Here is a 514,552-nt window from a genome sequence, read left to right as displayed (position 1 = left end):
CGACCGTTAATACTAAATTCACAATTCGGTTAATAGTGATTAAAAATTATCTCAAAGCGACCCCAAAAACACCTGAATAACGAGTTTGGACCGATTTTAAAACAAATTTCTTGAAAACTCCAGGAGAATACCGCTTAGCTTACACATTCAAATCCGTCTTAATGTTTAAATTTTTCGAACTTTGACTGTTTTTAGTGTTTCGTTTCCGCACTAGTATTAATTTAACTAGAATTAATAAAACTGAAAAATATTATCGATACCTTTATGATCTTCAAGTATTTAGGTTGAATATCATTTATTCACGGTAATAAAATACAACATATTACCTACCTATATTTACGACTGTATAGGTCATACTCGTAAGAGATAAAACATATGAATTAAGATTTCTAGACGAAATATTTTTCATAATATTAAACTAGGACAACACAGTTATGTCCAATAATATTTTCTAGCATTTATTATCCTTTCATAACATTCATATCTTATGAGATACATTCAAGAGATATTTTATAACGTGGAGTATGTATGTAGTCAGTATACAGAATGTTCGATTTATATCTAGGCATATTAATATCACTAGTATGACAGAATACATGCGTTAAACAATGCATATAAGTGAGAGGTATTATATACATGCGTTGAAGCATCGACATGCGTTGAGATAGTTGTAAGACGCTTGGAGAGTGCGAGTTTCTTAGTTGAATAGATGAACTACAACAGATAAGCCACGATACAAGTCACTTTTGCAATTTCATATAACATCTATAATACCTCTTACTTAGATGCATTGCTTAACGTATGTACTCTGTCATACTCTTGATATTTATATGCCTAGATGTAAATCGAACATTCTGTATATGTACAATGTACATGGGAAAAAAACATTATCACATAATACCTCTTTACTCTTTGCACCCGTTACTGCTCCTTTCACTACTATCACCATACTTTACTTGTTCTTTATATATCTCTAGTTAACTTTCATGATGAATTTCAGTTGAAAAACTTACCAACTGTAAAAAAATTTATTTTATAAAATACTCCAAGTACTTTCATCTAAAGCTTTTTCAACTTAGCCAATCTAAAAGTGGCATTGAACTTTTTTATACCATCTTCAATATGCAAAACTATTTTACAATCTGTCAAATGTATTTTTTGTCCAAAATTTATGTTTTTATACCATGTATACCAAGGTATACTAAGTTTAGTCCCAAGTTTGTAACGCCTAAAAATATTCATAATAGTATCAATATTTTTAGGCGTTACAAACTTGGGACTAAACTTAGTATACCTGGGTATACATGGTATAAAAACATAAATTTTGGACAAAAAATACATTTGACAGATTGTAAAATAGTTTTGCATGTTCTCAAAATTAATGGCAACAAAATTTTTGTACAGGTGTTCATAAAATCACCTAATTAGTCCATGTCCGGTTGTCTGTTTGTCTGTCTGTCGTCTGTCCGTCTGTATCACGATTACTCAAAAACGAAAAGAGATATCAAGCTAAAGTTTTTATAGGGTGCTTAGGACGTAAAAAGTGAGGTCAAGTTCGTAAATGAGCAACATAGGTCAATTGGGTCTTGGGTCCGTAGGACCCATCTTGTAAACAATTAGAGATAGAACAAAAGTTTAAATATAAAAAATGTTCCTTGTAAAAAAATAAACAACTTTTGTTTGAAATATTTTTTCGTAAACATCCCTGTTTACCCGTGAGAGCGCAAATTATGCGCAAATTGTATTATATGTATTATATGGGATTATCAGTTATATATGTGTGAACAGGTATGTATGTGTAATGTGATAGAGTAATCAACACTGTCTATACATGGTATTTCAACAATTTACTCAGTCAATTGTATGTTTTCACTTGTTTCATTCAAAAAACTGAGTTGTGAGTTATCAGAAGTTAAACATAATAGAGATAATTTAAAGTACAAGAAAATTTTTTGCCATATTAAATATCCTGATCAAACAAATTGTGGGTAATATACGCACATACAAGCGCTATATTTATAATGTACGAAGTCCCGATAGGAACAAAGTTTCTACCGAGTGCCCATGACACCTCTCGTTCTTTTTTTATTCCCATTTTTGTTTGTATTAGGACCTTATTTAAACATTCAAATATTTTAAAAGTTTCAACTATTGTAGCCTATTATTTTCTTTGCACTGCAACAAAATATACAAATTATTCCAGGAAAGTATATATCGTCTCCTTTAAGTGTCGAGCTTTAAATGTCACAGATACCTTACTTCTCCGGCTGAAAGCAGTCACGTAGACGAAAGTAAAACAGTAATGTAATACCTACATATTCTTTTTTATTATGAAAGTCGATAATAAATATTTGTAGGTCAGGTATATATATAGAATGGAGTCAGAGGTAGAGATAAGTTGTTGTCGGCAAGGTCTATAAAATATCACAATTTTTATGAAAGTTTAAGTTTTCTACAAACTTCCGTATGGACTTAGAAGTTATTCTACATTAAATCAACATTAATTATAATAAATTTGACATATTACTAGAAAATAGCAACTGTAATAGAAAGAAAATTTGTTCGAATTTTTATTCAATTATTATCTTATCGCAATTTATTATATCGTTTATTTTGTGTTCGATATTGGCACAGTGACGGATTTACGTATTTACGTCCAGAAAGCGTGATATCTATTCGTCAAATGAACACGATATTTTAAATTTTTTTGGGTTAAACTTACTGTATGTACTTAGTTTTATCGATATTGAAACCAAAAAAATTTTTCTTGATTTTTCGATTTTTTTCTAAGGGGTACCCCTTGAAAAAATTGCAAAAAATCGAAAAATTTTTATTGGCTCCAATTTCGATAAAACTCAGTATAAAAGGTAATTTTGACCCAGGAAATTCAAAAATCTGGTTTATTTATCGATTGGATGCATATTTTTGGAAATATCGTCCAAAATTCCATATGAAATTCGATTTTCTCCGAAACTGGGCTTCCAATCGTCAAATGAACACGATTTTTGAATTTTCTGGGTCAAAATTACCTTATATACTGAGTTTTATCGATATTGGAACCAACAAATTTTTTCTCGATTTTTCGATTTTTTTCTAAGGGGTACCCCTTGAAAAAATTGCAAAAAATCGAAAAAAATTTATGGTCTCCAATTTCGATAAAACTCAGTATATAAGGTAATTTTGACCCAAAAAATTCAAAAATCTGGTTTATTAATCGATTGGATGCATATTTTCTGAGATATCACCCAAAATTCCATATGAAGTTCGATTTTCTCCGAAACTGGGCTTCCAATCGTCAAATGAACACGATTTTTGAATTTTCTGGGTCAAAATTACCTTATATACTGAGTTTTATCGATATTGGAACCAACAAAATTATCTCGATTTTTCGATTTTTTTCTAAGGGGTACCCCTTGAAAAAATTGCAAAAAATCGAAAAATTTTTATTGGCTCCAATTTCGATAAAACTCAGTATATAAGGTAATTTTGACCCAAAAAATTCAAAAATCTGGTTAATTAATCGATTGGATGCATATTTTCTGAAATATCACCCAAAATGTTATACGAACAACGATTTCTCGGATCGATTTCAGAAAATTATCTAGAAAATATTTATTACTAGTCAAATGAATTAGATTTTCGTGATTTTTAGATTCTTGCTACTCTATATAAAATCTAAAAACTGATTGCTATTTATTGATTAAGTTTACCCGATTAATTCACAAAATCCCTTTCAATTTTCCAGTGTTTTCGAAATTAAATACGGATGTATATAGAATTAAAATAGTGATAGTATTATAAATTTATAACATACAATAACTGAAGAACCGAAGTATAAATTTTATCGATAATATTCATATGTATCGGATACATTTATTTTATACTCTAAATTGGTATAATTAGGGCTTGTTTGGTTGGATGTAGATAACACATCATTATATTTTAAATATCCCATTTTGAAAATGATTTCATTTGTAAATAGGTATCTACGATATTTAGTTCACTTTCAAATTGATCAATATTTTGAGTAGACTAGCAGCTAAAGCGGAAACTGTCGATAATAATCAACTGATAATGTGCCGTTAACTGACTTAACCGCCGTCTTAATCTAAGGATTTCAGGAACATTTTCAGGGTGTCTAAAATTGCTTAGAAACAGTGGCGTACTGAACTTGCACAATACCTTTTTAGCCCACCCCCACAAATATAAATAAAGTAAAATAAATAAAGTCATAGGCTCCAGTTAGGCTTTAAATTTGTGACAAAAAATGTAGTTGAGAAAACTAGATTTTGAAATGTATATGATCATCTAGAATTAGTTCAAAATATACCTATTATTTATCTCTAGCCAATTCTTCGGGCTTTTGCGGTATCTTCTTACACATATTGTATCAATATCCCGTTTTTCACAAAGAGTCTTTGCTATTTCTATACAACCTCTTCACGGAGCTTGTCTCCAATTTCGGCTAGTTCATTCGCTAATGATTCAATATCATATCTAACATATTATTTTATCGGACAAATCAAGAAAGAAGATAATTTATGTAACCACACAGCATAGATGCCTTAAGGAAGTACCGACAGACACAGGTCACTTCAACCGTGCCAGTAGAAAAGATGTGTCATGTAGCGCCCAGGGAATGACTCACCCCCTTTCCTACCCTTCGCTAAACCACTGACCGTCTCCGATCAGCCTTAACACTCTATAATTTTCATGAAGTTGGCGTTTTATCCGAAACTCACAAGACCACTACACAGTAGTTTCTACCTCCTAGCGTATGTTATTAGTATTTATTGAGGTGTTTCGAGCTGGTTCATTATTATTTCGAAGCTTTCAATATTATTATTATAGCTTGAAACATTTGGTTGGAATTGGTATTACTTTCTCCCTACGTTCACCATTTCCCTGGTTTGTAGGTGGTTGTACAATATCTTCGGTGTTCGCCAATACACATATGGTAGGTAACATGTCCTCCGTCACATATTATTTTTGAACGATAAGTATAATATTTTGTTCCTTGTCGTACTGTGTGATGATCCCATTTTATTTCAGGTTAATCTGTTTTTGATGTTTTTACTGCCACTTGTTAATGGAATAACATATAACTTTTTAACACTGCATTAAACTTATTAAATGATACAAAATATATTTCCTGGAAAATTTTTATGGACACCTTGTCGTTTAAGGATGTACGGGCGCTTGGGCAATTTTGAATAAATGACTTGATTTTTTTCATATGAAGTTGGACTAAGTCTAAATCAATTCTGAAGGCATATTCAACATTGATCTTATGGGAAAATGGTAGATGGATGATATGTTTTCATAAATTTCTCCAAAATTAGTCGGTGGAAATAAAAAAAAAAAAACTATTTAAATAAATTATTGAAAACCAAAAAACCGTTGTGCCCGATTAATTAAGGATGTATGAGCACGGTAGTGGGGACACAAATAAAAAAAATAAATTTTTTCAATTTTGAAGTAACAACTTGACAATATAAGACGAAAAGTAAGAATACAATTTTTCGATACCTGGAGTAACTTCCAAAATATCGAAAATTGAAAATTTTGTTTAATTATTTAGCCTTCGATATTTCGAAAACCAAGCTATAGATATCGAGAAATTTTATTCTTATTTTTCGTCTACATTCCTGAAGTTATACCAAACTTCATCGTCAAAGTTGAAAATAGAGTAGAAATAATTTCAACCACAAGTCTGAACTTGCCTCGTCACTTGTACTGCCTTAATTTAGCGAAAATATTAGAAAATGTAGTGATAGCGAAAAGCACTCTTTACGGTTTTTGCTAGTTATCAATAACATTGTGCAAAAGTTGAAGAAACCCTTGCTTTTAGAATGTGACACCGAGTAAAGCGTTGATATGTTACATGTAGTATAACAGCTATGACATATTTACTTTATGATATGATGGTGTTAAATGTTTATAAGAAATAGTGGTAAATATGGTTCGTTTACCTACCTCCGCTCCCGTAACCAGTCCATTTCCATCCATTCATCAGAGTACTCTGGTACTCCGAAGCATATACAGGACTAAAAGTTCATCCAGCTATGATCGTAGTAGTGTGTTCTACTCTAACATCATTTAAAATGAAAAAGCACACCAAAGTTACAACATGACAGCTATTACTTGATAAATTGTTTAACCAATGTGAAAAATATGGAAAATATATAGTATGAGATAGTAGAGAGAAAAGTGTTGTACCTTGATACGATAATGTATCTTACAGAATTATCCTACGACATCTTGATAGATATTGCTGCCCATGAGATATCAAATTGTAGATTACGTTAAAATAATGACACTTCCAGGCGGAAAAGTGTCCTTTTCTAGAAACAGACTGTTGAAATATTATAAAAACAATTCACTAATAAGAATATCTTTCTACTCAGGTCCTTAGTAGATATAGTGTAAGCTAACTTCACCCTCATGGGTAAGCGTCGATGTTCATGAAAAAATGTTTCAAACAAAAATTGTTTATTTTTTTATAAGGAAAATTTTTTACATTTAAACTTTAATTTTTCTAATCTCTAATGGCTTACAAGAGGCTAATCACACTATAAAAGTTTCATCTTGATATGTCTTTTCGTTTTTGAGTTATCGTGTTGACAGACAGACGGACAAACGAAAATGGACTAATTAGGTGATTTTATGAAAACTTATACCAAAATTTTGTTCGTAGCATCAATAATTTTAAGCGTTACAAACTTGGGACTAAACTTAGTATATCTTGATATATTTCATAAATATATGTACTCGTATAATAAAGACTTTGCAATCAGGAAAGACTTTTTCCATGGTTATTTTTGTGTTTAAAAAGATCTTATTGTGATTCAAGGTACAACAGTTTCTCTTACACACCTATTAGATGTTGGTACTCTGGAAGGTAGACTTAGTTATACTAATAATCTTCTATTAAATTAAAGTTTATTGAGGTATGTGTTTTTATTGGCAATATCAAAACATTTTTTTATGAAGAGAATATGAATCGAGAAAATTTTACACTGTTTTAAGTTAATTTCGAAACAAACCATGTATATCTAATTCAACTAAATATGGGGGTATCGATTTAAAATTAAAAAAAAAAATAAAACTTTCGATGTTATCATAATGAAGTCATAATGAAAATCACAAAAAATTCCTAGGTCATCGGGCTTTTTGTTATTATTTTATCGTTCAAAGTTGGCTGAAAAAAATAAATAAATCATATAGGTTATTCTTTTCAATTGGATATTTCTATATCAAAAAATCTAGAGAGTATGATAAAAAACTATCTAAAATATTTAAGACAATCTTGTAGTTTATAATAAATACCATAAAAATATAAGATTGTCAATATTATAAAAACAAAATTTTAATTTAATTATGAGTTCATCGAAGATCCATCATTTGATGAACAGAAACGACTATAGTTAGAGTATTGATGATTGAAGAGCGATATCTATATTATCAAATTTATAAGCATCACTTGCACACAATATATTATATAGTTTTGTAGTTGGGTGGTATTGTAAAGCTTAAAAATAGGTCATTACTTGACTACAAAGCATGTAATTGGTTTTTATTTATAATACTGTGTATGTTTACAATCACCTTAAATAGGTGCTCAAAATTATATTCGAATTTAGGGTCGAATTAAAGCTATAAATAAAGTAATAATGTATAAAATTATTTCGAAAGCTTACGTTTTTATAAAGTTCATTGTCCAACCATTTATTAAATCGTTAAAAAAGTTACATAAAACATTTATACTTTTCGACTTACAAATGAAAATAAGTGATATAAAACAAATGAATTACTTATAAAGTGATATTCATTGAATCCAGTCGTAGTGAGATCAAATAAAGTATAGGGATAAGGAGTTATAAGGACTATAAATGAATTTACTATTCATATATGAGTAATGAGTGATTTGAAATGAATAAGGTAGCCTTTCACAAAATTTCTAGCTGTGATATCTGACGTTCTACTATTCAAATAATACACGGTTTCACCAAAAAGTGCTTACAACACATATAGTTTAGCTCAAAATAAGTCGATTTACCTCATACATGCCGTAGTAAAAGTTACTCCGTTTGGGCTCTTGAAGATACGCTCTTGAAGATACAATTTTGAAATAGTTTTTCTTGCATAACGTTAGAATGGATAGCGTGATTTTGATAAAAATAGTACTCTTCATAAACATCGATTATTCTAATGGTTTAATCAAAATTTGCTATTTGAATCTTTGGTAGGAGCAAGATTGTGGTAAAAATTAAGTTTCGAAAAATCATCACAAAAATCATAAAGAAAGCATCGATATGAATAATTACTGTTGTTTAAGTCTTATTTTTATCTAAAAAATATCTGAGAAAGTACCCTCTTAAGAAAATTGCAAAAAATGGATAAGATATCGACTAAAAACGTATGCGAAGGGTGATATACCACTTTCAATCGCAAAAATGTACACTGTAAAAAAAGTACTTGTCGAAAGAAAATATGTTTTAAATAAGGTAGAAAGTAAATTATGTAGTCCAATAATATCTATACGTATTTTTTTTGAATTAGGTATCAACATCCAAATAAGCGCGTTTACGTCAATCCAGTAAATTTTTTTTACAGTGTACTACTCCGTTGCATTCAAATTGATTGAATTATCCTGTAATAAAATACAATAAATGTGAATTTGATATAATTAAATGTCATCTAATATTTATTTAATTAATTAAAATCAAAAGATCATAAAAACTTGAATCGTCTAGACACAGTTTTTAGACAACATTCAAACAACAAAATAATACTAAAAATATTATATATAAAATATGAAAACAAAATGATATTATTACCTATTTAAATGGATGAATGAATGGAAAAACTTATTTATTTGTTTATTTGATAACTTATTATATCGGTCTAGAATAAGGTGTAGTATTTGGTAGATCAATCATATCAGAACGGTTTCAAACTTGAGTGGTAAAAGTTTTTAAAATAAGCAAATGTTGGCTAGAAAATTTTCATGAATATTAAAAAAAAAAAGATATGGAATGGTAGCCATAATCGTACCCCTTAGCTTGATAAAAAAGATGTACGAGCGCCAATATTTTTGGATAAAAGATTGATTTTTTGATCAAGGTATCGTCGGGTTTTGTCGTTGTCAACGAATATAAGTTTGACCGCTATTGTGTGTCTGTCCGTGGCATCGTAGCGTCTAAACGATTGAATCGATTTGTATTTTTTGGGTTTCGTTTGAGAGATAATTAAATGGAGAATGTTTTTAGCTATGTTTCAAGTGCTGGAATTAAGGGTTCCATATCTGAAAAACTTTTCCAGGCTTTTTAAAATTTTATAATTTTAACTTGTTATTCTTCTTGATAATAGTCACTAAAGTTGACCGTTTTGAAATGTCTGTCAATTATGCCACTTTGCTCTAGACTTATTTGCTTATTTATTTGTATTAGTACTTTATTTAATAGAAAACAAGACAAAAAAAAAAACACTTATTATATGAAAATTCAACATGAAGGGTTATACCTAATCTTGAAAATATAATCTTGTATTTTAATTAAAATATTCAATGGACTTACTTTTCATACAAATTAATTTTGCATAAAATTTTGTTAAAAGTATATAAAATTGAATTTTTTAACTTGATGACGTCAACATATTCTTTTAGTGTATTAATTAAATGAAAAGAAATTTGAGTTTGAGGCGCAAATTTGATATCAAGGTCGTTGCCAAAAGTTGGGAGGATGCCAGATGAGGCAGTAGCCTCTCACTAATAACTCGAAAACAATTTAAGCAAATGTCACTAATTTATAGTACTATTTATTATTCTCGATAGAAAAATCGAAAATAGTAAAGTCTGCGATATTTCGTATCATTTAACGTCTTTGCAAATTTATCAGTTTTAGTAGATTTTTGCACTCAATTTCTGCTGAATCTACCTGATTCTGGTTTTACTAGGTCAAGGTCAAAGTCCCGCCCAAGATCATTTTTGCTTGAAACATTTGTCAGTATTTGTCTTACCTTAAAAACAATATTTCATTCAATTGGAGTAAAGGACTTATGGATCATACTGTATAATTACTAATAGTAACATCATCAAAATGGGTCAACTAAACGATAACCTGTAGTAAAATAAAATTTAACTATTTAAGTGTTTCCAATCAAACCAAAGCTCTTTAACCCACCAGTGAAATTCTTTTCGTTTTATACAAAAACAGGTGTCTGATAGTGCCATAAAGTGAAAATTGGTGTACGCTTTAGGCTACACTCTAAATGTGTATGTTACACCCGACAATATACAATAAATCCTTAATTTTACAAAATATTCGAACAAATTCGATGACACAGAAAATCTCAAAATTATTGAAGGTGGTTTACGAAAGGATATTCGTTTGCATCCTATTCAAGTACTAAATACAATTTCATCATTTTACAACTTTGTAACTGGTGAAAAATCATTTGTTTAATTATTTAGCTATCGATATTTCGAAAACCAAGACAGATATCGAAAAATTGTATTCATATTTTTCGTCTACATTCATGAAGTTATAACAAAATTTCAACCACAAGTCTAAACTGGCCTCGACGCTCGATTGCTACCTTAATGGATATTATTTTAGAGAACTTAATTCCGATCGAAATAATTCCTTTGTTGAAGAACGTAAAAGAAACATAAAAGTACATCCCGCCTTCGATATTTTCGAAACCTCTATTGTAATTACATTTCATGTATACCAACTATAGAAAATAAAATAGAATTAATTTCCTAGAACACATTTCGATTATTCGATATTGATATTTTATTAAGGGGGTTCGAGTTTACGACCACTTTTAAACGGGTAGATTTCGAGCTACGGGCTTTCAAAGCTAAACATACAGTATAGTTATATAGGTCGTAGCACGAAAACTACACGTGAAAAAGTTTTGTGGCCGTGAGAGTTGATCAGAATGATCTGAAGAACATTTTGGACGTAGTTTGAAAAAGTTTCTCAGAACACCATTTTCCTAGAACTATAATATATTCTTAGCTTTAATCACCCGTAGCTCGAAAACTACGGTTTAAAAATTTTTGTGGTCGTGAGAGCTTTTGATCAGAGTGATCCAAATAACATTTAAGGGGGGTTAGAAAAAGTTTCACAGAAAGCCATTTTCCCATCTAATATTACGTGGTCCAAAAGAAAAATTTGATTGGTATAATGAAATCGTCATGGTAAGTATTGTGAATCTATAATGAGGATATGTTTATTTCTGTGATGTGAGACTTTGGATATCATGGTCGGATTACTTGTTACAGAACAAAAAGTGTTTGTACGTACGAACTACCTTAAAAAGGAGGTGAACCAATGAAGTATAACATTGTATCTAGATACAATATTATATAATCTAGATACAATCATCATTACAATATCTATATATATGTAATAACATTTGCCTAACTATATCAGCATATCATATAATGAAGTAGATGCATGTAGTACTTTATTATTGTAGAGTTGGTATTACGTTGCAGTGATGCCAAATGATGATACCTAGTTTTATTATAGAAAATACATGGTCATATCTATAGTTAGGGCTGATGGTAAGGAAAGTAGGTTTATATTTTGTAGGTACTAGCCATTATTCATCAGTTTTGTTAGTAAATTCTCCTAGAGAAATCTACAGGCAGGTCCCTTGGTCCTGAGATTGACGATGGTCTCCAAATGGTTAAATGCGACCTAGGGTAACTGGAAAGGGAGAAGATAGCCTTCGGTATCACAGCTTACTTTGCTTGCAACATTGCAACATACTATTTACCTCACAACACTAAGGTAACCCTCTTCATCTTTGCCTTGTCCAAATATTCAGTTTGAGAGGTCGCTTATCTCGCAATTTTACGACACTGTTGGGTGGTAAATGAAGAAAAGGAGTCAAAGAGGTCCTTATATAAGAAAGAATCGTATAGACAAATAATTATATAGTATGAATTTATTAATCGTTTTTTATTCATTCAAGTGGTTCAAGAGTTACACGATTACAAACAGACGCACCGATTTTATAATATAAAAAGATTATAATAATCCTCTTTAGTATTTGAATATAAATTTTATAATAATAATAAAAAAATTGTATTTCAATTTGATATTTGATAAAATATTTTTAATAAAATTGACACTAATCCATTGAGGTTTACACAATTGGGTTGATTTTTTTTTTTTTTACTTTTGCATCAATTTATTTATTTTCCAAATTATTGTATTCACTTGAAATCGAAATCTAAAATATCGAGTATTTCTGAAGTCATTATGCATCGAATGAGACTCCGTAGCCTTTCGTGCAGATTAACTGAGTTTCAAGTTTTGCTTCCAAGCAGCTTTTAAAGCATCAGGAGCACTCTCAAATAGAATGCAAATACGATGATCTTTACTGTTTTGCTAGATTAAAAACACCAGGTTAGGAAGAAAAGTACTCCATATGTCGTAAAAAACCATTTGCCTATCCATGTTCAAGGCAGTACCCGGTGGTAGACGGAATTCGTGAGTGAGACGGTCTAGAACAGCGCTCAGCACGTGTGGTAATGTCCTAGTGGTATAATCACAACGTCGACACTGATTGTCCTCGTTTCTTCTGAATCGCCGTGTTCTATTTAGTGCAACAATTTCGATCGAGAAATTAAAAAACTGGCAAGCCTGTATTAAAATAATTGCAAAACACAACAAGAAATCCCTATGTATATTCCAAAGACTTACTATAAACACTGATGTTGCACAAACAATTAACCTTAGCTTTTTAAGGAATATTACACTTTATATCATGGATGTAGACAATAATAATATGGAAAAGAAGAATACAAAACTAGGTCATTTTATTGTAAAGATCTGGGATTGAATAAATGAACGAAGAAAAGATATATTATCAAGTAGGTAATTTCATTTTTTGTTGAAAGGGGGTAAAAACGTGTAATTTATTTTAGAAGTTAGTTTGCCAAAAATTTTTTCCCTCAATAAAGGGTGTTATATACTCTCAGAAAGTTTATCCATCTTAGAGCAGGATGAAAAATTAGCGTTGGTAGATCCGATATCCCTGTAAATTAGGATTTCCAGGTAGACTATCTTTTTAGATCAATTCTTATGTCGAAGTACTGTATCCCCAGGATATTTTATCGCCTGTTTTCCCTTTTTTTACTTTCACGGTATTCACTTTCACGCATGCCAGAACCAGAAAGTTTGACTTCTCATTTCTTTTCCATTTCAAAACTTTAAGCCCATTGTTTTCTAGGGAATCGAACTAAATTATTTTTATCACTTCAGATGTAGAATTCTCATTTCACGAATAGAAAAGTGAAGTTGGTTTTTAAAAATCTTTACTAGTATGCAAGATATGAACGTTTAAAATTCCCTATTAAACAAAGAGGAAGATACCTACTAGTGACGTCATACGTGGGTTTTCTAAAACTAAACTTTGTTTTCCTAAATGGAGATGGACAACCTTTGAATGCAATCTTTGATTGCTTATAACTTCTTCGGTTTTTAATCAATTTAATGTCATGGTATCAAGTCTAGTTTTACATTTTTATGGGCAATATGGCCAATTCGACAGCAGGATTATCCTCCTATTAACTGTCACGGAATATGAAGAACGATTATTTCTGATACCACGTGATAACTTCATATACATTTCCCCTTTTAGAATCGAAACTGATATAATATCCATGGCAACCTAATTTGTCTGCATATTGCAGCCCCCATGTTGGATACGCTCCTGTATCCAAATGAGTAAAATAATAATAGTAATATTTATCTTTAGAATTATAAGTTAAATGTTGTGTTTTTAATGATGGGTGAGTCGATGGGTGGTGGATGGATATGTTTGCACCATAGCTCGCTAGCTAAAGCTATCTATTTGTTTTGTGTAATAATTTACAATACATTTAATTTGTTTTAAAATAACAATTAAAATGTGATTTTTGTTTTATTTGTTTATTTACCTACTGTGCTTGTTGTTGCAACAATTAAGGTTATACGATCACTGGCCCAGTATGTAGTGTCGACCATTTTAATCTATTATGGCTAATAGGTCGTTTTGTAGTTAATCAATCAAAAAATAACTTAAATAAAAAAGGCAGAATTTGACAGGGGGCATCATGTTCTGACATCAGATAAGATCTAGTTCTCTGGGATTTAAATTAACGTTAAAACACGGTAGTGGGGCCCCAAATTTTAAAAAATATATATATTTTCAATATTGATGATGAATTATGATATAATTTGACAATATCAGACCGAAAAGTAAGAATAACATTTTCCGATATTTGGAGTAATTTTCAAAATATCGAAAATTGAAAATTTTGTTTAATTATTTAGCTTTCGATATTTCGAAAACCAAGGTAAATAGCGAAAATTTTATTGTTATTTTTCGTCTACATTCATGAAGTTTAATTTCAACCACAAGTTTGCACTTTCCTTGGCGGTCATACTACCTTAAAACCTCAAAAATATATTTTTTTTACAGTGTATTATTAAACTTAGATTTCTTCTTATCTATATAATATGATTGTTTAATTATATTATTCATTACATTAAAAAATAATATCTATTCCCATGTAAAATTACTCCTTGATGTTTCTTAAAATTAAATTTTTGCGACGTCTCAGCATTTTGTTTGAATATAATAATTATTTAATGAATAAACATTTTTATTTAAAAAAATGTAATATAAATGTTAATATTCTTAAACATATAAAATATATTTAAATTAAGTGAGAATTAAAAAAAAAAAGAATAAATAGTATACGCTAATAGTACCTACTTTTAACTACAATTATCTACGTCACATATACAGGGTGTCCCAGGACTCGATGGACACACATAAAGAGAGTATTCTTTAGACAATTTCAAGTCGAAAGTGCCTTTTATACTTTTGTCCAAAACCCAATAGTTAGGGAGTTATGGGCATTATTGAATTTTACCAATTAAGAAAGACGATGTGATGATGTCATAGCGGTATGAGTTATAAAGCACCATTTAGTTCAGTGTAATATATATATAAGTATTTATATTTCTTATAATCAGATGTCTATGAATATATCTGTCACAATTATTTGTGTAATTTCGTATAGTCATACCCATATTACGTCATCAAATTGGATGCCCGCGTTTTTGACAGTTTAAAAAAGGTTTAAATTTAATTTAAGTTTTTGGCAAGAAAGCGTGTGTATTTTTCCGAAATTAATTTTTGGTGGCTTTTTTTTAGCAAAATCAACATTTTGAAGTACTTTTTCAAAAATAGTGAATACCCTTTTGATTAAGACGTTCATCCATTAGGTTTTGGACAAAAGTATATTTTAAATTTCGACTTAAAATTGTCTAAAGAATATACGCTCTTAAACTATGTCGATCGAGCCATCCCGAGACACTCTGTAAATGGGTGATACACTATAATGCTTGTGAAATTGAAAATATCCTATTTGAAATATGTCTGTGTAGTCTCGCGTAGCGCTACGATCATGTTGAATACAAAATAATAAAATGTAATTGAAAGAAATTAAATTGAAAGAAAATTGAAATAAAATAAAATAAGAAATAAAAGAAATTAAATTACATTTTTTTTTAATACAAATCCAATTTTCTATCCATATATGCAAATGTAACAACGAAGCATGCGTTTGATTTAAAAATATATACACTTCCAAAGTGTAATTAAGCACGGTAGTGGGGACACAAATTTAAAAAAATATACTTTTTCAATTTTGATGGTGGATTATATTATAACATGACAATATAGGTCGAAAAATAAGAATAAAATTATTCGATATTTAGAGAAATTTTAAATATCGAAAATTGAAAATTTTGTTTAATTATTTAGCTTTCAATATTTCGAAAACCAAAGCAGATATCGAAACATTTTATTCTTTTTTTTCGTCTACATTCATGAAGTTATAAAAAAATTGTAAAGGTACAAATAATTTCCTTAAAGACCTAATGAGCCTTAAAGACTCATTGACACACAAAATTTTAGATTTTTGGTAACATTATCGTATTAGTATCGAAACGCTTTACGAAAAGAAGTATTGTTTAAAATTGTGTTGTGATTTTTCCTTGTAAAAAAAATATTTTATTTTCTGAATAAAAATACAGCCCTTGGGTAAATTTTATGTGGAAAGCATTTCGTTGGTCATGCATTAATGGAAAGTACTAATGCATACATATATGTATCTATCTATATACGAAGCACAATGTATTTAAAATATTCTAAATCACGAGCAAGTATTTCGAGGAAAATCTAATGAACGTTTAAAAATGCGAACGTGGTTACAGTAAAAGTTGTAGGGCTGAAGTGACCAGCCTACTTAACAGACGATAGAAAACTATGTAAAAAACCACTAGACAGCAGTGTTACCTCGAAAATTATAAAATCTTGCAAATGAAAAAAGTTTCAAGTTCGAAAATTAACTATAATGAAAAGAAAATTGCTTGTGCTTTCTTTTATGTTTTATTCAGTACAAGAACTTGACAAATTTACCACGGTAACTAAAATTTTTGCTTATCGCTTTCCAAAGAGCTAAATTTTTGTCCTATAAACTTTTTTTGTAAATTGATTAATTTTTGAGTTATTTAACGATACTAAAATTTTTTTTTATATTTTGTTATTTACTAGCAGTCCAATTAAAGAAGTTTAACTGTATTAAACTTCTATATGTTTGTATTTTAAGATAGTCCGATATGAACATTGACTTTTTGATCATTATTTTCAAGAATTTATAAGACATTTTATAGAATATTGTGGAGTCTTACATATTATCTCAATTGTCTAGAATAATTCTAAGAAGAAAAGAACGCTATCGTTTTATCATTTCGTTACTTTAAGCTACGATTGTCTGAATTGTCATTGGTGCTTATGTGAAATGTACCTTGTAAAATAGAGCTATACATTTTTTTTGAGATTAAATAGGTTAAATATTTGGTCGAATTTTTCAATTTTGGATTTTAGCTGTCGGGTTCAGGATTCCATATTCTTGGAACATATTAAAGAAGTAAAATTTTAACACAAATTTGGTAAATTTGACTCAAATTTAGTAGGATTACAAATTCGGCTTATCAAAATTGATGTGATAGAGTAAAATTATATTTTTTTGATTTTGATGAGGTCATTAAGTTCAAAAAAATCGATATTTTTGATAACACAGCCAAATTTCATTTGATCTGTATGGAATTTTTTTTGAAACCCACTAATTTTGTTTCCAAATTTTCATCTTTGATGTTAGTTTTTCGCTTACATTCACCTTTCTGCTAAATTTAGAACCCAGGGCCCAGTTTCTTGTAACCTACGAAAGATAGGTTTAATTTGATCACAAATTTTAAAATTATGACCCAAATTAAGTGCGATTCCATACTAGGTTTATCAAAATTGGATAAAATTTAGATGTTATAGAGCAAAATTAATTTTTTTGGAATTTGATGACGTCATTGAGGTAAAAAAATCGATATTTTGATAACACAGCCAAATTTCATCTGATCTGAATTGTTTTTTTTTGAAACCCACTAATTTTGATTCAAACTTTTCATTTTTGATGTTAGTTTTTCGCTACCGTTCACTTTCCTGCTAAATTGTAGACCCATAATCCCAATTTTCTGTAACTTATTAAAGATAGGTTTAATTTGACCCAAATTTAGTAGGATTCCATACTGGGTTTATCTAAATTGGATATAATAATATAATTCCATGCAGATCAGATCTGCATGGAATTTTTTTTTTGAAACTATTTTTTTTAAATATTAAAATGTGTGCCTAAACACCCAAAATTTTTCGCTTGAATCATTATTACCACTAAAAGTTATGTTTCGAAATTCAAGCATATATCAACATAAAAAAGACACCCTGTCATGATCATCGAAAACTTTTACCATTTTTATATTATTATGATTCTTAAACTTATGAAAGTTGAATTGTAACTCATATGAAGATATCAGCTGTATAATGTTTTATATATTTAAAGTTTATTACATTAACTTTAAAAACAGAGTTTAAAAAAACAACAACAAAGATTGAATGGTGCTTGATATCGTAACCATATACATATATTGTAGCATATCCGTTTCATGTTATTATTATCCACACACAAACCATTTTCCTATTTCCTGTTTAAATAAATGGGTGGTAATATGAATATAACGATATAAGTATATATGGAGTATGGATAAATAGAATGATATAACTATAATAGTGGAGATATTGTATAATACACACTGTACTGGAGTAGCAATTACAGAGAGTTGACAAAATCTTGATGGTGTAGTGATGGTGAGTTTTAGATCTTTGAGTTGGCAACACTCTTTTGTTTGATAATATATTTGAAAGCCCAAAATTGCTTGATGTTTGACCAGGAACATGTATAATAAGGACATAAAAGCTCTTATGCCGAGCTATAAGCACCCGTGGCTGAATTTAATGTGCCTATCTGGATGGGGTATAGTCATCGGTCATTGCATACTTTGTACTGCGCATCAGGTTGTCTAACTAATTGAAAACATGTTTTCAATCACTTTCAATTGATTGAAAAAGACAAAAAATTGAAAACAAAAGACAGCCTGATACGCAGTACAAAGTACACAATGATTGAGAGGACTAGATCTATCCCAGATTGGTGTCTTTTTCCCTGCTACCCTCACCACTCAAGTTTAACGTCCTAAATACAAATGGTGTTGGGTTTTAAATTTCATAATGAATAGACTCATACCAGAGTAACGCTAACAAATTGTTGAAATTTGTAATTTTTATGAAATTTTCATGTATGGACCTGCCAATTGGTCTTCAAGATTGTGTGATCTTGGCCTAATAGATTATTTTCTTTAGGGGAAATGTAAAGTGACATGTCTGCGCCAGTAAATTAGAGACAGTTCAATATTTAGAATAGAACTTTCAAGTGGCGTAAAAAGTGTGTGAAAATTGCATACGACAAGATTGCTCAATCTACGCGCCAGATGATCCATTTTAATCTATTATGACTGAGAACTCGTTGGATTGAGACTGAGGACTGAGAACTTCGCCATAGAGATTACATATAAAACTTTGTTTTGCTAAAAGTAGATGAGAAATCTTTGATTGATGCCTATAACTTCTTCGGTTTTTAAATCAATTTTAATTTTTTAAACAAATTTTGTCATGGTTTCAAGTTTAGTTTTACGTTTTTATTGGGTAATCTAGCCAATTCGATATCAGGATTATCTGCTATTGGATGCGTTCTCTACTAAATTTTTTGTATCCCTTCAATATTTTATGAATTCAATGTATTATATATCTCTATTGTCAATGTAATACAACAAACATATTATTATATATTGTATATGGTCGGAAAATAAGATGATTTGAATGTTACCTAAGGGATTCTTATTGTCGCCGTCATGTCGAACCTTACTCAATGTACAAACTATACACATATCATGTATATTGTCTGTGTGGTACGTATGTATACTTATGTATGTATGTATATGTATGCTTACAATCATCTCGTGCCAAGTTAAAACCACAACTTTAAACGAAAACTTATATCCAAGCGATTTACTATATAAATTTACGAAACAATAGAGTTACAAGTTATAATAGCAGATATTATCAAGAATATTACTTTATATGAAAGCTTGAAAGCTCGCAGTATGTTTATTTTGTTTTAATTATTGTAAACTTTTTACACAATTGAGGCCAAATAATATACAAAGTGTTACTAAAAGGTGTTTACAGCGCTTCCACATAAAATAAGTCGATTTAGCTTAACATGGTCGACATATCTGGTCGGACAAACAGCCAGGGCAATTTTAAATAACCCAATCTGGGCTCGTGGACATTTCCTGATCCTGCAGCTGAACAACCACCAGTTCGGGTCTTCGAATTTTTCCCTGAAGATTGTCCCGATCAGGCATTTAAGCTAAGACCCTCTCAAAACACATTACATTCTGTTCGGGTAAACAGCCGAGGTAATTATTTAAATACCCGGTCGGATTTTTTGGTACTTTCCCGGTGGTTTCCCGGGTCGGTCATTTAAGCTAACACCCACCCAAAACGCATTACATGCTGGTCAGGGAAATAGCCGGGTTGGTTAGTCAGTCCCTAATATCAAACCGGGCAAATTCAACGAAACCTTATCAGGTGCCTAAAATTATTTCTACCAGGGCCAGCCCTCTTACAATACTTGCCCAGAATCATGAATGGAAAAGAGAGGCCTGTCATGGACACCTTTCCCTGTAGAAAAACACTGTTTAGAAATCTATCTATTAAATATCAGCAGTCTATGATACATCATACACATACATAACATAATCCCCTACCAATAAATGTAGTACTCTAGTTGAATTCCCCTACGGAAATCTCGTTCCAATTGTCAATAGAATTTATACAATATGAATACATAAAACGTTTAAGATTTATTTCACATATACACCACACATTACTATAGTTATACCACCACCAGATCAGAGTCAGTTGGTGAGAAGATAACAATTTTAACCATATAACCGAATAGTAGTACGACCATAATACACCATCAAATCGAAAACAGACGAAATTTTACTTTTTTTTCCCTCCATGTACAAGCTTCAATGATAGAAAAAGACCGACAGATAGCTCAGAACTCTAATATGGACACCACTCAGTGTGTTGCATTTAAAATGAAGACATTATCATATTTTCGTTATTTATATGAATCGATTTGAAATTTTGCATAGTCATACAAGATGATGGATCACTTTTTATAAGATACTTAACCGAAAGCTGATCTTTGAACTCAGCTTTAACAATTCACTCAGTCAATTGTTTGTTTTCACTTGTTCATACTATTAATTTAAAATTAAAAAAAAAAAAACACAGTTTTTCCAAAGTTTTAAGTTTTCACTTCTGTTGGCAGTCCCGATCAAAGCCTTTTTTCTGTATGGAGGTTGTACGGTATCTCACCGCAAGGATGCCCTTCGCATACTCAAAAACAGAAACACAAATTTTATAAATTTTTTTTATACGAGTGCGTAGTCATCGTTGTCGCTGTGATGGATGGATGAATTTACCAATGTTCTGTGTGTGTGGAGATTTCTAGGAGGCAAACACCAAAGGGGAAAGAGATGGGAAAAGTTCGTAGAGATAAGTGGGTTATGTTGTGAATGATAGAACAATATAACCTATATATATAGAATTGAATCATTTGAGAGTTTCTTTTTTCGAGAAGAATGATTGACTTACTTTGGGAAAATATAAATGTGTGCAAGAGAGAGTGTGTTTTGTGAATTACAATTGTCAAACAAAACGATAGATGTCATGAAAATATCATTTTCGTTTTTAGAGAATATAAAGTTCAGTTTTCATTAACTACTTTTAAATGGCAAAATAATAGGACGTAAGGTGATGAAAGGCTACGGTGCTTTGTTTTTCCTCTTTTTCACCTAGGAGACGAGTAAACAGTATATCAGCTCTAACTAAAACTGGAAAACTATAATATTAATTAGTTAGAAGCATGACAAATATTTTCCTGTAAAGAAACTTATAACAAGTTGCACCCATTTTTCCATAATATAATAAATAAAAATTTCAAATATTTTCATAAAATTTTGTCCACACAATTCGCCAAAATTTCCTATCATTTTTGTCAGCATTCAAACACTTATTTTGCCCATTCTGACGCATAAACGAGATACTAAGGTATACAAATTTTTCACTTCTATACAGAGTCTAAGAGACATAGTTCTAATTATGAGGTAGCATTATTGCGAAAAATTGGATATGAAATCATAAATCCAGACAAAACGAATTTAAAAAATAGTTTTAAATTCAGAGACGAAGAATTCTATGAAAAACGAGGGTAAAATGAGGAAATAAAATTCGTCAATTTAGTGAAATTCTCGCCAATTTAGTGTCTAGTGAGATATCTCTTAGAGACCAAAACCAAAGAGGAAAATATTTGATCTACGCATTGAAGACCATTAAGTTTACTTTTATTAAACAAGTAATGGACATTTCTGATCGTGTAAACTGACATTATTTTTTAAAACATACCTAGAAACTCAATACACAAAATTCTCAAATGGATTGATGTGTTTCTCAACATGAGAAAATGTCATAGTAATGACATTATAGAAGACAAATAAATGAAGTTCTAAATTTATACACAATTTTATCTTATTTTATTATAAACGTTTTATACAAAATGGCTACAAAAAAATGATATTAAACTCTTTATAAACTTTTCCTCTACTTTGAATAAATTGGATAAATTAATTATGAACTCGCTGAACGATATTTTCTCAAAAGTAACTTTCATCGTTGAATTTTTTAATTGGAAGGGTAAATTGTTTCCTAAACTAGCGACCCGCTCCCGCTTCGCACGGGTGCAATGCTGATACTAAATACGCTACAGAAAAACTGTGAACGTTGTATATAAAAACATAGCGGCCCGCTCTGGCTTCGCACGGGTATAAAATATATAGCCTATGTGATTAAAATCGATCCAGTAGTTTTGATTTATTCATTACTGCCCGTAGCCCGCACGCGTTAAATTTGTAGTAAAACAATCCCCCTTTCCCTACCATGAAGATTTCCTGCTCCTTGGAATATCGAAATTCATACACTACATTTTTACTTATTTACTTTTTACATTTTTAACTATTAACCTCAAAAATAGCAGTACTTCTCCACTATTTAATGGATGTTATTATACATATAAACCTTCCTCTTGAAGCACTCTATCTATTAAAAAAAACCGCATCAAAATCCGTTACGTAGTTTCAAAGATTTAAGCATACAAAGGGACATAGGGACATAGGGACAGAGAAAGCGACTTTGTTTTATACTATGTAGTGATGATGGTACCAATACAATTGCTGTTGCTGAAAATGTACATTTAAGTTTCTATTCTGATCTTATAAATTACATTTATTTAGACTTTTTATTCATTTTTTTGAGCAATTAATATCAAATAGGTGATTCCATAATCCAAATGTGAATGACACTACATTTGACCCAAAATACGTTTTATTTTGAGTCATATTATGAATACTATTATGTATTTCCCGTTTGAAATTGGTCTACGAAAATTGGGACCACTCAGTTTTTTCTGTATTACGTTTTATTATATAGAAACTCACAATTATATACATATAATAACTTTAGTGGAAAATTATATTTCAAATTTTAATTTAAACAGGAAATGTGTTATTTCCTCGTCTAGGGATTTTCAATATTTGATATCACGATGTTGAATAATTTTTTATTTTTATAGATGAACTTAGATTAAGGCTATTAACTTTTTCCCTATTTTGATATACCTACAGCTTTTAAATTCTATGGAAGATTCTTTTCTCATGGATTGTAGAGTTTCTTTCAAGCCATTTGAGGCATCGAATCTCCGAAAATTGAAAATTATTCACCCACAAAGTGTTAATGAAATGTTTTCGACAATAATTTTTATTAGAAGGGAAACGTAAAGAATTGTGTGGGCAGAGTATTGTAGTTGTAGTAGAAACAACTATAGTAGAAGTACTGTAAAGAAATTTTTCTAAAATGATACCTCATTTCACAAGTTCATATACTTACAATGTATATAATTCAAAACTTTTTGGCAATTTTTAGCGGAGCAATGGAAGGTCGATGTTCAAATTAGACAGCTTGAAGTAAGTTAAAGAACCTGCACTATCATCGTCGCTGTAATTTTGGGTAATATGACGTTTTGATCAAATATAAAAATGGTTTTATTGGTCATTTTATAAAGAGATTTTATGCCGTTTACACCAGATTACTTTTTTTCTTTATTAAAAAAATAATAACAATAATTTACAAAGACATAAACAAACTCCTAAAACAGTCTGCGAACAGATAGAATTGTGAAAACTTTTATATTATTAATAAAATTGTTTATAAAAAAAACCACTACCACCAAAAAAGAAAAACTTAACAAGAAAATTATATGAAAGAAAAAAAGTATAAAAGTTAGCTACTCATTATTTGTACCAGAACAGACTAACACAACGGTTTGTGAAAAAATGTGCCAGGAATAACTAGGTGTCGTTTGAAGTTGTCAAGTTTCATTTATAATATCTACATGAAAAACATCTGCAAATTTTTTTCTGCATTTCAAAAAGCAGAGAAATTGTTTAAGCTGTATTCTCATGAACTTTGATAAAAAAAAGAACCGATGTTTTCCGGATTTTCTGAATAAAAAACATGGTATTGGCCGACCATGTGCGGAAAATATCTAAACGGAATTTTTTTGAATTCATTGCCTTAACTGGGATCGTAAACAAACTTCGATTTCTGTTTTCACACTCTAAAAATATATATGCCTACATATAAAACTTAGAAAGAAGCTTTTTTCCTAGAATCGCATAAAGATAGCCAAATATCGCTTAAAAGTTAAGAAGTTTTTTTTAAAAGATTTTATCGGATTTCGAAAATTTGACAATTCCAAAATTTTGTTCCCCCAGCTTTGAGGTAAACCTTCGTTAAAAGGAATCATTTGGAAATATAAGAAAAATCCCCTCCCCTCTTTGCAAACTGTCAGCTCAGATAGTATGACGATAAAAGACTCGAAACATAATTTACTCCAAAATAAAAAAAATTTTCTAAAAATTTGTTCTAGTAAATAAATTATTTACGATGTCGACAAATACAAAGTGAACATTTTTATCATATAACGTAGCTATAAAAGGAGTTTGGAATTATTGAAGGTGGAATTATTAATATCCGGAAAGCTATAAAAATTTAGAAGGTTTCCATACATGGTTTTATGGCCATCGTTGAAAGAGTTTGATTTTGATATATTTTGGGTTAAAATAATCTCTTTGACGATCAGGCAAGTAATTTCTGATCAGTATCTTTCGGAACTAATCTTCAGTATGTCGTCGATTCATTACGCCATTACCCTTGGAAAGTATACTGAAATTTATTTCGGAAAACAACCTATGTAAGTTACCATTGACGCCTATCTGAGGCCTAGTTAAGCCTTTCTTAGACTTTGTCACACTATGGAACTAGTAATATGGAAAAATTATGCAAATTCTATCTTCAGTATATTAAAAACTCGTCATACTTTTTGCTAGTCAGTTAATACTCGTACCTATACGTATATAGTTTCATGTTTAAAAAATAATATACATAGAAATATTCTCAACGGACCAGTCAGTACTGTTTAGTTTATATTCTTTATAGTTTTTTAGTATTTGTGTAGCTCGCTCTTGTGCTCCTCTGGTGACTGGAGACATAACTAAATAAGCTCTGGTGAGTATGACATTTAGGAGGCCATACCAATTACTTTAAATTGGCTGTAAATTGTAAAATTAGCTGTATTCATTAATAAAAAGAATGGACCTATTTCAATTTTTTTTTTGTTTCGTTTGAAAGGAAATTTAAAAGAGAGTTCTTAGCTATATTTCTTGTGCGAGCTTAGGGTTCCGTTCTTGGAACAATTAAATAAAAAGCGATGATCCTCAAAATCGGATCAGTTTGAAGAAGTTTCTAAGTAAAAAGGTGATTTATTGTAGAGTGTTCTTTGAAATGTTTCGTAGATTTCACTTGTTTTGAAATGCCATTTGACATTTCAAAGTTCGATTGGCTAGAGGCGAAGAGATGCAACCTACGATCCTCTAGGTGCCATTGTAAAACTTCTCCCCTCGATATCTAAATCGACGTGTACTTGTACACTCGAATAATCACATCAGGCCAAGAGTTAGTGTGGATGGTATGGTATGGTATGGAGGTTAGCGGGCCATGCTCGAGTATCGCGCCTCGAAGCAATGGTTCAGAGCACCTAGCCAAATAGACCCTTGTACTCTATCCCTGCTACACTTTTCAGTGGCTCTTATAACCAACTGATGTACTGAAACCCAGAATTTGCCTAGCGCAGAGTTTTCTAATTTCTTCTGGTTCGACTATGGCCGGACCAAACCATTTCCAGTTAGATTAACAGTTGAGTTAGTGTGGATACTCGACATCTAAATCGACGTGATTGGATTTCAAAATTGAGCCTTGTGAATCGAATCACAAAACTCCAAAAGAGATTTTCCTTAAAATATTCAAAGACCTTCGAGAAAATTCGTAAAATTCTATAATAATCTACTTTGCAGTAAGTTTGACGACACGTAGGTTAATCTGCTTCTGATTGTAAACGTTAAGTTAGCATACAGTTGCTGAATTTCGCGGTAAAAAGGGCAACTTTCGATCCGAAAATTAATATATAAGATCAACAACAACAGGGACGATATTATGAAGATAAAAAGAAGAATACATTCACCTTTTCTATTCGCTAATAAGAACAACTTGGTGAATGCAACCTTTGGGTAACATTTAAGAAAAAGAATAGATACAAGAGAAAAGATACATACTCAAGTATGTTTGCATGCACGTTTAAACCTTTCATTAGTACCCTAAAGGTTCTTTTTGTTACATGTAAATAATTATTGCTAGGACTTCTTCTGAGTCCTATATGTTTTCTTTTTACATGCTTCTATTTCAATTGCAATACTCGTTTTTGTGAATGTAATTGATTCTTTGACCACTTCCAAGTTTTTGATCTACTTAATGGTCTACCTACAGTATTCGAAAGTATGAAGTAATGAAATAGAAACAGCAAGCTTTAACCTTGCCAAGTTTTGCATCGCGGCTTAAAATAATGACAAATATCAACAGTAATCTACTTTATTTTTATTTATAGGCAATTTTATTACAAGTATGATATATAAGTTACATATTGAACAAAATTAAATGTGGGTCTATTTAAAACCATTAAAAGAATGGGTTACTTTTAATTACACAGTTCATGTATACATTTGAACAGTATTGTTCTATATTGCTATAGTTTGTAAATATCCATCTATTTATGAAACATCTGGTGAAACGCGATTTAAACCTTTTATCGTGGTTCTTCATAGAGGTGTCTTTGCTATTTATTTTTTAGTTAACCATTCACTTCGCAGCACCAAAGTAGCTTCATTTTCTTGATTGATTCCCAAATTTACAATCGCTCCAATACTTTCACCATCTCTTCTTTTTCTTTACGAAACTATGTCAAACTTTTCATTCATCATTTATCATTTACAAAAAATAAAATCTTGTGTGAACTTTCCACTACCTCCATACAGAGAGGGGATACGAAAATTTTTCGCCCCTATGATGTCAAAAATTTTCTAAATAACAAATTAATATTTCCTATGGAGTTTTTACGAAATAAGACGCATAGTTTGGGCACTATTTAAAGTTTTACGAGTTCTGTGTAATTTTTTTAGCAAATTCGTAAACCCCCTCGAAATACTGATGTGGGGAGGGGGGATCACTTTCCATATTAAAAAATTAGAGTGAAAGTTTCTATTTATTTCATTGATCCCATAAAAATAATTTAAATCATCTATACGAGTGAGTTGTACCAATTCGCGATGTCAATTAAGTTTGTATATGGAGGTTCTGTATAGAGAAGAGTTGTTTAAACCATATTTTTTTTCCGTGAAATATTATAACATATATAAAATGTTTATATCATTAGTTTATATACTCACGTTTCAAATTTTCGATATTTTTCGTTCTTTTTACTTGCAGCACCATCAATATATGTAAACTATCAATGTTGTTCAACTATTTCGAAACTTTTTCGATAGATGATTTGAATGAATAATGATCTCTCACTCTAAAATGCACAACATTGCTTAGTTTACATGAAAGAATTTTTCGTTGTGTCGATTTTGACAACCAAAAAAATTGTTGTAATTTTTTTTTTTTTACATTCTGTTTACAAAAAATTAGTAGCATGTACGGAGTTTTATGTATCAACGGTACATTTTGCTGTTAGATTAAAGATTTATTATTTTGTGTATTGGAAACCTATCCTCCTCAAAATTTAACCGTTGAAATCGGAAATCAGATATAGAAACTTATTCATATGAATTAAAGAATCCAGATTTTTACCTTTTTTCTCAAAGAAAACCATATTGACAATCAGTCTTCAGCCTAGCTGCATTCCTAAAAAATTATCTCATGTACCGTTCAGGTAATATCTGCATAGAAATTGTAGAATGATTCAAGGTACATTGTCCCCTATGGATAGAAAATGAGACTGGTATGTATTTCGAAGTACGTACCTTTAAATATATCCTATTTCTTCCTTATACCTCATAGACCGTGAGCCTATAATGAAATGAAAAATTATATTAATAGTTTTATCTGTCTTGACTCCTATAGCTCGTTGATTTAAAATAGGAAAAATTTTGAAACCATGGAAAAAAGAGTAACAGTGATAAAAAAAACTATCTACTACTTTCTTTACCATTCAATAGTCAACGACTTTCTTGGAACATTTCGATGGGAAATACGACTTTCTTGGAACAACAAACAATTCGATTTCATCATTTCGACCAAAAACGTATAAAATAAGCGGTTTTTCTTTATTATCATACTTCTCTTGGAAGCAAAAACGAATGATCGATTTAACTCACGGTCCCATAATGTTAATACTGCACTCGAACGTATATAGGAAGGATACCATGTAGTACGTTCATTTATTCCGTGTTTACTCCACAAGTGTCCTTAAGTGTTTGTACTATCAAGAGAGTATGTACATTAAATTGTATACTGTAGATGTATTGAAACATGTACACCAGACTAAATAAGGCTATACAGCCTGTTCTGGAAATTCTTAAGGATGTATGTGTATGACGATAATACTGTATTCCAGGCAGAGCTGGTAGCCATCATGAGATGTGCTGACCACCTCCAATTGGCCAATTTGAAGGATGATGTGATTAGTATCTACACAGACAGTCAACCAGCACACAAAGCGCTATCAGACTGTACAGTGTCATCGCTACTCGTCAAGGAGACTAGAAACAGTCTAAACAACCTGGCGAGGCACAATAAAGTCAATATTACCTGGATCCCCGAACACTCTGGTTGGAACGGTAATGGGAGAGCAGACATGCTGGCCAAACTGCGAACCACCATGGCTCCCACTCAAGAAAAGCTTGCGAGGATGCCATACCAAGAAGGTATTAACAGATTAAGAGATAATCTGAAAAACCAATAATTAAAGACATGGACCAGCTACGAGGGAGGGTGAATCGCCATAAGCCTGTTGGGTGAAGGAAACTCGCTCGGTAACAAAGCCGAGGAGATCTTGAAACTAAACAGAGCTAATATTAGAGTCGTCGTAGAGTTAGTCGCAGGGCATGATAACCTGAACAAGTTCCAACATCAGATTGGAAAAAGACAATCTCCCGCGTGTGACAGATATACGATAAATTTTAGTGTAGGCTGTAGGGGATACGGAAATAATTATGTGCCAAGATAACTTATAGAACAGTATTGTGATTGTAACAGAAACAACTATAGTAGATGTATTGTAAACAACTGACCACTCACTGAAAATACGGTAGTTGCTTGGGCTCGAATTCGCGGCATTACGCATAAAAATTTAAAACAAGACTTGAAAGACAAGAAAAAATTTGAAAATGGAATTAAAATTGATTAAAAAACGAAGAAGATATAAGCATTCAAAGATTGTTGCCCACCTCTTTTTTTAGGAAAACAAAGGTTTTTATGTATTTTATAGGTATTTCTATGGTGATATCGAAAAATGACGTCACTAACCTATATCTTCCTCTTTGTTTAATTAGGAATTTCAAACGTAGGTACATACTTTACGTACTTCTAAGGATTTTCAAAAACCGACTTCACTTTTCTGCCCACTGTTGTGTATTAGACAAAAATTACATCTCATTTCATTAAAAGCTTATGTACTCGCATTTTGACAATGTTGTTTAACTATTTTATGAGCGCAGAAACTCCTGCATTTTTATGCAAACACTCTGTATCAAACTATCAACATATCTCTAGCATGGTATTGATGTCACAAAATAAAATTTTCACAACAATATTTAAGTTTGTATTTATATATAATATGTATTTGCAAGTGTATACAAGACCACTTTGGTCGTAAATTTCGAAAGAAAATTTTCTTCCAAACAAAAATTTTGAAAAGAAAAACAAAATAACATGAAGAAGTAAGAAAGAACATGGTAACAAGAAGTTACAAGTTACATTACTTTGTATACTTTATGAGCTCTTAAAAATTTTTCCTATTTGTATTATATTGACACAAATAACAATAATAATAATCATTTGAAAATAATTGTTTTTTAACCGACTTCAAACAAAAAAGGAGGAGGTTATCAATTCGACTGTATTTTTTTTTATGTTTGTTACCTCAGAACTTTCGATTGGGTAAACCGATTTTGATGATTATTTATCTATTTGAAAGCTGGTGCTTCCCGTGTGGTTCCATTTCATTTTGATCCAGTTCTGACAACGGCATCTATGAGAAAATCATAAAAGTCTTAAATTTGCATTAAGCATGCACGACAAGAGGACGAATAACTCTATATCACGCCAACCGATTTCGATGATTCTTTTTTTAGTGATAAATTAGTTAGTGTACTTCAGGTTTACTAAAAATCACAAAATAAAAAAAAACTTTTAACAAAAAGAAAACCGACTTCAAAAGAAAAACTGTTTTCCAAAACAAATTAAAATGCACTAAAAAGTAAAAAAATAACGATAATATAATGTAGTTAAAATTATTGTTATTTTTGGAGTCGGTGTCAGCCAAGGAAACAACTCCGACAGAACAGTTTGCTACATTAGCTTGCCTGACACCGACTCCAAAAATAATAATAATTTTAACTACATTATATTATCGTAATTTTTTTACTTTTTTGTGCATTTTAATTTGTTTTGGAAAAGTTTTTCTTTTGAAGTCGGTTTTCTTTTTGTTAAAAGTTTTTTTTACACACGCGATACAAACTTTACTTTTTATCTGTTGCAATAAAATGTAAATTGTAATGTTGCTATTACAATCATGGAATGAATATTGGAAAATTATTATTTTTAAACATTTAAAAAAAAAGTCTTTATACAGCTTTTAGTCCGTAGCCCAAAAACTACGGGTCGGTCACTGATCTGGAAATCATTCTGGAAATCAAATTTATAATTCGTAGTCACCATCGTCACCTCGAATGCAACATGCTTTCCACGCGATGTACATTTCAAGTTGAAAACACTGATTTATGACTGATTACTGAAGATAAGCAACATGGGGCACAGTCTGTGTTTGAATGGGAAACCGCTTGAGATCTTTGTGTGCTGTTGTTTTGTTTTTTTTGGAGGGTCTCGATCCATTTTCCGAAAATGGTACTATTCTTTTTGTAGACTTTTCTTACTTAGAAAAAAAAAATTATATCAATTTATCAAGAAATTGAGTAAACAAGTATAATCTAAAAACAGAAGTGTACCTTTTCTGTAAACGTGTTCTATTAGCATGTAAAAAGGTGTTGAATTGTGATTTCAATACTTCATTTTATTATATTCTACTACTTCCATTATCTTCTGTCAAAAGCATTCTGTTTTTTAACGGAGAGCATGGGAATAGGATTAGCAATAAAACTGGGTACACTGGAATGAACTACTTAGACAAGTCTCTAGCGCGAAAAATGAGTTGAGTCTCTGATTTGAGCTCGCTTCAATAATAAGAATCACTTTCAAAAACATTTATAAACTTCTTCAAGAAAATTTTTATTCTTGAGTACCTACAACGAAATATATCGGTAAAACATTTTTTTTCCCTTAAACCGGGAGATATGGAAGTGGTTGTAAACCTAATAAGGGCTAGATTTCGAGAGAAAATCGTTAAATTGTTATTAGGGAGCGTCCATACAATACAAGAGAAGAAATTTTTAAGATGGCATAGTAACATTAGCAATAGTTATGACGGACGCGTCAATGCAGTATTGGCTTCAGGGCCATACTAATTGGCGATATCCACAATACTTCTGGTGGATAGCCCTATTCAATACTGTAATATTACTTTTATGCTAACTTAAATAGTATAGTATCTGTCTCAATACCATACCAGAACTATAGTACACACCTTACCCTGTACTTGGCTCAATTCCAGCCTCTTTGGAAAAACCTTCCCTCATCCAATTTTAGGAGACATTTTGTATTTTCTGAAATACTGGTATTAGGATGATTTCCCCGTCTTGACCGGGCCATGTGGTTTATGGATGCTCCCTCGTCGATTTTGTTTTCCGTTCTTCGAAAAAAGCTTCGTTTCAGAGTAATTTGAAATTTGCGAAAACAATACTTTTACTACAAGATAAAGATCTCATATTTTCTATTCTTTCTAGAAAATTATCCTTTTTCAAATGTAACTAGAAGAATCTATTCCAAAATGGAAGTATTTGACTTGAGATTTTATCTCAAAAGAAAAATATTACTAAATTATTTATGAATATTGAAATGCTCCTTGTATTTTTTCTTTTTATGTAAGCATATAGCTCTTTCGTCATATTATGTTCCATATATCCAACAAACCCGTTGTTGTTCCCAAATAAATAACAAACAATACTAAGAATAAATTGCTGTAAGTAAAGCGACTCTGTTCCATTCTTCGCTAGGTACATACTTTATTGTTTGTTGTATTATAATATTTTAATACATTGGTGTCATAAATATCTTTACAGAATTTTTATCATAAATAATATATTTTATCATTACATAGTATAAAACAAAGTCGCTTTCTCTGTCCCTATGTCCCTATGTCCCTTTGTATGCTTAAATCTTTGAAACTACGCAACGGATTTTGATGCGGTTTTTTTTAATAGATAGAGTGATTCAAGAGGAAGGTTTATATGTATAATACATCCATTAAATAGTGGAGAAGTACTGCTATTTTTGAGTTAAATAGTTAAAAATGTAAAAAGTAAATAAGTAAAAATGTAGTGTATGAATTTAGATATTCCAAAGATAGCAGGAAATCTTCATGGTATAGGGAAAGGGGAATTGTTTTACTCCAAGTTTAACGCGTGCGGGCCACAGGCAGTAATGAATAAATCAAAACTACTGGATCGATTTTAATCACATAGGCTATATATTTTATACCCGTGCGAAGCCAGAGCGGGCCGCTATGTTTTTATATACAACGTTCACAGTTTTTCTGTAGTGTATTTAGTATCAGCATTGCACCCGTGCAAAGCCGGGGCGGGTCGCTAGTATATATATATTTTTTTTTGTGTGCTTTACGCCATTATTGTGTCGTGTACCAGATATAGTCCGAAGATTAGCACAAAAATATTCGCGAGAATCATGATATTGAATCTTATGATGCATAGAACATCTATTGATTTCTTGTAACCTATTGCAGATAGGTTAAATTTGACCACAAATATGAAAAGTATGACCCAAATTTAGTAGAATTCCATACTTTGTTAATCAAAATTGGATATAATTTGGATATGATAAAGCAAAATCAAATTTTTTGGATTTTGATGACGTCATTAAGTTTAAAAAATCGATTTTTTTGATTATACAGCCAAATTTTATCCGATTTGAATGGAATTTTTTTTGAAACCCACTAATTTTGGGTCAAACTTTTTATTTATGTTGTTAATTTTTCGCTACCGTTCATCTTTCTGCTCAATTTTGAAACCAAGACCCCACTTTCTTGTAACCTACTAACGATAGGTTTAATTTGACCACAAATATGAAAAGTATGCCCCAAATTTAGTAGAATTCCATACTTTGTTCATCAAAATTGGATATAATTTGGATGTGATAGAGCAAAATCAAATTTTTTGGATTTTGATGACGTCAGGAAGTTCAAAAAAATTGATTTTTTTGATAATACAGGCAAATTTAATCCGATCTGAATGGAATTTTTTTTGAAACCCACTAATTTTGGTTCAAACTTTTTATTTGTGTTGTTAATTTTTCGCTACCGTTCACCTTTCTGCTAAATTTCTGAACCAGGACCCCATTTTCTTGTTACCAATTAAAGATAGGTTTAATTTGACCACAAATATGAAAAGTACAACCCAAATTTAGTAGAATTCCGTACTTGGTTAATCAAAATTGGATATAATTAGGATGTGATAGAGCAAAATCAAATTTTTTGGATTTTGATGACGTCAGGAAGTTCAAGTTTTTTTGAAGTTTTTTTTGAAACCCACTAATTTTGTAACCTATTAAAGATAGGTTTAATTTGACGACAAGTTTGAAAAGTATGACCCAAATATAGTATTATTCGATACATGGTTTATCAAAATTGCATATCATTTGCAATTTGTATTTCATCCTGTGTCTAGTTTAGTCTCTTAGTTTTTGGTGATTCCTGATGGCAGTCTTTAAAGTGAAATGAACTAACGTATCACCTCTCAATACAGTATACTATTCAGTACTAAAATTTACCTACATAAGCCACTGGACTAACTTGTTACGTGAGAGACTAAAAATCATTTTCACATGAATAAATATCAGAACTATATAGAATGCACATACGATAAATAACATCGTGATATGGAAATTTTCCATAAAATTCATAAGTAAAATATGGACTAATTGGGAAATTAAAAAAATGCATAAATATTTTACAACCGAGGGTGATCTGATGGTGTCATTACTCATACCGGGCGTCACAACCCACTCGTAAATATCACTACAGATATGAAGAATTCTCATTTAACAAATAGAAAAGTGAAGTTTTTGAAAAATCTTTACTGGTATGCAAGATATGAACGTTTAAAATTCCTAATTAAACAAAAAGGAAGATACCCACTAGTGGCGTCATACGTGGGTATCACCATAGAGATTACATATTATACTTTGTTTTGCTAAAAGGAGATGGACAACTTTTGAATGCAATCTTTGATTGCTTATAACTTCTTCGTTTTTTTAATCAATTTTAATTTGATTTTCAAATTTTCTCATGGTATCAAGTCTAGTTTTATATTTTTATGGGTAATATGGCCAATCCGACATCACGATTATCCCCTACATCTCTTCCAAAATCCATAATATTTCTACATTTATAGAATTTGTTGTTATCTATTGTAAATAAATCATGTATCCAGGATTTTGGAAAACACAATTCTTCATTGATCCACTGCTTTAAAAGTTAAAGTTACCTGACGACGAACTGACTTGGAAAATGGTAAATTCATTTTGCATCTTCACCTTTTTATGAAGACTGGTAAGTAAAATGATTTGTTTTCACATCACTTAAATTAAAATTTGTTGCGAATTTGTCCAGTCCAACACACATTTAATGTGTTCATGGGTAAACAAACACTTAAATGTTGGGTATAGTGTCGTGTTGTCGTGTCGTGTGTCAAGCGCATCTGGTTATTTTGTACAACTATAAACATATTGAAAACTATTTTATTTCAAAGAGAGATTCATATATTTTATAAATGTGTGTTTTTTTTTTTATTATTGTATATATTATTTTATATTTTCCATATATACAGAATGAGGCATAAATAGAAATACAGTTATAAAAAACTAGGAGGAGAATGGTATATCTGTTTTTTTAGCCTTTAAGTTGCTCTACTGTAGATAAAAAACCTAATAAGTATACACAAATTCAGAATTTTCTGTCGATATGCCCATAGCAAGACAACAGCCTTAATTATCTGCAAAAGCCATAAAAAATGATGAAGGCCACATTAAGATAAACAGCAAATTGTGTATCTCCTTACTCCCTACTCTGTACAAACATACAGAGATACTATTTTTCATCAGCAAAACATTTTCACCACTAGTGTGTTGTATAGTTTAGTTCAGTTTCTGTTCTATAAACAAATATTTTTGTGAAAATTTTTTATTACTATATTTTTCTCTTATATTTTTCTCACTTGTAAAAATAATGTGATTATGATTATGATTATTACTACTATGTATGCAATTCTCTAAAACATTTCATAAAAGTTGATTCATAAATGATTTTTAATTTTTTTCCAGGAAATTTCATTGAAGCTTTCAATTTTACCAGCTTTTATTCACAATTACTGCATTAATTCGATTAAGAGATGTACGAATTTTTACATTTATCACAGATATTTAGATATCGCATTGGGTTAGATAAAGCTTTCTCTTATAAAATGATTAAAAATGGAATTCTATGAAACCTCTCTCTTGATTTAGAATTCAATTGGGCAAAAGAAAAGACTCATATCGGCTACAACGATATATCGAATATAGCGACCAATATTCATTGAAATTATAAGCCAAAATATCGACTATAATAACCAATCCGTACAAACACACTGTTAGTAATGTGTGTGTATACTTTTGAGTCCTCGGCAAAGCATCTATTGTTTGAAACTGACAACAACCTGACGGAAACAGTACAATTTACCTGCTCTAAGTAAATGTATACTTGCGGACAAAAAAATTGTGACACTTCTTTATACAGATATATTTGATGGTTGAAAAATGCACATTTTTTGTTATGCTTAGTGCCACAAATATATAAAAAATACATTGAAATTGACATCAGGATAAAAGCATATTGGTGAAAGGTCGATTCTTAAATAATTTGATGTCTTTATCTTTTTTTAACTAGAACCACGCAGTTAATGCGTGGTTTTAATATAAATTTGTTATCATTAGAAAGACAATCTATTTTCGTTCGGGAGCAAACTTCCATCGTTTACGATGTATAAAGATAACGTTCTTTAAGATCACGCAATATTCGAAAATCGTTATCACATATAAATCATATATAAATATAATGTTTTTGAAAACTTAATACTATATCTTTTCACCTTACATGTTTATTTTATACATTTTTTGTTTTGTTTTTGTTATGTTGGTACTACTTACAGTCTTACACTACAATAACACAACTACTTACTAGTTTAGTTGTTGTTATGTCTAGTAAAAATAGTGGTGCAACCAACAGTGTTGTTGTAATTCTACTGAGAAATGAACAACTAACTTCATTTTTATTTTTTTTTTTTTATTAAAAAAAGAATCGTTTTTGTTGTGTTGAAATGTCATACTTTCACGGTTCTGTAGCCATTCAGAAAATCACTAATCTAGTCCAAATTTCAGCCTTTCTGCTAAATTTCGGATATAGGGCCCCACTTTTTTGAAATCTATTAAAGATAGGTTTAATTTGAACCCAAATTTGAAAAGTATGACCCAAATTTAGTAGAATTCCATACTTGGTTTATCGAAATTGGATATAGTTTGGAAGTGATAGAGCAAAATTAAACTTTTTGGATTTTGATGACGTCATTAAGTTCAAAAAATCGATTTTTTTGATTGCACAGGCAAATTTTATCCGATCTGAATGGAATTTTTTTTAGAACCCACTAATTTTGGGTCGTACTTTTCATCTGTGTTGTTAGTTTTTCGCTATCGTTTTCTTTTCTTCTAAATATCGGATCTAGGGTCCCACTTTTTTGAAACCTATTAAAGATAGGTTCAATTTGACCACAAATTTGGAAAGTATGACCCAAATTTAGTAGGATTCCATACTGGGTTTATCAAAATTGGTTATAATTTGGATGTGATAGAGCAAAATTAAAATTTTTTAATTTTGATGACGTCATTAAGTTCAAAAAATCGATTTTTTTGATTGTACAGGCAAATTGTATCCCATCTGAATGGAATTTTTATTGACACCCACTAATTTTGGGTCGTACTTTTCATATGTGATGTTGGTTTTTCGCCATCGTTTGTTTTTCTGCTAAATATCGGAACTAGGGTCCCGCTTTTTTGAAACCTATTAAACATAGGTTCAATTTGAGCACAAGTTTGGAAAGTATGACCCAAATTTAGTAGGATTTCATACTTGGTTCATCAAAATTGGATATAACTTGGGTGTGTTTAAGTGTGGAATATTAACGATGTCTAACATGACATCGTTTGGTTCAGCATTATAATTCAACAACGGTTCAAGACTTCCTTACTCCGGACCAATATAGGAAAATATGATTGTTTTTATTGGATTACACAAACACAATGAACGAAGCAAACAACACCATCATCATTGCCACAAAATAACTAGTACCATAATAATAATATATAAGATCATCTTCTCTCATTGTTACCAACATAAAACAGACGAACAAGCACAAACAAACAAACAAAAAAGAAACAAAAAAAACAAAACAAAATATATATAACATAAACATAACAAAATAACAACAAACTGTGTGAGTGTTGTTTGTTATATGTTTGCAGAAAATATAAAAATGAAACAACAAAAAAATACAAAATATGGGAAAATAAAAAAGAATTTTTTTATAATCGAAACAATTTTTTTTTTTAACTTTTCAATCATAACTTTATTATTTATTCAAGTTGCTTTTTTTACGTCTATATACATAGATTAGTTGTTAATTTAGGGCAGCGGTGGCGAACCTTTATGTATCATCGTTCCATGTTTTTTTAAAGAAATGCTTAACGAGAACATAGACGTACCATCAAATAATTTTAACTTCGTTATTATTGAGATTCGTAATTAATTCTTCCTTAATGACGTTTTCTACGTGATATCGATCAAAAACAGCTAAACTTGCAGATTAGTGTAGTCAGCAAGTTCAAATTAGTGAAATATAGAAAGACTGATAGTTTCAAAGGCACTCTTCTTATGCCGGCATCGAATTCGATCTTAGTTTTCAGGTTTAACTAAAGCCTCACTCTGATTCATAACTAACAAACATTAGATGAAGGCTTTAAAGTAGAAAGCTGTTCTTTATAAATACGTTAACATTTTTTGTTTAAAATAATTTTTTGTAAACCGAATAGTTTAAACAGTAATTGTAAGCAAAAATCTAGCTTTATGTGCGTTTGTTAATTCAACTTGAACTAAAGTGGTCTTTATAGAACAACAAATTACTCTTATTGGATTTATTGAAAAGAATATTTTCGAAGAATGTCTAGATTTCGAAGAAACAACTACACGAAATAACAATTTTTGCCTAAATTGTACGGTTTGCGGAAAAAAGTTTCGAACAAAAAATGTTACTTTTTTAATCAATTACAACTTTCTAAGATTAAATGTTCGTCTATCGATTACCAATTATTGAATAGAGTGAGCTTTTCATTTCAGCTTTAAAACCTAGGTCAAGTTTAATGTCTGCGTAAGATGTGGACCTACACATCCAACATTTCTTGCTTGAAGCATTCTTATTCGTTAAAACTTATTTTTCGAGTTTCAAGCACATATCAGCTTAACAAGAAGGGCTCCCCGAAGTCACAAAATATTACGCCAAATATTTCTTGGTCGGGAATGTATAGACAATCAATACTCATCAATAAAAAAAATTAACAAACCAGATGAATGCAGGAACTTCTAAAGTTTAGGAGTCCATATATAGAAGTTATTATGGCGTTCATATCAGCTTTTGTTTTATTGCATTTCTTTTTTTTTTTTTTTAACGAATGTCATTCAATTTTCAGAGCTGCCAATCAACTTTTTATTTTATTTTTTTAAAACTTGTTAGCTCTGTGTTTTAGGGATAATAAAAGCATTTTTTCATTCGTAATTTTTTTTAATCCTTGTTGTCATTTTATGTTTAATAAAATTTATTTTAACAATTTATTTATATGTGAGATACAGATATAATAGATGCGATACGAACTCTGATGAGATATGTTGGAAAATTGTGGAAAATTGATATTGAGATTATATATATATTGTGATTGTTATAATCCGTTGCTGATTGTTTAAGTGTCCGAATATATCACTATAGCTTTAGTGATTTTTCTCATAAAGTGTAAATTAGTTTTACAAGAGAATAATGAAACTTAAAGTCCCAAAAAAAAACCTTTTAACTTCATATATTAAGTTTTTTTATATTATCAGTGTCTAATTTGTGTAATTTCGACATTCTTAGCTCTAAACAATTCTTGTGGAAGTTATTTGCTAGCATTTTACTGTAGGGCGAGAAAATAACAATTTTCTCTACCAACAAGAAAAAAAATTATAATACCTCAAACTTTTTATGTTTTTTTTTTCTTAAACACAGTTTCAGTCAAGTCAGTCACTTTTTATTATTTTTCTTAAAGTTGGCAATAACAATAATAATAATAATAATAATAATAATAATGTTTTAAAAGCATAAATGTGTTGTTTTTACTTGTCGCTCCCTAGTAAATTGTTGTCCTTCTATACAAAGATTTCATATAGAAAGGCAACATAGAAAGGAAACGTTTGTTTTGTTTCAGAAGAAGAACAGTGGAAGTCACGAAAAAGATGATTTTAAGACGACTGGAGTTTCAATTCTTCTTAAATTACTTAGAGATGAAGTATGCCTATAACATTTGCATTTACTAGTGTACATTCCCTTCCTAGGACCTCCTAATGCCTTCCATTTGGCGAGTCTTTCTGCCTACGACTTATTTTGAAAGTGCTGGTATTAATTTGTCGGACAGTACCTACTTATGACCACTCGATAACATTTTAGAATAGGGGATCAGACTAAATTTTGTTATCACTTCAGAGGAAGACTTTACGAATAGAATAGTGAAGTTCCTAATAAAACAAAGAGGAAGATACTCACTAGTGACGCCATACGTGTGATCGCCATAGAGATTACATATATAACTTTGTTTTGCTAAAGGAGATGGGCAACCTTTGAATGCAATCTTTGATTGCTTATAACTTTTTCGCTTTTTAATCAATTTTAATTTCGTTTTCAAATTTTGCATTGGAATCAAGTCTAGTTTTAATTTTTTATGGGTATTATGGGAAATTCGACGTCAAGGTTATCCTCTATTATTATATTTCTAGGTATCTACCCAAAATTTCCATATCTATATGAATACTTATTATATTCTCTCACAAACAAAAAAATTAACATCAACTTTACAATAGATTGTAAAAGCTCTCTGTAACTAAATAGCTTAGCGTAGCATACAGTTTTTTTTTTCTTCATACTTTTCGTACTTTTTCGAAAATGAAACTTTTGATTACATTAGTAGAATTATGAATGTTAGGTATTGAATTAAATTATTTTTGTATTATTTTCAGAGTAATGCCAACTGAATTATTAAGGTTGAATATCAGTCAAAATAGATTTTCATGTAATGGGAAAGCAATTTTTAATTTATTTTACTTTTATTTAATTTTTATCCACAAGTTATTCAAGCACAGATCCAAGGAGAGGTCTGTCAATATTTTTGAGGTCATTTAATAGTTAGATGAGTTGTATATCTCCAAAATTACCCAACAATCATTAAATAAACTCGATTTCTGTTTTATTGGCTCAAAATTACCCTTTTTTCTGATTTTTTCTCGAAGGATTCAAGAAAATTGCAAAATCTTTGGGAAAAATAAAATTATCGTAAACGAAGGATGATATGTTGGAGCAATTTTCTCGGAAACTTGTTGTTCAATCGAAAAACCACGATTTTTTATGTGCATTGATTATTTAGGGTACTTAAGGACTTAACAAACAAGTAAATTTAACTGATTTGAACATTATGTGATGTTTATAGATATCTTCAGAATCGTTTTCAAATTAAACTTTTCATCCGAAATTTTTCGCGATATTTCAAAAAATACTCACCCAATTTCGATTTTTGTATTTGTTGGGTCAAAATTATTCTATAAACCAGATTTGTTAAAATTCCGAAACTTTGACTTAAAAATCACCTAGAATATTTGGGTTCTTTAAGCGACTGGACGAGTAGCTTTTTGATGCACTAAAATTCGTATGAGAAGGGCGATTTTCGAACCAAATTCCTGAGTTTTTGCTTTATAGAAGATAATTAGAATAAAAAAAAACATATCATTCTAAGTTCATGTGTCGAGATATCTCCTGGACGCCTAGCTCCCAAATTAAATTTCTTTTCGTACAGTATTGTAGGCTGGGTTTCGGTAAGAATAAAATAACAAAACTCGTTTATAAATGATAAAACCACCTTAATTTCACTAACGATATAGAAAACATATATAAGAACTTTACAAAAACAAAATGGAAAACTAGAATAGAACAGTCATTTAGTTTAGATGTCAAAGTTAATGTTGACATGATAATTGTGTTAAATTGTTAAGTTTTCACTATTGCTTTGGCATGGCTTCTCTTCTAACACAAACTATTTGAACATTCAAAGTAAATTACTGTACCTATTCAGAATAAATCATTAAGGTAGTTGGTGTAATACAAAAAAAGTGTGTGTTTTAAAGTGGAACAAGAACTCTCGATTCCAGGAAAAAATACAATAAATGCGCCACAAGTCACGCAATGCAATCGACCACTTCGGACTGAGAACAACTTGCTTTTGTTCAGTAAATATTACCTCCCGCCCAAGGTATCTGCAGGATAATATTGATAAACGTTCTCTTTTTTTTTCTCGGAATTAAGGCTGTGATTTCACTGGCTGGTAGTGAATTGTGCATTTTTTATAATTAATTTAAAAAATTAAGTATTTGAATCCCTGATCTTTGTGGAAAAATTCGTTTTGCAGAAATACAATGGATCTTATATGGAGGGGGGTATGGAGGTTAGCGGGCCATGCTCGAGCATCGGGCCCCGAAGCAATGGTTCAAAGCACCTAGCCAAATAGACCCTTGTAATCTATCCCCGCTACGCTTTTCAATGGCTATTATAACCAACTGATGTACTGAAACCCAGGATCTGCCTAGCGCTGAGTTTCCTAATTTCTTCTGGTTCGACTATGGCTGGACCAAACCATTTCCTTCGCTGCTGTATGAGCGCCGGGCAGTAACAGAGAAAGTGGATCGATGTTTCTTCTGAATTTTCTCCGCATCTGTCACACGCAGGAGATTGTCTTTTTCCAATCTGATGTTGGAACTTGTTCAGGTTATCATGCCCTGTGAGTAACTCTACGATGACTCTAATATCAGCTCTGTTTAGTTTCAAGATCTCCTCGGCTCTGTTACCGAGCGAGTTTCCTTCACCCAACAGGCTTTTGGCGATTCGCCCTCCCTCGTAGCTGGAGGTCCATGCCTTTAATTGTTGGTTTTTCAGATTATCTCCTAATCTGTTAAGACCTTCTTGGTATGGCATCCTCGCAAGCTTTTCTTGAGTGGGAGCCATATTATTTAGATACTTCTGGAACTTTTTCACCAACTTCCTTAATTTTCCCAAACAGTATATATAAACTTTTAAAATGTTACATTAATTATTATATTATCTTATTTCTGTTTATTTATTATGTATATTAATTCTCTAATGATTAATAATCAATCGATCATAAATAATTCATATAAGAAAATAAAACAATAATAAAGAATTTTCGGAGGGGAATAATGGAAGAATTTTGATTATAATGAAAAAGTTTTTTGTTATCATTAATATTAATAGATGTTTTTTTTTTGTTTTTGTTTTTATAATTAAAAATTACTTAAGATAACATAAAAATAATGAAGAATTTACGGAAAATGGAAAGTAAATTGATTAGAGAATGAAAACATTTTTCTAAGAAATGAATATCTGTATTATTATTCGATGTTTGAACGAATATTTAATTAAAAATTACAGTAAAAAATACTAGTTTGCAAGAAAACGTTTTCTTGAATTAAGACAAATTTGTCAAGTATTGAGATCGTTAACTTAAGAAATATATTTACTTGTTATAAAAACATCAATAGCCAATTAAACGCGTTTATTTCAATCCTGTGAATTTTTTTTTCTTTCGTGACTAAGGCAATATTTTACTGTATCAGTTTGTGTAACCTGGACGGATCTGGATCGGACCTGGACCTAGCAAAAGATTCACATAAGTATTTGTGCATTTGTTGTTTATGTTTTATTACAGACCCTTGTACAAAAGAAAGGAGGAATTGTAATTGCGAAAAACATTCTGTACTTATTGTCATCGTCTATAGGTATTACTTCCTTGTGCAAAGTTATACGGAAAATTTTCATTTTTTCTCAGCCGAAAAATGTAGCAATTTTCAATTTAAGTCCGTTAAGTCTTTTCCTTGGATCCATTTTGACTATTTTGTTTTGTATCAAGAGTACAAGGAAGTCATGTGGTGTTGATAACATAAAAAAACAAAAAACAAAAATATTTTTGCAATTCAAATTTTCTAGAAAACCAGATAAAGGTTGGTTTCATAAAGTTTCATTTGAATTCATTCAAAACAAAAACGGTACCCATAGCAATCACAAGTTGTTAAGCAAATTAAGTGAAATTTTAATACCAACCAAAAAAAAAATATATTGAAGATGGGTATACAATAAGATAACTGTATAAATATTGTGCTCCAAGACCGAAATCGCTCATTGAAAGTTCTAAAACGATCATTGTTTCTTAATAAGCCGCAATGCATTATGTTCTCTCTAAAACATGCCCAAGTTTTCCATTTCTCTGGGAGTTTTCTTAAAGAAATTATTATTTAGGTACAGATTCTTGATGCTTATTATGCATGCTAAACGTGTGACATGTTTTAAAGATTATTTTATTCGAAACCTGAGTGATTTCGGTTTGAAAGCCTAATGTATACAATAGCACAGGAATTTACTAATAGTTTATGTATAGAAAGAGTCACAAAAAGAGTTTCAATCGAATATTATAATTTGTAAGTTTTAACTACCTTATTGTAAGATAGTTTAGCCCTAAACCTACTTTAATTAAAGAAGACGGAAAGATAAACACGCAAAAAAACTTATAAAAATGAAATTATGCGTGGGGATTGAGTGTATGTATACACAATATGTCTAAGTATTATGTACAGTAACATGATTAAAAGTATATTCGATTTTTTTGCAAAACCTGTATTTGAAAATTAAGGCTGTAAACTGTATTTTACACTCATACTTTGTTCCAAAAAGAAACTCACCGAGGTTTTATCAAAAATGGAAGTGGGACACCCGATAGGAACTATGTTCCACCTAGTAAACAAATCAGAACGATGACGTGCAATAATTCATTACATAATTCTCTAGAGTTTCGAAAGATAATTCGAGTTTATAAAAAGATCATGCAGCAACATATAATTCTGTATTCTACATAAAAGCATCGTTATTATAATGAAAAAAGGTTGTGGGGATATTTTCCTGTCTTTCTACATTTTCGAATTACCATTTCTATGTGATATTCTAATGTACGAAAATAAAAGTCAGTTCTAGAGCGGTATCGTGTATGCTATGAGCTTTCTAATGAAAGTATGGGTGGACACCGTGAATAAAATGAATACATGTATATATTTATTATTCGTTTTTTATCCATTTCAGTGTGTATTTACTATTTTCTGGTTTTTCGAAAATGGAAAATTTATATACAAAATATATCCGGAAAATTTGAATTACAATTTGTAAATTTAATATTCAAATTTTTTTTTTTAATGGGGCCAAAAAAGATATGGTAGTTGTTTCTTTTTGATTTAATTTGTCTTTTTGTGTGTTTAACGTAAATAAATCTCATTTTTCGGGGTGTATACAAATTGTTAAGACAACCATGAAAATTTATTTTCGTTAATAATTTTTATTCTATTTGACTAATTTTTTTCGGGTTTCCGAATTTTAAAAAAAATATCGAAATCCTTTAATTTTCATTTCGATCAATTATTGTGACCCTTAGAAAATTCAATTTCTTTCGCTTAAAAAACTCTTTACCCGACTGATAAGGAGAGGTAATGTTTTCCGTGGGTATATCTTATATGTATATATATTTTTTGCAAGTTTCGGATGAACAAAGTTTCTTGAACCAAGAAAATAATTACTTGCTATTACTCGCCGAGTATACTTGCCTAAAATAACCGAAATATAGCACTCAATACCACATTCTTGACTTACATGGCAAGTATTTCATTGGCTTGGCTCAAGTCAATATGGCAACAGCTTGCTGCGGTAGCAATTAATTTATATCATTTTCTTAATTAATTAATAATTTTAATCAACGGAAATTGGTTGGGAAAACTAACCGAACAGGTAGCAATACGAATAATTTCTAAATTTATTATGACAAGCATGTAATTGTCGTCACATAAGGTGTTAGATAGAAGATTCTAGAAATAGAACGTCATACCTATATATGTATTTATTGAGAATACATCCTTTCAGTGAAATACTATGATTTACAACATAGAATTACTTAGAATATTAGAAATTTCCTTTCTACACTATACCAACGATATTATGGGAGTTACCTATGTTAATGGAAGGATGCAACCAGAAAAGGTGATGGTATTATTACGTTTCTATGTCAAATATATTTTAAAGCTGAGCATTGTTTCGAGTTTGAAAAATTTCACTACATTGTGCTACTTACCATAATCAAATTTTCCAAAATTTTGATAAACGATGTGTATATCTTATTAAACGAGGTGAAATTTTCGAACAAATTGAAAATATCCTTAGTAAATTTCAAAAAAAAAGTATCAAAGTATTAGCGAATAAGAGTAACTCAAACTAAATTAGCTCAAAGGTGAACGATAGAGAAAAACTGGCGTTAAAAATGAAAAGATTGATCTAAATTAAGACGATTTCATAAAAAATTTCATTAAGAATGGATAAAATTTCGTTTTTTAATCAAAAAAAATATTTTTTTACCTTAGTGACGTCATTAAATCCATAAAAAAATTAATTTTTCTCTATCACATCGAAATTTCATCCAATTTTGATACCGAATATGAAATTACTCAATTCGAATCATATATTTCAAATATGTAGTCTTTACCAACCTTTAATACGTTTCTAGAATGTGGAGTCCTGGTCGCAAAATATAACACGAAAGGTGAACGGTAGCGAAAAATTCACATCGTGGATGCATATTTTGACCCATATTAATGAATTTCAATAAAAAATTGACTCTGGTCAGCTAAAATTCGACCACCAAGATACCAAAATAATTTTTTTAGGAAAATTGAGAATTTGACGTAATATCAGTGGATCTAAAAAATTAATTAATTCCAATCGTATAAAGTTTGGCCGAGATATCCGAAAACCTGATTTTTTGAAAATTAATTGAATTCATCATATCAAACTTTTATTCAATTTTGATCAACCAAGAATGTAGTGGGGATAGATTTAGGACATATTTTCAAATTTTTGATCAAACAATACCTGTACTAGTTTTCAAAAGTTGTTTTTTGGCTTCCACATTTAGAACAAGGAGTAGAAATTCATTAAAATCAATGAAAAATTCGTTTTGCCTATAAAATAAATTCAAAATTTGTTTATAATTAATTTCTATTTTTCGGCTCAGCTCTGAAAAATATACCCATACGGGAAATACAGCCTTTATATACCGATAATTCGGAATGTTTCTTTCATAACCATACACAGACACTTCACTAAATGAGGCGCGGAACGGAAGACTCAAAGGGGGTTGAGAAATAGTGGAGTCTTATCTATTTTATAATATTTAGTTCATTGAGTTTACATTCATATAGCGAGCGTATAACACAGTTAGGGGTAGAAAAGCAAAACCATAAACGGTCTGTTTCATCCAACATCCGAAATCCAGAAAGAGACGTTCCCAATCGAGTGTGCATGTTGAAAGTTGATCTTCATAAGTTATAACTTCATAAATGTAGACAAAAAACAAGTGAAAACAAACAATTGACTGAATTAATTGTTGAAATACCAAGCATAGTCAGTGTTGATTTCCTTATCACATAACACATACAAACATATGTGACACATACATAACTGATATTCAAGTATGGTACATATTATAAAATTTCCGCCTAATTAGCGCCCTCACGGGTAAACAGTGATGTTTACGAAAAAATTTCAAGCAAAAGTTGTTTATTTTTTGATAAGGAACATTTTTTACATTTAAACTTTTGTTCTATCTCTAACGGTTTACAAGATGGATCCTACGGACCCAAGACCCAATTGACCTATGATACTCATTTACCTCAATTTTTACGTCCTGAGTACGCTGTAAAAATTTCAGCTCGATATCTTTTTTTCCTTTTTGAGTTATCGTGTCCACAGACGGACGGGCAACCGGAAATGGACTAATTAGGTGATTCTATGAACACCTATAGCAAAATTTTGTTCGTAGCATCAATATTTTCAAGCGTTACAAACTTGGGACTAAACTTAGTATACCTTGCATATTACATATATGCATGGTATAATAAGAATACACTTCTTCGTTATCTGCCTTGGCTTTCGAAATATCGAAAGCTAAATCGTAAGTTAAGCATACGGGTTTCATTTGATTTACTATACAAGTCGCATTTATCTAGTTTTATTCGGGTTAGGAACTGGTTTACATAAATTCACATTAAAATCGGTCTATGGCCTATGATTTAAAGTATAGTTATCCATGCATATCTTGTATGAGATCACGATGGTTTTTGGTTGCAGACTGCATTGATGTTTCTAAGATTTATAACTACCGGATTCGGTTCTATTTATAATATGAGCAAGCAACTATAAGCAGCGAACGTAAACATTAATATATTTCGTATTATATTTTTCATATACAAAGTGTTCCAGTGTGGCATATGTGATTGGCCTAAAAGGATAATTTGATTCATGCTCAGTGGACAAACACTAATCACCCGATCGGAGCTGATTGCCTGACATCGCAATTTGTTTAATTACCTCTGAATAAATATATACATGGACTAAAATTTTAAACTGAATATTGTCACTTCTAAAAAATACGGAATATTTATTCTGGACCATTTTGTAAACATTTTCTATCGTACTTATGATGCACTTGAATTTCTATTTTCTAAACACTTTTCTATATTTTTCTATATTACTATGATGACTATGCGAGACACCATTCGGAAGGTAGATTATTGAGAAGGCTTTTATTATGTGGAGATTTATGTTTGAAATTGCATTTTGCTCTAAGAATAAATAAAGAATTTTAGATTAATATGCATTTCTGCCATTTTACCAACCTTTATGAATCAGGTCATTAATTTTCTAATTCAGTTAATTATTGTGGATATTCATGGGTCAATTTATTTTCTACAAATTTGCGCATTATATTCTGCATTAGCAGATTTACTTCATATATTAATTTCGCAGGATAAAAAATTGGTTACTCCCTTTCCAAATATATGATACAAAAAGGGGATAGTCTAAATTGTTTAAGATTCGTTTATCCCAGATTTATTTTTTTGGCACCTGGGAAAGCTGTTGGCTCATACATTAATTCATAAATTTTGATTTGATTTTTAGGATTAAGATTATTACTCTATAAGCCAAATAAAAAGTAAATAGCCCATCAAAAATTTACATAATTGAATAACAAAGATCTTTCTAGAACACAATTTTGATGGACTTCATCGAAAATTGATATAGAATGGAAATTTTTTTTATCGATAAATATACCAGTCCGCATCATGTGGGAGTTATATTAAGGGGATATAAGTTATGGTTATATCTAATGTAGGCAATACAATGGAAGGTATAGAACGCTACAGTGATTTAAAGTGTTCCATATAAAATTCCAGCCCTCAGGTTGAAATGGTTTCAGGGTACAATATATAGGAAGTGAGAAAAAACCGGTACGAGAAAAAGGTTAGTGAGAGACGAAATGATAACTTTAACCATCGTTAATAGACACTCTTTTTCTATATCTTAATTTCTCTAGTTCGAAAGGTCTTATGGCTCACCTATCTTATTTTAAATTGGGAACATATCAATATCGGATCAAATTTTGCTTTATCCTAAAATGAAGCTCAAAATTTAAATATTGTTGGAGTCTTTTATATAGATTATCTAAAGTCATTGAGTACCAGATCAATCAAAAAATTCAAAAATCCACTTTCTTGGACAATTAAATGAATAGTTTCCGCAATATTGCTTAAAATATTGTGCGAAGAACGATTCTCAGACTGTTTTTAGGCGATATTTCAAAAACGATTTACCCTAATCGTGAAACGATATGATTTGTTGTGTATTTGGTTATTAATTACCCTAGAGAATCTAAAAAGGGATCAAATACCCACTTCATTCAACAAGTGGATGTATTGATTCCATCGGTATGCCTTAAAATCCTGTACAAATTTTATCGTCAAATAAATTAAATATTTGTGTTTTTTTTTCGGTTTTCATGCCGGATCAGCTAGTTAGTTATAAAAATAAAATTATTTGGTACTCTTTATAAATAATATACACACATAACATATACCTTTTTTTCTATTCGAATTTCGAACAAATCGAATGTAATAAATCACATATTTTGAGATCAAAATAGTCAAATATAATATATGTTTGAAGTAAATCACACGTATCACTTATATGTTCTTTTGAACACTGTGTACTACAGTAATTGTAGATAGAACAAGATAGTATTATCGAAAAGTAATAAAACTATCCTTTATTATCAATACTTAGTGTATTACACTGCGCCAGAAAGGACAAATTTGGAAATTGATATTGTTATGGACATATTCTAGCCACACGAATATTTTTGATAGGTATACATTTCATATAGATATGTGTATGGTATGCCCCAAAACATTCGCTTTGGAAAATCAAAGAATAAATAATTGTAAAAAGTAAGTTTTTTGTGCAGCTTATATTTATTTTCGATCCGTTGTACTATTAACGAGATATCTTCAAGCCATTTAAAATTATTTCTAACGGCGTGAGGCTAAAAGTAGTTTTACATGAAATTGTGCAAGGAGGTAATTTTCACCAACATAAAGTTGTAGAAAAAAAAATTGTAGAAACATTAACTCAGTCAATTGTTTGTTTTCACTTTTTTAATCAATATCAATATATATAGTATCAAACAAAGTCGTTTTAGCGCCTGCCTGTCGCTAATCTTTGTGTATGCTTAGATCTTTAAAACTACGCAACGGATTTTGATTATGTTGAATTTTTCTAATAGATAGAGTGTTTGAAGAGGATGGTTTTTACTTAACATTTTGGTGACACCCAATAGGGTACATAACATGTGAAAGATATTAATATCAATAATATTGAATATTGATGGACGAATAAATGGTGTATTATGGTCTTCTGGTTATGTAATATAATTTTGATATCCCTATTAGTCCAGGCAAATTAGCAATTATTTATTAGAGTATTTTCTTGAAAATTCAAAAAAAAAAATTATGATATTTTTTGTTCAAATTGTTTGTCTAGCATGATTTTTCCTAAGCGGTACATTTTTAAACCATGAGTATATTTTTCGTCAAAGCTAGACATAATAAGATTGAAAATGTAGGGTGAATCATAAAATTTGATAAAGGTATAGTAAGGAAGATAAGGATGGACAGAAAAAAACTTGCTAGAGTAGTAAATATATAAGATAAGATAACAATTTATTTATCAATTACATTTATTTTTAATAGCGTATTGTTGAAGTGCTATTTATAAGTGATCATTTTAAAATTGATTACTTTTTTTTCTTCATTAGAGCATGGATTGTTCTGAGCGACTGGACTTAGGTACTCATTAAAGAAATCCAATTTATTTGATTTCAGTACATTTTCAATTTTCTTTCGTTGTTCATCATCAAATTCTTCTGGGTCTTTGCGGAACACCAATACTTTTCCTGAAATAATTAAATTTAATAATTATAATCGGAACAAATGTGTTACTAAACTGTGCCCGAAAAATAAATTACGACTTTGAACCATTTGTCATTCACATCTATTGTTGAAATCCCTTAAAACAAAAACAGGCAGAATCATTTTCCTTTCTTTACTTCGTTCTATTTGAGGTTCTATTTAATATTTTTGAATAATTCGTTTTAGGAGAAACAAAATTATATCTCACCATAAAATACACCATCTTCTTCTTGTGAATTGTAGCACAAAAATATTATAGACTGTGTTAAATCGTTTATTCGAGTACCTACTGGACCCAAAGATCCTGTTTCATCATCTGGAAATAATGTACAATATATCAATTACCCAAAAAAACACAATAAAAAAAGAATTAATTGCAAAAAAATATGTTCCTAACATGGTACCAAATAAATATTTCCTTGATTCAAGAAAATATTTATATTTTTAAGCAGAATTAAGTATTTAGATCGTTGACGCAAGTAATATTTGTTTGTTATAAGAATATCGATTTACATGGTTATTATCAGCCAATGCAGAATGTGAATTATAAGAATTTGATCAACAATACCTTCTGTTTCAAAAACAATGTAAAGTTTTCCTTTGCCTTTTTTCGCTGTACGAAGCAATCCTTTTATATGCACACAATCCTCATCAGAATTGTCAGAAATTCTAAATTCATCGACAACATCATATTCATTGGAATCTGCTCCTCTTCGTTGAAGTTTCAGATGCATGTCACTTCTAGTGGTTTCATTTTTAGTTTCAGCAATCGCATAATAATTTCCACTTGACTTGAAACAATTTTTTTACTGTTTAGTTAAAGTAATAGCGGCAAAAACTGGTTTAGTAGAAAACAAGAAAACAATTCTTTACGCTAAGTGAAAACTTCTCTAGCCGAGTTGAGCGATTTTATTAGAATAGATAATATCCGTTTTGTGTCTGATATTTTTACGAATATCAAACAAAAGAGGAAGATGATAAAATAGCCCCTGGCCAAATAGCCAAATCCTGGATCTGCCACTGCCATCACGTATAATTTTACACCAACCCCATCCGATAATATTAGCATGATGAAAACTAGACCCAAAGTCTTGAACAGTTCTTTCTGGCATAGAAAAGCATAAAAATTACTCACAATCGTTGATTCCTTAGTTGGTTTAAGCTTGGGACATTGTCCCTCAAATCTAAGAAATTCTCCATTTACAATTGTAAATATTACGCCTAACAGAAACCATAATATTGTTAATAACGCCATTACTCAATTATTTATCCACCAAAATCTCCCTTTTTATACTTTTTAGAATGTTTTTATACTTTTTAGAATAATTATTTATAATTTATGGTTTGCAAAAATATTTCAAATATTTTATTAATTTAATAGTACAAGAAATTTCAGATTTTGGGCTCAAAAATTTTAGTTGCTCAATGAAAATAGGTATTTGAAAGGATGTTAAATAACCTGTCGAAGTTACAAAACGAAAAAATGGAAAAAGAAATTTTAAAAAAGTGTTTTCTTTCAATAATTTCAAAGCTGAACATTTACAGAAAAAAAAGTTAAATATAAAAGTTGTATTTGACAAAATTCTGCACATTCTCATTTCTTATTGGATTTATAAAAAAAGTACCTAATTTGAGCTTCGTAAAAAAATTGATTGAACAACAGTAGAATGAAAATTCATGGAGTGTTGATGCAAATAAAATCACTTACTAGATTTTTAAAAGACAAAATGCTACATTTAATGAGCCATAACTCAGAAACGATTGTTTTTACAGAAACGAAAATGGGTTGTGCGAAAATCAATTGAATGAATCTTTTTGTGATTTTTTTGTAAAACTGTAAAAATTTGAAGTTTGTTAAATTTGTGTGCCCAAAATTTATACATTTATTGTACTATAACCCAATGTAACGGAAAAATCGCTAAAAAAAGTTTCGAGGTCAAAAATAAAAAACATGCATTCCTCAATCATGGCGACCAAAACAATTTTTTATTAAATAATTACTAACAATTTATACAAATAATTTAAAAAAAGTGATTATATGAATTAGGAAATTTTTTTAATTACTAAAGAATTTTTTGTACATATACTTGGAAAATGCTTTGGAAGGTACATATAATTAATAATTAATTGTAGTGGGGGTAACAGCACATGGGAACAGTATTCCCCTTCATTTTCCCATATCCTTTTCCACATTTTCAACAGATACAGTTTATCAAACACCGCGTATAATGATGAATTGAATAACCTGAAAATGTTAATTTCATATAATTTATAGGCAATTTACATCACATATGTGTTACACGTATTGCGTGTATGTGATATATGATCATAATTTAGTTTCAAGTTTAAAATAAGTGATCGAATAGAGACACACTTGAATTGTGTTGTCAAGGGCTGTTTTTTTTTTTTGGAATGAATTTGACGTTTGAATAAATCAAATTTGATTAATTTTCTTTCTCATTACATATATTCTACAATTTTTCACTTACATTTGATATGATTGATGTCTTTACTACTTTGGTAGTCACTTTAAACAATGAATTGGCAATCATTGTTGCCAATTTTTTTTTTAAAATTGTAGATTGGTTGAAAAAAATCATAGTGTGAAAACGGATAAAATTAAAAAAAGTTTCAACCAAATGTTTTAAATTGAACGGGAGCAAAATAGGTTAGGTTAGGTTAGAGTGGCTGTCCTGGGGTGGGACACACTTAAACCATAGGGTCCGTTTTGATACCGTAAAAGAGTTGGCCCATCCCCGGCCACTACTCCATGAACCATTTGGAGCTGTTTAAGAACAGCAGGAGGGCTTTGACGTCGACTGACTTTAGGTCGAAGAGGTCGTCAAAGAGAGGCTGGTTCAAGTAAGTCCATCTCCACATGACAAGAGCTTGACAGTGACAGAGAAGATGAGACATTGTCTCCTCCTCGTGATCACTGTGACAGCTCCTGCAGTAGTCGTGATACACTGCCATTGTCCTGTGATAGCCGCAACAACTTTGCGAACAGAGGCCCTTGGAAGTGATATAAGAACTTCGAACCGCCTGCGATTGTACTCAGACCATATCTGTCTTGTAATACCACAAGTGCGTTCTTCCCCCCATCTAAGATTGGTCTTGTTCAGGATATCCTCTTTCAGCAGCAACTTGCAGTTCGCAAATGGAACTCCCGGGTATTGATTGATGCTTGTGTCCAGCAGCATTGTGCCATTTCTGGCAAGTTCGTCTGCTTCACAATTTCCTGGAATGTCCCTGTGTTCCGGTACCCATACCAGGTTTACATTCATTTGTTCCGCCAGCTCATTTAAGGACGTACGGCAGTCTTGTGCAACCTTTGACACGGTTTAAACTATATTGTACTTAAAAAGAAAAAAGAAAAATATCGATATTTCTTTTGCCACAAAAAGCTCTGTCAATTAAAAATGGCCTTCTAGATGTAAAAGTTAAATTCGAATTTCAAATAAATAATTATATTATTTTAAAAATTTATTAAACTATTTGAAATAAAACTTTAAAAATGTGAAAATTTTCACTTGTTAAAACAAAAACAATTTTTTTTTTCAAAAAACTTTTTAAATACAAAAAAAAAAAAAGTTTTAAATAGTTTAACAGACTTTCTCGACTGTATAATATATATCCTATACGTTTATCAGGTTAATACTGTTCCCATATAAAGATACGTACTGTTCCTGGTGTATTATGGTTGTATAAACAAGTGAAAACAAAATTAAATGACTGATTTGACATTTTGGAATGTTTTCCTATTGTTACTTCGTAAGTATAAATATGCCAGGATAAATATACCAGGATAGTTATTTAGGAATATAACACTGTAGTTTGTTTCAAATATTTTCTTCCTTTTCCATCATAATGCCTTGCCCACACTTATTGTACTAAGTTGAACAGCATTCAAGGCACAAGTAAAGCTGCTTTTTGAGTTACAGGTGCAAAACTTCACAAATCCTTATGAATTTTTTATCGAATCCATTGGATTTCAGAACGTGACGAATAATTTTTCAAATTTTTGGTTTTAGACTAATTTTGACCCTAGGAAAACGATGCCGCTGGTTAAAACACAATAAGATTTATGATTTTCGATACTGAGTTTTATAAAAATCGAATCCGATATCTAGAAAATTTCCAGGGTCATATCTTGAAAGCTATAAATTGTACGTCACTATAAACGGGTTTTTTGTTATTTTTGGGCTAAAATTAGTTTAGAAAATGATTTTCATTCAAATTGAAGGGAGAAATTATTTTATGATTTCTTCGAATTTTTTCTAAGGGGTACCCCTTAAGAAAATTGTAAAAATTCGAAGAAATTATTTTGAATCCAATGTTAACAAAAACTTGGTGTAAGACTAATTCGAACCCATCGAAAACGATGCCGTTGGTTAAAATACAACTCGATTTATGGTTTTCGAGATATGAGCTTCATAGACTTCGAATCCGAAATCTAGAAAATTATGGGGGGCATATTTTAAAAGCCATAAAATTTACGTCACTATAAACCTGTTTTTTGTTATTTTTGGGTTAAAATTAGCTTAGAAAATGATTTTCATTCAAATTGACGGGAGAAATTATTTTTCGATTTTTTCGAATTTTTCTAAGGGGTACCCCTTAAGAAAATCGTAAAAATTCGAAGAAATTATTTTGAATCCAATATTAACAAAAACTTGGTTTAATTTAATTTGGACCCAGCGAAAACGATGCCATTGATTAAAATACGATTCGACTTCTGGTTTTCGAGATTTGAGCTTAGAAAATAATTTTAATTCAGATTGGAGGAAGGGCAGCCCTACATATATAGCAGACTTTACTTGTATTTCTAAAATATAAAGTTTGAGTTACTACTCAAAATAACTTTATACTCTATCCGTCAGTTCAAATTCTTTTCCATCGTATGAGTATATGTTATCAATATAATAAATGTATACAATATTGTTTCCACTTCTCACGGTAGCCTCCCACACCATTCAATATTATTAGTATATAGTATATACATTGTGTCCTATTCACTTCATAATATATCGTTTATATCAGATACAAAAACAAGAAAAAAATAGCTTCAAATTTGAATCCCTTATCTTGTTTTGCTTTATTCTTAAAAATTCGAACTTATTTTAACGCTAAGAACGGTAATGCGTTTACTACAATGCTGGTATGGTACAGAGACAGATATATATATATAGGATCTATGAGTAATGTAACAGTATTGAAAAGGGGGTATCCACCAGAAGTATTGTGGGTATCACCAACCAGTATGAGCCTGATGCCCATACTGCATTAACTCGTCCGCCATAACTATTTGTTATTGCTGAATATTTGTTATGATAGTTGACTGATATCGAATTTGCCAAAATTTATCAGCATTCAAAGATTGTTGCCCATCTCTTTCTCGCAAAACAGCGATTTATATGTATAATGTACTTCAATTAAACTTTGTTTAATTAGAAGTTTTAAACGTTCATATTTTGCATACTTCTAAAGATTTCCGAAAACCAACTTCACTTTTCTGTCCGTGCCAATTTAGCCATCATTCCCATTAGGAAATTAAGGAACTTCAAGAATCTTAAAATAAATTTTTAAATGATCATATATAGTGATTTAACGGCACAAAAATGTTCTCGTAAGAAATTTCTATTCAAAAGGAGCTACGGTATGCTAAAAATAATAGAAAATATCGCATAAATAAACAGAAAAAAAAGCCAAGTACAATATTTACATAAATATGATAAATAAATCACGTGACATGTACGAAATAGCAATCTATCTTTTGTTTTTAGCACGTATTCAATTGTTTTAAAGAAAACCATTTTTTATTGTGAAATATAGTAAAATTTAGGATACTGTTTCAAATCATATTCCTCTTTTTGGAGGCTATACCATAAATTTGATCGATTTTTGGGTGAATCAATTTTATTTCTCGGAAATTTGAAATCATATTCAAGCAGAAGTAGATTATCCGTAAGGCACAATTGCGTGGAAGTTTCTAGTCCATTGTAATTGGCATTTGCACAGTTATTCAAATGTATGACTAATTCATATTACTTCTGTCGAAATTGAAAATTGTAATAAAAATGAACTGCAGCAAGCCTTAGAACTCTAAATAGCCAAAGAATATGAAAGTGGATACGGGGAAGCTGAAAGCTCACAGCGAATGAATCTGCTGAAGATATTACTTCTTCATTATCTGGTCGGGAAATATTCAAAGTGACAGTATATCTAGTAATTATAGACAAACTTGTTTCCAAGCAATTTGATCAATTTGAACACTGAAGAAGTACAAAAGAGAGCAAGAAGGTATTCTGGAGGATTTAGAAAAGTGCTTTTTTTTATGAATGTATCCATCTACGTTCTTACTTAATTACGATAGCTTGAGCCGGAGAATAACCCCAGGTTCTAAAAAATAAGAGCTTGAAACTAAAGAACTTAAAAAAAGGTATTTATTGATAGCTTTTTATAACGGAGGGCGCTAACTTTTGATACTGCCTACGAACCCAAAATGCTCCTCTGTAATCCATATGATGCGGACTAGTGAAAAGCAATGTAAACAATGATATTTTGAGCAAAACAAGAATTTTTGAAACAATCAAGTTCTCTGTATTGCAACATAACAAAATACAAAAAATAGAAAGAAAGAATTAATAATTGAAAACATTATATGTACTTATGAATTAGAATTGTTATATTGAAAACATTTTTTTGACTTTTTCTATACATTTTTTTAAAAAAAGTACCTGTGATAATTATTTAAATGACAAAATAATCTAACTAAATTTAATGCTTTTTAAAAAATATTAAATAAATAAATTATTAGTCATAATAACTGTTTCAACAACTCCTCAAAAAACATCTGGAATTTTTAGCTTATGTTCTAAATAAAAAAACGAACATGATTGTTATGACTACTTCCTGGAATATGTTTTTTATTATTCGACAGACTTATAGAACACACATTTCAAGAAGATGTATTCGAGACAAAAAAAAAATCTGGAAGAATTTTAATATGTTTACTTGGTATAACTAACATTAAATGCTATTTTTTGTCATGCTTCATGGCTAAAAGAGTTGTTTAAACACCGTTGAAATATTTATTGCGATTATAGGCCCCCCCAAATGAAAATGATTCAGACATTGAAGGCTTGTAGGTATTTATAGCACCAGTGGCGGAGCTAACTTTGAGGGGGCTTTATATCAGGAATGAAAATGAAATATTTCCTTTGTGTATAGATTACAAAATGAGATCCACAAAAGAAAATAAATTTTTACCTCAAAAATGTGATATTTCTAGGGAAGATTTTCGATGATATCATAGAAAACACTAATCTAGTCGATAAATGAATGTGATTTTTATATTTTTGTGGTAAAAATTACTTAATTATACTGAGTATTATCAAATTTAGAAACAATAATTTGTGATTTTTCAACCCTTTCCTTTTTTTCAATCCCAAAAAATCGATTATTATTGTTGATTGAATACATATTTTCTGAAACCACTCAAAAATCCCATTCGAAGAGCGATTTCTTGGATCAATGGCAAGTTATTTCTTAGGAAATACCAAAAATTAAAACCCGTGGAATTTTGGGATAAAAGACGAGATTAATGAGGGCCATGGAAGTGAAGGCTATAACGCGGTAATCTTTGTTTTTAAAGGTGAAATTGCACAGCGATGCGGGCGGATAACTGCTAGTACAATATAAATAGCATACTTGCAAAGTTGCAAAAACAATCTACATATACAATATTCAATCCGAAAGTCCGATATCTACTTTTGTTTTTTATCTTACGAAGGTCGAATAAACAATAATAAATAGAATAAAATCTTGAACCCAATTACCCATATATGGTTAAATAAGATACTGGAATATAAGTAAAAAGGTTTGCCCCATATAAAGGTACATTGAATACAGTAGTTGCCTACAACACATTAGTCTAGGATCATTCGTCGTAATCGACTATCATTTCAGATCGTCTGGATATTTAAGAGACGATGCCAAGATTGTGTCCATCATTTTGTCTGATATTTTAACGTTGATCGGGCACTAAACTATAAGATATCGAAAAATGTTATTCTTATTTTTCGTCTACATTCATGAAGTTATAACAAAATTCTTCATCAAAATTGAAAATAAGGTAGGATTCTAAAATTTCCTTGGAATATTTCGAAATAAAAGTACCCTGTTATGCAAATTTTCATAGCGGAAAACTCGGTTTCGTTTTGTAATGACTGTCAAATACTATGTTTGGTTCTAGACCTAATAATATCTGGACAGTGTTTTTAAAAAGAGTGAAATAATCTTCTTATTTTTTTCTTGATCGTCATCAGTTTGTGTTTCTGTCATTTTTTTAAAATCCATAATAGGCCTTTGTCCAAAGCCAAAAGCCTAAACAACTATTTATGTATTCTTGTTTAGTTTACAAATAAACACACTACAGAGAAAAGTAAAACAAAAGATAAAAATTAAGGAATTTATTTTTAGGTGCGAAAGAATATGAACCATACAAGGAGATACACTTATATTCATTAAAATTAAACCGCCATGTGTTTAAAAAACGAAGGCAGGAAGTTTGAACAAGTCAAAAGGGATGAAAAATGGAATGAGATCATTCAAACAATAATAAGCATCTGGAAAAAGTTAATTTCAATTATGCTGAATATTTGATGTTTCATTTCTTATTGTAAATTAGGTGGATGATTCCATATGTGACTACATTTGTGCCACTACATTTGATCCAAAATGCGTCTTATTTTGCGTCATATTAGGAATACTGTTATGTCAACGGTTTGGTTTTAGTATGGTTATATGATTGATTCTACATTTATCCCTCTGTATTAAAAAATGTACTCATAAAACTTTACAAAATGTAAATGTGATTGACACTACATGCTAAAGGAAGTTGCGTTCGAGCGCTACGTTAGTGAGCAACCATTCTCAGGTGCGAATAATGAAATAACCTAAATTTAGCCGTGCGTTCGAGCGCTACTTTAGTGAGCAACCATTCTCAGGTACGAGACGTATTTCGTCACTATTTAAGTTCAATAAATAATGAAATAACCGAAATTTAGCCGTCTTAAAATAAACTTTCGAGTAAACGATGCAAACTTCAATCATTTTTATGTAACTTTACAGATATGATCATTTTTTTCTAATTTATGTGTACTTTCATATAAAAATTATTTTGTGTAAGGGATCATTTCTTCTACATCTATTCCTTACTTTTTTTGTGTGTTTAACTAACGCCCATTTCCTGTTTCATTCATGAATATTATTAGTCTCATGAGTGTGAGTCGTTTACTTACTTAGCTAAGCTAAGGTACTTGCTTCATTCACAAAATATTGTGTTTATACATAATATTAAACTGACGATCATTGTGCGTATATTATTATATTTCTAAGTGTGTTCCTTTCAAAATTTGGACGAATATATCAAGTCCCTAACTTGAAAAATGAGTCAGAAGTCAGATCTGGAAACCATTCGAGTCAATTGTTAGAATACTGCCGAAAAACATTAATATCTAACTTCGATAATATTCATTATTGTTATTCGAAATAAAACGTATAAAAATTTTTCTGCCAGACCCAGGAATCGACTTCGTCAGTAGATTTTTATGGAAGACAGCGAAAAATGTTTATCTAAGTTTATTCAACAAAAGCATAATCATGAGAACTTGCGGTTTTTCGATTTACGGCCATAAAGTTGGGCAGAAGTACCCTACCTCCGGACATCAAATTCTCTTTTCTTAATATTTTAAAAAATATCGGATTTTATATTTTGGACGATTCTAAGCATTTTTTAAGCCTTGAAATTGTTAATAACTATAATATATGCGTAGCTTTAATCAACCATAGCTCAAAAACTACTCGTTAAAAAATTGACCGTGGAAGCTTTTAATTAGAACGATCTGAAGAACAATTTGGGGACAATTTGAAAAAGTTTCACAGAAAGCGATTTTCCTATTTAATCGTGCGTGGTCCTTTAATTTAAAAGCCATTAGACATTGTATTTTGGGCGATTCTCAGCATTTTTTGACACGTGACAATTTCCTTCACTAAATCTCACCGTTTTCGAAAGATAATCGCTTGAAGAAAAAGCAAGGTTTTTTTTCTCGAAAATTAGTTGACGAGAATAAAGATTATTTCGTGGTTCTAGTCCAAAATTAGATTTGATAACGATATGATAGTATATTTTGAACCATTCTAAACACTTCTTGATTCTTGACATTTTTACTTGACCTCATCGTTTTCGATATATAAGCGTTTTAAAAAAAGCGCAAATTTTTTAATTTTTTGGCATCAATTTCATAACTAATGCCAAAAAAAATATTATCAGATCAACTATTGATTATTTGAAACGAAATTGTCTTCTAATAAATAAATTTTTCTCGATTCAATTTTTGTTTACAGTTCAAGGTCGTTCATGGAAACATAAGCTTAAAGAGAACATACTTAAATTTTTCTAATAATAAACAATTTGAATTCTGTGAAACAACTGTTTATGTGTTTCTACGGTTATACCTCTTAGTTAGTTGGTGGTAAATTCTCAACATCCTTTGTAATGGTTCTACCGTGCCTACCATAGTCTCTACTGAACATTTATACTATTTATAATGCCTAAAAGGGCCTATTTTTTTTCTTCATAAGAGTATTTTATTTCATTGTACACATGAGTCTCATATTGTACGATTATAAGAAGGTGGGGTTGTACTTGAATGAAGCTAAAATTTATTATTTTTTCTTAAAATTATTTTTTATGATGAAAATTTTGATAAATTTGTTATATTTAGAGCACACGCTAGGGAAAGGAGCTCAGTTTTTCTTCGCTTGCAAAATTTTATACGTTCACCAAATTTATGTCGATATATCATAATAACAGTAAAAATTTGAAATTTTTAAATATAAAAAATGATGAATACTTAATAAAAATGTATTAATTAGTAGGTAATTTATTTAAAAAAAAATATTGTCAGGTGTGGGGTTCGAACCCACGCTCCCGTTTGGGAACCAGAGCTTAAATCTGGCGCCTTAGACCGCTCGGCCAACCTGACTATGTACTTATCATCAGATAACATTGTGTATAGTTGTGATCACTGTACACAGAAATGATGCAATATTATCTATTTGATTTGAAATGCAGAGGTACTATTAATAAATTATGTTTGTATATATTGAATTTTTATTATTGAATAATTCCAAAATATATTTCTTCTTTCCAAATTTGATCATAAGATTCCAAAACTTGTGTAGTTTTCCCAATCAATATATCATCATAAAATCCCCGAAAGCTTGCGCTCGGTAAATAAAGAAATTTTTTGATTATTTGTTTCATATCCAGGTAAAATTCAGGACAGTTCTGAGTAACTTTTACTATATTTGCAGAAAATTAACTTAGATTTTGATCGTAAATCTATTGGATATATATTTTTTTTATATATATATTTATGTCCTATGATCCCGAGGGGGACGTAGGGCCTCAACAAATGCTCGCCAACGAACTCGATTCTGTGCCATGGACTTGACTTCTCCCCAGGATTTGCCTTCTTCAGTAATTTCTTGCTCCAGGGTTCTTCGCCAGGTATGACGAGGTCGGCCCACCCTTCTTTTTCCTTGGGGGTTCCACTCAAGTGCTTCTTTGGCAATGCTATTGTTTCGCCTGAGTGTGTGACCAATCCAACCATATTTGCGTTGCTTGATGGTGTGTGCGACTGGAGTTTGGTGATAGTTGTCCAGCAGGTTTTCATTGGAAATCGTGTTGGGTCAATAAATGTTGAGGATGTGTCTGAGACAACTGTTGATAAAGACTTGCAGTTGTCTGGTGATGCTTTGCGAGACTTTCCAGGTTTGACATCCATACAGAAGAACACTTTTGACATTAGTCTCGAATATTTTCAATTTAGTGTGTTTTCTGAGTTGGTGTGATCTCCAGATGGGTCGAAGCTGCGCAAACGCTGCCTTGGCTTTTGGATATACAAAAAATCAAAAAAATCGAACATAATTTTGATTTGGTGATATAATTAGATTAATTTCACCGACTTTCTGACTTTTTTCTTCCGGCCAGGGTTGCCGCCTCAAAGTTCCGGAGAGTCGAAAAATCAATCAAAAAGTCGGGAAATTGTGAAATATTTATCAAAATATATCTTTATTTACTGAATTCTGCAGAATATATGTTGATATCAGGAGTCGGGAGAGACTATACGATTAGGGAGCTTCCCGATCAAATCTGGAGAGGTGGTAACCCTACTTCCGACCTTCCGGAACTTTAAAGACCCGTTTGATTAAATTTTTATAAAAGATCCGCCAATGTATTTTTAGTGAATTTCGTATCTGCTCAAATAATGATTTTATTACAACAAAATCCGCGATGACGTTGAACCGGACCCAATCTAGAAAGTCCAGAAACATAATAGATTGTTCTGGAAAGTTATTCTAAGAAAATCCTTCGTGTATTATATATTTTTTATCTTTTGCCTTAATGTCTCATCAACCTACTTAATTTATTTATATTAATTCTAGCAAATTTTTGTATCAATAATAAAAATATGTCCTCTTATCTCTTATCAGATAAAAATTCCAAGTATTTCTATATTAATTTTTTTTTTGTTTTTATACACACACTTACACAAGATTGTGAAATGAAATCTATTTTTGGAATTTAATCATTTTATAACTAAAAAATTAATTAATTCAATTGCAATACATGCATAGAGTAAAAAGTAAGTAATAGTAAAATGAATGAATCATCATCATCAAACATTTTATACACCATTTCTTGTTTGTTTTTTAAAAGTAAACAGACGTAGAGAACAGAAGAACAAGTCTCCTCGGTACATTTGGTAGACAACGGTAAATAGTCTGGTTTTAAAAACATTATATGTGTACAATAAATAAATAAATAAAGTAAACCTGAATATACCGCCATAATGTCATGTCGTACGTACCATCAATCTAGTAGTCATTAAACCATCAAATGTATTTCATGGTTTAAAAAATCTTACACTAACACCACATATAACTACCTTGTACGGTGGTTATAAACTCTGGTCCAAAATGAATTAAGAAAAAGGCAGATGCCAATTCAAATTTTGAAAAATGATTATATTTTATATCGCTCCTTACAAGGAAGTACGAAAGAAGAGATATATTGTACTCCTAAATCCAAAATTTTAATACATATCGATAATTTGATACTCGTTAATATGAACCTCTCGATAAATCTACTCATTTAAAAATACTCGATAATTAGATAAGATCAATACTTATTGGTCCCCATCGGTAAATTGAAAGTTGAAAGAATAGTATCTTGCCGCCAACATGCAGCAATTTCAAGTCCAGGGCTTCCCTTCTCTCGATAATTTGAACTTTTGGTAATTTGAAACTTTTGTCTGATCCCTTGTGAGTGGCAAATTATCGAGATTCGATTGTATAACTATAGCAAGTGTACGTATATACGAATACACAGACGAAACTGGGTCAAAATGGATAAATTACAGTTGATGCTTGATGTCGAATTTGCCATATTACGCATAAAAATGTAAAACTAGACTTGGATATGGGGGTATGGGGGTATGGGTATGGAGGTTAGCGGGCCATGCTCGAGCATCGGGCTTCGAAGCAATGGTTCAGAGCACCTAGCCAAATAGACCCTTGTACTCTATTCCCGCTACGCTTTTCAGTGGCTATTATAACCAACTGATGTACTGAAACCCAGGATTTGCCTAGCGCTGAGTTTCCTAATTTCTTCTGGTTCGACTATGGCCGGACCAAACCATTTCCTTCGCTGCTGTATGAGCGCCGGGCAGTAACAGAGAAAGTGGATCGATGTTTCTTCTGAATTTTCTCCGCATCTGTAACACGCGAGAGATTGTCTTTTTCCAATCTGATGTTGGAACTTGTTCAGGTTATCATGCCCTGTGAGTAACTCTGCGATGGCTCTAATATCAGCTCTGTTTAGTTTCAAGATCTCCTCGGCTAAAACTAGACTTGATACCACGACAAAATTTAAACCTATATCTTCTTCTTTGTTTAATTAGAAATTAACCGTATTTCTGGGCCAAAACACTGAATATTTCATCATTGAATTTTTTTAATTACACAATACTTCACCTACGTTGTGCAAGGAAGTAAAAACATTAAGTAAGGTAGGGTTTAGCTATACGATAAGATTACTTACTGTTTTCATAAGATTGAATAATAATTATTATGCTTTGACTTTGAATCCGGGTGGTATTAATTAGTTACATACTTACCAACCAGTAACTACTTATCATATTACTGTAGTTTTAAGACGATAAGCCACACCTCATCTGCTGGTGTATGAAATGATTTTTATTGTTTATACTAGGCCCGACAATGCTTGAATAGATTTAAAAACAGATTCTGTTAGGTGCGGAACATTAAGTTGTCACGAAATTACCTCATTCGTCTCTGCCCTCTTCTAAAATTCTTAAATTCTCGGCCAAGTTTGTCTTACACTCCATCTTTCTTTTTCCAGGATCCGTCCCAAGTTTCTTTCTACCGTACTCTGGGTTTCTGTGTTTGGCGATCCTATGGATAATAAACAGATCAATTCTTTAAATCTCTTATATGGAACATTGGGCCGTCACAAAATTCTACTATTCGTCTATATCCTCTTCTAAAATCTTTAATTCTAGACCAAGTTTTTCCAACATTCCACATTTCTTTTTCCAGGATCCGTTTCCAAGTTTTGTCTGCGTCTCTGTCCTTGGTGGTCCTATTCCAAATCTGTCGGGTTATATCAATGTGACTTTTGGGGAGGTTGTTTCCTATTCCTTTCCCTTGGTGGTCCTATTCCAAATCTTATGCGTTTCTGTGTTTGGCGGTCCCATTCTAAGTTCTGTCGAATAATAAACAGATCAATTCTTTGAATCTCTTACATGGAACATCGTCTATATCCTCTTCTAAAATTCTTTAATTCTAGACCAAGTTTCTCGAACACTCCACATTTCTTTTTCCAGGATCCGTTCCAAGTTTTGTCTGCGTCTCTGTCCTTGGTGGTCCTATTCCAAATCTGTCGGGTTATATCAATGTGCCCTATTCCTTTTTTCAAATAAAAGTTGCTCAGAATTCTCGCATTTACATGAATATGAAACAAAATAATGAAACAAATTTCTTTATTTACTCAACTCTGAAGGATTTAATTTAATATCGGGAGTCTACCGATCAAATCTGGAGAAATGACAACTCTAACCACATCCTTAATCAACCAAGCGTTTTCGAAGGATAATTAGCTACTAACTATTATTAGTAAATTAACGAGAATCATCATGCCCATATACAAAGAAACCGTCATAAAAGTCATTTTCCGACTCCTGTAGAATCCTTTGTCTATTGTAATTCTCGATTTGTGTGCGGTAATTTCATAGAACCAATATTTCTATTGCATATAAAACCAATTAATCAACAGAACTAATAACCAAAGTACACACTATATTATAGATAGAATATGATAGGAACTTGTTTTTGATGACATCCTTTCGAGTATCAAAGCTTTATTATATAGCTTTATAGCTGCTTTACCTAAGTTTTCACTATTATATGTATATAAAGCTTAGGTATATAAAATAAATTAAATCACCTACTGTGCACAGTAATTATTTATATCATGTAACGTAGACTTTACAAATTAATGTCCTTTATTTTACTACAAAACCAAACACACATGATACCAAAATAAAAAGAAATAAATATAATACTCTCGAAATGAAGCCACAAAGACTTTTCACTCTCATTCTGAATGTTTAGAAACAAATTTTAACTTTCTAATCAGAATTTTAAACCATTTTTAATTTATTTTTGGTATGACGTTCGTTTATTTATGTTCGATTTTATTTTCAGGAAGAAATTTTCTTTGATTACACCGTTATTGCGGTGATTGGGTATGGGTATGGGTATGGAGGTTAGCGGGCCATGCTCGAGCATCGGGACTCGAAGCAATGGTTCAGAGCACCAAGCCAAATAGACCCTTGTACTCTACGCTTCCCCGCTACGCTTTTCAGTGGCTATTATTACCAACTGATGTACTGAAACCCAGGATCTGGCAAGCGCTGAGTTTCCTAATTTCATCTGGTTCGACTATGGCCGGACCAAACCATTTCCTTCGCTGCTGTATGAGCGCCAGGCAGTAACAGAGAAAGTTATTGCGGTGATTACAAAAGGATGTTATTTAAAAAAAAGATCGAGAGATGTCGTGGGCCCCCGGTAAGAACTAAATTCCTTTCGTACCTTGGTACATTATAAATGTAGCGCTTACTTTTTTATTTATTTACAAGATATTTTTTTGGAAAATTTAAGGAATTATAATTTAAGAGATCAAATACTTGTTTGATTCTTTAAAGAATTTATATTTATAGCTCTACTTTTAGTTTTCACTGTATGAAATAATTGTAGTAAACTAGTTTAAAAAAGACATACTTCTGATTTAGTAGTCTACCCATTATATGTGAGTACATTACTTTAAATTATCTCAGTTTCTTTAACTTCCCTGGGGTTCATTACAATAGTATTAAAATACGCGAGTTTTTACAAGAAATGAGAATGTCAAGTTAAAAAACTCATGTGGGATTTTTTTTTTTTTTAAATTACTGATACCTTCCATTTGTTTCCATGTATGGAATTGTTATACACACATAGCGATTCAAGTCACAGTAATATATATATATATCCTATATATATTCACTCATACATGTTATAACTTGTTCGCTCTGAATTCTTTTTCACTCTTTGGAAATGGATAATATATTTTTACACACACTAAAAAAAAAAAAAATAAAAATTTACAATACAATAAATACACCGGCGATGTGAACAAAAATGTATTTTTTGAAAAAAAACTGGTGTATCTAGATAGATTTGGGCACTATTTAACATGAGAAGGAATGTCAGCCTCCATAAATTTTATTTTCGCATGGGTTAAAGTAGTGCGGTAGTCAACTAGTCAACTAGGCAATTTGTATGACGTAAATGTAATAACATTCTCTAAAAATACGTTTTCTTTTCGGAAAGCGCCGTTAGGAAAAGTTTTGTTTTGCATTAACAGAGTCTGGGATCAATTTTCTTCATGATGAAAAGATTTTGATCCAAAAATAGTGTCCCAAAAATTGGTTCCTTTTTAACGATTTGGGGCTACGACTTAAATCTTTCACGATTACACCCCATATTCCGGGAAAATTTCTTCGGTGGCGAAAATCACTTAAAATAATAATAAATGCGTTGAAATATCGCATCTTGAAGATCGAATAACTCAAAAACGTAGCTATATTTGTGGAATCCTTTGATGTTCAGGTACCTTAGTGCTCAGTCAAATGTATGTCTTTATCTTAATGCAATAAATACATGTGAACAAAAATATTTTTCAAAAAACATTCCTGGCATTCTTTTCAACATTTATTTCCTTTACAAAAAATAAATACTTTTTGAACAAAAAAAAAATTACAAGCCTCTAATTATTACCTACTTACTTTTTCAAAAAGGGTACAGCAATTATATCATAGAAAGATCCTAGAGTTTATTCTACGGACGAATACAAAAAGAAATCTATAAATAAAAATATTGTTTTATAATGACTATGTATATACACTTTGCGGTTCAAAATATTTTTCGCCTGGCAATGGCCTTTTAATAATAGTGAAAGTTATAAATATAAAAAGTTTTTTTTTTGAAGAAGAATTTATAATTTATTTATGTATTATTGAATGAAATTAAACATTCTCGAATTTAAAAAAATCTAATGTCTGATCCACATTCAACCACTTAATAGGGAGCATCCATAAACCATGTGGCCCGGTCAAGAGGTGGAAGTGATTACTGCAAAAGTTACCCTAAGCTACAATTACGTTCCATTCGGTGTTAAAGACTTCAAAAGAGCTTCGTAGTTTACGGGCACTCCCTTATTGTAGCCGAGAAAAATTTTATTATGTCAAAATACATAAGATTTGCCGGTATTAACTTTGTTACCTTTGGCCCTTTCGGGCTTAACCAAGGCTCGCATTAAGGGTCAAAAGTAAAACGTTGAAGATGCTAAACGTCCAATTTACTCTGATACTTGAAGTATTATCATGAGAATCGGAAATTTTTGACTATTTGCAGAAGGAAAAAAAGTCCAAGTTTGCCCTGACTAACCTCATTCGAAACTTTATCAAAAGCCACTTTATCAAAAGTGTCACATTCTTTAGAAAGCCCTTTTTTCCTCTCCAATTTTATGTGAATGTTATGATCGCATGATTTTCTGTTATTGGGTATCAAATTGGGGACAAATCAAATTGGTGAGAAATAAATAATAGCTTAAAAAAACCAAAAAAAACACGCTTTTGTACGATTAAAGGAATTTTTTGAATTTAAAGAAATTATTTTTTACATTTTAGTCCAGCTTATTACAAGAGCGTGTTTTTTAGTTTTTTTAAACTGTTATTTATTTTGTGTTTTTTAGTTTTCTAGACTATTATTTATTTATCAATAATTCAGTAAAAATATGGTGGGAGCGCAAATAAATGTATATATTTTTAGATATGAAAATCGTTATTCCTGAAAATCCTGGTCATAATAATCAACTATACTTATTGAATTATTGTATTGTCATCGGTCCTTGATAATTATGAGATATTTCGAGTTAATCCGACGTTTTAAAGGGTTCAAAATCATGTTCAAATTTTCCGTTACATACTAACATACTTATGAAGCTTTCAAGATCGTGATATTTTTCATAAAAGGGGAGGGACATGTTGGCACGATTTTCCGATTTCCATTACTATACTTCGAGGGAAAGCCGAAAGCAGTATAACAATATTATATTCTTGAAAATATTGTGTATTTTTAAGAAAACAAAAATATGTGGATCAGCCAACATTTAAATGTAAATATGATGTGATAATAAATTGCTATTAGAGTGAAATGTGAACATGGACAGGCAGACAGACAGACAGACATATTAATATATTTTCATATCTTGTTTGAAGTTTGAATAGAATTGAATGAACTGAACACAACACATATTTTTAATAGTAACATAAAACAGACATTAAATAATATATTATTATTAATAAAAAATAAATGTTTGAATGGCTTTTGATATTAATAATAGTATCATATTATTATTATTTTATTATTATATTTAAATGTTATAAAGGTCATTTTATGTTGCTATAGTAGCAATAAGATGATAGTAGAACTGATTCATTATAGACCGAGTATTTAGCATTAAAAATTGTTTGAGATTCTGATCAATTGGTAGATTCAATTCGAAATTAAAGTAAAGTTTCATATTTTTTTTTGCGCAAATTTAGATTTTGACGTCGTTTAAATTACACTAAACACGTTAAAAGATGTGAAACTAAAACGTGTGATAAATTGCGTTAAAATTGTAGATATTTTAGAGCAAGGCGAATAAATAGTATATAAAATTCAACTTGAGGATCCGTTCCAAATTTATGTTCCAAATTTTGAGGGTAAATTCTGTTAGAACTTTAAGGAAAATTAGACGAAAAAAGATTGTAAAATTTTTCGATATATACCTTAGTTTTTGAAATATAGATGCCGAAAGATGTAAAGAAAATCACTGATAGAAGAAATAACACACAAATGTCATTTATTTCATCGCTTTAAATATATTTTATGGAAAAACGAGTACCGCTTATTATAATTTTCTTTATAGGAAAATATTTGTGAAGCTTTTACCTAATGAATATTAGTTTTTCAAATAAATTTTAGGGAAATTAGCCTTATTACATAATAAAGCATACCTTTAAAAACACTTCATTATAGGACATGTTAAAAACGTAAACTTTAACAGCTCAAATCTACAAATTTAACACATTAATGAAAATGCATATACACGATTAAAACATGATTCAAAGAAAACGTTATTTAATTGGGAACGTCCTTAAGTTAAATAGCAAAGCCCTTTCAGCTCTGTATTGAAATGTACCAAAATAGGGCTCAGTTCAGAAACCCGAATCATTTTTTAGTCTAAATACCGGCCTATTATACTTATATGTAGTCAGAAAACGCACGTAATATTTTAATAATATCATAAATTATTAAACGATATACTTAATGAACTTATAAAATATTCAATTAGTTCATGAACTTAAGGATTCGATTGATACATTATATTATAGTATTGATCTCGATACAATATTAACACGTTTTTATTATTCAAATTAAGATGAGCATTTCTGTGGGCTGTATTATGCATTTTGTTAAAATATATCCCCTTAAGGACCCACAATAAAAATATTTAGCTAGATTATAAAATTATTAATTAGCTAGACCGGTTTCGATTGCTTTGGCAATCCTCTTCAGTAGCATTAAACCTCTTAAAATTAAAAAGTCTTAAAATTAAAAAATATTTACAAATCCGAAAAAAGAACCGCATCAACCTGAAACAAATAATAATAAAATATTACCCTTAAAATTAAAATAAAATTATTTACCCGATTATAATAATAATAAATCTTTATGTTACACCCTCTAAAATAATGTAACTGCCTGCTTTCACCTAAAACACAATAAAATATTAAGTTTTAATCCTAAGATAGGATTATCGTTATGAAAATATCAAAAAACCAAGGGATTAAGCCTCAAAATAAAATATAAGATAAGAAAAGTTGTAAATATAAAATAAAAAACACAGAAATAAAAATAAAAATAAAGAGCAAATTAGATTACCAACAAATTAAAAATTTTATCCTCGGTATACCTAAAACAGAATAAATAATTAGAATTTAGAAAAACCTGTAACAAACCAAAATAAAATTAAATGAAAATAAGCAAATTAAAAAACAAAAATTAAAAAAATTAAAAAATTAAAATAGAATTAATTAAAGAACAATAGAATAAGTATTACCAAATGAAGTAAAATGGTGTACCTAAAACAGAAGAAATTATTAATTAGCGTACCTAAAACAGAAGAAATTATTAATTAGTGTACCTAAAACAGAAGAAATTATTAGTTAGTGTACCTAAAACAGAAGAAGTTATTAGTTAGTGTACCTAAAACAGAATAAAATATAAAATAAATAAAAAATGAAAGTGAGCAAAATTATAAAAATACAAGAAAATAAGTTGAAAAAAAAAAAATTTTTTACCAAATGACAAACTGAAACAAACAAAAAAATTAAGTAAAATTGATAAGCAAAAATAAAAAATAAAAATTAAATCAAAAAATAATAATCGGACAGATAAATAAAAAAGATGAAAAATAGCATAAAATATCGATTCTCGAGACAACACAAATGAAACAGGTAACTAAAAGAAACCCTGCCCAAATTGTGTTGTTTTTCGATCACCATTCAAATAAAACAGGTAAAAAGTGTACACCACAAGTATAATTAAGCAATAAACTTAATCGTCACATGTACTCTAGTTAACTGTTAAAAATTTGGTGATTTTCGCTTGTCTTATATGCTTCGTTCGTTGAGGTACCGGCCCTTGATTGGTTCTTTTATTTGAATCCAATGGCTGGCCGACCTTTGTTGATTGGCTGGCATCTACACATAGGCTGTACAGGTCAGAGAATGGTACTGGACCTTTGTCGCTATTCAAAGCGTTCTTTCCCATTCTGTTGATGTACAAACTTTCGTAGGCATCAAGTTTCGATGGAATGTTGACTAATTTTAACAACTTTATCTCACCGATCTGATGTCCCGTTTCCATGGCGTGTGATGCCACCGATGACTTTTCCTTCCTTTTATTGTTGAAATGCGCTATATGCTCTTTGTAGCGTACGCTAAGGGAACGGGCTGTTTGGCCAATATAACCTTTCGAGCAATCTGCGCAATCAACTTTATATATACCTGACTTTTTGTTGTTTGGAATACGATCCTTCGTATTACATAACATTGACCTCAATTTCCCTTTCGATGTATATGCCACTTGTAGGTTTGTGTTATATTTTTGCATGGCCTCCGATACTTGGCTGGTTTTTTTGCCATAAAAGGTCAATGATGTTCTTAGGACTGGTTCTTCCGTTGACAATGTTGTTGTTTCTTTAAGGGACTTCCGCCATTTCGCCTTTTTCAATAATTGGTCAATTACGTTCGTTGAATATCCGTTGAGTACCGCCACATTTTTTTCATGATCATCGGTGGCATCACACGCCATGGAAACGGGACATCAGATCGGTGAGATAAAGTTGTTAAAATTAGTCAACATTCCATCGAAACTTGATGCCTACGAAAGTTTGTACATCAACAGAATGGGAAAGAACGCTTTGAATAGCGACAAAGGTCCAGTACCATTCTCTGACCTGTACAGCCTATGTGTAGATGCCAGCCAATCAACAAAGGTCGGCCAGCCATTGGATTCAAATAAAAGAACCAATCAAGGGCCGGTACCTCAACGAACGAAGCATATAAGACAAGCGAAAATCACCAAATTTTTAACAGTTAACTAGAGTACATGTGACGATTAAGTTTATTGCTTAATTATACTTGTGGTGTACACTTTTTACCTGTTTTATTTGAATGGTGATCGAAAAACAACACAATTTGGGCAGGGTTTCTTTTAGTTACCTGTTTCATTTGTGTTGTCTCGAGAATCGATATTTTATGCTATTTTTCATCTTTTTTATTTATCTGTCCGATTATTATTTTTTGATTTAATTTTTATTTTTTATTTTTGCTTATCAATTTTACTTAATTTTTTTGTTTGTTTCAGTTTGTCATTTGGTAAAAAATTTTTTTTTTTCAACTTATTTTCTTGTATTTTTATAATTTTGCTCACTTTCATTTTTTATTTATTTTATATTTTATTCTGTTTTAGGTACACTAACTAATAACTTCTTCTGTTTTAGGTACACTAACTAATAATTTCTTCTGTTTTAGGTACACTAATTAATAATTTCTTCTGTTTTAGGTACGCTAATTAATAATTTCTTCTGTTTTAGGTACACCATTTTACTTCATTTGGTAATACTTATTCTATTGTTCTTTAATTAATTCTATTTTAATTTTTTAATTTTTTTAATTTTTGTTTTTTAATTTGCTTATTTTCATTTAATTTTATTTTGGTTTGTTACAGGTTTTTCTAAATTCTAATTATTTATTCTGTTTTAGGTATACCGAGGATAAAATTTTTAATTTGTTGGTAATCTAATTTGCTCTTTATTTTTATTTTTATTTCTGTGTTTTTTATTTTATATTTACAACTTTTCTTATCTTATATTTTATTTTGAGGCTTAATCCCTTGGTTTTTTGATATTTTCATAACGATAATCCTATCTTAGGATTAAAACTTAATATTTTATTGTGTTTTAGGTGAAAGCAGGCAGTTACATTATTTTAGAGGGTGTAACATAAAGATTTATTATTATTATAATCGGGTAAATAATTTTATTTTAATTTTAAGGGTAATATTTTATTATTATTTGTTTCAGGTTGATGCGGTTCTTTTTTCGGATTTGTAAATATTTTTTAATTTTAAGACTTTTTAATTTTAAGAGGTTTAATGCTACTGAAGAGGATTGCCAAAGCAATCGAAACCGGTCTAGCTAATTAATAATTTTATAATCTAGCTAAATATTTTTATTGTGGGTCCTTAAGGGGATATATTTTAACAAAATGCATAATACAGCCCACAGAAATGCTCATCTTAATTTGAATAATAATTTGGTGCCCAGACCAAAGGAGCAGTTATGTAAGTTTTTTAAATTATCATTAAAATTTCGTTCTCTTTCAGCGGATATATCGTTTTTAAACAATTGTTTAAAAGCAAACGTATTTCCAAAATTTTTATGTATTAATTCTAGCTCCAACAGTCCGAATGCTCGAAAAGCAGTTGAGTTCGCGAAATATAAATGGTTAGTCTTGGAAAAAAGTCAACTTTACTGTTCACGCAGCAATATTGAAACGGAAAAATACAAACTACACTTAATGCTGACCAAAGATCTTAACGAAAAGGATTTCCAGAATTGGCTATTATGGTACCGGAAAATCAACGAAATCATTGACCACAAAATGGAGCAGACATATGATCGACACAACAAGAAATTGTTATCGCTCATTTCAATTCAACAACCCAGGGCAAAACAAATGACCAGCAATGACAGGAGGAATGATAATAAACCAAGACAAACAGCCATTCATAATCAACTGAATATAGTTAAAAACATATCAACAAAGGAACTTTCAACGGAGGAACTGCAATTATTAAATAAAGGTCTCAATTTTTCTTTGAAACCCCTAAAAACACCGATCATTGACATTATCGCCGACGTAGAAACAACCATCAAAAGAGCTCCAGAAAGTGTAAAGCACCAGATCAGGAGAAACGTTTTACCCATCCTGCGACCAGAGGAAAAAGAAATCAACCATCATATAACTCATCATAAAGCTGTAAAATCGCTTACGGAAAAAGGAGTGACGATCACCAAGGCAGATAAAGGTAATGCTGTTGTTGTTTTAGATAAAGAAGATTACATTCGACGGATGGAAAAACTATTACGGGAAGGACCATATGAACGTGTCGAGAAGGATCCACTCCAAAAGAACATCAAAGAGGTAAAAGAGGTGATCAAACAATGTCAGGCGCTGATTGGAAGCAGAGATCGTTTGAAGTTACAATCATCAAACCCACTAACTTCTAGATTGTACGGATTGCCGAAAATTCACAAGGAAGGAGATGGTATGCGGCCCATTGTATCCGGGATCAACTCACCAACATACAAGATCGCGAAATGGCTTGTGTCAGAATTTAATAAATTCAACAAGCCGACAGGTGATAGTGTCTTGAATTCTATGGAACTCATAGAAAAACTTAAGGGTGTAAATTTAGTAGATGGGGATAAGTTTGTATCTTTCGACGTAACGGCCCTTTTTCCTAGTGTGCCAATTAATAAAGCGTTGGACCACCTGGAGGAATGGTTGACGGAGAACAATGTGCCTGAACTGGAAAGAGGAGAATATCTCCAATTAACCAGATTATGCATGGAACAAACTTATTTCCAATTTAATGAAAAATTTTATAAGCAGGTACATGGAACCAGTATGGGCAACCCATTGAGCCCTTTTCTAGCAAACATATTCATGTCAAGATTGGAAAGGAATTTAAAACAAGCAGCGGAGTATTTCCCACAACATTGGTATCGTTATGTAGATGACATATTTACAATTATAGATACTAAGAAAACGAGCGTACACGATTTTTTGGAATTTTTGAATAAAGCGGAACCCAGCATCAAATTCACCGTTGAAGAGGAGCAGGATGAAAAATTACCATTTTTGGATCTCGAAATATCCAGAGATAGCGATAAGTTGGCGTTCAACATTTACAGGAAACCGACAAATGTAGATAGGTTTATTCCAAAGGACTCCTTTTCTCATTGGAGCCACAAAATGGCCGCTTTTAATTTTCTTGTTCACAGGTTAACAACATACCCATTATCAACAACAAACTATAAGAAGGAATTGGATTACATAAAAAATGTGGCGGTACTCAACGGATATTCAACGAACGTAATTGACCAATTATTGAAAAAGGCGAAATGGCGGAAGTCCCTTAAAGAAACAACAACATTGTCAACGGAAGAACCAGTCCTAAGAACATCATTGACCTTTTATGGCAAAAAAACCAGCCAAGTATCGGAGGCCATGCAAAAATATAACACAAACCTACAAGTGGCATATACATCGAAAGGGAAATTGAGGTCAATGTTATGTAATACGAAGGATCGTATTCCAAACAACAAAAAGTCAGGTATATATAAAGTTGATTGCGCAGATTGCTCGAAAGGTTATATTGGCCAAACAGCCCGTTCCCTTAGCGTACGCTACAAAGAGCATATAGCGCATTTCAACAATAAAAGGAAGGAAAAGTCATCGGTGGCATCACACGCCATGGAAACGGGACATCAGATCGGTGAGATAAAGTTGTTAAAATTAGTCAACATTCCATCGAAACTTGATGCCTACGAAAGTTTGTACATCAACAGAATGGGAAAGAACGCTTTGAATAGCGACAAAGGTCCAGTACCATTCTCTGACCTGTACAGCCTATGTGTAGATGCCAGCCAATCAACAAAGGTCGGCCAGCCATTGGATTCAAATAAAAGAACCAATCAAGGGCCGGTACCTCAACGAACGAAGCATATAAGACAAGCGAAAATCACCAAATTTTTAACAGTTAACTAGAGTACATGTGACGATTAAGTTTATTGCTTAATTATACTTGTGGTGTACACTTTTTACCTGTTTTATTTGAATGGTGATCGAAAAACAACACAATTTGGGCAGGGTTTCTTTTAGTTACCTGTTTCATTTGTGTTGTCTCGAGAATCGATATTTTATGCTATTTTTCATCTTTTTTATTTATCTGTCCGATTATTATTTTTTGATTTAATTTTTATTTTTTATTTTTGCTTATCAATTTTACTTAATTTTTTTGTTTGTTTCAGTTTGTCATTTGGTAAAAAATTTTTTTTTTTTCAACTTATTTTCTTGTATTTTTATAATTTTGCTCACTTTCATTTTTTATTTATTTTATATTTTATTCTGTTTTAGGTACACTAACTAATAACTTCTTCTGTTTTAGGTACACTAACTAATAATTTCTTCTGTTTTAGGTACACTAATTAATAATTTCTTCTGTTTTAGGTACGCTAATTAATAATTTCTTCTGTTTTAGGTACACCATTTTACTTCATTTGGTAATACTTATTCTATTGTTCTTTAATTAATTCTATTTTAATTTTTTAATTTTTTTAATTTTTGTTTTTTAATTTGCTTATTTTCATTTAATTTTATTTTGGTTTGTTACAGGTTTTTCTAAATTCTAATTATTTATTCTGTTTTAGGTATACCGAGGATAAAATTTTTAATTTGTTGGTAATCTAATTTGCTCTTTATTTTTATTTTTATTTCTGTGTTTTTTATTTTATATTTACAACTTTTCTTATCTTATATTTTATTTTGAGGCTTAATCCCTTGGTTTTTTGATATTTTCATAACGATAATCCTATCTTAGGATTAAAACTTAATATTTTATTGTGTTTTAGGTGAAAGCAGGCAGTTACATTATTTTAGAGGGTGTAACATAAAGATTTATTATTATTATAATCGGGTAAATAATTTTATTTTAATTTTAAGGGTAATATTTTATTATTATTTGTTTCAGGTTGATGCGGTTCTTTTTTCGGATTTGTAAATATTTTTTAATTTTAAGACTTTTTAATTTTAAGAGGTTTAATGCTACTGAAGAGGATTGCCAAAGCAATCGAAACCGGTCTAGCTAATTAATAATTTTATAATCTAGCTAAATATTTTTATTGTGGGTCCTTAAGGGGATATATTTTAACAAAATGCACGTTTTTATTGACTTGACCTGTGACTTTAAATCAAATGACCTGAAATTCGAATATGAAAGGTTTTATATGATGTTATAAAAGCGAAGTTTAATAATTAATGAGGGCCTTACTTTCTCGTAAAACTGTCTACAAATGTTGACATTTTTGAAAAATTTGCTCATCAAAATTTACACGGTCAATTATGATCGAAACTTTACTATACGATAGATAAAGACTTTCGAGGAGATAGTCTAATATTTTTTTAATTAACATTGTGAGGAATACTTTTATTAATATTATATTTCAAAAGCTATTTCACGAGTAAACTACCTTACATAGTATCAGTTTTATCAGAGCTCGGAGTAAATTGAAAATCAAAAGATGAGCTGTTTGTACACATAGGCTTTATAGTAGAAATAATGTATCTCATACAAAAAAAGTAACAAGAATTGACACCAGTTACGTTACTTTTAATATAAACTGGTGTTGTATCACGTATTTATGTACCTTCGAATTCGAAACAGTTACATCAACTAGAAATCATTTTAAACTATAAAACTATGAAATTTTAGTTTAGGTTTTCTATCTGAAAGCTCCGGGAAATCGGTGTCACTTATTTTAGTAACGAAGCTTTTTAGCTGGGTATACCATATGAAAGTTTCGGGAAAACGAGGGATAAACCAGAAAAGATAAGATATTATTGAAGAAAAGCTGCTCAGAACTGTCCAACTTGAATCTGCAAAAAATAATCACCAAAATTACTGATCTCTGAAAGACTCATTATTACTCCGAGAATCGCGTTTCGCACAGAATTCTAGGGCAAAATTTTGTTACCAATTTCTATAAAACACAATGTAGAATGGTCTTTTTAATCCAAAAAAATGAAAAATTTCCTTGCTGTTAGGCGATGACTGCCAGACAAAGGCTTATTCTGCTTATCGGTCGGGACATAGAAATAACGTAATTTTTATTATCAACTTCTTTGATCAACTAGATTCAAATTTTTTCACCTGGTGTCAACTAACGTTAGTTAATCGGACCTGGAGCAATATTGCTTGTATTATATTTATTATCTTATAACAGCAGGTTGGGTAGTTAGTTGAATCTTGGTATTTGACTTTAGTTGACTACTACTGTTGGCTGGTGCTATTAGAGCATGGAGTTTGTTTTGTGCTGATGATGTTGGATATTTAATCCTATTCACTGTATATTTATTATTATTACGGTACCAGAACTGGCAACGTTTACGGAAGTTTATTTTAAGACGACTGAATTCCGGATATTTCTTTCAATATTAAACTTAAGGACGTTCTTCGGAAAAGGCCCAATAAATCTGACTATCCCTACGGTGTTAAATTTACAGATTTGGGCTGTTAAAGTTTGTGTTGAGTTGTTAAAAGTTTGTTTGTTTTTACTCTTAATTTTCGTCTAATTTTCCCTAGGTCTAACAGAATCTATGAATAAAAGTCGAAACACAAAGTCTCAAGTATTATCATACATTCACTTTTTAGGGATAAAGTACATCTCATGAGACCGAAATTCAATATAATGTCGGCAAAACTGCCTGGCAATTATAATTTATATTATTTTGAGAAAATCTACAATTTTTCGGGAATGCTCACAGATCTAAGTTGCCTAGATCAATAAAAAATCTTGAAATCAACTTTTTCGTAATGTTGCTAGCACTTATACCATTATTATTACTATATCTATGGATTCGATATAGAATTCTATATTCATATAATAACTAGAATAGCCATCTATACTCACAGTTATACTTCTTCTAACTAAATGCTACTGAAAATTCTGTTGAATAAACATAACTAATAAATATTTGTATTTATGATTACATTATGGTTCGAAAAAATGAAGCCATCATAAATTTTCTGATAGCTTCACATCCGTTAATTTTGATCCGGCGAGCGGAGGATGTGTGACTGGCGGATATGTGATTTTAACCCGTCACTAATCGCGTTATGAACATTTTGCTCACATTCTACCGATTTTCATGAAAATTCGAATGTAAGAGATTTTTGGGACGAAAAATCGATGTAGCTAGCTTTCATTCGTTTAGTTTTATCCGTGTTTTCAGAAAAAAAGGAAACATTGACTGCAATTATAACTCTTCCTGGCATCTATAGGTGAATAAATAAAATACATTACCGGGATATTCAAATTGGTATATGTGTGGAGACATTTTAAATGGTTCTTATATTAGTGATAAAATTTACGGCTGTTTAATTCAAAATACCGAGTAAAGCTCGGTCATTCAGGTTCTTTTCTTTAAGTCCTTCGGAAATATTGAGAATTTTTTCACCACGAGACTGAAGATGTAAGCAAAAAAATACTTTCTTCGGAAATTTTCGGCACTGTTCGTGTACTTTCGTTAGTTTAATATAAGTCGTACTCAGTAAATTAAATAAACTTGTGATAGAAATAATGTGAAATTAAGATTACCGAATGGTTGACGTGAGTGCTGACGAGTTAAAGCAGCTAAAATTGCGGAAGCGATGAAAAAGAAATCAATTGATAAATTGAGTAAAATTTTATGAGCCATCTAGTACACAGTATATTACTACTACACACATTTCAGAGTGTATGTACACCTTTTTTGAGGTGTAGAATACAGGCCAGACCATGTGATATTATAAACTATACCTATCTCTTACCTAAACACTACATTCGAGTACATTATCTATCTCTCTCTCAAATTGCTTGTATATACTTATTACTCTTTTGCTCAGCATCACATACAGGAGCAGCTAAATATTTTAATTCACCACACTTTCAGTGTATAACATGATAAAGTAAAACAGCGACAAGTATATACAAACACACATATATTTGAGAGAGACAAATTGTAAGTTGGAATATGGTTGTTCATTGATTTGTAGGATATACCTATTACTACACTGTAGTCGCGGAAACGAAGCACTAAAAACAGTCAAAGTACAAAAAATTTGAACAGTACGACGGATTTGAATGCGGTTTTCGGCATTCGACTCGTAAGAGAATCAGGAAAATAAAATAAATATACTAGATTCACAATTCGGTGATGAAAATGATTCCAAGCTCTGTTACACGGGGGTTTTTGGGGTTACTGAACACGAATATTGAGACAGAATTGGTCTCCGAGATATCCGGTGACCAGGGTAAAAGATATCGCAACGTCTCCTGAAGTTTTTGGGAAATTCGTTTTATAATCAGTCCAAACTCGTTATTTGGGGATTTTTGGAGTCGCTGAACATGAATATCACAGAATTGATCTCCATGGTATCTGGTGCCCATAGTGAATGGTGTTCCCTTTTCTCAATTAGCACCAGGTACTTCAGGGACCAATTGGCCCAAATCCCCCGTGTTATAAGTTTGGAATCATTCTTTAACGAATCGAATGCCGAAATTCGCATTCAAATCCAATTTTCTGCTAAAATTTGTCGAACTTCAGTGCTTTGTTTCTGCGATTACTCGTCTACTCACTAATAAAACTCATATCTTCTGCTCGGTGTGTATGTGTGACTCAACTACTCAATTCATAAACGCAGTTGTAAAATATTATTCTCATTGCGTTCAACGCTGTTGTGTCGAGTGCACGTTATCACTCGTATCGTGTAACTTCGAATACTCGAATGCGCTAACTGTCTCGCAACATTGTGTGTTTTTTTTTTATTGTATTCGATTTGTTATATATTTTATTGTGTGTATTGTTGTCAAAGGTTGAGAAAATTTTACTCGTAGAAAGTGTTGATTGTTGATGTAAATCGCTGGTCGATTTGTTTACCCACGAAAATCGGTGTTGATAAAAAATTAACTTGATAGTTTATAAAAATTAATTGATATTGTTGTGATTTTTAAAATAAATTTTAGTGTTTGTTGGTGAAATTAAAAATAATTTTCTGTGAATTCTTAACTTGATTCGTTCTTGTGAATTTGATAATATTCGACGGTTCATTCGAGTTTTATTAGCAGTTTTCGAAGTAAGTTTCTATTTGTGAATTTTAAATAATAATTTTTTTTTTTTTTGAACATGATATTCAATTTAATAATTATAATAAAAGTTTTGTCGAGAAATTGAATTAAAACTTCAGTCGTTTCGTCTATTTTATGAGCCTTTTTCGAGGTTGATATATTCACTATTCAGTTGCCTAGCAAACAAACAAATACATTAAAACTATGGTGAAAATCTTGTTAGAATAATTTGTTTTTTCTACCAACTGCGTCCACCAAATTTTAATATACATAGTTTTTTTCAAGAGCGTTTTCTAAAGGTTTTTAAGGTAAAAACCTCATAAAGTTAATTTTTTAAATCGCTTTTTTTTTTCTACCTGATAAATTTTTGGGAAAATAAGGTATTTCTCGATGATATAGGGTACTGAAAACCGCAACACATGAGTTAATCGTATGAAAATACAATATAACGATTAACGGCATAAAAATTTTATAAATATGGTGGAAGCGCAGTGAAATTAAATCGTTCTTTTTTTGTTCTTCTAATCGCGTCAAATTTTTAGAATTGAGATTTAAATTACAATTAAAATTATTTAATTATTTTGTACTTTTTAGTACGTTTTAAAAATATGTGATATGAAAAGTTTATTTTATAAAATTTTTTTCCAAGTTTATTGTGGTCTGAATCCACATCATACACTGCAACATTTAATGAACCAGAACAAATTTTTTTAATCATCTCAAGGCTAAATTATTGTTAATGTGATTAAAAAAAAAGTTAATCATGGAAAATTATAATTATTATTTAATTTTCATTGAAATCTTTTTAATTTTTCTTCATTGAATTGATTATTGCTTAATAAAAAATGTATTAAGCTCTATCATTTTACTAATTGGATCCTCAATATTTTGCTTATTTTTAAGCTCCGAAAAATAGAGAATCAAGAAGTCTTTCTCGATCCGTGAACCTGCCACCTCTCGTTTTAAGGATGTACGAGCGCCGAAGCAATTTTGGATAAAAGACTTGATTTTTTTAATTAAAAGACTTGATTGTAATTCTAATTCATATTAAAAATAAAAATACATTAAAAATTGATAAAAATAAATTCTATAGATTTTTTTTTTTCAATGTCACACAGATTCATTACTTACATACAAGAAAACAAGAGAATTATAACAAGCAATTTCCCTCTGACTGTTGAAATTAATTAATTTCAGCTTCTTTATAAATTAAAACATTATACCTACTATAATATGTACAATATACAAAAAAAATTCATGAGCCAACCTCTGTCACTAAAGTCATATTTCTCCCTCATTAGTTATTTCTTCTTAAAACATTATTTTTTGAGAAAGGCCGCATTTATGTCTTTTTTTACTTTGGAAAACATGCAATATGTATTACTCTGCGTCACAAAATGTGCACGTATTTTACCATTTTAAGTGATATAGCTATAGCTATATCACTTAGAATGGTAAAACACGAGCACGTTTTGAGAGAGTGGTAAGAATAGTAAAGGTAAGCTGGAAATTTGGCAGTACAACATCTAAAAGGATATAAATTTGACACTAACATACCGAATTTCATCTATATTTAGAACCTCAATTTGTCGAGGCTAAATTGAAGTTTAAAGCCATATAAAAATGTCGAAATAATCGAAAGAACTGCTTAAATCATTCCTTCCTCCTTTTCATAAGCGAATGATCCACTGTGGATGTGTTAAGAAATTATTTCGTTCCGAAATCACATGGATTGTGTTCAAAGGGTCATCATGAAACGTTAGATTTGAAACACTGCTGTTGATTTTCAATGAAGTGCATAAGTCTATATTTTTGGAGGAAATATATCTAAAAAAATATACAAAAATACAACAAAACGTAAGATTCTATTTAAACTAATGACACACGGATGTAATTACTAATAAATTATTATATTACATTACATTTTATAAAAAAAAAATAAATTTATATGTAGGAATTATTATTTAAATCCTACACTCTTAAATCATATTTAAAGGAGCCCGTACCAATAAATTGAGAGTAATGTTCACAACCAATAACTTATTGTCCATGAAGAAGGAATTCACTGATAGTTTATCAGAAATATAAAATTATGTTTTTTTGTTAGCAAATATTTAAAAACAAACATTGATAAAAATGTATAATTGTTATTATTTTTGCAAAAATAGTGATAAAAATTTTCTAAATGAAATAAATTCTTGCGTGATATTTAAAAGAAAATAAAATGGTATAGATTGCGATCAAACTTACAAACATTATAGAGCTTTTTAGATGCGAAAACGTTTTTTTTTTTTTTGGTCAGATTTCCTGGTCTCAAGGATGCAAAGAAAGTTGGGCACTTATTAAAAAAGGTCTATTAATCAATTTTTAATTTAGAACAAAGTTTCATATTTTGTAACAAAAGTAATCTTATCAATGAGGTTAACCAACTTTTTATTTGATTATAATAGTAACAGAAGTTATCAAAATTTATCGAGTTTTATAAATCATATAAAAGTAAGCATTCGACAAATAAACGGAATGTCAATCTTGGCAAAAATACCAAGACTTAACATTTTGAATTATTAGAAAATTGTTTTCGAAGAGTGCATAGATTTTGTAAAACCAATTGTCCTTCGAACAAAAAATTATTTCTAATTTAAAGCGTTCATCTGTCGATTACAAGTTATGGAGTAGATTGAGCTTTTAATTGAGCTTGAAAACCCACGGCAACTTACATACCATAATTATAAAGATAATTTTCTCAACGATAATAAATTATACTATAATAATCCGGAAAATCGTTTACATTTTATATATCATTAAAAGAAATAAGTTTTTGAAAGAAAATTGGATGTCAAAAGGAAAAATTTAACATTTTGTCTGTATATAAAAAAAAATAATGTTTATAATCTTAAAATATAAATTATAAAAAAAATAAAAATAAAATGACAACACATTTCCACCCGCTGTTTGCTTTGCTATCTATCCAAAAACATCTCAACAATATAAATAAAATTTTCACATTTTCACAATGAAAATATTACAATTTTCTGTTTTTTTATTTTTTTATATTCTTTTCTTTGGTTTATTGTTGTTAGTATTTTCTTAATAACTCTAAAATTGTTCTCATCTTTTTCTTTTCACAAAACTAAGAATTCATCTTTTTCTAAAATACGAATGAATGTAAATTTTCACTCTAAAACGTGAAGGCCAAAGTAGGTAGAAAAAGAGAAAAATTTTTTTTTTATTACATGAAGAATAGTTAAGAAAAAAGTTTTCGTATAATCATTAATTTTAATATTTAATAACATTCACAAAAAAAATGAATTAATGTGTATTTTACTTAAATGTCCATTTTTCTTATTATACAAAAAAAATTAAGAAAAGTTTTTTCACAAATTTGTATAAAATATATTAATTTTTTGTTTAGGTAAAGAATGATTTAGTGAGCCTAATAATATTTTTAGTTAGCACAAGGAGACTTGACTAAAATAATAAAAAATAGGGTAATTAAGAAATTTGTGGTCTAAAATTTGCTGCTCCAAAAATATTAAGAGGTACGAAGTTTTTCTGACATGCAAATTAGATTCTAAAGAAATTTTTAAATATTATCTTGGAATCCCTTTAGGATTGATTCAATCTTGTCCCAAAAAATACGAAAAACGGATTCTTTTGATCAAGCATTGCCATTCAATTCGCTACTTTTTAAATTTTGAGTCCTGTGAGGTAAGCATCTCTTTACATTCTACTAAACGAGGTGAAAAAAAAAGACGAAATCTTTAAATCACCGATTTCGAAGAAAATTGGAGATAAAGCTTCATTTACTCTCTAGATAGTTATAGGAGTGCCGAGGGCTATAGGGTGGAAAATACATCTAGAAATTGACAACGGGAATCGATAGAGTGACGAAATCTAAGCAAAAAGTGTCATTTATTCAGTATATTTTGAAAAGTCATTACTTTCAGAGTTATTAGCGAATAAAATTCGGAGTATTTAACGTCAAATAACTTAAAAAATTTGACTTTTTTTTGAAATAAGTGTATCGTACACTTATTTTTCCCTCTAAACTTTTTGTACAACTTTTGGAGTTATTTAACGAACGATAAAGACAATTTTGTTTGTTTTTTTCACTTAAAGACAATAACTTTCGTAACAGAAAATTAAAAATTCTTACATAACACAAATTATATTGAATACACTGAGTACATAAAAAAACCTAACATAATTATTATCTCTCGTGTGGTACATATTTTTTCACAGGCTTACAATTGGAATGTTGGAGGGTTGAAATTCTTTAGAAAAACACAAAAATTACGAGGGTATATTTGTTAAAAAAAAAGACCCTTCTCTTTCAGTTTTTTCTCTTTTATTTAAATGTTTTTTTGTTTTTATTTATAAAAATACTGTACCTACCTTTTTTTCTTTAAAATCTTTTACAATATTAGGGAAAAAATTGTATATTATGTGACTTATTTTACGGAGACAAAAAAAATGATTTTAATAATCCCTCATTAAACACGCATACAGGTAGTCACCACAATCAAAATTACGCAAAATACTTTTGAAAAATAAATTTGAATCTGGAAATTGTGCGAAAAACTGTTTTTAGCCAAGAGGATCCTTAAAATCGATAGGTATTCTAAATGAACAAGGTCAAAAATTTTTCAATTTTCCTATTTATTCATTCAAATTGTTTTTGGTATTCTTGGCGATTTCGGTGTTAAAAAATACTTCTCCTTTTCTCGCTGAAAATCCTTCGTCTGATTGTTTTTCAAAAAATTATTTTCGACGTATGCGAGAGAGCAATTAATAACATATCAAAAATTCTGAAGTTTATTTAATTGTACACTGCCTTAATGTCCTATCAACCTTAAATACTCTATATAACAAAAAACCTTACAATAATAGAAAAGTTAGAATTGTGTTTTCTTGTATTCTTGATCCAGAATCATTGGAGCTCGAATTCATAATATAAATTAAATGTAATTTATATATGGTTTTTTTGGACATTGTGTAATGTCATTTATGTGGTTAAACGAACCATATTTATTCAAAAAAAGGACACATTCAAGAATTTCATAAACCCTCATTAAACTAAATTACAATATTTTCTACTAATATGATTTATTTTTTTTAACTTTGTCTTTCTTTCTCATGCATTCTTTCTTCCACATACAAGATGGAACGATGAAATTTAGAGAAGAAATGAATATCAGAATGAATATCGTCTTTAGAACTCATCTTCGGTGTGGAACTCTCTAAAAAATTTTTTTAATTAATTTTTTTTTTTTAAATTTCTTAATAATTAAACTCATTTTTAACTAAACGCGAGTGCTGATGGGTTTAAATGACATGTAAAAAGATGTTAAAATTGAAAATTTTCACAGCTTTATGCATAAATAAGCACCAGTTAACGCAGCTAATACAACTGTTCTGAGTTTCCAGAATTCCAGACGGCACAAAGTTTCAAATGCGAAATATTTAATATCCAACCGTCTTGTAATCTACTTTTTCGTTGCGCTAATTTTCATACCATTATAGTTTTAATCCCGGACAACATCAGGCCTTAATAACTATATAAAATTACAAAAATTATTTTAAAACATGAAAATATAAAACACACATAACAACAAAATAATTAATAAAATTATATATTTTATATTATGTTATTATTTTATTATTTTGGTTGTGATTGAAAAACACAAAAATATTTTTTTTAATTAGTTTAATTAGTTTGGTTTATATATTGGTTTTTATTTGAAACAAAAATAAATTAATGAAATAATGTTATTTTATTATTTTATTAATTTTAAATTCAATTTTATCATATGGAATTAATCAGTAACTTCAAATGCGGAAATTAATTCGATTGATTGAGTTTATTCTCCCCACACTGGACCATTTTTTATCAATTATTAGGTTCCATTCTTCTGATAGAAAAAAGACATACTTCTGATATAGTAATCAACCCAATATGTGCTGCGTACATTACATTTGGTTTTATCAGGATATTTACTATTTTTATTTTCCTTGTACTTACTTTACATTATCTTTATTATCTTCTGATAACTCACTTTCGCAACTCATTTTTTTAAATGAAAAAAACCTAAAATTTTGAAAAGAACTATAAATTGACAAATTATAAAAATATTTTTGCATATTCTCAAAATTCATGACAAGCTGAATCGATTGAACAAGTTGATCTAAGTGAAAATGGTCGGTTTTTGATGTCGTTTTTTTTTTGCTACACTTTTCTTGATTTTCTCTTGCCGACCCGCAAACAAATCCGAACGACAACTTTCGATAGGGAACATAGTTTTAAAATGATTTTATGTTTAATTCGAAATTATCGATAATTATCGAAAGCTTCAAAAGTTGAATTCTAGACTTATTTTAAACTAGGCACATCAAATAGAAGATAGAACGAATAGATATTAGACTCCCACTCATGTATAAGAGCCATGTAGAGCGATAATTAGAAGGCACGTTCGATTTCGATATTCATGAATGAATTTCAAATGTATCTACTTTACGCTCGATATAATATTTGATTTGAATATATTTTGGATGAACTTTAAATTTGAATGAAATTTAATTTTGAATATTTTGATGGATATATATTTAGCAAATATGTGTTCTATATTATGACATTAATAAATCATAATTTCAAATCATTAGAGATTCATTTTGGAGCCGCTGTTGTAATAATAATAACTATCTATGTTGATAATAATTATATCTAACTTTGATTTTATCCTAAAATATAACATACCAAATTGATTATGAATTCATATTCCAACTAATATTTATTATTAATAATCAATAGGCATCATAATTACTTATAAGTGACAGGTGTAAATCATGATATTAGCAAGTCTTATGGTGGATATGACTTTTAGTAGAATTTATTTACCAAAACTTTGCTTACGATAAATATTTGCATTAGTATCTATTTTTAATGGCATAATTTTGGGTAAAACTTTTTAGGTCGTTTTTGCCTAAACTGTACGGTTTGCGGAAAAATGTTTCGGACAAAAAATGTTACTTTTTTATTCAATAAGAATTTTCTAATGTTAAAAGTGTTTATCTATCGATTACCAGTTATGGAGTAAAGTGAGCTTTTCATTGAGCTTGAAAACCTAGGTAAAGTTTTATGTTGGCGTAAGATGTGCTTCTATAGACACTCGACATTTTTCGCTTGAAACATTTTTATCGATAAAAGTTATTTTTCGAGTTTGAAGGATATGTTCACTTAAAAAAGTCACTCTGGATGTGTAAATTAACAAATTAGAAATATTTGAGCATACTTCGAAGGTAATTGACTGTTTAGTTTACGAAAAAACAATTAACAAGGACGAAAACGAAAACCAGTGGTAGAGATATCGATATGTCATTATACAAAATCCCATATTTAAGGCATTTTGTAGCAAATTTTCAATTTTTTAAGCATTCGTTTTGGCAACCACATCTCGAACCCTTAAAAAATCATAAAATTTTTGGTTTCTAGAATGAAAACAATAAGTTTCTATCAGGAAGTCAATAATTAATACATTGATCTATCTATATTTAGAGAGATATCGAATATAGATATATATTCCATTTATTAATATATAATTAATTTTGGCTGATATTGTACATACATAAAATAATCCCTTGGATTAGAATCTGTATTCAAGTGTTTACAGTCTAAGTTATGAGATAATTATATGTTAATTTGTAATCAGTTAAATAAGATGTATTTAGCGGAATGAGATTAATGCAAATAATTTAATTAAATATCCTCAAATCAAATACAGTAAAAAACGCTTAATGAGTGTTCATACCCCCCATTGCAATGCAAATGCTGCCCAGTAAATATCAAACGAACGAATTATTTAAGGTACATTTTACTCAAGGTACCACATGTTACCCTATTTATTAAAAGCTTCATAAAACCATAAAAAAATATTTTAAATTAATCATAAAAATGAATAAGGGAGCTTTTTTATTTAAGCCTAAATTAACCCGTACTGCAAATACTTTTCAAATTTGACAGTAATGATTTAAATTAATCAAAATTCATATAAAAATAAAATAGGGCATCCATTATTGTATTAAATTATTAAATTTAAAAAAAAAGAAGAAGTGTGATTACAATAATTATTGATATTAATAATAATAAATGATTCTATTCGTTATTAACCAACATTCATTAATATTTCAATTAGTCATATCGTTTTATTTGACATATACAACATATAATTAGTATTATTAGTGATTATATAGGTTATTATCATAGAAAGAAAATACTCATTTATTGGGAAAAATGACCACTATATATTATATATTTTAAGACATAGCCGAGCTTGTTAAGGAATTATTATACCACGTTTATATGAAATATACATAGTATATTAAGTTTAGTACCAAGTTTGTAAAGCTTAAAAATATCGATGCTACCAAAAAAATTTTGGTATAGGCGTTCATAGAATCATCTAATTAGTCCATTTTCGGTTGATCGTCCGTCCGTCAGTCTGTGAAGACGATAACTCAAAAACGAAAAAAGATATCAAATTTTTACAGCGCACTCATAACGTATATAAGCAACATAGGTCAACTGGGCATGGATCCGTAGGACTCATCTTGTAAACCGTTAGAGATAGAACAAAAATTTTCGTTATCAAAAAATAAACAACTTTTGTTTGAAACATTTTTTTTGTAAACATCACTGTTTACTCACGAGGGCACACATTAGATGGAAAAATTTTATAGTATGTATTTATATGGGATTATCAGTTATGTATGTGTGACATGTATAATGTGATAGAGTAATCAACAGTGTCTATACATGGTATTTCAAAAATTAACTCAGTCAATTGTTTGTTTTCACTTGCTTCATTTTAAAAGTGTGATTTTTAACACAATAACTTATGTAAGAACTCACAATAATGGTAATTGTACAAAAATTAATCGATAATTGAGCTTCATAAAAGTTTTCATCATAAAGAAAATTTATCACAGATTCTGTTTATGCAAAAAACCTAACCTTACGGCTCTTTCCAAAAACAAAACATAAAAAAACTGATTTTTGACGCTTTTACGATATTTTTAGAGTATTTTATTACATTTACGTCACACAAATTGCCTAGTTGACCTAATTGAATACTTTAAAGAAGAAATTACTTCTTGGGTATGTTTTTCATTGAATGATCATTTTCGTTGTATAAGGTTTAACAAATTATTATTAATATTATTTATGAATGTAAATTACAGTAGGTACAGTATTTTTTTTTTATTGGCATTGATAATTTAAATGGATTTTGATGTGGGTGGGCGTTTTTACAAATTAAATGGAGGTGTTTTTAATAAGAATGATAATAATGTGAAATATATATTACAATTTTTCTTTTGAAATATCCAAAAGAAATATTTTAATAATGTATATTTTTATTATTTTTAAATGTTAAACTTGTTTATGTTACTTAAAATGGATAATTTTTGCGTGTTTTTAATTAAAAAAATAATAATAATTAGTTTAATTAATTCCAATTTTTTTTTGAAAATATGTTTAATATTAATAATACATGATAGATTAATAATTGGTTTTTATGTTTTAAATTACTGAATGATTCAGTGTAGGCGAATCAGCTGAATTTATCTCATTTATTTATTTTAACTTGTTTTTCTTTTAGCTTTCAAGGTGAAAAATTTCTTATCTTTACGTTTTCTTATAGAATTATTTTCTTTTCAATAAATCTTTAAAATTCCTTCAAACTTTAATTCGAAAAAACGAAACTAATAAATGGATTTTTATTTAATTTAGGGTGAAACTAATTTTGGATTCAAATTTGTGTAATTCTAGAATCTAAAAGACCTAAAATCATGATTTATTAAAATAAATATATCAAATTTGTTTTCGATTTCGTAATTTTTGTTTGTTTGTTCAAGGTATCTTCGATAGTTTTCTATAAATTCTAAGTAAATTGTCTGCGTTTGAGTGTTCTTCAAAACAAAAACAAAATATCTATTAATAATGTGTAAACTTTATAGTAATTCAGTACAAAGGCCTGTGTTTGTCGTATACAATTTATTATCCCGTAAGATGATGACAAATTTTTGAATACGGTAAGAAATGCATGGCGTTTACTACAATCCTGGTGTGGTATAGAGACAGATACAAGACTACTTAAGTTAGCATAAGTATTGAATAGGGCCATCCACCAGAAGTATTGTGGGTATCGCCAACCAATATCATATTGGTCTTCAAGCCCAATTTATTCATTTTCTTCTGCAAATTTTTCTTTATCTTATCTATGCTTGCTTCTGTTTCCACGTAACGTGATTATGTAATTATTTCAAAGTTTTGCAGGGAAACGGCTTGCTTTTTTTTTTACTTTTGCCTTAAGCAATCTGAATTTTTTCTGATTTTTGATCTGAAATTTGATATAAATACTCCACTGTACGACATTCGGATCAGACTGAATTTTTCAAGCTAGAAATCCATCTAATAATATGATCTCTAAATGTGTCGTAATCTTACGATCTACACTTTGTTGTAAATGATGTTGTTTAATAATATTTATTATATTTTAGTTTGTCATACAAAAAACCACAACGTAATAATAATCATAATAATCATAATGATGGTGGTAAATGCGTAATATTTATAAATAAAATAATTTATAATTAATGTGCGGTTAATAATTTAATAATAATTTGTACAACAACCAAACAAAACCGCTGCGGCGCGTGTTTATACGCATCACAACAAAATAAATAAAATAGATTTTCTTGAAATTATTGTTAAAAAAGAACAATAATTTTAATATTTTTTAATTGGTTCATTTAAAAATGTGTTTAAATTTGTCTCAGCAGTTCAAAAATCGAAGATTAAAAACCAAATAATTATTACAATTAAAAAAATAACTTCTCTTTGACGAGATGAATGTAGAGATGAATGTCTGCCTTGGTTTTTGAAATATCGAAAGCTAAATAATTAAACAAAATTTTCAATTTTCAATATTTTGAAAATTACTCCAGACATCGAAAAATTTTATTCGTACTTTTCTGATATTCGTCAAGCTATGTCCCCACTACCGTGCCCATACATCCTTTAATAGTCGGGCACATTTCCATCGACTAGTTTTGGAGAAATCTATGAAAACTTATCGTCCATTTACCTTTTTTCCATAAGACCAATGTTAAATGTGACTGCTTTTGAAGTCGTTTATTGATTTAAATAATCGGGCAACCCCCTCTAAAATTTTCAAAATTAATTTAGACTTAGTTCAATTTCATATAAAAATAATCAAATGTTTTATCCACAATTGCCTTGGCGCACGTATATTCTTAATTAAAATGATTGTATGAAATTGATTTTATCAAATATGATGTTGGGCCTGGTGACAGAAATAATGAGGCCCGTTTAAAATATGCTAACTAACTGTGTACATTATAGAAATTATAACAAAAGGTCGTTAAAATTATGACAAAACGAAGAATCATTGCAGGGGACGATGTAATAAAAATAAATTTTATTTTTAACAATCTGTAAAATATGGATGTGTAAAATTACACACTTTGCATTCTTTGCTACTAATAAACAACTTTTGTAAACATATGTGATTCATGGTTGCATACTCATCAAAATAATTGATGCATATGGTTTTTCTTTGTATGGGACTTGTTGAAATCATTAAAAATCATCTCTTACAGTTCTCGAGTTCATACAAAGATCATTTTTGGCCATATCTTTGTATGGTAGTTCACTCGTTATAGTCATTCCATAAAAACATGCTCTTATTATATTCTTGTATTATTTGTGAAAATAGTGTATAATACTAAGACATTGTATCTGTATATACATATATTAAAAACACCTATACAACTTGAAATTTATAGGTTGTTTCTTATTTTTGCAAAGAAATGAGTAAGGTCGTTTTCTTGGGTACCAAAAATTCGTCAGAAATGGTAAGAAAAATGTTAAGAACCGTTTTCGAGATATATAGAAAAGTATATATTTTCTTTATACTCGGTATACCTTCTTTATATTGGGTATATCTCATTCCACAAACGGCGAACAAATTAATTTATCCTGTATAAATGAAATATATATCAAGGTATACTAATTTTAGTCCCAAGTTTGTAAAGCGTAAAAATATCGATGATATGATTCAACTAGTGGTGTTGTTAAAGACTCAAAAATTTTGGAATTTTAGTAAACCAAAACAAATCGGGCCCACACTTTTCTAATTTATTAAAAACAACACTGACATTTAACTAGAAAACTACCTTAACTGTGTTTTTAAAATGTAGAAATTAATTATACATATTTTTCTTAATTATAGTATTTTTGTAAATGCATTCAAACGATGACACACTTTGTAAATTATTAAAAAAAGGTTAAAAAAATTGGTACAAATTACATAGCATTTGTATTTTTAATTAAAGACAAAATGCTAGACGGCATTAACTAACCATTTAAGCCGCATAAAGGCAATGCTCTTGTAAAGTTTAATTACTCAGATATAAAAATTTACTCTACTCTTCAAAAAATTTACTCTACTCTTCGAAATTCATTCGAATATATAGGGCAAAAGTTCTAAATTAATGACAGAAAAGTAGGTAGTGTATAAAAAAAATGGGATTGATAAGAATTTGATTAGGGTTTTTCAAACTGACGCATCTCTCGATAGGTCTTCGTTTGTAATTATTTTGGATTAGTTGAAATTGAAAACTTTATCATCTAATACTGGTTTCTGGATATTATTCAGAAATTAATTTTTCTAGAACAATGACATCGAAAAATTTAATTATCTTTCTACATTGAAACTATTTTTTTTTTTCGTAAATATAAAACTTTCAAGCTTTCCAACAAACAAAACTTTATATTATCAGATATTTAATTAAAAAAGTCATAAAAAAAATTATGTTATACAAAAATACATTTTCGTTGGCTATAGTAAGTATATATTATCATACAGTTAAACCTCAATAAACGTCCAATATGATAAGACATCTTAGATCTCATAATGTCGTATGGCATTGTGTGATGAAGAATCGCCATTTTTGATAACATAAGGTGCCAATCTGAAACCTCGGTTTAGAGCACAAAGAAAGCCAAGCTTTAGTGATAAAGAATTTTTGTATATTCTCAATTTCATTTCAAAGTTGGTACTGGTTACAATGATAGTTTTAACTTTGCAATAACTTGAAAACTGCTTAGTTTTCACTTGAATCCTTCTAGAAACTTTGGGCTTAAGTAATAAAGATAACGGTAAAAAATTTCTCGCCAATAACTCGCTGAATGTTGTATTCCATATTCAATCATCTCTGGTATATCGGCGTAGATAAGTGGCTTTTCATATCCCCAAAGAAAATTATCTATCGGAGTTAGATCGGACGGCCTAAGAGGCCAATTAATTAGTGAACTTTTATAAATATTTGTTGAAAAAGAAATTTTCAAATCGATTTACAAATAAAAAATGGTTGCCAACACAAAGTTAACACTCTAAAGAACCACTCTTTAGAAACCATTGAATATCCAGTAGGCCAGGTTTCACTCCATACTCAGTATGCCAGGTCCAAGTTGGACCGTCCAACTTTTTATAATAAATATAGGTATACTGTATATAATAAATAATACATTTTTAATTCATATAATTTGACTTTTTTTTTGTGTTGTTCATAAATAATTTCTTCAATTTATGGTGCTGATTTTAATTAACCTACAAAATGATTTAAAAATGAATTCAGAAATTGAAACAAATTAAAAAACATTAAAAAAAATATATACCCAAACAAAAAATTATTATAACTAAAACTTTTATACAATTTTAATAATAAAAAAAACTTTGCTGTATACAAAAAATATCAAGTTCGTCAGGCAGAAACTGCATAGACTAAAAGAATTTGCCTATAATAAAAATCAAAAGTTGAAAAACACGAAATTTAAAAAAAAGCTCCACAAAATAGAAAATCACGTTGAAAAATGCGGTTTGTTTCTCTGGGAATTTTTAAATAAACAATATCAGTTCATCCACTTGGGAGCTACTTTGCCACAGACAGACAATCACTGTACGCAATGACATTGATTATTTTCAATTACATCAAAATATGGTGGAAGCGATGGGAATAAAAAGAACAATATCCATACTTTGATATTTCCGAAAATCCTGTACAAATAAATTTTAATGAAGGCCAATTAGCATTGAAGAAAACGCAAAATTCATTGTCATTGAAACAATACAAATAGCTCTGTTGTCTCGAATAAGAAAATCGCTTGTGCAAAAAAACAAAATAAGTTTATAAATCTATTGAAATTAAATATGTTGGCCGCCAAATCGGAACACAAGATGCTGTTTTTTGTGTTGTTAAAATACAAACAATAAAACATTGAATTATAAAAACATTATTGGAGCGAGGAATAAACCAAGCATACTGTAATTAATTTGTAAGCTATTATATAAAATAATTTCAATTTTTTATACGGACCTCCAGCTAACAACATTTTAAATATTGTCTTATAATCTAATTCTTGTCATAGATACAAGCATCTAAGTGATAATTATCAACAATAATTTACTTTCTTTTTATTTATAGGCAATTTTATTACAGATATGATATACAAATTACATACTGAACAAAATGAAATATCAATATTATTTCTTTAGCGTGTTTTTTCCCAAACAGTATATTTGTAGATCGTGAGTCTATCTTTTGTCAATAGTCAGTAACTTGCTTCGATTAAACTTATCTAAAGTTTCGTCTTTTTCTTACTAATTATTAACTTAGGAGGCATCAGGTACCTCGGGGGCCGTTTTCATATTGATAATGGTGTTCAGCGGCCTCGAATAACGAGTTTCGGCGAAATATATTACACATTCTCGTAAAACTTCAAGAGGCGAGAGGTATACAGCCCACCCTAGGTACCAAGTACTCCGGCGACAATTTTCCTTGTGATATTCGAGTTTAGTGGCTCCAGAAACCCCCGAGTAACAAAATTAAACTCATTTCCATCGATATTTAATTTCCAGCTTTTCCAGCTTATCCAGATTTTCATTTAAGACTCATCAGTTTTGTTCACAAAATTTGTAGACGTCCGGACGAATCGAATACACAAAACCGCATTCCGATCCATTTTACTGCTCACAAAATAGTCAGTTGACCCGTTTAAGTGCTGTATTTCTACGTCTATTATGACTTTTATATTGACTGCTTGACATTATTAGTCATTTTCTTTGCAAAACAGTTTTGCAAGTTTTGTTAGCTATCGGTCCAAACCTAATTTAGAATCAATATCGGTGTATTTATTGTATTTTTTTTATGGTTTATACAGTGTGGTAATTAAATACCATACCGACATATGCATATATTATTATACCTGAATTACCTACTTCAGATTTAATCAAATATAGGTATTAGATTATTAGATTTTAATTAATTTAATTACGTTTATAATTAATTAATATTATGTAATTAATTATCAAATAAAATACAGTCCAATATGGCGTTAAAATGATATAGTTTAATTAAAACACAAAGATAGTTTTTTATTGATAAATAAAGATTAAATAGAAATTTATTTGTATGTTGCGATAGCGATTGCTTTTTTCTGATGAATGAGAAAGAGAAATTGTTGCAAGACAGTAAATATGCATTTGACTAGGATTGTCACTTCAAAAGTTCCGGGAAGTCGGGAGCTATCTAAACCAAAAAAGTGGGGAGGAATACAGTGACATTTTGCACTTCAAATAAGGAATTTAAAATAAAAGCTACTCAAAACAGTCTTAAGGTAGTACTATCGGTAATACACTTTGCATTCAGAATATAATGAAATTTGGCATAGTTTTTCATTATTATATCATAATTAACCAGTTATATTTTTAGGGGTCTTCAGAGAACTGAAAATCTGAACGTCCAGTTTTGTGAAATAAAATAAAATCTGTGATTTCCCATAAGGATCAATGTTAAAATATCTTTTTTTCAGTTCTCTGAAGGCTCATAAAAATTTACCTGGTTAATTTTAATATAATAATGGACAACTATACCAAGTTTCATTAAATTCTGAATGCAAAATCTATTACCGATTGTGCTACTACCTTAAATAAATAATCAAAAAAATTTTTTATTAACTAAACCGTGGAATCTCCCGATCAAATCAGGAGAGGCAGCAATCCTACCTTAACTTTTTTCGCTGGTAAATCTGCATCTTGATATCTCTCATAAATTCAAAATCATTTTAAATGAAATGAATTATCATTTCCATTGCATGTTTAATTAAAAATGCAAAATAAAAGAACTAAGTTTGTGAATGTCACAAATGTGGAAATAATTAAAATCCCATACAATATTTCTAATCTACTAGGAAATTATGAAATTAATTTGAAAATAATGTAAGTAATTAAGTTAAATTTTATAGAAAAACGAAATGTTTTATTAATATGTATATGAGTCATGTTACATGAAAGATACGTATTATGGTCATCAGTCATTTTCTGTTTTTCCAAACTGACGTCTTTACTGTGGAAAAATTTCAAGAAATTTAAAAGTTTTCATAAAAAAAAAACAGCTTTTTATTAAACAATAGTGTTTTGTCAGTGAACTTTGTAAGTTCAAGACAGAAGAATATCGGTAAATGAATTATTAAAATATGACTCCATTGACAGAATATGCGAATTCACCGACAACCAAAGAAATATCCGGCGGCGATCGGGAGGTTGCCCAGGGTACCTCAGACATTCTGGGCACTTGATACCTCGAAAATCAATTTTGACGGGGAAAACGTTCACCTTGAGCATCAGATACGTCAGAGAACAATTCTGTCCCGATATACGTCTTCAGCGACCCCTAAAACCCCCGAGTAACGAGTTTGGTCTGTTTATGCGACGAATTTCCCGAAAGCTCCAAGATACAACGGGGATACCGTTCACCCTGAGCATCAGGTACGCCAGAGACCAATTCTGTCCCAATATTTGTGTTCAGAGACCCCAAAAAACCCTCAAGTAGCAAGTCATTTGGAATCATTTTCATCACCAGTAATCGAATTTAATTACTTATGCAAATTTCATTTTTTTAATTTCTTTTAAATCAATTTAGGTTAAAAATTTTCCTGACGATCTATTGAAAGCTGAAAGCCGCATTTAAATCCGTCTTACGGTTTAAATTTTCAAACTTCAGTGCTTCGTTTCTGCGACTATTTACCAAATTAGATCAGTCATTATATCAAAGAACACGTTTTCTCACAAATCTTTAAGCACATAATCTCGCATGCATGTTTTTTGTTCTTGTAAAATAGATTTCAAAATATTTAAATTAAAATTCTATTTTAAAAATCATGTTTTTTCATATATTTTTATTATTTTTTGACATAAACAAAAAAAAAGGTTTTTTATTAATTTCATCATCTTGATGAGATGGATGCTCTTTTCATGCTGATGATGACACCATGAAATTTCCTCACTTTGTATATAAATAAATAAAATAAAATAAAAATAAAAATACCAAGCAGAAAAACATTTTTTATTACAAACTCAGGAAGAAGAATGAAAATGAAATGAAATGAACCTAACTATAAAGTTTATTAATATATTTGTTATGTTTAATCAAACGCTAGCGCTAAGAAATCTGTCGAATATAGTCTAGCGATCTGCCGTATATAGATGTATTTCAACTATTTTATTTCTTAATCTTGAAGCTGCTTTTTAGTCGGTGGAAGAAATTTTCCATCAAAATTCAAGGTTCTTTATTTAAAGGCTGTTGTTTAAAATGACGTATTTTTTTAACTATGTTCCTTATCGAACGTTCTAATTTGTGTGTGGGCTCGAAGGTAAAACGAAAAAATTAGCAACAAAAAAGGACACCAAAAACCAACCTAGGTCATTTAGGAAACTAAAACTTTTTAGTATAGAAAATAGATTCATTTTTGAAAGAGTTTTGAAAGTGAGTTATCAGAAGTTAAAGATAATATAGATAATTTAAAGTACAAGGAAATTTTATATTTTGTCATACGAAATATTCTGAGTTGACTACTAAATCAGAAGTATGTCTTTTTTAAACTCATATTATAATTAATTCATACAGTAAAGGGTAAAAGTAGCTATAAAATTATATTCTTTCAAGAATAAAACAAGTACCAACAAGTACAAACAACTTCTAAAACTAATACCTTAAATTTTCAGAAGAATATCTTGTAAATAAAGAAGTAAGCTCTACATTTATAATATACGATGATATGAAATGAACATAGTTCCTATCGGGTGCCCCGCAACACCTCTAATTCTCGTTGATTAGAAACTGATAATTTTATTTTCAATTTGGAACTTTCATGACTAATTCCCAATGAAATAAAGAAATAAAAATCGTACAAAAATGTGTAAAACAGATTATTAATCATATTTCTAGAACAATTTTAAAACGTAGAACGAAATTGTTTGTCCTTTTTTTGAATAAGAATCTATTTCTAGAGCAAATTTTTCTTCCAAAAGATACAAAAATTGGTCGTTTTAACGATTTAATAAGTAGTAGTTTTAAATATCGATTAAAATCGCCTACTATTGGTAATATCTCGGGTGCAAGTTGATATCTCAGTAACTTCCTAAGAAAATTCATTTTCTCACATTCGTGCAATATAAATTGAAAACTATCGTGTGAATATACATGCCTTTCTTTTATTAATATCATCAGTCAGTCTCAGTTCAGTAGTGAATATATACAAAAATAATTCTATTATATTCGTAATATATATATTTTTTTTTATTATTTTTATATATTTCATTATATTATATTATTTATTTCAATGATTCTTGCTTGTTCTTCCTACTTCATTGAGTTTTGGTTGAAAATTTGTTTGTATCTAGTTTACGTTTTAGTGATCCGTATCAAAATCTATTTATGTACAATTTTCATATAAAGATTCATTAAAAATAAATTTGGATATTTGGCTATAATAATGATATTTCTTTTATTGGTGAACAAATTGATATAAAGTTTTAAATTTAATTATTCTAACATCTTGATTAAATTTATTTCTGCAGCAATATTTGCTAATTCTGTTTTACCGTTCTGAAATTTTTTGTTAAACAAAATCGTAGAATGTTAATCTTTCATGATCCTCATAGATACCGTGAAATTGGTCTAGAAAAAGAGACCAAGAAACTAGATCGAGAATTACAAAAGTTTAACGAACTGCAAAAGTAATATTTTCCCGAAAAAATGGTTGAGTGTTAATGGAATGATAAGTATTGTACATTATCTCTAGAATTGCTACGGTTAAGTGTAGGTAAGGCGAGTCATTGTGAAATTGATCTAATCGAGATGCTAAAAATGGTCGAGTTTATTTAAATATGGAACAAATAATCAAAAAAATAATTATTACTAAACTCTGGAGGATTTATGTTGATATCGGGAGTTGGAAGAAATTATACGATTTCTGGAGTCTCCTGATCAAATCTGAAAAAGTTTCAAACCTAATAATCTTTTTTGTAGACCGTATAAGATCCATCTGTTCTGGAAAAGACCTTTTTCTGTTACAGTAGACATTTTCAATCAATTTATTCTAGTGAGATTCCTTCTGGATCACATCGCAGCTGTTCTCTCCATACACTTAATCGTTTTTATTTATTTCTGTTTTGTTTTATTTATTTGTTTACTATTTCTGGTTTGCTTTTTAATTAAAAATATTTGTACATTTAAAAAGAATTGTAATTATTTTTTTTTTTGGTTTATTTTTGGTGTCTATGTTACATATTGTATACACAAAAAATAAAAATGTATTCCATATTTATTAAACACGTACTTTTTTGTTTACATTTTTAATTTAATATGGATTTAGTTTTTTTGAAATTTTGTTTTTACGATATATTTTAATAATTTTTTATCTCTATACAATAAAAAAAAAAGACTTATACACGGGAAAAATAGTGGCGAATAAAGCTGGTGATACTGACCTGATAATGGCCAAATTGTTCCGATAATCTCTCTGCCCACAGAATTTTCAGTTATATCGTGGAAACAATATATCCTATCATCCATTGGAGCATATATTTAAATTTTTTGGGTTAAAATACCTCTATAAACTGAGTTTTATTCGAATCAGAAACAAAAAAATTTTCCGGAAATTTTCGGTTTTTTCTTAAGGGGTACCCCTTAGAAAAAATTGGAAAAAATTTCCATTAAATTTTGTTTATGGTAGTAGTTTTACCCAAAAAATTCAAAAATTTGCTCCATTGAACGATAAAATAAATTTTTTTCGCCATAAAACTAAAAATTCTGTGAGAAAAAAGCTTTCTCGGAGCAAATTTGATGAAAATTCTGCAAATGGTCTAATGATCCTACCGAGTGAATTTTTGAATACTCCTATAAACTGAATTTATGCGAATCAGAAATATATTCCCGAAATTTTCGATTTTTCGAAGAAATTTGAACAATAAAACTTCTTCTTTTCCGGAGTGATTTTAGGTTACATGTTAAGGAAAATAATTGACTAATTATGAATTGATTTCGATTTTTTCGATCTAAAGACAAACTCAAAATTAATACAATAGAAAAGACTCCCAATCTATCCAAAGAGCTAGCTGTTTTGAAGTAGTAAATTTTTATTTCGTCCCTTGACTCGTTTCGCCTAGTTTCTCTCTTCCGGATCCACTAGCACACAATGTACATCGATGATAAAGTAACTTAATTATTAGCGTACGTTTTTACAAAAAGTAAACATAGAAACAAATTATTAAACAATATTTTGTAAACATTTTTCAATCAAATTCAGATTACAATATTTTCTACATACATACAATATAGGCAATATTATTTATAACATACCTAAATGTAATAAATATTGCCTATCGTCACACATACAAGTATAAAAATTTATTGGCATATATTTCAACGTTAAAAATAATAAATATATATACAGTCAAACCTGGATAAGCGAGAGTTCAAGGGAGCACAATCTCATTCTCGCTTATAGAGGTTTCTCACGAACCCGAGTTTCTCGCTAATGCAGGTACATGAGTAGCGTTTCTCTCTTATAGAGGTACACAGCAATAACAAATACCAGCAAGTACGAATGTAGTAAATTGTAGCTACAGTTCATCCTTAATAATATAAATAAATAAAGCTCGACTGTCGCTTAAAGAGGTTTAGATAAGTAGCAGTCTCACTTACGGAGGTCCATAAGAGAAAAACGACTCTCTCTCTTACAGAGGTTTCTGTTTCTCGCTAATAGAGATTTTGGGAGCTTAAAATAAACGGGTCCTGGCTATTACTCTCACTTATAGAGTTTTCTCACTTATCCAGTTCTCACTTACTCAGGTTTGACTGTATATAGATATATAGAAGCTTAGAAAATGATATTTTAAATCCTAGAACGAACGACTGAGATTATTTCATTGGTTTGATTATTGTTTATATCCGGCTCCGGCATATATATTTATGTTATATAGTGTGATAATATTCCGTTTATTATTCTAGGCGTAACACTATTGTAGCGGACGGACGTTCATGGAGACGACAGCTTGTCAATATATGTATATATGTTTAGAATAAAAATTTATTAGATCAATTTCTTGAGAAATGATCGTGTTCGAATTGATCGTATCTCTTTGATTAAATTAGTTTTTACGGAATATAATGTGAAAAAATGTTCATTGATTACCGACATGCGCCACACGTATTTGTGACTCTTATCAAATGTATAAAAATTAAAACTGTGGGTAAAATTTGATAAAACAAGTGGTCGATTTTGTTTGACCTCGAATAGTTTTTTTTGTGATATTGGTAATCTAGAAAACCATGCATTTTAGTATGGCGCTGAAAAATAATCTATCGCATTCACGTTTTCACAACGCAAATTTTATCTAATTTTCGGTAATCGAAGTATCCAGGAAATACCATGAACTTTGGAATATGGAAATACTACCATTACACACACAAACTTAAAATATGTTTAATTTAGAAAATAACAGAAGTTTTCATATTAATAAGGAATAATTTTAGAAAATTTGATTCAAATTTATGAGATTTCATGAACAAAAGTTGGAAAATTACCTAAAAATCGATTTGATCCAAAAAAAATTCATCGTTAGTGTTAAAAACGAAGTTTTCCATGAAATATTTTGGTATGAATAATATTGAATTAACCAATTTCTTTTTGAATTTCAGATTTCAACCAACATTGTGGCATCCAGTAAGTAATTTTCTAGAATTTTTGTCTAAATAGTCGTAATGAAAAAATTTAAGAAGAGTGGGTAACAGCTTCTTTTTCGAGTTGAGTAATAATAATGTTACTTCCCTAAGCCAAAACGTAAAATTTCTCTTATAACGCCAGGACATCCAAAATTTTGGCCGTGGTCTATATACTATTTTCCTTGATTCTTTATTCCTAAGTACGGTCTTCCTGGCCACATTTAATTCCGAGAAAGGCAACTTATGTATTTGGATTCAACCCAAAAATTTGGATTTCCTGGCGTCCGTGATATTGAAGGACTAATTGAAAGCAACCAATTCTGACCTAGCGTTTAAGTCACTAGCTCGAGCACATCCAGATAAATGTTGCCGGGAAAATAGTACTTTCGCCGAGGGTATCAAAAAAAAGTATTTGACACATACACGCAATTTGTTCACAATTTCAAGGTTTTTAATGTTTTGGTGCAGAACCTAATTTTTGGGAAATAAAATACAGCTCGTGGTACTGGCTAATTTGAAATGATGATAAAAATTTTCGAATCCGAGTGGTAGTTTCCAGATATATTAGCGTGCTTATACAAACACAAACTCTTTAGTTTTATTATAGTGAATAGATCAAAGACAAAATGTGATACAATTTATTAAAATGATGTTACAACTAGTGTGGTCCTGGCATTAATTATTTAATTATGTGTGTGTGTCTTATATGTTATTTTGTATAAAAACAAATAATTCTTTAATTAATCTCATTTCAACTCTCTGCTGTTATATTCATTGAAGCATGTGAGTGAACTTCAAAAATATATCAAAAAATAAAAACAAACAAATCTTTGTGATATAAAGAAGAAAAAAAAAAGCTATGAAAGAAAGATTCAGAGAGAGAAAAATGAATGACTGTGATGGACAGACGGATAGAGAGAGTGACTACCGTATACTCGAACAACTTAGTGCCCTTTTCTTTCACAAATGTTTGTTTTGATTGATAGATTACTGTACAGCGAAGTTCACAAAAAATTGTTTCAATTAGAAGTTTGAATGTATTATTATTTATAGTCATTCAGAATGAAAAGTGTGGTATTGGCTGACAAAATTGCTCCGAGATTTTCAGAAAGTGTATGTGATTTTTATGGATATTTCAGAAACTAGTAGAATAATCGTCCAAATTACCCGATTTTTGTATCTTTCGAGTCCAACTTTGCTCTAGAACTATTATTTACCCAAGTTGTTTTAGAATTTTCTACATTTTTCGCAATTTCTATAGGGAGTAGTACCTTTGAAAAAGTCGAGAAAGTTACAATTTATTTATTTCGGTATTTAATGAAACTTAGTGGATAAGGTAATTTTGACCTAAAAAATACAAAAAACGTGTCTATTTAACGTTTGGTTGAATAATTTTTGAAACATCGCCTAGAATCCAGTATGAAAAGCTGTTATTTCGAAGCGATTCTGAAGCTACCTCAAAAACCACTGATCGAATCTTCAAATGAGCTATATGTTTATGTTTTTGGGGTTCTAATTTCATTGTATAATCCAATGATAAGAAAATTTGATTAATTTTGCGATTGAACGACAATTTTTCGAGGTACATAGTAAACAAATTCCTTCGGGATATTACCCCTTGGATGTGATTTTAGTCAATATCTCAGAAACTTCTATCCCAATCGTAAAAAGAACCATTTTTTTTAAACTTTTGGGTCAAAATTACTCTAGAAAACGATTTTTTTCCAAATGGAAAACAAAATTATTTTTCCGATGATTTGAAAAAATCGAGAAATATACATATAAAATTTAGTTTCGAAATTTGATAAAACTCTGAATATAACAAAGTAATTTTGACTCATTTAATACAAAAATTGGGTTTATTTAACGATTGAGTAAATATTTTGTTGAATTTTCGCCTTAAATCAAGTACGAATACCTTTAATTTTGGAGATATCTGAAAAATTACTCATCTTATCGTCAAATAAAGTGGACGTTTATATTTTTTGGGGTTGCACTTTAAACCATTTTAAACCATTTTCCTTCGGTATAATGATATTCTTTAGGATATTAAATTCCAAATTAGTTCATTTTTTTCGAGCCTGTGTTGACCAATAATAAGTTAAAAAAAAGTTAATAACAAATACACAGATCTATGTAAACATTATTGTAATCACCGGATATTAGTTTGACCTTTCTCATTTCAAGTGTAGCTGTTTTTTTTTTAATAATAAAAAAAAAATTTGTGTATATATAAAACATATCCATCCGGTCTTTATGTCCATATAATAAGGGCCGTTTGTCTGTCATGTCAGTCAATGTGTGTCTATCTATCGGTTGATTTATCTTAGTACAATTAGAATTAAATTATGTGAATACATTTTTGTTTCTAGCCACGGTGCCCGTCGGCATATAGGGGAGAATAGCCATCGAATCGTTCCCTTTTTAACAGAACAAGTACACCAATCTTATTCTAGGATATGGCGCGTCAAAATATCCATTCCGCGTAGTAAATAAAAACTCCTGAGTCATTGTGACATGTTTATCCTAACTGTCTGGAAGTAACGGTAAGTTAAAGACTCCATTTTTTATAAACCGAAAAAAATTGTGGCAGACAAAAATTTATGGCATTTCGGTTAGGGGGTGGTGGATACAATTTTTTTTTATGAAAAACCACATAAAAATTCCACGATTACAAATTTAAGCAAATAATTACATAAAACACAATAATTAGGTAATAATCCAGTTTATGTTGGGTCTTTTAAAACATCCGGTACCTACGCATTAAAATAAAATATTTTTATACAGAAAAAAATTTACAAAATTATAGTTTAATTTGATTTTAATTGCATTTTTAGTCAATTTTTTTTTGTTCCTTTGTGCTCTGTTAAAATAAAATTATAGTAGCCCAGAATTAAATAATTTGTTAGTAAACCGTAAAAAACAATTTATAATTTTATTTGAAATGTCCACACAAAAAAATAAAAAATTATTATCAAGGAATGAACGCAATGGATGGCACTGCTTTTATTTCAAAAATATAGTGAGATATTTGAATTTATTGCGAAATATGAGTTTGTGTATGTAGTGTACAAAATAAGGTTTTTATGATGAGTTATAAAAATACGAAAACTTTTTTATTATAAGGTTTACGAAAAAAAGTTATTCTTTATAAAAAGCTCTGCTTTCGAAAATATTATCATTCAATTATTCACTTTTGACAACTTATGTAAAGAGTGTCCACAAATTGAGAAATTTCGATAGGAATGTTAAGAAATGTAGGCCATTTTAAACAGAAAATAAAGGAAACGGTTCAAGAAATCACTCTCGAGATATGTATCAGTGTATTTTGGAGGACTGTACGAAGGTGGGAACGTTGAGGCAAAAACTAACTGAAGATATTATTTCTTTAGTGTGAGAAAGTACTTTCTTTCTCGCACTAGTATGGGAAAAATTTCAATATACTATTCTCGAATAACTATTTTTTTTTTAAATTTTGTTTTATGTTAGAGTTACAAATCTAGGAAGCCTCCCTGTAACTGGGAATCAAAACATATAATTTCATTAAGGAATTTTTGTTTGAAATAGTTTTGTAAATATATTATTGACTTAAATGTTAGCAGCTGTTTCAAAAACATATTTTTCGTTTTCACATACATATCTCGGTGACATGAAAAATTTTGTGAATGATTATTGTATAAAAATAAATCAAAAAATTTAATGTTTATTTGTTTTTAGAACTGATTTCAGTTTTCAAGATTAAATATTTAAATTAGAAATATTTTTGTCGTAACAACTGTACCAATACACAATCATGTTTTACAGAAAAGAAAATATAATAAAATAAATTTCTCTTGAAATGATTATTACATTAATGTTACATTCCAGAATCTTATTTCATTCTATAAATTATCAAAATAAATAAATGTAAAATAAAATGAATAAAGAAGATAACTCGTTAGACGTAAATTCAAGTCAAGTTTTCGAAGATTCGGTAAAATTGGTATCATTTATCCTCTCCAAAAGTAAAGATATCAATTAATCATCTAATTATACGTTTTTTGTGAAGAATTCATATTTATTCTCTGTACGGTTTAGGAGAAATTAACTATCAAAGTCAATGTTATTACCAACAAAAGTTTTTCATTTTTATGCACAGTTCTTAATTTTGATATAATTTTAAGGCAAAAAAACTTGAGGAACATTAATTAAAGTTTTTTATGTAAATGGTAAAACATTTTTAAAAGCACTGATTGATTAAAAAACCAACATTTAGTACGATTTCTTCACATACCACCAAAAAATCGGGAAAATTAAATATCTCCGACTGAGATTTCACAATCAACGATTGGGAACTCGTTATCCCAGAGAAATTTCTGCCGATATCTCTTAAATATTTTCACGGGTAACAATAAGTGTTTCTTTATAGACTGCTTAGTTAAAAAAGTTCAAGGGCTTTGAATGTGCGGTTCAAATTTTTCTACGGATCCCAAAGATAAAAATATATTTAGAAAAACTTGAACAACAAAAAAAGTAATAATAAAACTAAATATTATGTAACTCTCTTACTTAGAAACACTAGAAACACAGTGTGGCAAATCCAGTTAAAATAAAAAACATTGGACTAAACTAAACACAAAAACTAAAATAGTTAAAGTACAAAAAAAAGAAAGAAAACACGATATATGAAACAGTTTTCTGTATAAACGAAACTAAAGCTAAATATACGAAATCGAATGGATTAAAGAAGATACACATATATGCTCGAAACGAAAAACCTGTTAAAAAAAGTGGCAGAAATCATTTTGGATCTAAGTTATTTGGCTTTTTTGTTTTCGAAAAACGGGTAAGTCTCCGATCTGGACATCAATTGTTCGAATAACTTCACAAAACATTTATAGCCTAATTCCGAAAATTCTCATTCATGTTTACTTCCACAAATTTTTTCTGTTTTGTAAAGTGAAGCGTCACGATTTTCATATATTTTAAGACACGACAGGCTAGTCAGCAAAAGCCTGTGTGAAACTAACAGTGATAAATATCAACAATAATTTACTAAATTTTTATTTATAGGCAATTTTATTACAGAAATGATATACAAATAACATAATGAACAAAATTAATGTTAATATTATTTCTCTGTTTTTTCCTTAGCGTATATTTTTAGACTGGGAGTCTATTTTTCGTTAGGAGCCAGCACGATTAGCTTGAAACTCATGGAATTTGATACAGGATTAAGGAAGATATCGCGTGGACAGGAAAAACCGGATTGAGAAATAAAAACCAATAGACGGTATATCAAGACACTTTCGGTTCTGTATTGACGATACAAATGCTATGTTTAGCATTAAGAAAACAAATTTAAATCGTTATATTTCGAAGTTAACTTGAATGAAAATTATTGAGTAAACTTTGAAATGTTTTTTTGTAGAAATTTCCAACACATTTCTCGAGATGGGGATTGGTCTATTAGAATAGTTTTTGAATTATACTGAGCCTACATCGTACATCGGATAAATCACTTTTTGGATTACAATTTCGAAGACCAGATGAACATACGTTGAACAGACAAACAGACAGACAAAAGAGAGTTAACAGTAGTTGTACCTAGTGAATACAGTGCGATGATGATGATTATGATATAATGTACCATATTTCATAACGACCTTTTTACATGAAAAACGTATTTTGACGTGAAAATGTATAAAAATGTATGTGTATATGTGTTGTATATGTGATGATATATGAGTATTTTTCAGTTATAGTTCTGTACAAAACGTGTTCTATACATTCGTATAATATGTTCTTCTTTCGATGTATTTCTATGTATGTTCACCAACCAACGAATATATTTCATATGCTTAATTTTCAAAATGAACCATTTTTTTTAGGAGACCGTATCTTTATAGTTTCTAAAGGCAGCATTCTGGTCTAGAAATTTGAAGAAATTGATTTTTTGTGTGAAAATTTTTAAAGGTTAGACCCTTAAGAATATGTCTTTAAACGGATTTTTCAAAACTCGAATTATTTTCGGACAAACAGTGGACTTCAAAAGAAGGCAAAACAGCTCGGTTAGCAGAAATAACTTTGTAAGACATTGCATTTGAAGTAGAGAAAGGCCCAATGTATGAGGATCTGGGATCGCTGATTAATCCAAAGTGAGTTATATTATTATCCGAGTTACTCTGCCGAAATCTGCCTCTCAAATTTAAAGTTTTTCTTGAAATTGCATTTTTAGAGGTGGTTGATATGATATCTCAAGTTCTACTCAACCGATTTTTTTGAATTTTGATGGGAAACGTCTGAATTTTGGATTTCAAAAAAATTAAATTTTTTCATAGCATCAAACTCAAGCGTTTTTCGAGAAACTAACAAGAAAAATAGTATTTTAGCCTTTTGAATCGTAAAAATCGACCTTGTGTGTGAATCCACTGTACAATATTACATTCCATACACAGAAATTACATGTATGAATCATTTCACTAATTTTATTTGTAAATTAATTCTAGAATTAGAAGTGATCTACTTTTTACAGGTGATATGCCTATAATTGATTTTTTATTATTTTATAATAATTACAAATGTTAATTCATACAAACAGAATTTACGACATAGAATCTGCGTAAACTTAGCGAATAATATTAGTTTTCTATAGCCAAATATTTGATTAAAACTACCTGATAATCGTCAACAGCTTAAAACGTCGACAGCTAAAAAAATTCATATAACAAAAATTATTTAGAAATATTTAAAATATAAGATCCAATTGATTTTAAATCAAATATTTTATCAAAACCATACAATAATCGTTAATTTTGTCAGTGTCCGATTTTCGTCAAAATTACGAATTTCTTAGAAACGATGAGATCCAATAGTTTTTCTCTATTTTCATGAGTTTTCAGCACATTACGAATTTGTAAGGGCGTTGACGCGTCAGAAGAGTAATGAGAGGTTTTAATGCCTCGATTATACTGTTTAACTAAATAAACATACAAATTTTGTACATAAAATTACTTGACCGGTTTTAATTTTCTCACAAAAAAAAAAAAAAAAAAAATCATATAATAATCTTTTCACACAATGGGTGTATATATGTTTGAATTGGAATCCATACACATGTGTTGATTTTATTTTTATAAACATTTTTACACTTTATACTCGTTCCTATCCATTTTTGTATGTTTTTGTTTTATTTACCCTAGATCCTAATCCCATTACACCTCTAAAAAAATAAAAACGAAAATACAAAACTGTGTGTTGGTTATTAATTGAGCAAAAAATTAAAAATATTACCTTTTTTTATTTTTTGTATACATGTTTCTAGTTTTTGTTGAATTCGAATCATAAATTGTATAGAAAAATATTTCATTTTCTGTTATCATATAATCCAGTCTGTGAAGTGAAGGACCTTAAGAAGTACCAGGCTTCTCATTTTAAAAATCCCAAAAACAAATTCAAATATACACAATCTTCACGACTTTTCTTCAATTTAGCATTTAGCAGACTAGTTTTGACAAGAAAATTGATTCAATTTGCTCTTCAATTTGAGTCAGGAATCGTCTCTGTGGTCAAAAATATACTTAAGATTACTTTAAAAGATTTTCTTTGCAATTGTAGGAATGTTAAAGCTCTTTGTAAATTTATGAAACGCTTGTTCTGAAACCGTAGTAGATATTAATACAGTGAAACCTGGATAAATTATGGAAAATGCAAAAAATTTATAAAAATAACATTTTGTTCGAGTTACATAGTCTGAATATTTCGAGATATTACGTATTGAGGGATTCTACGGAAGGGAATGGCATTTTTATCTCACTTACTTAGAATTACGACTTAGCGAGGGTCGAATTATCGAGATTCTACTGTAATTTACAACTGCCTAGGGGGTCCGCAATCTCAAGGGAAAAGTAAAAGTCATAAAAGAAAAGGACAAACTAGAAGAAGGGCGCCTATATTAAAATATGGGACCCGTCATGGATTGATCCAGCTCTGCTTATGATAATAAACATTAAACATAAAGATAATTGTTAATATTTTTAATTATTAAAATAATAAAATTCAATTTTTTGGTTCATTTAAAAATGAAATTACCTACAAAATAATACATAGAGAGGATAACTATTCAAAATAATTTTATTTAATACGCACATTAAAATTATTATTATCATTATGATTGTTTTACGTTATACGTTATATAAAGCGTAATAAAACGTACAACGTATGTAAATTATGTGTTACATGTAGGTTAATATATTTTACACCAAAAGCCGCAAGCCAAAATTTTATCGTAATAGTAGTAAACCATAGGTCACTGGTTCACGCCTGACTCAAAGAAATCTAATTTTTTTTTTAACCTAATTTCTATTCCAAGAATAGAAACATAACCTAAGCTACCCCGGTCTGTTAATGTGGTTGTGTCAATCACATAACTATTTTGTTGTAATATTTATAACTGGTACCAATTTAAACAAAAAATATTGTTTAAAATTATGTTGCATTTCAAAACAACAATATTTGAAATTTGTTAGACAGTATATTACTTTCTTACAACTCATGTAGTTGTGACAACTTCACCACTCAACACCGTACGGTAGTTTTATCACATTGAGACAACCTCATATCGATTGATATTAAGATTTTGTTTAAAAAGTTGGCAAGTTTGGCTCTTGGTGTAGTAAAATATAGTAAAACATTCATTTATTATGTTTGTGTACCCTCTTTACCCATACCTACCCGACTCAATGTGTAATAATTTTCCTCATTTTCCTCATATCGTATTCAGTGATATTGCTCATAATAATTAATAATATACACCTGGTATCATTCATTTTATTCATTTTATAAAACAAAAACCTCATTTTACCATATCATTTACCATATTATAGAATATCATTGTAAATATTAACACACACCTGTTCACAATAAATAGAATCAACTTAAAGTTCCTTTTTAATCAATATTCTTGTGCCTTTTCTATATATATCATCGGTCCACTAACCGGGACGTTGTTGTTACGAAGTTGTTTGATCCATGCTAGCAAAAACTGTTCAAGTTCAGGATATTCTGATAAACGTACATGTTTAAGTTTTGGTTGTCCTTCAGAACATTGTGATTGAATTTTATCTTTATTCTGAATTATTCTACAAAGAGTAGATTTTGGTACATTAAATTCGACATAGACTTCATCCCACTTTCATAAACGGTTTTAACTTCAGTTTTTCACGTACTGATAACGATTTGAGCCTTCGTTTGGGTATTTTTCAAGAAACATCCGCATGATAGTAAAGCAAAACAAAAATCATTGAGGCTCAAAATTAGTTAAGTGCGAAATTTGCGGGTAGAATAAGAATAAGTAAGTAAATAAACCAAACGATGTTATCTCAGTTCTTAGTTATAGAGGTTAATGCATATAAAATTCACCCGCTGTCTCAGTTATAGAGGTAACTATGACAATAAAATCGAAAGAACGAATCCCAGATATAAAGGTTTGCTTCATCCCACAAACGGAGGTAATTCAGTGTAAAAGTGTTGTGACTTTAGCATGTATTTCAGTCAAGGAGGTTTCTCTCTTATCCAGGCCCCATAAGTTCCACTGTATTTAACAATAATACAACTGTACTTTTGTATGAACCATCCGCATTTACTGTCCGTAGAGAACTCTCCATATCGACTAACTTATTGTACAATACTCATAGCTAGAATTTTACATGAAAAAACTATTTTCATACCCGAAAATGTATACATTCAGATTTCTATAAAAGGATGTATAATAGCTCTTTCATTTTATAGATTATTCAATTTCTATTGAATATAATAGTACATTATTGTTTTCATTATATTCTAGTTGGTTCGAGTACGTTCGTTATATAGTTATATAGTTTATTTAATAATAATAATAATGATAATCATATTCATAATTATATTATAGACTATATTATATATTGTATATATATATGTATATATAATGTGTTGTAAGAATCATTTTTCATTATATTTACAAAGTGGTTTTCATTTAATATTAATTTAATTATAATTATAAAATGTGTATCATATCATATCATCTTTATTTGTATAAATAATTTTTTGTTTTAGTTTCTATTATTAATAAATATGTATCTCATTAAAAAAAAATAAATAAATAATGATGAATAAAATATATAGATTCTTATTTTATATTATTTTACCATGGGAAATTATAATTTATATCGATATTAAATTCTTATCTATGTATATTCTGTGTTTTCTTCATTAGAAAACTTTTTTTTTTATACAGCGTGACAACAAAACAAACATACTAAAGTCTAATCATCATTTTTATCCATATTTGTCCGAACTAATGAGCCAAATCATAGTGGCCACGAAACTAGAATTTCAAATCCTACTAAAATGCATCTAAAGAAGCTTTTCATATCAAAAACAGTAATAGTCAATGATTAGACCATTAAAATAGTGAACTCTGTTTTTATTAGACAATTCGTTCATTCATTTCACAATATTTTTGTAAATTACTATGGTTTTGTAATAATCATCCATTTATTCAACGCCTGTTGAAAGTCAGTTTAAACTTGATACCGTAGTTTTATTTAAAGACGCCGACTGTCATAGGATATAACGCTTTTCTCAAAATTAATGTGAATATTTTCCACGGAAAATTTAACGAAATTTTTGACTGGTATTTCATCAACGGTCCACTGAAAGCTTGTTATTTACACCATTAAACTTTTTCATGTTATCAATATTTGGTCGTGTCATTGTACATCGAAATTCTCGAATACCCGATAAAATCACAATAACATTATTCCTGACAAGCTATTTATTTGTAATTGTATTTAACTACTAACCCACCCGCTTCGATGGATAATTCTAACTTCACAAAACAATATCAACCACGATTCAATATTCTGTATCACCAAACACAAGCAATATTGTACTATTTTGCCAGAAGGAGTTTCCAACAACTATTTCATTATCTGATGTATGGTTTTAGAATAAAATTGATTCTATTTCCAATAAAAATTTTTGATTTCCGTCCGTTGGAATTTAATATCGGTCCACACTGTTTTTTTCTATAAATATTATTATTTGGTATATGTTTATTGTATATGAATATTGTTGAATTATTATTATTATTTCAATATAGAGTAGGTTGTGTATTATATAAAGCATATTTTATATAATTGTAAAATTATGTATACTGCAATGTTAGTTTTATCCCGACAACGGAGGAGGGCTATGTGCGCTCTCGGTATGTATGTATGTATGTTTATCTGTTCCCTCATAACTTTTTATCATGACACATGAGATCGTCCGCTGGTTATAAATTATGAGACGTCATATTGAATTTAGTATGGCATCCTTTAGTGGATATAAAGTCATGAACTAAATTTTTTTAATTTAATAAAACCGTATTTAGTATCAAATCAAAGAAGTTAATTAGCACATTTCAAAAATATATTTATAAACTCGAAGTAAACTCTCTAGCGATCGCAATTTAAGTCCGAATTAAATAAAATTTGGTATCAAGAAGGGTTTTTGTATTTGAAAGGTCAAGTTTCTTAGTGAGGAAAATCGATAGATAAACAAGAGGTTCGGGGGGGGGGGGGGACACAAAGTTTTATTTTTGTATTTTCTGATGAGTTTTAAGTAAAGAAGTACTCATGTGATTTTTTCACTAGACGCTTAGTTTTCGAAATAAAAATTCTTGGAAAAATTAAAATTCAATATTAAATTTTAAGAAAAATGTATTATTTATTTGCAATCTCTAAGCGAATTCACTTAACTAACACAGTTATTGCGCTACGAATTTTTTATGATATAATTTTTTGTTATAAATAATCAAATTTCTCTAAAAAAAACGTGGGTTTTAATTCGCTTAGCTAACGCAGCTCCTACGCTACGCACTTTTTATGTTATGTTTTTTAATCATAAATAATAAAATTTCTCCAAAAAAACATGGATTTAAAAAAAAAAAAGCAAGATTCCTTAAATTGACAGGGTATTAAATAAATGGTGGAAACGCAGATAAATGATATAACATATCCTCACTTACTACATATAACGCATTTATTTGCACTTCCACCATATTTATTATAACTAACTTACTGAAAGTATGTTCTACACAATTTTCGGCAAGATTATTTTTCTTTAATTCGAATACATTTTTTTCTGTGGCATTTATGCGATCTAAGTGTAACTGTGTTCGAATTTTCTTCTAAGATATATTATCGAAAAAATGAATATCACACAAAAAAGAATTATATATGAGTACCAAAATTGAATAGTGGAAGAAAATCTTTATATATTATAAATGCGAAAGTAAGCATGTTTGTTTGCTTGTTTGTTTGTTAAGCTTTCACGGTAAAACTAGCGAATGGTTTTAATGAAACTGTACAGAAATATAGCTGATATATCAGAATAACACATGAGATATAATTTATAAAAATATATTAATAAAAAAAATTTTAATTTAAAATTAATTTAATTTGACATTACCATAAATTACAGATTTCTGTAAAAATAGTTAATATAAAATATTTCACGGCCATCTTTTCTGATATACTCAATGAATAATAACGACTATTATACATTTAAAAAAAAAATAGAAAACCATACATATATTTTATCTGTGTAAAACAATTGTTACCAATTTTTTCGAGTGTTATAGAAAGAGGATAAACGAGAGCAATCTTTATCAATCTTTACTTTTGAACCCGGCGAAGCGGGTGGGTATCACTCTAGTAAAATATATGAGAGTAGACACAGCATAGGCTTGTTCAATGCTCTCAATGGCCAATGTTCAGGAGCTCCATGCGTTCAATGTTCATCTACATTGTAGGTATGTAAATTTTGTAACATAAATCACAGTTTATGTTTTTAATAAAACCTACCTAGTTGGATATATAGTTGGTAGGTAGGTAATGTATATGAATAAATGTTTAAATCAAATATACATTCTACGGTACGACCGTATGTAAATGTTTTGGAACAAATGTTACATAAGTATAAAGAAATGAGAGACTAACAAAACCTAACAAACCCTTTTACTAAATAATACTTGAATCATAGAACCAATGAAAAATAGAAAACAATTAACTCAACTATCGTTGTTGGAACTAAGTTGCTTATCGCACGTTATCGTTCTGATTTATTTGCTGGTCGGGACGCCAAAAACAGAGATACAGGTTACCTTGGAAAGTAAAACTTTTTCAATCGATTCAGAATTCCAATCGATTCAAATTTTATCATTTTTTATGGAAAGGAAGTATAAGTGGGGGAAAAGAAAGTTCTTTTATGCACTTGGGTGATGTCTTCATGCTTGAATTAAGTCTAAATTGGTAATTTCCATAAAGAAACTAGAAACAAGAGAAATTTTCTCATCTTTCTCAATCTCGAAAAAGTCTCGATATTATTATTAAACTTTCTTGACTGTTGGAATTGGTTGCTGTTTTTCCTTATTAGATTTCAAGAATTTGGAGGTCTGATTCCGGAATTAAGCACATAAGTGATAACTAGCGAAAAACTGACATCACAGCTGAAAAAAACGACCCAAAATTAGTGGGTTTCAAAAAAAATTCCAATAAGATCGGATCAAAATTGCCTGTGTTATTAAAAAAAATCGAATTTTTGAACTTGATGACGTCATAAAAATTCAAAATATTTAATTTTGATCTATTAGATCGAAATTTTATCCAATTTTTATAAACAAAGTATGTAATCCTACTAAATTTGGGCCATATTTTTGAAATTTATGATCAAAATTAACCTAGCTCTATCAGATTTCAAGAATGTGAAGGTCTGGTCCCGGAATTAAGCACATAAGGGATAACTAGCGTAAAACTAACATAACAGCTGAAAAGAATGACCCAAAATTAGTGGGTTTCAAAAAAAATTCCAATAAGATCGGATCAAAATTGCCTGTGTTATTTAAAAAAATCGAATTTTTGAACTTGATGACGTCATCAAAATTCAAAATATTTAATTTTGCTCTATTACATCGAAATTTTATCCAATTTTGATAAACAAAGTATGTAATCCTACTAAATTTGGGCCATATTTTTCAAATTTATGATCAAAATTAACCTAGCTCTATTAGATTTCAAGAAAGTGGAGGTCTGGTCCCGGAATTAAGCGCATAAGTGATAACTAGCGAAAAACTGACATCACAGCTGAAAAGAATGACCCAAAATTCGTGGGTTTCAAAAAAAATTCCAATAATATCGGATCAAAATTGCCTGTGCTATTTAAAAAAATCGAATTTTTGAACTTGATGACGTCATCAAAGTTCAAAATATTTAATTTTGCTCTATTACATCGAAATTTTATCCAATTTTGATAAACAAAGTATGTAATCCTACTAAATTTGGGCCATATTTTTCAAATTTATGATCAAAATTAACCTAGCTCTATTAGATTTCAATTTTCGTTAAAATCATTAATTTAAAATTTAAATTAATGATTTTAACGAAGGTAGTAATACTCTCTGTTTAATATTGAAATTTAAAATTATATTATTGAAATATATTATAATAAATTATGAATTTATATAACTAATGTAATATATAATAATAATAAATACCTATGGATATCTAATAATAAATAGGTAAAATAGCCTCTCTTTTGTACATATTTAATTATATGCTTTACAATCATCATCGTTGTATCTCTATAGGTATTTAAATATAATTTTAATAATACTGAATAGAAATTATTTTTTAAAATATGATTAAGGTAGTCACAATTATTAATGAATTTATTAAATTAAATATTTTGTGTTTAAACCTTTGAATATCAGATCATATAACAAAATGGGTTTAATTAAATCCCATATTTCATATTTTATTTAATTAAAATATGAAATATGAAAAACCAATTAGAAAAAACATCAGCAAATAAAAACTTTTTTAAAATAGTTTACTCGTTATAGTGAAGTGTATAAAGACATGCTCTTATATTCGAGCAGTATTCGTAGCAACAGTGAACAATACTAAGACACTGAATGTATACATATGCTCAATACACACACACACACAACTGCAAATTTAAGTTTGCAAGTTTATATGTTTATCTTTTTGATAAATAGAGCAAGAATCGTCTTCTTAGTACCAAAGAATTCGTCAGAAGTAGGTAAGAAGTAAGAACCGTTTTCAATTCAAAGCCGTTCAATTTCACGAATGAACTACCTTAAGTACAAGCTTAAGTATTTATTTGGCTTGCTTTATATAGTTTGAGTAGTTATTCGATATTTTGTGGTTCCTTCTTTTCTACGACCAAATTTGAGAAAATAATTCACTAACGTTACTATTTCACTCCGATCATATCATTCGCTTGAAAATATCGAGCGATGTAGAGAACCCTACCAAAAAAAAAAAACCGAAAAACTGTTTTCCCTTTTTCTAGAAAGCTTTTGTATGCAAATTTAGCTAGAATAGCATAATGAATATTCATAAAAACATTTATAATAATTTTGGTTTGTAATTATTTATTATGTTTCAAACAGAGTAAAAACAAAAAATAAAAATAAAATGGTAATAAAAAAACTTTGGACAAAAAAAAAACACATAATGTTAAAATTTAGAATGAAAAGAAAAAAAATAACCGTTCGAATTATATTATTAAATGTTTTTATTTACAATGTATTTTGTACAGTGAAACTTGTTTGATGAAAAGTCTTGCATATTATAGCTAGTAAAACGATATAGTGAAAATGAGACATGAAGTTTAGTCCCAAGTTTGTAACGCTTAAAAAAATTGAAGCTACCAACAAAATTTTGGTATAGGTGTTCATAAAATCACCTAATTAGTCTATTTCAAAAACGAAAAGAGATATCAAGCAGAAATTTTTATAGCGCGCTCAGGAGCGAAAAAAAGGAAAGAAATTCGTATCACTCATCTTTCGGTGATGATTGAGTAAATTGAGAATCATAAACATATTGACAAAACGGGCAAAAAAACTTCTTTTAACACTCGACACTAACAAAAACTCATTATAAATAGTTTTCACTGTATTTTTTGATTCATTATGAAAAACCATATTTACCAAAAGAGTATACAGTGGAAAAAATTAGTTAGAGTTTTGTAACACATAATCATAAACATACGAATAAAAAAAAATTATTACATTTTCCATACAAAAAAAATAAAATTATTAATAACTTTTGATCATAAAATAAATGTTTTTTTGTGTTTGCAGTAGAAGTTTTTATTTTTTATTATTGAATTTCATTGAATTTGTGTACATGAAAATGATGGTTAGTGAAAATTTAAATATGAAAAACAACAAAAAAATTTATATATCACTGTTTTTTTATATATCATTGCTTTTCAGTTATATAGTCACAGTTAATTACACTTATAAGCTGAAATTAAATTGGAAATATTGATGTTTAAATGAAAAAATTTAATATCGATTTTTATTAAAACTGTCTGGCGAGAAAATTATTGTTTTTACCTTGAAAATAGAAAAAGTTTTTATGATATCTTCTATATTTTTGACCCCCGATTATCAGAGAGGGATGTATTTATCTGCATGCCTGTCTTTGTCCCTCCAATTTTTTTTTAAACGAATCGAAACATTTAAAATTGAATGAATGTAATCGATTGAGAAAGCTAAGAAATCTATTTTCTGGAAAGCCTCGACAGAGAATTCAGAACTGTTCTTCATTCTTCAAATCTCTCTCTAATACAAAAAATTGTAACTCGTGTCGATACATCTAGTTAAAAATTTATCAATGTATACATTTTTCTTGCACGTTCTGTATACGCAGCAAAAAGTATTGCATATCGTTTTACCTTTCTATATGTAAGGGAAACTGTAGTACTTAGAATCAAAATTATCTCTGTTTATAGTATATTACTCAAAATTATGTACCTTTTTTGAGAATCTAAATTTGAAACAACTATCGGTAAAAACGAGTGAACCATGATACGGGCTACGTGAATTTTAATGATTCGAGGTGAATGAGACTTCCTTTTTCCACTAATATTTTGATTTCCTATTGTTAAAAATATAATTAAAATAAAAGTTAAATTGATGCATACATTATGTTGTTTGATTCAAGGTACAATGGTATGATAACCAACTCATTGATAACCAATGATTTTGATTGAATCTGGTATTGAAAACAATATGAAATGGGCAACTTTGAAAAAAGACAGTCAGAAGAATCCAAATTTTTTTACTATTTTCCCAGACAACATTTGTTTTAATTTTATTCGAAAAAGAAACAACATTGGCAATCAGTCTTCAGTCTCTCTGCATTCTGATAAAATTCCTGTACAGTAAATAGTATTGGATACTACATCTTACCCTACTGTATTTAAGTTAATAAGTTACCTAATTTTTGGCACACAAATATCCCGAATATATTCTCTGAATCTTTAGATAAATTGCAGAATGGGATGAATGTGAATGATTCCTGCTACTTCAAGTTGCACGTGACATATCACAAATTACACTTATCTTTCAGTTACCATACATACGATACATGTGAAATGTTTGTTACATCACAGCTACAGTGTACAATGTAATACCATAAATCCATCTTCATTCGATCTGTAACTAAACGAACATCATTGAAGGAGCAAATGTGAGCCTATCATTTTAAACATACAACAATTGTGGTAGGCATAAATGAAATTCAGGCAGACAAAAGTCAATTTATGTGGATTTGTAAATTCTGTGGAATGGATTTGCTTAAAATCTATGTAGAATTTTTAATCAATTTTAATTTCACTTTCAAATTTTGTCATGGTATCAAGTTTAGTTTTATATTTTTATGGGTAATATGGCCAATTCGAGATCAAGATTATCCCCTATTCAATTGCCATAAAACAAATTCTCGAAAAATTTGCTAGCTATCTTATTATGACTAGTCAAAACTTTTCGAATTCGAATGTATGTTTTTGTTATAAAGTACAGACATACCACCATACACATACCTTCGTAGCATACAATTTCGTAGTCTCCTATTTAGTGTCTTCCTAGAATATCTTTTACACTACAAAGTATATATGTATTTCCGTAGAAAAGCATAAGCTTATTGTAGATCAATTTATATCTTTACCGACGTAACAGAGGAGATACCTACATATTATATCATCTGCTATTTATAGACTAGCAAAAAAGACGAACGGTAAATCTTTGATATGTTCGAAGTGCAATCACTCTTCAAAAGACTTAAAATAAGTAACAATTTAAATTCTTTGTTCGTATTCAACGGCTGTGAATTTTTAAGGAAGAAAAGTATATACTTTCTAATAATAATTCAAGAACGAAATCAGTTCCTAAAATTCTTTCTTTTCTACTAAGGTTTCTTTTTGAAGTTAAAACTTCTTCTTTAACTACCTTGAGCGATTTCATAATAATAGGGGATTTTGGCTTCCGGAGAAGAATTTTCACTGGAGATACATTTCTTACCGTGCTACGTAACCACGTATCATACATACCACGTTGAAAAGACCTATTCATGACTGATCACTGAAGTTAAGCAACATTGGGCACAGTCAGTACCTTGATAGGAGACCACTTAAGAACATTGTGTGCTGTTGTCTTTTTATTATTTATAATAGTTTTTTATACCCACTATATATCTTACATAAAACAATTTTTTATGCATTTTTCGACAATTCTATTTTTATTTTTTGTGTATATTAACATTGTTCAGACAAATTATGATACATGATAAAAGTATGTTTTTGTTAAAAATTATATTCGCATATTATACCGTAGGATGATTATATGGATGTTTTCTTTTTTTTACGACTCAAAGACTGTGTTTGGTCGTTAATAAATTACGTTTAATTGTCGTAACATTTTTATGTACATGAGTTTCAGTTGAGAGAGTTATATTTATTATAACTAAGATATATTGTTGTTATAAAAAAACTTATTAAACTAAAATATACACATAAAACATGATCATGGGCCTTTGTTTGTTACAATATGTTTCAATTTCTTGGCGAAATTAGATGAGAACTCCATCTTTAATATAGTCAAAATGGGCTATAACGACATTGAAAGGACCAACAATTTTTGTTATTATGGGCCATTTGAATCTATACACCTAAATATCTTGGTATGTAGCTAACCAATCAAAAAATTTCTTAAACAATATTTGCAAAGAAAACACGCTACAGAAAAATGCATTAGTCGAAAGTTATAAAGAACAAGAGAAGACATTCACCTGTGTCCATGACTTTGATCTGAAATTCTAATTTCAGGTTCATTTGGCCTTGATTTTCAATATTTTCTTTGGCCTGTCGATTAATTTTTTTAACCTGGTTTTTAACACTAAAAATCAGGTACAAATTCCCGAGTAATAGCTAGTTTTTATATAAACTAAAAATTACCCATTAGCATTTATTAAAGCTCTTATTTTTTAACATAATATTATCATAAAACATAAGGTATTATGTATATTTAACACAACATAAGATTAAACAAAAAAAACACATAAAAACTCATTAAAAAATAATACAACTAATTCACCTGTACTGTGCTTTTTTTATTACCAAAGCTCTTTTAAAGCTCTTAACATTTAAATCTTCATCATTGTGTCTCTATCTGTTACGTAAATGCCATATGGATGAACAAAAAAAGATTTGTTTTTATGATGTTACATAAACATGTTAGTATTTGCTTATAAAAATATTCTTAGAGATAAAAATCAACCCGAAAAATGTGTGTCAGGGTTCTGATTTGGACGCTACTACCCATGTTCCCAAAAAAAATGAGTGTATGCAAATATTTGAGGGTGGATTCTGCTAGAGCTTGGGAACTTTACGATATATACCAAAGTTTCTGAAATATTAATGTCTAAAGATTTAGAGAAAATCACTTTTAGAAGAAATTACACACAAATGTCATTGATTTCATCATTTTAAATGTATTTTAGGGAAAAACGAGTGTCGCTTGTTATAATTTTCGTTATAGGAAAATATTTATCATGCTTTTAACTAATCAATATTAGTTTTTCAAAATTTATCTTAAGAAAATTAGCCTTGTTACATAATAAAGCATACCTTTAAAAACGATATCACGATTTAAAGATGATTCTAAGAAAACGTGATTTTTTGTAACGTCCTCAAAAAAAATCCCGTACTATTGTCTCTATAATTAATTTGATTTTTCATTATTTTCACCAAGAATTTCATTTCATTTTTCTATTAAAGTGTAGACAGAAACTTATTCAAAAATATTAATAATAAATGTCTTGTATTGTCAAACACGTTTTAACTTTTTTTTCGCGTGAAATATTATATTTATTCTGTCTCAAATAATAAATAATAAATCAGTATTTTTTTTTGTCGTCGTTCAAGTGATGTCGTTTTCTTCTTCGTTTTCTTCGAAAATTTTACACATAATAATTCATGTGGAAAAATATATGTACAATTTCATATTATTAATTTTTTTTTTTTCACTCCCATATACAAACAATAATTTACATATTTTATGAATTTTTATACCATGCATATATGTAATATGCAAGGTATACTAAGTTTAGTCCCAAGTTTGTAACGCTTAAAAATATTAATGCTAGCAACAAAATTTTGGTATAGGTGTTCATAAAATCGCCTAATTAGTCCATTTCCGGTTATCCGTCCCTCCGTCCGTCTGTGGACACGATAACTCAAAAACGAAAAAAGATATAAAGCTGAAACAGCGTACTCAGGACGTAAAAGTGAGGTCGAGTTCGTAAATGAGCAACATACGTCAATTGGGTCTTGACCATCTTGTAAACCGTTAGAGATAGAACAAAAGTTTAAATGTAAAAAATGTTGCTTATCAAAAAATAAACAACTTTTGTTTGAAACATTTTTTCATAAACATCACTGTTTACCCGTGAGGGCGCAAATCAGGCGTAAATTGTATAGTATGTATTACATAAGACTGTCAACAAATGATAACATTTTTGAATATGTTAAAGTATGATCGAAACTTCACTATACGATAGACAAAAACTCAAAGATTTTTTTAATTTGCATGGGCGGCGAAAGAACATTTCCGTAATTTTAAGATTATTTTAATGACTTTAAGAGAATATTAGCGACGGTTTCCTGATCGAAGAATTTCTAATAAACAAGAGTTCTTGAATAGGCATCATCATCTTTCCGACAAAGAAACTATTTTTAACAGGGTCGAAAATAGTCCCTTTAATAGTGTACAAAAGTGTTAGGGTAGCGGGTTCGATTCCCGTGTAGCGTGTAGTGCATGGTATATGCATGAAGGAGGTGCACTCAGCCTCTGAAATTGAGGAGCTGATAAATGAAATTATCAGCGGAAAGGTGATAAAACACATATATGGTATCACAATGGGCTCTATAGCCTAAGTGTGTCCTTCGTGGGCAGCCAATATAATTTCACCTACCCTAACCTAACCTAAAACATTAAACTACTTTACTTGTGTAAACTTAATTGGTTAATTTATTCAATAGTGCCCATAGCTTCTTAATTATTGGGTTTTGGACAAGAGTATGTAAGCACTTTCGACTTAAAATTGTCCACGTCCTTCTTCCACTTTGTCCATCGAGTTACAGGACACCCTATATATATAGCTATTGTATGAGTGTTTTTTAAATTAGATTTTTTTTTAAATTGTTTAAATTGACAAATCGTATATATATAAATAAATAAAACATTTTCCATTTCACAATCGTGGGTGAATGGGTGTTTGGGTGGAGACTGTTGTGACGTTACATGTAAGGTAAATGGGTGTTGGGTGGTATGGACCAGAAAATAATAATGTTTATATACATACTATACACACGACTGTCTAGCCATATAAAAAAAGCTTTTATATAATTCGTGTTTAATGTTTAAAAATTTCAAATAATAAGTTCGTTGACTTTGAATAAACATATTGTTGAGTGTAATACCGCATGTGTTATGTGAAATGTTTGGGAAATATTACTAGTAAAGCTTTAAGGACTTTCCCGAACAAGAGAAATTTACAAAATTAAAAAAAAAAAAAAACCGACAAATGCGACTTATTCCTTGTAAACCGATTTTTGGAAACTTTGGAAAGTTTCGAGTTTCGAGATCGAGTCGGTTCGAGAAACACACAGACTCCTTCTTAAATCGTTATCAAAATGATGGTCAAGGACATCAACTGAGATGAAAAGGATACTTAGAGAGCTTTCATTTTTTGGGACAAATTTTTTGAAATATTTTAATTGAAATTGAAATATTTGAGTTGATTTTGTTCTTTTGTATTATTGTTTTAAATTATCTAATTATTTTACCATTTCACTTTTCGAAATGAATTAAACCAGGTTTATTTGACCATTAATTTCCATAGTAATTATTTATATGTCATGCCTTTTCCAAACTGAATCGATTTTGAAGATCATCGCCAATTTTTAGTTTGTTTGGGTACGAAAACCTAAACTTGCACTTGAAACACTCTCCATTAAATTACCTTTCAAATGAAATCATAAAAATTTAAATCAGTTCTTCCGTTCAGGCGCTACGATACCACAAGCAGACAAACACACATAGCGATCAAACTTTAGACACCCGGAACGGAAAAGCATGTTTATTTTCATAGACAACATATTTTCGAATTGGATTCCTAGTTAAACATCTAGGAAATGTAAAAATTGTAACATGTTCATGTATATACGTGTTTTAAAATAGTCTCTTGTGTACGTACTTACTTGTGGCCATTAGTTAAAAGGTACTAACATACGTATCTAGAAACTTCTAGAACAAATGAAAAATAATTACTGTATTGTTGTTGGGATATAGAAAACATAACACAACCAGGAGTTTAACAAGCTAAACGATCATCATCACCTTTGGAAGTAAAGTCAATAGGTTTCTGATCGCACGGCAATGAAACGCACATTGGAATTGGTAGGAAAAAGTTTTTGAACTATTTTTGATTTTACAATTGATCTGAAATTTATGATTTCCATGATAATAATTCGACTCTCTAGGATTATATTAGAGTATGTCATTTTCAAGCTCATTTCTGTATCATGTTTTGAATTTTACTTTAAAATATTTTCCACTTTTGAATGCAATAAAGTGTGATTTTTTAGTCTTATTACACGGTACATACATATAAACCAAATACATGCTTTGTAGTCAGAAGTAATGAGTTATTTTTGGCTTTTACAATACCACTCAACAACAAAAATATATAATATATTGTGTTTAAATGCTGCATATAAATTTGATAATATAGATATCGCTCTTCAATTATCAATACTCTAACTATAGTCGTCTCTGTTCATCAAATGATGGATCTTCGATGAACTCATAATTAAATTAAAATTTTATTTTTATATCATTGATAATCTTATATTTTTATGGTATTATTATAAACTACAAGATTGTCTAAATATTTTAGATTGTTTTTTATCACATTCTCTAGATTTTTTGATATAGAAATATCCAATTGAAAAGGATAACGTATATGATTCATCATTTTTTCAGCCAACTTTGAACGATAAAATAATAATAAAAAGCCCGATGACGTAGGAATTTTTGTGATTTTTGGAAACTTTGTTAATCAAAAAATGTATATTTATAAAGTTTTATTGAAATCCCTAGTATTATTCAATCTCCTTAAGATATATCATAAAATTTTCATTTTTAGGATGAAAAAAATTTTCTTTGTATGAGAATGGTTTAACTAGACTAATAATTTTAACATGTTAGTACCTCTACTAACATGGCTAGATGTTAGTAGTAGGTACAGTTAGTCTAGTAAATACTTATAGTGTTCGTTTTGCTAGAAAATACATTAATTACAACATGTTTTGTTTTTATGTAATTACAATCATTATTACCTTTTACTTTAAATAAAATAAATGAATTTTATATAAATTAAATAGTTGTTAGTTTTTAGTGAACATTTTAATGTTATCAATTAGGGATAATCATGTTTTGAAATGTTCATCAAAATGATGATCAAATGGGTATAGTACAAGTGGCTTCAAAAACTCTTCAAACTCTTATAAGTGGTATATTTTCTTTCATGCGGCTCAGAAACTTTTTAAAACCGTACCCACAAGCTTGACTTTGTACCGGATATCCTAAAAATCTCTATAAACAAAAATGCAGGAATGGTCTATGAAATGACTAGAGTTATAAAAGTAAGCTACTTGTTATTAGTTCATTAATTTATTTGAGCAGTGCGCTTAGTATTTCTTTTGACACTATTATTGCTCAAAAAGGGTATATGAACTTGGACTGAGTCTAAATCAATTCTGAAAATGTTAAAACTGTTTGTCCGCCGACTATTTAAACAAATAAATGACTTCAAATCCATATTCTTTACATTGATCTTTTGGTTAAAAAAGGAGATGTGGATGATAACCACCTTTTGTTTTTAATTTTTACAACAATTTAGATGAAAACCATTTCCCAGAATAATTCTGCTGAATCCAATTATTGCAGTTACATTCAAATGCAGTTAATACCAAAATTGAGATCCGTGTATCGAATAATTAACAATTTTAATTAATTTTATTACAAATTATCCCCAGCTACAATTATAATTAGTATCAAATTTGAGATCTGTACTCATATATACAGTCAAACCTGGTTAAGAGAGAGTTTAAGAGATCGTGAATTTTATTTCGCTTATAGAGATTTCTCATTAATTCGAGTTTCTAGCTTATAGAGGAGAGAGAAAATAACACAGAATAAGAAAAATAAAAACACCCGCAGTTCCAGTAAAATATAGAATGAGTCATACATAGTAACTGTTGAATTGCCGCTTAGAGATATAGGCAAGAGAGACTCTCAGTTATAGAGGTCAGGGTAGGAAAAACGATAGTCCCTTATACAGGTTTTTGTTTCTCATTTATAGAGGTTTTTGAGGGGTCAAAGTCCGGGGCCTGAAAATATTCGAGAATAAGCGACAATGCTTATATAGTTTCCTAGCTTACCTAGTTCTCTCTTACTCAGGTTTCACTGTATATATATCGAATAATATAGAATTCAATTATATTATATTATACTATATAGATACAATTCGTATAAACTAATTTAATATTTTAAAAACAACATCACAATAATTTATTTTAAAATTTGATACAAAATTTTATATTTAATTAATATATACAAGTATTGTTTTTTTTTTATTTATATTTTTGTTATAACATTATTATAAAATTTAAACTTTATTATTTATAAAATGATATAATAAATAAAATTGTTATATATATATATATATATATATATATATATATATATATATATATATACATATATATATATATATATATATATATATATATATATATATATATATATTTACAGAATGTACTAAAATGAACGGTAATTAGATCCCATGCTCGAAAAATAAATAAGAACTTTCCAGAAGAAACACCTAAAGATAATTCTAGCCTATTTCGATAATTTTCATCCACGTTTACTTCGAAATTTAAGTTTAATTCGAAGAAGGTCAAGAATTTGATATACTTGGACTCTTGATTGAATTGATATTCTACCTTGCTCTAAAATAAACGGTACTCCGGGTATTATATACAACGAAAGTCATTGATTTCCAAAATTTTTTAATTAATTTTAAATATTAGATATGATTGATCTTTCACGGTTAAATTTCGAGTCTTCAAATTATTATATCTTATATACACAACTTTTATGCATGTGTTAATATATCCTGACCGTTTGTTTATCGGTATCTCTACTTTTGAAACATTCTGTATATTGGAAAATACATAAAATGTATTATTCTATATATATTATTTAGAGGAAATAAATTAAATATAACAATGATACGATATACAATGTTCAACAATATATTATTAGTTAAAATAAATGATAAATAAATAATAAAATTTTATAATTTATGATAAAGCTAATATTATTAATAGCTATTAGCTGTATATTGTGTTCTGTGTTGCTATTGCTATGCTATATCAATACATAGTATAAAACAAAGTCGCTGTCTCTGTCCCTATGTCCCTATGTCCCTTTGTTTGCTTAAATCTTTGAAACCATTCAACGGATTTTGATGCGGTTTTTTTAATAGATAGAGTGATTCAAGAGGAAGGTTTCTATGTATAACACATCCATATTATAATAGAGTAAAGAGTTGAAATAGGGGTTGAAAGGGATATGCTTCAAAAAATAAAAAAGTTGTGCATCGATTAAGCTCAAATATTGAAACGATATACAACCAGCTTCAAAGATCTATTGTTTTTATCTACTTTTAACCTTCGGAGGGTAGAAAGGTGTAGCGAGAAAGTGGGAAGGAATTATCGAATATTTACAAATATACCTAAGTGGGGTATCAAATAAAAGAGCATGGCGTGTACATTACAAAACTGTTATCCAACGCAAGGAAATGTGGAGGGAGGGGTGCAAGTGGGGATGTTGCATTTTTTTTGGTAGGCAAGTACCAAGTTAGTACATGGCAGGAAAGTATTGTTTTCTTGGTACCAAAACCTTGATTAAAGAAGATTCTGATTTAGTCAACATGTTTCACTGTATTTTGTTAAATACATTTCTCAAATTTTATATAATATGAATGACGACTTCTGTGTGATAATAAATTCAACATCACTATTATATATTTGGTAACAACGTTTGGGGTAGAAACTCCCATGCCCTTGCTAGGGGTTATATATATACAGATGAAAATTTATAGGAATAAATGTTATTAGTTAGGCTTTTCATTACTATGATGCTATGCCTGTTAACTAATCATTAATATTTATATTAAGTTAACAAGATTATAACCAATTAAGTTTCAAGTTAAGCCTTGTACAATTTATTATTATTATCAAAAAATTTGTGAAATTATTATTATAAATAATGTAATTTTTTTTTGAAATAAAATGTTTTTTTATTTAAATTTATAAATGAACAATTTTTTTAATGGAAAATTTAAAAAGCTTTATGCAATTTTTAAAATATGTTAAAATTATACAAAAAAAAAAAAAACTGATTATTTATGAAAATATTACAAAAAAAATATTGAAAATTTTTTAGCTCTACTGTTTGGTAAAAATACAAATTAAGGTTTTTTTAATTACAGTATCGTATTTAGTTAAAATTAACTGAAGCTAAAGCTTCAAATTTTGAAGGTGGACTCTGTTAGAACTTGGAAATTGTTCGATATATACCATAGTTTTTTAAATATTGATGCCTAAAGATTTCGAGAAAATTACAAGAAAATTATTTTACATTTAAACTTTTGTTCTATCTCTAACGGTTTACAAGATGGGTCCTACGGACCCAAGACCCAATTGACCTATGATGCTCATTTACGAACTTGACCTCACTTTTTACGTCCTGAGTACGCTGTAAAAATTTCAGCTCGATATCTTTTTTCGTTTTTGAGTTATCGTTTCCACAGACGGACGGACGGACGGACAACCGGAAATGGACGAATTAGGTGATTTTATGAACACCTATGACAAAATTTTTTTCCTAGCATCATTATTTTTAAGCGTTACAAACTTTGGACTAAACTTAATACACTATGTATATTTCATATATACATGGTATAATTAGGTATCTGTAAAAGTAGTTCGAATATCTATCGGTCTGTTTCAAAACATTTTTACCAGAATTATTATATTACTATCGTTTGATATTTCTATTTCTTTAGAGAGATCTCGAAAACAATTTCTACAAAACATTATAATAAAGTTATATATATACAAATGTAACAAATCGTTAAAGGGTTTTGTGAAAGTAATAAAATATCTTTCTCGCCTTCAAGTTAAATAGTTTTAAAGTTTATTACAGTTCTAGAAACGTTATTTATTAACATATGTAATGTATTTAACCCATGACTTTCGACTAGAAATTCTACAATAGTATATGTATATCATTCGTAAAAATTAATAAATCATTTTATGTCTTATCAACTGACAGAAATGTTTTTATACTAAAAGATAGAAATGTTATGTTGATTTTCAAAGTTAGAAAGTTAGAAAAAATTTTAAAATTGAATGAAGTTTAATAAAGATATTTCTAATTTTAAAATAGTTGAAATTGTAAATTGGTTTTTAATTTAAGAGTGGAACATTCCCCAATTGATATGGTACCGATTTCGAAGTTTATCCTATCCTATATCCGAACTATCGAAATCTGTAAAATGTTATTCATGATCATACATTTTTTTAAAAATCTGGGAATTTGTTTTCAAGATACCGCCGAAAATCTCTCTAAAATAAATTCTCCAGATAAAATTTCTCGAAAATACTTGACCAATGGTAAGATGAAATCATATTTTGAGGTAAAAATTACTATTTAAACAAAACAAAAAGTTGTTTCTTAAACCATAAAGCTTACGGTATCCTAGAATCAAAAATTTTACATAACCATTGATTACATCATTTTCCATCGTTCTCATCATTTTCCAGAATATTTTTCTTTTATTTTTTCTTGTCTCCCATACTTGTCTGGTTCACTAAAAGCAACATAGTTATATATCCTACAAGTAAAAGCACATGATGCATTCATGTATGTCGATTCTTCTAGTCTAAGTCTAAGTATATAGTATAGTATAAGGTTGGTACTTTATAAGATGAATGAAGCATATTGCATTCTTTTTACCGTCTTTTACTTATTTTTACTTATTTTATATTGAAAAGTAAGTATTGTATATATCTATTTATCTCGTTCATGTGAAAAATTGATTGTACATTTTTATACTCATATGTTTCACTTCTTTATAAGCAAGTGAACAAACTATCAAACTATGCAATACGTTGTACGTAAAGAATTCTAAAACCTAGTTCATATGATCTGATTTTTTATACTAAATGATGATAAGATCACTGCATGTTTCAGCCCTTCGCAATAAACTTGTTGGCTTCATTTTTTGTAATCACTAAAGGTGAAGAATTCTCACTGTATGGGCAGAAAAGTGAAGTTGGTTTTTGAAAATCTTTGGTAGTACGACATCGGTTAGTGACGTCTTTGTTTTGATATCACTATAGAGATACATATAAAACTTTGTTTTGCTAAAAAGAGATGGGTAACAATCTTTAAATGCTTATAACTTCTTCGTTTTTTAATCAGATTTAATTTCACTTTCAAATTTTGTCATGGTATCAAGCCTAGGTTCACATTTGTATGTGAAAAATGGCAAATTCGACCCAACTACCGGAAGCAAGGAATTGTTTTCTAAAAGAATTTTTCTACAAGTCCTTTTTTAGTTGAACAAGTAGTTTTTGAGATATCGACTAATATTGTATACGTTATTTTCTCAACTTATTTTTAGTGACTTTTCTTCTCTAACGAAACTTGTCATGTAATCAAAAAACCAAGAGCACACTTTCTTATCTTTGATTATTGAGGGTATATAGAAACCAAAACACCTAAAAACTAGATTCATTTTATAATTAGTTTTGAAATTTTCGAAATATTTTCAGAATTGTTCCGAAATAATTTCATTTTGTACAGGATTTTTGGGCGATATGCCCAAAACTACTCAACCAATGGATAAATGAAGTCCTTTTTTTGTATTTTTTTTGGGTCAAATTTACCCTATTATACAAGTCTTCAAATCAAATTCTTAAACAAAAACTTTTTTGTGATTTGTGAACTTTCTCGATTTTTTCAAAGGGGTACCCCTGGAGAAAATTCCAGAAAAATTTTTGTCTCCGATTTGAATAAAATATTCATTTTCTTAATTAATTTTAACAAAAAATTATAAAAATTCATTCCCTTAGATGATTTCATGAGTATTTTCAGAAATACAGACTAAAATCGTATACTATATGAGAAGTGATATCTCGTAAGGAATTTATTCAACAGAAGTTTGAAACATCTTTCGTGTTGATCTTATAAAACAAGCTTTAAAAGCTTTAGAAATAGAACTAACATAAAGGTAACCTTCACTATATAATACAAAATATTATATACAAACACGTATTACGAAAAATATGTGATCCAAGAATGGAATTGTTTCTAATAATGTATGTAGAACTAGAAGGATTCCGTGTACGATTTCGTGCTATCTGCTTTTCATATAAATTTAAAGATGAGTATATAATGCTACACATTACATGTGTATGTAATGATATAGAAAGGTTTTCCACTAAGAAGATCCGAATTTAAATGGTCATATCTACAATATTGCATGCAATGTTGAACCCAACATGTTGCGCCTCCGATTTGCAATGTGATTTTCGAAATTTCTATACAATATTACTGATGATATTTTGATTGGTCTATGTATTCGAATCACCGAAGAATTATATTATTGGTTTAAACTGACTGATCTCAGTGTAATGGCACACTCAAATAAATGCATTTTAAAGATATCTCATTTACATTATAGTTCTATTACTCTTAATGGAAAACCTTTTATGTATGTATGTTTACAAGGTGTACTTTTGAAAAAACGTGACTATTTATACTCACAACTTCAAATAAAATTAATAAATTAAATGGCATTCCTTAAGGCTATTCAAGTAATATAGTAAATCGTGACTTTTATCGAGGTTCTCATCTTTGAGGTATTTCCAGCATGAACGGACTTGTCGACAGATTTGGTCTATTTTTTACAGACTCAGAATAATATTAGCTGTGATATCCCCAAGTTGCAGAATTTTTGATCGTTTAGATCGTGAGATAATCAGATGTAAAGTTAGCAATTTCCCCCATTCAATCTTTCGATAGAATTGTAAGAAAAGTTTTAGAGTTAAAAGGAATTTTTTTTTAGAATAGAAAAAAATAGGACCACGTCAAAACTGGGAACTTTGGCAATAATTATCTCGTGTTTTAAACGGTCAAAATTGATTGCCCATAAAATATAAATATAATAGTCACAGCTACCAAAAATGTTGGGAGCGCAATTAACTTATGCAATATATCAGTTTTAACTGAGAATATCAAATTTATTTGCGCTCCCACCATATTTATTAAAGTGAAACATAATCCAGTAGGCTCAAAACGGCGCTGGACGAAAACCAAAAACCAATTTCAATTTAATTTTTTTTAAGGAAATATTGTAGAAAATAAGCTAGATTGATAATAGTTTGTATCAGCAATCGAATATCCTTAAAGATGAACCTAACTAACTATTTTCAATTTGATGGTTGGTTAAAATAATCTTCTTTAAATATTTATCTCTCTCTTTGTTTCTCCGTCATCTATTTCTCTCATTTCCTTCCTTTTCATATACTTATACTTCGTCTGTCGATGATGAAAAACAAAAGACAATTTAATTATAAGAAGTAGAATTTTCTAATTTTGAATAATGCACAACGAACGAACATAGAACGCTAAAGAGTATTTGAGTTCGTTGTGTATTCTTTTTTTTTTCGCTATTTTCTGAGAGCACAACATCAAAGTAAAATATTATTAGAATCTTTATTAATATTATATAGAGTCTACTTATGGTTGTACTTTATATTGAAAAGCTTTATCATATACACGGCACGGCAGAGCAATATAAGGTTTATATTTATACCATGTATATATGAAATATACATAGTATATTAAGTTTAGTCCCAAGTTTGTAACGCTTAAAAATAATGATGCTAGGAAAAAAATTTTTTCATAGGTGTTCATAAAATCATCTAATTAGTCCATTTCCGGTTGTCCGTCCGTCCGTCCGTCACGATAACTCAAAAACGAAAAAAGATATCGAGCTGAAGAATTTTTACAGCGTACTCAGGACGTAAAAAGTGAGGTCAAGTTCGTAAATGAGCATCATAGGTCAATTGGGTCTTGGGTTCGTAGGATCCATCTTGTAAACCGTTAGAGATAGAACAAAAGTTTAAATATAAAAAATGTTCTTTATCAAAAATTAAACAACTTTTGTTTGAAACATTTTTTCGTAAACATCACTGTTTACCCGTGAGGGCGCCAGTTAGGCGGAAATTTTATAATATGTACTATACTTGATTATCAGTTATGTATGTGTCACATGTTTGTATGTGTTATGTGATAAAGAAATCAACACTGACTATGCATGGTATTTCAACAATTAATTCAGTCAATTGTTTGTTTTCACTTGTTCTATTATAAAATATGCTTAAATAATAATATTATTAACTTAACTTTTATACTTATTATTATAATAATGTCTAGAACACACAGTCGTCAAATTTATGAGGTTAAGAGAAAAGTTTAGCCTGAACACGAAATCTTAATTAAATTATGCCTTCATGGATAGAAAACAGCGTAAGTTTGCGCAAATTGTATTTTGAGGAAAAGCCTATTAAAAATATAAAAGTAGGTTAGTATATTATGCTAAAAATATTCTTTTAATCTAATTTCGGCTTCGAAATAATTCTTTTTAAATTTCCATTTTCTCTAAAACAATAAAAGATGGACAGTTGAAGATTTGCAGATAGCTTCAATTAGTAATCTTGTGAAAGATTCTGAAAAACGAAAAAACATTCTAGAAAATACTTTATCGAAAACCAAAACAAATGGACGCAAAAAAAAACTCGTCATAATTGTATTGGTTTTTTATACTTTTCTAATTTATTAAAAAATAATGCAAGCATCTGACATTCAATACTTTTTATACAGAATATTTAAACAATTAACTCATTTGATTTTTAATAACAAGAATCCATTGCTATCGGTTGACTGTCGAAATTTTGTATCATTTAAGTCAACATTGAAATACTTTTTAACCTTCTCGTGAGAAAGAAATGAGAAAATGTGATCAATATCTTCGTGGTGAACCATAAATTGGGTCATTTTCGGTTGTAGATTGTAAAAATAATATTTCATATTATTTAACAAGCGTTCTTCATTAGTTATAGTACAAACTAAGTTTTCATAAAGACGTAATGAATAAAGTATATATATCGTTTCATATTTATATAATAATAATAATTATTAATATTATTAATTTAATAAATACATAAATTTTCTTTTATAAAGTATCTTATATTCTCATATTTTAAGTATATATATATATATTTCAAAAGAAAATTATGATATTAAAATATTCTATTTATACAAAAATTATTAATTAATATTTATAAAATTTATTTAATGTTAGTATCAATTGACTTTTTATAATTACCGACACAAATTCAATTAATTTAATTTAAAAAAAAAAATGCATAAAATGGCTTTCTCATATACTTCTTATAAACTAGTTTAAATGAATTCGTGGAACACGAAAATGAATTGAGACGAGTTTTCTAATGCCTATTTATTAAGGTCATCTTTAAATCGTGTATTAGCACCGTGCGTGAGTTTTTTTGGAGGCGTTTCCATGGTAACGATACACTACTAATTATAGAATTGTATGGATGCATATATAATTGTATGGATTGCATTTATGACTTACATTGAAAATTTAATATTATTATCTCACAAATTAAAATAAATAATTATGATAATTTACATTTGAAAAATAATATTTGATGCAATTTGATTTCTTATTTTCACAATTTTTAATGCATTAAGTTTAATTAATTAGTGTTTTTCAATTATTTTAATTTGACATTTTCTATAACATTAACATGTAAAGAATTGCAAATTAGTTATAAGAGTGTCCTTTATCGCGAAAATTTTTCACTGGAAACGCTGGCATCGATTTTATTGTCCCTACCATGACTACGCACACAACGATGTGCGATATTTACAGAACTATTCATATGTAAAAAAAGTAAACTATAACAGCTCTAAACCAAAAATTTACCTGCTCATAAAGGGACATAAATGATAATGCATATACACGAATTAAAGATTTTCTAAGAAAACATAGTTTTTTCTCCTTCCAGAGGAACGTCTGTTAAGTTAAGGATTTTGATTAGGACAATTCTTCCCTACTATTAGTAGGATACGATTATAGTCTACCATACAAGTTTTAAGAGAGTTTTAAGTATTTTATATTATCATTTATTCCATACTTTAATCACTACATATTATAAAACAAAGTCGCTTTTTCTGTCCCTATGTCCCTATGTACGCTTAAATCTTTGAAAATACGCAACGGATTTTGATGCGGTTTTTTTTAATAGATAGAGTGATTCAAGAGGAATGTTTTTATGTATAATACATCCATATTATAGTAGAGTAAGGGGTTGAAATAGGGGTTAAAAGGGATATGCTTCAAAAACTAAAAAAGTTGTGCATCGATTAAGCTCAAATATTGAAACGATATACAACCAGCTTCAAAGATCTATTGTTTTTATCTACTTTTAACCTTCGGAGGGTAGAAAGGTGTAGCGAGAAAGTAGGAAGGAATTATCGAATATTTACAAATATACCTAAGTGGGGTATCAAATAAAAGAGCATGACGTGTACATTACAAAACTGTTATCCAACGCAAGGAAATGTGGAGGGAGGGGTGCAAGTGGGGATGTTGCCCAGCAAAGCGGGTAGTTCACAGCTAGTATCTACTAAAACTTATAAATAACTCACTCAGTCTACATTATTATTATAATAATATAACTTATTAACTAAACTAATATTAAAGTATACTTACTTATTCTATGCTAGAAAGATACCTCTAACCCTCTGATAGTTAATATACATATTTAAAGTGGTATTAAATCAACTTTAAGATAGTAATTAAAATCATATGATATATATAACTTATAACTATTATAGTAGCCAAGAAGACTAAAGTATATTGTACCTTACCATCTTTTAACAGTTCAAGTCGTCTATCCTCAATTTAACCAACAACCCCATCCACACCCCATTTATAGCCATCGTAATTTCTTATATACGTACACTATTTCTTAGTCTTATATCGCACACCAAAACATTATATATTATTACTACAAAACCTAATATTATTCATTATCTTCGGGTGGATAGTTTGTGTGCATGATGAGTTTCTTTGTCTCGTTAAAATACCTTCACTGTACTTCGTCTTTGGGTTGGATTATTGTTATATAATGTATAATGTACACTTCATATTATCAAAAACTGAAAAAAGATAGAAAAAAATTAGTTTCTAGTCCGAAAAATGAATAAGAACTTTGATCACAACGCCCTTAGCAATCGTTTAAAAAGTATTTACAGCATGCTTCGCTAATTCTCGATTTCTTCTTTATTTTTGTTACGTAAATTGTATCTTGAATTGATTTTGAGATTTACAAACAATTTTGAGTATATAATGCGCCTTCTGTATTAATTTCAAGCCAATTCTGTACGTACAGTTTACGATAAATTAATTAATAAAAACAACCCTTTTTACACGGTGGCATATGAAGAAGTCGTAATAAATGTTGGTTTTTTAGTCAATCAGTGCTTTTAAAAATGTTTTACCATTTGTATAAACAATTTTTATCATTATTCTACAAGTTTTAAGCTTAAAAATCATACCAAAATTAAGAACTGTGCATAAAAATCAGGGTTCGAAAATATCCGATATTTATTATAAATATCAAAATATCGGATATTTTTGATATATATCCGATATATATCAAAATTTTGATATTTAAAAAAAACTAAAATGTTTTAAAGGTTTTATTTACTTAGGCACTTCAAAGCAGACAAATGAAACCAACGATTTTTTACAATTTTTTTACCCTTTGAAAAAAATCGAAAAAATCGAGAAAAAAATTTTTTCCCCTATTTCGATAAAACTCAGTATATAAGGTAATTTTGACCCAAAAAGTTCAAAAATCGGGTTTATTTAACTGTTGGAAGCATTATTTCTGAGATATCCTCCAAAATCGTCCATGCTGAGCAATTTTCTCCGAAAATACGAATCCAACCGTCATATAAACCCGATTTTTGAATTTTTTGGGTCAAAATTACCTTATGTACTGATTTTTATCAAAATCGGTGACAACAAAATTTTTTCGATTTTTTACAATTTTTTTAAGGGGTACCCCTTTGAAAAAAATCGAAAAAATCGAGAAAAAAAATTTTTTCCCTATTTCGATAAAACTCAGTATATAAGGTAATTTTAACCCAAAAAGTTCAAAAATCGGGTTTATTTAACTGTTGGAAGCATAATTTCTGAGATATCCTCCAAAATCGTCCATGAAGAGCAATTTTCTCCGAAAATACGAATCCAACCGTCATATAAACCCGATTTTTGAATTTTTTGGGTCAAAATTACCTTATGTACTGATTTTTATCAAAATCGGTGACAACAAAATTTTTTCGATTTTTTACAATTTTTTTAAGGGGTACCCCTTTGAAAAAAATCGAAAAAATCGAGAAAAAATTTTTTTCCCCTATTTCGATAAAACTCAGTATATAAGGTAATTTTGACCCAAAAAGTTCAAAAATCGGGTATATTTAATTATTGGAAGCATAATTTCTGAGATATCCTCCAAAATCGTCCATGAAGAGCAATTTTCTCCGAAAATACGAATCCTATCGTCATATAAAGTAAAAAAACTTTATTTGGTAAAAGCACTGACTATGATAGTTAATTTCTCCTAAACCGTTCAGATAATCGATATGAATTTTTCACAAAAGACGTATAAAAGGATGATTAATTGATAAATAAAATTTCAAATGTTTTTGGATCATTTTTTTGGCATCAAAATACCTTAATTGCAATGTACCAACATAATGCTAGTTATATATAATAACATTGTTTAGTTAGCAGCGCGCAGCGCACACCAGACAGAATATGTTGCACATATCTTCTTGCTTACACTACTTATACAAGTACCTCAATATATGTGATTCATATATGTTTACATATGCTATTTAGTACAGTGTAGTTATATAAATGTAATTTTAGTTTTGAAAACCGCTACTAATTAGATGTTGTTACTTTTTGTTTTGTATCTTATTTTAATACATAATAATATATTATGCAACAAGTGCGGCTTACTCAAAGAATATGTGGTTAAAATTTCAGCTTAGGTATCCGTGCAAATTTTTAAGAAAAAAGTCATTAAAAATCGAAATAAAATACATTGGCTCTTATGGAATCTCAAAAAACGACATATTTTGGAAGTTTTTGATAATTTTCATTTGGAATGAATGAAAACAAATTAAAAAAAAACTTTTTAATAGAAAGTAAAAATATTAGCAATGAATTAGAAAAGAAAAAAACTAAGTGTCACCGTCCATATAAGGGATGTAAGAGCAGGGTAGATTAAGGGTTGAAATTATTTTTATCTTATTTTCAACTTTGATGATGAATTTTGTTATAACTTCATGAATGTAGACGAAAAATAAGAATAAAATTTTTCGATATGTGTCTTGGTTTTCGAAATATCGAAAGCTAAATAATTAAACAAAATTTTCAATTTTCGATATTTCGAAAATAACGCCAGATATTGAAAAATGTTTATTCTTATTTTTCGTCTTATATTGTCAAGTTATAATATAATTTATCATCAAAATTGAAAATATATATTTTTTAAATTTGTGCTCCCACTACCGTGCTCATACATCCTTAAGTGTTCTATATTATCGCTCGAGCGTATCGAAGACAATCCGTAGAATCACTACAGTCTGTTTTTTTAAGACTAAGTTCTCTCTTTCTTCACGATTTCCCATGTAATAATAGCTCCATTTCCATTCGCTAAAAACAGAACGAAAAGTAGAGAACGTATCCACCATGATTAAAGAAAACACGTTATTACACTCTCATTGCCAGTACACTGTACATACAAATTTTAAATTAATCTAATTATTAAATGTCGTATGTTTTGAAGAAAATCTTATTTATTTTTGTACCAAACATGTGGATTAAATAATTAAAACCACATTCATTTGTATTATTATATTATGGTTTTATGGGTGAGAATAATTTCATCCGTTGAAAATTAAAAGATACTCAAACTAATAAAATTGTAACAAAAGACCCTCCATTTCCCAAAACTTTTCACTTGATGGTTTAAGTCATTCTGAATAAAAGTTTTCATGATCACAAGCCATAAAAATGACAGGATTTCAAGTTATCGCTAAATTAAAGTTGGAAAATGTACTCATTTGTAAAAATTATTGTAATTTAAGTGTCAAAAATCATATACGTATATATGTAGCTGAAACATTGATCTTAACACTTCATTTTATTTATCCACTGAACGTTTAACACTGATTCTTCTTTGAATTTCGTAACATTTTCTTCAAAAAAACAAGAATTAAAAAACAACACCCTTTCATTAAAAAACATACGTATGCAGGTACTTATACATATCTGTATATGTATTTGCCTATACACACATAGGCATATATTTTACAAATGAGTACATTTTCCAACTTTAATTTAGCTATAACATGAAATCCTGTCATTTTCATGACTTGTGATTATGGGAACTTTTCTTTAGAATAATTTAAACTATCAACAAAGATTCTTCTTTTTTTATTAAAGTGTTTTTTGTACAAAATAAGTAAAATTGAACGAAAATTGAAAATTCACTATATCTCGAGAATGACCGATTTTAGAGTAAAAGGTATATGTATTACATTTTTAATAAGAATAATGTGTCAAAGGTGAAGTGGTGGCTAGCTCAGTCGCCTCCGGCTACAAAGTTCCTTGGTTCGTATCTAGCATTATTGCGACTATTTTTTTTTATTAGATACTTAAATTTCCACCCCCTGACAGAAGAGTGATTTATGACATAAAGTAGGACGAGGTATATTTTATGTTATTTTTTAATTCCCACCCCCTGACAAAAGAGTGATTTATGACATAAGTAGGAAGTGGGACATAATTAATTTTTTTTGTGTAATAATATGTTTCCCTATTACAAAATCTTATAAAATTTCATTTAACAAGAATAAATTTTAACATGTACACCTAAAAAGCAAGCAAAATAAGTATTTATTTTATATTTTGTAATAGGAGAATATGAGTGAGATGAACTATATGACATGTTCTCCTATTATAAAGTTTTAAATTTTAGTCTTAACGAGCGATTTTTTTATTTTTAGAGCTACAATTTTGATATTTTGTAATAGGAGAATATGAGTGAGATAAACTATATGACATGTTCTCCTATTAAAACAATTCAAATTTTAGCGCAACTAAGCCATTTTTGTACAATTATTTAATATTTTGTAACAGAAGAACATGATTTTAAAGAGAGATGATATTCCCACCTCCTGACAGAATAATGATTTATGACATCTGACTTTATTAAAAACAAAAGGGCGGGTTATATATATATAATTTAAACTATAAAAAGAGTGGAAAATTTTTAACATTAGAAAAAATTCAATTAATCTAAAAGTAAAAATGTTAATACCTACCAGGATTCGAACTAGTATACTTAGGATTCAGAGGAAATTGCCATATCCACACACCTACCTCGCTTGTTCATAAAGTCATAATTAACTTAATACTTACCTTTACTGAATAATTAATTAGTTAAGAATTTTGTTCTGAAAGAAAAATGGGATAGAAAAAATAAAACAAAATTTAAAATATATAAAGTTTTTTATTTATAACAATAAAAAAAGAATTCAATAGCATTTGTCAATTAATTTATTTGTAGGTTCTGTTTTATATTCCTGAAATTGAGGTTTAAAAATGGATAATGGTAAGAGGGCAAGTAATAATACTGAATAGGTTCAAACAGAAAAATTAATATAAACCATTTTTTATTTATTATAAATACTTGTACAAATTACACCTGAAACAAATATGAAAATGATTAATTTTATTAATACAAAAGGAAAATCGAAATTATTTTTCATTTAAATGTAATGATCAATAAAATCGGAATAACATTTTTCCCAAATTTTCAACAATTTCTATCTAATGTAACTATAAAGCAGTTGATTTTGGATACCCCAGTTCATATCTAATTGTCTGTACCACCCCCTGCAAATGTCATAAATCATTTTTAAGCCAGGAGGTAGGAATTATTAAATATACCAACCTCTTTAAATTATATACTTGCCTTTTTTAATTCAAAACAATTATCTAAAAATGTAAAATAATAATTATGTCGATACCACGGCAGGATACGAACCAGAGTATCCTGATCCGTAGTCCAGTGCGCTAGCCACTACTCTATCTCAGTCATGTAAACTCTAGCATAAATTTTAATTAAAAATGTATGTACATACCTGAAATAAATGTCGTCTAGCTTCCCTTGGATTCATAAGCAAGTGCTATACCCACACAGCTACCCGGCTTATTGATAAAAATATAATTAACTTAATACTTACCTTTACTAAGTAATTAATTAATTGATAATTTTGTTCTGAAAGAAAAAATAGGATAGAAAATTTAAAAAATAAAACAAAATTTAAAATATATAACAATTTTTATTTATTTATAACAAAAAAAATGTTTTTTTCATGCGGATGCTCCCTTAAAAATGTAATCCCCTCTTCCTTAATGCACTCTATGAAAAAGTATTTGTATTGCTTAATAAAGGGAATTTTATAAGAATGGAGTTTTCGAATAAACTCTCGAATTTTGTTGAGAAAACAGTAAAAATTTTTATTTTTTCTAACTGTATGTATTTATTTTTTATTTATTTATTTATATCTATGGTTATTGTGTAATTCCATGAAAAATTACCATAAAAAAATAGAGATATTTAGGTATAAAGATTAAAATGACTCACCCTGTATATGAAATTTAGATTCTAGCTACTATATACACCTTTCTTTATAATAGAAATTTCTTTATAAAAGAAATATTTGTCAAAAACAAAACTTTTGAATAAATGGCGTAGACAAAATAAATTATCCAATAGCTATTAATTAATAAATAATTTTGTTTTTGTTTACATATCGATAACAAACAATTTTATTTACACAAAACGATAACAATATTTTAATAAAAAGAAATTTTCTAACAATATACCTATATCTATAAAAATATACATGCTTTTAGCAAAGTAACAAAAACTTATATATTACACAAAATATCTCTATATTATCAACATTATCAATATACTTCGATTAAAAAAACAAAAAAAAAAAACCACCTCTTTTTTTCTCTATCAAACTTCATCCTACCCTAGTTGTAGATATATAATCCTAACAATAAATATTCTACTCTTTTTTTTTATCATACGAACAAAAAAAAAATAAATTTTCAGCTTAATAATATGTAGGAAAAAAGTTCATAATTTTCCGATGTTAATTTTCATTTAGGTAAAAAAAAAAATTGTATATAAGAATAAAGTATCTATTACCCTTCTTCACTGTGTGCACACATATAGTTCATTCAGAAATATCAACATTTTCTTTTCAAGTAGGTATACAGTAAAAATATATGGGGTTTACTACAATGCTGGGTATGATATAGAGACAGGGCGTCAGGCCCATACTGGTTGGCGATACCCACTATAATTCTGTTGGATATCCTTATCTGTAGAAAAGTTTAAAAGATATGATAATGTGTCAGTTTAGGTCCATATACAAAAAGTTTCAACATTGATATCAAATATCCTGTGGTTAATTAACGGGAAAAAATTTTCCAATTCTTAAGAGGGCATTCTGTGAGACCATGGCTCCCACTCAAGAAAAGCTTGCGAGGATGCCATACCAAGAAGGTCTTAACAGATTAGGAGATAATCTGAAAAACCAACAATTAAAGGCATGGACCAGCTACGAGGGAGGGCGAATCGCCAAAAGCCTGTTGGCTGAAGGAAACTCGCTCGGTAACAGAGCCGAGGAGATCTTGAAACTAAACAGAGCTGATATTAGAGTCATCGTAGAGTTACTCACAGGAAATGATAACCTGAACAAGTTCCAACATCAGATTGGAAAAAAACAATCACCCGCGTGTGACAGATGCGGAGAAAATTCAGAAGAAACATCGATTCACTTTCTCTGTTACTGCCCGGCGCTCATACAGCAGCGAAGGAAATGGTTTGGTCCGGCCATAGTCGAATCAGAAGAAATTAGGAAACTCAGCGCTAGGCAAATCCTGGATTTCAGTACATCAGTTGGTTATAATAGCCACTGAAAAGCGTAGCGGGGATAGAGTACAAGGGTCTATTTGGCTAGGTGCTCTGAACCATTGCTTCGAGGCCCGATGCTCGAGCATGGCCCGCTAACTTCCATACCCATACCCCTTCTGTGAGAAAAGTAGATTAACGGACATTCTATTTTAAATAGTTAGAGATCATTCTGAAAATCTTCTGATATTTTTAAATAAACTATAGAAGCTAATATTGTTCTACCTGTGTGTCTGTATGCTCAAATTATATGCACGTGTGTATGTATGTATGTATGTACGATTCTATGTAAAGCTTTTTTGTATATTTATGCATTGCAGTATTATTAAAGCTTAAACTTTTTTTTCCATACTGTATTCTCCAACATGCTGTATACAGAGTGGTTTTTTTTAAGTTGGCATATGCTTGAAAAACAACTTTTATCGATATAAATACTACAAACGAAAAAACTGATAATCGATAGATAAAAACTTTAAATTAACAAGTTGTTATTAACTAACGGGGTAAGCTTTTTTCACCAAACCGTACAGTTTAGGCTGAAAATAGACTGAAAAGTTTTACTCAAAGTTGTTTTTTCGTATGAAAATTTTTATTTCGTATAATTTTTTCTGTGAAATCCAACAGAAGTGGATTAGTTTTCTATAAAGACCATTTTTTGTTCAAATGGAATGAAGAAACGTACTAAAAGCTAGATTCATTTAATGTTTGTTAGTTAGATGAATTAGAGGGACGTTTTATAATTGAACCGAAAAACTTAGATCGAATTCAATGCCGGTATAAGATGTGTGTCTTTGAACCATTGACACACGGTATATATTTTGTATATAGATATTTTAAGTATAGTTTTTTCTCTATGATTCCAAACCAAACCAAGTTCTACCAAAGCTCTACCATAGTGTGTAGTTACAGTGTATCAGTTCTCTCTCCACATTTCTTCTCTCTCATTACATTTTGTGTCTCTCGGTTTACTGATTTTCCATGTATTACAACAAAAACATTACACAACAACTTTAGCTTGCTTACATTGCTTCATGCTATACATACTTGTTTAGCTAAAATATTTTCACTTATTTCTCATTATAATTCAATTTTAAATTATATGCTTATAAATGGTAAAATAGTAGCGTACATAGTGATTCTTATCTAATTGGTATTACGTAAGAATTTAAAATAAATAGCTTATCAATGTCAATTAAATATTAAAGAATGCAGAACTAGGATTGAGTATGATACTGAAGTTTGACTATAATTTCCTTTTCAGGATGTACGAACACTAAGGCAATTTTAATAAAATAAGCTTGTTTTTTTTACAGTCTTGATACCATTCAGCTTCACCTGATAGTGACCAAAAAAAAATGTAATCAACATGCCTATTGATATAACTTATTTTTTTTAAACTCTCAAAAAACTTTAAGCTTGTGGTGCATTTCACTTTTGTCCGAAACCTATATAAAAAGACCCTCTACTAAGAAGATTTTTCTGGAAGGAAAAATTTGTTAGGCTAGGCTAACTTATTAATTTTTGTAATACTCAAAATATTCAAACCACTGTGTATTGTTTGAATATATATAAATTAATTACAATTTACTAGATATAAATATTATACATAAAACAACCCGAAATATATAAAATTTTCTCCAAAAACATCCAAAAGAGAACGGAGGAGAAAATGAAGGAAAGCAAAACATAAAACAAAGACAAAAAACATTGTTTTTTGTGTGAGAGATGTGTTTGCGTTGTTAAATGTATTTTATTTATGGTTTTTAATTTTAAATCTTTTTATCTTTAACTGTATAGTGTAAAATATATACAGAATGTTTGAGGATTCGAAACGCTAGGGATACCCTACTTCATTTCCCGTTTCTACCTTGGAGAAGACTGTAAATTAATTTCAGAATTATCTAAATTGAAAAGTTTGGTAGACCTTGTGGAAATATTTGTGATAAACTTTGCTGTATGAATATTCTTTCGTCATAAGTTTCTAAAACGTAGAAAATTGAAAACAAAAACAAGTGAAAACAGACAATTGAAAGGATGGGTAAACGGACCCAAGATCCAATTGACCTATGTTGCTCATTTACGAACTTGAACTCACTTTTTACGTCCTCAGCACGATATAAAAATTTCAGCTTGATATCTCTTTTCGTTTTTGAGTTACCGTGATGACAGACGGATAGACGGCAGACAGACGACAGACAGACAACCGGAAATGGCCTGATTAAATGATTTCATGAACACCTATACAAAAATTTTGTTCATAGCATCAATATTTTTAAGCGTTACAAACTTGGGACTAAACTTAGTATACCTTCGTATATTTCATATACATGGCATAAAAAAACCACTTGTGCCAAACTAATTAAAGATGTATGAGCACGGCAATTTGATGGTAAATTATGTTATAACTTGACAATATAAGATGAAGAGTAAGAATAACATTTTTCGATATTTGGAGTAATTTTTAAAATATACGAAAATTGAAAATTTATTATAAATTATTTAGCTTTCGATAATTCGACAACCAAAGCAGATATCGAAAAATTTCATTCTTATTTTTCGTCTTCATTCGTGAAGTTTTACAAATAATTTCAAACACAAGTTTTAACCTGCCTTAAAAAGTGTGTGTTTTTTCGCAAGTTCCGTTAAAAGCTCTTATAACTGTGTACATTTATTTCCTAGGCCATCCAATACATTTCGTTACAAGGAATATAAAGCTTTAACTAATATAACAACAGAACATATAAACTGACTGTTAAACAAAAATAAATGTTTATTTTTCTAAATAACATCACAGAATTACAGTTACAGAGTATACTGGTATGGCATCTCATACAAGATATATTATTTTATGGATTTATTTATGAGAATAAGTTGAATTTTAAACGGTGCACGGTGTACGATGGAACTCTATGTTCAGTTACATGCTGGATCCTTGGGATCATTTTGTATGGATAACACACGGAAAAATATCTAAAGCTTGATTAGATATCCAAACTTCTTAACTTCAAACAAATATAAGTGTAATCCGTGTAATCCGACATCGGCAAGTACAGTTTGGACGATATATATTTTAATTTGCCGTTTTTGTGCTAAAAAGTGTAATTTCCAGTTAAAAAAAACACGATTTTCGGAATATGTGATGGAATTCATGTAATCTGACATCGAAATTATATTTAGCGACCAAAATACCTACTAGATGACAATTTAAGGCCGAAATTAGCATTTCCAAAAATGTTGGCTCTACAGTCAGATTCATAAAATATCTCGAAAATTACTCATTTAATGGTCAAATAAACACGATTTTTGTAATTTTCGGGTCAATTACCTTATAAACTTAGTTTTATCGAAATCGGAAACAAAAACTTTTTTTACACTTTTTGCAATTTGTAAAAATCGAAAAAATCATAAAAAATTCAAAAAAACACAATTTTTACAATTTTTGTAATTTTTGGTTGGGTTGGATTGGGTTGGGTTGGGTTGGGTTGGGTTGGGTTGGGTTGGGTTAGGTTGGGTTAGGCTGGGTTAGGCTGGGTTAGGCTGGGTTAGGCTGGGTTAGGTTGGGTTAGGTTGGGTTGGGTTGGGTTGGGTTGGGTTGGGTTTGGGTTGAGTGTAGGTGTGGGTGTGGGTGTGGGTGTGGTGTGGTGTGGTGTGGGTGTGGGTGTGGGAGTGGGAGTGGGAGTGGGAGTGGGAGTGGGTTTTTTTTTCAATTTTATTTTAATACTTGATCCTACGTACTTTTCTTACATTTGTTTTCAATTTTTTTTTAAACATAGTATTAATTGGTTTGTAAACTAACGTTTACCAACTTGGTACGATATCGTGTGAATAAACGCATCGAAATTTTAAAATGAACAACAAAAGAGGTGTCGAGAGTGGTGAGTGGTGCATGGTATACTACTATTTTAATTAAAATTTTATATATTGTTATACAGCAAGATATAATTTTTATGGTTTTATTTAGATATACAACTCCAGCAACAACAATCTACACAATCCTTTTTATTTACGTTTATTTTACGTTAAGTTACGTTACGTTTTCATTACTTCTTGTTTTTTGCTAATTCCTGATTTATGCTCTATGAGAGTTTAATGAATTTTTATTATAAATAGAAATATATATCTAGTTAATTTTATCAAAATTTATATTTATTTAATATAGGTCAAAGATATATTCATCAAAACTAGTCGATTTAAGGCTGTCTACTTTTGTAAACCCTACTTATCAAAATCACCTCAAAATTTAAATAATTCATCTTTTAATTTGTGTTTTTCCCATTCCCCTTTTAATTTAAGTAAGACCACAGATAAAGGAGTCAGTTTTATTGCTTTAATTTATTTGAGACAATCCCGAAATCATACCCTATTCAATAACACACAAAAACACATGAATTAATTATCTCTTTTTTTGTCGTTTATACTAAAAAAAAAGGATAATCAGTCGAGGGTACTGTCGACAGAAATGAAAGCTTAAAACTTTGAAATAACTTTTTATTAATATTTAAATTAATTATTATCATCTATCCCAACCCGTATGGAATTCCGCAGTGCGATATCCGTAGCTAAAAAATAGATTAGAGAAATAATATAATACAAAATATCAATAATATAATTTACTTTCTTTTTATTTATAGGCAATTTTATTACAAATATGTTATACAAATTACATAACAAAATTAATTCTCAATATGATTTCTTTAGCTTGTTTTTTCCTAAGTGGTACATTTTTAGACCGTGTTAGTCTATTTTTTCGTCAGTAGTCAGCACGATAAGCTTTAAAATAAATATTAAAAATTATTAAATTAATTGAAATTATTAAAAAACTATTATAAATAATAAAAAAACATATTTTGACTAGGTTGAGTTTCAAACGCAGGTTTTTTGAATGACAGTCCAGCAGTGATACCACTGATCCACCAGACAGTTTGAATTTTTAGTGTTTAGTTCACGTGTCACCCCATCAAAATTATACAAAACGCGTAAGAAGTTGTCACTTCAAAATAACTACAAATATTTATGGTGGAAGAGCAATTAAATTGGGTAATATATCCTTTAGTACTGTATACTATACACTTATATGCACCTCCACCATATCTTTTATTTCTGATATATCATTTTCACAAATACATTTTTGACAAAATTCTGCATTCATAATCAATATTGTTTTATCCAAACTACTTCATTATGTTCTCTTTAATTGCATGAGTATCGATAGTCTTCTGAGTAAAGGCATTTCGAAAATAATTCTAAGTAAAGTTAAAACCACATTTTAAAGTAAAGACTATATAATGAAAGATTGAAAAATGATTCTATATAAGTGATTTAATAATATATCTACAAAAAAAAGAACTATTATACGTTGGTAAATAATTTCTTATCACTGTTTTCAGTTCACTTGTTACACAATAATCTTGTCAATACGTAATTTACAGATAAACTATAAATATTTGCATTAGAAAAAAATATGTATTTAATATAATAATAGGCTTTACAAATCTGGAAACATTAAATTTAGATTAAAATACTGTTAACTCACTAAAAATTGAAAGAAAATATTTTAGAATTTCTATTAAAAAAGTTAAGAAAATATATTTTTCCGGCACATCGTAAACGCAATGCCGTTGAGTGTTTGGTGTACGATAAGGGAAAGTTATGAATGATTTACTGTGAACTGTTTTTGATTTTTATGTTGATTCTTTTTGATTCGACAAAATTCGTGTTTGGCGGTGAACACCATATCTCTGGTTTGGATTATCCAAAATGAAAGAAACCAGAAAATTTCTTTAGTCGATAGATAAATACAGGTACTAGTCGAAATAATAGCCAATATTATGATTTTTAACTAAATGAATACTTCTTAAAAAAAAATCGTAATTTTTCAAAAGAATTCCTTCAAAGTATTCTAAAATATTGAAATAATTTTCAGAAATATTATTCCTTCGATTAATACCTGAAGGAAATATGTACGAATATTGTGGAAAAAGTCGAAACCAATCGGTCGAGTCATTTTGGAGAAATCTTTCATTTGGAGAAAAAGTTTCAAAAAACGTTTACACTCAGTTTATAAAATTTTTGTTGATGCGTTTATCTTCGTGAATATTTATGGATCAAAACCCCTTAATATCTCACTTTTTTTCCGCTTAGAATTTTTTATTCTACATCAATGTTTTACCAACTGTTTTTTATAAGACTGCTGTGTTACTTTTTATACTAAAGTTTTGTTCTTTTTTTGTTTCAGAAATTCGTTTTCTGATAAGAAATCAATAAAATTATCATTATGGTAGACCCAGCGAATATTGACGATGTTGGTGGAGGCGGTGGTATAGATATAACACAAAGTGTGGCACAAGATTGTAAGGTGGTCGTATGTGGTGATGCAAGATGTGGCAAGACATCTTTAATCCAACGTTTTATTACCGATGAATTTAATGAAGTAAGCTTAGACCTTTCTTGTTTAATAATTACATGGTTTTTGAAGAATGTCTAGGGCAAAAATTGGCAATTAAATATTGTCAAAAATTTATTAACCTCTACCAAAGCTTCTAAAAAAAGTCTGGCAAACCAAGCTTTTAAACTAATTATTCCCTATCTTCTCCCACTCTTTCCTGGAATTGTCGTGTTTTATATAGTTGCTCCCTAATCTCGATTCTATCGTCAACTTTTGAATTTTGAAATACTCTGTCATATTATGTAAAAGTCCAGTGGTTAGAATATCGATAAGAATAACAAGACGAACGTATAAATAGCAAAATTATTCTTCCGGCTGATTATTCAAACCCAATAAAATCGAATAAGAATGAATATCGTTACATAACCCAAAGTAATTTAACCGTGTAAAAATAAACTGGATTATCAATGATTTTAAGAGGTTTTTTTTTTTATATAAATTCCAATACACCACATAAATTTATGCGTTTATATATATATACATTTTTATATTTTTTATTTGGACAAGACTTGAATGAATATCCGGTGTATGTTCCTGTGGGAAACACAATGAACACGTAACATAACCTATTTTAGAAGGTACAAAAAAAACTCAAGGCAAATAACTATTGTAAAATATATATATAAGACCGTGAGCCTATAATAAAACTTTTTTTTTTGTTATAGAGAAAAATGAGGTTTTAGAACGTGGGACAGAAACGGTGTTTTGTTAAAGGTTGAATACATACTTGAAATTTCGTGAGTGGCTTTCTTTTGTGCGAATCTACCAAACTTAATATGCCCACGGTCTATTTTATTCGTGGTTCGAATATCGAATTTTTGAAAATCGAGCCTTTGACTTGACTAGTTTTACCACGAAATCTTTTCTGCTTTCTATGTTAAAATAAATATATTGATTAGAGATCATACGTGAAAAAAGAAGTTTTGCAACTGTGGAAAGGGTTGAAAAAGGAAGTGAATTATAAAAAAGCTAAACCATTTTTTTAAACCATGACCAAAAACAATCATGGACGGAACTTCAAACACACTCTTCCTTCAAACATCAAACTTCCTTCAAATTAGACAAAAAGGCTCATAGAAATTTCACTTTATTATTGGCACACGGTCTAATACGCACACCACACACTTAATAAAAGAAAAAGTTAACTTTTTTCATATTGGTCTTTTTTACGGTTGGCTTTCTTGTTTTGATTCTATGCTTGAAAAATCTTATTAAAAATTAAGGATACCGTTTCAATTAAAACGTTCTTTTCTTAAACCTGCTTCAAAAAAAACTTTCACTTTTAGGTCAGACCAAAAGCTTCCTTATTCGTAATCATTGATAAGAGTTTATTTAATAGGGAGTTTTTCGCTACTAACTCGATGGGTTCTGAAAAACATATTATTGTTCGATTAGAATAAGGTTTTATTACTTTTCCATTTTTCGAAATAGCTACTATTTTGTGAGCTCAATCATGAAAATCATCGGCATAAGAGTGGCAAAAGCCAGATTTTGTAAGGAAACGTTCGTGTTTTTTGCGTTTTACATTTAGAAGGATTTTATCAACTAACGACATGAAAATAAATACCACGAGACCCAAAAAAAGACTGACATGAGATCTACAAATTGTCGAGAAAGGTTTAAGTCCTAAGATTTAGAAGTTATCAGTGCAATTCACATTTTAGTCAACATTGAAATAAACTATTTTCTGCTTTTTCCAAGGTAGAAACTAGGAACACTAAAATTACTCACCTCATCGAAACTTTTACTTCGATTTGTTTCTTACGATCTACTTCGGCCAATTACTGTCATCGTTTCATCATTTACATAACCATATATTACGAAACCCTTGATTGTACAATCAAATATTTGATGTAAGTTTCACTTAATCGATTTCATATTATTATGAAATTCTCAAAAAAAAAAAAAACATAAGAAACACAACCAGCAGTCTTGAGTCTCTAGCTCTTTAGCTGTCGCCTGTTCTCCCGTTCGGAATATAATAATATAATAGAAGACATTAACTATGAAGTGTATATATATATATATATATATATATATATATATATATATATATATATATATATATATATATGGTTGAGTATAAATTGGTTTTTCTTCTTTCTTTCATATTACTCTATTATTATATTTATGCGTATACGATTGTATTTTTTTATAGTGAATTGTATTTTGAAATGAGACCATCCGAGAGAGAAAGTAGATATATCATGTATGCTTTTTGTATGTACAATTATCTACTCTCTTTGTTAGGTGATCTCATTTCAAAATAAATTCACTCTAAGTGTGGTGTACATTATATGGTGCCTATACAACCATTTAATAATAAGTATATTGCTATTACTTTACCTACTAACTTACTGCAATCTAGAATAAGGCTGAGAATACACATGCTTTTACTATTGAGGCAGTCAATACTGCTATCTAGCAGTTAATATAAAAACAGTAATGGTCCTATTGAATAACTAAACCATAAACAGAGTAGGCTATTTGATTTATTAGACAGTTCATTCACATATTTGAACAGTATTGCTGTGATGTTACTATGGTTTCTTAATATCCTTCGTTTTATTCAACTCCTGCTGAAAACTCAGTTTGAGCTGGTTATTGTACGAGCAGCTATTACAAACTAATTTCGACAAACTATGTGGTGAGCTTAATTTGCCTTTTAAGGATTTTCTCTATTTGTAATCCTCAGAAATTAAGTACAAAAACCTACTTTAACATTTTTTTTGCACTTAAGGTAGTAATAGACTTCAGAATTTAATGAAACTTGGCATAGTTGTCCATTATTATGTCATAATTAACCAGTTAAATTTTTAGGGGCCTTCAGAAAACTGAAAATCTGAACGTCCAGTTTTGTGAAATAAAATAAAATATGTGATTTCCCATAAGGATCAATGTTAAAATATCTTTAAAATATCTTTTTTTCAGTTTTCTGAAGGCCCCTAAAAATTTAACTGGTTAATAATGATATAATAATGGACAACTATGTCAAGTTTCATTAAATTCTGAATGCAAAGTCTATTACCGATAGTACTACCTTAATTTCTGAAGTTTACAAATAGATTCAAATGTTTTCAAATTATTAAGTAGCATGTATATTCTCGTCTTCACAAAATAACTGCTTATTGTACATAAAATACAAAGAAAAAAGACTTCGAAATTTTTCTTCAAACAACAATAATATAATAATTGATGTTATTTTATTGCTTGTTTTGTTTGTCAATAGGAACAAATATACAACCAATTTTTACACCAGATAATTTGTGACCATTGTTATTCGAAAAGCATCATCATACCATAAGTTATCTAGTGTAATAAAGCCTTTAAATTGAATTTCAATTGCATATGTATGTCTTTCTATATTATCGACATCTGTGTTCGAATGTTTTACCTCGATATGGTGAGGTAATAAATTTTTCATCATTCACATCGATAAAAACAACATATTTAAGTAGCTTTGTTGTAAGCTTCCTGCTATTATAGTAGAAAAATTTGATTTGCTCCTCAATCAAAAATTTATCTTTATTATCGATGAGTTGATGGCCTACAATGGTTAATATCACTTTAATTGTGACTGTAGAAATTTGTACAATGTTTACCATTGGAGTTTAAAGATTAAAAAATGATTGAATTCAAGTCAATTTCGGTTTTATATTTTTTAATATCGAAAATTTTCTTACTCAATTTTTATAATAGTTAATTTTACTTTACATTTGATTTCAATTTGTTCGTATGTATATTCGATGTTTTCGATAGACGAAAACGTCCATTGTTCGAATTTTTTACCCATGATGAAAAGTATTTTTCTGAGCAATTTCGAGTAAACATACATATAAACAAAGTTGACTCGAGTAAACATTTTGTGAAACTATTTTTGTAAGTATTACTTGCCAGTGCAATTAAGTTTTACTTGCCAGTGCAACTGTAACATTTTTGCGCAAAAAATTCTTGAAACCAACGGAAAAACTTATATGTAAATCTCAGCTTTCAAAGAAAAATGTTCTTATTATGTTTTGCAGGTCCTAAAATTTGTTTAACAGGTCATACAAAAAGTCATGGTACATTATACATTCAAAGGATTCAGTTAGATTAGAAATATGCTATGAGTCAAACATTTGCCTAATGATAAATTTCGTTAATTTCGACTAAAATTTACACAAAATATTATAGATATGTTATATATTCATTTCGAAAAGATTTCCAGTTATCTTTTAATAATAATAACTTGGAAAATATATTAAGCATAAAATTGTATTCGTTCTTCTTCAAGAGTATAGGTAATCATTTTATTTAATGTTTAAATTAAACTGAGAAAATGGAAAATTTTTACTATATGTAATCACTTTTTTTTCCTATTTTTATTGAAATTACATTACTGATATTAGAAACTTATTTTTCTTACAATCCATAAAAATAACGCAAACAAATTAGACGAAATAGTTTGATTAAAAATATTTCATACAAAACTCGACTTAAAAACATTATTAATTAAAAGTATGAACGGAATGTTATTCAATATCGAAAAATATATGGAAATATTTGTTTTAAAGTGAAAAACATTACGCAAGAGCTGCGTAAAGTAAGCGAATTTTTTTGGTGAAGAAAAATTAAAAAATAAAACTTTCCTACTTCAAAAATCAACGAAGAATTATTATAATTAACGAAGGATTTTGTCGTTAAGAGTACAATCCGTTTAAATAAAATGATATTGAGAAAGCCAAATCATTCATTTTTCTTGTACTTTTCTGTACAAAAAGGAGTTGAAATAAAAATATAATATAGTAATGAAAAGAAATCAATTTTAAAATGTCAAAAAAGAGAGTAAATAATAAACGGTTATTCATCAAAAGTTTTTCGATTTTCTGTAAATTGTTATAACTATACAAACCATTGCATGGATCAATTATTATATTTATAAATAGACGACTATTTTCCTTTTTTCCTTTGTACCAATCGATTTTCAGGGAGATGCATATATACAGGATGTTTTCTAAAAGATTTTCACATGAATACCACAAATATGAGAAAGAAACGCTAGTAAAGATATACAAAATATTTTGAGCCAATTTATCTTTTTCAAGGATATCTTATGCTGAAAATTTCTTATAATTTAAGACTTTGGCTATCTATTTGTAACCTCAAAATAATTCTATTCAAATTTCCATACTTGAAATTTTCAACTTTCCCAATACTGATCTTGAAAAGAATATAGAGAAGACTTTAGGCAAAATTTTGTCAATATATTTAACAACGCTCTGTCCTGTTGTGTTAACCATCCACAATGACTGTCCGTAGAGAGCTGAACTGTTATTTCCATGGAAACTAGGATTCATTTTTGTTACAGCCATGTTGGATGTCAGTATTAATTGTATTCTTCTAGAAACGACCTTCACAGCCGCCAACGATGTCAGGCTTAATAAAATATCATGAAAAACGTTATTTTTCACCCAGAATTTAAATGGGAGTATTTCACTCTGAATTTACTAGAATTTCAGCAGAATTTCATGTGTCAATACTTTCGTCGACATAATTTTCGGGTACTTAATAATCAAAAAAAAAGGGAACACAGCTACGAAGTCCCGTAGAAAATGATAAAATAATCTAAAAATGAAACACGCTGTATATAATAATAATAATACTGTATTTCTGTTATGTTATTATATGAAAATTTCATTTCAATGTTTCGCGTTTTGTTATCAACTTTTAAAGAAACACGAAATACGAAGTTTAAATATTATTTTGTACAATTGTGTTTCTTCGTACAGACTCTTCAACAATTTCTAAAACTTCTATATATATAAATGTAATTCTATTCTCAGCTTCGTATGTGATACGTTCTTCGAAGTACGATATCAAGTAGTTTAAATACATATATTTATATATATAAACGTTATATAATAATCATAATAGAGAATGGGAAACTTGTTGAAAAATGGAGTGTACTCTTTTATTTATATCCTGTTTATATATTTTTGCCTCTGATTATTAGGATCTCTTCAACCAACAACGAGTAATTTCTGAAGTACAAAAATTATGGTATACATCAGCAATTTTTTTGGTCGGTAACTTATATAAACTTGTTGTTCCATCAAAAAATAAACCAAATTTCGATTATTTGGGAACATAGCGATTATTTGGGAACATAAAAATCCAGCTAATTTAAGAATTTCATCATTTATTGAAATATTGCCAAATTCGCTCCGAAAAACACGCTTTTTGTACGGAATTTTAGGTGATAGCTCAAAAAATATTCTCTTAATCGAAAAATTAACCCAATTTTTGATTTTAATAGGTCAAAATTACCTTATATTCCAAGTTTCATCACATTCGTAAACACAAAATTTTTTTCGATTTTCTCGATTTTTTCAAAGGGGTACCCCTTAAGAAAATTACAAAAATTCGAGAAAATGTTTTTGTCTCCGAATTGAGTAAAAATCATTTTTTTTGAGTAATTTTAACCCAAAAATTACGAAAATTGCGTTCTTTTAATGATTAGACTTGTAGTTTCGATGATAACGGCCAAAATCATAAACAAGGGGTGAAATCCGGAAACCGTTACCAAAACCAAACCATTACCATGTCCATGAACCAAATTACCATGTCTATAGATTATTTAGGACAATTAGGACCCAAAAAACATAAAAATAAACCTTTTTTGACGGTTTAATCTGTGTGACATATCTCTAGTTTCGCTCCGAGATACAAGCTTCTTATAGAGCTTTTTGCTTTAAAAATCGCTCGCGAACCTTTACAGCTTTAATAAACTTCAAAATATTCCTGGGTCAAACCTCTCAAATCCCAAATATGAGATGAAATCAGACAGAGTATATTCCAGACAAGAACAAAAGTTGATTATATACAATTTATAAATACACAAAAGTTCTCGAGCTGGTATTTCACACGTTACTGTAAAATGAACATCATTTTTGTATATAAGATGAAGGAGTTCGTCGTTTTAGTAGCTCATTCTAGAGCAAGAGCAGCTTTAGCCAGTCTTCGTAAATGTAGCAGCCATTCGAATGTTTTGCTATACTTTAAGTATTGGCCATTTATTTTAAATGATATTGCATTATTTATATAAATATAAATTTCTATTTACGAATTTTTGAAAAATACATTTACAGTAAAATATATTTAAAAATGATATTGAAATAGTCGACAATCAATCTTATTCGAAATGTCGAGTAAGCAATCAGTAGAGAATTGGAAAAATACGCACAATCGAAGAATCGTTTACATTTGCGACATGTTCCTTAGGACGGGCGTTCCACGGGATGGACTAAAAAATCATGCTTAAGGATGTATGAGCATGGTAGTGGGGGCACAAATTTAAAAATAGATATTTTCAATTTTGATGATAAATTTTTATGATTACTTGACGATATAAGACGAAAAGTAAGAATAAAATTTTTCGATATCTAGCTTAATTTTCAAAATATCGTAAATTGAAAATTTTGTTTAATTATTTAGCTTTCGATATTTCGAAAACCAAGACACATATCGAAAAATTTTATTCTTAGTTTTCGTCTACATTCATGAAGTTATAACAAAATTCATCATCAAAGTGGAAAATAAGATAAAATTAATTTCAACCCTTAATCTACCCTGCTCTTACATCCCTTATATGGACGGTGACACTTAGTTTTTTTCTTTTCTAATTCATTGCTAATATGTTTACTTTCTATTAAAAAGTTTTTTTTTTATTTGTTTTCATTCATTCCAAATGAAAATTATCAAAAACTTCCAAAATATGTCGTTTTTTGAGATTCCTCCATAAGAGCCAATGTATTTTATATCGATTTTTAATGACTTTTTTCTTAAAAATTTGCACGGTTACCTAAGCTGAAATTTTAACCACACATTCTTTGAGTAAAAGACTACCTACAAACAAATTTTGAGCCTTTAAATCAAACATTGTTGTCATGCTCATACATCCTTAAATCGTGTATATTCATTCCTTTATAAACATGTAAATTTTTTAATAATCTTTACGTTGCATTTTTAACATACAAATCCTATTATGGAGTATTTTTAAAGGGATGTTTAGTTACAAGGATAATTTTCTTAGGATTAATTTGAAAAACTAATATTCTATTAGTTAAAACATGACAAATATTTTCCTATAAAGAAAATTATAGCAAACAGCACACATTTTTCCATAAAATACATTTAAAGTGATGGAATGAATGGCATTTCTGTATTCTTTCTTCTAAAAATGATTTCCTATAAATATTTAGGCATCGATATTTGGAAAACTATGGCATATATCGAAAAATTCTACTCTTAATTTTCGTCTAGTTATTCTAACAGAATCCACCACGAAAATTAGAAACGGAATGCTCAAATAAAATCATGCTTAATAATTTCATCACATCGAGGAACAGCCTTAAAGTAGTTCAAATGAATATGCAGAAGGTATAAGGACATAATTATCTTATAAACAGGTTTAACTGTATTTTTAACGGTGTAAAATTTTTTACAAATATATAGTTTTTCTCTTCGAACATTATTTAAAATAGGGTATTTTGAATTGTTATTACATTCAAATAAATTTATTTTATAGCAAAACCTATTTACTTACTGAATAAATATTTTTCTATTCAAATATTTTTCGAAATACATTTCTGGGCAAAATATAAAATGGTTGGATATTTATGCAAATGGCGCCTGATATTCTATATGGAAGTATCTATATAATTTAAACTTTGGAGAAATGGAGACCCACAGTATCAAAATATTTACACAAATTAATTCAATGATGCGGTTGCTGAATGATATGATCATATGTCAAGTAATAGATTAACAAATCGGTGGTGGATATAATCATTAGAAGGTTTGACCTATAACTTTCTGATAAGTCTAATCATTCTGTTTAGAAAATATTTGTCAACAATTATGATACGAGCCATTGCAAGTTGCAATGATTTACAAAAAGTAAAAAAAATTACGCAAAGAAGTGTGTGGTGTTGAAAACGATTTAAAACAAAACAACCTTAAATTTTCCTAATTACAATAGGTGTCAATAGGTGGTTTAAATTCTGCTGAATGAGATGAATTATTATTTTATCGTCTGGAAGAATGTGAAATACACCTGAATGGACAACATCATCTTATTGCAGTTGTTTTTTTAACTCTGTTACATTTAGTTAATTGTTTTCTTAAAAATACAATTTATACTTCACTTGAAAATACAATTGAACATTTAAAACTGCTTCTTCTTTGAATTTCGTAACATATTCTTCAAAAAAACAAGAATTAAAAAATAACACCCTTTCATTAAAAAACATACGTATGCAGGTACTTATACATATGTATTTGCCTATACACACATAGGCATATATTTTACAAATAAGTACATTTTCCAACTTTAATTTAGGTATAACATGAAATCCTGTCATTTTCATGACTTGTGACTATTTTTATGGGAACTTTTCTTTAGAATGACTTGATGAACTATCATTTGCCAAAATTTGACCGAAATGCAAATTACATAAAAAATCTACCTACTTATAAAAGGCACTAATGAGAATGGCATTTACACGATTATCCTAAGAAATTTCCTTATGTTGTGATTATTTCACAGCATAAGGAAACACTTTTCAGGATGATCATAATAACTTCGTTCTCAAGAAATTAATAATCATATAATTTACATGAACTAAATTAACTAATATGTCTGTAAGATATATTATGTCATAAACAAATATACATCATACTCAAAATATGTGTACAGATATATAATATAATATGTCATCCATCTTATTTTGAATATTATATACCAATAATATCACCATCATACAAGCGAAGAGTATTCATCATATGCATAAATTAATTAACATATTAAATTACATATAATTAAGAATTCAAATCAATAATTATTATAATTGATAATATTAGATACGATACATATACAAATAATTCTATAATATTCTGGAATTGGGAATGAATATTGAATATGTTAGAAAATTAACAAATTTGGGACTTGATATATAAAATATAGAATCGATATTTCGTGTATATAATTAAATTTAATTAGTTTTGTAAAGTCAAATTTTGTCAAAGTGTAATTATAGATTTGTGTCTGGGGTTTTAGATATTTAAATTGTACGTGGAATTAACTTCAAATAAAATAGGAGTTTTGAAAATATTGTGTATTAGAACATGTTCGAACGATTTCATAAGACATTCTATGAAACTAGGTCTAAATGGAATATCCATTCCGGAAAAGTTTTCAAACTTTTGGAAAAGATAGTTCTTATTAAGTAAAGAAAACAAGTGAAAACAAACCATTAACTGAGTTCATTGTTGAAATACCATGTTGATTACACTGTCGAATTACACATACATACATGTCACACGTACATAACTGATATTTCCATATAATAGATACTATACAATTTGCGCCCTCACTGGTAAACATTGGTGTTAGTGAAAAAATGTTTCAAACAAAAGTTGTTTATCTTTTTATAATCAACATTTTTTACGTTTAAACTTTTGTTCTATCTCTAACGGTTTACAAGATGGATCCTACGGACCCAAGACCCAGTCGCAAGTCCTGAGTACGCTGTAAAAATTTTAGCTTGATAACTTTTTTCGTTTTTGATCGTGTACACAAACGGACAGATGGGCTCTTTAGGTGATTTTACGAACACCTATATCAAAATTTTGTTCTTTGCATTAATATTTTTAAGCGTTACAAACTTGGTACTAAACTTAGTATACCTTGATATATATTACATACATACATGGTATAAAAGGCTTAAAAATGGATCAATTTTAAGCTAGATCAAAGTTCGATGGTCGTCAGAACTAATTATTTTCTAAGTAAAAAACCTGACGGAACTTTCGGAAATTTCGATCAAATTTCAAACAGAATCTCAATAAGTTACACCTTATTCAAAAACATGTGCTTTCTGGTTTTTTGAATTTCGAAAATTCTTGCCATTGTGCAATAAATTTAGCAAAATAACTCTCATAATTATCATTTTCATTTTTACGTTTTTACGTTGTTTAAACTTTATATATAAAAACGATGGGTTTATTTAAACCATAAGCCACAAAAATGTATATATTATTGTGCATAGAAATTTTCTACTGAAAACAATTTTTTTTTACTGAATGATTTATTTAATGTTTTCCCATATTATCCCTCTAATAATAGTCGAGTCACTAACACACTGTAAATTAGAGTAATTTTAACCATTAGAAACACTGTTTGGCCATAAATAAAGTTCCATGATAAAGTTTTTAATTAGAGTAAAACTTATTAAAATTAACACAAGTATTCAAATCAGTTTTTATTCTTTTTTTTTCTGTATTCGACGTAAATTTCGGCTTTTTTCGTACTCTTCATATTCTTCACAGTACTTGTTAGTACGAGTCGTACAGTATTCTGTTATTTCCACTATCGATTCAGTAGTTTTGTTATTTTCCTACTAATAATCTCCTACCACAAGTTTCGAACTAAAACACAATCCTCTTATTATTGCTATATCTTTCTCCTTACAATTCCATTGATCATGTTCTTAAGCGAATGAGCGAATGAGTGAAGTGCCTTACCCTGCCAAGTTTCACCCTCGCTCTCTGAAAAATTTGACATTCCTGAAAGATCTGACACTAAACATGGCCTATCGCCAATAGTATATTGCAACTACTCTCCGAATATTCAAATTGAATTAACCTCCGAGTATGTAGATATCTTCTATGCTATCTCCCTTGAGGCTTTACAGACTTCAAATTTAGATCACTTGTTCATTTTCAATAGGCATGTTGACTAAATTTTTTTAATCACTTCATATGGCCAATTACTGTATTACTTATAATCCAATCATCTTAGGGTTTCATCTAGCGGAATCTAACGGAATATGGTGAATATTTGTACAGACTTTTATCTTGATAGTAAAAATGTTGTCTCAAACAGTCACATAAGATCACGTGTCAGCATCCTTAGATATTCAAGGTATAAATGTTGCCAAAATCTATTTTTTTGAGAATATTTCATTTCCTTTGCCTTCAATCGAATTCACTTTATCATCAAAGTTGTATAGGATACAGAAAACCTTATTTTATATACGTGGAACCGTCATTCCACGTTAGATTCCGAGATTGACCTCGGAGTGGATTATAATTGATTATTTTTTCGGACTATTTTAAGAAGTATGTACATTGACGCTTTCCCCAAGAATATCTTAACCACTATATAGTCCGTCGATGTCTCAGTAGATGTGAATCTTAACAGTCTTCCAAAGATTCGTGTCCCAGATTTCTACAGCATTTTATATTCACTCTTTTACATACTTTAAGTTTTTTCTGGTTAATAATTTTTATCAGAGCAACTTTATTATGGACCACTCAGTCTTTATATACTCAGTATAATACAAAGTTTATACTAGAATTTATATATATTTAGAATTTATAACTCTGTTAGTCCATTCTCGTCCGTTGTACATATACAGAGAGCAGAGTCTGGTACACTATGTTGAATAGTTATCCCCCAAATTATTGAAATTCATTGAATATTTTAGTATTATAATGTTGTTTGGTGGGAGTCTGCCTGCATTCACTCAAGCTCCATCCTGGTCTGGTCTGGTCTTGGCTACATGAATGGATAGACTCTCCCTCTATAGAGTTGAATAGAACATGATATTGTTTAATATAATTACCAATATACATATTATACATATATAATATGTTCAAAAAACTTTGCATATTAATTTTATGAAAATATATATAAATATGCAATTTCTTTATACTTATTCAGGGGATAAGTATTCTCTTATCGTTCCGGTTTTCGTGCGGGTAATGGCTAATTATCCATTTCGAGTAGTTAATTGTCTGAATTTTTGATAGGTTGTTGCTCTATTACAGTACATTGAAAGATATTACAAAAATAGGCTATTTAAGGAAAAGTACCAGGATGACCGAACATTACTCGGTATTTTTTGAGTTAAAAAAGCACAAATTTTATGACTCATATAAGAAACATTTAAAACGTCTCTATCAATTTGTCCCCAAATGTCCCGGTAATGTTCTTATTTCAACGCCAATAGATGTCAGAAAGAGTCATATTATGCAGTCAATGATTCAGTTTTCCGTTAAAAAAACGAATAAAACGACATTTTCAAAAAATTAAACCTAGCTAGAACGATTTTTCGCCCCAAAACCCCCTGCATACTAATTTTCATGAAAATTCTTGAAGCCGTTTCCGAGATTGCTGATATCAAAGGCCTAGATATCAAATATCATTTGTAAATCATGACTTAAATGACTTAAAACTAATAGATAGGCAACATGTATTACGTATAAGTTATACATATATTTTTTTTTTTTTTTTTTTTTTTTTTTTTTTTTTTTAAAATTGGCTTCAGCTAATTTGCTATACAGCCATTATCCAAATAAAGTATACAATTATATTACAATAAATAATTAAATAATAAATAGATCAGAAAAACAAAAATTTAACATTCAGGAGAAAAAAAAGTGTAATTTAGAAATTAAAAAATAAAAGTAAATTGTTTTCTAGTATCCAAAAATAAAAAGATGAATCTCAAACAAACAAAAAATCATATAAATACAATATGTGAATTGCAAATAAAGAAAAAATAAATAAATTCAGTTAAAAAAAAAGAGTAGGAGAAGACAGAGAAAAAAAAATAAATAAATAAATAACTAAATAAAAATATAAATATATGAAACGTTCTTTCTATTTTACGAACACAAGGACACATGGAATTAGACAGGAAGTTCGTCGTCGGGACCCGTCGAGACTGTATACAAAGGAAATATCACGAAAAAACACATAGGTTGGGGGTCGCGGAAGGGTTGACAGTAGAGGGGGCTACACACAAATTTTTTTTTTTTTTTTTTTTTTTTTTTTTTATTATAAAACAAAAAATAGATAAGAAGGGGGGGGGTTATATTTATATTTGAAATTTGGATTTGTTGAGGAAATTGCAAATTGCAGAGAGGATTTCAAGCTTATTTAGAGATAGGAGATGGGGAATATAATACGGACCAAAAACGCCCATACGGGCTAGGGAACTTAGAAGAATATTTCTATGCTGATTAAGGAGTGGGCAGGCGAACGTTATGTGATTTATGTCACAATAATAATATCCACATCTACATCTGGTGTCTGGAACAATATGTATTCGATGTAGATGGGCAGGTAACGAATTGTGGCCTGTTCTCAAGCGACCAATCATTGTTATGTTTTTCCTGCCCACTTCCCATTTGTGGAACCATGTTTTAAGTGATGGAGTTGGTTGTATGTCATGTAGCTTACGCCCTTTAGGCGATGTATTCCACATTTGAGTCCAATCACTCAGCATAGAACTTTTGCAGATAGCCCACAGATCTTGTGCGGGTGGAGGTGAATTATCTTCTGGTCCAATATGAACTGCGTCCCTAGCCAACATATCAACAAATTCGTTCCCACGTATACCAATGTGTGATGGACACCACACAAAAGCAACGCAGAAACGTTTTTGAATTAGTTTCAGTACGGTGTTTTTGATTAGTACTATGAGGGAGGGAGTTTTAGAGGTGATGCAATTTTGTTTTATAAGCGACAGAGAACTCAGCGAGTCGGATATTATAGCTGTTTTTCTAATACTGTTTGAGTCCACGTATGCTAGTGCCTCCAAAATGGCAACGCATTCCGCAGAGAAAATTGAAAAATGTTCTGATATACTAAGTGTGGCAGAATGCGCACCACAATGAAAAGCAACGCCCACTCGTGAATCTACACTCAACTTAGAAGCATCTGTATAGATGTGGGTATAGTTGGGGAGAATTGAGGAAAGGTAATCATTGAAAGTGGAATTGACGAAGGGCGAGCCATAGTTTGCATGTCCGCTGTCAAGTCCACAATCAATAAATACCGGGATTTCCGTATATCGGGATGGAAAGTCAAAGGTGAAGAAGGGAGATAAAAGAGATTGATAAATGGGGATTACTGCAAATACACGATAAGCCACCAAGAGAAGAGGGAGATTTTTATTTCTCCAGTAGGCCGAATTTGTACAAAGCTGGTTGAGTTGGGCAAGTTTTGGAATTAACGGGTGGGATAAAGAGGAATATTGGTTGAGGAAAAATTTTTTTGCCAAATACAGACGACGGACTATCAATGGAGGATCCGCTGCTTCAATCAATAGGGCGTTAGTAGGACAGGAGCGCATTTGTCCTAGGGCAATACGCAAGGATTGAAACTGGATTTTATCTAACTTTGAGGATCGTTGGTTTGATATTGGGCATAGGAGAAATGAGCCATAATCGATGAAACTTCGAATGATTTGTCTGTATATCATAAGTAAAGTACTTTGATCAGCTCCCCACCAAACTTTGGTGAGGCCACGGAGGATGTTAATTCGAGGAGTACACCTACTTACGATATATTCGACATGGGAGTTCCATTGCAACTTTCCATCAAAAAGGACTCCTAAGAATTTTGCGGATGGGTGGCAAGGGATGGATGTGTTGAGAAACGGAATTGATTCGATATTGTATCTGTGCCTAGTGAAAACAAGAGCTGAGCTTTTTGTAGCAGAAATTTCCAGATTGATAGATCTTAAATGGTTATGTAGTAAAACTAGAGCGTTTGAAACATTATCTATAGCCGTTTGTAAGGATTTGGACGACGAGTATAGGACAAGATCATCTGCGTATTGCAGGAGTTGAGAGGGAGGCTGAATTACATTCTGTAAGCCAGAGGTATAGATATTGAAGAGAAGGGGACTCAAGACTGCACCTTGGGGTAAGCCCATTGATGCAGTTCTAGGACCGGATAAATGATTTTGGTAGTTGACGGTGAGATGACGAATTTTTAAAAATTCGTAGATGAAAGAAGTTAGTCCAGGGGGAGCCGACAGAGACGTGAGAATGTTAATGAGAATATTAATGTCAACATTATCGAAGGCTCCTTTCACGTCAATCAAGCAGCAAACCAGGTATCCATTCTCGGAGAGAGAAATCTGGATATCAGTCAAGAGTACAGAAAGGTTATCTAGGGTAGAGGCATTTTTACGGAAGCCTCGTGAGTATGGTGGAACGATGTTATTGTATTCACACCACCATTCCAACCTGTTTTTTACTAGATGTTCCATAACCTTTGATACGCACGAGGCTAGCGCAATGGGACGGTAAGATTGGTGTATATTAGGGTCTTTATTGGGTTTAAGGATTGGAATGATCATCGTATGTCTCCATTCGTCGGGGATAGATGAGCTACTAAGTAGTTGATTTAATATTGACAGAAAAGATGATATTGTACTGTCCGACAAGTTTTTCAACATACTATAGGATATGTTATCCGGGCCAGGAGACGAATCCACTAGACCGGACAACACACCCCTTAGCTCACATAATCCGAACGGACGATCCATAGGATGATCATTTTGGGCGGGCAGGGTTTGAATAGGTATAAGGGCAAAGTCTGGAGTCAGATTTTGTAAGAAATCTAAGATCCAACCCTGGTTTGATGGAAAAGGAGGATATGGGTTGATAGCCCCCCTATACATCTTAACCTTATTCCAGATCTCTTTAATAGGCGTACTCCTGGAAAGACCTTCGCAAAAAATCTTCCAGGAATTCCGCTTTTTTTCCTTAAATAGACGCCTGGTTTGTGCCTGGGTTCTTCTAAAATTACAAAAATTATCCTGTGTAAAATTGGCCTTGAGAGACCTCAAGGCCTCCTTCCTGGTTTGAATTTGCAATTTACATTCGTCATCCCACCAAGGTGTTGGGGAAAACGGTTTTTTAGGACATTTGGAATTTGGAATGGCTATATCCCCAGCAGAGACCAAACTTTGATGAAAACTGGAATACCATTCCAAGGGATTATTATCGGATGTGGGGGGTGGAAGAAAGTCGTCTACAGTACGAGAAAACAGAGGCCAATCTGCTCTCTCGAACTGTCTACGGGGGGTATGTCTGGGGAGGAATAAATTATGACGATGATTTAAGGTTATTAAAATGGGAAAATGATCGCTACCATAGCTATCATTTAATGTATGCCAGAACGAAATTAAGCTTAGGTGAGGAGAACAAAAAGAGATATCGATAGCAGATGATCTTTGTTGAGGTGAAGGAATAGTTGTCGGTGATCCGTCATTCATGCAAACCAAGTTATTGGAATCCATGAATTCCATTAGAATATCACCTCCTCTATCGGACGCAGTGCAACCCCATAGAGGATGATGATAATTTAAGTCACCGGCAATTATTACAGGTTCGGGAACATTCTGAAACATTAGGTTAAGTTCTTCGGAAGATAAAATATTTTGAGAAGAATTGTTGTAGATGGAAACTATAGATATGCCAGCAACTCTCACCGCGATTACCTGGAAAAAAGGGTTATTCGACTCAATCGGAATAAGTTGAGCCGAAACACCCCTCCTTACAAGAATCGCAGTGCCACCATAGCCATCATATCTATCATTCCGGAAAATTTGATATCCGCGAATTTTTGATGTTGAGGTTGGTTTTAGCCAAGTTTCACTAAGCAATACAACATCAATGGGATAGGTAAATAAAATGAGAGCCAGGTTGGATTTATTTTGATTGATGCTTCGGATGTTCCATTGAAGCAGTTTGAGTTCTTGGGACACCTGATCCATTAGTGATTTTATTTATAATAGTTTGTACAATGTTTGTTTTAATAGTCGGGTCTAATTCAAAAGAGTTCAAAACTGAGATTAGTGTAGAAAAAAATGGGTCGTTGGGGGAGGGTAAGGTAGTAGAAGTAGATGGAAAACTATAAAATATGGGAGAATTCGACCTACCGTTGGGGTTAATCAACAAATTATCAATTTGGGCCGCAATAGGGTTTGTAAGGGGAGTGGAGTCTTTTCGTTTCTTAGGAACAGGGGCGGTAGTTGGTGAAGTAGTAGCCTTAGAGTACGTCCGTCGAATTGTTTGTCTAGTCGTTGTGGCGATTGGAGAAGAATTATACGACAGCAAAGGAAATTGTTGCGGGGTAGACGGCACATTAATAGGATTAGGAAGGGTTACATTGCTTAAGATTTTAGGTACTTTACCACTGGCTTCAAAATATGTTAAGCCGTCTGAGGCCATAATTTTTTTGATGGCAACTTGCCTTTTATACTCTGGGCAGTTCTTATAGGTAGCAGAGTGGTCACCATTGCAACTAATGCATATTTTAGGTAAGCTGTCATCTTTAGTGCAATTCAATGATTGGTGGTCTTCGGAACATTTGGCACATCGTGGAGAGCTTTTACAATTTTTGGTAATGTGCCCAAATCTACAGCAATTGTAACATTGGGTCACGGGAAATGTGTACATTTCTACGGGACGGGAACAATAAAATAGGGTAATATAATCGGGAAGATTTCTTCCTTCAAAGGTTACTTGTATGGTAGAGGAAGGTTTATAGGATGGTGTGCCATCGGGGGATGTTGTTCTTCTTGACATTCGATGAACTTTTAGGATGTTTATGTTTTTGTTGTTTTTCATATTATCAAGAATAATTTGTTCATCAATATTTTCATCGATGTCTTTAACAACACCCACTCGAGTGACACAGTGGGTAGGAACATAGGCGCGAAGGTTTTCAGTTTTTAGTACGGGATTGTCCAAGAAAGAGTTAGCTGCAGTACGGGAGTTAAATTGGATACAAATCCTATTGCGTCCCAAGTTTTCTATTTTCACAATGTTGGGTACATTATTATTAAACAATATGCGCCCAATTGCCAACGGATGCAATCTTCCTATATTTTTTTCGTTTGACTCTACAAATACTTTGAAAGGTCCAAGTGAGTTTATCGAATATTTGTAGACAGGTTTTTCTTTTGTAGAGATATTGGGTAGATCGGGTTTATTATTAACATTTACTGGAGTATCAGGATTGGGAGGAGGGTCATCCAGACCCCTCCGAGAAGGGTCTGGCGGAGGATCATCCTCAGCCACCTCTAAGAAGTTGGTTTTATTTTTAAATATACGCAATAAAAATTTTAATTTAATTTAAATGTACTAAAAGACACGAGTTTTTAGAAAAAATATAGTAAAAACAAATTTAGTATTACAAAAACAGATATATTATGTATATAAAGTATCCGACTCACCTCAGTTAGTTGTAAACAAAATGGTATATCACAAACAAACAAACAAAAAATTTTAACTATTATGCAATAATATTAATATTGGATTAATCAATTTATTTTATTTTTAATAAAAATATTAATTCTTGTTATTGTTGGCGACAATTAAATATTTATGTCTTCTCTCTATAAGAGTTGTAACAAGAATCTTATACATATATATTAGTTTTTCGATTATTTGACAAACACTCACACATATGTAATAGAAGTTGCCTATTTATCAATTTTAAAGTCAGCAGTACTATACAGTACTTTATCTTTAACTAATCTTTTACTGTTTTACTTTTACAGTAATCTTTCTAAATTAATTTCTTAATAGACACACAGGAAAATAATGAAAAGTTTTGAAATTATTACACATTTTATCCACTGATAAAGCAATGTTTCATTATCATTTCAATATGGGTAGTTAAAGATATTTTCTTTTTGTAATTTAGTTACAGAATGTCATAATTTTCTAATAGAGACACTTATTCCATTGTACGGAAAATCATTCAAAAAAATCGAGGAATCAACCTTGCATTCGTTACAAAAATAGAGTGTGTGTAAAATTCGTGCGGATTGCTTTTCACACACTCGAATAATAAAACGAAATTCGATGTACTTGTTACATAATATACTATTATACAACTTACTTATTTCTATGCTATCTATGCTCCTCTATCTATTATGACTGTGGGTGAATAAAATTTTATTGTCCGATTTCATAAATATGCTGCTATTATCTTTCAACGAACTGTACTACCATTTTATAATACGTTATTTTTAAACGATTTCAAAGAGGATCTAATTTTTCAAGTCTATAACTCGTGAAAAAATTTATGATTCGGTTTGTTAATTATCTGTCTACTTAGTTAGATAATTTTCTTTTATTCCACCCGTGGATCAATACCCACCTCCCCTGACTCCTCCCATCTAACTCTCACTGGCTCTCTTAAGCTTTCCTTGATACCAATGAAGTCACTAACTTAAACTTGATTTATTAGACCTTGTAAGGAGACAGACATGTCAAACTTCTTAATGGAAAATTTCAGTTTCTAAGTATTGTGGCATTCTCGCCTATTTTCTCATTTCCAAATTTTACGTCAATATTTTTTGCGGATCTCACAGAATGGACTTTCTTACTTTCGACTCATTGAACACTTCTAAACCCCCCGAAAATTTGCATTTTTCCTTAGAAATTCAAATCTGCATTTCAAACACACCCAAACCTTGAACTTTTCGTAAAAATCGATATAATTTGTTACCCTTCTAAGGCACCCATTTACGGTATCACAACGAACCCTATGATCTAAGTGTGTCCCACCCCAGGACAGCCACTCTAACCTAACCTAAGGCAAAACTGAAATTCCTACATCTAACATCATCTTACGGTAAAACTATACTTTTGATATATCATTTATTGTATTATTTTAAAGTCAGTTTTAGTTTTTTTCTAAAAAGTATTCGTATACAATATTTGTATATAAATATTTTCGTATTAAAACAAATCTTTATTTATTTATTTAAAATTGTATTATTTTGTGCTCTTTTTTTCTGTAAAATAAGCAAAATTTTTATTTTAAATATTATTAAAATCTGTAAATGTAAACGATGTAAATACCTTTTATAATTATTATTTTTAAAACTCAATTGGCTGTGCTTATTTCTGTTGTTATATCTGTATAAAAGTGATTGGATTTTATCGTAATTATATTTGTTTAAGTAATTGTTTATAATAAAAAATTAGCTCAGTTTTTATTTAATTGGCCTGATTTTAAATACTGATGCTACAAAGTTCAATTTTTAAATATGGTAAACTTAAAGTTTTATCTGGTATAATTCGTCATATATTGGTTTTTTAAAATGAAACGGTAATGCAAAAGTTGATTTAAAACTAATAAATAGGCAACATGTATTACGTATAAGTTATACATATATTAGTTTTTCGATTATTTGACAAACACTCACATATATGTAATAGAAGTTGCCTATTTATCAATTTTAAAGTCAGCAGTACTATACAGTACTTTATCTTTAACTAATCTTTTACTGTTTTACTTTTACAGTAATCTTTCTAAATTAATTTCTTAATAGACACACAGGAAAATAATGAAAAATTTTGAAATTATTACATATTTTATCCACTGATAAAGCAAAGTTTCATTCTCATTTCAATATGGGTAGTTAAAGATATTTTCTTTTTGTAATTCAGTTACAAAATGTCATAATTTTCTAACTGAAATAAGACAAAATTATGACATTATGACAAAATCATAACTGATTTACAAAAAAAAAAACTTGAATATAAATAAACACAATGCAAAATATCCTGTTTTTTGCATTCGATGTATTGGATCTAAACTTCATATCTAGTGCAAAAAACACGTCCATTTTTCAACTAGTTATATAAATATCTAATTTTTTAATTCAACTTTCTAGTATTAATAATTAACTGAAATAACTATATTAATTTTTACGAAAAGTATTTCTTCATGTTATTAAGCTGATATACGAAAACCTCCAATGAACAAACAATCTTTACACATGCAGTAAATAAATGGTGGGAACGCAGATAATTTATGTAGTATATCCTCACTTGCTATGTATTATACATTTAATTGCACCTCCACCAAAATTATTAAACTAATACTTCATTGAATTTTCTTCGTAACGATTTTACACGAAAGCCTAATGGAAAAAGAACCTTAAATCACCGCTAGGCAAACGAACAGACGCATAGATAAACAGACAGACGTAGATGATATTCGAATAATTAATTAAAACAAGTATTTTTGTGTTAAACAGAATGTAAAAATAAATCACTGTTAAATCATGTTTAAAATCTGATTTTAAAATTATGAATAAACCAGAAAATTATAAAACATAAACATATTATTAGTCTGGAAGCTATTTATGAGTGGGAAAACTTTACAAATTTTAAAAAAACCCCCAACAAATGCGATTTATTCCTTGTAAACTGATTTTTGGAAACTTATGCTATAAAATGTTCTCAGTCAAGGCGGTTCGACCGTTTAGGGGTTACGATGCCACTGAGAAACACACAGACGCACAGATAAACACTTTAAACTTATAATATTCCTTCTTTAATCAATATCAAATTGATAGTCAAGGACATCAAATGAGATGAAAAGGATACTTAAAGAGCTATCATTTTTTTGGGACAAATTTTTGGAAATATTTTAATTGAAATTGAAATATTTGAGTTGAGTTTGTTCTTTTGAATTATTGTTTTGAATTACCTAATTATTTTACACATTTCACTTTTTCAAAATAAATTGAGCCAGGTTCATTTGACCATTCATTTCCATAGTAATTATTTATATGTTTAAAATTATATATCATGCCTTTTCGAAATTGAATCGATTTTGAAGATCATCGCCAATTCTTAGTTTTTTCGAGAACGGAACTATAAGCTCGCATTTGAAAGCTCTCCCGTTAAATTACCTTTCAAATGAAATCAAATTAAAATCGGTTCGATGCCACAGACAAACAAACACACAGGCACACACACACATAGCGGTCAAACTTATAACATCCCTTTTTTTTTTTAATGCGGGGGTTAAAAATGAGATTCGGATAATTTTCCGAACAAAGTTGAATACGCTTGGCTATCAAGTCCTGATTTGAGCTTGAATTATGGTGGGTTGTTATCCTGAACATTTAAAAATTATAATTCCATGAACCATATAAATAAATATCGCATGGATAATTTGTTCTAGGATTAATTAGGACAGATCAGTTGATGTTTGAACATATCCGAGTACATCCATAAATCAAGTTAATAAGCTCCTAGACTATAATATATCTATATATAATGATTAAATTAAACTGATTCGTTTGATTGTAGATAAATGAGGTTGATATGAATGATTAAATATTGATGATGGTTGAATAAATAAATTTGGTTTCAAATCATATCAGTTTCAATATATCTGTGTGGTTGGTTCTCTTTTATCGTATATTTAATAGATACATAATAATATCGCATATAAAATACTTTGTATAGATATTTCTAGTGAATTTACCTAATTTTAGAAAGCTATTTGATGAAAGAGCTTTATATTAACGTCACTATAAGTATACATATGTTTATTTTAATTTTAGAATTTAAATTTTGTTCTCTAATCTCGTCGAGGTAAAATTTGACGGGGCCAACTCAAAATAAAACATTTATTCGTGAGAAAAGAAAACGTAAGTTTTTTATACCATGCATATATGTAATATGGAAGGTATACTAAGTTTAGTCGTAAGTTTGTAACGCTTAAAAATATTGATACTATGAAAAAAATTTTGGTATAGGTGTTCATAAAATTGTCTGTCCGTCTGTCATCACGATTACTCAAAAACGAAAAGAGATATCAAGCTGAAATTTTTATAGCGTGTTGAGGACGTTAAAAAGTGAGATCGAGTTTGTAAATGAGCAATGTAAGTCAATTGGGTCTTGGGTTCGTAGGACCCATCTTGTAAACCGTTGGAGATAGAACAAAAGTTCAAATATCAGAACTGTTTCTTATAAAAAAATAAACAACTTTTGTTTGAAATATTTTTTCGTAAACATCACTGTTTACCCGTGAGAGCGCAAATTATATAGGGATGTATATATTATATGGGTTTATCAGTTATATATGTGTGACATGTATGTATGTGTAATGTGACGGAGTAATCAACACTGTCTATACATGGTATTTCAACAATTAACTCTATAATTGAATATTATTTGAATATATATACAACTAATATTGGTTTTGTTCATTCAATTAAACAGTGAATAAAATTTATTATATATGTATTTATATGCAAATATAACAAATATTGAAGATATTTAATTAAAAACACAAGACGAGAATCTATCTTTATTTATGATTGCAGTAAATTGATTGCATTCATTTTAATTAAATTGTTTGGTTAACCGAACAATACCGAAAAAATACTAATTTTTCTAAGAACTAGAAATTATGAAGAGAAAGTCAATATAGATGCCATTATAGTTCTAAATTATATGGCTCCTAAAATATACATAGAATGGGCCATTTTAATCTATTATGGCTAATAGCTCGCTTTACATTTTTATAATAAGCAAAGTTGTAGAAAATAAAGATATTATTGTTATTTTAACAATGAAATAAAAAGCTTGAGAATGCCTTATTTCAAAAATAAATAAAAAAAAAAGAAAAATTTTTCTTTTTATAGTTCTATTAAATATGTAGTTTTAATACGTTTTATATAGAAATGGTAAATATAATAAATATAACGACCTTCGAACAAGACTATGTAAGCAAACAACCAAGAAACTTCTATTCTCGACTTGTTTATTCATCGACTTGAGAACGAAGCAATGAAAATAATAATAATAATAATAAATATAAATAAAATAAAAGTAGAAAATATTAGAGTCATAAAAAAATAATTCCTGATTCATTTTTATACTATATATGTTAGGAAATATATCAAGATATACTAAGTTTAGTCGTAGATTTGTAACGCTTAAAAATATTGATCAAACGAACAAAATTTTGATATAGGTGTTCATAAAATCATCTAATTAGTCCATTTCCGGTTGTCCGTCTGTCTATCTGTAAACACGATAACTAAAAAACGAAAAGAAAAATCTAGCTGAAATTTTTATAGCGTTTTCAGTACGTCAAAACTTTGACCGGGTCTGGGGTCCCAAGGATAAGTTTCTTATAAAAAAATAAACAACTCTTGTTTGAAACATTTTTTTATAAACACCACTGTATACCCGTGAGTCGACGCAAATTAGGGTCTCAAACGGAGGAAGTGAGAAGAAACATAGTCTTATTACTTTGTGTATAAGATTGGATATCTTTCTATACTTACTTGACGATTATTAATTTCCTATACTTTAGGAAGTTGTATTAATGGATTCGATTTTCGAAATCGAAATTTTCAACATATTGCATGTAGGCATCAACAACAATTTGCAGAAAAAGTATGTGTGTGTGGTATTAAAAACAATTTGGAAAAGAAGTATTCAATCGAGTCAGCCAAATTTTTATAATGCTAGGACTCAAGGGTCGCACCAGACTCTATCCACGGCTTGTTATTTGTGTATTTTTAACTTCGTGATAGAAGTCCCATCTGTCTCGCCTTTGGTCAGTGTTTTCCGTTATTTGTTTTGTTCATAATCGAAGCCGCAAGTAAAATCTATCTAATAAATATATCAATTTTGTTCATGTAAAATAAGCTTCGCATACGTTTATTCTTGAATTTAGAGTTACACAATGCCCGAACAACACAAGAGGAAATACTTGTGGTATAGTTAGTTAGTATATGGAAGGATAAGTTCTGCAATATAATGTAAATATATTGTAGAAATATTAACTTTCAGAGGAGAAACTTATTATTGTTATATTGATAACGCCAGATGTGTGACATTATTTGTGAAAATTTATATATATTTTGTATATTATAATACATATATGTTAGGTATGTGGCAGAAAAGTGTGCGATTTTGAAAACGATATAAAAAGAAATTCCATCAATTTTTATACCGTGCATATATGTAATATGCAAGGTATACTAAGTTTAGTCCCAAGTTTGTAACGCTTTAAAATATTGATGCTACGAACAAAATTTTCTGTTGTCCGCCTGTCTATCGACACGATAACTCAAAACGAAAAGAGATATCAAGCAGAATTTTTATAGCGTGCTTAGGACGTAAAAAAGTGAGGTCAAGTTCGTAAATGAGCAACATAGGTCAATTGGGTCTTGGGTAAGATCCATCTTATAAACCGTTAGAGATAGAATAAACAAAATTTGAAGTTTGAAACATTAAAAAAAACTTTATTTGAAACATTTTTACGTGAACATTACTGTTTGATGGAAGGGCGCAAATTTGGTGCAAATTTTGTAATATGTGTTATATGTGAATATCATTTATGTTTGTGGCTATCTTAGAGTGGGCACCAAAACTGCCTATACATGGTATTTCAACAATTAACTCAATCAATTGTTTGTTTTCACTTGTTACAATTGGTTATGAACGTATTTCCGTGTTTTTATGTCAAATAATGCAAATTCTCAATAAAAATCATAAAAATTGACAAATAAACAAACAAAATATTGATAAAGGTGTTCATAAAATCACCTAATTAGTCCATTTTCGGTTGTCCGACGGTCTGTCGGTCTGTCCGATTATTTAAATAAGTAAATGACTTCAAAAGTAGGCATAGTTAACATTGGTCTTATGGGGAAAAGGGTAATGCTTTTTTATGTAATTTAAAAATTGAGATAATTTGAGATTTTTTTACAGCATGTTCCAAAATCGCACACTTCCTTACTCCCCCTGTATATGTATATGTAATATGATGGTTTTGTTTGCCGTATAATGTTCGTCTTTGTTTTCATCTTAATATATTTTGATAACAAATTAAAATTTTAAACATAAATATTCATAATATTTTCATATCATATGTTTGTAAATTGTAATTAGCGTTTTAATTCTTGAATTTTATAAGCCAATCAGTATTAATAGCATAAAGAAATGAATTAGAAAAAAACAATAAAATGATATTAAAACCAATTTGCATAATTCTTTGGTCAAAATTATCTTAATAAATGATTTTTCCTTCAAAATTGAAAATAAAAAATATCATTTTTTAAAAGGGCTACAATAATTTTACCATTTCTTCGATATACCATTGCATTACAGGTAAAACTTGGTGCACAATTGTCAAAAATCATGTCATACATATGTAGCTGAAAATATTGATCTTAACAGTTCATATTATTAATCCATGGAACATTTAACACTGCCTTGTCTTTGAATTTCGTAATATATTCTTCAAAAAAACAAGAATTAAAAAACAAAACCCTTACATTAAAAAACACACGTATGCATGTAGTTATACATATCTGTATATATATTTGCCTATACACACAATAGGCATATATTATACAAATAAGTACATTTTCCAACTTTAATTTTGCTATAACATGAAATCCTGTCATTTTCATGACTTGTGACCAAAGGTACTTTTCTTTTGAATGACTTAAACTATTATTTTCCAAAAGAAAAAGTTTCAACGAAATACAGATTACATCTAATTTGTGCGAGGTCCTTTGCAAACAAATATACTAACATAGGTACATATAAGATACTCCTTCCCCCAAATAAACCAATTCTTGATAGTTGAGTGAAAAAAAGGAGCTCCGTGATCCTTATTACTTACAAAAGGTTAAAGACTTCCCTGATTCTGCTGTGGAATATTTTTACCAATAAAATGTAAATTTTTGACGACTTTTAATATGAAAATTTTCCTATAATAAATATGTTGTTTTTTTTTTGTTTGTTACAGGTTTACACGCCAACTAGTTTTGATAAATATGCAACAACATATAATGTTGGTGATCATAGAATACGTTATTCAATATGGGATACATCCGGTGCACAAGCCTATGATACCGTTAGGCCATTAGCATATCAAGATACAAGTGTTTTCTTATTATGTTTTCATGTTGGTGAACCACAAACTTTGGATAATGTTGTACAAAAGGTAAATATATTATATATATATTCAATATTTGATAGCAAAAAAGCAAGAAAAAAAGGAAATGTTGCAACTCTATGTTGCGGAGTTGATGTTTATTTAATTATATTGGCAATTTACATAACAAAATATTTATATTATTGAGAAAATCATTTTTCCATGCAACAACCGATATCTTATAATCTAGAATACTATACTGTTTGTAATTTATATCGTGTTCCATTTATATTATATGAAGTAAAAAGAGTTCTTACGGACGTTCTTATGTATAAAACAAAGAGGGATTTTATATGCGTGTACATGAACACAATCGGTCGGACTCGTCACTTGAATTTGTACACATACAATACCAATCATACACAGTAAAACATAACCATGACACACCATAACACACAGTACACATTCCCTCTTTGTTTTATACATAAGAACGTCGAAAAAAACTCTTCATACTTCGTATATTTTATATGGGTAACGAAATAGATTGCAATCGATATAGCCCCATTTAAAGTTGACTGGCTCATCTATAACAATTCTAAATGACTTCTAGGCATGCTGGAAAGTTGCAGTTTTCAGCATTCGACACGAAATTGCTTGAAATCTAAGGAAAAAATCGCAAAATTGCAAATTTTTCATTGGAAACTTCCCGGATAATCGAAAAAATACCCCCAAAATTACGTTTTTCTTTTCAATACATGATAGAAAGATGGGATTTTCACCAAAGGACCCGAAATAAAGTTAAATTAACAGAAAACTTCATAAAATTTCTCTCCCTACATCAAAACCTATCGAAAATGAGACAAACACGCCTAACACTACCCATTTTCTTCATTACCGAATTGGCTTCTGTGATATTCCGCAGGTTTCTGATCGTTTTTATTAGATACCTGCTATCCTGATTTTCACTTGTTTTAATTTAAGGAATTTTTCAAATTAAATTTTTATTATTTATATTTATAATAAAAATTGAAATTATAGGAAAATGAAATTGGATCACTCTTTAATAACAAAATATAAATATATATTTCGTTTGAAGTTAAAATAGTGACAATTGTAAAAAATAAAATAACTTTAACTGAAATGAATGTACAAATGCAATAAAAAATCGTTTCGAAGTCGAATAAAAACCATACATACATACCTATCTCAAACAAAAAATCATAAAGGTAGATAATTAAACTTTTTCCCAGTTAAAACTACAATTTTAAAAAAAAATAAATAAAAATAAATGTTTTCGGGGTCTAGAACCAATCGTAATATTTGACAGTCATTTGAGAATAACTGGAAGTTTGAAAAGCTGTTGCCAAAGACACCGAAGTTGCGTTCTTCAATTCTATGCATGGTAGAAAAATGGTATTTTCAACAATCGACTTGAAATAAAGTAAAATATACAGAATAGTTAGAAAAATTTCATTACCCCGATCGCAACCCTCCAGAAAATCTGAAAACTCCCTAAAATTCATGCTAGAAAGATGAGATTTTCAATAGAAACTCGAAATAAAGACAAATTAACAGAACGAATGCAAAAAAAATTGCACCTTTCTAGCATGTGTAGAACTAAAAATCGTTATTTCGGGAAATTTCTCCGATTTTTGGATGGTTTCGAATGGTTTAAGTTGCGTCGATTTTGTAGGAAAGTGTCTTACAACAAATATTATCAATTGGAGTTGATTTTGTACGGTTGCAAATATTTCGAAGGATCAGGGGTGAAATTGGAGGTGCGCCTATAAGACACGACCTTAAAAAGAGTTTCTCAAGCCGTTCTTAAATGTCCTTCCAAGACTACGTTTGTCCCTAAACACATATTTTTTCGTAGTTAGATGAGATTAACTTTGATCCATATATAAGGTTGATTTTTTCTCGTACTTTATTTTAACATTTTGTCACGTACAAATATTTTTTAACACAGAGTTTGCACACAACAAGCATATTATTATTAATAATCTCAACTCATATTCTACGGACTACGTACGGACTATACGGACGAATATCCGTAATCATAAAAAATAATTGTCTTTTTGTGCACAAAAGGAGGTCGACAATATCATATTATCGTCGTTTCTAACTCTTTAAAACGTTTGTATATGCTATATACGTCCATGGGTGGCTTCATGCAAAATATTTTTTTCTTTTATTAAATACTCACAGTGGAATTCGTTTATTATGACCAAACTTTTTTAGTGTGGTAAAATAAACCGATCATCTTAGTCAAAAAAAAGTGGTGAACGTCGGAATCTAACGAAATAAGCTGAATTTTTGTACAAATGTTGTCTCAAAAGTCACATTAAATTAAATATTTTTCCAGAGTTTCAACTCAATTACTTCATTTTTCGAAAAGTTATCAGAGAAAATTGAAAATTTGAGATTACAACGTTTTTTTTTTGTTGAGATTTTGAGGTTTTTTTATAATGTTCAGGCAAGGTCGAGGCAGAAGTTCTTAATAAACGATTCTTTTTTTTATTCGTCTCAATCCGATCAATAGAGATATTCAAGTAAAACGTCACCAAAGAAAACAATGTTTAGCTAAAACCGTGTGCAGAAGTCCGTGCGGATCGTTCCGGAAGCGAAAAACTCCTATTCTCTGTATTTTTTACAAAAACCTATTAGTCATTTGAAAAAATTTATCGAATTCTTTATCAAAATCCGGTAGTTTATTCAACTATAAACAAATTTTACTGTATACAATTATTTTTCATTACTGCCTTTTTGAATAAAGTTCATAATTTTTGTAAAAGCTGGTTTATTTTTCGTAACATAAAAACTTTGTATACAAAAACTTTATTTGCCTTTAATTTTGTAAATAATATTAAGAAAAGGGTATATTTTATAAACTGTAATTTGGAAATTTGTATTAAAGTTATGTAAATTTGAACATTTTGTAGAAAAACTACGATGAAAATTCATTGTCTCTTTAAAAATTTATTCAATTATCCTACAAAGATATTTCGCATTATTCATTATAAACTCACAGTTTAATTAGTAGGTCAAAATTTAATTGTTCTAAAAAAAACCGCTACTGATATCAAATAAATATAATAATAATACTGAATGAACTACACTAATGTAATATAAGTTGCCTATATTATATAAAACACATATTCAACATTTTATAATTCAGGTTAAATTTAGAAAAAAAAAAGATACATTAAAAAAGGAAATTAAAACGACCGGTTTCACATTTCATTTCCACTTTTCCACATCCTACTCTAAAGTAAAATAAATTTTTAAAAAACGTATTTTCTATATGGTTTTTTAATCGTATAATTTCTTCGAATATATAGACTTGTGTATTGTATCAAAGGCCAACGGAACGGGTGGGGATAAGTTATAAATTTGTTTTATAACCCCTAGAACATGATTTACAGGCTTTAGGTACTTCGATATCAAAAAAATGAAAATGACCACAACCCAAAAAGACAAAAATTCCATTTTAATAAGTAAATGGATAACAGAAAGAAGCATTTAACGAGGGGTAATATGACCTTAGTGATAGGGCTTTGTAACCCACGAGATTTTTTCTGTTTTTTATTATAAAATATATATGAACTGTATGATATTAATTAAGATAATATTGTATGAAAAAAACTGTATATAATGTGTTTTATTCGTTCTATTTTTCAGTGGTATCCAGAAATTCGTGCTCATAGTGATACAGCTCCAATAATACTATGCGGATGTCAGGTTGATTTACGACACGATATCGAAACAATATCATCGTTGGCATGTAATCGTTTAATACCTGTAACATCTGAACAAGCTATAGCGGTATCAAGACAAATTGGTGCCGCCACCTATGTAGAAACATCAGCGAAAACATCGAATCGTGGTGTACGCGATGGCTTAGAGGTAGCAGCACTTGCTGCACTTGGTAAATTAAATAAGCATGCATTACGGCATCGTGCTTTAACAACGAAAGCAAATAAAACAAATAATAAACATGATTTTAAAGCTGAGCTTAAAGGGCGCGCAAAAAGTTGTTGCATTATGTGACGATTACGACATTAAATTATTATTTTTTGTACTTTTTAAGAGATGAAAAAAAAATATGGAAAATTTTTTTGTATAAAATTGACCACCCCAAAAAACTCTTGTGCAGGTCATTTTAGAAAATGTGGAAAAATAAAAAATTGGGTGGAAGAAGCTATTGTAAATGTTGAGAAAACAGTCACATTTATTGTCACAATTTTGTGCCCCTTGTGTCAAATTTGTAATTTGTACCAATAATTTTAGAAAACTAAAATAGAGATATTTAAAAGCTAACTAGATTTTTAATAATAAAATTTATATTTTATGGCACTATTTAGAATTTTTAAAAACAAATTAATTTAGTAAATTTTACTTTAGTTCATTCTCTGCGTCCATTTTTTTACCATGTTATAAATCGCTTTCGGTATAAATTTTAAAAATACTATATCTGGCTATAGACAAGAACTTTACGTGTATGTTATACCTATTGCCTATATTGTTTAAGAAAGGGTACCATTCTATTGTTGATAAAATGGGAAATCGGGCACAGCGAATGGGTTAAAATAAAAAGCTTTATAATATATTTTTTTGAAAAAGAATACAATTACTTTAGAACTGATTTGTTATGTAAGAATTTTGTCTAAACTTCGTAACTCCAGTATTTTTTTTAACTTTTATTAAGGCTCAAAAAAAAAACGTACCAAAACATTTTTGTTGAATTTTTATCGGAGTTATGAATGAATATTGAAAACAAAAAATATATTTAAATTAAAATAATGTTATTTGTAAATAAAAAAAAAGCACGTCTGCGCATGCGTATGCGTGTATACACATTTGTTGTTGAAATAATTTAAATGTTGTTATTATAGATATCTGTTTGTTAGATTTTAACGGTTTTTAGCTATTTATGAATTTTAATTAACGACAAAATAAAAGATGGTAAACGAACCAGTGACAGAAAATAATAATATTGAGCTGACTAACATTATTTATCATTTTTTGAGTCATTGAATCTGTTGTTGCAAAAGTGTAAATTAAAAAGGAAAGTAATAAGATAAAGTAATGAGAAAGAGCAAGATAAAGATCTAAACAAGCTGTTATAGAAGGATAGAGAAGATCACATCAAACAGAAGGTAATAAGAGTAAGATAAAGAACTAAACAAGTTGTTTAAGAAGGATACCGTTCACATCAAATACCTTTTGCTACACAAGCGCCATTCTGGTCAATTTTGGAACTGTTTTTGCTTTAACTCCTATGATAGAAGATGGTACTCCTTATCTCTACCCTCCATATGCGTCCTAAAACGAGAAATGAATTACAAAAATACAATTTCCGTCACTGGCTCCTGTTTCAAAAAAAAAAACATCGTAGCATGTAAATATACACAACAACAAAAAATTTTATATTGTACAAGCGATTGCATAGAACTTAGGAGACAAACAAATAAAAAGTTTTAGGAAAAAAAAGGACGAGATTTAATAAAACAAAACAAAAAAGAATTTTCAGCCATTATTTTTATTTTTATAAAAATGAAATAAAATATATTTAAAAACCTAGTCAAATAAATGTTAAGAATCTGTGATTTGTAAATAGATATGAGATTTGGTCACCAAAAAACTTTACATAAATGAAAATATGTGAAGGCCTTAAGGCTTTTTAAAAGTAATAAAAAAAAACAAATACAATATAAAAAAAGTAAATTATAAAAACCCGGCCCTGTAGAGAGCGGTGGTGTTTAAGAAAAAAAAAGAATCTTTTTATTTATTTTTAAATCTTAGTTGTTAATTAATTAATCATATCATTATTAAAAAAATGTTTGAAAAGTTTTTCAATAAAAACGAAAAAGTATATTTAGAAAAAAAATTGTTTTATCATTTATTTTGACACCCCACTCCCGTAGATAAGTCGTAGTTAACAACCTTGCGGGACTCATTGTTTTCGGGACTCATCTCGAAAAAGAAAACGATAATAAAAAATGGATGAACGTGTCATTTGAAATGATGCAGTAAGCAAAGTTTTCAACGGAATTTTTTTTGTCTTATAATGAACCTTATAGCAATTTTTTTTATATCAACTGATTTTGATTGAGACTTGACCCCTTTTTATTTAAGTCTTATTTTCAAGGCTTTATAAAATGAGCAGTAAGGAAGTATATTAGTAATGTAAAGCAATTTTGGAAAAATACGAAAGATAACAACGTTATTTTTAGCTTCGCTTGACACGAACATTTCGCATTTACACTGATCGACAAAAAAATGCGATAACATTAATAAATTTAGTGTTTTTGTAGAATTAATTCCCCTTCCATAACCCTAGAAACACTTTTTATTCTGAATCCAAACTATTTATTTTAAATCTTTGATTTTAAAATAGAAAATTTCCTTCGAAGCTGTCAAATAACTGCCTGTTTTATTCAAATCCATTCATTAGCTTTTGCGTGAAAGAGTAACAAACCAAAGTCACTTACGCATTTATAATATACTACCTCGGCCCGTGAGAAATTCCGAAGCGCGGTTTCCGTGGTTAAAAACAGGCTATAGAAACAATATATAAGTGATTCACTTTTTTTTATAGGCAATTGTTGTTACAGATATGATATACAAATTGCATAGTAAACAAAATTACCGTGAGTCTACTTTTCGTCATAAGCTTGAAAATAAGGAATAAATCCTGGAATTTGATAAAGAAATAAGGAAAATCTCGAATGGGCAGGAAAAAATAAGCTAGAGAAATAATAAATAATATATTGAAGAGCTAGGGATGAAAAATTCAAACCTTATTAAGGCTTATTTAAACTGCACGAACAAAATATGAAGTCATGCGCGTATCCAGTTTTTAGCCCAAGGAAGAGTGTGGCAAAACAAGAATTTATGGACTAGAAGAGCCTAGAATGCCTACTGCCGTCGGTATGCGTTTGCAAAAAGTGTTATAACAAGATAACAATCTCTTAATTGTGTTCCATTTTCATTGGCAAACAGTATACAAAAATAACAATAAAAATATTCTAAAATTATCCAAACGAGAAAAGAGAACAATACACAAACACATACGAACAGACATCCGCAAACCTATTTGTGCAATAATTTTTAAACAGACATACGACATGCGCGACATCTTTTTCATTCGTATGGAAAATAGTTGTGTGAAAAACATTGATGAAAAATCATCAATTCTGGCATCCCACACTTATTGGCGCAATTGAATAATAAATTGTTTTTACATCATACTATAAATCGTATCACGAATCAAAGGTAAACACTTTCAATCATAATGCAATCATTTTTCAAACAAAAAAATTTATATATTACAGAGCATGCAATTTTATTAAAAATTTGATGAAGTTTTTCTGATAGCATGATCTATTGTTGAGTTTTTTTTTTGTAACTATATATTTTTAGGTTATTTCTGGGCTAACTCTGCTAAATGTTGAACTTCTCCAGCCTGTTTATTTTTAACTCAACTCCTGGATATACACATCAGTATGTGATCTATTTGTGGCCACTAAAAATGTCCACCTGACTCACGTGTTTACTATGATTCTTATGACATCATAAAATTTGCTATTTTTATTGTGTTTTAATTTAATTTGAGTTTTTTTGGAACAAATAATTCTTTTTTTTAATTGCATTTTTTTTTTGTGAACATTGTAATAAAAATTTAATAAAAACAATACATTTTTTGAAAAAATATAAAATTTAACTTTTGTTTATCATTTATTCATATTTCCTAAATATTATTTTTTTAAGACATTTGACTAAATAAACACATTTTCAATTTTTAACTTTTAAAGTCAAAATTTTCTTAGAAAATGATTTTCATTCAGTTTCAAAATTTACCACTTTTTCCGCACTTATTCAAAAGGGTACGCACCCCTTAAACAATTCATAATAATTTGCGCTACAACGGAACGAAAATGAACGCTACAACGAACATAATATTCGAAGCTTTTGGGATCAAAATAAAATTTCAAAAATTTTGCACACTAAAATTTCCTAGACACACCTCTGATCGTACGTTAAAATGGACCAAAAATTTTTGTATTTTTAGATCAAAATTCTTATAGTAAACGATTTTTTTCCAAATTAATTTCGCATTGGTTCCAATTCTGGAATTTTCTTTTTTTTAAATTACTTTAAAAAAGGCGTTGGCATTTTTTCTCATTTTTTCAAAGAAATTTAATTGCTCTGTCCAATGACGGATATAAGGTGTGGCAAAGGAGGAGTTACCCACTAGGATCTAGAAATAGGTCACCACAAGTTGGCCCGAAATGTATTTACGAAGACTAAAAAACAAAAAAGACCCTATTTACAGATTTTGCCCAATTATCTGTATCCGTAATCAACTGTAATTATTTTGAATGACACGAGTTGTACTATTGAGAAAAGGAAAGACCCGTACCCTCAAGGTAAAATGCACAACGGGACTGTAAAACACTTTATTTCATGATTTTCCTTGAAATTTCATGGCAATCGGTTTCGTCCGAAAGAATTCAGAGCGAAAACATACATACATACATAAACTGATAACACATTACCACTCTTTTGCTTCACGCAGTCGGGTAAAAAGTATGTGAACTAATCCAAAATGTTCCTATTTAGATGGGAGACGATCAACAATACATTTTGCGTTGGCATCACCACGAATCAACAATTTTATCTGGATTACCTGAATTATTAGATGCCGATATATTAACGGATATTACGTTATCGACTGGATGTAGCCATATCAAAGCACATCGACTTGTATTAGCCACATGTAGCACATACTTCCTTGAACTCTTCCAAGATATGCCATCACTCCAGCATCCAGTGGTTGTACTCAAAGATATCGATTACGATGACTTATACTCGCTGATATCATTCATGTATCGTGGCCATTGTCGAGTCTCAGCAAACAAATTACAAAATTTGCTAACAACAGCGAAAATGTTACGAATACGTGGATTATGTGACATGCAAGTACCTTCTTTAAACAACTCACAACAGTATAATTTCCCACTAGGTACCACAATTCTACCAAAATTGGAATACGATCTACAGAAAGAGAGTTGTGATCTAAATGGAAATATTTTCAACGAACCGAAATTATTACAACAAGGTCAAATTATCTCCGCAAATAAATCGAATAACTATCATCTTCATCCGCCACAACGGAATTCAACAGCAAATCAAACATCCTCACCCACAGAATGTCAAGTATGTGGGAAACAATTAAGTAACCAGTATAATTTGCGGGTACATTTGGAAACGCACGAAAATGGTCAACATGCTTGTACGGTATGTCCACATATATCACGAAGTCGAGATGCATTACGAAAACATGTTTCGTACAGACATCCAGATACAAATGATGCAAATTGTCCACCAAGAAAACGATGCAAGGCCACTGCAAATAATAATCATAATACGACAACAACCCAACATCAAAATGGCGGCGGTGGTACTAATAATATATGATTGGGAATTTTTCATTGGAAATTAGTTTAGACAAAAATCGAACTCATATAGCAGCACTCTCAGTGACGAAAAACTACAAATGAAATTTTAAATAAAAAGCTTGATTTTCTTAAATATGAAGTTGTACTAAGTCTAAATCAATTCTGAAAATTTTAGAGGGGCGGGGATCGTACTCCCTTAAGTATTTGAAAAAATCAAATCCACAAGGGCAAATGATAATCTATGCAATTTTTGGGCTCTAACATATAAAATGATTCCTTACCTTGAAAATTCGCCATGGAGCTTGGTTTTAGGCCAGGATCTTAATATGCGTAAAGCTTTTTCCACCTTTATGATCCAGGGCACTGTATATTATAAATGCTTCCCAGCAATTGCTAATAAATATTAGAATGTCACTTTTAAATTGGTTATTGATGGATTTCCATATTGACAGCGAAAGCTTCCTTTACTTTGATAATTCGGCACCTAAAATATTCCTTCGGTCTTGGGTAATGATACTTCCCGGATTTGAGTTCTAGCATGGTGAAAATTTTGTATCGTAAACTTAGCGTACATCTTATCAAGTCATCGCAGATAATTTATTTTCTCCCCGTGTAGCATGTTATCATGTTGACAGAAATTAGATCTTTCGATTTTCGTCATCAGGAGTGCTGCTATTAAATAAAAAAGACATTTTACTTGTAAATTCGAATAATTATTATTTAGATTGGTTTTTTTTTCGATCTGAGTGTTGTTACCTGATTTTAATTTATTATTTTTGTTATTTTGTTTTTAAAACATAGTTTATTTTTAACGGAATGATTTATTGTATCTCTATACATTTGTTAATTGTTTTTGTTTCTTGTTCCCCTTCAAACATTAACAACTACTCTGTACAAAAACAAAGTTCGTTTAGAAAAATTTTATTTTGTTGGTGTTTGTGGTAAAAGGGGGGTTTCTAAATTTATGTATGCCTGTGATAAAATAAAGAAATTTACAAATTATCGTTACAAAAGTTTGTTGTTTGTTCCTCTGTTCCTCACAAAATATGATCAACATGATCCGAGAAATCGTTTTTTATATGGAATTTTGGATTTATTCCACCAGCCACGGGTTCAATCATCAAATAAACCCGATTTTTGAATTTTTTGGGTCATAATTACCGTATATACTGAGTTTTATCGAATTTGGAGACGAAAACTAATTTTTCGATTTCTTGCAATTTTCTTAAGGGGTACCCCTTAGAAAAAATCGAGAAAATCGTATGAAAATTATTGTTTCGGAATTTGATGAAACTTGATATATAGGGTAATTTTGACCCAGAAAATACAAAAATGTTGTTCATTTAACGATTAGGGTAATAGTTTTTGAGATATCGCCAAAAATCCGATACGAACAGTTTTCATTTCGGAGCGGTTCTGGGCTTATTTCGAAAAATACTCATCTGATCGTCAAATAAACCCTATTTTGGAAATTTTTGGGTCAAAATTACCTTATATACTAAGTTTTATCGAATTTGGAGACGAAAACTAATTTTCGATTTCTTACAATTTTCTTAAGGGGTACCCCTTAGAAAAAATCGAGAAAATCGTATGAAAATTATTGTTTCGGAATTTGATGAAACTTGATATATAGGGTAATTTTGACCCAGAAAATACAAAAATGTTGTTCATTTAACGATTAGGGTAATAGTTTTTGAGATATCGCCAAAAATCCGATACGAACAGTTTTCATTTCGGAGCGGTTCTGGGCTTATTTCGAAAAATACTCATCTGATCGTCAAATAAACCCTATTTTGGAAATTTTTGGGTCAAAATTACCTTATATACTAAGTTTTATCGAATTTGGAGACGAAAACTAATTTTCGATTTCTTACAATTTTCTTAAGGGGTACCCCTTGGAAAAAATCGAAAAAATCGTACAAAAATTTTTGTTTCGGAATTTGATGAAACTTGATATATAGAGTAATTTTGACCCAGAAAATAAAAAAATGGGGTTCATTTAACGATTAGGGTAATAGTTTTTGAGATGTGAGACATGAAGCACGACCTGTTCCTAATCTGGAATCCGTATCTTACTCTTTCAACGTTTACCCAATATTTCTTAGATGACGTTTCACCTCTTATGTTGTTTGGTGGCCCGCGTCTCCAACTCTGCGAGTTCCTTCCCAACCAGTATCTACCGATGTTGTTTATGTTGTGACTAAAGATATTTCCAAACCCTCCATTTTCGACGTATGGCAACTTAGCAGGAAATTACTACTGAGAAAAAACAAAAATTTTTGTAAAGAATATGTCTTTATTAATTTTTTTTCAAGTTCACACTATATATAATATATAAATGAGCATTTTTTTTTTTCATATAAAAAATTTCAACCGATTATTTATTTACTAATAAAAAGGTAAATAGCTATTAATATATAATTAATTTTTGGAAAAATAGCGCAATCAGACAAAAAATCAATTTATCTTGTTTATTTTCTTTTCAAATGCACACAATATTTAAAGCATTCTTCTTTTTATTTAATTGTGAAGAAACAAAACGGAAACTAAAATGAAAATCGTCATAGAAAAACTAATTATTGTTTTCTTTACAATTATTATTTGGCATTTTTTATTATTTTTTAAATATTATTAGTTGCTAGAAAAATATGTTTTTTCTTTGTTTTTTTTTGTTCTAAAATACACACAAATATAAATTTCAGCTCATTATTCGCATATTATTATTATTATTATTATTCCGAAATGCACACATGATTTTTTTTAAATAACGATTAGTAGTGTCGATGATTATGAAGGTAATATTATATGTGCATAAAATAACGGAGAATTAACAACGTAACGGATCACATTAATACTATTATTTTATTTGTACAGTTTTATTCTTTAAAGCTTGATTCAAACCATAGTGTTGTAAATGATTTCTCGCTTCAAAACGTACGTGGACACTGACGTAAACAAAAGAGTCCTAACTCAGACGCAACCTGGTCGTAATGTTACTTCGATTGAAAGAGCAGTTTCCTACGATATTTAATTAAGGATAGACTCCTACATTATTCCAGCTTCTTTCATCGTTAACGTTTTTAATTTGATGTTCTTGTTCCAATTACCTCAGCAGCTTTTTAGACATAAAACTATTTGAAATCTATACAATTAAAATGTGAATCAAGCCTTAAAAAGAAAAAAAATCAACAATAATCTAGAACAATCTGACTAAGAATTTATAAAAATGTGTAATTACTTTTCATATTTGTTTTTTTAACCATGATGCGGTTTTCGCTTCATACCTTTAAGTCTCGAAACGTTTTAAAATTAATTACAATTAATAAAAACTATTACATAGTTGAAAAAATAATTACATATTTTTAGAACTTGGGATAAAAATAATTTGATGATTAATTTTCAAAAATAGTCAAAAATCAAATGCATGATGTGTGTCTAGTACAACCTAAAAGCTATGGAAGTGTCTAGAACATTATACTGATTATTTTTAGTCAATAATCAAATTTTGAATAGCACCGTTAATCAAAACATTTGCAAAAGGCAAAATTTATCTATAATTGATGAGTCTTGTTTTATTTATAGAATAAGTCAAGAACAGGCCTCTCTTTAGCACTGAGCAAGTGTCCAGGACACCGCAATCGACAGGGGATTCGGCCTGTCTACAAAAAAGTTATTGTTTTCAGCCGTCGTTCTATTCTATGAACAAAATGCACGATTCATTGGAAAGATAATTGATTTGTAAATCAATTTTTGGTTACCTAATTTGAAGCTCAAACTCAGCGTTAAAATACACCTCAATTTTGACTGACTATTGACATAAAATATTTGACGTTAACCCAAAATATTCGGTTTTTTTAAATGCAAATAAAAAAATGTCTAATTAAATGCTGCCAACTATTATTTAAAGCACTAAAACCGCTGCATTGTCCAAAAAAACGCCCACAAAAACCTCACTTCAAATACCAATATTTGACTAAAATTGAAAATTATTGATCTTAGTACCCTATTTTTTTAATACTGTACAATTATTAATTAATAACATTTTATCCAATAATTTGAGGTCATTCAAACATTTTGAAAGGTCTCTTCTTCATCTAATTCGTAAAAACAATCAAACGAATCATTTATATAAATATGAATTCCTTTCAGACATACTTTTTTATATTTGATATCAAAATAAAAAATGCACCATTTCGAATTGGCTCTCGAATGAGGAAAGTAAGCAAAAAAAAATGAGAGTAATAAATTGAATCACACATAAATCAATTTCATATCAAAAATTTTATGGATACCATTTTTTTTCGGTGAATAAGGCATTGGTTAGTTTAAAATTTAATAAAAAAATTGTATAAATTCGAAAAACACGGTTGAAAATTATTTAAAAAATGAAAATTTAAGTTTAGTGTCAGGCGTAGGACTTGACAGACATACCTAGAAATTTGAGTTCGTTCTGTAATGAATGACAATTACTACGTCTGATAGATTAAATTAAAAACATTTTTTTTTTAGTTAAGGAACTGTTTCTTTTTTTTTTTTTTTTTTTTTTTTTTTTCGAATTAAATTATAGATTATTTGAAATAAATAAATAATAATATAAATTTTAAAATAATTAAAAAAATTCAGGTAATAATTTCATTAAATTTAAATGCCATTAACGCTCCATAATTTAGTATTGCAATCTTGACCCACAGACACCAGTGTTTCATTATCCAACCAAGCTAAACGTGTTATTTGACTTTGGGGGTGAGCATCTGAAAAATTAATTTTTAATTTTATTAAATTTTATTTCGAAATGGTAAGAAAAACAATACGGATATAGAGGGTTGTTCATTCAACGATTAATCGAGTTTTTTCTACGCTATCGCCCAAAATCCTTTATGAAGAATTAGGTAGCCGTAGGCTGGAGGCTAGAGAACGGTTGATTGCAGTAGAGAGAGACAGATAAGGACAGATACAGTAGGCGCGTATAGCTGTCTTCGTCTCTGTTATACGTTGATTATATACGCCTACAATTTCTGTCACTTTCTACCTCTCTTAATATGGTCAAAAATTTCTGTTTCCTACGTCAATACAGCTCTATGGTATTTTCTCTATCGATCAAATTGATCTTGTATAAGATCAATAAGAAATGAGAATCACCAGGTTGCTAAAAAAGCCATTAAATTCCTATAATAGTTGTCGGTCAATCGTGATTATTCCCGATTTATGAAAACTCAAAATACGAATATGCACTCGGGGCCGGATTTAGAACAGAGCCAGTGTTGCCGGGATCCCAGAGCCTCCAAGATCTTTTAAGACAAATTGGATTGAAGATCTTTAAAAATAGATTGTAAACATCAATGATTCAAGGACGCTTGTCGAATCTGACACTTCTTAGTTAGAAAAGCGACATACTTCGTGGTATGAATCAACTTTTGAAATGTATCATCCAAGTTGTCCAGGTAAGGGGCCTCCACCAAAAGTTAGCCCTAGGGACTCCGAATTCTAAATCCAACCCTGTATATACTTAAAAAATTAACTTACTTTTAATAATTAAATGTTTATTTGGTACTGAAACGGACCAAATAATAATATTCGTATCCAAAGCACCACTAGCCACTTTCAGTGAATCCGGTGAGAATGCCACCGAATTAACACGTGCATTATGAAAGCCCCATTCTTGATCATGCGCTGGTTTATAATCATCTTCAGCATTATACAGAATAACTTTACGATTTGCATCACATGCAACTAATAATTTTCCATTTGTTGAATACACACAATCGGTAACCGGTCCTAAATGTTCCAATTCTTTTTTTAAATTTAATTGGCTACCCGCTAGCGTGTAAATATGTACTTTATTATCACCAGCTCCAGTGATTGCTACATCACCGTTAGTACTAATTGAGACCGAACTAGGTTCATAATTGCATGGTATTGAACTAATTTTACGACCATTTTCAGCGACAATGATTTCTTTAACGGTGGCAGTGACAACTTTATTATCTTCAACGAATACATCCATTCCACGTGGTTGAGCACCAAGTGCTAATACATCTCCGGTGTATGATTTACTTTCGATGTTTACTTGCCGTAATGAATCGTCAATACCGCAAGTAAAGAGGGTGGTGTCTGTTGCTCGCATAGCGTTAATTTGATTTCCATGTCCAGTTCCGGTTATACGTTTACTTGTTCCATCGGTGACTGTCCAGGCAGTAACATTTCCATCATGTGATCCTGTGTAGATCTCTGAACGATCTTTGCTTAATTCTAATACTGTAATTGGTTTATTGTGGCCTTGAACGATTCTTAACGGTTTTGTTGGATCGTTTACATCCAAATAATTGATAAAACCACTAAGTGATACGGAAAGTAAGTGTGGACCTTGCCACAAACAAGCAACTTGTTGATCATCCACTGTTGAACCCATAACAAACTCGCTAACCATTTGTCGAGTTTCTACATCCCATAATCGACATGTTTTATCTCCTGATGCGGTTAATAATTGTTTACCATCTGGAGACCATGCAACGCCATATACACCACCTAATCAAAATTTATTCGAAAAAATTAGGTTGGTTTTGAAAATAAACATGTTTCTTTTCCGAAAAACCGAAAAAATTTCGCTGTCTCTTTGTCAAAATAAATCTATACTAACCCTTATGTGCTGGAGCACCAACTTCTCCAACTAAATCAGCGTTAGCACCATCATATAAAAATACTTTGCCATCAAAACCAGCTGACGCAAAATGACTACCACTTGGCGAATATCGTACCGCTTGTACGAATCGTGAATGTTCTTGTTTGGTCATTTTAAATTTGAATGGTGGTCCTTCAAAGACACCGATTGTATTGTCTTCAGATCCAGTCACGATACGGAATGGTCGAGCAGGCCGAAAATCACATGAGTTAATTGGTTTTGATTGACCGGATATTTCTCCAACAGATGTACCAGTTTCTGACATGAAAACATGTCCAAATCGTTCACGACCCTCACCAACGACAACCATTCGTTGATTATCTGGTGACCATGATATGTCTTTAATTGGACCACCAATTGGATGGAATTCATTTTTTAATAAATGTTCCTTGTTTACCGTGTCCCAAATACGAACTTTACCGGATTGATCTGCGAAATAAATAATCATTTTTTTAATCGATTTATCCATACAGGTACTGATGAGATATACAGAGTGTACCATTTATTATGTCGGAAAGAAAGCGTTACGTGGGTATTGGGGAACAATTTTTATGATATCAACTTACCTCCAGAAGCAATATAAAATCCACTTGGTGAATATTTTGCTACATTAACAGCGCATGAGTGTTCTGTGTAAACCTCTGATATTGCTGGATTCTGTAAAAACAAAAAACATAAAATAGACGTGTTAGAAATAATGCTTCAATCTCAATTTCATACAAAATTTGAGGATTTAGAAGATAGGGGATTTAATTTAGTCGTTCCTAATTTTATAACGACCTAAACAAAATTATTGAGGAAGGGATACAAAAAAGGATACTGAAAATCTAAAGTGGCCTTATATCAAATCTCACGAGAGCTCCCGCATACAAATTTTGACCACAGGCAACCAAGTATACACACGTATTATTTTTAATTTTTTTGAACGCCAAGTGTCGATTTATTGGCACCGATGTGGATACGAATAAGGTCAAGAACCTCTATCGATCATGTGATTATGAAAATAATAGTACCAAATGAAAGCTATTCATCTTTTCTTTTAAATTTACAAAATACATACAAATTCGAACAGATTAATGTTTGCTAAAGTTTGCTAAGATTATAAACAATAACCCACAATAATAATTTATCCTCTTCTCATATTTTGAAAGTTGTTATACAATTGACAAAATTAAAACTTCTACAAGAAAAAAACTACCCACAAAATTTAAAGACACTGTACCCAAACAAAATTCATGTAACACAAAATATTTACAACATTTTTTAGCAAAAAAATGAAATGAAAATACCCACAATAATAATTTATCGCCTTCCCACATTTTGAAAGTTGTTATAAAATTGACAAAATTAAAACTTCTGATTTTTCTACAAGGAAAAAAATACCCACAAAATTTGAAGACACTGTACCCATACAAAATTCATGCAACACAAAATATTTACAATTTTTTTTTGGCAAAAAACCGAAGTGAAAATATTGGAAATATCACAGAAATAGTTTTTTTTAAATAGTAAAATAAAAATAATCAAAACCTACCCCAATAAAAAGTAAAATAGGGTAAGAAACCTTATAAATAAATAATCGATTTCAAATATAAATAATATACACACCTCAATATTTCTTATAATCACTGAATTACCATTTGTATAAAGAAAATTTTTCCCTTTTGGATCGCCACCCAAAACTAATGGTTGTCCCCGTTGAGTACGTGGTAAAGTAGCGAAAATATATTCTACAAAAAAAATTTCCACAATTAAAAATTGTATAAAATAGTTTATTAATAAATAAACGGAAGTGCCGGCTTTGAAATTTATCATATGAACAAAATGATGAATCAAAAAAAAAACAACTTACTATTTGAATACGACATTATATATGTGAAATAAACTGAAAAATTAAAGAGCCCCAACACTATTATACACCCTTAATAAGAAAAATTATATGACAGAAAATTAATAATAAGAAAAAAAAACGTCAACTGTATGATTTTGACCAACGGGACAGAAATTTACACCCGTTTGCCTTATTTGGCATAACAAATTGTCATTGAACATGCGCATCCATCTTTCAATATATTGTACTCACTTTAACATATACAAAACTACCTTTAAATAGAAAAAGATACATAGATGTTAGTCCAAATATTAAGTGTCTTTTAAAAAATGATATTCTAATATGACTCAAATTTTTCAAAAAAAATAAAATAAAATAAAAACTCTTCATTATCATCTCAAATTATTTTATCAATTTTAATATACATATCTTTGCAATACTTCCAATATAATATATTCATCAAATATCAAATTATTCTTTTTTTGTTTTTGTAATCCTGATGACCTGAATTAATCAATATAGATTTATTAAATCTTTGATTAAGAAAATATTATTTTTTTAAAGCAAATGATCTTGAAATATATAACCATATTCGGTTTCCTTAACAAACTTAGGTCATAAACTTCTAAATAAATAATTTTAAAATTTAATTTTGTTCGTTATGTAATTTGTATGTCATATCTGTAATAAAATTGCCTATAAATTAAAAGAAAGTAAATTATCACTTAAATATTATTTCTCTAGCCTGTTTTAATCACAGGTGAAAGTCTTCAAGGGTCGAACTAGTTTTGTTTTATAAAGTTTGAACTGTCCAGTTTCCATGTAATAGAGTTTTTCTCTCAAGGTGGGGGATTGACAGGTTACTTTAAAGGAGAGAGCAGAAGAAATATAGGTTTAAGTGTTAGGGGCCAGGAAAATATATATTGAGGACATAAAACTCGAGTGGACAGGGTAGCAGGAAAAAAGGCACTTTTCTGGGCCAGGTCTAGTCCTCGGTCGTTGCGTACTTTGTACTGCGCATCAGGCTGTCTTTTGTTTTCAATCAATTAAAAGTGATTGAAAACAAATCACTTAGAAAGACTAGAGGAATCTACGGTTGTGGCATTCCTCTTAAATAATCGAGTAAATCGAAAAAATTCTATTTGTTCCTTTATTGTACATACATTACAACTTCTCTTCTGAAAGCATTTCTACCAAGTTATAAATTTAACACCAACATTCATTAGAAGAATGCAAGAATATCTTTTAGTATTCGAGTCAACAAACAGTATCAACATGAACATCCAATCATTTCGTCTAATAAAGCCTATAATATAAAAGTCTACAACACTCGTCTAGTAGTATGTAGTTTTTTTCAGAATAAAACAAAAATAATTTTATGCTTAGATAAGTTTTTTTTCTTAAATAAAGTTATATAAAAATCATTTATATATATATGAACAGATCTTATATAAGTTTGATAACTTTATTTAAATATTAAATATTCAGAATAATTTTAAATATATTTTGTATATAAAATAAAAAGCCTGTTTACGAGAAAACTATTTTTATTTATTTATTTATTATTTTAAAAACATGGAAGTTAGAACAGTTAAAAGTGTTGTACTTCAATCATTTGGTAATCATAGTAATATTAAGGTAATTATTTAGAAGTATATTTATTTTAGATAAAAAATTATTATCGGGTAATAACTGATTTAAGCACTTGTTACTAAGTATACTATCATAACTTATCCATATTCGATTATTATTTGATAAAGCTATTAATAACAAGTTTCCTAAAACAATACGGTTTATGTACATAATGTTTTTTATATTGAAAGTTTTTTATATATTATTTTATCTACCAAATCTCTAGGTAGTTATAAAATGCTATTTATTTTGAATTTTATTTCAAACATGTCTCTAAAAATATATATGTTTAAAATTAGTCCCTTGTTGCTATTTTATTGTAAAACATGCAGACATTCATTGCAATAAAAGAAAAAAACGATTAAGTGTGAGTTGGACTTACGTTTACGTAGAGAGGATTCCGCTATGAACCCTCGAGCCATCTATATTCTTGGATCAATCAAATTTAACGTTACTGCAATGTTTTTCAAAATTTAACTATCATGGTTTCCACATTTGGCCCAAGGAGTAGTATAAGCGACTTACTAACACGAAAAATGGAAAATACGACCCAAAATTAGTATGTTTCAAAAAAAATTTCATTCAAATCGAACAAAATTTGGCCAAGATATCCAAAAATTTGATTTTTTATACTCTATGACGTCATTAAAATCCAAAAAATTTAATTTTGCTCTATCACAGCCAAATTTTATCCTATTTGAATAATCAAAGTATGTAATCCGACTAATTTTGGGTCGTATTTTTCAAATTTTTGGTCAAATTTAACGTAACTGGATTATTTTTCAAAATTTAACTATCATGTTTTCCACAATTGGCCCAAGGAGTAGTATAAACGACTTACTAACACAAAAAATGGAAAATACGACCCAAAATTAGTATGTTTCAAAAAAAATTTCATTCAAATCGAATAAAATTTGGCCAAGATATCCAAAAATTTGATTTTGTATACTCTATGACGTCATTAAAATCCAAAAAATTTAATTTTGCTCTATCACAGCCAAATTTTACCCTATTTGAATAATCAAAGTACGTAATCCGACTAATTTTAGGTCTTATTTTTCAAATTTTTGGTCAAATTTAACGTAACTGCATTATTTTTCAAAATTTAGCTATCATGGTTTCCACATTTGGCCCAAAGAGTGGTATAAGCGACTTACTAACACAAAAAATGGAAAATATGACCCAAAATTAGTATGTTTCAAAAAAAATTTCATTCAAATCGAACAAAATTTGCCCAAGATATCCAAAAAATTGATTTTTTATACTCTATGACGTCATTGAAATCCAAAAAATTTGATTTTGCTCTATCACACCCAAATTTTATCCTATTTTAATAAACCAAGTATGTAATTCCACTAATTTTGGGTCATACTTTTCAAATTTCCGGCCATTTTTAACGTTTCTGCATTATTTTTCAAAGAAATTTCGAAAATTGTTAAATTTATTACAGATTGAAAATTTGCCAATAAACGAGCCAGAAAATTTAGACGAAGTTAAAGTTGATGTCTTCTATTGTGGATTAAATTTCTGTGATATAATTACACGTATTGGCCTCTTAGGTGGTGAGAAAAAGCCACCATTCATTTTAGGCATTGAATGTGCTGGCGTTGTGTCAGCATTAGGACCACAAAGTACGGATAATCCAAATCTACCAGAATTAAAAATTGGCGATCGTGTTGTTTGCTATAATTATTTGGGTGGATTGTTTCGTGAACAGATAATTTGTTCCAGAAATCAATGTTATCCCTTACCAGAAGCGATTAGTTTAAAACATGGTGTCGCATTATTTGTAAATTACGTAACAGCTTATATATGTTTATATGATTTAGGAAATTTAAAAAAATCGGAAAAAGTACTTATCAAAGCCAGCGCTGGTAAGTTGAAATGTGGCTTAAACCTATCTAATAATTTAATACTCTAGGCGCCAAGCCACAAATTCATAGTTGGAGAAACAATATTTTTATTGAAGCTGTTCGCACATTTTCGAAATGATTCTAAATCCGACAAGGAGATTATCTTGATGTTTGACCACTAAATTTTGACAAAAAGTGAGCTTTTTTCTTAATTAATCGATTTTTGTAACATTTTTCACTGTATTATATGTATAAGTCCTTGGACCTCGATAGGCTTCCAAATTCGGCATGGCGTCTAAAGTAACAAAGCGACAATTTGAACCGTAATTTGAACTGAAAAGTGTTTTTTTGTTAAATAACAGGTGGTGTAGGTTGGGCAGCTACACAATTAGCTAAAAATATTCCAAATACAATAATCTTCGGTACAGCATCTGATTCGAAACACCATGAAATAATAGCAAATGGAGTAACTGCCGCCTTATCAAATTCTAAATATATTGAACAAATCCAAAAACTTGCACCAGATGGCATTGATTTAATTTTAGAAAATGAAGCAATCGGAGAGGAATTTGTTAAAATTCGTTCCATACTAAAACCTCTAGGGCGTACAGTCGCTATTGGTAAAATGCATAAAATCCGAAATATTTTCCCAATAAGATTTAAAAAATAAAATATTTTTAGGTGCAAATAACATCGTCCGAAGTGAAAATAAACTTTCACTATTTGGTTTACTAAAACTTCGTTGGAATCAACGGGATATTTCAATCCAAGAATTAATGATCCACAATCGTTCAATATCTGGATTTCATTTAGGAACCTTGGCTAATACAAGTCCAGAGAAAATTCGCGAAGTATACGCGGTAATTTGTGAGTTATTCATAAATAAACAATTAAAACCACGTATTGATTCAGAATGGGAAATAGATGATTTCATTGAAGCAACCAAACGTATGGAAAGTCGTAAAAATATTGGAAAAATAATCCTTAAAATAAAGTAGGCTTAGAAAAACAAAATAATGTATTTTATAATAAATAAATTATAATAAATTCAATTCACTTGTTATGACTTATTGATATTATAAAAATCTTAAAAAAGAAAATATCAAAAAAAAATAATGCTGCGTCGTTGCGATTTAATTTTTGATATTTTCTTAATTTATTTGCCATAAAAAAGTATATTTATATGTAATTGTAATTTGTTATTAATTAATTTTTGTTCAATTAATTTTGTCAATATCATTAATAGTTATTTAATTTGTTGATCGTTTAAAAAAACGTTAAAAGTAGATATATTGCAATAAAATTTGAAATAAGCGCGCAATGTTGATTTAGCGAAAAGTTGACGGAACAAGAATAAACTAAACTTCCTGGAAGGGTATTAACGCACGCGCTGTTCGATCTTCTGAACAAGGTTCCCATCTTGGACACATGTGAGTATTAATTTTATTTAACGTCTTTTAAATAGTTTGTAAGTATATTAGTGGTTGTTTATTACAAAAATTTGTGAAGAGTTTATTTATATAAATATTTTTTTAATATTTGTGTTAAAATTTGTGTATTATTTATAAATTATTTCAAGTAATTAAAAAAAAAATTTTTTTTCTAATCCCCGGTATGTTGTTTGACAATGTACCCCATTTATTTCTAACCAGACCACGTTCGCGCCATATTGCCATAAATTTTCATAAAATTTCCAATTGTATTTTGTAAAATTGAATAAAATTATATTTTTTTATGGATATTTTTGTTCAAATATTTATTTGAGCTGTCCTTGACCCCCACATGCTTTGTGTGGTAATTGACCGCAATGCGATTCAATTTTTGTGTGTCCACATGTATTAAAATGCCGCGTGTACGCGTTTTTTTCATGTAATTTTTCGTTGAAATTCATTAAATATCGAGCTTAGAGTCACTTAGTACAATTTTTTTAGTTTGTATCTAAAGTGCTAAAAGAAAACTCGAAGAGTAAATTTCCAAGATTATGCATCGAAAATGGTTTAATTTATTATACCTATTTCGGTTACCTCACTGTGGAAACAAGAAAATTATTGAACTTCCAACGTAATAAAAAAGTATTGATTTTGATTTGTAAACTTTTCACAAATTTTAATTAGGCTTAGTTTATTTTCCAAGTGTTTTCTTGAATCCTAAATAAATTAATTTGGTTATTTTTATTAATTAGATTACGCCGGCCAAATCTACTCCAAATAAAAATAAATAAAAATGGCAGATATCGAAGACACACATTTTGAAACCGGAGATTCTGGTGCATCAGCCACTTATCCTATGCAATGTTCTGCTTTACGTAAAAATGGTTTTGTTATGCTCAAATCACGACCATGCAAAATTGTTGAAATGTCTACCTCAAAAACTGGAAAGCATGGTCACGCTAAGGTAAAAAAATTGTTCTTTTTTAATAAAATAATCGATAATTTTAATTAATTTACGGGGAAAAAATGTATGTCACGTGATTGAATCATGCAATTTTTTTTTTTCAACCTGAGAAGGTTCAAATATAAAAGGTCAATATTTTCGTGTGACCTAGTTGTATGTTGCAATCACACCATATTGACTCTTTTTATTAAATTTTATAATTACCCGACTCATGTAGGAGGAGGTTCTATTGTTTACCAAAAAAGTAATAAAAACTTTTATTTAATTTATTTTCAAAAACATTCAATTTGTCCACAAATAATCTATAATCCGACAAATTCGATGGTTCGGCAATGACCTGCAAAACGTTTGTCGGATAATCGGGTTTTTACTAATGGGATTCGGGAATTTTATGTAAACATTTATCACTATGTTTATATTTAATATTATTCCAAATTGGTTGACAGTAAAAGGGACATTTAAGTATTGGTAAACCTACAAATCCATGTTAACTCCGAGCTAGCACGGAACTTTAAAGCATGATCAACCTGTAGATCAGTGAATCAATCTCTGATGAATGATTTCCCGAGCGCAATCGCAAGGGAAAACCATTAATTATTCAAGTTTTGACAACGGATTCGTAATTTACGTTAAAAATGTTTCGTTTTCTTTACCTAACGTTCTAAGTTTTTATAAACGTTCTATTTATTAAAAGCTACTATTATTTACTTCAGATTCCACAGGTTTGCAAAAAAAAATTTGTTGTCAGCTGCATGAGATATTTTTACTAAATTATATGTTTTAGAATGCGCTGATTTCAGAAATGATAGCCATTTTTTTCTATCGTAAAGTTTTTTTGCAAATTCAAAAACAAAAAATTGGTTAAAGCACTCGTTTATTAAAAATTATACAGTAGCCTGAAAGCATAATGACATCCCATCTTCCTTGGTACCGTCTCTCGATATCGCGGATATCCTGGTGAAACCACTCCCCTTGTTTTTCAATGTAATCTCCCAGGTTTTCAGAAAATGTACCTTCAGGCTTATCTTGCATCCTTGAACTTCGTACGCTGCTAGTTGAACAATGGTTTTGTTGTCAGGATCCTTAGTATTTCCCAAAAACTTTCACACTACATCTTTGAACGATACACAAGCTTATTTTTCCTTCTCATTGATACTTTCTACAAAGAGGGTGCCGGTTAAAAGCCTTCTGATGTCAGGTGAGGCTCATGATAGTATCCGAATAACCTTTTCGATAAATTTAAGATGGCTATGTGAAGAATAAAGATAGCTTTAGCGTTAGATACACGATAGTATCCGAATTGTCTTGCCGGTAAATTTTTGACAAAAATTGAAATATCTAATTGATTTTAGTTAAAGCTATTCGATCGATAACGATAAGTTATTCGATCATTTACACGGTGTTTACAGAAACCACTTTGCGTTATTGAACAAACCCAAAGTTTATCAATAAATTGAGTACGAATGCCAACACGATTTTTAATAAATCTAGTGCTAAATTTCGTTACTCATTAGTGGGGGGATCCATTTTGTATGCAAATTATCGCTTGAATTACTAATCAATTCGAAAATTTCGATAGGAAGAGGCTTCATTCTTATGTTTATCGTTCTTAGTTTTGTAGAAATTAATCTCTTTCAATTTCGCTAAGATTAAAAATTAAAATCGAGCCTAGAGTCACTAATTAATAATTTCAATTATTTTTTAGTGCTACAGGTAACTCGAAGAGTAAAGAATCATTTTATGCCCTAATTTAACTAATTTTTAGTGTAAATTAGGTACCAAAATGATAACATTTTCACCTGTACTAAATCACTTCGAAAAAAATAATGAATCGTTTTCGAAAAATCTAATAATATTTGTTGTTGTTGTTTCAAGGTTCATATGATTGGTATCGATATATTTACTGGTAAAAAATATGAAGATATTTGTCCATCTACTCACAATATGGATGTACCACATGTTAAACGTGAAGATTACCAATTAACAGATATCTCTGATGATGGTTACTTATCTTTAATGTCTGACAATGGTGAATTACGTGAAGATCTTAAAATTCCAGATGGTGAACTTGGTACACAACTTCGTAGTGACTTTGATGCTGGTAAAGAACTCTTGGTAAGTTTCATATCACAATCATTGAATTTAGATAATAAGTTCAATCGAGCCTAGAGTCACTAGTAAATATTATTTTCAATGATTTATTAGTGCTACAGGTAACTCGAAGATTAAACGAGGTCCTTTTTATGCCCTGCTTTAGTTTTATTTAAATAACTTTAATAGGCACCAAAATTGGACACAATTTATTTAGATTTAGGATCAAGCTTTAACTGGAAATTTGGATAGATGACTGATATCGACTGAAGTTGACTTGGATACCATAACAAAAATTGAAAGTTAAATTAAAGAAGTTAAACGAAGAAGTTATAAGCCATGGAAACTACACAAAATGAGAGAAATCAACTCAGGGGAGAGATTTAACAAAAAATTTCAAAAAAATGGCAGAAATTATAGCGTTGCTATTGTTCGTTTTGCACCGAAGTCCATTGCACGAACAAAATACTAAAAAAATGCGTCATACTTTTAATATCAAAGATCAAATACGCTCTTTGCTCTCGCTCCAATATCCGGTGCAAAAGAAACACTACGGACATCTTATTTTTGGCAGATATTTGGTTTGGAATCTCTTTGTGTTTTGTTGCCGTCTCTTTCTTACGAAAAAGAGTTATCTCTATGGAGCATTAAACGTTAATGTTTGCCGAACTTAATAATCTAAAAAATGGCTGTTTAATAATCTAAACTTAGACTTCCACCCACACATCACTTCCAAAATTTTTGCTAACAATTTTGTTTTTTTTGTTTTAATTTCAGTGCACTGTATTAAAATCCTGTGGTGAAGAGGTCGTAATTGCTATTAAAAACAACACCGCTTTGGAGAAATAATCAACGATTGTACTGTTGGGGGGCAACGATGTTGAGGAGGAGGAGTAGGGGAGAGTGTGGAGAGTGGTGTGGCGTGTGGAAATTGGAGACGTCTATGTTGGGGTTAATTTTTTTCACTGGGAACCTGGGGGGGTGGGAGGGGTTTATTAATTAATAATTATATATATATGGGGGGATGAATATTATATAATTAATAAGAATTGTGAAAAATAACCTACTCTATTATTTTTTAAAGTAGAGGAAAATACGGAAAAAACATAATTTAATAACTGCTGTTGAAGTGAATTATTTAAAAATAATAATTATTAATAAAAAAACAAGTTTCCATTGACTGATCACAAAAAAAAAACATCTCTTATATATATTTAATAATGCCTGTTTATGAATTATAATAATATTTAAATAAAAAAAATAATTTGGGAATGCTGCTGCGCACCACAAAATTTAAAAAATCGAAAAAAAAAAAGCATTTCAAAAAAAAAAACCTTTGTACTAATCTTTTTTCCTTTTTGTTAAAAACAAACTTTTTATATTTTTTGGGCGCCAGTCTTGACCTAAAGTATTTTAATTTTTTATTTTCTTTTCATTTATCAATTTTTGCTACAATATTTTGTAAGACGAAAGTTGAATACATGTACGCCAAGCGCAAATGTTAATGCGCATTTAAAGTATTTGTAAACATCTTTCCGATTTAAAAATAATAATAAAAAAACTGGCACACAGTGGAAGAAGTAAAATTAAAATGGTGTGGCGAGCGATGATGGACGTTTAAGCTTTGTTCTTCAATGTGTAAACCCCTTGTAGATTTATTGAGTTTCCCCAATTGCTGAATGAATGTTTTTACATGTTGAAAATAAAAAATATATTACAATTTTATATTGACTGCGTTCCAAACGTGATTTTTCATTTTTTTTTTCTATTTTGCCTTATTTTTTTTTCCTATTTTTTCACTAATGGTGGTCCGGCAGACGTACGTCATAAATCTGTACGAGATGAATTCGTTGAGGTTTTAAATATCAGTCAAGAATAGCCTATCTTCCGTTTTTCGATAAGATTTAAGATGAGGGAGATAGAATTTCGGAGAGGCTTTTTGACATGACTGAATCGTGAAGCAAGGAGGTTTATGTAGCGATGGACGATATATATTTTAATAAAAATGCACCTGATTCATCTATGTTAAAAAGTTTCCCCAAAATTAATTCAAATTTAAGTGTTTCTATCAAGAACATATAAAATTAAGATGAAACCTATGCCGAGCTATAAGCGCCCGTAGATGAATTTAAGGTGCCTATCTAGGGGAGTCTAGTTTCCTCGGCCGTTGCGTAATTTGTACTGTTCATCATGCTGTCCAAGTGACGTGAAAACAAAAGACAGTCTGGTTCGCAGTGCAAAGTGCGCCACGACCAAGGGGACTAGACGAGATATTCCTCTTTTTTTCCTGCTACCCTCTCCACTCTAGTTTTACGTTCATATGTTCTTGGTTTCTATCTTCACTCGGAATGGAAGTTACGAGATAGAATTTTGGTAAAAAACGTTAGAAAGGACGATCTCTAACTGGTATTAAATTCTTGACGCAACCGCTTTGTACGATTTTTTTCTGTACACCTGTCGGGCCAACTAGGCTTGGTCCAAAATATATTATTTTTTGGAGAAATTCATGGTTTTTTATATTAATAAAACTTGCATTAAACTGTGAGTAGAGTAAATTTTCCACACAAATAAGTTATAAAAATTGCGTGACCTTGAAAGAAAAATGAGTTTTATTGTACCTAAAAATCATTGATTTGTTCCAAATCTGAGTGTGGACCGCATCTAAATAAAGTTAACTTCTCAAATATTGACGTAAAATTTGAATGTTTTTAAAATAAATAGGGTCTATACTAACAAAAAAACAAATTGTTTAACTCGATTTCTTAATTTTCTCAATAGTTATTTTGGGCGAAATATTTTTGTTTTTTTTTAATTGAAATTCGCTCGAAATAAGTAAAGTACATTTTTTAATATTTTTTTAATTATTATAATTAAAAAATAAAAATGAATAAAAGGAAGCTACGATAAAAATAAATAATCTTAAGTTTTCTATTTTAATTTTTTGTTTCATTTTCTAATTAAAAAAAAAAATCTTTATTGTATAATTGTAACTTTTTTTTATTTGAAATGATTTTTTGAAATAAATAAAAATACTCTGTGAATATTTTTAGATTTTTCATTTATTTATAAAAAAAAAAGAATATAATCTCAAATTTGGATTAGAGTTAAAAACAGGGTTCCTAAGATTAGAAAGCTGTCAAAATTTTGACCATATATGGATTTGACCAAAAACATTTTATTTTGCAAATTGTAAAAATTTTGTATTCTTTAAAAATAAAGATATGAAATTTTACATGGATTTTTAAAACTTCAAGCCTATGAAAAGTTTTTGCAAAACAAGAGCGAAAACAGAAAATTTTCCTGATTTATATCTAACCTAACATTTTAATAGTTTTTATAATAATTATTGAAAAATAATGTATATTTCAGAAATGGAAGTTGGATATTTAATTTTTCTAAATGAAGCTTTTTATAATAAATTTTAGAAAGCTTTTATATTTATGACCTGTATGACGTATCAAATGAAACCGGTTTTCATGAATGGAGAATATAGTATAGGCGCTGTAGATTATGTTTTAGAAACTTTACTAAAGCTAATGAATAAACAGAAAAACTTCATCACTAGGCTAAGCAAACAGTTAAACGTTATCGATCCAAGTCATTTTCCCAGCTGCCTGATTGAATGGTCGATTAAAGTTCAGGCCGCTAGTTGAACGGCGCCCCGTTTAATAAAAAGTCTACCCTGATAATTAACCGAGTTGGTTGTGACTTAAAGATTAAATAGCTGAATGTTTGTCACTTTATAAACGAAATGATGATTCGATCACGGTTTCTTTTCCGATAGATTTTAAAGACGAAGCAAGTGTTTCCAAGGCCAAAAGATCAATAACACAACATTAACTAAAACCGAACGATTACTTAAAATACTATTCTTATTTTGTTCGTCTTATCTTGTAGAATTCTATAACAATCTATTGTCACTCTTTTTTTTCGCCCTAAAACTATTGGGATCTGACAAAAGGAGGCATGACACCTGGTTGCCAAAGTAGAAACTAATTTTAAGTTACAGCTGTTAGTGTTGAGCATTGAAAAGTTTGGAGTTGATTACTTTTTGCAAGTTATAATTACAACAATAATAAAAAATTGCAACTCTTCTTGAAAAATTGCACAAAGGGTATGTATTGCTATGTTATTTTTAAAATTTGTCACTTTATATCAGCCATGTTTTTTTAGCCCCGCCCATATGTCAGATCTCAATAGTCGATTCAAATATTGGCCTTTAGCGGTGGCTTTAATCAAGACAATTTACTGGGAAAAATATCCGAACCTAATATCCCACTCTTCGCTTGAGATGTTGGTATATTAGTAACGTGTCTTTGTTTTCCGATACATATCAACTTCTGCCCACAAATTATGAGTAATAATTTTTAAAATATGAGATCATTGGTCTTAATCTGTGCTTGTGTTAGGGACTTTTAATATTCCCCATGTAACGCGAAACTGTGAAAACTAAATTAGATGTGTTGTATATTTTTTATTTACTTAATTCTGTGATACCGTACAAAAATAATAAAACACAAAATTTAAATTAAAAATGGTGTGTATTATTTAAAATTTTTTTGATTTTTATTTAAAATTTCTTAATAAAAATATCGATTTAAAATTTTATCAATTATTATTTTTTGACTCTATGGCTATTTGACATGTGTCAAAAATAATCCACGCCCTCAAAAGTGAATACATTCGCTAATAAAAGTTTTTAATTTAAAATTGTTCGAATCCATAAATGAAAGGAAGCATTTGCATGAGTCATATCTAAAATATTCGTTAAATTTTTTGTAAAAGAACTATGAATTATGTAAATATAGAGCTATTTTATGTCGAAATAAGTTTTTTGGAAGTAATCGTTTTTTTTTTGGACTTTTTTTTTCTCTATAGACGGAGCAACAGATGGATTGTGCATTAGATTTAATGCGACGACTTCCACCTCAACAAATTGAGAAAAATTTAAGTGACCTCATTGATTTAGTTCCAAGTTTATGTGAAGATTTGTTATCGTCTGTTGATCAACCACTCAAAATTGCTAAAGATAAAGAGAGTGGTAAAGATTATTTATTGTGTGATTATAACAGAGATGGAGATTCTTACAGGTAAGCTTAAGAGCCTCCCGGCTAAATTACAATTTTCAAAACTACAAAAAAGAATTTTTTTATTCAAATAAAATAAGAGATAAGATAAAACTTTGTTATTCAAACCTCTGTTTGATATTTTTTCTCTGAATTCAAATATTCATATTTTTTGTTGACTTGGAAATCGAAATTTTCATGAATATCGTAGTTAACAAGCTTTATTATCGAGAAAGTAAAACCGAAAAGACAGTCTGGCCCTGGCCTCGCCGCTAGATGTTTATAAGAGCCGATAGAAAGTGTATTCAACAAAATTATCCTCATGTGAATTTGAGTTTTTTCGATTTACACCCATAAAGTAGCACAGAAGTACCCTACTTCCGGACACCACTTTCTCTTGATTTAACATTTATTGAGACGTAAGACAGACTGGGAAATGTACGTCGATACTTTTCAAAATTTATTGCCAGTAAAGGTTCCGGTCCCTCCCACCTCAAAGGAAGAGCTAGACCAATTAGTGGGAACCCGCACTACGGCATGCAATGAAGCTACTAAAGCATCATGTCCAACAAGGATAACCAAGGGGAAATCGAAACCTCCATGGTGGTCTCCCGAAATTGGTATCCTTTGGAAAAATTGCCGATGCTTATTCAATCTCGCCAAAAGAACCAATCTGTGGAACGCCTACAAGGCCAGCTTGAACACCTTCAAAAAAGCATTAAGGCTTGCAAAAAGGACCTCTTGGGCAGACTTCTGCGAAAAAATAGAGGCAACCTCGGAGGCGAGCCGACTAAGAAAAATTCTATCCTCAAGTCCAATGGCACCAGGACATCTGAAAGACCCTATGACTGGCCAATGGACGGAATCAAGCTTGGGCACTCTGGAGCTTCTGGTCATTTAATCATGATCTTTCTTAGCATTTTTACCTAATCTCACCTTTTTTGAGATATAATCATTTGAAAAAAGCGGATTTTCGCTGAAAATTCGTTATTAAAGAAAATAAAGATTATTTTGTGGTTCCGATCAAAAATTTAAATTGAAAGCTATTACTTATTATATTTTGGGTCATTCTTAACACTTTTTAACTCTTGACAATTTTTGCCAAACCTCGCTGTTTCCGATGTGTTTTTTCCGAAAATAAAGTTTATTTTGTGGTTTTGGTCAATAATTTTATTTTAAAACTATGATACTATATTTTGGATCATTCTTTTCACTTTTTACGTCGCCGTTTTCGATATAAAAGTATATTCCTCGACCATTATTGAAAATTATTTTTTTTAATTGAAACTAAATTGAATATGCAGATCGCCATGGTCAAACACATATTATCCACCATTAGAGGATGGTTCAATGCCATCAGAACGTTTACGACGATTAGAAGTTGATGCAAATTATGCATTTGATCAATATCGTGAAATGTACTTCGAAGGTGGTGTATCATCCGTATACCTATGGGATTTAGATCATGGATTTGCTGGTGTGATACTTATTAAAAAGGCTGGTGATGGCTCAAAAAAGATTAAAGGCTGTTGGGATTCAATTCATGTGGTTGAAGTACAGGAGAAAAGTTCTGGCCGTAATGCACATTATAAATTAACATCAACGGCTATGTTATGGCTACAAACTAATAAACAAGGTTCCGGTACTATGAATTTAGGTAAATTTTAATTATATTCAAATTTTATCTTATTAAAATTATCTTATTTAAAAATTTTTCTTAGGGGGTAGTTTAACACGACAAATTGAACAAGACTTCCCAGTAAGTGAATCAAGCCCACATATTGCAAATATTGGAAAGATGGTAGAAGATATGGAGAATAAAATACGAAATACATTAAATGAAATATATTTTGGTAAAACAAAAGATATTGTAAACGGTTTACGTAGCGTACAACCACTTGCCGATCAACGGAAACAAGCAGCATTACGTCAAGATTTAGCTGCCGCATTACAACGTCGTCAAGCAAAAGGTGATAACTGACATGATCATATACAACAGCAAACTACAAATGATAATAATAGCGGATTTGATAATGATAGCGGATTTGATTTATCATCGTGTCACGAATACTATTATTATGGTGATAATCATTCTAACGGCGTTTAAAAAAAACAGTTATTTATTAAATCAAAGCAAGACAATTATTAATTATTATTGTTGAGATTTTTCTTTTGCAGTAAATAATAGGGAAAATGTGTAAACTGTTAAGTAAAACGGCCACAAATCGTACGACCTCAAAACGGAAAAGTCCATAAATCCATAAATGGTCAATTGCTTACGACTTTGACTTGAGATTTAAATCACTTTATACCTTGATAATCGAATTTCGATTAGCGAAATGCGATAACTTCAGAGAACTTCATCTCTAAGATCATATTTCGTCCTGTTTTATGAAATGGGATCCAATAATAATAATAAAACATAAAATGGGTACCACAAGCCATGCAGCAAGCCCACAGCTTCTCTGCTGGGATTTCTCCCATAATTGTTGAAACCAAGGTTTCAAACCCAAACATTCTGTACCCGACGCCCTTCAGATTAGATGAGATCTCTATTTTAAATATCTTTATAAAAGAGGGGTAAGGGAGTTGGTAAGTTAACCCGCTTATTAAATCTTGGCTTGCAGAAGAAAGGGTTGTAGAATTGATACTCGTAAAAGGTACTTCTTTACACTAATTTAATTTTCGCCTTGAGTTCAATTTAGAAAATTTTTGTACGTTACGTGGCAATAAAGTTTGTACATAATACGTTTTCCCTATTCTGAAATTTGGTAACCAACCCCCCACTCAAATTAGAATCAAAATATGTATTTTAGGTCGTCTTTTATAGAAAAATTTATTTTACTGCGAGAATTAAAGCTCAATCGAAAACCGAATTTGTTATCAAATACAAATCCCATTTAATTTTTAAATTGATTATTGACGATTTATTAATTTAAAAATTAAATTGAGTTTACGACTTCGTATTAAAAAATAGTCTCTCTTATTAATTTTCATTTTTTTTTATGTGAAGATAATCTTTATTTCTTACAGCACAATAAAACCAATAGGACCAGGGCCAGACATTGTATTTGACAGTCATTTCAGAACGAAAATAGAAATTTGAGTGACTGTTATTAAGATGATTTTCATAGCTGGGGATTTTGCCTTCTTCTTATTTGATTTTTGTCCTCAATGAGAATAGTTGCTCCCGAATATTAAAATTTCATAGAGAAAAATATCTGTTAGGCACAACCTTGACAACATTCTTTCATATTTTCAACCGTTCTGACATGATTGCGAATTAATACGCCTGGTCATAGACCTAGTAAAACCATGATTTTCATTTCAAAAAAAAGCATTCCTTGAATATGTGCTTTTGAAATGAAATAAAAATTTAATAAAAAATGTTATTACCTACTCTAGACTAACAATTAATAGCTTTAAAAAGATAACTTTTAAAAACTATTGCAATCGTTATTGAATTTTTATCTATATTTCATTAAAAAAAAACCGTCAATATATTTATTTTTATTTCGAAAATATATAATATTATTAAAAATCAAATTAATTCATTATTTTTAGTTATTGTGTTCATTGTAGAGAGCCTTAATTTGTGGTATTCCATTGTAAGCTGGGCTGAAATAAAATTTCAAACTTTTTTTGCTTGAGTGCATTACGTTTCAAATTTTGAGGGTGGGTTCAGTTAAAACTTTCGGAATTTAGACAAAAATTAAGATAGAACATAGATTTTAATACCAGTCAAAGATTAAAATCTCGATTGGTATTAAAATTGTGGTAGAACATAGATTTTAATACCAGTCAAAGTTTAAAATCTCGACGCACCAATCTCGTACAGATTTTTTCCCTGTAACTATCAGAATAACTGTCAGAAAAAAATTTTGAAATTTTATTTCATTCCAACTTATTTGAATTTTATTTTTCCAGATTGAAACACATCTTTCGATTTATTTATTTATTTCTACTTGTCCTGAGTGTCGTCCTATAAAACAAAAAAAAAATCATCTATCAACTGTTAATTAATGAAATAAAAGTATTTTTTTTCTTTAGTCCTTTTTTTTTTAATTCCTAAATATGAAATCCAACCTATATTCCCTTTTTTTACATTTTTATATGTTTTTTAAGTAGTCAATTTTTAACGTTAAAAATATAATTTTTATTCCTTTTAAGGAAATTTTGAATCAAACAGGTAAGTTTCGCTTACAAAATTGGATTTTCAAGCCAAAATTGTGTCGGTATATCCACGATATTAGAAACCACAAATTTTAGGTCGATATCTCGTTCATTTGTTTAGAAAAGAAAGATCTACCATAAACCATTGGAAGGGAAATTCATACTTATTTTGGCTAATTTCTAACTTTCCTGTAGTACCCGGTAAATTACGGAGATATTTACTATGGGAATGACAGGCTCAGGTGAAAGGAGAGATTGCGACGAGTCCTCTCATGGTAATAAACCCGCTGCTTTAACGACAAAGTGGCGCGATACCCAGATCAGTCTGATCGTGTTATTTTTTATCACCCAAATAACGTATTTATTTGTTGAAGCAATGATAAGTTTTCATTATCAATACTATCAGTAAATTGAAATTGGATGACGTGGTGCGAAATGTTAACAAATTTCATATTAATCATATAAGGGGGTGTAGCTCAGATGGTAGAGCGCTCGCTTAGCATGCGAGAGGTACCGGGATCGATACCCGGCACCTCCAACGTAACCTTTTATTATTTTTTCATTATTGAGTTTACAAATATTTACTTGTAAATTGTATTTATTATTTTTATTGTGTAAATTTCCAATTATTTCGAGTAGGTATTATTTAATAGATAACATGTTTATTAGTTTTGTATTACTTTCAAAGTAATTGTTTATTATGTAACCGTGATCAGTCACAACAATATACTCTACTTAAGTCAGATATGGTAAAACAGAATAGAAATCTACTTAAAACAACTTAAACAAAATGAATGAAATTAAGGAAACGACATCGACATCATCTGAACCATTAACAAAGGTATGCTTTTATTAATTAATTTATAGAATTATTACTAAATCTTGTTTTATCTTAATTTTAAAAGAATGAAAAAAAGAAACGACCTCGACCATATAATTCATTTTACAGAAGTAAACGAATTCGATGTGAGATATGTTGTTTTAATACTTATAATTATGAAAAACATGTTACAAGTAAGTTATTTTTCTGTTCATTTCATATTAGAGTAGTCGAAACGTACATATCTATTTCTATTGGATTTGTTTAAAAGGTTTGCGGCATCGAGAAAGAGTGTTAAAGTTTTTTGGCGAGAAGAAAATTGATCGTAAAATTATTTGTGAAGATTCATTGGCGAATTTAAGTAATATTCAAATTTCTATGATTATTCTAATATTGTATTTATGTATATGTTATATGTTGTATGTATTTTTTTCAAAATTTATTATATAAACTTATTTTTTCATCAAATAAATTTCGATTTTTGCCCCAAATTTCTTAGATCAGTTTTTTGTATTTTATAAATACGTATTTCGACTATCAAGTAGTCATCATCAGTATGAATTAGCTAATCGTAATAGACCTAGTTTTTCACATTTTGTTTTTCTTCTTTTTTTTTTTTAATTTTTGAGTTACAGGCTCTAATCGACCTATATTTTCATAAAAAAATTATCAAAAAGCATTTCTGTTTTTCATGAAAAAGGTATATTACTCTTATGTTACTCGTTGCTAATTTGGTGGCGCACTGTCCGCCGTCACGAAATCACCTGTGATGAATAAAAACCAAGATATAAAAATTCGTGAAATTTTCTATAACATACAAAATGTGCTATTTTTTAAATATCGAAATAAACTAGACAAAAATAATTTTTTGTTTATACATAGTCTAATTTCGTTCAGTTGGTGGCATTGGTCAAGTTTAGAGGAGGGAGTTTTTGCCGTTTGATTCATTCTATGGAGCAAAGACTCTATCAGTAAACTTTACCGATATATTCTCTGCTATGGAGTTATCTGTGAAAAATATAAAACAAAAGTTATTGATTTGCAATCGCATTTCTTTGTAATTTTATATTTGATAAACATCGTAGGCATTAGTAAATTAAATAATCCAAAGAAAATTATTTATAAAAATGAATTATAACAAGGTAAAAATTTATTTGATTAATTTAAATTTTGAATTATATGTGTTTTTTAGAACATTAATTATTTTTGTTCGGTTGGTAACAATGATCTTGTCCAAGAAATAAATAAAACTTAAATTTCGGCTCGTTTGTAATCTTATTAAATCCGTTTTAGAATTTTCTTGAAATTGGTGGTACTTTATTTCATTTCAAAATAATTTTGAAAGAAATGGAATAAAGCAACCGTATTTTCTTATACACAGTAACTAATAACCGTGCGTACATTTACTGTCAAACAGTTATTATCGAAATATCCCATTTTTAATAGTCAGAACTAATATAAATAAAAGTTTTAATTTTACTTAAACAAAATGGAGGTTTGTTTAAACAGAAAATACACTTTAGCTAATACAAATGAATAATTTTATGTGTTTGGTAATTACATTTACTTATTATTTTTCCTATAGGAGAAAGAATGGTTTTTAGAACGTATCGACCATAGCTGTTTTAGCAGACCAACACTGCCACAATTACGACACATTATCTCGGATGATCCTCGGATCAAAAAGTATTACCCATGTATCGAGAGTTCCAGTATCGAGGAAGCACGGTAAACACTAATTTTTAACGGTAATTATATTTTTATTGGAAACATTTGTCTGAGCATTTCAGATAAATTTTTACAATAAATAATAATTTCGTTAGTAACAAAATTTGATTGGGTAAGCAAATTTTTGTTCCTAACATTCTATCCCTGTATCCAGTTCTGTAATGAATGGTGAACTCATACGACCGTCACTGAGGCATTTCACCTCGCAATTTTATGGAGTAATGGAGCCAATTGACGTAAAATTTAGTCAAAACATCCAAATGGTCTCTTGCTATTTTTTTGTTAACACATAATATTAAGTTTTCCTTTCCCCGAAAGACGTTGAGTAACCTTTTTGGGAAATTTTTCTAGATTGAACTCTCGAAATTTAGGACTTCTGGTTTAGGACTTACTTTATTTGCTGATTTGTAATCAGCAATACGAAATTAGTTATGATGTCAAACTGAATATCCGTTCGCACTTAGCTGTTGATCAAAGCAAAGATGCTATTGCTAAAATAGGTTTTAATTTCTCTACTATAGAGGTTACATTTTTTTGTCAAGTCTTAAAATCTCTTTAGTTCAAATTGGAAGCTATAGTAGCCCTTGTATTTAAGGGAACTATTGGAGCTGGAAAACAGAACAACAATAAAGCTATGGTATAAATGGTTGAATTTTCTGTTTCTACGTTATTTGCTATAACAGTAGTATCTCCCCTTTTTAGTGTATTGTTCTCAAAGTTTTAGTTGGAGATTTCGTTCATAAATATAAAATGAAATTTCGATGGACACATTTAAAATGAAACGAAATTACGATGTTCTTTTTAAATGTTAAAAATTTAAGTTTCATAAAAAGCAGAAATAAAATCTTGAGTGTACTGGTTACGTGAAACTTAAATTTCATTTAAATTAATTAAATGAATGTATTTAAATTAAATAATCAAAAGGTATAGTTATTTTTTTGTGTTTGATTTTGATTTAGGACAGATATCGGTTTTTCCACTGGCAATTCTGGAGCAGAAAATAAATGGAATCATTTAAGACAAGAAGAATCGTTATTTTACAAACAAATAAATAATTCTACTGATAAACCTCAAGGCGATGACACTAACAAAATCAAGATTCTCGGGATGGAAAGCTCAGGAATTGAAAGTCCTGAAATCGATGGATTATTTGACGAAATAATGAATTGCTTAGACGAAGATGAAACAATAGATTTCACTAGTAACGAACCGAAGAGTGCGTTAGAAAGCTCCCGGCAAAAGTTAAAAAATTTATTAAATAAATCTCCAGTGAAAAATGTTATAGAAAATCCATTTCTTGCAAATACTGGGCCATCAAATTTATTAAATAAAGCTCCAGGGAAAAATGTTATAGAAAATCCATTTCTTGCAAATACTGAGCCATCATCAACTGTTGCTGAAAATGCGTTTCTTCCAAGGACTATGCCATCAGAAGCTGTTATAGAAAATCCATTCCTATCAACTACTGGGCCAACAGAAACTCATGTGAAAAACTCGTTTATTTCAAACGCTACATCAACAGGAACTATAGAAAATTCGTATTCTTCAAACACTGGGTCATCACAAGTCCTTGTAGAAAATCCATTTCTGTCAAGCCATGCAGTCGTCGAAAATCCATTTCTATCTGTTGAAGATAGTAAAAAATTATTTGATAAAAATAACCATGAAAAATTGGATAAATTTCGGAGCAGTCATGATCGAGTGAAGTCTTTATTAGCGAATGTTAATTTACCACCCGAATTGAAAAATTTTCGTGATCCAAGTAGTTTTGAAGAAAGTTTGCGCGGAAAGAAAAATACTGAACAATCGTTAAGAAAACAAGGTACCTATAATGTTTATTTATGTAGTTTTAAAAGTCATTTTACCGTTTTTAGAAAAATAAAATATATTTCTAAAATATCATTATTACAGATATATCCTACCTTGGAGCAACTTTACCACTAGGAGAAGCAGGTTCATTTCCTCGAGAAACTTCATTCGAACGGGAACTGCGTGGATTAAAAGCTATTTTAAGAGAATCAAAAAGTTCCACAACATTGGCTCGAAGTCGATCAAGATCAAAATCACCAAGAAAACGACGTAAAAGGTCTCATTCTAGAAGCACCTCTAGTGGGGATACCTCTAGGGATAGATTATCAGGCTCTCGAATATATCGAAAACAGAAAGCATCAAGATCTCGTAGTCGATCTCGTTCTACAGAACGTAAAAAACTTCGTAAAAGAAGTCGATCTAAAACTCCGTATTCAGAATTGAAAACACGATTTAAAAATTTCCAGCAAAAGCCAACAAATAAAGACAGTACTAAAATACTAAAATCCCGATGTAATTCACCAGTAACACATCGCTCTACTTCAAGAGACAGATTAGCGCGCCCTCGAGTATATCGAAAACGGAAAACAAGCTCATCGAGATCCCGAAGTAGATCTCGATCTTCAGAACGTAAAACTCTTCCTGAGAAGAAGTATTCAGAATTACAAAATCGATGGAGGAGTACCCAACCCGGTATAACAAAATCAATTTTGAAACCGCGAAGTAGATCACGTTCGTTAGAACGTCAGAAACTTCGTAAAAGAAGTCGATCGAAAACTCCATATTCGGAATCGAAAAATCGATGCAAAAGTTTCCAAGAAAAACAATCAGATATAGATAGTAAAACAAAATTAACTAGTCGATCTCACCTTCGTCCTCGTCGATCTAGAAGTAGATCTAGAGAAAAATTTCGTGATAAAAGTAAATCACGACGATATAGAAGCAAATCACCTAGTGGGGCAGATAATAAACGAAGGCTGTCTAAAAGTAAATCTTTATCACCTCCTCGTGAATCTACTGATAATAAACTTAAACAATTAAATGAAGAAAGTTCTAATTCTAATAAATTACAAATACCTTCGTTTTCAATAAATTATCAGCCACCAACGTCAGTAGAGTTACCACCTATGACACCAGTACTTCCACCGATGCCACCAATACCACCTATGTTAATTCAAACACCAATGGGACCAATTGTGCCAATGCAACAACAACAACCAATGGCGTCCTTTGATATTCCATCGACGAGCTGCAGTCAAGAAACAGAATTACCATCGTTCAACTCAGATGGAAATTATTTAAGGAATAATTCTTGGAAATCTACCAAGAAAAAGAAAAAAATACCTCATGAAGATATATATTGCGATGTGTGTAATGTATTTGTGAATACAGAAACACAATACAACTTACATGTAAGGAGCAAAAAGCATAAGAAAAAAGAAGAATTAATAAAATCGGTTCGAAGGAATGGAGGGATACTACCTACTCCAGCACCTGTCCCTCAAGTCAAATTAAGCTGTGAAGTTTGTCAAAAATATAATTTCCAAACTGTTGACTCATATAACAATGTAAGTATCAAAATTTCATTGCAACCATTTTAAATTATACTGCTCCGAAAAAAAATGGCGAACTTAAATTCAAACCTGTGTTGAAAATAACTTTGTTAACGCGATTTTAATAACTTCGCGATCTAAACTTTGAAATCATTCATTTTATTTTAATTAGTTTAATAAAATGTTTCGTTAATAGAATAAAATTTCTTTTTTCTAGCATATGATGTCAATCAAACATTTGAAAAATTTCACTGCAACTTTAAACGAAGTTTCTGAAATCAAATTATTTAATCCCGAACAACAATCCAAAACCACAGCTGTCGAAAGTAAGTTTAAAATAATATCTTATACAGATTTCTACAGGCGGAAAAACGACTGTAGAAAACGTCATTAACGCCTCAGATTCGAACATTCAAGTATCAGCATACAATCCGTCACACCGTAAATGTGACGTATTTCATATTTGAGCTATTTTTTTAAATCGTTAAATGTTAGGGAAAACACTTGTTATTAGGCTTTTTTAATTTTCAGGTTTCCAGAAATATTCAGAAAACGTATTTGCCAATGAAGCGATAGCTGTGCAAGTAAAAAAGAAAAATCAGATTATAGAAAATCATTGTCAACTGTGCGATGTTACAGTTAATTCCGAGGAGCAATTTGAAATGGTAGGTACCTTTTTTTTATATTTAAAATACATTCATGATACAATTATTTAATTTATCCAAAACTTTCTTATTTTGTAGCACCTAATTTCAAAGGGACACAGGAAAAAGTTATCAAAAGTAAATAAGTCAAAGGCAAAATAAACTTCAGTCTTTTTTCTTCGATTTAAAGGATCAAAGCAGTGAATAAGTGAGTATTAGTATTACCTTGTACAAAATATATTTAAAAAATATGATGTTTTGTATGCAAAAAAGTGGAGGTGCACTAGATGGCAACTAGATGGCAGCACTAATTATAAAATTTCATCATTTTTCGATTAACAAACTTTTTAACCACCGATTCAAAAAGAGGGGTGTTATTAATTTGATTACTATGTTTGCGTATGTCTGCCTGTCTGTCTTTTTGTGTGTCTATGACATCGTAGTTCCTAAACGAATGAACCGATTTTGATTTTTTTTTTAGTTAATTTGAAGTTAATTTAATTGAGAGTGTTCTTAGCTATATTTCAAGAAAATCCGTTCAGTTTGGACAACAAAACAGTATTTGTCAATTATTTGTTTAAAATAGTTTAAATGATTTTCATACAATCTTTCATACCCTTTTCAACACCAGCAAAATAAATTAGTTCAGTAAAATGAAGATTTAAACTACCATCAAAACGGAAAGCTACATGCTAAAAGAAAATTTTTATATTTACGTTTTCTAAATATTAAAAAAAAAAAAAATGATTTTGGGGGAAGTTTTTAATGTTTTTCTACCCCCTAAATAGAATTCAATATATTTTAACTATGTATACTTCAAAGTTATGTCAAAACGATCTTATATCGTAGGCTCCCTTTTTATGGTAGTTTAAATCTTCATTTTATTGGACTTAATCGAGTGTGTAGTTTTTTTGTCTGGTGATAAGTCAGTCAGTGAGTGATGATTTTATGGTAAATACAATTTTTTTTCAAGTAAAAGAATAGTTTTAATTTTAATAAACCTAAAGTTCCTTCAAGTTCAAAATTATTACGTATTGCCGGTTTTCCACTACGGTAGGTGAATGTATTAGACAAGGACACAGGGGAACATACTGGCAGTCTTCTCTCTCATTCACCATATCGCATCCACTTACAGGATAACAGATCCCTCGAGTTTTCTATGTATAATATTCTATGAATTAAATAGGTGCGTAAGTATGGTAGGCAAATCGGTATGACTGTTTCGATACAGTTTAAATTTTGTATCACGAATTTTGATGAAAACTGTGTTCCAAGCTGATTTTGATTCAGCGAAAATTCTGCCGATTTTGGTTATATTTAATATTACTGACGATGACGTCACTTTACTGGTATGATTTTTGAAACTTAATTCATATTTGTATAACATTCAGTATACACACGGTATAAAAATAAATGTATCTATCGTTATAAATATAATTCGATAAAATTCTACGATCTGTCATAACTGGCGCAGTATTATGAACGTGGTGTATGCGCATATTATAAATATAACACTACAGCCATTTTATATATGTCTAGACAAGATTTGAGAATATATATTTTTGTTGTAAAATATATATGTTATATTTTAATTGTTGTTTTGTAGTGACATAGTGTGTGATTTGAGAGAGTTTACGCGCGCCGGGATTACAGATCCGGCATGTGAGTTATTAATTAAATGTTGTTTGATCAAATAATTCAATTTTATTGAAAAATGTAAAAGACCTAAACGATTTTATATTTAGGGGGGTTCATATATAATATAGTGTCATTTTCAACAGAACCGTATCATATAAATTTTTATTTATATATTATATATATATTTAGTGGAGTGGGAAATATAATACCGGGCCAAACAAACTTTGCTCCGCCCTCCTCAATTTAAATTTCTTTTCCTATATATAATTTTTGTTTATAAAATAAAAATTTTCTTTTAAAATTTTTAAAAATGAAAGTTTTATTAATTTATAAATTGAACTGATATTTTTTAAGATGTTCAAATAAGAGTGTGATGAATAATGATCGGCCAATCTTGTAAATATAATTTTTTATTTTTGTTAATTTAAACAAGTTTTTATATTGTGATTATATATTATATTTTACTTAAATAATATAGAATGAATAATATGTTCATCCAAATTTTTGTTAGGTATTTGTTGCAAATTTTTATAATTTATTTTAATATAAAATTTCTATTAGCTTAAACTGTGATTGTGTGTTTTTTTATTTTAAATATATTTTTTGAAATTATAAAATATTTTATTTTAAAAATTTGCCTTTTTTATGTTATAATTTCTAAATTAAGTTTTGATTTTTTTTGTAATTGAAACTCTCAAAGTTGGTTTTTATTGTTACTATATTTAGAATAATATCAAAACTATATACAGAGTGGTTCACATAAACTGCTGCAAGTTTTATTCTATGTGAAGTATTGCTCTTTCCACGAGCCTGTGATAAATTAAATATCTTTCTTGTCATTCATATAGATTGGCAAAAAACCGTATATTCTCACCCATCGTTTAATTAAATCATAGCTTTGCTCTATGTCGAATGGCCTAAACATTATTTCAATTGGGGCTAGCAGCCTACATAAATCTATAACAATACGTGTTGGGTTGGACCAAGAAATTGATTGATTGAATTTAGAACAAAAAAATTCCAATAGATGCTGAAAAGCAGCACATTATTAAATTCTGATTCCGACATTTGTCGCTTCCATTTAGAAAACCTAAAATCTCATCTTACATGGTGTAAATCATTATTATTAAAGTGTTACTTTCCATCATGTTTTTATTTAAGATTCTTACGTAATAAAATGGAAATTAGTTATGTCCTATTATATATGGCATAATCATTACCAGTGTTGCCAGAAAAATTTCTACAAAAATCGCCGCTGAATGGGGTTCAAGTAGCCCAAAAACCAATTCTAGAGGGAACATTTAGCGGATTTAAAAATTCTGAAGTGATGAAAGTATCAATTTCAATTGTTTTCAATCACTTAGACAGCCTGATGCGCAGTACAGAGTACGCAACGACCGATGACTAGACTCCGTACAGATAGGCGCCGTAAATTCAACCACGGCCCTAATATCTCGGCATATGTGGTTCTTAGCGTCTAGTCTGTCACTATACCAAAACAATTTTCTTCCCACCCGTTAAAAATTCGCAACGCTTTATGTGGACCATCTTGTATGTACTCAAGGTTGCATTCAAGTATTTAATTTAAATGTATTCGAAATATATCCCAACGAATTTATAAACTAGCGAAAAAATATCTTTCGCTTTGAATTTCTGAGTATGATTATTTCACTCATTCCTGTAGTCGAATTTTAAAAAATATTTCTTAAACTTTTGGTGCTGAAAAGTCTCTAGTTACAGTAATTTTCGATAAGAGTAATCTGATTACACTTTAGTATGTTTTACTTATTTATTTTGATGCCTACAAGGTTACTTATGCAACTTTAAATTAAAAAAATTCGTAGGATTTGATTATACTCCGAGAAGAGAAATTAAAATTGAGATGTAATCTAACAATTACCAGACGTAGGATTATGTAAGTAGAATTAAAAAAGAATCATCAAATCATTCAGAAGATAATCCGGATATTTATCTGAGTTTGATGTGTTTTGAAGTTGGGTTCGAATCCCGATTGATTTATTTAATGTATGGCTGAGTCGTATTATGATTGTTGCTTTGATGCCCTCTCTGTTTTGGGAACATGGATGTTCCTATCTGAAATTTTCATAAATAGAACTTTAACATATCTAAATGTATGATATGAGGGAGGAAACTGGTCCCCTTTGCCGTTTCCCTCTTGATACGCCTGTGGAAGGTAACATCGCCATAGATAGAACTAACGAAATATTATTAAAATAGGAAATTGAAATAATTCTGGCTAGTAGGGAATCCATAATAGCAACAATTGTATTACGATGCAGCCATTTAAAAAAAATTTGGGTAATTTGTAATAAAATTAATGTGTAAATTAAATTTCAGTGCGTTACATGTACGTCTCAGGACGTGGCGGCACTTTACCTGGTGGTGGGCCATCATTAGGGTTACCAACAGGATGGGGTGGTGTTGTACGTCCACCCCCAACGGGTGTGGGGGTTGGAGCTGTTACAGCAACAGTGACCGCACCCGCCGATTTGTTGGCAACAATCAGTATGTTCGAACAACATGTTAAAGCCGAGCCAATGGGATTTTATGCATCGACAGCATTGAATCGTGATACGTCTACAAATAATCATAACGGTGTTAATTCTACGGATAATAAAGAACAACAACAGCAGTTAATCGCAAGTGTAAGTTGCGGTTTTATTTCTTTTTTGCCATTATTCTGAAAACGGGCCAGAACACATTTTGGGGCTATTAATTTAAAAAATGACAATTTGAGAGGATGAAAATTTGCATAGCCATGGACTTCTCTTTCAGGAGTCTGGAAAATGTATCCTGGTCCTAGAACTATTAAATTTCCTAGATTAGTATTTTAAACAGTGACCGTAAAAGTAACAGTTTGTTTTATTTTGCTAGAACGTTGTATGTCCATCAATTGTGCCTCCAACTACAAAGTCGAGTGGAGGTAGTAATCGCAGTGGTCATAGTCGAAGTAAACCGCAAGCGTGTAAAGTGTGTGGTAAAGTTTTATCATCAGCGAGCAGTTATTATGTACATATGAAGCTACATTCAGGCAATAAACCTTTCACATGCACATGCTGTGAAGCGGCATTTTGCCGTAAACCTTATTTGGAAGTTCATATGCGCACGCATACAGGTAATAATTTTTAAATATATGGTATATTCATATAATCGCTGGACCTCCAATCGAGAATTATATGATCGTATTATAACTTAAAAACATCGTGTTATAACTTAATATGATCGTGTTATAACTTAAAAACAATTTTTTTACAAATCCACTATGAAATTCCACTAAATTTGGGTCTTTGTTGATTTGCTCTTTAGCATGTATAAACTTTACCAATTCTAACCGATCAAATATTTAATTTTACCAAATTTAGAGCATATTTATCCACTTTTTGGATAGAATGTTTGTATTGGAACCTTGTATCCATCAATCCAAGAGAAATCCTGGTCGAGAAGCTGTGGGCTTTCTTTGTGGCCTCTGGCTTTGAGAGAAATGTATAGCATCATCTGCTTAAAATAGTATCTCTTACCCGAAGACGCCTCTTTCGGGTGACAGGTTGTTTTCATGAAAGACTCCTTGTTCTTGGTGGTAAGGATCCATTTGCGAGTATCCCTCTTATGTATTATTATTATTCTTCTTTTGGTCTAAAATATTTTCATTTTATTTTGCAGGTGAACGTCCTTTTCAATGTGAATTATGTTTAAAACGTTTCACCCAGAAATCATCGTTAAACACACATAAACGTGTACATACCGGTGAACGACCGTACGCATGTGATATATGTGAAAAACGTTTTGCTGTAAAAAGTTATGTAACGGCACATCGTTGGTCTCATGTAGCGGATAAACCGCTAACATGTGATCGATGTTCATTAACATTCACATCAAAAAGTCAATTTGCTATACATATACGAACACATTCAGCCGCCCAAAGTTACGAATGTAACATATGTGGACGAACATTTGTACGTGATTCATATTTAATACGACATCATAATCGTGTACATCGTGAGAATCCAAATAATACAAGTCAGGTATGTGTGCCAAGGACCTTCAGATCAAATGAATATATATTAAAAATGATTTTTTATGAAAATTTATGCCCATAAATTATTATGATCTTCATGTGTAACTATTTCTTAAGTAATCAAGGATCATGGGCGTCGCCATTCGATGCAAAGAGGGCGCAAGTTGCTTTATGATGTATGTTGCCTCTACCTACTCTTCCCTTGATTCCTCTCTTGGCATCGCCTTTGATTCTAATTACTCTAGAAAATCCAAAAATTGAGACAATTCCATAAAAAAGTCAAATCGTAAAAATTATAATTGTTTTGTTTTCAATTTGGATAAAAGTCCGTAGAGGAATGAGTTCCCAAAAAAACACGATAATTTTACCAGTTTAACCTGCAATTTTTAATTGAAATCGATGAGCGAAAATAAAAAAAAACAAGTTAGCTTGGGCATTAAACACATGAAAGTCGTAATATAAGAAACTAATTTCTACGGAATAAAAACACGTACATTTCACTAGGTAGCTGCCACGCAAACTCAAACGCAAAAGCACCAAGCACAACAAACAACAACAAACGATACCAACAATACCAACAATAACCGAACAACAAATAGTATCGCCATTAGTACATTCAATCATAATGCATCAGCAATCAGCAATGCAGTCATTGCAGCAGCAACAGCAGCAACAACAGCAGGCGCAACAACAGCAACAGCAACACTCCAACAACTCCACAACCTCCACCTCCACAAACACCAACAATCGCTCAGGTATGTAACAACAAGTACACAAATGTCACCAACAATGCAAGATATTAAATCACCATCATCACCAACAACAATCAACGGTACTGTCAACGGTCGATCAGGCAGTGCTGAAGGAGGCTCAGTCTCTTAAATATTAAAATTTATTCAGTATTTTTTAATTAAAAATGTATTTCAGATTTTTTATTTCTATGTTTACGACGTGTTATATTCGTTTTAAAATTAATCAATTTTGACGAAAACGTGTTTTCCTCGAAATTCATATTATTTTAGAAAGTTATTTAAAAGAAAATTAGAAAAAATATTTGAAATAGGTGTACGGTTTTTCGTTACGATTAAACCCATTCCCACAAAAATTGTGATACGGAATTGTCACATTATCTTGTCAGATATAATCTGATTACAATCGTAGGCGTTCCGAAGATCTTGTATCGCTTCAAAGACCCTCTTCAAAGCTTCAAAGAAAATTATTGTGGCTATTATAGGATACTGGCTAGGCGGCAGGTACGCTAAATATCTGGACCTGACAGTGTATCACGACTACTGCAGGATCTGTCGCAGTGAAGAAGAAGGAGAAAGGATGTCTCATCTTCTCTGACAATGTCCAGGACGGCCTCTCCGGCCTTAAGTCCGTTGACGTCAAAGCACTCCTACTGTTCTTAAACAGCTCTACCTGTTCATGCAGTAGTAGTCGGGGATGTGCCAATCCTTTTTCGGTACCACAACGAACACTTTGGTCTAAATGTGTCTTACCCCAGGACAGCCCCTCAAAACTTGATTACCGAAATTTCGCGAACAAAAATCACGATTTTTTAAATTTTGCACATTTTTCAAACGTTGTAGAGACGCCTAGTTATGGTAAACGTAAAAGTAAGTCAAATTGAGAAAAAATCTATTGCGACCTTTGCACTTGATTAAAGGATTCAAAATTATCACTTAATTTTAAAATGAATATTGCTCTAAAATTATCATTCTAGTCGAAAGCAAACAAATTTTTTATAATAAATTACAGAAATTTTATTTGCTTGAATGTTAATCTTAAATTTTATAGATTTTAATATTTTTTAAATTTTGAATTGAAGGATTGTTTTTTTAAAAATGTTTATTCATTAATTTTATAAAATAGTTATAAAGAATCTGATTTGAAAATAACAGAAATCATATTTCATTTGAATAAGTAAGTGAGCCCTAGTGGAAATATTTCTTCGATTAAATTTATTTATCGAGTTTCAAGCTAATGCCAACTTAAAAAAGGACAACCCTGTATTTATAATATCGTTCATTCTTTATTTTGGTTTCTTTTGAATAAACGTTTCACCTTTTTACAAAAGAATTTATTGGACAGGAACCAATCAGGAACTTTGTATTCAACTCATTCTGTTATTAAAAAACTCGGAAATGAGCTCGAAATCTTAGAGAATATTTGACTTATTGCGAGTTTATTAGACTTATTTACCCTTTTTAGTTTTTCAAAGGAAATAAGACTTTTGAAAAGTCTTATTTAAAGTTTTCAAGACTTTTTCAGAGAAATATTTCCATCAGGGAGATGTGCCATATCCATAAGTTTGTGTTACCAATGGATAACTTATTTCCATGAAAAATCCTAGAATTTTTGAAATTGTAGACAAATGAAATATGAGAATTTGTACTAAAAATTTTGTGATTATTCGATTGTTAGTTTGCTAAAAAAGTGTTTTGAAATAGACAAAGAGCGATATATATAAATATATTATAAAAAATGAAAGAAAATGACGTACTTATATATATATAAATATATATTTTATTTATTATTATTATGAAACAAATTATGAATATTTTTTAGACATTAATATCGCTATATTAATAATTAATTGCTATTGTAAATAAAAACAAAAACAAACAAAAAATAATTACGAAGTAGTAGTTTTTATTCAAAAATATTTAAAAATGAACAAAAAAAAAAAATAAATCAATACAAAAAATTTGTTTGTAAGCGAGAATAGACGGCGGGCGAAATTGAACAAAAAAAAAAATTAATAAAAAATTTGATGGTTGAACAAATTTCTGGAACTGATGTTTTTAGAATTATTTTATGCTTTATTTTAGAATCTTATCAACTTTGTGAATATTTTTAGTTCAAGGATTAGGAGGTCATATTAGAGGAAATGAAAATTTTTCTTAGTTATATTCGATATATGTCTTAGAAATTGATGAATTGGCATCAATTTGATCCCAAAGTACGTGAAATGGCCATGTTACGAATATTACGTATACTTTGACGTCAGTTTGACACAGCTCTTTTGTTATTTTTTAGACTATGATCATTCTAACGTCGATTTAAACGTACTTTTTTTACGAATGTTTGCTTAAAGTACTCAGTGCTTAATCTTGCTAGCTCGTTGAAATTAATATCCCCGTGGACAATTCTCCAAAATTACAAATTGTACGTTAAATTTGACGCTCGCGTGATCGAGGCCTAAGAAATTGAAATTTACTCTGTCGAATATCATATCATGGCAGAAATAAAACTTAATTAAGAATTCTTGATAATAATCTTTGTGCAATATGTTATTATTATTTTAAATTTAGACGAATGATCATTTTGTTTACATAACAAAAATATTTACATGACATCCTGTAAACTCTAGTATGACCTATTATTAATTGTTTGAATAATTGGCTAAATTCGTTAAAAAGCTTATCTACTCGTAATAAAAAGCAAATAATGACTTTTGTTGTAGTTCAGAGACAGTAACCTTGCATTCTCTGATCAAGCGAAGGCATTCCTTACATATATCATATCCCAAAGTCAATTATTGGGAGTTGAGCTTACTGGTCAACTTATTTAGAAATGTACGAGTGTTGGTTTTCTACCTAAAAAGTCGATTTAACACAAATACTAAGAATTAATATTTGGAGAAAAAATCCAAAATTGTACCCAGGTAGATTGACCTAACCTAACTTGCCATAACTCGCCATAAATTATTATTTTTGTTAAACTGATTTTTAAGGCAGAAAACCAACGGTCGTACCTCTCTTAATAGGCAAGGTTAATCTAACCTAACCTGAGGTTAACTAGACAATGGCTGTCCTGTTTTGGGACACACTTAGACCATAGCGCTACGTTGTCATACCAAAAGGAGGGTTGACACCGGCCACTACTCCTTGAACCATATGGAACTATTTATAAGAACAGCAAAAGTTTTTTCGACGTTAACGGACTTCTAATCGGAGACGTCGTCAAAGAAAGGGTGATTCAAATAAGTTTATCTCCTTATGTCAAGGGCCGAACAGTTTGAAAGAAGATGAGACATCGTTTCATCCCTCTTCTCATCGTGTCTAGCCAGTCCGAAAAGGTTAGTGAATTTAACCCTAGAAAGTGTAAGATCTTGTTCCTACATGAGATGATGATAATATTGGACAGCAATAAAAATGACTTGATTGAAGCTTGAAGTCCACTCTGAAATACGAATTACCAGATCGTTACAAGGGTATGGTTAAACGATGAGTCCCTACCTCCCAGGAATAGTTTTCAGAAAATTCACGAAATTATAGTTTCATTTCGATCTAAACGTGATATAGCGATACTTTGGTTATTAATAACGAATTAATTTTGTTTTTAATTACGAATAATCGAACTGATTTTAATGAAATTAGCGCCAATTATTCAGAAAATATGTTTTATGTATTATGTAACCTTTAATAACTGCGCAAAAAAATTAATTAAAAAAAAAAAAGTGTCGGATGTGTTTGAATAGACTGGGAAATTAATTGAAGAAAATTTATTAAGACTGAATAAAAAAAAAGTGGTTGCCATATTTAAAAACTATTTACTATATAAATATAGATTAAGGCTGTGCTAATTAATGAGTTAGGATTTAAAAACAAAAAAATATTTTAAGTAAGCGAAAAACGAATCGAATGACGCGCATACGAATAAATCATATATATATTATTTATATTATTAATTTTAATAAATTTTGTTAAAATATCTAGGGTCAAGCTTAGTGTTTGACTCGAAAGAGACTATTGTCAAGATCGTTCGTATCAACTTTTTGCTCTTCGAAAAGTGTGTGTTGCTAGTTCACTTTTTATGAAATAACTACCAAATAAAGTGCCTGACCCTAGATTTAATAAACACAGCAGCTATTTTTTAGATGGTGTATTTCGTTTTGTGTTTTTTATGAATTGGAAAATCATCTATTTAGGAACCATATTTTTAGATATTGATGTTTAAAATTTATGAAAAAAAAAGAAGCTCAAACTGTGATGAATTTTTAAGTGTAAGTTATAAAAAAAATCGTTTATTTATTGTAAAAAAGACATCAGTTCTTCTAAATTTGTTTTTTTAGTACGAGAAAAAAATTATGAATTTTTTCCTTCTGTACTATTTGGAATATTTGTAAAGCACATTCTCCAGGAAATTCTTCATTTCTGGTAAACGTTCTCCTAGCAAATTCACTAACTCTGAATAAAAATAGAAGATGCATCATTTTCTTGCTTCTGCCTGAGACGGATCTGAAAACTATATCGGTTTTGACTAGAATGAGGGGAAATTTGCGAGTTTTATGGAAAATTTGTTATCATTTCTGAATGAATTCTATGATAGAATCTAGAATCGGAAAACTATAAGGCTTGTTTGTGGAAAAATGATTGGAAAAAGTCCTTTTGTAAGGAAACATGGCAGTATATATGGCATGAAAGTATATTATGAGGGTTACCAAAATTATTAGAATAAAATCTGCGAATTACCAAGTAAGATTAAGGACCTGAAAAATGAACAACTAATGTTTTGAAGTCCCGCAAATTACCGTTCATTTCAGTTCGCTCCAAGGTAGAATCGAGAAAATGAAGCACTCTATTCAGTCTCTGCAGCCGACTTTGTAGAGCAACCTGTTTTAAAGCAAAACTACTGATTCCGCTAGGGTTCCATTATTTTTCTTTATTTAGGTGGCGTGAACCATTTCTAAATCGCCACAAATCAAAAGATATATTTTATAATAATTTTATTAATCCTTATGAGAGTAGCAAAATAAAACACCTTCATCAGGGTGAGAAAAGGTACCTGGGGGATTTCGTCACTTACATAAGGGTTAAAATTCTGTAATGAAATTTATTTTTTAGTAATTAATGAAAAAAATACACACAAAAGCAATAAAATATTTTTAAATTGTGCCATTTTTCTTAGAAAACTCATTTCATACGACTATATTAATGTGTGTTTACTCGATATTTCTCCCAAATACTATCTCTGTAAATCTAACTCCTCTAGAGTAAGAAAAAGATGAGTGATTCATGTATATTGGGTGTAAAATTTACAGAGAGACCGTAATGGAGTATCATCTTTATCATTTTTATGGTCGCTGTGAAACAATTACAGAAATTTGTTATATAAAATTATTATAATTAAATCTTTTCAATTTTCGATTAACAAAAAAATTTATAAAAAAATATCCAACAAATATTAAAAATTCACACGCGTGCCATTTTGAAATTTTAGGAATGTAAGTTTAAAAAAAATTAAATTAAAACAAACAAAAAAAAATTAAATATGAAAGATTTTTTTCGGTTTGAAATATATCCGTGTTACGATGTACGAACGACATGAAAAATTAGATAATAATTAAAAAAAAAAACACGCCAGCTTTACTAATTAAAATTAATAAATTAATTAATCACAATAAATTAAAATACAAACAAAAAAAACAATGTCATATCGAATAAAATGTAGTTATTTATTATTAAAAAAGAAAATTCGTTTATATTTATAAAAAAAATATCATTTTTTTAATTTATAATTTATAATGTTGATTAAGAAAGATTATCAAAATTGGGTTTTGTTCCTAAAAATAACGTGGTGAGTTTATTTGTTTAAATCCGGAAACATAGATTCCAAGACTGAGATCACGTACTGAGATCGTGGTACGATTATGGCTGCGATTATTGTTTAGTGTGTCTAAACCAGTCATTCCCCTGGGGTCGATTCAAATGCGAAAGGGATCGATGGTAGTGTAGGGAATCCATAAGAATAGAAAGGGGTCTACGATAGCGAAAATAAGAATATGGGGTTGATGAGAATAAATCATTCTCCAAACATTCGCAGATTAAGGGTATAAACAAGAAAAGGGAAGACGGTAGATTCACGACTTCAGCAGCATAATCCGGTACACAGTATACTGGTGGCAGGAGGATTTATATAAATCATGAAAAATTGGCAAATGATCTACGAGACAAAAAATTTTGGGGCCTACAAACCATAAAAATTTTCTTCTCATCATTAAACATCACGTATACAATTCATAGTTCCTTTGTTTTTTTGTGAAAATTAAGTTTAGTTTTTCGATTCGCGTTACGTATCGTTTCTAGTTTTAATCCCGCAACTAAAAAAGTTACCAAACAATATTTTTTTACAAATTTTTATTTATTTATGATTTTGATAGTCTTCTTAATAACACAAAACAATAATTTAATACCGCTATACAAAAAAAATCAAAAGAAATTGTAAATGTTATCAAATGCACACGCAAGCGTAAATAAAATTAAAAAAAAAAAAAAACGTAGGTACAATCCATTAAATGCATCTCAAAAACAGTATTTTTGAACGTAATAAAAATTATACATCTTTTTAAAGAAACAAAAAAAATGTTTATATTTTTCTTACAACGCTTATAAAAACAAAAATAATACGTCTCTTATATCAAAAATTTATTTTATCAATACAAAAATAATCCTTTATTTTTATACGGGCTTTTTCAGAATCTCCTATCTCATTTCTATTTGTGTTAAACAGCCCTGAAAAATTTTTACCAAAGAATACAATTTTATCAAGAACGGAAACGACCAAAAGCATTTAACTTTTTTAATTGTTTCGTAAACTTAAAGCCCATACATCCAATGTTCTTACGAGTGAGATTCGGACGAATTTCGAAACGGTAAATTGAAACAGTGGAATCTTGGATCATTTCCACGAGTGGGGTCAAAATCTCCAGCTTGTTCATTCTGCTTCTTTTTAACAGATTTTCCGAGCCATTATTCTTTAATATAGGAGGTTTCACATTTTGAACTACAAGGAAAACTGATATTATACGTTTATTTCCACTCTTGATGAAGTTAATTCTTTAATGTTTGGTTTATAAATTTATTTCATATTTATCAAAAATTCAGGATATTGATTCGGGTAATTCAAATAAGAAATTTGAGGGATTTATAAAAGGGAAAAGGAGGCTAATAAACTTGACAATCAGAGCTTAAAAATCTGTTTGTGATTTGAAGTAATTACTCGATCAAACTTTTTAAGCCTTGTTTATTTTTGTAAAAAACAAAATGATTGCCAGTGAAATTGAAAGAGTAGGAAATCAGTTTATAAAAAAACATGCAAATATAAACTAGGCTTTATAATATCTCGCAGATGAAAATAAAAGACATGTCTCGATTTTATATCTAATTTATCTCAAATTTTAATTTTTAACAATCGAATCTGTCTCACTTTAATGGGAGAAAAAGTTAATCGTACATACGCTAAAAGAAAACTATTTGTGTATTGCTTATTCAATTTTAAATAGTTATATTCAATTTTTAATTGTGTAATGAATGGCGCGATTCAGCATCCGCTACGGGCTTCATAAAGAATTTCGGGCCATTTCATAGAAAATATCCGACCAATCGTTAAATGAACCCGATTTTTGTACTTTTTGGGTCAATTTTACCCTATATACTTAGTTTTATCAACTTTCGAAACAAAAATATGTTAGCGATTTTTTTTTTTTTTTTCATAGGGGTATATACTCTTTAAGAAAATTGAAAAAAATCGAGAAAAAATTGTGGTCTTCAATTTCAATAAAACTCTGTTCATAAGAATCTAAAAAATACAAAAATCGGGTACATTTGACGATTGGTTGCATAGTTTCTGAGATATTGTTCAAATTATCATTTGTAGAGTGGTTTCTCGAATCGATTTCAGGCAAATTCAAATCTCAAATTCATTATATAATTAAAATTGAATGTTTGAATTTGATAAAACAAAAATATAATAATATTTTTTCATAGAAATACAAATTCTTGGTGGCAAAATTTAAAATCAAGATTTGTTTGTAGACTACCTCAAAATATTTATAAAATTATAAAAATAGTGTATACCGAGTGTTTATAAAAAAAATAAAATGAAAAACTATCAGAACAAATACAAAGAAACACATTTGCCATATACAAACAAAATATTAGTGTTGGGATTGAGTAACTCTCATTTACGAATTAAAATCATTTCATCAAAATATGACCTTTTTACAAAACTATATTAATTAGTCTTATTAAAGGAAATAAAGCCAACAAAATTACCCTTCTAGGCAAGACTGTCTTTAAATTATTGGGAGCCCATTCCCTGGGGACCTTTTTTGTTACAATTTGGGGGCTCCATAGAACTCGGGAACTTGGGTACTTTCCAACAGTGCTTATCGAGAAATAGGAGCCGACAGTCATTATTAAAAACATTTATAAGTATACTCGATAGAAAACATCTCACTTTGAGTTTAGAAAGAGTTGGATCTTCAGCACATTTTATTTTATTGTATTGCCCTCCAAGCTTTACTTTTTGTATGAGATTTATTATTAAGAGTTGAAATGAGAAATGACCCATTCTTGAATTAGAGTTATTGAGTCCAAACACTACTTAAAAAAACACACATAATTTATAAAACTAGTTAGAATATTGTGAAAAAGTAAAAAAAAAAATAAACAAAAAAATAATATATTGTAACATCCAAATCACCGTCGTCACGTGTGTTTGAGATTTGTAGATATAAAAAATACTAGAAATATCTAACTTACCCCCTGTATCAGTATCAGTCAGTCTATCGTGTGTGTTTTAGAATGATCATGAGATAAAAATAAAATAAAAAAATCAGAGGAATACAAAAAAATATTCTAACATTAATAAACAATATTATTATAAATAAATAATAAATAATAGCTGCTTTAAATTTGTATTGAATAAAAAATAAAAAAAATTGTATTTTAATACTTCATATCATTAAAAATGAACAAAAAAATATTGTATATAAATTATAAAAACTTAGTTAACAGAAACAAAAAAAAATGAACAAAAATATGAGTGAACATTTTTAGATCAAAATTTTCTTTGAATCATATTATTTTATCAATTTTATTCCTTTCTATGTCCCAATGGAAACATATCTTGAAAAGCATTCATATGTGGATCAAAGTTGGGTAAAAATAATCTAAAATTACCCCTTTGGTGCGCGTACTATCTTTAGATATACGAAATTTATTCCGTATGTGTCCATAATTATGATAAAATTTGACCCAGATTCAAGTCTCCTAATCAACATCAGCATGCTGTGACGTGAGAAAATAGTTTTCTAGAAAATTTACGGATACGTATACGAAAATGATACCTGAAGAATGAGAAAGAATAAACAGCTGTTCGCTATGAAAAAGTACAGAAAATAAAGTGGTTAATCGTCACTCAGAACTGTATTTGGAAGACCTGCGAAGAAATGGAAACATGATATAGAAAATGATCTAAGAAAAGAGACTGTAGAAGAAAGAGGTAAGCTAATTTTCAATTCTCTCTGAGTTACTTGAAATATTTCCTCAATAGATTAGAAAATTTGGTCTGAAAAGTTATAAATAAAAAATAACAACAAAAATTTATAGCCAGTAAAAAAAATGGAATTTTATTTAAAATCTTTACGTTTACAAACCATTTTTAATATAAAAAAATAATAATTTTAAAAAATTGGCATCTTTACGTTTAAACTTCTTCCATCATAATTGGCACTTCCATAGTACTTGTACCAACAACAACTTCTGGTGTTGGAAAATAACTATTCGCCGCAAAATGTTTCTTCAGGTATTCACCACCTTTTTCATCGTATTCAGCTCGTGTTACTAATACCGACGGTAATTCAGATGACGAAGCCCAACTTCTAGCACCATACCATGCATCTAAATTTGGTTTGTTGGCTATATGTACATTAAATTTTGTTTCAAATGGTCGCATTTCACGTAATTCTCGTTGTAATCGTTCTCGAATACCTGAAATCAATTTATAAATTAGAGGTGAGCACAATTTACAGTTTTGTCAACAAAAACTATAATCAACTTAAAAATCTCTTGGAAGAATAAAAAAATTTCCATTTTGACTTACCGGGAAAACAGGCGCAACCTCCAGTTAAAAATACGTTATTAGCTAAAAGTAATTGTGTTGCTGGATCAAATAATTTGAAGACGTAATCAACGGTTTCTGCAATACCAGCTTCAGTTAAACCGATCATTGACGGTTGAAATAATAGCTCAGGTACACGTAATAATTCAACGCCCAAATGTAATTGATGGGCTTCAGCTGATTGATTTTCACCATTTGCATTATTCGGCTCATGTTGTCGAATTATTTCTTCTAATTCTAATAATCGTTCTGTTTCTGCTTCACTGTCTGAATCACCTGCATCTCGACTTATAGTTTTATACACATCCCAATCTTCATCTCTCATACCTGCAAATAGAAACACATTTTTACTTAGAATATTTAGAAAGTCCCCGTAATCAAAGTGGACTTGCCGTAACTATTCCTTGATTCGGTAAATTACAAAGCATCTTGTTTATTAGGGGTCTTTGAGCCGATCCCTCTCGTACCAACGTGACTGTGTTATTCACACCTAGGCGGTTCTGTTCCTCGAAAAAATAAAATTTACTCAAAATATTACTTACCAAAATCATCATTTCCTTTTTCATTTCGTGCAAGTTGTGATATAATTCGCATACGTTCTTGTGCAGCAACTGTTCGTCGTTTCGCCATATCTTGTCGTCGTTGTTTTCTAGCCGATTTCTTTTCTAAAATATCTTGTCTCTTTTTCTTAATCCCATTTAACCACGCTGTTATGTCTTCACTTTCCATTGGCTGTTGTTGTAGTCCAGATTTACTCGTACTAGGACCCAAATTACCTACATTCGAGGTTCGAGTTTTCTCATCCAAATTATCATCTACTGTATTTGCCGCAACAATTTTCTGTTTGGTCCTTTCTATCCGTTGGGATACTAAATTAATTGTTTTTAATAAATCTTCGGTATTTTGTAGCTCGTGTGAATCTAAAGCTTGACGATATTCATCCTCGTTACCATCTTCATACATATCTTGGACATTTAATAATTGTTCTAATAATTCTTCGTCTTCAGCTAAACGTTCCTCACGTTTACGGGCATTTATTTCCATTAAACGTCGTGCTAATTCCTTTTTACGTTCTTTCTGTTGCTCTTGCGTTAAACCTGGCGTGATTACGGGTGCAGTAAAAGGTAATTGAATTTTCTTGACATTCGCATCGTAATAATCCATGTCCATCCATAATTTTAAATCAGCCAAATAATCGCAGGCTATGAAACAGTAATTGTGTAAAATTTCTTCGATACGACTTAGAGTAATCGCTGCACCATGTACAGGGTATTTTAATTGAAGTAATCGATGTAAAAATGATGCAATATGAAAACCACCGACATTAATTCGACGAACTTTATCGGCGATTATGTTACCATCGACAACTGGGACTATATGCGTTGTATGATATCCACAATTAATTATTAGACAAGTATCATCGATTTTATTTTGATAACAACTAAAATTTGCGTCAATTCCATACGTAACACCCGGTATATTGTAGCATTCGAATAATAATTCAGACATCACTGAAATTAAAAAAAGTAAACTGTAAAAATTGTTACCTCAGAACTTTCGACTGGGTGAACTGATTTTGATAGTTGATAATTGAGTTATTCGTCCTCTTGTCGTGCATACTTAATGCAAATTTAAGAATTTTATGATTTTCTCATGGATACTGTTATCAGAACTCGACCAAAATGAAATGGGACCACACGGGAAGCACTAGCTTTCAAATAGATAAAGAATTATCAAAATCGGTTAACGCAGTCGACAGTTCTGAGGTAACAAACATAAAATAAAAAAAAATACAGTCGAATTGATAACCTCCTCCTTTTTGGTTTCGAAGTCGGTTAAAAATATTGTATATAGAGATCCGATTTCTTGGATTTTGAAATAAAATTGTACTATAAATGGCCATAATCAAGTAATTGACCAAATACTAACGTTAAATTGCGGCATTGGAAAAACTGAAAACGCCCCAAACAAACTTAAAGTTAAATTTTTATACTTACACTGTCTGCAATAGTTCGGATTTAAAAATGCTTCAGTCATTACAATCGGATGTTGAACACAATTTTCCGTATTTATACCCAATTTACAAAATACATAATCCAAAATTTGTTCTTGTGCCTCAAAATGTGTAACAATATTACGATCGAATTGTGTTTTCAATTGAAATCGTACCGCCTCAATATTTGTAATATCGTTACCAACTTGTGTAACCGGTGTTTGTGGTACTTCCGGAACGTCTTTTTTACTCCGATCTTTTCTCGGTTTTGCAACAACATTTTTAAATATTAAACTAGGTTCTTGATATGAGGCCCAACCAACCCGGCATTGGTATGATCCTAAAAATTTTGTTTATTATAACCTCTAATTAAAGAAAAACTCCCTTCTGAAAATTAAAACTAACCATTATCGATAACAATCGCTGCACCTGAATCACGTAGTTGTGGAGAATATTCCTGAACAATATCAGGAGTACCTTTTGTATCTTTTAAAATTATTAAATTTTCAGTTTCCTCCATAACCATAGTTTCAAATTTAGTACGCTAAGTTACGTATAAGGGGTAACATTCATGGGCGTCTCTTAGGGGAAGATTTAATGCCTTTCTTTAACTCTGGTGGTCGAATTCAATAAAATTTAATCGATTTTCATTACTAATACGTTTGGAAAGTTTTCTAACATTTTTAGAATAATAGAAATTAAATTTATTTTCAACAATTAGTTATAAGGAGGGTTTTAGTTACGCCTATGGCAATGTCATCATTGTTATCACAATACATAATTTCCTTGAGAGTTCGATGTTCGCTACCGAAACTCCTCAAATCATTCAGCACCTGGTCCATCCATCTGAGCCTTGGTCTTCCTCTCTTCCTGGTAGCATAGATCTTGGCGTTAAGTATCTTCTTCGGCATCGTGGCATCTTCCATTCTCTGTACGTGCCCAAACCAACGGAGTCTTTGGGATTTGATGAACTTAACAATATCTTCACCGTGAGTGAGTGAGTGAGTGTCCAGTTTTCACTCCCATAGGTTATTACTGGTCGAACCAATGTCTTGTATATTATTTAATTCAAAATAATAATCAATAATAAATAACTAAATGATCTAATATTTTGAATCTGTTTGCCGGGATTCGTATGCAATGGTAGTCAAACTTATTTATAGTAGGGACTTCAGAGCTTCGTTTGTTTTTCAACGGGTTACATTTAGTAACTTAATGCAAGTTTTATGAAGTTTTATAAATTTAATAAAAGATAAAGAATATTATTTTAGAAATATTTTTATAGTCATTGCTTAAATTAAATTGTAAAATAATACAAAATATGTAATTATAATTAATTTATCATTTCCTGTATAATTTTATAATTTTAGTTCACAAAATAGGCAATAGATGGATGATTAGTGATAGTCATATGTTTATATATCTAGTCCCAATACTTATAACTTGGTGGCGTTATAAGTAGTAGTTTTCAAGTAGTATTTGTGTGACTGTGTGTTAAATGTGAAATTGTATTTCAACTTTTGGTGCGAGTAAAAAGCTTCATCATGAGTGGAATATTAAAATTATCGACAATTTTACATAATAATTCAGCACTTAAATTGGTAAAGATTTTTATCATTTATTTATTATAATAATTATAAAAAAATGTCTTCTAAATATTGTCACTGAGTTACATAATAATATTATAGGTGTATATTTGCACCTAAATACATAACGTATATATAGAGAACATATCACTTTCACCACCGGTGAAAATTAATCAAATTTTCCTATTTTAATCAATATTTTTCTCCCTAATAAATGACTAACAATATGATTTTTTTACTAACATAATTCATTTATTTTTAAAATAATTTTTTTTGTTATTATAATCGAAAAAAGAGAAGGGTGGTAAATTGTTTCGTAATGTCAATCACATACGTAAACGAAATTCTTTTACGTCGAAGATAATTCTATATTTTTCTATAGCTATTGACGTTTATCAAAATTTACGCCTAATAAAATGTTTATTATTTAATTTATGATAATTACCCACAAAAAAATGATAAAGAAATTTATATGAAAATTGTATGATTTTTGACAAAAACTTTCAATTTCATGGAAAATTCCTATTTACTTTTAGTCATATTCGTGCAATAAATTTATTTCTTCTTAATTCTATAGAATTATTTTTAAAATAATATCCTTGGCAGTGGTAATTTATGATATTTACGTAATCAGATAATTATGTCGATTTATTTTTTAATGAATTGATTTTTTTTTATGAATTTTATATTAATTGCATTCCATACGAATTTTTTGAAATAAATTTAAAATAATTTTGAGCGAATCAAAATTATTTTATAACTTTTTTAGAAAGTAAATAATCACTGTTTTTAATTAATTTGAAAAAATTGGTAAAAAAAATAATAATTTTTAATATTTATGATAAAAAACGTTGGAATTTCCATTATGACCTTTGAATCGTTTATTACTAATTGTAAACAAAATCAAAGATAATCATAATTGTAAATAAGTCTAGTATGTTTTTATTCTTGAGAAAATTTTTTGCATTTGCATTGCATGATTTTTATTTTAATCGGTGTCCCCTTTTCCCTACCTTCTTTGTCTTTTTGTAAACATATATAAAGGTGCGTTGACCCAAAGACCTTAAATGTAACAACCATTTTAATTTAATAAACACAATCAAGTACGAGTAGGTTACAGTTCAAGGGAAACAAAAAAATTTTCATGCTAGAATTTTTAACTTGAAAAAGCGTTAAATTAAAGAAATTTTAAGGCTGTCATTTTAATGAGTTAAGTTTTCGTAAGATATTGATAAAAGAAACAGTGCTATTTTGTTTAAACGCTAAGTTATTTTCTTTGATTTCTGTTCAAAATTGGCGAGGAAATAAACGAAAAAGATAAAAATAATCAGTCTTTTCGAGAGAACTACTAAATATCTATATCGCAGATAACTTTGAGATTCTACAGAATCTTTAATGGAGATTGTGTTACAAGGACTTAAAATATTTAAAGAAATCGATCAGCTTATTAAAATTTATTAAAAAGAGCCTTAATTCAGTTTTTACTTATAGAGATCTTTAAGTTAGTTCCGGATGTTCAGATGGAAGCACTGTAGCTTGTATTGTATTAACATAGCTGTGAAAATTAAATTAATATAAACTAATTAATTATTTAATAAAAACAATTAATAATAATTGAATTAAAATTGACCCTGTCAATCAAATTAATTCTTTTAATTTATTCATAAGAAATAAGTGAATTATAAGATTTGAAATGATTTTGTTATGGATCTGGGTCCAGACGTAAAATTTGACAATAATTACAGAACGGTTGCAAATAGTGGGCGTACCAAGGGGAGGGGACTGGTTAGGACCGCTGCCCTTTTCTGAAGACGTACTGAGTAGGTGTTTATGACATAATTAGTTGAATTTATGAAATTTTTAGGATAAACATTTTTGATTTGCCCTTTTCTTTTTTTTGACCTTCTTCTTTCGGAACAAAAGGTGTGTGGAAAATTGAGAGGCTATTACCAAGATTTACCTAACATATTTTTCTTCTACGAAAAATTCCATAGTCAGAGACTTTTCTTTTAGACACCGCCCAAAAATACCAAAGTAATAAAAACAAATTTTTTTATTTCTCTAGAAATCCTTAACGACTGGTTTGGTTGGAGCACGTAATTTACATTTTACAATCGATAAACGTAATGCAAAAGTGAACGCAGATGCTGTATCCAGCACGTATCCAGTAATCGATCATACGTATGATGCTGTTGTTGTGGGCGCTGGGGGTGCTGGCTTACGAGCCGCATTCGGTTTGGTCGCTGAAGGTTTTAAGACTGCTGTAATTACAAAACTATTTCCGACACGATCACATACAGTAGCTGCTCAAGGTGGTATTAATGCCGCGTTGGGTAACATGGAAGGTGATAATTGGCAATGGCATATGTATGATACCGTTAAAGGTTCAGATTGGTTGGGAGACCAAGATGCTATCCATTATATGACACGTGAAGCACCAAAGGCTGTCATTGAATTAGAAAATTATGGTATGCCATTTTCACGAACAACTGATGGTAAGTAAACTAAGTTTCAAATTTTTCAAAACTATAAAACTAAAATTCATATTTTCTTTACAGGAAAAATTTACCAACGAGCCTTTGGTGGTCAATCCTTGAAATTCGGCAAAGGTGGACAAGCTCATCGTTGTTGCTGTGTTGCTGATCGTACAGGACATTCACTTCTTCACACCTTATACGGTCAATCATTACGATACGATTGCAATTATTTCATTGAATATTTTGCACTTGATTTACTAATGGAAGGTAATGAATGTGTTGGCGTGATCGCACTTTGCATTGAAGATGGAACAATCCATCGATTCCATGCCAAGAACACAGTATTGGCAACAGGAGGTTATGGCCGAGCCTACTTCTCATGTACATCAGCTCACACATGTACTGGTGATGGTACAGCCATGGTTACCCGTGCTGGTCTACCAAATCAAGATTTAGAATTCATTCAATTCCACCCAACTGGTATCTACGGTGCTGGATGTTTAATCACAGAAGGTTGCCGTGGAGAAGGTGGTTATTTAGTTAATTCAGAAGGTGAACGTTTTATGGAACGATATGCTCCAGTTGCTAAAGATTTGGCATCACGTGACGTCGTCTCACGTTCAATGACTATTGAAATCCGTGAAGGACGTGGTTGTGGACCAGAAAAAGATCACGTTTACTTACAATTGCATCACTTACCTGCAGAACAATTAGCCAATCGTTTACCGGGTATCTCTGAAACTGCTATGATTTTTGCTGGAGTTGATGTCACCCGTGAACCAATTCCTGTCTTACCGACTGTACATTATAATATGGGTGGTGTTCCAACAAATTATAAGGGACAAGTACTTACAATTGATTCGCAGGGTAATGATCATGTTATAAATGGATTGTATGCTTGTGGTGAAGCAGCTAGTTCCAGTGTACATGGAGCAAATCGTTTAGGAGCTAATTCTTTGTTGGATTTAGTTGTCTTTGGTCGGGCTTGTGCTAAAACAATTGCCGAAGAAAATAAACCAGGCGAACGGATTAGTGATTTAAGTCAGGTTAGTATTTTAAAATAACAATTGATCAAAATATTTTTTCAAACTTTTTAAATATTTAATATTACGAATTTATAGAATGCTGGAGAAGCTTCAGTGGCTAATTTAGATAAAATTCGTCATGCAAATGGAAGCATCTCAACAGCTGCTCTACGATTGAACATGCAAAAGAATATGCAAGCGCATGCTGCTGTGTTCAGGACTGCGGAAACATTACAAGAGGGTAAATATCTAACCATTAGTGAAATTTAATAAAACCCCCCGACCATGCTTCGTGTACGGAACCCTAAACTCGCACTTGTGACATAACTAAGAACATTCTTCATTAAATTACCTTTTTACTTATAGCATTCTACAAACTGAACCGATTTTGATCATCGCCTCTTTTTTAGTTGTGTCGGGTGCGAAATTCTAAACTCGCGCTTGAAATATAGCTAAGAACACTTTCCATCAAATTACCTTTCAAACAAAACAAAAAATTCAAAATTGGTTCACCCGTTTAGAAGCTACGATGCTCTGATAGACAGACATACGCACATAGCGGTCAAACAGAAAATGTTATTGTAGGGTTTTTCTAGGAATATGCGTACATGTTATTCAGTGTCATCGGTTGGCCCCATTTTCACAAAAAATTTTGCTTATTCAAATCAATCAAACTTGATTTCTTGTAATATGACGTCTTGATTGCACAAGATCTTCTACCATATTTTAATATTCTTCCATTCCCACCAAGTTTTTTCTTCTGTTATTTTTATCCAGAATTAATACCTTCAATTTATTATAGGTTGCCGCAAAATGGATGATATTTATGGCCAATTAAGTGATCTTAAAGTATCCGATCGTGGTTTAAAATGGAATTCCGATTTAGTTGAATCATTAGAATTACAAAATCTAATGTTAAATGCAATGCAAACAATTGTTAGCGCTGAAAATCGTAAAGAATCACGTGGTGCACATGCCCGTGAAGATTATAAAGTACGTATCGATGAATACGATTATAGTAAACCATTGGAAGGTCAACAAAAGGTACCATTAGAACAACATTGGCGTAAACATACATTATCATACATGAATCCGGACACAGGTAAAGTCGAAATTAAATATCGACCAGTTATTGATGAAACATTGGATGCTGCTGAATGTGCGTCAGTACCACCAGCAATACGATCTTATTAAAAAATGTAATTCAAATTTTTTTATTTTAAAATTATGTCACAAATTTTCTCTCAAACTTTTATTTTTTTGGTAAAAATTGATTCTTTCTTTTTTTGAAACCATTTAATTTTCTTGAGTTTCTAATTAGGATCTCAATAATAGTTCAAATTCAATTATGTTCGATGATATTCGATTTGATTACTCTCCAAAGTTCTAGCTCAATACGCACATAAAATTTTTGAAAAAAAGGAGATACAAATATTAAGATCAGGAGTTTGAAACGTAACGATTTCTTTGGATATTTAATATTATTGGGATCCTTGCCGTTTATTGAAAATGATTTTTTAAAATTTCAAAAATAAAACGCCTACTGTCTTTTTTTTAAATGTATTACAATTTTATTTATTGAAAATTCTTTAACCTCAAAACTAACGGGTATAGATTTTCTTAAATGGGAATTGTTAAGGCCGGGCACAAGTTGACGCAAATTTTGCGCTAGGAAATTGAAACTTGTGGCGAAATTACTATGATTTCGAAGACCAAGTAACATTATTTCACGGGGTAAATTCATTTTTAAAATGAATGACTTTACTAAAATGAAGAGAAAAACTCGCACAGCGTAAGAGAATTTCTCTGCTTAACACTTCTGAAGGGTTAAGAACAAATTTTCTGATACAACTATAAAAATACAGGGTAGCCCATGAAATATGGATTTTTCATAAAGTTTTTGGTCATCTTTAAACTTGCGCCTGGCCTTCAACAAACTATTTTTCTTCTGTGAAAATTTATACTCGTCAATTTACTAACTTGTATTTATAACGTCACGCTAGTTTTGATATCCTTCCTACCTCACTTTGAAAATGTTTTTTAAGTTATTTGTCGCAATGTTTTGTTTCCCCCAATCTTTCTTTTTATAACGCTAATGATTGAATTTTAATCAATGAATTATAAAAAAAAATTATATTTTAATTAATTCTTAATTATTTATTTTCATTTAGCAATAATGAATTCATAATTTTAATTATTTGTGATTAATTAATTATATTTAAATAAGTGATTTGTTGTAAAAAAAACAGATTTGATCTGAAAAGAGGTATAAAAAAAACATTTTGAGAACCACACACAACACAAAAATGTATTATTTTTGTTTGATATAAAATAAAATAGTATTTTTAATAGTAAAAAATAAAATCAGCAATATATTATTAATTATTATTATATTATTTTTATTCATTTTTTTGTTTTTTTTTTTTTGGTGTAAGCGTTTTAAAAAACAACTTTTTGTAATTCTTTTAAATTAAGAATATAAACAATTTATTACTTTAGATTAGTTTTTTAATTGATATATTTTCAAATTTGGAACTTTTGTTTTTAGTCCTTTGTACGTTTTTCGTAAATTAGATGAAAATACGGAAGACTTACAGGATTAAGGTCTGTATGTATGGCAAACACGGACTGAAAAGTTTTACCCAAAATGTTTTTTCGTATTGAAATTGTTATTTTGTATATTATTTCTGAGAGAAAAATTCATAATTCGAAAATAGATAAAATTATATGTAGATAGAAAAGTTTCAACCATGTATACCATTTAAAAAATGAAAATTATTTATGTTTTAAATCGAGCGTAACCAAAATTACATAACGCGTGTGCTGGCGGGTTAATTCGCTAAAATGATTTGATTACTAGTTTTGGATACAATTCTAAATAATCTTCAGAGCAATTGCATGCATTCAATTAAACACTGATCGATTGAGGATAATAAAATTTTCTTAAAATATAATCGCAAAGATTAAAACAAACCCAAGTGTAGTTTCAATGCGAGCAACGATTTGATTTCGTTTTGTTTTTGTTTCGATGTCAAAAATTTTTAATTATCAATAATTATCTCTTGTTTATCATTTTACTTAGTTCGCAAAATACATTTTCAAAAACAAAAACAGGTCTAAAATTAGCAAATTATTTTTCAATGTTAATTGCTAAAATATGACAAATATTATTTTGGACTTTAATGCCAAATGTTAGTTTCAAATTTCCTTAATTACGTACTACAGACATGATAAAGACCTCCCGTTTAGAAGAAAGTATTTCAAATTTAAAAAAAAATTTGTAATCGTCTGCGTGTGTGATGTATCAAGAAAAGTAATCCGGTGAAACGTTCTATTTTTTTGATGATAACCTTTCATATGAACTCTTTTGATAGATAACACATAAATTTTGATAATTTCTTAAAATATGTAAGTAAGTCGTCTTAACAATTAATTAGTTAATAAATTTTAAAATATATCAGTTGGCACATCCAATCCTTGCATACGATTATCAATAAAAATAAAACACGGGTCTAAAAAATCAATATAAAAAAAAAAATTGTTTATATGTTACTGCAGTTCAAAGTTATAAAAACGAAAAGATGATTTTGTAACATTCGCTTCCATGTTTATTAAACATAAACAAAAGTTTAAAAATAAAAATGTTATCAGTTTAGGTTTTTAGGACTCCGTATCTAAATCATGGTACGCATTGATAATCAATTGAGACTACGAACATTCGATGAATTGAGATTAAGAGCAAGAATTTGAGAAAGAGTCTCTTGTGTTGTAAAGGAGAACAAAATAGCAGTCTCTCTGGCACGAGATAGACTTCATAGAATAGAATAGAGAACATCTTCATATCTTCTGTTATTCGCACCTGTAGAAGCCTACATCGAGATTAAGATCAAGAATTTGAAAAAGAGTCTTCTCTGTTGCAAAGAAGAACAGAATCGGTCTCTCTGGCACGAGATGGTGTCAATCCAAGTGTCCTATTCGGCGCACGGAGCACATGTGATTGGCTAAGTTTTCCATATCTATAGCTAAACCATTTAACTATCCTCGGATGAGACTGCTTGATGATCTTTTAGAGACTGAGCTAATATCTTCATATCTTCGGTTATTTGTACCTGTGGAACTCTACAGGGAGCCATTTATACAATATTTGGATCCGAAATTTTGAACCTAACTATTCTGATATCAATACCGACAGAGAAGTTGTGGGATTTTTGCGTAGCCTGCCAGCTTCCTGATTTCAATACTCCTCGGCCCTTCTATTGTTTATTATTATTAAGATAAGGAAAAGAAAAATTTGAATTCGGGAATTCAAGAGATTGATTGAAGAGATCGAAGCATTGGATTCGTTAATCGTAGATTCCATGGGTAAATCTCGTTATATGAACTCGAATAACAATAATAAGTTATAAACACGAACGAAGTTGGAACTTAAAAGTAAATTTGATACACGCAAAGTGCGGAAAAAGAGTACTTACTCTCCTGCATGAATGACGAAAAATAATTTTTTTAATGCACATTGTGAGCAGAGTCATCAAAGTGAGAGATAAACTCGCACTTGGCCAATTTTGTTAAGTACAAAAATTACATTTTGAATTTAGTTCTTTGTATGCGTTCAGCGTTGTTCTTGATTATAGTAAGGCCCCCCACATATTGACTTAATCAATTATTGCATAGCAATTGTTTAAACAAAAGACTATTTTTGATTTATAAACTTCTGAGAAACGATTTTGTTTCGTTTTAAGAAAGTTAATCAAAGTTTTTGAATTTTTATGGTGATTTTTCCAAATAATTTCTGCATGAGGATTAAAATTCTGATCGAAGTTTTTGAAATTTGTTCTGGTAAGTTTTTTTTTTTGGTAATTTGTCGGTCATACGAGCGTCGATTTGAAAATACCTTGAACGAATGTCAGCTAAAATTAAATAGGGTTGAAATTGACGTCTTCTATTTTAGTTTTGAAGCTCGTGTGACCCAATCATAAAATTGAATTCCAAATGTGACCTTTTTTTTCATAAATTTTTTTCAGACTGTTTAAAATTAAATGGTAGGATGTCAACAATTGTACCAGGAGCGTATTGTACACGAAAAGTTCGTGAAAACGAAATGTATCTTTCAAAGATGTCACCAAAAGATAATAACCAAAAATATGAGTACCCAGATAGTAGATGTACGTGAAAATTTATCATAGTTTTTATTGGAAATTGGTTTTCGTTCAATTTATCTATAAGCTGTGCCAGATAATCGGACCTTAATTATTATATTTTTTTGGGGTTGTATGTGAATGCATTGTTTAGTGAATCATATTTATTAAGTGGGTAGTTGATTGATAAAAGAAAAGTGGGAATGTAGAAGGGGGCAGGTTAGAAAGGGTGCCATCAAGTCTGTTCTGCAGTCTTTAAATCGATACTGTCATTAGTACAAGGTTATTTAGTTTAGATTATTTTCTAAAATGAAGTATTGGGTTTTCAATTTTTGGTCAAGTCAAAAAGTGTTGATATTTCTTAAAATGCAAGTTTTAGATATTAGGATTACAAGAGATAGTAAATTATCCCTGATAACTCGATGGCCCCCTCAATAATTTCATTCTAGTGCCGCCTAGAATGCTACGATTAACCAATTTGAATCTAAATGTTTGAATATTTATCCGAAGGTTTATAAAAATTGAGTGAAATCCATTGTATTTTGCTAAAAAAGATGCTTAACGGTACTTAAAAATTAAACCAAAATTTTGTTTTTTGAATTTTGTAGTAACGGAATTATCGCCATTGAAATATAATAGTAAATTGATGAATAGTATTTGGGGCCTTTATAATCGTTATTCTGTGCACAATTTTAAGCAGAACACAGATGCTAATCAACACATTTTAAATGGGGAGCAACAAAAAAAGTAAGTATTCTCGTTTCTGTCTTAACTAATAATTTTGTTCCAATCATGCGAAACATGATAAGACTTGTTCATCAGGTAATAAACCTCTTTTCAATGATACCAAGTCCAAGACAGTAGATTGAGTGGCAGATTCGTATATATAAGACCTTCTGAAACTCAAAAAGCTATGTTTCTAGATTTAAAAAAATTCGTATCTATCTCCAACACTTTTTTACTCAACAAGTATACGAATCATTTAAGGAATCTCTTGTCTACTCTGGCTAACCCAGCTTTTAGACCATGGGACCAGAGTCTACCAAACTTCTCTCAACGACTTTCTTCGAAAGTGCTGTGTTCTCGAATGAGTACATTAGTGTACGACAAATTCCCTGCTACGTTTTTTCAAATCGTTAGCTTAAATATGACGTTATCGTGCTCATTCGAGAACGCAACACTCTCAAATAAAGTCGTAGAGAGAATCTTGGTAGACTCGCCAAAAGGAAGCCACACACGAAGTTTTGTAGTATGTATTAATCATTTTACAAAGCACCCTTTCTGTCCCACGGTTTATTTGGTTCTAGTCTGGTTCTAGTTAAATAAAAAACACAAATTAGAATTATACAAAATTTTTTTATTTTTTTACAGAGAAATTGTTGTTACCCCTACAAATGGCGGTGGAGATTCAACAAATGGCAATTGTTTCACAAATGCATTTAATGATATTCTACCAGCAATGTTTAATACACATTATTAAAGGAAAAACCAAATTTTCACTGTTAATTATGTATCCACTTTATATTTTAAGAAAATTACAGTGAAACCACTCTATATTCACATTATTATTGGGATAAATTGTATAAAATATTATTAATTAATGAGACTTTTTTGTTTGTAAACTTTTAACATTTTTATTATTAAAAAAAAAAAAAACTAATTATATCAAATTAAAATTTTGGTTGAATATATTTATAAGTAAATTTTGATGATGAATCTTTTGAGGTGAAGGAACGAACACTTGGTGCAGACGATTGTGGGGGGAATGTTGTATCGTCTAATGGTGGTAGAAATTTAAAATCACTATAATCCGATAAATTATGTAAGAGTTGTCGTAATTCTGCATTTTGTTTACGTAATCCCAAAACTTCGGAACATAATTGTTTACGATCTGAAAAATTAAAAAAAAAAAAAAATCGGAGTATATATGGGGAAAAAATTAAATAATAACGATTCGGTTCAATCGATATTCGAACCCAAATTAAAGTATTACCTTTTAATATCGTGTGATATTTATTTAAGCCAATTAACAGTGCATCCCAAATTTGTTCCTTCTTATCACTAAATACGTTACGATATCTTTCCCAATATGCAGCCACATCTTCTTGCGAAATATTTCGTGAAATCGCACTTGACTTTCTATTTAAGCGTGATTCAATTGTTACGAATTCCCTTAAAAAAAGTCAAGAATTTCAATTAGTAAGAAGGCTTTTCGCTTATGTATTGGAGTAGGCTGGAAAATATTTCTGTATCGAATCAAATAAGGGGAAAGGGAGTGAATCGCGTACAATCTTTTTTGTAGATCGTGTGTCGAAGAAATGTAAATCGAATTCCCATCATGAATGCCGTCAACGAATTTCGTGAAATATTTTTCAACCCCATTCGAGGAATTGAGGTATTCTGAAAACTTACTTATCCTTTCTGGAGTTAAACATTATGGAGAAATCCTTTATGGCACGAATTATATAACATGGTCGTATAGCAAGTATGTGATTCTTTTCGCAATGATATTTTGTTTTATAGTCTTTGAAGCTTTGTGATTTTACTATCTTCTGTTTTTTATCTTCAGGTGACAAATCTCTCTTTGTTGAAGATGAACCAGCTGATGAAGCTTTGCTGCTTAATGAAAGTATGTTGCTTCTGAAAATTAAAATAAACTATGAACTTATCTGCAATCTGAGCAAATTGAGGATTGGGAAGAGCAAGATTGAACTTGCCATTACCACCCCCCACTCCTTTTGAAATCCCGATGGTAATCAATATTAAAACTATTTATTAACGTACATAATTTGTGAATCTCTAGGTTTTGATTCATCCGTGAACGCATTAAGCACCTCGTTTACTAAATTTGGTGAAGGTTCAATTGCCATTAATAATTTGCTTGTTTTTTCCGGTATAGATCCTTTATCTTTAGAAGACCTTTTTACATGGACAACTTTTTTGGTTTGTTCCGTTTGAGGTAATGAACTGTCTGGAACTATTTGGTCATCTAAAATATCTGAAAAGATTAATTTAGATGGAGCTGAAGACAAAATTCCGGGGTAAAATATGGCTTACATTCTTCACTTTCAGTAGAAACACTTTCGGCAACAATATTATCCTTAATACATACTGGACAATATGTGTAGGGTAAAAAATATTCCAGTAAAGTATTCATATCGTTTTCTGTATGGATATGTAATGCCTAAAAATAAATTAGGTTTTTAGTAAATATTCGAATATGGAAGTAAATCGAGGAGGAAGTTAGAAAATGTATATTTCAATCTCTCTGTTTACTTCCATATAAATATTCAAATAAAATACCAATACGTACAGCAAAAACATTATCCAAATTGATAATTTTTGTATCGTTATCAGAATATGGCGCAAGTAGTGTTTTTAATCGATCTTCAATTAAATTTTCAGTCCTTGTTGCTAATAGGCGTAACATTCGGGCTAATAATGCTGATTTTGCTGTATCATCTTTTATATCATCTGAATGTTTTTCATCTTTTGAAATTATCTCGCTTTCTTTACTTTCGTTATCACGTTCGCTAAAAAAAAATTTGTTATACAAAGTAGATTTTGAAAATAGAACAGGTTCCGAGGAGTTGTTGACTGTTTCATAAATCGAAACCCTCAGGAATCTTATTATTATTAAAAACCTGCCAGATTGAAAATTGAGGGTCTCAGATAAAAGAAATCAGTCAACAGGTCTATTTTCTTCAATTCCGTTCAGAACCATGGTTTAACGTACTTAAGTAAATCAATCATAGCTGGCGTTTCGGGTGCTTTCCACGGAAGCCCTAATTGTTGTTCATGAATAATTTGATCAATATTCAAAATTTTTTTCAATAATTCGGTTGCCTCATTTGTATTCATATTCCATATTTCACGATATTTACGATCATTGGCACGTGAAAAATGTTCATCTTTTCGTTCAACTTCAATTATGTTCGAATTTAATTTAATCACATCCTCAGTTAATTTTTGTACTTCAATATTTGATTCTTTTGTGAAATGTTCAATTTTTTTTCGGATTTGATTCACTACGTCTTGTAATTTATTAATTTTACGCTGTTGCGTTGATTTTACAAGAATATTTTCTTCTTCACGACGTTTTAATATTTGATAATTATAATCCATTGTTTCACTATTTTAATCAGAGAGATAATCATAAATTAAACGATCTAGATAGATCGATCCTTAACCCGAAAAATGATTCGGGATCAGAATCCTAAAATATTTTTCGGGTTGAGGACCGGTGGATGCTTATTTACTTACCTATTTATTAAACATAGCGCACGTAAATTTTGTAATTCTTTTTGTAAATTTTCAATATCATTATCCAAATGGATTCGTACTTCACGAAATATCTCTTGATGTTTTTGTAGCAATCGATACATTTCGGTTTCATGTTCATCTAATTTTTTCATTTTTATCACTAGATTTTCAGCTTCGGTTTCATCGCGCATTTCAATTAAATCATCTAAACGTTTTTTATGTGCTTCCATTACTTCCACACGTTCTTGGACTATCGCTTCTTCGATTAACGCTAGCTCATGTTGGAATGATTTACGCATTAATAATGCTTGACGATCAATACGATCTGCCATTGTTCGAATATCTTGTCGCATACATATCTCATCTTGCGTGTACCTACATCAGATAATATGAGATTAGATTCAAAATGAGATGGATTTGAATCACGTAATAAGGTAAGTTTAAGGAAAATCGATGCAAATATCAAGCATATTCATTGAATTTTGAATTTGAGCCTCGTGAAGTTTATATTTGGAAAACTATTACTCCAGTAAAGGAGGCTTATACCTCTAAATTCTTATAGCTCGAATTGACCTGAAAATTTGTGGGATAGAAAAATATATGTTGAAAATGGAAGTCGATAAAGCAATGAAATCTAAGTAGGTATATTATTTCGAAATGTCAATACTTTTCGAGTTATTGGTAATTGAAATTCGGAGTATTGAACGTAAAAAATTTGACGTTTTTTGAAAAAAGTATTTTGTACACTTTTTAAGGTACTATAAAATAACCTTGAAAATGAGAAAAACTTTCTTTTAATTATAATTCCGTTAATTTTCGTGGAAATGACTTGAAACTTTTTTCATTTTCAAGGTTTTTTTTAGTACTTTAAAAAGTGTATGCTGTACTTTTTTTTAATACTCCGAATTTCAATCGCCAAAATCTCGGAATTTTATTAATTTTGTATAAAATATTCCATATTCATTCACATTTATTTCAGGTATGTATGTACATATATTTTTAATTAAAATTTATGCTAGGTTTATCATGACTGAGATAGAGTAGTGGCTAGCGCACTGGACTTCGGATCAGGATATTCTGGTTCGTATCCTGCCGTGATATAGACATAATTTTTATTTTACTTTTTTAGATAATTGTTTTGAATTAAAAGAGGCAAGTATATAATTTAAAGAGGTTGGTATATTTTATAATTCCTACCTCCTGGCATAAAAATGATTTATGACATTTGCAGGGGGTGGTACAGACAATTAGATATGAACTGAGGTATCCAAAATCAACTGCTTTATTGTTCCAATTGTTACATTAGATAGAAATTGTTGAAAATTTGGGAAAAATGTTATCCCGATTTTATTGATCATTACATTTAAATGAAAAATAATTTCGATTTTCCTTTTGTATTAATAAAACTAATCATTTTCATATTTGTTTCAGGTGTAATTTGTACAAGTATTTATAATAAATAAAAAATGGTTTATATTAATTTTTTTGTTTGAATCTATTAAGTATTATTACTTGCCCTCTTACCATTATCCATTTTTAAACCTCAATTTCAGGAATATAAAACAGAACCTACATATAAAGCAAATTAATTGATAAATGATATTGAAAATCTTTTTTTTTGTTATAAATAAAAATCGTTATATATTTTAAATCTTGTTTTATTTTTTTTATCCCATTTTTTCTTTCAGAACAAAATTCATAACTAATTAATTATTCAGTAAAGGTAAGTATTAAGTTAATTATAAGTTTGTTAACAATCCAGGTAGCTGTGTGGATACAGTACTTGCCTCAGAATACAAGGTACGTAAGTTCGATTCCTGGTAAGTATTAACATTTTTACTTTTAGATTAATTGAATTTTTTCTAATGTTAAAAATTTTCCACTCTTTTTGGGTGGGAATTTAAATAATCATAAATATTCTTTAAAGTCATAAATCATTTTTGAATAGGAAAACATGTAATAAGGTTTTTCCACTCACCAAAAAAGTTAACAGACCAATAAATAACTTTCTGATTTTCGAAGTTAAAACAATTACTTACCTGTCAGGCAATTCCTTCCTGTTCATCATGTTCACCTAGTACAAATGTGGAAAAAATCAATCATTTTCTCCTGCATATTCAATCAAATTGAAATTTTTTTATCAAAAAAGATCGAAAAAATCTTCAATTTTTTCAACATTTGTACTAGGAGAACATAAGTACGAATTAGTAGTTCCTGATAGGGAGAAAAAGCAAGTAAGTGTTTTCACCCCGAAAGTCTAAAATTTTATTTTGGCAGAAAGTTATTGGTCTGTCCAGAAGTCATACTCACCAAACACGGGTGTGCAGACCACTAACTTTCTGACTTACGAGGTGACAACAATTACCTTGCTATCAGGTACTACTTATTCCGTCCGTCCATGATGTTCTCCTAGTAGAAATGTGAAAAAAATTGAAGTTTTTGAACGAAAAAAAACTATTTTTTCATCATTTGTACTAGGCAAACATGTTGTGGTGGAAATTTGAAAACCACCTTCCCCTACTAATGTCATAAATCAATCTTCTGTCAGGGGGTGGGAATTAAAATAACATAAAATATACCCCACTCTCTTACTTATTTATCGCTTTTGATTCTCATAACAATTATGTAAAAAAGTGACATTACCTCTGTATAATAACTTATTTACTTAAAAAATATTCGGGACCATGCTAGATTCGAACTGTTGCACTTTGTAACCTGAGGCGACTGAGCTAGCCACTACTCCACTTTCGACTTACAATATCTATCCATAATGTAATATATATATCTCCTCTTTTTTCAATAAACATGTTTTCTAAATTTGTTCGAGTTTTACTTCAAAAATTTGAGCTTTAGTTTAAAACTTGTAAATAATTAGAAACTAATTAATATTTATTTTGCAAAGTCCACTTTAATTAAAAATAATTGTGACAATTGTTTCGATTTTTACATCATATTCATACAAATGTGAGTTTAAAAATTTAGTTATACTATACTTTGTGGAAGTTCATTTTTAATAAAACAAAAATAAATATATCATTGTATATTTTAATAGATTTATTTACAATCATTCTTCCACAATTTATTTTAAGGTTTTTTATTTTTTATTTATTTTATTTTAATTTGTTTAAATTAAAAAATCGATTGTTACAATAGTTGCACTTATTTAAATTTGCGAAAAAAATAAAATATTCCATTTGCATAAACTTTTAAAATTTTTAACTATAAATCAAGGTATAATGATAGTTTAAGTAATTAGCGACAGATGGAACTACCATCGAAATAATGTTAGTTCAACGGTTTTACCATAGATGGCACTATAGTCGAAATTAATAAATAGTTCAACATGTTTTTTATAGATGGCACTGCCTTCGAAAATAATGTTAGTTCAACGAGTTTACCATAGATGGCACTATAGTCGAAATTAATAAATAGTTCAACATGTTTATTATAGATGGCATTACCGTCGCTATTAATGTTAGTTCATCCATCGAAATTGTTGTTAGTTCAACAGGTTTTCCATAGATGGCACGTAGATGTATTTTGTTTTGAAAACATTTAAATTTTTTGACTGAAATGATTTTTAAAACTACATTATTTTTTTATGTTTTCCTTGCCACAAATTATTATAATGATTTTTCCTATCTTTCTTTCGAATTAAATAAAAATACTTGTGTGCCAGCTAATGCCGGTAAAACTGTTTTTATTGAAATGAAAATGAAAATTTAATTTCTGATCTGCTACCTGTACGCTTTGAAAAACTAATTAATTACACGAAAACTAATCAGTCCTTAATAATAAAATTATATTCCTAAATCTTCCAAAAAAGGAATCCCAATTGAATTAGTTTAAATGGAAAATTAACATTTATGAATTTATTCTAAATTATTTATTCATTGAATTTTCCCAATCTTCTTTATCTCAGATAAAATTTTAAAAGAATTAGTAACAGGAGAATATGTACGAAATACATTTAATTATGTCAGGTTGGTATTGTTTGGTTCTAATGCCGTTGCATTGCCAGCACTGATATTACTAATATACTTTGTCTCTTTTGGTTCAATACAATATCCTATATATCTTACTCATTTATAATTTTATATTTTAAGACACACCTGCTATTATTATTAGTTTTTTATACTGTAATATCCATAGACATGTAAAATCTCCTACGTCTCTATATCACCTGTTTAACATATTCTCCTGATACCAAATTTTAAAATTTTTACTCCAGAAACCTAAAAATAGCTTGTAACGTGCATTGCCTATATAATATTTTTGCATAATTTACACATTTGTTTGCTTAAAATAATAAAATTTTATAAGAATTGGTAGCAGGAGAATATGTACGAAATACATTTAATTATGTCAGGTTGGTATTGTTTGGTTCTAATGCCGTTGGATTGCCAGCACTGATATTACTAATATACTTTGTCTCTTTTGGTTCAATACAATATCCTATATATCTTACTCATTTATAATTTTATATTTTAAGACACACCTCCTATTATTATTTTTTTTTTTATACTTTAATATTCATAGACATGTAAAATCTTCTACGTCTATATATCACCTGTTTAACATATTCTCCTGATACCAAATTTTAAAATTTTTACTTCAGAAACCTAAAAATAGCTTGTAAAGTGCATTGCCTTATCTTATTGTTATCTTAATCTTATGAAGCTTACTTACTTTTCTTTTGAAGCCAATATGGTTTTCGCAATATTAAATGTAAAAGATATTCGTGACTTACCGGGTATCTTTAAATTTGAGCTCATAGTCTAACATTTCCAGCAAATCATTTTTTCGCTTTAATAATTCATCACACTTTAATTTCTGTTGCGCTAATCCATTGTCTATGTACAATGGATCATTAGATATTGTCAATTCAGGCCATCCTTCAGATAATTTATGAAACATTTCCTCAGCAATTCGTCCTTCTGCCTCCAATTTTGATGATATACGTTTTTGCTCGGCAATAAGTTCCTTACGACGTTGTACTTCACGACTTTCGTTAGCGATACGTATATTTGTAATGTACTCATCGCCAATAAAAATTTTCTTTTGTAATTTATCCCAACTTTCATCGATTTGTTTTTCAACAATTGTTTGTTTCACTTCTTCGGGTACTATTTCGCCAGGTGGTAAATGTGATCTGTTCAAAAATGAAATTGTTATTAATTTTGCTATAAAAATATTAAATTATTAAAACATACTAAATTTTCGATACTCACTTGCGTATAGCTTCCAATCGACGCAATATACGTAATCTTCGTGCCAATTTTCTTTCACGCGGATCCGTAGAAGTGATATGCGGTTCGGGAAATTCTTCAAATTCTGTTGAATTTCGATGTAATGCTTTCTCTAATGGTTCTATCATATTTGCATCAAGATCTCGAATTAATTTTAGTTGGGCAGGAAACATTGCGAAAATATATTATAAGAAAATTATACGTAAAATAAATTGATGGTAACTATGTATAAAAATATTTATGGGTGGAGTAAAAAAAATCGATTAAACAAAATTAAAGAAACTGATTAATAATATTAATTAAAAACATTTTAAACCGCGATAGTCGCTATGAATTATTAATCAACAGTTTTAAATATTTTTGTAAATATATATTTTAAAATGAATTTTAAAATAAAATATTTATATAAATTTCAATTATTTAAAAAAAACGCGCCCAAAATTGTTTATCCAGCCATGATTGTGGATAGTACAGTAACGCCATCTAAAGCTCTTTCTCAATTAAGTAATGGCCGAGTAGGTTGTAGATTTACATTTGAAAACGTGTAATCTACAAACATCCTAATTCTAGGACTATTATATAGCAAATAATATATTTAAAAATTAACCAGAAGAATGGTTGCTAAAAAGGTAAGCCATTATTTTACTAATTTTAAAAATTCAATACTAAAAGATATTCATTCAAGTTAAATGGAAAAAATTTCCTAACCTTTAATAAAATGTGTTATTTTTTTTTTCTAGCCAGCATCTGCACCTGCACCTGCTACTGCCAAGAAATCAGCAGGTCCAAATGCAAAAGAAACGAAAGAACAAAAATCTAAAAATATTATGCGAGATTTACATATTCGTAAATTGTGTTTGAACATTTGTGTTGGAGAATCTGGTGACAGACTTACCCGAGCGGCTAAGGTAAGAAATTTATTCGCTTTTTGTAAATTAATAACCGCATACAATTGTTCTTCGGCAAATATATTCGAAATATTGCTGATTAGTAAATGTATGCTAGAAAAAAATTGATTTTTATTTGCAACTCACGCTTACGAATTACTAAGTGTGTTACTACTGAAATCAAACATGTTTTCTAGACCCTAAAGGGAAATATTCGATTGAATATTATTACAAACTAATCCAATTTTTTACTTGTGTTAGGTATTAGAACAATTAACTGGTCAACAACCTGTATTTTCCAAAGCTCGTTACACCGTTCGATCATTTGGTATTCGTCGTAATGAAAAAATTGCCGTACATTGTACGGTACGTGGTGCAAAAGCTGAAGAAATTTTGGAACGTGGTTTAAAAGTACGAGAATATGAATTACGTCGTGACAATTTCTCTGGTACCGGTAACTTTGGTTTTGGTATTCAAGAACATATTGATTTAGGTATCAAATACGATCCAAGTATTGGTATCTATGGTTTAGACTTTTACGTAGTCTTAGGACGACCTGGTAAGTGTTACACCTTGAGTTTTGTTTTGATCGTAGTTGCATAGATATTTCGTTGAGATCATGTAATTACCGAATGACTTGACTGAAAAACTATGCAAGATTAAATTGATTTTTATTTGCAACCCATGCCTACGAATTACTAGGCGTGTTACTACTGAAATCAAACAAATATTCCATAATTTCTTAATCCAAATTTTACCAAAACTTTTTTAAGGTTGAGGTTATTCGGACAAGATTGTGTTTTTAACGTGAACAGAACATAATCCAAGTTTTTTTAGATTTTCTGAGAATCGGTGAGTGAACGCAAACACCCGAGTTAACCAAAAAATCCGCAGACATGTACTAATTTGACCCCAATAAAGGCATGACTACTAATATTTCACCAGCTCCGGCAAGGGATTCGTAATCTACTTCAACAAAATTCTTTGATTTGGTTCTTTACCTGCCGTTTTAAGAAATGTCCGAGTAGCCTTACCGTTTTTATAAATAATTATATTAATGTTTTGAAGTGGCGGTAATTTTTGGAGCAAAGAAATTAGATTTTCATAATAATCTTGAAGAATTGCTTAAAAATAAATGTTTTTAATGTTATTTCTAGGTTTCAATGTTGCACACAGAAGACGTAAACAAGGAAAAGTTGGTTTCTCACACCTTTTAACAAAAGAAGACGCTATGAAATGGTTCCAACAGAAATACGATGGTATTATTTTACAAAGCAAAGCAAAATAAATTAATTTACTTTGTCTTACTTATGTTTAATAATAAAATATATTAAAAACTATTTGATTTTTTTGTTTTATTTGAAAAACCCATTCATTTTCTTAGAAAAATCGAATTAAGAAAATCTTAAATAATTGTTATCCTGTTTGGTTTCAATTAAAAACAGAAATTAAAGGGGCCTAAAGTTGATGAATTCCAAATTTTCTTTTTTTCAATAAATTTTTGAATCCACTAGACTGGAAATCCAATCAGCTCCGTTTTAATTTCCAACCAATCGAATTGAGACAAGTTCAGTTTATCAAACGAAGTCTTTTAAAAGATTTGGCGATTTCCCCATTTTGGATCTATCTATCTATAATATTAGAAAAAAGAATGTGCAGGAAATAAAACAAATAGGACGTCCTCTTCTTTGACTCTGAATTCAAAAAAGTGATATTATTTCGACAGAAGAATATTTTATGTCTAGGGGATGGGATAGCCTAATTATTTTGTGAAATAAACATGTTCTCCTAGTACAAAATTTCAAATTTTAGCACAATACAAGCAACTTTTTGGTTTTGGGAAAGAAAAGAAGGAAAAATAGTAAAAATTTTATTTAATCTTTAATAATAGGAGAGAGAACATGATCTAAAAAAGTGAAACAATATAACATATTCTCCTATTAAATTAGATACGAACTGGGACCTAAAGTCAACTGCGTTATCCACTTAGTTCTCATTGTTGAATTATTCCACCATTAACTTTCTTTCTTAAAACTTCTTTGCTTTATGGAGGGATTTCGCGATTGCACCAGAATAAATACAAAAATTTAATGGGGCGCTCAATTAGATACGAACTGGTTACCCAAAGTCAACTGCGTTACGCACTTAGTTCTCATTGTTCCATTATTCCACCATTAATTTTCTTTCTTTCTTTCTTAAAACTTCTTTGCTTCTGTATGGAGGGATTTCGCTATTGTCCCATTTTGGATCTTTAGCTTATAAAGGAATGCGGGAATCAAACAAAATAAGATAAAAATAATTTTTTAAATGAATATTTTCGTTTTTTTAATGACATTTTTGTTTTATATTTCAATAATATATAACAGATAAATGATACAAATTTATTTAAAAATTGTAAAATAAATAACATATTAATTTTTTTTTTTTTCATTATTATTATTATTAATTTTATTATTATTTCTTGTTTTGTTTTAACATTCAACTTACATTTTATAAAAGCGTACAATATTTTGTAAATATCAGTTTTTTTGTTGTTGTTGTTCTTGTGATTTTAATTAATTTCTTTTAATTAATAATTATTATTGTTTATTTTATTTATATAGGTTTGTTTTTTCTCAATAATAATTAATTTTGTTTTTTAATATTTACAAGATTTTTGTTTTAAAATAATTTTCATCATATTTCAATTGGTTTGTTTAAATAAATTTTTATACACGCATGCGCAATTCACATCTAATATTTATATTTTATGTATATGTATAATGAATTTAATGAATGCAATTGTAGATTTTCTTCCTTATTAAGTTCAAAAAAGATTAGATTAGTTTTTGATAAGTAGGGAATAAAGTAGGAAAAAGGGTTAAAAACAAAGAGTTTTTTTATTAATGATCTAGGGTTCGACATTAAAAAAGTATTTATCAGACTACGCAGATGTGGAATACCACAAGTATCTGTTAAATAAGCCTCCTGGTCTAAAAGAGTGATTATAGATTATCGAAATGTTGAAAAGTAGTCATCAAATTTTGCTGTCGTTTGTCTTCACTTCGCACCAGACAGATAATATAATTTAGACAGTAAACCTCCTCTTCTTGAATTCATTTCGGAAGGATAAACGATCAACAAAGAATAATATTAGATCGTATCGGATTTACACGAAAAAATCAGCCGTAGAACCAGACTTGTGATCGAATTTAAGACCACAAATACATCGATTAACCACCGCACTCTCCAGATTTAGCTCCCATTTGATTTTTTACTGTTCTCGAAACTAAAACTGCTACTCCTTGGTAATACGTTTTGAGTCGATCAATCCAATAAAATAAAAATAAAATTGAGACACAAATGTTTAGAAGATACTGACGTAGAAGTTTCATCAGATGGGGAAGAAGAGAGCTGATGATTTATCGAAAATTTTGGGAAAGTATCATGATTTCAGCTCATTGAACACTTCTGTCGGTTATCGCTCGTTCGAGAAGATTCGATTACCTATAATCTTACATTTATACATGATCTCTTTTGAGCTATTCTTTCCTAATGTCGATCCCTTAGCCACAATATACAAGCAAACGAGTTCTTTTCGAATTTAGAATTTCATCTTTCTTCTAACTTCGATCATAAAAACACAACAAAAATCTAAAAAAAAAAAACCTTTGAATGATATTTGAAACATAGTACGCTTTTAAAATAAAAAAAACAAAAACATTTTTGTTGGGGGGGATTTGATTTTTATACATTGTTAGCGAGACGTTGCACCTTTTTCTTAATAATGACTTTTTTGTTCGATTTATGTAAATTTTTCATTTTGTTTTGTACTAAATAAAAAGTGTCTATAAAGATAAAAATTACTTTTTTTTCCATACTTTCTTGTTTTTTTTTAATATATATATATATAATTATCGTAATACTGTATGTATACATTTTTTTCAAAAATTTATTTATATACGCAGGATCATGATCAAGGAAATTATTTGGAGAGAAAGGACACAAGGAGGGGACATTTTTTTGTAAATATGAAGTCTTTTTTTATACGTTTGAGATTAAAATAAAATTAAGTTTTATTGTTCATCGATAGAGCGTTTATTTTATTAATAATATGTTAAAAAATTTCATTTTTAAAAGCAGTTGATTTTTGCGGAGGATATAAACACAAAGGGCGGAATCTAAACCGAATTAGAAATTCATAGAAATTCAATTAGGTGCGAATTCAGCCCCCAAAAAAGGTGGACACGACACAACCACCCGAAAATCTTGATCCTTTTTTCTCTTGGAACTTTATTTTGCCTAATTTGTCAAAAGTATACGCATTAAAACGACAAGGTCGTAAATTGTACGGGTTAATATGATAACGAATCAAAATTAGTAACTTGAGAAAACTTTCTTTTCATATATCTCTGGCTTGTGAAAATCAGTGAGAATTTCTAGTTTTCTGATTGCACCCGAGATGAATCGAATTAAATTCGAACTTTTAACATATTAATAATAACATATATATAATAAACTATTGGAATGTTTTTTGGGGTGAACTAATGGATATGGGGGTTTATCAAAATAGAATTGAAAAATTTTATTTATGAACATGAAACAGTCTTTTTTTTTTAAATATTCGCACACGTAAAAAATCAAATTGATCAGTGTCTGCTGAATACAAAAAAATTGAATACCTTTGATTAAAAAAAAGCAAATAAGAAAATTAGAGGATTAATACTGAATATTTTCAGACACTGTGTTAGTCCGTTACCGAGAAAGATGCTCGAATTTTTTTTTAAATAAAACGTATAAAAAAATATACGACAATATTAAAATTGACACTTTAAAATTAATAATATCAAATAAAAAAACAAACATTATTTAAGTTTTTTTGTTTGTTTATACTACATAATAATTATTTTTATAATTTTTTTTTCTACAAGAATATATTTACAAAATTATTTTTTCATCAATCAATCAACCAAAATTTATATACAGGATGTCACTTAAAAAGAGTTAAAAAATTGATTTTTTGAAATATTTTATAAAAATTAATACGTACTATTTTGTTTTTGTGCAGAACTCTTGCACCTAAAGTTGTAGAATTCGATAACCCATACCTTTAACAGAAACGATAGCAACATCACCCAAAGCCATCTTCGATTTGAACCTGTAAAGATCAAAGAGAAGAGGCGATGCAACGGCCGATTAATTAAACAAAATTAAACGGCTTAAATTCTCTCCTACCAATTCGATTGAAGTCAAAGCCTTCCCTAACAGTTTAACGGTAAATAAAGTATTAAAATTAAGGAGTTGATACGAAGAAATATTACCAAAACACCCGTCCAGTGATTACCTTTTTTAGACATTATTTCCACATTTTCAGGACCTTTTAATATAAGAAATGAAAATTCGTTCGGGTCTTTTTCATTTAGCCCGATTGTAAATTTTGACTTCCAAACTTAAGTCAGGTTAGTATTTATTTCCGTTTATTTGATATATAACAGACTTTATCTGGACTAACTTTAAATTGACAAAAAACAATTCCCCGCGACCACTAAAATGTTTGGCAAGAGTATTTTTACATATTTAAAGGTCCAAATATTCCAGTTTCTGATTTGCTGAATGAGTCATAGAAATTGAAAGTTGACTCAACCGCACAAAAGGACTTTTGTGGGTAACTTATGATTTCAAGGTGGTAATCCAATTTTTAGAATCATCTGTCGTGTTACGTCGGTTATATTTATTATTTTTAATAACACATTTTCAATAAGTAACTCAAAAGAATCATTTTTCAAATTTCCTTCAACTTTTCAATTACACACCCTGTATAATATTTATCATCTCATTGGTTCTCCTAAAACAAAGCATTTATTTGTCTAAAAACACACACTTAAAAACATTACGTGCGTATTATAAATATTTTCACGTATCGAATTACACTCAATTTTATTTACAAAGAAAGGTACTACACCTCCGTTTCGATTTATTCAATCAACTTCTACTATTCGTATCTTTGTTTTCTAAGTTCCAAAGATAATATCGATAGATGTTTTGATTAAATAAAACAAAAAAGACGCATAGTATTTGCTGGTAATTAAATACGCATCAATCAATCGTTACACAATTTGTTTTTTTATATATTTGATATGCTTTTGAAATCACACACTGTACTTCCATATATATCAAATACACCTCATCATATCATATAAACATGGAGGTGTAAGTGGTTTTTTTCATATAATTAATATAATATTTGACTAGTTTTTCTTTTTTTTATACATAAATTTTTCTTTGATATGAAGATAATACACTTTTTCTTTTAAAGTTTTGGTGTCATTTTTAATATTGTAAATAGAGGAGGGGGGTTTTTATTTGTTTGTGTTTGGGTTGGCTGAACATTAACGTTTAAGGTCGAATAACTTTCACCGTGAGGGTAATAATTTAACGTATTCTGAAAATGGTTATGTGAGAAACGCATTATTAATGTCACAGTTCCGATTCGTAGCCAGATGAGTTGAATTGAAGAATATTCGACGGGCTGTTTAAGTGAACCATCTGATATTGAAAATCCCACCATCACAAACAGGATCGTCTTTAAACTATTGGGGTCCTTTTGGAAAGAACCTTCACACTGTAGGACTCTTTTTTCACATTTACTTTTTTCACTACAACTTGGGGAATTCATAGAACTCGAGACCTTGCCCATTTTCAATAATCAGATTCTATTGTGGATGTACATCCAGAATTTCGATAGTCATTACTACACACGCAAATCTTTTCTAGAATGATTGGGGCCCTGAAGTCTTTAGGATCAGGGGCTCTTATGCTATAAAATATTCGCCGGGGTCTTTTTTATGTCGAATCAATCTTCAATCTACGATTCGGTCATCTTCGCATTTATTTTTACACACAATCTTGACGTCCTTTGTCAGTAGCTTAAGAATATGGCGGTTTCCTCGAAACTTTCCCACAGTGCCCAATGGGGAAAAAAGACCATTAGGAAACAGTTTTTTAAATTGCTTTTGTGGATAGTTCTTAAAAATTTCATACCAGTTGGTTAATGCTTCTTGGTTAATCACATGTTGTCTCCTCATGTGACTTTTCAAGCTTCTTTAGAAATTCTCCTAGTATTCACATAAAGAAATTACCTGAGATTTGTCCGAAATATAGCACCGTAATCGGAATAAATACAAGTAAAAAACATTTCGAACGAAAATCTCGACCTTAAACGTTAAATCGAGCAGACAACACAAAAAGACGTTGAAAAAATTACATTTACATTATATAATGAGGAAGGATAGGAAAATTCTTGGATAACAACAAAAAGGTCTGCGATCAATCGTAGTTTTAGTGAGTTTCTGACTACGCTTGGTCAGAGATCTAAAAGTACGGTTGTGAAAATACGTGTGAAAAAAGGTTTTTTTTTTTTTTTGGGGGGAGGCCAAGGAAAATTATGTTTTGTTGAATTAATTTTTAAATATTGATTTTCTGTACATAACAATATGCTCAATAATTAATTTGATTTGTGAGATTAATGAAGTAAAATTACAATGAAGTGTTTTTTCTTTCTTTTTTTTTTTTTAATTATTAATTAATTAATATAATATACAACGGTATAAATATATCACGTACTCCTCTCACATTCGTGTCGAAAATACGATCAAACACGATGTAAGATTGTGATATAGTTAAATAGTGCTTTTTCAAAGAGGTCTTTGTCCCCATTTTTCCGTAAAAATGGGGCAAACATTTGACCCTTATGATATCATACATTTTCTTTCATCCATTCATACACACAAGCACACGAACGCACGAGCAATTCATACAAAATTTCTCTCTTTGAACGGTAAACATAACCACATTTTTTTTTTTTTTGGTTTTTTTGTTTTTATAAAAACAAAATTTTTCATATAATATAACAGGTCTAGGTCCAAGCGTAGTGTTTGAGAGTCATTTCAGTGCTTAATAAGTTTTCCATTAACGAAAAATTTCTCTTTCCAACCGTATTGCAATGAATATCAAATACTACTGACTGATCCCAGACCTTTAACCAACCATTTTTTAAATATTTAAAGCTCTTATCGGGTTTTATTATACTTTTTTATACAAGTTTGTGTGCGTATTTTACGCACACGAATTTAATTAATTAAAATTAATTAGTCTAATTCATTTATTTTCACTTAGTTTTGATTATATTTTAAGAGTAAGAAAAGTGTTTTATTTTTGGTGAAAAAAATGATGGATATTATTTTGTTTTTAATTTACTGTACAAAAAGGTAGATTTATTTTCTAATATTTTTTTTAAAAAGGGTGTTTTTTTTTTTAATATTTAAGGGGGGGCGCAATATTAGACGTTATATTTATTTATAATTAACCTTTACGATTTTAGTTTTGTTTCGAAGAAGATTATCAAAAAGTAACACGCATCAAATTTCTTTTCGGTTCTCTTTGACCGCCGATAAATTTTAAAAGACAATCTTTCGAAATTCTGTTGTTCAGGGGTAAAAAAAATTCAGCAAATTTTCGTCCCGCACTTTCAACTCTTATCCATTAGTATTATTGTCTTAGAAGAATCCACCCAATTTTTTACTGGATTAAATTTCGTATGACAAAAAGAACAATAATTGAAGTGATTCGAGAAACATTTGAAACTTTTTCAAAACAATTTCGATAATATTACCACGAAACAAAACCAAATTCGATAAATTTAAATAATGGATAAATACACAAGTTTTAAAAAGTGTTCTCTCACGAGGAGGTAGCGTAATTATGGTATATATTTATTTTTCCTAAATCAAGAGTGGACACAAGTCCATTTTAACAGAAAAAAAAACTAGACTCGTGCCACTGAATTTTTGGATTAAGTAGTTTTTTTTTTTAAAAAACATTAACACCCGATATTTTTAAAATAAACAAAAAAATTTATGCGTATAACAATTGTAAACATGTCATTTGCGTACACGTTACGTATCGTAAATGAACCGTATACAACGTGTAACAGACATGTTTTTTTAGAATTGGTCTTCCTGACTTAATATTTTGGCTGCTGCTTTTTTTTGTATTATATTTGTTTTAAAAATATTTACTTACAAATTTATTTCTAAATTCTTAAATCAATTTCCAATGATTTTTCCCACAGTTTAAGTGTGCCAAAAGTTCTGAAAACTATTTCAAATCACTTTTCTTTTTTTTTTTAATTAATAGGCATATCCATCTTTTCAAAAAGTCTTTTAGAATATTTTTTTAGGCATTTTGAAGAAATCAAACATTTAATTTTGAGTTATTTGAAATAGTGAGTGCAAACATTTGACACAGAATTTTAAGACTCTTATATTTTAAATTGCAATTAGTTTTTGTCAGATATAAACATTTAAAATTATTAAAAATGGAAAGTTGTGTTGGATCCCTGAAAGGAAATATCCTGGAATACTTAGAGCTGACTTTACTCTCTCCCAAATTTTCAGAGGTTTTAGAATGACTGTAAAATACTACGCTAAGACTCAAATATTTTGATGGATAAAATCATTGGACATTGCACTTAATTATTTAAAAAAATGGTCCATCGATATTTTTTCTATTTATCTTAAATTTTACGATGATTGATCATCTTAAAAAAATGAATAATGCCGACAAAAAATAAAAGACTAGAGGATGATGGTAGTATGTGTAATGTGTATGTATGTATATATGTATGTATGTCAGTGTTAATATGAACATGAAACTATTATACCAAGAGCCAGACTTGCCAAATTATTGATCGTGCGCGGAATTTCCTCCAATGATTTAAATCGATAAGGCAAGCACGGTATCACAATATCTCTACACAAAACTACAGCAGGCAAAGGATGGTTTTTTGAATTACGTTATCTCTTCGTTTTCCCGAGAAAATTCCTCGAGAATCGAAAATCATTTGCCATGATTTCGTGATTTAAATAGACTCCCTTCCACGTAATGAGAGATTAAGCCAGCGCGGGATCCGTAAAAAATTGTTTCAGTCGATTTTTTTTTAAATTCGTGAATCTACCGTCATTCCTATCGCCCTTTTCCTTTTGTCCGCTTCCTTTCCCTTTTTTAGTCAACAAATAATTAATTAATCACAATTTGTTTACCTTTAATCTTCGTTCATGGACCCTTATTTTATTTCCGCTACCGTAGACCCTTTTCAGCTTGGAATCGACTACCAAGGGTTCAAACCAATTTGGGAACGGCTGTTGTAAAGTAAGTGTACATACCATTTGGCTTTCCAATATATAATAATATAACAAGTCCATCGTACGATCAAAATTAGGCGCACTAGGCTTTTAGTATAGAATATCTTTTAAAGAATTTAAAAACAAAAACAATGAATTACATGAAGACGTCATAATTATGTCGTTGAATAAAAACACAATTAATTACACAATTATATATATAATAAATATTTACACACATTTTATATAGAAAGGGGTGGGGTGTGGGTGAGCTGTGAATTATTATTGTTGTTGTTGTTGAAGTTGCTGTTGTTGCAGTTGTTGTTGTTGCAGTTGTTGTTGCAGTTGTTGTTGTTGCTGTTGCTGTTGTTGGAGTTGTTGTTGCTGTTGTAATTGTTGTTGAAGTTGTTGCTGTTGCTGTTGTTGCAACATCATTTGTTGGGCTTGTGTTTGTTGTTGTATGGATGTCGAACTCCCACTCAACACACTTCCACCACCACTATTTAAAAACATACTACCTGGCTGTTGTTGTTGCTGAATGGTGGTGTATCAGGATCTTGTTAGATCGCATTCTAATCGTCGTTCTGTTGCTGATTGTAATAAATTTGTAAATTCAACTTCTAATATTTGTCGGGCCTGGAAAAAAAACGATGTCGTTTATTAAAAGTCGTTAATTCATGGTATTCAAAGATTTCCCGGAGAAGATATATATTCTTGAAGGATATTATATCATTTATAATAACTATCGGATATAGAGACTATAGTTGTGGATCCTACAATCTCGTTAAATTGTGTTAAAAAGGCTTAAATTGTGTTTCAACAGGCGTTGAATAAAATATATATGGTTATAAAGAAACCATAATAATTTACAGCACTATTATGCAAATGTACGAATGATCTATCTAATAAAAAATAGCCCACTCTTTGAATGGTCTAATCATTCCATAGACCACTTTTTTTTTCAATGATTTTCCAATCTATAAGTGTAGAAATTAATTAATTTTTATGGTCTGTAAATGGAGTAAAATTTTATTTTGGTGTTGTCTATAAATAAATATAGGTCTATAATTTAAATTCATATTTATTGGAAGAGGTAGAGAGAGACAAGTAATTGTAGGCGTTAAGATAGGCGAGGACAGCTAGACACGCCTACTTTATACAGTGTGCCCCGGATAGAGGTAACTATACTTGTAAATTTTCTTATTTTGCATTTTAAGAAAAAAAATCATTCTTCAATTATAAATAAATAATTCTATTATTCAACAATTTTCTTACTAAACATCCAGAAAATTGAAAATCTTAGCTTGGAAAATCTCTTACTAAATTATTTTGAATGAAATAGTATTTAAAAATTCACTTGGTTGGAGCAAAGAAAACTTATCGTAAAAAAAATGAGATAAAACTTACCTGAGTGTTTTGTGTTGGTATTTGTAACGCTAATGCCATACTATTTGAATCAAAACTATCGTCCAATGCAATTAATGCACCATGTACTCCTGATTCTAATAAATTATTTGCATATTCCTAGAAAAAATACATTTTTTTTTAAAACATCATTTAATTCAATTGATTTTTAATCAAAGAATCTCAATTTAGAGATAAGAAAGTATTGGTCTTTATATCAATTTTCAATCGATTTGATTCGTATTACTCACTTTTAATCCAATATTTATAATCCATTTAATAACTCGTTCATTACTCCATACTAATACATCCATTAATGCATTTTCTGATTGTTTTCTACGTTCTTCTAACTGATTTCGATCATAATTTAAACGTTTTAAACATGATATACCATATTGTAGACTTGTTCTAAAAAGATATTAAAACAAAATTAATTTTCGAAAGTTTATGTCATTTAGAAAATACAGTTTAGTGACAATTTTTTTTTGCTCATCCGGTTCAAATAACATCTTGATGTTAGTTAATCCGGCACTCAATAGGGAAGCATATTTCCCGACTTATTTATAGGCTAAATTCGATTTCCATTAGATCTATGAGATTTATTTTTGAGTAAGTGTAGAAAAAGGAAAATTTTTGGGCTATAGATTCCAAAACAAAGAATAAGTTTTCAAATGAGCTATTGTGGTACCAAATTTGATGATTTTCGCAGAGACAGGTGTTTCGAAATTTTAAAATTTTCCTTTAATAATTTTTCTTTAAAAAATTGAAAATAACATACCTATGAAAACTATCGACCATTTTTAATTGTCCACGTAAATCTTTTTTATTTAAATGATCCAACATTCGTGCATCTACTAAACATTCCATAAACGTGGTACGATATTGTGGTAAACCTAACGATTGCAACCAATAATTACCAATCCATTCATGATTCATATCACCAAATGCTAATGTTGTACGTGATGTCTTTGGCGCTGACGGTGATGTTAACGACACCATTTCTTGTATAGCTAAACGTAATTTTAAACGATGTAATGGATTACTTATACCAATCTCACGTTGGATCTCCTGGTCACTGAGTGCACTCATTATTGCACCCGATTTAACATTTGCACGACATGCTGCCACATACCATGCAGGCATACCAACCCATAATTCTAGCCATGCAACAATTGTTGGTCCATTCCATAGTGCGAATGGTGTGCCAGCTTTCATTGCTTCGCCTAATAATTCATGTCGATAATCATGTTCTCTGTAAAATACAAAATTTATTTTAATAATTATTAACAAACGCAAAAGGGACGTGTAAACTTACTTCTTTTTCGTACGATTCCGATCGAAATCTTGTTTCTGTGGAGTATATTTACCGGATAAACTTATACTATCAGCACCTCCAACTAAATCACCATCTGATAATGTCATATTGCTTTGTGTCATTGACATCATACTCATACTTCCATCACCAAGTGAATTTTCTTTTCCTTTCACCTGCTACAAATTCGAAAAAAAGACGTACGTAAATAATAAATTCAAAGCTTCAAAAGAACTCAAATCTAGTGCTATCAGCCAGATAGCACTTCAGAATTTCTAGCCAGATTAATTGCTATTAAAAATTGAAAATTTTAATTTAAATTACCTTTTCTTTTTTACTAAAGAATCGTCCTAACGATGATTTAATGCCTTTCTTTTTTTGTGCTGCTGCTGCCGCTGCTGCAACTGATGCTGGATCCCTAGGCAATGAACCGTCACGTGGTAAAGTACCTCCACCACTGCCACCACTACCCAAACCAACACCACTGATGCCCATCATTGATGCGGTTGATGTATTCAGCATACCACTACCACACAGTGCATTCTTATGCAACGAGTCCTGGCTGCTATGACGAGAGGATAGAGGGGATGGGGGAGTGTGCGTCAGCGTCTGCATACCTTGCCTGAACACACTACATCTACTGCACTACAGACTAACACTACTTGACTACATATAAATAGTAAACATTATCACACATCCATAGCCTTTTTAGCGACCAATCATGGAAGCGAGCACAATTTAGCTTTTGTAGCCCATTTTGGAATATATGGATTTTTAGCAACACGTTTAGACCATATGTGTGACAAATATTTTAAGCATACCATTTCTCATTTGTTCGAAATAAATTTTATTAATAATAGAAAAAGATTCAGGAGTAATATTTGACAATAACTTCAAATTAGTTGAAAATTAGAGAGGTAATTCAAGGCCGTGTCTAACATATATATCTTCCACGTAAATTTTCATAGCCAACGTGGTTTCCTTTTCAGAGGCCCTGGAGCATTTTAAATTGCGCGTTAAGCTTAAAACTGAAGAATGATAAATCATTTTGTCCAAAATAATGTAACGTATTTCATTAATTTCAAGCTTGATGGGCAATGGTAAATTTTTCAGGTCTCCTAAAAGAGAAATCCCCGACTATGAACATTTTCTGAGAAGAAAAATTTGTTAGATATGATCTTGACAATAGACTCGAAAATTTTTAGTTGTTTTGAAATGTTTAAAATTATACGATTGGCCCTAAATCAAGAAAGAGATTTGATTCTATTACGATAGATGAGAAATAATTTGCTAAGTTTTTTTTTCTAACGTATAACGACGACGCGACATTTAAAACATTTCGTTTTGTTGATTTCTTTGAAGCAACGACATCTTGACAGACAGTTGAATAATGTAGGAGAGATATTTTAAAATTTTCAACGCCAAAAACATTAACTCAAGGTAGACGACTTGTAGATCATGGTTATTAGTTTTAGACCACATTAGGTATTGAGGATTTTCCTTCGTGGAAAGAATGTATTAAAAAATTAATATTTTTGGTTATTCTTTAAGGCCACCAAGTCTTCGTCAGGCCCGATCCAGATATTTGCACGTTACGAGCAAATTTTGACATTAACGTTCGGAATGCGACAAAAATTAATTCTTTCGTAGCTTTTCATAGTTTATTTCACTACCTGGAGTGTTCTTACGATGCTACAAATTTGAAGGATTTTTTGTTGCGTTTTTAAATATATCTCTCCCAAAAACAAACAAAAAAGAAAAATAATGGAAAAAGCAAACAAGCGTTAAACAAATAAAAAAAACAGAAAATTTTCTTTTCAAATAAAAATTATCTATTTTTGTTCATCGATTTTTTATCATTTTATATACAAAATAAAAAAATAATATTTACAAAAACAAAAGAAAACAGAAAATATGAAAATGAATAAAACAAAAATGAATTTTTGTCTGTTTCTGGACGGACTATAAATAACTTGCTGACATCGGTAAATGATATAATAAATTTTTAGATGTACGCGTGGTAGAATGTTTTTGTTTCATTGAATTTAAAATAGAATATTTTGTTAATAACCTGTGAGTGGGCATTCCACCTGTTGGTAATCCACTAGCACCGGTCCTCCTATTTATGTGTAAGCGTGCGTACGAGAAAAAAATATGCAATTGATGTTAACACTAATCGAAATCGTTACTGTTTTCGGTAACATTAATTCATGTCGAGGTTTGATATTAATGTTTTTAATATTTTAGAGTTGTCACATTTTCTGAACTTTATAGAAAATTTATCAGGGCCTTTATTGAGCAAAGTTTCTGTTTTTCTCGTGATCAATTCAACAATAAATTGATAATATTTTTTAATTTTACCAGTTTTTGTGAGATATGTGCACATATCTTGCAATAGTGTTTAGATCCATTTATAAGAATGAATATGGACCCCGTTAGTTACCAAAACTTTCTACAGTGACAACTCTAAATATTAATAAAGTTTGAAATTTAAAAAAAGAAAATAAATATAACTAACCTTCGTAATTCTTCTTGACTATGAGCTAAAGCTTGTGCAACACGTTCTAGGCGTAACGATCGTGCAGTTAAGGGTGATGCTCCACCTCCACTGCTACTATCACCTCCAGCCGCTGCATGTAATTCTTCTCGTGAGACATCACCGCTCATTGCAGCTAATTGAAGCTGAAAAAACACAATTTTATTGTAAGTATATTTGAAATCAATTGCGTCCAAGACGAAACAATTTTTTTTTGTGTATTTTTGTTTTAAAGCAAAAAAAGCTTGACTGAAAATCTGAAAGATAAAAAATTTGGTTTGTTGATTAATTCAGCTAAAAAGAAATATTGAGAAATATTTGAAAAAAAAAATGCATGCGACTTTTCTTTAATAGAAAAACATACATCACTTGTGAATTTTTTGAAAAATGCTGGTGATGATTTTTATTTGTAAATTTTGAAATCACAAATATTAAAAATTATTTTTTTATTCAAAAGAAAAGTTGAGTTTTAAAAAAAAATACGATTTGTGGATTTCAAAATTACAATTTCTCTATACATTTAGTGAAAAACAATGAAAAATGTATTTTTTTTTTGTGAATTCGTTCTCATTTCTTTTAAAAATCGATATAAAAACTTCAGAAGCTATTAATTTGAATCCTTAGAACCCCTCAGAACTCTCAAAACAAGCCAGATTAATTCCCGAACGTCTAAACTTCTCCAACGGCCCTTGTAGTTTAAATAAGCTGAAATGTAGGATTCAAATCGATATTTACGGTGGGTTAGCATTAGAGATAACATTTTTAGAGGGTTATCAACTTCCCGAACCCCTCAAAGCTTTGTATACTGTCTAGTTCTGATACTCTTGAGTTTGTATAAATTATCAACTGAAAGATTTCTTACTGTAACAATTTGATGTGAACGAATTTTCATACAAAAAAGATACATTTTCCAAACAGAAGATGTTAAGAAAAATAAAACAAAAGTGCGCAAGTGTGTAATTTTGTGTGTACAATAGGAAAATGACATTGAAAACAAAAGAAAACAAAAGATGAAAAGTGAACAAAATGTGTAATTTTCTTTGATGTGTGGATATGAAATGTGTGTATGTATGAAAATATTGGTTAAAAGTGTTTAAAGGTGGGGTTAGATAAACCAACCTGACTGGAGGGCAGAGATTCAGATAGTTGTCCCGGTGAAGTTAAATTTGCTGCATACTGATGCAAGTGAGCTGGGGACATTGAGGCAGGAGCCTAACACAAATAATATATTTATATATGCTTGTTGCTTGCTGCACAGCTTGGTGGTTTCCGGTCATCATAAATCTCAACTCATATAAAATTATGTGTTTAAATATTATAAGACCGTTTTTAATTTAAGTGACGCGCGCATCGTCTTCCAAAAATGTATTTGTGTATATAAATGCGCGCGTTGTGTCATTTAAAATAAAGCCCTTTTTGGTTTTTATACATATTTTGATGAAACAGTGAATTATGAAAAAACACACAGACAATTTCTTCTAAAATTTCATTGAATTTGAAATTTTGAATTTGAAAAAAACATTCAAATGGGATCATTTAAAAATACACAAAAAATAAAATCAAAACTGTTATTAGCTATTATTACACTAGCTATTATTACAAATCGAAATTTTAAATTCAGACATCATGTTCTGACATCAGATTGGACGAAAAGAGTACAGACGTAAAAAATATTAGCCTGAAAATTCACAAATTTTTAAATAATCCCATTTTAATCACATACAAAACAAGAAACAAAACACACAAAATGCTGAAAGAAAAACTCGACACACAAGTAAGTGGTAGTGGGAAGAGTAAAAATGATGAACAAATAAAAAAACCAAACGGAAGAATGAAAAACAGAAATGATGGTATCAAACAAAAGTGCAATAAATTCTCTCTCACTAATTTCAAAAGTAATCTCGAAAAAATAAATCGAACGCATGCCGTATTAATAAAAAAATAAAATTTATATTTACCGTATGATACTTATGTAGATAATCACGTTGTGGTGAATGATGCGATTTGGGTGTTGATCGGCCACTAACCGGCGGTGATTGTCTTTCAAGACTACGTCCACGTGCCAACAAATTCATATGCTCCAATGAACCCACACGTGATTCTAATTCTTCAGCTCGTGCTTCCGTACTTTGTTTTTCTTCTTGGATTAACCGTATTTCATTATTAATTGCATCCAGCTGTTCTTGTAGCATCATTGCTAAAGTTTGTGCATCGGTATGACCTGACGGGGATAACATTTCAGCCGCACTAAATATACTTTCATTGTCGTCACCTTCAGCATCACTAGACACATCAAACGCTTGTTGGACATTTGCGAGTACGTGGGCTTGTTGTAATTTCTCCCATTCTTGTTCGGCTAACGTACGATTATATTTATTCTCTTCTTCAATCTGTTGTGCACGTGATTTATTTGCCCCTGAGGAAGTTCGTCGTGGTAACGAATGTGTGTCGAAACTTGTATGACTGGCACTTCGTGAGAATGATGATGTATCGATAGTTGTAGCATTGTTTGGTGAAAGACTACGTGTTAACGCATCGGTTTGTTGAATATTGAAAGCAATTTCTTGCTGTAACATCTGTCGTTTTACGTTGTCAATTTCTAAACGTGATTTTGCTAATTCCTTAACAATATCTTGTTTTTCCATTTGTAAGTCTTCCATAACTTTACGTGTTTTATCTAATTCCTGCGTTAAGCTATTTTTCTCTTCTAACGCATGCATACGTTCTTTCAAATGGACCTGTAAACGATCATTCGATTCGGATAGAAGTTTATCAACTGTTGCCGATAATCGTGTATTATGTTCTTCGTTCATTTTTAATCGTTGATTAAGTCGCATTAATTCTGCGTTCTTTTCTTCTAATGTATTTTCTAAACGTTGAATTCGATCTTCAGCTGAGCCATGACGTTCTTGTGCCTATTTATTTGTAACAAAATTTTTTAAATATAAATTTGTAAAAAACGTTTTTGATAAAAATGAAATAATATGATTTGAATATGCGCCTGCTGGTAGTATTTAGCAATGAATTAGGAACTTAGCGAAAATGGGAGCAATTTAATATTAAATATTTATTAACAAAAAAGGATCCCGGTTCTTGTAGGATCCTTTGAAAAAAATCCATATTATCGTCAATATAAAATTTTATGCGAAGGGAAATTATCTTTTAGCTAGTAAAAGCGCAATTTGAATTTAAAAAATAAAAAAAATTTAAAAATAAAAAAATATTAGCCAAATTGGATGATGCGTTTCGTACCTGAGCTCTCACCTGCGTCAATGCCTCCATTCTCTGTTTTAATTGTTCCTCCATTTCTGGTAAATTAGAATATTGAGCTAATTTTTGTTCGGCTAACTCTAATTTTTCTTGGATAGCTGCTATTTTTTCTTCTTGTAACTAAACACAAAAATTTAAACAAATATTTTCTAAATTCAAGTAATGGGTGTTTCAATAAGTTATATATATATAAAAAAATGTGATGAAGAATTTGCGTTTTGCATTTTTTTTAAATTTTAAATGACATCTCTTAATGAAAGACCCTGTACAATGAATAATTTTTTACAAATACCTTTAGTTGTGCCTCTTTATGTTGTAATTCTTGTTCCAATTTCTCATTAAGATCATGTAATGAGGTAGACTCTCGTTGGGCATTTAAGTAACGTTTCTCTAAGGTGGCAATACGTTCCTCCTGATCTTCTTTTTGAGCGACATTTTCACGTAAATCACGTTGTAATTTTGAATTTGACTCTTGTGCTTTGATACATTCTTTTTGCGCTTTCGATAAATTCTCTTCTAGATCACCGATACGTGTTGTTAGTTCAGCCACACGTCGTTGCCACGTACTTAATTCATTTGACTATAATAAAACAAAAAAAAGAAATGGTTTTGTAATTGAATTTTATTTTGGATTTTGAGTATCTATAAAATAAATATTTTAGTTATTTTACATCTCGATATCAAACGTAGTTGGGGCTTGCCTTGTACTTTTTTGAAATGATTTTTTGAGTTTTTGTTAGATCTCTACGAAATTGGACATCAAGATCCAAGTAATTTAAGTACTCGATCCACAAAAAGGTTAACAAATACGTCTGCCAAAGATTGAAGTATGTGGCCGCTTAATTCCTTGCTAAATGGATTTGTTAACTTTTTTTTTTCACTTTCCACCGAATAATGAATGAGATCTCGGTGAACAGTTTCCTGCTAGTCTGCCGTTTGTAAAGAATTCGGCTTTTTTAAGTGTATATTGACCCCGTACTAGTTCTTTCACCGTCTTCAGAAGAAACGTCGCCTGGACACTTCCATTTGATTATCGAGAATATCAAATAATTTTTCTTGATAGTTTTAAAATAATGTGCAATGAATTTCATGGATCTTTTAAATGTTTTTGATTCGTTCTAAAAATGTTTTAAACAAATTTCTATTTAAAAAAACAAAAGAAAACAAATTTTAATAACTATTAGAAACTAAAATTGGAAATATGTGTAAGGCTATAGTTTTTTTTTGAAATATTAACTAATGTCTATACTAAATCCCGTTTTTGATAAAATTATGGGGATACTACATTTGTTTGGACTAGGTTTTGGTAGCGGAAAGGTAGCCCGATTGGAATGTGGTTAAAAATTATAATCTGGTTTCGAGATATCGAAATCGAGGATTTAGTACATGCATTTCATAGAGTCTACGTCAATTTCTAAAATGTTATGAATGTATTTGTGTGATTTGTTATGTTTTCTAAGCTACGAAGAAATCCAAATATGATCAAACATGCTTTACTAAAGAAAAAAAAAAGAAAAATGATCACACTTCGAAGAACTAATTAAAAAAATTTTGTTTTCTATATCTATTCGAAATTTTAGATGAAAAATCTAAAATGAATTTGGATGATGCGATAAAACCTGACTGACTGGTGACTGAAAATGCGCTGTAAAATTCGTCATTTTTGTTTTTTTTGGTCTAAAACACAAAGTTTTTACAAAACTTACCTGTTTCTCTAACGCTGTTTGTAATTCAGTAATTTTACCGCTTGAACTATTATCACTTGAATTTGTAGTCGTTGTCGCTGCTATCGACGTTGGAACATTGGAACTACTATTACCATTCGTGATTGTAGGTGGTTGTTGGGGGGAACGTTGGGGTTGTGTTGACGTACCAGTGACGACACACTGACATTACGATTATACAGTTTTTGAGTTTTTTTTTGAGATTTTCGGTGGATATGTTTTTTTTTTATAGACAACAATTGTTTTTTTACACAACAGTAGCACAGGCAACACACAGATCATGCGCAATCATCATGTATTTTTTTTATAATACCAACCAAAATGAAAAGAGAAAAAAAAATAATATGAAAATAAAATATTAGGAGAGTTTTTTAAGTTTTGAGTCAATTAATACATTTTTGAAAAGCAGTTCAAATTTTTTTGTTTAAAGATACGAATGCATTTTGCTTTTTTTAGGAAAGCTTAAAAATTAAACGGGAAAACGGGACGACCTTTTGTATTTTTAAAAATAAAATTTGTAAAAAGATTTGCATAGGCTTTATTTTGAAAACTATACAGGGTGATCAAATTTATGTCAGTAGGACTTTATCAAATGGTAGATAACTCTTACAGTCGGAAAAGAGTCCTTTTGTAGATAAATAATTCAATACAATTTGAAAGAGGATCAAGTTCTAGGTCGAATGAACGAAGCAGAATTTGACCTCCTCTTTAATATAGACTGGAATTGCGAAAAATCGTATTACATGCATTTTTAGGATTAAATGAAGGTATTAAAACGATTTCAGCTTAGTATAAGAACATTGCGATTGGATAATTTGATAGGTGATTTAGAATTGCCTGTACAAATCTTTTTTAAAGTGCATGTATTTTACGCCTGACCTTTTTTAAAAACATTTTTTCATTTGAAATTAAAATTCATGCAAGTATAATAATAATATATCATAATTTGTATCAATTACTAAATTTTGTATAAGCATGCACAATTGAAAAAAAAAAAGTTGTTTATTGGAACAAATTTACGAACCACTCTGTGTAATATGTGTATTGTAAATATAAGAAAAAATAAAAATAAAAAAAGGCATTGATCCATATATTTTTTTCATTAAAAAAATCATTTTTTCCCTGACATTTTTCTAAATTAAAGTAATAAAAGGAAAAATAAATATTTGCAGGCACAAATTTATTGACTTTTTTAAAAAAATGTTTTGAAATGGTTGTTTTTTTAAATCTCTGGTCCGAATTTACCTTATTATTGGAGTTTTGTTGTTGTTGCTGTTGATCGTTCGTACTTTCTGGCTGACCATTTTCTTTTGGTTTATTATTATCTTCAATGGGTAGTACTTGTGCACCGCCCAATTTGAATTGCTGTAACTGAAAAATCAATACAAATATTTAATTTCAGCTTTAAAATTGTAAGTTAAAATATTAAATATGTTACAATACTTACTTCATCTTTGGTTAAAGCTAATTCTTCTTCTAATGCTGTATTTCTTTCTAACGCTACTCGTAGCCTCTCCCGTACCTATAAAAAAACATTTCAATTCAATTAAAAGTGAAAATTTAAGTTAAATAACCTCTATTCTAGTGGCTAGTCTAAGAAAATTCTAAAAATTCGATAAAAAATGTTCATGAACAATTATTCTATCTCAAGATATCAGATTCCCAGGGCTCAAATTTAAAATTTTATGAACTGAATATGTTTTTCTTCTTCGAACAAATAAATTCAATTTTTCGTAATTTTGGAATTATAAATTCTTAACTTTTTAATTATCTAATTTTCACTTTTAGATTATTAAAACCCATTTAGAATTTTGAAATTATCTGCTGTGGTGACATCTATAAATTTCAGTGTCAATTATTTAGGTATATATGGTAAAAAATGCTCAAGTTACGTTAAAGGAATGTTATCGGAATGAATGGCATTGAAATCGGAGAAATTAAAATTAGTTTTTCCGCTTTATCCCGATTAATTTGAGTGTATTTTACACTTGTAAATAATATAATTACCCTGATCACTGACTAACTGAGTGGCTCTGATTGACCTGTGACTTAATATTATATTTTTACCATCCATATCAAATATTATAGCCTTTCCATTTGTATAAAAGAAAGGTGTTTCAATGGGCGTCTCAGGGCGCATTACAACATCTAATAGTAACATATACAAATATGAAATCTCATTGCAAAGTAGATAATAATATTTGGGCGATCAATTTTCCTAATAGTTTAAGAGATGGTATAAGATCGACCTTCACACATCTGATAACCAACCGAGGCATATCTTGATGAATTCGCCGAAAATAATGATATAGGATTGCCTGCAAAAAACTGCTCATGGAAAAAATTGATTAAAATTAATTAAAAATAGCCATGAACACTTTTCGATAGAAAAACTATGCTAGGAGTGTTCAAAAATCAATAAAATTTCATAAAAGTGTAAGAAGTTCGACCTTATACCGTCTCTTGTAGTATTACTAATAATATAATCTCATGAAAAGAAAAAATTGCATAGAAGAATTTTTCCTTCCTTTTTCTTGAATATAATAAGAAAAATCTGTTAAACAAACAAAAATATGTACAAAAAAACAAGAAGAAAAAAAAAACTAATTACAAAAAACTGTTTGGGAGAAAAAAAATTGAATTGACTAAACACAAAAGACAACAACACAAACCGTTGCGTTCTAAAGACTTTTCTAAGTCAATCACGGTACGTATTACCCTGATGCCAAGAAGAAAATAGAGCATTTGAGCTTTTGTACTTTTGTGTACAAATAAAAAAGAATTATTCTGTAAAAGACGAAAATTTAATTAATTTTCTGCTACTAATAATAAATCACACCGCTATATGATATTATCTTGTGTTCGTATATCTGTTGGTTCATTGTTTATTTTCTTGTATATCTTTTCAAACAGTTTTCCATTTTCTACACCATCACTTCTATATTCAGGCTTGACATTCAAGTCTTTTACCGGATGTATCAGAATAAATAGTCATAATAATAAGGGAGTTAATATACATCGAAACAAAAAGTTTGATATTGGAAACATTTGTCCGGAAATGCTCTCCTTCGAAGCTACATCCGTTGGAAACTTTGCACACAGTTTTAAATTTCTACGGAATCCCTAGGATTTTCCAAAAAATGTTTCGAACAAAAGTTTTTGTTCTATCTAAGAGATTGTGAGAGATACAATATAACTCTTAAAGAACTATTGAAGAAAGAGCAAAATTATCCCTAAATGTAAGAAACCGCTATAATACCAAAAGTATTTTTCGTAAAAATTCTATTAATTCTCTTTGAAGAGGAGCGTTTTCGCACACATGTTCCTTGTATCAAACCCTCCACCCTCTCTAGATTATCGACCATTTATTCTGATACACCTGGTATATTATATATTCGTCCTAAATAATATCTCTACCTACACGAATTGTTTATAATTAAAAAATGACATATATTTGTTTCCACAAGGTGACTCTACACTTATTGAGCATAATTTTCGTAAAATTACTTTACTCGTATATGCTTGATTATGTAATTTTTTCATATTTCATTACCTTCGCAGCTCGAGTTTTGCAAAGACAAAGAAAATTTATTTTATGAGACATTTTCGAAAGGTTTGACAGAGATATCCTTTAAAAAAAGTTAACCTACGCTACGCCGCTCTATTCAAAATCTGATTGATCGCTTAGTTTCAATGACTACAGTCTCAAGTTTCACTTAAACTTTGCCTGTTTTTGATAACAAGCTCTTTTACTATTTTAAGGAGAAGACAGATAAATAGCTTTTACGAATAAAACCGTTCACTCTTTTATTTGAGCTGTAAACATTTTTCGAATATTTTAAAATGTTAGAAAACCAGACACTACACAAAATTATTTATTATCTTATGTTTCTGACATTAATGTATCCCTTTTATCTCTGTTGGTATCCATATCACATTTTTAGTCTTAGTCTGAGAGATAAGAGCAAAAATAACTGTTATTTTTTACCATATAGAGGAAATAACGTGAACGAAAACTGTGAACTACTAATCGAAGACGAGGATTTTTAGCTGCCAGCTCTTGGATTACTACACATCTTATCACGAATTTATATCACATTGAAATGATGGTTTTAATATTTTATTTAAAACAGACACACACATAAAAAAAATGCAAAAGGTTACTAAAAAGACATAAAAATTTAAAATATTTGATAAAAATAAACGTAACACAAGCATACCTTCTCGTCGAGTGCTTTGTGATGTTCAAATAAACTTTTGAGCGCTTTTAATACTTCAACTTCACTGGATACACCTGATGGAGCTGCTGCTTGTCGTTTTACAACTGTCATACGTAATGAACGTTCATGTCTGGATACCAAACATTCTAAATGTTCTAAAAGTAGCTGTAAAAAAATGAACAAAAATTTGTTATAAATAAATTTTTACTTTGAATGAATTCTAAAATGTTTCAAGTAGCTATTTAATACGAACACTTATGAGCACTTTTAATCCTTATTTAACAGTCGAGAATCGATTAAAAATTTGCTCATTACTCTTAGTATTAGTTTTTTTTTTTTCAAATCGAGGGAAATATTTTTATGATTTAATCAGTAAAATTGAAAAGAGAAATTGTAAAAAGATTAAAAAGATTTTGTGTCTCAGATTTTAAACTTTTTACGGTAATTAAGAACCAAAAGCTACGATAATCTACTCCATATGACTTAGACAAACATATTCTAAGAAATTCTATGAAATCGATCGAAAAAATCGCTTTTTGTGTTGAATTTTGGTCGGTATCTTAGAAACTGTGTATCCAATCACTAAATGAATGCGATTTTTGTAATTTTTGGGTCAAAAATACCTTCTGTACTCAGTTTTATCGAAATTGGAGATGAAAAATGTGTTTCGATTTTTTTGCAATTTTCTTAAGGGGTGTACCCCTTAGAAAAAATCGCAAACAACTTTTTGTTTCGGAATTTGATAAAACTCGGTTGTATAGGGTATTTTTGACACAAATATACAAAAATTGGGCTTATTCAACGGTTTGTTGAGTATTTTTCAAAATATCGTTCAAAATCAATATACAGTCCTATAATTTGTAGAACTTTTCGACGGTATCTTAAAAGTTGTTTATTTGTCGTTTAATTCACAGTTCAATTGTGTTTTTAGTCATTTTTACATCATATTTTCCAAAATATAGTGTAAAAAAGTCTTCACGTGACGGTTAAATTTGGTATTTGGACAATTTCGTTTTGTACCTTGAGAGAAATAGGAACGACTCTTTAATTGGTGGAGATAAGTACTAACTTTAAAGTGTACTATTCTTCCAAGGTTTCAGTACACTCACAGGCGTGTAATAGCTTAGAAATCACCCCTAATGTAACATCGATTTAGGAAATAAATAACTTAAATCAAATTATTCTCGTTTCACCCAAATTTTTGTAAAAACGTACATATAGAAAAGTATTTTAATTTAATTACTTACTCGTGTATTATTTCGTTCTGCTTTTAATTCAGATATTTCTTCCTCCTTTTCTAATAAATGTTCTCTAGCTTGATTTAATTCTTTTGTCAATGTTGCAAATTCCTGTAAAAATGGAGAATAATCAAAATTAATTTATAATGTAATTACAACAGAATAAAATTTCAATTATTTATTTCACTCAAGAGTTATTCGATCGTGAGCTCATAATGACGCAAAATTTTGTATGATTCTTATAGGGCTTTTGGAGGGTAGAACGTACTTGTGGTACTACAAGGCAGATATGGTCTGAGTACAATCGCAGGCGTTCCGAAGTTCTCATATCACTTCCAAGGGCCTTTGTTCGCCAAGTGATTGCGGCTATCACAGGACACTGGCTTGGCGGCAAGCATGCTGAACGCTTAGGTCTGGCAGTGTATCACGACTACTGCAGGAGCTGTCACAGTGGTGACGAGGAGGAGACAATGTATCATCTTCTCTGTCACTGCCCAGCTCTTGTCATGAGGAGATGGACTTACTTGAGCCAGCCTCTCTTTGACGACCTCTCCAACCTAAAGTCAGTCGACGTCAAAGCCCTCGTGCTGTTCTTAAACAGCTACAAATGGTTCATGGAGTAGTGGCCGGGGTTGGACCAACCCATTTACGGTATCACAACGGACCCTATGGTCTAAGTGTGTCCCATCCCAGGACAGCCACTCTAACCTAACCTAACCTATAGGGGTTTTCATTTACAAAATGATTCTTTTTTTATTTCGGACTGTTTTCAATCAAGTAAAGACAATTCCGAAACAAAAGCAAATCGATGATAAGGTCTATTGCTTACGTTTATAAGAATTTTTGTTTTAGATTTTCTAAGTTAAAAGAAACCCATTTAACATTTGAAAAAGTTGGAAAATGGTTTTGATTTTTATAACTGTACCCCTTTCGAAAGTAGTACTTGATTTCTATAAATTTGACACAGCTAACAAAAATTAAAAAAAAACGACAACTTCGTTTCATGATAGACTTACGATCTAAAATATATTTTTTATTATTATTAAGAGTTTGACATTTTGGGTTACATAAATTATTTATTCAACAAAAACATTTTCTTCTTTTCGTAAATTTTTTTAAATTATGAATGGCATTTTTTTAATTGAAAAGGTACATAAAAAATCGTATCATAATTAAGAAAATGGTTAGTAAAAATAAATATTCAGATAAATCATTTGAAACTTTTCGCATTTGACGACGTTTTCTTATATACAACATTTTTATTTTTCCTCCACAAATACTTTTCAATTTTCACTATTCATTTAATTTGATATTACTTTAAAATCTTTACGGGTCAGGATTCCGATCCTGACGCCAATCACATCAAATGTTGGGATTCCTTCAAAGCATTTCTAGCCTACTGCGATAATTTTCATGCATTTGATAAAATTTGTCTTAAAATAATATTAAATTTAGAAATTTTCGTAACTTTTTTTGGTAATGCACATAATAGTAAATGCAACCGCCAAAGATACGAAATTAAATGGATAAATTATTGTAAGTACTTGCCAATAAAGGTGTAGTATTTAATTAATTAGTTCTTTTAATTGATATGTAGATGATATTTAAAACGTAATTTGACAAAAGCACATTGTAAATCCTAATGAATTACATAACAAGATTTGTTGTTACCTGTTTTCTTATTTGATATCAAAACAAGGTTATTTATCAAATTTGACAGGTTAAAACCAAATTTGACGCGGTTTTTTTAAAAAATAATTATGATTTTAAGAAATATATTTATTTAACAACTATTAATTTAAATGTTTAAATACTCTATGCATATTAATTCAAAATTATTAAAAGTGTAAACATTGCAAATAATTACATTCAAAATTCGATCTCGGTTTTGTAGTTTCCTTTTCTTGGGTGAAAATTTAGTAGCAAACTTAACAAATAGCAAAAAAGAATCATTTGCAGGATTTTTACTTTGTTCAGAAACGAGATTTGAATAAAAAGACAATTTTAAAAATAAAATCAACTTCGAATTTTTTAATATCATTTGATGTGGTATCATAAGTTTAGAAAAAAAATTCAAAAAATTACAATATCGACTCTGGGTCAAAATTATTGCAAAATTGCTCAAATATTACCCTTTTCAAGGAAGGTATCGAATAATATGCACAATTTAGTAATTATTTTTTTCTATCGGATGAAAGTTTTATTGCTCATTTCATAATTATCGTAAAATGGCGTCCCACAAAATTTCGAACATTCGAAACCTTCAGGGAAATCGAACAAACTACCCAAAATTACGTTCTTCAGTTCTATACATGCTAGAAAGATAGGATTTTCAACAATCAACTCAAAATGAAGTCAAATTAATAGACTAGTTCGAAAAATTTCACAACAGACATCACGGTTTATTGTGATTTCGAAGGTTCGGGAGTGAAATTGGAGGTGAGCCGCCTGCCTATAGAGCTTTCTTTCAATTAAAATAAAGCACATAAGAATCAATTTTAATGAAAAAATAGAATGTTGTAATTGAGATTAAAAACTCGTTACAAAAAACAACTCGTACAAATCTTCATAAAAATTACTCTCATTAAATTAACGTTTTTCAATTCTCGAAGTTAAATAATACGTATAAATTAAAAAGAAAAGAATCATGTACTTTTTCTGGTGTACGTAATCTCTATATATACTATAAATGTGAAAGTAAGGTTGTCTGTTTGTTTGATACGCTTTCACGCAAAAACTACAGTATGGACTTGACTACAATAATATAGCTCTTAAATCAGAATAACACATAAGCCATAATTTATAGATAGTCTAAGACGTTTCACTGCGACATCTATGAGCATCATTTTGAACCATAAATTAAAGATTTCTGTAAAAATGGTGAACGAGTTACAATTCATGGACACCTGCTCTGATATATTTTACCTATGCAAAACAATCCCTAACCCCATTTTGAGTGTTATGGAAGGGGGATGAGTGAAAGCAAGGGAGGGTACTTTTAAACCCAGCGAAGAGAGCGGGTATTCAGCTAGTAGTAGATAAAAATAAAATGTAATTGGTTCAGAACAAAATGTTACTTTATACATCCTTATAGATGTATATAAAATTTGATATTTTCTTTCACTTTAGCTCCAGCTTTCCAGCTGCTAGTTGAGATGTAATGAAAATCCCTCGATATACATAATATAAACCAATATTAAAAAAAAAAGTGGCTGTTAACTTAAAATTAATTGGCTTTATACAAGACATGTAAAGCTTGTATTATTATCATTTGTAACTTAAATACTTCGTGCTTTTTTTATTTTTTTTATTCCTTTTATTACGTTACAAAATTGAAAACACGTTGGGAAATTAATGCTAATTTTTTTTGAAAACCAATAATTAAAGGCATGGACCAGCTACGAGGGAGGGCGAATCGCCAAAAGCCTGTTGGGTGAAGGAAACTCGCTCGGGAACAGAGCCGAGGAGATCTTGAAACTAAACAGAGCTGATATTAGAGTCATCGTAGAGTTACTCATAGGGCATGATAACCTGAACAAGTTCCAACATCAGATTGGAAAAAGACAATCTCCCGCGTGTGACAGATGCGGAGAAAATTCAGAAGAAACATCGATCCACTTTCTCTGTTACTGCCCGGCGCTCATATAGCAGCGAAGGAAATGGTTTGGTCCGGCCATAGTCGAATCAGAAGAAATTAGGAAACTCAGCGCTAGGCAAATCCTGGGTTTCAGTACATCAGTTGGTTATAATAGCCACTGAAAAGCGTAGCGGGGATAGAGTTCAAGGGTCTATTTGGCTTGGTATTCTGAATCATTGCTTCGAGGCCCGATGCTCGAACATGGCCCGCTAACCTCCATACCCATACCCATACCCATAACTGAAAAAATAAGTGGTTTTACCTCCAGTTACTTGGAACAAAGATTTTACTCAAATTGCAATAATTATCAATGAAAAATAAAATTTTTGCAAAAGAACTAGATATTTTAAATAGGACATCGGATACTTAAGAAAATATTACATGTATCGTATTCCGAGTTTTTGTTTAAATTATTATAAAAGTTTTGCAAATGAAAGTTAGAAATCATTACACATGAAACCAAAAGATGATTATTTGGGCGTTGTTAAATGGATTGTAAGCAATTTGATATTTATCTTAAAATGATTCATTTATTTAAACAGGATAAAAGTGAACGGCAAAAACGGAATTGTTTAATGAAGAGGAAGGAAAGACGGGGTGGGGGTAGTTTATTAATACAATTGTAATGAATATCAAATAATTTAATTGAAGGAGAAAGTAGGATGAAGTTAGGGAATTGGTGTTCGGTTCAGATAATTTCAAAATACAATAGATTTTTAATCAAGATAAGTATTAAAACAGTATATTAATCAAATTCATTGCTGTTAAAGATTGTATTTTGTGACAAAATAATTGGATTGTTCCTAAATAACAACATTCAAATTTTCCAATTTATTATTTTATGAAAAAAGGTAATTTATTTTTTACCCGACTGTCAAAAGTATCTTCCAAACGGCTCGATGGATATCGACAGTTAAAGTATCCTTAAGACAATCGTAAAAAATGATTATTATTCAATTTTCATGAATAGACTTCGTAAAAGGCTAATTTTAGAGTGACAAAGTCGATTCCAGTGGCTAAAATCCGCCCCGAAATACGGTTCCTGAGATATCAACTTCCCAAAGCTTTCTTGACGGGTCGGAATTAGTGTCGGAGGTACCCGTGACTAAAACAGTGATAAATATCAACAATAATTTACTTAATTTTTATTTATAGGCAATTTAATAACATACATGAGAACAAATTACATAAAAATTAAATATCAATATGATTTCTCTAACCAGTTTTTTCCTAAGCGGTACATTTTTAGACCAGGAGTGTATTTTTTGTCATTACCCTCAAAAAGACTTCAAAATAAGTACCATTTTGATATCATCAGATTGGAACACAATGAATATTAAAAAATAAATTATACAATATTTTACTAAATCAATAACCATTGTATAGGCAACACATATAACACAATGTTATGTGTGTTGCCTAAAAAAAACGGAATGAAAAAAAATTTATGATTGGCATTGTGTATGGTGAGTGGAGCGAGTATATATGAATGAGCAACAATCAATCAGACGCGCGCCACGCCGAACGCCGCACACAGGATTTGTTTTTTTTTATCTTTCAATAATAAATGTTATTTGAAAAAAAAAATTGTTCCGACAACGTATTATGGCAATTTTATGGTGTGTTGATATGTGTGGAGCTTCTATAGCTGTTGAAAAATTGATTTTTTGTTCATGAAATTGATGTTTTAAATTTTATATGCTTTTTTATATAAGTTGCCGTAAAAGTCAGGCATTTATTTAAAATGGGTATAACTTTAAACAAGCGTCAATATGGCATCGATAAGCAGGCTTAAATCTTAGAAAAATAGCAGTGATCTCAGAAATCTTAGAAAAACAATAGTGATTGTAAACCTACAGTATTGTAAAAAAAGTTTTGGTTTATTGCACGGTACATCCCTATAACTCAAATACATGCTTTGTGGTAAATTAATGAGTTATTTTTGGCTTTAAAATACCACGCAACTACAAAAATATATGATATATTGTGTGCAAGTGATGCTTTTAAATTTGATAATATAAATATCGCTCTTCAATCATCAATACTTTAAGTATTGTCGTCGCTGTTCATTTAATGATGGAGCTTCGATGAACTCATAATTAAATTAACATTTTGTCATCATCGACAACTTTATATTTTTTATGGTATTATTATAAATTACAAGATTGTCTAAATATTTTAAAAAGTTTTTATCACACTCTCTAGATTTTTTGATATAGAAATATCCAATTGAAAAGGATAACTTAAATGATTCATTATGATTTTCGCCAACTTTGAACGATAAAATAATAATAAAAAGCTCGATGACCTAGAAATTTTTTGTGATTTTTGGAAAAGTTTTATTGAAATCTCTAGTATTATTCAATCTTTGCATATCTCCTTAAGCCGATTATCGTAGTTCTACTTAAAGACACCATTTTTTTTTGGAAAAATCATGGCAAAATGATTTTTCCAAAAGGGAGTTTCACTATTTAAGTACAAAGTTCCTTACAAAAGTTGTGTTATTTGAAAGAAGTCTTGAACTAACATTTTCGGGATCGTAATTATTTAGAGAATAAAATTGTAAGTAATTTTTTTCTCCAGTTTTTCGAGTAAATTTACTATAACACAAATGAAATGGTTCTCCTATTTATCTGACTGTAAATATAAAACGTTTATTCGAAAATCGTGATCTCTTATTGAGATATAAATTTATGTTTTCGTTGGTATATTTTGACCCTTTTTTGTAATAAATTTTATTTTGATTTTTTGTGTATAGAACACGGTATATATATATACTAATGTATTTACTGGAATGTTATGTAGATTGCCTATAAAACTGAATGTTAACATTTTATATTATGGGAGCTATAAGTATTTCAATGAGAGAATGTTGTATAATCAGTAATTTAAGTTAAATGATTTTTTTTTTATATTAAAAACTCAAATCAGATTTTCTAAAAGAATTTCAACAAATTACACTCAAATGAGATTTTCTACAAGAATTTCAACAAATTATACTAAAAATATTCATGAGTAAATATACAAATTGGTTAATGCGTTTCAGGTATAGTGTGGAAATTTTATTCAAAATTTTTCTTGGAAAGTCGATTTCTAAGAAGTAATTACAGTAAAGTCTCAATAGTCGGAACACTCGACAATCGAGAATGTCAAGTAATCGATAAACACTTTTGTTTTATCGAGACTTGACTGTACTTTGGACAAAAAAAATTAAAACTCGACGTATTATAGATCATCAAATCTATAATACGGTAATTTCCTGAATCAGTGAATTTAGAATCAGTGTTTTTCGAAATTTACCTGTAGCTTCCGAAATAGCCAGGACTTTGTCGGTTTAATGACAGGAATTAGAACTTTGAAAAGTGATGAGGGCTGCAAGTGGCAAAAAGATAAACAAAAGGACCGGATTTTGCTAGGTAAAATATGCTAATTTTCTGGAATTTCTGAAACAGTCTCTGGCAGTCTAAGCTGGAAGATCAAGCGGGGTAAAGCAAATGATTTCCATTAGGTTTTTATTATTTTTCTATGGTACATTATCCTAAACAAAATAAAAAATATTTACAACAAAAAATATAAACTATTATCCCCTAAATAGGGGTGGTAAAAGAAGCAAAAAAAGAGCTATGCACAAAAAAGAACCTATTGTGAGAGTTATATACATATTGTTTGATTGTATTCGAACCGGAATAATATATATCGATAATCATATCTCTTTTTTTTTGCACCGTATTTTGTATGTGGTACCACGTCTCGAATTATTTCACGTTTCTTTTTTTTTTTGGTCGTTGTAGTAATTTTTTTTTGTTGCTTTTTTCCCATTTTCCCCTACATGTATGTATGTATAACATTGACATTTTATTATTTGCTTGATATAGTAATAATTGAACGTACTGTTATGTTAGTTTGAAAATAGTAGATTTAATTATTACAGTGTATTTCAAAAGTAAACACACAATTTTTGACCATTACCAGATATAACGAGTCTGGTATCAGGGATGTTTCAGACGTTTTGAAGGACGTTTCTAGAAAAATACAATTCTAAAAAAAGTCTAACACAAGTGAAATTTACAAAATTTAAAAGATCCCCTACAAACTTTTCCCATTTTATTAATAGAAAAGTGTAGTTGGTTTTTAAAAATCTTTACTAGTATGCAAGATATGAACGTTTAAAATTTCTAATTAAACAAAGAGGAAGATATCCACTAGCGACGTCATACGTGGGTATCGCCATAGAGATTACATATAAAACTTTTGCTAAAAGGAGATGGACAATCCTTACATGCAATCTTTGATTGCTTATAACTTCTTCGTTTTTTAATCAATTTTAATTTCACTTTCAAATTTTATCATGATATCAAGTCTAATTTTACATTTTTATGGGTAATATGGTCCATTCGACATCAGGATCATCCCCCTTTAATGTACCTTTGAAATAGACATTAAAGTATAGCAAAGTTTTCAAAGAATTCATCTAGTGATATGTAGAAGGTTACATATTATATATTTTTACAAAAATACCAAAAATTGAATTAAGAATTACATCGAAAAGTATGGATACGTAAAAATTAAATATTAATTTCCACAAATTATAATTAATATTAATAATAATTAAAACAAATATCAAATACGCACAATTCATTAAACATTCTACTGAAAGCATGAGTAGACCGAAGTCAGACCATTAATTACGTTTCTATTGAGATATATTCAATAATTACAATAAATTAATTCAATTATTATCTCAAGCTTGAACTAATTTCTATCTAACATGCTTGCCTCTGGCTAATCATATATATTCGCATTGAATATATGTTCGAAATGTTGATCCTAGAAATAATAATTTACATTTCGAAATCAAGTAAAACTTTTTTTTTTAGGTATTATGGAAATGAATCGGTCAGATATTGTTTTTTTAACCTTAGGCATTGTCTTTTGAGCTAATAGTTTACGATTCAGTTAAAATAATAAAAAAGCATAGCAGATAAAAAGACTCAGTTGAAATTTTTGTATTCAATTGACTCAAAAATAATGAAAATCGGATTTACTGAAGTGTATTTCTTATCTATTTTTAACCCCCGACTAACAAAGAGGGATGTTATAAGTTTAATGTATCTGTATATCTCGTCTGTGATATCGTAGCTCCTAAATAGATGAATCAATTTTGATTTGAATTGTTATTTTTGAAAGGTTATTTGATCGAGAGTGTTCTTTTAGGATTCCGTACCCGATAACAACTCGAAAAGAAGTGATGATCTTCAAACGTCTGAAGAGATTTTCTTCAAACATAGCTGAGAACACTCTCGATTAAAATCAGTGCATTCGTTTAAAAGCTACGGTGCCACAGGTGCGAATCCATCAGACCTGATTTTATGTCGGAGGTTTCTTCAGTTTTCAGTGTTGTCATTCAGCTTTAAATACAAAGCTAATTGGTCGAAAACTATTATTCGGAACGGATTTTAATCGATTTCTGTCCGGTTCAAATCAGTCTAGATTCTAGAATCAAGTTTTCGAAAAAGAATCGAGAAAAAAACGATTAAAAAGATTAAACAATTCTCGTTTACTCATAGCCACAAAACTTTTAATATTTTTGTGTGTGTGTTGAACTTTGAAGATTTCCCACAGGAAAAACCACGTATAGGAATATTTATTTTTCATCCACCTTCGTTCAATGGATGGGGGTGAGGAAGTCACTGATCAAAATGTCCCTAAATATTTAAGCTAAACAGAACAAAATTTATATACTTTAATGAAAATTCATAACATTTTCATTAATATACAGATGGACTAATTTTTAATTAAGAATTTTTGTAATCAATTTTCAACAGATCACATATACATACAAATCAACAGAAAACGGGTCGGGGTCGATTGACTGACAATGTAATCTAGCTTTTTAACAACTATATATACAGGGTGCTTCAGAGTAGCTGCCAAGAAATAAAATATACAGGAGAAAACTAAATAGCACAAGTTTTATAATTTTTGAATCAAAATTTCTGCCAATAATTAAAATTACTTTCGAGTAATCCATGATACCACTTCGAGTGAACCATGATTTAGTCGGGGCTTTGATCTCGACGCAATTCGCATCAATTGTCAGAATCTCTCCTCCAAAAAACATTTCAAGCTTTCTCCGATAACTTTCAGTCAAGTTTACTTTGAGCATTATGCTTTAAAATTTATTTTCTCAAAAAAGGGTGCATGAAAGTATTTGACACTTACGTTTCAAATTTTGCGGTTGAATTCTGTTAAAACTTGCGAAAAGTACCATAGTTTTTGAAATATTGATGCCTAAGATTTAGAGAAAATCACTTATAAAAGAAATAACACACAAATGCCATTCATTTCATGACATGAATATATTTTATGGAAAAACGAATGCTGCTGGTTAAAATTTTCTTTGTAGGAAAATATTTGTCATGCTTTCACCAAATTAATCTTAAGAAAATTAGCCTTAGCAAACTTTAACAGCACAAATCTCTAAATGTATCATCGTAAGGGGGTATTACCTGTTAATAAAAGGCGTAAAGGCGTTACTGAAAATCCATATACACGAATTAAAGATGATCCTAAGAAAACATGATTTTTTGGGGACGTCTCGAGTCTGTCTGCCTAGCCTTAAGATATGTAAAAATCCTGACGATATTCAACTTTATTAGTTTTGCTTTAGTTTTACCTAAATTCATCGTGTTATTTTTCGATATGTGATTGAGAATTATCGAATCTACAAACCGTAGTGGATATGGCGTATAGGGTCGTTTGATCAATAACTTTTTGATACGTAATTAAGGGAGAATAATTCTGAATCACCCTGTAAAGGCTATATGCACAAAGCAGCAAATACTCTGAGTAAAGAACGAGTCCAGCCGTGTGTGTACGTATTCTCCTGTACACTGCAGGCTGTACACATATATCATGTATCTGGAGTATTGAATATTATTCCCGTTTGAGTTTTCTGAACACGTATCAATGAACAACAGAGCGAAGTCATTCGAAGCTTGTGTGAGGTACCTACAAACGAACGTACTAGATACAGATAGTAGGCAACCAACATTCAATGTGCTTTACGAATGTAGAAATTACTTCTCTACACCAAAGTTCAATCACGTTTTCAATTCTTTTTTTTTTTTTTTCATAAACCACATACAGTAGTACTACGATCCACGATCGTCCTCATGATCGTTGCTTGTGTTTCTTGTACAGTGAAGGTATGCGCTTCTGGTATTTTTCTTTACTTCCGTGTACATTTCATTGTAGAATTTATCTTAAAATTGAAATCCTCTAACGAGATGCGAAAATGTCAGATCGAACGGTTTTAATCTAGGTCTAAAAATATGTCCGTGGTACGACATCCTGAAAATTGAAACTTTTTGAATGACCGAGAAACATGACGATTCAATTGTGGTACAATCAAAAAGTTTCTTAGCCGCCTGAAAAAGAAGTCCTCGGATATGATTTGTTGAAAAGTGGACGCCACTTTGACCGCGGTCTCTCAAATTTCTGTCCATGTTATGACTTGCCATTAAATAATGAAATATAGATGTCGCGTGAGTGTTTTACACCAAATTTTTTTGTACCTCTTCGAATTACAACATCATCCTCATCGTACGTAGTGGGCTCGACCACTCCACTCCACTCTACATACGATCTCAGTTTAGTTTAGAGAGAAAATAATATGTATGGACGTGTTTTAACTACAAAGTGAGTGAATTCTTTACGATTCTTCAATTTACGAGAAAAATAAACTCACTTGTTGATGATAATTTTTAAATAAAATGTAAACAAATAGTTGCTAATGATGTAGAGACATCTAGTGATAATTAAATTAAGAGTAGAGAAGTTAATTATTATTCAGTGGATTCTTGCATTAAATATAATTCACCTAAACATTAATTATGCATTTTATTTATTTGAATTTATAGATCTGTAATTTTAAAGTATATTTTCTCATTACTTCTTTTTAAGATGCTTTTGCTATTAAATTCGGTTGTAAAAGGATATGTTATACAAAATTTGATTTTTTTGAATTCCTTCCTTCTCGGTCCATCACATTTCATGCAACTTCCTTCCAAGTATATCGTCATAATTTCTAGATTCACTCTCAATATGAAAATAACCGTAAAAGAGATGGCAAAAACATTAAAATCGATAAAAAATACAGATACAATTACAAAAATATATAATATATTGTGTACAAATGCTACTTATAAATTTGATAATATAGATATCTCTCTTCAATCATTAATACTCTAACTATAGTCGTCTCTGTTCATCAAATGATGGATCTTCTATGAATTCATAATTAAATTAAAATTTTGTTTTTATATCATCTTCAACCTTATATTTTTATGGTATTATTATAAAATACAAGATTGTCTAAATATTTTAGACAGTTTTTTTTCACACTATCTAGATTTTTTAATATAGAAATATCCAATTGAAAAGGACAACCTAATTGATTCATCATTTTTTCAGTCAACTTTGAATGGTAAAATAATAAAAAGCTCCATGACCTAGGAATTTTTTATGATTTTTGAAAACTTGGTTAATCAAAAAATGTATTATTCAATCCTTGCATGTCTCCTTAAGTTCTTTTTAGTTCCATGACAGCCACTGGGAACGAAAAATGACATAAATAGAATAAATTTAAATTTAACTGCAAATTTTGACATACAACTTTTTGGAAATACAGTGATGATATCGGTTTGAAATTGTGACGTAGATACTCGAATATGTGAAAAAAACACTAAAATGAATGTATTTGAAAAAAAATCTGGGCTCATTTAAATAATGGAATCATTAATTTCTGAAATGAGTTGGATACGATCACATAACTTTTTTTTTCGTGAAATAATATTTTTCAATTAAATGAAATATTAACAATCAGCAATACAAATATTATTTTTGGCTAAAAAAAAATTGAATAATTTAAAAAATAAATACATGGATTCTCTGTTCTATACCTAATTTAAAAAAATATACATCCAATAAAATCCATTAAAATAAATGATACAACTACAAAAATTCTCATTTATAAAACGAAAAAAAAAAGATCTGGTAGGTGTGATCCATGGAAGACGACCATTGGCTTTCTAATTATGTAAATTATTATCAATAATTTAAACGAATTAATACCAATAATTTAAATTTTGGGTTGTGATTTTTCAAGGAAAGCGATGCCAAATGGCACTCGAGTCGTTGTAGCATGAATTATTTATTTTAAGCAGGGTTCGAAAATATCCGATATTTATTATAAATATCAAAATATCGGATATTTTTGATATATATCCGATATATATCAAAATTTTGATATTTAAAAAAAACTAAAATGTTTTAAAGGTTTTATTTACTTAGGAACTTCAAATCAGACAAATGAAACCAAAACATAAAATATTCTTCTAGATCAGGCAAAATCAATTAAAAATAATAAAATTTTTTATAAAGCAAAATCAACTTTAAAACAAAAAACAATTTTATAAATTCTTATCAGTCAATGGCCATACCTACACTTAGGCAACAAAACAATAAACATTACAAATAATATCTCTAGAGGATAATCAGTCTTTTAATTATCAAATCAGTCATCAGTCATTCGTAATAAACGGTTAATTATCAAATACAAAATAAAAAAATGTCTTTTCATAATTGTGCTTGATTTGACTGCAAGGAAGATAAAGCTAGATCATCTTCCGATTCTGAATCTTACTTAAACTTACTCTTTAGTAACGAACTTTTTCTGACACGACACGATTTGAGCTTAGTATTAGTAGGTTTTAACTCTACTCCAATGCTATCAAAATTTGGGAAGTAGAAATACGGTAACAAACGCCAAAAATTACTAAATAATATTAAATTTTTTAAAATAATTTTTGTATTGATATATATCATAAAAATTCACGTGATATATATCGGATATATATCATGATATATATCCATTGATATATATCCTCGAACCCTGATTTTAAGAAAAATGATGAGGTTCAGTATGTTCCTACCATACATTTAGCAATCTAGAATAATTTTATTTCATAATCCTTTTGTAATAAAACCTACGCTATTCAATAGAGGCAAGCTTTTCGAATGAGTTCAAAATAAATCGTATATAAATATTTTGAAAATGTATACCTATATTTGAATCTTTGGTACAGTCGTACCATCGTCCCTGACCTTACCTAAACATAATCGTCCTATTTTCTATATAAAATAAATATAACAATAATAATGTCTTTACATAAAACCATAATACGCTAGCGGTAGATATGGTTATGGTATGTTATTGCGGTTATTAAAAAAAATATACAGACCAGTTATAAAAATAAATTTTAACTGGTTTTATGTCAATGATATTAAAACCAACCGACATTCATACATATAATAACTACATACCCACAAACAGATATTTTAAAATATGTGAATAATGTTATATATATGAAAATCCGGTTGAGAAAATCGTGACTTTTTTGTTCCAAAGTTTGTGTATTTTTCTTGTGATAATCAGAAGTAGATTTCATAGTAAAAGTCCGGGTTCGAGTCCTGGTTCGAGTGTATTTTTTTCAATTCTCTTTAATTAAAATTACTAGACAAGATATTTGTCAATATTTAGTTTACGCCTGTATGTAACATATTACATCAAAATATAGTCGAATAGACCATGATGTAAATATCGTGTGCATGATTAAATGTAAACAACAACAAATAAGTAAGAAGTAGATTTCTATTAAAAATTGCTAATTACCCGACTGCGCGACTCAAAGGAGTGGTAATGTATTTATCAGTATGTACGTATGTGAGTTCCTCTCTAAAGTCTATTTATTCTATTTCGGATTTTAGTCAGTAGAATCGTTTTTGTCAGGTGAAGTTTTCCAAGAAAAAAGTTTTCATGAAAAATGTTTCATTAAATTTTTATTGTTATATTAAAAAGAGATATTTTAGTTTTGCTCGAACTAAAGAGAGTGGGTCTATACGTAACATTGGTGAATAAATAAGGCCGAGAAACCTGTTTGATAGCACCGATTTCAAAAATTATTTTATCAACGTGTTCCTTAAACCTTTAGGAACATTCATTACCACAAACCTCTGCCTTGATCTGAAAATTTGGTAATAAAATGAATATGTGGGTGGCTCTAGCGGCTCTTTTTGGTTTCTGATCACGAACACGGAGTCTAAATTCAACAAACTCATACTCCAGTGCGGAGTTTTTGCCTTTTTGGCCTTTTTTATAAGAAAATTTCTACCAGAGCGTTTTTTTGGTGACCGATTACGAATCCGGAGCCATGAATTTCGGAAGAGATATAAGGACATTTAGCGTCGGATAAACAACAAAATTATAAAATATGATAAAAAAGTGGGGGAAGGGGTGGTTGAATAATGAAGGGTTACGTAATAGTTAATACAACATTTTTTTTATATAGTTAAATATATTATATAATGCATATATATATATATTCAACATTGTTATCTATCCATAAAGTTTATGGATGTAAAACGAACTTTATGTTTGGAAAAACAACATATTATAAAGAATAAAAAAACATAAACATTTTTAAATATTGTTTTTTCATATGATATTAAAAAAAACAGAACTGAAACAGAGAATATACCTACATCGAATAAATTTTGGATAATAGCCAAAAAAACAGAAACAAAAATGAAAAAGTTTTTATAAAATTTCTTTTTTACTCTGGTTATTATGGCATTCAAATTGGTTTGATAATTATTATTTAATAAGTGTAGAGGATACAAATTGTATTCGTTGCGTGCGTAGTCATGGTAGGGACAATAAAATCGATGCCAGCGCTTCCAGTGAAAAATTTTGCCGTTAAAGGGGGCTGTTATTACAGAAATGTCAAAATAAAATTATTGTAAAACACTAATTAATTAAATTTAATGCATTAAAAATTGTGAAAATAAGAAATCAAATTGAACAAATATTATTTTTCAAATGTAAATTATCATAATTATTGATTTAAATTTGTGAGACAATAATATTAAATTTTAAATGTAAGTCTTAAATGCAATCCATACAATTATATATGCATCCATACAATTCTATAATTAAAGTAGTGTATCGTTACCATGGAAACGAAACTCACGCACGGAGCGAATAGTAATAATTGTTTAATTTCATTTTAAAGATCTAAATCAATTTTGAAAGTTTTAGGAAAGTGTTGCTCGATTATTTAAATAAATACTTGACTTCAAAGTGTAGGCATACTTAACATTGGTTTTATGGTAAAACGGTAGTACAATGATGAAATGTTTTCATAGATTTCTCCAAAATTAGCCGGTGGAATTTAAAAAAAAGTTTAAACTATTTAAATTAAAGTTAAAAGCTTTATAAGCTATTGAAAACCAAAAAAAAGTTGTTTTGCCCGACTAATTAAGGATGTTTGAGCACGGTAGTGGAGATACAGATTTAAAAAAAGTATATATTTTCAATTTTGATGGTGACAATATAAGATGAAAATTAAGAATCAAATTTTCTGATAACTGGAGAAATTTTTAAAATATTGACAATTGAAAATTTTGTTGAATTATTTAGCTTTCGATATTTCGAAAACCAAGGCAGATATCGAAAAATTTAATTCATATTTTTCGTCCTTTTCGTCTGAAAGTTATAACAAAATTAATCATCAACGTTGAAAATAAGGTACAAATAATTTCAACCCTAAGTCAAAAATTGCTTTGGCCAACGTACTACGTCTTAAGGACGCTCCCAAAAGAATGAGTGTATGAAAATATTTAAGACTTACGTTTCAAAATTTTTGAGGGTGGATTCTGTTAGAACTTGGGAAGATTAGACGAAAATTAAGAGTAAAATTTTTCAATATATACCAGAGTTTTTGAAATATGATGCCTAAAGATTGATGCCTAAAGTTTTAAAGAAAATCACTTCTAGATGTTTATACGACAATGAACTTTGTTAGATCAACTTGTACACACTTAATTTATCTCTGAATCGACGATAAAACATATAAAACATTTTGTAATACTGATGATCAAAACAATTTTCTTCAGTCGTATAGAAAGATCGTAGAGGTAGAAGTAAAAAAAAAGTTTTTTGATTTTTTATTTAAAAGTTTGTGTTTTTTTTTTTATTTATAGTTTTTATTATGTTGGTAGTGGTGGTGTTGTGAAATAAATATTAAATGAGTTGTGTGAGAGTTGGGTTTTATCATCTTTCTATAAATATGAGAAAGTATTTGCATACAAGATGCAACAAGAGTAGAACTAGAAATTTAGACGGATTTCTAGGTTAGGTTGCATCGCGCAGAGATACTTCAACCTCATCCTTCGCCTGTTTTGTAAGCCGCAATCTACTTGCTACGGATACATGTAATTATTGTTGTTGCTCTCGATTTACCGTGTCATTTAATTTACGTTTACTGTGTTTCATCGTGCAATTAAAAAAAGGATTTCTTTTTTTATATTAATAAAAGATATTTTTGCATCTAATGAGTCTTTTGAATTAATTTTGAGCATAAAAATCCTTTCATTATATTTTGTCCGGAAATTTGGTATAAATATTCTACTGTGTAGCGGATGTCCGAGCATAAAGCCTATGGCAATATCTTGAGAATAGTTGACTCAAATTAGAGTGAAAGATAATGCTTTTTATATCGCTGCAAACCTTTTGACACAATTTTAATATATGCAAATTTAATATCAACAATAAAATATGGGCAACGAATTACCACCTAGATTTTAGTTTAATCCACGATCCAAATTTGGCAGACATTGCATTCATTCAATGAGAGTTAAGACGCTATTAATTTTTGGTTGGTCATATTTCTTAACTCTCACTAAAAACGCTTTCATTATTATTTAATATTTCACCATCATCTCAATTGTAACCGAAATTTTATATATTGATAGACTAGAGCTTTTTGGAGATTTGTTTAACACTTAAATGATTAGACAAGATTGGGTAATGAACGTTTATACTCACAAAAACCTGAATATCTCTTCAAATGAATTAACTTGTTACCTGTAAAGAAAAATTAAAATTAATATTTTATTTATATAAAAAAAATAAAAATAACTTAAAACAAGTGAAAACAAACAATTGACTGAGTTAATTGTTGAAATACCATGCATAGTCAGTGTTGATTTCTTTATCACATTACACATACAAACATGTGACACATACATAACTGTTAATCAAGTATAGTACATATTATAAAATTTCCGCCTAATTGGCGCCCTCACGGGTAAACAGTGATGTTTACGAAAAAATGTTTCAAACAAAAGTTGTTTAATTTTTGATAAGGAACATTTTTTACATTTAAACTTTTGTTCTATCTCTAATGGTTTACAAGATGGGTTCTACGGACCCAAGACCCAATTGACCTATGATGCTCATTTACGAACTTGACCTCACTTTTTACGTCCTGAGTACGCTGTAAAAATTTCAGCTCGATATCTTTTTTCGTTTTTGAGTTATCGTGTCCACAGACGGACGGACAACCGGAAATGGACTAATTAGATGATTTTATGAACACCTATGACAAAATTTTTTTCCTAGCATCATTATTTTTAAGCGTTACAAACTTGGGACTAAACTTAATATACTATGTATATTTCATATATACCTGGTATAAATAAGAAAAATTTTTTTAAAACCTCGAAAACCAGAAGTTTTTGTTACATCTTGTGGTTATATGATTGTGCCTGAGTACTTTTTAGTGTCATAAAAACCATCGATCCTCATTTACCCTTTCCCACGCATTGCAAAGATAAAGCACCCCAATCATTTTCCTCATATACCTGTCTGAATGGATTCACCATTTTTTTTTCATATATAAAATTGACCACTAGATTTTTATAACATCACCCACAAGGGATTTTTTTTAGTACTTTTTAAATCAACTTTTGCCATCTCTCTCTCTCTCATATATTATAAAAACATATTGATTGGTGTTATCAAAAAGGAAATAAAAAAAATGTTAGGGATTGAAATGAATTTATTTTTAAAAATGAATTTTTGTTGGAGTTCTTTTTTCTTCTAAACATGATAAAAAAAAATTCATTTTACAAAATTTAATAGAAAAATGATGTTCGAACATTTGTTTTAATACTTTTTTCATTATTTTAATTTTCATATAAACCAAATACATGCTTTGTAGTCAAGTTATGTGTTATTTTTTAGCTTTACAATACCACGCAACTACAAAAATATATAATATATTGTGAGCAAGTGCTGATTATAAATTTGATAATATAGTTATCGCTCTTCAATCATTAATACTCTAATTACAGTCGTCTCTGTTCACCAAATGATCGATCTTCGATGAACTCGTAATTAAAATTTTGTTTTTATATCATCTTCAACCTTATATTTTTATGGTATTATTATAAACTACAAAATTGTCAAATATTTTAGATAGTTTTTTATCACACTCTCTACATTTTTTGATATAGAAATATCCAATTGAAAAGGATAACCTATATGATTCATCATTTTTTCAGCCAACTTTGAACGATAAAATAATTATAAAAAGCCCGATGATCTAGGAATTTTTTGTGATTTTTAAAAACTTTGTTAATCAAAAAATGTATTTATAGAGTTTTATTGAAATCCCTAGTATTATTCAATCTTTGCATATCTCCTTAAAGTTGTATATCTCTAAAAAAATGCGATTATAATGCAATGCCCCTTGCTTGGGGAATTGTGTTCCAATTTTTCTAAGCAGTCATTTTGCCAAAATTTAAATAATATGCTTATTTTTTCCTAAAATTTCAACAATCTGTATCGAGAAAAGTACGGTTTCCCGGCTGAAAGGATATTTTTAAATTTTCATTATTTTAAAGTTATCTAAAATTTGTACAAATTGGACCAGCTTAAAATTTTAGAATGTTAATTTCAATCTAATATCGCTTTCTAATTAAAACTTTTCATGCAAGGAATCGAAAACTAATAAAATCGTGTATCGAATATTTCCATGATGACATGAAATATTAATATTTTCAAAAAAAAAAATTTTTTTTCTAAATAATTAAAAACAAATTTATAATTTTTAATAATAATTTAACAGAAAAAAAAACGCGAACACGGAAAAAATGATTGACAATGATTGAAAATAAAAAAAAACTATATGCATAATATTATTTTATATAGGGCTTAATTAACTACAAATAATATATCGATTTATATACAGAATATAATAAAGTTGAGGAAATACAACCCCTAAAATATTAAATTAAGTATACAAATATTAACCCTAATAAGCCCTACAGGAATAATAGATTAGAAAGGATATTAGCTTCTAATATATTATATACAATAATTATGAACGGGCAGTATATACCCAACGAATGTACCTATGCATGTATGTATGATTGCCAACACAAAAGAGTCATCAGTATTGGGTTGTTTTGTTGGTATTACTGCACGCGTATTTTCATCGAGGGCGGCGTTGATTACAAATATCAAATAAATATGTTTACAACCTATTTGGCTATAGTGAAAATCGTTTATACTTATATTGAAAGTATACTGTTAAAAAAATTGGTACTTCGGAAAAATATGGTTTTAAGACGGTTGAATTTTGAATATTTCTTTTCTTGTTGAAGTTAAGCAAGGGAAAATAATAGGGGGTATTGTCCTTACTAGTGCGAATTCCCGAAAAAAGATGCAAAATTGCTGATGGATTTAAAAGATAGATTTCAAGATTTACCGTTGATAACACCTCGCCGTGGGCTGTGATTATACCCTGGATATATGAAATATATATCAAGGTATATTAAGTTTAGTCCCAAGTTTGTAAAGCTTAAAAATACTGATGCTACCAACAAAATTTTGGTATAGGTGTTCAGAAAATCACCTAACGATCCCATTTTCGGTTTTCTGTCAGTCTGTCCGTCCATTAACTCAAAAACGAAAAGATATATCAAGCTGAAATAGCGTGATTAGGACGTAAGAAGTCAGGCTGAGTTCGTAAACGAGCAACATAGGTCAATTGGGTCTTAGGACCCCAATACCCATCTTGTAAACCGGTAGAGATAAAACAAAAGTTTAAATATAAAAAATTTTCCTTAAAAAAAAATTAACAACTTTTGTTTGAAACATTTTTTCGAAAACTTCACTGTTTACCCCGTGAAGGCGCAAATTAGGACAAAAGTTTGGTGTCCATTTTCTCCAAAATTATAAAATATAGGGAGTTAAAAATTTGCAGGTAGCTTTAATTAGTGGCCTTGTGAAACATTCTCGAAAAACGAAAAGAAATTTAAAAAAATACTTTGATCCACTTAAGACCAATTAAATGCGTTTTTCTTAAACTATAATTTATTTTCTTATTTTTTAATCTCGCTAAGTTAAAGATAGTGGTACTCGTCGGGTAACGTTGTAACGTGCGCATATTTTCAAGTTAATCGGACAATTAAACGTAGGGTTAAAATTGACTTTCAAGTTATAAGCGAAATTAACTTAGGCGTGCTAAAATATTCCTTTCGTTCAGAATTTTGATACAAGTTTTAAAAGTTTTTGACTGTATTCGCTATAAACTGTTTTTCACTGTATGAAAATAGCGAAAAGGGTCGTTGGCTACGTTATAGAACGTTTAATAACATAAGGGTATACCTTGTTTATAGTATGAGTTAAATATATATATTGGCAATCTAATAAAAATTAATAGGGTTGTCTGTGAACTGTATTCTGTAAGGTGTAACTAGAAACATCGAATATAAACATACACACACAACTCAATATTATTAGCCTTTAAGGTATAAATTCATTCAAAGCTCTCTGTAAGCTTTACAGAGAATTTTCAATTTGTAAATGTTTATTATAATACATATATAGAAAAGCTCTCAATGCTGGTGGGTTGGTCACTTTTAACGTGATTGATCTGTGTGTTTTAACATTTTAGATTGAAAATGGTTGTTTATTGAAGTATTTGTGATTTTTCTCTCCCTTTTTTAAAATACACTGAGAATATACTGATATTGTAAATGAATACTTTTTTTTTCGATATTGAAAATTAAGTTTAAAATATTCCCAGATTTGAACAACTCCAAAAAAAGGCAAAGGATCCAATTTCGTATTCATCCACTCATTTAATGTCTATCAAACTTAAAATCGTCAGAAAGTGTACCTCAAAAAAAGCTCTGTACAGGATGGATTATTTTAATCTTTTATGGCTAATAGCTCGTTTTTCATTCAACCATTTCAACCGTTTTCCGTCAACCAATCAAAAAATGCCTTAAACAAAAGTTTCAAGGTTTGATGAAGAATATCAGTTCATAGGGTTCCTGTGATAGTCAATTAGAAAGACACTTTAAATTAGAAAGACCATCCTCATAAAAAACATTTTTTATTTAAAACAACTTTTCGAAAATCCATAACTTTGACCTGGAATTCTAGTTTCAAGGTAACTTGATCTTGATCTTCAAATGATCTTGTAAATTTACTTGGACTTACCAGTTATTTAGACAGGCGAATCACCTTCGATTAAATGCACTAATGACATACTTTTAAGTCGTATTTCCTCCGAAAGCTAACGATTTTCGAGAAGAATTTTTCAATAAAAAATATTAGTTTTTTTTTTATGAGCAACAACTTTCTGATGTGTTAGATTTTTTTAAGTCAAGATTTTTTTTTTACAATTTTTGAATTATTGGGAAAACTACTGATGACGTTAAGTAGTCGATCTGATAATTATAAGCGAACTAAAAATATAAACAATAAAAAGGAAACACAAAAATAGACAGTTCATTAATACATTCGAACAGTATTTTGTAAATTACTATGGTTTGTCTATATTGTAGCAAGACAACAGCCTTAGCGAAGCTGATTTCATATAAAACCTAAAACCACACATGAAAAAGTGTTATTCACTTCGAAAGTTTTTTTAATATTTCCAAAATTTTCTTGAATAATGTCAGGTTTAACAGAATGAAATCACACGCTTTAACTGTTTCGGAAAATTAAGCTTTCGATATGTTAGCTACTTGAAAATTTTCTAGCTCCCTTCTAGGTAGAAGTATTACATTTTCCGATAAATTACTCCCCATTCAAATTTAAACAACTGCAACCCTCTAAACATATCTAGTCTGTAACTAGTCGTATAAGTGACAACTAGGTATTACAATATAGATATGTGATCAACACAAATGTAAAATAATGTCCCCTTGGATATTATCACTCTTGGAAAACATCCCCACTCCTATTATAACATTAAAAGCAATTAAACTTTACACTAAGTATATTGTTGGTATCTACTGATAGTCACCATCTTGCTTTTCATATTCAAATTATAAATAAATAACTAACTACTAATTTTGTATTTAACTTAGGTACAGGTTTTTGAAGTGTTTAAGATAACGCCTTTTCCTTTTAGAAATGGTCATTCTAATTGGAGGGTGCTCTAAATGTTAATTTTGAATATGTGCAATTTATTTTTTATACTTGAATATAAAAAATTTAATTTAAGTAGCAGACGCTTTTAGCCTCTGACGATTTAATCGTCAATGTCTTATTTACTAAATAAATTTTGTGGTAGAACCTAAGGGTGAATAACGATAAGTATAAGAGATGCAAGTGGCAAAAGGAATGAAAAAGAAAATGCTTTTTTTAATCAAACATGATAAGGTATCAAAAAAATTTAATTTTGCTCTATCACATCCTTTTATCCAACTTTGATAAACTAAGTATGTAATCCCACTAAATTTGGGCCATATTTTTCAAATTTATGATCAAATTTAACCTAGCTCTATTAGATTTCAAGAATGTGGAGGTCTGGTCCCGGAATTAAGCACATAAGTGATAACAAGCGAAAAACTGACATCACAGCTGAAAAGAATGACCCAAAATTAGTGGGTTTCAAAAAAAATTCCAATAAAATCGGATCAAAATTGCCTGTGTTATTAAAAAAATCGAATTTTTGAACTTGATGACGTCATCAAAATTCAAAATATTTAATTTTGCTCTATTACATCGAAATTTTATCCAATTTTGATAAACAAAGTATGTAATCCTACTAAATTTGGGCCATATTTTTCAAATTTATGATCAAAATTAACCTGGCTCTATTAGATTTCAAGAATGTGGAGGTCTGGTCCCGGAATTAAGCACATAAGTGATAACTAGCGAAAAACTGACATCACAGCTGAAAAGAATGACCCAAAAGTAGTGGGTTTCAAAAAAAATTCCAATAAGATCGGATTAAAATTGCCTGTGTTATTGAAAAACTCGAATTTTTGAACTTGATGACGTCATCAAAATTAAAATATTTAATTTTGCTCTATTACATCGAAATTTTATCCAATTTTGATAAACAAAGTATGTAATCCTACTAAATTTGGGCCATATTTTTCAAATTTATGATCAAAATTAACCTAGCTCTATTAGATTTCAAGAATGTGGAGGTATGGTACCGGAATTAAGCATATAAGTGATAACTAGCGAAAAACTGACATCACAGCTGAAAAGAATGATCCAAAATTAGTGGGTTTCAAAAAAAAATTCCAATAAGATCGGATCAAAATTGCCTGTGTTATTAAAAAAATCGAATTTTTGAACTTGATGACGTCATCAAAATTAAAATATTTAATTTTGCTCTATTACATCGAAATTTTATCCAATTTTGATAAACAAAGTATGTAATCCTACTAAATTTGGGCCATATTTTTCAAATTTATGATCAAAATTAACCTAGCTCTATTAGATTTCAAGAACGTGGAGGTCTGGTACCGGAATTAAGCACATAAGTGATAACTAGTGAAAAACTGACATTGCAGCTGAAAAGAAAGACCCAAAATTAGTGAGTTTCAAAAAAAAATTATAATAAGATCGCAGCAAATTTGCCTGTGTTATCAGGAAAATTGAATTTTTTAACTTTATGACTCCACGCCTATAAGTTCAATTCTTTGTTAACAGAGACTTTCCATTAAATATAAATTACTTAGCTTCAAGTAAAACAAAGTCTGGTTATTGAAAAATATTCAAATTTGCATATTTACGAGTATTTATCTAAATATTTGCCAATTACTGTTGAGGTACGTTTTATAATATTTGCATTATATAGAATATATTATTTAAATGTTTGATGCCAACTTAAATATCGATATCAGTTTAGTAACTAACTACATTACTCCGCATACATGTTGGTAAATAGTTTAATATTTTGTTTGCTAGTGATGCCAACATATGATATCATTAACTTCCACGAATATCCGATGAGCGATATCGAATGAATTAACATGATATGGCTTAAAAAAAATGAAATTTACAAAATTTGAAAAACCCCCGACAAATGCAATTTATTCCTTGTAAAGCGATTTTTGGAAACTTATCTATGACATGTTCTCAATCAAGGCGGTGCGACCGTTTAAGGGCTACGAAGTCACTGAGAAACACACGGACCCACAGATTAACACTTTAAACTTATAACACTCCTTGTTTTATCAATATCAAAGTGATGGTCAAGGACATCATGATGAGATGAAAATGATACTCAGAGAGCTATCATTTTTTGGGACAAACTTTTGGAAATATTTACATTGAAATTGAAATATTTGAGTTAAGTTTGTTCTTTTGACTTATTGTTTTGAATTACTAATTTTAACCATTCATTTCCATCGTAATTATTTGTATGTGATGCCTTTTCCAAATTGAATCAATTTTGAAGATCATCGCCATTTTTTTAGTTTTTTCGGTTCCGAAAACTTAAGTTCGCACTTACTAAGAACACTCTCCGTTAAATTACCTTTCAAATGAAACCAAAAAAATTAAAATCGGTTCATCTGTTCAAGCGCTACGATGCCACAGACAGACAAACACACAGACACACACACATAGCGGTCAAACTTATAACATCCCTTTTTTTAAAAAGAAAATATCTTCTCACCAGAAATTAAGTGAAATACTTTCATAATCGAAAAATCGATTGCGATGCCTTGAATTTTCGCTTACCTATCCCATGCTTCGACTTTATATTCGTTGGGGTCAAAACAAAATATCATTAAGATATCACTTTTTTCAACTGGCTTAAAAACAGAAAATTTCTTCTCACCAGAAATTGGTTAAGCAAAAAACATTCATAATCGATAATTTTTTTATAATTTTGGCTTCGTAACTAACAGTGAGTGTATTGGTTGGAGCGAAAATATCATGAATTTATCACTTTTTTCAACGAGCTTGCCCATTTCGTAATATTAAAGACAAACATTTATAGCACAAAAACAATTCCCTAAACTATTTCAATGATTATTTATTACATATATCTGAATTAAACATGTATATATAATTGTGGAAGTGGTGGATTCATATTGTATTTTAATACTTTTGCTGTTGTAAATATGTTTTCTATATAATGTAATAATCACTCAAGCATTAGTTTTAATTTGTTCAAGAATATCACAAATTAATTTTAGACTGATATTAATTATTTTATATTTCCGTTTTAAGGAATTCTTTCGTAATTTCCCATTTAATGAAGTATCCTTAAACTTTGTACGTTTGGAAGAATAAAAATTATTTCATATTATTTTTAAATGAAGAAAAAATGGTTTAAAATGAGTCCTTAACCCAAAACTCAACATTCTAGAACACAAAATATGCCTAACATTACAAATAAATTACACAATATTTACGAAAATTGCTTAAAATTAGAGCAAACATGAAAAACTACTTATAAACATGTTATATCCGTAATAATAAAACATGAAATTGTTAAAAAAAAAATAATAATAATAAAAATTTTTAATGTTTTTATCTCAAGAGATAAAATAAAACAAACAAATCTACACTATATATGGTCCGTTTAAAAAAAAAAGACAGATCTTCCAGACAGTTTTCAATATCCAATTTTTGTTATTAGATTAAAAGAATCGATTCTTGTTGTAAGATAAACCATATGGTGTGGTATTATTACCTATATCGAAAAATTTTTATTATATGTTCTAGAAAAATCTTCAATCAATCTGATTTTCTTATAGCAATAAATATTTTTCCTTGAAAGTCATAAAATTTTTATGAAAACTCTTACAAAAATATGAAGTATTACAATTTTTTGATAGATTGTATATTTTTTTCTTATTTTATCATTATTAAGTTTTTAAGTTGTTTATGTGTATATGAAATGAGGTTTATTAGGTACATTAAAAATTATTAAGTATTAGTTTATGATCTAGTAAGAAAATTCTACCTATTTTTACTAATACAGTGGAGTCTCGATAATCAGGACTCAATAAAAACCAGGAGTGTTTCGATTAGAGAATTTGTTCCGATTACCGAGATTGTATGGGAAAATTGATTATAAATAAAATAAATCATTGAAAAAACAGCATTGGAATGTATGTATTTAAGTAAGACTGTACTCACATTGTGATACTAGCGCATAATAATGAATCATATAAAATATATACAAACAAACAATATCATTTTTGAGTGATTGTAAGAAAGCAGTGAGGAAAATGTGAGTGCACAAAAACTGTCCCAATTATTGGACGTTTCCAGTTATCGAGTGTTGTTATTATCGAAACTCTACTATATTGTAAATTTAAATCTGCTAAAATTAAAAAAAGAAAAACAGTGGACTATGGAATGACTAGATTATTAAGAGAATGAGTTATTTAACACAGTTTATTCATACATTTGAACAGTATTGATGCAAATTACTATGGTTTCTTTATATCTATCTATTTTATTATACAACACTGGTTGTCGTACGACAAAGTGATTTTCCAATAAAAAATACTTGATAGATTTTGTTTTATATAATTAAGGACGTTTCTCGGAACCAAATAAATTTCGTTTTGTTAGAAAAATGTTAAAAACTTGAATTTAAGAAAATTAAGTCAAATATTTTCATACACACATTTTTCTGGGAACGTCCTTAATCAAACGATAAATGCCATCATATTTTCTCTACAGTTATTAACTTTAATGATGATACACAAATGGTCGTTTAGTTTACTTAACAATTGAAAATCTTGCATAATGAAATTTTCATGTTCTTCATCTAATTCATACTTAAAATATACAATATAAGATTATTTAAACCACAAATAAATGATAAAGACATTAATCTTTATAAATTGACGTTTAACTAAGTCTCTCTTAATGTGCGCCACAAGCTATTACGGACAGACGGACTGACTGGTTTGATCATGATATGCAAGAACGACTTAATACACTTAAACACACGCTTCCAACTAAATAGATTATTATTAAATTGTTCAAACTAAAGTACACGGAATAGAATGGAAGACCATAACCATATTCATTCATGGTTAATGGTCTTCCTTTTAATATTTATTACCATAGAGTATCAAATGTAAGTATAGATAGCTTCCAATTTATTGTCGTTAGTCTTTTGATCCGCTGATTCCGTAATTGAATGATTTTTTGTACAATTTTTGAATATATTTCCAAAAATGTATTTATTTCATATTTCCGGTTTTGATAATTAAATTTTAGTTTAAAAAATGGATAGATAATTGAATGATGGTTAGGTTAGGTTAGGTTAGGTTAGAGTGGCTGTCCTGTGGTGGGACACACTTAGACCATAGGGTCCGCAGGGTTGGCCCATCCTCGATCACTACTCAATGAACCATTTGGAGCTGTTTAAGAAAAGGAGGAGAGCTTTGACGTCGACAGACTCCAGGGTGGAAAGGCCGTCAAAGAGAGGCTGGCTCAAGTAAGTCCATCTCCTCATGACAAGAGCTGGGCAGTGACAGAGAAGATGATATATTGTCTGCTCCTGCTCACCACTGTGACAGCTCCTGCAGTAGTCGTGATACACTGCCAGGCCCAGGCGTTCAGCATGCTTGCCGCCCAACCAGTGTCCTGTAATAGCCGCAACAACTTTGCGAACAGAGGCCCTTGGAAGTGATATAAGATCTTCGGAACCTGTGCGATTGTACTCAGACCATAGAATTGAATGATGAAACAGAAATATTTCGAACTTGGCGAAAAGTTATTGCAAAATAAAGATTATGGTGAGTTACATCCATATATTCAGCTCAGTTTTCCGATTTTATCTCCTCTTTTAATAAATCCAACTCCTCTTTTAAATAAAACCAAATGACAATTAAACATGCCTGGAGCATAGTATTTGATTAAAGCGAGAAAAAGTGTTGATTTGATGATACAAATTTTCGAATTTTTTAACATAATTCGTTGTAATTTCAATGGATTTTCAAATTGAGCCTTGTGAAACTGATATTTTCTGAATCATAGTACGAAACAGAAGGAATGACATCGTTTTTGTCAGATATAAATAAGCTTAAAAGTTTTAAGTAAATAAAAAGATTGGATAGTTTCAAAAGTTTTGATTCAAAATATATCGCCGATATATCGAGGTGGCTGGTTAGTTTTGGAGATTAAGTTTTAGAATTTAGAGATCATTGTGACCATACTACAAATGTATTTTACCATCTTTTGCGCTGATAATTTCATTTATCAGCTCTTCAATTATTTTCAGAGGGTGAGTGCACCTCCTTCATGCATATATCATGCACTACACCAGCCCATCACAACTATTAATAAAATTAATTTTTGTTGTGACAGCGGGAATCGAATCCGCTACTCTAGGCATATTGCGAACGGAATTGGTAACGCTTTAAACAAATGCGTTACTAGGGTTGACCGAGGTGGTCGGTAATCTTTAAAAATCTTTCTCCAAGTTTAATATCTATGATTTTCGTTTATTATATTATCTTTATTAAAACTACGACATATAGATGATGTTTTCCAAATAGCGTGTGTATTTTATAGATACGAAGTAACCATTGCACATATAATCAGAGTTACATGTACATAAAATCCAACTTACCTACCCCACCCTCCCACTTTTACATTATATACTGCTGATTTGACTTTTATTCAGTACACATACAATAAGACTTGTTATAAGGTACTTGAAACTTTTTTTTTTTTAAAGAACTTTTCCTATATGCAGAAAAAAAAAGAGTTAAGAAGCATTATTTAATAACGAGGCCATCTTTTCACACACAAAAAATTTATATTTTCTTCATAGATCAAGTGATAATACATGATTTTCATTTTGAATGAGGTTGAAAAATTGTGGATGGAAAAACAATTGTTTCCTTGTGAAATAGAGAGGTATCACTTCTAAACATCTTTTGTTTTTGTATATATGATGTGGAGAAGCTGGTGACCCTGATTTTTTTCCCTCTTTTCAAAAAAGAAGAATGTCAAGTATTATTTTTCTTGAAGAGGTTTTGTGTGTTGTTGAGCATATGCTTAAGAATTTTTATTTATCATTTCATACGTGGGAAGAAAATGAAACGGTTTAAATGGTTTATCTTTTAATCTATTGCGAACTAATGATTTTTAATAAAGAATAATTATTTTGTAATCTTGATGGAAATTGGTGTTAAGTTGAACTATTCAATGGGATATCAGAATATTAAGACAGCTTATTCTATTAAGGACGTTCCCAAAAAATCAAGTTTTCTTGGGAAATCTTGTATATGCATACTAACCCTTTATAAGCAGGCGTATAAATTTTTAAATACCCTTTACGGTGCCACAGATTTGAGCTGTTAAAATTTGCGTTTTTAACATGTAAATCCTATTTTGAAGTGTTTTTAAAGGTATGCTTTATTATGTACCAAGGCTTATTTTCTTAAGATTAATTTGGAAAACTTTTTTAGGACAATATTTTTCGAAAACTGGAGCGGAAAATTATTTTATCAAAGAAAGAAAATTGAAGGAATTATTAGTAATCTGTTTAAATAAATCAACTTATTTTATATAAAAACATTTAAAAGAAATAAAATTTATAATATTTTTGTATTTTACTGGTGTCTGACAGGCAAATAACCAAGCGAAAAACATAAACATTCACTTTTTCGTGGAAAATATATACTTAGAATCTATAAAAACTGAACGTTTATGATCTTGTCGAACGATGTTTACTTGAGACACGCAGTTACAAAGATTTTTTGCTTCGCCTTAAAATAAAACGAAACAAAAATCAAATAATGTTAATTTTGAATGTAAATTGTGAGTGAACACAATATTCAATTTTAGCATTCCGTATCCAAAATAAATACATAAAACTTTTTGATAACATCTTTTTAGTTTCGAGAAATCATTGGAGTAACAATTTACTTCTTCTTGTAACTACAATGACATTTATTTAAAGCAAACGCAAAGAAATTACCTTTTTATTAATCAATTCGCTTTATTTTCACAATTATAAATTCCAACTAAGTACAATTTTCCATCATTAAAATGCACAACTTTAAAAATCAATCTCTTTCATAGAAGTAATGTTTTCGTTTATTTAACTTCAGTGATTTTGTATCAATGAATTCATATTTTAAATTCAATCTCATTCTATTGTAAGTACAAATATTTAGCTGTACTTGTTCCAATCACTAGGAAATTGATTGTCAATATACGGCTAACTTCGGTTGTCATTAATTTTTTTACCAGTGTAGTCTCGAATAAATCCTTTAGGTAAAAGGCTTCTTTCAAACTTAACCGAATATTTTTTATGTACCAAAATATGGTCTATTATTGATAATATATTCAAATCATAAATTGACTCTATAAAATATATCACGATTATATTCAACAACAACAAAAAATATATGCTTAAATTTTTTATTATTTTTTCAAAATATAACCTAATAAATATTGAAAAAATCTTCATTTGAATATTATATACAACAACAGTATTGTAACCACTTCGAAGACTTCGAAGACACATCTTTCGTGTATATATTATATATGTTGTATGTATAAACATTAACTATAGTGAAAATAATTAATAACGACAGTCATTATAGGTCTTTCGACGATCGAGATTTCATTTTTATCAAGAAAATGAAGATTTTTAATGGACAACTTACCAAATGAGCAGTGGCCTACCGGGCTTAGCTCGCACCCGAGGCACAATACCTTCTTAGAACTCCCCTTCCCCCTCATTCGAAAACCATATAATATTATTTGTAAAATATACTCGCAAATTAATAATTACATAAAGTCATAGGCTCAAGCTAGGCTTTAAATTTGAGACAAAAAATGTAGTGAAATGTATATGATCAACTAGAATAAGTTCTAAAGATATCTATTGTTTATCTCTAGTCAATTCTTCGGGCGTTCTGCCCCTTCTTCTTACACATGTCAATATCCCATTTTGGACAAAGAATATTACGCCTTTTCTATTGCCTCTTCATAGAGCTTTTCTCGAATTTCGGCTAGTTCAGTCGGTAATGATTCAAGATCATATCTGCCCGATCCCGCTACCCTAGGAATAGCGAGAACGGAATTGGTTACGCCTCAACCGTCTGAGCTACTAGGATTGACGATAAGGAACATAATTCCAATTTATTTCTTAGTTTTATTTGAAATTTGTGAACCTCAAAAAAAAAAACCAGTTATTTATTGTACCCCACCAATTCGTCGCTATAATCAATTTGGACTATAACTTTGTAAATCTTTATGTATATATTATATATATATATATATCTATGGTTCTATGGTATGTATGTATAAGCTTTAACTATAACACAATAAACGTAATATGATCATGCAACCAGCATATTAAATTGTTACTTTACATATTTTACTACTTTATATAGAAAATACTTGGTAAACACTACATAATATAATACCACATAAGCAACCTGCAACCATCCTTCACCCTTACATCGTTGTCTTGTTGTCTCACATCAACCCTTTAATCAACTCCTCAAGCTATCTGTTTTGTTCAGTTCTGTTCTGTTTTGTACTCCACGAAATATAAGTTGAAAACTTTGATATTGTGTATGTTTACAAAGTGTTACATATTAAATAATACGAGTCTAAGAATTATTAGAATTCTTAATAAGTCCTCCTACACACTTTCTCAAAGTAGCATCAAGTCGGGCAAGAAATTAGAATGTAGGTGTGATAATTGTGGTTTATCGTCTATTCTCGCCTTATTTTGTATAACTTCGGTAAAAAAAAGCGGAGAAAGCAGTTTTTTATTCGAGTCAAAGACAACACGAGACACCTAGACGGCTACAGTTGAGGTTCATCTCCACATTCTCGTGATAGCTTTTGTGGTTCAGTAGCTATTGGGGCTTTGGTGGTTCAGTAACGTTATTTTGGTAAATAACCGAATTGTATTAGTTTTACGTAGAGAGATTTACCGGTGGATACTTTACGTCGAGGATACTCCACGGGAGTATGTATCAGGAGTAAAAATACGACCAGAATATTCATATGAATCAAACGTTTAATTCAATCTCTTTATTTTTACCCTATTTTCAACTTTGATGATGCATTTTTTTCATAACTTCATGAATGTAGACGAAAAATAAGAATAAAATTTTTCGATATCTGTCTTGGTTTTTGAAATATCGAAAGCTAAATAATTAAACAAAATTTTCAATCTTCGATATTTTGAAAATTACTCCAGATATTGAATAATTGTTATTCTTACTTTTATAACATAATTCACCATCAAAATTGAAAATATATATTTTTTTTAAATTAAAAAAAACACTCCAAATATTTCAAATATTTTAAACATGTTAAGGAATGAATTTACTTAAAAATAAAATTAATTTCGAAAAACCTATCACACAGGAGAATTATTATATATTTCTGTGTATAATATTAATTAATTATCATAACAATATAATAAATAATATTCATAAATTATAGAAATATTTAAAATGGATCAGACAATAGTAATTTTACAAATTTTAGAAGTATAATTACTAAAATTTTGACATATTAATAAAATAAATGTATAATCAATAGTATTTGCATATTTTTTGTATAAATATACTAATTCTAGTTAATAACTCTTTATATGTAGTAAATATATCATAAATGTATGCAGTATAAACTCGAATAATATCGAACCTCCATAATTAATTACCAAAAATTATTATATAATAAATTAAATAATATTTTACCAAAATTATATAGATCAGTTTCTAGTATGAAAATGGGTTGGGACTCCTGATCTGAATGCTACTCACATCAATTTTCGAAATTTGCTTGAAGTAAATTTGAATGAAAATGAGTAATCTAGAAACTTTTTTTTGTTCTTTTAAGAATTCTAGCAATTGAACCCCGATCCATATTTTGGACTACCGACTGGTCTAATAATAATCTAACTTTCCTAAAAATTGTCCCATATTACTGGGTTAACTATTTTAATCTATTTAAAAAATAATTTTAGCAAAAATTACACAGTTTGTTGAAGGCCAACGAAAACCTTGATTTTTAACCAATCTTGGGCTTAATATACGGTCCTGGTGACTCAAATTTTTCCCCTCAATGGAAAAATCAGTTTTTTTTATAACAAATTCTTATTCTACGGAAAAGAGTAGATTGGAAAATTATTTAAAAAAATTTTTAAAATTGTGTCTTACCAGGAATTAACAATTTAATTTATTAAATCTGCGAGACGAAGATTGAGCTATAGTGAAAGATTACAACGTCAAAATAATAATAATAAAAATGGGCTTTAACCTCCGTTCTTCAGATATACAAATCTCTAAGAGAGGCCTCACCATTTTTAATTTTTATTTATTCAAACTACATTGGATTATATACAGTTATATTTAGCTATTAGCCATAATCGATTTTATTTTCCACCCTATATAATAAAATGCCCCATAATACGTTGCACGTCTTTGCTAGCTTTTCCCTCTAACCCTCTTTAGGTATGTAGTTATGTACTTTTGAATATAACTTAAAAGTTATTATGTTCTGTTGTGTGTGTGTCATTGTGACACACAAGTACAACAAACTAAGTTAAATAATATCTTCTTCTTATCTTTCTATATATGTTAGGTTGTCTCTCTCTCTCTCTTTCTTTCAAATCATGTGACTTATTTACAATTAACACGAACATAACAAAACAAAATGGAAAACACATTGAAAATTCAAACCTTTTTTTTTATTCAAACTTTCATCACTCAACAGTTATAAATATTTTGATAAAATGATAACGAAGTTCAACAGAAGACTTCAAACTTGAAGATATTAATTAGGTGGACTGATAAGTTCGTATCGCCCTATTAGCTCAGTTGGTTAAGGCATAACCAATTCCGTAAGCGGCATGCTTAGGGTAGCAGGTTTGATTCCCGCCGTGAATAATGTGATGGACTGGTGTGGTGCATGGTATATGCATGAAGGAGGTGCACTCAGCCTTTGAAATTGAGGAGCTGCTAAATGAAATTATCAGCGGAAAGGTGGTAAAACAGATATATAGTGTGTCCTTCGTGGACAGCCAATATAACCTAACCTAACCTAACCTTCAAAAGATATATGTATAAATTTGACAGCTGTAATACTTTTAGTTTGTAAGATATTATTTTGAGTGAAGCAACTTGCTGTTTCATCAAGACAATGCACTGTATCACACAAATCAATGAAAACGATGGCAAAATTGTATGAATTGAGCTTCCGAATTCACCGTATTCTTCAGATTTGGTCCCCAGCGACTTTTTCCTGTGCTTAGACCTCAAAAAATGCTCGCTGGAAAAAGATTTAGCGCTGATGAAGAAAGATATTAGAGGACAGATGACATCGAACAAACCAGATAATATTTAAAGAAATTCTAGAAAATATTGTTATCGACTTTAGTTACAGCATATAAACAAGTTCGATTTGGTGTGAGCATTAAACACATAACCAACCATGTAACAACAATATTTAAGTGATTTAATTCTTATATGATTTAACTTGTCATCTTCAAAAGTCTATGACATTTATTATTAAATTTTAACTAAAAGACATTGATTTTAGTATCATGTAAACATTGTAACAGGAAGGAAAGTTTTCTATTTAAATGCATTTCTTGTAACGGTATTAAAAGAAAATTAAAGAAAATATTTGTGGGAAACTATGAGAGAATTGTGTTTTATTAACTTTTGGATTCATTGTAAGCATGTAAGTTTAATAATAATAAATATGGTGGGAGCGCAAATAAATGTATGTTATATTGTAAGTAATGATATACTACATAACTTATCTGCGTTTCCACCATTTATTTACTGAAGATTCGTATGTTATATAAAAGAAAACAAAATAATAAATAATTGAACTTTATAGAATTTATAGAATTTTTTGTATTTTTGTCAAGGTAATGATCAGGGTTCGAGGATATATATCATGATATATATCCGATATATATCCGATATATATCACGTGAATTTTTATTATATATATCAATACAAAAATGATTTTAAAAAATTTAATATTATTTAGTAATTTTTGGCGTTTGTTACCGTATTTCTACTTCCCAAATTTTGATGGCATTGGAGTAGAGTTAAAACCTACTAATACTAAGCTCAAATCGTGTCGTGTCAGAAAAAGTTCGTTACTAAAGAGTAAGTTTAAGTTAGATTCAGAATCGGAAGATGATCTAACTTTATCTTCCTTGCAGTCAAACCAGCACAATTATGAAACGACATTTTTTTTTTGTATTTGATAATTAACAGTTTATTACGAATGAATGATGACTGATTTGATAATTAAAAGACTGATTATACTCTAGAGTTATTATTTGTAATGTTTATTGTTTTGTTGCCTAAGTGTAGGTATGACCATTGACTGATAAGAATTTATAAAATTGTTTTTTGTTTCAAAGTTGATTTTTATTCATAAAAATTTTATTATTTTTAATTGCTTTTGCCTGATCTAGAAGAATATTTTATGTTTTGATTTCATTTGTCTGATTTGAAGTGCTTAAGTAAATAAAACCTTTAAAACATTTTAGTTTTTTTTAAATATCAAAATTTGGATATATATTGGATATATATCAAAAATATCCGATATTTTGATATTTATAATAAATATCGGATATTTTCGAACCCTGGTAATGATTAGAAATTATGAAGTTTTTCCTCGCATCACTATGCTCCTTGTGACACACTAGACCGATTTTGGTGATGCTTACATGTGAATGGATTTATTTTAATCTAAGGTCACTGGAAATATGGCAGTAATAAAAATTCAATTTACTTACTGTTTATGAGCGTCAAATTGGATGACCTGGTTGGAAAACGAAGTCTATATTATACAGACTTCTGTATACACATACTAAAATATATTTACAAGAGCTTAAAATATTATTTTATTGAAGTAATTTTTCAAGTCTCTATATCATGCGCTTTTTACAACAGTAAATTTGTACCTGTAATAATTTTCACATGTAATTTTTTTGAAAAATGATATATTTTATAAAAGAAAATTTAATGTTTTAAATGTCCTAAATAATACTTCAATGTAATAAATTTGGAAAACTTTAAAAAAGATGAGCTATCCGAATTTCGAGTAAAGGCAATTTATCATTTTACTAGACATATTAATCTGTAATAAATAAAATTTTCCATTCAAAAATTGATATTCCAGCCTTTGTCGATTTAAACAAGATCCACAATTTAAGCCGAAAACGGCTTGAATATCAAGTTTTGCAAGCAAAAAAATAGAAAAACAAAACGTTTTGAATACCAGACAAGCACCTGGATAGAGATTTGGTTTTTACATCCCAAATTTTTCGCTTATTTATTATAGGCTATGTCTGGAGTATCAATGAAAATTGTAAGACGATTTGAAAGAATATTGTACTTCAGCAATCTTGGAAACGGCTCCAACGATTTTCATGAAAATTAGTATGCAAGGAATTTTTGAGGTGAAAAATCGTTCTAACCAGGTTTAATATTTAGAAAACGTCGTTTTGAGGAAAAACTGAAACATTGATTGCAAAATATGACTCGCCCTGACATCTATTGGCGACGAAATAAAGTACATTACAGGGATATTCAAATTTGTATTTGGGTGGGGAGACATTTTAAATGGTTCTTCTATTATTGATAAAATTTTTGTCTTTTAAACTAAAAAATACCGAGTAAAGCTCGATTATCCAGGTACTTTGATTAACGTTGCAATAGTAAATCGTGGAATGTCTAAACCAAATAGTTAACTAAACCTAGTCAAATTATGATTTACAAAAATTAACTTGAGGTTTGCAACAACCATAAAACTAGTGTAGTACTTTTGCTTGTTGCTTAGTTGCAGCTTTAGTTACAACACCGCATTTGTGAGCTATATTCCTAGTGTATCTCTAATAATATCAAAAAATATCAATATCATAAATGCTATGTTAGTTCAGAGTTCTAAGTTATTACAACGAGAAAAATATATTTTATCATTTTTATTCCTCTGTGAGCTATAAACTGATGTTTTTCATCCATATAGAAAAAAATAGATTTCCACTGATTTATTAGAACTTATATCATAGTGTATCTATTTTATTTTATTTTTCATCATCATTTTCACCCACTCAGTTCCACATAAAATATAAAATCCTTTTCCAATCTTTCTAGAGGTTATTTATTCTTAAAGTCGGTGAAAAAGTGTTAATTGAATGTCCTAAAGGAATGAAATTTGATTTGGGAACCATATCACACTTAATTTGGGTAGGCTAGGACGAAAAAAATATAAAAATCCAGCTCTGTTGGAAGAAATTTTGGGATATGTTTAAAATAGCGGGGAAATTATTGATCCAATCATTAAATCAATCTAATTTTTGTATTCCTTGGATCAAAAATATCCTCTATACTAAATAACCCCCGAACTAAAAAAAAGGGGTGTTATAAGTTTGACCGCTATGTGTGTGTGTCTGTCTGTCTATGGCATCGTAGCGCCTAAACGGATGAAGCGATTTAGATTTTTTTCGTTTTGTTTGAAAGGTAATTTAATGGAGTGTGGTCTTAGCTATGTTTCAAATGCGAGTTAAGGGTTCTGAACCCGAAAAATTTGTCGGGAATTTTTTTAATTTTGTAAATTTCACTTGCATGATTTTTTCTAGGTTTTTTTTTTCATTTCTTATTTTTGATTTGGACAAAATAATTTTCTAGAGAAATATTGACCCAAAAAATACATAAATTGTGTTCATTTAATTGAAAGTGTGGTTTCTAAAATGCCATCTTAAATCGTACACGACGGACGATATTCCGTATTAATTTCTGTCGATAGCCAAGAAACTTGTAGTTCAACCATAAATTGAACCAAATAGGAAACCAAACAAATTCGTCCATTATGGCCCCCTTTGAAAAATTTATTGTAAGACGTAAGAAGATCTTTTTTTGGAATCTTCGAGGTGGAATGGTAAGTAAAAGAACTTCTTTAACAACATAAGAATATCTTTCATGCATAGAAAATATTTTATGAATTTTGAAAAATAAAATAGAGATAGTATATTTTTATCATATTGCGGATTTTAATAATAATGCGATATATGCAAACTTTTAAATATATGTGATATAAATAAATTTGCATATTTGAATAGAATAAAATATTTATATAGAACAGCAAAATTGTAAGCATTAAGTACCTACCAACAAAAGTATGATCGTTAAAATTATTTGACATACGACTAAACCACACCATTAATAATATCATCAATAAATAATACCTACGTTTTATAAAACCAAATCTATATACAGGGCGTTCTGTTATTAACTGCAGATCGTTGGCCTACAGAATAAAGCTCATAAAGTCGAACAAAAAAGCTCCTTATTAAATTTCGATCTGAGGCCAGATTCGGGAGATGTGCCTATGGGAAAATAGAAAGATTTATGAATTCACAAACCTATCAAATTCATTAAATTAGTAGGTGTCACTTAGAGGAGACTATCATAAAACAATAATTGATTTAATTGGGTAGTGAATACTAAAAAATTATTTTGTTGTTATTATTTATAAAGAAAACAAAAATATAAATCACCAATAGCCAGTTAGATGTGGGAGGTATCAAATTATATATTAATATAGGTACGGGGCAAGGGGCAAAATTAACTAATATCTTCTGATTATCATTGGCTACTGGTTATCGAATGATAGTCAGTGAATAATCAAATTTATCAATTTTTGTCATATCTGTAGCTCCCAAATTAAGGCTCAGAGCCAAATTTGGAAAAGAGTTTTTTTGTTGCTCTTGATGAGCTTATTTTGGGAAGTTAGGTTTCTGCAGTTAATAACAGAACACGTTGTATATGGTATTTCATTAATGAACTCAGTCAATTGTTTGTTTTCACTTGTATAATATAGATTTTTTAAACACATATATAAATTAGTATGTTTAAAGGGTAAATATTTACTACTTTTAAACACATAAATATTTGATAAAGTTGAACGTTTCTTTAAAATAATAATATTTTTGAAAATTAACTGTTTGTTTGTTTGTTTGTTATCCAACAAACATTAAACACAATATTGTTGATGTTTGACTGTATGTATGTGGATATGAATGTTTGTGTGTTCGTTGAAAGTTTTTAAACTAAAGTAAACCCACACACACCAAACAAACACACAAAACATATTGTGATGAAAATAAATGCTTAGATCGTCAACAATAAATGAAACGTGAACATATTATTATTATATGAACATGTTTGTACTAAAACTACAATCAAAATTGTTTATAGCGACTATGAAATCACCTACAGGTAGTATGCACTCGAGAGTAATTTAAGCTATTTTGATCTCCCGAAAAGGCATTCTCTCTTCGGTCTATTTGCTCGTTCCTTCTGTACTTATGAAAGTGTGTTTAAAACGTTTGAATTTTTTTCAATGATTAAAGATAGAGAAAAGCTTTAAATAAGAAAGTAATATTTGAGGGAAAATATAAACAACTTTATCCTTTTTTTCGGCAATTGACAAAATTCAATAGAAATCGATTACAAAAACATTTTCGATATTTCGATATTTTATATATTAGATTTACGATTTTTTCCAAAAAGTTCAAATGTTAAGTAAAATGATCTCATACTATCAAAAAATGGAAATCTGTTCAAATCACTCAAAAGCAAGGGAGTTTTATACTTACAAAAAATGTTTGTTAGAATGAATCAAATCGTACCTGCAAAACAAAAAACAAATATTAATATTTTATATATCATAGAAAGAAACAGATATAGCTTACGATTATTAATTAATTGATCCCAAAATATGCATTTCAAAGACATACGGCTATTTAACTTATTGCTAAACGAAAGCTGAATCCAAGTTTTCCTAAAAATCTAAACCTGTATGATTCTTAAAGGTTTTTATTATCTAGGAAAAACTTTATCAATATGCGAAGAAGAAAAGTTTTATAAAATTAAGTTCAACTGACGCTTTATTTTGAAAAAGATGCTCCTATCTGTAAAAGAAAGTTTAAGTACTATGGCGTTAGTTTTGCGGGTGAGTACAGAAGATAATATGAATGTCACATCTCTTGGTGTCTCACTCCTGCACCAGCAAATATTGGTGTCTCACCTTGGCGTTGTTGAATACTAACTCTGCATAGATATTCGAAGTGAATTACATAAATGCCGTACAGAAATAATAGAGTTAGTCTTCAGCAACGCCGTGTATATTTGCTGGGCCAGGGGTGAAGTATAAAGGGGTGTGACATCCATATTCTCATCTGTACTTACCTGTACCGCGCAAAACTGACGCCATGATGCTTAATCTTACTCTTACTTTTTTTTATAGGGGCATCTTTTACAACATATTTGGACTTGTTGCCTTATGTGGTTATCTTTGCTCCTTATACTCATGTTAAAACAAACGATTTTCATAACATAATAAACGATTTTGACTGTACCACATATGTGTGGTATACCGTTAGGAACGAGCATCATCGTTACGAAAATTTTATTATGTAACAAACAAAACAAACATAAAATCAACACATACGAACATATTCTGTATGATGATGATCATCATCAACCCTACTAGGTTTGTGTTACTCTATTCCTTCTTTTAACATCATCACCAGAGAGAGCTATATGTGGATGTGGATATTTTACCCATATCAACATAGATACATACCTATAGTCATTCGTTTTAACAACAAAAAGCTGAGTAATGTTTTTGTTATGTGTGTAGATGGATCGTTTCTTTCTTTTGGTTATTATTATTATTATCATCTCTTTTAACTAGGCAACTGGTGTAATCATGTACAGAATGATACAGGAAAACGTTAACATTATGTCAGAAAATGTAAAACTGTTGACAGTAACGTATTAAAGTTATATTTATAGCACTAAGTTTAGTCCCAAGTTTGTAACGCCTAAAAATATTGATGCTACGAACAAAATTTTGATATAGGTGTTCATAAAATCACTTTATTAGATCATTTCGGTTGCCTTTCTGCCCGTCTGTCTGTCGATGGACACGATAACTCCAAAACAAAAAAAATATATCAAGCTGAAATTTTTGTAGCGTTTTCAGGGCGTAAAAGATGAGGTCGTGTTTGTTTTCAGTTGTTTCTAATTACCTTTTTACCTACAATCGAATTTATAACAAAATTTGTGCTTGGTATAACTGTAAAGTCAAAGCTTTTCTAATTTAGCTGCATTTTTTTAATTTTGTTTTTTTTAAGTAAAATTAATAGGACGCAAAAGATAAAAGAAAACTTTACAAATACTAAATAAACGAGAAAAATACTTTTAAAGAAATTCTCTACAATCGAGACAAGAAATCGATTTTCATTCGGAATTTTTGTTGATATTTTACAAAGTTTACTATCACTAAATGAAGACGATTTTTGCATTACTTGGGCAATAATTACCTGTACTCAATTTTATCGAAGTTCGGGACACAAATTTTGTCTCGAAAAATTATTCAAATTATAGAACTTGGAATAAAATACACAAAAATTCTCGTTTATGACATAGGTTCGTCCGACAAAAACAAGAATCAAAGTTATCTAAAGTAATTAAATAAAAATTAAATTACTTTTTTTGCTTGATAGTTAGATATCAATTTTAATCAATGCGTCTTAGATTTCCGTAACTATTCCTGGACAATCATATTCATCCATAAGCACCGCGTTGTGTTCACTTATCTGAATTAGCCAACTAAATTTTCAAAGATTCAATTTTTCTTCCTCTAACACACTGTACATAAATACACTATCCAAAATTAGAGTTAACCTTGAATGAGAGAAAATGAAAATGTAAGAGAGATGTTCTTTTGTTTTCTGTTGATGATGTACGCGATGTTATAGTCGGTCGCAGTCCAGTTGATTATATAATTTTATTTCCGCTATACTTTTGATTTGTTTTTCTTTTATTGTCTCAGCCTCTGTTGTCCCTTTTTTAGGTTCGTTTGTACTGTTTATTTACTGTTGTTGTTAGACATAATAAACAATTGGGTAATATTTGTTGTCCATTAATAATTAAACGGTATGAGTGATTTTCAGTTTTACGTGTTTGTTTTTATTCGAATAAATAAAATCAGTTACCACCCCCTTCTACTGTTTTATGTCGAAAAAATTCGCTATGTGTATTACTTAAAGGAATTCAATCAACAAATTGTTATATTTGATTATTGTAAATATAAACAATAAAAATGTGAATTTTTGAATAACAAATTTATCCCGAAATTTTTTTTATAATAACTGGAAGGATTAAATGAATTAAAAAAATAATTTAATTTACAATTTATTCGTTATTTCTGTAATTTTTAATTTATTTAATTAATCTGTTTTAAAAACCAGAACCTTTTAAAATAAAGCCTACGAGGTGATTAAAAACTTTTCGAGGCGCGTAATCGAAAGACCCTACAATGTTTACAAAAATTGTCGAAGATACAAAAGATACAAAATTTTAATTTTTAATGATTAATTACATGAAAATACTTACGACTATCGGTAATAGACTTTGCATTCAGAATTTAATAAAACTTGGCATAGTTGTCCATTATTATATCATAATTAACCAGTTAAATTTTTAGGAGCCTTCAGAGAATTGAAAAAAAGATATTTTAAAGATATTTTAACATTGATCCTTATGGGAAATCACAGATTTTATTTTATTTCACAAAACTGGAAGTTCAGATTTTTCAGTTCTCTGAAGGCCCCTAAAAATTTAACCGGTTAATTATGACATAATAATGGACAACTATGCCAAGTTTCATTAAATTCTGATTGCAAAGTCTATTACCGATAGTACTACCTTAACTAACAGCTCATTTCATTTTTGATATAAAAGTGAATATTAGCGAATTACTAAAACATTATGATTCAACGGTAGTTAAAAAGATTATATTTATTGATATAATCTCAAATAATGTAGAATATGACTTTTATTCGAATTCGATAAATTTTAATGATGGAATATAATGGATAAAATAAGATACAGATTAAAATAATCACCAATTTAATTTTTAATTTATATTCATAATATCTACTTTTGAGAGTATAAAAGCCAGCACCATTCATATATTCGTTTCATCAGCAGAAATCTTTCATAATAACGTATATACATTAAATGAAACTAGGTTGAAAATTAGAAATTTCTATATCCTTGTTAGAAAATTTTATATAAAATACACAGCTTCTCTTTTATGACTGTCCATTTTATATAAATTTATAGACTAATTAAAAAATGTTCATTAAAAAAACCGGACGGATTTATTTTTCATATAAAAGAAAATTTGATGTTAAAATGTGAATCCATAAAAAGTTCATCTTTTATTTCAGAATTAGTCTAAAAATATTAGACCGAAAGATAGTGACAGGTTTTATCACTTCGTCAAAAAATATTTCGGTATTTTTTTGACAAATGATCCAGGAATCGTTGATTAACGATTAGGTAAATATATTGATAATATGCTTACAAGATCAAGTAATAGGGTATTCCACTATTTTTGAAAAAGTACTTCAAAATGTTGATTTTGCTGATAAAAAGCCACCAAAAATTTATTTCGGAAAAATACGCACGCTTTCTTGCCAAAAACTTAAATTAAATTTTAAACCTTTTTTAAACTGTCAAAAACGTTGGCATCCAATTTGATGACGTAATATGGGTATCACTTTACGAAATAACACAAATAAGTTTGACAGATATATTCATAGACATCTGATTATAATAAATATAAATACTTATTATCTATGTATACCCAGCTGTCTACACTGAACTAACTGATGGTCTATGACTAATACCGCTATGACATCACAGCAGGGCTTTTTATTTCTAAGTGAAAATTATGAAAAACTATCAAAATATGTCGTTTTTGAGATTTCTCCATAAGAGAAATTGTATTTTATATCGAATTTTAAAGATTTTTTTCTTCAAAATTTGTATGGATACCTAAGCAGAAAGTTTAACCACATATCCTTTGAGTAAGTCTACCTATAACAAAATTTTGAGCCTTTAAATTAAACATTGGTGGATCTTGCTCAACCACCCTTAAAACTGAAAAGAACTCTTAAAAATCTTAAATTAAATTAAAAACACTTTCAAAAAATTATATGAATAATTAATTTCTGCACATATTGAATAAATTTTCTCACAAAAATGAAAATCTTATAAAGAAAATAATAATATTTAGTTATTATTATTAAACACAAAAACAATTAATGTAATAAAATTTTATAATAACAGAAAATATACAGAGAAACAATTAAATGAAAATAAGATGAAAATTTCTTTTATGTATGTGCAGTCTTATGCTATGTGTATTACATAATAATTGTGTATATACAAGAAAAGAAAATCCGGTTAGGAAGGAATTAAAGAAAAACGTTGTATATATATAATATGTATTGTATATATACCTTAAAAGGAAAATTTATATAAAGACGATAATAATCATAATAATAATAACACTATTGTATATTATTTTCAATTAATTTTTATCTCCTTTTTAATCATAAAAAGAAAATTTTCAGTTTCATAGGTAACAAAGGTATTAAAAAAAAATAAGAAATCAAAAATGTTAATCTTTGAGTTACTTTTTCAAAAATGTTCGATTTTTTTCTATTATAAAGATGTTATTCTTCTTTAAGCTTTCAAATTTAATTAATGTATCTTGAGGTTGTTTACTTGGTACAAAAATTGTTAATCGAAATTTGTATTTTCTTTGGAGAAAGTCATCCAATCGTCAAATAAACCCAATTTTTGAATTTTTTGGGTCCTAATTACCTTATATACGGAGTTTTATCGAATTCCGAAGCAAACAAAAATTTTCGATTTCTTCGATTTTTTTCTAAGGGGTACCCCTTAAAAAGATTCCAAAAAATCGAGAAAAATTTTTCGTTAACAATTTCGATGAAAATTAGTATATAAGGTAATTTTGACCCAAAAAGTTCAAAAATCCGGTTCATTTGATGATTGGGCCAAAAGTTTTTGTAATATCGCACAATTTCCGTCGATTTTGATCGATATCTCAAAAAATACTCATCCAATCGTCAAATAAACCAAATTTTTGCATTTTTTGGGTCCTAATTACCCTTCATACGGAGTTTTATCCAATTCCGAAGCAAACAAAAATTTTCGATTTTTTCGATTTTTTTCTAAGGGGTACCCCTTAAAAAAATTCCAAAAAATGGAGAAAAATTTTTCGTTAACAATTTCGATGAAAATTAGTATATAAGGTAATTTTGACCCAAAAAGTTCAAAAATCCGGTTCATTTGACGATTGGGCCAAAAGTTTTCGTAATATCGCACAATTTCCGTCGATTTTGATCGATATCTCAAAAAATACTCATCCAATCGTCAAATAAACCCAATTTTTGAATTTTTTGGGTCCTAATTACCTTATATACGGAGTTTTATCGAATTCCGAAGCAAATAAAAATTTTCGATTTTTCCAATTTTTTTCAAAGGGGTACTTAACCCTTAAGAAAATTGTAAAAAATCGAAACAATGAAATCAAGTCTTGTTTTACATTTTTATGGGTAATATGGCCAATTCGACATCAGGATTATCCCCTATTCCTCAGAGAAATTGTGCAAAAAGAAATCCTCAGAGCCCTTGATGGAAAAACCAAATTTTCACTTCCCTGTTTTTCTTTTTTCATAAATAAATAAATAAAAATTATATTTTGCATAGGCAATTTACATTATACGCATGTATTGAATATCACATATAAATACCGATATATTTTCTAAAGTAATGAAAAATAATGATATCGTATGACATGATGATAAAAAGAATATCAAAATCGATACGCATCGGCAACGCACAGCTAATGGAAGAAAAAAATATTAGATATTATCACGAAGTAAGACAATATTTTCTCTTTAAATGTGTTTGTATATGTATAGAATATATAGAAATGGAGGAAAATTGAGGAAAATTTATTAATGACAATGAATGGTGTTGGTTTTATGGGGTATTAATAAATTTTAGATCTGTTTGAAGAAAAAAAATCATAAAAAATAGGAATCGTAGTAAATAATTTTAGGTAATGGTTGTTACAGGTATTTAAAATGCATGACTGATAAATATTCGCGATGAAAAAAGAAAATGGCATCAATTTGAATGCTATGTACCGCAAAATATAAGCTCGACAATTTTTCTGGATTAAATTTTCACGGCTATGGGTCCGATATTTTGAAAACCATAGATCAGATCGTATTTTAAACGTCGGAATTGTTTTCGCTGGGTTATAATTAGCTTAAAACCATGTTTTTATCCAAATCGGAGAGAAAATAAAATTTTCGATTTTTCTCGAATTTTTTACCCCTTTGAAAAAAGTCGAAAATTCGAAAATTTTTTATTATCTCTGATCTTTATGAAAATTATTTTCTAAGGTTATTTTGACCCAAATATAACAAAAATCGCATCCATTTAAATGCCAGAGGTATATATTGGAAAATATAAGCTCGCCAATTTTTCTGGATTTGAGTTTTCTGGCTATGGGTCCGATATTTTGAAAACCATGAATCAGATCGCTTTTTAACCATCGGAATTGTTTTCGCTGGGTTATAATTAGCTTAAAACCATGTTTTTATCGAAATCGGAAAGAAAATAAAATTTTCGAATTTTCTCGATTTTTTTAAGGGGTACCCCTTTGAAAAAAGTCGAAAATTCGAAAATTTTTTATTTTCTCTGATCTTTATGAAAATTATTTTCTAAGGTTATTTTGACCCAAATATAACAAAAATCGCATCCATTTAAATGCCAGAGGTATATATTGGAAAATATAAGCTCGCCAATTTTTCTGGATTTGAGTTTTCTGGCTATGGGTCGCATATTTTGAAAACCATAAGTCTGATCGTCTTTTTACCCTCGGAATAGTTTTCGCTGGGTTATAATTAGCTTAAAACCATGTTTTTATCCAAATCGGAGAGAAAATAAAATTTTCCAATTTTCTCGACTTATTTTCACCTAAATATTACAAAAATCGTAGTCATTTGAATTTCTAATTCATTCTAAAATATTCGACATTCAAACTTCATTAATATGAGGCTGATAAGAGACCTCAGATTACAAGGATACGCGAAATAAAACCTTTTTCCATTTTCATAAGTTAGGACCACTTTTCTAGACCATATTGTAAGCATGCACTTCAGTTCCATTAAACATAACAACAACATATACGTCTCGTATGTACCAACTACGCATTACGTGAAATGTGTTAGCAACAGGCATTTTCGCTATATTTTCCTCATGTTATTGTTGTTCGAAAAAGCCAGTAGAAAAAAAAAATATATATATACTCCCTTGTCTGTTCTAGTCATTATTTATTATTTGGTTGTTGGGTGTTGTATATGTATGCAGGCAGGTGGAGGAGTCACGCGGAATGTTCGGGTAGTGGACCCTCTATACCCCAAAGACGATAATAATTCTGTATATGAACGATATGGTTGGGGTTCATAGCATCATAACACACGATACGCGTATGTTCTGTAAATGCATTATGGGAGCTCTGACTGCCTATTCTGTGGTGGATATGATGAAATGAATTGTGTTATTATATATATTTTGCTTGTCACTTTCTCTTTTTTATGTGGAAAATTCTTTTTCTCTTGTAAATATGTGCGCACTTTTCTTCATGGTAATGTATGAAATTCGATGACTATTTTGTTTTGTTTATGGCAAAAATATACAGAGTGCCCCGTGACTCGATGGATATTCGCACCGTGCGTGAGTTTCATTGAAGGCGTTTCCATGGTAACGATACACTATTTTAATTATAGAATTGTATTGATGCATATATAATTATATGTATTGCATTTATGACTTACATTGAAAATTTAATATTATTGCCTCACAAATTTAAATAAATAATTATGATAATTAACATTTGAAAAATAATATTTGTGCAATTTGATTTCTAATTTTCACAATTTTTAATGCATTAAGTTTAATTAATTCGTGTTTTTCAATAATTTTAATTTGACATTTTCTATAACATTAACATGTAAAGAATTGCAAATTAGTCATAACAGCCTCCTTTATCGCCACCTCCTTTTTCACTGGAAGCGCTGGCTTCGATTTTATTGTCCCTACCATGACTACATACACAACGAATAGGTTAAGAGCGTATTCATTCTATGGGCAATTTTAAGTTGAAAGTGCCTAAAAAAATATACTTTTGTCCAAAACTCAATAGTTAAGAAGTAATTAGTACTATTGAGTAAAGTGCATCGCATCCATTTGAATACCAGAGCTTTGTATTGGAAAACATAAGCTCACCAAATTTTTCTAGATTTTGAGTTTCACCACTATATGGGTCGAGTATTTTGGAAACTATAAATCAGATCGTATTTTAACCGTCGGAATTGTTTTCGCTGGGTTAAAATTAGCTTAAAACCACGTTTTTATCCTAATTGGAAAGAAAATAAAATTTTCGAATTTTTTCTGATTGTTATGAAAATTACTTTCTTGGGTTATTTTGACCTAAATATAACAAAAATCGCAACCATTTGAATGCCAGCCAGAGTTATGTATTGGAAAATATAGAACGTCGTCAGATACCGTCGCCTTCAGAACTACCCGATTTGAAGTTATTCTTCCTTTTAAGTCACAAAGGTTCTGGACTATTTAAAAAAAGACAGGATATTCGTTTAAAATATCACACAATCCCTTAATAAAACATGTAATCTTTTATTTATATTTTGATGAAATTGACATCGAGCCCCATTTTTATCATAAAAAAAATGTCTTGAAGATTGTCTATAAAAATTACAATCGCTATTAAATTCAGAGCCTTTCAAAGGCACATATAAATCGTATATATTATATACGTTAGGGATTGAAAATACATAACACTTGATGAGAATTTTATTTTCACCCTCCGAGAGAAAACTTGAATTTATATGACATTTCATCAAAAATCCTAAGCTGATTTTTTTTTTTTTCTGTAATCAAACAACTTCAACAACACACACACAAGGGTTGTTTTCGCCCCATATTACATTGTACAGGAATGTGTTGTAACGATAAATTTTTATGCTTTTTTCATGGCATTAGAGGCAGAAAGTCAGTCAAAATGTCAAAAAAAAAGAAGGATGTAATATGATTTTGATAAATATGTAAAAATATAATTAGGTACAAATAGTCATTAATTACTTCAAAAACATTTCTTTTACAACATTTCCCCAGAGGAAAATTACCATTTTTAATTGAATTACATATAGTATGGAAAAACTCATACGACCTCTATATAAAAAGATTAAAAAATCTGTTAAAATAAAACCGTAGGATAAAATCTATTTCGTGTGGGGTCTTTTATAAATATAAAGCAGAGTCAAATTTTTAAGATTGTTAAGGACCTTCTAATTCCAAGCTCTGTGTCAGGATACCATCGATGCAGAGAAGTGACAAGTGAAAACGTCGCGATTAATAAAAATGAAAGAATTCCATTGATAAACGTGTAGGAATTAAGGTAATAATTACCTTAATTAACAAAATTTTGTATAAAATCTCGACATATTTCCACATTTATCTGTTTAACGGATCATTTATGTGAACTTTTGCATTCAAATATCTCAAAAAAACGTCAACACACGTTAAATCGTAAGATTTGAGTGATTAAATTAACATTTGCTTTAAGAGAAATTATTCGATGGTTAAAGCATTAAACCATTCAAATATCAAATATTTTTTCATTTTCGTTAACAGAACTGATCTTATCTACCACAAGTTAAAATTCAGGACATTATTGAACAAAACCTCAAAATTCCACATACAAAAAGAGCATCGAAATAAAAAAACGACGTGTTGCACTCCGGGAGTGCCGGCAGAAGTGAAAACTTGAATATTAACGTTGTGCATTTTTGATATTTTGGAATGGAATAATTTTGCACGAATTGCTTTAATTATCAGTATAAAAGTACTATCATTTATGTGGTAGAATACAGTATTTATTTATTGCGCTATCGTACACAAACATGACAATTTCATGAACGAACATTTTTTACCCATTACAAAAAAAGTGTATAACGCCGCTAAAGAAGCCTTCACTTAAAAAAAAAAAAACAAAACCAAAAAAAATTATATTTTTAACAAAAAGGCAACCGCACACAGTGTTTCCAAGCGGTCGCCCATCCAAGTACTGACTGTACCCAATGTTGCTTAACTTCAGTGATCGGGCGAGAGCCGGTGTACTGACTGTGACATAGTCTTACGCTTTTTCGATCAGGACACGTGAGTTTAACATTTTTTACCCATTACAAAAAAAGTGTACAACGCCGCTAAAGAAGTTTTCACTTCAATAATTTAGAGTGAAATTAATACTAATTTTAATTCAAATTTCTACACCATTATCCCAACATGTATATTTATACATTTTTATATTTCATTAAGATTTGTGATAAAATGTTTCTACTTGTTTGATCAGTGTGCGTTGACAATGTAGGTATTACATAAAAGGTCTTTAGGCAAGAAGTTCTTGTTCTTAAGGTACATACGTGGCTTTGAACTTGCGATCATAGCAAACATAAATTCATTTAAAATATGATACATTAACAGAAGTAGTATTTTAAAGTATAATATTTCCCGTCTTATCTCGTTTACAATAATATTTATTCTCATACAGTGTATCTCAAAAACTGTTTGCTATCAAGTACAAAGAACGAATAAATAAAGTATAAAGACTGCGGTTTAATGTAGCTTAAAGTAAAGCCCATCATATCAAAGAAGATTTTTTGACTGTTTCTATGATTGTATGAAAGCCTCAGTATTATGCAATTGTTGATAAAATTATTTTCCCCAATTTACAACATCGAAATTCTATGGAACATTCATATTTTGCACATAAATATATGAGCTTTTAAGTTTAACTTTAATTTTTTTAAATTTTCTAAAAAGCCACGTAGTTTATCTCTAGGATTCTAATGGATGTAAAAGTCAGAACAAATTATCCTAGAGACCCTGTTTGTGAAATTGAATATAATATATAAGTATGAATAAAGTTTGAAATATTATAAATGACAAGTATGTATGTATAATGCGTTCGATGTTTGTTTGTTTAACTTTAAAGTATACAACTAGCGACATAGACGACATGAATTGATAACAAATAAAGGTACATAATACATATCTCCAGTTTAATAACTATCTGTTCATCATCATAATATATATGGAATATAAGATGTCACACCAAAAGAAAAACACATGAAATGGCGGAAAAACTCGATTACAGACATTAATAAAAATGAGCATCTTTTGACGGAGATACGTCTATGTTTTCACAGGAGTAAATATTATTTATAATTAATAAAAAAATAGAATTATCAATTTAAGGAGATATGCATGTAAAGATTAAATAATACTAGGGATTTCAATAAAACTTTATAAATACATTTATTGATTAACAAAGTTTTCAAAAATCACAAAAAATTCCTAGGTGATCGGGCTTTTAATTATAGGTTATCCTTTTTAATTGGATGTTTCTATATCAACAAATCTAGAGAGTGTGATAAAAAACTATCTAAAATATTTAGACAATCTTGTAGTTTATAATAATACGATAAAAATATAAGATTGTCGATGATATAACAACAAAATTTTAATTTAATTATGAGTTCGTCGAAGATCTATAATTTGATGAACAGAGACGACTATAGTTAAAGTATTGATGATTGAAGAGCGATATCTATATTATCAAATTTATAAGCATCACTTGAACACATACTTGATGAAATTTCACGTAATAGGGCAGTTAATTGGCCTCCAAAATCGTGCAATCTAACCCCATTACAATATTTTGATTGCGGATATGTTCCTTGTCTACCCCGATAAACCAGGGACGATTGAGTACTTTCAACATTCGGCGAGTAGAATACAACATTCGGCGAGTTATTGGCGAAATACGATCGCAATTGCTCGTTTCTGAAGGACATCCTTTACTTATATGTATAAAATTTATTTTTGATGTACTTTAATATCATACTCCAGTACGTATGTACATTTGAACATTGTCTGCTTGTGTCTGTAAAGTTTGAAGTTTTGTGAAATATTATTATTATTATTATTTATGAAAAGATCAAAGAATCATTTTATCTCTTTTGCACATTAATATGAAAAATACATGACATTCATAGTATGAGAAAGATAACTAAATGTACTTTGTTACCATACACAAAATAGTATTATGTAGAATTATATAATTAATAATAATATTTTGTGAAGTATAATAATAATAATAATATAAATAGAATTATAAATTTTCATTAATTTTCATTCTTAATTAATATTTTTTTTACAATTCAATTAAAAATAAAAATTATTTTTTCTCTTTAGATGAAAATTGTTGAAATGTTTTTGAAATAATTTAGTAAATTATGTGTTTTATTTTGGTGTGATTTTAGCCTTGTATAGAAGCTTTTTTTCCGATGCCCAAATTTTTAATTATATTCTAAATCCAAAAATATCATATTTGTTAAAATATCATTATTTGTCAGATGCAGATAAAGGTAAGAAATTCAACAAAATACATTACTGCCTATCCCAGAAATTACTGCCTTTTCCACAACTAATAGTATTTGGATACTAATAACGTCAAGTTATCAATATGGCTTTAAGCCTTCTCTTAAAAAATGAGTGGTCTTTAGAATGGCTAGACCATTTAAAAAATGTGCTATTCTTAATTAGACCATCTATGATCATCATTTTCAAATATAAATTAATAATTTCTGTAAAAATTTATATTAGTAAATGTAAAACAATTCATGGCCTTTTTTTCTGATATACTCAATGAATTATGACTATTTTACATTTAAAACATTTGAAAATTGTGCAAATATTTTAGCTGTGTAAAAAAATTCCTTCGAGTGCTATGGAAAGAGAATAATTGAGATCAATAGAGGTGGAGTCTATAAGAGAGGTGGTTTTTACTTTTAACCCAATGAAGTGGGCGGGTATCTTAAGCCAGCAATAAATCAATAAATTAATATTGATTAAATAACAAAAATAAAAATTTAATTTCAGGATTCACATTGTCTTCTCAAATCTTATTAGTGTTTTGATAATATGGGCCCAAATTTTGGTTCTAATTCCAGATTCAGATGGTTTTGGATGATCTTACAAAAATTTTGGTAAAAGAAAATTAAAAATTGATTATATTAATATGGATCTAAAGTTTAGACATTAAAAAAAATTTTACACATAAAAAAAAAATTGTAAAAAACACAATGAAGCAGATGAAAGAAATTTTTTCATGATATTTACCGCAAAATTTTGATTTTTTAGAGAGCTTTTTAGTTTATAATTATTTTTAATCAGTTTTATCACATTTAACATCTATCATAAAGTTTCTAGACCTGTGTAGACGACCAAATTCAAAAATTAATTATAAAACAAAAAGTGACTAGACAAATTAGTTAATTATAATGTTGGATTATGTTTTAATAAAATTCAACATTATATAATAATTTTTAAAACCAACGAAAAAAACAGTTGAAGAGAAAAACATATTTTCAAAATTAAAATTTATAAAACAATAACCATTTCAACCCTCTTTAAAACATAAATAAAGACATTAATGTATTTAAAAAATTGTTGAAATTATGTAATTTAAAAAAAAAAAACACAATACTAAAATAAAATAAGCAGTTCAAGAGGGCAAATGAAGAAAAGAAAAAGAAGGGCACACATTATAACGCGTGTTTATTTAAGTAATGCAATCAACAGTAGAAAAGTCTCTAAAACCATCTACCCATTTCAACAGTTATTTTGTTTTGGAATGTACATTCTTTTTTACAAAGGGTTCGAAAAGAATGGTTAAAAAACGTTTAAAACTTTCCTAGTATGGGCATATTTCTGCTGAAATATCATTTCCAGTGAAGGACGCAGGGTGGTTTTTCAGACTGTAAGTGCCCAAAAATAGAATTTGTAGGGACCCACTTAAAGGAACGTTTTAAGGTAGAAACGAAAACGGAATAAACCCTAGAAGACATAGAAACTGTGTTTTTTTTTCCAAATGTATCAAATATCTGTAAGAGCTTTCATAACTTTTGTTTAAGACTTAAAAGATATTTTACAATATCTGCCAACATTGTAAAATCGGGCCTATGCAGGTGGCTAAGAAAAAAAAAGGGTTGTTTATCTATTTTGAAGGATACAGGAATCTTTCCTATTCCTATGATTTACGTCTTTTGAATCGATTTCATAATTTTTTCTGCATAAATTAAACATGAAAGTCACGAAAATTAGCCAAATATTTCGCAAGAAATTGTCTGAAATCGATTCCAAAAATCGATCTTAAAAAATGATTTTGGACAATATCTCACAAAACTATGCATTCAATCATCAAATGTATGCGATTTTTGTATTTTTTGTGGGTTAAAATTGCTTATATGTATCTAGTATTATCAAAAATGGATCTCAACAATCTTCCTCGATTATTTGATTTTTCGATATAATCTTTAAGAAAATCAGAAAAAAATTTTTGGGTTTTGAAAACTCAATTTATCGCGTAATATTGACCCAAAAAATATAAAAATCGGGGTCATTGGATGCATGCAAAATTCCATTCAAAGAATTATTATTTAATTCGTTTCACTCCATTTCTAAAAAAAATATATCTCAATTATCTTTATCCTAATCACTCTAGATTTTAAAGAGTCGATTGATCAAGTATTTTCTAATTTTTCACCCGAAATTTTGTATTTTGGAGAACGTAGGTATATCGAAAATTAACTCAGTTAACTTTCACAGTATATATACTCCAAAAATGCCCAGAATACCTGTTTTTCTGAAACAAGCGGTAAAGAAAAGTTCAACATGTTTTTCAACCCTCGAACATTTCACCCTTAATATAATACACATTTCCGCCCACTACTTACTTATTTTCAGTTGATCGGTCGACAACGATGTTATATGTGGCTGTGTGTGTGTTTCAATGTGATTACAATACAAAAGAGGCAAAACTTTTGTTGAAAACTGTTTGTTGTTATATTATTTTACGATCGTAGAAACAGAGGAGGAACTTGCCTGCTTGCTACTTCTACGCGTTGGTGATGGTGATGAAGTGAACAAGTGAGTTTTCATTTCACGTAAATTGTATTAAAACTTGACTTTTCTACTCTTATTCTCGAATATTGACTTTTTTCACGTTCCGTATCTTAACAACATTTAAGGGTTTTCTAAGACTTTAAATTTTACTTTTATTTTTTCTAAAATACCTTTATCTGGATGGTTAGGTTAAAAAGAGGGATATGCATCGTTGATTTTTTTCTATAGTTCATTTTTCAAGACTGTAACCATAGAAACTTAACGGGCAATTGACTTCAATCAACTGGTTTGGTAAAGTTTCCTGAAGGTGATTTTATCGCCTTTACGTTAAAAGCATGGTTCAGTTATCGATTCAAGCTGTTTTATTTTTTTCAACAAACTCGATAAAATTTTTTATCGGTGACACTTTGAAAATTTCTTGGATAAGAAATTCTGCTTGTTACAAAAAATTGTGTGTGTCATTTCCGACGTAAGACAGGTGTTGAATCCTTATGTGTTATACCAGTATGCTGTGTTCGTCAGGTTATTGTCAGTTTCAAACAATAGATACTTTGTCTTTGTTATACGTATTATGTGATATAATTGGTATATGGTAAAACCGAAAAAAACCAAAAGATGTACGAAGTAGTTCGTTGCTTAGTTGAGTAGTTATGTAGTCATTCGGTATCGGTGGGTAACATCTACACTGTGTGTTGTGCCCGTCAAGTTATTGTCAGTTTCAAACAATAGATGCAGGGGATTTACTTTCAAAACTCCTTTGAATTTTAGGAGTACCTTCATCAAACTTGCATCTTTCTAGAAAAACCACCTATTCTGTACGTTTTCTGTCAACATTACAGTGGTCCCTGGAACCCTGATTATACATCTTACATATTCACACACTTAACTGTCTAATTTGTGTGTCTTTAAATTACTTTTTTGTTACTTTTTGTTAGAGGGTACGAAAAACTAAATAAAAAAAATCGAATTTGATTATATTCGACGTAAAAAGAAAAACGACAGTTTTTCATTAAAACAAAAAAACATCTTCTTGTCATGTAATGACCATGAACTAAGTTTTTAGTATCGAGACACTTTCACATCAACAGATTTCTCTCAGGTAGACAATACAAGCAACTTGTCACTCCATTTTACGTAGGATATAGAATGTAATGCACGCATATATCCTACGTTTTATTCTACCTTGACAAGGTATGTGAAATGAATTCGAGATAATTTTTATAAATTTTCTTACTTCAAAAATGTAATAGTTCTTTGCGATACAAGTGAGTTGAAAACATTATTAATATACTTCTGCGATTGCCCAACTGGTGCTAAGCACTCGTGAAAAATAAATTTAAAACAAGTGAAAATAAACAATTGACTGACTTAGTTGTTAAAATCATAACTGATATTCCTATATATAATACATACTATATAATTTACGCCCTCACGGGTAAACAGTGATGTATACGAAATAATGTTTCAAACAAAAGTTGTTTCGTTTTTTTATAAAGAACATTTCTTACCTTTAAGCTTTTGTTCTATCTCTAACGGTTTAAAAGATGTTGCTCATTTACGAACTCGACCTCACTTTTTACGTCCTGAGTACGCCGTAAAAATTTCAGCTTGATATTTTTTTTCATTTTTGAGTTATCGTGTAGACACGCAGACGGACAGACGGAAAATCGAAAAAGGTTCTAATTAGGTGATTTTATGACCACCCAAACGGAACCACTTTCAGGCGCCAGGCGTACTTCATTTTCATAAAGTTTCAATAAGAAAAGAAATATCAAAAATCTAGTCGTTTTGAAATTTTGATTCGTGACACTGTTAGCTCTTAGACCACCAGAAAACGTATTTCCAGGCAGATCATTTTGACACACTTTTATAGGCAGGAAACATTGTATATGTTCACAAGCTTGATTTTGAGTGAGCTTGCCCAAAAATTGAAACTTTCTACTAGCTTTTACAGCACTCCCTCTCTCTCTCTCTAGTAATTTATAAACAACATTATTTTGGTTTTAGACAATAGCTAGATCATTTATTTGTATCATAAATTCATTGTAAACGAGCTCTTGAAAAGTAGTCGACATTTTCGTTACCACTAAAACTTTGTTTAACACATAGTACCAACACCACATTTTCAGGTTAACCAATGATTTATTATATAAACAAATTTCTATAAAGCAAAAAAAAAACTATCTTCTACCTTTATCAAATTAGAAAATGGTTTTTTAACCCTCTCGGCATCTTTCGATAAAAAGGTAGTATCTTTTATAATCATATAGATAATCTGTATTTCATTTATCATTTAAATCGAATTAGAATTTCCTAGAATCATTATCGTTTTAAAATTAGCAACCATAATTAGAAATCATGATTATCGAAATACTTTTACGGTCATTGAAAACCAATTTATTTTGTATTTAGGACAATTAACTTGGTGAAAAAGATATCACTTGCAAAAATTCGTTCTGACTTATTGTCTTGGAGATATCAACTTCGAAGGGCTCAAATTTTAAACGCCAAAAATAAAATTTATATAGAAATTTTTATTTTTAGCCATCGATACTTCGAACACTAAGCGAAATCAAGAGAAAATTTACTGTTCATTTCCGTTTTTTCCATGGTAAAATTTTTCGGATAAAATGACCCACCAGGAACCATGTTGAAAAATATGGTCCTTTATGTAAAAGTATCAAGGCGTCAGTTTTGCGTGATGGAAGAGAGAATATGAATGTCACACCCTTTGGTGTTTCAGCCCTGTATCAGCAAATATGTATGGCGTTGCTGGATACTTACTCTGCATAAGTATTCGGAGCGAATTATAGAAACAAATCATGTAGGGCCTCGATAATTGACAGTAGACCAAGAATTTTTTAAGCTTCCGGTACCGAAGTTATCGTAATTCGTTTCGAGTACTTATGCAGAGTTAGTATCTAGCAATGCCGTGTCTTTGAAGACTCTGTACAGATGAATTTTACTTGAAAATAGCCATTTTATTCAAAAAAAAAAAATATAAATAAGGTTTTATCGGAAGTTTTAACCGGATACATTATTATTATTACATTTTCTTTGAGAAAATTGTAAAATAAATTTTTAATAGAATTTTTTGACATACAATATAAATTTGATACATATAACACACACAAAAAAAATGGATAAAAATACCTTAACTGAGCCATAGCTAGAAAAGGAAATAGCTTTTTCGTTTTAGATACAAATGTCAACGTTTTATAAAGCACATTTGTCTTTTGAAATGATGTTACATTTTCGAGTATGTTTAACCTAATTCTGTCTATCAAATTATAAGTATAATTCTTATTTCAACATAACTTCTCTTGACAATTCATACCTATTCTTTGCTTTCAAAAGTAAACGAATTTTTCTTCGGTAAAATTACAAATGGGAGCAAAAAATTACTCCGAATTATCTAGAAAAAGATACATATGTTTGTTTTTTCAATCATTTATATTAATGATATTAGTTTTTGAACAGTAACAGGACTGTAGAATTTAATTCGAACTTTTTAAAACCATATAAAATTCGATGTTCGTCAGTCCATTACCCGAAAAAGTAGATCAGGATTCGTGTGCAAATTTTCAAGTTAATCGGACAATTAGAAGTTCAGGATTAAAATATATTTTATGGAAAAACAAGTGTCGCTTGTTACAATTTTCTTAATAGGAAAATATTTGTCATGCTTTTAACTAATGAATTTTGGTTTTCGAAATTAATCTTAAGAAAATTAGACTTGTAACATAATAAAGCATACCTTTAAAAACACTTCCATTGTTACGTAAAAAACGCAAACTTTAACAGCTCAAATTTATAAATTTAACACCGTAAGAGGTATTAAAAAATTTATTTGCTTATAAAGGGCATTAATGAAAATGCATATATACGACTTAAAGATAATCCTAAGAAAAAGTGATTTTTTGGGAACGTTTTTAAACAAAAGTCTTTGTATATAAAAGGTTCAGTCCTTTTTCGAATCCCTTTAAAATTTAAGTTAAATAACTAGGCCACTCAGAAAATAAGTCGGCCACTCAGATTTATATAAAGTCATTTAATTCATCCAGACATATACCCAGACAATTAGCTACAAACTTTTATAGCTTTTAATAAAAGCTCACAAACAAGCAGGTACTAAAACAAATTTTTATATTTATGAGACGAAATATACTTGACTTAGCACACAAGAAATAGCTTTTAGAATAATAAGAAAGAGTACCTTAAATATGGGTATGTTTTAGTGATGGAACGAATACTCGCAAATGCGAATTTTATCTTTTAAGCGCTCGCAAATTATTATTAAATAGATAGTTTAAGCCTGTTATCATAATTCTGTTTAGGGGTATCCATTGACAGATGGTAAAATGATTTACCAGTACAATATGGGATAATCCTGATGTCGAATTGGCCATATTACCCATAAAAATTTAAAACTAGACTTGATACCATGACATAATTTGAAAGTGAAATTAAAATTGATTAGAAAACGAAGAAGTTATAAGCAATCAAAGATTACATTTAAAGGTTGTCTATCTCCTTTTAGCAAAACAAAGTTTTATATGTAATCTATGGCTTTACCCACGTATGACGTTACTAGTGGATATTTTAAATGTCTTGCATACTTGAAAACATTTTAAAAACCAACTTCCCTTTCCTATTCGTGAAGTGAAAATTCTTCATCTGAAGTTCAAAAACCTTCGCAAAATTCGTTTCTTGTGAATGCGAATTTTAGAAAATATGCGACGACTATTCGTCACATCACTAGCATGTATCGTGTATCATGATAAGTTCATATTAACTGATGGTATACCCATTATACGTTTTAAGTTCTACAACAAGTCAATATTTGATTTTATTTTGCTGTATACGTTTTGTGTACAGCAAAAAAAAAGTAATATAATTTTTAAATAACTTACAAGAAAACTCGTAGAAAGTATTCGAAATAATGTATGTTTACACATATAAAATATTTAAATAAAAAATTTGTTTTGGTAATGGATCGTTCCTTCTATGTTCGAATTTTCGATGCACGTTCTATTAAAAAATATCACTACATAATATTTCATTTACAATGTGTACAAAAATTATTGCTATGATTCTATCATTTTGATTCTTAATTTTGAATGTGTTTGTAAATTCAAATCAATCTCAGAAGGCAGGCAGTCTTGAAAAAAGCAGAGGTCTATGGAATGGCCAAACCTTTAAAATATTGTCCTATTTTTTATTAGATACATTTGAACAGTTTTGTTGTAAATTATTATGGTTTCTTTAATATCCATCTATTAATTCAATACCTACTTAAACCTTAAGTTTAAGCCTGTTATCATAATTCTGTTTAGTGTAATCCTGGCCTGTCGAATTGGCCATATTACCTATAAAAATGTAAAACTAGACTTGATACCATGACAAAATTTAAGAGTGAAATTAAAATTGATTAGAAAACGAAGAAGTTATAAGCCATCAAAGATTGTATTCAAAGGTTGTCCATCTCTTTTTAGCAAAACAAAGTTTGATATGTAATCTTTATGGCGTTACCCATGTATGACGTTACTAATAGGTATCTTTCTCTTTATTTAATTAGAAATTTTAAACCAATTTAAATTTTTAAAACCAATTGCACTTTTCTATTCGTGAATTCTACCCCCTATTAAGCGTTGCCTAAGATGCAATATTCGCTGAAATTTCTCAGGAGACCTCAGACACTAGTCGAATGTTGCTCCAATTGTTTACTTTAATGAACATTGTTAAAATAGATTTATCTTTAGAAGAGTAACGCCTTTTCAATAGTTTAAAGTTTGTTTACAGGAAAACCTACAATAAATAAAATACCCTCGGAAACTTGTAACACAATGTATACAAACGAGCTAAGTTTAAAAGTTTGCAACCACTATACAAGTACATGTAATAAAACTCTCTAACAATGTTTATTCGAAGTCGTCTACATCGAATGCATTATATGTGAACGATGTACATATCAATCTCAGAGGCGGATTGAGAATATTTCAAGATGTCACACCGAATCTTCGCGAGAAATTTTGTGCCTATTCTTTAATCATCGGTCAAGTTAGCAAACTCTGTTCAAGTTCAGGATATTCTGATAAACGTATACGTTTTAGTTTTACTTGTCTTTCAGAACATTGTGATTGAATTTTATCTTTATTCTGAATTATTCTACAAAGAGTAGATTCTGGCACATTAAATTCGACACAGACTTCATCCCAACTAACTCATCCCAATTTAACTTCAGTTTTTCACTTACTGATAACGATTTGAGCCTTCGTTTCCGTATTTTTCAAATAATCATCAGTATGATAGTAAAGCAAAACTAAACTGATAAAACTGAAGGTCATTGAGGCTCAAAATTATAAGAATAAGAATAAAGCTGTCTCAATTTTAGAGGTAACTATGACGATAAAATCGAAAGAGCAAATCCCAGATATAGACGTTTGCTACGTCCCACTAACGGAGGTAATTCAGTGCCAAAGTGTTGGGACCTAAGTTGGGACCACGTTTCTCACTTATTCAGGTGCCACTTAACCAAGTTCCACTGTACTTTTTTAAAGTGGGCATGTACATTAAACCCGCCTCTGATGATTTCACATGCATACAATAATACATAAAAATACCTTTATATGGAATAAAATTCACAAAAACCCTTTTTTACCATCAGTACTAAGATGACTGACTTCTGCATCTTTTTTGTATAGTTGCATGATATTATGTCTTCGTGTATATGTGGGTTTTTTCCCCCAAGTTCGTTGTAAGACGACTGAAGGTTGAGTGCATCTGAATAGATGATGTGAAATTCTTTTTTATCTGGTTGTGATAAACAGAATATTTGAAAATTGATTTTAAATAAATAGTATTTACTACGTCGTAAATGCATTTAGTTTTATGGTCTGAGAGTAGAAAAAACATACAAAGTTCAAATATAAATCTAATTGTGAAATAAATCAATGCATTAGGTCGTCATAAAATTGAATAATACTTCTTGAATGAAACTGTTGAGAAATTTTCATCAAAATGTCAAACATCTTTTGGCTCAAGTTTCAAACAATTTGCAAAAGGTTCATTTGAATATGCTGATCGTAGGTGTCAATATTGACTCAAAGATATTTAGAATCATAGAGATAATACCATAGATCTACAAAGTCGCCGCCAAACGGTTGATCGCAGTAGAGAGAGGCCAGATAAAGTAGACTCGCATAGCTGTGGAGACTTATACGCCTCTGTTATAAGGCAACAATTTCTGTCTCTTTCCACCTCTCTCACTGCGGTCCAGGATTCATTTAATTCATTTCCTATGCCTATGCAGCTCCATGGTATTATCTTTATACCTAGAAACATAAAAGCAAAAACACACGCTTATAGGGCTATATTTCTGGCGCTATATTCTCCTGAGAAGTGGTTTTAATACAAAATCCTAAGTTTTAAGAGAGGAAAAGTTTTTTCGTCGCTCAAAAGTTTTTTCGTCGCTCGATTACAATTACTTTTATTCTAATATTTATAAAAATGAGAAGAAAAGTGAAAATGCCTTGTATTACGTATGAATTTCTAAGATTATGAAAGATGATTTTTTGTCCTAAAGATAGCGATGTAAAACTTATTAAAAACTTTTGATGTATTTTATATCCAATCTGAATAAATCAAGAAAAATGCATTGAACTAAAAAATTAAAAAAAAAGAAGAACACGTGATAAAGTTTATCAACATTTTCTTTGTTCAGCTGCTATCTGATTCTAAATTCTACAAAGCTGAAAAGTTAAATGACACTTTACGATGGAAAGTATTTTTACACTTTATTTTCAATGTTAGATTTTCCATCACAAAACAGTTGATTACAAAATTTCGATGTTAGGTAAGATATGAGTGTTTTTATAAACGAAAATTACACACTTTTAGTATAAATTTTAGGACGAAGAACTTTAAATACTTTTGTTCCAATAAATAAAATAAAACCAGGTCAACTGCAGATGTTTGGTGGAAACAAAATTGTGACTTGTGATATACAGCGGAAAGAAAAACTTTTAAGAAGGTATTCAGTACAAGAAAACATTTGAAAATGTAGATAATTTATACTTACAAAAATGAAAAACTTTTTTCGAATCAATCAAAATTGCTTACCTGAAAAGAAAAAACGGAAATATATTAAAATTTTGGTGTGATATTTTTTAGTTATTTTGATCAGGGAAAATTATCGCATTAAATACAAGAGAAAAAAGCGGTGTTATAAGTTTGACGACTATGTGTGTGTGTTTCTCTGTAGCGCTTAAACGGATGAACCGATTTTGATTTTTTTGTATCGTTTGAAAGATAATTTAATAGAGAATGTTCTTAAAAAATAATGGATACGATAGTGGAACAATTTTATTGGACTTGACGGTAATAGTATCAACACTACAATAACACCCCTAATAATTGTTTATTTTTTTTTGCTATCTGCAGCAATAAGCAGTATGTATGCCAGTCATGCCAGTCACAGTGTGTTATCTATGCAAATGATATGTCAGAAACACAAATCGTATGAAAATAAAAACAAATTTAAGTTCGTGAATGTCCTTTATAAAAATAATATAATATTGTTATGTAGATTGGAAAATTATTCGTTTACAGTTATACAGTTATACAGTATTACATTATCATTTCACCTCCATATCTACGAACCTGCAAGGGGAACTTAGCTTTCATTGTTAAATCCAAAATTTTATCGAATTCGATTCAAAAATTTTGGGTATTTTACATATCACGTATATTTGATGTAAAAACAAATAATAGAAAATTCTTAACATTCAACTTTGTGGAATCTTCCCCTGTTTAATAGCTTTTCACTAATGGAACCTTGACAACAACCATTACTTTTACATAACGTGTCTATCCGAAAAGTAACTATAGAAGAATATAGCAACTCATCGGATATTAAGACCAAATTTAAGAAAAAATTGCTTGCATAAAAATAAGAGAAAAGGTAATAATACGTTGAAAGACTTAATTTGGGATTCTAGACCAAGAAGGAATTTATTAACATGTATCTGGATAATTTCTCCGATGTACTATTAATCTTTAATTTTTGTGTCAATTAATGAGTGTTTTCGACTTCTGTATAAAATTTCAAGTTGATTTTCTGTACGGCTTATGATAAATTAATAATTAAGAAGTCGTAATAAATGTTGTTTTTTTATTCAATAAGTTCTTTTAAAAAAGATTTACCATTTACACAAAAAACTTTTATCAATAATATTCCTCAAGTTTTAAGCTTTAAAATCATACCAAAATTAAGAACTGTGCATAAAAATGAAACACTTTTTTTGATAAAAACATTAACTTTGATGTTAATTCCTCCTAAACCGCTCAGAGAGAGGATGATTAATTATCGAAATTTAAATTTTATATTCTATGTGTATATGGGAGTAATGTAAATATTTCTCGCCAGAATTTTTTTTAAAAATAAATTTGTATTTGTTTTATATTTTGAGAGACAAGAGGATAGGAAACAGCGGGAACTAAATAACATAGGGAATGTGAAGTGAATGAAATACGTATTTAAAGTAGACTTCGGTGTTATTCATAATTGGAAATAATTAAGTGTTTTTCATAATAAAAAAAAACAATTTTTCTTTTTTGGAAAATTTACGCTTAGGTATTTGTCCCTAACTATAGGTTTCATTGTAATAGAATATTATAAATAAACTTCTTCTTGCAATGAAGATTCATACTGTGTTAGTAATGTATTGCTGTTTTGTTCAATGAACTCGACTCCTACCCTAATAAACACGAGTTTATAACATGAAGTTTTTAATGTAACTTTTATCAAATATGGTGTTTCAGAATTATAAGGCACAATTTATCGAATTAGAACAAAAAAGGCACGAAAATTAAAGGCATAAGGCTAATTTTCTTGAGCTAAACTTGAAAAACTAATATTCATGAGTTAAAAATATGACAAGTATTTCCCTATAAAGAAAATTATAACAAACGACGCTCGTTTTTCCATAAAATACATTTAAAGTGATGAAATTAATGGCATTTGTGTGTAATTTTCTTCTAAAAGTGACTTTCTTTATATCCTTAGGCATCTTTATTTCAAAAACCATAATTTTCGAAAATTCTGACAGTATTCACTCTGGAAATTTGAAACGTAAGTCAAATAATTTCATACACTTATTTTTTTGAGAACGTTTTTAAGAAATTTGAAAACGCGCTATAATAATTTTGTTCCAAAAATCAAGTTTATCTGATTATTGGATGGACTGTTTCTCAGATACTTTCCAAAATCTGATAAGAATAGAAATTTCCCGAATCGATTTCATGTCATTTCTTTGAAAATATTTATCTAATGATTAAATAAACAGGATTTTAGCAATTTTTTATTGTTCAACAAACTTTGCGTTAATTTTGTGCTTCCTGATAAATATATCCCCCAACCCTAAAAATATTTATGCACATATGATTCTGTAACATCCCTTAAAAATAATATATGTTATGTGGTTGTTATTAAACACATATAAAAGTTTATTTAATTTCCTTTCCAATCCAATCGAATTGAATTGTATTTTGTTACAACGCAAGTAAAACGGAAATGAATTTCTAGATTCATTTCTAAGTGATTTTCCTTTCCCACTGATATTATTATATTATTATTTACATTCTAAGAATATTGTTAGAAAATTATATATGAGAATTTAAATTGAACTAATCATAGTCAATTGAAGAATGATTGTCATTTAATTTTATATTTCCGGAACGGTTTATTTCAACTTCCTTTTTATATTAGGCATGAAAGTTGCAAAAATTGGGGAAAATATTTTGTTTTAGAATAAGTATGTGAAAGTTATTATGTTTAACAACATTTTTCTTTTAGAAAATATTCGTAGGTAGCAGAAATACTTCTGTTTCAGGAGATTTGGGACATTTTTAAGCCCAGGTAAATTTTCAAAACCATATCAAGATTAAGGTAGTAAGTACTATCGGTAATAAACTTTGTATTCAGAATTTAATGAAACTTGGAATAGTTTTCCATTATTATATCATAATTAACCAGTTAAATTTTTAGGGACCTTCAGAGAATTTTCGGGGGACTAGCCTTTTGAAAACAACCCTCCAACTTTTTCTACTTTTCTGAAATGACTATCCAAAACGACGCGTGATTCTAGAGCCATTGGATTTTTATAATATTTTAATTCTCAAAAGCAACAAGATTTAATAAATTTTTAAAGTATACTCAAATATAATAAGTAAACAAAAAACCACCATTGTATTCGCCATTTCAAGAGTCAAGTGCTTCGAAGTACCAACAACCCTTATTTCTCGGTCTAGAGCGCTGGATGCATTTCATATTTCCTTTTGTTTACATAATGAATATAAATATTTAAAAAAAAATATATATAAACACAGCAAGAGTGGTGGAAATACGATGAAAATTTTAAGAAGAAAAATGTATATAAAAACGTAAATAAACTGTACGAACAAACTTTGAAAGTAATACTTGGATATTTAAACAGCCCGCAGGCGGGTTAAGTAAAAATCATTAATATATGAGCTTTTGTATTGTAGGAGGTAGGGAATAGGGGTTGGTTGTGAATTTAGGGGGCTCAATTCGATATCTTTAGAAGAGGAACAAATAAATATATTTAATTTTTTTATCGTTTTATCTATTTGTTATTTTGGAGGCAAAAATCAAGGGCCTTTCATATAAATATTATTAATAATTAAGGACGGTATAGCTATATTGACCCAAAGAGTCTACCGGGTCAGTAGCCGAGCGAGTGAAGGCGTCTTTACTTGCTTTGACTACTGGCTGAGAGGTTGCCTGGGAGGAATTCAGGCAACGGCAGTGTGAAGAAAAATAGTTAATAGGGCGATAAATTGATCACAATGTCGTCGCTTGGAGAAAAACGCAGTTACCACCCACATCATAAAACTTAGTAACCACCCACATCATAAGACTCCACCCATATCATAAAATTAATTGTATAATCGGATGTAGAAATTAAAAGCATAGTAATGTGGATGGCCTCTGTTATCGACGTGGTCTGAGAAACGGAGGTTAAACCCCATTATTATTATATTGACCCAAGTAATATTTTAAATACATTAGTAGGGAACAGAAAATCAGTTTTTAAGAAATTAATGATTAATATTTATAAAAAAAGTAAAGGATTGAAATTTTCTTCGGAAAAATGATGACAAATGACACTTGAATGAATTATGGTATCGCCCAATTCAAGCTTGAAACTCGATAACTTCTTGAAATAAAAAATTTGTAGAAATATTTGCATTTTTCATATAAACAATTCAGGATAGTTCGATTCCTTGAGGAATACGAGGTAAAACTTAATTTCCCTACGTTCCCAAAAAAATCAAACTCAACACACTAAACAAAAAATATTTATTTTGATATAAAAATTAAACAAAACGAATCAAAACAAAACTACCCTCCGAATAAAACAATTGAATATTTATGGTTGAATGCCTATTTTTTTTTTTGTTTTTTGTTATGAATGTTATTTTTTATCATAATTTCAGATCTTTTTGACATTTTTATATTTAGGGATGAATTATTGATTGAATTTGTGTTTATCTATATATAGGTACTGTGTGCTGATAACCGGAAGTTTGTGTGTGTACGTACACATGTGTGCGTGTGAGCATTAATAATGTCCACCATATATGTTTTTGATTTTTTAGGGAAAGGGAAAATTGTTTTGGTTTGTTTAAAAATCACCAAAAAATGGTGTTGGCTGTCTGTATTTAAATAGGTAAGTTAATTTATTGATTCGATGAAATTATAGCGTTTAATATTTGGGTTTGAAGATTTCAAAAATATTATTAATAGACCAATCCTTCCCATGAAAAATGGATCAAGAAATTACTAAAAGAATTAGTGGTGACAATATTTGAGACTTATGTTTCAAATTTTGAGGATGGATTCTGTTAGAACTTGGGAAAATTGGACAATAATCGAGAGAAAATTTTTTTACCATATAGTTTTTGAAATATTGATGCCTAAAGGTTTAGAGAAAATCACTTATAGAAGAAATAACACACAAATGTTTTTCATTTCATCACTTTAAATGTATTTTATGGAAAAACGAGTGACGCTAGTTATAATTTACTTTATAGGAAAATATTTGTCATGCTTTTAACTAATGAATATTAGTTTTCCAAATGAATCCTAAGAAAATTGCTCTTGTTACATAATAAAGCATCTCTTTAAAAACTCTTTAATATAGAATTTATATGTTAAACTCTCAAAAATATTTCCTTTCTAAGGTTATTCTTACTTCGGTTAAAATTTCTTGAAAACTATCAATTGATGTAGTTTTGATCATGCTGGTCAAAAGTTCTTGTGGTCCCAACCCTCAAAAACCCATTCCTTCTGGGCTAAGGCCCTTGAAAGGCTATGCCCATCGTTACCTTTATGCATTACGTTTGTAGAAGTGTAGCTCGGAACAGAAGAGTTTTTGAGGGTTGAGCCCAAAAGAAACTTTTGATCAGCATGATCTAAATTATCTTAATCTCTAGTTTTCAAAAATTTTTAATCGAAACCAAAAATCACTATCTCATGTAAGTATAATCTTTGAAGGGTGTAGCTCAGAAGGAAGGGTTTTTGAGGATTGAGTCCATAATAAGTATAAAGGACATTAATGAGATTATACAAGATTTAATTTTCTTTGAGAACGTCCTTAATTAAAAACCTGTGTTTTCCATCAAAATTATTTCCTTACTTTAAACAACAATAACTTGCTTACCTGTACAAACTGTCGAATACAATCATTACCATGTTGTCGTAAAAACGTTTGCAATGTTTCCATACCATGTGTTGATAATAAACGATACCCATTATTATAACTTGTATTATTATTGATATTATTATTACTAACATGATTATTATGATTATTAATATTATTATTTAATATATGATGATTATTTGTTATTAATGATGATTGATTTGATTGTTGCAACAATGGTGGTGGTACATTATTATGTACCACACTGTTATTATTATTTCCATGTGCAACATTATTCATTAAATTTAATTGTTGTATGGTTGTTGTTGAATTATTATTGTTTGATTGTTGCGTCATAGTGGTTGTTGCATTGTTATTTTGATGTGCAGCTGCATTGAGTGGTGTTAGTGAAAAAAATAACGGGGGTGATGTATTATTTGTGGTTGTTGTTGTAGCTGTGCCAACACCATTTACAACTACCCCATTTTGAAGGGGGGTATGTTGTTGTGGTTTTATTAATGTCTGTTGTTTTTGTGAGTTGGGTGTTGTTGTTGTGGCTGGCATTGTTTTTTTGAGACACTTTGTATTATATAAAAAAAACGAATATTTGATATTTATTTTATAATGTTTATAAACATTATGGATTCAATGTTTTTGAGTCACACTGTATTTAAAAATCAAATTGTATGATTATTTTAAGGTCAGCATTTAAAAATGGTTGTAATTTTTATATTTGGATCAATCGAGGAAGCCAATGATGAACTATCACTCACAGATAATGCACTTTTTAAAATTTTCCATAGAATATAAAACTCTATTTGGAAGATTTCTTTAGATTTTCCATCGCTTCCACCAATTGAGAAGAATTTTTAAATTTTATTGGTAAATTACCAAACAGTTCACAAGACAGCACCTTGTTAAATCAATCAATACATTCTTAAAATATCGTGAATGTATTCCCTTTGATGAGTCTACCAAACTTTTTCTACGACTTTTTCGATAGTGTTGCGTTTGCAAATAGGTGTTAGTAGTCATAGTATCTAACAAATTCCCTGCTACGTTTTTTTCAGACTGATACCTTAAATATAACGTCATCATGCTCATTTGAAAACGGTCGGGTAGTAATTCCCGTAGACAACGTCCATACCAGGGCGTATCGGATCCTGTTTTACGTCATATTCGCATACAGCGACCTAACGATCCTCCAAGTAACAATTCAAGATTATTTACACATAATTCGAGGTTAATAACTGGATAATTAACAAAATATAAATATAAAATTGATCGTTTTAAAAACGGCTAGTAATCGAAATTGTTTACATTACATTTTTTTTAGAAAAAACAATTTTCCGACAACTTAGCTTTGAAAAAATTTGTTATAAAATCAATTAGTTTCAGGATATTGTTAGTAAGCGTATAAATATATATATTTGGTCGTTTTTCTCGGTTGAAAATGGCTGAGGTATCACAATTTTTGATTCTACATTTTTTTAGGATACAAAGTTTTCTTTGAAACTTTTTTTCATAAAGATGATGGTTTCCGAAATATTGATCAAAAATCATTTTTTTTATAAATATTTATAGCGTTAATTAATGCAACCTCAACACTTTTGAGACTATGTGTTAGTACGGTCTTAAATTAGATGTCAAAAGGTTTTTTTTTGCCGTTGAATAAGTTTATGAAATCAGCTAAAACACGGAAATATATTCCGTAATAAACAATTGCAGTTATTATGAATTACCAAGTTCTAAATATCACAAAACTATTTTAATTATAAAATAATAAAATAATGTAATAATTTTTCGTAGTTAGCAAGAAAATTTCAAAAAGTCACGCATATTACCTAAAACTTATAACCACACATATCATATAAACCAAAAAGTTATAAAAGTTATACTACATCAAAGAATAATTTAAAAAAAAAAAGATAATACTTGAAAATTTTTGTAAAATAAACAAAACTTAATTGTTTTTCAACTATAAATTTTAACATCAATTTCAATTAAAATGCAAATAACAAATTGTTTTATGGTTATGTAATAAAAATTTTTGTTGGTGGTTAACTTCATAACTTCATAGCATTCTTTGTGACTGGTACCAACAGATTTAGTTTTAAAAAAAATCAAAACAATACTGAAATATTTTTTATCTATTTTTAATTGTATTATTACCGTGATAAATTTTTATCATATGAAATTTAAAAAGTTTAAGGGGACATATCACCTTGAGATTCTTTTTAAGTTGATTTTTTTTAACATAAAAAGGAAACCTTAAGAAAATAACTGATTTTATTTCAGGGGAAAAAGAAATATGTCTAAGAGTTTTTCGTATATTTCGAATATTTATATTATATATGTGCAGCAAATAATCGGGTTTCTTTTTACCCGACTGTCAAGGAATGGTTATGATTATTTTCGAATTTTTGACCTTTTTCAAAGGGGTACCTCCGAAAATTTTTGTTTGTTTCCGATTTGGATAAAAACATGATTTTAAGGTAATTAAAGCTCAGCGAAAACAATTCTGACGCTTTAAAACCGCTCTGATTTATGGTTTTCAAGATATCCGATCCATAGCCATGAAACTCAATCCCAGAAAAATTGGCGAGCTTATATTTTGCGATACGTAGCTCTGGCATTAAAATGGATGCCATTTTTGTTACATTTGGGTCAAAATAGCCTAAGAAAATAATTTTCATAAAGATCGGAAATAATAAAAACTTTTTGAATTTTCGACGTTTTTCAAAGGGGTACCCCTTAAAAAAATCGAGAAAATTCGAAAATTTTAGTTTCTTTCCGATTTGGATAAAAACATGGTTTTAAGCTAATTATAACCCAGCGAAAACAATTTCGGGGGGTAAAAGACGATCCAATTTATAGTTTTCAAAATATCCAAACAATAGCCGTGAGACTTAAATCCAGAAAAATTTGGTGAGCTTATATTTTTCAATACAAAGCTCTGGCATTAAAATGGATGCGATTTTTGTTATGTTTGGGTCAAAATAACCTTAACAAATAAATTTCATAAAGATCAGAGATAATAAAATTTTTTCGAATTTTCGACTTTTTTCAAAGGGATACCCCTTAAAAAAATCGAGAAAATTCGAAAATTTTCTTTTCTTTCCGATTTGGATAAAAACATGGTTTTAAGCTAATTATAACCCAGCGAAAACAATTCTGACGGTTTAAAACCGCTCTGATTTATGGTTTTCAAAATATCGAACCAATAGTCGTGAAACTCAAATCCAGAAAAATTTGAAAAGCTTATATTTTGCGATACAGAGATCTGGGACTAAATTTGTTGGTACTTTATAGAATTCTGGTAATACTTGTGGTCACTCTGTTAGATACAAATCCCACAAACGAACGAATTTTTTATCTCATTAAAAATAATGCTTACTAATTAGTAAAAACTATGTTAAACGAAGCTTTTATGTATATTAAAACCTAATACGTTTCTCTGAATTTTATACTAATTATTTTAATATATAAATATACAAATCCGTATAATAAACTTTTGTAAAATATGCATTTTTGAATTCAAAACAAATAATGTTTAATGCAATTATAAAAAAAAAAAAGTAAAATATTTCAAGTCAAAAATATGTAACGATTATAATTATTATTAGATTAATTAAATCAAATTACTGTTTAACAAGGTAAATATGACGCTTAAACTAGCAACGATTAGTTATACAGAGAGAATATCAAAACGGGTTTTTATACAGGAGAATTTCTGAAAGCATCTTTCTAAATATTAAGATTGTTGTCTAAATATGAGCATACTGTCAGTTTTATTAAATTTCAGGGTATTATAATACAACTACCATAACAAGTGAAATTTACAAAATTTAAAAACCCCCGACAAATGCGATTTATTCTTTTTAAACCGATTTTTGAAAACTTTGCTATAAAATGTTCTCAATCGAGTCGGTTCGATCGTTTAGAAGCTTCGATGCCACTGAGAAACACACAGACGCACAGATAAACACTTTAAACTTATAACACTTCTTAAATCAATATCAAAGTCATGGTCAAGGACATCAGATGAGATGAAAAGGATACTTAGAGAGATATCATTTTTTGGGACAAATTTTTGGAAATATTTTAATTGAAATTGAAATATTTGAGTTGAGTTTGTTCTTTTGAATTATTGTTTTGAATTACTTAATTATTTTACCACTTTTCAAATAAATGGAGTCAGGTTTATTTGACCATTTATTTTCATAGTAATTATTACTTATATGTAATGCCTTTTCCAAACCGAATCGATTTTGAAGATCATCGCTAATTTTAAATCACTCGTTAAATTACCGTTATCATCGTTAAATTATTCATTCCGTTTAGGCGCTACGATGCCATAGACAGACAAACACACGTAGCGGTCAAACTTATAATACCCCTTTTTATAATTCGGGGGTTAAAAATGTCTCATCTGATAATCAAATGGGTGTAGATCGAACTTATATCGCCTCCTAGACCAAAATGATTAATGGTTATTTTTAGTGATATCATTAATTTTTCATTGAAATCACCACTTTCAATTCTTCTCATCAATTTAAAACTGTTACTTGAAAAACTATGATACCGTTCTTCGAGTCCTGTAAATTTAAAGCTGCAACCCGAAAATTTTGAATTTTCAACAAAACGGTGTACGAGCAAAGATTCAGTTAACACACGGTATATAACAGTATTAGTAGTTCTTCACGGTAGTTAGCTCTCTAACCTATCTCTGATATAGTTTGCTGTAGAATTTGCCTGTCATAAAATCTGCCATATCTGTTATAAAATATTAAATTATATGGTACATCATAATAATATATTACTGTCAATCAGTTCCGTTTATAATAATAATATATTTATGGTGGTAGTGTTGGATATGAGAGTTTAATGTTTACATATATAGAGTCAAGTTTGTAGATATGTAGATATCTATATAGTATAGTGTTGTAGTAGTTATATTAAAAAGGTTAAACGATTGTGCAATGGAGCATGTAATATTGTTACTATTTTATATACCAAGTATTAAAAAAAAAACTAATAAAACTTTTTAAAACAAAGCTTTTCTATACTTTAAATACTTTGGAAAACCATATTCTTGGTCATTGATCTCAGGCGAAGATGAAACATAACTAGAAGTATCACAAGCTTTTATGTTACAGAAGATGTTACAACATAACATAATTTGAAAACTTCATCAACAAAATTTAAGGAATGGTTTGTCTCAATCATTTAATTTTCGGCACAAAGAAACAGAGAATTTTAATTTTGAATTTCTGATCAAAGTTAGCTCATTTTCAAACGTGTACTTTCTGGGTTTTAACAGAAATTAAAAATCGAAACCTGATTTCGATAGAGATAAGGCAGCACTCACTTACTTCATTTTGGAGCCACACATTAAGTTTATACAGTAGAACCGCGGAAATCCGACCGCTGTCGCCAGTCCGGCTAATCGTTTTTGAATTATGTGAGATATCGAAAGTTTTCGAAATCGCTACATTATTGTTAAACAAGTGAAAACAAACAATTGACTGATTTAATTGTTGAAAGACCATGTATATACAGGGCTGAATACGTAATCGTTTGTTTTTTACGTTATGTAAGTAAAGCAAGACAGTCACTCTTAGCTACATATTCCCATATAATACATATTATATAATTTGTGCCTCATTTGAAACAAAAAATGTTTATTTTTATGTAAGGAGCATTGTTTACATTTAAACTTTTGCTCTATCTCAAACAATTTGCAAGATAGATTTTACGGACCCAATACCCAATTGACCAATGTTCTCATTTTCGAACTCGAATTCTTTTTTTATGTCCTGGGCACGCTATAAAAATTTGTCGACAGACAGACGGACAAACAGAGAATCGGAGATGGAGTAATTAGGTGATTTTATGACTCCTAACACTTATACCAAAATTTTGCTCGTAGCATCAATATTTTTAAACGTTACAAACTTGAGACCTCTTTTACTTTGTACAAGGGAGTAAAAAAAAATCAATGACGTTAATTATTGAATACATTGTAAAAAGTATCCATAGGGAATATAAAATTCAGTTGTGTATTAAAAATGTTGTGGAACGATTAGGTAGAGACAATATTTAGTTAGTAGCAGTCAAGGGGTAATTTATAAATAAATACCTGACATATATGTAGTATATATGGATGGATAGAGAAAATTGATTATGAAACACGTAATTAATTTAAATAAATAACCAATTTTCAAAAACGGATGTAAATAAAAACATCATAAAAAAGTATACCTATACACATTTATAATATTTTTTTTAATCAATAAAAACAAATCTCATTTTATTTAAATAATATTTATTTCAATTTATTTGTAATCACTAGTGATAAAATTTTTCGTTTTATGTTTATAATTGAAAATAAGCTTTGCCCCCTGGTCATTAATTTTTTTGATAAATTACACCTCCCCCCCTCCTCATTTTTCTTCTACGATAGAATTAATCAATCAAAAAAGTTTACGAGATTTATCCTAATTAATTATGCCAATGTATATTTTTAATCCAAGAGAGCTGACAAGTAAAACCATTTGCGGACTAATAAGTCAGTGTTCTAAGATTTTGTATTGCCTCAATTGACGTTCGGTATCGAGTCAAAACATTGTGTGAAATCAATTTTTGGATCACAACTAAAATTACGAAAATATGACCAACTTAAATGAGCAAATAGAAAGAGAAACATAGCACGTAATGACGTCATAGCTTGCGACTGCCGTAGAGACTACATATCAAAAGTTTTGCAAGAAAAAGATATATAAAATTATTTAATAACATATATTTTTCATGTTTCTCAATCGATTTTAATTTTTATTTCAGATCTTGCCATCTATTTACTCCATAGAATAATACAGTTAGAGAACGCCAGGAGTTTGCTAGACTCTGAGTGATTCTGTGTCCTTGTCATTCACTTACAGGCTAGCATTCTCTATCTTCATATCACTATGATTTTCGCACATTTTCAAATTTTAACGAATGATACATTAAAATCGACATCTTGGACACTAGTCTACAGGATTCAGAAAGGTTACTAAATTTTCTCGATATGACACAAAAATGAACAATTGCGATTATTAGTTTCTATATTTTTGGGATAAATATTTCTATAACTTTCGATATAACTTTCAATTTTTATTCCTTAGGATTCATAAAATATATTTATTTAGTCTGCCCTATTTCCTTTCAGCATGATAATTACCGGAATTGATCTAAGTAATCCTTAGAGAGTTTAATAATAGAGAATTACTAATATATATTGGGAAATGGGAATAAAAACTATATTTACGTTTATATATCAATTAAATTGGTAAAATTAATATATTTTTAAAAGAATACGTTTATTTCGAATTCGAAATAATTAACACTTTGAAGTTTAAACTAGTGACAAATTAGGTAGTGTACCTCACTAAAGATTACAAAAGAAAAAAGCTTTTAACAAAAAAGAAAAAACCGACTTCCAAAACAAATTAATACGCGCTAAAAAGTAAAAAAATAACAATAATATAATGTAGTTACAATTGTTGTTATTTTTGGAACCGGTGTCAGCCAAGTTACTCTAGAAAATTATTCTGTCACAGTTGTTTTCTTGGCTAATACCGACTCCAAAAATAACAATAATTGTAACTACATAACATTATCGTTATTTTTTTACATTTTAGTATCATGTTCAAAAATTTTAATAACACAGGCAATTTTGGTCCGATCTTATTCGAATTTTTTTTGAAACCCACTAATTTTGGGTCATTCTTTTCAGCTGTGATGTCAGTTTTTCGCTAGTTATCACTTATGTGCTTAATTCCGGGACCAGACCTCCACATTTTTGAAATCTAATAGAACTAGGTTATTTTTGATCATAAATTTGAAAAATATGGCCTAAATTTAGTAGGATTACATACTTGGTTTATCAAAATTGGATAAAATTTCGATGTAATAGAGCAAAATTAAATATTTTGAATTTTGATGACGTCATCAAGTTCAAAAATTCGATTTTTTTAATAACACAGGCAATTTTGATCGGATCTTATTGGAATTTTTTTTTAAACCCACTAATTTTGGGTCATTCTTTTCAGCTGTGATGTCAGTTTTTCGCTAGTTATCACTTATGTGCTTAATTCCGAAACCAGACCTCCACATTCTTGAAACCTATTAGTGCTAGGTTAATTTTGACCACAAATTTGAAAAGTATGACCCAAATTTAGTAGAATTACATACTTGGTTTATCAAAATTGGATAAAATTTCGATGTAATAGAGCAAAAGTAAATATTTTGAATTTTGATGACGTGTTTTGGAATAGTTTTAGAATTATTCTTTTTAAAGTCGGTTTTCTTTTTGTTAAATTTTTTTTTTATTAGTGACATAGAAGAATATAAAAAGTACAACTTGAATACAACAATAGCTCTAATTGTCTACCATTAAAATATAAAAAATTACTCGCAATATAAAAAAATAAATCAAACAAAATTCCACAGTAATCATACGGTATACGAAGTATAAAAGTTTTAGTTGAAGAGTTAAGAAATATAAATTTAATGAATCATTTATTTAAAAACAAAAAAAGTATCAATTTTTTTTTGTTTGATTACAATTTTTTTTTATAAAAATGTATAAAATAAAACTTAACACAAACTTTATATTATTAATAATATAAGTAATATAAGAATAGAATGAAATATAAACTTGGTTCTCGTTTCGTTATTAACATAATTAAATAAATATTATATCGTTAGTTTACGACGATAACTGCTGAGTGTAGAATTTATGTTCTGTGTTGTGTTAGTAAATGGAGAACTTAATTATACCGGAAGTCACACACACAATGTGTCGTAGTTTGAAGATAACGCTTTTAAAAGTAACATCTTTGACAGGAAAGTTAGATATAAAGGAATCTACATTAGAATCATTGTCTAAGCTATCGTATAATAGCTATATACAATTGTTCTAACCGATTATTCCATATCTAGAAGTACTTTTTGATTAACAAATAGTCTCTACAAGGTTAAACCTTCACCAACGGATTTGACTTATGATATGGGATTTGAAATTTGTAGTATGCCAATGAAGACGACGCAGACAATCAAAAATTCTTGCAAAACATTCGGAAGAAGCTTAATTGCACTAACGAATAGATGCAATAAATCGATGTTTGCATGTTTTCTGTGGCATGAAGCTTCAATTATTGTGTTGAACGATAAATGGCGAAAACATATCCAATTAATGAGATTACATAAAGATGACCATTATTTTCATTTGTCTTAAGGAAGTATTTTGGTCTAGAAATTTGAAGAAATCGATTTTTTTTTTTTGAATATTTTTAAAAGTTAGACTCTTAAGAATATATCATTAAGCTGATTTTTCAAAATTCGAATAATTTTCCGATATACAGTGAATTTTCTGGTAACGAAGTTCGAATTGATCGTTCTGTACTACGACCTTTTGCTGCTTCAAAAAAAGGCCAAGCAGATCGGTTAGCAGAAATAACTTTGCAAGCTTGGTATTTGAAATAGACGAAGGTCCAATGTGTGAATCTGGGATCGCCGATTAGTCCAAAGTGAGTAATATTATTATACGAATAACCGTGCCGGAATTGTCTCTCAAACTTAAAATGAATTTTTCTTGAAACCTCGTAAATTTATTTGAGCCCCTACCAGGACAACCCTTGCACGGTGTCCCCAAATGATTGTACAGTTGTTATTGCGGACTCTTGTCCGTAAAAAATATTAGCGATCATGTCCTTGGCAATTAAAACGAACAGAAACAGCTATAAACAACATAAATGACAAAGCTCATTCTGCTACATTGTAAGCTTTAAGAATTCTAATAAAACTTTTAATAGAAAACAATAAAGCTCATTAAAACCCTGGGAGTTATAGTGTAGGTGCGGTGCACTCAGTATTTATAAACATTAAATGACAAAAGAGAAAATGATAAAATAGTCGTTTTTCTTCATACAATTAATTGAATTTAAACATGAAATAACACCATCACCGCTGTTAGTTTGTCTTGTCGTGAGGACGGTTTTTTAAAACACTCGGAAAAACTTTTTATTTACTTAAGTTCTTATAGGTGCCTATAAAATGCAACCACTCATACCATAAAAAATTTGTAGTAAAACATCATTCTCCTTACATCTTCTTTACGTTCTTTAACGTTAACGTTAACGTTAACGTTAACCATAACCAACAAAGTTTAACAAAAAAAAGTTAATGACGATAAAGTTTGATGTAATGGCAGAGACGACAAATTATGGTTATTATCCTCCAAGTTTAGTTACACGTTGGCGTACTTGTAACCTTTTATTCTTAATTTAAGAAACAACTTTAATTTTCAAAAGTTTTTGTAACGATAGAAAATGATTGCGATATTTACAACATTTTTTCTAAATTCGTAAGCTTTCGGAGAGAGTGCGATTAATCGAAAGAAACTATGCTATCTATAGAAATTTTTCCGGACAAAAGTTATCAAGGACAATAAAGGTTATTCGTCTGTGTTAATAACTTTTAAGCCCAGGTAAATTTTCAAGGTCATTTGAAGATGAAGGTCAAATGACCTAGAAACTAGAATACCAACTCAAAATCATGGATACAGACTAATGTCTGCTATTGCTTTTGGCAACTTTTGGCTCAATTATTTTTCTATAGCTAGCGTTTTTCTTTCAATTTTATGCAATAATGATATATTTTTAAGCCATACTTCCTCCTTTTTAATGAGAATCAGCTTACTAATTTAAATTTTATTTTATCGCTTACCTTACTTTACCTAGGTTCTAAATTGGCTATTAAAACAACCCGGGAAACGAGGTCCAAGCTAATTTCAGAACATGATAACCCTCATCAAACTCTTAACTTTTATTCCAGTTATTTTGTTAAAGTTTTAATAATTTTAAATAATTTGACGTGAAAATTAAAATTACCGACTCGCTAGCTTGTAACTTAACACATCTATTACAGTTAACAAATTAGAAAGATCGAAAAATTATAACAATTTTGTAATTTTTTACAATGAAAATATCTTCACGATACTGACTATAAGGCCGATAGATTAGGGAAGATTTCCACGATTAAGTTTTTCACGTTACAGTATTTTTGAACCGTTCATGTTTAAATAAAAAGAATCTTTATTAGAAGATGTTTCTTACAAACTTTCCAAATTACCATGTTAATTTTTCTTTTTGCGTTACTTAAAGAAAATGTATATTTTTTCGTTTCTAGTTAAAACTATTTCACATTTTTCTTTTTTAAAGTTTAATTCTCTTTTAAAAATCACTCGGTAAAAATTTTGAGTACAAAGTTCTATACCTTCTCATATCAGGATTTGTGAAAACTCAATATCAAGTAGCAGGTGTTTTCAATGTAAAAGCTAGAATTATTTATTTTATGTTTGTTTAAGGGGTGGATTTTTATATTTTTCGTTTGAAAAATACACAAATAGTAAGTGGTTGGTATGCCTTTTTATTTCATTTTTCATATTAATTTTTTTTTGTCTTCACTTTCATAAAAATATTAAAAGGTAGTTGTAACAAAAAAAAATTTTCCAATTTAATTCAAATTCAAAATATGGAAAACTTTATACTGCTTGCATGGTATAAATTTAAAGATTTGAACGCAATTAATCCTAACTTATTTGAAATTTCTTCAGTCATTATACTTTAAACAAAATTTTTACTTTGATATCAAATAGTCCTTTTTATTTAAAGGAAAAAAGAAATTGGGTACCCTTAAATTTTCTGAATTACTTCTTAAGGTGTTTCGATACTAAAAGGAAAGTGTTACCAAATAACTGAAATTTGTGTGTCAGAGTAATTAATACGAATTCTGTATAAATTTCAAGTCGATTCTCTGTACGGTGTACGAGTAATTATTAAAACCAGCTTGAAGTCGTAATAAATTTTGGTTTTTTAGTCAATAACTGCTTTTAAAAATGTTTTATCGTTCACATAAAAAACTTTTATCAATATTCCTGAATTTTTAAGCTTTAAAATCATATCAAAATTAAGAACTGCCTATGAAAATGAAAAATTTTTTTTGGTTGAAACACTGAATTTGATAATTAATTTCTCATAAACTGTACAGAGAATCGATATGAATTTTTCACAAAAGATGAATAAAAGGATAATTAGCATATTTTTACAAATTAATTAATGGAAAATTTTGAAAAAAGTATAACTTTTCAGAAATTGTCTTTGTTTTGGGTCTTAAGAGATATACAAAGATTTGTTAAAATTTAAATTCTAATTAATTTAAACAAGAAATATTTTTTGATAATCCAAATTCGTCAAGTCAGACCTAAAAATTACAACCAATTTTAAAAAGTATACAGTGTGTTATTTTTTTACTTGACATATACTTGAAAAACAAGTTTTATCAAGGAAAATGATTCAAACGAAAAATGTTACTGTTAAAGGCACAAATCTTACACGGGTATTGAATTCGATTTAAGCTTTCAAGTTCAATGAAAACCACCACCCTGATTCATAATTGGCAAACATTAGATAAACACTTTAAAGTAGAAAGTTATTCTTTATAAAAACGCAAACATTTTTTTGTAAATCGAATAGTTTAGACAGTAATTAATAGCAAAAATTTAACTTTTTGCGTTTTTTTTCATTTCATTTGTGCAAAAACGGTCTTTTTTCGAAAAGAGTCTAGATTCCACACTTACACGAAATAAAAATTTTAGGTAAAACTTTTCAGTCCGTTTTTGCCTAAGCTATACGGTTTGTAGAAAAATATTTGAGATAAAAAATTTTACTTTTTAAATCAATAATAGAGTGGCCTTTAAATTAAGCCTAGATCAAGTTTAATGCCTGCGTAAGATGTGCGCCTATGTATCCAACACTTTTTTCTCGAAGGATTTTTATTGATAAAACTTATTGTTTGAGTTTAAAGCATATGTCAATTGAAAAATAAACTTGTATATTTTTTAGAAATTTTTTTAACTTCACACCAATAATAACAGTTAAACAATGTTGACAATCGATGCCCTATAAACACGATCAAAAGAGTCACCACACTATTTAAAAATATCTCTCAGATGAATGCGTTTTGCACTTTGAATCAACTGACGAAGACAATACCAAATTATATGTTTCATATCGGTTCTAAATAATTACACATTATTTTTTTGTGTACAAATATTACACGGACGGACACACCAGCACGGGAGCGTCTCACGGACGTTGTTTATAAACACGAACAAATCCACACAAAAATATAAGTATATAGATATATATTTGAACGCTGTGAATACCGGCACAATACTAAAAGCAAGACGGTACATAACAGAGCGTCGAGACGCTTGCTGCTGTTTCTATTCGTTAGTTCGCGACCGGCCGGCTCAATGTTCGCGACGCCCGATCATCAACATCATGCATGCATATACACCACACACATATACATTTCGTTCGCGTCTGATTGTAAAGTAATTATTGAGAGAGTTTTCGAATATGTGCAACGAATATATAATGTGCATCGCGACGATCAAGAAAGTGTTAATAAAAAATTTTCTAAATGTTTTCGTAATTTATTTATTTTTAGATCGAAATAAATGATCCTGGTCTCTGAATGTTTTTTAATAATTACATTAAAAGCTTTATGTTATTTGAAAAATTCGTAGCGTAGATCCTGGGTTAGCTAAGCGAATTCCCTCAGAGATTGAAAAAAAAAAAAGTTTTTCTGAAAAAATTCGAAATTTTGTATGTTGCACAACAGGAAAATTAATAACCCTTCCAAAAATGTATGTCTACCCGTCCGAGTAATATCCTGCTCCCTAATCGGTTGATAAAAATTTACGAATTATAATTAGTATAAAACAAATAATTAACTGTGAAAATGGAATAATTAGCTGTCATATTTCTAATCTTTCGATGATTCCCATAACTTATTCTAAATGCCTCTGCAAAGTAGCAACGATCTTATCGAAAGTCGGATAGCTAAATTTATTTTCTAAGGCAGTTAATTATAAAAATTTCAAAATTTATTTTAATTGAGAATGCCTCAACACGAAACGGTAATTATACCCCCATCTTGTTTAGACCTAAACGTATTTTTAATCGAAAAAACGAATTGTACTATATGTCACTTTTTTTGTAAAAATAAATTCATGTCAAATTCTTAGAATGCAATTTCTAGTCTATAAAATAAATATTGATCAAATATCGAAAAGTTATAAAAACTAATAAAAACTTTAAGATTTTTTTTTTTCGTTTCAATCAAACACAAAAAACAGAACCAATTTAAAAAAGTAATTTAAATATTTTTGTAAATAAAAATAAAAATTTGATTTGACCCCTCCATGACTTCCTCGTACGTTTAACTAACATAACTTTCTCGTAATTATAAGGCCTATTCGATTTCAACGTACAGGAAAGGTTAGAAGGTGATCCTAAATTAAAAAATTTCAACATACTACGATTTTTCGGGTACAGAACCCTACACTCGCATTTGAAACGTATCTAAGAAAACTCTCCATTAAATTATCTAAGCACCTAGAGCCTTCTCCAAATTGAACCGATTTGAGGATCAAAATTCAAAATCGGTTCGTTCGTTTAGGTGCTACGATGCCACATACTGACAGTCCACATAGCGATCAAAACAATAACACTCCTTTTTTGGTTCGGGGTTTAAAAATGGACATTTCCATTGAAAATTCGACGTTGATTTTTTCGCGTTTAGAAAATAATAGAATACTTCCTTTACTTATGGTACAAGGGAGTAAAAAATCATTATATCACTTGAGAAAAAGAAAAATCAGTCAGGCCACAAGCACAAGGCAATCTAGAAAACATTTTATTACAAACTAAAAAAAAAAAAAACTTTAATATTAACTATTCATTCCTACCACTTGGTGTTATAATAAAACATCTATAAACAGTAAGTATGCAAAATAGGTACACAAATCTCTGTTATAGCTACAACACACAAGTACACAAGTATAGTTTTATAGTGAGTGATAAATAGTTTTATAATAAATAAAGTTTTTCTATGCATATTAAATAACAGTTATAGTTTTCAATTAAAATTCTTTTACAAAATTTACTTTTGATATTGTGTTGTATGGTGTATGGTGTACCAACCATGATGCATGCATGTTTTTATATGCAAAGTTTTAAATAGTTTTTAATTTTACTTTAAATGCGAATACGATCCAAGAAATGAGTCTTTAGAAATGAAAATACAGGGTGGTCTCATTTATTGACAACATATCATATACATGATGCCCATTTTAATGTACCTTGCTCACTATTTTGTCATGGAAATCCTTAATCAAACATGAAAGTTTTTGGATTGTAAGGTATTGGTCATATGACATAAACCCTATTTTGAACTAGGCCCTACGGATCATTGAAAAGCCGACTATATTTCACAAATGATAAAGTAAAAAAGTTCATATTTAATTCGAGAATTACTCGACTTTTTCGAGAATCAACTAATTTTGTCCACTAATTTTTTTATACCGTGTTATATATAAAATATATATCAAGGTATACTTTTTAGTCCCAAGGTTGTAACGCTTGGAAATATTGATTCTATTAAGAAAAATTTTAATACATAAAATCACCTAAAAAGTATATTTCCGTTTGCCTGTCCGTCTGTACGGTACGTGAACACGATAAATCCAAAATGAAAAGATGCTCAGAACGTAAAAAGTGAGTTTGAGTTCGTAAATGAGTTACATATGCCAATTGGGTCCTGGGTCCTTGAGTCTTTTAAACCGTTAGTGGTAGAAAAAAAGTTTAAAGGTAAAAAAATGTTCTTTGTAAAAAAATAAACTACTTTTGTTTGAAGCATTTTTTCGTAAACATCACTCTTTTCCCGTGAGGGCTCCTTGGTCAAAACATTGGTACTCATTTTCTTCAAAACTATAAAAAGGGAGTTGAATATTTGCAGGTAGTTTCAACTAGTGGTATTGAGAAAGAATATCGAAAAATGTTCAACAAATTCTAGCAAATACTTTCGAAAATCAAAACAAATGACGGCCAAAAGGCCTTCATAATCGTGTTGTTTTTAAAACTCTTCTAATTAAGTAAAAATAATACAAGCAATGACATTTAATATTGTCTATACCGGGTATTTCCACAATTAACTCAGTCAATTTGTTTTTATTTACTTTTTTTGCTTCCTTTTCTATCACTGTCGAAATTTCGTAAGAGAAAACAAATAAATGACCGGAATAAAAGCTTTTCCTTATTAAAAAACAATCTCTTTTGAAAATCATCATACTTTTCTGAAGAAAAATGATGAACCAATCGCAAAATGCAAGCTGGAATACCTAAGAATCGATTTGCATTTTACCGGAAACATAAAATAAAAACAATTTATTAATTCAGAAATATTTAAATCTCAAAGTGGTATACATTGACAGATATATTAGAATTATTTTCAATTCTCATAATAAATTTCAAAATAAGAACTGAATTCTTAAAATAAATAAATTATCGTATCAAATAATAATAAAAGTAAATCACATTCATCAAAATTTGTCTTGAATTACACCTACCCAGAAATAATTCATAATATGTAGGCGCTTCGACAATTGATGCTATACGAGTTGTAGAGACGATTACAATGTTTACATCTATTCACTACCCTTTAACAAATTTAAGTTTATTATTATTTCCCCAGAATAAAAAACTATTGTAATAGGTTACTTGACTGTTTTCTAGAAAACAGCTCAGATTAAAAGGGATTAGTATATTGGGACCTAGTCGTATTTAAAATAACCTATCAAAAACGAAATTTGATTCTGATTTCACAAACTTAATGTTTGAATATTTATTAGATTTGTAGAAAGCAGAGTTAAGACCTTGTCGCAATTTTTAGCCAAATAAGTTTGGTATCCACGATAATATAAAAGTTTCAGCCAATCGTAAATTTATATTCAATCGTAGACTTTCCATGACTGAACAAAAAATTAAATTGTATTTACCCAAGAATGCTTGAGCAAGACAGCAATGTTTAATTAAAAAGCTCAACATTTTTTTTTGTAGGTAGACTTTAAGGATGTATGAGCATGACAACAATGTTTGATTTAAAGGCTCAAAATTTGTTTGTAGGTAGTCTTTTACTCAAAGAATATGTGGTTAAAATTTCAGCTTAGGTATCCGTGCAAATTTTTAAGAAAAAAGTCATTAAAAATCGATATAAAATACATTGGCTCTTATGGAGGAATCTCAAAAAACAACATATTTTGGAAGTTTTTGATAATTTTCATTTGGAATGAATGAAAACAAATTTAAAAAAAACTTTTTAATAGAAAGTAAACATATTATCAATGAATTAGAAAAGAAAAAAACTAAGTGTCACCGTCCATATAAGGGATGTAAGAGCAGGGTAGATTAAGGGTTGAAATTATTTTTATCTTATTTTCAACTTTGATGATGAATTTTGTTATAACTTCATGAATGTACGAAAAATAAGAATAAAATTTTTCGATATATGGCTTGGTTTTCGAAATATCGAAAGCTAAATAATTAAACAAAATTTTCAATTTTCGATATTTTGAAAATTAAGCCAGATATCGAAAAATTGTATTCTTACTTTTCGTCTTATATCGTCAAGTTATAATATAAATTTATCATCAAAATTGAAAATATCTATTTTTAAATTTGTGCCCCCACTACCATGCTCATACATCCTTAATTCATACAATATGTCGTTAAAATTTCAGCTTAGGTATTCATGCAATTTATAACATAATTCATTATCAAAATTGAACGCCCATACATCCTTAACTCCTCCTTGGACAATTCAAATATTTACTAATATGTTGTCTTCACAAAACTGAACCAATCAAAACCGTTTTGGATCACGTAAAAGCAACTAAAACCTTTAATGAAATCCTTTTCAGGAATCTGCATGTGATAATAAACTCTCGTATAAGTTATATAAAATGTTTGTTCATTTTAATCAATCATTTGTTATAATATTATATGTATTATGATTGATAGTGTTTAGACATTTATAAAATAAAGCGTACGCTGTGAACCGTTTTATTATTATCACAAAAATATTATAAAATAAAACTTTATATACCTTTATAATACTAACTATATAAATATAATACACAAAGGCTGCAAAAGAAAAATACAAAGAACCAATTTGTGACCGAATATTATGATAAAAGGGAAGAATCGATTAAGTATGAAATATGAAACGACTTTAAAGATAACATAATTCATCATTAAAAACTTATTTTGTAGATATTTGATATTGCGGAAGAATAAGACATGTCAAGTTTCTTAAGAAAAATTTTTAACATGATTGTCCGTGACAAAAACAGAAATTCCAAGCTGTTTTTTTCGCAGTTCTGCTGTTCAAAAAATACAAAATCAATATCGTTTATATTATTTCTCCAATCTGTTTTTCTGACAGTTCGCGAGATCTTCCTTAATGCTTTATTTCCATGATTTATCCTTCATTTTAAAGCTAATCGTATTGGCTAGCAACGAAAACTAAACCCATGTTCTAAAAATGTACCGAGGATATAATTTTTTTCGGTCTGTAATCGGTATATCATATCTGCCATAAAATTGCCTATACACAACAAAATGAAAGTAAATTACTATTGATATTTTGTATTACTTGTATATTTTTTTCATTAACCTGTTTTTAGTCTACGAGTACTACACTGCGGAATTCTGCACGAGTCAAAATTTTTCCGAAACATCAATGAATTCCTTGAAATTTCCAGGAAGTCAATCGTGATTCAGCTATTGCTATACAACGTCGTAAGTTCCTCAAGAATAACCTGGTTTAGATCCGATAGCATTGTTGTCGTGAAAGAAACCTTCGCCGGAAAAATATGACATCAAGAAAAGCATACAGAAAAAGCAGGGACAAGACATGAATGGATTAATATGACCATAAGATTCGTAGCCTAGGAGTAAAAGTTGGGTGTAGTCAAATGACCGAAAGCTTCCTAATCGTAATATAACCTAGACAATTCAAGGAAAAGTCAGGCCAATTCATAGTCAAGTGCTAACGATGTGAAATAAAGAAGCCAAATATTTTTTTAACTGGAAATTTCAGAGCTGATGGTATATTCGAATAACAATGCGTTTTGCCAAAAACTGGACAAAGCGAAGTAAAATTTAAATCACACAGTTTTGTATTTTTACCGCAGAATAACGGTATGAGTCCAATAATTTAATAGAAGATGTCAAACTGCCAAGCCGACGTGTCGTTTTAATCATCTGGGTTTTGTTGTTCGAAAATCATCCTCCGAAATTCACTCAATTACAATCAGATCACAAAGGCTTTAATCAAAAGAAAATCGTTCACGAGAGTTTGTTGTTTTCAGTAAAGGTATGCTAATAAATTCTATTGTGATTTAAATAGTTTATGGATTATAAAAACATGAACACAAAAAAAAAAACTTTTATTTCACGCCCAACGAAACGGAAAACGAAAAGACGACCGTCACAAAATATTTTTTTTTAATAAAAACACTTTGTTAACTAAAAAAAAATACTTACACCTGTTAATAAATTGGTTTCCGAATGTAAATTTTACATAAAATATTGTTGTTATATTATGTAACAAAAAGCTTATATGTTTTTTTGTTCAAAACAGTGATTTCAAAAAGTTATATCGCAACTTAAATTTAGTTTTGATTTATACAAAACTTGGAGAATCAGAGAGGTTCGGCGTTATTTAAATAACTTCTCATCAGTCGAAAGGGGATATTCCTGTTCAGTGAACCCTAAAACCCCCGAGTAACAAGTTTGGAATCATTTTCATCACCATTAACCGAACTGTGAATTTAGTATATTTACGGTTAGTTTAAAATTCGATTATGCATATATTATTTGTGGAAATTGCATATTTTTAATTTCTTATAAATCAATTTAGCTTTCAAAATTTCTCAACTGAATCGAATGCAGAAAACCGCATTTAAATCCGTTTTATTGTTCAAATATTTGAACTTCAGTGTATCGTTTCTGCGACAACATCTAGCCGTTAAAGGAACTTTGAGGGAAAAGCAGAAGTCATTTAAAGTAGTTGATAATCTAATATTCCGTTTCCTCTGACCAGGGTAATAAATGTTTAAAATTTATGCACTATGTTAGTTTGGGACTGGACTAATAACGATAATAAAATCCACAACAAAATTTTGATTACACAACTCGAGTAGTCTTCAGTGGTTAATAAACATGCCCAAAGTTATTACTTACTCTCTGTGATGTACACTCCCTAGCCCCGTGGGATGATATCCAGGACTTTTCATAAGATTTAGTTACATATTATATGTAAAATAATTTCATAGCAAACAAAAAAGGGCTCAAATTGTCTAAATATCCACAGTATAAGTCTAGGGACAGGTGTAATATTTGTCATAATTTCAAAATGGTTGGAATTCTGACAATTGACCTATCGACTCATATCTTTGTGAAACCTGTTAAAAAATATCGAAAATCTACGTCTAAATATCCAAAACCTATTCTAAAACTGAAAAGATCCGAAAAATCGTCATATTTCGAAAGGAATATGATTGAGAATCATCGGACGGTTCCGACCCATTTTTCGGTCTAGATACTGGCATACTAATATCAATTTTGGGATTATCATTTGATAAAAAACTATCAAGTCTCCTTGGCCTTAAAACGGTCTCTGAATTTGCCAACGTTCTGAAACGAATACCACGATTGGCTCTAGCCCTAATAGTACCAAAGTAGTGTTTAGTACTAGATCAATGGTGTACCTACGGTACATAGAAAATTGGGGGAAAATTGAACACATAGAGTACCAACAGTATATTTAAATTGCATTCCCGGACGGTTGTTATTATGTTCCCTAGGGACACACACGAATATGGATGGTATATATATCTACATGTATACAATTTTATGGTGCGACACGTTATTGGTATATGTTGTTACATTTTGTTATAGTGTTAGTGACGAAAGGGGAGCGAACACCAGACAAAAAGTCGTATTTACTCTTAATAAAGGTTGTGCACCACATTTACGATGAAAATATGTTTTATATTTTCCACTGAAAACCCCAAACCTAAACGAAACTACAATTCTTGTCATTTATTTTCCACCTAAAAATATTGCTACTTTAAAGCTAACAAGTAGACGGAAGACAGATAAACAGACGGTTGCATTTTATTTACATGACAAAGGGTTCGTAATATATTAAAGGTGAAATTGATCTCTAATTAATTCAATTGTTTCAAATTAAATTCCATCGAATTTGAATATACGAATTATTTTTGAGTAGATGCATTAACAAAAAGGTGTTAGGGTAACAAAAGCTCTCTCTATGAATTTTATTACGTGTATATGAAGTTTTGATATTCACCCTTCTTTCTTCCAATTGTCCCACTTTCATGTCTGATGGGAAATGTTTTCGAATCAAATGGGGTAACTTTATCAAGTTCTGGCTTTTGAATTCACTTACCACTTATTGTTTAGCGATAGGAATCCGAAAAACGTAGAAAAAGAGAAATGACTTCAGCGAAGTAATCAAATAAGGCCCGTTCTTTCCAGCTTTCCTGTAGGATGAACTGTCGTCTGAGTATTTTGCAAATTACTATGCTATTCTTAATATCCATCTACTTATTTCCTGCTGGAACCTAGTTGGAGCAAGTTAATTCTATTGATACCCAAGCCAATAAGAGTCCCTAGACACTTGCCAACTCCCACATTTCGTAGTCATTAAAGAAATTTAGCGAATTAAATGCACTAGTACAGAATAATATACTTTCCGGCCACTGAGGGTCCCAGGCCGGGCATCTAGACCGGGGCTATGAAGCCCTAGGTGAAAATCGGACGTGGTTAATTCTTTATTAAAATTTTTTCATTTTATATTACCTCATATTTTAAAACTCGTACAATATTAATAAAACTGTTGTTGCAATATTACATTATAATGGCAGTTAAAAGTTGAGTTTAATTAAAATATCACAATATAATAAACATATACGACTAGACTCGATCTATAACTCGGATATCAACCATACCTATTCGTTGTGTGCGTGTAGTCATGGTAAGGACAATAAAATCGATGCCAGCGTTTCCAGTGAAAAATTTTGGCGATAAAGGACGCTGTTATGACTAATTTGCAATTCTTTACATCTTAATGTTATAGAAAATGTCAAATTAAAATTATTGAAAAACACAAATTAATTAAACTTAATGAATTAAAAATTGTGAAAGTAAGAAATCAAATTGCATAAATATTATTTTTTAAATGTTAATTATCATAATTATTTTTTTAAATTCGTGAGATAATAATATTAAATTTTCAATGTAAGTCATAAATGCAATCCATACAATTATTTATGCACCCATACAATTCTATAATTAAAGTAGTGTATCATTACCATGGAAACGCCTCCAATAAAACTCACACACGGTGCGAATACATACGTATAAGTATATGTTTTATTGAAAATATATAGCGCCAAATATTTGAGCGAGAATGAAAATGAAATGAAAATTATATTAGAGGGTGGAAAAGATGAATATTGTAATTTATAAAAGGTTTATTTGTAAATATTGTACGTATTATTACATAATATAGTAATATAACCTTTTATAAAATGAGAAAGGGTTATGTTTTAATAATATCAAATGTAATCAAATAAACACTATATAGGAATGTATGAAAAAAATTCACATTTAGCGTTGGAATTCTTTTATTTTAATTAATAGCAGAATTGAGAAAATAACATTGTTTTAGAAATGTTGATTTTCTTTAATTTTATTGCTCAATTCGTAACTGTATTTATTTTGTAAAATTTAATAAAGAGCCTAAATGGCCGAGCGGTTTAAGGCGTTCGTCTTCGAGTTGTCCATTTAGACTTAGGCTGTGGGTTCGAATCCAGTTAATGATTTATAATTAATGGGAGTGCAGCATTGTCGTCGCTTGAATAAGAACGAAGTAACCGACTCAACCCACATCAAAATGTAATTGTAAATATGTTTGAAATTAAATAAATAAAGATAAACAAATAATGATGTGGGTGGCCTCTGTTATAGGCTTATATGTCAGAGAAACGGAGGTTGAACCCCATTATTATTATTAAAATTTAAAAATTCATCGGTTTTTCAATGTTTTTGTTTTTACTTCGATAATCTTTAGTTTAAAAAAAAAACTCCCTACAAATTTTTAGGGTACGGATCCCTAAGCTCGCATTTGAAACATATCTAAGAACACCTTCTATTAAATTTCCTTTTCCATTAAAGCCTTCTCCAATCTGAAACGATATTGTAGATCATCACCTATTTTTTATTTGTTTCAGGTAAGGAATCCTAAACTCGCATTTGAAACACAGCTAAGAACACTTTCCATTATGTTAATTTTCAATAGAAACAGAAAAAAAACCAAAATTGCCTCATCCGTTTAGGCACTACGATGCCACAGACAGATAGACAGACACACACATACACAAAGCGATCAAACTTATATACCCCTTTTTTGATTCGGTGGTTAAAAATGTGCATAATTAAAACGCTGGAGGTATACCGAGGATTATTAAAAAAAAAGATACATTTCTATAAATCTCGTGCTTTTACTATTTTATGGTCTGGTCTCCAATTTTCATTATTCCTGCGTAAATGAAAGTAAACAAAAGAAGGCGGGAGTACAAAATTTATGGAATTATGTTATTGTTTGGAAGTAAAATTCATCTATAAAGTGTAACTATGTTCAAAAAAGTTTTTCTTGGAATACAAATAGATTATTTACGTCGACCAACTCTAGTACATTGATTTTCCGAGATTTCCCTAATAAATTTATGACAAACAATCACATTTTACTTACAACACGAAATGTAATTACATTTCTAGAAAGTTAATACCCAATAAAAACATATCCGAGATAATATTCTCGCTTGAACAAAATAAAAGCCGTACAAAGGAAAATCTTTTATTCAAGAAACGCGCCCGTGTTTCTAATCATTATATTCCTCTCTTCCCTACAAACAAACACAGCAAAAACATATCAATAAAAAAAATCGAGAAAAAAATCTCCGAGATAATTTGGTATTTGATAAAAAAGAAAGAATAAGATAAAAAAATATGCACCTTTGTATAATGAAAATGTGTACATAAAAGGGTCTATATAGCATCCCTAATTTGATGTTATTCCCTAAATACAGTCAAAATTCATCCTTAGTTACAATTCCTCGATATTTGTAAACATAACAAAAAACAAACACAAAAATTTTGAAATATATTTAAAATTCAAGAGTTCGAATTCAGAAAATTATTCCAAATCCTTTATAATATTAAAAAAGGTTTTCTCGGTTTTTTTTTTACAGTAATTTACGAAAATTCTTGTTCAACTATTAAGCATTTTCTAAAATTTGGCCTAAAATCGATCCGAAAGGTTGCTGTTTGCATGGAATTGTGATCTCGGTATCTCGGAAACTACGCATTCGTTCGTCAAATGAATGCATGTTTTAGGTTTCCTCGAAATTGGAGACAAAAAAAATCCGTTAAAAAATCGGTTCATCCATTAAGGCGATACAATGCCACAGACAGATACACGCATATAGCGGTCAAACTTATAACACCTTTTTTTTGGTTCTGGAGTTAAAATTTGAGAAAATCACAATCAATTGTTTGCTTCGGAATTCGATAAAACTCGATATAGAGACAAACTTTGAACACAAAAATACAAGAATCATCAGGTTCCATCGATTTTACGGTCAGTCAAAATCCTATACTTAGGAGAAATTTTCATTGACATATCGAGAATTACTACAGTCTTGAAATAAAACTGAACTGAATACTTTCTGTTGTCTAACGAGATTTCACTGTATAAAATATGTATATTTATACATGAAAGAGAGAACTATTAAAGACAGGTATAAAGCTTTAATACGAAAGCTCGCGTACCTACAAGCTAAAGATATTAAGAAGGTAAGAGAATGTTGTTACACTATGCTGTATATAATACGGAGAGCGGCTACTTATATCCATGTATTATAAAAACAACCCTATCAAGTCCATCCACCTAATATACACCCCCAAAAGTTGTCTACCCCTCTATGTATATTATGCCTAAGGCATTAGGTATAAGTACACATATATAGATAGATAGTAGGTAGGCAACCAGCACCGCAAGTCAATGAGGGATGAATATTTCTACTGCTGTTATATAATACATGCAGCAATATTCTTCACATTTCTTGCACTGTTGCAATATAAATAAAATGAGGGCGGAATATTATTATTATCCAAGGCTAACGAGAAAATTCCATTCATTGAAACCATCATTCCGGCAAATATTATTATGCAAACATAATGTAAATATCACAGGGTGTTTCAGGAAATTTTTAAAAGAGGGTAATGTGTTTATCAGCCAATATATGTATACTTGTGGACCTATTTTAATGATTATTACGTTAATTGATTTTCCTTATCCTTGCAGGTGTGTTATTAAAGACACGTCGGTAACTAAAATTCAAAATGGCGTTCATATAAAGCTTATTTTTTGCTTTGTGATTTAAGGTTTACTTTTACGCAATCAAGTTTTTTTTGAGTTCTTATAAACATACATTTTTTTAAGATTTTCAGGAATCAATCGATAGATGATTCAAAACTAAAACAATTATTCGGTTTTTACCAATTTTAAATGGGCGACACAAACAATTCAGTAGTTGCTTGATGTGAAAATGTAAAAGTAGACTTGATACCATGACAAAATTTGAAAGTGAAATTAAAATTGGATAAAAAACGAAGAAGTTATAATATAAGCATTCAAAGATTCTTGTCGATCTCCTTTTAGCAAAACAAAGTTTTATATGAAGGTATGTTATATGTATCCTCTATGGTTAAATCGGACAATGACGTCACAAGCTTATATCTTCCTCTTTGTTTAATTAGGAATTTTAAACGTTCATATTTTGAGTACTTTTAAGAATTTTTCAAAATCTACGACACTTTTCTGCCCGTGCAGTAAGAATTCTTCACCTGAACCACTTTCAGTCTTGGATTGATATAAATGGTGCTTGGATACAAAGGGAATTTTAATATTTCGGAGTAAATGTGATTGAAACTTATTGGAGTAGACTAGAAACGTTTTTTTTTTCTGAAGGATTCTAACAATTGATGCGAATGGCATTCATTTTCAGCCTAAGAACTTGCCTATTGTGCTCTATCTGGCTAAAAATCCCAAACATTAAAAATGTCTATAGACAAAAGAGTGTATTACGTTTCTTCAACCCCAAGAAGGTCAAATGTGATCATTCACTGTTTACAAGTTTATAAAACATTATAATTTTTAATGATGGAATTATAAAATTTACTATTGAAAGTAAAATATAAGTCAGTACGTACATGGCAGAAAATAGTTTACAATAATCACAATTTTATTGTAATTTTAATTTATTTTTGAACATAAAAAAACAAAAAAACTTTAATACTTACAAGAATTTAAAAAATCTTTTCAAATGAATCAACTTCTTACCTGAAATAAAAACACAAAAATTAAATCTTTTTATTTCAAAAACTAACTTAATATTATATAATTTAAAAAACTTTTATGAGTTATGTATAAAATATAAACATCTCAAGGAAAAGTTTGCACCAATAAAAACAACGATTTATTATCATCAAGTATAACGAAAATTGCATGGGAAGCTTTTCCAAATAACCAATTCTATTTTGAAGAGTTGATATCAACGATAAAATAAGATGTGTAAACTATTGGTTATTAGCTCAGAAAAAGCTTGATTCAATAAATTATTATCATTCCCAAAAACTTTCGAAGTAATGAAATAGTATATCCGTTGCAAAAAATTAAAGAGTAAGCAATAAGAATTCCTGCTTATATGTTTTATCAGCATGGAATAATTTCAAACTATCCTACTTAACAATTATTTTCTCTAATGTTTCTAATTCATTTGAAATATTAATGGTTCTGGTTTTACACCTACCGAGCCGCCAAGTATAATATCATTATTATATTGAAGAAAAGATTTGTTAACCTTTATACAAACTACTAAAAAAAATCATATTAAAAACATTTTTATGAATACGAAGCTCCGGTATAGATGCTTTTTGCATGAGGCTTTAAAAAATACTCCAAGTTTATTAACATTTTCTATAACATAATTCAACACACAGAGGTCTCTGTATTCTTTTTATGCCAGACAGAGCGTTTTTTGGTTCATTACTATGCGTGGAAAACTTCGTGTTTGGACCTTTCTGTCAATCAAAACATGAAAAAATTGGTTAATAAATTCATAAGAACTGCAGTTCGTTCAGTAAATTTTCCGAAAAATGGAAAATAAATTTTCGAATATATTAAGTCTTGTAGGCAAATTTCACTTTATTTAAGTAACACTGAAATGCGATTCATCCGGTCATTTTATCAGAACGTAAATTTAAACTGTGTTATAGATTATCAAAAATTTCTAAAAATATATGTCAAAAACCAATCAAAAAGATTGCCAAGACTAGAAGTTTGATCTGTTCGTTGAATCTCGTAATATAAACGATGTTTTATATAGAAAATACCACATATGATAAATGTGCTATCGTATGAATATGACAAATAATCACATGAACTTTTCGACGTTTTTCTCAGTTCTATCACCATTTCTCATTTCTACGTTCGTTTCTTTACATATGACAAATGTTGACTTCAATGTAAAGGTTCAACTACACAGTATATAAGAATAAACGTTATTTTTCTGCTATTTAAAAAATTTGTCTAAAATCGATTTCGCATATATCGAAAAATTTTACTCTTAATTTACATCTAATTTCCCCAAGTTCTAACATAATCCACCCTGAAAGATTGGAACGGTTCAAACGCTATCCACCTAAAAAGGCCGGAATTGTGGATAGACAATTCATGGTTTTTACACCACGGTAATGCATCATCCCATACTGCACTCATAATTCATGATCATTTCGTCAAAAATGCAACACATTTCGTTCCGCAACCACCGTATTCACCTGATATGGCGCCGTGCTGAATCTGGCTGTTCAGCAAGCTCATAAGTCCGCTCCGGGGACACCGCTTTCATACGATAGAGGAGATTCAAGCCACAACGAAGACGGAACTGAAGGCAATCCCGGAAAGCGACTACAACCAGTGTTTCGAAGATTGCGAAATCCGTTGGCATAAGTGCATTGCATCGGGAAGGGATTACTTTGAAGGAGATTTTCATAATAACTCTCTGACAATTCAATTTTACAATTTTTTCTATAAAAAAAATTTTTTTTTTTGACAAACATGAGTCGAATTCGCAAGATAAACTGCAAGGATTATTCACAGGCACAGAGCTTTGATGTACTTTTCAAATAATTGTCTCGTGTATCCAATCTTTGTTATCACATTAAGAGCGCTTCCATATATAAAAACCATCAGATATGGTTGAAACGATATGACGATATTCTCTGATGATGACATTAACCTTTTGTTGTTTGTTTTTATTCTGGATGACGGTGGTGTTCGGCTGTGTTTGGTGATGTTGTATGTTTATTATAAATGTATTTAAATACAAAAAAAAACATACGCTGTATGTCTGAGCTTTACAAGCTTGTGAAAAATACAACTTTATACCTAAACAAACATTCATAAATACAACATACATTTAATACCAATGAATAATAAAAACTATATTTGGGAAAAAAGGGTTTGAATAACATGTTGGCAAAAAAACCATGTAATTCTCAGCATTGAGAATAAGTCTTTTATTAATTTCAACTCAATGTAAATAATGTGTTGTATATAACGTCATTTGACTTTGAACAGGAAAACATCTTTTTAAACAAGGTTTTTCATCGTAAACATGCCCTTTTTTAACACCAATGGTGTCTTTAGAAATATTCTCAGCCAAAAACAATAGGGTATTATCGCTAGTCAAAAATAAATTATGAAATTTGAAAAAAGTTAAAATTTATGTAAAAATATACTTAAATATTCTGATTTCGAGTCATAAAAGCACATTTTTATTTGTAAAATATTAAAATTAAAAATCGTAATTTTTAAACTGTAAATCATGTGACCTAAAACGCGGACAAGCCTTGCTGTGATGTCATATCGGTATGAGCCATGAATCATCAATTAGTTCAGTTTAGACAGCTGGGTAAAATATTTCCATAGATAATAAGTATTTATATTTATTATAATCAGTTGTCTATGAATATACCTGTCAAACTTATTTGTGTTATTTCGTATAATGATATCGATATTACGTCATCAAATTGGATGTCCACGTTTTAGACAGTTTAAAAAAGGTTTAAAATTTAATTTAAGTTTTTGGCAAGAAAGCGTGTGTATTTTTCCGAAATAAATTTTTTGTGGTTTTTTATTAGCAAAATCAACATTTTGAAGTACTTTTTCAAAAATTGTAGAATACCAAAAACTTGAGGCAAAAAAGGAAAAATTTCTGATTCGAAATGGCCCCATTTGATTACCTAATATGCGTGTTTTTTATTATTTTTTTTGATATTGGTTCATTTAATTTTATGAGAAAGTTATACTATCATTTGGTTTTACGAGAATTAAACTCTTAATTTAGAAATAATAAATTTAAGATAACAAATTTCTTTCTTCCCTTTGTAAAGATAAAAATTTATTCCTTGCAATTTTAAAAATAATAAAATAAGCTAAATAAAATTTCCTCAGAAAAAAAGAGAAAGAATCAAAGAAACAAACCATTAACCAAGCACACACCATCTATTATTAGCATATACAAATATACACAAATAACAGTAGACAGCGAATCAATTTATAATCGGAATTATCGGGGTAACGAAATAAGAAGAAAAACTATATAGATATGAATGGAGATTATCTTACTATTTGTATTGTGTGCGGTTGCTACTAAAATTGATGATTCAAGTATGTAAGCAAACTTCATATCTAACATAGAATTATCTTGAAGGTTCGATGTATAAAACTTTCAACACATTAAACAAGTGAAATTTCCAAAAATTCAAAACACTCCTGACAAATAAGGTCTTTTTTTCCGACCGGCAGACACACTTAACACAGCGGTCTAATTTCTGACACTCCTGTTCTTGGTTCGGAAGTAAAAAATAGTCTTTAAAACTGTACATCCTACAGGAAAACATCTGTCAGCAGAGAATCAATATGATTTGGCCAGTCAAATCAATCAGTTTTCTGAATTTTTTAGACTCCGAAAGGAAATTTGACTATCATATAAATATTTTCTAAGAAATTTCCTGAAAACCATTCGAAAAGCCTTTATTTGTGTGAAATTTAAGATGAGATCTGGTAAAGTATGCTTCCAATTAATAAATGAATGGCTTCATAGATGTGAAATACTCAAACTTAGGCTATAGAGCCCATTGTAATACCAAATATGTGCTTTACCACCTTTCCACTGACAACTTCATTTATCAGCCCCTCAATTTCAGAGGCTGAGTGCACCTCCTTCATGCATATACCATGCACTACACCAGCCCATCACAACTATTAATTAAATTAATTTTGTTGCGACGGCGTGAATCGAACCCGCTACCCTAAGCATACCGCGGACGGTACGCAATCCTTATTTATTATAAAATTTTTTCAACAAGTTTTCCATTTCATCTCAAATAAAACAAGTCATAGATACTATACTACAGTGGTTGTTATCTCATAGAGAAGAGCTTCAGCAAGCTTCACTCACTAAAAAGTTATAAGTAAAGTTGTTATAATAATAGTTGAAAACGATTATCTCTCCCTAGCACACCTGCGTTACAAATGACGTATTCTAATGATGTCTGCTCCATGAGCCTGTGTGTGTTCGTAGTTCGTCTGCAGGATCACTGCTGTGTGTTTGGAGTAGTTGAATGTAAATATGACATTCTAGTGGGTAATGGGTAGTACCTACATGTTATAGAAAGCAATACCCATAAGACGTAGATGAATTCCCATATTTCTGATATGTTCTAGTAGGTAGCTATATATATATGTATTATGTATGCTGGATATAATAATAAGATGAAGCAAAAAAAAAAAATGGAAAATTGTAAAAGATTATTACTAGACCGAAACAGATGTACCAGGTGGTTTCATTTCTGTTTTGACTAAGGCAACGAGAAATAAGCTATTTTTAACCCCCCAACCAAAATAAAAGGGCTGCTGTGTGTGTGTGTGTGTGTCTGTCTGTGACATCATAGCGCCCAAACGGTTGAACCGATTTTGATTTTTTTTGTTTCGATTGAAATGATATGTTTCAAGTGCGAGTTTAGGATTGCGTATCTGGAACAACTAAAAAAATAGGCCATGATCCTCAAAATCGATTCAGTTTGGAAAAAACTTCTAAGGAACAAGGTAATTTAATGGAGAGAGATTTTCCGAGACGCATACTCCGAAAATAAATAAGTCAAAATTACCCTAACACCCAGTATTATCAAACTTTATAAATTATTGTTTAAGACTTAAAAAATAGAGACCTTAGTTGGCGTTAAAAAATTGGGATAATTTTTTCGTCTTTCGATGTACATAATCATTTTCTAGAAAATTTTGGCACAAGAAATACAAATATTTGGTCCCTTTGGCGATATGACGAGTAGTTTCTGACATATCGACTAGAATTTTATACGACGGGTGAAAATTCCGACTAATTTCCAACCAAGATTTTTTTTATTTTTTCTAGATTATAGTAATTACCAGAATAATTCTAGTTCAATGGTACTCCATGATAATCGATTTTCAAAGCATTTTTTGTTTCATTTAAAACCGGTAACTATATGGACAATTTAGACAATTTTTACATAATGCTTGTTTGCTACAGAAAAATGCATCAATTGAATTTATGAATTGTGTGAACATTTTTTAGAACCATACTGTCATAATGATAAGAACATTATTCAAATTCATATAATATTTTTAGTATATTATAAAAAAACATTGAGTACTTTTAAAATTCCCAGTTGATATTCAATTCATTACTCAATCACAATGAGGTAGAAAAAACAAGAAGTAAAAACTAAAGAAAAACATATTTCTCTATTTTTCTTTTCGGATGAAAACACATACACAAACGACTTAGAAGATATAGAATGAACTAACTATACATAGTGTGTTTCAGATTGATTAGACAATGATAGATGATAGCGAGTGTTTAGCGTATGAATAGAATTGTAAAAATAGTTGAAGTGTTTCTTAAAATAAATTTTTATTTGAATTTAACAACATTAATATTCTTCATACATTTAGGAACCGATCAATTTTCTAAAATGGTTTTAGCAACAATTTTATTGATAGGTATTTTTTAAGATTTTTAAAGTATGTAATCCTACTAAATTTGGGCCATACTTTTCAAATTTGTGGTCAAAATTAAATTAGCACTAATAGGTTTCAAGATTGTGGAGGTCTGGTCCCGGAATTAAGCACATAAGTGATAACTAGCGAAAAACTGACATCACAGCTGAAAAGAATGACCCAAAATTAGTGGGTTTCAAAAAAAATTCCAATAAGATCGGATCAAAATTGCCTGTGTTATTAAAAAAATCGAATTTTTGATCTTGGTGACGTCATCAAAATTCAAAATATTTAATTTTGCTCTATTACATCGAAATTTTATCCATTTTTGATAAACAAAGTATGTAATCCTACTAAATTTGGGCCATATTTTTCAAATTTATGATCAAAATTAACCTAGCTCTATTAGATTTCAAGAATGTGGAGGTCTGGTCCCGGAATTAAGCACATAAGTGATAACTAGCGAAAAACTGACATCACAGCTGAAAAGAATGACCCAAAATTAGTGGGTTTCAAAAAAAATTCCAATAAGATCGGATCAAAATTGCCTGTGTTATTAAAAAAATCGAATTTTTGATCTTGGTGACGTCATCAAAATTCAAAATATTTAATTTTGCTCTATTACATCGAAATTTTATCCAATTTTGATAAACAAAGTATGTAATCCTACTAAATTTGGGCCTTATTTTTCAAATTTATGATCAAAATTAACCTAGCTCTATTAGGTTTCAAGAATTTGGAGGCCTGGTCCCGGAATTAAGCACATAAGTGATAACTAGCGAAAAACTGACATCACAGCTGAAAAGAATGACCCAAAATTAGTGGGTTTCAAAAAAAATTCCAATAAGATCGGATCAAAATTGCCTGTGTTATTAAAAAAATCGAATTTTTGATCTTGGTGACGTCATCAAAATTCAAAATATTTAATTTTGCTCTATTACATCGAAATTTTATCCAATTTTGATAAACAAAGTATGTAATCCTACTAAATTTGGGCCTTATTTTTCAAATTTATGATCAAAATTAACCTAGCTCTATTAGGTTTCAAGAATTTGGAGGCCTGGTCCCGGAATTAAGCACATAAGTGATAACTAGCGAAAAACTGACATCACAGCTGAAAAGAATAACCCAAAATTAGTGGATTTCAAAAAAAATTCCAATAAGATCGGATTAAAATTGCCTGTGTTATTAAGAAAATCGAATTTTTCAACTTGATGACGTCATCAAATTTCAAAATAATTTTGCTCTATTACATCGAAATTTTATCCAATTTTGATAAACAAAGTATGTAATCCTCCTAAATTTGGGCCATATTTTTCAAATTTATGATCAAAATTAACCTAGCCCTATTAGGTTTCAAGAATGTGGAGGCCTGGTCCCGGAATCAAGCACATAAGTGATAACTAGCGAAAAACTGACATCACAGCTGAAAAGAATGACCCAAAATTAGTGGGTTTCAAAAAAAATTCCAATAAGATCGGATCAAAATGGCTTGTGTTATTAAGAAAATCGAATTTTTGAACTTGATGACGTCATCAAAATTCAAAATATTTAATTTTATTACCTCGAAATTTTATCCAGTTTTGATAAACAAAGTAATTTTTGGATACTTAAAATTTTATAATTCTCAGTCAATTATATTCTTCGATAATTCCCAACTTCAACTGGTTTATGATTATTTCATCTTTCTCGATAATTGTACAACCTAATTGAACCTAATATACTCTATTCAATTATGTTTCATTTTCGCACATTTAGAGCGTGAGCTAATAATGAAGCAGAATTTTTTATTCATTATCTGTCATTCGGAGGATTAATTTAGATAAGCTTGGAAAAAGAAAACAAACGTTAAATTGTGGTTTAGGTACTGAATTAATGGAAATTGAGTCTAGATTTTTGTATTTCAACAATTTTTTTTAATACTTTTTATACAATTATTTATCACTTTTTATATTGAGAAAAAAAATGGCGAAGCCAGTCTAAAAAATATCGTCGAAAATACTAGATTTATAAGACTATTTCAGGAGTCAGAAATAAATCGTCATTTAGCTCCATTATCTCCAAAAAAACCTAGAAATTTCGCTTTATTATGAACTCACGGTCTGATGGATAAATATTACGTTTCAATTAAAATATCCACCCACCTACACATACGTGTTGCTTTACTAAAAGGACAAACACGATCTTTTTAGAAAAACCAAAGTCTGTTAATTATCATAATTTATTTTCATACAGACAATTTAACAATAATGAGGTTATGGTGTAGAGTTTGTGAGCTTGTAGTGTGTGTTCGTTCGTTGTGTTTTTTTTTTAGTTCTTTTACCATCATGGTCTTTATGAACTAGAAATGAAAATTTCATGTAATATAATAAAACTGTCTAGAAAATCTGAGATTGTATATGTATGTATCACACACTACACATGGTTAGTTGAACATAAGAGTCAAGATTATAATGAAAAACTATAGCTTTATGTTGCTCTATGTTACGAATAAAAAACTGTATACATATAGAAATATGATTTCATTTACAAAGTGGTTCACAAAAAAGATGTTATATTAAGCAGATATGCAAGGATTGAATAATACTAGGGATTTTCAATAAAACTTTATAAATACATTTTTTTATTAACAAAGTTTACAAAAATCACAAAAAATTATTGTACTTTTTATTATTTTATCGTTCAAAGTTGGCTGAAAAATTGATGAATCATAGGTTATCCTTCACAATTGGATATTTCTATATCAAAAAATCTAGAAAGTGTGATAAAAAACTATCTAAAATATTTAGACAATCTTGTAGTTTATGATAATACCATCAAAAAATATAAGATTGTCGATGATGTAACAACAAAATTTTAATTTAATTATGAGTTCATACAAGATCCATCATTTGATGAACAGAGACGACTACAGTTCGAGTATTGATGATTGAAGAGCAATATCTATATTATCAAATTTATAAGCAACATTTGCACACAATATATTATACATTTTTATAGTTAAGTGTTATTGTAAAGTAAAAAATAACTCATTATTTGACTACAAAGTATGTATTTGGTTTATATATGTATATACCGTGCAATAAACCAAAACTTTTTACAAACTGGAGACTGGTATTGGCTGAAGACGACAAATTTGATGTGACTATATTACAGAACAATTCACACGAGATCGAAACTGGTATCATTATACAAATATTTCAAACATGTTCGAAATTTTTATACGAGCCACACTGTGGAATTATAGGGAATAATATTACTTTCTAGTGGGTTTGGTTTTAGATTTAATATAAAATTACAGCCAGTACTCTTTGTACACTAAAAACTCATTCTGGGTTCAAACTTAAAAAACATGGTGAAATATTTTTACGATAACATTTAACCTAAACTCTTATGTATAATATGTATATGATGAACTTAAAAACATCGCACAAATTTTCCTCGCTTTTTTGTAAAATCACTGGAAACTTCATTATTTTCGAAAAGTTTGATCTAATGACCCCACTTTGACAATAGTGTCAAGTTTAGACATTTAAGGAAGTGTCATACATCAATTGCGAAATTTTTCGCGTTATCTGCACCAATTTTCATGATAAAAAAACCCATCAAAATTGGTCCTTATAAATTTTTCTTCCAAAAATCAACATTATTTTCATACATGTTTCAATAAAATTTATTAATTTCACTTGCAAATTAATGTTTTACATTTTCCCTGCTTTGAAAACACAAGGTAACCATTTTGATCAAACAACTTTTTTTTATCTTAATAAAATTAAGGATAAAAAACTTATAAGGGGTCAATGAGTGTACAGTGACCGTCTTATTAATCATATTTTAAATTTATAATAAATTTTGTAGCCCCCAGCGTTCAGACTATAAAATAATATGAACATTAAACATACAATATTATGATGAAATTGTTCGTTCATTTGGTGTTATTCTAAGCGAAGCAAACGATCGTTTTTGATTTTATTTTAACATTTTTTCTTCTTTTTTTGTAGTTCTATCCTATACATGTAAGCTAAACAGACAATTCTAACTCGTTCTAACTCCTTCTCTCTGTTGACTAAAGCTTTGATTATATAACTACACCTTAGGCTAAAAGAAAAATTTAATATGTACGTACACCAGCTTATTTAGAGTGTATTTTTCTCTGTTTAATTTAACGTCTGTATAATAAGATATTGTAGAAAATGGCTTGATAATCGAGATCTCGAATTGAAAATTTATATTTTAATCATACATTTTCTGAAGAAATTAAAACTCAATCATTGATCGAACTTAGCAGGTCAGATTTCTAGTCCGAGTTGTATAGTATGTTGTACTCGTCAGGTTATGATTAGTTTCAAAAATAGATGCTTTATCTGATATACGTACTATGTAGTATAATCTATATATAATCCGAAAAACACGAAGCCGTACGATTTGCGTTGACTGAGTATTTATTTAGTTATTCTGTATCGGTGGTAGTAACAACTACACTGTATACTGTGTCTGTCAGGTTAACGTCAGTTTCAAACAATAGATGCTTTGTCGACAGCACACAAGTAAACAAGGTATACACACACATTACTAAAAATACAATATGAAAATGAAATATGAATAATAAACTCTAATAATTGTCATATTCTGTCACTTTTAGTATCGAAAACCTCTAAAAATCAAAATAGAAGAATTGATACTACACAGAGGTTATGTGAAGTCCAAAAAAAGTATTTTTTCATTTTATTTTAAAAAAAATATCACATCGTATTTAATGTACTTGAAGTATAATTTTATTTTTACTAGTTTTTGTAAAATAAGAACTCAACCATAACCTGTTGTAGGCGACAGACACAGACAAGTGTATACTTTAAATATACGAAAGCATTTAAGAACGAAAATATTTGAAATTATTTCAATAGCTTTTATTAAGTGTTTTTCATTTAGAAAACACTACAAATATTTGATGATAGAATTTCATTAGGTGGTGTACTGAAGTTTTAAGAATTTTACTATTTGTAGCAATTTTCACCAAGTGTTGTTAAATAATCTGTTCAAATTTTTAATAATAATTTCGTCTTTGTCTTTTGGAAATGGAGAAGTAAGAAGATATAGAGGTAATTTTTTTTTTTTAATTTTAGGGTGTCGTATACATCTCGAAGTCGTTATTATGTAATGAGTGGTTTTCGGCTCAGAGATTTTCACGTTTCTGAAATTACATTTTCCTTTTTTTTTTTTACTCTCTACAAAATAATCTCTTAAAAGATAAAATATGCAAATTTCAGCCTGTTTCAGCAGGAAACACGAAAAAATTACAAAAAAAGTTTTTGTTATCGATTGAGGAAATAAGCGAATTGAAAGCGTTATGAAAATTTTGAAATATATAAATTTCAAGTATATTTCAAAGCATTCTGTAGACATAAACATTCTGAATCACTCATAAAAACATTTAAATTTCACAATAAATTACTACCAAGTAGAAATTTTTATGTTCATTAATAGCAGTCAGCAGCATATTTGATAATTTTTTTTTAAATCGTTCATTATTTTTCTAGGCGAGCATAATTTAACGAATAGTTCGTTCACATGTCGAATTTTAATTAAGATTGATTATATTAGCTCGAATGTAAGCATCATACATACCTTCGTATACTCACATTCGATGTTAATCAAAAACTTATATTATCACTAAATCATTCGAGCCATTGGGTGAATATTTAATAAAATCTAATGTATCGCAAATATCGTCTAATATACGAACTGATGCCCGCTACGTTCGTTTTAAGGTCTTATGTGATAAATAATGTATGTAATCCTACTAAATTTGGGCCATATTTTTTAAATTTATGATCAAAATTAACCTAGCTCTATTAGATTTCAAGAATGTGGAGGTGTGGTCCCGGAATTAAGCACATAAGTGATAATTAGCGAAAAACTGACATCACAGCTGAAAAGAATGACCCAAAATTAGTGGGTTTCAAAAAAAATTCCAATAAGATCGGATCAAAATTGCCTGTGTTATTGAAAAAATCGAATTTTTGAACTTGATGACGTCATCAAAATTCAAAATATTTAATTTTGCTCTATTACATCGAAATTTTATCAAATTTTGATAAACAAAGGATGTAATCCTACTAAATTTGGGCCATATTTTTCAAATTTATGATTAAAATTAACCTAGCTCTATTAGATTTCAAGAATGTGGAGGTCTGGTCCCGAAATTAAGCACATAAGTGATAACTAGCGAAAAACTGACATCACAGCTGAAAAGAATGACCCAAAATTACTGGGTTTCAAAAGTATTCAACCGTACCGTACCTGGTAGACAAGTGACTTTACATACCCCCAAACAAAATAATCTAATGAAGTAGATCGCATGATCTTGGGGGGCAACAGAGGTTGCAGGAGTTAAAAATCAGATATAATTTGGATAAGATGAAGCAAAATTAAATTTTTTGGTTTTTAATGACGTCATTCGGTACAAAAATCGATTCTTTTGATAGCACAGTCAAATTTTATCCGATCTTAATGGAATTTTTTTTGAAATCCACTAATTTTGGGTCAAGCTTTTCCTCTATGGTAGTTTTATGCTACCAATAACCATTTATAGCTATATTTTGGGACCATCACCCCACATCTTGAAACCTATAAAAAGTACGTGGATAGAGCAACATTAATGAACGCACATAGCAAAAATAGTATACTGTTTAATTATAGTGTTATATAAATCTCATATATTAAAGTTTACGTTTTAAAATTAATTTAAATGCTAGCTATAGAATGAATATGATAATAACATTTGATGAAACTTCTTGATAAATCATCAAAGTCATTTAAAATTTAAGGATATTTAATGAATAAAATACAAGGTATTTGAAAAAAAGGCTTTATCTTCAAAAATTGAGAAAGAGAATCAGATTTCCGAAAGTAGTAACTAGCGAAAATGCGTTTCGCTATTATTATCATATCTTGAAATAGACAGATAAACGTCCAAATGAAACCAATTTTCGGAGTTTTCTCCAATTTCTATGAGTAATTCGCGGGCAACGAACTGATAATTCAAAAAAATGTTGATAAGATATAAAGCTAAAATGTAATTATACATACTTTTTACGTAATTAACTCGATTATTCCTTAAAATTTCTATATTCGATAAAGACCCATAATTTTTAAGACTCTTGTATGTAAATATAATCTTGAATGATAAATATAATTACCTTTAAATACAAATGATATATAAATAAAATAAATATCATTAAACAACTGTTATATAATATATATATATATATATATATATATGTACCACTACCTCCACCATAATAACAAGCATGTTATGTAATGTTAGAATTAAGACTTTAGTAATAAGCTTAACTAAATAATGAGTAATTCATATACAAAATTCATACATAAAACACTTTACAACGGTACAAGTATAAATAATATACACTCATGTTCATTGCGAACAATTATGTTAATAAAAAATTAATCAATCCTAAAAAAGATTCACTATTCTCTAAAAACAAAAATTTATTGTGTGTACGCAAAAAGGCTCAAACTAAAGTTGATTGTGTTTTAGTTCTACAACAATATGTTAAAAATTACACCTCAAAAATTTAATTTATTATTGTTATACAAATTATGAAATTTTATTGTACTTACAAATACGGGAATTTTGAATAAATCAACAATTTTTACCTGGAAAGAGAAAAATAAAATTAATTTATAATTTTAATCATGATTATATCTACGTGAAAACAAAGAATTAACTGAGTTAATTGTTGAAATACCATGTATAGACAGTTTTGATTACGCCCTCTTTTTTTTGTTTACGTCAAATAAGTTAAGAAAGATAGTCACTCTTAGAGTTACAGTCGTCTATACATAACACGACTGTGGTGCCAAACACACATAGCTAATATTCTCATACAATACATACCACATAATGTTCTAATCTTCCCTGAGCAAATTTCAGCTTGTTATTTCTTTGCATTTCTGAGATGTTGTGATGATAGGCGGACGGACGAACAGACATTCAGGCGGATAACCGTAAATTGATTTTATTTGGTTACATCTATACCAAAATTTTGTTCGTAGCATCAATTTTAAGGGTTTCAAACTTGCGACACGCCACTTTTGCGTGTCTGTCTCCAAATAACTTTAACTTAAAAGTATATCACTTTGGATTAGAATGGGGACAATTTGCAAGAATTCCTTGTGGCTATAGCCAAATAAGATTACGACCCTAAAAAAAGAACAACGAATTTTTCAATGTATTATCCACGCATTTCATTCGTCAATTATCTGTGATTCTAGTTTATTTTTACATATTGCGAAATTCTTTTTAAAATATTTCACACCTTTATATAATTTTATGTTCTTCAGAAAAAATTTATGTTACTAACAGTAAATTCGCTCAGTTTACGCAACTCTTAAATGTCTGAATTTTATTCATCATGCTAGTTCGTTTTCATTGAATTCAAAGATACACATGCATATGATTTTATAAACATAAATAATTTCATAACCATTTATTACAAATGAATATATGTACGTCTATAGCATAGCCTAGTATAGCTAGACAAGACTATCCTAGGTAATAATATAGACATTACTTACAAGAAGATTCCATAGAGATGTTGTATGTTTTATACATACAACATATAGAAAGAACCAATGAGTTAGTTTAATTCTCAACTGTATATATTATAAAAGCTCTACATTATTATATTACAAGCTCTGAGACTAGAGCTAGATGAAGCTCTGTAAGTAAGTTTGAGCACAATGAATGTAATAGTCTGTAATATACAATTTATAATAATATGTGTTTAGTTTAGAGAGCTAGAGCTGCATTTAAATAGGTTACCAGGGACATATATTTATTAATTCATTCATAATTAAAAGGAAATTATTAATTATTATAAATTGGATGAAGAATCTAAATCTAAACATTAGTAGTCCAGTAGAATCTAAATTTATTCGTTGTGTCCTGGTAGGGACAATAAAATCGATGCCAGCGCTTCCAGTGAACAATTTTGGCGTTAAAGGGGGCTGTTATTACTAATTTGCAGTTCTTTACATGTTAATGTTATAGAAAAAATCAAATTAAACTTATTGTAAAACACGAATTAATTAAACTTAATGCATTAAAAATTGTGAAAATAAGAAATTAAATTGCACAAATATTATTTTTCAAATGTAAATTATCATAATTATTTATTTAAATTTGTGAGACAATAATATTAAATTTACAATGTAAGTCTTAAATACAATCCATACAATTATATATGCATCCATACAATTCTATAATTAAAGTAGTGTATCGTTACCATGGAAACGAAACTCACGCACGGAGCGAATAGCTACACACTAGTAAAATCGACGATTAGAGAACGTATTTTTTAAATTTTTTAATATTTATGACCAAAAAATTTGAACGAAATTTATGGTCAATATCCAACCAACAGCAATATTTTATTGAAGCGAAATTCGCTGAAAGCTAAGTCATTTGAAGGACATACGCATTAAAAGTAAAAAAAAAAACATAATAAATAATAATACCATCACATAAATTTTCATAACTTTAATATAAGTACATACCTTAAAATGAAAAAGACCGAGCCGTGAGGGAAATAGCCGTTAGAGATCAGATCAATAAATTTTTTTTTGTAACACACCCAAACTTTATTCGATTCGAATAAATTTTTTTTGGAAAACTACTAATTTTGAATCAATCATTTCATCTTTTATTATAATTTTACGCTACCATAAACCATTGTGCTATATTTTGGGACAAGGACCCCAGATTCTTGGTACCTATGAGAAAAAGGTTATATTTGATCACAAATTTGAAAATTATGATCCATTTTTAGTAGAATTACATACTTGGTTGATTAAAATCGGATGTAATTTGAGAATGATAGAGCAAAATCAATTTTTTTGGATTTTGATGACGTCATAGAGTATAAAAAATCAATTTTTTTGATATCTTAGGCAAATTTTGTTCGATTTGAATGAAATTTTTTTTGAATCATACTAATTTTGTGTCGTATTTTCCATTTTTTGTGTTAGTAAGTCTCTTATACCACTCTTTATGCCGAATGTGGAAACTATGTTAGTGAAATTTTCAAAAATATTGCAGTAACGTTAAATTTAACCAAAATTTTGAAAACCACGACTAAAAATTAGTGGGATTACATACTTTGTTCATTAAAATAGGATAAAATTTGAGTGTGATAGAGCAAAATCAATTTTTTTGGATTTTAATGACGTCATAGAGTATAAAAAATCAATTTTTGGATATCTTGGCCAAATTTTGTTCGATTTGAATGAAATTTTTTTTGAAACCCCATAATTTGGAGTCGTCTTTTCATCTATGATGATAGTTCCACGCTACTATTCACTTTTATGCTTTAGTTTGGAATCAGGAGCTTAGTTGGTTGTAGACAAGGATGTAGAAAACAAGACCTTCCTACCAGAAAGTTAAAAAAATAAAAACCAACGTAACAAAACACACAAATTTTAATAATCCTACGGAGACAAAAAAATTTATTTCTATGAAAGAGGAAAAAAAATACACACATTGTTTTAATAATGGAAAATAAGAAGAAAAATTTGTATGATGAATTATATAAAGTGACATGGAGCAATAAAACTAATGTTTTAAACAAAAAACAAAATAAACTTTTCGTCACTCGTCTCTTGGTTTTGCGTTTCGAGAGGTGGTGTAGCAGACGGAATGAGTAGACAGAAGGTGGCAGTAAAGTCAGTTGTCATCAGTCAATGTTATGGGTATGGTGAATTTTTTCGGTTGTGTAAACTTTTGTATAAATTTTTATGGTCGACACAAAGGACGTACATACATCACCACTTACACAAAAATTTTCTGTGTGATATGAATAATATTTGCTCTCCATATTTTATCACATATTTTTGTCATACATTTTAAAGTATGTGGTACATGAAATTTGTTCTATTAAACTACAAAAAATTTAAATTATTTTCTGAAAAACTTTACAAAATTTGTTTAACCAGGTTACAAAAGAAACTGGCTCGACTCCGGTGCAGAATTCCTTAATGCGGTACCCGTGCCTAAAAACAGGTTCTTTTTATTTATAGACAATTTTATTATAGATATGATGAATTTTTCTCGATTTTTTGCAATTTTTTTAAGGGGTACCCCTTAGAAAAAAATCGAAAAATCGAAAATTTTTGTTTGCTTCGGAATTCGATAAAACTCCATATAAAGGGTAATTAGGACCCAAAAAATTCAAAAATTGGGTTTATTTGACGATTGGATGAGTATTTTTTGAGATATCGATCAAAATCGACGGAAATTGTGCGATATTACAAAAACTTTTGGCCCAATCATCAAATGAACCGGATTTTTGAACTTTTTGGGTCAAAATTACCTTATATACTAACTTTCATCGAAATTGTTAACGAAAAATTTTTTGGAATATTTTTAAGTCTGATTTTGACGATTCTTTACTATTAAGACTTTCTCCAAAGAAAATAAAAATTTCGATGAACAATTTTTGTACCAAGTTAACAACCACAAGATACATTAATTAAATTTGAAAGCTAAAAGTACAATAACATCTTTATAATAGAAAATAAATACCTCTATTATTAATATAAATATAAGCTTTCATGTGCTTAAAACCATAAACCTAAGGTATTATATTGATGAGACAAAAAAAAAATACATAACATATATTACCTTGTTGTTCGAAACGAACAAAAAATACGAAATATACTAAGTAGACAGCCATAAAATCTTCAAACCATTAAAATAATGATCAACAAAAATATCTTAGATAATACTTCAAAAATATATCAAATATACTTTGTCGAAAACAAATAGTACCTTACTTCAAATATTCATACAAAAATAGGCTATTTCACATAACGAACAATATTCTCATAATTATTAAGCGAGTGATAGCTCACTAGATTCTGGATTAGGAATTCAATTTCCCACAATCTAACAAACACTAATTGTTTTTTTATCGTGCGATTGAAAATACGTTAGTGCGTTAGATTGACGCTGTGTCGAAATCAAAAATGAATTAGTAAAAATATTAAAAAGATAGTTAAGGCAACATAATTTAATTATTTGTTGGGCCATATTTCGTGTAATCAGAAACCTTGCTGAAAATGGCGGCATGGTCAGCTATGGCTTGAACTACTTAAGGATCTACCAGCGCCAGGACAATAAAAGGCTTGAATTTTTTTATATGATATTGGAGTAAAGTATACATCAATTGTGAAAATTTTAGGAGATATTACCAAATTATTTAAATAAGACGAAAAGTAAGAATAAAATTTTTCGATATTTGACGATATCTATCGATATCTAAAGAAATCGTTCCGCTCGCTTCGACAGGAAGACACCAGCTCAGGTTTTCACGTAGATCAAATATCGAACATTTACGATTTTACCCATCCTTTCTTGTTTACTAAAGGAATTCTATGATTGAACATTATTTCATACCACTTCGAAACTCTTTTAAGCCTTTCGTTCTCCGAAGCTAGGATTTATAAAATCATCAGACTCTCTTTCATAGAACTTATGCAATAATCATGACACGGAAGATTTTTTAATATGATGTTGAACCCTCGAAAATTACCTCTAATTTTAGTTAAAACATAATCTATGCAGGCCCTTCGAAGAGAAAGCAAACATAAAAGATGAAAGCGACAATTTGAATTCTACAAAGTACAATTTAAGTTTTAAGAGAATGACATATCATGCATGCATTAAAGCGACAATGACGACACACATTTACAACAGATACGTGTTTGAATGGGAAAAAAAGAAAAACACTCTGAATGTTTTTCTTTTAGGTTCAGAATACGAATACGCATCCATAAAATGGTATACTTTAATGAAAAGTGTAACGAAAAGTGTCGTCCCAACATCATCACAAAATTTTTGTCAATATATAGGTATGTAAGGTATAGTATTGTAGTATAACTGTTAAGTATAATATCTAATGGCTTTTCCGGGTTTTCTTTTGTTCTGTTTTCAATTGGCATGGGACCATAACAGAACGACATATCTTCTAGATAGTTACACAAACCTTTATAAATTTCGAACAAGTTTCACAAAAATATTACAAATACTGAAAATTTTATGATTTCTGATTTAATAATGTGGTGAAATCGAAAGAGTATGAGACAAAAAACGTCTCAAAGGATTCGGATCAAATTAAAAAGTTTCTAAAATAAAATCTAACTCAAAAATATATGAAACGTTTTTTTTATGATGATTTGGTGTACGATTTATAAGAAAAAACAAGTGAAAACAAACAATTGACTAAGTTAATTGTTGAAATACCATGTATAGAAAGTGTTGATTACAACTGATATTCCCATATAATACATACTATACGATTTGCGCATAATTTGCGCTTTCATGGGTAAACAGTCATGTTTACGAAAAAATGTGTCAAACAAAAGTTGTTTATTTGCTTATAAGGAACATTTTGAAAATTTTGTTCTATCTCTAACGGTTTACAAGACCTAATTGGCCAATGTTGCTCATTTACGAACTCGACCTCACTTTTTACGTCCTAAGCACACTATAAAAATTTCAGCTTGATATCTCTTTTCGTTTTTGAGTAATCGTGATGACAGACGGATAAATGACAGATGACAGACAGACAGACAACCGGAAATGGACTGATTAGGTGATTTTATGAACACCTATACCAAAATTTTGTTCATAGCATCAATACTTTTAAGCGTTACAAACTTGGGACTAAACTTAGTATAACTTGGTATATTTCATATACATGGTATAAAAATACTACTGACAAATTAGACTGTCTGTCTGTGGCATCGTTCACGCTACAGATGAACCGATTTTGATTTTTTTTGGTTTTGTTTGAAAGGTAATTTAATGGAAAGCGTTCTAAGCTATGTTTCAGGTGCGAGTTTAGGGTTCAGTATTCGGAACAACTAAAAATTAGGCGATGGTCCTCAAAATTGTGCTAGTGTTTTTATGAGGATCAATTTTCTAATTTAAAGTATCATTCTATCTCTTACCATTTGACTATTAAAGCAACCCGCTAGCAGGCATGGGCGAGTTATTTTAAGTCAAAGCCACCATTGTTATAAGTGTATTGCGTGCCATAAAGTTTATTGTTTCTTTATGCAAGTCCGCATTACTCCTAGATGAGGAAGCGAGACGGGTGTACGACTCTTTTACCTATCCCAGTTTCTCTAATATTAATGAGATAGGTAGAAAAAAAAAGTTGACTCTCTGTCTTACTCGTATTATTGGTTGACATTGGTTAGGATATCACTGTCTTATTCGTATGTTAGTTACAGAAACCTGAGTGGCTTCTCTAAACCACGTTTGCCCATAGATGCGTTAGATCCAATCTGATGTCAAAACATGATGTCCCCCATCTGCCACTTTTGTATAAGTTATTTTTTGATTGGTTAACTACAAAACGAGTTATTAGCCAAAATAGATAAAAATGATTCACCCTGTATAAAGCATATCACTTACTTTGGATTAAAACGTATGACACAAGTGAATTTCTTCCCAGATGAAATTTACTTATAAAACAATTAAATCTAACGAGACTTAAATCGAATTAAAATAAGACACTTTTGAATACACAAATACACGGTAGATATTTCTTCTCGTTCCTGCTACATCAGTATAATTGCAAACAAATAATTTATTCATTTCTATAAAAAGTTTCTACTTGTAACGTGTAACGAATAGGATGGATCTCTGTTGTCTGCGGGCAGGATTATTTGTGATACGTTTTTATGTTAAAAGAATATCATTTATTTTAGTATTATTTAAAGTTTTTTAGTACTTGCATCCTTTATCTTTTCAAAAGTTTTTCTTTTATCATTATTATTATAAAATAACTTTTCTTGATGATACTTCATTTTATATTATTATGTAATAGTTTTAAGCATCATTATTTTAATACTATCGTTATCTTAAGCATCTTAAAATCGATATTTATAGGCTTCAAGTAAGCTTTTTTTACACATGGTGTTTCAACAATTAACTCAATCAATTGTTTGTTTTCACTTGTTCTTGTTTCAAAAACAAATGTCTATCATAATATTTAAATATCTAAATTGCCAAAAAGGTGCTTGTCGACTTTTCTCTATAGCTAGCCATTTTCTGACCCAAATTTTTTTTGATGCTTGGGCATTAGTGTGTGAGCTGTCACAGTGGTGAGAAGGAAGAGATAATGTCACATTTTCTCTGTCACTGCCCAGCTCTTGTCATGAGGAGATGGACTTACCTGAACCGGCCTCTCTTTGACGACCTCTCCGACCTGGAGTCCGTCGACCTCAAAGCTCTCCTGTTCTTGGACAGCTCCAAATGGTTCATGGAATAGTGGCCGGGGATGTACCAACCTTTAACGGCCTCACAACGGACCCTATGGTCTAAGTGTGTCCCACCCCAGGACAGCCACTCACACCTAATCTAACCTAGTGTGTGAGGGAAAGTAGATGATGAACAGAAAAATGGTGGAAGTAAAGAAAGATCATTATATATTTACTTCGATTAATTTGAGAATAAAACGTTAATTACAAACTGAATAGCTGTAGGGCAGGTGAGAGTTTGAAAATCACTTGTTAATCCATCAGCACTCGCAACAACCGTTCGGTAGTCTTTAGTCGCGTGATGAAAGATTTCCTCACGCGTTCTGCAAATACGTCAAATATTTCGCGTGTTAAATATACTTTAACTTTGTCATAAATCATAACCTCTACATAATTTTATTTTTTAATGTACTAGTTAATTAAAAATAGTTTGATTATGTTTGATCACGCTTTACTCTCGTGATGAGAGAAATTTTCTCAATATTTGAAGGCCTTACGTTTTAGGATATTTAAGAATAGATTTTACTATTTTAGGAGTGATGTATACACCAATAAGTGGTGAAAATTTACGAGCATAAAAGAAGTTTTGGAGAAATTGAATTTTGAATAGGGCAACTCAACAAGAGACAGATTGTTTTTGAAAAATTTGTTAGATTATCAAGAGAATCAATGGGCTCTATAGCCTAAATGTGTCCTTCGTGGACAGCCAATAAAACCTAACCCAACCTAACCATCAAAAGAATTACAGAGAGAACAATACTTGTTACCCAAACCATATTTACCAAAGTTATAAATGATTAATTTTAATCATTTAGAAAAAGAGATGAAAGATTTGAACTGTATCCGTTTAACGTCAGACATGACTTTAAATACCTGTATATACAATAAATATAGCCCATGATTGGGTGCATTCACCAACTTAAACCGTATCATAAAATGGTAACATCATTAAGATATTATCTATATTAGATATTTAAAACTTATATTTCATAACATTAATAATATCATTATTATATTTTATAAGTGCTTTTTATGACTAAAAACTTTATCATTATGATGGAGTTTGAAGTAATAATATTTCATTGATAAAAAAATACATAACTGACTGTAAAAATTAAGGATATATTGAACTGAAAGGTGTTTGAACGACTTATTCATCTGAATAAGTTTTAACACCGCCATGAAAATTCAAAGAAATCATTTTACGTCCAGAAAGGTAGTGAAATTAGTCGAATTATAATTCTATATGCTATTTTGGATGTTTTATACACCTCGTTTTGCCATAGTTAAAATTTCAAGAAATATCCTTTAAATAATATTAAAACTTTCGAAAAAGTTCTTGAATTTTTAAATAGATTTTAACATTTGACACATTTTGTTTTGGATATTTTCAAAAACAAGGAATAAACAATTATAATAAAATAATGAATAATAGAGTACAAAAAGAAAAACCACACAACAACATAACCTCAAAACATTATTACACGACATTTTGTTTTGGAAACATGTTAGAATTAGAATAACACATAATACATAAGCTGGCCTTTGTTCAGAATGGTATATCTATCAGTATTAAATGCATATGTTTTGTTTATCCACAGATGTCACATTCTATGTTTTACAAATATGAATAATTGTGTATTACACCAGTTTTACTGTACTTTTTTTAAGTTTAGTATGTTTTTAGGTTCAGAATTTATCACAAAAATATGGTTATTTTGAAAAGATTTTCGTCGATATTTCGAGAATTACTCATCTGGCCGACAAAGAATTCTTGTTATTTTTATTTTTTCACATCCTAACATATTCCAAAAACAGAGAATTTCTAGGGGTCTTATTAAACATACTGTTAAAATTTTTTAAGGACTTTCCCAGGAAAATAAGTGTATGATAATATTTGATACTTACGTTTTAAATTTTGAGGGTGGATTCTGTTAGAACTTGGAAGGTGGAAAACAAAAAGAAAATTAAGAGAATTATGACACATTAGTCATAACAGCCAAATGGCCAGAATTTTTCATTGGAAGCGATGCATCGATTTTATTGTTCCTACCATGACTACGCACACAGCGAATATATAGTAATTGACTAGTATCTTTTTTTCAAAGTAAGCTTAGGTAAGTAATAGATATTTTATGAAATTCCTGTAAAATTTAATAAAACTCCTGTTTAAATGATATTTTATGGAACAATCTACCTTAAAAAGAATACATAATTATCAATGCTACCTACCTGTATGTAATATCGTATAATGCAATATGTATGGATAAAAACTGACATTAAAATGCATTCCCACACAACAACAATACAAGCATGGTGGAAATGTTGGTAAGTAAATATATATGAAAATGATAAATAATACAAATTGTTTTTATGGATGACATTTCAAGATATTTTACATTTTATTACTATTATCCTTACCATTTCATGGTAAACTCAAATACAATATATTTGAAACAATAATTTTTAAAGTGCAACGTATAATTTGGTAGTATTACATACTTTATGGTATTTTTAGAGATGGAACAAATTTTTTGTTTTAAAGTGTACATGTATGGTTGGTAATATAATATATGGTATTCATTTTATGCATTTAAAATAGTTTCGTATTCAATTTAACAATAAAACTTGGTAACGTGTATAGTTTTAGTTGGTTGCGATACTGTGGGTAGAAACAGTTGATTCACTGCAAAAAAATGTGGGTTTGGTATCTAAATTTGTGGATAAAACTGGGTTTGAATATCAGAAGTGATCATTGACGTAAACTAAAAAGTTTGTATCGGTTTTCCGATTTTCTAGAGTAATTAACAAACAAAAGGTATCGAATATTCAGTTTCTTTGACTGTAAGATAAGGCAAATTACTATTTTCTAAGAGATAGGGAATTTGTCGAAATCGTTTCACCAAATTGCTCATGTGAAATTTTTGGTGATACCTAAGAAATCAAATATCTGCTTGCTCATGTGAAATTTTGGTTGATATCTAAGAAATCAAGTATCTGCTATTTCCCAATTTTCAGAAAAGCCGATTTTTTAAAGGGAAACTTGAAAAAAACTCAAAATTTGAACAATTCGGTACTTATTCATACAGGATAATTTTGAGAAAAAAAATCAATTACCAATACCAATTACTCTGAAGATTTGTCGAGTAAAAACTTAAAACTACAAAAATATGACAAAAACAATTTTGTTATATGTTAGGTAGTTTAGGCTATATACAAATTAAGGGGACTTATACACTTGGTGAGGAGAAAAAATGTCGCAATATTTTCCATGTAGAGATCGCAAAAAGTTTTTCAAGTGCTGTCCGATTATCTCGATTTCCAATTAGGTAACACCTATTATTTTTTCATAATTTAGGAAATTCTCCTCTACTTTTATATTTACCCTTTAGAACCTCAAACACAAAGGTTTATTCATACTTAATTTATCTAATCTTCACATATACCAAACTAAAACATACAGTGACACTATAAAATTGGAATCATTATATAATCTATTGCATGCGATCCACCACATATAATATATCAACAACAAATAAGCATCATAATAAAACATAATGGTTTAAATTTACTGATATTTTTATATGGAAATGAGAGGGAAAACATGAGCCAGAAAATATAAACAAACTACAAATAACATCAGTTATGGGTTATTTTTTTATGATGGTATACTATATCTACTTTACTCGTACTACAGTGAACGAGACACAAAGCTCACATGAACTTTAGAAGCTAGCGACATCAAAAACAGCAAGAACGAACATATTTATTACACGGTTATACCAGACGTTTTATTCGATGGTTGGGGTTTATTCTTATACACAATATTCCATAATTCGTTTCCCAACCTTAAATGAGAAGTTTTTATGTCATTAAAATCGCACCAATTAAAACATTCTAAGTGTTTTTACTGTAACATTTGATCTGATGAGTACATCTGATGAGTACACTTAGAAGACTTTCGCTAGTGCTATTTTAATGACATAGAGTATACTTAGAAGAATAAGTGACTGGTTTCAGATGAAATTTGGTAGGTTCAGGTTATGACAGTTTATAGTGACCTTGAATTGGAATTTAGACTTTGTAGCATGAAAACTGTCTGTTACTGATCATATTTTAAATAAAAATTTAGTACTTTCATGGTAGAAAATAATTTCACATTCAAATAATTTCAATATGTAAGTGAGATATATGGAAAAAAAATGAAAATCATAAAAAATGAAAATTTAGTGTGTACCGATGTTATTCCTCATGAAATTATTATCATAATAAAAAATATAAAACATATGTAATGTTTTAAATTTATTCATAAAAAAATTTGATGTGTGGGACTTAGAAGACGTTCATATACAATGTTAAATAAAAAAAGCAGTATATTCCACAACCAATTTGATTTGGGAGACGCATGGAAAAAATCGTGAAATAAAAGCGACGAAATTTTAATATCAAACATAGATATCGCCGTTTTACATCAAGACTCGAAATCGTAGCTTCACAAATAAAGAACCGATACACCAAACTTGAATATCTTGGGAGATTTTCGTCATGGTTGTCTAGCGAAACATGAACAGATGGGTGGCGAAGGATCTATTTGTCACCTGTACAAAATTCGCTCACCTTACTTCAACAAGAGGAAAGGTATATGCACCCAAAATTTATTCACGAATATATTTCAACGAAATTTGGTGTAAAGTGGCAGAATCCGTTCATTCCTAGCTAAATTCATATCGAAAAAGCCACTTCAAGAGTTATTTTCAGGGTTTTTATATCCCTCAGGTTACGAGTCTTGGTTCAAAACGATCAACAGGACACTTTGACTGATATTAAATTCGGGGTATAGCTATATTGTACGAATTTTTCCCATACATCTCCCGAACCATTTACTTCAGTTCTATATTCGATTATAAAGACATTTTTTACTATAAAATATCAACTGTTACATTTTGATTTATTGTCCTCCTATTTTCAAAAGGAAGTTTTAAATGAACTAAACATACATATACAATGTATAGGTATACTTAAACGAATGGTAAAAAGGGCGGATATATACGACCACTAGCACCGTACAACACATTATTCGTAGTCCAGTTTATTATTATCCTTTATCCTAAATATAGCCAAGGTATATGTATGTGCCACATATATATATATATATCTGAAACCTGAACGACAGTTAGAAGGATCAATATAATATATTTCATTATGGCTAACTACATATAGAGAAAAGTTTAGAAGCGAACATATCTAAATGAACTACCCTTAACAGTGTGTACAGTGTGTTTCAATCATGAAGGTTATAAAGAAGGAGAAAGATCGCTATGTACTAAAGCATTAGCGCACCTGTCCCTGAAAATTTGTAGAATTTATAGTTCATTTTTCAGCCACCAGCCGCGCTGTCATCAAGAAGTAGTATCTGCGAAGTTAGCTGTTTATGAGTACAAGTAGATGAAGTTAGTTGCATAATGTACAAATTGATATATCATTTCAAATTAGCGCACAACAGCCCGCTTTTATTAATACTACTTAGCGGTCGCAGCGCCTCACTTATTTTATCCATATTTCGGGGACAATATTTTCTATAGCGATCGTTCTCCTTCTTATAACCTTCATGGTTTCAATAGTGACGTAAGGAAAATGATTAGAATAATCCCGATATCGAAGTGGTCATATTACCCATAAAAATGTAAAACAAGCTTCACACCATGATCAAATTTGAAAGGGAAATTAAAATTGATTAAAAAATAAAGAAGTTAAAAGCAATCACAGATTGTATTCAAGGGTTTCCCATCTTCTTTTAGCAAAACAAAGTTTTATATGTAATCTCTATGACGACACCCACGCATGACGTCACTTGTGGGTATCTTTCTCTTTGTTTAATTAGGAATTTTAAACGTTCATATCTTGAATACTAGTTAAGGCTTTAAAAAACAAACTACACTTTTCTGTACGTCCAGTGAGAATTCTTCACCTGAAAGTTCTATCATAGAATTTAATCAGTAAAGTTATAGTCAAAACTAGTTTTCAGTCTTCTAGTCTGAAGCTTCTCACCTTCTAGTCTGAAGCGAAAAGATTGAGCAATTTGTCCAATTATCATTTTAAGGTCTCAAAGTATTGAGTTTACGCACAAATTTGACTTGAGGGGAAAAGTATATAGATATTATTTTGAAAGGGTTCAATGTTTCTCATTTAAAATAGTTTTTAGATCTCTTCGGGTAAGTCTAAAAAATTTCAAAAATACTGCATATTTACTAAGTGTATATAGGGTCAACTATTGAAAAAGTTTGATTTGGTTGCGTAATTGTGACGTCAATGTTGGTTGGGAAATGGAATTATTCAAGTATTCAAAACTTCCCAACCAAAGTTGACGTCACGATAACGCAAGCAAATCAAACTTTTTCAATATTGGAATTTCCAATGCATGAAGTATCAAAATTTGTAATATTTCTATTCGATAAATACATGATTTATCTATTTGCAAAAAACATTCACTAAGATTAACAGAATACGAAAAAGGAGATTTTCGGGTTAAAATTCAGGAAAAAGAGAGTTCAGAGTTAGGTTTTAAGAATTTTGTGCTGGAGATTCTAGTGTAAGAGATATTTCCTATAAATTTCTCATCATACTCCTGGATGGCATTAAAATACCCTGATTTTTCCAGAATATTTCGAAACATTTACAGGTTTTTCAGACGCATTTTCCATTTTCGAACGTCCTGTACAAGTTAGTATAAGTCTTTTTCCCTTTTATACAACAATATTAGAATCAACTCGTGTATTGTTACATTAAATTAATTTGTTAAAGTTTCATAGAAATAGAAAAACATTTCTATGTACAAATGTAGAATGAATTCTGGGTATTATTTTATGGTGGAATTCTCACAGGTGATGATCAAATACCTTTCACTGTAACCGAATAAATTGAAATGTTTTCATTTGTTTTTCAATTGTTTTAATTAAAATAATAGTCAATAATACTATTCACAAGATTTGCAATAATCTTTGATTGCTAAACTTGAGTAAAGCTTTTATAAATTATGTCTAGAATGTGTCTGAATTCAAGAATTTCTTTGGAAAACAGGCTTGGAGCATAAATCTATCGCCGACATATCTGTGCTGGAGGGTACTTGTGCATAAGCTACCTTTCTTCAAGTATCATAATGGGTCTTTCGGTCTAAGTGTGTCCCATCTGGATGGCTGTTACTTCCTAGACTAACGTATACGTAGATAATACGAGTATTTGTGTAATATGGAGTTTTTGATGTGTTGAAAAAGTAAACATTGCTTAGAAATTGATGTCCAGGTAGATGACAGAATGGACAAGGATTGATGTAATATTCAGAGCTAATGACACAATTTTATTTTCTATAAAAAAAAAATTTTTATACACATATATTCGCATAAACTCTAATTTATCACCCGAACAGTCTTTGAACGCACACATGTATAGTGAAAATACCAGTGAAAATTACCAGACCTTAAGCCCATCATAAAAATTTCCATAATTATTTATAATTATAAAGGATAATTTTGATAATAATGAAAATTAAGTTTTTAACCGTAATTCGAGTGTTGAATTTGGAGTGTCGCTCTAAATTCGAGCAACAGTCAAAATTTTAATTTTTATGATTACCATATTTATCTTAAACTACGAGAAAAGCCAATGTTTTCAACCGTTTATTTTCAGTTTTTTTATATGCGCGTACATTTAAATTATCTCTATTAACTTTAACTTCTGATAACTCACTTTCACAACTCATTTTTGTTATGAAAGAAGAAAGAAGATTCTGTTTGTGCCGTTTCTTTTGATACACTTTTTTGGGTTTACCTCTCAACCAGCAAACAAATCAGAACGATAAGGAAAATAGTTTCAAAATAATTACGAATATTCGTTTTAATATGAGCACACGGTCTATAAATAAAGTTTGTACGATATAATTTATTTTTAGAAAACGGCCAGTCAATATACCATATTATTCTGGGTATATAGTAGTTCAGTGTGTGATTAATGAAAGTGGAAAATTATAAATTGTTTCCACAACGAATGCAGAGATAGAAAAAATAATCGAATACCTTTTATGTGTAAGTGAGTGAAGTGAATGTGTTTATGAGAAAACTCATTACACTTGAATTGATATTATCCAACCAACAACCCCTATTGGTTAATTAGTTCAGTAACATGATTGTATGTATAACTATGGTCTAGTCGATAATAATATATCTAACATGTGTAACTGTGTATTCACATCTTATTTATATCTGTGTAGATATAATAATCTACTATTGGTCATCTTTCATACAAGAAATTGGAGTTAATTTGGATGGAGCAACATGAAATAACCTTGTTTATTTTTTCGACCAATTAAAAATTCTGAACATATGTTAAAAGGTTTGTTTGCAGAGAGAACGTGTTTTTCCAAATAAAGCTATTTTTAAATGTAATTAGCACTCAAAAGTTATGAAAAATCATTTTCATTTAACCTTTAGACAGTTAGTATGATATAGTATAAAATCACTCCGATAAATCGCTATATTTATGGAATTTTGTACCTTATTTTGAAGAGGAAAATAAGGTACAAACACGTCAGTGTTTCTAATTAAACTCCTCTTAAACGGATGAACCGATTTTGATGAAATTTTGTGTGTGTTCAAGTGAATGCGAGGATGGTTTAGATTCGGTCTATTACAGTTTTTGAGGGTTTCCCACTAACAAATTAAAAACCATAAAATAAATGGTGGAAACGCACATAAATGATATATAACATTACATCTTACTATTCAAATGTATTTATTTGCGCTCCCACCATATTTATCTAGAATAGCTGTCTATTAGAGTTATATGCAAGCATAGCGAGCACCACAGTTGAAGACCAGACCAAGGCCAATTATGCCAAAGTTTTAAGTATTCACTTCCGTCGGCAATCTGCATGACTGACTATCTTAATTAATTTTCGCAATTATCTTAATATGAAATAAATAATAGATATAATCATAAAGTATTACTTACAAAAAGCCATATTTTTATCCAAGAACGGATAAAGTTATAAATTGCGATTAATAACATCTTACATACCTGAAACAAACAAATAAAAATTAGCACTTGATCATAGTAAGTCTTAAAAATAAATGTATTATAGTTTACAATTTGCATGTATCGAACTAGGTCTTTAGAGCCTAAAAAATAGAACAAATCTTTTTAAAATTTAACCTAAATAAAATTCATTGTCCAATTTTCTTTATGGAAAACATATTACGCCTAAGATATTTCACACTATATATATATAAATCATTTTATAACATAGAAAAAAGGCTTTTAATGAAAATTAGTTAAGAAACTTTTAGTGTTATTTTTCTTTTTAAACTAAAGCGAGTTTTCAGATTGATCATCATATTACGACAAAACCTTGTTTCTCAGATTTCAGAGTATCCCTTTGTATTTATAGTGTTCATGTTGTTAAATCAGATATAAAGTTGTGCTTTAAAATCAATGACTTGTTAAAAGATAATAAAACTCCTTCATTCTACGTTATACAGAATTTCAGGAGAAATAGTCAATATTTTAAATACGGGTATATTAAGAGGTATTTTAAGGTTATTTTAAGACAATTTGATACCCTGCATATATGAAATATATATCAAAGTATATTTATTTTAATCCCAAGTATATAACGTTTAGAAATATTGATGATACGAACAAAATATTGGTATAAGTGTTCATAAAATCACCACATTTCCGTTTGTCAGTCTGACCGTCCACCTGTCGCAACGATGTATTCAGGACGTAAAAGTGAGTTCGTAAATGAGCATTATAAGTCAATTTCAAATGGGTCTCGGGTCCGTAGAATCCATCTTGTAAACCGTTAGAGATAGAACAAAAGTATAAATGTAAGTTAACAACTATTCTTTAAAAAATTTTTTCGTAAACATAACTGACTGTACCCGTGAGGACGCAAATGAAGACAAAAATTTGTCATTTGTCCATTTTCTCCAAAACTATAAAACACAGGTTGTTGAAATTTGAAGGTAGCTTCAATTAGCATTGATTAGGGTTAGGGTATCCAAAAATTTGATAAATCAATGCTGTCCCAGCCTTGATTTCCTCGTCAGGACTAGCAGATCCTATAGGGATAGTGCGTACTAATTGTACGACCTTAACTTATTCTCTTGATATCACAATAATATAATTAATTGTCGAACAAGTAATACAATATGTAATTTAAATTGTCGTATTGCTAGGCTTGTATAATGATGATTGCTGAATATACACAACAGAGTGAGTGACCAGAACTAGACACAAGTGATAAATGGTAGCATCTCTACTTAGTTGTAGGCAATTGAGATAACACATATGAATAGACGTTAGTTACTAATTTCAAAACCTATCATTATTTATTCACACATATGTGAGTGAAATTATATATGTTAAGAAAAATTGATCCGACTGTCATTTCATTTTCATGAGAAGGTACGAAATTTTTTAAAAGTAATTGTAAGGGTCTTCTCTATTGAGTTTTCTATGTACTTGGATCGCTAGTTCTCCTATAAACTTCAGCAAATGCTCGTGACAAAGCATCTGGGATGAAAATAAGAAGCTGGGTCAAATACCCGATTACGCAAGACTGAGAAGATTTTCAGAAATTTTATAAAAGAAATGTTTCTCCTCGAATCATTCATGATAATCTCGTTAAAACTTAAAATTCGTTCAGAATTCTAAATCACACAAAAAATATCTCAAAACTTATATCTGTCAGGCTTAATCGAAAAATTTTTATATTTCAAATTAGTTGGAAATACGAATTTTAGGAATAGCATAACATTTCTGCAAATGTTTAGGTCCCTATAAAAACTTATTTTCACTTTCAAGTTGGATCAATTTTTTTCAACTGTTGTGTAATATCTATTATCCTGAATCAGGAATCAAGACTATTGACATTTGAGTGAGTTAATATTAGTAGGTAGGGAGTGAATTTAACATTTATATTTTAATAATAAGTGTATAGTAAGGCCATGCTTTTCCTGTAGGATAATATCATAAATTACATAAAACAGTCAAAGTTACTTATAGCGACACGCATATAACAACGAAATTGAAAAATAAAACTTTGTGGACAGCGGAGCTCAAGCTGTAAGGTTATATTTCCCCCTCATTAGATAATTTATTGAAATGGGACTTTTTTTTTGTTTTTTCATGCTTTCATGCAAAAGCAAGCCCGGTAGAAAATAACAAGCTGGAAGTATAAAGAGTTGAATTGTGTTGATTTGATTTTTAGTTAAATAGTCGCCAAAATAGCTCTTAATGACATTTTTCTCAAAAAAAAAAAAGACAATTATTACATTAAGATAAAATGTAGATTTCTTGAATGTCGCTATAATCGGTTTTGACTATGTGAGTATATTATGATGCACTAAATATCTGCTCAATTAGTTTCTGAATATTTGAATATGAATTTTGAGAACGTGCATAGGTTATATAAAATGATTGTGGATATATTATATTCTATTTACTACAGTAAAACTGCTCTATACTCACAAAAAATGCATGCATAAATAAGTTTTTATTTGCTTACTACCTCAGGAGTCAAACACTTTTTCGGAGTCAAACAGCAAAACTTTGATATATAAATGCATCTTCTTAGATATTGGGATTTAGGAGAAGAGCGTTTTATTAAAGTAACAAAAAATTAGGCCTACATCTTGAAAAGATAATGAATTTCTCAAAACTCTTTCTCATTCCACATAAAGAAGCTTGATGAAAATTTGAGCTTCCTAAGAATTGGTCAGGAATTAAACAAGGCGGAAATACAGTCAGTAAACAAAGGATTGGTTAGATTTTGCATCAATTTTTTTCCCGACGTCTAGTGAGTAGATTTCATTTAACGTTTTTCAGAATTGCTTCATCGATACAACATTTTCATTCTACAGAAACGAAATTAAATAAAATATACAAATTTTATAATAAGTTTAACTAACTTTTATTCAGGTTTAACTGTAAGCTCATTTTGTCAACTGTAGTGGAATAAAGGTCAGGATTTGTACTACAAACGCTATTAATTTTATGCAACAGTGAAAATTTCAATTAATGCAACATTCTCTAAATTTCTTCTCAAATTATAAATGATATTCTAATTTGATAGAAATGTCAACTTAGAACCAGAATATTTTTAGCTAGAAAATATAATCCTTTTTGGTAATCCTTTTCAATTGGATATTTCTAAATCAATAAATCTTAAGAGTATGATAAAAAACTATCTAAAATATTTAAACAATCTTATAGTTTATAAAAATACCATAAAAATATAAGATTGTCGATGATATAAAAACAAAATTTTAATTTAATTATGAGTTCATCGAAGCGATATCTATATTATCAAATTTATAAGCATCACTTGCACACAATATATTATATATTTTTGTAGTTGCATGGTATTGTAAAACCAAAAATAACTGGTTGATATGTATGCACCGTGCAATAAACCAAAACTTAACAATACTGTGGCTTTACAATTCACCTTAAGAGGTTAGCGAAAGTTTAAGATGAATTTTTTTGCTTGTATAGCTTAAATATTAGCTTTAACCAACTACATACAACGTGTAAAACTTGTATATACTCCACGCTTGTACACATAGCACATATATCAATATGTTATTTCCAACCCTCTCTCCTCCCCATTCAACACACCCACCTTTCATGTAACTCCCACAATATAGTAGTAATATTAACTCCTTTTTACAAAAACACCCCCGTGTTCATAATATTTTGATGTATGTAACATTGCCTAGCGAATAGGGTGAAGAAAGAAAAATACGTATCATTGTAAAACTATTTTCTATAGAAAATGTGTAATATACACAATTTTTTTACCCTATATTGTAAAAAATTTTCCATATTCTATGTAACCAAAAACACCACCCCTTTTATGTTTTTCTATTCTACCCTTAACAAAAAAAAATATGGAATATATTTACGGTTTATAAATTTTCTTGTTTCACGAATGCATTCTTTATGGGTGTGTGTGTGTGTAGACTTCATTTTAATATCCTGTTAATTAATTTTTGTTGTTTTAGAATTTTCTTGTAAATTATAAATATGTTCCAGAAAATTGAAAAATGCTTTTCTTTGCTTGCTATGCAACTATAATTATTAACGTTCAAAACTGTGAATGGTATTTATTGGTATTTAATATTTGTCTGAAATCTATTCTAGGAATCGATATTTCTATGAGATTTTCGACAATTTTTCAATAACTATGCAACCAATTATCAAATAACCCCGATTTTTGCATTTTTTGGTTCATAATTATTTTGGGGACGAAGTTTTATCGAAATTTGAGATAGCAAAATTGCCTCAATTTTTTGCATTTTTCTGAAGGTTTTCTGAAGCAGTATCCCTGGAAATAATCGAAAAAATTGCAAATAAATTTTTTTTCAGACTTAATAAGAAAAAAATGAGTTTATAGGATAGTTTTGACCTAGAATAAACAATAATCGGGATCAATTAACAATTAATTGAATGTTTGTTATGGAAATGGCCTAAAATGATATCAAAAACCCCTTATTTTGAGTAAATTTTTGATAGTATACCCAAAACATCTCATCAAGTCTCCAAATGAACTAAATTTCTATGTTTATAAGGGCTTAGTTTACTGTTTCTCTTCTTAAAGAGAATATTCTTATTGTCAAAGGAATTCGTTCAGAAATCACTTTTCGTAGGGAATTATTGACCATGCTCACGGTCATATCTCAGAAACCATGAATTGAATCACCAAATAAATGCGTTTTTTGTATTTTAGCGCCAATGTTACGCATTGAAATTGGAGACTAATAATTTTAGACCAATAAAATCAGGATAGATCCCAATCAAATTTCGAATCACATAATGAAATTTGGGAGATTATTGAAGTTATTGGTGTAGCCTCTAAAGGTCATATACGTACGACGGATATTAGTGTGTCCAAAAAACCTTCGATCCTCTAACCATACAGGTTGATGAACTAAAAAAAGCCATTGTACATAAAGCTCATATAATTTGAAAATATATTACATATATGCACAATACTTATTTTTGTGACATCTCTCATTTTATAAAAAGGGAAAATGAAAAAAAAAATTATTTAGTGGAAAACCATGATGAGTTTTCCTATTTACAGATCTATAAATAATAGCTACATAGAATAATACAAAGTGCATATTTACCCGGGGAAAATGTGAACGTTTTTTTTTTTTATATATATATAAATAATATGCGTGTATAGATATGAGGGTGAAAATAGAAAATGCTACCTGCAACCCTTAAAAAATATCATAATTCCTAAGGAAAAACTTGAATCAATTTTTTCCGTTGCGTATATATAAAACCTAGGTATCACCATATTCTTTTTAATATTAAAACAATCTCTTGAAAAACGTCACAAAACCTACATATACAAGTTTGGAAGAGTCTCGATAATCGGAATTCAATAAAAAGCATTGGAAAGTATGTATTTAAGCGAGACTGTACACACACCATTAAACATGTGAACATAACAATGAATTATGTTAGATGTATATACAAACAAGCAATAACTTTTTCAATTATTCGAAAAACGAGGAAAGTGCTACGTACGACGTACGAAAAAAGTTCCTAATAATGGACGTTTTCGATTATCGAGACTCGACTGTATAAGTTCTTTCTCATACCGAAAATATTTTGGGGACATTTATGCCTAGAAAAGACGCATCGTCAGGAAACAAATCAAATGAGCGACGTCAGGAAACAAATTTTAAAGTCGGTTTTTGCAGTTTCCACCCTTTCAGGATATTTTGTCCAATATTCAATACATATGAAAATGTTGATATTGACCCTATTTTCTGTTTTCAAGAAAATTTCAATTAGTTCTCATATGACGCATATGTTTACTTACATGTATTATGCGACACGGTTTATGTTCATGTTTGAGTATATCCACTTTTCGAAGTCTATGGATGACAAGTGAGAAATATAACAGGAGTAATAGACACTTCGAAAGAGAATCATATAATTCGTAATAATAGCAATATTTATTTGAAATTGGAGATCAACGGTGAATAATTCAACTTCTGAGTGTAAAAAAAAAATATAAAAGAAAAATCGGTCATACATGAACAAATTCTATTCATATGCGTTTGTTGGGTTCCGTACAACATTTTACTTTTATCATTCATCTAAAAAATAGGATGTTTTATTTGTCAATTTTATTCAGATTTCAATAGAAATATTCCTCTTGACTATTCCGAAGTCAATTATGACTATTTTACAAGCGTACAAGGAAGTCATATAGTGTCCATATCTTGCCACTTCTCCAGATTTGATTAAGAGACTTCAGAAATTGCGTAGGTTCTCCTGATCGAAGAGTTCAGAAGAAAAATTTATCAGGATTTATTTATTATCACGGATATTTATTTCAATTTTGGAAAAACGGAAAACTAATACCGACTATCGGTTACAGCGATCATAATTTTTGGTTCCATTAATGTTGATATAAGCTATTACTGTTGATATAAGTGTCTGTCTGTGGCATCATAGCGCCTAAACAGATGTTAATGGGGAGTGTTCTTAGCTATGTTTCAAGTGCGTTTTTAGGGTTCCGTACCCGAAAAATATCTCGGTAGTTTTTTTTAAATTTTATAAATTTCGCTTGTGATGGTAGATTAATTTTAATATCCCGCGATTTTCTGGTATATCACCCGACTTTCTGGAACTTTGAAGCTGGAATTTTCTCTTAATAAATTATTTTTGTTGGAAGGTGCACATTTACAACCTACTAGTCAACAATACATTCACAACAATAAAATTTTCTTCACCTAATTGGACTGATATATATATATAAAGTGTATTCCCAAGATTACAGTATTTACGAATTCATTTTATTAGGCATAGCGAACAGCGCAGCGCTACAAAGCAACGCAATTGTTCACAAATATAACAAACAAGGATATATACACACAAAAAATACATATATTACATATGCACCCCTTATTTTTTTCAATAATAATAATAAAATATTAATATTTGGATTATAAAGAATGAATGGTAAGATGAGAAAATAAAACCACTTGCCACAAAACACACACAAAAGTATAAAGCATTGATGCCATCAAAGATTTCGTATGGGTTTGTTTTTAAAAGCTTGTTAATCAGAGCGATGGGAATTCATTTGTTATTAGATCCTGACTTTAATTCTCAATAGATGGGATAAAATATGTGTTGTAAATAAGACAAAACCTTTTAAGAAAGATTAGTACAATTCAGAAAATTAATATACATCACTTTTTATGAAAATGAGTATGCAGGGGTTTTTTGGGACGATCTAGCAAGGTTTCATTTTTAAAAAACCTCGTTTTATTCGTCTTTTCATGCAAAACTGAAACATGCACAGCAAAATATGACTTTTCCTGACATCTATTGGTGTATATTGTAGTTAACGAAATAAAAGACATTACTGGGACATTCAAATTGCTACTTGTGTGGAGACATTTTAAACGGTCTTATATAAGTGTAAAATTTGTTTCTTTAACTCAAGAAATACTCGGTTATCCAGATATTTATACAATATTCTATAAGAAGTTTTTTCTCTTTTTGCACCGGATTCCTAAAATGTACGATAAAAAAAATTTTCCATTTTTCAAAAGGTAGATGATTTTTTTTCTTCGTGAAGTGTTTTTTTGTATTTAATAATAATTTTCTTTTTCTTGTCTCTCTATATGTACATAAATAAAACATTTTTATTCTGATGAAGTAAAAATAAGCAGAATAAAATGTATGTTTGTATAATATTTTGTTTGAATTTAAATAAAAAGTAAAAAGAAAAAAAAGTAAGAAATTTTCTTTTGATTTTTTATATTTTCACATTTACTTTACTTACTACTTATACTTACGATTTGAATACATTATTAAATTTGTAGATTCTTTGGGAATACACACACATTCAACAACGGCAACGAAAAGAAAAAAGAAAAATCAGTCGAGAAAATGAATGCAATCATACTTTCATATTCAATAAATCATAATTATATATATTATTTGCAAACAAAATTGCAACGTTTTTTGTAACATGTGGATGTATTTCTCAGGGCTTTATAGTTTATATACAATCAAAGGTTTCGCAAAAAGTATTTGCAAAGAAAAAGAATTACAATTTAACAGCAAAAATAACAGTTTCCTGATTATTCTCAAATTTCTAGTATAATGAAACCAGAATGAAGTTTTGTCAAAAGAAAGTCTTAAATTAATAAAAACAAGTAAAAACAAACAATTGACTGAGTTAATTGTTGAAATACCATGCATAGTCAGTGTTGATTTCTTTATCACATAACACATACGTACATGTGACACTAAACTGATATTCAAATATGGTACATATTATAAAATTTCCGCCTAATTGGCGCCCTCACGGGTGAACAGTGATGTCTACGAAAAAAATGTTTCAAACAAAAGTTGTTTATTTTTTTATAAGGAACATTTTTTATATTTAAACTTTTGTTCTATCTCTAACGGTTTACAAGATGGGTCCTACGGACCCAACACCCAATTGACCTATGATGCTCATTTACGAACTTGACCTCACTTTTTACGTCTTGAGTACGCTGTAAAAATTTCAGCTCGATATCTTTTTTTGTTTATGAGTTATCGTATCTGCAGACGGACGGACAACCGGAAATGGACTAATTAGGTGATTCTATGAACAACTATACCAAAATTTTGTTCGTAGCATCAATATTTTTAAGCGTTACAAACTTGGGACTAAACTTAGTATACCTTGCATATTACATATATGCATGGTATAAAGATTAATTATAACTCTCAATTAAGCTCTTTTCCCTATACATTTTCCATAAACAACAACAACAAAAATGAAAGAATTTTCTTCTCCCCATCAGCTTTGATAAGTAATCTGGCGCTATATTTATTATTGACTTGACCAGTTTTAAAACCAGAATATAATTTACACTTCTAGTCTTTTAAAATATGTGTTATGTATATGTATATGTAATAGGTTTGCATAATAATTTTCCGCATGAAATAATTTTTCAATATGAGTGAACAAAAATATGAAACTAACAACGTAGTAGGTACATTAAATATTATAAATATGATGATGGATAAAATAAACTCAATAATCAACATACATACCAACATATAGCTCTCTATAAACACCATATTATAAATAATATATAATTTTAAAACCTTGTAACACCTTCTTATCATTACATTATTTATATATATTATAATAGTTAATCGATTTTATCCATTACTGTATTGGGAGTTTATAAAATATTGATATTGTTTGAACTATGTTTCTTATCACACATTCTGATTTGTTTGCTGGATGGGAGATAAATCCTCTTTAATCGATTCAGCTTGCCATGAATTTTAAAATATGCAAAAAAACTTTGCATCTGTCAATTTGTATATTTTGTCAAAAATTTATGTTTTTTCATTAAAAAAAATGAGTTGTAAGTTATCAGAAGTTCAATATAATAGAGATAATTTAATAATTACAAGAAAATTTTATGTTGGGTCAATTTTAAATGTCCTGATCAAATAAATTGTGGGTAATGTATTCACATATTCATTACTAAATCAAAAGTATGTCTTTTTATACCATGCATATATGTAATATGCAAGGTATACTAAGTTTAGTCCCAAGTTTATAACGCTTAAAAATATTGATGCCACGCAAAAATTTTGCTATAGGTGTTCATAGAATCATCTAATTAGTCCATTTCCGGTTGTCCGTCCGTCCATCCGTCCGTCTGTGGACACGATAACTCAAAAACGAAAAAAGATATTGAGCTGAAATTTTTACAGCGTACTCAGGACGTAAAAAGTGACATCGAGTTCGTAAATGAGCATCATAGGTCAATTGGGTCTTGGGTCCGTAGGATCCATCTAGTAAACCGTTACAGATAGAACAAAAGTTTAAATGTAAAAAATGTTCCTTATCAAAAAATAAACAACTTTTGCTTGAAACATTTTTTCGTAAACATCACTGTTTACCCGTGAGGGCGCCAATTAGGCCGAAATTTTATAGTATGTACCATACTTGAATATCAGTTATGTATGTGTCACATGTTTGTATGTGTTATGTGATAAAGAAATCAACAACAGTCAATTGTTTGTTTTCACTTGTTTAAACTAATATTACAATTAATTCATAAAGTATAGAGTTAAAGTACCTATAATAATTAATTCTTTAAACAGTAAAACAAGTATTTGATAAGGAAATTAATACTTTTTATATACACATGCAGACAAATATGGTCAATATTGATCAAATCCTCTGTACATAAGTACATTATTAACGTTTAAATATTTTTAATATGTATATGTATATTAATTTTCATAATTTATTAACTATTTTACTACAAAATATATTAATAATAATTCATTAATAATATATTATTATTATTATTATAATTATTAAAATTATTATTATCTGTTCGGTTGGCTTAAATGAATCTATTTAATTTATCTGTAGAAATATTATTTACACTCTAATTTTTACCCTAACTAATACTAATGATTACAATAATCATTAATTCACTCAATTACTACATATACATTTACAGGGAGTTTCAGAAGGGTTAAAATCAAATCTATCTCTATTTTCAATTTTCATGACTTAGTTCTTTGTCCGCGAAGCCTGGAAAAAAGAACATCTCGAAAAATGTTAAAATATTAGGCATTTTTGATATAGTAAAAAAAAAGTTATATTTTTGCCAATTTTAAAATTTTGAAAAAGGGCTCATTTTTTTGTTTCTTAGAGTAGTTTTACATACTTCGAGATCGAAACATTCCATTTCCAAAGTTGACGAACAAAGACCTAGGCATGGATATTGGAAATAACCATGAGAAATGGAAAAAAGTACTCATCGAAGATTACCTGCGATACCAATTTGATTACCGATTTCACAAATATTGTTTCCGCATTTGTATTTTCGTTACAGTTACTCCATCGATAAACGATATAGGAAGGTAAACATTCAACAATGCGATAGTTTAAAACAGATATACCTAACGCCATCTCAACGATTCTATTAAAACGTTTCGTTAGCAGAGACATCAACCGAACATATACAGTGATCGTATAAGTTTCCGTACTGTCGACGCCGAGACGCCGATGTGGTGATCGTCGATAAATTTAATACTATTATCGGTATATGTAGAAATCTACATCGACTATGGTTAACATCCTAGCTAATTCAAACGAACATGTTATATCTTTAAACATATTTTTCAAATATCAAGAAAATTTAAAAAATAATTGTAATTAGTAAAACAGAAAATGACATAATAATTAAATAAAAATGTCAAGTATATGGAAATACTTGAAAAACTTGAAGAGAAAATTTTCTTTATAGGACCAGAGTCAGATGTAGTATTTGAGAGTTATTTCAAAACGGCTGGAAATGACAAAAATTACAGGAATTGGCTCCAAGCTAATTCGTTTGAATTTGTGAAACATTTCATTTCTAAAAATTCTGAATAAATGTCTCCATGGTCACAACGATAAATAATGAACAATTTTAGAGTTATTATAACAATTTCCTCAATTGAGAAAGTAATATTTTCCCTTCTGGTTCAATATGTTTAGTTTGGATTTTAGAAACAATGGAATTAGTATCTTAGAGTAGAGAATTTTTATACGTCTTAAAAATTTTTATGGACGTATTTGCATGTTTTTCATCCAAGCCCTCCCCCCAACCAAAACGAAAAGTGTTATAAGTTTGACCGCTTTGTGTGTCTAACTGTTTGTCTGTCAGTGAGAAGACTATAAGGAAAAAGATAATTTAATGGAAAGTGTTCTTAGCTATTACTCAAGTGCGAGCCTAGAGTTCTGCACTCAAAACATTTGTCAATTATTATTTAATTTGAATAACGTCCTCAATGCATGTCCATAAATTTTGAAAATACTCTAAAAAAGAAATCATCAGCGATGAAAGTTATTAAGTACGACTTTGACAACAAATCTCTTAAATTTCCAATCATTCTGAAATTATTGTCCAACAACCAGGCATGACCCCAAACCAATGAATATTTACACAAACTGGACATATAATAAATAATAATTATTATTATCAATCATTTTCATTTTGACATATTATTGTTAAGTTTTTATGACCGAATAGAAATGAATGACCTTACTATATTGTTTGTATTGTACAGGGGGTTACTATTTGTTTGGATGAAGGAAGAGGGTGCTTGACCTCTACATTTTTATATATGTATGTGGTATGTACACACTCATATCACATCACACAAAGTCTAATTGACTAACATTCGACGTATATAACTCTCCAAGTCTCCACTATAGAAAAATAATATCGAAGAAAAATGTAAACATTATTAAATTTAACAGATGTTTCAATATACTTTATGACTACCATGTATTATTATGAGTTGTGACTTCTTGAGTTTGAAAATATATTATTTCATTGTACATATGTACCTACTGTTTTTTATTTATAGAAAATTTTTATTATTTCTTACAATTTCTTGAGGGTATTTCTGTGCAATTCTAAAATGAATTATAGATTTTAAAAAACTATATTGTACTGAAAAGTGCATAGTAATTTTTATTGTAACGTAAAATTCAAAGCTAGGGGTGTTCTCTTTAAATTTAATTGCTGATTTGACAGATATGGACCATCCCACGCTTTGAATTTTACATTACAATTAAAATAGTTATCATTTTTTAGTGCAATACAGGACAAAATGAATTAAAATGTGTTAATCACACAGAAATATTTGCGGAAAAACTAACAAAGCTTTCAAAAAAAAAAAACACTTTCAAAAGTTGATTCTATAAGCTCTATAGAAATTAGAAAGGGCCCAAAATATCCATTTATCAGACTAGCTTTGTTGTAAACGATTACGTCATTTCAAAACCGGTAATGAAAATATACATAAAACTGTCCGTTAGTACAGTTTTGACACCCCAGCTTCAATCAAGAGAAAGTTCTTTTTCATAAAATGTCTGAATTATTTTAAATTCGGTAGCAATCAAATGAAAACAAACAATTGAGTTAAAAATTAAAAATTTTCAACTCCTTATCAAACAAAAGTTGTTTATAATTTTATAAGGAACATATTTACATCTTAACTTTTGTTCTATCTTTAACGGTTTACAATAACGATCCTACGGATTCAAGACCTTGACCTATGTTGCTCATTTACGAGCTCAACCTAACTTTTTACGTCCTGAGCTCGCCATGAACTTTCAGCTTGATATCTCTTTTCACTTTTGATTTATCGTGTTCTCAAATGGACAAATACACAACCGGAAATGAATTTTTAGGTGATTTTATGAACATCTATACCAAAGTTTGCCTGATATTTTAAATAAATAAATGACACCCAAAGTAGGCATATTTTACATTGGTTTTGTGAAAACCGTAGATTGATTCAAATCCTGAAATTCAGTGGAAATCCTGGATTAATTTTCAAAACTACGAAAATTTTGTTTAATTATTTAGCTTTCGATATTCCGAAAACCAAATGTTATTCTAATTTTGAAAATAAGGTACAAAAATTTCAACCACAGGTCTAAACTTGCCTTGGCACTCATACTATCTTAAGAAATTTAAAATAAGTACAAATTTTAAATTGAAAAATTGATCTTTTTAAAAACTTTTTTTCCAATCGACATGCTTTTGAATTTCTCTTTGAGTGAGATACTTTTCCCACTCGAAATGAACAACTTGGGTCATTTTTTCCCAAAAACACCTCATTAAAGAAATACTGAATTGGAATGATTAAAAAGATCATTCCCTATAGAATACACAACTTTAATCCAACAATAAATTTCATCTCACAAATATACACATAATCTACAGCTATTTTAATTAAAACTCTTTTTCACCAAGTGAACATCACATCATACCAGAGAGCTTAGTTCTAACATCATCTTATAAATAATCAGGTTTATTAGAACAATTCTATATTCGACGTCAATGTCGTGTAGTTGTCGGCTGGTATACTTATCAACGTACGTAGAATACAACAAGATATTATGTCATCAACATGACTATTCTACAACGCTGCTGTGCTGTATTATCATTGTAAAACAGACGACCACTTAATTATTTAAGTAATTTAATTATGTTGTTAATTACATCAATATTATTAACACAGTTGGTAATGTAATAGTGTTTGGGGGGGGAGGGTGGTGTTGTTGGTATGAAACACTGAAACACTTGGAGTTTATAATACAAGTAGTGTTGCTTTATTCTTCGAGATATGTCTTTTTTGAGTGATGTTCATTAATCATTAATCAAAAAACGTATAGGTAAAAACGATTTCCACGAGGATGTTTAGTTTTAGCGATTTTCTGAGATGAAGTAAAACAAGTGAAAACAAACAATTGACAGAGTTAATTGTTGAAATACTATGCATAGTCGATATCTCTTTTCGTTTTTGAGTTATCGTGTCCACAGACGGACGGAAGGACGGACAACCGGAAATGGACTAATTAGGTGAATTTATGAAAACCTATGACAAAATTTTTTTCCTAGCATCATTATTTTTAAGCGTTACAAACTTGGGACTAAACTCCATATATACATGGTATAATATACTTAAATATTCTGATTTCGAGTCATAAAAGCACATTTTTGCTTTTAAAATATTAAAATTAAAAATCGTAATTTTTAAAATGTATATCACGTGACCTAAAACGCGGGTAAGCCCTGCTGTGATGTCATAGCGGTATGAGTCATAGACCATCAGTTAGTTCAGTGTAGACAGTTGGGTATAATATATACATAGATAAGTATTTATAGTTATTATAATCAGTTGTCTATGAATATATCTGTCAAATTTATTTGTGTTATTTCGTATAATGATATCCATATAACGTCATCAAATTGGATGCCCGCGTTTTTGACAGTTTAAAAAAAGGTTTATAATTTAATTTAAGTTTTTGGCAAGAAAGCTTGGGTATTTTTCCGAAATACATTTTTGGTGGCTTTTTATTAGCAAAATCAACATTTTGAAGTACTTTTTCAAAAATAGTGGAATACCCTATTGTATATGAAATATGATTATCAAAAATAATTATCATATGTTGAATTCAAGTATTTGTTTAAATTTAATATCTGCTTATGCCGTTCAACATAAAATCTGTGTAAGTGTAGTATTTTTCTGGTATTTTGATAAAATTTTCAACAATTTTCCGTTATAATATTAAAGTATATTATTTGACATGACAAGAAGAAACAACAAGAGTATACAAGAGTAGAGTATTACAAAGTTTTTAAGTGAAAATCTTAATGCCTTGCTTCTCTCTACAACTACAAGTTACAAGCTACGAGATACAACAACACAAATATTACAAATTCCATTTTATACCCAAACAAAATACCAACCAACATACGACCCATATTCCATCATCTATACAACATGTCTTTAAAATTGTTTAAAACTAAATCAAACCCGTCACTTAGCGATTCTGTTGTCCTAAGTAGAATTCCATTATATTAAAGTTTGAGTATTTATTCGGCTTTTGAACTTAAGTTAAGTCTTTGATTGGACTACTAGGCATTTATTTTTTTTTGGAAAGTGCCTTTATAAACTTTTTGTGTTAAAATTATCCGCGTTATCAACCAAAATCGGCAAAAAATTGACAATATCTCAAAAACTATGCATCCAATCACCGAATGAACCCGATTTTTAAACTTTTTGGGTTAAAATTAGCCTATGTAGTGAGTTTTATCAAAATTGGGGAAGAAAATTTTTTCTCGATTTTTCGCATTTTTATTAAGGGGTACCCCTTGAAAAAAAATCGAAAAAATCGCAAAAATTTTTTTGTTCCGGAATTTGACGAAACTTGTTAAACTAAGTCATTTTGACCCAAAAAGTATAAAAATCGCGGTAATTTACCGATTGGATAAGTATTTTCCGAAATATCAGCCAAAATCGGCAAAAAATGGAAAATATCTCATAAACTATGCATCCAAACGCTGAATGAACCCGATTTTTGAATTTTTTGGGTTAAAATTAGCCTATGTACTGAGTTTTATCAAAATTGGGGAAGAAAATTTTTTCTCGATTTTTCGCATTTTTATTAAGGGGTACCCCTTGGAAAAAATCGAAAAAATCGCAAAAAAATTTTTTGTTCCGGAATTTGACGAAACTCGATATATCAAGCAATTTTGATTGAAAAAATATATAAATCGGGTTAATTTAACGATTAAATGCGTATTTTTTATGGTATCGCTTAAAATCTTGTATATTTTCGAGGAATTTTCGACAATATCTCGATAACTACAAACCTGTAACTGTAAACTGTAACTAAGGTCCTGTAATGCTAATAATTTTAAAGACAGAATGTATATTTAAGTTGTAATTTAATATGGTATGGGGATGTTGCTTATATAATACTTGCATAGAAAACAAGAGACTGATAGAAAACGACACTGTTGGTATCCTTTGCAACCACAGTTTAGAATAATATGGCACTGTACAACCATTGAGTTCCGTCATCTAGCCCATTAAAATATGTGGTTACATTCAATTTATGTACAAAATGTACCAAACAAACTTGAAAATCTTGGCAACATTTTCCTATTGACTTTAAACAATAATTATCTAGATATATTATGAATAAATCTAAAATCAATAAAAATAATCGAAATTCAGCTAGAAATAATGATAGAAGCTTCATTGCAAGCTCAATCTAACAAATATTGAGCTTGCAAAATTCAATCTAACAAAGATTGAACTTCCAAACTTTCTTCCATGATTTCCAAATCTACAAAACTGTACATGATTTGCAACTAGAATAGTTCCTACGTCATCATGTAAGCTTGTCCTTGTCTGTTGCCAGATTCTTTGTCGCAGACATTATTGTAAATATAAGGTTTAAATTTGTGTTTTAATGTGTGAGACAAGAAAGCTGGCAAAAGACAAGGACAAACATACATGATGTGGTAAAACTATTTTGATCTATATGACATGTAAATATGTTGAAGAGGTTATTTCCTGTTTTAAATAAAAAATCACTTTTAAGGATGTAGGAGCAAGAAAGCAACTTTCAATAAAAGCTACAAATTGAAAAAAAATATATGTTTTCAATTTTGATGCCTTGATGATAAAAGACGAAAAATAAGGATACAATTTTTCGATATTTCGAAAACTAGAGCAGATATCGAAAAATTGTATTCTGAATTTTCGTCTACTTTCATGAAGTTATAACAAAATTCATCATCAAAGTCAAAAATAACATAAAAATAATTTTAATCTTAAATCTACCCTGCTCGAATATTCCTTATATGAATGGTAACATTTGGTTTTTACTCTTTTCTATGTCATTTCTAAAATGTTTACTTCCTATTAAAAGTTTTTTTTTTTATTACAAGTGAAAATTATCAAAAACCTTCGAAACATGTCGTTTTTGAGATTTCTCCATAAGAGTAAAGTATTAAAACTCGAACTTTAACATAATTAATTAAAGATCCCGATTACTCCCCTTGAAAATTTAATAATTGATTTATATGTAATTCAACTACATATAAAAAAAATCAAGCCTTAATCTTTAAGTTGCAACCCTGCTCCAACAACCTTAACAATGCCTAGTTTCAACAGACAAATAAGTGTCAATAAAAATTAACGATTAGCAGACAAACTATTACAAAAATTTTGTAATCGTAATTATTAAAAAAACAATATTACAATTTATACTTACAAAAAACCTTTTTTATGACATCACGAGTACAAATTATAATTTTCAGTACAATTTCTAACGTACCTGAAACAGATAAAAAAGAAAATTTATTCATCACAGAACGTTCTCAAACTTCATAAAAACTGTGAAATCGTACAAATCATAAAATATAAAACTAATAGAATAAGATTTTTATATGTCTGATACTAAAATTTTATATTTTATTATCATTTTTTTAACGTTATAAAACTCGAATTACAAAGAATATAACTAATAATGTAAATACATAGCGTCCGTCACAAAAAGCTCTATGTCGAATAACTCTTCTGAAAAATATCGTTTGACTGATTGTAAAGCAAGAAAAAAATAATTTAAACAAATGAAAACAAACAATTGACTGAGTTTACTATTGAAATAGCATGTATAGAAAGTGTTGATTACTCTGTAACATTACACTTACATACATGTCACACATATATAGCTAATCTCATCATATAGTACATACTATACAATTTACGCCCAATTTGCGCCCCCACGCGATGTTTACGAAAAAATGTTTCAAACTAAAGTTGTTTATTTTTTTATAAGGAACATTTTTTACAGTTAAACTCTTGTTCTATCTCTAACTGTTTACAAAATAACCAATTGACCAATTACTAATTGACAAATGTTGCTCATTTACGAACACGACTTCACTTTTTAGGCCCTAAGCACGCTATGAAAATTTCAGCTTGATATCTCTTTCCGTTTTTAAGGAATCGTGATGACAGCGGGTAGACGACAGACGACAGACGTCAGGCAGATAACAGACAGACAGACAACCGGAAATGGACTAGTTAGGTGATTTTATGACCACCTATACCAAAATTTTGTTCATTACATCAATATTTTTAAGAATTACAAACTTGGGACTTAGTATACCTTGGTATATTTCTTATACATGGTATAAAAAGCATTCATCGTAAATCATACTTTAAAAGTTTATAAAATAACAAAAATTGGGATATCTTTTAAAGGACCGCCCACGATTGGATAAAAAATGGCTTTATGTGAAATTTTTTCAAACCGACCCCAAAATGGAGGAAAAAAATTTATTGTGTCAAGAAATATTTCTCGTCCGAAGAAAATTTTGGACTCTGATTCAAAAACAAAAAAGAAATCCTTTTTTTTTCGTGCATATATTTTTATGACAAAATTTTTTCAGTATTTTGTTATAAATATTCAGTAAGATAAAGTGAATGGTATGAGATTGAAGAAAATTGTACGGTTTGAGATTATAGTTTGTGTATTGTTTGTGTTTTATTAACTGTAAGGTAGAAATACAGATACAAGATGTTCAAAAACTTGGTGTCTGTTAAACGAACGAATATATTTGATATTTTGTAGATAAGTTTCAGCAACTTACTTCTTGCATAAAAAATGCTTCCAGCATGAAAGCACTTATAGATTTGGCAAATACTTCCTCTATTTTTCACAGGCCCGAATTTGCAGAATGTTAGTTTAGATCACGAGATAATCAGCTGTAAAGTTCGCGATTTCGAGGATCAAAGCAGTGGGAGGACTCCCAGCTATTTGTTAAGGATATTACAAAATTCTCTCTACAGAATTGAAAAAAAACTAAGGCATTAACTATCTCGTGTTATAAACGGTCAAAATTTTTGAAAGTTTGGGATTTAATAGTAAGCCCTTTTCTTAGTTTGTTAAAAATTCGTCAAATTACATCGAAAAGTGAAGAAAATCTTTATCTAATATTTTAACAAATATTACCCCATTTTCTTACTTACGATTGTCAGCGGAGACGCGAAAAAATATCACGTTTCCTTGTAAATTAGATTCTTAGTTCAATATCTTTTTGCTGTTTGCCATTCTCCGATACAACCTTCTATCATAGAATTCATACAAAATCGCGGAAGTATCAAAAAAGAATTATTTAAATTTGAATACTTCTCAGTCCTCTTCAAGTAATAACAAACACTACACCTGGTACATTCTGTACATAGTTTAGGTTATTTTTGGTATGTTTTTAGAGAGATATGTTATGATATGAATACAACGTACATATAATTTAATAACCCATAAAATAAAAACAAACATAACACACAAATGTAAATAAAAATTTTTAAAAACACATCATAAAACATTAAACTTTTTTTCACTCCACTTTCAGATTCCATTCCGTACGCAGATAAAGGACGTTGCACGTTGGAATCTGGTTGTTTGTTGGAATGAAAAGTATGAAAAATACGGTGTAAAAAACACCTAATTGTTTTTTATTTAAACAACATAAATAGATAAAAATCATACAAGACAAATTTTTATGTGTTACAATGTAAGATAAACAATTTCTTATGTTTCCTTATTTTATTTCAGGTCCTTTGCCCAAAAAAGGTCGTGTTTCTGATCTGGACGCCACTCGCATCAATAGGGAAGAATATTCATGAATTTTTTGTTGTTGCTTTAATAAAAGCTCATTCATGATGAAACAAAGCTCAGAGAATATTTTTCGAGTAATTATAAAAACAACCAAAATAAAAGCCATCAAAGATTTGTTTGTTTCTCTTTCTAGTAAAACAGAATTTCTCATGGAGTTCTTATGGCAAACATAGTATATGACGTCAAATACTATGTCCGATCTCTCTGTCTAATATCTCTCTAATTAATAGTTTTAAATGATTATACTATTAATACTTCTTGGCCGATTTCAATTATAATTTCATTTTTTGTCATCTCTCAGACAAAGAGATCGAACCTAGTATTTGACGTCATATATTTTTGGTTGTCAAAAGAACTTCACACTAAATTCTATTTTACTAGAAAGAGACACAAACAAATCTTTGATGGCTTTTATATTGGTTGTTTTTATAGTTATTCGAAAAATAATTTTTCTCTCCTTTTGTGCAACTTTTCTCTACTAGCATGATACCCGTCCGCTTCCCTGGGTTTAAAATTAAATATTACCGCGTAATAGCCTTCATCTCTCTTCCACAACACTCGAACAAGAGATAGGGATTGTTTTACACACGTAAAAGTACAAGTACAATTTATAAAATAGTCGTAATACATTCAGTACATCAGAAAAGCCTGGTTGAACAGATGGTCATAAATTAAGTAAATTATAGCTTATGTGTTATTCTGATGTATGAGATATATTATTGTATAGTTTTATTAAAATCCATTGAGTAGTTTTTACAGTATAACAAACAAATTACTTTCATATTAATAATATATAGAAATTACTTATGATATTTGATTTTAGGCTACGGACCATTTACCCAAATAAAATATCTATACACACACAAAAATATATCTGAGAAAATCTTTGTAAATAATAATTATAATATCAAATATTGATTTGTTTTCAAGTTTAATTTTAGGTACACGCAATGGAAAGGTAGATTTATGGCTGGATGGGATGGATGTACGTACCGTCCCAATACCATAACGTAACGTATTATAATCAGAGAGTACGGTACGAATGGAAGTGAAAAGTGAGAGTGGAGGAGGTGCTGGCTGTGCAGAGCAGAGCAAGTGAAGGAACTTCCTTGAATAATATATATTTTTTAACGACCTAACAAGTACACACACACATGTCCAAAAAAAAGTGAATCAACTAGAATAAAAATTTAGATCTAGTATTTATAGATTAAATCGGTAAACATTAAAATTGCAAAAAATAAAAATTTTTATGATCACTTTTTCGGTTTTCTAAAGTAATGAGATTCCAAAAATTATGAAAAATCAATTGATTTTATTACTAGCCAAATTTTTTTTTAAATATTGTCGGAAATTGATCCGAGTAATCGTTCTTGGATGTAATTTTGGATTATATTTCAAAAACTATGCTTCCAATCATAAAATGAACCTGACTTTTGAACTTTTTGGTCAAAGTTACGTTATGTACTAATATATTTTTTAACTGTTGGGTTGGGTTGGATTGGGTTGGGTTTACGACGTCATCAAAATCCAAAAAATTTAATTTTGCTCTATCACATCCAAATTTTATCTAATTTTGATAAACCAAGTATGTAATCCTACTAAATTTAGGCCATATTTTTCAAATTTATGATCAAAATTAACCTAGCTCTATTAGGTTTCAAGAATGCGGAGGCCTGGTCCCGGAATTAAGCACATAAGTGATAACTAGCGAAAAACTGACATCACAGCTGAAAAGAATGACCCAAAATTAGTGGGTTTCAAAAAAAATTCCAATAAGATCGGATCAAAATTGCTTGTGTTATTAAAAAAATCGAATTTTTGAACTTGATGACGTCATCAAAATTCAAAATATTTAATTTTGCTCTATTTCATCGAAATTTTATCCAATTTTGATAAACCAAGTATGTAATTCTACTAAATTTGGGCCATATTTTTCAAATTTATGATCAAAATTAACCTAGCTCTATTAGGTTTCAAGAATTTGGAGGCCTGGTCCCGCAATTAAGCACATAAGTGATAACTAGGGAAAGACTGACATCACAGCTGAAAAGAATGACCCAAAATTAGTGGGTTTCAAAAAAAATTCCAATAAGATCGGATCAAAATTGCCTGTGTTATTAAAAATATCGAATTTTTGAACTTGATGACGTCATCAAAATTCAAAATATTTAATTTTGCTCTATTACATCGAAATTTTATCCGATTTTGATAAACCAAGTATGTAATCCTACTAAACTTAGGCCATATTTTTCAAATTTATGATCAAAATTAACCTAGCTCTATTAGGTTTCAAGAATGTGGAGGCCTGGTCCCGGAATTAAGCACATAAGTGATAACTAGCGAAAAACTGACATCACAGCTGAAAAGAATGACCCAAAATTAGTGGGTTTCAAAAAAAATTCCAATAAGATCGGATCAAAATTGCTTGTGTTATTAAAAAAATCGAATTTTTGAACTTGATGACGTCATCAAAATTCAAAATATTTAATTTTGCTCTATTACATCGAAATTTTATCTAATTTTGATAAACCAAGTATGTAATCCTACTATATTTGGTCCATATTTTTCAAATTTATGATCAAAATTAACCTTGCTCTATTAGGTTTCAAGAATGTGGAGGCCTGGTCCCGGAATTAAGCACATAAGTGATAACTAGCGAAAAACTAACATCACAGCTGAAAAGAATGACCCAAAATTAGTGGGTTTCAAAAAAAATTCCAATAAGATCCGATCAAATTTGCTTGTGTTACCAAAAAAATCGAATTTATATACCGAAAGTACTTATAGAGTTTTATCGAAATTGGAATCGCAAAAAATTCCCCGATTTCCTGCATTTTTCTTAAGAGGTACCACCCCTTCGAAAAAATCTCAAATACTTTTGTTTCGGAATTTGATCAAACTCGGTATATAGTACAATTTTGACCCAAAAAATACAAAAATATTCTGATAACATTACGATATTCCCTTTTGTGTACAAATTTTTAGATCGATCGAATCGTTTTATTTCGATTCCAAGTGTACATAATATATTTCATTCCATTATCGTATTGTATACATATACTATGGGAATTATAGCCGGCACACGTGCATCATACCAAACTAAATGCTAACTTCTTGTTCATCACCACACAAACGGCGTGGCCGTTCGTCCGTCGTACCGTGCCTACCGTACATCGAACATATGTTGCTGGTTATAGTAAAGTAATCGAGTATTTTAAGAAAAAAAAATACACCCCACAAGAGGGAAGACGATAACGAGCGTAGAGAGAAGAAGGTCTAGATCCAGGCGTTACTTTTTCTTCTATGGTAACTTTTCTTATTCTGATTTGTGCACCTTTAAGAGTCCATTCAAACTTAAAAAGTTTGGAAATTTGTATACTGTTTTGTCGGGGTGCCATAGGGAATGTTCACAAAATTTTTTGTATCACTTCAGGTAAAGGATTTTCATTGAACGGGCAGAAAAGTGAAGTTGATTTTTGAAAATCTTTAGTAGTATGCAACATATAAACCTTAAACAAAGAGGAAGCTATAGTTTAGTGACATCATTGCAGGGTATTACCATAGAGATAACATATAAAACTTTGTTTTGCTAAAAGGAGATAGGCAACAATCTTTAAACGCTCATAACTTTTCGCCAGACAACTACATTTTCAAAGAGGAAAAATTTAGAAACGACTTTAGAATAACAATCATTCAAATTTCTGATCACTTTAAAATATCATCATGCCTGGCCCTAGATCTATAATATAGTAAAGGGTGAATCTGTTAGAGAACTGAAGAGTGTGGGAAGCTTCTTCGATGGTACGCGCACACAATAAAAATATTTTCGTATTTCTCGTTCTCTGAACCGAAGAAGTAAAAATAAACAAACAAAAAAAGCATAGTAAACTGATGACTCCTAATTTAATTTTAATGAGTATACACAAATCAAACCAAAACCATTGAACCAAAGTCACACAAATAGTAGTCAAATTGTGAGTCTAATTTATTAATGACATAGCACACACAGTCACACACACATCTATGTATACGTGTTTTGAGCGTGACGATCAGTAAAGGCTGGTACACATAGTGACCTTGAACTATGATGCAACCAGTAATTCACCGATGTTATTATAATTGAGTTGTTATGAAGGTAGTATGCCGGTAAACCCATTTTCTTTTTAAAGAGTAAAATAAAGTTATGATTAGATCTTGCTGGCTAATGACGAAAACTTGATCCAAGATCTAAAAATGTACCGCACAGATTTGATTATTAAAACATAATTTTTTTTTCAGTATATCATATCTGTAATAAAATTGCCTATACACAATAAAAAGAAAGTAAATTACGATTTCTCTAGCCTGTTTTAGCCAAGGTTACCGCACTGAGGAATTTCGTACGAGTCGGCTAGTTAGTTTATAATGCAAGTTAGCTTGCAATTTTTTTATTACAAGCAAACCATAAAGTTACACGTCTGTTGACACAGATAGTGCATGATCGATCCAAATCATAAACAACTCAGCAGAAAAATCAAAATATAACGCAACGTATTCCCCCTTTTCTGGGCACTTGTAGCTGGATAAAAAAACAAAATCAGTGTTTATAGCTTCCAATAAATTGACGTAACCTTAAAAGTGGGGATTTCTAACTTCGAGTAATGTACACATGCCTTAATAGCACACGAAATCACTTACAATCGTTAACGAATAAAGGCACATAATACATAATACGTAATGACAGACACACAAACCAAACAAACAAATGAATAAGGAGATCGAATTAACTTAATCTTTTCTGTTCAAGTTATAAAAGATATCCATTTTTCATGTTACTCTCTTTTTTGAAAATTTTGGAATACATTTGTAATAAATCAATGGAGTCAATATTTCGAATACTTATACAATTCTATTGATTTTCGAAATATAATTTTATGTTTGATTTGACATTTTTGTTTTTTACTTGCTATTGATTAAGCAAAGTGAAATTTAAAAAAAAATGATGCGAAAATCATATGAAAAATATAAACAAATAAAATGATACTAAAATGAAAATTTAATGGATTTTTAATTTACTTCAATTTATTATTGTTGATGGTTTTCAGTCAGTTTCAGTGTCTACGAACTCTTTATGAAAACAAATCACATTTTCATAACAATATTTGATAATTTACTATACGATGAATACCAAATAAAAGTGTCACTCGAAACAATAAGCACAAATAAGTATTTCTTTTGAAACATGAAACATTATTAAAACTAATCTATAACAATTTGGAAAATTATGTACACCACTACTACCCACAAAAAATACAAATTGGGACTAAACTTAGTATATCTTGATATATATTACATATATACATGGCATAATAAATTATGTGCCCTATTATGTCACCAAAGATTTGTTTATTTGTGTGCAATTCCATGCAATCCCAGTAATCGGAACAAATCAAGTAATCGAAACACCCATGATTTTTAGTTATCACAATTATTGAGACTAATTTATATACAAAAATAATGTAATTTTATTAAATTGTAAATTTTAACTGGTACACTTCTTAAATTTCCATATAGAAAGTAAAGAGACATTTATTATAAGGTATATTTTTGTACACAAAAAACATGAAATGTAAAATAATTGATTGACAAATTTACTTTTCACATGATTTAAAACCACATGAATTCAACTAAGTTCATTGTTTTTTTATATAAATAATGGTACATAGTAATAGTAAATACATTTCATAACATAATTTTCTGTTATGATGCTATTTGACGGAAATAAACCATTTAAATATATTGTTTTAAATTATATGGTTTTAAAAAAACTATAATAGATTGTCATTATTTCTGTTTTTATTTTTATTTTTTGGAAACAAAACTATTTATGGTTAGTAAGTCATTTAATTTTATAAAGAGCTTAAATGGCCGAGGCGTTAGTCTTTGAACGTTGGACTATTTAGACTTAGGTTGCGGGTTCGAATCCAGGCAGCAGCGGTGTTAACAATTTATATAAATGGGAGTGCAGAATTGATCACATTGGCGTCGTTTGGATAAGAACGAAGTATAACCGATTCCACACACAACAAAAATGTAATTGTAAATATGAATGTAATTTAATAAATAAAGATTTCCAAATAATGATGTGGGTGGCCTCTGTGATAAGGCGTATGTCATAAAAACGTAGGTTCAACCCCCATTATTATTATTATTAATTTTATATATTATAAAGTTATTCGATTCGTATACAATTTGTTTGGCGATCAAAATTAGTGATGAGCAAAATCAATCTTGGTCTTGAAAATTTTTTAACGCCAAGACCATTAAAGTACCACTTCGACAAGATCAAAATTAAGATCCTTTTAGATCAAGCTCTGGAAGACCATGATCTAACTTTGCCAGACCAAGAATTGGGCAAATAAGACAATAATGACATATTTTTAAGTCGCATTTACTCCGACAGCTAAGGATTTTCAAAAAAATGTTTTAAATAAAAAATGTTTGTTTTCTTATGCGGAGCAAGTTTCTAATTTAAAATGTTTTTCTATTTCTTACCTTTTAGGATCTAAATTGACTATAAAAGCAACCCGGAGATCCAGGTCGAGTCTGATGTCAGAACATGATGTCTCTTATCAAAATCTGCAAATTTTGTTTAAGTTATTTTTATGAGCTTTTAGCCCTAATCGATTAAAATATTCCACCCTGTATGTAAAGATACAATGTCTTAGTATTGTACACTGTTTTCACAAATAGTGCACGAATTGGACTAGTTTTTAAGGACACAAGGAAATCAAGTAAGAATCCACATAAAATTTGTTATTCGAAAAACCCGATCATGATTTGAATATACAAACCAAATTATTCACAATTTTATAAACACATTAGTAAAGATATGAACCTAAAAAAAGAGAATAAATAGGATTTAGGTTACAATCTTGACTAATATGTAAAAAATGAACAAGTTGTCTGTATTCTTTGTATAAAATATATGCGAAACAACAAAAAAAGGCACAGAAACAAAATACTTTTGTCCTAGGGGACAGTGCTCAGAATTTCAATAAGATATAGTACGATGCAAACAACCAACCCTCCCCCTCCTTTTTAACTTCAACTTCTCTCCATCATCATATGATACAAACACAAACTTTAACGTTATCGTAATCGTATATTGGTATCGTTTATTGCTCTCGATTCGTCTTTATATCTGTGCGACCAGACACTGTATACATAACTATTCTTATAAATCAGTGAATCTCAATCAAATTAGAAACATATGGACCATAAATACACAAATTGTTTCTCAAAATTAAAATGATTTCATTTACAGGAAATTTACCTTAAATTGATAAGAAAATTTAAATTCTGCGTCGCATATCTCAAGGTTTTTCGATTTTCTAGAGTAGACAGGCCAGAACATTACTAAGAAATTGCTTGAAATTGACCTTCGTATGAAATTATGGACGATATTTTAGAAACTATCAAAATTGAAGATAAAAATTTTTCTCGATTTGAAAAAATTTTGGAATTCAACATAACTCGGTAGATAGAGTAATTTTGACCTAAAAAAATACAAAAAATCGGGTTTATTTTACAAATGTTCGAATATTTTCTATTAAACCTCCGAAATCTTATATTAATTCCAATATATTTTAGAAAGATTTCGCCGTCAATTCTAGTCGTCGACAAATCTAATCGTCAAGTGAATTGGATTTTTGAGTTTTTTGGGGGTCTTCGTTACTTTATAGACGTCGGCCCAATTAATTTTTATGGCTATTAGCTCATTCTGATATCAAAAAGGACCTAGTTCTCCGGGTTGTTTTAATAGTCAATTAAGGTCTTGAAAGGTATATCCCAAAAACAGTGAAAATTTTGAATTTTTTAGTTGACTATAGTAGCAATTCTGTGCATAAGACATATGAAATCGAAGCTCTCAGATTGATGTCTCCCCTGGAAGGAGAATGACGTCTAGGATGAAGTAAAAAGGGGGTAAAGTAAAGAGAAGACGTCTAGGATGAAGATGAAGTAAAGAAAGAGAAGACCAGACTTATCAAGAGAAATAATTATCATGTGGTCAAGAGAAACCTGAGGAATAGATATCGGGAAAATTAAAAGAAATTTTTCCAAATATAATCTTGTATAATATTTGAGAGTCACTGAGTTACGGTACCGTACCCTACACAAAAGAATGAATCTATTTCCTTGTGTTATAAAAGCCTGCTGCATTGTGTGTGTGTATGAGATGCTGTTTAAAAAGTAGGACATCGAACTATTTTTCACAAATAACACAAAAAAAAAAACTTCTTTACGAGTTTTTACAAACCTGGATTATTTCTCGATATATCCGTCGTCTACTCGTAAAGTATTCTTATTCTTATTATTGCACACACACACACACACCCACACACACACAGAGCCACACACATACATACGTCCACTCAAATCTTTTTGTAATTCGTCCGACTCCGTTTGTATACAAACTCCCAATAGAATTGCATTTAACAAATAATACTTTTTAACAGTTTTTTTTTTTTTAAAGCGAATATATCGATTACAGTGTAATAACTTTTTACTATTAAAATTTACAGGGTGATTCATGTATATTTGCGTCTGCAATTAGAGAAAAATTGCCCAAATCGGGTAAATTTTTCATCTTGGTTCATTTACATTATTGTGAAAACATTCAAATTTCATTTTGCAGCATCGAAAACCGATGGAGTACAAACTTAAACCACAACTAAAAAGCGTTCTTGAATCTCCAGCTCCCAAACTTTTTTGTCTCATAGACCATTCGCCCGTTTTTTAATATTTAGACACCCTCCTGCCATGAAATGCCGGATTCAGACAGCACTGGATCCGCAAGAAATTGTATCAATCCTTCCTTATTTTCAGAAATCGTTAAACTACCCTCATCGTTTCTTACAGGCAAAAAAAATTACCGGTTTAAAAAAAATTGAAAACTGTACATATATTTTACCTGTGTAAAACAATCTCTATCCCTATTTCGAGTGTTATGGAAGGAGCAGAAGTGAGAGCAAGGGAAATGAAGGCTGTAACACGGTGATCTTTACCAGTTTTTACTTTTAAACCTAACGAAGTGGGCGGGTATCAAGCTAGTATTGGCATAATAGGAGCTAATATTTCGAAGTAAACTAGAAGTAAATTTATAGGAGTAGTCTCCTACCATTACATTCATAAAAATTATACCTATACTGCTGAAATAACTCAACAATATTGAGAAGGCATTAAACTCGTATACAATTTGGTATTTCAAATGTTTTTCAAATAAATTTTCAATAAAAACATGTTCGACAATCCGAAAAGCATCAAGTTAATTTATAAAGTTTTCACATTAAAAGTAATACCCCGTACGTACACATCAGTCGGAAATTGATTATCTTCGATGGGAATGGAAATATAAGTAACGGGGTCGGTCGGAGTCGACGAGGTGGTTATGGTAGTTAAATATTATATTTCTCTCTTACTACAGGATGCAGTGATGCGTTCCAAGTTGTTGCCTCTGTTAAAACACCCTTAACTTACATATATTCACTTACATAAAGGATGATCAAATAATAGTTTCACAATCTTTTTGGAATACAAGTGAAATTTACAAAATTTTGAAAAACCCCTGATCTTTTTCCTTACAGCTTTTTCCAAACTGAACCGATTTTGAGTATATATTTACATGGAAACATTACAAGTTAAATAAAAGCTCGTAAAAAAATCACATTGCTATCTCATATCGATTTGCTTTTATAAAAACTAGCTTTGAGCTACTTCATATGCCGTCACTTGCCCTCCTTTTGTTCACAATTTCGTTTTACCTCTAAAATTATCAGTGTTTCTCTACTATATTATGCATGTATGATACATTAAAACCCTCCTCTTGAATCACTATATCTATTTTTTTTTTAAATCGCATCAAAATCCGTTGAGTAATTTTAAAGATCTAAGTATATATAGAGACATAGGGACAGACAGCGGGAAGCGATTTTGTTTTATACTATGTATTAATTGCTATCAAGTTGGACAGTTACAATACTGTATTCCAGGCAGAGCTGGTAGCCATCATGAGATGTGCTGACCACCTCCAATTGGCCAATTTGAAGGCTGATGTGATTAGTATCTGCACAGACAGTCAAGCAGCACTCAAAGCGCTATCAAACAGTGTCATCGCGACTCGTCAAGAAGACTAGAAACAGTCTAAACAACCTGGCGAGGCACAATAAAATCAATATTACCTGGATCCCCGGACACTTTGGTTGGAACGGTAATGAGAGAGCAGACAAGCTGGCCAAACTGGGAACCACCATGGCTTCCACTCAAGAAAACCTTGCGAGGATGCCATACCAAGAAGGTCTTAACAGATTAGGAGATAATCTGAAAAACCAACAATTAAAGGCATGGACCAGCTACGAGGGAGGGCGAATCGCCAAAAGCCTGTTCGGTGAAGGAAACTCGCTCGGTAACAGAGCCGAGGAGATCTTGAAACTAAACAGAGCTGATATTAGAGTCATCGTAGAGTTACTCACAGGGCATGATAACCTGAACAAGTTCCAACATCAGATTGGAAAAAGACAATCTCCCGCGTGTGACAGATGCGGAGAAAATTCAGAAGAAACATCGATCCACTTTCTTTGTTTGGTCCGGCCATAGTCGAACCAGAAGAAATTAGGAAACTCAGCGCTAGGCAAATCCTGGGTTTCAGTACATCAGTTGGTTATAATATCCACTGAAAAGCGTAGCGGGGATAGAGTACAAGGGTCTATTTGGCTAGGTGCTCTGAACCATTGCTTCGAGGCCCGATGCTCGAGCATAGCCCGCTAACCTCTATACCCATACCCCATACCCATGTATTGATTGCTACATAAAAACCATTTGATCATCCTATAGAAGAATTGGTTGTACGTCAATTCGATCGACGTTGTAACATAAGAAGAAATAAGAAGACGAACACACATTACGGTTATCGGTTATAAGAGAGAAGCAAGTGCGTTACTTACGTTCGTTGCTCGGACATGACCTGAATACTGTTAATAACACCATACTAAATATTGTTCTGATATGACCTAGATAACGCACAGTAACCCTTATATATTATTTTTTTATCAAAATGTATTATTGTATTGGGGATGAATTTATATCTATGAAATAGACATTAAGAGGTTAATTTCGAAGTGTTCTTAGAAACTATTTGTGTTAGAAGAATATTAAAGAAGAAAAGAGAAGTCGTAGTGGTCGATATGATGGTATTAGGATCACTTAGTTACTTCACTTCATTCTTCGTAAAAAGTATAAGCAGTTGCGTTAACTTAAATCGGATATATGCTAACAAATCAATCGATTTTCAGCAAGGATTTTTTTTTAAAGTTGTTAGAATACTATCTGGGGTAGTGTCAGTACTCCCCACCCCGCCAATGATTTTGAAGATCATCGCCTATATTTTAGTTGTCCCTGGTACGGAACCCTAGCCTCGTACTTGAAACATATTTAAGAACACTCTGATTTAAATTAAGTTTCAAACAAAACATAGAACCAAAATCGATTCACCCGTAAGACGCTACAGACAGACAGACACACGCATAGCAGTTAAACTCATAAAACACCCGTTTTTTGACCCGGGGTCTAAGGATTTTAAAATAAATAAATTTGTACAGCTTTTTAGAGGATGTGCACTACTCAACGCAATAAACGCAATCGCTATCAAGTGCTAACGTAAACTCTATGCTCATTAGCAGATTGAAGATATAGCAAGAGTAGAAAATGCAACAGGCACCGCGCAATTGTGGGCTTAGCGTAAAAATGTTTTAATTTTGGGGGTCGATAGTAGCGACAGACGGTCGGAAGAAGATTAAAAACAGTGGTGAAACACTCGTTAACCAAAAAAAAAGAACAAGGTCTTTTTATTCATAGAATTTGGGCCACCGGCATAAATTTTTGTACGGGCCACGTTCTTGCTTAATGATTCACTGTCTATGTCATTAAAATCGCACTATCAAGATTCAAAAACATGGCAAATTTTATTTCATGTAGAACAAGTGTAAATAGCCTGTTTTATCGACATATACTAATCCAAATCAAAGAAAATCAATCGATCATTACTGATTACTTAAGATTGGGATGCAACAAATAATTTAAACATAATTACCGATAAGCAATGTTTAATTAGGTATTATATTCAAACCATTGTTGAATATGTGAATGCATTATAATTTTTAATTATAAAATTCCGCTTCAATGAACCAAATAAATGTTGAAATGCATTCACCATTAAATGACATTATTTTTCATTAACAAAATAATAGAACAGAGTGTTACATAAGTAGCCATACATTTATAATAATTATGAGTTTCTTTATTTGATAGTTGTTGATTTGTAACTGATTCTGCACATTTTTATACCATGCATATATGTAATATGCAAGGTATACTAAGTTTAGTCCCAAGTTTGTAACGCTTAAAAATATTGATGCCACGCACAAAATTTTGCTATAGGTGTTCATAGAATCACCTAATTAGTCCATTTCCGGTTGTCCGTCCGTCCGTCCGTTTGTGGACACGATAACTCAAAAACGAAAAAAGATATCGAGCTGAAATTTTTACAGCGTACTCAGGACGTAAAAAGTGAGGTCGAGTTCGTAAATGAGCATCATAGGTCAATCGGGTTTTGGGTCCGTAGGATCCATCTTGTAAACCGTTAGAGATAGAACAAATGTATAAATGTAAAAAATGTTCCTTATCAAAAAATAAACAACTTTTGCTTGAAACATTTTCACTGTTTACCCGAGAGGGCGCCAATTAGGCGGAAATTTTATAGTATGTACCATCAGTTATGTATGTGTTATGTGATAAAGAAATCAACATTGACTATGAATGGTATTTCAACAATTAATTCAGTCAATTGTTTGTTTTCACTTGTTTAAATATAAAAATCCATATTATATATGTTAGCCCCACAAATTTATTGTTTACAATTATTAATTTTTGAGATTATGAAAATTATAATGTATGTTTTTATAACTGTATACCCACTGATGTCCCACTCTGTATGTAAATAAAGTCAATGCACTTTATAATAACAATATAAAATATTATTAACATAAATATAATTTTAATTGTATTTTAGATTAATTCGGAAGTTATTATAAATTATTAAATATTATGCATCTATTATTTAATGCGAAGCACTTTTGATAGTATTAACTTTCTTTCGTCTGTATTACCTCTAGATAAGTCGTAGAGGTAATGCTTTAACACCGAAAATTCGACGAGATTTCAAAGAATCTTTACGTTCAATATTGAGCGAATACCCCAAAATGCTATATAAAGTCCTAAATTTTCGAGATCAAAATCAAGATGCAATTATCTACAAAGCTTTTTTTTTAAAAAGCATGTCATTTTTCAAGAAATATTATTAATCACGTAGACTGAACAAAAGCACTTTAATCGATGCAACGTATAAAAAAACAATCTACCCGTTTTGTTATAGTAAATTTGGTCGTCACGGGTATCGAATATTTCTATATGTAACCGGAAATTAGTATTATGTGAAAAACGGATTAAGAAATTACCATACATACACTATATATATTACCACCATATTACCATAGACTGATTACAAGGGGTGTTCGGAAAGAGGGGAGTATTAAACGGGAAAATATTATCGGTATCACATTTCTGTTAAATAAAAATTAATCAAAGCATACAGCACATATTCAAACTACCACTTAAGTGGTTCAGATGTATGATAAATGACTTTACACGAATTTTTAAAATTGTCTGCTAGCTTTATTGTCTCTAGTTTTCCTTAGTTAGAGTCCCTATGAATGAGATTTTCACCACTTTAGAGACTTGAACCTTTTTCAAATTTATTATTATTTTAGTATAAAATTTATACAAATTATTATTTTCAATTATATTTGATGTACAGGGAGTTTCGTATATTCTTGAGAGGAGAATAAATTTGTCTGCTAGAATTGTCTGCTAGCTTCCGTTCAGTCACTTTTTGTCATCTTTTATACGGTATTTTCATATTTAGTTATGATTAAGGTATTCAGGGTGGTATTGTTTTAAATTGAAATGAACTTAAACTGGTTTGATTTAATGTTACAGTATCCTAAAAAAGTAAATTAAAAGTAAATTATATATAAAAATTTTCTTCTCAAATAAGTTTTTCACATTATTAACGATTCACTATACATATTTTACGATATTCCGTCTTGGGTCGCGAACACAACAACAATGCTTCTTTTACATTCCTCCCACTCTCATCCCCATCGTTCGAGTCGCTCAAAGTATAGGAGTAAATATATAAAGTAATTTAAATTATGAATAGAATATAATATATTCCCCAAACCCCCTTCCCCCCGATACACACTTGTCATACATATTTGAAGGAAGGTAAAATATAATTAATTTTAATAATATTTTGAATTCATTTTATGTATATATCAGGAAAATTATTTTGTATAATCTATTTTCATGAGAAAATTTTTCGTTAGTCATTTCAATTCTATCACTAAATAGGAAACGGAACGTTATTAATATACTTGAAATTTCAAGTACAATATTTTATTATTGACAAATATGTCAAGTTTTATTATTAAATATATTCAAAATGCGGAAGTGAAAAACCTGTTGGAAAATTAATGATAATTTATGGAATTTGTTATTATAGGATGGATTTTACATAAATTGTGTTTTTAAGTACTAATTATCCTTGATTTTGACCTGACAAAATTTTGATGATTTTTAAAACAAGTTTAATGTTTTCTAGAGTGGGTAATTAGAACTCTCTAATGACGAAAATTTAATTTTACTATTAGACAAATATTTTTAAAAAAAATTCCCTAAAATCGATTCGAGAAAGCGATCTTTGGGTAAGATTTTTGGAGTTATCTCAGAAACTGTGATTTCAATCATTTAATGAATGCGATTTTTGTTTTATGTGGGTCGAAATTACTTTATTTAGTGAGTTTTATTGAGATTGGAGACAAAACAATTTTGACGATTTTTATCAATTTTATTAAGGGGTACCCCTTTGAAAAAAATCGAAAAAATCACAAAAAATTTTAGGAATCGGAATTTGATAAAACTCATTTTATAAGGTAATTTTGACCCAAAAATTACAAAAATCGGGTTCGTTTTACGTTTGGGCAAATTGTTTCCGAGATTTCCATGAATTTATAACAATTTTATGCGATATCTCATAAATTACGCGTCAAATTTCCAAAAGAACGCGATTTTTGTAAATTTTGGGTCAAAATTACCTTGTGTACTTAGTTTTATCGAAATTGGACACACAAAAATTTTTCCGATTTTTTCTAATTTTTTTAAGGGGTACCCCTTAGAAAAAAATCGAAAAAATCGCAAAAAATTTTAGGTCACGGAATTTGGTAAAACTCAATTTATAAGGTAATTTTGACCTAAAAATTACAAAAATCGGGTTTGTTTTACGTTTGGGTGAGTTGTTTCCGAAATTTCCGTGAATTCAAACCAATTTTATGCGACATCTCAGATACTACGCGTCGAATTACGTTTTCAAATATTTTAGGAATACTCCCTATTCGATTATTGATTTGTTTAAAAAAGTTTTCAATAACCAATAACCAACCCATCACCAATATTTGATCAGAGTCGAAAGTTTATTAGTCAAGATGAAAGGGATAATTGAATGAAACTTTCATAAAACAGTTACAGAATTATTTATAAAACAAATAAATACTCATTCTCTCCCAAACATACCCGAAGAAAATTCATAATAATTCTATCAGTTCAAATATACATACACAAATAATTTTGTAAACTTAAATAGAAAATAATAACGGATCACACAAAACACAAAATAAACAAACTTAAAACTCAAATAATACACAAACTAAAAGTAGAAACGGATACAGAGTGGCACATGAATTATTAGCTACCCAGAAATATCTTGAAAGATAAGCAGAGTAGCAGAAAAAAGGTTTTTTCAATTGAATAAAGCTTCACATTTCTACTGTCAGAATCAGAAATTATATCGAAAGTATTTGAAGGTTATGATAAATCTCAAGTGAGACCAAGAATTCAAAATGATTTCGAATATTTTAAGAAATTGCTTAAATCGGAAGTTTAACAAGCGAAAACAAACAATTGGCTAAGTTAATTGTTGAAATACCATGTATACACAGTGTTGATTACTCTGTAACATTACACATACATACATGTCACACATATATAACTGATTTTAACATATAATACATGTTATACAATTTGCGCTCTCACGAGTAAACTGTGATGTTTACGAAAAAATGTTTCAAGCAAAAGTTGTTTATTTTTTTATAAGGAACGTTTACCTTTAAACTTTTGTTTTATCTCTAACGGTTTATCCAATTGACCTATATTGCTCATTTACGAATTTGACCATCACTCATTTTACGTCCTAAGCACGCTTTAAAAATTTCAGCTTGATATCTCTTTTCGTTTTTGAATAATCTAGATGACAGACGGACAGACGACAGACAGACAATCGGGAATGCATTAATTAGGTGATTTTATGCATACCTATACCAAAATTTTGTTCATAGTATCAATATTTTTAAGCGTTACAAACTTGGAACTTACGAAAAAGAAAAGAGCTATCAACTGTATTTTTATAGCGTGCTCAGGTCGCAAAAAGTAAGTTTGGGTTCAAAAATGAAGAATAAAGGTCAATTGGGTCTTGTATCCGTAGGATCCATAATAGAACAAAAGTTTAAATGTAAAAATGTTCCTTTTAAAAAAATTAGCAACTTTTAGTAGACAGATTTTTTTCTAATCGCCACTGTTTATCCGTGAAGGCGCAAATTAGTACAAAACTTTGATGTCTAATTTGTACGAAACTACAAAAGACAATTGAAAATTTCCAGGTAGATTCAACTAGCTGGTAAAAGATTCTCGAAAAATAAAAAAAAATTCTATAAAATATTTTTGATTTTCGATAGACAAAATAAATGGCAGTTAAGCTTACTATGTTAAAGACTTACTTAAGACATTCTGTACATTCTTTTGTTTATTAAAATCATTGTATTGCACGCGTATAAATTCAACTAACAGAATTCAACGTTTTCGAAGTAGAAGAATCTTCTTATAAAACATATTCTGAGTAAATATTATACATATTTATTGTAATAACATTTCTCAAGGATTAAAATTTATCTGTACGAGAAGTATTTCTAAATTGTTATCTAAAATATCTAGCATCTCCTTTAATCCTTTCGACTTATTGAAAAACTAAGAAACATGACACTTACAAAAACGGTAATCCATGCGAAACACATTGACAATTCTTACCTAAAAAGGAACAAAAAAATCAAATTAGTTTTTAAGATAAAAGTAGAATTTAACTAGAATTTATATTCGGATTAGTAGATATTTCTCCCGAAAATATAGACTAATACATTGAATCAAGTCCAACAGGAAAAGGAGGATGTGGCTAAGGAAATTAGTGGGAAAGGAGTGATACACCCATTTTATGACCCCTCCCTCTCAGAACACAATCAAACAATTTTTTAAGTTTTTTTGAAATGTCAGATTTTTTTTCGAAACTGTTGGATATCCTCACCAGGTCCATTTAGTTCAAATGAGCTGAAACTTAGTTATACGTTTGTTCACTAAAACTAAGAGAACTTTTGAAAATTAGGAGTGGAGGTTCACAGGAGAAACACCAATTTAATCGACGTTTTTACGGCTTTGAAATTCATAAACAGATGTTAACTTCAGGTTATCACATACTGATAACGATTTGAGCCTCCGTTTCGGCATTTTTCAAATAAACATCCGTATGATAGTAAAGCAAAATTAAAACTTAAGGTCATTGAGGCACAACTGGTTAAGTGCGACGTAATTTGCGGGTAGAATAAAATAAGTAAGTAAACATACAAAACGATATTATCTCAGTTCTCATTTACAGAAATTAATAAATATACAAGTGAAAACAAACAATTACTTTTAGTTTACTTTTGAATTACTTTGAGTTAGTAGCTGAGTTAGTAGCTCAATTACTAGTAACTGAGTTAATTGTTGAAATACCATGCATAGTCAGTGTTGATTTCTTTAGCACATTACATATACAAACATGTGACACATACATAACTGATAATCAAGTATAGTACATATTATAAAATTTCCGCCTAATTGGCGCCCTCACGGGTAAACAGTGATGTTTACAAAAAAATGTTTCAAACAAAAGTTGTTTAATTTTTGATAAGGAACATTTTTTACATTTAAACTTTTGTTCTATCTCTAACGGTTTACAAGATGGGTCCTACGGACCCAAGACCCAATTGACCTATGATGCTCATTTACGAACTTGACCTCACTTTTTACGTCCTGAGTACGCTGTAAAAATTTCAGCTCGATATCTTTTTTCGTTTTTGAGTTATCGTGTCCACAGACGGACGGACGGACGGACAACCGGAAATGGTCTAATTAGGTGATTTTATGAACACCTATGACAAAATTTTTTTTCTAGCATCATTATTTTTAAGCGTTACAAACTTGGGACTAAACCTAATATACTATGTATATTTCATATATACATGGTATAAAAATTCACTCGCTGTTTCAGTTATAGGGGTAACTATGACGGTAAAATTGAAAGAACGAATCCCACATATAGAGGTTTGTGTCCTAGCCCACTGACAGAGGTAATTTAGTGCCAAAGCGTTAAGACTTCAGTATATGTATCAGTTATGGATGTTTCTCACTTATCCAGGTCCCATTCAACCAAGTTTCACTGTAATATGACAAATTACTATCAAAATATATAATGGAATTGTTTGCTCGAACAATTTTGAACTAAGTCATAACAGGAACTTGTATAAACATTTTAGATTATAAAATAAAATAGTTATGTAGTGTAGTAGTTTCTACTCTAAAACTCTTAATATATAATAATGAATTTATTTTAGAATTTACATATTACGTGTTTTGTAAGTAAGAAAGTATATAGTTTATAGTATAGTAGGTACTACCTCAAGTTTTACTAAATCTGTATAAATAGTGACAACTAGCAAACATAAGCCATCTATCTCTTTACTAACACAGTTAGTAGTTAGTAGTTTAGTACTTACCTAGCTACTGTATAAAACTTAAGAAGTTTAAATATTACTACCTTTTCTATGTTCAAAACTTAAACATCTTCTTCACGGAGTTATGATTGTTTATAAAATACATATTTTTAATATTTTCACGTCATATTTTATCTAAGATACTGGATTGATATTTATGAAAATCTACACTGTTAAAAAAACTTCTAAATCTGTCTAAAAAAAAACGACGTGTTGCACTCCGGGAGTGCCGGCAGAAGTGAAAACTTGAATATTAACGTTGTGCATTTTTGATATTTTGGAATGGTTAGGGAATAATTTTGCACTAATTGCTTTAATTATCAATATAAAAGTACTATCATTTATGTGGTAGAATACAATATTTATTTATTGGGCTATCGTGCACAAACATGACAATTTCATGAACGAACATTTTTTATCCATTACAAAAAAGTGTACAATGCCGTTAAAGAAGTTTTCAAAAAAAAAAATTATATTTTTAATAAAAAGGCAACCGCATAGTGTTCCTTAGCGGTCACCCATCCAAGTACTGACTGTGCTCAATGTCGCTTAACTTCGGTGATCGGACGCGAACCTGTGTACTGACTGTGACATGGTCTTACGAATTTTCGATCAGGTCACGTGTCCTGACGCGAGTTTAACATTTTTTACCCATTACAAAAAAAGTGTACAACGCCGCTAAAGAAGTTTTCACTTTAAAAAAAACAAAACAAAATTATATTTTTAATAAAAAAGCGGTCACCCATCCAAGTACTGATTGTGCTCAATATTGCTTACCTTCGGTGATCGTACGCGAACCTGTGTACTGACTGTGACATAGTCTTACGAATTTTGAGTTTGATCCATAGAGATGATACCATAGAGTTTCAAAGAGATACGAAACGCAATAACTAAATTCTGACCGTAGAGAAAGAGACTGAGATTCGACAGGCGTTCTTCCCTTTCTGTTAGTATTTGAATCTGTTCAGTATAAAGTTAAATGAGAATCCGTTTCATCCAAAAGAAACACGCCGTGAAACATAATTTGGTTATTTAACCGAACACTGTGATAAAATATACTGCAAAATGATGAGTTTGTAAATAAAATCAACATTTTAATTTTAAAAAAAAGGCATTTAATAATAATTCATCTTAAAAAACATGTTAAATAATAACGACATACAATTTATAAATAAATATCAATCTATTCACACCTAAGTGTTGAAAAATAATGATATTTATCATGATTTTAAGTAGGTTTGAATAAATAATATAATTTACAACTTAACATCACATAAAATATTATTTAACATTAACAAACACCTGTTTTTAACATTATATTTATTATTTATATTATTATTATTATTATTATTAGAGTTAATTATATTTAATTAAAATTATATAATTATTTATATAATATGCATTCGATTCAATAATAATATAATAATAGTAAATGTTTTATTAAGATTGATTTGTTAATAATAAATAATATTATACTTAATTAATAACTTCCCGCTAAGCAGTTATTGGTTTCATATTTTAAAAAGATATCGAAAATTATAGATCATTTATTGAAAGAATGAAAATAATTTTATAGACAAAAATAGATCAACGTTTGCTATAATGTCAATGTTAGTAAGGTTTTATTTAATTTCATGTGGTTTATAATATTAACAAAAGTTAATTCTAATTATTCTTCTCACAAGCACTATGTTAAGAATACTCTTTATAACTCGAAAATCTCAAACTACATTTAATCGTTGTAAGAAAAATGGTTATAAAACTACTCAATCAGTCAGTCAGTCAGTGTTTCGAAGCTTCACATCTTCCAGACGTCCCGCGACGTCTCAATATTTTTTTTTTTGTCTTATTTATTTTATATTACAGTAGAGTCTCAATAATTCCCGATTATTGAGATTCTACTGTATTAGATCTATCAGAAAGACCTTGGTTTTGCCCCTAAAGATAATATTCTCTACACTGCTTGTATAAAAACGGTGAGGTGACATCATCTACAATAAAATCGCTGTAATTGTTATTTAAATTTAAATTTTATATAAATAGAACTGATTAAATAATAAATACCACATATATACGAGTAATAAACGTCTGTATGCTGTAACAGTGCAACGTCTTTACACTTATAAATAGATCAAGAAAGTTTAAAGCCTTTCTTTTTTAATTATATGCGAGACTCCTGTTACCCGTTCGCGTCGCTGTTTTTCTCTTGCTTCCCTATAGCCTTTGCTTCCCTTGCTTTCAATTATTTCCCTTTACGTTCAATAATTCATGGGTTTTAATTTTTTGGTACGGAATCCTAATTTTTTTTAAATAAAATACAGCTCATACTAATAGATGAAGAATTCTCACTTCACAAATAGAAAAGTTGGTTTTTAAAAATCTTAACTAGTATGCAAGCAAGATATGAACGTATAAAATTCCTAATGAAACAAAGAGGAAGATACCCACTAGTGACGTTTTACGTGGAAATTGCCAGAGAGATTACATATAAAACTTTGTTTTACTAAAAAGAGATGAGCAACCATTGAATGCAATCTTTGATTGCTTATAACTTCTTCGTTTTTTAATCAATTTTAATTTCACTTTCAAATTTTGTTATGATATCAAGTCTAGTTTAACATTTTTATGGGTAATATGACCAATTCGACATCAGGCTTATCCCCTATTCTAAATTAATTCTGAAAAGATGATATAATTCATATACCAGGATGTAAACAGGTTTCACTGTAATATAAAAGACATACAGTAAAGTGCATAGACAATATTATTATTTCATGTTTCGAATATTAAATAAATAAATAAAAAGTACTTCTTGTACTTATTTATAAAACTTGTATTATAAAAGTTTGTACTTTATATTTTCTTTCCATCAGTGAGTGTATGAACGTAAAAAGCTCTACTCTTATTAAGTGTTGATGAATTACACGGAGAATTACTGCTCATAACACCTGACACATAATTTTTACGATAAAATAAGTAAAAATTCTACTTCACATCACTATTAAGATCGTTTAAACATTACTTGAAGTTACTGAGGTCCATTGCCGAAATTATTATATTAAAAGAAATTTCAGGCTCTGACGGAATGGGAATAAAAAATTTATAAAATAGAGGTTTTTAGGTTATCGAAGTTTAAATTATCGAAATTCTACAGTTTTTTCTATACTCAATTCTCTTAAGAACGTGATTTACGATTATACTAAAAAAAAACTATCGCCGTGTACTTATAGTTTCATCAATTTTGTTTCATCTTTACATGTTATGCAACTATAGGTACTAAAGTTTTACTTACAAGATATAAGTAAAGTAATAATGATAATATGTTAACGTTACACTTGATTTTATAAACAAAATAATATGAATTCATACAAAATTTTATACTACTTTGATATCGACAGTATTCCAATTATTAATATTATTATTATATTATACCGAGGATCTCAGACCACCCATAAATCTAATCTAATATCTTCCATTTTCTTGCACATGGGAACTTTCGGAAATTTTCAGAACAAATTTCTGGAATGCCCTAGAAAGTTCCAAAATGTGTGTAATGGTCAAAATCGATTCGAAATTTTCTAGAAAATTATAAAAAGTTCAAGAAATGATCTTAAAAGTTTGTTTAAACCGACAACTATATATCATGATCAACATTAAACTGACCGTCGAGAGCTGTTAGCGACATCTCTCGAAGACCAGTAGAACTATCAAGCCAGAACCGGATAAAAACTTTCTGGGCCTTCTTACGAACTTTTCAAGGGTTTTATTGTTAAAACTAAGTTATTTATATTAAAATATTCTGTCTGAATATAAATTTTATTAAATTAAACGATTTTATGGTATAAAAACTTTGGTGCCACTTACACTAAGTTCAACTCGACAGTATGGCCCTAAAATACATTGACCTAGTATGTTACCTTATGCGACTGGGTAGCGTAAAAACATTTCGCCTTAGCATTCTTATATCTTTCCACTATAGAATGTCATTTCCAGTTAAAGAAAATCACAAAAATGTGACTCGGCATGATTTTTCTCTGTGCCCTTCAAACGGAAAATACTTCGTCATAGAAAAATTAAAAATAATTGTAAATAAATTTATAAGGAACAATTTTCCAAACAACAAAGTACCCTCGGAGACTGAAAACATGTTCAATAAATCCGAAATGATTGATTAGCAAATAGAGAGATTTCAAATTTCACGCCGATGAAGTATTTTCGATTTAGAAAGAAATGTACACAGGTGGTTTAAGACACTCGGTGATGCATTCTAAGAAATGCAATTATTCTTCTATGTTATCCATCAGAGGCTGTCGTCTATGATGCCGTCAATAAGAAATAAATTAACTTCACGATTAAAATTACCATATATTTATGTATTCAAAGTTAATCTCATTGAATGAATATTATAAGCTGTGTCGCGACACTTCACTAACTAACTACTGTGATGTTTAATATTTATGAAAGATTTTATTGTTCTTTGACGGTTAATTTTACGATTTGGTTGAGAATACTATAGCTGATAAAGATTTCCGAGAATTGAATTAATGAGAACATGCAATTATAGAGTACATTTCGTAAACCGCCAACCAAAACATGAAATAAAATGCATTTGGAATCAAAAAGTTGAGACAACATTTTGGTAATTTTCAATAAAATCATAGGAATTTTCAAAATATCGAAAATTGAAAATATTGTTTAATTATTTAGCTTTCAATATTTCGAAAACATTCGAAATTCATCATCAAAGTTGAAAATAAGGTACTAAAATTACCATGGTGGTCGAACTACCTTAATAGTGAGGAGCATTGACTTCGAATCGTCACCAGGTGTGTTTTGAAATTGAAATGGAATTTCAGATACTACAAACATACTTATTATAAAAACCAGTCTGATTCAAGCTTAAGTATGAACGACACAATAATCAGATCTGGTTATAATATAGAGAAAAACAACGCATTCATATCTACTAAAATATGATACAATTTAACTTCACATTGACTGACTCACTGGCTCACTAAAAGATATGACCTAGCCGAAGGCAAGGTTTTTTTCTTATTTTTTTTTACAAACACTAATTCATCGAATATTTTTTGAAATGCCTTACGAGTGATAAAAAGATATTATACATATTTTAAACTACAATGGATAACCCAAAGAAATAAATCAATCTGATTTTTCAATTTTGGAATTTCCAAAATGAGATTTAAAAATTCTTGGAATGTCAAAACACTCAACCAATAATTAGTCAGCGATTGCAATTATCTACTAACATTCAATGTTTTTCTAAATACAGTGAAACCTGGCTAAGTGAAACATCAAGGGACCTGCAAATTTATCTCACTTATTCATTTCACTTACTCAGTGTCTCAGGTTTTAAGGTGTAAATAAATATTTGTCTCATTTACAGAGGGTTCCATTAATAGAGGCCAGAATACAGACTATTTCTTATTCTACAAACAGTAGATTTTGGCACAGTAAATTCGACAGACTTCATCGCGTGTCTTCTCACTTTCCCGGATATCAACTTCAGTTTTTCACGTAAAACTAAAACTGAAGATCATTGAGGCTCGAAAGTTAAAAGTTCTCAGTTACAAAGGGTAATGCATATAAAATCCACTCGCTGTCTCAGTTATAGAGGTAACTATGAAGGAACATTCGAAGGAACGAATCCCAGGTACACAGGTTTGCTTAGTCCCACTAACAGAGATAATTCAGTGCCAAATTGTTGGGACCTCAACATGAGTTCCAGTTAAAGAGGTTTCTCTCACTTATCCAGGTCCCACTAAAACAAGTTTCACTGTAATCACAAAAACTCTTGAAACAAAGTTCCATTTTAAAACTCTTGAATCAAACTTCCGTTTTTCACAAAAAGAATATAATTTGCATTATCATTGAAATCTTAAATTTGATTTATTTCAGAATTAAATTCAGAACAGATGTTTAAACAAAAGTAAGCAGCGCACGAGTACAACATGCTAAACAATAATGCATACAAAGTGTGTGTTTTATGCCTCAGTTAAGTCACAACTCGCATCTAGCTATAAATAAATAAATGTATGTTTAGTATAAAAATTAAAGAGGCCTAAAGCATATAACAAGAAAAAAAATAACATCAAATTATTCAAAAGCAGTCACGAATGAAGAATGAAACAATAACGTAGAACTGAGATGTATGCTGGTATTATATGAAACAATTATAATGCTTCTGTTCCTACATGCATGCCAGCATGTTGGTCATCACAGTTTGTCTTTTTCATTCCTGTGCTAAATACATGGGGATTATAACGACAAACCATCGTGGGCAGCATGATGGTATGTATTTAAGAACTGGCATTAAGGTAATGAATACCACATGTTTCAATTTTAATTATACATACGTATTTGAAATAATTTTCGAGATGCAGTTTCATGTGTTTTACATTTGGTATAAGGATTAATATTAGCAAATTTCTAGCGCGAAAATTGGAAAATATGATCCAAAATTAATGGGTTTCAATAAAAAAATCAGTCACATCAAATAAAGTTTGTCCAACTTATACAAAAAATTGATTTTTTCAACTCTATGACGTCATCAAAATCCAAAAAATTAGATTTTGCTCTATCACACGCAAATTTTATCCAATTTTGATCAACCAAATATGTAATCCTACTAATTTTGGGTCATATTTTTCCAATTTACTACTAAATTTAACGTAGCTTCAATAAATATCAAAATTTCACTACCATGGATTCCATATTTCACATAATAGTTAATAATAGCGAAAAAACAACATGAAAAATAGAAAATATGACAGAAAATTAGTGAGTTTCCATAACAAATTCATTCATATCAAATGAATTTTGGCCAGTTTGTGAAAAAAAGGATTTTTAGAACTCTTTGACATCATCAAAATCTAAAAAGTTAGATTTTGCTCTATCACCCGCACAAACTTATGCAATTTTATTCAAGCTAATAGTTGAAATTAATTGATAATCTTTCGAAATTCCTAAGTAGAAAAGAAAAAATAAAGCTAATTAATCCAACATCATCTTACGATCTATAAAATTCAATACACTTCACAAATCTTTAATTAAGAAAACTACAATAAGATGATAATAAAACATAAAATGATATATAAAAAGTTTTCTAATAGAAAATTGTTTGCTGATTAATTAATTAATTTAATTAATTTAAATTAAAATAAAAAGAAAAGACAACATCACTCACAACATCATCATCATATAATAAAATATAAAATAATATTTTCCTTTAATAAGCAATTTTTATAGCTATTAGTTAAATAGTAATAGTAGCTTCTTTAGCAGCTATACCTTCTATAAATGTTAGTATATGGCTTCTTGTGTTTCCTGACTTGTATGTGGTGTCTTGTATTTATTAAAGAAGGTACCAACTACATCTCAATATCGTTTCTCTCCTGTTGTCTTTCATTACTCACTCAAATAAGCGTAGCAAGTGTGAGGTATGGACCGTAAGATAAAAACAAGTGAAAACAAACAAACAAACAATTGACTGAGTTAACTGTTGAAATACCATGCATAGTCAGTGTTGATTTCTTTATCACATTACACATACAAACATGTGACACATACGTAACTGATAATCAAGTATAGTACATATTATAAAATTTCCGCCTAATTGGCGCCCTCACGGGTAAACAGTGATGTTTACGAAAAAATGTTTCAAACAAAAGTTGTTTAATTTTTGATAAGGAACATTTTTTACATTTAAACTTTTGTTCTATCTCTAACGGTTTACAAGATGGGTCCTACGGACCCAAGACCCAATTGACCTATGATGCTGTAAATATTTCAGCTTGATATCTTTTTTCCGTTTTTGAGTTATCGTGTCCACAGACGGACGGATGGACAACCGGAAATGGACTAATTAGGTGATTTTATGAACACCTATGACAAAATTTTTTTCCTAGCATCATTATTTTTAAGCGTTACAAACTTGGGACTAAACTTAATATACTATGTATATTTCATATATACATTGTATAATATATTTTTGACGACTACGTTCATGTTTCTTCGCTATGTGTTATCATCATAAATACATTTAATACTATTAAAAAGATGTCCATAAAAGGAACGTGTTTACAACGCGACAGATACGAACAAGACAGACAAACAGACAGACTGACTGACTAATAGATAGATAGACTTAAGTTGACAAGTTGTATATTGAGTTAGGTGTTAAAGTAAGTTTTTTTTTTAGTGTATTTATTATTATTATTATTATAAATTGTGCAAATTGTTTATATAAAAATATTTTCATTCATTTATTATATTGAATTGAATTGAATAGTATAGTGTAAAACGTAGGAAGTCACATTTTTATATTACAGACATTAAATTTAGTATGGCTGATTCACACTTAGTTATCTATATAGTTTAGAATGAAAAATAAATCTATAAAACTGAAAGGTCATAACACCATTTTTCTTAAAAAATATTTCTAGCTGACTCCGATAATTTTTCATTAAGGTAGCCCTTTGAAAAAATAGAAACGCTAAAAATAAATTTTTGTTTCGAAATTTGATAAAACTCGGTTTATAAAGTATTTTTGATTCAAAAAATACAAAAGTCGGGATCATTTGGTGATTAGATGCCTAGTTTATGAAAATATCAACCAAAAAGCTATGCGAAGATTACTTTTCGGATCGAGTTTTTGGCAATTTCTCAGAAAATATTTGCCTAACAATTAAATAGACTTTGCCTAACAGTTGAATGGTTACTTTTAGGTCTTAATTACTCTAGAAAACCAAAAAAACGAGACAAAAATTTTTTCAGATTTCTTTGACAATTTTTTAATTTATCGAAAAGACCGGATGCGAGTAAAATAAAAATTATTATGGTGGATTGTATTTATTACGCCAGATATAATGGTCTTTAATTTCCATAATAGAAGTTTATTTAAGAATTATTCTTCTAATCTTATTTTACCCGGGCTGTACTCAGGATGCTAACGATACCCTATGTGTTGAAATCGGACAAGTGAAGAGGCTGAGTGCACCTCCTTCATGCATATACCATGCACTACACCAGCCCATTACAACTATTAATTAAATTAATTTTTGTTGTGAAGGCAGAAATCGAACCTGCTTCCCTTGGCATAATCGAACGGAATTGGTTACGCTTTAACCAACTGAGCCACTAGGGTTGACGTTCGTGTGTTAAAACCATAGAACAATATACATAAATAACGCGAGGGATATGCTAGCCTGTAAGTGGATACCATAGGATGAGTGAGAGAGAACTGCTAGTTATTTTCTATGTGTATTTGTCATAGTCATATGTCACAATCATATGATGCAATATCTAGCCAATGACATATAGATTAGACAAGGCCATATAGAAACTAAGTGGCAGTTTTCTCTCTCATTCATCATTCCGGCGTTCTCTATGTATTCTATGGTTAAAACTTTATAAAAACTAATAGAAAATAGCCACTTAATATGGATCAGGCATTAGAATTGACATACACACACAGTTGAGTGAGTGAATTAGCCAAGCAATAGAACACATACAACACCATACTACACCGAACATACAAATACAACACAAAATAATGTAAAAAGATATCTTTTTCCTCTGGTAATATCCTACGTCTTTTTTACTCGAACTCTTCTTGAATGCACATAGCACAAACCCTACATAGTACATAGTACATACAAGACAAACAACAACACACTGTAATTACAATATTTCTTGTTGCTTTAGGTAATTAAAAAAAATATGATTATTGTTTCTTGTTTCCTTGATAAATTTTTTTATACTTTAATGTAATTTTATTTTTTTTGTTATTTTATCAAAAAACCAGATATTTATTTATTATATAATAATTAATTTTAATAAAATAATTAAAAAATTACTTGTACAAAACAAATTAAAATTACTTTTAGATATGCTTTATAATCTTGGCAGAAGATTTTTATACCATGCATATATGTAATATGCAAGGTATACTAAGTTTAGTCCCAAGTTTGTAACGCTTAAAAATATTGATGCTATGAACAAAATTTTGGTATAGGTGTTCATAAAATCACCTAATTAGTCCATTTCCGGTTGTCCGTCCGTCCATCTGTGGGCACGATAACTCAAAAATGAAAAAAGATATCAAGGTGAAATATTTACAGCGTACTCAGGACGTAAAAAGTGAGGTCGAGTTCGTAAATGAGCATCATAGGTCAATTGGGTCTTGACCTATGGGTCCGTAGGCACATCTTGTAAACCGTTAGAGATAGAACAAAAGTTTAAATATAAAAAATGTTCCTTATCAAAAAATAAACAACCTTTGGTTGAAACATTTTTTCGTAAACATCACTGTTTACCCGCGAGGGCGCAAATTAGACATACATTGTATAGCATGTATTATATAAATTGTAGAGTAATCAACACTAGTTATGCATGGTATTTCAAAATTAACTCAGTCAATTGTTTGTTTTCACTTGTTAATTATTATTTTAACATCGAATTTTAAAATTGCCTAATTTTTACTGTTTCTTAATTGAAACTCCTTAACGATATCAGGGATTATTTTGCACAAAAAAACTCTCAAGGCCACAACTTCTTAACGAGTAGTTTTTGAGCTACGGGCAATAAAAGCTATACATATTTATTATAGTATCTATATGACTAGGAAAATGGTTTTCTGTGAAACATTTCCAAACCACCCCCAAAATATTCTTCGGATCTTTGTGATCAAAAGCTCTCACAGCCACAACGTTTTTTTAACGAATAGTTTTCGAGCTACGAGCAATATAACTTTAAAGTATGTGTAGCTTTAATTGCCACCTTTGGATTTTGTAATTTCTATATAATATTGAGAAGTCCTTTGGATGTGTTTAGTCCTGATTGGACTGTAATCCTAATGGAATCGATTCCTTATGTTTTTTAAACCATTATTTTTAATTTGGTTGGATAATTTGTTTCGCCTGACTATAATTATCAGATAATTTAAAGCCTGGCTAGTGAAATTTTGTTATATTGAACTAAATCAAATCCAAAATAATATAAAAATTGATTTTTAATAAGCATATTTATAAAATTAGGTCAGTAACACGTTATGGTACCTACTCGATATATATAGGTAGGTAAATAATTTAAACCCTATTCGTATTCTTGCTCCATATCCAATTATACATCGGTGTAGAGTCTACACTGTAGACTGTAGAATAAGTTGGTATGCCACGCTGACTGGTAAAATAGATCGAGGGAGTACTAGTACAGAGTACCCCCACAATGTTAAGTGTTATGTACCACTTTTAATATCAACATAATCATTATACGGATAATATTGACAATTTTATTGAAAGTGCGATGTGCGATAACCTTAATAAGATAGTACGAGAGCCAGGGAAAGGTTAGACTTGTAGTTGAAATTATTTGTACTTTATTTTTCAACTTTGATGATGAATTTATGTAATATTTTGTTATAAATTCATGAATGTAAACGAGAAAATGAATAATATTTTCCGATATCTGCCTTGGTTTTCGAAATATCGAAAGCTAAATAATTGACTGAGTTAGTTGTTGAAATACCATGTATAGACAGTGTTGATTACTCTTTCACATTACACATATGCCTATACATGTCTCACATATATAACTAATATTCCCTATTAATACATACTATACAATTTGCGCATAATTTGCGCTCTCACGAGTAAACAGTGATGTACGCGAAAAAATTGTTTCAACCAATAGTTGTTTATTTTTTAATAAGGAACATTTTTTACATTTAAACTTTTGTTCTATCTCTAACGGTTTACAAAATTGATCGTACGAACCCAAGACCCAATTGACCTATGTTGCTCAGTTACGAACTTGACCTCACTTTTTACGTGATAAGGCTTGATATCTCTTTTCGTTTTTGAGTAATCGTGATGACAGACGGACAGACAAACAACCGAAAATGGGCTACCTAATTAGGTGATTTTATGAACACCTATACCCAAATTTTGTTCATAAATTCAATATTTTTAAGCGTTACAAACTTGTGACTAAACTTAGTATACCTTGGTATATTACTTTAGGCCATAATTTTAATATGATTTATTTTTATAATTAAAGAATAGAATTTACATTTTCCAGACAGAAATTAGGTTACTTTACAAGCGAGGATCCCGCGTTAATTAACAGAACCGATTTTAGATGCCAGACATTCTTCATCCCTAAATAAATATTCGAAATTCATTAGTTTTCAACGAGTTTTCCAATCTAGATAATTTTATATATAAATTAATTCATTTATTATACACCTGACACACTTTGTTAAATACAAATTAAGGTATTTCTTTCCGGTTGGCCGGGATTCATCATCTGTGCATACATACATACAATAAACCTCACTAAATATACATAAACATTTTAAAATAATAGGGCCTATGTACAACGACGGAGGGTTAGTCTTCTTCTCCCTTTTAAAATAACAAACAAACCAAAAATATAGGAAGGAAACCAACAGATGGGAAGAAGATAATAAACACTCTCATTGTTATGTTATTTGTTTTTGTCTGAATTAAAAATAAATACAATAGTCTAGGACCGAATGTATTATATTTGCATAGAGATAAATTCATAGAGCTCCAATCATAGACAACCAATTATAATATAGATAGAAAAGTTGAACAGTTTTTACCATGTGAGCTCCAAAAACATCACTCGATGTAAGACATGTCACTAAAGTAGATTCAAGCTCTTAACTTAAATATTATAGGCAATGAATATTACAAAAACGTTTTATCTATCACATAATCTTTCTTAATTTCTACAAACATAAAAATATAACCATAGAAACCATTTGATTATAGTTACCTTGTAAGTAAAACTCCCACTTGAAACATATCTAAGAACATTCTTAGATTCCTTTGAGTCTTCTCCAAACTGAAACGATTTTGAAGATCATCGCCTATTTTTTAATCATTTCAGGAACAAGACATAGAAAAATAGCTAAGAACACTCTACATTAAATTACCTTTTAGGCGAAACAAAAAAAATCAAAATCGGTTCATCCGTTTAGGAGCTACGATGCCACAGACAGACACACATACCGGTCAAACTTAATAACACCCCTTTATTTGGTTCGGGGGTTTTCTTAAAAACTACTATTTTTTTAACCCCCGTTGTTTTAAAAATATGGAAAAGGTGCGAAAAACAGGTTTTAGTAAAGAAACAAACGCCAAAAGCATTTTCATATAAAACAAAAAATATCTAGAAATGTAAAAAAAACGAAAAAAATTGTCACTAGCCAAAGTCAAATCTGTTCGAAACTTTACCAGAAAACACGGTTTTATAGCGAAAATATCGCGTTTTTCTCCTTTTAATTTGTCGGCTTATCTGACTCATAGAAAATTCGTTCTGGTCACAAATTTTAACTTGCATTGTGAAACCATAAAAGCCCCAAAAAAAGGTAATTTACAAACTATTCGGTACAGTCGGGGGAACTAACCCTTAGATTAAATGACCCTACGGTTAAAAAGTTTGCCGGAGAACGGTTCCTCGGCAGTAATGACCATTTTACTAACAATGACAATTTCAGATGATAATATTTTCTTGTTTAATACTTTTTAGAACGTGATTTTGTCGCCATTTGGATTTTAGTTTTTTAATAACAAATTTTCGTACATAAAAGTATGATTCAGACCGATTTCAATTCCACAAAAACATTCTAAATTCCTTTGCATCCTCATACAGATGGGAATTTTCTTTTTTAAACAAGAATTCTTATATAATAATTAAAAACCGCGCAGTCATTAGATAAATAAATACATCCACTAAAGAATTGCATTTGATAAATCTAAAGAATTATATAATTATACATTATACAACGGCCTTGCATTCAAATGTTTATATACTTAAGTAAAAAGAAATCTAACCTTTGATTTTAAAAAGAAATTTTTTTTTTCTTTCAAATTACCATGGAAAAAACGCAAAATAAAAAAGATACCGTATCATAAAAAATGTTTTTCAGACACATAATTTCCAATAAATGCTTGGTTTTTCGATATCCTCATCATCAGAGCCAAAGGCAGGAGTTAAGTTGATTAAGGACACTCGTTTATAATTATTGGGAAAATCATTTTGGCATGCGATAATCGGTTTCTTAATTACAACTACGATAACAGGATTAAATTAGGTTTGCAAGTAAGCGTTGATTAAATAGATAGATACTATAGAAACTATAGTAATTTACAACAATACTGTTCAAATGTATGATTGAACTGTCTAATAAAATACCCCACTCTCTTTTAATGGTCTACCCTGCTAATGGCTGCCATATTAACTGATTGACGACCATAGTGATTGTCCCAATAGCCTGCTGCGTTTTTTTATAGTTCTTCCATTTTTTAAACGAACTATAGAATTTCATAAACATGCTTTCTAGATCGGTAACTTGAAGGGTTACAGAGACACGCAATTTAGAATTTTCTCAAGACATTCAGGAGGCACTTTAGACCTTTGAGTCTTCACAATTCCAATCAAGAATGTTTTAAGATTTCTCAGAGGAAATGAATCACCTCTCCAAAGAAAAATAAACTGGTTTACCCGATTAACGAAGGATTGCGAAAAATCCTTACTCGCATCTGAGTCTACAATTCTTATACCAAGATGATTCGTAAGTTTTCGAATGTGAGACAATAACCGTACTGGGTTGAAACTGTCTCTAGGATACGGTTGAGAACTGTAGTGGGTTTCTTGACAGGGCATTGAAACTTTAATTTGTGGGCCTATTCATGTTATTGACATCTACAAGAAAACGGGTAATATTTGAGTCCCATACTTTGAATCCATCTATTCTGTAAGGACTTTCGGATGAGAAACTGTGTTATCCCTGGCCTCAGCAGAATGTTATGCTTCAAAAGCCGACCGAGTAAAAGCCCAATCGCCTTTAACCGTTTGCCTACTGAGTGGAAGGTTGCGGGTTCAAATCCAGGCAGCGGCAATCGGATCAATTATAATGTATGGGGCGGTAAATTGATCACACTGCAGTGGTCGCTTGGATAAGAACTCTCGTCATTGTTTATACTATTGTCTCTAATATTAGACCTTCACAGAGTAACCGATAATTACGTTAAATTAACCAAACTCAGTAGATTCGAAGTTCCGAGACTGGCGCTTAGATAGCGATAGTCGAATTTCCCATCGATACATTGAATCGCTTTTAAATCATTTTGACTTGTTAGAATTATAGGAGATACTAGGAATTTTGGGATCTAGGCCAATTTTTACCAAATATTTCCAAAATGAAAGTTTTATTAAATAATATATGTATATCCATCTTTTTAAGTCATAAAACACCAAGCAATTAATTCTGTTTAAAGTGAAATTTTGTAATTTATCACAAGAAATTCCAATTTATTTAAATTTACATCACTAACTGGTTTTACGTGACTAGAAAACAAAAATAATCAGACGATATCGTAACAGATATATATATTATATACAGTTCGTACCTAATTATCTACAGAACCATTAAAGCGATTTAATTTCATACTTGTAATCGAATTTGTAAGTTAAAAAAAAAACGCATTTGTTTTTACAAAAGCTCAATAAAATTAATTGATGATTATTTGATATGTGCCCATAAATCACATTTAAGGTTATTCGATACATGTATGTATACACAAACAAGTGAAAACAAACAATTGACTGAATTAATTGTTGAAATACACTGTATAGAATGTTTTGAATGCCAGTTACTTACATGCATTTTTATAAAATAGTATACAAATAAAACCCCAACACAATTATGGCTGCCTTTCGGCCTCCATTTATTTGATTTTCGAAAATTATCGAAAGAATTTTCTCGAATTTTTTTGGTTTTTCTAGAATGTTTCACAAGACCACAAGTAATAGTTAATAAAAAGTTATAGTTTTGGAGAAAATGGGCATCAAAGTTTTATCCTAATTTGCGCCCTCACGGCTAAACAATGAAGTTTACGAAAAAGTGTTTCAAATAAAAGTTGTTTATTTTTTTATAAGGAATATTTTTTACATTTAAACTTTTGTTCTATCTCTAACGGTTTACAAGATGGATTCTACGGATCCAAGGATCAATTGACTTATTGCTCATTTACGAACCCAAGTTCACTTTTTAATCGTGAGTACGCTATAAAAATTTCAGCTTGATATCTCTTTTCATTTTTGAGTTATCATATTTACAGATAACCGGAAATGGACTAATTAGATGATTTAACGAACACGTATGACAAAATTTTGTTCATAAGACCATATTAAGTGTTACTTGGGACTTAACTTAGTATACCTTGACACATATATTTCATATACACAGGGTATAATAACTTTTATATTCAGATACTGGTAAATTCGAAAAAGTTAGGTTATGATTTGGATACAAAATCCTATTATTAAATAATTTCCACGATTATTTGTTACTTCTTAGATTTCCCCCAGTCAAAATTACACCCCTGGATTTATGGCTACACGTTGGTTTATTTTAAATTTCGATTTATCTAACTATTAATAATTTTATTGCGAATTTGCTTATAATTTATCAGCCGGATTGAAATAAAAAAAAATCATAAAAAATCTGTACCACAGAACCTTTAATGTATACCAATTTCACACTTAATCGAATTCATGTGTGTAGAAGAAAAACAAACGTTAAATAATCCAATAAAAAGACGATTTTATTTGATATCTCGAAGCCTAAATTAAAATAAAATTTGTCATTAAAAAAAAATTGGCAGTAGTACCAAGGTTACCTACATGAAAATAAATCATAAATAATTAACAAAATTTTCACGAAAAACAAAAAACAAGTAAAAACACACGACGCTGTCAAAAATAATGTGAAAAAAATGTGTATATTGAAAAATGGCGGTTTAAAATAAATGTATAAATGTTACACTACTGTATGAGAAAAGTAAAAGAGATATTCAGGGAATCAATAAAGCTGGAATCGGGAACATTGTCGGCAAGTAGGACACCGCCGTTCACACCAGATAACAGCAAGAGGGTAGCACTTGTAACTACAGTATGAAATTATACTCTATATAGGTATAACTTATTTTTTTTTTTTATAAAAAGGGTACGAATCGAAATTTTAAGAGTAAATCTAACCTGTGGAAGATTTGCGGCAATTTGTCGTTGCAACGAATCACGTTCTTTTTCTGTCTCTTGTAATTTCCCTTCAGTCTGTCCAAGACGTTCTTGTGTTTCACGTAAACTGTCCACTAATTTATCACGTTCATCAAGCATTGACACCATCAGCTGCTCAAAATTTGCATCTTCACCGGAGAATTGTGAACTCCGTTGACTAATACTGTCCTCCGATATTGTTGGCATTACATCGCACATCATTGTCCACATTTTGACGAGCACTTAATGTATTTTCGCTTTATTTCGAAAACAGAAATTTTTTTAGGAAGCACACTTCACACTTTTTTTTCAATTGAAATAAAAATTATGTACAAACATTTATTTAAAAAAAAAAAAAACATAAATCATAAAATTAAAGCACCGTTTTTTTATTCAATAATAAAAATGTTACAGATTATATTTTAAATTAGAATTTTCTAAGTTATTTTCTTTCAACACTTTCCACTACTGTTGCTTATATGAAAACTTGCTTTACACTTGCTATTAGCTATAAGATGAAAATGGTGCCGTTTTTAACAAATAAACATAAAAATAACATTTGATTAACACAGTCGTTAAAGCATTTATCGAAAATTTCGTCATTATAATACAAATATGAATACGGCACACCTAGTTATTTGTCGTATGAACACGACATTCTTGTAACTCAACGAAATTGACAGCCATCTTGAATGCTATGTCAGGCGCGGCAATAGTTCCATATAAATACCACTAGAGTACGTCTATAATATACTTCAATCTTTCCTATACAAATAACCATTGAGTGCAATATTTTGTATAGAGGCTGGAGCTAGAAGCTCTTTTTTTTTATTTTAAAACAAATAATAACTAAAAGAGTTACTTGTGTAAATACTTTGCATATTTCCAATGTATCTCCTTTAAGCTTTTTTGAATGATTCTCGCTTAAGCTGTTTTGAATGGGTAACAGAAAATACCAATCGGTTTTGGGGAAATCTATTGCCATGTGACACCTTTGCCTTAAAATGTGACAACGAATAAATGGATTTGATCGCAAGGGCTAAAAACTACAAAACCCAACCAACTCCTCTATAGTCGAGAAATTCAACCTCACCAACTCGTAATTCAAACAATACTTCGGGCCCATAAAGTTTTCCAGTTAGATGGATTTTAAAGACCATAGTAACTAACAACAATACTGTTCAAATGTATGAATGAACTGTCTAATAACAAAAAGCCCAATCTTTTTGCATTTTACTTTTAGCCCTTAACTTCATAAATCTGCCCCCAAAACGCTTTCTAACTCTAAAAACATCGATTAGTGAGTTTTGAAGGGTAGAGGGGGTGAGAAATGTTTCATCAGTTGTCTAATGAAAAATTTCTTTCCGTCAAAATTTCTGGAAACTTGGAGAATGTTAATTTATGAAGAGTAGAACAAATGTCCTGATAGTCCCAAAATTTTACCTTTTAAGCTCTTAATTTTTGAGTTTTGTTTTACTCTTCAAGATCGAACATTTCCCAAATTTTCAAAACATTTGACATTAAAGATTGTGCTTGATACTTTCAAAAATATTTTGAAATTTAAACTAGGTTCAAAATTGAGGCGCGCTTTGACCGGATCAAAAAAATGACTAGTCTATAATATTTCTATAATTTTTAAATTCCATTTACTCACATAAATCGGCATAAAAATTCCAATAAAAATATAAACAATGGGAAATTAGTCACGGAGATTCCTCTAAACAGCGATAAAAATTGGAATTCCATAAAAATTAAAATTTTTAATAATTTTATTTTCAAATGCTTTGTATAATCGTATGATTTGATTACGTAAATACATTTAGTACATTAGAGTTAATACAATTTTAACGCATTATGTGTAGGTGTGACTGCGTATGATATTATTTTGTAGTAAAATTGAGTGTACTACCGGAGACTAGTAAGTATACCGGCATCGACATCGGTCTAAAGCCTAAACCATCCTAAAAATACATATAATTTTACATACGTCTAGCTGTGCTACACATGTTTATGATAATAAAATTTTGATTTAATATTTTACATGTACGGTTGTATAGCTTGTAAAAACGAAAATTGTCCCGGTATTTATAAATATGTGTTAAAGAAATCCCTCCGTTTCTGAATACAACAAATCAACGCGCGCACATTGAACGTATTTGTATTATATTAATGGACTTTCATTCATTAATTTTTCGGGCACGATTTTAGTGTACCCTATATTGTAATTTTTTAATTAAATACTTTATTGTTGGACGAAAAATGAGTACGGGAATTTAAAACTTCTTCTCATTAAAATCTCTTTGAAAGTAAAAATTATGCTCGTAACATTTTTATTTTTATAGGAAAAAAGAAAGGAAATTGTTGTTAGACATCGAATTGTAAAGCTTTCAGCTTTTAAATTTTAAAGTAATATTTGAAATTTGGTTTCTCAGGTGACATCTATATACAACTAGAAACAATAGCTAGTTAACAGAGGTCTTTATTTTTGAACTTTTGCGCATTATAGATCAAAAATTTATCACTCATTAAGATTTTGGATTAGTCATTGGGCTCATGCAATCGCCATCAATCAATCGATGGTACATTTGTTTTAATTGTTGGGTAAATAATGCTCTTCGAAACAGCTCAGCTTAAAACTTACATATTTTCACCTTCTAAAACCCACTATGGATAGCTAGGAGTCTTTTATTGCTCACTATGCGAAAATCAGTCTCACCTGACTGCCGAATAAATATTTTCTAAGAAAATGACTGAAATCAATTCGAAATATCGGTTTACGAATGGGTTTTTGATCGAAATCTTAGAAACTATGCATCTCCAATTATTAAATGAACCCGATTTTTGTAGTTTTTGTGTCAAAATTAATTTTTTGTTTGAAAATTCGATAAAACTTGGTTGATAGGGCAATTTTGACCCAAAAAATACGAAAATAACGTTATTTTGATGATTGGTAAAGTATTTTCGATGTTGTCGCCCAAAATTCTGAATGAAATCCTACATTTTTGAGAGATTTTGGTCTGTATCTCGAAAACTATTCATCTAGTAGTCAAATAAACTGAGCTATAGTGTTTTTTCGGTCTTCGTTACCGTGTCAAGTCCAAAAATAGTAAAATAAATAACTTCTTGGTATCTTTTGAAGGGTGGCCATAAAAAAATGGAAAAATCAGGTATTGGTATATTAATAATAATTTGTGATTGGGGTAAAAATCTATACTCTCAAATTTTTAAGAAAAGGCTTAGTTAATCATTCTTTGACAATTTCAGGTTTTTCCGATCTATGCCAACTTTGAATACGGAGGTAACAATAAGTTTTCTTAGCAAAGACCCAAACCATTTTATGTGAAAACAAATAGTAAACTGTATAATCAATTGGTGAGATTGTCATCATCATGTCAATCATGGCGAACGACAGTGGTGGTCACTGTCTTTGCAAATTTTTATTTATATTTAATTTCATTTACATTGTGTCAACATGTATAAAATCATTACTATAGCAGAGTTTAAGTATATTTTCATAAAATGTCCAGTGGAAAGCGGAAAAGTAAAGGTGGTAAGAAAACTGATCGAAGTTTGGGAGGTTAGTATAAATCAAAACACGTAAGTTTCATGTTTACAAGATTTTTAATTAAATTTTGCCATTCTTTAGATGTGACAATAAATGATTTTGCGAATGCAACAGTTTGTAAAAATCGTGCAAAAAAATCAACAACAAGTGTTACCACAGTTGTGAAACATCTGGTTGTAGAAAGTGATACTCGTGCATGGGATGAAAAACTTGAAGAATTCGAGGGTGATTTTGATTTTGTCCGTGAAGAAAATGAAGATGGTACTGAAAGTGTTGTTATCAAACGTACCGAACAACCAACAACAGCAACAACAAGACGTAGAACAAAAACCGAAAGTGATGAAACATTACGAAATATTGGTGGTAATCAATATCCGCTAGATATATGGTTTTTAATATCCGAACATATTCAACCAGAAGATGTTGGTCGTTTCGCGGGTATTTGTCAATCAACACTTGCCGTAGTTTATAGTGCGAAATTTTGGTTTAATTTGTATAAACGTTTCTATAAAAGTGTACCAAATATGCCCGAACGTTTACAACCCGAATGTATGGTTCGTTTATACGGGTTACGGTCATCTGTGATCCGTGCGCTGTATTATATGTATCCACCATTTGTAGACAAACTAAAATCGCCGAATATTCAAAACGATCCACATGATTTAACAAAACGTCAATGTATTTTGATGTGGCATGAAAAATTTAAAAGTCAATGGCTGTTTTATTTTAAACTAAAGAAAATTGATTCGGTACACATGAGTAGTAGACGACCAACTGGACCTAGAGAACAACCGGATTTAATTGAAATGTTAGAAGATGTTTCGGCAAATCAAGATGAAAATTGTCGTGTTTTACGTGTAACTTGTTTACATTATATGTCAACACCGATTGTTTTAGGTATGTCGCTAGCATCGGTTTCATTAACGTTATCGCAAGGTTTACGCCATCAACGTTTAAAATTATCGTTTTGTTCAAGTGTTGTTTGTAGTTCAGGTGGTATGCCAGTAGATAGCAATAATAGTTCGGTTGTTGTCTTGGATCCAGTGGTTAATATACGTGTTTTAGATTGGTGGCACCCACAGTATCCACATTCGGGTACTACAGCAACTCATTTAATTAATCAAGAATAAAATTTTTATTTATTTTCTTTCAGTACCGATTCAAGGGTATATCGTTCCCTTTGCGAGAGTTCCAAAACGATTACCATATAAATTAGTGACCCCGATTGCATATTTCTTAAATAAATTGTTGGTAAAACATTGACAAATCGAAAGTTCATTTCATTGATGAAAAATTGTAGCAACGAGAATAATTTGAAAATGGGAATTTTGAGAGTCTGTGAAAATCAAGGAGTTTAACGTGACTTTTCATCGATATCTTGGAATCATATTTGTACCAATGTAACCATAAAATCTTCGTTTTTGGGCCCGATTTACTTTGGTTTTCTTTCAGAATATGATACAAATAGAGATTTTTGTATTTTTGCAATCCTGTTAATGTCTGATTCATTGCCATCGAAATTGGCCATATTTTATTCAAAATTTTTCAATTCTGGAAATGTCAGGGAACAGATAGGGAGTTTTAGAATTGGAAAAATGATTTTTAAATAATCTAAAATTGATTTCTAAAAACCTGACTCATTATCGATATCTTGGAATGTATATTTTTTAATCAATAATCACCACAAAATCTCCATTTTTGGATCCGATTTAATTAAAAAACATAAGAGGGGTACCGCAAGTGTTTCTTCAGCACCTAGACCAAGATTTGTCTGTGCCCTTGGGTCCGATTAACTTTGTTTTATTCCAGAATATAATACAAATAGAGACTTTTGTATATTTCGATATTTTTCGATCTATTCTGTTAATGATCATACTTGATCCCAAAAATTTTAAGTCAAACATGTAATCAATTATCTTTGCACCGTAGATTTACGTTTTTTTGTGGTAGTCTCTGTGCGATCGCATTGGTTTCGCATACCTTGAGTCGGCGCTGAATTTCTTTTCACAAACTTTACTAATTTTTTTTTTTCCACTAGAAAAGAGTTTTTAAGTTGTCTTTTTTTCTTCTAAATAATTTTTGAATTCCTGTAAACTAAGGATTTATTATAAAACAGGGTTAAAACAAAAAACCATATCGAGAATTACAATTAATTTCTTCTGACTTGATCCTTAGATTACAGGAATTTTTTTAGCAAAATAAGGAATAACTGCCGATTTATTAACGACAAAAGAATTTTGTCATAATTCCAAAATTTTTTGAAACAAAATATTGTATTTATGTATAATAAAAATTTATAATTAAGGTTTATTAATTTACAGTGTATATGTGATAAAAAAGAATTGTTAAATATTAGGGCATTAATCATTTAGAAATTGGCCATAAAATCGAGAAACTATAAAAAAAAAACAAAGGATTATTTTTTTTATAGTTGTTAAAAAAATTGTTATACACAAAAATATATTTTCTATTTTTTTAATAAAAAAAATATTTCCTCACTTAAACAAACAGTATCGGTCTCAAATATTATATTTTATACTTTTGAAATATAATAAAGGATGTTCCATAATTAACGTCAAAAATAATTTTGTAATGATTTTTTATTTATTTGTTCTTTACTGGTACATTTGTCGAAATTTTCTGTAAGCGTTTTGCATAAATTTGGTTGAATTTTGTTGATACACCTCTCAATTTCCTTCTTGAAAGCATGAGTTGACGTGGATTTGTTGACATAAGTCCTAGACTCTAAATTTTTGTAATTTTATCGTTTCGAATTTAATGAAGTTTGATCGAAAATAGCTGTCAAACCTTCGTTATTATTTAAATGTTAATAATGGTAGTCTTTATCCTGAGGCTCAAGAGCTGCATGGCATCCGGGCGCAGGGTCTCTGAGGGTGGAGACCTCCATACTATTCAATATAGACAAAGGGGCTAAAAAACAAGGGGAAAAAAGAAAGACTTGATTTGAATTTGAAAAGTATGGCCTAAAATAAATGGTGTTTCATACTTAGTTTATTAAAATAGGAAAAAATTTGGGAGTGATAGATCAAAATCTTTTTCTTTTGCTTTTTAATGATGTCCATAAAGTATAAAATTTTTTTTGGATATCTTGGCCAAATTTCGTTCGATTTGAATGAAATTTCTTGTCGCTTTTTCCATTTTTCGTGTTAGTCATTCGCTTATACTAGTTCTTGGGCGAAATTCGGTAAAAGTGTTAGTGAAATATTTTAAAATATTGCAGTTACGTTTAATTTGACTTGTCAACACTTAAGCTTACAAATTGCGCGCGTACAATTCAAATCTTGCGTTAATTTTAGGGACATCCTTTAGAATGGTCTTTTGATTTGATTTTTATTAGGGGCCGTTTATAAATTACATCACATTTTAAGGCAAGTACATCAATGAGTGTGAAAGAGTAACATATGCATTAAGCAATGTGTATAAAAAAGATACAATTAGATACTTGTATTGCTACTATTGTACTGCTACTGTTCACAAGCATAAAAGGAGACATCTAGTAGTATCTTTCTTATACACATTGTCGAATGTATGTGAACTCTCTCACACTCATTTTGTAATAAGGGAAATTATTTAAAAAACATACAGTATATTAAAGTCATGTAAAATAACGTAGAAAAGGAAAGACTTTGTGACTTAATGTATGGATGATCACTTAATATATTAAATATTGTGTCTAGTATTTAAAATACATACAATAAAAAAAATATTGATAAAATTTAACAGTCCAAAATTGTAAAAAAACAAACAAAAAAAACGATTTAAAAAATGTGATTTTATAAAAATAATAAAAAAAAGTAAAAAATTGTAGCTTTTAATGTTATTCTAAAAAAAAAAATACTTTTACCTAAGAATGGTTTTTCTTTATGTTTTGAAAAATATATAAAAGACATTTTTTTTTCTGAAATTGATGTTTGTGTTTTTTTATTCATTTTCAACATTAGTTATTCCTTCCTATTCTTTTTTTCGCCAGAAATTTTGTTTCTTTCCAACTTAAACTAAAGAAAGCATAAAAATCTAGCACATTTCATCATAAAATAAGTATCTTTCGAGATATTCCCAGAATTACTTCGAAATTAAAGCTATTCGTTCAGGTTTTTTGGCTATACCTCAAAAACTATTCACCCAAGCATTAAATGATCTCGATATTTGTATTTTTTGGGTTAAAATTACCCTAGAAACCAAGTTTCATCAAATTTGGAATCAAATTTTTGTTTTCGATTTTCTCGATTTTTACAAAGGGGTACCCCTTAAAAATTTGCGAAAAATCGGGAAAATTTGTTTGACTCCGATTTGAGCAAATATCATTTTCTAGGGTAATTTTGATCCAGGAAAAAGAAAAATCGGTATAGTTTTACGATAGGATGACCGGTTTGCGTGATATCATCTAAAATCGCATACGATGGGTGTCACCTCGTGCCAATTTCTTCAGTTATACCTCAGCCATTTGTCCCCAAATTGCAAAATTAACCTGATTTTCATGTTTTTGGTTTAAATAGGGTTATGAGGATTCAAAAATCATATACATTCAGGTCATTTTCCATTAGATTTGTGTTTTTCGATATATTTCCACAGTCGCTCCGAAAGGAAATCGTTTTTTATAGACTTTTAGGTCAAATCACAAAAACTATTCATCCAATCGTTAAATGAACTCGATTTTTGTATTTTCTGGGTTAAAATTACCCTGTAAACCAAGTTTCATCCAATTCCGAAACAAAAAATTTGTTTTGATTTTCTCGATTTTTTCAAAGGGGTACCCCTTAAGAAATTTACGAAAAATCGAGAAAATTTTTGTTCCTTCCGATTTGGGTAATTATCATTTTCTAGACTAATTTTGATCCAGAAAATACAAAAATGCCGTTAATTTGATAATTAGATGCATAATTTTTGAGATATCGTCCAAAAACCCATATAAACAGTGATTTCTCGGATTTATTTTAGACATCTTTTTAGAAAAACTTTGCCTAATCGTAAAATAAACTGGATTTTCATGGCTTTTGAGTTCTAATTACTCCAGAAAATAAAATAACATCGAAAATAACTTTCCCAGTTTCCAATTTGAATAATTCCAGTTTCGATATTCATTCTGATCATTACAAATTACCTCGTAGCAGATTAACATTATTGTGTCGTTGGGTCGTAAAAACATGAAGTTCCGCATCATAAAAATAGATGGCATTCATTAACAACCATTTAAGTTCTCAAGCTCAGTTTGTGAAAATACATAACAAGTTATTTAATTTTATTTTCAGAAAAAAAGTTAAATAGAATTTTAGGAAAAGAGAAAAAAATATACACAGAACATTTGTTTGCATTGCATTTTATAAGATTTCCCAAAGGTGACTTAACTACACTATAAATGATGTTTTTATTTGTGTTAAAAAAGTCTGCTTGAAGAAGACGAGTTTCGTCGGAGTTAGAAAAAGAAGAGAAAAAAAATCAGCTTTATAGTAGTACTTGGGGGTAATAACTTGTGCAACAATAATAATAATTCTGTGTCGTACTTGCCAGTCGTCTCTCGTCGAATGAACCATATAGAAAAAAGACAACCATAAAATAAGTACAGTTGGAATAACGAAACAACGCTACTTCGTAGAATGGATTTGTGGTTTTAAACATTAAATTCACCTATACACGTGCATTTGATGCTAGGAAGGCTTATTCAGAGGGACTAAAAATGGTTGATTCTGACGCAGATTATAAAGCTATGTTTAATAAAAATAAGTTTCGCTTCGAAGCATTTCCAGCTTTCTAGACAAAGATCATTCTTGTCTCGATGTCTATTTCCACAGCCTCTAACCCTAAGACACCATTTAGAAATTTAAAAAAGCCGGTCTCTACGTCCAAGCTTCAACTAGGATTGCTAGCTTTCAATATTTGATCGAAAGACTCCAGAAATCGTCTGCCACCGAGTTATAGCATTCAAGTTCCTTGCTCTCATTTATCCTCCATCCTTAATACTCCCAATAGGGTTAAAAATTGTTTAACACAAGTAAAATATATGTACAGTTTTCAATTTAAGAAAAATGTAAAATAGTCGTAATGCATTGAGTGTATCAGAAAACCCTGATAGATAGATAAACTCGACATTAGGCATTTACCGTATTGTACCTAATATGTTTTGGAAACTCTTCGGATCCATTCTCAAAGATCTATTGAAACATAAGACTTCTAGCCGAATTTTGTCATCGAATCCTGTAATTAATGCGTAGAATAGAACATCAATTTCGAAGAATTGTCGCTAAACTCTGGCCTAGAGAGTCCATTGGAAAAGGAGGCACGCTAGAGTCGACTGTAACAAAAGGTTGTTATTTTAAATCACCCGGTAAGTACATGCAGTATTTATTGATACTACTTATATATAAAAACTTGTTGACTTGAGGTAATCATTTTCATCCCTATGCACTGAACAGTGTTTGCTTCGTTTTGTAAGATTTTAAAAATGTAAAAACAAAAAGCATTACTTACTTATAAAACTTAACTTATTCAGCAATATAAATATAAAATATATTATTCAATTCAAATGGATACAATTTCTTGTCATTCTTTACTATTTTTTTCTCTTCATTTTCAAATATTAATTATTCATTTGCTATTAAAATAGAATGAAAAGTTGAAAAGTATCTATTTATTGTTTTGTTGAAAAATTATGAAATTTGCTTCAATAAAATAATGGGGTGATTCCATGAAAATTTGTACCATGATTGGAAAAAATATTACTGTTTTTGATGGTAAAAATACTTTAATATGGTGTCAACATTGTAGATTTTAAGTAACGTAGACGGGTCTTTGATTTTTTTAACTTTGTTTTTATTATAAATCATTCAAGTTTGTGTTTTCTCTTAAGATATTTCGAAACCGAAAAAATAAAAATGATATCAAAAATTTGCTTTTTATCAATTAATCATCATTTTATACGCTTTTTGTGAAAAATTCATATCGATTTTCTGTACGGTATAGGAGAAAATAACTATCAGAGTCATTGCTTTTACCAACAAAAAAAGTTTTTCATTTTTATGGACAGTTTTCTTAATTTTGGTATGATTTTAAAACTTAGAACTAGAGGAATGTTGATAAAAGTTTTTTTATGTAAATGCGGTAAAACATTTTTTAAAGCACTTTGATGAAATAACCTTTAGTTGAAGTGTCGAAGGTATCCGAACTTATATATCCTAACACATTACTAATTTCAAGTTACAATTTTGATTAAATGTTTTATTATAGATAAAAAAAGTTCTTTATTAATATAACAAAGTTCACTCAAAGCATAAAATAAAATTTTTATTCCATAATAAAATTAAATAAGTGATCTCGCATCTACCTACCTTACAAATTTTACACATCGTTACAAAATGTTGTAAATACTTAAATTAACTGGACATAAACGTATTACTATCATACAAAGTATAAAATGAACGTAACGACATTTCTGCTATGATTAAAAAGTTGCTGTTTTCACCTGGAGACCTCGCACAAATTATTTCTAAAGAAAAGTTCTCATGTTCACAAGTCATGAAAATGACAGGATTTCAAGTTAAAATTAAATTAAAGTTGGAAAATGTACTCATTTGTAAAAATTATTGTAATTTAAGTGTCAAAAATCATATACGTATATATGTAGTTGAAAATATTGATCTTAACACTTCATATTATTGATCCACTGAACATTTAACACAGCTTCTTCTTTGAATTTCGTAACATTTTCTTCAAAAAAACAAGAATTAAAAAACAACACCCTTTCATTAAAAAACACACATATGCATATACTTATACATTTCTGTATATGTATTTGCCTATACACACAGACATATATTATACAAATGAGTATATTTTTCAACTTTAATTTAGCTATAACATGAAATCATGTTATTTTCACATGACTTGTGACCATGGAACATTTTCTTTAGAATGACTTAAACTATTATTTTTCAAAATTGGAAAAACTTTGACCGAAATGGTACATATTTAGGCCGTGAGTATATTTTACGTCAAACCTAGACTTAATAAACTTAGAAATGAGGCATGAATCATGGAATTTGATGAAGGAATAAAGAAGATAAGGATAGGACAGAAACAAACTTGCTAGAGTAATAATATATAAGATATTATTAGCCATCAAGAATATTAATATAGTAATAACAAGAGTTGTTATTATATTTAAACTATAAAACAAGTGAATTTCATGTTATATTATAGTAAAGTTTACAAAATTATTTTAATGTAATTATAATGTTTAGAAATTGTAAAATTAAACCTATCCTCTATGATTGTTTTATAAAACTTTGTTGATAATTTTATTATCTCTACACCTAAACCGAGAGAAGTCTTATACTCAATAGAAAACGTAGGTCACTGACCTTGAAGTAAAGCTCATATTACTAGTAGCCTCCGTCAGGATTATTGGATAATTACGTGACAACATCTTTTTGAACAACTCTGTATACTAAAACCATAAACACAATACAAGTCAGATAGGATTAGAAATGGTTAATTAAAAAAATTATATTACAAACAAAACTTTGTGTGCAGATAATTTCATTCATAAATTTATAAAAAAAACTTAATATATGAATAAATTTTTATTACATGCTCTCTACTATAAGTCAGTGCCGGATTAATCCATGTCACAGACCTTAGGCATTGGAATTTTCCGGGGCTCTAGGGGGTGTAAAAATCAAACTATGTCGTTTTGACCGGAACCACGTAAATAATCTTAAAAACGAGTTAGATAAAGGTAATAGGGTATCCGGAAGTATGATATTTCTGTCTAGGGTATCCGGAAGTCATGTAGATGACTTTGGTGAGTACACTCAGACAAAGATTTTCCACCCAAAGACTCCCCGATAAAAATTAACTGATGGGGATTCAAATCCTTTGTCAGACTATTTTTTCGGAATATGTGTGTTTTCATACCATGTATATGTGTAAGATATCAAGGTATACTAAGTTTAGTCCCAAGTTTGTAACGTTTAAAAAAATTGATGGTAAGAACAAAATCTTGGTATAGGTGTTCATAAAATCACCTAAATGGTTCATTGCCTGTTTATCGCCACTAAAATTCAAAAATTAAAAGTGATATCAAGCTCAAATTCTTAAAGCATGCACTGGATGCAAAAAGTGAGGTTGATTTTGTAAATGAGCAACATAGATCAAGGTCTTGAGTTCGTAGGACCCATCTTGTAAACCATTAGAGATAAAACAAAAGTTTCAATGTAAAAAATGTTTTTAATTAAAAAATAAACAACTTTTGTTAGATACACTTTTTCGTAACCTTCACTATTTACCCGCATGGTTGCAAATTAGGTTAGAATATTATTTAGTGTGCATTATATGGGAATATCAGTTATGTGTCTGTAACATCATAGTCATGTTTTATATACACGACTGTCGCTATGTAAGAGGGACTTTTTCTTCCTTTACTTGCATGGTATTTCAACAATTAACTCAGTCAATGGGTTGTTTTCACTTGCTTTTTTTTTTTTTTAAATTAAGGTTAGAAGGAAATTGTTAATATCGCCCTGCATAAAATTATGAATAATTTAGACACAAAAATATAAAAACCTTAATTGGATAATGCATATATAATAATTGTATAAATTGTGCATTGTAGCCGTTAAATAATCTCTGTAAACTTTTTTCTTCAATTATATAATTATTATTGTACTTACTAAGTTTGTATCCAGACCAGTCATGTTTTAATTACATTAATAATCTAATAAAATGTACTCTTGTATTACGATCTTAATTTGAATTCTATATTATTATTATTATTATATAATCGACCATTTGCATCCCGTTCTGCTTGTATACCTTTAAACAATATTATTTTATGCAACAGTATATACATATGCGGACAAAACTAAATTGTAACATTAATATTGTTTTCAACGATAAAATGAAAACAAGCTTATCCAACCTCTATAGAATGTACAGAAAGCTAATCAAATATTAAGGTGTGAATTACTATTTTATTATAAGTTTGTACAAATGTACAAAAGGCAATTGAAATAGCAAAAAAGAGTGTTGTAGACTCATAGATATTTTTTGAAAATATATCAAAAATGGTGGAAGCGCAATTAAATTGTGTAATATATCCTCACTTACTATATATAATACATTTATTTGCACCTCCACCATATTTATTTTTATCTAATCGAGAGAGGAAAAAAATGAAGTTTTTTTTTAAATTATAGCAATATTTTGGACTAAAATCTTCCTCAAAATTAGTAGTAATTGAAAAATATCACCATGGACAATTAAAGACTATTCCTTAAAGTTGTTATTATCATTATCAATATTAATTTTTGGGGAATTTAATTTTTGTAAACTAAAGTTTAATTTACACCTTCAATATTTTTGAAACTTCCTGTTGATTGGAGTTTATTTCGGACTACAATATAACATGTATTGTAATTGTGTAATTAAATTATAACATAGATTAATTGTATGCACAGGTCAATTAGAAAATTCTAATATTAACATTGACCACAGTTAGTCTGCCAGTACATATGTATATAGTTCATGTACCACCTATATGTTGTAGATTAGAAAACTTTAAATTAAGCCCATTTAGTTGTCACTAACATGTATCAATCAACTTGTGGTAGTCATACCTGCTGCAACGATAGTTGAATTTAATTTAGATTTTTTACAAAATGTGTCAGGAGATACTATGCTTAATTATAATTTGATAAAAAGTACTATGAACTTTCACAAAAATTGGAAATTAGGTTTTTGAACCCATTTAAAAGTTATAGAATTTTTTTTTGTAGAAAAGTTAAGGAGATATTTTACAATGAACATGGTATAAGAGTTGGCAACGCTAGGAATAAGTTTATTTCAAGACAACTTAATTGCGTTCTTGTTAAAATTAAGTATGAATATAGCACATCAAGCATCGAGTTGCATTCCCAAAAAAAAGCGTGCTCAAGATCTTCAAACTCAGTTTGAATTCGTAAATGAGCAACATACGTCTATTAGCTCTTGGATCCGTAGAACTCATCTTGCACACCGTCCAAATTAGGGTAAAACTTTCCAATTTCTCAGAAAGTATAATAGATAGAGAGTTGAAAATTTGTGGAAAGATTCAAATGATGAATCTAGAGATTCGGGATAAGGGATTAATTTTCGGGGGGAGGGGGGATGGGTTTTTTTTGTTTGTTTAAAAATTCGTTTCATAATATGTCTAAATTGATTATTTTCTCTTGTTTTATAGTCAATTTGAATCTAAATTCATACGTCATGCACTTTTCGCAATATAAATCATAATTGAGATGATGACTAAAATTTTGTTCATCACTTCAGGTGAAAAATTCTCACTGCATGGAGAGAAAAGTGAAGTTTGTATTTGAAAATCTATAGAATTATGAAAAACTTTCTAAGTATGAACGTTTAAAACTCCTTATCTAAGATATTTGAGCTTTTTTTGTATGATATTAGCATAAAGATTACATCTTAAACTCTGTTTTTCAAGAAAGAGATGGACAACAGTCTAACAATCTTTGAATAATCATAGCTTCTTTGAGATTAAATCAAATTTAATTTAACTTTCAAATCCTGTTATGGTATAAGTTCTAGTTTTACATTTATGGGTAATGTGGCAAGACAAAATTCATCTCTACTTTATTTCAAAAAGTTAAACGTTGCCAGCTTCCGTTTGATGCATCACATTATGTTATTTTACCATATACATTTTACATAAATGTTGATAAACTCTTACAATGGCAAAATGCACTCAAAGTTGAAAGTATTGATTGTTTTAACAGGTTGTTAGTAAAATGTATTGAATATATTGACTTATAAAGCTTTACATAGACTTATAAAGCTTTTAAAGTTTTTGTCTATATTTACAAGAAGTTGCTTCTACAGTTAATCAACACACTTTTTGACATTCCATTAATGTTTGAAATCATTTTTAAAACAAAATACTTAATCCAAAAATCAAGCTCAAGCTTTAAATGAAAATAGGAAAAATGTAAATGTTCCAAAGTAAAGTTTCATAAACATTGAAATATTGTCATACTTAAAATTCGATAAAAGGAAAAAAATAATTGACTCAAATACTCGAACAAGCTCTGAAAATTGATAATAAATAAATGCTGATATGCTTGATTAAAATAAACATTTTCGGCTCTGAGTACCATTTATAATTGAAATCGTTAATATTTCGATTTCAATTTGTAAGAAAATGTAATTATTATTTGCTATTTTAAATATATAATGCCTGATTCACAATATGTGATGGTAAATGTGGATGCATCGAGTAATTTTGTAGAAAAAACTTAATCTCATTTTCTATAATAAATTCTAACTTATTTCGAGAGTGAACATACAAGAGTTCCGCTTAATCATCGGATGTCGGAAAAACTAGAATTAGAAATGAAATTTTAAGTCAATGAAATGTTTTATTATTAACTAGCTGTGAACTACCCGCTTTGCTGGGCAATATCCCCACTTGCACCCCTCCCTCCACATTTCCTTGCGTGGGATAACAGTTTTGTAATGTACACGTCATGCTCTTTTATTTGATACCCCACTTAGGTATATTTGTAAATATTCGATAATTCCTTCCCACTTTCTCGCTACACCTTTCTACCCTCCGAAGGTTAAAAGTAGATAAAAACAATATATCTTTGAAGCTGGTTGTATATCGTGTCAATATTTGAGCTTAATCGATGCACAACTTTTTTAGTTTTTGAAGCATATCCCTTTCAACCCCTATTTCAACCCCTTACTCTACTATAATATGGATGTATTATACATAAAAACCTTCTTCTTGAATCACTCTATCTATTAAAAAAAACCGCATCAAAATCTGTTGCGTAGTTTCAAAGATTTAAGCATACAAAGGGACATAGGGACATAGGGACAGAGAAAGCGACTTTGTTTTATAATATGTATTGATTACTATTACATGTAAATCAGGCATTATCAGACACATTCGGAGTAAATTGATAAAATTAAGGAGTACCTACTAATACATATGAGAGGGTGTTACACACCAATACTCTTACATTTGATTCTCTTCTATTCTCATTTAAGTATTTCAATATTCAAAGTAATTATCCGTAAATATTATTATAGTCAAGACCATGAATGTATATGTTGAAGGTATGTAGGTAGCTACGAACGTAGTAAGTAGCGTCGATGCGCGTCGATTCGTTAAAATGTTATATTGGATGGTAATCGTAAATTGAGGTACTTAAACAATTACGAAAATGCATTCTAATGCCATGTTTACATTCAAAACAATAACAAAAATGTTTTAGGATGAAATAAATGTTAAACATAGATGTGTTATAAAGTAATAGGATTTGGATATTTATGTCAAGCTTCAAATGGGACGTCATGGAGTAGAGTTTTTAATGACGTCAATAGAGTATGAAAAATCAGTTTTTTGGATATCTAGGCCAAATTGTGTTCGATTTGAATGAAATTTTTTTTGAAACCCACTAATTTTGAGTTATAGTTTCCATTTTTTGTGTTACTTATTTTCAAAAATGGTTCCTTTTGCCTAATGTGGAAATCATGAAAGGACATTTTTGAAAATTAATGAAGATACATTAAATTTGACCAAAAATTTGAAAAGTATGACCCAAATTTAGTAGGATTACAAACTCTGTTGATCAAAATTGGATAAAATTTGATTGTCATAGAGCAAAATACAATTTTTTGGATTTTGATGACGTCATAGAGTATAAAAAATCAATTTTTTTGATATCTCGGCCAAATTTTATCCGATTTAAATGAATTTTTTTTTGAAACCCACTAATTTTAGGTCATATTTTCCATTTTTCATGTTAGTTATTTACAAATATGATTCCTTGTGCCAAATGTGGAAACCATGATAGGTCATTTTTGAAAATTATTGAAGATACATTAAATGTGACCAAAAATTTGAAAAGTATGACCCAAATTTAGTAGGTTTACATACTTTGTTGATTAAAATTGGATAAAATTTGAGTGTGATATAGCAAAATCCAATTTTTTGGATTTTGATGACGTCATAGAGTTCAAAAAATCAATTTTTTGGATATCTTGGCCAAATTTTATCCGATTTGAATGAATTTTTTTTTGAAACCCACTAATTTAAGGTCATATTTTCCATTTTTCATGTTAGTTATTTCCAAGTTTGATTCCTTGTGCCAAATGTGGAAACCATGATAGGTCATTTTTGAAAATTATTGAAGATACATTAAATGTGGCCAAAAATTTGAAAAGTATGACCCAAATTTAGTAGGTTTACATACTTTGTTGATTAAAATTGGATAAAATTTGAGTGTGATATAGCAAAATCCAATTTTTTGGATTTTGATGACGTCATAGAGTTCAAAAAATCAATTTTTTGGATATCTTGGCCAAATTTTATCCGATTTGAATGAATTTTTTTTTGAAACCCACTAATTTAAGGTCATATTTTCCATTTTTCATGTTAGTTATTTCCAAGTTTGATTCCTTGTGCCAAATGTGGAAACCATGATAGGTCATTTTTGAAAATTATTGAAGATACATTAAATGTGACCAAAAATTTGAAAAGTATGACCCAAATTTAGTAGGTTTACATACTTTGTTGATTAAAATTGGATAAAATTTGAGTGTGATATAGCAAAATCCAATTTTTTGGATTTTGATGACGTCATAGAGTTCAAAAAATCAATTTTTTGGATATCTTGGCCAAATTTTATCCGATTTGAATGAATTTTTTTTTGAAACCCACTAATTTAAGGTCATATTTTCCATTTTTCATGTTAGTTATTTCCAAGTTTGATTCCTTGTGCCAAATGTGGAAACCATGATAGGTCATTTTTGAAAATTATTGAAGATACATTAAATGTGACCAAAAATTTGAAAAGTATGACCCAAATTTAGTAGGTTTACATACTTTGTTGATTAAAATTGGATAAAATTTGAGTGTGATATAGCAAAATCCAATTTTTTGGATTTTGATGACGTCATAGAGTTCAAAAAATCAATTTTTTGGATATCTTGGCCAAATTTTATCCGATTTGAATGAATTTTTTTTGAAACCCACTAATTTAAGGTCATCTTTCCATTTTTCATGTTAGTTATTTCCAAATATGATTCCTTGTGCCAATTGTGGAAACCATGAGAGGTTATTTTTTAAAATTATTGAAGATACATTAAATTTGACCAATTTTGGGTTATATTTTCCATTTTTGTAATAATTATCTGCAAATATGAGACTTTGAGTCAAATGTGGAAACCATTATTTGGAAATTTGTTGGTAAATGTCGTTATAATCGATTTTTACTGTACGTATCTGCAGGAGTACTCTGGTAGGTAAATAGACAATAATGAATTTTGTATTACATATATAATTTAAATGTTATTATCCAATTGATGTTACTCATCAGAGTAAGGTAACGAACGATAGACAAAGATAAAGATATAATCTTTGATAATTATTTTAACATCTTATTCTGTCTATTTATAGAGATACAGAAATATCTACAATGTATCTATTATCTACACGTATAATAATAATAATCTATCTGCTATCTACATGTGGTAGGTATCTCTAATTGTATCTGAATATATGCAATTGTTAATACACGCGCATTTCTATCCAAATTAAAGTGAATGCCGTCATCATCTTTAGAATTAGTTAATTTGAAATATCGATTTCTTTAGACAGTTAAAAATTGTTTGTTATTTATAAGTTTAATTTGATTTTAATTCGAATAATTATTTAATTATATTTTCGATTTAGAATTATGTGTTGAAGGAATAAACAAAAATTTTGATAATCGATACATTTTTTATTATAACGAATAAATTGATGGGGCACTGGACTGATTCCATCTGTCCACACACTCCTATTTTTCCAGGGCAGTGAACCACGATTTATGGGTACCCCAGACTACACCCAAAGACGTCATGTTTTCCTGTCGTCGTTCCATTCTAAGGATGTATGAGCATGACAACAATGTTTAATTTTAAAGACTCAAAGAATATGTGGTTAAAATTTCAGCTTAGGTATCCATGCAAATTTTTAAGTAAAAAATCATTGAAAATCGATATAAAATGCATCTCAAAAAACGACATATTTTGAAAGTTTTTGATAATTTTCACTTGGAACGAATGAAAACAAATACAAAAAATACTTTTTAGTAGCAAGTAAACATATTAGAAAAGAAATAAACCAAGTGTCTCCATAAGGAATGTAGGAGCAGGGTAGATTTAGGGTTGAAATTATTTTTATCTTATTTTTTGACGATGATTTTTATTATAACTCCAAATAAAATTTTTCCATATCTGCTTTGATCTTCGAAATATCAAAACCTGAATAATTAAAGAAAATTTTTAATATTTTCAAGTTTACGCCAGATATCGAAAAATTCTATTCTTACTTTGTTCAGGTCTTCTAAAAGGTTAAAACACGGCCATGTAGCTCAAAGTTTTCTTGAGGATACCCAAAATTTAATACAAATTTCCCTGTGATATTCAAAATCGATCTTAAGTATTAAACGTTTTGGAAATCTTCGTTCTGGAAAGTTTCTAGTTTATAGTAAGATAATTTATCTAAATTTACCTTACGCCTACCTCTATACGTATTTAATAAAATTTATTTTAATGACTGGAAAATCATTGAATCTAATTTTATAATTATTATCATACTGCTAATTGATAATAAATTATGTTAATCGGTATTATTTGATGCGTGATTTAAATGAGATTTATATATATATATATATATATCTAGAATCCAGATAATAAACAAAGGAGCTGTATAAGGATTTCTGCATGTAATTTATGGTTATAGATATAGAATCTGATTATGTATAGCTTTAATAAATTATAGCTTAACCAGTAAGATCATCGACTTAGATTAAAATTAACTTTTCTCATAGGGCAAGTGTAATTAACAAAATTTAAGAAACCCCCGACAAATACTTCAGGTACTGAACCCTAAGCTCGCACTTGAAACATATCCAAGAACACTCTCCATTAAATTACCTCTTTTCTTTATGCCTTTTTCCAAACTGAACCGATTTTGAAGATCATCACCAATTGTTTAATCTTTTCGGGTACGAAATCTTAAACTTTCACTTGAAACATAGCGAAGAACACTCTCCTTTAAATTACATTTCAAACGAAACCGAAAAATTATAAATCGGATCATCCGTTTAGGCGCTACGATGCCAGACAGATACACAACATAGCGGTCAAACTTATAACACCCTTTTTTCGGAGGTTTATAAAACGAATGGAATGAAAGAGTCTGAATGACCGAGCGGTCTAAGGCTTCGTCTTAGAACGTTAGACTATTTAGACTTCGAATCCAGGCAGCGACAGTGTGAAGAATTTATAATTAATGGGAGTGCAGAATTGATCACATTGTCGTCGCTTGGATAAGAACGAAGTAACCGACTTCACCCACATCAAAAATGTAATTGTAAATATGTTTGTAATTGATTAAATAAAGATTAACAAATAATGGTGTGGGTGGCCTCTGTGATGAGTCGTATGTCACAAATACGAAGGTTAAACCTTAGTTAAACTTAGCGAAGTTTTAGACAAACTTATTTATTGCTAAAAAAGAAAAGAAAAATCACTTTAAAAAATTGCCTGAAAATGAAAAAAAATAATCAAATTCCAGTCTTCTTGGCAAACTTCCATCGTTAAAGCTTTACACCATATTTCTTTGTATATAGCAGTTAACTCGAATATAAGAAGAAAATTCATTTAATATGAGTTAGGGAAAATTGTAATATTCGTCACAGAAATCCAATTCGATACTCTTATTATCCTTAACAAGACTATACTACATTCCATGCATATTATAAATTATTTCGATTACAATTCTAAATAGAACTGCGAACATATGAACCCATAAATGAAACTATAGTATATTATTATGTTACCAGCACTCCCAACATTACCCTCCGTGCGTATTTTATTAGTCGGCATGTTTTACTGTGTACATTCAACCCACACGCGCTCTTAACATGAAGAACCACCTCATATCGTCTATTTATCAATCAATTGATGGATAATAGAAAACTGATTCTCCTAGAATTTGTTGTGAGTAGATAGTTCACTCACTATTCAATATTTTATCAATAATTATATTTTGATGAGGTTCGCGTGTTTTATATCGAATTATATGTAGCTCTAGAAACTATATTAGAATATATTGACAATCTATTTCAAATTGCTTTGAATTGAATATTTTAAATTATTTAGAAAGACTTCATGTTACTTGCATATTAAAAAGTCATTGACCAAAGTTCAAATTTAAATACACAGTTTAAAATTGCTTATGGTCAAGTTACGTTCAGTTTTACCAAAAGAATATAAAAGGATCTACAGTGCCTAAAAATAGTGATAAATGTCAACAGTTTGTTTTTATTCATAGGCAATTATTATTACAGATATGATGTACAAATTGCATAACAAACAAAATTAATTGTTAATATTATGTTGACCGTTTCATTTTATTAAGAAATTTACTGTTTATTAACAAATAGAAACATTTGAGCTACTAATTCATGGCAATGATATTTGACATCTCAGAAATACATTCCACTAGGTTTCAGCAAACTGTGTGATTATTTCACTAAGCAGTTCATTTCATTTTTCTTAATCTGTTTCATCTTTTTTTGTACTTTTATCTATTACTGAAAATAGATACTTTATTTTCGTCTATTGAACCACATTTATGGATGTGAACACTTTGTGTTGTCGGTAAAAAAATAGTATTTACACAGAATATTGTTTTTAAAGTAACAGTTGAGTGGCATTTTAAGAGAGAAAATATCAATATCAAATAAAATCATTAAGTAGTGATTCACATATAAAACTATATAATGAATTAATTAATAGTTTTAATAATATGATAGTTTTAGTTGAATGCTCTTTATTTACCTTATTAGATCACGAGCCCACGTCTAAAAACCTTTATGAATACCGCATATCTGGAACTTTGGATGTAGGGCAGAAAAATGTGCAATTTTGAAAACGCCGTAATAAAATATCTCACACCAATTTTTAGAAAGAAAGTATTTTAAGTTTTTACTTCATTAAGAAAGTTTTCGCTTGATGTGAACACATTTTTGAAGATGAGTTTTTAAGTTATTTAACTGCAACAGTGTCAGTAGGATTTGTACTTCTTGGCAGATCAGTTCTTTCAGATAATTATTATACATTTTCTTTGATAAACGGCCGTTTTCTCAAAGGGACCCAAAAAATCTTTGATTTCCAAGCTTGAAATTGCTGTATATATATAAGTTTTTCTCCGATAATCAATAAAATGGGGTATCCGTTGACAGAATCGTTGAAATTCATACTAAAAATTGTAATTCATACTAAAAATTACAAAAGGAAAAATCGATACCCATTAATTTCAAGCTTGTGCGTATAATCAAAAATATTTCTAGCCCCACTACAGAGAATCTTCTTATGTAAGAACACCTATACAGCTATACAGTCTCAGCGTTCGGGGAATTACAAAAGGTTTTTAGGCGTAGGTCTGTCACCTACGCCTATATATAAATGATGATTTTATTAGTGTACAAAAAAAATTCTATGAAAAAATTTTTATTTATAATTAAAATAAGGTATATTTATTTTAATTTCATATAATTAACAAAAATTATTGCGAAAATAACTACTATCGATCACATAAAAATAGATAAGGTTTTTTTTTAAATTTATTATTTATTGAAAATGACGTGATTTGTTGTTTTAAAGGTGATTGATTCATTATTTTTAATAAATTGTAGTTCTTTAGGCTAAATTCACAAGAGTTGCCAAATTTGCTGCATTCGACGTGTACTGTTTTCTAAAGAAATTTTTCTGTAGTGGAATTCATTTTTTTCATTGGTATGATAAATGTTTCGATTTTTTATTTTAACTTTGACTTCTAAAAATTAATTCGAATTCACTTTGAAATATATAAGTGCACGTATTCGATCGCAAATACACATATGTATTATATATAATGTTGGTACAAAAACAGTACGGGAATAAATGCAATTTTTCCAATTTTGAGTTATATATCCCAAGTGGATTTTCACTGGCATATCTTACAACTTTAACAAACAGAGAAAATTGTTGTGCAATTTTAATATTTTAAAATAATATTCTAAACTTTGGTTGAAATGAAGATTAAACCAAATACGTGCCTTCGGAATTTTATACACTGTTACTATATTTCTGGTTAAATAAATATATGTTACACTATGAAAAGTTTAATGGTATCTTTTCGGTAAGTTATTACAGTAGAATTTCTCAAGAATTCCAACTTCAATAACTTGAATTCCTTGTCTATTGCGTAGCTCATTTTTAAGTCTATTTCATTTTTCTAAAGTTAATTTTTATTTCTTATTAGTCAAATATTTCAAAATAAATCATTTTTTACATTTAAACTTTCTTCTATCTGTAACGATATACATGATGGGTCCTACGGACCCAAGGCCCAAATGACCTATGTTGCTCATTTACGAACTAGACCTCATCTTTTACGTCCTCGGCTAGCTATAAAAATATCAGCTTGATATCTCTTTTCTTTTTGAGTTATCGTGATTACAGACGGACAGACGACTGACGACAGACGACAGACGGCAGACGGCAGACGGCAGACGACAGACGACAGACGACAGACAGACAGACAGACAGGCAACCGGAAATGGACTATTTAGGTGATTTTATGAACACCTATACCAAAATTTTGTTCACAGCATCAATATTTTTACGCGTTACAAACTTGGGACTAAACTTAGTATATCTTGGTATATTTCATATACATGGTATAAAACTCAGTATACCTTGATATATTTCATATACACATGGTATAAAAAGTGCTGTTTTAGAGATGGAAAATTTTAAATTAACATAAAATTCGACAAAAATTTCTAGAGGTGAGAAATTTAAATTTGTTTTTAATATTCATCAGATCTAAGAAGGTTAAAATTATGTAAAGTAAACTAACTACCAATTTAAAATGAATAATATACCTATCTTGTAAGTTAGAGTGTAGACTATTAATGTATAAAATGTATTAAATGTAAACATGAAATTATACAGAAAACGCGTTTATAATAACTTACGATATACAACGCTTACGATCCGATTATAAATTATTATTATTATCCATTCCGTTCTTCTAAAAATAACCATTTGTCGACAATCATGTTCTTTTTCTAAAAGATTTATAATACCTATACGTTTGATAAGTTTTTTCATTTTTAAGATAAGGCATACACGCTGTTACGCTGTTAGTAGGAATTGCAGGGAGAATCAATATAATTTGAAAAATTACGTACATATAAAAAAATATATGAAAGACGAAGTGAATTATCGATGTGTTGTTATAGTTTATAAACTTCCGACTTGACTATTATTGTTTTCAACTCGAAAATGAAACAAAAAACTGTATGACATCTATTCGAGCAGTATTTAATGCAAAAATAACATTTCAATAAAAAGTAAAAACGTTTGTAACAGTCTCTGGCCGTAATTTTGCCGCAAGGTAACTCCTGATCAAAATATCTCATCAATTTTCAGCTTAGCAAAGGAGAGTTTTTAGATTTATAGGTAGTCATAAGCAGGATACGCAGTTCTTATTTAATTTGACAGCTCATTCAAACATTTGAACAGTATTGTTGTTAGTTACTATGGTCTCTTAAAATATATTTATTTATTCAACGTCTTCTGAAACCTAGTTTAAGCATGTTATCATAGTTTTATTTAAAGGCACCGTTCGCATACCAAAATAGTTTTCCCAATAATCCAGAAACTAAGACCAATAGTGGCCGTCATGTTTCAATCAGATACCAAGTCTTTACAATTTTGCCTAGACACATTTTGTATTTGTAGTACCTTGCGGGCTTGTTGTTGTAAATTTCAATTTTATCGTATGTTTTTTCTGAACTTCAAAAAGATGATGTATTAGATCTATTCAATTATTATAAATAATATATATTGTCATATATTTTATACAATTAGTGCCTCGCGGCTTCACTTACTATAAAAATACCATTTCTTATTGTTTTATGTTCTTATTTTTATACAGCGTGTATCATTAAATTCGCCAATAAAAAGATGATATTTTTTGCGAATTTAATTACCCTATTTGCCGATTTTTTTGTACACTTAAAAATGTACCCAAGAATGAAAAAATGTCACAAAGTTTCCACGAAGCTCACGTATGGATTCTATTTTTTTAGAACAGCCACGATTTTGATAGCTGCTTATAACAAGTAAATATTTCTTGAATTAACTATCTCAATACTTAAAAACTGCGCTTTAAAAGTATTCTGCCAATCAATTGGATACCGTATAATCCGCACAAAAAATATTTGCTTAAAACCTGCGAATGTTGACGTAAGACTAAAGACCCAGAAAATTGAAATTTGTTTCCCATGATATTTTTTTTAGTAATAATGTTGGGCCACCCTGTAAATACATATTCTGTTTAAAAAAAATGCAGCCGATGAAATTCGACTTGACTAGAGATAACTATCGTTACGATTATTTATGCTCTTTGTGATTGTATCAAGTAATCCATCTCGTTTTTCTATTTTGCATAGAAAATTAACAAACTGTATTAGTTCTTTCTAATAAAAGAATAAAAAATTTTCGAACAAACTAATTAGTATACTTGTACAACTAGTTCTAATTTAATTCTTGACGATACATTCAATAAAAATCATGAAAAGAGAGATCAGTGTTGCATCGAAAGTAAGAAACTGGTTAAAGTAGTATCAGCTTAGTTGTTCATCGTCCAAAAGTTTTAGGTATCGGGCATCCGGTGTTGAACTATTAAAAAAAAAGTACTAGTTACAAGAAAATTTATACTAGTTGTATGAAATAAATTTATACCAGTTGTAAATACTTATGGTAAGGAAATTTTAAAACAAATACTATATTTTCTTGAATTAAAAAGTATTGAGATTGTTGATTCAAGAAATATTTACGTGTTATAAGAATGTCAACAGTCTTGTAAACACGTTTAATTCAATCCAGTAATTTTTTCAAGTCAAAAGTCGTTTTAGGGGCTAGCTTCGAATCCGCCACTGTAGCCTGATCTGAAATAATGGAAAAAATGCCAGAAGTGTATGTATATACATGTTAAATAGTTATTTATATCGAAAAATATTCTAAGTTTTCTATCTATTGAATAATGAATATTCACAATATTCTATGTTTATTCTATGAGCGGATACTAAAAATGAAAATCAATGAATTTTCTTGAATAATTTATGGATATAATTTTTCATTCAACTATTTTCTAACTCATTACAATGACTATAAGTTAAAATTTTATCGCAAATCATTTTTATAAGAATTGTTTTTTCGTTGTGAAAGGCAGAACTTTTTAAAAAAAGACTTTCTCTTAGGTCAGCCCCTAACTCAAAAAATGGGTCGAATCACTGATTTTGACGTTATTCTCATTTATTTAGAATAATTCACGTTTAGCTCCAAAAATAACACGATTTAACGATAGTAAATACTTAGTTACCGATTATTATTTTATCTTCAAAAAACAGCTTCGTCTTCAGACAGGAAATAATAAAAATTATTTGATTTTAACATGAATCAATAAAGATTATTGAATCTTAACAATAATTTGATATCGTAGGTTGCTTTTTTTTCCAGATTACGTAATTGATATTGTAACAAAAAAATTAAGAATCTTTAAACTTTCACTGACACTTGAATCACGTACAAACATTACTATATTCTATATCTTATGTGGAATTTGTTAAATACTAAAGAATCAATATCATCAATTAGATAATACAAACACTTAATTATATAGATATTTATACAAGATGATTTTTAAAATGTTTCCAGCTAATTCCAGCTAAAAAAACGGTAAGTAAAATCTAAACCATTTATACTCGGAGAGAAAGAAAACAATGTGTCTTCGTTGTAAAAAAAACTTTACCTGGAAATACTTCATTTACATTCCTGCTACAAATGTTTTCATTTGGAAGACGTTTAATGAAATTAAACTATACAAAAAGCTATTTTCTCTCATGGATATCGACGGCCAATAAATCGATTTATAGCAAAAGATATGGTTATATTGCTTAAAAGCTTTATAGTTATTAATTTGTTTTTGACCATTTTATATATAAATAATTTTCATTTGATTTCTATGATCTGACGACCATTAATATTCTTTTATTAGTCATGGTTTCTTTGTCAAAGCTCAGTCCTAATATAAAATACGATCCCTTGAAATAATTATATTTTAAAAGCTATTAAAATTACATAAATATTATTAACGACCTAATATTCATTTATTATTATAAAATAGTTTTAATGATGTACCATTTTCATCAAATAGATAATATATATTTACAATTAAACAACACAAGTGTTCTGGCTATATTGAGGGCTTTATATATATATTTATAAACGAGCTTATTCGATCTCTATAATACATTCAGATCGTAATTTATTTACTGTTTTGTTGGTATAGTTATGTAATATTATGAATAGATTTAAAACTTGTTGAGCTTTTTATTGAATTTAATATATTCGAGCTTTAAACTAGCAACTTGAAATTTTATTTATCAATTAATCATCCTTATATACGTTTTTTGTGCAAAATTCGTATCGATTCTCTGGACGGTTTAGGAGAAATTAACTATCAAATTCACTGTTTTTACCAAAAAAAGTTTTTTATTTTTATGCACAGTTCTTCATCTTGGTATGATTTTAAAGCTTAAAACTTGAGGAGTATTGATAAAAGTTTTTTTTATATAAATGGTAAAACATTTTTAAAAGCACTTTTTGACTAAAAAACCAACATTTAATACATTTTTAAGACGCTGTTTTTAATAAATAATTGCTTGTAAGTCGTATAGAGAATCCACTTGAAATTTATACAGAAGGCGTATTAAATATTTACTCATTAATTGACAGACAAAATTTCAGCTTTTTGATAGCGAAACACCTTAACAGGACAAGCATGAATCGTTGTATCAAAAAATTAGTAATGAATGGTATTATCAAGTTGTTTTTGAACAAAATCTGTACAAAATTTTTAAGCTGTGATTTCAATTGTATCAGTTTGAATCAACTGGTACCTACAAGCCATGCCAAAAGTTCCATTTTCGATAGCAAACATCTGTTTTAATTGACGGACTAAAAATCTTGAATTTAATAATCAGGCGAGCGAAGAGAGCCTCTACTAGGTTAAAATGTAACTTTTTGGTGGTAAACTTTACAAAAAAAATACAAAAGATTTATACATGAAATGAAATGTTGTAGTTCCATATTTATTTCTAGATGTGTTATCAATCATTATTTTTAGAAAAAATTATATAAAAATTAGTATATTAATTAATTGTAATTTTAGCAATAAAATGCCACGACATCGTACGTTGACGGGTCGAAGAGCGTGATCGTGATCGATAATTAATGCGTGATCATCGGAAACGACGAAAACAAGATCAAGAGGAATTATATCTTTATCGAGATGATATTAATTTTAAAATGTATGCAGAAAATTTTGAGATTGCTCAAAAGAATTTGAATTTTGAAGTATGTAATGTATATCATCGTCGTTGGTTTGATTTACAAATTAATAAAGATGGGTTTTGTTGTATTTTTGTCATAAATTTAAAATCAAAAATGAATTGAATATTTTCACAGCGGATAATAACATGGATCATGGTTTACAACCTGATGTTTTAAAGAAATTAACATTTGTTGAGGAACAATTAAATAAAAAATATTTGTCAATAATTGAAGTATAATTTTATTTTAGAAATATCTATGTTATATGATACCATTCGCGAGCCATTACAAAGTTATACTTTTAGCTAGTAAATAAATTGTGGAAGCGCAATTAAATACAGTAATATATCCTCACTGACTATGTACTATACACTTATTTGCACCTCCACCATAATTCATAAACTGATTTGTATTAGACTAGACAGTGATTTCATTTCTTTGCGTTGGTGTAATAATTTCTTCTTCTATTCTTAGTAATCCAATGGTATTATCTATTTCATGATATGGTTTATTGTATAGTCTTTGTCTGTGTAATGATATTACGTGTGTTGGTAGTGGTTTTCTATAAATAATATTTGTGAATGAATGAATTCATCGGTTCTTGTACATTGTACGGTTGTTGCTGTTGTTGTTCATTTTATATCATCATACATTCAGATACTGTATTATTGTTGTTATTGTTATTTTAACAAACATAATAAACGTAAGCACTGTCATTTTGTACATCTACTAGCTGTTATTCGTCCAACTTCGTTTGAATAATACCAACCATACAAAGAAATACCACGCTTGATGTTTTTTTATATGAAGTTGGACTATCTCTAAATCAATTCTGAACATTTTAGAGGGGGATTTAAATAAATGAATGACTTCAAAAGTAGGCATATTTAACATTGGCCTTATGGGAAAACGGTAGATGGATGATATGTTTTCATAGATTTCTCCGAAATTTGTTGGTGAAATTAAAAAAAAAAAAACTATTTAAATTAAAGATAAAATCTTAATAAATTATTGAAAAAAAACTCGTTGTGTCCTACTAATTAAGGATGTATGAGCGTGGTAGTGGGGATACAAATTAAAAAAAAATATTTTTTCAATTTTTATGGTGAATTATGTTATAGTTTGACATATATAAGACGAAAAGTAAGGACAAAATTTTCCGATTTAATTATTTACCATTCGATATTTCGAAAACCAAGGTAGATATCGAAAAAAATCTATCTTTATTTTTCGCCTATTATATTGAATAGTGTATCGTTACTACGATAACTCTCTGAAATAAAACTCATGCAAGAAGCGAATAGTCAAATAGATGTTCTGTTTATATATTCTATACATAAATATTTGTTATTAACCACATACTAAATATACTGGAAAATTTAAAGTAAAAATTGTTTAATATTTTCAAGTTTTGTTTTATAAGGGAATTTCCTACCAGAAAATTAGCAATATTAATCAAGAGAGAGAGATATATATAAGAGGAAATAATATTATGATTGATTTACCTTGTTAAATTCCAAAATGATCCAAAAAAAACAAAAAACACCTACCTTAGTTTTAGACTATTTAAGGCATGAAACAATAGTTTTCGATTAAATTTCAGAACAATTTAAGTAATAAAAAAATTAAAAACCATAAAACTAAACCTAAACGCGATACATGTTTTTATTTAATTCCATTTTGTGAATTTTATATCATTTTTAAATAAATTAATTTTTTCAAGTCAGCAATATTTAAAGAGCATATCATTCATAAACACATCACATTATATGGCTACCTTTGAAACAGAAAAAAGTTAATTAATAATTTAAATAAATAAATTTTTTTTTTTTTCATAAATGTAATTTCAAAATAATAAACAACAATTTTTATTTAAAGCTTTTTGACTTGTGTATATTAATGTAAGCGGGAGCTTTTATAATGTAGGTATGTTGTGTTAAATTTTCTGGGTTCAGTAAATTTCATTTTTGCGTAGACTTATAATTTTTGGCTGGTCTACGAGCAATGAGGTAATCTGGGTACTCTGCGAAAATTGAGGTATTTCTTCTTAAAGGAAAATGACCTATTGGTTTTATACCGACGATAAATTCTTGCAAACGTCCATTGATTCTACAAAATGTAGAAGCTGATAATTCATAGAAATAGCTATGAAAAATTCCCTGCAAATTTTTATCGGCGAGTAACAAAAATAAATCATCATACCTCGAAAGAATGTATTAAAGTAACAAAAATCGTTACATTAAGCGAAATATTTACGAAAATTTGTTTTTTCTGATCTTTCATCTCGTCAAAGCTTTTCCCCATACACGGATCGACGATGACTTGAAGTTTCAGTTGCAGTTTCATAAAAGCATCAAAATATAATTTTATACAAAAATACTACTGATCTGGGATTTTGAGGCAAATTTATTCGTTGGCAATCACTCCTTCTGATTCAATTATCAGTTGGTAAAGGAGACGGTGTTCAAATTATCTGTATTAAAAAAAGAATTGTAATATCTTTTTTTAAAACTTTTACATTCAAGTGAAATGAGTCACAATAAAACACTGTGACTTTTTTGACTTTTGAACACCGTGCAGAGTAAATATTGTTTTTATTTGTTAAACAATACAAAAAGCACAAAAAACAGTGAAAACTTTTGATGTATACCAAAAAGTTTTAAATTTTTTAAATTCGTCTGTTTAGCTGCAGGGCATTCAAACAAATATCAATATTTAATTTTCTTTTATTTTTACGAATGCCTATACCTCCTTCGTTGTGTGCATTGTTATCATACCGTAGCTAAATGGCCAAATTAAAATACATTCATTAGATATCCTTTGTATAAGAAATATATATCAAGGTATAGTAAGTTTAGTCCCAAGTTTGTAATGTTTAAAAATATTGATGCTATGAACAAATTTTGGTATAAGGTTCCGGTTGTCCATCTGTCTGTCCGCCTGTGAACACGATAACTTAAAAACGAAAAGAGATATCATGCTGAAATTTTTATAGCGTACTTAGGATGCAAAAAGTAAGGTTTAAATGCAAAAATGTTTCTTATAAGAACTTTTGTTTGAAACTATAAAAGATAGGGAGTCGAAAATTTGCAGACAGCTTGAACTACTGCTCTAATTTACCATAAAATACGTTAAAGGTGTTTTATTTTTTTCTATAGCGCCTCTACAACGTTAATTAAAGTACTAACCCCAGTATTTTTATAATTGAATTACATCATTTATTCCAATATTTTTTTAAATAAATTATAGAAATATGATGATAAAACTAAGAAAACCAATATTAATTTATAATAATATTGTATAATTTTTTTATCTTTTGATTCCGGAAGTTTTTTCTGATTCAGGAAGTAGGTATGCATAAAGAAAATGTGTACGGAATATAGTATGATTTTAGCATTTTAATAATAATGCATATAAAATTAATATAAAAAAAAAATAGTGAACTCTAATTTTTTAAAAATTTGCATAGTTTAATTAGAATATATATAGTTTTAAAAGTTTTTACATATAAATTACAAATGTTTTAATTTTTTAATACTAATATGACTGTGTATTATATTTTTTAAGTAAATTAGTAAATTTGCAAATTATAGATACATGGAATTATCAAATTCAGAAAAAAATGGGCCAATCTAAAGACAAGGTATATACAGTCATGATGAAAATTTTCTCAGAGATCATCCTGACAATAAATTCTCTATTATGCCTAATTCGGTAAAACAATTCCTATTTTCGTAGTTCTTGGGTCAATATAACCTAAATAAATTGATTTTCATTAAAATCGGAAACAAAAAATTATGTTTTGAGAAAATCGTTGATGTTGGATCGTTTTTTACTCTTTTGAAAAATGATTCAACCGGATAAAATTATTATTTGGCTGAAAATCTCCTTAATAAATGATACTCATTAAAATTGAAGCCATACAATTTTTGGAACTTTAGTCCTTATCGCACGTTATCGATCTGATTTGTAAGCTGGTTGGGAGGTAAAATCGAAAAAATGTAGACAAGTTTAGTGAAGCTTAATTTCGATTTGATTTCAATTTATTGACCAAAGATATGCTTTATAAATAGTGTTATTATAATTTCGTAAAAAATAGTACAGAAATATACTAACTTTTAAAGCAACATGTTTTGATAAAAATGTAAAAAATACTTTTTTTAAGAGTTGAAAAATTGTTGAAAAAATACACCATTTGGAATGATTTTACCTCTGCGCAGAAAAAAGGAAGGATATAGTGTTCTACTTTTTAGAGATTTATTGACGATGAATCAAAAACCTTTTACATTTTAAAGATCGGTGGCTTAGACTACGTGAAATACGTCGTACCGGCTAGAAATACGTTCATATGTGTGGATTTAGCTTGTATACCTCGAATTTCTTCAGAAAATTTTGGGAGAGTATTTCCATGATTCGAAGGAAAATTATATTGGAAAAAATTTGAAAATTTGAATGAGAAATGACACTAAGATTTGTGAAAGTGTTAAGAAACTTATAAATCACATATTAAATAAAATAAAATCCGTCTACGTAGCTCAACAAGTTGTCAAAAGAACATATAAAATATAATACATATCTTTAGGGTGATTCCATGACAAAGTGAACCATGAATGGAAAAAAAGTTAATGTTTTTGATAGTAAAAAGTACATAAATAGTATTTCTTTTCTTCGCAAATTTTAAGTTTTCATTAAAGTTGCATTATTTATTTTTAAACAAACGTTAAAACTCCAATTATTTTTAAATTTTATTAGTGACTATTTGATTCTTATTGATTGCACTCAAAAATGGTATTTTTCGTACAATTTTATATCTTTAAAATGGTATCTTGTGTCCTGTAGCATTAATTTCTAAGGTTTCTTCTTTAAAATACAACTCAAAATACAACCAGTCTCAATCCAAAGTGACGGTAGTGTCAGTCACATTTTGTTCTGTACTTGATTCTAAAATACTATGATTCTTTATTTAACCATTTTCCAATAACTTGTTTTATGTAATTTGACTCCAGATACAATTTAAAATCATAAATCCGGCATATGATGAAGATATTCGAAAGTTTAAAAACACTCTCGAACGCGATTTCCTTTTGTATGAAATATCAGTCGCATTTGCATTTTGTTAAATAAATCATATATCATATAGTTCTATGAACACATTTTTTACTACGAATGGGTAGATAAAAAAAAAGTATTCATAATGGGACCCAAAATAAAACACATTTTGGATCAAATGTAGTGTCAATCACATATGAAATTGCCTTTATTTATCAAAAATATGAAATAAAATTATTAAAAAAATATACAACTTTTTTATTTTTTAACAATAAGCTAATAAAAATCGCAACAATCAGCTCATCGATAACTATTACGCTATACGTATTTTTTTTTCAGAATTTTCTATTAAAGAATCGCTGTTGCACAAACAGTTACGCGCCAGTAATATACATTTTGATTGGATAAAAGGGGCGGGTTTTATAATAATATATATATATATATATATATATTATCATTTTATAATACCATGTGCGATATACAACACGTACGAGGGGAAGAGTGAACTCGAAACCTGTGAGAATATCTATAAAAGATGTACTTCGAGTGTATGAAAGTTCGCATTTTAACTGACAACTAACTCATGGTAACAACAACAACAAAACATACATACATACAAGGAAAAACTTCTCAAATAATTTTCTTCATTCAACTTCATAGAACTTAACACAGCGAAGGAATTTTACTACTATCAGTTTTTTTTTATTTAAAAAAATTATACCGAAAGTTTTAAACAAGTTTGAAATTCAAAAGTGAAAATAGTTTTTTCTTCTTCGTCAAGAATATATATTAGTTGGTTTTTTTTCTGGGAGATTTGTTTTGCGGCATTTTGATCCAGAAACTTTTTGGCTCTACATTTTTTTCTCAAGTAAGTACAATCGAATTTTTTTTTTTGAACTATATATGTCCAAAATGTTGATTTTGTTTTTTAAATAATTTTATCATAAAAAATTTTCTTTTTTAAAATTTGTTTTCTAAGATTTCTAAGAGAATTGTTATGCAATTTAATTGTCTTATTCTTTCTTTATTGTCCAATTTTTAAATCCCGGCCGGTATTTGTCACAATGTGAAAATTGGGTTGAATACTTTTTTTGCCATGTCTGAATTAAAAATAGAAGATATGGCTTGAAATTGAAGTTCATTTGAGCTGGAATGAAGCATAATATTTTCTCGAAAACCTAACAGCCACTGTCTCTATCTCAGCGCGCTTCGAAAATATTTTCTCCAAATTTTCGTCTGTCTAAAATAATTTGGTTTTTATTCAGTAATAATTTTCAAAATGCTACATAATTTTTTTGGAAAATGTTGAAAAATTCGGTAGCGCCACGAACTATCAGGCCGGTTTATCGATTTTATATTCAGTTACATAAATTTTCACGGTGCCTCAATATATTTATAGTAAATTTTGTAACACCTCTTCGACTAATACATTCGTAACTAGCAGAAGACGTTTCTTATATGAATTAAAAATTAATTCGTGGAAGCATTGGAAAAGAGATATTGTAGCAGAAGCTTTATTAAATTAAATTAACAAGTTATAGTTATAAAATTAATATAAACTTTCTCTACTAAGTATTCACGTTACAATTCCATAACAAAAAATATCGAATCTATGTTTTATCGCATGAATTTTCTAACGAATTTCTTACAAAATAAATTTCACTTACGCAATGAGAAAGTAACTTATTTTGTTGTCAAATTTGGTATCAAATTTTTTGATGATTCTTAATTTGAAAATATTAATCTTTTTTATTGAAAAAATCTTGTCGAAAATGATATTTTTCTAAGTCGTTCTCGGAAGTGAATTCGTATCTTTATAATATTAAACTGAAAATTTGAATATTTCAAAGTATTTTCAACAAATATTCTTTTGTAAGAAACAAAAAGTTTTTATGTAAGGACAAAAATCCTTTTGTAATGTAATCCTGATCGTTTAACAACAAAAATATGATATGTAAATTTATATATTTACAGATGTAAATTGATTTAAAATAGATATATCTTCTCTCTTCCATCTAATATCTACTAAAAACAAACTTTTTTTACACGAATATTTTATAACAAATCTTTTTAAAAGTATTTTTATATGTGATGAAATTTCTTGAAATTTGATAAAGCACACGAATTTATTTTAAGTTTAGGGGGTGTTTTTTATTTGGGGTTCTTTTAAAGCGATTAAATCTTATGCAGATTCTCTAATAATTAATAATTTCCCCTAAAATTTTTGCATATATTTTCACTACCTGTTCTAGAAAATTTTAAAGATGGATCCCGTAGGATTCATCAAAACTCTGTCTATACTCAAATATGACAAAATTGCTCAGTTTGATGAAGTTTAAATCAAACATATTATTGCTCTCGCAATGTAAGCAATCAAAGAAGAAAAAAGTCAAACCTTGATAGTCCAATCTGATGCCGGTTTTCCACTAAACGTACAGTTAAGTTTTTTGTTGAAAAACAAAATTGAAACTGTAATGGCTATTACATTGGTCAGTCTTCAAAAAGTTTGTATCAAGTGTGCAGTTTTGTTTTTTTCGTCACGAGTTTCTATTTGTTTTTGTTTGCCCGTTTAGTGGAAAGCCGGCATAAAATAACTCAATCCTCTTTTTACCGGGTTTTTCCTCGTATATTTTTCGCGGATGTTAATTTTGGACTCCTTTTTCCACAGATATGAAGTCGATTATTTTTTAATATTCGAATCCTCATTTTTATTAACTGTATCAGACACCGTAGATAATTTTGATCCAAATTTAATTAACAGTCTGTGGGAAAAACTGTTGAGTTGCTAGTGTTTTTTTTTAGAACTTGTTAAAAAAAGTGTCTTTGAGAATATTTAATTCACCTTGACTGTGATTTGACTTTGATTTTTTTGATCTTTGTTGGGTTATTTGGTTTGATCGGACGAAACCACTGTCGTTTTTCGGCCCGGCATAGAGTTTCTGCAACATACAGGATGGTCCAAATTATAATTGGCTGTATAAAATGATACATGACATTAAAATAATGACAACCTCTCAATGAACTTACAGCCGACAAAGCTTATTTTTCTGGATACAAGTTGCTGAAATTTTGGACAAAAAAAGGATATTTTCGTATACACTGTCAAAACCCTGCTGAGAAAAATTGATTATTTGATAGCAATAACGATTTTTCACTAAGGAAAACTAGCGGTAGAGATATAGGTGTGCCGTCATCACGTTTCGAGAAAAAAAGAAAATTTCATCATGTATATTATACATGCATGATTGAGTTAAAACTATGATCAAAGGTTTAGATACTAGAAAACCACAATTGTCCGTGTTTTCGACATTTTCTATAATATAAAAACTAAACTCGGAGACAATCAAATGACATATGATTCACAATATCAAAGTAATTATACGTTTAAATAATCTTTGAGCAACAACAAAATAAAGTTATATTTTTTTTTTGTATTTTTTACAATAAATAAATAAAATAAATCAATTGTTATAATTTTATTTTAGATAAAAAATATTGTAATAATAGAGTTTAGTTTATCCAGTATTTTATATACGTCGAAATAAAATGACATCTCATCAATAATAGATTTATACAACACAAATAGATGATAGTAGTCAAACCTATATCCAATTTATTTACGAATTTGCTTTGTTTACGAATCATTTTCATCTCTTTCGTTAAAATATAAAATATACGATCGATTAGAACTTAAATTTAGAATTTAAATCTATTTTTATTATTTGTTCTTATAGTCCAATCATTTTAGAACTGTTTTTTTGGATTGAGTACAACTTTTGCAAGTAGAAATTTTGATATCGAAATTTCTTATATTACCTACTTAACCATAAAAATGTAAAAGTAGACTTGGTATGGCATGGTATGGAGATTAGCGGGTCATGCTCGAGTATCGCGCCTTGAAGCAATGGTTCAGAGCACCTAGCCAAATAGACCCTTGTACTCTATCCCCGCTACGCTTTCCAGTGGCTATTATAACCAACTGATGTACTGAAACCCAGGATCTGCCTAGCGCTGAGTTTCCTAATTTCTTCTGGTTCGACTATGGCCGGACCAAATCATTTCCTTCGTTGCTGTATGAGCGCCGGGCAGTAACAGAGAAAGTGGATCGATGTTTCTTCTGAATTTTCTCCGCATCTGTCACACGCGGGAGATTGTCTTTTTCCAATCTGATGTTGTAACTTGTTCAGGTTATCATGCCCTGTGAGTAACTCTACGATGACTCTAATATCATCTCTGTTTAGTTTCAAGATCTCCTCGGCTCTGTTACAGAGAGAGTTTCCTTCACCCAACAGGCTTTTGGCGATTCGCCCTCCCTCGTAGCTGGTCCATGCCTTTAATTGTAGGTTTTTCAGATTATCTCCTAATCTGTTAAGATCTTCTTGGTATGGCATCCTCGCAAGCTTTTCTTGAGTGGGAGAAAAAAAGTAGACTTGATACCAAAGCAAAATTTGAAAATAGAATTAAAATTGATCATAAAACGAAGAAGTTAAAAGCATTCAAAGATTATTGCTCGTCTCTTGCTTGCAAAACAGAACTTTATATGTAATATCTGTGGCGAAACTCAACAATGACGACACTTTTTAAGTATCTTCCTCTTTGTTTACTTAGGAGTTTAAAAACATTCATATTTTGCGTATTTCCAAAGATATCCAAAAGCCAACTTCACTTTTCTGTTCCTGCAAAGAGAATTCTTCACCTGAACTATGATGACGAAGGTAAAATAAGATAGGGATTCTTTAATAATCATTTCTAATATTGAGAATTTATACTCCAGTTTTGTCACACCCTATATTTATATAAAAAATTATAAAAGGATTTAATTTTGGTTTGAATAGTTCTATAAAATAATTTACAAAGAATGCACCATTTTCCATAATCTTATAAAATCTGAAATCATTCGTTTATCATCGCTATAAATTAAAAAAAATGTCCTATGTATAAAAAAATTGCAAACAAAACAGTATCTTGTTTCTTTTTGAACAAGGAAATATATTATTTTATAATAAAAATACTTTTTTTTTATATAAAAATAATAAATTTAACCAGCTTAACAAACTGTATTGAAATTTAATACACTTCTGACACTTTGTCACAAAATTTTCGTCTTGTTTTTATTTAGAAATTTTAAATAAAATTTTTCATAAAGGAATTAAAATATTTTTTATTTAAATTCTTCCTGATTTTAGTTAATTTTTAAATTAAATATGATAGCTATTCCTTCCTGTAGAAATATGTATACGAAAAAAACGTGGGATGAAAATTAGCTGAATATTTTTTCTAAATAATTATCCATGTAGATTCTAAATATTTCTTCTTCGATTCTGAGTGGATTCAAAGAGTTTTAGGTAATATTTCAAAATCTACTTCTCCAATCATTTAACAGACTCAATTTTTTTATTTTTGGATCAAAATTACTCCAAATACTAAATTTGGTCAAATACCAACCGAATTTTTGAAAGGGGTTCCTTCACAGTCAAGGGAAAATGGGAAAGTTTTATGCCTCCGTTATAAACAACTGAGATCTTGGTGGGGTAATTTTTTTCAGTTAAACTTCGAAATTCGTCGATGACTTGAAAAGAAAAAGCCTGAAAATCATCAAATAAATATTCCGAACGCAAGCTTGTGTATAAAAGTTTGGATATAAGTTTGAAACATCGTAGAATCGGATTGGAATGTTGTGAATACAAAAAACACATTACATTTTAATACTGTTTTATATTAATTTTTATTTACAATTATATTTTAACTGAATACTTTTTTTTTATTCGTTTTAACTCAAAACCAAGCAATCTTCACTCAAATCCCATAATCGTTATATCTTTTCAAGACCATCAAAATCATTTTTCAAGTCTAAATTATGTTACGACTTCCTGGTTCAAGACTTCTAGGGATTAAATCATTTCATGTTCATCAAATCAAATGATTCAAACGTTCTATTTCATAAAAATATTCGGTTTCGTTCAGTGGATTTCGTTAATTTACCATGGTTGACATCATCAATAGCTTGGCATAAATCCGTTAGTGAAACAACACCAACTAATCGTCCCATATTTGTTACATACGCAGTTCGAATTGCTAACATACTAAAAATCGTTTGTACTTTTAATAAACTAGTACGTTCCACTAACTGAAATGGAGATGGATCGATTTGACAACGTCGGAAATCCACGACACCATATAATCGCTTCTTTTCGAAATCGTTATGAGTTGTATCTTTATAGTACCAATCGATGTACTCTTTTAAATCTTCATCATACTTATTTACATCATCGATAATATTAGTATCGTTTAGTTCATCGAATAATTCACGTTCAATTGAATTTAACGATGAATTAATCGAGGTCAAAGACGTTGGAGGAACGTTTAATCTTTCGGGTGATTTTTGTCGTAAAGAAGGTAATCGTGATGATTTTTGTATATCATTTCCAGTAATTGTTTTGTAATTCGTTTTTAGAAATTTCGATGTTTTCTTAAATAAATTAAAATCTGATTGGGAACGTTTTAAATTTTTTCTCGTTAATATTTGTGAATTTTCTTTGACGGGTGTTACAAGAAAACGTGATTTTTTCATTGTTTTCGGCACTTTTGATTGAGTTGTAACACGTCGAGTTACTAAACTGACTAGATGAGTTCGTTTAATCGAACCTAAAAGAATTTGCGTTGTCGGAGAATCCACAAACGGATATCCAAATAAATGATTAGTTGATAGAAATTCACTAAGTTCCCAATATTTCATTCCCTTCCAAATATATTTCACATTTTTGATCATAAAATCTTGTACGCATATATCATAAACTTCAGGATTTGCCCCGGTTGAAATATCCGGAACACTTGGTAATTTTTTCAACTCAATTATTGAATTATAAATCGAAGGTTGAAGAAAAATCGCTGTTGTATTTGCAATTAAAATCGATAACATCATTGGAATAATATGAGTGATTTGTCCAGTGATTTCAATGATTATAACACTCACACTAAATGAATGAGTTAAAGCTCCCGCGAAAGCAGCTGCTCCAGCAATAGCATATCCTGCTGGAATAACAGGATTTTTACGTTTAATTAATATTAAATATGTACATTCGCCGATTAATCGTCCAATTGCAGCACCCATTGTAAATCCTGGTATAAAACTACCACTTGGAACGGGTAAAGTACCCGCGATAATTGAAAATATAAAAATATACGCAACAACCGCTAATAATGCTATGAAAATTCCATACTCGGATTGATGATAATGCGGTAAAAATGTTTCAATCGATTGTTGATCCTCGATTGATAAATTTTTCGATGTTAACGAGTTATTTAAAAAAAGCACTGCAATTTGTGTTGTAATTAAAACTTCACTCCCGACCCAATGTCCAAAGAACATTGGACATGTAACATTCGAAATTAATAGAACCACAAGTGTTGGGTACACGAATCGATGTCGGTATAAATATCCTTGGATGAAATTCCGTAGAAAATCGACGTACATTCGGTGTAATTTCACATATCCAGCTCCCAATAAACCACAAACTAAACCCAGCGTAGCAAAAATAAATAATTCATTCGGTTCAAACGGTACTTTTTGATGGATATACGTTTGGAAAATTGGCAAAAATGTACTTGTATATCCAAACCAAAAGTATAATAAACGAAGCAAAGCGGAACAAATTGAAGCGGAGAAAAATGCACGCCAATAATTACGAACAGCAAAATATAGTGTGGTAACTTCGATGGAAAATAATAACCCACCCACGGGTAAACCATAACAGGCAGCCACTCCAACAGCACTGGATGCGATTAATTTATCGTAATGTCGTGAGCCATCTTCGTCGAAACGTGATTGATCCTCTTTTGGTGGTATTAAACATTTCAATTTCGTTGCTACAATACATGCCATATGAACAAAAGGTCCTTCTTTACCCACCGGCATTCCACTACCAAGTACTCCGATTAATCCAACTACTTTCGCAATTAAAGCTCGTGTTGTTAGGTAACGATTTAAACGAAATCCACGTAAAACTGTTTTAATTTCTGGAATACCAGATCCAATGGATTGTGGTGCTACTTTATCCACGAATTCCACACTAAATATGATTAACACCAACGGAGTTAAAATCCATATACAATATTTAATTTTTTCATTCGTAAAGTGATGATATAATCCAAGACGGACTTCCCGTAAATGTGTCGTTAAAATTGTGATTCCAAAACTAATAAATGCCATGATTACTCCAACCAAGAGTAAAAAAATCCAATCTTCCATGCGTAATAAAGCATTATGTACTTTACCATGTAAAATTGTTTTGCTTAAAATCTGCTTAATCGTTTGACTTTTTGTTGGTACGATATCTTGTTTTTCAACATCTTCCAAATGTTTTTGCTGTTGAAATTTAAAATGTTCGATATTCGCATGTAATTTTTCTTTCTGGAAATGTCCAAAAACCGTGTTTTCATAACCTAAATTACGATATTCACCAGAATCAACACCCATTTTTATTGAATTGTATGCGGATGTTGTGGGTTCGTCAGCCGTTACACTCATCACTAAACACTGAACTAAATCAATAAATTTTTATTGATTTAAAAATAAACTTTTTGCATTTATCACATTCTTTTTGCAAAAAATAAATAGAAAAATTGTACAAATAATTGTCAATTCAAAATGTCAATTTTGTATTTTTCAAAATAAAAACAAAAAACAAAAACATTTTTTTAATTTTAAAAACATACAAATTTTTAACAAGCGGGTGTGTGTTGATATAAAGAAAGGTTCTAAGGACTGTAAAAAGTCTCCAAGATATCGCTTTTTAAACACGTTTTTATCTCAGATATCCCAGAAACTTTGGGTTTAATCGTCACGATTTTATATTTTTTGGGTCCAAAAAATTGTTTTCGATTTTTCGCAATTTTTTGAAGGGGTAAAAATAAAATTTAAATTGAGTCAGCAACTCAACAATATCTATTATTTTTGAAATAAACAATTCAAATAGCACCTTCTTCATCAAATAGAAAATGATTTTGAAAGAATCTTTTCGATACTTTTAATTTACAAAGTAATTAATTCTTCTTTTTTAAAAAAAGTTAATTAAACTAAACTAATTCACAACTAGCTTTCTATAAATTTTTCTAATTAAACGAATTGGTGTAATGCGTGAATTTGAACCCTCAGAGTATTTTATAAAATTTAGTAAGTACAGTCAAAATTGCATATAACGATATTGACCGAATAAACAAATTTCCTCATCGTAACAGATAGTCGTTATAAGCAATATATATGTACACATGTACACATATCGGTCTTAATTGCTGACTAAGATCCAAAATAAAGTTAATAATACTTAAAATATAGTTTATAGTGATTCCATATATGACTGACACAAGACAGGCATTTCCAAGCCAATAAAATGTGTCGTTATAGCCGATACATTAATATTCAAATCATATATCAGTATGTGGGACCTTTCCTGTTCGTCGCTATAACCGGTTCGTCGTTCTAATCAATTTTGACTGTATGTATATATTTAACAACTGACAATCAATGACTCAAGAAAATGTATACAGAATTCTAATATACTCTACAATGAACATTTCCTTCCTTATCTCGAAAAAAAATACAAACTGAATAAGATTAAAACTCAGAATTGAATGACAACGTGCTTTAATGTAACGTATCAAATCAAACGCATTATTTATCCTACGATTCTACGATCGAGAAAGAAACATTCACCAATAAATAATTTTTAATCTTATCTGGTTTACAATGGTTATGCTACAAAATAAATTGTATATCTTTAGGTACATTAGCGATCTCAAAAAATGATGGACGTCAAGGCAAGTTTAGACTTGTGGTTGAAATTATTTGTACCTTATTTTTATTAAATATCCGAGAGTTCCATTTGCGAACTGCAAGTTGCTCCTCAAAGAGGATATCTTAAATAGAGCCAATCTTAGATGGAGGGAGGAACGTACTTGTGGTACTACAAGACAGATATGGTCTGAGTACAATAGCAGGCGTTCCGAAGATTTGATATCATTTCCAAGTTCTTGTCATGCGGAGATGGACTTATTTGAGCCAGTCTCTCTTTGACAACCTCTCCGACCTAAAGTCCGTCGGCGTCAAAGCTTTTCTGCTGTTCTTAAACAGCTCCAAATGGTTCATGGAGTAGTGGCCGGGGATGGGCCAGCCCTTTTTCGATATCACAACGGACCCTATGGTCTTAGTGTGTCCCACTCCAGGACAGCGGCTCTAACCTTATCTAAGCTATTTTTATTTATAAAAAATATAATTTAAATTGATCAAACCAAAATTAGATTGCTTTACTAGCGCAAATTCCAGCGTTAACTAACTCAACTGCTCTCAAGTTCAAGAAACACTTCATCCCTATACCTATAATTCAAAAAACGAAGAATTATCTGAAATTCAGTCATCTTAAAACTCATGAAAAAGTGGTCCTCTTGTCCCATGTAGGTAGTACAAATTTTTGTGAATATGTGAGTACAGATACTATTCGTATAAGTATAATCAATTTATCAGTAGAAAGATACCCTCAGGAGCTGGACGAACAGAAAAGTATACACATTTTTACCTTAAAACCAATTGAGAAATAAAAAGGTTACCTCTATATTATGATTGTTTAAGTGGGGTTCATTTTATTTTTTTCCATTCTTATATATACCGGAAAATTTTGTTTGTGTTTTGTTTTCTTGTTTGTTCACCTCAATAGAAAATAGTTTCACTTTCTTTCTACGGATTTCTAGATAATATATGTGTTGTGTATGTATCTACACGAATGTTTGTTTCTTTGGATTGCTTGACATCACAGAAAGTCATGAAAAATGTATAAACAGAAAAATCGATTTCATTAAA

The 514,552-nt window shown here is 29.6% G+C and overlaps 19 protein-coding genes and 3 non-coding genes across 34 annotated transcripts; 15 read left to right on the top strand and 7 right to left on the bottom strand.

The window, feature by feature from the left end:
• Window positions 1-51,005: 51,005 nt before the first annotated feature.
• LOC123301023 lies at window positions 51,006-52,513 on the bottom strand. Of its 2 annotated transcripts, none has more exons than XM_044883749.1 (4): window positions 52,380-52,513; window positions 51,813-52,035; window positions 51,453-51,560; window positions 51,006-51,228 (listed from the first exon to the last, which is right to left on the bottom strand). In XM_044883749.1, exons 1-4 carry the CDS (start codon window positions 52,497-52,499, stop codon window positions 51,041-51,043), a joined length of 639 nt encoding a protein of 212 aa, XP_044739684.1. In that variant the 5' UTR covers window positions 52,500-52,513; the 3' UTR covers window positions 51,006-51,040. The 2 variants fall into 2 exon arrangements, with proteins under 2 accessions (XP_044739684.1, XP_044739686.1); XM_044883751.1 differs by having other exon boundaries at window positions 51,813-51,982; window positions 52,380-52,462.
• A 9,695-nt stretch (window positions 52,514-62,208) lies between these two features.
• Window positions 62,209-62,292, bottom strand: Trnal-uaa. The gene has a single exon. It is a non-coding gene; the product is annotated as a tRNA-Leu (tRNA).
• Window positions 62,293-75,213: 12,921 nt separating this feature from the next.
• On the top strand, window positions 75,214-77,385 carry LOC123300392. Its single transcript, XM_044882962.1, has one exon. The coding sequence runs from the start codon at window positions 75,214-75,216 to the stop codon at window positions 77,383-77,385; it is 2,172 nt and encodes a 723-aa protein (XP_044738897.1).
• Window positions 77,386-82,437: 5,052 nt separating this feature from the next.
• On the top strand, window positions 82,438-184,746 carry LOC123301777 (rho-related GTP-binding protein RhoN-like). Its single transcript, XM_044884676.1, has 5 exons — window positions 82,438-82,510; window positions 104,622-104,646; window positions 152,623-152,817; window positions 180,272-180,469; window positions 184,082-184,746. Exons 3-5 carry the CDS (start codon window positions 152,662-152,664, stop codon window positions 184,448-184,450), a joined length of 723 nt encoding a protein of 240 aa, XP_044740611.1. The 5' UTR covers window positions 82,438-82,510; window positions 104,622-104,646; window positions 152,623-152,661; the 3' UTR covers window positions 184,451-184,746.
• A 2,736-nt stretch (window positions 184,747-187,482) lies between these two features.
• Window positions 187,483-189,967, top strand: LOC123301775 (protein bric-a-brac 1-like). Its single transcript, XM_044884670.1, has 2 exons — window positions 187,483-187,678; window positions 189,026-189,967. The coding sequence occupies exon 2, from the start codon at window positions 189,026-189,028 to the stop codon at window positions 189,881-189,883; it is 858 nt and encodes a 285-aa protein (XP_044740605.1). The 5' UTR covers window positions 187,483-187,678; the 3' UTR covers window positions 189,884-189,967.
• Window positions 189,968-194,472: 4,505 nt separating this feature from the next.
• On the bottom strand, window positions 194,473-198,567 carry LOC123301768 (actin-interacting protein 1). Its single transcript, XM_044884662.1, has 6 exons — window positions 198,396-198,567; window positions 198,152-198,273; window positions 197,110-197,200; window positions 196,502-196,972; window positions 195,388-196,389; window positions 194,473-194,615 (listed from the first exon to the last, which is right to left on the bottom strand). The coding sequence occupies exons 1-6, from the start codon at window positions 198,409-198,411 to the stop codon at window positions 194,506-194,508; spliced, it is 1,812 nt and encodes a 603-aa protein (XP_044740597.1). The 5' UTR covers window positions 198,412-198,567; the 3' UTR covers window positions 194,473-194,505.
• Window positions 198,568-199,908: 1,341 nt separating this feature from the next.
• LOC123300391 (synaptic vesicle membrane protein VAT-1 homolog) lies at window positions 199,909-202,857 on the top strand. Its single transcript, XM_044882961.1, has 4 exons — window positions 199,909-200,012; window positions 201,457-201,880; window positions 202,222-202,479; window positions 202,541-202,857. Exons 1-4 carry the CDS (start codon window positions 199,950-199,952, stop codon window positions 202,855-202,857), a joined length of 1,062 nt encoding a protein of 353 aa, XP_044738896.1. The 5' UTR covers window positions 199,909-199,949.
• Window positions 202,858-204,025: 1,168 nt separating this feature from the next.
• LOC123301780 (eukaryotic translation initiation factor 5A) lies at window positions 204,026-207,276 on the top strand. Its single transcript, XM_044884679.1, has 3 exons — window positions 204,026-204,253; window positions 206,129-206,368; window positions 207,122-207,276. Exons 1-3 carry the CDS (start codon window positions 204,083-204,085, stop codon window positions 207,191-207,193), a joined length of 483 nt encoding a protein of 160 aa, XP_044740614.1. The 5' UTR covers window positions 204,026-204,082; the 3' UTR covers window positions 207,194-207,276.
• On the top strand, window positions 205,915-206,048 carry LOC123301915. Its single transcript, XR_006535471.1, has one exon. It is a non-coding gene; the product is annotated as a small nucleolar RNA SNORA3/SNORA45 family (small nucleolar RNA).
• A 3,372-nt stretch (window positions 207,277-210,648) lies between the features above and the next one.
• LOC123301776 (F-actin-capping protein subunit beta) lies at window positions 210,649-215,393 on the top strand. 4 transcript variants are annotated; one of them, XM_044884672.1, is made up of 5 exons: window positions 211,033-211,142; window positions 211,223-211,434; window positions 212,715-213,067; window positions 213,132-213,380; window positions 214,444-214,888. In XM_044884672.1, exons 1-5 carry the CDS (start codon window positions 211,134-211,136, stop codon window positions 214,449-214,451), a joined length of 831 nt encoding a protein of 276 aa, XP_044740607.1. In that variant the 5' UTR covers window positions 211,033-211,133; the 3' UTR covers window positions 214,452-214,888. The 4 variants fall into 4 exon arrangements, with proteins under 4 accessions (XP_044740608.1, XP_044740607.1, XP_044740609.1 ...); XM_044884674.1 differs by lacking the exon at window positions 214,444-214,888 and adding an exon at window positions 215,338-215,393 and having other exon boundaries at window positions 211,034-211,142; XM_044884673.1 differs by lacking the exons at window positions 211,033-211,142; window positions 214,444-214,888 and adding an exon at window positions 210,649-210,881 and having other exon boundaries at window positions 213,132-214,357.
• Window positions 215,394-216,048: 655 nt separating this feature from the next.
• Trnaa-agc lies at window positions 216,049-216,121 on the top strand. Its single transcript has one exon. It is a non-coding gene; the product is annotated as a tRNA-Ala (tRNA).
• A 143-nt stretch (window positions 216,122-216,264) lies between these two features.
• Window positions 216,265-216,870, top strand: LOC123301785. The gene is made up of 3 exons (XM_044884683.1): window positions 216,265-216,424; window positions 216,489-216,597; window positions 216,675-216,870. Exons 1-3 carry the CDS (start codon window positions 216,374-216,376, stop codon window positions 216,851-216,853), a joined length of 339 nt encoding a protein of 112 aa, XP_044740618.1. The 5' UTR covers window positions 216,265-216,373; the 3' UTR covers window positions 216,854-216,870.
• A 637-nt stretch (window positions 216,871-217,507) lies between these two features.
• LOC123301765 lies at window positions 217,508-222,817 on the top strand. 4 transcript variants are annotated; one of them, XM_044884659.1, is made up of 8 exons: window positions 217,508-217,545; window positions 217,989-218,131; window positions 219,091-219,953; window positions 220,043-221,061; window positions 221,092-221,508; window positions 221,711-221,819; window positions 222,025-222,158; window positions 222,237-222,817. In XM_044884659.1, exons 1-8 carry the CDS (start codon window positions 217,531-217,533, stop codon window positions 222,297-222,299), a joined length of 2,763 nt encoding a protein of 920 aa, XP_044740594.1. In that variant the 5' UTR covers window positions 217,508-217,530; the 3' UTR covers window positions 222,300-222,817. The 4 variants fall into 4 exon arrangements, with proteins under 4 accessions (XP_044740594.1, XP_044740591.1, XP_044740590.1 ...); XM_044884656.1 differs by having other exon boundaries at window positions 220,043-221,508; window positions 222,237-222,345; window positions 222,619-222,817; XM_044884655.1 differs by having other exon boundaries at window positions 220,043-221,508.
• Window positions 222,818-223,677: 860 nt separating this feature from the next.
• Window positions 223,678-229,353, top strand: LOC123301770 (zinc finger protein 39-like). Of its 2 annotated transcripts, none has more exons than XM_044884663.1 (5): window positions 223,678-223,799; window positions 226,134-226,441; window positions 226,671-226,911; window positions 227,457-227,818; window positions 228,316-229,353. In XM_044884663.1, exons 2-5 carry the CDS (start codon window positions 226,142-226,144, stop codon window positions 228,691-228,693), a joined length of 1,281 nt encoding a protein of 426 aa, XP_044740598.1. In that variant the 5' UTR covers window positions 223,678-223,799; window positions 226,134-226,141; the 3' UTR covers window positions 228,694-229,353. The 2 variants fall into 2 exon arrangements, with proteins under 2 accessions (XP_044740598.1, XP_044740599.1); XM_044884664.1 differs by having other exon boundaries at window positions 228,320-228,677.
• An 8,922-nt stretch (window positions 229,354-238,275) lies between these two features.
• On the bottom strand, window positions 238,276-241,291 carry LOC123301766 (actin-related protein 5). Its single transcript, XM_044884660.1, has 5 exons — window positions 241,121-241,291; window positions 240,720-241,055; window positions 239,265-240,233; window positions 238,705-239,049; window positions 238,276-238,592 (listed from the first exon to the last, which is right to left on the bottom strand). The coding sequence occupies exons 1-5, from the start codon at window positions 241,239-241,241 to the stop codon at window positions 238,309-238,311; spliced, it is 2,055 nt and encodes a 684-aa protein (XP_044740595.1). The 5' UTR covers window positions 241,242-241,291; the 3' UTR covers window positions 238,276-238,308.
• Window positions 241,292-242,168: 877 nt separating this feature from the next.
• On the top strand, window positions 242,169-247,900 carry LOC123301767 (succinate dehydrogenase [ubiquinone] flavoprotein subunit, mitochondrial). Its single transcript, XM_044884661.1, has 5 exons — window positions 242,169-242,316; window positions 244,367-244,796; window positions 244,860-245,824; window positions 245,900-246,044; window positions 246,606-247,900. Exons 1-5 carry the CDS (start codon window positions 242,260-242,262, stop codon window positions 246,995-246,997), a joined length of 1,989 nt encoding a protein of 662 aa, XP_044740596.1. The 5' UTR covers window positions 242,169-242,259; the 3' UTR covers window positions 246,998-247,900.
• A 2,490-nt stretch (window positions 247,901-250,390) lies between these two features.
• On the top strand, window positions 250,391-252,539 carry LOC123301781. The gene is made up of 4 exons (XM_044884680.1): window positions 250,391-250,639; window positions 250,825-250,965; window positions 251,547-251,685; window positions 252,310-252,539. Exons 1-4 carry the CDS (start codon window positions 250,570-250,572, stop codon window positions 252,416-252,418), a joined length of 459 nt encoding a protein of 152 aa, XP_044740615.1. The 5' UTR covers window positions 250,391-250,569; the 3' UTR covers window positions 252,419-252,539.
• LOC123300387 (dynein regulatory complex protein 1 homolog) lies at window positions 252,445-260,623 on the bottom strand. The gene is made up of 11 exons (XM_044882958.1): window positions 260,433-260,623; window positions 259,952-260,353; window positions 255,202-255,576; window positions 254,675-255,070; window positions 254,252-254,471; window positions 253,996-254,122; window positions 253,723-253,936; window positions 253,351-253,578; window positions 252,932-253,110; window positions 252,678-252,829; window positions 252,445-252,489 (listed from the first exon to the last, which is right to left on the bottom strand). The coding sequence occupies exons 1-11, from the start codon at window positions 260,621-260,623 to the stop codon at window positions 252,445-252,447; spliced, it is 2,529 nt and encodes an 842-aa protein (XP_044738893.1).
• Window positions 260,624-260,934: 311 nt separating this feature from the next.
• On the top strand, window positions 260,935-262,663 carry LOC123301778 (60S ribosomal protein L11). The gene is made up of 4 exons (XM_044884677.1): window positions 260,935-261,079; window positions 261,191-261,358; window positions 261,599-261,896; window positions 262,495-262,663. The coding sequence occupies exons 1-4, from the start codon at window positions 261,065-261,067 to the stop codon at window positions 262,623-262,625; spliced, it is 612 nt and encodes a 203-aa protein (XP_044740612.1). The 5' UTR covers window positions 260,935-261,064; the 3' UTR covers window positions 262,626-262,663.
• Window positions 262,664-271,872: 9,209 nt separating this feature from the next.
• On the bottom strand, window positions 271,873-469,865 carry LOC123301763 (liprin-alpha-1). 5 transcript variants are annotated; one of them, XM_044884650.1, is made up of 16 exons: window positions 469,554-469,865; window positions 287,211-287,312; window positions 285,964-286,128; window positions 283,191-283,265; window positions 282,989-283,114; window positions 281,726-281,905; window positions 280,312-280,599; window positions 280,002-280,139; window positions 278,708-279,664; window positions 276,732-276,895; window positions 274,538-274,850; window positions 274,217-274,392; window positions 273,680-274,153; window positions 273,153-273,309; window positions 272,905-273,021; window positions 271,873-272,133 (listed from the first exon to the last, which is right to left on the bottom strand). In XM_044884650.1, the coding sequence occupies exons 1-16, from the start codon at window positions 469,800-469,802 to the stop codon at window positions 272,047-272,049; spliced, it is 3,768 nt and encodes a 1,255-aa protein (XP_044740585.1). In that variant the 5' UTR covers window positions 469,803-469,865; the 3' UTR covers window positions 271,873-272,046. The 5 variants fall into 5 exon arrangements, with proteins under 5 accessions (XP_044740585.1, XP_044740586.1, XP_044740588.1 ...); XM_044884651.1 differs by having other exon boundaries at window positions 274,538-274,844; XM_044884653.1 differs by having other exon boundaries at window positions 274,538-274,835.
• Window positions 469,866-472,976: 3,111 nt separating this feature from the next.
• Window positions 472,977-475,419, top strand: LOC123301772 (transmembrane protein 183B). Its single transcript, XM_044884667.1, has 2 exons — window positions 472,977-473,148; window positions 473,218-475,419. The coding sequence occupies exons 1-2, from the start codon at window positions 473,091-473,093 to the stop codon at window positions 474,264-474,266; spliced, it is 1,107 nt and encodes a 368-aa protein (XP_044740602.1). The 5' UTR covers window positions 472,977-473,090; the 3' UTR covers window positions 474,267-475,419.
• Window positions 475,420-509,638: 34,219 nt separating this feature from the next.
• On the bottom strand, window positions 509,639-512,227 carry LOC123300386 (chloride channel protein 2-like). Its single transcript, XM_044882957.1, has 2 exons — window positions 510,251-512,227; window positions 509,639-510,169 (listed from the first exon to the last, which is right to left on the bottom strand). Exons 1-2 carry the CDS (start codon window positions 512,225-512,227, stop codon window positions 509,639-509,641), a joined length of 2,508 nt encoding a protein of 835 aa, XP_044738892.1.
• Between the last annotated feature and the right edge of the window lie 2,325 nt (window positions 512,228-514,552).

Source organism: Chrysoperla carnea, chromosome 5, assembly GCF_905475395.1.
Source record: "Chrysoperla carnea chromosome 5, inChrCarn1.1, whole genome shotgun sequence".
Taxonomy (NCBI): Eukaryota; Metazoa; Arthropoda; class Insecta; order Neuroptera; family Chrysopidae; genus Chrysoperla; species Chrysoperla carnea.
The sequence above is the reverse complement of the archived record's forward strand: the minus strand, read 5'-3'. Positions and strand labels throughout refer to the sequence as shown.

Excerpts from the sequence above, each read along its gene's own strand:
- LOC123301778 (XM_044884677.1), top strand. Across the intron at positions 261,359-261,598 it reads GACTTACCCGAGCGGCTAAG|GTATTAGAACAATTAACTGG; the intron begins GTAAGAAATTTA and ends TACTTGTGTTAG. Across the intron at positions 261,897-262,494 it reads CGTAGTCTTAGGACGACCTG|GTTTCAATGTTGCACACAGA; the intron begins GTAAGTGTTACA and ends TGTTATTTCTAG.
- LOC123301770 (XM_044884663.1), top strand. The coding sequence starts at position 226,142 with ATGTACGTCTCAGGACGTGGCGGCACTTTACCTGGTGGTGGGCCATCA. Across the intron at positions 226,442-226,670 it reads AACAGCAGTTAATCGCAAGT|AACGTTGTATGTCCATCAAT; the intron begins GTAAGTTGCGGT and ends TTATTTTGCTAG. Across the intron at positions 227,819-228,315 it reads ATCCAAATAATACAAGTCAG|GTAGCTGCCACGCAAACTCA; the intron begins GTATGTGTGCCA and ends ACATTTCACTAG.
- LOC123301767 (XM_044884661.1), top strand. The coding sequence starts at position 242,260 with ATGAGTGGAATATTAAAATTATCGACAATTTTACATAATAATTCAGCA. Across the intron at positions 242,317-244,366 it reads ATAATTCAGCACTTAAATTG|AAATCCTTAACGACTGGTTT; the intron begins GTAAAGATTTTT and ends TTATTTCTCTAG. Across the intron at positions 245,825-245,899 it reads GGATTAGTGATTTAAGTCAG|AATGCTGGAGAAGCTTCAGT; the intron begins GTTAGTATTTTA and ends ACGAATTTATAG.
- LOC123300392 (XM_044882962.1), top strand. The coding sequence starts at position 75,214 with ATGGAGCAGACATATGATCGACACAACAAGAAATTGTTATCGCTCATT.
- LOC123301023 (XM_044883749.1), bottom strand. The coding sequence starts at position 52,499 with ATGGCGTTATTAACAATATTATGGTTTCTGTTAGGCGTAATATTTACA. Across the intron at positions 52,036-52,379 it reads CAACTAAGGAATCAACGATT|TCAAGTGGAAATTATTATGC; the intron begins GTGAGTAATTTT and ends AATTGTTTCAAG. Across the intron at positions 51,561-51,812 it reads CATTGTTTTTGAAACAGAAG|ATGATGAAACAGGATCTTTG; the intron begins GTATTGTTGATC and ends CATTATTTCCAG.
- LOC123301766 (XM_044884660.1), bottom strand. The coding sequence starts at position 241,241 with ATGGTTATGGAGGAAACTGAAAATTTAATAATTTTAAAAGATACAAAA. Across the intron at positions 240,234-240,719 it reads TCCGAACTATTGCAGACAGT|TGATGTCTGAATTATTATTC; the intron begins GTAAGTATAAAA and ends TTTTAATTTCAG. Across the intron at positions 239,050-239,264 it reads AAAAGGAAATGATGATTTTG|GTATGAGAGATGAAGATTGG; the intron begins GTAAGTAATATT and ends TTCTATTTGCAG.
- LOC123301768 (XM_044884662.1), bottom strand. Across the intron at positions 197,201-198,151 it reads TGATTATAAGAAATATTGAG|AATCCAGCAATATCAGAGGT; the intron begins GTGTGTATATTA and ends TTGTTTTTACAG. Across the intron at positions 194,616-195,387 it reads TAAACATTTAATTATTAAAA|ATGCTCACCCCCAAAGTCAA; the intron begins GTAAGTTAATTT and ends TTAATTTTTCAG.
- LOC123301777 (XM_044884676.1), top strand. The coding sequence starts at position 152,662 with ATGGTAGACCCAGCGAATATTGACGATGTTGGTGGAGGCGGTGGTATA. Across the intron at positions 152,818-180,271 it reads TTACCGATGAATTTAATGAA|GTTTACACGCCAACTAGTTT; the intron begins GTAAGCTTAGAC and ends TGTTTGTTACAG. Across the intron at positions 180,470-184,081 it reads TGGATAATGTTGTACAAAAG|TGGTATCCAGAAATTCGTGC; the intron begins GTAAATATATTA and ends TCTATTTTTCAG.
- LOC123301781 (XM_044884680.1), top strand. The coding sequence starts at position 250,570 with ATGGTGATTTTTCCAAATAATTTCTGCATGAGGATTAAAATTCTGATC. Across the intron at positions 250,640-250,824 it reads AGTTTTTGAAATTTGTTCTG|ACTGTTTAAAATTAAATGGT; the intron begins GTAAGTTTTTTT and ends AATTTTTTTCAG. Across the intron at positions 250,966-251,546 it reads TGAGTACCCAGATAGTAGAT|TAACGGAATTATCGCCATTG; the intron begins GTACGTGAAAAT and ends TGAATTTTGTAG.
- LOC123301765 (XM_044884656.1), top strand. Across the intron at positions 221,509-221,710 it reads CTGTTGACTCATATAACAAT|CATATGATGTCAATCAAACA; the intron begins GTAAGTATCAAA and ends TCTTTTTTCTAG. Across the intron at positions 222,159-222,236 it reads CCGAGGAGCAATTTGAAATG|CACCTAATTTCAAAGGGACA; the intron begins GTAGGTACCTTT and ends CTTATTTTGTAG.
- LOC123301776 (XM_044884671.1), top strand. Across the intron at positions 211,435-212,714 it reads AGAGATGGAGATTCTTACAG|ATCGCCATGGTCAAACACAT; the intron begins GTAAGCTTAAGA and ends TTGAATATGCAG. Across the intron at positions 213,068-213,131 it reads TTCCGGTACTATGAATTTAG|GGGGTAGTTTAACACGACAA; the intron begins GTAAATTTTAAT and ends AATTTTTCTTAG.
- LOC123301763 (XM_044884650.1), bottom strand. The coding sequence starts at position 469,802 with ATGTGGACAATGATGTGCGATGTAATGCCAACAATATCGGAGGACAGT. Across the intron at positions 286,129-287,210 it reads CAGAACGAAATAATACACGA|CTACTTTTAGAACATTTAGA; the intron begins GTAAGTAATTAA and ends ATTTTTTTACAG. Across the intron at positions 279,665-280,001 it reads TGACGCAGGTGAGAGCTCAG|GCACAAGAACGTCATGGCTC; the intron begins GTACGAAACGCA and ends ACAAATAAATAG.
- LOC123300387 (XM_044882958.1), bottom strand. The coding sequence starts at position 260,623 with ATGTTTCCTGCCCAACTAAAATTAATTCGAGATCTTGATGCAAATATG. Across the intron at positions 254,472-254,674 it reads GCTATGATTGATTTACTTAA|CGAACGTGATAACGAAAGTA; the intron begins GTACGTTAAACC and ends ATTTTTTTTTAG. Across the intron at positions 253,111-253,350 it reads TTTAACTCCAGAAAGGATAA|GGAATTCGTAACAATTGAAT; the intron begins GTAAGTTTTCAG and ends ACTTTTTTTAAG.
- LOC123301780 (XM_044884679.1), top strand. The coding sequence starts at position 204,083 with ATGGCAGATATCGAAGACACACATTTTGAAACCGGAGATTCTGGTGCA. Across the intron at positions 204,254-206,128 it reads GAAAGCATGGTCACGCTAAG|GTTCATATGATTGGTATCGA; the intron begins GTAAAAAAATTG and ends TGTTGTTTCAAG. Across the intron at positions 206,369-207,121 it reads ATGCTGGTAAAGAACTCTTG|TGCACTGTATTAAAATCCTG; the intron begins GTAAGTTTCATA and ends TTTTAATTTCAG.
- LOC123301785 (XM_044884683.1), top strand. The coding sequence starts at position 216,374 with ATGAATGAAATTAAGGAAACGACATCGACATCATCTGAACCATTAACA. Across the intron at positions 216,425-216,488 it reads CATCTGAACCATTAACAAAG|AATGAAAAAAAGAAACGACC; the intron begins GTATGCTTTTAT and ends TAATTTTAAAAG. Across the intron at positions 216,598-216,674 it reads TTATGAAAAACATGTTACAA|GTTTGCGGCATCGAGAAAGA; the intron begins GTAAGTTATTTT and ends TTTGTTTAAAAG.
- LOC123300391 (XM_044882961.1), top strand. The coding sequence starts at position 199,950 with ATGGAAGTTAGAACAGTTAAAAGTGTTGTACTTCAATCATTTGGTAAT. Across the intron at positions 200,013-201,456 it reads GTAATCATAGTAATATTAAG|ATTGAAAATTTGCCAATAAA; the intron begins GTAATTATTTAG and ends AATTTATTACAG. Across the intron at positions 201,881-202,221 it reads ACTTATCAAAGCCAGCGCTG|GTGGTGTAGGTTGGGCAGCT; the intron begins GTAAGTTGAAAT and ends GTTAAATAACAG.
- LOC123300386 (XM_044882957.1), bottom strand. The coding sequence starts at position 512,227 with ATGAGTGTAACGGCTGACGAACCCACAACATCCGCATACAATTCAATA. Across the intron at positions 510,170-510,250 it reads TGAAAAAATCACGTTTTCTT|AAAACATCGAAATTTCTAAA; the intron begins GTAACACCCGTC and ends AATTTATTTAAG.
- LOC123301772 (XM_044884667.1), top strand. The coding sequence starts at position 473,091 with ATGTCCAGTGGAAAGCGGAAAAGTAAAGGTGGTAAGAAAACTGATCGA. Across the intron at positions 473,149-473,217 it reads AACTGATCGAAGTTTGGGAG|ATGTGACAATAAATGATTTT; the intron begins GTTAGTATAAAT and ends GCCATTCTTTAG.
- LOC123301775 (XM_044884670.1), top strand. The coding sequence starts at position 189,026 with ATGGGAGACGATCAACAATACATTTTGCGTTGGCATCACCACGAATCA.